Source organism: Sceloporus occidentalis, unplaced genomic scaffold (genome assembly GCF_023333645.1).
Source record: "Sceloporus occidentalis isolate IW3139 unplaced genomic scaffold, rSceOcc1.0.p SCAF_8, whole genome shotgun sequence".
Taxonomy (NCBI): domain Eukaryota; kingdom Metazoa; phylum Chordata; class Lepidosauria; order Squamata; family Phrynosomatidae; genus Sceloporus; species Sceloporus occidentalis.
In genome coordinates, this window is record NW_028316988.1 from 1,170,439 (window position 1) to 1,716,436 (window position 545,998).

The window sequence follows — 545,998 nt, forward strand, 5'->3', positions numbered from 1 at the left end:
CCCTGCTATTGTGGCGTCCCGATTTTCCACACACCCCGAAGTCTTGCTCTGGCAAGAGGAGACAAAGTGGTGGTTGTGACCCAACTTTCTGGCTTGTTAAAGACCCCGCTGAGCCTTGGGGAGGAAGTGAATGGCTTCCCATGATATGGCAGGGAAACACCAGTCCGGGCTGGTTTCCGCAAAACTCTTTGGGTAAGCCGATCTGGGCAAACATGCGCCTACATGAACCTGAGACTAAATCCAGACTAGAACACAACCGTTCAATCAGTTGAATTTGCCTAGAGATACATACCATATATATACATATATATACATGAACCTGGGACTAAATCCAGACTGGAACTGAACCGTTCAAACAACTGAATTTGCCTAGAGATACATACCATATACATATTAGATTTTGTTGTGGTCCTTCACGTCGCTCCCAATTTATGGAGACCCAAAGGCAAACCTATTCTTGGCAAGAATTGTCCAGAAGAGGTTTGCCATGGCCTTCCCTTGGGCTCAAGGTCTCCCAGTGCATTTCCATGGCCAAGTGGGGATTCGAACCCTGGTCTCCAGAGTCGTAGTCGGACTCTCAAACCACAGCACCACATTGGCTGCCATCAGATACCAAACACATTTTGGGCCTGAATAAGTATCCTTCAGTAGTCTGGTATTCTTTCCCCAGTGGTGCATGGAAAACAAAATGGCGCCCCTTCCCATCCGACGTACGACAAGCCAACTGGGACTTTCAGTGTCTGGAGTTTGTAGAGCATCCTCAACCCTATCCATTGGGGAAGTGGGGTGCAAGGTGCAGAGATACAAGGTGGGATTCATGGTACCCATAGCTCTTCTTCACCACGGCTGGCTGCCCTTCAGACACTGATGCCTGAGGCCACTGCCTCACTTTGTCTGATGGTAGGGCCAGCCATGACAATTTCTCCTATACATATGAGACCAGGGTTTGAATTAGCTCAGCGTTGGAAACCCATTGGGTGACCTTGTGCAAGTCACACTCTCTCAGCCTCAGAGGAAGTCCAAGGCAAACCCCCTCTGAACAAATCTGGCCAAGAAGACCCCATGATAGGTTCACCCTAGGGTCTCCATAAGTCAGAAACTACTTGAAGGCACACAAACACAACACACACATCCCTACTTGGAGTCTGCAACCGTCTCTTCTTCACTTGACAGTAGGTGGCAGCACAGACCTTTGTATTTCAACAAGGCCTGGGTTGTTGGTTGGACTGAACTCAACACAGCTGGCCTTCTCCTTAGAGCTTAGGAAAGTTATCTTCTCTTTGACTAATATTCTGTAAAATACCTCAATTCACACAGTCGCTGAGAGTTCCACTCTTTAAATATATATATATATATCTAAATTTCCCAAGCACTGCTTCATCTTGACTGCATGGCATATTATTAAAGATGGGGAAATGGCTTTCGGTTCAACTGTTTTAAGATCTCAGGTTCTCTTTAAGGTGAAAATGAAGAAAATGGTTGGTGAGGGGAGAATCATAGACTCCTATATTATTATTAATAATAATAATGTTGTTGTTGTTGTTGTTGCAGCTCTCCCTGTTGCAAAGCAGCCTGAAGACTCCTCTGAAAATAATGAGTCCGAAGACCCAACTGGACTCCTAAGGCCTCAGCCAAGAAGCCAACCAAGGAGAGACGCAAGAGGCTCAGCCAAGCGAATGAAGCTCTGATTGGGACCAGCTGGACTCCAGCCATCGAAGGACTGAGTCCTGGAAACAAGTCCTCTGGTTCCTGGCCCTGAGACCTGCTTCCAGGGTCCTTCCCTTTGGACTTAAGACTCCCTTGACCCTTGGACCATGTTGGCCTTGATTGCCGGTGCCTCCCTTGACCGCTTGACCAACGCCTTCCCCATAAGAGACTCCCACAGGTAAGGCTGCTTTACAGCTTTTGGTAACTTATTGCCTCCACCTGCGATATTACTTTGATGGTTCCCTCACTTCGGTGAAGCAAGGACCAAAACACACGGCAGAAATAGTCCAGTTTGACAGCGCTTTAACTGCCCTGGCTCAGTGCTAGAGGATCAGCTATAGTTTATTGTGGCACCAGAGCTCTCCGACAGAGAAAGCTCAATGTCTCACAAAACTACAGTTCCCAGGATTCCCTGGCCCTGAGCCAGGGCAGTTAAAGCGGTCTCAAACTGGATTATTTCCGCCTTGTGTTTTGGACCCCAAGTCAAAAAGAATGCCATGTAGAAAATGGCGCAAGCTTATTCGTGGCTGCTCCAAAGACTGCGACGTGAACCAAATTCCAAAAAGGAGATTGCACCTAAACATTAGGAAGCTTCGTAGTAGTAGTAGTAGTAGTAGCAGCACTTTAAGAGCTGTTTAAGAGATGGACGGACTCTCTGTCTTTGGACATCTTTAAACCAAGATTGGATGGCCATGTTGAAACACATTGTTGTTGCTGTTTCAACAGCTGTTTGATGGTGGAGTGGATTGCCTTGGAGTGCAATGGACTCTCTGTCTTTGGAGAGCTTTAAACCAGAAACTGTATGGCCATGTTTCAGGAACACTGTAGTTTTGTATTCCTCAATGGCAGAAGGTTGGCATAGATGACCCTTGGGTTCCCTCCCAACTCTAATATGGTTCTGGCATCCCAAAAAAAAGAGGTACGCAAAGTGGACAAATGAACACAAAGATATGAGTTATAAAGGCAATTTCCCCCCAATATCTTTGCAATGCTAGAAATGTGGGGCTAAAGGGGGGGAAATCCTGGGAGGGGACACAATTCTTATTTTTCAGAGGGCAATGCTTTCATTTCACCACCTTCCCTGGTACCTATAGATTTGTCCATCCCCAGAGGAACAATTTTGGTGAGGACCCCCATTTATGGATCAGTGTCTTTCTGTATTTGTAATTGTTTTCCGCCATTTCCTCCCCCATTTTTTGCTTGTCGCTGAGTTTGGCAAACTAGACACTTCAGCCAAGGCAGCATTTGAAAAACATTTGACATTTCATGGATGGATTTATTAGTCCAGTACTCCGGCTAAGCGATCCATCATTGTTTATCATGGGCAACAAAGGCCTCTATTCAGATGCCCCCCCATAAAACACAAGAGTAGCGGGAGAGGAGAAGAAGCGGAGGTTGTGTTTTCTTGTCACACTGCAGGGTGAGATGCCAGAGCCAACTTTAAAGAAGAAGCTATTCATAAGAAGTCCCATTTTGTAACACATACACACACACACACACAACACAATGACGCTACAAATGATGGGCAACGGAGAGGCTAATTTGTAGGGAAACAGATGGGTCCAAAACCTAATGCCCAAGTCGCCGTCCAGTCTTTCTGGATTGCAACTCCCATTAACTTTGTTGTGGGAGATGAGGTCCAGAAGTGGTTCTCTATCACTGAAATGGTGGCGGACCAGAAACTGTTGTCGTTGTTGTTGTGTGCCTTGAAGTTGATGTCAACTTGTGGGGTTTTCCTGGCAAGGTTTATTAAGAGGAGGTTTCTCATCACCATGTTTTCTTGGCCTGATTTCATCAGAGGAGGCTTGCTATTGCATTTGAGGATGAGAGAGTGTGGTTCGAACTAAGGTTTCCAGGTGGCTTTCCATAGGTTTAGCAGGGATTCGAATACAGGTCATAGTTCCTCACTCAAACCACTATGCCATGCTGGTTCATTGATGCCTTTGAGTTCATTCCAACACATGGCGACCTTCTCCAAGGGTTTTCTCAATACAGTTTCTTCAGCGGAGGTTGGCCTTTGGGGCTGAGAAGATGTGAATAGGTTTTCTTCAGTAGTCTGGTATTCTTTCCCCAGTTTGACATGGACAACAAAATGGCGCCCATTCCCATTCAATGGACAAGAAGCCAACTGGGGTCCAAGGCCACCCCATGACTTTTTATGGCTGACCAGTGGATTGAACCATGGTTCCCCAAAGTCCAGCACTCCAACCATGACTGCATGTTGGCTGTCCTCTTCAAGCCAACTGTGGCTCATGGTGACCCCAAAGTAGGATTTTCTTGGCGAGATTTATTCAGGGTAAGTCTTCCACTGAGGTTGAGAGAGGGCCAAAGAAATTTCTGGGCCATAAGTGGGGATTTGAACCCTGTTCTCCCAGAATCCTAGCCCAACATCCAAACCATGACACTATGCTGGTCCTCAAGATATACACTCATCGCTCCATATTTGCGGATTTGATTATTCACGGATTGGATTAATATGTTCTCTCTAGGGATATCTAGGTCCTTCAGTGCAACTCCATGGTCAGCTTTAACTAAAAGTTGCACTGAAAGACCTAGAGATCCCTAGAGAGAAGACTCTACTAGGCCTTTGTAGCTCCTCCAGCGCAGTTCGATGGTCAATTTTAACTAAAGGTTGCGCTGAAGGACCTAGAGATTCCTAGAGAGGACACTCTGCTAGGTCTTTGTAGGTCCTCCGGTGCAACTCTATGGTCAGTGTCTGTGGGACGTTGGCCACAGAGTTGCCCTGGAGGACCTAGAGATTCCTAGAGAGGACACTCTACTAGGCCTTTGTAGCTCCTCCGGTGCAACTCTATGGTCAGTGTCTGTCAGACGTTGACCACAGAGTTGCCATGGAGGACCTAGAGATTCCTAGAGAAGTGTCCGCTCAGATAAAAACACAGTGTTTTTGTTCCTTGCACTCTTTCCCATATTCACGGGGGTCTTGTCCCCCTAACCCTAGTGAAGATGGAGGGACAAGTGTATATTCAGGGAGGCTTTGCCATTGCCTTCTTCCAAGGCTGAGAAAGTGTGGCTTGACCATTGTCACCCAGTGGGTTTCCATGCCTGAGAAGAGGGGATTCGAAGCCTGGTCTTCAGGTGTCTTGGTCCAGTATTCAAACACGCTGGTTCTCAAGATGTCTTCAGGAAAGGTCTGTCATGGTCTTCTTTCAAAGCTGAGCGGATGTGACTTGCCTGAGATGGGTTTCCATGGCTAACCAGGGATTCGAACCCTGGCCTCCAATCTTGTTGAAGAGGCAGGATAGAAATAATAATAATGATGATAATGATAATGATTATTATTATTATTATTATTATTATTACTATTATTACTCAAACAACCACACCAGAGGAAAGGGGAGGCAGAGGTCTAAACCTTAACAAGCCAACCCAACAAAGGAAATCTTTGCATTCCTACAAGTTTTTGGGACGAAAAACCCTGCTGAGTTTGGAATTTGATTCCGCCTCCCCCAACCCAGATTTTTTTCAACCTTTAGAAGTTAATTCTTCCACCAACTTTGTGCGTATGTCTGTGTGTGTGTGTGTGTGTGTGTGTGTGTGTGCTTTTCCAAAGAGCAATTTCAACTTCCCTCGCTGCACTTGGTGATAAAGTTCTTTGAACCACTAACTCTCTGGAGCTTGCCAGCCGCTTTGACAGATAGCCGGCTGCACCTTCCTGAGAAGTGCAGAGGTGCTTTTGGGAAAGGAAAAGGGGGGCTTTAAGGACCATGGATAAAAAACCTGGCCCAAGGATTATGATAAGTTGGAAGCGGCCGTTTTGATACTCTGAGCGTGTTTTCTCTGAATTTCTGTCTTTTGACAGGTCTCCGAAAGCCAAAGAGACCTCATTTGTGGGTGTCGAGTCCCAAAAGACGGAAGCCAGGCTTAGCAAAACCACCTTCGAAAAGCAGATTGAGTTTAGCCAACTTGGGTTCCATCCGCACCGCAGAAATAATCCAATTTGGCACCACTTTAACTGCCATGGCTCAAGGCTATGGGATTCTGGGAATCGTAGTTTGTGGAACCAGAGATCTCTCTGACAGAGGAGGCTAAATGTCTCACCAAACTACCATTTCTCCATAATACTGAGCCATGGCAGTTGAAGTGGTGCCAAACTGAGTTATTTCTTCAGTGTGGATGCAGCCTGAGTTGGCTAAATCTCCCTTTCAAGGGCGGCTTTGCTAGGCCTGGATTCCGTCTTACGGGACTCAGCGGTGGTGCCAAACTGGAGTATTTTTGCAGCCTAAGAATACTGACCTTATTTCCTTGAGACAAAAACAGGACCTTGGGATGGTGTCACATCGACAACAAGCAAAATTAAAAGGATACCTTTCCATTATAATACCATACGCGCAGCCTAAATTTATAAAGTGCATAGCAGAGAATACTCTACTAGGCCTTTGTAGCCCCTCCAGTGCAACTCTATGGTCAGTGTCTGTCGGACGTTGACCACTGAGTTGCCCTGGAGGACCTAGATATTCCTAGAGAGGTGTCCTCTCAGGTCAAAACATGGTGTTTTTGTTATTTGAAGTTTTTCCATATTTGTGGGGGTCTTGTGCCCCTAACCCTAGAGAATATAGAGGGACAAGTGTGTATACGTTGCATAATTGTCCTTATACTTAGCTGTCTGCAGAAGTGCTAAGGAACCCTGTTAGTGAATTGCAAAGCCGTGTAACCGGAGTGTCCAAGGCACATCCCACTATGCACCAATCCCGTTGTGCATCAGTCCTGTTGTGCATGAACCCAAAGGTGGGTTTCTTAAGAGCAGATGAAGAGAGGGATGGTCTGGATGTGTAGACAGTTTGCAGTTGAACCAGGCCTTTGGTTCTGCCTTATGGATTGAGTGGCACAAGGGCAAGGAGAAACCACTGCATGTGGCCCTGGTAGACATGCCCTTAGGAAGCAACATCGCCCATTCTGGACCTTCTTCTGAGCAAAACTATTTCCCTGCCATGGAGCTGTGGCCTCCTCCTCTTCCTCCCTGAAGTTCCATGTTATTCATTTTTATGTTCTGGGGAGGTTCACAAAGCGTTAAGCTCCCCGGCAGAAGAGAGTGTTGGAAATCCACGCATTTTCCGAAAAGTTACTTTCGGACCCCTGAACATCGGTAATGCCGCCTCCGTGCCGGCAAACATAATGCAGACTGGGAAAACCATTTCTTTCTCTCCTTCTGGCCGTGCTTCTCTCTGGAATCAGCCACCCCACCCACCCATTTTTAATAAGAGAAGGCTTAGATAGGTTCCCCTTAATACAGTTATAATGTGATTTGGTCTGGTCAGCGGCAGAGAGAGCGAAATTGCGTTGTCGCAGGGAGATGTTTCTGCGGGGCTGAACCTTTTGCGCATTTCTCCCCGGCGAGGGTGACCAAAGAAGTTAGCGTTGGACACTTTGGGGCGACAATTATTCTTCGACGATTTTTCCCTTGTCAGCTTCCCTGACACACGGTCCATAAATCATTAAATAATACGGTGGCCAGCATCGCATCCGTTTGGGCCGGTTGGACAAAAATTGCATTCGATTCCAGCATGCGGTGAAAATTGTACAGTAGTGTTGTGTTGTAGTGAAGAACATTGCGCCATGGCGAGGTCTCCGGAGAGCTGGGTTCCAGTTCTTGGCAACGATGTTCACTGGGTGGCTTGGGGCCAGTGCCGTAACCTCCACTATTTTCATGGACGAAAACTGGGACACGTGTGGCCAAGCAACACTGGAGTGTAGCTAAGATGGCAAAAGTTGTCAATGCGAGAAGACGCACAAGCCGAGAGAGGATGCAGCACAGTTTTATGCAGGTTTTTCGGACTCTGTGGCCATGTTCTAGAAGAATTTATTCCTGACGTTTCGCCCGCATCTGTGGCTTTGGCACCTTCGGAGAATGCAGCGGTTTGCTTTTGCCTGAACCAACTGGTCTCCCAGTGGGTTTCCATGCCTGAGCGTAGATTCGAACCCTGGAGTCCCAAAACAAGGGGATGAAAAACAGTGTATATTCTTTACATCTGTAGTCTATACAATACCTAAGAAGGCTATAAATGAAAACAGCACGACGCACGCATAGCCGTCAGCACTGCTAATTTGCCTGACGTCTAAGTCTCTAGTCCTTAATAAGGAAGAAACCTGCCAAGGTCCAACCAAAACGTGTCTCCTTCCTATTTATATGTTCTCAAGAATAAAAGCAAAGGTTGTTTTTTTGAGTCCCAGGTATGTGAAATATTGTAATGAGAGACAGAACAAGAGAGAACAGGATGGAGACAGAAGTAAAAAACCTTTACCTTTTTCCTCCTCCTTTTTTTTTGATCTTCCCTAACCACCTGGATACCGAATTAAATTTAATTTCAATTTGATGAGGAAGAAATTAATGTTCCCCCCCATATTCTTTAAAAAGAGAGAGAATTGAGTCCAGGTAGGAGACTGGAAGACTCTGGAGAGAGGGAATAAAGCCTTGATATTCAAATTGGGGAAAAGGGGGGAGGAAGAAAAAAGTTATTATATAACCATAAAGGCAGCCTATTTTGCAAGTGCAGGACTATAAAAGGCACAAATGTGGACCGAACGGCCCCTCCGGGAAGTTGGGATTGTGTTTTTAATTCACCTAGACAAATAGGCAACCGAGTCGCCCTTCGGAAGCCGCGCCGTTTCAATGGAGGCCCAGATGAACCGAGCTGGAGGCGAAAACCGTTTCCATGCTCCTTCTATTTCCCCATAAAGCCACAGAAGAAGAGGAGAGCGTGCATCTCACTCTTTCCTTCCCCTTAATCTTTGCTTTTCTGGAGATGGAAATCTCCAAAGAATAGATTTCCGAACACCTTCTGTGCCTTTGTTGTTCTCCGCATGCCTCCAAGTCCACTTCTGATCTATGGCAATCTTAAGGAGAACCTATTGCATGGTCTTCTTGGCCAGATTGATTCTGGGAAGGTGCACCATTGCCTTGCCTTGAGGCTGATGGTGTTGAGGAGCGTTTCCAACCCAAAACTGATCAATATGCTCTCCCTTCCATTTTGGGGGGGAATGGGGGGAATTTGGGGGGGAAGACCAAGCCCTTGCCATGACCTCTCCGCAAACCAAGAAGGTCAGAGAGAACATCAGATCTCCTCTCCTCCAGGTAGAGAGCAACTTATGCATTTGTAGATGGGACGGGGAGATTTTTCTTTTCCCCTATTACAGATTGCGAACAAAATAAACAGGAGAGGGAAATTTATGGAAATGAAGCTGTAGGGGGACTAACCCCAATTAGCCTTGACGTCGGCCCGACTGCGGAAGAGAGAATGCCGTTCTTCTAAGCAAATCGCTGCTAATCTGCTTTAGAAGGGAAACCGACGGAGAGCCCCGACCAACGGAGACACAAATGTATCTCCACGGCATTGTTGACGATCCCCAAAGCCACTTAGAAGTTCAAAGCCCCAAAGAGATCCAAGGCCCCGGTCTTTTATGTCTCCTTCCTTTAATATTATTTGTATTATTATTATTTGTCTAATAGAAGGAGGAGGAGAAGAAAAATGGGCGAGGAGATGTTATGCTCTGATAAGGTAATTGTTGGAGGGGACAAGCTTACATCCTATTACGGCCCACCCTCGGGACTCGACACGGCCGCCGCAGCTTCCTATGGGATTGTACATGTTGCGCCAAACATAGAATCATAGAGTTGGAAGAGACCCCAAGGACCATCCAGTCCAACCCCAATCTGCCATGCAGGAATTCTCAATCAAAGCATCTCCATTGACAGATGGCCATCCAGCCTCTGTTTAAAGACCTCCAAAGAAGGAGACCCCACCACTCTCCAAAGCAGCATCTCCCACTTTCAATAGCTCCTAATCTCTTTTCCTGTAGCTTGCATCCACTGTTCTGGGTCCTATTCTCTGGAGCAGCAGAAAACAAGCTTGCTCCATCTTCAACATGGCATCCTTTCCAATATTAAAACAGGGCTATCTTATCACCTCCCAACTCCCAGAAGCCCAACCCCAGCTTGACCAAGAGTCAGGAATTCTAGGAGCTGAAATACAGAATATCTGGAGAATTCATATTTGGGAACCTCTGTTTTCGTTCATGGCGGTGTAAGCAGCATGCCACGAAGGTAACCATGTCCTATTCTTAGTCCCGATTTGGGCAAAGTAATGGCATCACTAGGGTTGGCGTCACCAGGCGCGAGAACTCATAGTATCGCCACTGCCCCATTGACCTCCTCCTATACCAAATCCTATAGAAGTCTTGTTTTTTGTACCTATGAATATGGCTTTGTAGGGTATAACCAGTTGTTTCAACAGCTCTATTCCAGGGGCATCACTAGGAGGGTGCAAGGAGTATGGACTGCACAGGGTGACACCCTAAAGCAGTGATTCCCAAATTTCGGTCCTTTGGGTGTTTTGGACTTCAGCTCCCAGAATTCCTGATGGTTGGGCTAAGTGGCTGGGGCTTCTGGGTACTGAGGTCCAAAACATCTAGGGGAGCATCATTTGGGGATCACCGCCCTAACAGGAGGTGACACCACTGCTCCCCAAATGTCTGTCTCTTAGTAGAAATTGGCTGCTGCGTTTGCTCACATCTTTTTAAAACCCAGGAGCTCAGTGGAAGAGAAGGGATGAGCCTCAATGGGTGGCGAAAGGATTATTTACAGCCGGACCTCCATAACTGCCGGCTTGCTATCCGCGGATCTTAGCAGCTGTGGACAGCAAGTCCCATCATCCCCAATGGCCACATCGCACAGCCATTAAGGAGAAAAGAACTTGAGGTCCCATGTTTTTGGGTATCTGAGGAGAGGTCCAGGACGGATCCCCTGCAGATATAGAGCTCTGACTGTATTTATCTTTTTAAACAACATTTTCTTGATAAGCATCACATCTTAACAAATGTTCACTTTACGTACATAAAAATACATTTCGGCTGTGGTTATGACATTGTAACTGGATGTCACAACGATTGCCATAATGTCACAACGATTGCCATTACGTTCAGTGCTATACGGGAATTACGATATAGGAGTAACGTTAGTACCAAAAAAAGAAACCATGACTAAGGATTTTGTAGGGTGCGGCAGTAAAGGCACAGGAGCCCTCTCCAGTTTTCAAGATGGCAGCCCTAACAGGTGTGCATTCTGGGATGGCGCATAATGATTGACGGGCACCTTCACTGCATGCTTAATTATCTGCAGGATTGCAAAAACAGCCACTGTGCATTACTCCCCATTGCAGAAGGAGGCAGATTGCTACATGCGCCGTAGGTTGCACAATGTTGTTATTCAACAGAAGGGTGTTGTAGCATGCCCATGCAAGCATAGAGTTACATGATGCAAGCGTGGTGTAGGATCTCAGCCGAAGGTCTAGATCCTGTTCTTGGTCTCAACTAGAGTAAAACCCTTTGGATCAATGGAAGTTTGCTCTAGGTTGGCCTACCATTTGACCATCAGCTCTGTAGGTCTACTCTGTTTCAGACTAAAGAAGTTTGTGGGGCCACATATCCTATTTTCTATGGCCTTCCAAGGCCCCAGGACATTCCCCCAAAAGTAATCATGGTGGTTTCATTATTTCAGTGTTGGATGATGACTCTGGAGACCAGGGTTCGATTCCCCACTCGACCATGAAACCCACTGGGCGACCTTTGGCAAGTCACACTCTCTCAGCCACAGAGAGATCCAAAGGCAATCCTCCTTTGAAGAAATCTTGCCAGGAAAAACCTTGAGCCAGTGTGGCATAGGAGTTTGAATAAGGGCTCCCCAAGACCAGGGTTCAAATCCCTACTTGGCCGTGGAAATGCAGCGGTTGAGCTTGAGCAAGTCACACTCTTTCTCTGGTTCTGGCTGAGGCAAAGGTTGGCATAAGTCCTGATGTTTTGGACTTCAGCTCCCAGAATCCCTAACCGTTGGCCAAGCTGTCTGGGGCTTCTGGGAGCTGAAGTCCAAAACACCTGGAAGACCAAGGCTTGGAAACCACTGCAAGTTTTGAAGGAAATATTATTTACTATTTGATGCATATCCTGCCACTTACAAATAAATTGCTTTGTGATCCAAACTGATGGATCGGTTCGGCAGCAGAGCGTGGTTCACACTACATTTGCCCCGATTGCCCCATTGCATTTTCTTGCTGCAAAACAAAACAACCCACTTGTGGTTCACATTGACAAATGAACCGATTTGAAACGGATCCGCTCCAGCCGGCCAAAGGGCAAATTTAAATTGATTCCGACCTGCGTCTGGTTCGCTCTTGCGCGGGATCGGTTTCTCCAAAAAAGACGCAGGGGGAACACCAGCGTCAGAAAGATGTGGGTTAAATGGGTCTGGCACATGGCCTCCCTTTCTAAGTTGCTGTTCAAGTGTGAACCCAGGTCATTTAAACCACTTCAACCCGATTTGCGAACCAGTTTAAACCGTAGTGGGAATGAGGCCTAATATAAGTCTCCCTTTCCTTGCTGAGGAATAAAAAAAGATGCTTAGGAGAGCAAAGGGGGAGAAGGTCCCTCTGTTCGCAGCCCAAAGTCCTACGGCTCTCCAACTTCCAAAAAGGAGCAAAAATGCTCTCCAAAGGGGGGACCCTCCTCCTCTCCTCCTCCTCCTCCTCTTCTCCTCTCCCTCTTTCCAAAAGAGAAAAGCAGCAAGAGAGGGCCATGGAATAAAATAATAAAAGGGGGAAGGAGGAGGAAGGGGGACAAGGGGAGGAGGCCCATCCCAAGCCCCCCTTGGCTCTCCAATCCTGGGCTCAAGAAGGCCAAGCCTGCCTCCAGACGCCTCACACTCCGCAGCGCACTCCTCCAAGGCGCAGCTCTCCTCTCCTCTGCTCCACAGACTCCTTTAACCCCCCCCCCAAAAGGGGGTGCATTTTGGGGAGGGGGACATCAGGAGGAGACTTTGGCCAAGAGGGAGAGGAGGCTGAGGAGGGGCTCTTGGCCTCCATCCCCTCCCTCTCTCCCTCCCTAGCTTTCTCTTTCTCACTCTTTCTTTCTTTCCTTCTCACTCTTTCTTTCTCCAACTCTCTGCCCTTTGGGAGGAAAACTCGGGACTGGGCTTTTTGGTCTCCTTGCCTGCCTGCCTTGCACCCCAGACTCCTTCCACCCCTCCTTCCCTTCCTTCCTTCTTCCCTTCATTATTTTCATCTCTCCTTCCTGCCTTCCTAATTTCCTTCCGTCCTTCCTTCTCCATTTTGATCTCTCTTTCCTTCCATCCTTCCTTCCGTCTTCCTTTCATTATTTTCATCTCTCTTTCCTTCCATTCTTCTTCCTTTCCTTCCTTTTGTCCTCCCTCCCTCCCTTCTTTTTTCCATCTCTCCTTCCATCCTTCCATCTTCCTTTCCATATTTTCATCTCTCCTTCCTTCCTTCCACCCTTCCTTCTTTTTTACCTTCTTTATTTTCGTGTCTCCTTCCTTCCTTCCTTCCTTCCTTCCTTCCTTCTTTATTTTAGTTTCTCCTTCCTCCTTCTTTCCTTTTTTGTTATCATCTCTCTCTCCTTCTTTCCTTCCTTTCATCTCTTCTTTCCTTCTTTTTGTCTCTCCTTCTGTCCTTCCTTCCTTCCTTCTTTCCTTCTTTATTTTTCTTTCTCCTTCCTACCTTCTTTCATTTTTTTATTTTCATCTCTCCTTCCTTCCTTCCTTCCTTCCTTCCTTCCTTCTTTATTTTTGTTTCTCTTTCCTCCCTTCTTTCCTCCTTTCCTTTTCTTTCTTTCTTTCCGTCTCTCCTTCCTTCCGTACTTCCCTCTTTCTTTCTTTCTTTCTTTCTTTCTTTCTTTCTTTGCTTCTCTTCTCTCTCTCTTTCTTTCTTTCTTTCTTTCTTTCTTTCCCTCCTTCCTTGCCATCAGTGGTGTGTACTGGAGCATGGCCGCTCTCCCTGGGACTGTACCAAGGATGATGCGCCCAGCCCCAGGACAGAATTACCCACGAACCGGATTCCCTTTGGAAGGTAAGCCTTTGGGGGGAAAACCCCAAAAATAGGGGAGTTAATTCATTAATTCATTAAAATAAAATTAAACTAAAAAAAACGAAGGCTGCTACTTCTCCATTTTTGCTCTTCTCTCCAGTATTCCTTTTTCTCTTCCTTCTCTTCTGAGTTGCTCTGAACTTTCCTTCCAGAGCATTCCTTCCATTTTGACTAAATCTTCCCCTCCAATATATATATATATATATATATATATATATATATATATTCTCCATATTTTTATTTCTTATTTATTTGCTTTATTTGCAGAAGGGAAGCAGACAAGGAGAGTTTAACTGAGAATAAATGCAATTTCCTTTTCCGTCCCTGGAAGAGGAAGACAAAAAGTTCACTCCTCACCAGACTCTTTAGGATTTCGCTCTGCAAAAGAGTCCTCCCGACTTTAGTTCTCTCTTTCCTCTTCTTCAGACGAAATATCGACCCAAATCCCCCAGTCCCCCAAATTTCTCCCTTTGGGACATTTTCCTTTGGACCCTTTCCTTTGCTCCCCCCAGTTCCTTTTAGAACCAAAGGAGAATGAGTTTTGATTTATTACCTTTCCAATTTCTCTCCCTCTCATTTTTATCCATATGCATAGACATCTCCTCAAGAGGAAGATTGACATATTTATATGTATAAATAAGAGAGAGGAAACATTAAAAGGAATTAAAACAAGACTCGCTAGTAAGACAGCAATGGAGAGGAGAGGAAAGTTAACTATAGGAGAAGCAATTAATTCAAATTAATTCCTTAAGGAATGGACCAGAGTTGCCCAAAATCTGCTAGAAAAATCAGTTTTCATTTCTTTTTTTGAAGGATAATGATAATGATAATGATAATAATAATAATAATAATAATAATAATAATAATAATAATAATATAGTAGAGGTAGTAGTCCCACTTTGAGAGAAAGGCAGGATAAATAAATAATTAAATAAATAATTATTTATTTAAAAATAAATATAGTGATGATGATGATAACGATAATATAGCAATAGTGATAATGATGGAACAGTAGTACTAAAAATAATGTGATGATGAAAATAGAGTAATAGTAACGATAATGCAAGGATAGTAATGACGATAATAAAAAGGTGGTGGTGATGATGATGATAGTGATAATAGTAATAAAAACAATGTGGCGACAACGACAGCGATAGCAATGGTAATAATAAAAAGGTAACGATCACGGTATAGTAAGAGTGATAATAATGTAATAATAGTAATAAAAATAATGTGGTGATGGTGATAATAATAATGTAGTGGTAATGATAATGCAATGATAATAATAATAATATTAGCAACAACAATAACAACAACACGGTGATGATGATGATAACAATTAAATAGCAATAGTAATAATAATGCAGTGGTAATAATAAGATGATGTGGATGGTATAGCAATAGTAATAATAGGGAGAGGAAGAAGTTATAGAAATAGTAAGAAAAAGAAGAAGGTGGTGATGATGACGACAATATAGCAATAGTAATAATAATAATAAGATGGTGATAATGTTGATATAGCAGCAGTAGTAATAATAATAATAAGAACAAGGTGGTGGTGGTGGTGATATAATAATAATAATAATAACAATAATAATAATAATAATGTGATGGTGATAATGATATAGCAGTAGTCATAATAAGAAGAACAAGGTCATGATAGTAATATAGTAATAGTAATAAGAAGACAACGAAGGTGATGGTGATGATGGTGATGATGATATAGGAATAGTAATAATAATAATAATAAGATGAAGAAGAAGGCAGTGATGATGATGATGTTATAACTATAGTAATAATAATAAGAAGAAGGTGGTGGTGGTGATGATGATGATGATGATGATATAGCAATAGTAATAATAAGATGAAGAAGAAGTTGGTGATGATGATGATGTTATAGCAATAGTAATAATAATAATAAGGAGATGAAGAAGGCGGTGATGATGATGATGATGATGATATAGCGCTAGGAAGAAGAGGAGGCGGAGGAGGTGATGCTAATGATGCTCATCTACTTCTTCTTCTTCATCATCATCGTGCTCATCTTCATCTTCCAAGGCTTTCGTGCTCAAGTGGGGGAAAGCGGTCCCCTTTGGGGCTGGAGTGGCTCTCGAGGGCCGAGGAAGCCGGATCAAGGGATTCCCCAAATGTTTGCCTTCCGTGAGGAGCCATAATGAGGCCAAGGAGGAGGAAGGCTCTCTCTGGACCCCCTTCTCCCCTTCCCTTCCTCCGCGACTTCAGAGCAGCCCCATTGGGAGCCATTGGCCATCATCATCATCATCATGGGTATCATTATTATTGTCATCACCACCCTCATCATTACCATTATCTTTATTTTTACCATCAACATTATCACCATTATTACCATTATTGTTATCGTTATTATTTATTACCATTGTTGATGTTATTTTACCATCATCCTCATTATCATCATTATTTTTATCATCATCATCATCACTATCATCATCATCATTATCATCATGTTGCCACTATTAGCATTATTGTTAAAATTATTATTATTGTCATCATCATTATCATTATTATCCCTGTCATCATCCTCATTATACCATTATTGTTATCATTATCATTTTATCATCATTATTATTTTTGCCATCATTATCATTATCACCATTATTGTTATCGTTATTATTTTTATCATAAGTATCATCATTATTAGCATTATTATTATCATTATACCATTATTATTTTTATCATCATTATCATCACTATTATTATTTTATTGTCATCATCATTATTACCATTATTATTATTACTATGATTATTATCATGACTTCTCCATCCTTTAGAGAACTGGATCAGGCCCCTTTAGATGCGCAAAAGTGGAAATGAAGAAAGGGAGAAAACCCCCAAATGCCTTCAGAAACGAGGGAGAAAGGGGGGATTTGGGGGTTGGTTTTGCTCTCCAAACGAAAAGGAGAAGAACAAAAGGAAGCCAGTCCCAAATTTTCATTGGCTTTCCTGGAAAAAGGGAAGCAATTCCTCTCTAGATTCAAAAATCCAGATCATTAAATGGCTTTCTCAAAATCCCTTTTTGGAACATCTTCCCAAAAGGCTTTCCATCCCCTTTTGCTTTTTAAAAACGCTTTGCATTTCAAACCCCAAAAAACTTCTCCTCCGACTCAGTGGAAGTTTTAGTCTCAAGTTTTGCAAAGCAAGGGACTATTTCAAATCAGGAGACTGGAATAAAAGGGGGGGGGGTCCTATTTGGAGGGGGGTCTTGGAAAGCTTTTGGGGGGGATAGGAAGAAGAATATATATGCTTCTTCCTATTCCCCCCCCAAAAGCTTTCCAAGACCCCCCTCCAAATAGGACCCCCCCCCTTTTATCCAAATCTCCCCATTTGAAATAGTCCCTTGCTTTGCAAGTCAGATGCAAACAGCTGGGAGCAGCTGGACTATCCCCAGGAGATGCATTATAGGGAATGTATATACATGGAAAATATCTATCTGTCCAAGGGAGGCCTACTCCCGAGTAAATGCATTTCGGGAGGTAAGGATCCATCGGCATCCAAAAGTCGCAGGGAAAGGATTCTTACGCCGCACCCCTCTTTCACTGGGAGAAAACCCCAATATAATCTCTATGATATGTACTTTTCGGGGGAGATCTTCTCCCCTAATTTCTCACCAAGGCACAAGCCTCTTTGATAGGATTTCCCCATAGAAGTCCATTGAGTTTCCTCATTGAGCTCCAGCCATGATTTCTTCGTTGAGTTTGCTCTTTGAATTCCATCAGTGATTTCCTCATATGGAACTCTATGGAGATTTATTAGAATTCATCATTGAGATCCATGACAATTCCTCACTGACCTCCATTGAGTTTCCTCACTGAGCTCCACCAATTATTCCCTCATGGACCTCCATTGGGTTTCCTTATTGAACTCCATTGCACTTCCTCCTGGAACCCCATTAGATTTCCCCATTCAGCTCCATCCAGGATGCATGCCCTCGTTGAACTCCATTGGGTTCAACTAGGCTCCCTCTTCCCCCAGAGGAACATTATTATTATTAGTGGGGTCTCCCCTGGCGAACCCCAAAAAATAAGGGGTGGGCAAAAGTGCAGAAGGGTTTCAAAAAGGTGGCTGCAGTTGTGGAATAAGCCTAGAAGTGTGCAGCAGTGCAGACACAAAAGTGGGCTCAGATCTGAATCTTGGGCACAAGGTTACAATTGTGTACAATTGTGGAATAGATCGAAAAGTGTGCAGAAATGCAGCCAGAATGTGTCCAAATGGGGATCAAAATCTAGCCCTTGCAGAGCGAGTTCGAAAATGGCAGGATAAATGTAAGTGTACAAAGGCAGTGTGCACAAATGGGGATTGAATCTAAGTCTAGACGTGTGCACAAAAGCATCACGAGTGTCTAAAAGTGGGCATCAGACCTTCCCATGGGCAAAAACATGGTTGTGGGGTAAGTCTCCAAGGGCGCCCAAATGCAGCCAGAGTGGAGTCCAGTCTCGCCCTGGGCAGCCTGGCAGAACCATTGCCAAAAACGACGGTAAAGTTGTGGGATGGGTCTCACAAGTGTGCACAGGTGTGGCAAGGGTGTGTAAAAGTGGGGATCAAACCTAGCTGCGGAATAATAACCCCCTAAAACTGTGGGACAGATCCCAAAAGGTGCCCAAAGGGTGCCACAAAGTCTCCAAAGTGGGGAGCAGAATGTTTCCAAAAAGAAATTGCGCACAGTTGTGGGATGAGTTTCAAAGTGTGCCTCGGTGTGTTCAAGGGGGGATTGCACTGAACCAGGGGCAGAGTAGTGCCCCAAAGAAGTGTGCAGTTGTGTCACGAAGCCCCCAGGACCCTTGCCCCGGTGGAAGGGGCTCCAAAGGGCGTGCGTAAAAGTAGCCAAAGAGCGAGTGGAGGGTTGCAATGGTCTTTGTGGTTGTGCTCCTCCTTCCCTGCAGTGTCGACCCCTCTGGGCCAGGGCCGGGTCAACCAGCTGGGGGGGGTCTTCATCAACGGGCGCCCCCTGCCCAACCACATCCGCCACAAGATCGTGGAGATGGCCCACCATGGCATCCGGCCCTGCGTCATCTCCCGCCAGCTCCGCGTCTCCCACGGCTGCGTCTCCAAGATCCTCTGCCGCTACCAGGAGACCGGCTCCATCCGACCGGGGGCCATCGGGGGCAGCAAGCCCAGGGTGAGTCCGGAGAGGGGCACCCACCGGGCACAGGCTCCCAGGAGACCCAGTACACGAGCCCTGCCTGGCTGCCTGCAAGGGGGTCTCCTCCTCCAGATCTGGGTTCACATCCAAAGCTCCTTCCCAAATCGAGGAGACCTCTTTGGTGCCACCCAGAATGGGCAATGGGTCCCAAGCTTCCCAAGTTCCACTAGTTCTTTATTATTATTATTATTATTATTATTATTATTATTATTATTTGGTGCCTCTTCCCAAATCGAGGAGACCTTTTTGGTGCCACTCCAAATGGGCAATGTATTGCAAGATTTCCAAGTTCCACTGGGTTCTTGTTCTTCTTCTTATTTGGTTGGCCCAAGCAAGGGACCCCTGTTTTGTGGATTTGGGGTGATGCTGGACTAGCTTTTCTTACTCTTATTCTTCTTATTATTATTATTATTTAGTTGGCCCAAGCAAGGGATCCCTATTTGTAGATTTGGGGTGACGCTGCACTAGTTTATTATTCTTCTTGTTGTTGTTATTTGATGCCTCTTCCCAAGTCAAGAGAACTTTTTGGTGCCACTCCAAATGTCCTTTGTGTCACAAGCTTTCCAAGTTCCACTACATTATTATTATTATTATTATTATTATTTGGTTGACCCAAGCAAGGGATCCCTGTTTTGTGGATTTTGGGGTGATGTTGTCCCATGATATCTAGCCAACACAGCTTCTTTGTTGTTGTTGTGTGCCTTCAAGTCATTCCTGGCTTCATTTGGAGACCCTTCAAAATCTGCTCCTTGAAATGGAGTTCATTGAAGAGCCTAAAAAACATGTGCCTTTAAAAGGGTTCCTTTTAAACTTTGTACTTTTAAATAGGGTTCCTTTGGAGACCCTTTCAACTAAACGGGGCTCCTTTGGAGACCCTTTGAATTTTACACTTTAAATGGGTTCTTTTGGAGACCTTTAAATTGGGTTTTTTTGGAGACCCTTAAAAATTGGCACCTTTCAGTGGGCTTCCTTTGGAGACCCTTTGCGCCTTTCTATGAGGTTCCTTTGGAGGGCCTTTAAAACTGGCACCTTTAGAGACCTTTTAAAATGGGCACCTTCCAATGAGGTTTATTTTGGATTTTTTGGAGACCCTTCCCCAGCCCTAGAATAAAAAAGGGTGTGTGTGTGTGTGTGTGTGTGTGTGTGTTTGTAGATCTTTCTAGCAAGTTCTTATGGAGCAGTTCCTGTCTCCAAATTTCCTGCAAAATACAAATGCAAATTTAAAAGTGGATTTTTGTTTCCTCTTCCTCCTCTCTCATGCCTTGACCCCAAAAGCAGGTTGCCACTCCGGACGTGGAGAAGAAAATTGAGGAGTACAAGCGGGAAAACCCTGGGATGTTTAGCTGGGAGATCCGGGACCGTCTTCTGAAGGACGGCCATTGTGACCGCAGCACCGTCCCTTCAGGTGAGAAGGAAACTTGGCCAGAGGCATTGAAACTCTCAAGGGATTTATGGAAGGGAGGCTTGTTATCTACATAGCCTTTGGGTTCCCCAGAGAAGTGTTCTGTGAAACTCCAAAGCCTGCATATTCTCCAAAAGCCTACATCTTTTCCCAAAGTCTGCACCCAACAACAATAGCAATTGATAGATTGGTATTGTGCTCAAGTGTATGTTTGCCTTCGGTGTCCCTGTCTGAATAAAATGTCCTCCCCTTGTCCTCCAGATGATGCACAGCCCAAATACTGGTTTTGGTGCATCAGGTTTAACCTCCCCCCTTTATAATGAATGCATATATATTACACACACATCCCTCCACATTCGCTGGGGTTAGGCTCACAGGTTCCCCATGAATGTGGACAAACCACAAATAACACCACCACTATGTTTCTACCTTAGAGGACACCTCTCTAGGAATCTCTAGGTCCTCCAGTGCAACTCTGTGGTCAACAACTGCCAGACACTGACCATAGAATTGCACCGAAGAAGCTAGAAAGGCCTAGTGGAGAGTCCTCTCTAGGAATCTCTAGTGATTGCGACTTTTAGTTAAAGTTGATCATAGAGTTGCGCTGGAGGACCTCGATATTCCTAGAGAGAACATATTAATAAGATCAGTGAACAATCAAAGCCGCAAAAGTCAAAGCCGCAAATGTGGAGGGACAAGTGTATTGCTCTGGGTCTTCTCAGGACTTTCTAAGCCTTTCATTGCAATGTATGTGGGAAGGTTGTTTACAATGCTTCCCAGTGTGCCATCTTCCACATCTGCGCATCATTCTTTCTCAGGCCAGAACAAGGTGACCAGCCATGCGATGGAAACTGGGCACCTTATATTGACCTCAAAGGGAATGATTTGCTGCCATGCCAGGTGGCACAGTGGGGCATACATGCCAACAGCTGCTTGGCATTGCAATGGGATTGCCAGGTAATGGAAGAGATGTCGAGGAAGCTCCGTTTCTTATTGCTCCCAGAGTATTCTGAACCATGTAGACAAAGCCTGAAGCCAAGGTTATTTTCCCTTTTCCCTTTAAAGCTGAAATAATAGGCGTAGGATCTGTCCTAACCGAGTTGAATAAATGGGAGCCTATGCTCCAGATTGAAGCAGGCCTTGTTGCCTAAGCATGTTTACTTGGATGTCATCACCATAAAAGACGACAGGACTTAGCATGCAATTACATGAAGCAACAGATCGAGTTGCACAACCGGGAAACCGAAGAGGTGGCTTTCTAGCAAACATGAGTTGTTTGGAAAGCAAAGGCTCATTCAATAGGAAGCGGTCCTGTTCTGATCCACAAAGTATGGAGGAGATAGGATGGAGATTCTGAGTTTTAGCGGACCTTTGCTGCCCCGAACTCCTTCCTTGCTTTCTCTGGAAGGTCCTTTGGGGTGTGTTGGTTTATGGTGCGGCGCGAATTTTGGGATTAGGATTAAACATCAAGATAGAGCGGGTGTGTGGTTTTGATTTGGGCGGAGTGAGAGAGACACTCCCCGGTTAGACTTTCCGATTATCCTACCTGGAATTTGGCCGCATTACTACACCGAGGGAATTGCACCAACGTAGTAGGAGGTGGTAATAGGAGGAAGGAAGGCAACGGGCCCAGAAACAGTGAGAAAGAAGTAAGGACTGAGAGGAACAAGCTGCTAAGAGCTGGCCGATTTGATCTGCCTTCTCAGTTTGCAAATCCATACGAATTTTGTTCCCATACAAATAGAGTAACCGTATTTCTCCCCGACGAGAGAAAGTCCTCAAAAACTGTGACCTATCCAAAGAGTTTTTGCAATTTTGGATTGATTCTGGGAAACAAAACAAAAAAACAATGTGCAAATTTTGCACAGAAAACTGCATTTTTTTCCACGCAGAAAGCAAGTTTCTGGTACAGATGATGCGAATTTTTTTCATGCCCCGATAAAACATTACGATTCCTGGGGAGAAAACGTTTTTCTGTGCGAAAAATGCACAATAAACAAAATGTGGTTTTTGCACAGAATCGATCAGAAACAACAGCCAAAGCGGTGTTGGGTTGTCCTAAGTAAGAAAAGACTTGAAAGCACACAACAACAAAGTCACAAACAGCAAAGATGTGCCTGTGTCTAGAATTTTCTTCATCAAGGTTTCTGATGCTGATGAATTCTCTGCAATGATAGAAATTTAGGGAGGATGCAGAATTATCATTTGGAGAGGCAATGCCCTCATCACAAAAATGTATGTTCCATAATAAATTGGTTACTCTTCAAGACACTCTATCAGTTTTGCTACTCTTAGTGCAATGAGTTTAATTATCATTTCGGCGGACCAAAAAGGCATACCTAAACAGGTTGTCGTTCTTGTTTTGTGCACATGTACCATTTTTATTACTCAGAGAGGGAAAAACTGCAGGTGACAAAAAGTTGCATAAGAAGAGGCATCCTCTGGAAGGCCTCTTCCCTGGAAGGTCTCTTCTGGAAAGATGCCTCCTATGACACAGATGTACATGAGGCAGAAAATACGTTTTTATATATATCACCTTTAATATAATTACTCAGAAAGTATGCAGATGGAAAAAAACTGGTAGGAAAAGAGGCATTCCCTGTTACACATTCTCCCAACCTGAGACTGGTTGGGCAAATGTGTATCTGCGACATTTGACTCCCCCCCCCCCCCAAAGTGGTCCGGTTCCTTCAGTTATGTTTGGGTAAGACTCTTGCGACCCTCCAGATGTTGGCGGACTACAACTCCCAGCAGCCTTAGCTAGCAAAACCCAAAGCCAGGAATGCTTGGAGTTGCAGTTCGGTGACGTCTTCAGGACTATACCATTCCTCTCTCTTGTGAATAGGAGGAAAGTAGTAGAGTTTGGTTAACTCTTGTAGTGGAGTTTGATCAATGATGGCATCCAAGCAAAGACACCAAAGGTTGCTTCTTGGTTGCAAGAGGGGACATGTCGTTCACCCTCTTTTTCTCCTATTACTTTTGGCCTATCTGTTGCTTTTTCACCTATCCTCCTTCCAAACCAGCTTATATTTTCCTCTTCTGTCTTTGACTGTCCGAGGTTTAGTGAGTTCGATTAGCCGGGTGCTCCGAATCAAGTTCGGGAAGAAAGAGGAAGACGAGGATTGCGAGAAGAAAGAGGACGACAACGAAAAGAAGGCCAAGCACAGCATCGACGGCATCCTTGGCGACAAAGGTACTGTGCTAATATATATATATAAATGTGCATGTTGTGCATTTGTGTGTGAAAGAGAGACTTTCCTTTCAATTCCTTCCCTGAAGCATTTGCTTCCTTTCCCTGAGTTTTCTCCCATTGTACGTCGACGGTTGATGGTATAAATAAGTGGGACGGGCGGTACAATATTCGGATTGGCGGAGTGCCCAGTTCGAAATGCCAGCCGGGCAACTGGACTCCGTTCTGTGCCCTTCCTATTTTTGTCGGTCTCGTTTTAGGGGCTTTCCCAAAGATTCTCCGCATGGTTTTCCCTGGCCTCTTCCCGACGGCTCGGCTCTCGTCGCCCTCGAGGGGTTGGCTTCATTGTCACATATTTTGCAATTTCCTCCTTCCTTCGAGACTCTCTTTTGCGCCGGTGCGCTTGTGTGTGTGGCATTGTTTTTAAGTACAGAAGGATTGGCGTTTGGTGGGATGCGTTTGCAGTCAGGACGCGAGAGAGAGTTTGGTCAAAGCCGTGCGGCGTTCGTTGATAATGCGGCGGATGGGTCGGTTCATCCGTGCCGTTGCCATTTTGTACTTCTTCTAGGATATTGATCACAGTGTATTCTTACTACTACTACTGTTACTATTTATTATTAGGGCTTTATGCGGAGACTCGTTCCTTTGTCGCATGTTGATTTATTCCCTTTGGAGGCCTATTATCAGGAAGGAAAATTGCGCGGCCGAATGGATTTTTAAAATAGATAACGCATGGAAAATAATTAAATAAGAAGGGGATTTGTGCCCGACGGAGATTACAGGATTTGTTTCGATGCCAAACAGGGAAGATTGGGGCACACAGAAGAAAAGAGATGCTAGATTTTAGTTTCATGCTTAGTTTCGGGAGAATATATTTGGGGCACAGTTCCCATCAGGCCTAGCCTTCACAACGAAAGGGGGAAGAGGATGGGAGTTGCAGTCCAAAAGGGCCCATTTTACCATCCTGGGAAAGATGTAGCAAGAAACTCTACTATCAGAGAAAGAGATCTTTATGTTCCTTGTTTTAATTTACGAAGGTAGCTTGGGACGGTAGAATTAAAACAAAATACAGCTGGCCCTCAAACTCACGGTTCCAAAACTCACGCATTGGCGTTAATGGCGGTCGCCCCACCGCGTCTCAAGTCCGCGGACTTGGAGGGCCGACTACTATAGGTCCGATTCTATGGAGCAAAGAAACTATGTGCTACTTTTTGTCGTCGATTTTCAGCATGTTCTGTAAGGAAATAACACCGTTAACAAAACGGGTTCAAACTTCATGGAAACTTTGGCAGCTGGACGTCTCTTTGCTTCAAGGGACTAACCAGCTTCTGCTCACACTTTCCAAATCTCTTTCACTATAAGTCCCATCATCCCCAGATGCAGCCCAAAGGGAGGGTTGGCTGTCTGCACCAAAGCGTGTCCGAAAGCATCTGACCCTCGAAATGATCTCAAAAGAGTCATTAGAGAATAATGTACGGACTTCCAAATACGATGCCCTCCCGGGGTTTTGGGGGGTTGGAGGGGGTCGATGTCCAAGTTTGTATAAATTATGCAAATGAATTTTTTTTACTTTGCATAATTTATTCCAGATTTCTTAGCCGTGGGAGGGACACCGTACGCCGTTTCCTCGCCGTCCCCGTCGCGTCTCCTTCTACCAAATAAGGTTTCGCGATTCTGCTGTTTTAGCTGGCGCTTGCTACTTAGCTCCGAGCCCATAAGAGCGGGAAACTTCGTTTTTAATAAAGGGAAATTTGGCATTGACGGCCGTGCTTCGCTTTTCTCGCGGCGGCGCACAATCCTGTATTTCGTATTTGTTGCATTAGGTAGAAAAACCTCAAAATCGTGTTCTTTTCTCTCTCTCTGCGCATTGTTTACGATCCTTAATATGGCCTGTCATGTTGGTTTATTTTTATTTGCGTGGGGAAATAAACAAACAAACAAACAAATAAATGCAATGGAAATATGTGATTTGAGATGGTACCAGGCTTCTAACTTATGAATTTTATGTGGCTTTCTAGGTCAGGGTTGTTATTGCTAGTTCTCTTCCTCTGAATTAGAGCCTCCAGCACCTGGTCCAATCCCATCCAAGGCCTATCCAGGGCTGACCCTGCTTAGCTTCCAAGATCAGATGGGATCTGGTGCCTTTTTTTAGGGTGTTTATCCCCTCTTAATGTTCCGACATCCAAAATAATGTGGTTTTAAGCCCTGTTTTGTCCGTACGCAGTGATTCTAGTTAAGGAATAGAAGAATCTGGACAGTTTCCCCAAGAATGTCTGGCTCTCTCCAAAACCCAATGTCTTCCTTTCTGTTTAGGGTTGTCCTCAAAGGGCATTTGCTTAAGGCCCTGTAAGGCAAGGAGAATGGACCCAGGGGCTCTCTCCCTTTCTTATGGGAAAGGGTTGAAATAATAACATTGCGGGAGACCAACCTTCCTCCCCAGAAAGGGGGGGTCTCTTGCCATTCCCCCCCAAAAGCGGGATTGATCTTTGGAGACAAATCTTCCATTGTGGGGAGGGCAAGAATAGGGGCAGGCAGGGCCTTAATAAAATTAGGAGCCCAGTTGGGGGGCCAAGAGGGGAGGGAGGCAAGCGGGGCAGGGATGGAGGTGATAATGCGTTAACCTATATAGATGAAGGGATGAAAGGATGGAGGGAGAGCAGACAGACAGACAAGATGGATGGAAGGAAGGAAGGAAGGAAGGAAGGAAGGAAGGAAGGAAGGAAGAAAGGAAGGAAGGAGATATAATAGATGAGATGAATGGATGGATGGAGGGGTGGATGGATGGACAGACTGGATGGATGGAGACATAATAGATGAGATGGATGGAGGGATGGGCAAACCAATGAATAGGATAGATAGAGACAGAATGGGAATGGATGGGTGCTTGGGTGGGATAGAAGGATGAGATAGACAGGTAGGCAAATGAGATAGATTGGATGGATCGATGTGACCTGTCCATCTATCTCATCTATCTATCCTATACATTGGTCTTCCTATCTATCTATCTATCTATCTATCTATCTATCTATCTATCTATTTATCTACCTATCTATCTAGTCATCTCATCTGTTACATAACAGATGGGATGAATAGATAGATGGACAGATAGTTGGAGAGGATGAATGGATCGATGGATTGATGGGATAGATAGATAGACATAATAGATGAGATGGATGGATGGATGGATAGATAGATAGATAGATAGATAGATAGATAGATAGTAATAGAACAATGAATAGGATAGAAAGACAGATGAGATGGAGAGATAGACATAAAAAGTGGATAGACGGATGTGTGGATGGGATAGATGGACAGATATAATAGAAAAGTTGGGCTAGATAGAATGGGAGACCAATGAATAGAACAGATAGATTAGATAGATGGACAGACAGGCAGACAGACAGACAGATATAATAGATGAGATGGGATAGATAGATAGATAGATAGATAGATAGATAGATAGATAGATAGATAGATAGATGGGAGACTAATGGATTGGACAGGTAGATAGATAAAGAGGATGGATGGATGGATGGATGGGTGGATGGGAAGATGACCATGAGTGGATGATGGCGGTGGTGATGCTGAACTGAATCTGGGGGCTGGGCCTGATGTTCCTCCTGTTGGAGGACCTCCCTGGAGGACAACCCGGCCTGCTTTTTCCCTGGAAGGGGGGGATTGAGAGAGAGGGAAGGAAGGAAGGGGGAAGGGTCTTCCTCAATGAATCTGTTAAAGAGCTGGCCGCCTGTTCCCTAAACGAGGGTCCCTGGAAACCTCCTTTGACAGCTGACGGATGGGAGGCTTCGGCTTGAATTAGCCTCCAGGGTCCTGGAGATCTGGGCCTTGTTGCATTGGAAGCCAAGGGAGAAGAAGCCCCTTCCTTTGCAAAGCCCTCCTAAAAAGGTTCCTATATGTATGCATCTCTCTCTTTGGGAGGAAAGGAGGAGAGAGTGTGGTGCTCCTCCAAGGTGCCTTGCAACCCAAGTCCTTGCTTGAGTTGGATGGATTTCATTATCACCTCCGATTTTTAATCTCATCCCAACAAATAAGAAAGGAAGGGGAAATGGCAGCCTTTGGGTCCCTTTTATCTCAAAGGCTTTGCCAGGTTTCCCTTTTATGTTCCAGACTTTGCAATATTCCTTTTGGAGACGAAATTTGTGGGTGTTGGTTTTATACCTTTCTTTCCTACTTTCTTTCTTTCTTTCTTTCTTTCTTTCATTTTGATGCCGCTTTCCTCCCAAAAAGGGGCCCAAGGCGACACACAAAAACACATTTTACATATATAAATATATATGTGTGTGTGTGTGTGTGTGTGTATATATATATATATATATATATATATAATACATACTGGGTTATGGATAAGAGAGACTCAGCCTTATTGCTGACTATTTACATCAATTAGATATACATTTTCGATTTTGGATAGGAGAAACTCAACCTTATTACTGACTATATCTATCTATCTATCTATCTATCTATCTATCTGCTATATGATTTTAAATAAGAGAATCAACCATATTGCTGACTATATATATATACTTTGGATTTTGGATAAGAAAAATTCACCTTTATTGCTGACTTCATATATATGCATACATTTTGAATTTTGGATAAGACAAACTCAACATTGCTGACTATATATATATATATATATATATAATACACACACACACACACACATATATATATATACACACATACATACAAATTTTGGATTTTGGATAAGAGAGTCTCATCTTTGCTCTTCTGGTATCCAAACTTTTTAAACTCCCCTTAATATATATATATATATATATATAATGACTTAGATTGATCTTTTGCAATCTGGAAATATTTTATTTTCTTTGGAAATTTGCTTTTTTTTGGTGGATTGAAAAAAATTAAAGATGTTTTTATCATCATCATCATCATCATCATTATTATTATTATTATTTAATTGTTACGAATCGAAGGTTTCGTTTTCTGAGGAAATAAAGCCTTTCTTCTGCAAAAACAAAACAAAACCCGGAAACAAAAAGCTTTCCGAAATAATAATAATATTAATAAAGGCGTGTCCAAATTGATAACAAAGACGCGTGTCAAAGGGCTTACTCCCGAGTAGACACGTGTCGGATCTTTTCTGAACACGCGTTTACTTTTAAGAGTATTTAAAAAGGGGGGGATAAATAGCCAGAGAAACCCACGAAAACCGATAAAAATAAATGGACATTATTTGCAAGAAAGGCCCTGATTCCCCGAAGAATCCTCTCCTCCTCCCCTCAAAATCAATCCATCAATTAATCAATAAAACCATCCAACCTAAATTAGGATTTTTACTTTTTGGAGGGGCATTGACACCTTATTCCTCTTGCCCCCAAAATACACGTGTCAGCCCTTATTCTGACAAAAGGGATGCATGGGTCAGCTTTGCTCTTGGTTTGTTTGTTTTTGAAGTTCCTAAAAGCTCAGTTTAAATAGGATGATGATGATGATGATGATGATGATGATGATGATGATGATGATGATGATGATGATGATGATGATGATGGAAGAATTGGGGCTCCATGGGGCCGTTTGGCAAGTTCTGGAGCTTAGCAGGAGTGTGGATGATGGGACTGTGAGTGTTGCTCCTTGCAAAAGGGAATGGAGTGAATGCATCATTGGGGTCACTAGAAGCATTGTCTTGTTATTTAATAGCCTTGTTATTGATTAGCATTTATTGGCGTTAAGAGGAGGAGGAGGAGGAGGAGGAAGAAAGCCACTCAGGAGATTGGGTTTGCTTCCCCTTTTGTGCTTTAAAAAGAACGACAACGACAACAGGGTTTTGAGGTTGTTTAGGGGACCTTTTGCTATCGGTTCATATATATATATATATATAGAGAGAGAGAGAGAGAGCGAGAGAGAGAGAGAGAAAGAGAGAGAGAGAGAGAGAGACTATACATACACTGTCTACTATATATACTATATGTTTGTGTGTGTGTACATATAATACAGGTGTGTTTGTATAGGTGTGTTTGTTTGTGTGTTTGTACACCCACACACACCCACACACACACACATATATATATCACATACACGTTCCGGAGAGGTTTTGACCCGACACGGGTTTGATTTCTGGTCCCGTTCCCACGTTTCCCTTCCCAGGATTGTTAACGAATTGCTTGATTAATTGCTGAAGCCCCAAAGAAGGAGCTCTCCTCCTCCTCCTCCTCCTCCTCCTTCTTCCCTTTCTCTCTCTTTCTCTTTTCTACAAATTGCTCTGAAAAGAAAGGAAAGGAAGAAGGAAGGAAGGAAGGAATGAAGATAGTAAGGAGTAAGAAACAAGGAAGGAAGGAGGGAAGGAAAGAAAGAAAGAAGGAATATATATATATATATAATATCATATAGATGTAGCTATAGATAGCGTTTTAAAATGGATTTGTCCCCCTCTGGGAAGAAAAAGTGTCTCCTCTTTCTCTGGATCCGAATAAATGGCTGCTATTATTATTATTATTATTATTATTATTATTATTATTATTATTATTATTATTATACCAAAGGAGAATTTAAAACCCTTAAAACAACCCCTGGGTTTAAGATCCCGATACGCGTTAAGCAGATATAGATATAGATATAGATCTTCTTGGAGGCAGAAGCCGTTGGATCGGGTCCTTTTTGGGGGGAAGGATTTGGCTCGGCGTCGCCCTGTTTACTCGGGAGTAAAAAGAAACCCCAGGCTCTCCCAGCTTGACACGCGTGTAGAGCATCCCGACGTTGAGGATGCAGTTCGTTTGCTTCCCCGTGTCTCCAGACGGGTCTCCTCGAGGGGAAAAAGACCTCCTGGATCCGAACCGGGTCCAGAGTTCAATTCCAAGCAAAACCCCAAAGGAGAGAGATATTGAATATATTGAATTATCATCATTTTATTTTATTCTTCGTTGGGCGCAAAACTGACATAAAACCCGCCCAAAGAAAACAATATATATATATATATATATATATATAATCTCCAAGGCTTTATTTATTATTATTATTATTATTATTATTATTATTATTATTATTTGTGGGTGTCTTCTTGTTATAATTATTATTCCCGGGTCTTTTGCAAAAACCTTCCGGCAATTGATAGCTCTTTATTTTTCCGCTGAGAATAAAAAATAGTGCTTTGCTTTATTATTATTATTATTATTATTATTATTATTATTATTATTATTATTATTTAGCATCTCTTGCACGCACAATATTCGCGCAAAAACCTTTCGAAGAACAAGGTTTCCCTTCCCGAAAGTCTCGCGGATTAATAATATCTTGCCCTCCTTCCCTGGAATAAAATAGTATCAGTTTCTCTTTCTTTCTTTCCTTCCTTCCTTCCCTCCCTCCTTCCTTCCTTTTTTTTACTCCCTATTATCTTCTTTCTTTCTTTCTTTCCTTCTTTCCATTCTTCTTTTCTTCTTCCTTCCTTCTTTCCTTTTCCTTCCTTTTCCTCCCTATTTCTTTCTTTCTTTCCTTCTTTCCATCCTTCCTTTTATCTTACTCCATACTATCTTCCCTCCTTCCTCCTCCTCCTCCTCCTCCTCCTCCTCCTTCTTCTTCTTCTTATTTATTTGTGTGCAAAACGCTTGAAAAAAGGGGCACAAAACCTTCCGGAGCAATAGTTACAAACCTGGATCGATACCTTCTACATTCCCAGGGGATAAATACCCATTTCTTTATTACTATTACTATTTCTATTATTATTATTATTATTATCATTACTATTACTTTGGAGGTGGATGCATTCTCCTTTTCAAATGATTCCCAGGAGTCACCAGCTTCTCCTTCCACAAAATGTTTGGAGCCCCTAAAGTTACTTTTCTGACCCGGATCCTGTCCCTTTTACTCGCGAGGAAGCCCCACGGAATCAAAGCCTCTTCTCTTTCAATGATGCTCAGTGATCTCATCTGTGGGTCTACTTTGAAGCCAACCCGATGGAGGACCCTTTCTACTACGAGGTGCAATAACGGCCATGACTTCTTTCCATTGACCTCCTTCCCTCCAAAGAAACAAAACTGGGGTGGTTTCTTCACCCTCTGGGTCTCTTCCAAGCCCCACAGATTTCTAGACCTCCCCCCAAAAAAGAGTAACTTAAAAGTGCAATAGCCTTGATATCTGAGGTGAGTATATCATTGGAGGGGGATATGGGTCCCTCTGTCCTTCCTGCTCACCGCAAAGAAAGATCTGGGGAGGGGTTCTCTACCTCTACTCCTAAAGTAAACCCCATGGATCCTTCCCACCCACCATCCACCCTTTGGGGAGCGTTGTTGTTGTTGTTGTTGTTGTTGTGTGCCTACAAGTCATTTGCAACCTATCCTTGGGGTTTCCTTGCCAAGATTTGTCCAGAGAAGGTCTACCATGGCTTCCCTCCTGAGGCTGAGAGAGTGTGACTCATCCAATTGGGTTTCCATAGAGCTGGGGATCCAACCCAGTGAAATGTGCAATAGCTTTCTTATCCCAATTGCTAGAAAATAGACAATTGGGCAGGGGGTCTGTCTCCTTTTTCTTCCCCTCCCATTCCAAAAGACAAAGATGTGGGGCCAGACCCCTCCTTGCTCAATAGTAAGCCCCCCAAGACCCCCTTATTTCAGGGGAACGAAATGTGCAATAGCTCCTTGGCGCCGGATGGAAAGGAAACTGGGAGGGAAGGAATGGTGCCACTGGGTTTTGGGGTGGCGGTCTCTCCTCGGGGGGGGGGGGCTTTTGGGAAAGAAAAGGCCCCACTGGGGCGCCAAAGAGGTCTCTCTGCCCCCCTCCATTCCTCCTTTCTTTCCTTCCCCCCTTCCTTCCCTCCCTCCTTTCTCTCTTCTCTCCTCATCCGCTTGGCATTTAATAACGTTAAGACTTATTAGCGGCGGTAATGAAAACTGCAGCGCCTGAATAGCGGACGGTGTTGGAGACGGGTGTAATAGCTCCGAGGCATGTTAAGAAAATGTATTTATCCCCAATCAAGGACTCACTCTTTGGGTTCCCCGCACAAACGTGAAAGTTGAAGGGGTTTAAGACAGATTAAATTGAGTCTTTATTTCCCTCGCACTTTCATCTTTAAACGGCTCACACTCGCCTGGCCCTCGGCGGAGAGGCGGAAGGGGGGCTTCACAGCCCTCTTTCCCTCCCTCCCTCCCTCCCTCCCCTCATCCCTCCATCCCTCCCTCCTTCCCTCTTTCCCCACCCCTGGAACAAGAAGGAGAAGAAGGAGAACACCTTCAAACCAGGGCCCCGTTCCCACTAACAAATAAACCGACTTGCGATCCGAATCGATGGATCGATTCAACAGCGGAGCATGGTTCACACGTTTGCCCCGGTCGCATTTTTCCCCTGTAAAAATAACCCACTTGTGGTTCACATTCACAAATTGATCGATTCAAAATGGACCCCCAAAGGGTAAATTGAAATTGATTCCGATCCACATCTGATTCACACACTTGTGCGGAATCGATTTATCCAAAAAGATGCAGGTTAAATGCGTCTGGCGTGTGTCCCTCCCTCTCCAAATTGGTTCAAGTGCGAACCATTAAACCTGTTTAAACCTATTTGTGATCCAGTTTAAAAGGTAGTGGGAATGATGCCCAGGGCTGTTTATTTGCGCATTGGTGTTGATGGAGATGATGATGATGATGATGATACTGATACCTATTGGACCTTCTAGATGTACATAGATAGAGATGGCAGTGAAGTGATGATGGTGATGGTGGTGCGATGATGATGAGGAGGATGCCTATTTCAGACTGAGAATCAAAGAATCATAGACTTGGAACAGACCCCAAAGGCCATCCAGTCCACCCCTATTCTGCCATGCAGGAACTCTCAATCAAAGCATCCCCAACAGATGACCATCCAGCCTCTGTTTAAAGAGCTCTAAGGAAGGAGACTCCATTAGCGATTATACTGAAGATAATGATAATGGTGATGGTGATGTGATGATGATGCTTATTGGACCTTACGGACGTACATAGATAGTGATGATACTGATGTCGTGATGGTGGTGCGATGATGATGTGCCTATTGGACCATCCAGACTCAGTCAATGATGACGATAGTGATGGTAATGATGGCGGTGGTGGTGATGATGATGATGCTTATTGAACCTTCCAGACACAGATGATGGCAATGGTGATGGTGAAGATGATGATGATGATGATGATGATGATGCCTATTGGGCCTACCGGACTCACACATAGATGGTGATGATGGTTGTGATAATGGTGGTGAAGAGTGGAAGGAAGGAAGGAAGGAAGGAAGGAAGGAAGGAAGGAATTAGGGGAGTCCTAAGGAAATGGAAAAGAAGATGGAAGGGAAAGGGAGGAGAGGAGGAGAAAGAAAAATCCAGGTTTTTTTTTTGCATCTGCCCCACTTTATCCCAACTGAAACCGATCCAATAAGGATCGGAATTGGTTTCAAGTGGGAACAAGGGTCATATACCCCAATCTGCGATGTGGTGCAAGTTGCAGTGGGAATGAGCCCAAAGAGGAGGAAAGAAGAAGAGAGTGGGCAAAGGAGGTAGAGAGAGGAAGGGAGATGGAAAGAGAGAAAGAGGGAGGCTGGAAGGAGGGAGGGAGGGAGGTAGAGTCCCCGCCTGAGACAAATGAGGTACAACAATAAGCAGAGATAACAATTACAAAGGCAAACAGTGGCTTTCGGGGAGGAAAGGGCTGGCTACAACCTGGTGTACATAAACAAAGTCGGGGAATGTTTGCAAGATAAAACTCCTGCCCAAATCCGCTGTGACGGCGAGGCGAGGAAGCCCAGAGCCAGCGAGCAAGAAGGAGAGAGATAAGAGGCTGCAGGGAGGCAGAGGAAGAAAGAAAGGAAGAGAGAGAGAGAGGGAAGGAGGAAAAGGAGGAGAAATGCAGAGGCAGCATCTCCTGCAAAGCTCCTCTCTCTGCCTTTCCCTTGCAAAGCTCTTCAGGGCCATCTGGCAAAGCCTTGGCCTTGTAGCAAAGTACAACAACACCCCAAATCCACAGAACAGGGATGCCTTTATGCAGACAACCACAAATGCACAAAATGTGTGTTGCACACTTTGGAAGCATATGTTTTTTAGCAGCTTTGGCCGGTGAAGAAGAAGCCGGTGGAGCTTGGAAAGCTTGCATCATTGGTTTCGCCCATTTGGGTTGGTGCAATAAAGGTATCCTTGTTTGGTGGATTTTGGATGTTGTTACGCTTAAAGATAGGGATGGAGGGAAGGAGGAGAGAGAAAAGAGGCTGAAATGATGGACAGAATAAAAAGAGGATGGGATAGGGAAGATGGTACCTTGGGGAGGGCTAATATGCACAATGTATACACAAATATTGTCTATAAAATGACCTTCAGGCTGTGCATAGAAGGCGTATGCAAAGAATACATGGATGTCATGTTTAGATTTGGGTCCCATCTCCAAAATCTCTCATTATGTAGATGCAAATATTCCAAAATCTGCGGGGGGAAATAGTCCCGAAACATTTCTGGTTGAAAGCATTATGGAGAAGGGAGGCTCAGCCTGCGCATAATGTTAGATAACTGTGATAGAGAATACAGAGATCATCAACAATGTCATCATCATCGTCACCATCATCTCCTTCTTCTTCTCCTTCTTCTTGTTGCTTCTGGGCAGAACTATGTGGAAGAGGAATATTTTTCTCTCTGGAAAGCCATTTCCTCTCTCACACAGAGAGATATCCCTTGGATCTATGGAAATCCATGCTGTCCAAAAAACCAATTCCGATTTCCATACAGAATTGCATCCAGGTGGTTGGGCTAAACTTTGCAGTTGTCTTCATTCAAGAGGGAAGAATCTTGGATGCTCTTCCATCCCGTCTTGGGATATATTTAGTGTCTGTTCTTCCGGCAAACCTTGTTGCTAGGGCTTTCACGAGAAGAAGGAAAAACCCTTAGCTTTCCAACTAATGGTGACTCTAAGGAGAATGTATCGTAATGTTTTCTTGGCAAGATTTGTTCGGAGGGTCATTCTTGCCTTCCTCTGAGGCTGAGAGAGTGCGACTTGTCCAAGGTCTCCCATTGGGTTTATAGGGCTGAGCCAGGATTCGAAGCCTGGTCTTCTGAGCCATAGTCCAAAGCTCAAACCATGATACTACACTGGCTCTCCCCTATTTGTATAGGAGGCCACAATTTTTACTCCCCTAAGCCAGAAACTTCCAACCTGGAAGGCAAATTGGGGACACCAGACTGGAGAAAACTGACCCAAGAGCAGCCACCTCTGGACCCCAGGTCTCTTTCTCATGGCCTTCTGAGTCCTCTGTGTCCCTGAATATCAATGAAAAACAAGTGAAGGGCCTAAGGCATTGAAAACAAAGGAGTAATGCATCTTGTACTGTAGTTGTGTTGCAGAAATGCAACTGAACCTGTTAATGAATTGCAAAGGTGCACCTCTGGACACCAGCAAGGCTGTTCTGATGCTTCCAATGTGCATCAGGTGCTCCTGATGTGTATCAGGCACTTCTGAGGCACACTGGACACTTGGGATGTGCATGAGGCACTTCTGTTCAGGCGCTTCTGATGCCCATTGGGCACTTCTGATGTGTACTGGGCACTTCTGATCAGACGCGTCTGTTGTGCATTGGCCACTTGTGATGCACATCAAGCACTTCTGATCAGGGATTTCCGTTGCTCATTGGACAAGTGTGATGCACATCTGATGCACACCAGACACTTCGGATCAGGCTTCTTCTGTTGTGCATCACACATTTCTGATCAGGCAATTCTGAGGCACATCAGGCACTTGTGATACACACTGGGCACTGCCCTGGTACTCTAGCTCTTCCTAGCCATTGTCTGGATGTGCATTGGGAATTCTCCAATGCACACTGGTACCAATTACACATTGGGGCCATGGCATGTGAACCACTCTGCTGGCCACGTTGCACAATGGATACTTGTACCTTGTAAACGTCACAGCAATTCCTAGGTGAAGATGGACATTGCAAAACTGATGGTTGTGGTGGTGGTGGTGGTGATGATGATGATGATGATGATGATGATGATGACAAAACCATCCATGGCTTGCAAATATTCCAAAAATGCAAAGCCTGATTCTGTTGTTTTATGTAAGGGACACCATTTCACTAGGCCTTTGTATACAACTGGACTTGAGCATCCCTGGATTTTGGTACCCGCAGGGAGGTCCCAATGGATACCAAGGGCCCACTGTCTATTGTACAGAAGAAGAAAAAGAGGATACAGGGGGAGTTGGTTCTCCTTTTTTCTTTCCATAGCGGGGGCCGTTATAAAGGAATTATATTTACCCACTTTTCCGCTGCCATAAGCTCCGCTCTAAAAGGAACAGGGGGAGACACTGGAGAAGATGAGAGGGACGCACACTTCAAACGAATCCATCATCTCTGGTGTTGGTGGAAGTGGAGATTTAGAGACAGTGGACGCGAGGAGTGGCGGCGGGGGGAGAGGAGAGTTATTTAGATATTAAGAAACCATATTTTCCTGGAGGCGTCAGGAGTTGCCGGCATCCGCACTTTTTTCCCTTCCTCGCAGCTATTTGGCTGGGTGAAAATACCGGAGACCCAAATGTTGAGGAGAGATAACGCTGGCAAAACCTCGCCGTGGACCTGTAACTGCTTCAGAGCATTAAACCCAGATTAACCTCCCCTTTTCTTCCCACCCCCTCTTCTTCCCATCCCCATTCTCCTTCAGCTCCCTCTTCTTCTTCTTCCCCCACCTTCCCTCAGCTTCTCCAAAAAAGAGAGAAAGAAAGAAAGAAAGAAAAAGGGGGGAAAATATTCCACTGGAATTTACATGGAAGGATTTCCAAGGCTAGACCATTCTTAGCCTTGAAGCTTAAAGATACTTACTCGAGGGTTAGGGGTAAAAAATCGAGGGAAAGAAAAGAGAGAGAGAATAATCACATTTTAAAAAGCGTTGTTTTTTTTTTGTTTCGCACAAAATTCCGAAATGTTGAAACCTCCTCGTAATATTCATGATCGATCCACATCTCCGCCATCATCTTTCGTATTACTGTTAGAAGGATGGATGTTGTCAGAAAGTATTGCTCAGGTGTAGAAAGGGCTCTCTATGTATTATTTGTAGATAGTGGGCCACATTCCCACTTACAAATAAATCGCTTTGGGATCCGACTCGACAGATCGGTTCGGCAGCGGAGCGTGGTTTGTGCTACATTTTCCCCGGTTGCATTTTCCCGCTGCAAAGTGAAATAAAATAACCCACTTGCGGTTCACATTGACAAATGAATCGATTCGATTTAAACTGTTTCCTGTGAGAGTCTCTCGGTTCTTGAAGTCGATTCCGATCCACATCCAGTTCACATACTTGCGCAGAATCGATTTATCCAAAAAGATGCAGAAAGAATCAGCGTCAAAAAGATGCGGGTTAAATGGGTCTAGCATATGGCCCCCCTCTTCGAATCGCTTCAGCGATTTGGTTCAAGTGTGAACCAGGGTCATTAATTAAACTGATTCACCAACTGGTTTAAAACATAGTGGGAATGAGGCCTCGGTTTGTTTGTATAGGATCATAGAGTTGGAAGGGACCCCAAGGGCCATCTAATCCAACCTCCTCACCATGGAGGAAGAAAGGAGTAAATCCTTCTTGAAAGATGTCCATCCAACCTCTAAAGATCTCCAAAGATGGAGACTCTACCACTGTCCAAGAGAGACTGCTCCATTCTCAAATAGCGCTGACCATCAAGATGTTATCTCTGACATTTTATTGAAATGTATGCGCTTGTGATTTCATAACCTCATAAAGTTAGAAGGGACACCAATGTTCATCTGGTCTAACCTTCTGCCATTCAAGGAAACACAACTACAGCTCTAAGGACCTCCTGAGATGGAGAGTCCTCCACCATCAAAAGCAGCATCTTCCACTCCGAAACAGCTCTTACAAACCAGAAATTCTTCCTAAAGTTGAGGTGGGATTTCCTTCTTTCTAATTTCCTCCATTGGTTCCTGTCCTAGTCTCTGGAGCAGCAGAAAACAAGCTCGCTCTATCTCCTCCATGACATCCTTTGGATAAAGAAGTTGGCAGCATGAGCTTTCCTAGACTTCAATCTACTTCCTCAGATGCTTTTCATGGAGTAGAAACCAGGGACGGACACACACACACACACATGCGCGCCATTGGTTTTTGAATTTGAATCGAGATTCTCACATACACATAAAGCGATATCAAACTGCATTAATTCTGCAGCCAAAAGAACGCAGAGTGGATGCTTCACTTTTTGGACATGGCAGCTGCTCTTTGGCAAGTGTCTGCCTTCTGGAGGCACAGGATAAAGTGAAGGCAGAGGCTGGAAAAGTTACTTTTTTGGACCAAATTCCCAGGTAGCAGGGCCAAGTTGGGGGGGGGGGATTGGGTCCCCAAAAGGAACTTTTAAAATCTGCGAGTCCAAAGTGCGGAAGAAAAAACCAAAAACCGCTGCAAAGCTGTTGATGGAAAGGGAAGGGGCGCCATTTTGTTGCTTTTGCCTCAGGCCGCGCAATGTCTTGCGCCAACTCTTTTGCAAAGGGTTCCCATTATCATCTCAGATGCATAGAGGCATCTTTTGCTTTCTGGTGAAGGCGAGATACTCTGCGCATTGTGAGATCTTCGCTCTCTTTCCTGTGAAGTGTTCTGGCATCGCTTGAACACACACACGTTTCCGTTTTTTGCTCGCTTTTTGTAGATTGCCCATCCTCGCTGCAGGCTGTGTTCTTGGTGTTTTTTTGCTTTGCCATCTGAAAAAGTAAAGAGGAAATGATCAACATACGCTAGCGTCTCGCCTGCCGCTCAAAATGCACCGCAGTCTCATTTTCCATTTCATTTTCAAGGCCAGCAGAAGGTGGTACATTTTTGGACCTGAGTTCAGATCTGTGCAACGCATTATTTTGAGAGAAAACCCCCTTGGTTGGCTTTAGTTCTCCCCTGTCTTATCCAAATAGCTGAACCGTTTCAGGAGCTTCCTTTACAACTGAGGCCAAGGATACATCCACATTGTAGAAATATAGTGTGATGCCACTGTAAGTGCTCTTGCTCCATCCTATGGAATCCTGGGATTTGTAGTTTTGCACGGCCTTTAGCCTCCTCTGCCAAAGAGCGGTTGGTGCGTCAACAAATGACAAATCCAAGGATTCTGTAGGATGGAGCCAAGGTAGTCAAAGCGGTGTCAAACTGCATTATTTCTACAGTCTAAATGCACCCCAAGCCCTAGGTTTACATATTTTAACCTATGTGTTTTTAAAATAGTGTCACGTCTTTAGTTAGATATTGTGTCTTGCTCCGCAAACTACAACTTTGCAGAGTTGTAGTTCATGCTGTTTTCCCTCCTGTTCTCCAAGTTGCAAGCCTGGTTGAGCAAGTCCCCTTAAGAGTCTATAACTCCATAATTCCTGGCTAGGGTGGATTTGGGGAGTTATAGTCCATACTGTTTTCCCTCCTGTTCTCCAAGTTGCAAGTCTGCAAGACCTGGAAAGTTGGGCATGTTGGGGCCTACAGCTCCCTAATTCCTAGCTAAGGTGGATTTGGGGAGTTGTAGTCCATGCTGTTTCTCCTCCAGGTTGCAAACCTGCAAGACCTGGGTGGTTGAGCCACCCTTTTGGGGGTCTAGGTTGTATTTGGGGAGTTGTCGTCCAACAGATGCGCTGTGGATGCAATGCTAGGGAGTGCAACTATATGTGTTGCGATGCCTGGATGGAGAGTCATCTTGAAGTTCTTTCGTCTTTTGCCCTTAGGCCGGGTGCCTTGAAAGAGAAGGGGCGAAAGGACTCATTCCTCAATTCTCCACCCTTCCACCCCCCAACTCTTGTTTCTAAAATTGGAAAGAAGCACTCCGATTGACCCTTCGGAGGAAAAGATGGGGGACACTCACAAGCCTTTGGAGAGCGGCTTTGCTCTTGTGACTTTTTGCAGTCCTCACTGCCGCCTTTGTTCCAAAGAAGACCCTAAAGTTCGCAGATCAAAGTGACCTGGCCTGGCCTTCTTTTGCAAAAATAGGGGGAGGAGGAAAGGGAAAGGGGGGCAGATGACTTGGAAACCAAAGTTTCAATGCTCTGGGATTGTGGCGAGGCTTTGATTATTTCGGTGTCCTTTTTTAAAGGGCAGCGCTCCCAAGCCGGGGGCAGTTGAAGGTGCCCTGGTTGGTTTTGCAATAGCGAATGTCTTTTTGGAAACAGGTTTCTTATCTGGGGTGTTGGTTTTTATGGGGTTGGGAAGGGTTTTGAAACCAGGTTGGCCCTCAAAAGATTATTTTAGAGGACAGAAGATGCTATCCAGCATCATGATAGAGGAACCCATGGCATTGTAATGGTCGTTTTTTTGCTTTGGTAAAAGAGTGCAGAGCCATGTGCGGAATGGGCTTTGGGTTGGTTGTCGATCTTTTAAAGAAGAGTAAAACTATATAACATGATTTGCCACCTTTTCTAGCTCTAATGGAGGCTTCACTGGATGAATGGATGGATGGATGGATGGATGTACAAGTTGAGTGTTGGACAATGGAGATTGGGTTGATAGATGCATAGGGTTAGATAGATGGTAGATGTGAGCCAATGTGGCGTAATGGTTTGAACGTTGGACTACAACTCTGGAGACCAGGGTTCGATTTCCAGCTCAGCCATGACATTTTGGGTAACCTTTGGCAAGCTACCTGTTCTTTGGTAAGGCAATGTTCTCAGGTGAGCTACATGTTTTCAGGTATGGCAATGTTCTCAGTCAGTGGTTCTCAACCTTCCTAATGCTGTGACCTTTCAATACAGTTCCTCATGTTGTTGTGACCCCCCCCCCCAAACATAAAATTATGGCTGGGGACGGATAGAGGAGTGGTTTTCCATTGAACAAAGGCCATTGGTCGTAGGCCACCGCTGCGAAAGAGTCGCGACCCACAGGTTGAGTACCGCTGTTCTCAGGTAAGCTGTATGTTCTCAGGTAACATCCATTGGCAGTCTCCCATCTAAGGACTAACCAAAGCTGCCCCTGCTTAGCTTCCAAGATCAAGAAGGATCTGGTGCCTGTGGGGTATTGCCCCCACATGTCGACATTATTCTCAATCATTGACAGTTCTATTATATAGCATTTCACCATCTCTTTTGGGATTGGAGTTAATGTTGACGCCATGAAGTTTGGAGGGCTTTCTTAGGCAAGGAAGACTCAGGTGGTTTGGCCGGTTCCTTCCCCTGAAATGTGGCCCACAAGGGATTCCTTGGCGGTCTCCCATCCAAGTCCTAACCAGGCCAAACCACAACGCTCAATGTCTCTATTAGGGCCTTGTTGTCATTTTTAGGTTGGGGAAATAGGGCTTTTTTGTGGCTTCCCCAAGGCTCTGGAAACCCCCTTCCCAGAGCAGTTACTACTTCCTTTTCTCAGAAGAGTAGACGTTTCTGTTCTGGTTGACAGATCGCATAAAACCTATCTCACTTAAACAGTTATTATTTCACAAACTTAGATTCTTTCCACAGATCAACATAAAATCATCATATATTTCATAGCATACATTTCCATACATGTACAATCTACTTCTTGACTTTTGTAGCCTTCTTTAAAATCTTCTCTTCCTTCCCAATCTTCTCTTCTTCTTCGTCTCTCTTCCTTTTCCCCCTCTTCCTTCTTCTCCTTTCATCTTCCCTCTCTCAACTTCATACCTTCCTCACTCCTTCCTCCCTTCTTTAAACCTATCATTCTCTCTTTCCTCTTCCTTATCCTTTCTCCTTCTATACCTTTTTTTGCTCTCGATTCCATTCCCTCCATCTTTCCCCCCTCTTTTTCTTCCCCAGCCCCCCAAATGTCCCTTTAATCTCTTTTCGAACACTGTCTTCTCTTCTCTACGAAGTTGAATAAAAACGCACAGTGGGGAGCCCCCCGAATTTCCATCTTTCAAACTCTCAAAGCAGACAGGAAAACCTTTCAAAGAAAAGGGGTTTCTGTTATTTTGGAGAGTATGTGGGGGTTTTGGGGGGGTTGCTTTTTAAAGACACCCCCCCCCACGTTCCAACTAATTCTTTCTCCTTTTTCCAAAGAAAAAGAAGGTTCATGGAAGAGTTTTGTCCTCCGTCTTTTCTCTTAAACGTTCACCTGTTCGAGAAATTTTAAAAGGAGTTCTAGAAAACGAACCCTCAAATTTTGGAAAGGTTGCAAAGATATTAGAACAGATCGATGGCCGGCCTCTTTATCAATACAACTAAGTTAAAGAGCACTTTCAAATAAACGTTTTGCAAATTGCAACCAAGTTTAAAGAGAAAGCAAGAGTTCGAAATCCTGAACCCGTTTGCTAAATATGAACAAGGCAATCCTATGCATGGCTGCTTGGAAGTAAGCCATATTGAATGCTATGGAGTGCACCACCAGATAAATTAATAATAATAATAATAATAATAATAATAATAATAATATTTATTGCTACCCCGCCTCTCCTATAAGATCAAGGCGGCTTACAATAAGAAAAACCATACAATACAATAAAATAAATCCCATTATCCCCTGCTCTTAAAACGAATTGGCACATAGCATTATATTACAATGGCAATGCATCTTGGACAGTGATTTCCAAACTCTGGTCCGCCAGGTGTTTTGGACTTCAGCTCCCAGAAGCCTCAGCTGCCTTGGCTAATAGTCTGGGATTCTGGGAGCTGAAGTCCAGAAAGTCTGCTCAGTTAGTTGGGTTGTAATTCTCCACCCGTTTTCTTCCCAAGAAAGCAATGTGCAATTTTATGCATTTTTTCCTCGCTGCGAAAAAGTTTTTGAAAAGTTTCGTTCGCAGTTCGCGGCCACTTCTGCGCAAAATTCGCACAAGGTTGTTTTGTACAGACAACAGCCTCTTCTATGGAGAAAACAGCTTTTCCTGCACTGAACTTCTGCTTCTTTCTTTCTTTGTTTGCTTCTGGGCAGAAAATACTATTAGTCTCAACTTGAGCAAACCTGTTGAAACAGCGGGATTTCCCTTTGTGTTGCTTCGTTATTTAACAATCATTTCAGTGGGTCAGTTCAGGTTGGGATGAATGTAGAGAATTCAGGGCCTCTGTCTTTCTCTTCCTTACACTTTTAAGGTCACCCAATGACTAGTGTGCAAATATTTTGGACCTCTTTGGAAAACTTTGCTGAAAGGGTCCGAAAATGTAAGGGATTTTGCAAAGCGTCCTCCATCGAGGGCAATGGCGTGTGCGTTTTCTTTTTTCGTCCTGTTCGCTTTCGTCCATCTCAATCGCCGTTTGTGTTCATTTTGAAGTTGGCCTCTTTGGCACGGTTGCAACACTCTCCAACGCCCGGCCTTCCAAAGACCTTCCACTTTAGAAATACAAACACCTTTTAAAAACTCAAGTAACCGCACCACAAGAATGGAGGGGGGGGTTTACTTTTCAATGGGGAGGGGGAATAGTTGTCGAACTTTGCTATGGCGTGTTCAGCCGCCGTTGCTTAATCCACCTTTCATTTTCACCGACCAATGTCAAGAATCTGTATCTATCTCCGACCCCTCGGGAGCCCTGATTAGTCCACAAAAGGACCCCATTATCCGCCGGAGAGGACAGGGGAAGGGGGAGACGGGGACGGACGGGGGCTGTGGGGGTTTGTGGGGTGAGGGCATCTTTAAACTATTGACTTAGTGGATGAAGTCAAAAGCAAACACGCTGGGATCTAAACAGAAAAGAGAAAGGGAAGGAGGGAGGGATGGAGGCATGGAGAGGGGAGGAGAAGAGAGGCAAAGGAGGAGGAGGTTGGAGGGAAGCCATGTGGAGCAGAAACTAGACTCCGGGAGGAAGAATTGCTCCGTTCACTTTCTGACTTCACTTTCTCTCGACTTCTCTCTTTTCTCCGATTCCTTTTTTGGAGTCATTCACTTTCCAGTTCCACTTTCTCTCGACTTCTCTCTTTTCTCTGGTTCCTTCTTTGTAGACGTTCACTTTCCAGTTCCACTTTCTCTCGACTTCTTTCTTTTCTCCGGTTCCTTCTTTGGAGTCATTCACTTTCCGGTTCCACTTTCTCTCGACTTCTTTCTTTTCTCCGATTCCTTTTTTGGAGTCATTCACTTTCCGGTTCCACTTTCTCTCGACTTCTCTCTTTTCTCTGGTTCCTTCTTTGTAGACGTTCACTTTCCAGTTCCACTTTCTCTCGACTTCTTTCTTTTCTCCGGTTCCTTCTTTGGAGTCATTCACTTTCCGGTTCCACTTTCTCTCGACTTCTTTCTTTTCTCCGGTTCCTTCTTTGGAGTCATTCACTTTCCGGTTCCACTTTCTCTCGACTTCTTTCTTTTCTCCGGTTCCTTTTTTGGAGTCATTCACTTTCCAGTTCCACTTTCTCTCGACTTCTTTCTTTTCTCCGGTTCCTTCTTTGGAGTCATTCACTTTCCGGTTCCACTTTCTCTCGACTTCTTTCTTTTCTCCGGTTCCTTTTTTGGAGTCATTCACCTTCCGGTTCCACTTTCTCTCGACTTCTTTCTTTTCTCCGGTTCCTTTTTTGGAGTCATTCACCTTCCGGTTCCACTTTCTCTTGACTTCTCTCTTTTCTCTGGTTCCTTCTTTGGAGTCATTCACTTTCCGGTTCCACTTTCTCTGGGTTTCTCTCTTTTCTCTGGTTCCTTCTTTGTAGACGTTCACTTTCCAGTTCCACTTTCTCTCGACTTCTCTCTTTTCTCTGGTTCCTTCTTTGTAGACGTTCACTTTCCAGTTCCACTTTCTCTCGACTTCTTTCTTTTCTCCGGTTCCTTCTTTGGAGTCATTCACTTTCCGGTTCCACTTTCTCTCGACTTCTTTCTTTTCTCCGGTTCCTTCTTTGGAGTCATTCACTTTCCGGTTCCACTTTCTCTCGACTTCTTTCTTTTCTCCAGTTCCTTTTTTGGAGTCATTCACTTTCCAGTTCCACTTTCTCTCGACTTCTTTCTTTTCTCCGGTTCCTTCTTTGGAGTCATTCACTTTCCGGTTCCACTTTCTCTCGACTTCTTTCTTTTCTCCGGTTCCTTTTTTGGAGTCATTCACCTTCCGGTTCCACTTTCTCTCGACTTCTTTCTTTTCTCCGGTTCCTTTTTTGGAGTCATTCACCTTCCGGTTCCACTTTCTCTTGACTTCTCTCTTTTCTCTGGTTCCTTCTTTGGAGTCATTCACTTTCCGGTTCCACTTTCTCTGGGTTTCTCTCTTTTCTCTGGTTCCTTCTTTGTAGACGTTCACTTTCCAGTTCCACTTTCTCTCGACTTCTCTCTTTTCTCTGGTTCCTTCTTTGTAGACGTTCACTTTCCAGTTCCACTTTCTCTCGACTTCTTTCTTTTCTCCGGTTCCTTCTTTGGAGTCATTCACTTTCCGGTTGCACTTTCTCTGGGTTTCTCTCTTTTCTCTGGGTCCTTCCTTGGAGACCTTGGTGACGTTAAGCACATAGGTTTCCTTATGGAGATAGATGGACATTTTTATCTGAGCATTCAGTTCACAGTAGTCTGTAGAACTGTAGAACTGTAGTCTGTAGAATCAGTATGTAGAGAGATCTTGTAGTACCTTTGAGACTAACTAAAGAGAGAAGCTGGCAGCATGAGCTTCCGTAGACTTAAGTCTACTTCCTCAGATGCATTTGGGGAATGACTCCTGATACTTTCCTTGAACTGTGCTTTGTGTGCCTGATGGGTAGAGAGAAATGCCCCCAAATTGCTTTGGCTGTGTCCGCTGGTGGAGCGCACATGTCTTGACAGCCTTCCCAGACTGGACATGGGAATGCTGGTGATAAAGCCCTATATGGCTGTGTGAAGGACTATGTCTTCTGACACAACCCTGGTGTTGTTGTTGTGTGCCTTCAAGTCATTTCTGACTTATGGTGACCCTAAGGCAATCCTATCATGGGGTTTCTTGGCAAGATTTGTCCAGAGGAGGTTTGCCATGGCCTTCCCTTAAGGCTGAGAGACTGTGACTTGCCCAACATCACCAAATGGGTTTCATGTCCAAGCCGGGAATCAAACCCTGATCTCCAGAGCCATGGTCCAACACTCAAACCACTACGCCATGCTGGCTCTTTCTTTAAGATCTGCAAGGAAGGACCTTCTCTATATCTCACCCCATTCCCAGTCACAGTCGGTGGGAGTATGTCAGGCAGGGCCTTCTTGGTGGCATCTTCCACACTTTGAATCTCCATCCCTAGAGGAACTAGGATGGTTCCTTCTTCATTCTCCTCCCTTTTCTTTTCCAACTAGCCTTTGGAAACTGATGTCTAACTCAAAAGGGGCATTCTGGGGTGCTGTCCTGTTTTGTGATTCCCAGACTTTGGTCCTCCAGGTATTTTGGGCTTCAACTGGCAGAAGCCCTAGCCTGCTTGGCTAGCAGTCAGGAATTCTGGGAGTTGGAGTCCAAAGCATCTAGAAGACCAAAATTTAGGAGCCACTGTGTAAGATTTTAAGACCCCCGTGAATATGGGAAAACCGCAAATAACAAAAAACACCATAGTTTTTTTGTGTTTTGGGGGGCTTTGTGGCCATGTTCTCAAAGAGTTCATTCCTGACGTTTCGCCAACATCTGTGGCTGGCATCTTCAGAGAAATACTGAAGGCTTTAATACTGTTGTTTGTTGTTGTTGTGTGTCTTCAACCTATCATGGGGCTTTCTTGGCAAGATTTGCGTAGAGGGGTTTGCCATTGCCTTCTGATGAAGCTGAGAGAGTGTGACTTGGGTTTTATGGCCAAGCAAGGAATCGAACCCTAGTCTTTGGAGTTGTAGTCCAACACTCAAACTGCTGTTGATGATAATGAACTAAATGAGGATTTGGTGCAAGATCCGGCAAGAACCTACAGTGCATTTTCCAGGACCCCAAATAGCTATTTAAAAGACAAGACTTTGGCTTGGGCGAATCCCAAGAGCGACACCCCAACAATCTGGGGGCAGGCATCTGGGTTTGTGAACCCCAAAAGGTCCAGTGTTTCTCTCCTTAGAAGGATGAGCCAAAAGGGAGGATGGGATGGCCAACTTTTTCTTTGCAAAAATACAAAACTCCAGGCCTGCTACAAGAAAAGAAAGGTACCATTGTTCAGCCTCACCGGGGCCTGGTTGCTAATTTGATCGGGCTTCGTTTCCTGGCGAGTTTGACGAGTTTAAATTGAATTAAGGGCTGCTTTGGGAAATGGGGTATGAAAAGGGCAGGATGCCCCCTCGCTGGTCTAAAGGGCGTTTGGATCATCTGATCTTTGTCTGTTTGCTTTTAATTTCATTTTTCAATCCGAGGCGGGGGTCCCGGAGGGGTGCTCACGGCACAGGTGAAAACCAAACACCGCTTAGCAAACCGTTGGGGTATATTTGCCCAATTCAATATCTACCAATTCATTGGTACTGGTTTTGTAGCACAATTCGACGCCTACAAGAAATGGGCACTGATTCCAAGTGCTTTAAATGGGTTTTTTATTATTAATTTCTATTATGTTTTCGAGATTAAAATACATATATAGACATATATGCAGATGACATATGTATAACTTGCACGATTTTAAATTCCTCGGTAGCCGTCTTGAGTCCATATATTGGGGGAAAAGGCGAGATATAAATAAAATAAAATACTAACAAGCTCCTCGACGTCGTCCCCAAATGTACCCTCCCTTGTATGACCCACCTGGAAAACCCATTAAAATCCCATTTGGTTCCATGGCACTGACTTGTAAATAGCGCATAGGACTTTGCATTAAAGATGTCAAAAAATCTATAGACCTTTTTCCCTCTCCTCCCTCTCTCTCTCTCTCTCTCTCTATATATATATATATATATATATATATTGGAAGATGACCATGACAAAACCCCTCTGGAGAAACTTGCCAAGAAAACCCCATGATAGGTTGGCCATACGCCAGGAACGACTTGAAGGCACACAACAACAACAAGAAGAACAAGAGGGAAAGTTTATCGTCTCTTCTTTGGCCAGCATCCGAAATGGAAGCTGGTGGGTGGATGGGTGCGTTTCCTTCTCCTATCTCAAATTTCTCCTTTCTTTTCTTCTTGCTTTCCGGCCGAGGCACCTGGACCAGCCGAAACAACCCATCCCACCCCTTTGAGATGCCTTCTGAAGTTTCCCCATTGCTTTAATTGCCTTGAAGGCCTCTTCTCCCGGGGAGAAGTTTGGACCAAAGGAAAAGGGCGGATTGGCCAGAGAAGGGATTTCTGGTTCTCCATCCTAGACATCACCTGTTGAACGGAGGAAGGGGAGGGAAATGGGGTTTTCCTAAGGCCATAATTAGATGTAAACAAGAGGTGAGAGGGGCCGCCGTGGTCCCAGCAGCCCTTTGTGGAGGGATTAACTCTTAAATAAACTAATAAAAGGGTTGTGGGCCAGATACAAAGCAAGAAAGGCTATCAAAGCCGGCCGAGGCATCAGCGCTCCCAACATCCCGTTCAGAGGGAAGGCAGGGGAAAGGTAGAGGAATTTTGGGTGGGTGCAGACTCGAAATGAGAGCCAGCGTGGTGCTGTGGGTTGCGCGTTGGATTATGACTCCAGAGACCAGGGTTCAAATCCCCACTTGGTCATGGAAACCCACTGAGTAACCTTAGGCAAGTCCCACTCTCTCAGACTCAAAGGATGGCCATGGGAAAACCCCTGTGAAGGAATGTGCCAAGAAAACCCCCATGACAGGTTTGCCTTAGGGTCACCATAAGTCAGAAATGACTTGAAGGCACAAGACAACACCGACTACAAATATAGATACATAAATAAGGTTAAATAGATGCTAGATGAGAAAATGAGAAAGGTGGGAGATAGATGATAGACAGACAGACAGACAGACAGAAAGGTAGGTTTGGCTGGACAGATAGACAGATAGGATTGGATGAATAGATAGATAGATAGATAGATAGATAGATAGATAGATAGATAGTTTAGGTAGGTAGATACATTAAATAAATAATGTTTGATAGATGATAGATGAGAAAAAGGGAGGGTGAAGATAAAAGATGGATGGATGGATGGATGGATGGATGGATGGATCTACCTACCTACCCTATCTTATCTATCTAGCTGTAGGTTTGGATGGATCAAACCTATCCATCCATCTAAACTTACCTACAGATAGATATATAGACACACAGACAAACAGTCAGACAGATAGATAGATAAGTTTTGTTGGGTAAATACATAAGAGATGGATGGATGGATGGATGGATGGATGGATGGATGGATAAGTGAGAGGAGGAAGATAGATCGAGCGATAGATAGGATGGAAGTAGATTGAGTGAGTGTTGGAAAAGTTACTTTCTTGACTACAACTCCTCCAATTTCTAACCGCCATGACCATCAGGCATGTATCACTAGACATGCAATTCAGAAGTTGGGGAAGAGAGAATAAAAAATCAACATATGCCCTGGGTATAGTATCTATCAGATTCAGAAATGTCACCCAGCGTCACGCCAAGATGCGTGCTCACCCTTTGGGTCCTTTTCTTTCCTTCCCCCCGAATCCTTCCTCCCTTTTAAATTTGTTCCGATTTCCCGTTCAGGTATTTAATTCCCATTTTCACACCCCGCCCGGCGACGTCTCTTTTCTTTCCTGCTACCATTCCATTCCTGGCTTTTGGCCTTAATCCCAACAGATCAGAGAGTTTAACCTTTTCTCGAAAATCTGCGCCGGCGTCCGGGGAGCCGGTGGGGCAGAGGAGCGAAAGGCCTGAAAATGTGATTTTTCGGGGGGTCCCCCCTTTCCCCCTCCGGCTGAAGCCTTGTGGGGCTGGGCTGGACTTGGCAGGCTATGAACTAAATTCAATTGCAAACAGGGAGGCTGCAATTGAGTTATTTTCCTCCCCCCTTAAACTATCCCACCTCCCCTTGCTTCCAATGTTCTTCTTTATTATTATCATTATAGTATACATTTATTTTTTGACTCTCTCTTCCCCTGCTTCTGAATTGCAGAGAAGTTGAAAGATTACCCCCTTCCAGCTCACAGCTGCTGTTTTGTAGCCGGAACAATGCGAAGACCTTAGGAAGCCGAGGGAGATTGGGGGGGGGGAGAGAAAAACACACAATCGCACACTTTTCTCGGCCGTACACACACTTGCTAACCAAAAGTTCATAAAAGTCAGCCTTGGGGGACTTGGAAGGGACTTCCGCCGGTTCGTTGAGTTGGGACAAACAGAGGCGATGGTTTTGCAGGGGGGAAAGAGGTGCGTAGATTTTTAGGGGGGATGCCAAAAGCACTTAATGAAATTTTCACACCAAGTCTTAGGCATGTCGAAATTCCCCCACGGAAGCGGTTGGGCATTTTTGACCATTACGAAATGGCCGCTTCAGTCCTTGGTTAGAAGAAGTGAAGTTCTGCATGCAATGCCCTTGAATGCAGAGGTGCATTGTGCATTGGTGCACATGGGCGTGCGTTGTGCGTTGGGTTCAATCGTTGTATGCAAAGGGATCTTGTAGCACCTTTGAGACTAACTGAGCATAAGATGCCATGGCAGAAGCTTTGGTAGACATGGGCCTCACCCACTAACTTTTAAACTGGATCATGATTTGGTTTGAATCGGTTTAAACGACCATGGTTCCAACTTAAGTCCAAATCGCTGAAGTTATTCTGAAAGAAGAAGTGAAGTTGTGCATGCAATGCCCTTGAGTGCAGAGATGCATTGTGCATTGGTGTACATGGACATGCATTGTGCATTGGGTTGCAATGTGCATTGGAAAGCTCTAGACCCATTTAACCCGCCTCTCTTTGACGCTGATTTCCCCCCGCTTCCATTCCACCAAATTGAATCTGCGCAAATGGGAACCAGAACCAAATCGGATTCAGTTTCGCCATTCGGTTTCAAATGAATCGCTTCGGCGCAAATCGGAATCGGTTTATTATGACATAAGTGCATAATGATGGACATTTTAAAAAAACAACAACACAGGAACCGATTCTATCTAAACCGATTAGTTTCCCAATGCGAACCACACATGGGTTATCTGGCTCAGGAACCAGTTTAAATAGAACCGATTCGTAGACTTGTTCCACTTCCTCTGATCCACGGAGCGAACTGGTGCCCAGTAAGGACCTTTATAACTGGACTGTATGACTAGCCATAGAAATGCAATAAAGGATGGTGGTGAGGTGGCAAGTTCAGCTTTAAGGGATGGTCACTGAAGGACAAAGGCAGGAGGAAAGAAGTCGCCAAAGGTTGGAGTGGGCGCATGGCCATAGGCAAAACACCCTTACAGGTCCATAGGAATGGTGGAACAAGTTTTGGAACAATGTCACAATTTTCTAATGCAGCAGTGTTGCACAACCGTTTCACTACTCTGTGCTCCATTCCAAACTATCGGGTGGATAAACTGTTTTGTTCCTGATGAGACAGAGATCTCCTCTTAGAACGGTGGCTCTCAACCTTTGGGCCTCCAGATGTTTTGGACTCCAGTTCCCAGAAGCCCCAGTCAGTAGTATGCTCATTGGCTCAGGAATTCTGGGAGATGAAGTCTCCAGAATCTAGAGGACCAAAGGTTGAGAATCTAGTATTTCGGTCGTCTTAAGTCGCCTAAATTTTCTCGAATTCTCATAGACTTAAGTCATCGAAATTTTCTCATAGGTTTGTGGACTTAAAGCTATGAAAGCTCATGCTGCCAACTTCTTTCTTTCAGTCAGTCTCAAGGGTGCTACAAGATCTCTTTGCATATTGGTTTTAACACAACTATTTTGCAAATGCTGATCAATCCTCACGGAGAATGAGCAGAAAACCAACTCCTTGCTTGGCGGATGGTAGGAAAGAGGTGGTAGAAAGGACTTTTTTAGCCCCAGGTCCATCTGTCCAGCTTGGACCAGACCGTTTAGGAATGACCGGCAAGCGAGCAGTTGATAGAAAAAGCGACAAACCGCCGCAGCGGCCAGAAGACAAACGCTCCATTAAGTCTCCTTTCGCCAAAGCTGTCAGTGTGTTTTAGAAGGGAGGCCCTAATGGATTTGACTCGGAAATCTTGACCGGTTCAGTTTTTTCCTCTTTAAAACAAACTCATTAAACTTGTCAACACTCATTAGGGTTTTTAAGCGCTGAGATCGAGCCACTTGGGGAATGGCTTTGCCTGCGCTGGGCTGGGCTGGAGAGAGGGAAAGCTGGTGGGACCAAAAAAGGGAAGGAAAGCCATCTTTACCCAAGACAAAATAGATGGAGGTTTTGGTGGAACAGCAAATAAAAGAGTCGAGGTGTGTGTGTGTGTGTGTGTGTGTGTGTGTGTGTGTGTGTGTGTCAGAATGGATTAGAATGTCGAAAAGAGAAAGAAGGCATTATCAAAGTGAATTACAAATGACTTTTTTAAAGTGGACCAAGGGCTATCCTGTGTATCTCCACAATCTCAGGACCGGATCATGTCCTGTAAGGATGTTTTTATAAACATCTGCATGGGATAAATAATCCAGTTTGACCACAGTTCCCAGCATTCCATAGCACTGGGATTGAGCCATTGCAGTTAAAGTGGTGTCCAACTAGATTATTGCTGCAGAAATCAGTCTTTAAGGTCATCTCCCCAAATCTTTACATTTGATTCTGGGTTTGTGTACATGATTCACTCCGTGATTTCCAGGACTTTCGGTGTCCTGTTTAAACGATGCTAGGCCCCAACCCCAAATTGGGTCCAGACTGCCTTCACAATGCCCCCAAATAATATTGGACTTTTAGGGGGAAGAGGTGGACAAATCCTTGTTACTTAATTTTTAAAAAAGCATAAAGTCAGTGGTTTTTTAAAATTAAATAATTAGGGTTGTCCACCTTTTCTCATATAGGTTTGCATCCTGTTGCTTAATTCCAACTAGAGTTGTGAAGTCGAAGGCTTTCATGGGCAGCATCCATAGTGGGTTTTTTGAACTATGTGACCGTGTTCTAGAAGAGTTTATTCCTTGATATAGCCCAAAACACCCCCAAAAAACCAACTAGAGTTGTCCCTTTCAGTCGATGGATGAACGGCGAGGCGACACGCGGATAAACCTAACGGCTTGAATGGACTTAGACGGGAGTAACAACAAATTCGAGCCGTTGCAAAAAGAAATTGAAATTGTCGAGAAATCTAGCTTCGTGGTCGAATTTTGCAAAATGCATGGGGTCTGTTCTGCTGCGGAGTAGACTTTCTCTCTCTCTCGTTTCCTTGCTCTCTTTTTGCAAAGGGGCACCTTTTTTGCAGCTTTTCATGACTCTTCTAAGGGAGAGAGAATGCGTCCCTCCCCTCCATTCTTTTTAGAGATAGGGGTGGAAAAGACAGAGGGGAAAGTGGCAGAGGCGGGGAAGGGGGTCGGCGGCGTTGGTTCAAGGGAAGCCCACCCTTCCCGGGGACCTTCTGTTCCTCCTTTTCTTCCCCGCTCCGGACAATGAGAGCATCGGGCTATTCAGCGGGATTGATTAACTCTCCGAAAAAGTTTATTAAGAGGACCCAAAACAAAGGCGGCAAAAGGCGGCTGGAGCCCGGCCTGTCGGTTTTATAGACTAGGCCCTTCATTGTCTGCCTTCAAGGGGGATGCCTGAGTAGTTTTCAATGGAGAGGCTCTCTTTGGAGTGTGTGACAAGGAGGAGGCCCAGACAAGAGTGTGTTAAAAGCGCAAGGAAATAAAAAAAAAAGTGGCGGTCCGTTTTCTAAAAACACCCGCCCCTCCGCCTCCCCCTTTTGCTCCAAGCCCTTGTCCTCCTCTTTTTGCATTAATGTACATCTGCAGAAGGGGACGCGGGAGGGGAGGCGAGAGGAAAGATGGAAGCCCATGCGTTTTCTCTCTGCCTTCTCCATCTACCCACCCACCGTCGCAACCACCGTGGCGCGACCCCCAAGGCAAAACTTCCCCCGCCATATGTTACCCATCAGACCCCCAAAATCTTCCCCCTGAGAGACAGCGTTGTTTGGAGAAGAAGAAAGAAGGGAAATGGAATAAATTTCCACTTGGCCGCCATGCCCCCGGAATATCGACGGTCGCGTTCACAAATATCAAGAGGCGTTGCGGAACATCTCTTAGCAGATGCCCAAAAACGTTTTCAGGGTACAAAGCTTTTCCAACTGAGTGCCATCCAGATGTTCTGGAATGCACCAGTTCCCATCACATCACACTTCAGAAGGGGGATGGTGGGTGTTGTAATCTGGAGCTGGTTTCGGGTCACTTTCCTCCACTTGTCCAAGGTGATGGAAGAGCCAAGCCTACTCTTGCAATCTGGAGGTTCTCCTTATCTCCTGGTCTCTTTGCCAGCGTCCCTTCTGAAGCATCGGACCTTCAAGAAACGGGAAGAATGGCATGAGACATCTGTAGGGAACACATTGCGCACAATAACATCCCCTTGTTTTCAAATATTTGAATGAAAATTCATCCAAAAAAAGGAGACTGGTGCTATATTGAACATTTATGGGTTGTGATATTTGACTTCAAAAACCAGACATTTCATTGAAGTGGGCATTAACCTTGCAAACAACTGAAGGTTGAAACCTTTGTTTCAATCATCTCAACTCTCGTTTCTCTGCCAGTTTCTTCCTTCAGATTGAAGGTTGATTCAGAAGATCCCACCCTATTAGGGATCCCATAAGGAACAAATGCAGCATAGCCAACTAGGGTTGGCGATCTGATGCCATAGTTAAAGCCAGTCATAGGAATGAGTGAATTTTACAAATGCTCCAAATATGTGTGTGTCAGGGTCAAGGATGTTTAGGGGACAGTTGTTAGCATCCATTGGCAAAGAATTGAAAGTCCTTTCACTTGGTTCCAGTTGGGAATCTGGGAATGTAGGGCAGTGGTCTCCAGACTTTAGTCCTCCAGATGTTTTGAACCTCAGCTCCCAGAATTCCTGACTGTTGGCCAAGCTGGCTGGGGCTTATGGGAACTGTGGTTCAAAACATCTGGAGGACCAAACTTTGGATACAATAACAGACTGGGCATTGGCACGATTGAGTAGATTTGGGGAACACCAAACTCTCTAGACCTAAACTGCCTTGTAGGCTGCATCCGCACAGCAAAAATAACCCGGTTGGATGCCATTTTAACTGCCATGGCTCAGTGCCATGGGATCCTGGGACTTGTCATTTGTTGTGGCACCACAGCTCTCTGACAGAGAAGTGTCTCACAGAAGTACAATGCCATTGAGCCATGGCAGAGCGGCCTCAACCTGGGTTATTTCTGCAGTGCAGATGCAGCCATAGAGACATTTGGATGCTAAACTGGGAAACTTGTCTCATTTACCAAGCCCTGAGCCTTTTTGGTAACGTCCAGCTGTGAACAAGTCCTCCATGTTCCCCAGGTGTCCAAGGAGAAGAGAAGGTTTGGGAAGGCCTTCAGGTCCCATGATGGATGACCCTCTTTGCCTGATAATTGGAAGACCATGTGTCTCTCTTTTTGTCCCTCCTAATGAGAGACTCCTTTCAACAGTTGGGCCGAAGACGGCCATAAAAACCAAGTTTTGGAGGGAGGGAGGTGGCAAAGGAAGAAGAGACGACCCTCGCATCCCTTTCTTCCTCCGCGGCTGAACAGTAGCTATTTCATGGCTGGCTCAAGCCGACTGTTCCTCAAGGGAGATCTTTGACATCTGACCCTCGTAACCTGTACTTAGCACTTTTAAAAGGGACACGTACCCCGGAGAGGTGACCTTCACGAGGCCTAAATTGCCAGGGCAAAGCCAGGCTATATATATTTTTTAAAGCGGGTGTCCGGGGAGGGAGGGGGAGGAAAGAGATTGAATGGAAAACCAGAAGCATTCCCAGCTAGGGGCACAGCGGTTCAAATTAACTTGCCCAGTGGTATCCAGAATAGCATTTAACACGCTTCCCGAGTGCTTTGCAAAGGGTCAAAGGGAGCCGGAGCTTATCATGGCGCCAAAGAGCCGGGTGGAAGAAGTAATCCTGCGGCCGAGTGGGCGGAGGAGTCGGGGGGGACCTTGCCAAAAAGTGGGGGGACAAGTCACCTGGCTGGCCTTCGGAAGGTCTTGAACCTCTCCAATGGTCCTTCTCTTTGGAAGCATAACAGGCCCTTGGTGTCCATTGGGGGGAGGTACCAAAATCTGTGGATGCTCAAGTCCTATTAAACACTACGGAATAGTAAAATTGGCTTCCCTTATATCAAATGGCAAAATCAAGCTTTGCATATATATACACACATACACACACACACACAGTTGGCCCTCTGCATTTGCACCTTTGACTTTGGCAGATTTGGTTGTTTGCAGATTTGATTCATATGTTCTTTCTAGGAATCTTTTGGTCCTCCAGCACAACTCTGCCGGATGTTGGCCATAGAGTTGTGCTGGAGAACCTAGACGTTCCTAGAGAAAACACATCTCTAGGCATTTGTAGGTTGTCCAACATGAGTTTATGATCGACTTCTCCCTAATGCTGACCATTAAGTTGCACTGGAGGACTGGAGATTCCTAGAGAGGTGTTCTCTTAGGTCAAAATAATAGTCTTTTTAAATTGTGGGGTTTTCCCCCCACATTCACAAGGGTCCTTCACCCCTAACTCCAGAGAATGTGGATGGACTGCTATGTGTATGTATGTTTGTTGAATATTTTCAAGCCCCGAATACTTGAATCCATGGATAAAGAATCCCTGGATAGAGCGGGCCGACTATATATTCAAGCTGACTTGAGTCCGATGTGAAGTCAAAGGCATATGGCTCAAAAAAGAAAGAAAGAAAAGGTGCTTTTCCTTGTTGACCCTAGGCAAGTCGCATGCTCTCAGCCTGGCAAACCCTCTCTGAAGAAGCGAGCCAAGAAAACCCTACAATAGGGTCTCCGTTGGGTCTACCTAAGTGAAAAACAACTCGAAAGCACACAACAACAATCTTAGTGGTGGCCATGGGTTCAACCCACCTCTCTTCCCACTTGAAGGCCCAGCAACCAAAGAGGTTGGAGCGGTGAAATGAGACGTTCCCGGTTCAAAACGTTGGAGGTTGGCATGTCCTTGCACCCCAGCCTCCATGCAACCTTCCATCATGTGCAATGCCTGGAACGGTTTTGCGCTCTGAACATGGTCTGGAGCTCATTCCCCAGTTTGTCTTTTGAACCATCCAAGACCGGAGGCATCTCTCCACCCCGACCTCATTTTGGGATCAACTCTGAATGACTCCCTCAACTAATTAAACCCCAAAGTCACAAGAAATATAAAAGCTTTTGCGGTCACACCTTCTTTTCCCCCCAAAGGAGTCCTTTGTACCCAAAACTCATTGAAAGGCCAGGGAGGGAAGAAGAAAGGGGACGAGTTAAGTGGTATTTATACACTTGTTTCCTGGGGCTATTTATATCTTGGTCTGTCTGTTCTTTCCCCCTCTTTTCTTCTTCTTCTTCTTCCCTTTTTTCTTCACTCTGCAAGTATTAAAACTCAGCTGGGGGTGTTTGGAAGAAAAGGAGGGGACCTCCGCGCTCAGCGTTCGCTCCCAAAAATCAAAGCAAAATGTTTCCATCCTGGGGAAGAGAAGCAAAGTACGCTGCTTGGGTTGGGTTCTCTTTGCTTTTGCTTTTGCGACTTTGAGCAAAAAGTTTGCCGTTGCGTACGTTCTTCCGGGAGCTTTTCAGGTTAAATATAAACCCGTTGTGGCTTTGATGGTGTTCTTGCCGTTTTGCTGTGAAGTTTTATTGCGTGCAAAAAAAAATCAAAGTCGACTCAGGAAAAAAGTTTGGGACGTTGGCCCCAGTAGGATTTTGTGGATCTCTTTGAATCGCAGAATTGTAAAAGCAGAAGGGATCCCAAGGAATATCTAATCCAACCCCCTGCCTTCCCGAAATATGCCCATCCAACTTTATACAATCCTGGACTTGGAAGGGACCCCAAGGGTCATCCATTCCAACCCTCTTTTGCCATGCAGAAAGACAAAATCAACCCAATAGATGCGCCAGATGCGCCGATCCCCAGAAGGCCTGGCTGAGGCTAAATTGGTTTGTCCGGACTGTGGTTAATGGGGAGTAGAATGGAGGTTTGAGGGATGGCGTGTGCATGGTTTGTGGGGGTGTAAGGATGTCCCCTTTCTGGGTGAAGCCACCTGGTTCTTTTCTTTTCCCCCATCAGGCTCCACTTAAGTCGGTGTACCTTCAAATGAATGGAAAGGGGGAAACCCGGGGAGGCGTTTGAAATGCTTTAGATATGGAAATGTTGGCCAGTTGTTTATAATTTGGCTTCCCTGCTCCGTAACCCGAACCTGATGGAGGCAACAAAGGTTCGGGGCTCCTGAAAAGTTTCCTACCTCCAAAGTTACTGGAGGGAAGCCAGGTCCCTTGGAAGAAAAGGCTTTTCTTTAAAATGGGGGGAGAGGACAGAAGAGGGGCTTGTTTGTTGTTCTGCTTAACAGGCCTGTTCCTTTCTATCCCTGGGTCTCCCTTTTTACTGTTTGGAAATGGGGTCTTTGTTGATTCCTGGACAACAATGGAGCCTTTATATATACACATGCGCATCATAAAGAAAGATCTATATAGATACAGATGGATTTTTCATTTCTGTTTGTATATACGAAGAGAAGTTCCATTGTTGTCCAGGAATAAACAGAGGCATGGATAGATCATGGATGGATGGATAGAATATGGATAGATTATGGATAGATGGATAAATGGATAGATCATGGATGGATGGATAGAATATGGATAGATTATGGATGGATGGATGGATGGATGGATGGATGGATGGATCATGGATGGATGGATGGATGGATGGATAGAATATAGATAGATTATGGATAGATGGATAAATGGATAGATCATGGATGGATGGATGCATGGATGGATGGATGGATGGATGGATGGATGGATAAATTATGGATAGTTTATGGATAGATGGATAAATGGATAGATCATGGATAGATCATTGTTGTCCAGGAATAAACATGATGGATGCATGGATGGATGGATGGATGGATGGATGGATGGATGGATGGATAGCTGGATAGCTGGATAACTGGATAGATAGCTGGATCGATGGATAGACCGACAATTGGGTAGATTATGGATAGATAGATAGATAGATAGGTAGATAGATAGGTACTAGTGTGGTTCATGAATAGAACATAGAATCATAGAGTTGGAAGGGACCCAAAGCCATCTAGTCCAAACATCTAGTGCTATGAGGGAAGGCACAATACAAGCAACCCCTGATGCCCTTCTAACTTCTGTTTAAAGACCTCCAAACAAGGAGAGTCTACCGCCCTCCAAGGCAGTCCATATTACACTTTCAAAGAGCTCTCACAGTCAAGACATTCTTCGTAATATTTAGGCAGAACCTCTTTTCTTATCACTTGAATCCAGTGGTTCATGCCATAGTCTCTGGAGCAGCAGAAAACAAGGATCCAGCCTCCATTAGACATGCCTTCAAATATTTAAAAAGGGCCACCTTCTGCATGGCATTCCAGATATTTAAAGATGGCCATCGTGTCACCTCTTGGTCTTATCTTATCCAAGCAAAAGCTATCCAGCTCCTTTAGCCATTCCTTATAGAGCTTGGAGGGTTCTAGACCTTCCACCATTTTGGTTGCCCTCCTTTGGACACGCTCCAGCTTCTTGAATTGTGGTGGCCAGAACTGGACATGGACATGGGATTCCTGGACACAGGATTCTGCATACACTTTGCTGACTCTTAGCCGAGCACCACCATGGCATAGTGGTTTGAGCGTTGGACTACAACGCTGGAGCTCAAGATTCGATTTCATGCTCAGATGGATGACCTGGAGAAGTCACACTCTCTCAGACCTAGAAAACCCCATAATAGGGTCATGACCTTAGGGTCACCATAAGTCAGACCCAACTTGAAGGCACACAACCACAAAGCCTAGATGGACCAGGGATCTGTCTTCATACAAGGCAGCGACTCATGCGACCTGTTGGTCTGACCCAACCGTGCCACTCTGGGCACCAAGGCAGGACCTTCCTCCAAAGCCAAAGTCCTACCATTCTTTCTTTCTCTCTTTCTCCTTCCCTCCTTCCTCTCTGCCCCCTCCTCCCATTTGGCAAACTCCGACCGGCGGCGTTTGCTCGCCGCGCGGTCTCGGCGTGACTTAATATGTAGCACTAATTAAGAAATAAGTCGCTTGGCCGGTTCCGCGGCAATCATTTAGCCAAGTTTACTAACCACGGTTGGCTGCCTCGAGAAGCGTCATTAGACCACGCTACTTACGGGCATAAAATTTCTCGTTTTCTGCTTTTCATCGGCCTCACCCTGGAATCGCGGTTTTGCTTTATTTATAAATTTGCACTCAAACAATGCCCATAAACCCATTCCCAGAGTGTTGCAAATCAGAAATTTGTCGATGTGGAGAGGGTTTTCTTTCTCCCACCCCGTTCCCTCCCCTCCTTGCCTGCCACCTTCCAGGGACGGATTGCCTTGCTTTTTGCTTGGGAATGGCGGGGTCCATCGCCAGCTGGGAGGGCAGGCTGTGCCCATAGACGGATTGGGCCAGAAAGGGATGGAGCTGGCAGCAGAGCTGGCCTGGCAGAGTGGCTGTGCTCAGGAAAGGGGTCTCTTTTGTACCCAGGGACTCAAATCAGCTCCTGGTGAGAAGCATAGTTCGCCATGGCTGCAGGATGAACGAATGGTGAGATACATCGTTCATTGATGGATGAATGGATGGATAAATTGGTGGATGGATGGATGGATATCTATCATTAGGAGGAACTTCCTGACAGGTGGAGTCTCCTTCCTTGAAGGTCTTTAAACAGAGGCAGGATGGCCATCTGTCAGGGATGCTTTGATTTCCTGCATGGCAAAAGACAAGGGTTGGACTGGATGGCCCTTGGGGTCTCTTCCAACTCTATGATTCTATCTATCTATCTATCTATCTATCTATCTATCTATCTATCTATCTATCATCCCACTATTCATCCATCCATCCATCCTGTGCCCATGGCGAAGTATGCCCTGCAGAAGAGGAGGAATGCTCTGCTCTCATTACACACAATTCCAAGTGGAAGAGGATGTGTGAAGCATCATTGGTTGGTTAACTGGTTGGTTGGATGGATGAATTTATGCCTTCTGAATCTGAATTGAACACACAAGGCACCAAGCTGGCTCTTAGAAAGAGGTTTTCCTTGCCAGCATTTATCCAAAGGAGGGTTGCCGTGGCCTTCCTCTGAGAAAGCGTGACTTGCCCAAGGCGACCCAAGGGTTTCCATGTTGCTCATCCTTGCTTCTTCTTCACTCAAGACAAAAAAGGGTTAGGTATCCTCATGGTAAACAGGAAATGAGGAGGGGGAATGAGGAGGGGTTGTTAGTGGGCAATAAAAATACCATCGACATGCATTACTGGAAGGTCTCAGCATGCGAAGTTGCTATATCCCAACATTCCATGACTGAGTGGGGATTTGAACCCTAGTCTATAGAGTCATCATTCAACATTCAACCCACGACACCACGCTGGCTCTCATTTTGAGCCCATACCCACCCAAAATTCCTCTACCTTTCCCCTGCCTTTCCTCTGAGTGGGAAGCGTTGAGGCCTCGGCCGGCTTTGATAGCCTTGCTTGCTTTGTATCTGGGCCACAACCCTTTTATTAGTTTGTTTAGGGATTAATCCCTCCACAAAGGGCTGCTGGGACCACGGCAGCCCCTCTCACCTCTAGTTTACATCTAATAATGGCCTTAGGAAAACCCCATTTCCCTTCCCTTTCTCTCTCTCCCTTCAAAATCTAGGATGGAGAACTAGAAATCCCTTCTCTGGTCCACTTGCCCAATTCTGGTGTTGAATGTGCCGGACATCACACCAGAACCGGGATTTGGGCCTTGCATCATCCAAACGGGACGCTGCCAGAACAGGGCAGAAATGGACCTTTCGGCAAGTGAAGACAAGGCTTAAAGCATTTACTCATGTATAGGACACAGGAGGCGATGCTTTGATACTTTACAAAAGCCATCATGGCATTGTGGTTTGAGGACTGGACTATGACTCTGGAGACCAGGGTTCAATTCCCAGCTCAACCATGAAACCCATTTGGTGAACTTGGGCAAGTCGCATGCTCTCAGCATCAAGGAAGGAAATGGCAAGCCTCCACTTAACAAATCTTGCCAAGAGAACCAGTGGTAGGTTCTCCTTAGGGTCACCATAAGCCAGAATTGGCTTGAAGGCACACAACAACAACAAAAAATAGGACACCAAGAGATGCCATGAGGTTCTGTGTGAATGCTAGTTGAGTTTGGTTTTGCTGGTGTAACACCAGTGAATTCTTGGTTGGCGAACTTTAAGGAAAGAACTAGAACTCAACTTACTACTTGAGTTGAGAAAGAGAGGGAGAGCTGGAGCCAGAGAGAAGTTGCAGATGCCAGGGCTAAGGATCAGGCCCTTGCCACCTTGAAAAAGGTTGTGGGATTTTCAGTTGTGTATTTAGGAGGGAACACAAGGGACAAATTCTTTGTCGTGGGATTCACGCATTGCATTTGCATCTCTTTTGCATTTTTTAGTTAGGGCTTTAAGGTTGCACCAAATGATGCCGAAATACAGAGCATCTCAGGAAGACCTGCACTGGATTCGACTGCAAGACAAATTGGACTCAGACTCTCTTGAGTCCTTGATTCTTAATAAATCTGGGTTTCAACTCTTGTTGCTTAAACTATATTAGTGCAAAATTAGTTACCCCATTTCCATTTCCCCCCCTGGAACATTCTGGTAAATGGGAAAGAAGGCTCACTTGGGTTTGTTTTGGAAGAACTTACCCAAATCTTCAACTTTTCAAGTTGGAAGGAACTTGAGTCGTTGGTCTTTTTTGAAACGCATAGACAGGAGAAAGCAACCCTTGCCGATTTTCCCAGGCCTTGCGACAGGGAGAGGAAAATGCGGAAGATGATAATTAGAGGACGTTTACATCCATTAACATTGTTCGGCTGCAGCCGCGGATGACAGCCGTGTCTATTCAAAAGTGAAATGTTCAAAAGGGTGGGCCTTCAAAGAGGGCCTTGGATCTTGCGTCCGTCCATCTCCTTAAATCTGCCTTGACTCCCCGTCATGCTTCACAAGCTTCTAGTCCTTTCTGGGCTTGCAACTTCACATGTAGCCCAACTGGGCAATGGTTTTCCTTCTTGCTGTCCCACTGGGATGACTGGTGGCGAGAGGAAGGGACTGTAGGACGGTCAAGATGGATTCACTAATGCTACCAAACCATGATCCAGGAGCTGTGTTCTCCTAAGAAGCCAATCCCATACCTTCCACTAACGATAATAGTTCAGACAACTTACTGGTGGCGCACACATCCATATATCTCTTCACCCATTTCATGTTGAACTTTATCAGATCGTACAGTTGAATGAGCGCCCAACTTAACCAGATCCTATACTTTGACAGCATCCTCTGCCTAATTTTGCTAACACTTGACTAACTATTGCCTTCAAACCATCTCAAAGGGAAGGATATATCCCACAACCAAGAAGACCATCCATCCCAAGGTGACTGCGGTGAAGAACATCTCCCCAGTCTTTGGGGAGACTATGACATCCTTTTGAGTTTCACAGACGTGTTTTGCCTTGACGCAAACATAGCTTTGAGAGCCCAACTCATTTGCACTTTGCTTTGACCATTGTCCTCATGTCCTGCTCCTGAGTTTCCATCCTTGGTCTTCCATTGAACCAGCACATCTAGATCTAGGTCTATCTAGAGACCTAGATAGACCTGATCCAACACACCTCTTCTTATGTCCTCAAGTTCTTGTTCTTCTTGCCCCATCCTTAGTCTTCCATTGAACTTTGGAAAGAGGTGCAGAAGGAGGTTGATTTCTTTCTCTGTCTTAAGACAAGGACCTAGTTACCTGTTGGCTAGTTCCAATTAGAGCAGACTCATCCAACCAATGTTAAATAGGACGTCAGTGTTAAATAGGGAGTCAAGCAGTTCAGTCTACGCTAGTCATGACTAAGATGAGGAAGCAGATTGATCAATACCATAGATTCGCAAGAGTCAATCCCATGGATTTGGTGGGTCTACTCTGATCATGGAACCAACAAATTGTACTGGTTTAACTATTAGATTAGGATTCTAATTTGAATCTCCACCTAGTTATGGATTGCCACTGGGTGACTTTGGGCCAGCCATACTTTCTCAGCCTCAGAGGAAGACGATGGAAAACTTCCTCTGAAGAAATCTAGCCAGGAAAAGCCTATGATCAGGTCACCAGTTGCGAGACAGAACAACAAAGAGAATTGACATAATGTTTTGGTTTCAGTATTGGACTAGGACTCCAAGAGGTCTGGGTTCAAATCTCCTCTCAGCCGTTGGGTGACCCTGGGATGTCACACTCTCATCCTCTGAAGAAGGCCATGGCAAACCCTGTCAGAAGAAATATTGCAAATACAACTCTCTGATTGGGGCATCTTAGAGTTGCCATAAGTCGGAAATGACTTGAAGGCACACAACAGCAACAACAACAAACTCTAGTCATGTCTAAGACTGAGATCCAGGCCAACCAACCCCAGGGCCTCATGAGAGTCAACCCCACTGATTCATTGGGTCTACTCTAGCAGTGGCTAAGATTTGGATGACCAACAATGACCGTTTCGTCTGTTCCTCCACATTTCAGTTGAGGATCCTTCCTCCTCCTCCTCCTCCTCTTCCTCTTCCAATTCTATGTCCCTTCCTCCCCCAACGTTCCCATCCCAAGTGTCCTTTTCCAAGCCGTCCAAGACACTCTTAGTATTCAAGCCGTACCTTCTCGGAGAGCCCAGGAACTGGTGCGCCCGGGTTTATTGATATCGCTTTGGCTTGTCAGCTCCACATTCAGGCAGCAAAGGCCCCCTAAGGTGCCTGTCCGGGCCGTTCTAAAGAGATCAGCACCAAGAGGAGGAGGAACAACAAAAAATGCCTCCATTTTGCCCCCCTACTGTTTTTTGTCCGAGGTGAGACAATGCAAAACGGGGCCAGCCCTGGTCCGAGGGATGACAGGGCTGATAAAGAGCCCGAGGATGCAGGGATATCTTTCTTTTCACTCCTCACCGCAATTCTTCTTTCTGTCACTTCCATTCTCTTCTCCCTCTCCTTTCTTTTCTTCCTGGGGAAGGAGAGACAGGCCAAGGGGTTCTCTCGCAGGCAACTGTCTCACCATTTCAATTCTTTCTTTCTTTCTTTCTTTCTTTCTTTCTTTCTTTCACCCTAGTTTCTTAAGACTTAAATGGCACCCCGGCACTTGTGGTTGCCCAACGTTGAACGGAGGGCGGCCTTTTTGCCAGTGGCTTCTTTCTTGCCTTCTTCCAGGTGCCTGGCATTCATGCACTTCTCCAACGGTGCTGTTATTGCGGGCCTTCAGGTCATTTCCAACTTATGGCAAGTTTTCTTGGCAAGTTTCTTCAGAGAGGGTTTGCCATGGCCATCCTCTGAGGCTGAGAGAGCATGACTTGCTCAAGTTCCCCCAATGGTTTTTTGGTGGGTTTTTCAGGCTCTGTGGCCATGTTCGAGAAAAGTTTATTCCTGAATGTTTCTCCAGCATCTTCTGTAAAGATGCCAACCACAGATGTTCTCCAAAGTCATAGTCCAACATTCAAACCACTGTGCCACACTGGCATGCTGGAAGAGGTATAATCGTTTCAGCCAGGATGAGTTGAGAGGAAAGGAGATGAGGAATAGTGGTGGAAAATGGAGGTCCAAACCACAGCAGATGTGAGGCTGCTTAACATCTGAGATAGGAACCCAAACCCAAATCACCAGAACCTGGAGGTTCTCTAAAGTCCACCTCTTGCTTCGTAGTTGTTGTTGGGCACCTTCAAGTTGTTCCTGAATTATGGTGACCCTAAACTCGAACTTATCCTGGGGTTTTCTTGGCAAGATTTGTTCAAGGGAGGGGTCTTCCTTTGCCATCCTCTGAGGCTGAGAAAGTGTGGCATGCCCAAGTGAGTTTCATGGCGAAGTGGGGAATCGAACCCTGAGTTGGAGTCCAGTGCTCAAACCACTACTCCATGCTGGTTCTTGTAATGCGTCACATGTAATGCGACTGATTTCAGTGGTTCTACTCTAGTTGGAATTGATGGTCCAACTCTCCCATCTCTTGACAGTGATCCCAAAACTTTGGTCCTCCAGGTGTTTTGGACCTCAGCTCCCAGAATTCTTGACAGTGGGCCAAGCTGACTGGGGCTTCTGGGAATGGGAGTCCAAAACATCTGGAAGACCAACATTAGGACACCACTGTGCTAGGTTTATAATCCAAGGGATTATAATTCTTCTGCCTCTTGCTAGGACCTGGGGCTGGAAAGAGGAAAAGTCCACCATGGATCATTCAGTGATCAGAAAATCTGTCTTCTTTAGCTGCCCGTGAATGCTTGCTCTTTAGGCCTCAAGAAAATATACGTTTGGTAATATGGGCCTAAGTCTTACAATGGTTCCTGACTAGAAGAGAGCCAAAGTATGGAGCCCTGGTGGCACAGTGGTTCAATGCCTGTACTGCAGCCATTCGCTCAAAACCACAAGGTTGCGAGTTCAAGACCAGCCAAAGGGCCCAAGCTCGACTCAGGCTTGCATCCTTCCAAGGAGGGAGCTAAAATGAGTACCCAGACTGTTGGGGGCAAATTAGCTTACTTGCTAATTAGTTTACTTGCTGTTCACCGCTATGATCTTTGGAATAGCGGTATATAAATAAAATAAAAAACAAATTAAAGTAGTATAGTGAGTGTTGGACTCTAGAGGCCAGAGTTCGAATCCCCACTCAGCCATGGAAACCCACTGAGTGAGGTTGGGGAAGTCATACACTCTCAGCATCGGAGGAAGACAGTGGCCTATAAAGTTCAGATGTGGCCCATCTAATAATAATAATAATAATAATAATAATAATAATAACAACAACAACATTTATTTATACCCCGCTCTTCAGCCAAGGCTATCAGAGCAGCTTTTATGAATGTTCTCTTTCCAATATGCCTTAGGGTTGGGTTAGATGACCCTTGGAGTCCCTTCCAACTCTGTAGTTCTCCAATTCATGCCACTTTCTCTACTGCTTCTTATGCTGCTTTCCCAACTGGAGGGCCTCTGGTTGCTTTAGACCATAAAGCCCACCTTCCTGGGGAATATGGGAGTTGTAGTACAACATTTATTGGAGACGACAGGTTCATTGGAAAGCCAGGATGGGCCTGCCTCAAAATGCATCCCTGTTATAGCTGCAGAAAAAAGCAAGAGATTCCTCTTCTTCCATCTGCTCAAGGCGTCCCAATGGTAATGCGTTGCTGGATGCGGCAGTCCCCAGCTGAGCATCAAATGACTTTTTATCCCCCCTTCATTTTCCCAGGCTGGCTGCTCGGTCTGTTTGGTATTCTTGGACCACTCCGCTGACGCTCCTTCGCTCTCATTCTGCCGGGGCCCGAATTACTAGATTAAAACGCATATCAACGATTACGCAATTGGTTTTTTCGGCGTACGGCTTTCACGCCGCCGAACCTTAAACTATGTTAAACTGTAATCAAAACTCGATGAGGATTGGGAATTGGGAAGGGGGGGTCGAAAGGTGGAGAGGTTAGAGAAAGCCTCTGAATTGAATCCCAGATATCAGTGATCAGGGTTTCGTTGATATTGCTGATATGATCAGATTTATGGGTGCAAGGAGGGCAGGAAAGGCCATCTTGCTTCTGCATTCAGCGTACATTTCACCCCAGTATTTGTCTGTTAAGCATCTTTTTTAGGTGAGATGAGGGACTTTGATTTGGAAAAAATATCATTTCCTTCCTACTATAGCAATCTCTATTATTATTATTATTATTATTATTATTATTATTATTTTCCAAAATTGGGACTCAAAGCGACTCACTGGTTTAAGAGCACAATGCAATTAAAAACATACCAAAGTGACCATTAAAATAGAATTAAGCCATTGCAAACTATTGGGACTCAAAGTGGAGTTCCGACAATCAGAAACTTGGTAACATAACCGTACAAGGAGAAGTTGTGTATCACAGTTAATGTGTAATTCTGCATATGGGGATTTACATGGCACAACCGTAATGTAACGCCTGGGCTTTGTAAAAGCATATTTGCTCAAAATGTGCATTCCCCCCCCCCCCCCCAAAGAAAAGGATGCATGCAGAGATGTTTCTTAAGCTGAGAAGTGCTATGGATAAATGCCAAATCTAATGGAGATGCTATGTCAGGGCATATTAAGATACACAGGCAGCGGATTGCAAAGGTGGCATATAAATGAAATAAATAAATACGTTCGTTGTTGTGTGCCTTCAAGTCATATCCAACTTATGGTGACCCTAAGGCCAACCTATTCTGGGCATTTCTTGGCAACGCTTCTTCAGAGGCAGTGTACCCTTGCCTTCCTTTGTGACTGAGAGCATTTGACTTGCCCCAGGTCACCCAGTAAGGATTCGAACCCTGGTCTCCAGAGTCCTAGTCCAATGCTCAACCCACCTTTTGTCTCCTTTCTGGGTATAATGGTTGTATGTTGCATGCTTTACACAAGGGTTACGTAGTGCTGATGTAGCGTATCTCCCCATGTAAATATCTATTCTACAGAAAGAAGGTGCCGGAGTGCAGCTTCGGTCTCTCCTTTGCATCGGATTTACTGATGCGTTGTAGTTGCATGTTTTACACATGGGTTGTGTAGTGCTGCCATAGCTTATCTCCCATGCAAAAAGCGTTCAATCCTTCCAAGCCCAAGGTAGATAAGGACATCAAGGCTTGTATCTTCAGGGCTGGCAGATTGTTCAGCCTACAGTATTTCCAGGTGGTCTCCCATCCAAGTACTAACCAGGCCTGACCCTGTTTAGCTTCCAAACTCAGATGGGTTTGAACATGCTCAGGGTGGTGTGGCTATTGTCGTGTGCCTTCAAGTCATTTCTGTTTAAGCTATCCTAAGGTTTCCTTGGCAAGGTTTGTTCAGAAGGAGGCTGAGAGAGTGGGCCTCACCCAAAGTCCCCCATTGGGTTTCCATGACCGTGGAGATTCGAATCTGGGCCCCATTCCCACTACCTTTTAATCCGGATTGCAATTCGGTTTGAACCGGTTCAAACAACTCTGGTTCCCACTTAATCCGAATCACCAAAGCGATTCCAAGAGGGGAGGCCATGCTCCAGACCCATTTAACCTGCGTCTTTTTGACGCTGATTTTCCCCCCGCTTCTTTTTCGATAAACCGATTCGGCACAAGCATGTGAACCACAAGCAGATCAGAATCGATTCAAATTTCCCCTTCGGCCAGCTGTAACTGAATCATTTTGAATCGATCCATTTGTGAACAGGAATCAGAAGTGGGGTATCTTGGTGACAGAAAAAGACAGAAAATGCTACCGGGGTAAATGTAGTGGGAACCATGCTCTCCAACATCAAATTGATCCATCAATTTGGATTGCACACCAATTTATCTGTAAGTGGGAACGAGGCCCTGGTCTCCAAAGTTGCAGTCGAACCACCAACGCCTGGTTGGCAATGGATCTATCCATTATTTGGTTTTGCAAGCCATGCGTCCAGCTGCTTTTCAGGGTAGAAAGGCTGTGTTGGTGAGCTGTCAGCCAGACCCTTGAGAAAGAGGGGGCAAAGGGTTTGAAACGGCCCAGATGGGACCCTCGGAGCGAGCGGCAGAGAAAGGCAAAGCCTGAGAAAGGAAGGGAGACGCGGAGAAGTGGATGTGCCTCCTCCGCGCTCCCCCGCCCCTGGAAAGCGCCAGGCAATCCGATCCTGGCTTTAATGAATGCAGCCGCATGCCTGCGCTGGATGGCGAATCTTTCCAGACGGCACCGAGGTGCTTGAGAAGAAGACAGGAGGACCTCGGAGGACCTGGAGGGTTTGAGCAGAGCCTGGAGGGTCTCACCGTGGCCAATTCCTACCTAATCCTGTTGATTAATTTAACTTTCGGGCCTAAGAGTTGCGCCGAAGCGATTGAAGGGGAGGCGGGGTAGGGATTTGCGGAAGCACGGAGCCAGGAGAGATGGAAAGAAAAGAAAAGGAAAGAAAAAAGAAAAGAAAAGGAGGGGAGGGGGATCTCGTACTTTTCCTATTTCTCCATTTTATACTGTGAAAGAGAACGGAAATGTTGAGTGCATCAGAGGCAATGGAGAGATAGAAGCTACAATGCGGCATCTTCTCACTGTAGAGTAAATATTTACATGGGGAGATGCGCTACGCCAGTACTATACAACCCTTGTGTAAAGCATGCAACATGCAACCACAGTGCATCAGTGAATCATTTGCAAAGGAGAGACTGTAGCTGCAATCCACCATTTTCTCAGTGTAGAGTAAATATTTGCATGGGAGATAAGATACGCCAGAACTATGTAACCCTTGTGTAAAACATGCAACATGCAACCACAATGCATCAGTGAATCAGGGGCAAAGGAGAGGCCTAAGTGGCAATCTCTCACCTTCTTAGTGTAGAGTAAATATTTGCATGGGGAGATACGCTACACCAGCACGGCGTAACCCTTGTGTAAAACATGCAACCACAATGCATCAGTGAATCAGATGCAAAAGAGAAGCCTAAGTGGCAATCTCTCACTTTGTCAGAGTAGAGTAAATATTTGCATGGGGAGATACGCTACACCAGCACTATGTAAGCCTTGTGTAAAACATGCAGCGTGCATTTGGTTGTATGTTGCTGTATGGCAACATATATATATATATATATATATATATATATATATATAGTCAAGCCATGGTTAGTTCAATCCATGGATAAAGAATCCGTGGATACGGAGGGCTGGCCGTCCTTAACTAAGTTACGGATGTAGCATATTGATATATTGTTGATATTGCACAGATTAGCCCAAGCCGTATCAGCCTGCAACGAGTTGTAAGGCTTGGTTTAGAGGAAAAACATTCGGACACCAACCTACAAGGATTGCAAAATAAAAATGTTGGGAACAAGAGATGGAGGAGAAAATCAAAAAGTACAATGCTGTCCCTCCTACTCAGAAGTCTTAGCTGCCAGGTGCAAGTTTCGGAGTGGCATTCATTTGAGACGAAAAAAGGTGCGGAAAAGGGCAATTTGGACGATCAAAGGCCCCAAGTCAACCCAGCGATGAGAAAATGTTTGGGATGTGCGCAGCTGTTCGGTTTAGGGGGGGAAACAAATGGGGGGGAAATACAGCAGAGATGTGCAAAACAAGGCATGGCATTGGAAAAAGCAAGGTTTTCCTTCCGCTTCCCAACTGCTCCATCTGCACTGCAGAATTAGTACAGTTTGATGCCGCTTTAAGTGCCATGGCTCCATGCTATGAGATCCTGAGATTTGCAATTTGGCGAGATGCTTAGCCTTCTTTGGCAGACCTCCTTGGTGCCAGAGCAAACTACAAATCCCTGGAGCTATGACAGTTAAAGCAGTATCAAACCACATTATTTCTGGCCGCTTGACATGAGAGTCTTGGCTGTTTGGGATTCATTCTGCGCAAAGTTTGTGGAACATCCCTTTCTGCAGAAAGCGGCATTTTCTGCAATGCAGACGCAGCCTAAGAAATATAGAGTTGTAGTTGTTGTTTTTTCTCCAGGTGTTTCCCTTTCTCTCTCCATCTCTTCATTTCTCTTTTTCTCTCTCTTGTTTTTTCCAGGCAACAGGCTGGACGAAGGTTCGGATGTTGAATCCGAACCGGACCTTCCCTTGAAACGCAAGCAGCGCCGCAGCCGGACCACTTTTACCGCCGAACAGTTGGAAGAACTGGAGAAGGCCTTTGAGAGGACCCACTACCCAGATATCTACACCAGAGAAGAACTCGCCCAGAGGACCAAACTGACCGAGGCCAGAGTCCAGGTATGGCTTTGGAAATGAAATCCTCTCTCATTTTTTATGAACCCTTATGTCTTGCTTTCCTTCCAATGAGTTCACAGTGGAGTAATGGGTCTCTTTTCCTTTGCACTTGATCTTCACAACAACAACAACAGCCCTAGGATGAGAGAGAATGGCAGATAAAGCGGTGCCGAAATGGATTATTTCTGCAATGTGGATGCAGCCAGGTCATCCTTAAGGTTGCATCTGCGTTGTAGAAATGATGCAGTTTGAGACTAACTGCCATTGCTTTGTCCTACGGAATCCTGGAAATTGTAGTTTGCAAACAGTTTGTAGTTTGCAACCGGAGAATCGGATTGGCAAGACTCCTTCATATGTGGTCTTCTTTTGGGGGAGGAGACCAGGCGCAGATGGACATTATCCATTTTAGCAATGGCTGGAAATTGTCCCTCGCCAGTTCCCAACCTCCCTGCGAGAGGAAAAATACAAAATTTCCAGCGGCCGTGTGAAAAGTTTGGACCGTCAACACAATGAGGCGAAAGAGGGGCACTTTTCTCCAAAGCTGTCATCTCCCAGATACACACACACATGCACAAACACAACTCATTTGTTGCCCGTGGCCATCCCTCTCCAAGGCGCTTGGCCCAGAGAGAGAGCCTTGCCAAAATTCGCTTTGCAGCTGTTCTCCGCCTCGCATTCCTGACGGCTTTTCTCATCCCGGCCTCCTGGCACCGTTGGTTTCTTCCCACCAATTTTAAAGCCATGCCTCCTCCTCCAAATCTCCATAAAAATGTCCTGAGCATCGTAAGATCTTCCCACTGGCTCTCCAGGCATCCATGCGCAAGCTTTCCAAGATCTTGAAAGAGGATGTTTGGAAGGAAACTAGGATTTGGACTGCGGTGAAGGTGTGGGTTTTGTTGTTAGCTGCCTTTGAGATGACTTGGACTCATGGATGATGAGACATCTCCAAGTGCTTCTATCCTCACACTTTGCTCAGATCTTGCAAATTCAGGCCCATGATCTCCTAAATGGTGTCCATCCATCTAGCATACAGTCTTCCTCTCTTTCTACATACCTTCACCTTTCCTAGCATTATCATATTTTCTAGTGAGTCTTGCCTTGTGGCCAAAGTACAGCAGCCTCATTTGGGTTTCCACAGCCAAACAGGGATTCAAATCCTGGTCTCCAGAGTCATCATCCAACCTCAAACCACAGAGCCATGTTGGTTTATGAAGGACCACCTTTGCAGCTAGCTAAAACCCAGAACAGCTTCAGATTCCAAAGTTCACCTTGTTGTTGTATGCGTTCAAATTGTTTCTGATTTATGGCGAACCTATCATGCAAGTTTCTTCAGGTGCCATCGCCATCTTCTGAAACTGAGAGAGTGTCACTTGCCCAGGATCACCCACTGGGTTTCATGGCCGAGCGGGGATTCAAACCCTGTTCTCCAGAGTCATAATCCAACACTCAAACCACTACTACACCATGCACCTGCACTGTAGAAATAATGCTGTTTGGCACCACTTTAACGGCCATAGCTCCGTCCTGTGGAATCCTGGGATTAGTAGTTTGTAGAGACGCCGACAGTGTTTGGAAGAGAAGGCTACAAATCCCAGGATTTGTAGGCCAAGTCTACAAATTTGCAGATCAAATCCCAGGATTTGTAGGATGGAGCTACAGCACTTAAGGTTGTCCCACTGGTCTAGCTGGGGACTTCTGAGAATATGTTGTTGTTGTTGTTGTTGATGATGATGATGATGATCTCTACCTACCTCTCCTTATGGATCAAGGCAGGGAGCAACAGATTAAAATACAACACACAACAGTTTAAAACACATAACACCAGTTAAAGTCACTTTTCATCCATTTGCTGGAGAGAGGAAGGAGAGATGAAGATCCGGTGAAGAGAAATTGGTCCAATACTGAGACTTTTCGCCAAAAAAGGACAGCCCAGGATGCCAACCGACCACCCCAGGCATCGTTCCATAAATTTCACACCCTGCGAAGGAAACCTCTAAGCCCACCAAGGACGACAAATTTGCTGGGAACATGGGCATGAAGATACAGTTGTGCCAATCTTGTTAAGCCTCTTCCAGCTGTGTCCAGTGAGCATTAATTCAAGGGTTGCTTTCCTTGCAGTTTGCACCAGTGATCTTTCCATCATCTGTGATGAAGACATTGGAATAGCTGGAAGATTTTCCATATCTTGGCTCAAGTCATAAATCAATATAGAGACCGCAGTCAAAAAATCAGAAGACGAGGACTTGGAAGGGCAGCTATGAAGGAACTGGATAAGATCATGAAGTGTAAAGATGCTTCATTGAACACTAAGTATTAGGATGGTCCATGCCATCGTATTTCCAGTTTTCTGCCTATGGTTGTGAAAGCTGGACAGGGAAGAAAGTGAGTAGGACAAGAACCAAATCAATTGAGATGTGGAGCTGGAGGAGAGTTCTGCAGATACAACGGACTGCTATAAAGACAAATAAATGGGTCCAAGAACAAAGCTTGAACACACCCTAGAAGCCAATATGGTTAAATGAAGGCTGTTGTACTTTAGCCATATCATGAGAAGACAGGACATGTGACAATGTGACATATGACAGTGGTAGGACACCTTCTCCATCCAATATGACAATGGTAGGACACTTTCTCCATCCAATATGACAATGGTAGGACACTTTCTCCATCCAATATGACAATGGTAGGACACCTTCTCCATCTAATATGACAATGGTAGGACATCTTCTCCAGCCGGTATGACAATGGTAGGACATTTTCTCCATCCAGTATGGCAATTCTAGGATATCTTCTCCAGACAATATGATAACGGTAGGACACCTTCTCCATCCAGTATGACAATGGTAGGATATCTTCCCTATCCAGTATGATACTGGTAGAACATCTTCTCCATCCAGTATGATAATGGTAGGACACCTTCTCCATCCAGTATGACAATGGTAGGATATCTTCTCCAGACAATACGATAATGGTAGGACACCTTCTCCATTCAGTGTGATAATGGTAGGACATGTTCCCTATCCAGTATGACAATGCTAGGACATCTCCTCTATCCAGTATGACAGTGGTAGGACACCTTCTCCAGCCAGTATGACAATCTTTTCAGTAGTGGGGGACTTACAGCCCAACACAAGGCAGGTCAAAGAAGGCTTGTGTAGATGCAGAAATGACTCCCCAATCTCTGGAAGATGGGTCTCCATCACCCCTGTTTCCACTTAGCCACCTTGCCTTCCCTGCCATCCATCTTCCACCAGTACCGAGCCCTTATTAAGGCAAGGGGAGATCCCTGGGGGTCTTCAGTTTGCCTTCACCTGACCTCCCCTCCTTTTCTCCTTGTCTGACAAATTGTGGGAGATGACCCAGGGCTGGGCTAATTTGCTCCAGCTTCCTTCCAGGAGGGAGGCCTCGGTGCAGCTGTTGGAGACCTCTGGCTAAACCGATCGCTCTTCCCAAGGAAAATAAGATCTATGGGACTTAGCAGAAGTGGTGACTAACAAGCCCCATTTGCTGCAAGGGGTGCAGCTCTGGCTGGGATCAAGGTGGGATTTCACCTCCTACGTTTCTCGCTATTGACGAACTATTCCAAATGCGTGCTGAATCAGTGAAGAACTATTGCAGGGGAGATGCATTTAAGAGAAAGTGCTTTTTGCAAAAATAAATGCAACAATGGCCTCAATGCAACACTCCCATTTAGTGTAGTGTAAATAGTCACACGTTGACATGCACCATAGCAATACTACACAAGCCCCATGCCGACATTGCACATTGTGGGAGCCATTGTGCAGTGCACACTACACAGTGCACAACTGCAATACATAATTTATGATGCGCAACCGCAATATTGGGATTGCAACTCACACACAAACCCCCACAATAGAGAGCCCTGCAAATGCATGAAAATACACACACATACCTTCACCACACTCAAGAACCACATACTACTCCTAAATACCTCCATTTTTCCACTCCAGTCCTTCTCAAAATGGCGACCGCAAGTGACAGGAAGTCACTCCCTGGTGCCATTTTGAGAGGGACTGTAGCCTAGCAGTAAATGGAGGTATTTGGGCTTGCTGTGGGATGTGTGTCCCACAAAAAGGATCTGGGAAAAGGGGGACCATCCCTGTCTCCATCTCAATGGCCCACCCTTGCTTTAAAATATCTTCTCAGTCCCCGCATTTTGTTGTCATCTTTTTAATTGAACCACTTGGGCCACGTTTTCTGGAAGCAGGTGAGACATCCGAACCCACATTCGGCCACTTGTTTTTCGTTTGGACATAGGAGAGGGCAATGTTTTTTCAAGGACTCGGCTAATGATTTATGCCTGCTCATCCGAAGAGGACTTTCCCATCTGTTCCTTCCTTGGCAGATGGCAGAAGCTGGAGTCTGAAAAGTGGGAGGCATTGCAGGGAGGGGAAAAGATTTAGACGCTGGATAAAGTCAGGATGTTCAGCATAGGCAGTAGAAGAACCGGGGTGCGTCCACACTACAAAGTTACAACACTTTGACCCCACTTTCACTGCCACTGCTCCATCCTATGCGACCCTGAGGTTTGTACTTTGAGGAGGAGGTACTTGATTTGCAATCCAGATTGATGGATTGATTCACACTACATTTGCCCCGATCGTATTTTTCCCCTTTAAAATAACCCACTTGTGGTTCACATTCATGAACAAATCAGTTCAAAATGGACCCACTCCACCTGGTCAACGGGCAGATTTAAATCGATTCCGATCTGCATCTGGTTCACACTTGCGCAGAATTGATTTATCCAGAAAAACGTGAGGAATAATCAGCGTCAAAAAGACGTGGGTTAAATGGGTCTAGTGTGTGCCCCCTCTCCGAATCATTTCAGCAATTCAGTTCAAGTAGGAACCAGGATCCTTTGAACCAATTTGTGATCCAGTTTAAAAGGTAGTGGGAATCAGGCCCCCATTAACCTAGAAAGTGGGATATCCTTCTAGTCGTCAAAGAAACCAGTGACTTCCAGTCCATCTCCTGCTTTCTGGTCTTGCTGGTGCAGGTCCGAAGGGACTGGTTGTCACTGGGGGATTAATTTGTGTGTGTGTGTGTTTGTCTGTATAATGTGTAACTAGATCTCTCCCGGCAGGAGAAATCTTTTAGTGGCTGATAAAACCTTAACTGCGCCGGAGCGAAAACAGGTTCCCTTTGAAGTGGGTCTTGCATTACCCTCTTGACGCTCAATCCGGTATATTTTAACCGCCAATAAAATGATTTATAAGCATAAGAGAGATGCCTTTCAGAGCCGGAGCAAGAGGGAAATGTGGCTGGAACGGATTTGGCGGGGACAGATTGTGTAGCTTCCCTTGGGTTTGTTTTTCTTCTTCTTCTCCGAGACGCGCACAAAATGAGAAAATAAAGAGGTTGAATGCTTGCATTTGGCTGTCATCAAAATATTCCCCCACTTTTTATTTCATGAGACAGGAGAGGACATTTTGTGAAGGGGGCACCACCGAAATAGAGCCGCGACACAAAAGCGTGTGAGCTTTGGGAGTAATTTTGGGTTTTCGTTCTCAAAGGAGAAAATAAATGCTCAGAAGGAGGGTCTCCCAAACAACTATCATCCTTAAGAAATGCTGCGACAGGTGGCTTTTGGGCCAGTGGGGCAGTAAATCCACTCCAGGTTTTACTCAAGATCCTGGACCTATTTGAGGCTGGCATAGAGTTCGGCATCTTGGAGGATCCATCTAAAACACATCACTTGCGGTGGCTTCCATGTCTATAGAGGGTGGGTTCAACCTCCTTTGGGTTTTGATCCAGAATTGAGTTTTGCAAAGAGCTGAACCCATCCCCTGAAAATAGGATCAGCGCCTTGAATAACTCCTTTGAAATTTGAGCTAAAATCCGGAGCAAGGCAAGGCTGGGAAAGAATCCTTCCTAAAGTTGAAGTTGATGATAGTAGACTAGATGGATTTCCAAGGATCTGATCCAGCTTCCAACGTCTTGATGGTCAACCTTCTCACCATTTCTCAATAGATCCTAATCATAAATAAATAACTATTCTTTTTTAACCTGAGAGACCAACTCTCTAGGCATCTCTAGGTCTTCCAGTACAACTCTGTGGTCAACATCTCCTGGAAGTTGCTCATAGAATTGATCTTGGAGGACCTACAAATGCCTAGAGAAGTGTTCTCTCTAGGGAATCTCTATGTCCTCCAGTGTCTGTCTGCTGGCGGACATTGACCATAGAGTCACACCAGAGAACCTAGAGATTCCCAGAGAGAACATGTTAATCAACTCTTTGAGTAAGCAAATCCACAAACGTTGTAGCAGAAGGTCAAGACCCAAGAGCTGGTTGGATAATGAGGGTGAAAAATTCATCCGGAGTCCAAAAAAGTAGATAGTATGATGCCTGGCTACTTGTTACTCCTTTGTCTTCTGGTTCTGACTCATTGCGTCGATCCAGATGATTTCTCACAGTGGAATTCCCAACTTGATGGGTTTCTCTCCAACCCCAGTCCTTGGGGAGAGGTCAATTTCTCTCTCTTTCTCTGACACACACACAAACACACACATCACTGTGAAATTTAATCCTCTCTCTTAGGCCTGGAAAGCTCAGCAGCTGTGTTCTCAACCGTCTCAAAAGCTTAGCCACTAATTTCTCAGCTAGCGTTCCATCAGTGCATCCCGTCCCTTCGAACCGGGATTGCAACCCTCAGAATTTCTCTTCTTTCTTTCTTTCTTTCTTTCTTTCTTTCTTTCTTTTTCCTTCTTTCTTTCCTTCCTTCCTTCCTTCCTTCCTTCCTTCCTTCCTTTCTGGGATAAAAGAAAAACAACATTCCAGAAGTCAACTTGATTTGGTTGGACAAAGACACGCCAAGGTTTCCGTGGCCAAGCAAGGGTTTGAACCCTGGTCTCCTAAATAACCCTAAAAGGCAGCAGATCCCATCCGATCTTGGAAGCCAAGCAGGGTCAGCCCTGGTTAGTCCTTGGATATGAGACAAATATGGCTGTCGGCTCTATTTCAGAGGGAGGAAGCACCTCTGAAGATCCCTTGCCCAAGAAAACCCAGTGAAATGTGACCCTGGATTGAGAGGAGTGATTTCCATGTGAATCTGTGTATTGTTCTGTTGTTGATGGAGGGTCTCTTTGGCAGCGGACTCACAACTTCTCTCCTCTCTCCCGCTTCTAGGTCTGGTTCAGCAACCGAAGGGCAAGATGGCGCAAACAGGCCGGTGCCAACCAACTGGCAGCGTTCAACCATCTCCTGCCCGGGGGTTTCCCACCCACTGGGATGCCAACTTTGCCCCCGTATCAGCTTCCAGATTCGACCTACCCAACGACCACTCTTTCCCAAGGTGAATGCAAAATATACTTGATTCGCAGTATAATGTTTCCCGTTTCTTTCTCTCTCTCTCTCTCTCTCTCTCTTTGATAGCTTCTTGCATTTTTGCCACTGTTTTGCTCACATATGGGTATGGCCTGAGGCACATGGGTTCTAGAGTCCTTGTAAGCATCATGGCCAAGGGTCGATATCTGTAATCTTGTAAGCCACCCCAGTTGTGATACAGAGAGGGGTGGGATAAAAATAAAATGTTATTATTATCAATTTATTATTATTCAGCAGTGTAAGAAGGGTCAACTTGTGTTCAGTAAGCCCTGCTGGGTCATTTCATTTTAGCCTTGGCAGCTCAAGGCTGAAACTCCCATCAGGCCCCGCCATCATAGCCGATGGTGAAGGATGATGAGAGTTGTAGTCCAATATCTATAATGCCTCTCGTTTCCCAGAGGTAAAATAAGGCACTATAAGCAGCCAATTTCTGCATGTGCTTCTGAGGAGAGCAGGGCTTGGGACTCGGAGGAAGTTGGGTTGTCCATGAGAAGCGACACGAGAGCCATCTTTGAACGTCTGAAGGGATGCAATGCAGGTGACGAAGCTGCTCCAAAGAGTAAAACATGAACCAATGGGTTCAAATCACAAGATGAGACAACCCTCCTAAACATTAGGAAGAACTTCTTAGTGGGAAGAACCTTGGAAGATGATGGAGGTCCTTAAAGAGAGGCTGAGCGTCCATCTCTCAGGAGTACTTTAGCCATGGATTCGCCCATGGCAAAAAGTTGGATTAGATGGCCTTTGGTCACTTCTAAGGTTCTATGATTCTAGAACTGCCTTCTCATAATTCACAGGACAGACCCACAGTTGCGTTGCGTTGGTCCATAAGCCAGCTCTGACCTTTGGTGATCAAACGGTGACCAATCTGGTTTTCTTGACCAGATGTCTTCAGGGGATTGTCCTCCTCCCTCTAAGGCTGGAAGAAAACAGTGGACCCTTGGTATCCACTAGAGCTTGGTTCCAGGACCCCGTAGATACCCAAATCCATGGATCCCATGCAATACCATGGCATAATAAAATAGCGACCCTTATATAAAATGGAAAATGTAAGTATTTTCAAGGTATGGATGGTTGAATCCACGGATAATGAATCCGTGGATATGGAGGGCCAACTGTATGGTTTGCCCAAGGGTCACCTAGTGGGGTTCCATGACACTCAAACCACAACTCTACATTGGGTCCCTGGAATGGAGCAACCGCTGGATGGACATTGTTTTAGCTGGTCGTTCTTTGTTCCCACAGATGGAGGAAGCACTGTGCACAGGCCCCAGCCATTGCCACCCTCCACCATGCACCAGGGAGGGCTTGCAGCTGCCGCGGCTGATTCAACCTCGGCTTACGGGGCCCGGCACAGCTTCTCCAGCTACTCTGAGAGCTTCATGAATCCGGCGGCTCCAGCAAACCACATGAACCCTGTCAGCAATGGCCTCTCTCCACAGGTAGGTTGCTCACCCTTGTTTTAAAGACCCATCTGCTCTGGTTTAGGCAACCCAGTGGGAAATGGAAAGACCCTCTAAAAGTTAAATTTCCAAGGGAGTCTGTGGTTGGCAGCCATGGGAAACCTGGATGTCTGAAAGTGATCCAACACTCTGAAATAGAGATGTAGATTCAGGAGAACGAGATGGCAAGATGGATGGATGGATGGATGGATGGATGGATGGATGGATGGATGGATGGATGGATGAGTGGATGGGTGGGTGGGTGGATGGGTGAGTGGATGGGTGAGTGGATGGATGGATAGACGGCTGGATAGATAGATAGACGGACGGACGGACGGATGGATGGATCAAGGGACCAATGGATTGGTGGATTGCTTTTGAGTGACTTTTTGCATTTGGGGGAGCAATTGTGTTGCAAATTGTGTCAATAGAAGGAATAATAATGCACATATTGAGTAGACTACAATAGTTGCTGCTTTGTTCCATGGACCTCTAAGAAAAATACAGATGTATGGAATGGGCTGTTTCCATCTTTTGACTCCATGATGTCCCTCCTGTGCTTGCCATATGTTTGTATGTCTTTTTGACTATGATTCCTGGTTATGGCTATTCTGTGTTGTAACCATGGTCTTGGTAATGACCATGTCAGGGGTGAATCCATGCATTTAAAGGGGTTTTCTATGGTACTGAACCCTATGTTCCCAAAATGGCACCGTGGCAATCTCCTTGGAAGTTCAGACAAAAAATGCAGAGCGGATTTACCACCCAAGCGATGCATGTGGCAGCTATAATCGCAAATGATTCCAAGATGCCAGTGCATTTCATATCTCTGTATTCTTGTTCCTCTGTATCACTGAACTACTCTGCCTTTGCATTAAGGGCCACATTATTGGGGTTCAATGTGATGGTCCTTCCAACTCTATGATTCTACGATTGAAGGTGACAATCTTCTTGTAACATAGACATGTGGAAATGCTCATGCTCAGATTTTCCATGCCGTCCTTTGACAGATCCCAAAAGATCTTGTCATCTCTGACCTAAAGGTGATCATTATATGGGTGCATGTTAGTACATATTGTCATGGGATTGCATCCAACTCTTTAGGATCTTAGACCATTGCTGTTATGTGCCGTCCAATTAGCTTCGACTTATTACAACTCTGGGAAGGAGAGATCTCCAAGAAATCAGGTCTTGCAAGTCTTGCAAGCTCAGGGCAGCCAAGACTTCCTTGATGGAGACAATCCACCTTTTTCCGACTGTCTTCAACTCTTATACAGTAGCTATCATCTTTTCCATTGAGTCGTATCTTCTCTCAGTATTTCCAAAGTACAACAACATTAATTCAAGAAAGAGATAGATAAGATTACTTTGCAAAAGGGATGTAAATTCAAGAAACAGATAGATAAAGTTACTTTGCAAAAAGGGTACAAATTAAAGAGATACCTACAACTACTTTGCAGAAGGCCATATATCATGACGGTAAAGGTCCCAGGTTCAAATCCCCACCACTTCCATGTAAAGTTGCAAGAAGGTCCCCCTGTTTGTAAAGCCCTTGTAAAGCTGCCGCTGCCACTCGCTGGCCTAGACGGTCCCTTGGCACGACTTGTAGTCTCCAAACTACAGATCCCAGGATGGCGCTAGGGCCGCCAAAGCGGTGCCGAACTGCATTATTATAATCCTGCTGCCTGTGTTCCTTTCTATGGGAGAGGGAAGAAGGCGTGCGGCCCGCCAGACATCCGAAGGTCAGGCCGTTTCCCCCCGCGTAAGAACTTGTTCCTACACGGCGATAAGCCGGCGCAATGAATCCTGATCCTCGCCCGCCCGGCCCTTTTGCACATTTGATAGAGCGGGCAGAGTCTCCCTTTCAGGGGGAGAAAAGGGGAAATCCGTAATACTTCTCCCTGTGCAACCGTAATGCCAGGATGTTCCCAATCTGCTTTGAGGGATGGAAAGATTAAGAATAATAATATAACAAAAAAAATTGCAATAAAATATGTGTGAACGCGGGGGTAATTGTGGACAAATGCAGCATTCAAATTCATTTTTCCAGCTCTTTTACACACCATTTCAATCTTATTTTCTGCTTATTAATGAGATCTTGTTGGCTCGGGTGGGCAGAACTGCCCAGTTTTCTTGGGTAATTGCACATAATTTTCCTTTCCACTAGTGATTTGCATCTGATCTTTTTTTCTCTCCCCCTAATTCTTTGCTATTTAACCCTCCCTCCCCAAATCTCTCTCCCTCCTTTTTCCTACACACACACTACACACACACCAGCCTTCATTTTAAATGCTTATTATACTCACAGACACTTGGACAAAAGCGAGCCGGCGAGCGAGCGAGGAATGAGACAGAAGCCGAACATGTCAGGAAAATGAGCCGGCCGCAGTGGCACTCTCTGCGATAGCTGCGTGACAGCCATGGACCAAGATGTGATCTGCATACTGGTTATCACACCTCCCTCCAGACTACATCTCCTATCCTCCCTGGCCTTGGATACTATATCTGGATGCTTTAACACATAGCTTGCAAAAATGGCTTGCGTTTGTAGACTGGAGCAATGTGGCGGGTGCACATAGCACCGGGTAACACCTCAGAAGGGTTGCGCATGCAATGGAGAGGTACACCTGATGAAACTGCTGGGCAAGGGAGACTTAATTTAGTTATTTAAGGGGCGGCGAAACAGTGTCGCAAGGCCTAAAAAGAACCCACCGGGTACCATTGGCGCCTTTGCGGGCAACAATGATGTCCATGCAGCACCACAGGCCACTGATGTCAAAGCATCTATATGTCTATATGTATGTATGCATTGACCACTGGCCTATGGGAAAGCGTGGGTTTTCCCATAGACATGATTCAGCTGATTTGGAGCCAGTCTATTTCTGCACTGCAAAAATACTTTACTATATATACTCATGTATACATCTGGAAATGTAGGTTTAAAAACTGACCCAAATAACCCAAGTCGATTTATCCACAGGTCAATGTAAGTACTGTATTTAACGCATGGTGAAAGGCAAGAGTTTAATCTGCCCTGGAAGCACTGACCCCCTTCTACTCTCTCATCCATCCAGCCTTTAGTATATGCACTAACAGTTATAGTTTTCCTTTACTTCATCCTTTACATCCTTTACTATATGTCCATAAGTTTTACCTTCAACTTATCCATGGGTCCATAATTTTGGACCCAAAACCTGCCCTCGACTTATATACGAGCTTGACTTATCGTCGAGTAGCTCTGGTAACTTTGCACCACTTTAACTGCCACGGCTCAATGCTGTGGGATCCTGGGATGTGTAGTTTGGTGAGATATTTCCCCTTCGCTATCAGAGAGCATTGCTGCTCCAAGATGCTACAAATCCCATGATCCCATAGAAGGCACCACGGCAGTTAAAACAGCATCAAGCCGCATTAATGCAGCAGTGCAAATGCAGCAGTGCAAATGTTGCGTTTGCAAGGTGCGATTGTAATTGAGAGAAGCGTTTCTGGAAAAGGTTTTAGAAGAGCGATGCAGGGTCTTGCCTCTCAAAACCTCACTTGTTCCTGAAGTCGCACTTTTGAAATGACTTTCTGGAAGGCGAATTAGGAATCTGCGTTTTCCTTGCTCAAGTTAAATTTCAGAAAACCCAGCCGTCTTAAAAAGATCCTTTTGGTGAGATCAGCCCCTCGGTATCAAATGCAAGTTCTCCGTCAACTTTTAACCTACGCAATCCCACCAAGCTGGTGTTTCTTTCCTATAAACGTTCCTTTCCTCCTCCTTTTTCCCTCCCTTCTTTGAACCCGTTCCCCTCCTTCCCAAGCCATCTGCTCCTGTCAATGAAACGGAGAGGCCAGGACCAGCTTGACTTTTCTTCCCTCTCCTCCGCTTCGTGTGAAAAGCGATGGAGAAAATAATATTATCTTCCCAAGTTAGGCCTCCCGGGAGGATTTTTAGCGCTGGGGGGAAAGGAGAAGGGATTCCCAACTGATCCGCATAGAACATGTTTTGCAAACATTTTGCAAATCCAACTCCTCCATGTCCTCCTTAAGCTGCGGCGCCCAGACTTGGACCCTCTTGGTTTGAGCATTTTGGACTATGACTCTTGGATTCGAATCCCCGCTCGTCCATGTAAACCCAAAGGGTTGCCTTGGGCAAGTTACACTCTCTCAGCCTCAGAGGATGACCATGGCAAACCTGCCTTGGAAGAAACTTGCCAAGAAAACCCCATGATACGGTTGGCATAACTGGGAAACAACTTAAAGGAACGCAACAACAACCCTAAGATCTGAAGAGTCTCTTTCCCCAATGGATCCTAATTTCCCATAGCTATCTCTCTAAGCCTTGGCAATGCAACCAGAAGAGCTCACAAGAGTAGGACCTGTGATTTAGGTTTTGAAGACTGTAGGAAACCAGGCCTGAAGAGAAGGCAAAGAAAGTCCAAAATCCCCTGGCAATAACCATGGTTTTATTCTTCTTTTATACCACTTTGCATATCATTTCACAGACGTGTTTTTACCCTGATGCAAAAGCGTGGAGGTTTTGCAAAACAAACTGGCACACAAGTGCATTGCAAAACAACCGATGAATACATTAATAAAATCCAATGGGTCCTTGGTTTTACTCCGGTTCCAGGACAGTGAATACCAAAATCCATGGATGCTCAAGTCTCATTAAACACAATGGTATACTCCAAAGGTGCAGTATAAAACTGCAAGATCAAGGTTTGCATATTTTCAAGCCAAGGATGGTTGAATCCACGAATAAAGAATCCATGGATATAGAGGGCCAAATATATTTCTTTTGAGTCTTTGGATCCATGGATAAAGTGTCTGTGGATGCGGAGGGTCAACTGCATGGCTTTTGCATACATGTTTGGATCCATGGATAAAGAACCCTTGGATATGGAAGGCCAAATGTGTTTCTTTTGCATCTTTTCAAGCCGTGGATGGTTGAGTCCGTGGATGAAGGGTCCATGGATACGGAGGACAGAGTGTATTATTCTTAGCCCTGCAAAGTCCTCAAATCCTTGTTGGAGACTCAAAGAGTGCCTCTCCTCCTCTTGGCCCCTCTCTCGTTCTTTCTTTTCCCTGCCAGGGTGTTTCGGAGCAACCACGATGCCCGCCTGAGTTGGCCAAGGGAGATGGTGGAGAATTGCAGCGTAGGGAGGAGAGGGGGGAAAACCAATTTTTCTCCTTTATGTGATTAATAAGGGAGCTTGAGAGACATCTTGGGGCAGCCCAGATAGAGGGAGAGAAAATGAAAGATTAGCAATTAATGCCAGGGAGAGGAAAGCGAGGAGCGATGCCAGGCGACCTCTGGAATTCAGAGGGTTTTGCAAAGATGCTGCGGCACTAACCCCCCCCCCCAAAAAAAAAAAAAAATCTGAAAATTGGGAGGAGAGGAGAAGGCAACATGTTGGTGGAGAAAGGGGCCAGGAATGGGATTGATTGCAAAGGGCCTGGGATGGAGACATACGCTTGGGTCCATACTGCAGAGTTAAAGCAGTTCGATACCGCTTTAATGGCCATGGATCCATGCTAGGGAACCCTGGGATGTGCAGTTTGTTGGGGAAGTGAAGAGGGTACTAGGTCTCCTGGAGTTCTACTCCAGCACCTGAACCACTTAAACATGGAGTGAAACCACTGGAACATGGGGCCATGTCAGCTCCCCTCTTCCAGTCAATGATGATTTATGGTGACCCTATATTAGGTTTATTCAGAGAAGGATTGCTGTTGCCATCACCGGAGACTGATGAGAAAGCATGGCTTGCCCAAGTTCTTCCAGACCGTTTTTTGGGTTGAGGAGGAAATTGAACCCAGGTCTCCTGGGCTCTGACATTGGTTTCTATGGCAAACCTCTCCTAAGGCTTTCTCTGGCTGTAGAATTAATGGAATTTGATATTACTTTAACTGCCACAGCTCCATGGTGTGGAATCCTGGGATTGGTGGTTCGTTGGGGGGATCAGAGTTCTCTGGTGCAGAAGACTAAAGACTGAGTAAAGCTATATATAGTTTAACCCATAGCATAGAGCCGTGGCAGTTAAAGCGGTGTCAAATTGCATTAATTCTGCAGTGTAGATGCAGCTTGCACTGCAGTCATAAATGCCTTTATAAATGCATTTACATGTTCATATAAATCAACATGATGATGGGGTGAGGAGGATGGTGAGGATGACATTGAGGATGATGACGATGAGACCAGGGTTAGATTCCCGGCTCGGCCATGGAAACCTATTGGGTGACACTGGGCAAGTCAGCCTCAGGGAAGGCCATGGCAAACCTCCTTTGAACAAACCTGGCCAAGAAAACCCCAGGATAGGTTTGCCTTAGGGTCACCATAAGTCGGAAACTTATGGAAGTGTGCAACAACAGAAAATAAAGCAATGCAATTGTGGGCTGCACTAACAAGAGCCTAGTATCCAGACCAGGGAAGACATAGTGCCAACTTTTGCAACAACCCTTGCCAGGAAAACCCCATGATAAGGTTGCCTTAGGGTTGCCATAAGTCAGAAATGACTTGAAGGCACATGACAACCACGACAACAGAGTATTATTATTATTAGCCAATGCCTCATGGTCTTTGCGAGAGTGCCATGGCGAACCTAAAACTAGCAAAAGCTAACCACGAAGGACGGTGACAATAGGGGTCTCTTGGGGTCTTGCAATGGAAGGAGAAATGAACAACAACGCCCTCGTCTCCCCATTACGCAACCCCCGCGCAAGGACAATGCGCTTCTTGGCATGAGGCACAAGATCAGCCCTCTTGCCGGGGTCCACAGGCCGCAAATGAGTAAATTGATCAAAGGTGGGGACAGCCGGAGCCGCGATGATAAGCCGGGGTCTTTAAGCTTATCAGGGTTTGGGGAAATGAAGGGGGATCTCCTTGCAGTCAATGAGGACCTGAAAGGGGATCATGAAGGACTCAGGGGAGATAGGAGAGAAGGGAGGCGGAGGAGGGATGCCTGGAGAAACGGCGAAGTGGATGATCTAATCTCGCCTAAGCAGCAAAACGGGGGGCCAGAAGACACCCACGGCTCCTGGGAATCGGACAAAGGGAAATAATCCAAACGCCCCCCACCAACCCCTCTCCGATTTCAAGGGATGCGGAGTCTCCAGACCAATTAGCAGCTGGGCTGGACTGCAAAAGTGCAAAAAGGCCCCGGGGTCCGGCCTGCAGGGACACAGAGACAACCGCAGTCCGACAACAAGGACTACTTGTCGCACCCATGATGTGATCCTGGTCCCGACATTATCTCACAATTTGCAGGCTAGGAATAATAGTCGGCCCTCTGTATCCACGGATCCGTCATCCACAGATTCAACCATCCACAGATTGAAAATATGCATTAGAAATAGATTTGGTCCTCCATATCCACAGATTCTTTATCCATGGATTCAACCATCTTTGGCTTGAAAATATGCAAAAGAAATACAGTACAGAAATACAGAATTAAGGTCAGAGAAATGTAGAGCTGGATGAGGCCTCCAGGGCCATCCTGTGCAACTCCTTTCCATGTGGGAACATGCAACTCAAGCACTCCTGAAGGTTGCCCATCCAATGTCTGCTTGAAGACCTCCATTTGGAGGTCTATCACCCTCCAAAGCAGTCCATCCCACTATTGAACAGCTCTTACAGTCCTTAATGTTTAGGTGGAATCTCTTTTCTTGTCATTGGAATCCATGGGTTTGTGTTCAGGTCTCTGGAGCTGCGGAAAACAAGCTGGCTCTATCTTCTCCATGTCGTGCCTTGAGATACTTAAAGATGGCCATCATGTCACCTCTCCATCTTCTCTTCTCCTTGCTGAACCTACTCTACTCATCCCTTCTCATTCCTCATAAGGCTTAGTTCCCAAGTCCTTAATTATGGCAAGATCCTACACTTAAGACACATCAATGTATCTGGCGTGTTCTCATTGTCTTATGCATGCATACATTCGCTTCTGCAAACAGGTGGGGCATTTGGGTCAATGAGTGAAGGCCACATTCAGTTGGAGGTTAGAAAAGCAGTTACACGTTTCCATTGCATTGCATACTGTGCACATTGCCAAGTTCTTTGACCCTTTGAAATGAGAGCATGGTTGTGTATGGCTTCACATTCATGAACATGGGTTGTGCAATGCCGTAATTCTGTAACAAGATGGCACAGCACAACTGAGGCATAATTCATGCTCCATCTCCTTGATGCAGACTCTTGGCTGGAGTGTATCTTTCTGCTCATAGAATTGCATTCCAGTTGTGCAGCCTTGAATTGCGACACCATATTGTGTGTCAATGTACAGGTGCAGTGCACATCTGTGTGCACCTGTGCATGGATGTGCCATTACCTGCAGAATGAGCATTCAGGCACAAAGCACATCCATGCATATTGCACATCCATGCACAACAGCACCACAAGTGGAACTCCACTCCAGTCTATGGTTTCCAGAATCTTCAGGGGTGGGAATGAAAGACCATTAAACCATTGGGTGCGTGCATGGGATCTAGGAGGAAACCACTCTCTTGGCTGTATGTATATCAGAGAGGGCAAGCAAATGCCTGGAGCAGAGTTATGAATGCGAAACCAACCATAGTTATGGAATCAGATCAACTGCACCTCAGTCGCCATGCAATAGGAAGCAGCTGCTGCCATCAACTGGGCTCTGTTCCTCTCATGGTTGTGAAGGTCAAAACTGACTCTGAACAAACCTTGCCAAGAAAGGACTTGGGGTGACCATAAGGCAAATCTATCATAAGGTCTTGGTGCCACAACCAGTGACAACTCCTAGAATTCCATAGTCGTGAGTCGTGGCGGTTAAAGCGACGTCAAACTGGATTATTTCTGCGGCACGGATGCAGCTGCAGTAAAATAAATGGATGAAGGGCAGTGGAGTCTCCTTTATTGGGGGAGGTCAGGAGTGCTTTCATTGAGGCTTCACAGGGTTGGACTAAGTGGCCTTTGGGATCCCAGATGGCAGACTCCGCGCGCCTTCCTCCCATCCTTCCTCTCCTCCACCACGCTTTTTTCCCCTTCCCTTTCTCCTCTCTCGCTCTCTCTCCTTCCCTTCCTCTCCCCTCCATTTGATGTCGCGGAGAGCTGTCTGCCTGCCACTCGGGCGCATCTCTACCGAGAAAGGGATCAGAAGTTTCAACGCGAGCGTTCGGCGCCTCTCCTTTGATCCATGTCCTGAGGCCCTCTTGACGGCATCGGCGGTCGGGTGGATGGGGAGGGAGAAGGAAGGGAGGAAGAAAAACCCACGGAGACAAAACGAGTCAGTCAAAGTGATTCCTGACAACTGTCTCCATGTGATAAGAAAACGCAGTGTGTCTTGGGTGGGTATTTTTCCCCCTCTTCCCCCCTTCCCTAAACCCCCACCAATCCTTTTCTTCCTTTTATATAAAAAAATATATTAAAATACCTCTCTTCCATTGCTATAAGAAGCAGAGACATTTAAACCGCCGCTTTCCAACCCCTGCTGCCAAAAAATAAAAATTAAAAGATGACGACGGCGACGACAGCAGCAACAGCAGCCCTGCCTCGAGTCTCTTCCTCCTCTCACCTGCCTCCCTCCTTCCCTCCTTTTCTTTTCCTTTCTTTCAAAAAAATATATATCCCACCGATGCCACCGCTTTCCTCCCTCGGCCGCTTTCTCCCCACTAATGCGCTGTGTCGGATGCCACCCGTTAGCCCAGCGCCGGTTTAATTATCTTTCTAAAAAGAGGTGGAAAAGGGGGAGTAATAATAAAAAATAATAATAATAAAAGACCTGCTGAATTTGCAGGTGGCCAAGATGGTCTTTATGTTATTATCCTTGGCCCTATCCACAGGGAAATGCCTGCGCTGAAAAGGGAAGTTTGAGCGAGGGAAGAGGGAACAAGAAAGAACAAATGAGTGCAAAAAGAAAATCGTGCAGTGGCCAATTCGTTTATAGACCCGTTAATTATTACAAGTCCTTTATGATTTGGACAGGCGGGACGTTTGCCTGCCAGACGCAATCTCCGATTCGCGGCGTGCGGCCTTTTTGCCGAGCGTGGCCACGGCGAATGGGAGCATGCACTTCTCCTTTTTCCCCACCATCTTTTCTAGGACTATCAAGAACCTCAAGTGTTGAACTCAAAAAATATGGTCAGCCCCGAGTGCAAATCTGTCCGTCGCCCTTTGCAAAATTAGTGTTGTGCCATCCAGAAGCATGGTAGGGGGCAGCATAGTGGGTTATGAGCGTTGGACTAGGACTCCGGAGACCAAGGTTCGAATCATGGCACAGCCATGGAAACCCATTGGGTGACTATGGGTGAGTCACACTTTCTCAGCCTCAGAGGGTAGCCACGGCAAACCCTCTTGGAAGAAATGTACCCAGAAAACCACCTTAGGGTCACTTAGGAGTGGAACACACTCCTTTGGAGAATGGTGGAGTCTTCTTTAAAGGTCTTTTAACAGAGGCTGGATGGCCATCTGTCAATGGGGATGCTTTGATTGAGAGTTCCTGCATGGTACATTGGGGTTGGACTGGATGGCCCTTGCGCTCTCTTCCAACTCTATGATTCCAAGTTGGAAATGACTTGAAGGCACACAACATCAACAGTTGGGAGGTTCGGAAAGGAGGTACACGCAACTGGAAATGCTTTTCACAGTTACAGAGTAGGTAACCTAGATTTACGCATCCGTAACTGCTTTGTATTCAGAGTCCCTACATTTATGCAATCATGGCTCTATTACCACAATCACAGAAATCGCACAATCCTCCCTTTTTGGGCAGCAGCCACCGCAAGCGATGGAGATCTGTTCTCCCGTCTGTCAGGGTGCAGAGTACTGACATTTCCACCATCTCTGGTGCAGGGAGGAATTGCAACAAGGATCTTGCATCTGGTTGCCCCACAAAAGATCACTGGAGGGAAAGGAATGGAAACATTGGTTTCTGGTTGACAAGAGAACAGACCTCTGTGGCTCACAGCAGCTGCTGCCTGGTTAAGCTAGGAAATACTACTCAGTTTGGGCATGGAAATGCTACTTTAGGGTGCATCTGTCCAGTTGCAATAATGCCATCTGACACCACTTTAAGTGCCATAGCTCCATCCTATGGGATCCTGTCACTTCTAGTTTTGCAAAGCCTTTAGCCTTTTCTGCCAAAGCATGCCAGGGCCTCAGCAAACTACAAATCCCAGGATTCCTTAGGATGGATTCATGACTGGTGTTAGACTGCAACATATGACTGCATATGACTGCAACATAGACTGTGCATATGACAATAGTGCAATGTGGGTGCAAACAAAAGCATAGCCATTGGGTGAAGCTGTATACAAAAATGCACAGGAACAGATATATTGAATCAATGGGATTTGCACAGGTGTTAAAAACTCACCTTTCAACCATTGATGGACTGGGTCTACTCTAGTTAAGACAGCCATGGTGTGTGCGCCTTTTCGTGTGCATTTTATTTTCCTGTTTACTTGCTTTGGTGGGGGAACCGAAAACATTTGCCTGCTCAGATTCAGCTGAGACCTATTGATCTTTTATCCTATCTTGGGGACATTTGCTTATTTGAAGATATATCCAGCCCACCGCCTCCAACTCTGAGGCTGAGGCTAGATAAAAGCCATTCCCTAATATCCGGAGGAAATTGGATTCCAAGCACTTGAACATGGAACGAAAAGCAGGCGGAAAGCACAAAAAACGGGGAGAGTCAATGGAAGAGAGAATCTCAGGCCATGCCAAAACCACAAAACGTGGCCATAAAACGTCACATAAAAATGTGACTGTGGTTGAGTTTGGTTAAGGAGGCTAAGGACCCTCCGTTGACCAAGGTTACCCTTTGGGTTTCCATGGCCAAATGAGGATTCGAACCCTGGTCTCTTCATATCCTAGTCCAACACTCTACAAAATACTGGCTCTCACTTGCAAGTGACACACAATTGCATTGAATTGTGCCCTAGTGCAACATTTGTATTTTCAAGTGTGGGGCACAACTGTAGCCATATCTTTGGAAATATTGCACCATTTGTCCCAGAGGACAGTGTGTTGTGTATCGGTGCATCTTACACAGTTATGCTACAGTTCCAGAGGTGCTAGGTACCTCAATAATAATGTTTTGCTAACACAGGTGCTAGGCACTACAATATTAATGCTGTGACTCCAGAGGTGCTAGGTACCACAGTAATAATGCTATGGCTCCAGAGATGCTAGATGCCACAACAATAATGCTGAGGTTGCAGAGTACCCCACTACACAACAAGACAGGATGGTAAACACCCCAATATACATATTGTGGTATCTAGCACCTCTGCAACCTCAGCATTATTGCTGTGGCATCTAGCATCTCTGGAGGCATAGCATTATTATTGTGGTACCTAGCATCTCTGGGGTCACCGCATTATTACTGTAGTGCCTAGCACCTGTGTTACCAAAGCATTATTATTGTGGTACCTAGCACCTCTGGAGTCACAGCATTATTATTGTAGTGCCTAGCACCCGTGTTACCAAAGCCTTATTATTGTGGTACTTAGCACCTCTGGAACTGTAGCATTCTTGTTGTAGTACCTAGCACCTCTGTAACCATGGCATTGCTATTGTGGCACCTAGCAACTCTAGGATCATAGCATTATTACTGTGGTACTTAGCAGCTCTGGAATCATAGTATTCATCAATCTGCTTGGAACTGATCCCAAGGAACCTATCACTGTTGTTGTTGTTGTTATGTTAGTTTCTCCAAGAAGATAACAGTGATAATAGTTCTCAACAACAGGATCAATTCTAAACAACAGCACCAGATAGATGCTCTAGGTTTATCCAGAGAAGAATTGCTCCTAGTAAAACACTTGATTATGTTGTTGTTGCTAATATTGGCAGTGGTGGTGTTATCTCAGTTACATCAGTTGGTGATAAGAGCTCTGGGATCGATTCCAAACACACCATTGCAACATCTGACTATGTTGTTGTTGTTGTTGTTGTCATCAGATACTTTCACAGAGAGAGAAAGAAACACCCTTCCCTAGGAATAGACATTATTTATTTTATATCAGATTTTCTGAAGTGGAATTCCATTATCTTTTGGGACAGATATCTGGTGGAAGGGGAATGAAATGCCAAAAAGAAGGTGGAAATTGAGACACTAAGGTAGAATGGAGAGGAGAGCGGAGAATGTACATAGACACATTCACATACACATACATATATATATATATATATATATATATATATATATATCCCTTTCTCACCGCACGCGCTCAGCCCTCCCTTTCCCGAACCGCACTGCACTTCACTGATAAACGGGAAATATCGGGGAACGGGATTTCCACATTATCTGAGCGCGGCAGAAAATCAAAATTTCAGTCTAAATCCAAAGAGACGAGGCTCTAAGCCTCCTCCAGCTGATACGGCCGGCAAGAGGAGCTCAGGAGGCGAATGAGTGTTTCTGCATTTTTAGAAAAGGGGGGAGGATGGGAAGGAGAGGAGGCTGGGATACAACCGGGCAGAGAATTAAAGGGGGCAGGGAAAGGTATTTCTTCGTGGGGGGAGAAGGGGGACAGGGGCTTTTCATTCCTTTGTTTGGGTCAAGGAGCTTTTGGGGGGGGTGGGATGACGTACCTTGGATGGTGGCGTGTTTATGTTTGGCCTATATTGGGGAGACCGTCTTGCTATGGCTTTTCCAAGGATGGGCATGTGGCATTTCTTTTTGTTTAACCATGCACTTGGCAAGGGTCGGCGGAGGTTTAATGAGCGATTTCCATGTGCAGCTGAGCACAGTTGCTGAGGTCATAGAGTCGGAAGAGACCCATCCAATCCAACCCTCTTTTGCCATGCAGGAATACATAGAACGGTAGAGTTAGAAGAGACCCCAAAAGCAATCTAGACCATCCTACTGCCATGCAGGAAGACGCAATCCAAGCACTCCTAACACATGGCCATCCAGCCTCTGCTTAAAAGCCTCCAAAGAAGGAGACTCCAATAATATTCCAAGGCAATGTCTTCCATGGTCAAACACCATCAGGATGTTCTTCCTCACCTTTGAGGTCCACACTCAAAAGTCACAGGAGTGGGGGCAACCCCAAAAGCTAGTGAGTGCCCAGCTTCTTCAGGGTGCCCACTTTCATTGCCTCCAATTGACTGTCACTATTTTCATGTTCTTTGCCTGGAGGTGGGCTTAGGGGGTGTTGTATAGTAGTAAGGGCATTGGGATCCAGATTCAAGTCCCTTCATCCGCCCTGCGGACCATGAAGCTCAACAGTTGACTTTGGGCAATGCCAAGTTCCACTTCCTCTCTCATCTTGACCTGCCTTGCCCTTCCCTTCTTCCCATCCTCTTGCCCTTTGGTTTACCTTCCCTGGCTGGTGCGCGCATCACCCACGATCCCAAGGTACAAGATCCCTGTTGTCAAAGAGCCGGAGAGGAAACACCGCCAGTCTGGGAAACGGGGTTGAGAGGGCAGGAGGTGGAAGGTCGCCAACCAGCAAGTGTTTCCATTTAGTTCCAGATGCCAACCTGACAGGTGTGCGCCTCTTGATTGATACGGCAACGTTGCTTCCAAGAGAGACCAGTGGAATAGTATGAGAAGATTCAGCGCTACAGATATAGGATGCAGTTCTATATTACGTTGCTTAACTTTATGCTCAACTTGATGCAACCAAACAAAGGAAGGATGCTATCTGGGTACCAGCAAGAGTTCTGGGTTCTAGCAATGTACATTGGCACTCCCTGGTTAGTGTCCCAATACACATCGAGGTCTGCCGATGCACGTCGGCATTCCTTAACCATTGTCCAGATGGCATCGGAAGTACTCAGTGTGCACTGGCACCGATTGGGCATCAATCCTGATATGCAGGAGTGATGTCAGTCCCAATAGACATTGATGCCCATTTCACATTGGCCCCAATGCACATTAGTCATGATGTGCAATGGTCATTTGCTGGCTCCCCTACATAGTAAAGTCATGGAGGCCCCTTGCTGGATACAGATGTTCAGTTCTGAAATCCATAAGCACAGACTTACGTCCCCTATTAAATCCTAAGCAGAGGCATTCCCATTTTGGCCAATTTTGTTGGATGGTGCCTCTGAGTCTTAGTGTGAACTTTAATGGTGCTATCTGTGCTTCTTCAACCCTATCCCTCAAATACCTGGCCATGCCAAGAAGTGAGCCTGGGCCTTGAACCAAGCCATCTGGAGTCTGGGATGGTCAGTTCTGGATGGGAGCAGCAGCTCTCAGAACATGATTCTTGCGTACCTTGAGCTTGAGATGAACTTGGGGCTTTCTGTGTAGGAACGTAAGAAGAGGACCTTCAGCTCATCCAGACAGTTGAGGTCCATCAAGCTCAGTAATGCTAGGTCAGTGTCCCATGATCAACGTCCATCTAGAAAAGTGATGGCTACATCCCATGTTTTGTCCCTGAGCTATGGGCCCTTGAGAGCCACTGTGGTTTTGGACTTTGGCTCCAGAAGAACAGGGTTCAAATCCTTGCTCAGCCCTGGAAGCCCACTTGGGCAACCATGGGCATGTCACTCATTCTCAAAGGAAGACAATATTAGCAAGCCTCCTCCGAAGAAATCTGGAGAACCACCTTGGCGTTGGAGTCTGAGTCTTGGAGTAGGACTCTGGGAGGCCAGAATTCGAATCTTGGATGGAAGACCACCAATGCATACCAGATGCTGTAGGCTTTATTTCATAGGAAGGAGCTGGCCAAACTTCCTCTGGGGTGGTTGCTTAAGAAAACCCTATGAAATTCATAAGTTGCCATAAGTCGAGAGGTGACTTGAAAGCACAGTTTGGGGAGGTACTAGTGCTCTCTGGGTGTGAAACCCAAATCCATGGAACTAGAAATCCCAGGACTTGAAGGCACATACCCACACACACATCCAAGGTGCAGAATTTGCATGGTTGCAAGTGTTTAAGGTCATGGATTTGCCGCCCGACTGGCCTAGGAGACCCAGGGACTCCATTGGGATCCCATGAAACATCCATCCATCCATCCATCGCTTTATCTACAGCCAGCCTTTCTCTCCAAAAACGAGACCCGAAATAACTTGAATTTTATTTACAACGATACCCATCATCTTATGTTTTATCCTGCCGATGGGGACAGATTGCGTTGGGTGGCTGGGGGAACATTTAATACATTCTGCATCTATTTCGAAAGGCGCGAATAAGGAGGAAAATAACATTAAGCTCTCCTTTTTTTCTGAAAGCTTCCCCGGCTGTATCCGTTGTTAATTCCAAATATTGTCAATTTTGCTGATAGCATCTTCCTCCGCCGCCGCTCTCCGGCTTCTGAGTTTGCCTGTGCCGAGAAAGAAGGAATTTATACACAAGGAGAAAAAAGTTGCGCGTTGTTATCGTGCACAATCTCTCCCGAGGAAACCGAGTTTATTGGGTGTATTTTAAAAAGGTCTCTTGTTTGCACACGAAGCCGTCTCCTTTCTCTATCTCTCGCCGTCTCTCCCTGCCAGCGCCTGTTTCAAATGTGAAGGAGCCACGGGCGAATTTTTGCTAATTTTGTGTGTGTGAGTGAGTTTTAGTATGCGCGCCTCTTATGCGTACGCTTTTTATCGTCCCGGTGATGCGCCGGCAGCTTTATCCGCCGATAAGTGGATTAGTTGTTGAGCTAAACAAAAAAGGTGTTTGACAACTAGGAAAGCTCCAAAGAACATATTTTTTGTTTTCCCGAAGAATGGAGCTGTGTTTTGTGTTTGTGTTTGTGGGGGTGATTTTGCTCGCTTTCTTTGCTCCTCGCGCTTCACAGAGAGGGAACGGTTTGCCGCAAATAACCGGGAGTCAAAAGGAAAGGAGCGGCGATACATTCCCAGCCTGGTTCCTTGCTGTTCTTCCAAGATGTTCAGTTATTCTTCAATATATATAGATATACATATAGTATCGTGTCAGCTTGAGTTGGGTTGTGACTTTTAGCGTAGTGGATCCTGGGCTTTTGGGGTTCAAATTCCAGGACTTTTCGATGAACGGGGACTATAATGTCATTTGCCACCCCCTTCGGACTCTGCTTTCCTCTCGTCTACACTGTAGAAATAATGCAGTTTGACACCACTTGAACCACCATCGTTCCGTTCTATGGAATCCTGGGATTTGTAGTTTGGGGAGAGGCATCAGAACCCTTTGGCAGAGAAGGCTCAAGACCTTGCAAAACTACAAAGCCCAGGATTTGACAGCAGTTAAACTGGAGTCAAGCAGCATTATTCCTGCAATGTAGAAGCACCCTGCAATTCTGATTCAACTGTTGTGGCAACCTCCTTTGGGATTTGCACAATTTAAGCCCGTGCACCATCTGCACTTGTTCTTGGAGAAGCCGGATCTGTCCATAGTATAACACATGCCTTAGTTGCATCTCATTTGGAGTACTAAGAGCCATTGTGGTTTGAGCGTTGGGCTACGACTCTCCCAGAATCACCAGCCAACTTGGCTAACGGTCAGGAATTCTGGGAGATGGAATCCAAAACATCTGGAGGGCCAAAGTTTGGGAACCAGTGCGCTATAGTTGTGTAGCATGGAAAGGGCAAAAGTCAAGACCTGGTTGCAGTTGCACCTGGGAACCAGGAGGGGCTCTAGACTAAAAAGTCTAGGCCAGTGGTACTCAACCTTTGGGCCTCCAGATGTTTTGGACTGCAATTCCCAGAAGTCCCAGTCAGTATGCTCATTGTTCAGGAATTCTGGGAGTTGAAGTCTCAAAAATCTAGAGGACCCAAGGGTTGAGAACCACTGGTCTAGACTAAAAGACAGACAGAATGAAAAAGAGAAAGAGAGATGGTTTAAAGGTGGGAAATGGTGTTGTTTTTTCATGGGGAAAACAACACAAACCGAAGGAAGAGTTGTTTCCCGTTTTGTTTGGGGACGGATTAGTCTCCCACTTGGGAAACACAGAACGTAGTCTCCCAGGGGTAGTCCTATATTCCCTGGCCTTGGTGGAGAGTAGCCCATGCTTCTTAGGAATCTCTAGGTCCTCCAGTGCAACTCTATGGCCAACATCTGGCAGAAGTTGGTTATGGAATTACCCTGGAGGACCTACAAATGCCTAGAGAAGTATTTTCTCTAGGAATCTCTAAGTCTTGCAGTGCAACTCTGTGGCCAACATCCAGCGGACGTTGACCATAGAACTGCACTGGAGGACCTACAAATGTCCAGAAAGGTCCTTTCTCTAGGAATCTCTAGGTCTTCTAGGGCAACTCTGTGGTCAATGTCCGACAGCCACTGACCATAGAACTGCTCTGGAGGAGCTACAAAGGCCTAGTAGAGTATTCTCTCTAGGAATCGCTAGGTCCTTCAGTGCAACCTTTAATCAAAGTTGACCATAGAGTTGCACTGGAAGAGCTACAAAGGCCTAGTAAAGTATTCTCTCAAGGCATCTCTAGGTCCTTCAGTGCGACGTTTGATTAAAGTTGACCACAGCGTTGCACTGAAGGAACTAGACATTCCTAGAGAGAACATATTAACCAAATCCATGAATAATCAAATCCGTAAATATCAAAGCTACAAATATGGAGGGATGAGTGTATATATATATATATATATATATATATACTCCAAAAAGCAAGCCCTGATTAGCTTACACTTTGTAAACCGCTAGGGAGTGCTTAAGTGCACTGATAAATGGTATAGAAATGTACTTGCTATTGCTATTGCTATTGGTATTTGATATAAGGGACACTATTTTACTAGACCATTGTATCAAATGGGACTTCTGCAGATTTTTGGTATCCACGGGAGGAGATCCTGGAACCAAACCCCGGCGGATACGGTGGTCTCCCCATAGTTGATTTCTCTAAAGGGCCTTCAAACAAAGTGTTGCTCCGGTGGCCTTTGGAGCGGAGACTGCGAGCAGAGGAAGGTGGGAGGAGGGGATGAGAGAGAGAGAGAGAGAGAGAGAGAGACCCCGTAAATAAATAAATATAAATGAAATAAAACAACCCACCATGTAAAAGGTCCCCAGCTGGCCGTTTCAAGGCATCTGCAGGCAGCCCGAAGGCTCCAGCTGAGAGCTATTTCACTATTTATCTACATGTAATTATTGCTATGAGGTGCAGACATTAACACTGTCAAGAGCAATTTAGCCTGACATTTTTCACTTGCTCTATACTCTGGTGGTTTTCCCTCCCCGCTCCTCGTTCCCTCTCTTTCTCTATCTCTCTCTCTCTCTTGCACACAGACACACTAAGTGTGGTGCACGATTCTCCGCAAGGCCCAGATCCGTCCTTTTCTCGCCCTTCTTCCCAATTCATTAAACTTCGTGATTTAATTCCTTCTGAGTGGGAAAGGAGGGGAAGGCAAAAAAAGAAGCCTTTCCCCCCATTTCCCAAAATCCCTCTGCCCTCTTTTCCCTTTTTGCCATCCCTTTTGTCCCCCCGCCATGATGCAACAGCAACTGAAGCATTTCCACTCGACACAAACTGAATTTATCGGTCGCTGCACTTTCAATTGGAATGCAATCTTGGGCATTAACCTTTGCTCGCCGGGCCGCCTTGGAAACACGGCCCGCCGTTTACGAGACGCAGGTTTTAAAAAACAAAGTCGCATCTTGGCGTCTAGAAGCCGGGCTGAAAACGCACACATGCTTCAACCTTGCGTTTAAACCTTGTGCCTCATCTCACCTTCCGCGACAGCCTCCCTCTCTGTCTCCCGCAAACCACCGCCGATCAGTGACACTTCGGATTAGAAAACCCGGCCTGTGCTTGACTCTTGATTTAATGAGACAGTTATTGTATGTTCCCTTAATAAATATCAATTGCCCAGTTTGGGGTGCCTTGGTGGCCATGTGGCAGCAAAACAGAGCATGACAGGCGCATCCGTGCGCCGCCAATATGGTGCGTGTAATCCATCGTTACGTGGACGATATGTCTACTGCAGACAGAGTCCGCATGGGATTCCTGCTTTGTTGTTGTTGCCCGCCTCAATCCATGGGAAGAGGCAAGTAAGGAATTATTATTATCATCATTACTACTACTGCCACTACTACTATATTTGCTGCGGTTAGAGGCATCTTGTGAAAGTTTTAAAAAACCCTTTTTTAACCTGAAAGTACACCTCTCTAGGAATCTCAGCACAACTCTGTGTCTTACATTCAGTGGAGGATGGCCATAGAATTGGCTGGAGGACCTACAAATGCCTAGAAAGGTCTTATCTCTAGGTCCTCCAGCTCAACTCTGTGGTCAACATCTGGCAGAGACTGACCATAGAATTGCCCTGGAGGACCAACAAATGCCTAGAGAAGTGTTTTCTCTAGGGATCTCTGGGTCTTCCAGTGTGACTCTGTGGCCAACTTCTGAATATTAGAATTAAACTTAGAAAAATTAGAACTGGAATTGGAAAATTAGAATTTCCTGTAGCATGTCCAGCATTGTCCTCAGCACTTTATTCCCCACAATAACAGAAGAGAACTTTGTGGTTCGGTGCAGGTTGGAACCTGGCTTTCCCAAGCCAACATCCCAAGGGGCCACTCTTTGACTCCGCTGGACTACAGTCCCCATCATCCCTTGGCCAGTTTTGGGAACATTGGCCTAGATCAGGGCTGAGGGAGCTCTCCATGTGTTGCTGGATTGTGAGCCCCATCTGGCTGTGAGGAATAATGGCAGTTGTAGTCTCTCAACATCTGGAGAGCCAAAGTCTGTGCAACGGAGCAAAGTTGTGCAAGGTCAAGACTGCAGCTTTCGAGGAACCAAACAAATTTTCATGGCTGAGCATAGAATCATAGGATTCTAGAGTTGGAAGAGGCCCCAAAGGCAATCTAGACCAACCTACTGCCATTGAGGAAGACACAATCCAAGCAACCCCAACAGATGGCCATCCAGCCTCTGTTTAAAATCCTCCAAAGGAGGAGACTCCACAACTTTCCAAGGCATCGTCTTCCACTGTGGAACATCTCTTACCATCAGGAGGTTCCTCCTAATGTCGAGGTGGGATCTTTTTTCTTGTAGCTTGCATCTATTGCCATGTGTCCTATTCTCTGGAGCTGCAGAAAACAAGCTTCCTTCATCTATCATGTTACTCCTTAACCCTTTCTTCTCCAGCCTAAACATATGCAGCTCACTAATCTACTTCTCGTTGGGCTTGCTGGTTTTCAGACCTTCTGCTGTCTTGGTTACCTGCCTCTGGACACAGGTCCAGCTTGTCCGCACCCTTTTAAATTGTGGTGACCAAAACTAGACACTTGCCCCCTTTATAACAAAAAGGTCACCTACGATACCAATGGGCACAACTATAGCAACTAGGCCGCACTTCTGCCCTGTACAATGGTCCTGCTTACCCAAGTGTGTGCCCCCAATGGACTCTTCTCCTGCGACAAGAGTAGCCATTATGCCATGTTAGCCCACACCATGAAGTGCATGAGTATACAATGAGTATACACTTCTCCTTCCCTATTTGCTAGGGTTACGGGCACAAGACCCCCGTGAACCACAAATAACAAAAACACCATGTTGTTACCGGAGAGGACACCTCTCTAGGAATCTTTAGGTCCTCCAGTGCAACTCTGTGGTCAACGTCCGACAGACACTGACCATAGAGCTGCACCGGAGGAGTTACAAAGGCCTAGTAGAGTATCCTCTCTAGGAATCTCTAGGTCCTTCAGTGCAACTTTTAGTTAATGTTGACCATAGAGTTGTGCTGGAGGACCTAGATTTTCCTACAGAGGACATATTAATCAAACCCGTGAATAATCAAATCCGCAAATATCAAACCCACAAATATGGAGGGATGAGTGTACTTATTTTTGTACGCTCCAGCGTGGCTCCAAACTTTCCCCGGACGAAACTGTCACCGCCTGGCGAGGAGGCCTTAACGCATTGTGAGTCCTGGCAGCTTGTTTTCCACGGGCGTTAATCAGCCGTCCCTGTCCCTTCCTTGTCACTGCCCAGTCGCTGCCACCACCAATCTATATCCTAATCGCCGTCAGTTAACAAGGAACACTTGATCCCATCACCCACGAGCCATAGCTATCCAAAGGAAACAAGAGGCAGGGGTGGGTTGGAAACCTGCCTCTCACCCGCTTTCTCACCCAGTGCACCCAATTAAGCGCTTGACACCCGAACCCGTTGATAAATTGTTCCTGTCATCTGCTTTCTGTCTTTTCATTAGAGGGGAAGATGGAGGACCAGAGGGAGGTGGGTGCGGGTTTCGGGCGGAGGTAGCGTTCGGGAAGATGTGATCTCCCCTGCTTAGCGGGGCCGGCGCCGTTAATTACAAAACGGCCATTTGCAGCATGAAGGCAGCCTTAATTAAATTTATGCAATCATTATCTTTAAATAGTCATATCTTTGGGATCGCCAGCCCGTCCCTCGCCTCCCGTCGCCTCTGCTAAGTAGCCCTAATCCTCCCTTTCGCCCCAGACTTTTTATCGCCCCATCGGACGCGGCTCTTCTTTGGGGGATGTCAAGTTTCGGAGGTGCAGAAGGGGACTTTGGCTCTGGGATGCGGGAACGTTTGGTGCCGCAGGACAGAGATACTGAAATATAATGTCCTAAAACGGGACTATGGATCCTGTCTAGAGTAGACCCGGGGTGCATCTACACTGGAGAAATAATGCACTTTAGGTGCTGTCGCTCCATCCTATGGAAGCCTGAGATCTGTAGTTGTTACAAGGTTTTGAAACTTCTCTGCCCAAGAGTGTTGTTACCTGTGTTGTTGTTGTTGTTGTGTGCCTTCAGGTCATTTCCAATTTATGGTGACCCAGCGATGAAATTACCATGGGGTTAGGAAGATTTGTTCAGAGCGGGTTTGCCATTGCCATCCTCTGAGATTGAGAAAGTGCAACTTTTCCAAGACTACCCAGTGGGTTTCATGACTGAGCCAGGATTCAAACATTGGTCTCCAGAGTCATAATCCAATGCTAAAACCACTATGCCACACTGGCTCCCCAAACAACAAATCCCATAGGTTAGAGCCATGGGAGATAAAGTGGTGTCAAACAGCATTATTTCTATACTGTAGATGTGCCCCCAAAGAGACGGTGAGGTACAGTGTTGGACTAGGGCTCTGGAGACCTGGGTTCAAATCCCCACTCTGACTTCTCACATGGCAAAATCGGGTTGGACTGGATGACCTCTGGGGTTTCTTCCAACTGTAGGATTTGGTGATTCGAGGAACAAGGTTCTTTTCCCCTCTTTTGGGGGTTTGCAGGACTTGGCTCAGCTATAGATATGGCTCAGAGATTTTAGGTCTTTGGGGACTTTCTGGCCCACTCCAAATGTGGCCCACCTCGACTGGCCCACAGTCTTCTTCTACAAACACCACCTATTTTCTTTCTAGCATTGTCAATGGAAACCTTGGACTTCCATCATATCACTCTGAACCTATCCAACCTTGTCTGATTTCAGAAGCTAAGCAGGGCCAGGCCTGGTTAGTACCTGGATGGGAGATTTCCAGGGAAGACCATGGATCTCCAGAGAAATTATCCAACCTGGAGTCACTGCTAGGTTGGTTAGATTAAGGATCTGGTTGAAGAAGAGGAAGGCTTCCCATGTTCCTATGAAGATCCTTGAAATCTCTAGCTGAGACCAATCCTTTAAGCTAGTGGTTCCCAAACCTTTGTCCTTCGGGTGTTTGGGACTTCAGATCCCAGAATTCTTGGCTGTTGGTCAAGCTAGCTGGGGCTTCTGGGGGTTGAAGTCCAAAACCCTTGGAAGACCAAAATTTGGGAGACACTACTTTAGGGCATTTGTGATAAGAATTTATCCCCCCCCCCAAAAAAAAATTCAAGATTTTGGCATGTTTGGGGTGAAAAAGAACTAGCAATAGTTCTGTCTGTTGCATTTGGCTAATGCAGATGGGGATGTTTCTGTCCATTATTTAAAATAAGCTTGTCCAATTTTTCCCATGTTTGGAAAGAAAAGGAGTTAAGTTTTTGGAGGGAGGGAGGAAGAATTTTGGATGCAAAAGAAAGATTCCAGATGACTCCATTCTTGAAACAGCCACTACAAGTAAACTGGGCATCTTGAAAGGCTCTGAGTTGCAGATTGGGAGATCCTCCAGGGATCTTCTAAAACCTTCTCAAGGATCCCTTCTTCCTTCCAAGTTATAATAATGCAACAGCAGCTGTCCGTGGTCCTGATTTAAGCACTGGGTTTATTCCTCCGATGAACGTCTCCTTGCAACTTCACTGGGTTTTTGGCCAAATATAATCTAGCGCAGGCAGTCATTGGCGTCTCAATAACTCAGATATAAGATACCAATTTCTGTTTTGGAGGCTCGGTGGGTGCAACTCGACTAAGATCTCCCAGTTGGCTAAAAAAGACAAATAAATGGTCTTGGAGCAAATTGAGCCTAAACCTTCCCTAGAAACCAAAATGGGAGGTTGTCGTACTTTGGGCATATCATGAGAAACCAGTTAAGTTGCAAGGACTCCATCCATCTGTTGTTGTTGTCCCTCCAAGACATTTCCAACTTACGGCGGCCCTAAAGTGAACCTATCCTGGGGTTTTCTTGGCAAGATTTGTTCAGCGGAGGCTTGCCATGGCCTTCCCCCGAGGCTGAGAGAGTATGACATGCCCAAGGTCACCCAATGGTTTCAGGGCCGAGACAGGATTCAAACCCTGAACTCCAGGGTTGTCCAACGCTTGAACCATATGCTTTTTCTTCCTAAGCGGCATGTCAAAAACCAGAACCGTCCATGCGTTCCGCAAAGCAGCGTAAAGGATCTTTGCAAGCCCATTGCAGCTGGGAAGGACAGAGAGAGAACATGCGCGCATATATATATTCAATAATGCACCCCACAATAAAGCTGGCGGTGTGGAATCGCATCCAAAATTTTCCTCTTTTCCTTCACCAAATGAAGTTCTTATGGGTTCGATGTGGAACCGCTCAGGTTGGCAGGGCATTTTGGTGAACTTTATCGGTCTCGTTTCATCTCCCCAAGACACCTCTCTTCCAACGTTGGTTTGGACGGTGGCTTTATTTTATTTTATTTGACTTTATTTTCCCCTCCGTCTCCCGACGGAGAGGGCCCTGGAGGCATTGGCTCGACTTAATGGTGTATCTTACACCATCCTTAAGCCGGACTTTTAACTGAAGGCTAGGCCCGCTTGATCAGAGGTGGGCCGAGGGAGGAGGGAAAGTGACAGAAAGACAGAGACGGAGAGTTTTCTAGCAGATATGCAAGACTATCAGGGAGCCAGGCAGCTTCGCCTGAGGCTGGGATATGCCACTCGGCAGACGCTCTTTGTAGTGCAGGCCTCTTTCACATTTAGAGATACTCTTTTTCCCGGTGCCATCCCAGGAAAAAGGCGAAGAAAAGAAGCCGAGCGGGGAAAGGAGGGAGGAATACGCAGAGAGGCTCAAAGGATCTCTGCGAAATCTTGTTTGGAAGCAATGAACCAGCACCCTGACTCCATTACTGGTGTCCGCAGGGGGTTGCGATGGGGAGGGAGGAGAGGGGCAATCGGCTTAGCCAAGAAATGGAGGGAAGGGGGGCCATGGAAGAGAAGAGAATGGGGTGCGTTTTAGTCGGGCTTTGTTGATTTGTGCTGGAACGGGGCTGGAGAAGGAGAGAAGGAGAGAACAAGGAGGGCCGCATTGCCTAAAATACTTTGAGACGCCAGTGTTTGGGGTGGAATCGTTACATTTTGGAGTTGGAAGGAACCCCAAGGGTCTTGTAGTGCAACCTCCTGCCATGCAAGTCTTTGCCTGTCTCTGGGAAGACACTATTGAAGATGTTACTCTAGTATCTCTAGGAAGGGAGGTCCAAAGCCTGGAAACAGCCACCAAGAAGGCCCCATCTCCCATGTTCCCATAAGATGCACCTGTGAGATGGTGAGACAGAGGGAAGGGCCTCCTCAGAAGATCTTGAGATATGGGGAGGTTCATATTAGGAAGAATATGGCCTTTGGAAGGACACTATTGAAGATGTACCTCTACCACAGTGGTTCTCAACTTTGGGGGTCGAACGACCCTTTCTCAGGGGTCGCCTAAGAAAATTGGAAAATACTTGTTTCCAAGATGGTCTTAGGAACTGAGACCATCGGTTGGGGGGGGTCACCACAACATGAGGAACTGTATTAAAGGGTCAGAGCATTAGGAAGGTTGAGAACTACTGCTCTAGCATCTCTAGGAAGGGAGTTCCAGAGCTTAGGAGCATCCACTGAGAAGACCCCATCTCCTATATTCCCACCAGATATACCTATGAGATGGTGGGACGGAGAGAAAGGCCTCCTTAGAAGATCTCGAGATATGGGCAGCTTCATATGGGGAAGAATATGGTTTTGGCCTGTCTCTAGAAGGACGCTATGGAAGACGCCATTCTAGCATCTCTAGGAAAGGAGTTCCAGAGGCTGGGTGAAGCCACCAAGAAGACTGTGTCTCCCATGTTCCCACCAGTTGCACCTGTGAAGGTGGTGGGATGGAGAGAAGGGACTCCATAGAAGGTCTGGATACAGGCAAAAATAGGAAGGAGGAGAACTACCTAGACTTTCTGGGAAGGGAGTTCTTAAACCTGGGAGTAGCCACCCAAAAGGCCGTGTCTCCCACATTCCCACCAGAAGTACTGATGAAGATGGTGGGACAGAGAGAAGATAGATCCTCAGAAGATCTCAAAGCATAGGCATCCTCACATGAGACAGTATGGTCCTTCAAATAACCATGCTGCCTGGGGGATTCTGGTAGTTGTAGTGCTCAAACTTGTTGCAAATTGAGCTGTTCCTTTCCTTTCATTGGTTTTTCTATCATCCCCACATTGAGGAAATGGAGGAGGAAGAAGAAGAGGCTTGAAAGGAAGGCTCTACCTTTAATTACATTTTGTAAAAGTTGCCCTGACCCATCCATATTGTCAGAGTGGGAATAATAATTTTATTATTTTTAAAAAAGCCCTGTTCTATGATTATGTAGAAGGTATTAAGACGACGGAAGGAAGGGGGAGAAGGGAGTTTACTTTGTAGCTGAGCGAGGGATAAATTGGGGTTTAAGGATCTCAGCGCCGAGATTGGAAATATTAAGTGAGGTACGGAGGAATCGTCCCTTGAATACTCTCCAGGGATTAGGGAATGTAGTGCCGGGCGGAAGAGAAGAATCCTCTTTAATGACACCGAGATCCGTTCCTCATCAAGAGATTCCACTGAGAGGCGGAGAGGCAGAGTTTGCAGGAATAAGAAATGCCTTGGCGCCCAGGACTTTCGTCTCCACCTCCCAGCGCCGCCTTTTCCAATCTTAATTCCAGCCGAGCTTTGCAAATATTGAAAATGCGTGGTCGAGAGCATGCAAATGGAGAGTTTGGGCCCGCCGTTAAGAAGACGGATCTTCCTCTTGGCTTCGAGGGTGGGACACGGCTTCTCTTGCAGGCTTTCTGGGCCGTATCCCAGGAGGATGGCATCGCAGAGGCGGAAGGGACCCCAAGGGCCATCTAATCCAACCCTTTGCAGGATAGGAAGGTGAAATTAAGACACTCCTAAGAGAGGTCCATCCAACCTCTTGTTTCAAGGCCTCCAAAGATGGAGAGTCCACCACAATCTGAGGCAGTCCATTCCACTGTAAAACAGCTCTTAACAAGTTCTTCCCCATGTTTAGGTGGACTACTCATGTTACTTAAGAGAGCCTCTGTACTACACTCAGCTCTCCATATTTGCGGCTTTGATATTTGCGGATTTAATTATTCATGGATTTGATTAATATGTTCTCTCTAGGAATATCTCGGTCCTCCAGTGCAACTCCATGGTCTACTTTAACTAAAGGTTGCACTGAAAGACCTAGAGGTTCCTAGAGAGAACACTCCATTAGGCCTTTGTAGCTCCTCCAGTGGAGCTCTATGGTCAGTGTCTGTCGGACGCTGACCACAGAGTTGCCCTGGAGGATTAGGGTCTGATAACTGGGTGACATGATAGCCATGTATCCATATTTGAAGCGATGTCATACTGAGGATGGAGCAAGCTTGTTTTCTGCAGTTCCAGAGAATAGCAACGGATGCAACCTAAAGGAGAAGAGATTCCACCTCAACAATAGGGAGAACTTCCCAACAGTAAGAGTTGTTGGGAAGTTGAATAGATTGAATAGAGGATGGTGGACTGGGTCTTTAAAAAGAGGTTGGATGGACATTTTTCAGGGGTTGTGTATCTCTGCATGGCAGACGTTGGACCGGATGCGCCTTGGACCTCCTTCCATCTCTAAAGGTCTACCATTCTGTGCTTCTATGAACAGAACCCAGGCCATTGTCTGCTCCCGATCTGGCTCTTTCCCCCCAACTTTCACCTGCTTAGGAGCCGCAACGGGCCGCCTGTGCCCCAACCACCCACCCAACCTCCAGACCTAAAAATAAAGCCATTGATGGCTGAGATTGGTTCTCCTAATTGGGCTCGGCGTTCCAAAGCCGTCTCCGTTTATCGTAAAGGGTGCACATTTCCCGGCTTGAGTTTCCGCGGACATCGGCCCCGAGGGCAGGCTCAGAAACGGAGAGAATTAATTACATTTTTTTCCAAAGAGAGAGAGAGAGAGAGGAGGAGGAAAAAACTCCCCTTCTTTTAAAGTATGAGAAAGAGAAGGATGAAGTCCCAGAGGGGGAGAATGTGATGGAGTGGAGGGTCCATAGGGAAAAACAGAGGAGGGGAAAATAGAATCTTCTTCTCATTTAAGGCAATTGTAGCAAAAGTCAAGCCTGTGGATAATTTTATTTGCACAGAGAGAGACAGAGTAACAGGGACTGGCTGCATCTGCACTGCAGAATTAATGCAGTTTGACACTGCTTCAACTCTCATGGTTCCATCCTCTGGAATTCCTGGGATTTGTAGCTTAGTGAAGTATTTTGCCTTCTCTGTTAGAACACTCTCTTGCCATCGCAAATGAAAAGTCCCAGAATTCAGTGCCCAGAAAAGTGCACTGGATGGTCATTCCCACAAGGGGGAAGTGATAGTCTAGTAGTGCAAAAAGTGCAATGGCTGCTAGCGTGCAAAAAGTGTGATGGCTAGAGCTGTGGAATTGCACCGGCGGGAGGTCTGTGCCAAGGGAAAGTGCTGGTCTAGTGCACAAAAATGACATTTCTGGTGGTGTGCACAAAGGCTGGCTAGTGCAAAAAGTGCAATGGCTCATGGCGTGCAAAAGTGCACTGGCTGGTGGGGGCATGAGCAAAGTGCTAGTCTAGTGCAAAACCTGAAGTGGGTAGTGGCACGCAAAAAGTACACCGCGAAAAGTGCAAGTGCTAGTCCAATGCAAAACTCATGAGGGCCGGTGGTGTACACAAAGTGTGTGTTTGTACTGTGCTGCCCTTGCATCCAGTTGGCCATGTGCTGCCTCTAGACCCAGGAACCCAATGCACCATGGTATGCGCAGGCAAATGTGGGTGCAAATGTGACCCATGAGACCAGACACATTGGAAATCATGCATAGTTGAGCAAAGGCCTCTGCAATGGCTCCAGTGCCTCTTTGAGCCGCAAATCCCACTCCGCCATGCGATCGGTGGCCTAAAGGGGGAATTTAGTGAGAGCCATTGATAAGAAGCAGCGAAAGGAGGAGGAAGGAAGGAAGGCTGTCAATCGCTGTGATGGACAGGATGCCAGATTTCCTGCCCGATTAAAAATATATATACATATACCTATCGGATGCGGGCAAGCTATTGATTTTGTGTTAGTCACGGAGAAGTAATAAATTATATCCGCGCAAGGTCAAGCGCCCGCCAGGCACGACGGGAAATAATCCGTTCCTTGAGAGTTCGGGACTTTGCAAGTTTTGGGCCGTTTCTTGCATGCGCTTAGAACTTGAGAAACTGGAATAAGAGGGAAATAAGAGGGTTTGGGGTTGGAGGGTCAGCCTTCATGCACAAGCCACCATGGGGCTACCAGAAAGTGGCATGGCATTGCCATGGGAGGCCATGGAAATATGGTCAGCCATCTGTGTCCATTTATTTATTTATTTATTTATTTATTTATTTATTGTCCATGTATTTAACCATCCGCAGCTTGAAAATGTTAAAAATACATATCAGTTCCAAAAAGCAAGTCTTGATTTTGTCATTTGATATAAAGGACACCATTTTGCTTGGCCATTGTATTTAATGGGAATTGAGCATCCACGGATTTTGGGATCCACAGGGAGTCCTGGAAGCAAACCCCAGTGGATACCAAGGGTCCATAAATGATGATGATGATGATGATGATGATGATGATGATGATGATGATGATGATGATGATGATGCCCCCATTGTATTTAATGGGACTTGAGCATCCATGGATTTTGGTTCTCATGGGAATTCTGGAACCAAACCTTTTCATTCTCCTTCTCTTTATCCTCTTCTTCTTCATCATCTCCTCCTCTTCTCCTTCTTCTTCCTATTTCTCCTCTTCTTCTTCCTCTTCCTCCTCTTCCTTTTCTTTTTCTTCACCATCTTTGTCATCATCATCATCATCATTATCATCATCATCCCCACCACTTAGAATTATAGAATCATAGAGTTGGAACAGACCGCAAGGGCCATCCAGTGCAACCCCATTCTGCCATGCAGGAACTCTCAATCAAAGCATCTCCGACAGATGGTCATCTAGATGGCCATCCAGCCTTTCTAAGCATTTTCTCCCTCCAGCCAGACTAACCGGACATCTCCTTTTCCAATCCCAACAGGTGATGAGCATCCTCAGCAACCCCAGCGGGGTCCCTCCGCAGCCCCAGGCCGACTTCTCCATCTCGCCCCTCCATGGCAGCCTGGACACGGCCAACTCCATCTCGGCCAGCTGCAGCCAGAGGAGCGACTCCATCAAGTCCGTCGACAGCCTCCCGACTTCCCAGTCCTACTGCCCCCCAACCTACACCACCACTGGTTACAGCGTGGACCCCGTGGCAGGATACCAGTATGGACAGTACGGGCAAAGTAAGTCAGGGGTCCAGTTGAGGGGTAGGGGTGGCTGGTGTTTCCCGGGTCAAGGGAGATACCAATATGGACAGTATGGGCAAAGTAAGTTGAGGGTCTTGTGGAGGGGTAGGGGTGGATGGTGTTTGCCAAGTCAAGGGGGATGCCACTATGGACAATAGGGGCAAAGTAAGTCAGGGGTCCGGTTGAGGGGATTTGATTATTCACGGATTTGATTAAGATGTTCTCTCTAGGAATCTCTAGGTCCTCCAATGCAACTCCATGGTCAACTTTAACTAAAAGTTGCACTGAAAGACCTAGAGATTCCTAGAGAGAATACTCTGCTAGGCCTTTGTAGCTCCTCCAGTGCAACTCTATGGTCAGTGTCTGTCGGACGTTGACCACAGAGTTTCCCTGGAAGACCTAGAGATTCCTAGAGAGGTGTCCTCTCAGGTAAGAACATGGTGGTTTTTGTTATCTGCAGTTTTTCCCTATTCATGGGGGTATTCTGCAGTGACTTGTCTTTGCTTTATGGCATCCTAACATTAGGATATAAATTATCGACAAACCTACATCTGATAATTTTTGTAATTGTAGATTTCTTCCATTTTGATTGACCAAAAAAAATCAGTGAATGTTAACGGAGATTATCGTTAAGCCCATTATTGTTCCTTATCTTGCCTTCATCGTGTAGCGAATTCCATATCAGTGGGTTTGTGAATCCACTCTGGGTTTTAGTCCAAACTTTTAAAAGATTCATCCCTGCGCTGACATGGGAACCAGTGAACTCACTCAAAATATGCCCTAAAGAGCGAATCAATTACAAAGAATCAATTACAAGTAATGCATTGCAAAGAGGAGATCGATAGCAAGTAATGCATTGTTTGTAAGGAGCTGCTTCCAAGCTCCGAATTTTGTCATTTGAGGGACTAGAGTGCCTTTGGACATGCGCAGAGAGCCATTCCCTTTCACAATCCCTTACTAGAGGAGCGAGTCCTTCACAGCCCGCCTCTATCTATTATAGCTGAGGGGCCGCACATTCCTGGGAATAAAGGTCTTTCTTTAAATAATAATAATAATAACCGCTGCTTTTAATCCGAGGAGGAACTTCGCTTTCGCTCCAAATTGCACAGGAAATGGGGTGCGCCGAAAGGGGGAGAAGGGCGAGCCACTAGACCCCAAGGCAAGACTAGCAAGGTCCTTTGGTCATTCCTCCTGAACCGAAAGGGTCGCCGCTCCTCCAAGTTTACTGGGGTCACTGGGACCCATTTCCACGGATCAATGGGGGTCAACGCCTCTCCCAGTTTAAGGGGTCACCAGAACTCATTTCTACCGAGGCTGGGCCTGATCAGGTCCCCTCCAAGTCTAGCGGGGTCAGTGAAATCCATTTCCAAAAACTGCCAAGAGAGTCAGCCATCTGAAACCCAAGCCAAATCTCAGCCAGACATTTTATCTTCAGGCTGGGAATAAATCTATGGCCTCAGTCCAGGTTGAAGGGTTAAAGATTGGAAGAGGCCTGATTCCCACTACCTTTTAAACCAGTTTGCAAATCTGTTTGAAACGGTTCAAATGACCCTGGTTCCCGCTTGAACTGATTCGCTGAAGCGGTTCGGAGAAGGGGGGCTATGCACCCATTTAACCCACATCTTTTTAATGTCTTTTTGGATAAATCGATTCCGCACAAGTGTGAACCAGATGCAGATTGGAATCAATTTAAATTTGCCCTTTGGCCGGCTGGAGCGGGTCTATTTTGAACCAATTCATTCGTGAATGTGTACCACAAGGGGGAAATGCATTGGGGCAAATGTAGTGGGAACCGTGCTCCGCGCTCGAACCGATCCATCATTTCGGATCGCAAACCACTTTTTTTGTAAGTGGGAATGAGCCATTATAGAACTTGGAAGGGCATCTATGAAGGAACTAGACAAGGTCCTCTACTATAAAGATATATTGCCGAATGCCACACAGGAACAACAAACCAAAGCCATGGTTGTCCATGCCATAGCATTTCCATTTTCTATGTATGATTATAGACAGTGCAAAAGGGTTGGTCATAAGAGAATCAACTCATCTGAAATGTGGTGCTGGAGGACACTTCTACGAATACAATGGATGGCTAAAATGACAAATAAATGAGTCCAAAAGCAAAACAAGGCTGAATTTTCCCTAAAAACCAAAATGCCTAAACTGAGAAGGCATTTATACTTGGGGTATATCATGAGAAGGCATGACTCCATCCATTCATCATTGTTGCATGCATTCAAGTTGTTTCTGACTTACAGAACCCTCAAAGGCAACCCTATCATGGTATTTTCTTGGCAAGATTTGTTCAGAGGAGCTTTGCCATTGCCTTCCCCTGAGGCTGAGAGCATGTGACTTGCTCAACATCGCCCAGTAGGCTTCATGGCCAAGAGGAGAATGCTGTCCATCAAATGACCTGAGCCATATAGGGCTTTGACGGTCAAAACCGCACTCCCCAGAAAAGACAATAAAACTTGGGAAGGTAGAAGGCAATAGGAAAAGGGGAAGAGCATGCTGCATGTGGAACCAACATGGCGCAGTGGTCCAAACATTGGACTCTGACTCTGGAGATCCAGGTTCAAATCTCACCCACCTTGGGCGAGTTGCATACCCTCAGCCCCCTGAAAAAACATGATAAGGTTCACCCTAGAGTTGACATAATTTGGAAATGACTTGAAGGCACACAACAATGTCAAGGAAGTCATGGATCTCCCAGCTTTGCAAGCCTTGAGCAAGGCTCCTAAGACTTGCAGGTTCCTTCTCCAGAAGGTTCCCAGATACGCCAAGTCCTCTTGATGGCCATTAACAACAACAAGGGTTATTCCCTCCCTGGTAGTCTCCTTTCTCCATAAATTACTCCTGGGGTGACCTCCCCTTCCATGGCTTTTAACTCCTCTTTTGCCTTTGAAAGGGTTTCTCCTCTCCGGCCAAATGAAAACCGTGTGTAGCGAAGAGGGCACAAAGGGCCAGAGTTGCTCTGGCCTCTTCCTCCTCCTCCTCCTCCTCCTCCTCCTCCTCTCTTGTTCTCCTTCCTCTTTTCCCCCCATCCTTTCATTCGGTCTCCTTTTTTTCGGGGAGGAGGGGAGGAAAGACAGCCGCACCAAGAGCCAAGTTTGATCTGCTGACTCTTTGACCTTCCTCTCGCTTTCTCTCGGGCACACGTGCGATTGATAAAAATCTTAAACAAATTCCGATACCATGTATTTCCAATAAGGACAGCCCCGGGCTAGGCGTTAGTCACACCCTCCTGTGATGTGAAAGAGTGTGCGTATTTGTGTGTGTGTCTGTGTGTGTGTTTTGGGGAGGGAAAGAGGGAGAAAGAAATGCACAAAGAAAGGAAACCCAAGGGCACCGAGAGCCAAGCGGAGGGAGGCAAACAGATTGTACCACATTGCGCCTGTTGCCTCCATTTTGCCCCTAAGATTCCCAGCCCTAAATACCCTTCTCCTCCTCTCCTTCCATCACTTCCACTCCAAAATAGAGACTCCAGTCCAAAATGACTGACTTTTTAGAGCCAAGCAAAGTTAAGGAGTAGGCGAGCCAAGAGCGATGGATCCGATGGAGACGCAACATCCAGTCTCCTCTACAAAATCCTATACGGTGCAGAGAGGCTGAAAAATTGTATTTCCTCCCTCCATTAGAAGCTAATTGGAATAAAGAGGTGTCTTCTGTGGCCTAAATACCCTGAATAATAATAATAATAGTAGTAGTAATAGATTTTAGTTATATCCCGCCTCTCCCAAAGGATCAAGGCAGGTTACGGCAAAGAAAATACATAAATGAAATACACGACTACATACACAAATAAAACAAAATAATCCCCTGATATCCCTTCCTTAAAAATCAACTCTAAATCTAACAACATTAACATCCAATTAAAATGGGTGACATTGGGCAAGTCCCACTCTCTCAGCCTCGGAAGAAGGTAGTGGGAGGGAAAAAACCCTATAACCAAATCTTGCCAAGAAAACCCCTCGATCGGTTTGCCTTAGGGTCGCCATAGGTTGGAAATGACTCGAAGGCGCACAACATCAACAACAAGAACAACAACCTGTCGTTGTACAGTTGAAACAAATGCTGAAGTTTTCCTTGGGGAAATTGTATCCCGTGGGCCACATGTGGTCCGCGGGGTTTTCTAGGGCCTGTATTTTAGAAATGATAATAATTAGTTGCCCTGAAATGCCCTCTAGTAGTAGTAGTAGTAGTAGTAGAGTCATAGTAGTAGTGGGGTAATTTCGCCATGTTCTTAGACTCACATTCCAGGACTTTCTTGTTGTTGTTGTGTGCCTTCAAGTCATTTCCAACTTACAGCGACTCTGTCATGGGGTTTTCTTGGCAAGTTTCTTCAGGAGAGGTTTGCCATTGACTTCCCCTGAGGCTGAGAGTATGTGACTTGCCCAAGTTCACCCAATGGGTTTCATCCCAGGCCTATGAAGGCCTTGTTTTCTATCATGAAGTGAACCATGTGTTGACTTCCAAGTAACATCCTGCTCTGAAAAAGGCTTCTTCTGAGCCAAAATGAGGGCAAAAACATTGGAGCTTATCACACGGGGCTCCGGGAACACAAATGGCACAGGACGAAAGAGAGCGTGATGAGAATGGAATGGGGGAAGGACGCATTTTACTGCACGCCAGAATGATGAAGACGCCGGAAGTCCCCGTTCTGTTCCAAATCCGTGCCAGAGAAGCCAATTTTCAGTTCCTAAAAATCGGCCTCTGGGGATGCATTTGGAACGGAAAGGGGACATCCAGCGGTGTTCTGGTGTGCGGTAAAATGCGTCCTTTCCCCATTTCATTCTCATCACACCCTCTTTCATCCCATGCCATTTGCATTCCTGGAGCCCCATGCGATAAGCTCCGCAGACATTTGAGGGCACTTGGGACGCTTTTTGGTCTCCAGAGAGGGACTGAATAAAGCCCCCTGCCCCCTAACATTTGCCCATCCCTGGCCCATCTGAATCCCTTGCGGGAGGAAGCCCCAAACCGAGGCATCCAATGAAATATAGAATAGCCGCGCAAAACTTCCCCTTCGAGACACACACTGTTTTGGGAAGGAGGCGGCATTTGCAAAAAAGAAAGCGGAGAACGGTGCCAACTCGGAGCAGTCCCGGCTGTTCCCAAAGGCCGAGGCCACGTTTAATGATGCCGGCGATGGAACGCCGAAGCGTGAAAAGATTCCTAATGGATGTGACAAGTCTAATAAGAGTTTTTGCCTGGAAGGGACCCCCCTTTGGGGGCACTGCTTCTGACAGGACGCTGACGGCTGAAATTTGTTTACTCCTTGGCACCGATGGTTCCTTTCCTGCCAGCTTCTTATTAATCTAATTTGAGACATTAGAACTGGGGGAGTCAGAAGAGGAGGGGTAGGAAGCAAACCAAAAAAAGAAAGTGACTGAAGCTTTGCTAATAAGGAATGTCACCAGCCAACCACTGGGCAGCCAGGCAAAAAGGAGGAAAAGATACGCAGATATATATATCTATATTGGTATCTAGACGAACCACTGTTGTGCCCGATGTGGGTACTGCCTCCCGCCGATGCGGATCGCAACGATTCTGCGCAATTTTGCCAACCCAGAGGACAACCTGCTCCGTATGCAGTAGTCCCAAGTTAGGTAACTTTGTCCAGAGCGGACCAAGGGATGGCTACGAAATTTTGTTCCAACTGTTGGGTTGCTCACGCATTGACCACTGTTGTTGTCCTTCTCCTTCTCTTGCTCCCATCAGCTGCCGTCGACTATTTGACCAAGAACGTCAGCCTGTCCACACAGCGCCGGATGAAGCTGGGGGAACACTCGGCCGTGCTGGGTCTGCTACCGGTTGAAACGGGCCAAGCGTATTGACGAAACCACCCCTACGAATTCTCCTCCACCGACAATGAGACGCAGGAGAAATACATTATATATATATATATATATCCCCACCGCCGCCAGCGGCGACAAAGGACCCTCCAATATCCACACACTTCTCCTTCTGAACTCCTTACACCAAACCCACTCAATCCTGCCTTTCCTTGAACGGCGGAGAGGACAAAACGGTGGGGGAACACACAAGAACTGTCCGTCTATCCGAATCCTTAAACTGTGCATACCTGTTTATATTGCAGTTGACTCCTTTGAAGACTCAGAGACAATGAACTAGGTCTAATGAGATTTATGGCGTTTGGGCTCTCCGAGTATCCGTTGTATACTCAACCGGCCAATGTTTATGGACCTTCCATCGATGTAGCCGTTTGGCTTAGTCATTGTGGGATCTGTCTTCTTCGTAATTATAAATAGATATAGATGTAGGTAATATTATGTTCGTCCGCCCACCTAAGCCCTCCCCTATGCCCCCGTTTTGTTATTGTAGAAGGGTCAGCGTTCCCTACGAAGTAGGTGCCCTGGTCGGTTGAGATTGGGACCAAGGATACATGGACCAAAAATACAGACAAAGCAATTATTGTGAGGCTGGAAGATAAATGTATTGATCCGTACCAGGACCAGGGACCAGGTCAAAGTCTATGGAGGCAGGACAGGGGGGAAGGGGTAAAGATTTGATGTACAGTTGTGTTCTTTCCCAAACAAGACACCCCTTGCAAGTGCAGAAAACAAAGAGTTTGAGAAAGTTGGAGACTAGATGAAACCGAACGCCATTTACCTTACCTTGTGAAGACCGCCATTCCAAGACGTTCTGAGTTTGGGGGGGAAAGTGAATATAGGTTGGAATATTTCAGAACAGAAACACAATCGCGGATGGGCAACAACCCACAATTTGGACAGAAAGTGGACCAAAACAGAAAGTGTATATCTTTGCAAGTGGCTATATTTTTCACAGCTGAGTGACCCAGGTTCCTCAGAGGAAGGTTAGATTCTCGAAACGTTCCACAACCTACAAGTTGTTGCAGAATGTTGTTTTGTAGACCTATATCAAGCATTGATCCCCTTGGAAAAATCTGTCCATACTTGGGAGAGCAACCCCTCTTTTGAATCCATCCTCTGGGTATTTTTGGTTTTGAAGCCTGGATTGTTGTAAAAGTGTGTCTGCCTTGCATTGTTTAGAAGGCACTCACCTTCCATCAGAAGGAAGATATCAATTTGTAGAGAAAAGGACAAAAACGACAATCCCAAGGGCAGGCGGGATCAATGAGAAAGGCCAACCATCGACGTCGGCCGACATTCCAGATGTTGACGGATCTTCCTTCTAGACCGGGGATATAAATCTTTCCAGATTTCATTCTCATGGGCAAGAAGGAATGATTTAACGATTTTACACTTTTGAGGATTATTCACAGTTTGGGCTTGATTCTGTAAAAAAAATACACATGCGGGGATTCAAGCCCAATTCAAATATTTATAAACAGTCTTTCCATTCCTACCTCGTTCCAAAAAAGTAATCGGTAGCATTCCACTACATGAGTACTATTACTTTCTCATACAAAGGGAGCATGGCCCAATGGGGAGATAACCTGATTTTGCACAAAGGGGGATCCAAGATTCAAACACTAGCATTTCCCCTCCGAAAGGGTCTAAGATACCATCACAGCCATTGACAAGACAATGCGCCAACTCCGGATAAGGATTTTGGTTCTGGAACCAAACCCCAGTAGATAATAACAAAGGCCAACCAGGCTATGTATCCTTAAGGGATGATCAAGGTGGAGATGGAAAGCGGGTTATTTTTTGACCCTATTGAGAAGAATCCAAACTAACATCACTTCCTCCATGGGAGGTTTCTCTTCCATGGGGAAGATTCAACCACATGGTTCCAGGATCTTCGGGATCTCCAGAGGGATTTAGGTCCTGCTCAGAAGGATCCCTGCCAACTCTATGCCAACTCTATGGGGATTATCACACGAGGCACTTTCCGTGCCGGAATCGTTACCCAAACACTTCAGAAACGCAGAGGTGGGATAGCCAGTCGCGCTTCTGAAGCGTCATTGAGGCGTCCCGCTCTTCTCCCGTCGATGAATAGTTCGCGGAGCAGCCATTTTTGTAATGACGAACGTTCCCGATATTACAGAAACGGCTGCTCCGCGAACTATTCGTCAACAGGAGAAGAGTGGGACGCGCTTCAGTGACGCTTCAGAAGCACGTCTGGATATCCCACCTCCGCACTTCTGAAGCATTTTGGCAACGATTCCAGCACGGAAAGTGCCTTGTGTGATAATCCTCTAGGATTCTAGTAGTACTGTTTCCCATTCCATTTTTGTGAGCACTGAAGCATGTTTCGTTATGTTTTTCTTCTCAACGTTGTCTTCGGATGGCATCTCCAGCCCTAAATGTCCCCATCCTCACTTGACCGTAATGCCACTGTTTTTCTCCTATCAGGTGTGGCCATGTGTTTTCAATGGGATTTTTAACTAGCGGGATCATGTCGAAGTCGTGATACTTTGGGTGATGCCCCAGAGATTGCCCCAGATTCAGAATCAGTGAGTATAAAGGAAGGTGACGCTACTAGTAAGAGCAAAGGAGGAGGAGGCGAAACATCATGCTAAGAACTGTTGTGATAAATAGTTTTGGTTTAAGTGCCATTCTTAAGAAAAGATCCCGTTGTAACCATGCACTTTGTTGAATCATTCCAGGGGAAGAATTACATGCACTCTCACCATTGTCTAAGTCCTGCACATTCCTCAAGTGTGCAACCAAAGAACGGGTTGTGATAAATAGTTTGTTTAAGTGCCATCCTTGAGAAAAGATCCCGTTGTAACCGTGTACATTCCACCTTGGTGAATCATTACCTGAGCTCTCAAGTGGCGTTGATCTAAGCCCTGCGCATGCCTTGAGTGCGCAACCGAAGAACGGATGTGATAAATAGTTTGTTTAAGTGCTGTTCTTAAGAAAAGACCCAGCTGCAACTACATACACGCCACTTCGGTGAATCGTTTTTTTTTTTTGGGGGGGGGGGGAAATTAGCTGATTTTTCAGGTGGCAGCGTCCAAGTTCTACGCATGCCTTGCACAACTAAACCAAGTACATACATTGCACAACTAAGCCAAGTTCTAAAAATGCATTGCACAATTTCTCCGAACCCCTCCAGATGTTTCAAAGGAAATATCAAAGGTGGCAAAGGATTTTGTATAAAGGAAGATTTTGGTGTGCATGATCTGCGCACACGATGCGCACCTCTGCCAATGAAACAAGGGCTGGATTGGATTTTTGTTGTTCCTTTTCTTCTTCTTTCCAAAAAAAGGGGGGAAGTTAGAAATAAATAAATGTACACCCTCCTTTTTCATTATCTCCCCGGATAATTCCAGCCATGACTTTGTATAGTCTTTATCTCCCCTCGTGCATCGCAGGCGCAAAAAAAACGCGCACCCTACTTCTCAGAGGTTTTTGTGTATTTAATGTTTCTAACTCGTCCTTTCCCTTAACAACTCCATAAACCCAAACCTGGGAGAGGGAGGGGAGAATAAAAGAAAGATGCTATCTGTAGGACATACCTTTATTCCTAGTAACTGTAGATAACGTTGCTTCTGTGTTCGACTCATTGCTAATTTTGGCTTCATTACATACATTGCGTTGTCTGTATGCGTCGGTGTGAGTGGCAGGGTGAGGGTATAGCGAATGGGAGGCGGCGGCAGCGGTGGTGCAAAGGCACGCCGGTGCGGGGATGCGTGGTTGCGTGCGTGTAGATATATATATAAATATACATAAATATATATATATATATATAATCACCCCATAATTTATTCAGCTATATGGAGTAGTAGAGTAGAGAAACAAAACCCTGGTATTTGCTTTAAGTACCTGCTGCCTGTAAGTGTCTCTCTCTGTAACTCAGGCATAACCGTTATACATTAAAAAGAGAAATTAAATGCTATTTTGTGAGTCTTTTCCCCCCTTTTTTGGACTTCACCAAGACATAAGTAGTAGTTTCAAGCCTAAAAGAAAGGGGCAACCTTTTAGTAGAATGGAAAGAGTTGGGAGGGACCCCCAAAGGCTATCCAATCCAGCTTCCATCCAGGACAGGGATCCACACAACTAAACAACACATGCACACACTTTTCTCCTCTACACAGTTATTTCTCCATATATTGTGTTGGGTACATCAAAGCTGAAGATGAGGAGCATCTCAAGGGAGGAAAGGTGGCTACCTTAGAACTAAAGGTTGCACTGGAGGACCTAGAGATTCCTAGAGAGGACACTCCACTAGACCTTTGTAGCTCCTCTGGTGCAACTCTGTGGTCAACTTTAATCAAAGGTCACACTGAAGGACCTAGAGATACCTTGAGAGAATACTCTACTAGGCCTTTGTAGCTCCTCCAGTGCAACTCTATGGTCAGCGTTAACTAAAAGTGGCACTGAAAGACCTAGAGATTCCTAGAGAGAACACTCTACTAGGCCTTTGTAGCTCCTCCGGTGCAACTCTATGGTCAGTGTCTGTCGGACGTTGACCATAGAGTTGTCCTGGAGGACCTAGAGATTCCTAGAGAGGTGTCCTCTCTGGTAGAAAAAATCATGGTCTTTTTGTTGTTTGCGCTTTTTCCATGTTCGCGGGGGTCTTGTGTGTCCCTAACCCTAGCGAATACGGAAGGTCAAGTGTATTAGGATAATATGATATAATGTATAGCGTATTTGTATAGTATAGTATAGCATAGTCTTTAGTTATTTTAATAACTTGTTTCTATGTCACTTATAAAACAGTAAAATAGAAAAATCGCCTGGTGCCCATTGGAAACAACGAACAGATGGATTTGGCTCCGTCTGAGAAGGACCTCCATAGTTATGGCAGGACTTACACCTCCTAGAATAATAATAGTAATGACATATAAGACGTCTTTGTTCTAGTCAACAGTTTTAGCCACTTTCGTAAAAACCGCCGCAGCGTCCGTCCTGGAGACGCTTGAGCATTAAAAGCAATCCGTGATCAATTAGTTCTCGGGATCAACAGAGAGGTCTCCATCAAGGGAGGCTGTGGGTCTGCATTAAATAAGCGGGATTTCCCGTTCCTGTGTACAATTATAAACGCCGGACCCTCGAAGGAAGACCCTCGGAGGAGAAGAACGAAAGACGCGTCGGGGATTTGGAGGAGAGTTGTGCAAATATTAGGGATGGCTAAAGAGACGTCTCCGAAATTGGACTGAGAGCAAATGGAGGCTGGGTTTTACTAAGTCCGATCTGCATTGCGGAAATAACGCAGCTTGACGCCACTTTAATAATAATAATAATAATAATAATGGGTCCTGGAAAAGGAGGACGGAGGTTACGCGGCTTAACTGGCATGGCTCTGTGCTATGGAATCCTGGGATTTGTAGTTTTGTGAGCGATCCGGCCTTCCCCCAACAAACCCCAAATCCCAAAATACCTTAAATGCAGAGATAGGACAATTGTTACAACTATAATAAAAGGACCGGAGAAACTACGAGCACTATAGAAATACCGAAGTTAACAATAATATCAGAATATTAAGCGGACGCGTTATTAACTTGCAAGAAACAATTGTGCACCGTTTAAATGTTATCAATGGAAGTAGAAATAGTAAAACATATGATAGACATAGCAATGGTTGAGAGATATGGGTTTATTGTCTTTTCTTCTAGTATTTAAGGCAAACCTAAATAAACAAGTAGATGGCGATGGTTTTGCAACTTGCAATATAATAATGATCCGTTGATATTTACTATACCGTAACTGTGAGCCAAAGTGCATCGTTTCTGCAGTGCGGATTAGACTTTAGGATGCTGTACTTTGGGATTTATGGGATGACAGGCTGCAATAGGAAAGACTTTAATGTTTGGGAAAGGAGGATTCATAGGGAAAAAGAGGAAGGCTGCATTACAGGTGGATTGGTTTAGTCCAAGAACCACAGCTGCAAGGCCTGAGTTTGCAAGGCTGGAGATCCTGAAGGTATCTCATCCATATGTATGTTTGTGTGTCTTCAAAGCACCTTATGATTGACTTATGGTGACCCTATGGATTGTATAGGGCTTTCTTAGGCAAGGCATTGGCCTATTCCTCTGCAATATCACCCAAATTTCCTGCCTAAGGATATGGGGGCAACCAAAATGGTGAAGGGCCTGGAAGCCATGAAGGCCTATGGAGGATTTTTAAACAGAGGTTGGGTGGCCATCTGCCCATTGGGGCTGCTTGGGTTCTGTGTATTCCTGCATGTCAGAAGCAGGTTGGACTCTATGGCCCTTAGGAGTCCCTTGCAGCTCTGGGATTCTGTGATGCTATGCTCAGTTCTCTTTGCGGCGCATGCGAATCCACACGAAAATGCAAGTCCCCAACAATTGGTTATCCGAAAAGTATTGGAAGGCCCCAGGTATCACGAAAGCGGTCCTTTGGCTGCATGCGGCCCATGGAAGGGGTGGCCCTTTGACGTCTTTGCCAACTATGTTTCTGTGTATTCCTGCATGTCAGAAGCCATGTTTCTGTGTATTCCTGCATGTCAGAAGCCATGTTTCTGTGCATTCCTGCATGTCAGAAGCCATGTTTCTGTGCATTCCTGCATGTCAGAAGCCATGTTTCTGTGTATTCCTGCATGTCAGAAGCCATGTTTCTGTGCATTCCTGCATGTCAGAAGCTAGGTTTCTGCGTATTCCTGCATGTCAGAAGTGGGTCGGATGGGGTGGCGCTTGGTGTCTCTTCCGACCATGTTCCAACTATGCTGAGATTCATGTCAGGTTCTCTGACTCTCTTCGAAACTGAATGCTCCAGCATGAAATAACCCATAGAAGAGGCAGGGAAAGGGGAGGAAGGATTGGCATGGAAGAAGGTGGAAGAAAGAGGAAAATAAAGGGGGGAAGAGAATGTAAACGAAAGCCACCCTCTCTGCATTTTGTCCCCCCCCCCCAAAAAAAAGCCTTTGTATGTCTGTAACTGGATTTGCAAGAAGCCATTCCCAGACGCAGAGAAGGAACATCCAGACCATTTTAGCAGATAATAGAGTCTCACGCGAGGATACAATTTAAATTAAAAAATGCAATTTTCACCTTGAAATGAACAAATGATTACATTTTCTATACAAATTAAGGCATTCACTTCTTCTTTCAGCCGCGGCATCAGCCCATGAAATATGACATAATTGCCATGAAATACAGTTTGAAATATTGGGGGCCTTTCTCTCTTTCTCCCTTCGCTTCGTCTGCGGATCTGCGTGCCTCCGACGCGTTTTAAATACGTGTTTTTTAAGAAATGGAAGAAAACGCAGACACAAAAAAGAAAGAAAGAAAGAAAGAAAGAAAGAAAGAAAGAGTGGGTTTATTTTCTTTCTTTTTTCCTCCTTTAAAAATAAATATATAAATGGGAATAAAAAACACAGAGGCTCCATTGGATTCTATGCATTATGTCTATGGCTCTTGCATTTATCCCACCTTTTGGGAAAGAAAGAAAGAAAATAATAATCATAATAATAAAATTTAATAATAGCAATATTTAATAATATTATTATAATAAAATAATTTTATAATAATAACAATAAAATTTCAATAATAATAATAAGAATAGTTAATTATTATTATTATTATAAAAATAATTTTAAATAATAATTTAAATAATATTTTAATAGTAATAATAATACTAATTTAATAATAATATTTAATAATTATTATTACTATAATAAAAATCCTTTTAAAATAATAATAATAAATAATATTTTAATAGTAATAATAAAATTTTAATAATAATAATATTTAATTATTATTATTATAAAATAATTTTAAATAATAATAAATAATATTTTAATAATAATAACAATAATATTTTAATAATAATAATAATAATAATAATAATAATAATTTAATATTATTTTAATTATTATTATAATTATAAATAATATTTTAAAATAATAATAATAATATATTTGTAAATAATAATAATAATTTATTTCTAGCCTGCCTCTCCCGTCGGATCGAGGCGGCTTTCAACAACAATAAAATCCATACAATATAAATAAATAAAACATGTGTTTTGTACTAAAAAATTAATAAATAAATTAAAAAATAGATATATAAATAAATCCTGCAATTCCTGCTATAGAAAAGGAAATGACCCCTAGATTTATGCTCTTGTTTGCTTATTTCTTCCTTTTCCGCCACTCTCGACTTGCGAGATAAAATTGAATATATATATATATATATATATATATATATATATATATAAGCAATAAAACTAAAGAGAGAGCAAGCAATGGCTGAGTCTGATGGAAGGGAGCTGCCAGCGATTCTGCAATGCCTCCCGGTTTATCTAATCTAAATTACTCCGCTTATCTGCAAAAATCACATCTGTTGGTTATCTCTCCGCTTTGCAGATCTGCCTCTTTATTCCTCCCTCTCTCCCTCCCTCCCTCCTTTTGCCTTCAAATGATGATGGGTTTCTTTTTTTATTATTATTCCTCAATCTTTTATTTTTAATTATTTTTCCATTATGGCCCTCCTTTTTTTCAGAGAAAGCTGGAGTTACGAAGCTAATCGGAGAGATTGCGGCGCAAGGATCAGAAAGGAGGAGAAACTTTTCTTGTGTGTATATATATATATATATATATATATATATATATATATATGAGAAAAGTTTCTTGTATTTGCTGGTGGTTGTGCAATACTGTCTCCGATTAGCCTTGTAACTCCAGCTTCCTATGATATTGATAGACAGACAGATGTATTGGAAAACGTATAGGGGGAAAAAGATTAAGCCTGCACATGGAAGACATTAGTAGATGCAAGATGCAGTGCAAATGCATGGAAGAGATGCCTATATACAGCTCTCCATAAGTGAAAGAAGATAGGGTTCAGATGGAAGGCCTGTGATGGAGATGCAGGGAGGCAAACAGGGGTTTAAGATTGTTTTTGGAAGCCTATATGGCCTCTTACATCGCTTTATATTAACCTAGCGACATAGCAGAAAGTGTTAAGAAACAACTTTTACTGAGTTGGGAAGATATATGACGGGACGCTGGCAAGGATGCCCAATGGGCATTGGTACCCAACGCACGGTGGGACCAAAGTGAAGCCTATCAATCTCCTTTATCAATCTCCTAGATTAGTGGTTCCCAAATGCTGGCCTTCCATAGTTTGGGAGCTGAAGTCCAAAAACATCTGGAGTACCAAACTTTGGAAACCCCCCAATATTGGCCCACATATATTGGCCCCTGTATTCCCCCCTATATTGACCCTCTATCCCCTGTATTGACCCTTATATTGACCCCCTATATTGACCCCTTATGTTGGCCCTCTTTTTGACCCCTATACATACCATTATATTGACTCCCTATAGTGACCCCCTATATTGCCCTCCTAAATTGGTCATCCTATATTAGCCCCCTACATTGGACCTCCTAAATTAACCCCTTATATTGACGCTCCTATATTGTCCCCCTGTATTCCACCCTATATTGACCCTCTATCCCCTATATTGACCCTTATATTGACCTTTATATTGATCCCTTATGTTGGCCCTCTATATTGACCCCTTATACATACCACTATATTGACTCCCTATATTGCCCCCCCCAATTGCCCATCCTGTATTAGCCCCTACATTGGACCTCCTAAATTAGCCCCCTATATCGTCCTCCTGTATCTCCCCCTATATTGACCCCCTATATGACATCTCTTTGGTTGTTGGGTTGGTGATCCGGGGTCCAGAGGGATTTGTAACAGTGAAAACACATTTTGCATATCAGATATTTTACATTACGATTCATAACGGTAGCAAAGTTACAGATATGAGGTAGCCATAATTTTATGGTCGGGGGTCTCCACAAGATGAGGAACTATATTAAAGGGTCGCGGCATTAGGAAGGTTGGGGACCACTGTGCTCCTATGGAGAAGGCTGGTGTTCCATGGCTGGAGGATTCGGAGGAGTCTTCCGTTGAGAGACAGGCCTCCTCTTCCGCCTCCTTCTCCTGGTGCGGCGCTGTTGCGAAAGTGGGTACGCATGGCGCACGGGCGCATTCCTCGACGGCCGGCCCCATCTGGCTTTGCCAAGGGGTTTGCGGAGGGGATGCCGAATTAAGCTCCCGCCGCGGAAACCAGATGCAAAGCAAACGCAGCTTCTTTATGTATTCATGAGTTGCTCGGAAGAGAAATAAGAGCATTCATTACCACGCAAAACTGTTACTAATGACATCTTACCTGGCGCCCAGCGCCACTGGAAATCTAATGCAACACACGCAGCGAGGGAAAGGGAAGGGATATGCATCCGCTTATTTGGGGGGGGGTGTCCCGGCGCTGAATGGAAAATTTCCCTTCCATGGCCCAACCTCATTCCACATTCACTCAGGGCAACGTTTACCATTCTTCTGCCGCTGTGTCCTACCAGGCCCTTCGCGCGGCTGTCGCGACCTTCGTATTAGCTGGAAATTGGAAATTTCGATGGCGGGGCCGAGGGGGGGCGCGGGGATAGGAGGACGGATGGACGGACGGATGGCTTCTCCCCCTCCATCCCTATCTATGCCTAGATGGATGAGAGGAAGGAAGAAAGAAAAGAAAAGAAAAGTAAAGAAAAGAAAGAAAGAAAGAAAGAAAGAAAGAAAGAAAGAAAGAAAGAAAAGATAGCAAGACAAGGAAGGAAAGAAGGAAGGAATAAAGGAAGGAAGGCAAACAGGGAAGGAAGGAAGGAAGGAAGGAAGGAAGGAAGGAAGGAAGGAAGGAAGGAAGGAAGGTTGAGCTTGCAAGAGATAGGAAGAGAAAGATAGGAAGGAAGGAAGGAAGGAAGGAAGGAAGGAAGGAAGGAAGGAAGGAAGGAAAAGATGGGAAGGCGGGAAAGAAGGAAGGCAAGTTAGTAAGAAATAGGAGAAGGAAGAAAGGAAGGAGGGTTGAGCTTGCAAAAGATAGGAAGAAAAAGATAGGGAGGGAGGTTGAAGGGCTGCAGCCCCACATACACAATGCACCGTCTCCCACAAAAAGAACCAAATGCATGTTTTGCCCCAAACACTCTTTGGAGTGTATGGAAGGTGGGCATGTTCAGCATGTTTTTTATTTTGTGTGTGTGTTTGTGTGTGTTCCTGGGGCATTTTAGACTTTTTTCCTTTAAACAACTGAAAGTGAATAGAGAGCACATCCTTTTGCAAAAGAGGGCCTACTCTGGATTGTAATTGGGATCAGCCAGAGGACGAGGAGCAAAGCAAGGCAGAGCGGAGCAGCGCCTGGCCTCCTGCGCACTAATCAGAGCGCCAAAGAAGCGGCACGCTGGGCAAACATGGCATCAAATGCGTGTGTGTCTGTGCCTCTCTCTCTGGCCGTGATTAAATTAGAAGGTTCTTTGGCTAATGCCAAAATGGCCCCCGCAGTAAATAAGTAAGAAGAAGTCAGGTGAAGTGGGTATAGAGAGAAAGGATGGGGAGCCAGAGGTGGGTGATAGTCTGAGTATCAAAGGAGAGGAAGCAAAGAGATGGAAAAGGAGACCAAAGAAAGCAGGACGGGTTTGTGCGACAGAGTTTCCTCTAATGGAATAGGGTTCGAATGTTAAAGTTCGGACCAAATCCCGTAGCAAACTCACTCTCCCACTGGCATGGAAGCCCCTAGCCTTCACCAGCCAAGATCTTAGGGGCACAGGACCCCCGTGAAACTGGAAAAGAGAGAATACCTCTCTAAATAGGTCCTTCAGTGTAACTCGGTGCCCCACATCTACCAGTAGCTGACCATAAGTCATGCTGGAGGACCTACAAATGCCTAGAGAAGTGTTGTCTGTAGCAATGGCTAGGTCCTCCAGTCTGTGACTCTGCGGTCATAGTGCCACTCTGTTTTGCTTTGGTCAAGCTTCACCTGGACTATTGTGTCCAGTTCTGGACACCAAAAGGATGTTGAGAAGCTGGAGCATGTCCAGAGGCAGGACACCAAAATGGCGAAGGGTCTGGGAACCATAAAACCCTATGAGAAGAGACTTTCCAGACCCTTCGCTATTTTGGTGGCCGTCCAGTCCAATGGTATGATAACAATTGATGCGATATCAATTCAAATACTTAAAGAGGGATGTTTAGCCTGGAGAAGAGATGGTTAAGAGTTGATATGGTAGCCCTCTTCAAGTATTTGAATTGATATTGTATCAATTGTTATCCTGAATGGCCCTTGTGGCCTCTTCCAAGTCTAGTTGAGGATGGAGCAAGCTTGTTTTCTGATGCTCCAGAGAATAGGACACAGTGGAGCCATGGATTCAAAGCACAGGAAAAGAGGTTCCACCTAAACGTTAGGAAGAACTTCCTGATGGTTCGACAGTGGAAAACATTCCTTTGGGGAGCGATGGAGTCTCCGTCTTTGGAGGCCTTTTAAACAGAGGCTGGATGGCCATCTGTCACTAGGAATGCTTTGACTGTGAGTTCCTGCATGGCAGAAAGGAGTTGGACTGGATGTCCCTTGGGGCGTCCCTTCCAAATCTGGGGTTGCATTATTCTATATAGTGGCAGTGAGTTCCCTCTACATCTTGTAGCAGCTGCCTTTCGTTTCACTCTTGCTCCCGTCTTGATCCGACGGACGATCCCAAGGCGCAGAGAAGTTGCCAAAACAAAAATGAATACAGTGACCTTTCAGGGCTAAACAATCGCACACAGGCGCACGGACGCACACATCGCCTCAGCCACCTGCTCACCCGAAACATAATACAAAATTTCAATTTTCGCTTCCCGTGTGGCCTCTAGAGACCTGCGTCCGGCCGGAGGGGCATTGCGCCCGCGACTGGTTTTGGGTGTAAATTCAATTAGATGGAAGGTGCGAAGAGAGACGTTGAGCCTTTTCCCTTCCTTGGATCACCTTTTTCCAAGAGGTGGGCATGTGTCTGTGTGCGTCTATGTGCAAGAAAGGCGGGAGGGATCTCAAATTTCCACGGACGTGTTTCACACCTACTTAGCCGACAAGGAAACCTTGGAGGAAGGCAGGGAGAGAATAAATGGGGCCGACAAACACATGTGCCTTGGTCTTTTTCTCTGCAAGTGCTATGTTTGTACATTGGAAAACTTAGTTCCCCCAGAATTGAGGCGGTTTGGCACCTTTGACCGCCCCAGCTCCATGCTTTGGGATCCTTGAAATGTGTAGTTTTGCTCCGTCTTCAGGTATTTGAAGGTTGGACTCTAAGATCTTGTAGCTCAGAGATGCATCCAAGTCTTTTACTCCAAGGCTTAAGATAATTTCAAGTCAAGTCTCAAGCCAAGTCTCAGGCCTTTGCAAACCCAGCCTCAAGTCTGGGAGACCACTTCAACAGGGAAAAGAAAAGGAGGCGTAGGAACGAGGAATTTCGGGAACTAGAAAATCAAGAAGGTGTGCACTGAGTTCCACTTTGGAAATGTGCTGTTTAAATGGTGCATGCGCCCTAAGAGGCCAGAAGCCACGCCAAAGCCATGCCTAAGGATTGGCACACGGCTTTGGCACAGCTTTTGGCCTCTTAAGACACATGTGTCATTTAAACAGCGTACCTCCAAAGTGACCCAAAGCAGCTTTATTTTGGTCTGTCTGTTCGGGCCGTAAGACACGATACAGACTGGTGCAAAGCACCGGCCTGGGGCCGATTTTAGGGCTACCTACTGCACCATAATGGCTTGCCCACATCCATGTAGGGGCCGCCATGATGACGTACAACATCAAAATGGCACGGCGCTGCACAGATGTGTGCAAGGGTGCCAATGGCACCAGGCGCACACCTAACAAGAACCTGCTGCGCCGTTTGGTTATGGCGACCTCCGTGTGGGGCAGAAAGGGGCAGTGTCTCAGCGCTCCTTTCTCCCCGTCTGTATCAGCCCTATGTTAGGTAAAAATACTTATCGGAGGGGAACGGCACATGCGTTGGGCAACAGGCTTGAGGCAGAAGATCCTCCAGGTTTTATCTGGTATTACAAGTCTTTGCCTTGACTCGCATCCGAGTCAATTGACTCCAGTCTACTTCATTGCTGTGACTCTAAAGGGACCCACCTTTGCTTCGCTTCCAAAACCAAGGTCTGGATTTATTCTGGGCAGCGTGTGCATTGATGTCCCTTCAAGTCAGCTGTCATCTTATGGCGACCGCTTGAACTTCATGGTCTTTTCTGGTATGAATCCATAATAATAATAATAATAATTTTATTTATATCCCGCCCCTTTGAGGTCAATCGGGTATGAATCCATGGTTTCATGGACAGTGCTTTCAAAAATGGATCACCTGCCGATGAATCCAGGCCACGTTTGGGAGGTGGGCCACATGCGTAAAATTCCTATCACACATTTCGGAGACGCATGGCCACTTGGGTAGACCGTGCAAACCCAAGGGGAATCATGCGCCACGGAGGCGGACCAGGGAAAACGCAGGGAGTGATGAGCATCTCCCAAGCTTTGTCCAAGATGTCTCCTTGGCCGGCTTCCAAGAGTGGTCTGGAAGGAAGGGTTTCCTTAATCCGACTTTCGGGCGTCCGTCCGTGCCAAGGCCCATGCCTCCTTCCCTTTGCAACCCATGCCAGCTGGAAACAGTTGGAGGAGGTCCAGAAAATGGCCATAGCTGGCCATAGACAGATGCGGCCGTTCCCAGAAGAGAGAGAAATAAGATCCACTCCTTGCCAGGAAAACAAGGGAATCAGAAACGGAGAAGGGGAGGTTTTCCTTGGGACCTTTTTGGGGGGTTGTTGTTGGGGGTCTCCAACTCTCAGGACTAGAAAACTCCATGCCATTCTTCCCGCTTTTTGCTTATCCTTCCCAATTATGTTCTCTTCCTATTAAATCCAACATTGGTCTTCCTTGCACAAACCCACGTTGATCTTCTAAGGCTGAGAGAGTGAGACTTGTACAAGATCCAGCGGGGATTCGAACCCAGGTCCAAGATTCAGACCACGGTGAGGGTGCCATTAAAAAGAAGATACTTTAATACTGTTTATTTAATACCGGATTAAATAAGGACAGGGCCAGAGAGGAGCCTTCCTTGGCGGTCGAAGGCGATGCAGATCAAAGCGGGATGTGAGAAATTGCATCAAGCGAAGGGTGAAATTTGGGGAAATCCAGTGTTATTCTCCTGCGTTTCTTGGTCCGCTTTCTTCCAATTCAGGGAGGTAGGAAAACAACAGCTTTAATGTGGATTTAAGGGAGGGTTTTTTATTCCCCTAAAAGCATTCCTCCCTCTTTGTTGTTGTTGCTGTATGCCTTCAAGTCATTTCTGGCTTATGGTGACCCTAAGGCAACCCCATAAAGGGGTTTTCTTGGCCAGGTTTGTTCAGAGGTCTTTTGCATTGACTTCCCCTGAAGCTGAGAGAGTGTGCCTTGGCCAATGGGTTTCCGAGTCAGGACTTGAATCCTGGTCCCCAGAGTCATAATCCGATGCTCAAACCACTACAAGACACTGGCTTTCCTATTGTCTTTAATGCAGTAGCGCTACCAAATGCCTTCTTCCTCTGAGGCTGAGAGAGTGTGACTTGCCCAATGGGTTTCTATGGCCAAGCAAGAATCTGAAACCTGGTCTTTGGGAATCTTAGCCTAACACTGCAATGGTTTGCTAGGACTCCCAGAGACCAGGGTTCGAATCCCTCTTTAGCCTTGGAAACCCATTGGGTGACCTCACTTGGATGCTATTGTAGCTCTATTTGTTTTTTATTTGTGACCTGCTATGTTTTATTATTTAACGTTAATATATATTAACATGTATTGCTTTAAATTATTTTTAGAATAACGCATGCCATAGGCAGGCTTTTTTGATTTTATTTTGTTCTATTTTTAACTGATGGTTTGTAAAGCGCTGTGTAAATTTAAAGCTTAATAATAAATAGTAATAACAACAACAACAACCTCGGCCAAGTCGCACTCTCTCAGCCTTAGAGGAATGGCAGTACTTGCCCATAGAAAAAACATACTTGCCCATAGGGAACAATGGAGGAATATTTGTCCATAGGGAATCATTGGGGACTTATTTGCCCATAGGGAAACATAGGGGAATGCTTGCCCATAGGGGAACATAGGAGACTATTTGCACATAGGGAAACATAGGGGAATTACTGCCCAATGATTCTCTATGGGAAAGTATGGTTTCTCTATGCGCATGTATTCCCCTATGCTTCCCTATGGGCCAGTATTCCCTTATGATTCTCTATGGGCAAGTACTGTCATTTGTTTTAGTACATCCTAGAGGAAGGCCAGTGAAGAAACCTTGCCATGAAAACCTTTGGAGACGATGGTGCCATAAACCAGAGTCAGATGGAAGACACTTTGCAAAAACTATCTTTCGGCAATGAAAATTGCAAATATGTATTTTCTTTGCAAATGAGCCCCTGGAGAGGGTTTCCTTGCTGCAAGGGAAAGCATACAGGGTTAAAACATTTGGGGAAAGTGTGTATATATGTGTGTGCGCATGTGTGTGCAAAAGACACACACGCACACAGAGCAGCGCTCGGATTTCAAAAATCTCAGGGGAAGAAAAAAAGCCTTGAGCCCTGAAATATTTTCCCAGGCTTTTTGCAAAAGCAAAGCCTGCCTTCCTTCCCACAGCTGGCTCCCCATCATCATCATCACCATCATCATCATCATCATCATCTCCAGCCGGAGCAAAAAAGCCCAGAGGTTCTTGCCCTGAAGTCTTGCCAAACTTTCGGTGTTTTTACAAGGGAAGCCAGGGAGAGGTTAGCGAAGGATTCGCACCCGGCCCACAGAAAGACAAAACTTTTCGCCCTCCCTTTTCCTTGCAGCTGCTGTTGCTTCTGGATGCCTTGGTCAATGCAAGGAAAGGAGAGAACAGTAGCCCATATATATATATATATATATATATATATATATATATATATTACCCATCCCTGCAGGTTTTTCTTCCGGAACTGGGACACTGCGGCACAAAAAAGGAGGGATCGGGGTTTAAAAACTAACTACTAACTACTTGGATGTAGCTTCCAAGTGTCCTGGTTTGGGCATGGAGAGTCCAGATTCGTCCTCTGGCGTCTTATTTTGTCCACTGCGTCGAAAAGGTCCTCCTTCGTTCATCCTCAGCCGGCTTCAATTGCTGCAAAAGTCGTTGGCGAAACCACCGCCGCAAATGTACTTTGCAAAATGGCTGGCAAAAGAGTTGGCAAGACTGGTTTGCAAAAATAGTGCGGCATCTTCTGGACCGTCTATTTTTCCTTTTGGCCATCTTGACCGCAGTCTGGCCATGCGCATCACGGTTTCCGCCTGCATAATATTGGAGGTAACGCTTGGAAAAACCATGCAATGTAAGTGCTTTGAATGTTGGAGCAGGACTCTGGGGTTTGGATCCGGACCCAGTTCTGGAAATGGATGCTTTGGTTCAAGTCGCACTCTCTCAACCTCAGAAGCAACCCTCTTCCAAACAGACCTGGCCACGAAAACCCCATCAGGTTCACTTTAGGGTCACGCCAAAAGTCACACAACAACAACAACTGAGTGTTCAAAAGCAGGGAGATTAAGGGTGTGAAAACCTCGTGTAATTTCTCCTCCTCCTTTGAATCGCAGCTGCATTTTGCTTCTCATTCCGTATCGGGTTGCGAGGCTCAGCGACGACGATGCGCTCCTTCTTTCCCACATTAAGACATGTCTTTGTTATTGTTGCACTTGCTTTCAAACACATTTTGATTCCTGGGTGGATTTTTCTATCTGGACAATAGAGAATCCATGCAAAAAAGGCACCTTTGGTGTTTTGCAAAGTGAACGCATTGCATTCAGAAAAGAATATACTCCTTGCACTTTCTTCTTATGGAATGGTATGCGCACCGTTTCAATAAGTCTTGCAAACCATGAATTGCCTCAATTATTATTATTATTAGTAGTAGTAGTAGTAGTAGTAGTAGTATTTAATATTAAAACAAATGCATTCATCAGGTATTTTACAGAGGTGATAATATCCAGTATAATCCCTATATTGTAGTCTATAACCAATTCGATGTCATTCGAGAGATCTCTCCTGCAAGCCGACAAATATCGCTTTGTCTTATTTTGCGCGTTTCGACTTAACCGTTATCATACAATAATTAAAATAAGAAGTCAGTTTCTTAAATCGAACATCACAAGATGTTTTTGGAACAAGCAATTAACAAAGTAGAAGTAGTTACTTGCTAAAATGAGATGTTTGCAAACTTTATTCCATGTTGCGCCTCCGCATTTAGGATTTCCCCTTCAATCCTAAGACAGACTTAAGATGGGGAGGAAGCTGCATCTTTGCAAAGCTGCAAATTCAATATATGCAAGTTTTCAGGGTGAGCATCAGGTTTGCTGTTGCAAAAAAGAGAGCAAAAGGTGCCCAAGTTGTTGCACCAAAGAGAGGTGAGAAAAGGAGCAGAGAAGCGCAAGTGTTTGGGCAACTATCCAACCTCAGTGTGCCATATAGTGTATATTGTGTATTAACTGTGCGCAAGTGCACCAAAAACACCAGTTGTGTGCCTGAATGCACAGTTCATGCACAAAGGACACTTGTGAGCAATTCTGCTTCTGCGTTGAATTTGGACATTCTGCTTGGATAAAACGTGCCTCTATAGAGGAATTGAACACATGCGTAAGACACCGATAGGTTTGCAGTTTGGGCCAGAGGTTGTAGTTAAAGGATGTACAGTGAAAATGAATGTTAGGGAGCAAAACAAAGGTTCAGAGAGAAAATGTTTAGGACATACAAACCCCAAACTTCCATAGCACTTAACCATGGCACTTAAAGTGGTGCCAAAGCACATTAATTTCTGCAGAGTCGATGCAACCGTAGTCCAAAACGTTTAGGGTTTTTTAATTCTTTGGACTCTGGGGCCAATCTTTCCACCTCTGGCCTTTGGGCCCTAAGTCCAAGGAATAAAAAACCTCGACCGTTTTGGACTATGGTTGCATGAATGGTTGCCCAAACCAGACCGTTGCTCACCTCCCAAGTTGCATGCGTCGGCCGAGAAGCCAGTGTGCCAAGCCACAAGGGCAGCTGGTCCCTGGGATGTCTTGAACCCGGGCCAGGAATGCAAAGCGGAGGAGGTGGCAGAAACCCAGCTGACTTCCTCCTCTTTTCCCGGACCGGTCCAGCTGCGGGTTTCATGCGAGGGGCAGATCCCCTCTGTTTGAAGCGTGCGCCCACGGCATGCGCACCTGATTCGTCATGCCCAGGTTGCAATTCAACCGAGAGGCACCCAAAATGGCAGGAGGGTGGGAACCAGAGAGGAGGAGATGGAGAAGGACCCAGGGAAAGTTCAGAGAAAGGAGGAGAGACGAAGGGGATGGAGAGAAGGAATGGAAAGAAGATGGATCCAAATTCTTGGGGTGCATCTCCACCAGAGATTCCCAAACTCTGGTCCTCCAGATGTTTTGGACTTCATCTTCCAGAAGCATCCGTGATCTTGGTCAGTGGTCTGGGATTCTGGTAATCCAAAATAACTTCAATGCAAACCAAAAAGCAAAGGGCTCTAGTGTCCAGCTGTATAACTATAAGTCAACATCTATTTTGGGGCCAAAATTATGAATGTTTAAAAGATTCATGGACCTTAGGGGGAGCAGAAACAGTTATTCCTGCTGGAATCATCTAAGTCCTTTGTCATTGTTTCCCTTGGCTTCATCCTTTGCATCCTTCATTAAATCCCCTTAACTTTTACCCTCGACTTATCCATGGGGTCATATCCAAATCCGTCATTTTGGTCCCAAAACCTGCCGTCGACTTATACACTTGGCTGACTTATAGTCAAGTAGATACGGCACATTTGTATCAGAAAAATGGGAAGGACATGATGCCAAGCTGACATACGTGATGAAGAATGCGCCCAAGCCGTTCCTCCTCCCCGAAAAAACCCTTCCTTCTGTAATCCAACCGCAGCGAAGAGACAGCTGTTCATCTTCCGATCATCGAGTGACTTCACAAATCCGCTACGAAGGCAAGGCACAAGATGTCCACCTGCAAATAATAAATTGGGAGAAAGCAAAGGAGACGTTACTCAAATCACGGAGATGGAAGGACCTCTCCAAGGGGCATCTATTCCAACCCCATTCTGCCATGCGGGAATCATATGCGCCTAAGTTTTACCCTCGACTTATCCATGGGTCATATCAAAATGCATAATGTACTATCCAGGTTGTCTGCAGACAGAAGGGCCCTCTGCGCATGCTCAGAACAAAGTTATATAACTTTGCTCTGAGCATGCGCAGAGGGCCCTTCCATCTGCAGACAAACCGGATTCCACCCTTTTTTCTTTAGCGCATAAGCATAAGGGAAGGAAAATGTGCATTTCTTATTTAAGCCTTTTTCATATCTGAGTAAATGTTCGCAAGGGAGACTCTTCTGAGCGGAGGGACCAAAGGCGGCGAGGGAAGGAACCAGACAATTAAAACAGGTCCATTCCAGCCCCGATAGCATCTTAATTGGTTTTGTTCCTTCATTATTGTCTTTTCAAGGAGGATATGTAAACCCAAACGGAAAAGGCGATAAACATGCCAATGCAAGGCTTTATATTTTCTTTTATCCCCCTTTCCTTTTTCAAAGACAGATCCGGCGCAGAACGGAAAGAGGGAAAAACCCACCTGGGATTAAAGTGAAGGAGAGAATAAAACGCGTCTGGAAGGCATTGCAACCCAAGAACAACTATATTTCTATCCTCAGCTCTCGCTAAGGATGCAATTGACTGCAATTGACCCAGGTTGCAAAATGGAGGTGAAAGATTTCTAGCAACGTCTGCTTTACTACTAGGAGCAGGTCTTTTGTAAAAGGAGCGGCTCTTAATCGCCCTTTCGAGACTAAGCTTTCCTGCATTTTGTGAAATCAAGACAAGAAACGGTTATATTACAGATAGAATAATTCCATTAAAAGGGTAGGTACTACATCTGATATTCACTGGAGTAGAATCATACTGCAGGACCTAAAAATGGAAGGAAGGAAGGAAGGAAGGAAGGAAGGAAGGAAGGAAGGAAGGAAGGAAGGAAGGACAGATAGAGAGAGGGTTACCTAGCACCAGATAGAAGGAAGGAGAGAGTTACCTACCAAGAGATAAAAGGAAGGAAAGAAGGAAGGAAGGAAGGAAGGAAGGAAGGAAGGAAGGAAGGAAAGCTAGAAAGGGATGGATGGATGGATGGATGGATGGATGGATGGATGGATGGATGGATGACATGGAGAAAGGAGAAGAAAAAGAAAAGAGAGAGAGAAAGGGAAAAAAGCCTGAAAGAAGAAGAGAAGGGGAGGGATGACCAAAAGTGGAGCGCACTGATGTTTGGAAAACAATTTCCTGGATGTGCGCTGCACACACACTTGCTGTGTGGATTCTTATCTCTGGATCATGAAAGGAGCTGAGATGAAACTCCAGATACATTTTAAATACTCGAATAAACAGCGCAGGGAGGAGAGAGAAATTTGGAATTAAGACTCTGCAAAGTCTGGAGTTGAGGCAAGAGCTGCCTTCAAGCCCTTGCCTCCACAGGGAAGGCCATGCTCACCAGCGCATGGGAAGAGTTTCTGGACTACAGTTGCAGACGCAAAGCTACCTGTTGCAAAGCTTGGAGTGGCATTTCCAGAATCCCCCAAAGCACCTTGGGGATTATGGAAACTGTCACCCCAAACGCTCCAAGGAAACGTTCCCAGGCTTTGCAGCATTTTTGGCTGGGCACCATGTTTGACCGTGCCAATTCATAGCCACCCACTATTGAGCCAATCTTTCTAACATGGAGGTCGAGGGCGCCTGGTTGGTGGGCAGAGAGTGTGGGGAGGTGGCCATGCTTTCGGAGGGGGGCAAAGGGAGGGCAACATACCTACTACCCCCACATTTCTCAGGGTCCCCGAGGGACAACTTGTCTCCGACACTCGCACTCCGGAGCCAGGAAAGTTTGAGGAAGGGGAACAGGTGAACGGAGTTGGCGCCACTGCCAGCGGATTCCATCTTCCCGAGCGCATTGCCCTTATGGCTCTCCGGGGAGACGTTCCCCGCCTTGAGAGATAAATTATTGTGCAATTGTCTCCAGTCCTCGAGGTCAGTTCACATGGCTGAGAACGAAAAACATGAGGAAAAAAGAATGAGAGAGTGTGAAAGAAAGAAAGAAAGAAAGAAAGAAAGAAAGAAAGAAAGAGCGAGGGAAAGGCAGAGGAGGAATTAAAAAGAGAATTTAGAAACATAAAAACATTGGTGCACGGCAAGTGAGGTTTAAGTGGAAAGCGGCACATCAGCCAAGACACTCTGTGCGCCACTGAGGCACCCAAAATCCACCAAAATGTGGAGCCTTTCTGGTTTTTTAAGGTGCATCTAGTGAATTTGACACCAGCGCATATTTATTTTTAATACTCTTGGCACCTCTTGGCACTTAACAAAACTCTACTTGTGCAACAATGGACCGAGCGACTCTGTTGCGCGACGTGAGAGCCAGTGTTGCACGACGGTTTGAGTGAAGTCGAAGGCTTCGCCATAGCTTTTGTGGGTTTTCCAGGCAACGCGGCCATGTTCTTGAAGAGTTTAGCGCTGACGTTTCACTGGCATCCGTGGCTTTGGCGTCTTCAGAAAATGCACTGGCAAAACGTTGAGAATTAATTCATCTAGAACATGGCCACATAGCCCAAAAACCCCACAAAATACAGTGGTTTGAGCATTCAACTATGGCTCTGTAGACCTGGGTTTGAATCCCAGCTCAACCATGAAACCCACTAAGTAACCTTGGATAACACCACTCTCTGTCAACCTCATAGGAAGGCAATGGCCAACTCACTCGGAACCAATCTTGCCAAGAAATGACTACAACAACAACAACAGGTCTATTGCACAACGGCCAAAAAATTACAACCTCTTGGGACGTTGCATCTATGGGGAGGATGGCTAAGGGAAGGCAAGGACTTCGCCCCAAAATAAGGATTCGCCCTTCCCAGGAAATTTTCTTCCAGTCCCCAAATTTCTAACGTTGGAGAGACTTCCAAAATTGTCCATACCTTGGACTTCTCTTTGTTGTGGGTCCTTTGTTTTGGGTGCCCAAACCATGCATCTAAATACTTATCTGCGCTTCCAAGTTCCTGCAGTGCAAGAAATTTGGGGACGGAAAGAAAAACGCATTTTGGAAAGGCAGAATCCTTACAGGGGAAGGAAGGTGATATCCTTATTTTGCTTCATTTCAAGCCATGTTTAAGAGCACAAGATTTTGCAATTTGCAATGAAGCTTCTCAATGATCAGGACCCCAATCCAGGCCTTGCCTTGCCTTGCTTTGCTTTCCTAAACCTGAATTGGATGCAAAAGGAAGCAAAGCTCGATATTCAAGGATGAGGGAAAGACCACCATCTACCGGCGGACTGTGTTACTGACACACAAAATCCCACCAAAGAGTGATACCATTATGGGGCCAATCCAAACGCACAATGTTTTGAGCTTCCAAAGCTCTGTCGGCTTCTTCTTTGGAAGGCGTTTCCTAGCTATCATTTATGAGGCCGACTAAAATGCGCCATATCCATGTTGCAAAGCTGTCAAAGCTCCACAGCAGTCCCAATTGTTTAGAACAATGTTTTTACCTTTGTTGAAGGAACAAACCTCAAATAGCAAAGTCCCGGAGCATTGCATCTCTTTTTAGGATTCCTCCGTTGCGCTATAACGCGGCATCTTCACATCCATAAACATATCCATGTATTGGCCGTATAGCAAAGTCCAATGGCATCCAAAATAGGATGCATTTTAAACTGTATGTTGTGTATCTAAGGTTGTGAGCCGCCTCGATCCTACGGGAAAGGCAGCATATAAATAAAACATCATCATCATCTTCATCATTATATAAAATCCACCAAGTTAAGCCTCCAGCAACTGGGGAAGTCTACTTATAGTTGAGCTCATCACCTCTTCCACCCAAAAAGACTAAAGTTGGGAAAGAGAATTTGGAGCATGTCGGAAAGCCGTCAGAAGGAGAATGCAGATGTCCACCTTTAGATATATTTGAATGAATGCCATGCGCATGTGCGCGCAAAGCATCCCGCTTTTGCAAAAGCCCCATGTGTTTCATGTTACCACCTTGCAGCGAGGTGAGACGACGGGGAAAAGGTCCGAACAAGTGTGTTGAGAGCCATGAAAACTCCCCAAACTCTTTGGGCCCGGTCCAAGCGGGCGTCACACATCGCCGGGCGTCTTGTAATAATAGCGACTTATCTAACAAGGAGAGACGTCCGACGGCTGGGTTTGCCAATTAGCCACACAGTGGGCCGCTAAGCAAAAGCAGATGGCCCCGAACCTTATCGCGGGGTCTGCGCAAAGGAAAGAGGCCTTTCGCAAAACCGCACGCCTTTGCCGAATTAAAAAGGGGTAACGCACACCGATCTGACACACAACGAAAAAAAGGAGGGTGGAAGCTTACATTTTCCCAAGTAGCATCAACGGTGCAAAGACTCAGCGCACTTTGAGTCTGCAAAGTTACGTAATGTGCAAAGACTTGAATGGATCTCTTTGGGGTTTTAATATGGGCTTTTGGTTATGTTTTCAATCTGCATTTTGTACTGTTTTAGCTGGGCTATTTTAATTGTGGTTTTTTAAAGTGATAAAGGTATCACTTTGTTGGTTTGTGGGTATGTACTATAAATCCCCATGGACAAGACTGTATTGCTATCTCTATGCAAACCCGTGGGTTTGTGCGCAAATTGTGCGCAAATAGATTTTGCGTTTCAGACTCGCTTTGCAGCGAAGGAAGCAAAGGAGGGAAAGCGGGAGGAGGAGAAAGTCAGAAATGACTTGAAGACACACAACAACAACAAACAGTGGCTCTAAGCAAAGCTTAGACCATTGCAAAGGAGGTGCCTGTTGCCAAATCTCCCCGCAAGGAGCAGAAATGAGACCACAAGATCCCTCCCAGCTTTTACGAGTTAAACGTTTTAATTATCACTATTTAATTTCTTGACCCTCCGAATATTGTTATTATAGGAATCTGCAGATTGCGCCTTGCGAGGGGCTGGCATAAGTCACAATTATTATAAATACAAATCAAAAGGTAATAATTATCACCCGGATGTTGTTACGGTATATTGGTGAAATTTTGCCAGTGTCCCTAAGTGCGTAACATTGAGAAAAACCAGCTCACTGTGTCCTTTGCTTTTGTGACAGGTTGTGCCAAAGTGTGCAATGCGCGATCTGTGGGTCTCTGGATCTACCTCTGGGTCTCCCTCTCTCTCTGGGTCTCCCTCTCTCTCTGGATCTATCTTTGGGTGCCCCTCTCTCTCTGGATCTATCTCTGGGTCTCCCTCTCTCTCTGGATCTATCTCTGGGTCTCCCTCTCTCTCTCTCTCTGGATCTATCTTTGGGTGTCCCTCTCTCTCTGGATCTATCTCTGGGTCTCCCTCTCTCTCTCTGGATCTATCTTTGGGTGTCCCTCTCTCTCTGGATCTATCTCTGGGTCTCCCTCTCTCTCTCTGGATCTATCTTTGGGTGTCCCTCTCTCTCTGGATCTATCTGTGGGTCTCCCTCTCTCTCTCTGGATCTATCTTTGGGTGTCCCTCTCTCTCTGGATCTATCTGTGGGTCTCCCTCTCTCTCTCTGGATCTATCTCTGGGTCTCCCTCTCTCTCTCTCTCTGGATCTATCTTTGGGTGTCCCTCTCTCTCTGGATCTATCTCTGGGTCTCCCTCTCTCTCTGGATCTATCTCTGGGTCTCCCTCTCTCTCTGGATCTATCTCTGGGTCTCCCTCTCTCTCTCTCTCTCTCTCTCTCTCTCTGGATCTATATTTGGGTGTCCCTCTCTCTCTGGATCTATCTCTGGGTCTCCCTCTCTCTCTCTGGATCTATCTTTGGGTGTCCCTCTCTCTCTGGATCTATCTGTGGGTCTCCCTCTCTCTCTCTGGATCTATCTCTGGGTCTCCCTCTCTCTCTCTGGATCTATCTTTGGGTGTCCCTCTCTCTCTGGATCTATCTGTGGGTCTCCCTCTCTCTCTCTGCATCTATCTGTGGGTCTCCCTCTCTCTCTCTGGGTCTATCTCTGGGTCTCCCTCTCTCTCTCTGGATCTATCTGTGGGTCTCCCTATCTCTCTGGATCTATCTCTGGGTCTATCTCTGGGTCTCCCTCTCTTTCTCTGGGTCTGTCTCTGGGTCTCCCTCTCTCTCTCTCTGGATCTATCTGTGGGTCTCCCTCTCTCTCTCTGGATCTATCTCTGGGTCTCCCTCTCTCTCTGGATCTATCTCTGGGTCTATCTCTGGGTCTCCCTCTCTCTCTCTGGGTCTGTCTCTGGGTCTCCCTCTCTCTCTGGATCTATCTCTGGGTCTATCTCTGGGTCTCCCTCTCTCTCTCTGGATCCATCTTTGGGTCTCCCTCTCTCTCTCTGGATCTATCTCTGGGTCTCCCTCTCTCTCTCTGAATCTATCTCTGGGTCTCCCTCTCTCTCTGGATCTATCTCTGGGTCTCCCTATCTCTCTGGATCTATCTCTGGGTCTATCTCTGGGTCTCCCTCTCTCTCTCTGGATCTATCTCTGGGTCTCCCTCTCTCTCTCTGGATCTATCTTTGGGTGTCCCTCTCTCTCTGGATCTATCTCTGGGTCTCCCTCTCTCTCTGGATCTATCTCTGGGTCTCCCTCTCTCCCTCTCTGGATCTATCTTTGGGTGTCCCTCTCTCTCTGGATCTATCTTTGGGTCTCCCTCTCTCTCTGGATCTATCTTTGGGTCTCCCTCTCTCTCTGGATCTATCTCTGGGTCTATCTCTGGGTCTCCCTCTCTCTCTGGATCTATCTCTGGGTCTCCCTATCTCTCTGGATCTATCTCTGGGTCTCCCTCTCTCCCTCTCTGGATCTATCTTTGGGTCTCCCTCTCTCTCTGGATCTATCTCTGGGTCTCCCTCTTTCCCTCTCTGGATCTATCTTTGGGTGTCCCTCTCTCTCTGGATCTATCTTTGGGTCTCCCTCTCTCTCTGGATCTATCTTTGGGTCTCCCTCTCTCTCTGGATCTATCTCTGGGTCTATCTCTGGGTCTCCCTCTCTCTCTGGATCTATCTCTGGGTCTCCCTATCTCTCTGGATCTATCTCTGGGTCTCCCTATCTCTCTGGATCTATCTCTGGGTCTATCTCTGGGTCTCCCTCTCTCTCTGGAACTATCTTTGGGTGCCCCTCTCTCTCTGGGTCTATCTCTGGGTCTCCCTCTCTCTCTCTGGATCTATCTCTGGGTCTCCCTCTCTGGATCTATCTTTGGGTCTCCCTCTCTCCCTCTCTGGATCTATCTCTGGGTCTCCCTCTCTTTTTCTCTGGATCTATCTCTGGGTCTCCCTCTCTCTCTCTGGATCTATCTCTGGGTCTCCCTCTCTGGATCTATCTCTGGGTCTCCCTCTCTCTCTGGATCTATCTCTGGGTCTCCCTCTGGATCTATCTCTGGGTCTCCCTATCTCTCTGGATCTATCTCTGGGTCTCCCTCTCTCCCTCTCTGGATCTATCTTTGGGTCTCCCTCTCTCTCTGGATCTATCTCTGGGTCTCCCTCTCTCCCTCTCTGGATCTATCTTTGGGTGTCCCTCTCTCTCTGGATCTATCTTTGGGTCTCCCTCTCTCTCTGGATCTATCTCTGGGTCTCCCTCTCTCTCTGGATCTATCTCTGGGTCTCCCTATCTCTCTGGATCTATCTCTGGGTCTCCCTATCTCTCTGGATCTATCTCTGGGTCTATCTCTGGGTCTCCCTCTCTCTCTGGATCTATCTTTGGGTGCCCCTCTCTCTCTGGGTCTATCTCTGGGTCTCCCTCTCTCTCTCTGGATCTATCTCTGGGTCTCCCTCTCTGGATCTATCTTTGGGTCTCCCTCTCTCCCTCTCTGGATCTATCTCTGGGACTCCCTCTCTTTTTCTCTGGATCTATCTCTGGGTCTCCCTCTCTCTCTCTGGATCTATCTCTGGGTCTCCCTCTCTCCCTCTCTGGATCTATCTCTGGGTCTCCCTCTCTGGATCTATCTCTGGGTCTCCCTCTCTCTCTCTGGATCTATCTCTGGGTCTCCCTCTCTCCCTCTCTGGATCTATCTCTGGGTCTCCCTCTCTCTCTCTGGATCTATCTCTGGGTCTCCCTCTCTCTCTCTGGATCTACCTCTGGGTCTCCCTCTCTCTCTGGATCTATCTTTGGGTCTCCCTCTCTCTCTGGATCTTTCTCTGGGTCTATCTCTGGGTCTCCCTCTCTCTCTGGATCTATCTCTGGGTCTCCCTCTCTCTCTGGATCTATCTCTGGGTCTCCCTATCTCTCTGGATCTATCTCTGGGTCTATCTCTGGGTCTCCCTCTCTCTCTCTGGATCTATCTTTGGGTGTCCCTCTCTCTCTGGATCTATCTCTGGGTCTCCCTCTCTCTCTCTGGATCTATCTCTGGGTCTCCTTCTCTCCCTCTCTGGATCTATCTTTGGGTGTCCCTCTCTCTCTGGATCTACCTCTGGGTCTCCCTCTCTCTCTGGATCTATCTTTGGGTCTCCCTCTCTCGCTGGATCTATCTCTGGGTCTATCTCTGGGTCTCCCTCTCTCTCTCTGGATCTATCTTTGGGTGTCCCTCTCTCTCTGGATCTATCTCTGGGTCTCCCTCTCTCTCTCTGGATCTATCTCTGGGTCTCCCTCTCTCCCTCTCTGGATCTATCTTTGGGTCTCCCTCTCTCCCTCTCTGGATCTATCTTTGGGTCTCCCTCTCTCCCTCTCTGGATCTATCTTTGGGTCTCCCTCTCTCCCTCTCTGGCTCGATCTCTGGGTCTCCCTTTCTCCCATTGTAAATCTGGATGGAGACTACACAGAGATAACTTAACAACTACAAATCGAAACAAACTTTCTACCCAATTTTTAAAAAGAGACATTTTGGAGATGCCAACCCAACGCCAAAGCGGACGCCAGAGGGCACACTTGTGCCAACGATGAGCAAGTTGCAAGGCTTTTCTGCTTAAAGGGATTTTCTGAGACCTTGTGCAAAAACATTTGGCGTCGTTCGCAAGAGAGACCCACATGAGAAAAACTTCGTTTGGCCCTTTTATTAATATTTTTAATAGCCGTCTAAAAGAATTAAATCCATCCGGTCGAGAACAGCATCCGCACCCGTCCACTCACCCGACGCCCCCTTCGTTGGGGGCATTAAAATAGATAGGAATCTCTCATGCATTTGCCACACACTTCTGCAACACAACAACAACAAAAAGTACCCTGTTTCACACATTGCTTCTTATCCTTTCCCAATTCCAGAGCCAGACGATCTGTTGGATCTGATCAAGTTAAGAGTGTCTGAATTTGTTATATTCAAAATATATCTATACGTATATCTATATATATTGGGTTCTTCCTTTTCCCAGCATAGAAGCAGAAGAAAAGGAAGGAAGGATTTGGGATGGAAAAAGGAGGACGGATGATGATCTGAGCGGATCCCAAATTGTAGTCCTCCAGGTTTTTTGGAGCTAACCACCCAGAAGTCCCGCATTCTGGGAGCTCAAGTCCATAACAAAGTTTAGGAACTAATAGAGTTGTAGTATATATTTCAAAATGTGAGCCCCAGTGTCCAGACAGGAGGAGGCAGGGTCCAAAATTGCGCACGTTTGCACTTCTCTTCCGATCGTGGGACTGTCGGTTTTTGTTTCTCTCCAAAGGGCCGTTCTCGTTCAGAGGACTCTCCCCAAATGAGAAATCCCAAAAAGGTCACTTCTAGACTACTCCAGGGATGCCAGTTCCTAATGCATCTGAGCCTCATATCGGTGACGGTTGCAACAGATCCACAGCTCTGGGCCCTTGGCCATTTTGGTTGTGGCTCCGAGGCAGAAGGCACAAGTGGGGTCCCTTCATTGCATGTAGGGGTACCTCCAATCCCCCAAAGGTGCGTGGGTCTCTTTGACAGCTTGGGGGGACGTCCAGCGGAGAACATAGTAAGGGCTGCCAGGTTTGTCATTCGTCCCTGTTTTCAACAAAAGAAACACAGACGCAGCTTTGTAGAACCTCAGCTCACCCTCAGGGTTGCAAAGGCCCTTTCGGAAAAACATGGCATCCCCACCGCCATTCCCAACCCACCCAAACCCCATATAAGTCCTTTACGCCACGTACCGGAAGCACGAGATCCCCCAAACGGCTGCTGCGCCACGACGGACCCAGTCGACTTGTCGTTGATGTAGAAATTGCCAGCCGCGTTCCTCAGGAGTTTCGATGCTTCGGCAACAACGGATCTGAAAGGAACGCAAAGAAGAGGGTAGAGAGGTTGCAGAGGGTCCTCCGCGTTCACTGGGGTCACAGGACCCCTGTGAAAGTGGGCCAGCCCCAAATAAAAATATCACAACTTTAAAAAACCTATCTGGCATCTCTAGGTCCTCCGGCGCAACTCTGTGGTCAGCATCCATTGGAAGATGACCACAGAATTGTTCTGGAGGACTTATAAATGCCTAGAGAAGTGTTAGGGTTTTCTGGAAGACCTAGATATTCTTAGAGAGACCATATGGCCGTATAAACTCAGGTACAAGTTGACCTCATGCATAAGTCAAGGGAAGGTTTTAGGGCCAAAATCATGGGTAAAACATCAGATCTTAAAAGGAAGGAAGTGCAAAACAAAGCAAAGCCCCATCTCCCAAGGTAGGTTCAACTCTGAAAATAAGCATTGCAAACCTAAGTCCTATTTCCCAAGATGGGTTCAACTTTGACACTCAGCATTGCAAACCTGAGTCCCATTTCCCATTATAGGTTAAACGCTGACACTAAGCATTGCAAACCTAAGCCCCAGATCCCACGATAGATTAGAGTATGAGAATTTAACCTATCTTGGGAAAAGGACCTAGGTTTGCAAGGCTGAGTGTGAGTTTAACCTAAGTCCCATTTCCCAAGATGGGTTAAACTCTGACACTAAGCATTGAAAACCCGAGTCCCACTTCCTATTATAGGTTAAACTCACACTCAGCCTTGCAAACCTAAGTCCCACAATAGGTTCAACTCTCACACTCAACATTGCAAACATAAACCCCAATTCTCAAGATAGGTTAAACTCTGACACTAAGCATTGCAGACTTAACTCCCATTTCCTACTATAGGTTTGACTCTGATACTCAGCATTGCAAACCTAAGTGGGATTTTAGTGTCAATTTTGGGGCATATTTTTTTTAGACTTATACCAAGGATATACAGTTAGTCCAATCTGTGAATAACGGCAGGATGAGACCCAAAAGAGAAAGGATGGGAAGCCAAAGCCAGACTTACTTCTCCTGGGCAAAGACAGCCCCCGTGAGGCCATAGGGAGAAGTGCTGTCTATGAGTTGGAGGATCTCTCGGTATTGCTTCTCTGGATAGACGTAGACGGACAAGACCGGGCCAAAGATTTCCTGGGATCGGAGGGGGAAAGAACAATTAAAAAGGGACGACAGGTCCATCTTTGGAATGGGCATCACCGAGTCGCACACTCTCAGCTCCAGAAAATGCTGGGACAAAGTCGCCCGAAGTTGGAAACGACTTCAAGGCGCACAAAAACGTCATTTAAGGATCTCAGTAAGAAATGATATAACTCACCTCTTGCATGATGGGGTCTTTGGGGTCTTTGGTCTCGATGATACACGGCTGGACAAAGTACCCAACTTTGTCATCGCATCCGCCGCCGGCCAGGATGCTGAGATTGGGCGACGTCTCCGCGTGCCGAAGCCACTTCTTGATTCGTTCGAAGGACTGGAAAAGACGGAAGGAGAAATGGATGAACGCGACAGATATATAAATATAGGGATATACACATATACCACACATAAACATCCATGTAAATTTAATGCACAATAACATCAATGCCAACTTAACGTTGCCAGCGTCGAGTAGACCCTAGCTTGTACTTATCAATAATCTCTTTTATCTCCTCTGGGGTTATTTAGCCATCTTCATTCATCTCTTTGTGCATTTACATTCCCTCCATTATGACATACCAGACACCTTCTCATTCCATTTCCTTCTCCATATCCATAGGTATTTGATACTCAATATGCCTATCTATCATTTCCTTCAGTCCCCTCTCTATATCTAATATCTATATCTGTGTGTGCGTGTGAATATATATATATGAGTGTGTGTGTAAGCCCCAGCTTAGTGTCATGGTTTGAGTGTTGGACTAGACCAAGGTTTGAATCCCCGTTCAGCCATGGAAACCCATTGGGTGACCCCAGATAAGGCACATTCTCTCAGCCTCAGAGAACCCTATGATAGGGTTGCCATAAGTCAGAAAGGACTTGAAGGCACCCAAAAACAAAAACTTAGGGGACCACAAGGGAAACCTGAGCCAGTAGCATGATGCAGTGGCCAAAAAACCCAATGCAATTCTAGCTTGCAATGATTTGAGTGTGGGATTATGACTTTGGAGACTGGAGTTCTTGGGTGAGTGACACACTCTCAGCCCCAGAAAACTGCATGATAGGTTTGCCTTAGGGTCGCTTTAAGTTGGAAACAACTTGAAGGCACACAACGACAAAAAGGTACGCTGGGAATGGCAAAAGGAGGAGCAGTGGATGCTGGGATTGGAGACTTTATTTTTTGCCCCAAAGAGAGAGAGATCCCTCCGCGGCCAATTCTCGGTCCGCCACGCGGCGCAGGGGGGAAAAGAGGCAAACTCGGAGGGTGTGACGGGGGATTATCTGAATGCAACAGGAGAAGCAGGCAAGACTTCAAAGGCCGGGGAGAGGGAAGCGCGGAGACCAAGTCGGCGGAGATGGGGCCGGGGATATCGGAAGCGGCGGGGTTATCGTTATTGACAGATGCCTGCTCTTAAGCTGTGGAAATACGTTTTTAAAGAAAGCGTTCTCCGGCTGAGCCGTAATCTCAGCAGGGTTTCGCTCGGCATGAAAAAAGAGAGAGGAGAAGCTGGGGTTTGGGTGCGGGAGGCGAAGGAAGGAAGGAAGGAAGGAAGGAAAAGGAGCTCAACTCCTGAGAGGTGGAGATAGCAAAGCCAGAAGTAAAGACAAGAGAAGGGTTGGCGATAGAGGGATCGAAGTGGGACGGGACGGAAGAAGGGAACGCGTGCGAAAGAAGAGCGGAGTCTGTTACCTTCTGGTCGATGACGGCCGAAAAGAAGGTCCCAAAATCCTCAGTTGGCTGGAAAGAGAGGGAAAAGGAGAAGAAAAACTTCAGCAAACTTAAGTAACTCAGTTACTTAAAATGGACTCCTTGTGAAGGTCCAACCTTGCTGTTGTTAGGAACCAAGTGAAAACATGGCCGCTTACTAAAAAGCATCCATTCGTTCATTCATTTTAATCAATCTCGTTGCATGTCTTTTCTTTCATAGTCCCAGTCGCAGATAAAATCACCATGTTCTTAGCCTTTTTAACATTACTTTTAATTATTCTCTATCAGCTACTTATATTAAAGATACTTAACTACAGGCCAATCTGCGCCGCAGAATTAATGCGCTTTGACACTGCTTTCACTGCTATGGCTCCATACTATGGAATTTGTAGTTTGGCGAGCCTTCTCTGCCAGAGAGCTGCGGTGCCGCAACAAACTATAAATCCCAGGAGGGGCCGTGCATGTGGAGGGGGCGCGCATGTGTGTTTTGCATCGGGGAAACATAAATGAATTTTGTATTCAAATCATCGTTCCATCTCTGAGATATCTCATTCTGTGTATGCAACTGTTCCAAAATCTGGAAAAATCCATGATGCAAAACACTTCTGGCCCTGTCCATTTTGGATAAGGGAGACCCAAACATGGGATAAGAGAGACCCACTTCTGGTCCTGTCCATTTTGGATAAGGGAGACCCAAACATTGGATAAGGGAGACCCACTTCTGGTCCTGTCCATTTTGGATAAGGGAGACCCAAAAATGGGATAAGGGAGACCCACTTCTGGTCCTGTCCATTTTGGATAAGGGAGACCCAAACATGGGATAAGAGAGACCCACTTCTGGTCCTGTCCATTTTGGATAAGGGAGACCCAAACATGGGATAAGAGAGACCCACTTCTGGTCCTGTCCATTTTGGATAAGGGAGACCCAAACATTGGATAAGGGAGACCCACTTCTGGTCCTGTCCATTTTGGAGAAGGGAGACCCACTTCTGGTCCTGTCCATTTTGGATAAGGGAGACCCAAACATTGGATAAGGGAGACCCACTTCTGGTCCTGTCCATTTTGGAGAAGGGAGACCCAAACATTGGATAAGGGAGACCCACTTCTGGTCCTGTGCATTTTGGAGAAGGGAGACCCAACCATTACTTCCATTACTAAATAATACAGGAACAATACTCTCCGTTTGGAAGAGGTTTTGTACAATTTGGTATCTCAGCAAGAGCACCAACGAAGCAAAGGCTGGGTGTTGCACATAGGTGCACCATGCACCAGAGGGATCGGGGTGGTATGCAGGAGGTATGTGTGTGTTGGGGGGGGAAGGAACCATGGGATAAAGAGACGCCTTCAATGGGAATTAGCAGCCAGAGAGTGGAGCCCATAATCCCATCAGCCGCCTGCTGAGCTGCAAAGCCCCTTCAGCGGGAGCGCATCTCCCGACTCACGTCGCCCACTTTGATCTTCTGGTGCTCCTCCAGGAGTTCGGCTTTGATGCGGGGCCACAAGGAGTCGGGGGCATAAAGGCGGGAGCAGGCCGAGCACTTCTGCCCGCCATACTCGAAGGCCGAGCGCAGGGTGCCGCTGACCACGCTGGAGACATCGGCCGAGGCGTGGACGAAGTGGAAGTTCTTCCCGCCACACTCTGCGAGAAAAGGCAACGCTTAGGAGGAGGCGGCGGGGAGCGTCTCCCCAAAAACAACAACACAAACAAGGCACAAAATGGATCTGACAGCCTTCCTCCCACTCCCACGTTCCCTGGCTTTGGAGTTTTTCCGATGCTTAGAAATGTTCTTGATAAGCTGGAAACTTTAGTTTGTAAAAGGACAACTTCCTCGCTGCTGCCACTTGCTGTCTCCACAAAATGGCTGCATATATCCTATGTGACCCCTTAGTCCTTCAGAACCTTTGATTTAATATCCTATGGGACCCCTTAGTCCTCCAGAGCTGTTGGAATACAACTCCCATCATCCCTGACCAATGTCTACACCAGCATTACCTTTTGGGATTTCAAGTCCAAAACAAGTTTCGAATCCCTTGCAACGCTTAATATCCTATGTGACCCTTTAGTCTTCCAGAGCCTTTGGCTTAATATCCTATGTGACCCCTTAGTCCTCCAGAACCTACAACTCTCATCATCCCTGACCACTGTCTACACCAGCATGACCTTTTGGGATTTCAAGCCCAAAACATTTAGAACCCTTCCAGGTGCTTTTGCACTACAAGGCCCAGGATTCCTTGCCACCAGCAATGCCATTTGGGACTGCTGGGTCCTGCAGTCCAACAACCTCTGGAGGGTTTCTCTGGATTTAAAACCCCGAGGAACGCTGGGTTCGGACAATAAAAGATGCCATTGAAACGCACCTCTTCTCTCAAAGAGAGAGGAGAACTCAGCCCTCCTCGAGGCGCTTACCTCCAGCCAGCCGCGGAAAGGTCCGGTACCGATCCAGGTTTTCGGAGACCTGCTTCCAAAGCCGCTTGAAGGTCCTGCAAAAAAGAGCAAAATAGGACCGTCAGCAAGTTGCACATAGTTTGCATACTACACATCCCCCAGCTAATCCTCTGCTTTGTTGAAATGACTTTGACCACTTCCCAATACTGCTTTCCTCCATTTTCTCCTTCCTAACTGCCTGGTAAATTCGCCAGCTTGGGGCCAGAGCTTGGATGCACCCTCTCCACCGTTTATTTTTTGGAACTGCAAATCCCAGTATCCTCTAACCAGCATGCACCCAAAAAAATTCAGAGGCGGAGGCTATCTTTGCAGTGACAACAACAGAGCCAAGATCCAAGCAGAGCATGGAAAAATACTCATTTAACTCCCAGAGACTCCCTTCCTTTCCTTCCCTCCATCCTTTTATTGTTGTTGCACGCCTTCAAGTTGTTTCTAACTTGGGGTTTTCTTGGCACGTTTCTTCGGAGGAGGCTTGCCAATGCCATCCTCTGAAGCTGAGAGAGTGTGACTTGCCCAAAGTCTATCACTGGGTTTCCATGGCTAATCTGGGATTCTAATCCTAGTCTTTCAAAGTCAATCATACAAACTACTGCACCACAATGGATCCCAGGATTAAGTCAGAGGAGGTCTCCTTTGAGACGGAGAGCATGCATCAAGGTCACACCGTTTTTGCCATATGTTCGCCTTAGGTTTGCCATAAGTCACGCAACACACCTTGGGCTACAGATAATTGTTATGTTCATTGTAGGAAGAAGAGAACATAAATTACGAAGGAAAAACATTTGGTGACTTCCAACCTTTTCCAGATTCTTGAAATTTTGCAGAAGGTAGAAACTTTCCCCAAACCCCAAAGCTCGACAAAACGTGCCAAATCCCACCGCGACGCCATCCTGCCGCTTGACGCCTGCGTCAGCAACTGCGTTCTTCCTCCGCAAATAATATCTCTCTTATGCGGGGGCATAAATGCTAAGCATTTTTACATTTCCTCGGCTCCGCTCCCTCTTTCGCCGCCTTAGCGGCCCGGGCTCCAATCTCCGCTTTCTGAAAAGACTATTTAAAAAAGCGCCGAGGCCTCCGCAAAACCTCCGCGCGGCGCCACGCTCGAATGCACTGCGCGCCTTAAAAGGTGGGAGCTCATAAATTAGCGGCGGGTCGCGCAGGACTCCTGGTGTGAGGCCATTAGCATTTTTATTGTTTTGAAAAGCAAAGACTTTGGTCACACTTGGAAATCAAAAAGAAGAGGCACACGGGAGGAGAAGGAAAAGAGAGAAATCGAGAGCGCAAAGCGAACCGCTTCTCTTTCTATTTCTCTCTTTTTGCCCATGGTCGCCCAGTGGGTTTCTATGGCCGGACTGGGATTCAAACCCAGGTCTCCAGAGCCCTACTTCTTGGGTTCGGCAGGAAAGTGGGTCACCTACGAATGGGAAGTTCGCCACAAGAGAACCCCGTCTCTGAGAAATGGACAACTTTCTATTGGAAACACAGCTTCTGCTTTTGTCCAAGGGTTGCAAAATGGCGGCCCAAGGGACAACAAAATGGCGGCGCCACCGAAGGACTTAGATATTCTTAGAGAGACGATATGGCCGTATATACTCAGGTACAAGTTGACCTCATGTATAAGTCAAGGGAAGGTTTTAGGATATTGATATAACCTATGGATAAGTCGAGGGTAAAACATCAAATCTTGAAATGAAGGAAGTGCAAATCAAATCAAAGCCCCATTTCCTAGTATAGGTAAAACTTCGACATTGAGTTTTGCAAACCCCATTAAGCATTGCAATCCTAAATCCCATTTCCCAAGATAGGTTCAACTCTGACACTATTGCAAACTCCACTAAGCACTGCAAACCCAAACCCCATTTCCCACTATAGGTTAAACTCTGACACCAGGCATTGCAAACCCCATTAAGCATTGCAAATCTAAGTCCCTTTTCCCAAGATAGGTTCAACTCTGACACTAAGCATTGCAAACCTAAGCCCCGGTGGATCCTGGGGCAGCAAAATGACAGGTCCAGAGACAGCAAAACAGAGAATCCAGGGCCAGCAAAACAGTGGCCTGAATTGGGAATGACTGAGCTAAAGGGCTGAGATGCTTTCCTCCACTACAAAACCACCAGCTCCACCTATTTATTACCAACAAAACTTATATGGCACGTGCCCATTTCCCTGAAACGGCGGCCAATTCCAGCTCGCAATGCAAGGTCCTACACTCAATGGGATGCAAGATCGAGCTCCTGCCTGCCTGCGCCACAGTTTCCCCCTCGGACAGACACTCACGGCACACTTCCGGTGAAGTTGATCCCGCCGAGGTGCTCCGAGGCAGTCACCGTGTCGCCGAAAACAGGGCCATCGGCCGGGACGAACTGGATGATGTTGGGAGGGAGCCCGGCTTCCCGGAGGATCTTGTAGACGGCGTAACTGGCCAAGATGGCAGTGTCACTGGGTTTCCATAAAACGACATTTCCCTGGGGAAGAAAAGGAATGGAGGTGGAAGTGGTTACGAAACCTAATCAGCTTTCTAGACTGTCCAGCTTTCATAACCATGCACAGAAATTCAAAATATTAGGGCACAGAAAATCCTAACTTTGGTATTCAATTATGTATCCTTTATATTTACGGATCTTGTCTTGTTCTTTCATAGCACCGTTTTCTTCTATTGTTGGGTTATGGGACAATTGCAGACGTAACCAAATCAGGTTATATTCTGACCTTTTATGAAAACTTCTTAACTGTGGCATCGAAGGGTTTCATGGATGGCATCCATAGATTTTTGTGGGTTTTGTCGGGCGATGTGGCCGTGTTTATTCCTACGTTTCTCCGGCATCTGTGGCTTTGGCATCTTCAGAGAAAGATGCCAGGCATAGAGCTCTTCTAGAACATTTTAAAACTATTTCCAAACTAATTTCACATATGCCCACGCATGGATGGGTGTCTGCATGTGCAAAACTGGAAGACAAACTTTTCTTACGGGTCTTAGTTCTAAGTTGGCTAAGACTGCAGCAATGCGTCGATCGCACAAGAATGGGGAAAGGAGCCATTCCTCTTCCCCAAAATTCCCCCGAGAAAACCAAACGCCAGGCGCCATCCCGCGCTTTCCCTGCGCAGACGCTCACCATCAAAGCCGGAGCTCCCGCCAGGTTGCCTCCGATGGCGGTGAAGTTGAAGGGAGAGACGGCGGCGACGAAACCCTGGAGCAGCGGAGAGAAAGGGATCGATTAGAGTGTGCGATTTCAGCGCGGAAGGGAGGCGCGGAACGCCTCTCCGCAGAAAGAAGGCGAGCGCAACGTCCCAGTTTGCATATATTTATTTTGCACAGAGGCTTTGAAAGCAAGAGCTGGAGAAGTTGCCTGTTTGGGATGACAGCTCCCAGAATCCCCCCAGACAGCAAGGGACTTTGGGCTTCGCTGTTGCAACAACTGAAGTCATTTCTGACTTATGGAGACCCTAAAGGTTAGCTGTCAGTTCCCTCTGAGGCTGAGAGAGTGTGACTTGTCCCAATAAGTTTCCATGCCGGACCAGGGATACAAACCCTGATATTCCAGAGTTGTTGTTATTACAGTGGGCCCTTCCTATACGCAGGGCATCTGTTGCAGACCCCCTTCATATGGGGGGGAAAACCACCTATGCTGGAGTCCTATGGACTCTTAGGACGGCGCATTCTTGTGCGCGGTGGTGTGCACGCACCTGCAGCGCCCATGCCATTTTGTCCGCCAGGTCTTGGCATCCGCGTGAGCTCACGTCCGTGGATGGCGTGGGCAGACTGTATTATTACTTTCCTATATCCCGCCTTTCTCCCAATATAGGGACTCAAGGCAGAGAAAAGCAGATTCCACAACCAGCCCACCATCAACTCCGCCTCTGGTTTCTCCGACTCTTGAACCCAATCCTTTTCTTTTACCTCGAGGCCCCGATAGACCATCCGGTTGGTGCTGGGGGGGACGCTGAGCGGCTGTTCGTCCTCCAGTTCCATGGCGTACTTGGCGTTAAAGCGGAAGAAGTCGATCAGTTCGGCCGCCGCGTCAATCTCCGCTTGGATGACGGTTTTCGCCTGGAGAGAAAAGCCAGAGATCAAGAGGTCAAGATCCAATGGCTGGAGGAGACCACTTTGCACAAAGGCAATCCCAATGAAAGATCACTATGGTTATTCAAGAGGAGCGATCTGGAGGAGACCACTTTGCACAAAGGCGTTTCCAATGAAGGATCAATGAAATGACTATATGAATAGCCATAGTGATCCTTCGAACATTTGGGGAGCTGGATATGTTGTTCAACTTGGAGAAGACTGAGAAGTGGCACGATGGCCATCTTTAAACATCTGAAGATAGGTCATGAAGGACATGGAGTGAGCTTGTTTTCTGCTGTTCCAGAGACTGGAACACAAAGTAATGGGTCCAAATTCCAAGGAAAGAGATTCCACCTGAATATTGGGCCGAATTTATTGAGTATAAGAACTGATCAATAGTCGGATAGACTTCCTGGGAGGGTGATGGGGTTTCCATTTTTGGAGGTCTTTCAACAGAGGTTGGAGGGAGCGCTTGGGTTGTGTCCAGCTGGCATGGCAGGGGACTGACCAGATGACCCTCGGGATCCCTTCCCATGTTATGAAATAGTTTCCCAACCAACAAAGAAATCCCTTTCCAGCCATGGCTCGCCATAGTTCCTGGACATCAGTGGACACTGACCTGTCCCACCATGGTCTTGGCCAGGACTTCGGCCCTCCTGGGTCCGCTCAACATGTCGGCCGCCTTGAAAAAGATCTGAGCGCGGTCCTGGACCGGACGCAGGTCCCACTCCCGCCGCGCCGCCAGAGAGGCATCGATGGCCTTGTTTAGCAAATCCTGGATTCGGAAGAAGAAGAAGGGATATATTGGCGCAACATATATCCAGGGAAGGTCTACTCAAAAGCCTGTCATGATATTCATCTACTAGTGCAAGAGAAGCATGGCATGACGTAGTGGTTACAGCATTGACTTTGGGGTGCCCAAATCCTATTTACAATGGTCCTTTTCCCTACGCAGGGGATCCATTCATGTAAGGCAAAAATTGGGTATGCTTAAGCCCTCTTGAAATCAATGGGGGAATGCTCCCATGCGCGCTCTGGTGAGTGCAGCACAGGGGCATGCGCCATTGTTCCTGCTGCGGTGTGGATTTGATTAATATGTCCTCTCTAGGAATCACTGAGCAACTTTGCCAGAAGTTGACCATTGAGTCTCAATGGAGGACTGAGAGATTCCTAGAGAGAACCCTTCTCTATGGATCTGTGGCTCTGCAGAGCGATTCCAGACAGCGTTGAGCATAGAGTTGCAACGGAGGACCTAGAGATTGCCACAGAATATATCCTTCTAAGCATTTGCAGGTCCTCTGGCGCAACTCTATGGTGAGTCCCTTTCAGGAACTTTAATTATATTCCAGGGGTGTGTAAATATAATATATGGCTCTCCAGAGCTTTTGGGTTTCAACTCCCAGAAGCCCCAGGGGATGATGGGAGTTGTAGTCCAACAATACTTAAAGATAGCTCATTCTCTATGTGTGATTTACGTACCTTGTCGGCGTAGCAGTACTTGGCCACTTTGTGCGCATGGTTGAAAGGCTGCGGAGAAAAGGATGAAGGAAAGGCTAAACGTCTCAAACCACAAATAGTAATAATAATAATAATAATAATAATAATAATGAATTGTGATTTAAAAATAGAGAAAGACGACATTTACTGGCAGAAACTCACCGAAACTTGATATTTCACGTCGGACGTCCAAACTTCTTCATCGCCAACGACGCAAGGAATGGCCTCGGTCTTCCCCTTCAAGTCCGCAAGCGCCTACGGAAAGAAAGAAGCCACAACGTTTTAATGGCATGGCAGCTAATTAGTTAGTTAGTTAGTAACTGTAAGTATTAGTATCCCCCCGAGAGCCAGCATGGCATAGTGGTTGGAGTGTTAGTTAGGAAAAGAGGACCAAGGAGGCTAACATACATCTATTATAGGAAAAGCAAAGGAGGTGCGTGAGACACAGGGCCATCAATACACAACTCCTTGACATCCTTACCTTCTGGAGTGCCGTTCGCTCGGGGCTTCCGGACATAAACGCCAAAACAGGTTCGTTGGCGACTTCGACCGTCGTCCGGTGCCGCCATCGTAGCCTGGATTTAGGACGGGAAGAACAGAGGAAAGAGCGTTACACGGATTTCCTCAAATCCAGCTGCAATTGCTTGGGCTTCATAGTTTTTAATACAGTAGTATTCCTGCTCTTTGGCCATTTTAGTTGTGCGCATGTGCGCACATGTGTGTACATATATACATATATATGTATGTGTATATGTTTCTATATATGTGTGTGTGTGTGTGTATATATATATATGTATGCATGTATATGTGTGTGTGTGTGTGTGTGTGTGTGTGTGTGTATGTATAGATAGACAGATAGAGAGATATAGAAGCTCCTGCTCCCTTCAAGTATGCAAAAGTTGAGAGTTTGGTGTTTTTCCAACTTGGCAGATTTTGCAAGATAAGAGAGAACCAATCTTTACTCTCTATCTATATCTATATCTATATCTATATCTATATCTATATATATAGCCTGAAGGTCATTTTTTACACAACATTTTTAACAATTCTGTGCATGCAACAAAGTTAACCATAGAAAGCAAAGGCGACCTTCTCTCTCTCTCTCTCTCTCTCTCTCATAGCAATCCGTCTGGACCTGAATCTTCCCAGAAAGACCCTGCTTTGTTTTTGTAAACTTCTCTCCATTTTTAATTTTTAAAGTCCAAAGCTCAAATGCGCGATCAGCGAAAGCCATGCATGAGGAACCGCCAGACCCATGCGCCTCGGTCCAAAGTTCAAAATCCGTTGCACAGATGCGTCTTGACCAGGTATGACCTGTCCCACGACCCAAAATATATACAGCCAGCCCTCCACATTTGCAGCTTTGGACTTTTGCGGACTTGATCCACAAGTCCTCTCTAGGAATCCCTAGGTCCTCCGGTGCAATTTGGCCCGGTGGTGACCATAGAGTTGTGCTTGTGGTCAATGTCCGACAGACATTGACCATAGAGTTGTGCTGGAGGAGCTACAAAGGCCTAGCAGAGTGTCCTCTCTAGGAATCTCTAGGTCTTTTGGTGCCACTTTTACTTAAAGTTGACCACAGAGTTGTATTGGAGGACCTAGAGATTCCTAGAGAGAACATATTAATCAAATCCATGAAGCCTCAAATATGGAGGGATGAGTGTATATATATTTAAAGACTTAAAGACAGGTGATGTTGCTGAAGTCTTGAAACGCACAAAGGTGGAAAGCTTAGCCACCCGGCTGCGTTTGCCTTTTATTGCGCTCTTATCTCACTTGATAAAGTCTGGACTCCCATTTAGTCCTGATAAGAACTCTCTGGAAAAGTGTGGGACGGATAAAGAGAGGGGCGGTTTCGGAAAAAGGAGCGTCGAAGGAGGCAATTTGGAGATAACCCCAAGCGATAGCCTCCTTGCGAGAGATAGGGGCCGTCGCTACTTGCAAAACTTTCATGTGCGGCCAGCGTTTCCCGGTCTCCGCGCTTCGTATTTATTCAAATTCCTTCAGCTTTTATTATGGTTTTATTATTTTATTATATTATGGGATATAAATACTCCAAATAAAGGAAATAAATAGGTTTGTGCACCAATTTTTTCCCCATTTTGCAAGACGCCTCTTTAAGGCGTGAACACCTCAGTCTTTGCGCAAGTGCGCATCCAAGGAGTTGCGCAAGTCGCCCAAAGGTTGTTTCAAAAATGACATTTCCACCTGCCGGAAAATTCCGACACGCCGAAAAACGTTCCGACAAAAGTGGAGCGTTCAGTGTTTTTCCAACTTGGCAGATTATTGCAAAATAGAATCAAAATAGTCTTAATTTAGGATAAACATAATATACGTCTTATAAACAGCCTGAAAAGTCATTTTATGCCCCGTATTTGAAAGCATTTGGTGCATAGAACAAAGCCATTGTATAGTTTGTAGCATAGCCATTTGGGAGCATTTTAAACCTTGCAATTCTGGATCAGAGAGATCCAATCTTTCCATATATATATATATATATCCTAAAGGTCATTTTATACATATCTGAAATACTTTTTGTGCATGAAACAAAGTTTGTGTCCATCAGATCTTCATAAAAGCAAAAGGTGACACTCTCTCAGCCACCAAAAAAGACCATTTTGGTGCATTTTAAACCTTGCAGTTCTGGATCAGAGCGAACCAATCCATATATATATATATATATATATATATAGCCTAAAGGTCATTTTATAAAAGACCTTTCATATTTCAAACATGTAATACTTTTTTGTGCATGAGACCAACTTTTGTGTCCATTGGATCTTCATATAAGAAAAAGGTGACACTCTCTCAGCCACTAAAGTGGGCCATTTTGGAGCATTTGGGGGAGCTATAGGTTCCTAATAGGCACAAAAAGGGAGGGACCCCATTATGCAACCCATTTTTTGCAATGCAAAAGCCACTGGAGGGTGCAAATTTGCAATGATAGTAATAATAATAGCCTCCCCCTTTTTGCAAATGGTGCAGCCCATGCTCAGCCCCATGCTCTGCATTGAGCATTTCCTGCCCTTTGCACAAACTTCCTTCCAGATTATGATGTTCCTTTCCTTTATCAGACCCCCCTTTCCAAGAAATACTAATACAAATGAAGCATGAAATGCACATTTACCCAACTCTGGGGAGGCTCCTCTGCAAGAAAGGCAGCAGCATCATGTTCCTTTCCTTGGAAGGAAGTTTGTGCAAAGGGGAGGAAATGCTCAATGCAGAGCATGGGGCTGAGCATGGGTTGCACCATTTGCAAAAAGGGGGAGGCTGGTATTATTATTATTAATGCAAATTTGCACACACACCCCATGGCTTTTGCATTTAATAATATTGATTTTTATTAACCTGGATTAATTCCCCCCACGTTCAGAGATCAGCCTCAGCCATAAAAACGTCCCTATTGCTGATATTGGGGTTCCTCCCCTCCAAAAGAGGCTCAAATGGTTTGCTCCAGGCTTCATGCGTTCATAAAAGGGGGCGGGAGCCGCCTCGGCCAATCAGAATGCTCCTCGCCCCCGCGGCTGTCCAATCAGGAGCCTCTCCAGCTCCAGGTGAAAGCCTTCCTCAAAGGATTTAAAGGGACACTGTCCCTCCAAAAGTAAAGATTGCAGGGATGCCTTTATGGAGCCAAGCGAAAGGCACAAAAATATATATCATGCAAGGCTTTGGGGATTTGGGTTGCTATTGTGCTTTGCAGTTCTCCCCCCCCCAAAAAAAGGTGCACGTTAAATACAAGACTGTGAGGGGAGGAAAAACATAGACCCACTTGGAGGTGCATCTGTACTGTAGAAATGATGCAGTTTGGGACCACTTTGACCATCCTGGCTCCATCCCACAGGCATCCTGGGATTTGTAGTTTGGTGGCACACATTAAATTCTGCATTGCAATTAAGTGTGCAGAAGTAGGACAATGGGATTCATAGTTTGGAGACATGCATCAACTCTGTGGTGCAATTCATGTGCAGTTCAGCCCCACAGAACCCCAGGATTTGTAGTTTTGTGACACACATTAACTCAGAAGTGCAATTCATGTGCAGATGTACTTTGTAGGAATTTGTGGCTTTGTGACATGCATTAACTCCGCCGTGCAACCAGTGTGCAGCTTGACTCCATAGAACCTGACTAGGATTTGTAGTTTTGTGACGTACGTTTATTTTGTGTGCAAGTGTAGAATCCTGGGATCTGTAGTTTGGAGACATAGCCTTGTGGAAGATGGAGGCCGGTGGGATGTCTAGTCCTCCAGCTGCTGTTTTCCTTGACTCCACGGAATTCAAGCAGAAAGGTCTTCTCCAATTCTGAAACTCAGGAACCCAAGGGGCTTCTTTATCCTCTGGATATTGTCAGACTCCAACTCCCATCAGCCCCAGGAGCCCAAAGATACCTGGAAGGTGACTTGTTCCATTTCTGATTTAAACCCAAGTGGTTTGAACCCTCGGTCGGCCATGGAAACCCATTGGAGTGACTCTCCCCTAAGACTTATGAGCAACGGTTACCAACCTTTGGTCCTCCAGATGTTTTGGGTTTCAACTCCCAGAATCCCCAACTGACGTCCGAAACATCAGAAGGACCAAAGTTTGGGGACCGTTGCCTTAAAAGCAAGACGATGGCAAACCTCTTTTTGGAAAACCTGGGCAAGAAAACCCTCTACAAGATGGTGGCCAAAAGTCGACTTGAAGGCATGCAACCTTTCCAGAGGATCTCAGGCCGCCATTTTGTACCGACCCATTTGCAAACTCAACCATTGTAGTAGTAGTAGTAGTAGTAGTAATAAATTCCAGGGGATCCCACCGTATTTTGAAGCACATCTTCCTTTGCAAGGAAACCCAATGGTGCCAAGAGAAAAGAGAGACTGAGGCAGAGACTTTTCCGTCACCAGGAAGTCTGGCATTTATTGTTCAGGGCTCTTTCCCTTCCTTGCCTCTAAAACCCGTTTTCCCCACCAACAAGCTTCAGGGGCATCCCTGGTTTCACAGAGAAGCCTGTTTGGTTTGTGTCCGAAGGAAAGAAGGGAAGGGAGAGCGGAGGCCCCAAGGAGAACCGTTCCTCGGCCAAAGGGCCTTGGAGCGCTGGAACCAGAACCTCAAGAGGAGGACCTTGCGCAGGGCAGGAGGGCAAGGCAGGGAGCCGGTCCCCTTCTCCAAAAAGGGAATTTGGGGTGCAACAGCTCTTGGGGTGGCCTTCGAGGCAAATGGATATTTGGGGGAACAAGGAGGGGCTCACAGCTCCTGCTGTGGACCCAAAATGGATGGAAGGAAGGAAGGAGTGGGGAGTAAGAGAAAAGGAAGGAAGGAAGGAAAGAAGGAAGGAAGGAAGGAAATAAATGCTCTTCTGGTGCGAGCTCCAGAAACGGTTCACCCTTGGGACCTTCTCTCCTGACAACAGGGCAAATAACATTAAATCTGGTTAAATCCCCCACCCCCGGAAAGGATGCTAATATACAGAATATAAAGCACAATATGTACAACAATACAGTCGACTCTTCCATCCCCGCTCTTGTTAGGTAGACCATTATTATTACGTTTTGCGAGTGGGAAAGAAATACTGACATGACTTTTGTTGTGGATCTTGGGTCACTCCTTTCCTGACCCCTCTCCCACCCGCCTCCTAAACCGAACCACAAACGGAACCACATGCCCCAGATTTTGCACATTGCTCCTAAGGACTTGCGTGGACCATGGATGCTCCCCCAAACATTCTGTTGCATTAACAACCAAGTAGCCCTTTTGACGCAGAGCCATTCCCTACCCATGCAACTCCAGCAACGCAATCTTTCAGAGCCACCCTCACCTCCAAATAAGGTACCATATTGAAAGACATCTACAAACAAGTCTGGCAAAGCGTGGCTAAATAAAAAACATGGCTAGCCCACAGAAGCTTTTCACAGCCCCCAACAACTCCTCTGTCCCCCTTCGGTTCCTAAAAAGTCTCCCCAAGGGAAAGAAGGATGAGTAAGGCTCAGGCATGAGCATCCTCTTTGAAACACAAGAGCATTTACACCTTGCCTCGTCTTCTCCAAAACAGACCAGATTTGCAAAGGAGACGATTACAACGTTCAAAGCCAGGCGCAAATGCGGACAAGCAGAGCCTCAAAGTGGTCCTTCCTTGGCAATCTGTGCCAAGATCGGCCTTCTGCCTTCTCCGACATAAAAATGTCAGTCAGCAAGGGATGGAGCTCAGGTCTTGGCAGGCTGCACTTTTCCAAGTTCACCTTTGCAAGCCATCCGAAAAAAGCAGCCTTTAAAAATGTGTTGGGAAGGCAAGCTTGTCTTTTTGGACCTCTCCAAATTTTGCAACGGGATAACTATGGGTTAAGAGAAAAGGAGCAGTTTGGATGCCTTGGAGTGACTCCTCTTCCAAACAGACCCAACAACTGAGTTATTTGATATACCCTGATATTTGGGAATCTAGACATCATAGTCTAGTTGGCTTATCCCAGCTTATTGGGGTTTTCTGTCCTGTTTCTGTAGGAACGAGGTGTCCTTCCATCTTCTTTTGAGGTCCATGGGCATGTTGTTACCCAAGGCGAAGAACAAAACGGAGCCCACTTTCCATTCCAGGTATCAAAAGCCAACCAGACCAATATCTAAGTTGGAGCAGGGGCCAGGAAGGCAACCTTAGCTGCTGATCTTCCCATCTACAGTACTACCTGAGATGCAACTAAAGGGTATCTTTACTACTCGAGTTTGGACTTTCTTGTCCAAGCCCAGCACAGGCTCAAAAGCACAAAGCCGGGCAAAACCGTATTAAAACTGCCGATGGAGAAATAAAGATAAATGAAAATACAGGGCATGGCACTTGATGCTCTTTGGAAGGCACTGGAGCAAAATAAGGATAAAGCAAAGCAGTGGAAGAATAAGGCTCCCTTCGCAGGCCTCCCTCATTCAGATTCTCATTTGCCAAACGCTCCCAGGCAAAACAGTCTTTGTTAGAAACAAAATAAAAAGGCCTTTGCTTCCATTTATAACCGTCCTTCCACTCCGAAAACATGCAAGAGATGGCTGGAAGCGCAGGAGTACTTTGATTTAATTCCCCTCTCCTCCTGTTCTGCCAAAACTGCATTTGATCTCTCTCATATATATATATATATATATATATATATATATATGAGAGAGCTCAATCCCCAGCTGAATACTAGATCCCTATCTCTGTTTTTTAGGTCCCAAATGGAAGCTATGCAGGGGAACATGCGCCTTTGCTTCTTGAATAATGTATCTGGAGCAACAGGGAAAAGGAAAAGGAAGAGGCTTGCCACGCATTTGCGCTCTGGCGAGAAGCGAAATATTTGGGGGGGGGGCAAATTCCTGGCGTTTGCTTCCCCCTAAAACCGTGCCAAACAATTGTCTAGATGTCTCCATTTAACATTACTCTTAAAACATTGCCTTGACTTTCAGGAGCACACACTTAAGGCAAGGCAATTGGGTTAATTTGGTTTCCAATTTGTCTTGGAAACCCATTTTTAGGGCAACCAGACGGTCACTGTTTTGGAGCGACAATGAAATGGGGCGACAGGCCTAAGGTTGTGGTTCTTTGGACGGTTTGCTGGACTTAGTTGTTTTAAAACATGCATCCGCAAAACAGGCCGGTCCGTTTACAGCGGCCCATTTTCATACAAAACCCCATTTTGCGAAGGAAGAATCTGACCAAGGGTCATCTCCTTCGCTGACCAGCCAAGAAACACTGTTTGCTTAGAGAGGAATAAAATAAAACCCTTAAAAACCCACAAGGAAACAAGACCTGTTCCCCTCCAATTGTTTAAGTATTGTTGCTTTTTTTAAAAAGTGTCAATATGACACTGCCTCGCAAACACAAAATAAAGTATTTACAGCTTTACAGGAGTCCAAAAACAAGGAAAAGAGGTTGTTGAATTATGCCCAGCATTTCCGAACAAGCTTTTTAAAGCTGGGCCTTGTTTCAGATGGACTAAAACGCCAAACAAAAACCCCGACGGACCAACCGCCGTCCATTTAAAAGTCAGCAGCAGCGACGGAAAGAAAGACTGTACAAAGGCTACGTGGACCTCATTCGCTAACTAACCCTACATTCCCTTATACAAAAGAAAACCTCATATTGAAAAAGTTAAATACAGATTTGGATACATTAGAAAAAGACATCACCATCTTGACCATCATTACTCTATGCTCTACCTTTACTCTTATGCTTCTACCCATATGTAAAATGGTTCTCCTACGTAGTAAGTGCCACCGAGTTATAACTATACGGTGAACCGTTTTGCTAAGAGGCCCCTTGTATCGGTTGGCCGTGCCCCCGACCCACAACCGCAACCGTACAAGAACCAACCCACCGCCACCGGTACCTAAACCCACCCTTTCTACCCTAACATGCTAGCCATTAAAAGCAAACACACCGAACCATGCTCCTGCGTCTAAAAGGCAAAGAAATTTGGCAGCCGCGCAACGGGATGGCCGCAAAAACTGCGCAGTTTCTTTGCTGCCCAAAACACTAAGACATGTCAGAATACGCTTTTCAATGCTAAATGACTAAATAACGGAATAAAGCTTCTAACCGGAGATAAGCAGCAACAAATGGGAGTTTTGAGCAGCAAAATCGGGACAAACGCAAAGGGTCCACTTTGACATTGCATTGCTTTGCAAGTGAGGTGTGTGTGTGGGTGGGTGGGTGGGTTGTGAGGCTCCGCTTTAAACCCCAAAGTCATCTGGATGGCAAGTCCAGAAACCCCAAACATGCTCCATCTAAGTAAGGTTGACATGAGATGCTTGGCAGGCCTTTCACAACAAGGTCCATTTGCAGAGCCTTCCATTCCAGTTCATTTCAAACCATTAACAAACCATCTGAAGGGGAGACAAGTTGTGTCCCATACACACACACACCTCACCTAACCTCCCCAAAAGCATCTTTACAACCTATCTAGCCAGCGTGGCCGGCAACTTTACCTGGACACAGCCACAGTTTTTCAGGGGACCAGAAAGCACCCCTGTGCCACTAGTGGCAATAAATGCTCAGGGTTCAAGCCATGAGCGCATGGGTGGGCTAACATGGCTGAAAAGGTGATGCTTCCCCACCCCACTAGAGATAACACAACACAACTGCGCCTCAGTTTCAATACTCCGGGGTTTAAAATAACAACAACAATCCTCAATGTAGACTTTAGCTCCAACTGAAAAGCAGACCCAGTACCAGAGCAACATTTGAAAATCTCTAGGGCTTTGCTCCTTACCAAGAAGGGTCCACAAGCCCAAGAAATCTCTCTGTGTGTCTTGAGACGGAGGTCTCCCCATCAGTGCACCCTGAGAGTGTCGCCCGCTCACCCCCAAGTGCCATTTTAAGCCGCCACAGTGTCCCTCCTGCCCCAAAGCTTAAGGAAGCAGTGCAAAAGTACAACTCTCCCTTAGTGGTTTACAGATATGAATCAGAGGAAGGGGGAAAAAACCCAAACGCTCAATTGGATGGCTAAAAAAGGAAGGAAACCAAGAACCGAAGGATCTATGGGAACCTAATATTGCAGCAGAAGGGCCTTCCCCTTGAAAAAATGAGGTGTGCAAAGCGAACGCTCAGCTCTCTTTCGAGACACGTAAACCCAAATGTTCCGGAGAAATAAGGCGAGCGCTTTGCTTTGTTTCCGTGCGTGGGTTTGTTTGTTTGCATAGTAATTTTCAAAAGGGCTCTTGTAACCCCTACCTATATTTATCTTATCACCCCACCGATATGTCTCTGTCCTCTTGCCCTGCCACCAAGCTTTGTGGAATTATGGACACCGGTAGAAAAGGTTTCACACCCACCTCCCCAGGGATGCTTGCGAGGCACCTGGGTTTGAAAGATCCCCGTACAAATGCGCCGTTGAGGGATTAACATGGGGGATGATGGGCTTTACAAATGTCACTCAGGCAGACATCTTGGCCTCCTTGTCTCCTAACCGGGCGACATTGGCTACTCAAGCCTTGCTCTGTCCAGTCAGCAGTCCTTTCGGTTCTTTTTGCAGCAACTGGTTCTTCTGCGACCAGAAATCTGATTATTATTCTTATTATAATAGAAAAAGCAGTATATATATATATATATTCTTCTGGTGGAGCTCAAAGTGGCTCAGCTTGGGGCAAAGGCACAATTAAAACACCATTTGTTTCCCACACATTTGTCCACAGTAGATTATTAAAACAGCACCAGTCCTTGGACGGGGCAAAGAAACAAGGCGCCACAGCCGAGTCCCCGGAAACTCTCAGCAAGGGCTTCGGAGTCTTTGCTCTCCATCGTTCGCGCTCTCTCTTGTTTTTCAGTCCTTCTTTCCTTCCCTTTTTCCCTCTCCCTTTTTTTTTGATTTTCATTTTTTGCCTGAACGTTCTGCCTCTTTTTGTCATCAGCTGACCATGGGCTCCACGTCTGCTTCTCGGTCGAACTCATCTTGAATCTCGTCCGTGTTTCCTGAGTCACTGCTGGCTAATGAACTGGGAGACGGAGAATTTCTGCGGATGCAAGAAAAAGAAGGGACGGTTAGGGCCTGGTGGGCAAAAGGCAATTTTCTAGTGCAGGTAAAAAACAGCAGTGAGCAGAGCCAATGTGGCAGGCTGGCTTGAGCGCTGGACTAGGACTCTTTAAAACTGCCATGGCTTCATCCTATGGAATCCTTGGATTTGTAGATTAAGGGGAAGCATTTAGAATCCTGAGCCAGAGAGTTCTAGTGTCTTGCCACACCACAAATGCCAGTGTTCCAAGGATGCTGCCGTGGCAGTTAAAGTGGCATCGTAGGGGTATAATCACAAAATGTAACAGAGTCCCAGGGTTCAAATCCCCGCTCAGCCATGGACGCACACTTGGGCAAGTCACCCTCTCTCAGCCTCAGAGCAAGATCGTGGCAAACCTCCTCCTAAATCAATCTGGACAAGAAAACCCGACTGGAGAAAGCAAAGTGTAGTAGGCTGAATGTCAGACTAGGACTCTGGGAAACTAGTGTTCGAATCCCTGCTTGGCTTTCTTTCCCCAGCTGCTTGTCGGTTCCAAGGTATCTGGTACCTTTGTCTTAGTTCATATCACCCTCCCAAGATCTCCCTCTGCTTCGCTGGAAGCCATGTTTCCAGAGGAGCAGAGCGTCACCCCCAGATTACCTTTCTGCCGAGCCTTTGATGAGCCGCCGACAGGTCTCCATCTGCACATCCAGGCCCCGCTTCATGCTGCACATTTCCATGTATTCGTGGAGGTGGCGGTTCATGTCGCTCTTGGCTGTGGCCAGCTCCAGCTGCGCAAAACCAGGAGAGGGAGCCATTAATGTGAGCGTTGGCCCTCAATGTTTAAGAGGTGTTAAGCGATGAAACATTTAAAGGCCCAGCACATTCATTAGGAACCTTCTGTCCACTCCCATGACCCTTTGTCACTGGCCATGCAGAGTGGGGCCTCTGGCACTCGAGTCCAAGATATCTGGAGGACCATGCATCACCCCAAAATCGAGCTTCAGTGCCCTTGGTTAAAACACAGTCAAGACACACAGTTGTTTTAAAGAGGAGCCCAGTCTTTTTCTTTTCTTTGCTTACCTCAATCTGCCCTATCGTTTCTTGGTATTCTTTGTCTCTTGTTTTGAAGAAAGATTCTGTTTCGTGGATCAAGTTGCCCAGGTTTTCCTCTTGCTAAAAAACAGAAAGAAAACACACCCATTAGGAAGGAATGAGGGACTGTATCTGTGAAAAGGCAGGTGACCATCTAGCTCTGAGACACGCAACGGGGCAGACATGACCCACTGCCACAAATATTCAGCACACCATGTTCACGTTTAAGACCACCCTTCCAAGACCCATTAGACTGTATTCTTCAAGGGGGGAAATCCAGCTGTTATTGGACTAATGGAAGCCTCAAGTCTAGATGAGGAGCCAGAGGACTAGAGAGAATGAACTAGGCAAGCGCCTCCCGGAGTCAATTAGCCTTTATTCCCGATCTCCATCTACAAGGCAAATCTACCCTTTCCTTGTGTAATTTTCAGTTAGAAGGGATTTAAGCCTCTTAAAACCGTTGGAGTGGCAGCCTGGTAGGCCTGAAGTCTGTAATACTCCAATGATAGCTGTACTTCTCTCTCTCTTACACTCATATACATACACACACACACAGGGCACATATGTATGCAAATAATCTGCTGCTAATTCCAGCCTGCCACGAAACTACTTTATCACTGGAGCCTGGCAGCTCACAGAAGACGGAAAGACCCCGCATTTTGCAGCCTTAGCACTTTGTCGTAATCTCTCGCCATTTCAGTCCCAAGAGGCAAAAATGAATATGGAGGCCCCCAGCAGTCATTACCAGGCAAAGCTCAGATCAGGGTAGCACCACAGTGGCTTTGCCATTGAAGAAATGGGCCAGCCATTTCTATGTATCGACACATACACCCCTGTGTCAAGGTATTGTGCAGGCCAGGAAGGAAAGCAATTAAAGGTGGACCTCACAAGAGCTACTCCAAGATTCAGCATTCAAAGCTATAGCTGTGTTACTCTGTACAATCTATAGCTATAGTTGTGTTAGTCTGTACAATCAGTATCTAGAGGTATCTTGCAGCATTTCTGAGACTAACTGAAAGGAACAAGTTGTAGACTTAAGTCTAGGAAAGCTCATGCTGCAACCTTCTTTCTCTCAATTAGCTTCAAAGGGTCTGCAAGATCTCTCCAAGATTCAGAGTTCGCTTGGTTTTGTATGTTTCATGTGCATTTTTAAAAATAGGAGCACCACACCGTTAGCCTTTTGGAAAGGAGCAGCAAAAACACAGATTTTAAAGAAAGCCTTTGGCTTGCAATCATTTGATTTCTCTTTGGCTGTTTAACATGTTTTCCTCTGCGGCAGCTGTCAACATTTGAAAAGCCAGATTGCTTTAAAGGATCCATACTGCCTTGAGGGCCTTTGACCGTTAATAGGGATATACATATTTTAACTGAATAAATAGCTGACGTCTGCTTGGTAAGATTAGACAAGTTACACAGCAAAGAACAATGCATGCACTGCCATTGGGGCAAGAAACATGTAGTTATTGTGTTACAGGGAGGACAAGATGGAGCCAGTATCGGAATCGCAAAGCTTAAAATCTGTGTTTGCTATTTACTGTTTACTGACAGAGCAATATCAAAAATGGAAGAGTCTGCCAAGCCAAGGAGCAAGCTAACCGCCCCATCTCTGCAAATGTTCCAAAAGGAGTGGATGTGCCAAAATGTGAACTTTGCTAAAACCTTTTGAGAATCTGACTTGATGCTGCGGATTAGAATTAAATCTGTTTTAACAACCTCAAAGACTCAAGAACTTGTTTCCGGGTGGAAAAAAGGTGAAGTCCCTTTGGCCAGAGCATCCACAGAACAGCCACTAAGTCATGCTTTGAAAGGATCCGGAACTCACTTCTCCCTGGAGCTCAATGCTCGGGTTGCAGTTGGTAAAGTCTTCCCAGAGAAGCAAAGTGTCTTCGTTCTCCTCCCACGTCAGACTGTCACAGTCGTCATCAAAATCAAAGGTCTCGCGCCTGTTGGAAGAAAGATGTTTGCACTGAAAGGCCTTGCTCTGAGAGCTTTTGGGGGACTCTTGTCAGCATCCCCACCACCAGAGAGTACAGTGGTCCCTCCACATTTGCTGGGGTTAGGGGTGAAGGACCCCTGTGAATGTGGAAAAAACGCAAATATAAACTCTCTGGGGATCTCCAGGTTCTCCAGTGCACCTCTGTGGCCAACATCTGCCAGAAGTTGACCACAGAATCATAGAATCATAGAGTTGGAAGAGACCACAAGGGCCATCCAGTCCAACCCCATTCTGCCATGCAGGAAATCCAAATCACAGCATCCCCGACAGAGGACCTACAGATGCCAAGAGAAGTGTTTTCTCCAGGAACCTCTAAGTTGCCCAGCACAACTCTATGGTCAATGTCTGGCAGAGTTACGCTGGAGGACCTAGAGATTCCTAGAGTGAACAGATTAATCAAAGCTGCCAATGGCAAAAGCCGCAAATGTGGAGAGCTGGCAGTATTTGTATCCAGAGATTCTGAGAGAGCTTTTTCTTAAGGGGAAGCACTCCGTTTTGGCACAAAATCTTGACATCAACTGAAATCAACAGTTAAATGTTTCCCCTCCAGGTGGCACTAAATGTTAAGCCAATGGTGTCGGGGTTTCCACTAAAGCTTTCCTGTCTGAAAATCCAAAGCAATCCTGTTTTAAAGATAGGCAGAGCTTCCTAACCACTTGTGCTCACTGCTTTGTGCACATGTGTCCCAGGTTGTCCTCTATCCATTTCAGGCCTTGATGCCCATGCAAGGGAAACAACGCAACTCTCTTCCTCCGTTGTGGATATGTGCCTTCAAGTCATTTCAGACGTAGAGAAGGCTGAAGACCTTGCAAAACTATAAATCAAAGGATTCCACCTGTGGTGTCAAACTGCATTATTTCTACAGTGCCGACACATCCCCTGTTAGCAAGTAACTACTACTCTGTGTGTGTGTTGCATGCCTTGAAGTTGCTTCCGACTTATGACGACCCTAAAGCAAACCTATCATGGGATTTCCTTGGCAAGATTTGTTCAGAGCAGGTTTGCTATTGCTTTCCTGAGGCTGAGAGTGTGTCAACTACTACTGCAGTGCAAAAGGTAGAAAAACTAACACCCTTCACTCGACTAATTTATGTAAAACCAACAAACCCTCTAGGAAACTTGGAGGTCTGTCCCAGTCCAGAATGGAAAGCGTTAAGCCTTGGATTCCCATTCGAAAAGCAGACAGGACAGAGGCTTGAGAGGAGCAAATAGCGAAAGCTCTAGCATGTTTTGAATCCACCCGAGCGCAAGGGCTGCTTGAGCCCCAGAGTCTCACAATGGAAGGCATTCTTACCTCCTGAGCTCATTTCCTTCCCAGCAGACAGCAGGAAGTCGAGGTCAATGCTTATCTCACAATGAAAAGGACCAGAACTTGGCAGGAGCCACGAAGAGGCGGCGTGGGAGTTCGTGCCAGCTTCCCAAATCAGCCGGGCAAGCGGTTGAGACGTTCTGGGATTCTGTTAAACCTTTATTAAGGATCCCTGTCTCACCATCACCCCTCACACTGGCTGGGATTCAGTTGGTGACAAAGCATGTGTAAGTGTCCCTTATGCATGCAATGTACTTTGCCAGGCGCTGTGGAGTTGACAGTCACTTCTTCCCTCCCAGTGAGCTTACCTTAAAGCCACCCCACAAGGCCCTTCTGTACTTCATGGCAAACAAGGAGGAGCACAGAAGCATCTTGCCTCATAGCCAGAAGCAATCTCATGACATCAGTGCTGATGATGGGATCATCAGTCATCCGGCTGCTGAGGAGGCAGCCAAACACTTCTCTCCTCCTGCCTGCTTGCTGTGAACACAGAATGGCCATGCAAGGCAGCTCAAGGGATTTAAGTCAGAGGAAGGGTATATGACTCAGTGTTGCATAAATTCATAGGCTGAGGGGATGTTGGATAGAAGCCACAGTCACTCACTGACACAGGGATGCCATTGTGGAGTCTTCGTTTTGGCCTGACCCGGCATCCTATGAAGCACAGATCTAGCAGGAGCCAAGCTTTCTCTGGCTCCAAGTGAGTTTCAGAAGTGTGGAGGTGCCCTGAGCTTCCCACCCCATCCTAGCAGAAACAAGAATTACCCAAAGCAAGCAGATCTACAGGGGAGTTATTTTGATTTGCAAAGGTTTACAGCCACAGAATCCCGCTCGCCTCAGTGAAGCACATGAGCCAGTTTGGCATGGGATGCATGCGCTTCTCCTTCTGCCCCAGGGGGCATGGGACACGACATTTCCTCCCTGGGACCAGAGCCAAAGAAAACCAAGACCCCTCTCCCTCTTTCCCCAAGTCTCTGAGAACACTCACAGCTGATTGAACATCCTCTTCATCTCATCCGTGATGTTCAGTGAACTGACTTCGTCATCGGAGAAGCGGGCGTTGTCAGCGTCCTGCTCCGAGAGATCATCATCCGACAAGAGTTTTCGCTCTTTCTTCTTGGCCGCCACCTTAAATCAGAAAGAAGGGCAGTGACTAGGGAGGTCAGGCAGAGCCACTGAGCTGAGAAGGAGCAGAGGTAAGAAAGGACAAGGATTAAGAGAACATTGGAGGATCCCGCCTGCAATGATATGAGTGCACCAGTGACAACTCACCCCCAGGTTCAGGAAGCCACAGGTGGATAAAGGTGGTGGAAGACAGGGAGACAGGAAAGCAAACTGAGATGGCACACAGCAAAAGCAAGCGGCTAGCGCTTTGAGACAGGGATACGCCTTGGTGGCAGAGCCATTGGGACTACAGCCAGCCATGCGAAGGCTAGCAGGGTGAGGCATAAGCAGCTGGAGGTGCTCAGGGTGGCAAGCTGGAAAGTGGCACTTTTCCTGGCCCTCCGCTAACTGTCACAGAGAGGACTAGGCTGTGCAGTTACAGCTTGCCCAAAGGAGCCCAGTTTCACCCCAAAGCAGCATTAGTTGGTTGAAAGAGGGCGATATGCAGACAAAAATGGGGGAGAAGTTACTAGGGGACTCAAGAAAGGAGACTCAGTACCCAATTCCATAAGGGAAAAGAAAAAAAAGAAAAGAAAACAGATTGACTTTTACAACTATTGAATACATTTCGCTAACTGTAAGCAGATATCAGTAAAAGTACACCTGAGTAAATCAGTGTAAGCTCTTGGACTCTTGTTGGCTTTGACTTTATTAGCTTAAAAGTTGTATGACAGCTTGCACCTCCCTCTGGACTGAATGAATTCACAGCAGTCAGGGGCAATAACCACAAAGGGGGGGTGACAAGGCTCCTTACGGAGAGACAGCTGGCCTCCTGGTCACTGCCTACCAGTCTCCTTAAGACCATCTAGCTGCTCAGTGTTATCTCATCTCCCCCAGGATCTGGAAAGATCTGGAGGACTGAAGCCAAGTGGACCTGGCAAGACTTTTTCCATATTTGTGTCACAAGAGGACAGGCCGGCTCTTGTGACTTCTTTGAAGGCTTCCTCTAAGAGACTGAGCTCTTTGTGCTCCTCTGAGCGCATGTGATCTCGGGTGAGACGGCAACTGCGCAGATGCAGGAACTCACCGTGGGCAGGATCACATGCTCCCGCTTCAGCTACTTTGAAGTGGGATATCACCCAGAGATGCCACTCAACACCAGACCCAGATTTCACGAGTGGTAATTCTGCCCTGGCAACTCCAGATCCAAAACACCACCGTGCTGCCTCTCCTTCTCTCTCCCTCCCTAACACAGCCACGTTTCTTCACAGGACAGGACGGGGCCGAATCACCTGGAATATCTTGGAAACGTCTTCGGAGTTGCGCTGCTGTGCTACATCGCACAGCTTGGCTGTGATATCGATTCGCCGGCAGATGTCCATGTCCACTTTCATGGCTTTCTCTTGGATCTTTGTGTCCAGGTCTGTCATAGGCTGCAGGAAGGACAGCAGTGGATTATCTTCCATTAATACAGTTTGAGAGTAGAGAAGGAGGAGAAGAGATACCTTACAGTATCTCCATCAACGCAGATCACGCCAGATGCTGCCTTGTTCTCCAAGGATGGGAAAGCATCCAAGGAGAGGAGATGCAGCATTTGGGATGGGGGGGGTCAAATCCCTAGTTTTTAACAAGTTCAGGTGATCAGGAAAGAACTACCGACCCAAACTTTCACACTGATAATCCCATTATTCTAGGGACCTATATGTAAAACGCCTCCTGCTCAAGTCCCCCAGAAAAAGTCCGTGTGGGAGGCAGTTTCAGCCTTAAGCAGAAAGGCAGTACTTAATGTCAAAAACTCCTTCTAGGAGCATTATACTCAACATTAATTCTTTTTTACAAGATCATATACCTGAATTCTAACTACCTTTCAGAAAAGCAGGAGAAGGGTTCTGACACATTATATGCCTTCAGTCAGACACTAATGTGGTTTTTAAAATGGCAGCTTAAACTCTAGGAGATGAGATTTCAGTTGGAGGCGATTGAAATCCTTGCAATTGTCCAAATAATCGTGTGCAGATTTTTACTCCCTAGAAAGACCTAGTTCAACAAAAATAAACAGAGGTACAGAAGCAGACGTACATTGCCAAAATATTCTGTGTTTGTACCAAGGTTTTTTCCCCCCAGTACTGCTTGCCTTTCAAAATCCCCAAAGTTTACCTACAGTATGAAAAAATGCCCCAAATCAAACATTGCTTCTTGTGTCTGCAATCCTGGTAGAGACAATGCAATGCTTTCTATATGATATAGATGCAATATTCTGAAATGCCAGGGCTGGAGCTAAGCGACCCAGCAAACTGGATGTCAACTGGAGCTTCTCAAAGATGAAGGGAATCTTTGAATTTTGTTTCTGACTGGCAGTACCTTGCCAATGGTGCCCTTCAGGTAAAGGGCTAAGCCTTTACCTAAAGGAGGCAAGGAATGCCCACTGCATTCTTTCAGAGGCTGCAGCTGAGGGGACCTGGTTGGTGTGGAAAGCATTTGGAGGTCGAGGTTATGTAAAGCAGCAAGTTAATGCATCTGCACAGACCAGCCGGGAAAGCAAGGAGAGGGAAGGGTTGGTCCGATGCATTAGATCATACCAGGCAGCCATCAGGCGCTGGGCAAGCAGCACTCGCTGACATCGTAACTTTTTAATTAATGAAGCTGTGAAGATGTCTTTAAAAGAAATATATATATATATATATATCAAATAAAACACAAAGGCAGCTGGGCCAGGCAACACTCAGCTTGCCAGGTACTTACGTCACTCATCAGACCCTTGAAGACAACCAGCTCCGCTTTTAGCCTCTCGATCTTCTCGTTTAACTCTTCCTGCAGAGCCTCCGCTTCTTGCGCTTCCTAAGGATACATGGCACAGAAATGGTGGAAGCGAAGGGAAAGGATGGTATACTTTGGGAGGGGGGGGAAGGTTTCAAGATTCAGTCCAAAAGGTGGAAAGCAGATTTAATCGTATGTAAAGTGGGAGCTCCTTGGAATCACTTTTCAGTTGCCTCCTGGCCCTAAAACAGCCTGGTGAGGAGCCCTTTGGGGACAAATGTTGTATTCTGGGTGTTGCTCACCCCCGCTGTTAAGCCAAGTACTTACAGACTGTCTGGCAGCAAGAGTCACTTTTGTAAGTAAAGTCTCAAAAACGAGCATATGGGTGAGCTTTGGGCGTCAGAAGCTAATGCCAGCTCAAAATCTGACCTTTCAGAACAGTCAGAAGTCAAAACACTAGCGGCCAAGGAAATCAAACAGGAGCCAGCGACATTCAAAATGAAGACGCTCAAAGCTGCGGGGTCACCAACATCCTCCTAGGGAACATATGCATACGAGTACTATTTAAAACGTACCTCCTGCAGTGTCTCCACCATCGATTCTAAATTCATCCGCTTGCCCAGCTCCTCCTCCCATCTAGGAAAAAAGGAATTACAAGAATTGCCATTAGTTAAAAGACAGAGATTAGTAAAAGAAATGTATGTGTCTTCAGGAGTAAGCAATACTTAACAAATAGCTCCGCTTTACTGGTTCCCAAAAGAGCTTTCCACAATGCTACCCATGATTTTTCCCAAGGCCAGGTTTTTACAAAGCCTACCAATGTTTCTGTTATCTCTCCATCCCACATGAAGACCAAAATGCTCCCAGAAGCCTAATTATAAGAAGATACGAAACGGAAGTTACGAATGCTTCCCAGTTCAGTTGGCCAACCTAAGAAGGTAACCAGGCAGAAAGACATTTTAAAAATGCAATAGCAACCCATGGCAATTCAGACAAAATTATGAAAGGAGCAGAGCTGTTCCAGCACCAGAGAAACACATGTGCTGCTGGAGACAAAACCCTCTGCCAAGCTTTCACATTGCCAAAGAAATCTGGCGATATGCGTATGTTTCTCATCCAACCACATCCCACTGAACGGCTTCCAAAAGTGGCTTCTGTGAGGAGTGAACATTAACAAGTCGCAAATGGGCCGCACTGAGAACCCAGCCGCATGCCAAGCGGATCATCTCCTATGGGAACAACAAAGGCAGCAGCTGTTGGGCTGTCGCTTTTGGCCCTAATCCTCGGCAACCTGCACCTGAGTGAGAGAGGAACGCGTGCGCGCCACTGGCGCACTGTGACGCAAGATGGCTGTTGTGGACACTTTTATGTCCACAAGACAAGACTCTGCATGAGGTGAACCCCACCCTTCGCCCAGAAAGGAACTGCAGACTTGAGCAGAAAGAGGTCCAGGGGGAATTATTTTGGGCCTCGCTTTTTACCACCCGCCATTTATAGGGCTTGGAATCTGCTTGTGGCATCCAACGTTTTTAGACTTCAACTCTAGTGACCCGACTTGCATGGAGGTCACTGACCACATGTGTATTTATATGCAAGCAAAAGTGACCCTGTCCCCAAGTTCTGTCCCATCTATTGATCTGTAGAAAAACGGACAGAAGTGCAAATCTGTCACCCTCCAAAATACAGCCTACACACCTGGTATTCCTTGGCAGTCTTCCATCCAAGTACTAACCAGGGCTGGCCTTGCTTAGCTCCCAAGAACAGATTGGATCTAGTGCATTTATGGGATTTAGAAGCATAAATAGGCTCTGGAGCAGACAAAGTACCTCCACATTGGGCCAGACTGCTTGTCTACCTAACCTACTATCATACTACTATCACACACGTCATATATATATTCATACTCTCATACATGCCCAGCCTTTCATCCAGCGTGCTCAAAATGAAACAAACAGCTCTCCTAATCTTAAAGTAACCCTACTGGGTAGATCCAGTGTGCCTCCCCAAAGTCACTCAGTAGCTTTCGTGGCCCATGCCAATTTGGGTCTAGATCCCCCGATTCCTGGTTGAACCCCCTAAGAAATACACCACACACCAGCAGTGCCAACGTCCTGCAGCATGAGACCGAATTAGGCTGGAATGAGAAAGCCAAATGCAATGAAGTGCCTTTCTCAGTACTTGAGTCATTGTGACGGAGTGCCAAAAAAACTATATGACAAAACCACTGCCTTAGCATAGCCTGTGGGCCGCTTGCTAACCTCACTCACATTTTACAGCGAGTGATCAGACCCAGTAAATTGACTTTATGGGGTGGGAAGAGGATCCAGCTTGGCCAAACTGTATTGTGTAGGGGACGATGCAGGCTCTGAAGTGACAAAGTCAAGTCATATGTGCCCCGTGTGGAGATGTGGCTATTTAAAGAGCAATGCAAAGCCCCAGTGCTTTCAGCTGCAAGTCTGGCCCAGCCAGGGAAGCAATTTTTATCAGACGATGACTGTGTTTGAATGCCAGCCAGCCACTGCATTCCGCTAATGGAAAGTCAGGGTTCCCCGGTGTAAGTCATTTATATGGCTTTGATTGTCTCTCCCATGACACTGATTAATTCCATGCAAGTCTGGCCTCGACACATTCAGAAACCAAAGCATCTTATCCCACTGGTATAAACCGGCGCCCACAGTTGGGAGTAATCTGACACACAAACCCAAACCAAGATTCACATGCTAGAATAGGGAAGACTGGAGAACAACACACGCAGAGGAACATATCCACAGACAAAGGCCGTTTTACCATGGGCAAATGGTCACAGCTACGGATCAAACTGAAGCATCCCAAGCTAAACATAGGTACACGTTCCAGAAATGCTCACAGCTATGCTCTGGCCCAGTGCTTATCGGGTTTTCTGATATGGGGAGATGGCATTTCTCTCCCCCCCCCCAATGTGCCAGGGACTGGCATCAGGTTTATGCCCACTGGGTTCAAATGCTTCTTTCTTTCCTGTAAATTTATGAGAGAGCCCATGGCTCAAGGACTGGCACTGCTTCAGGGACCCCCTCTTTTGAATAGTCCTGCTCTTTCCTATGAATGCCAAAATCTGTGCAATGGAATAATAAAATCCAGATCTTCTGGAGAGGTCCTTCTCTCTGTCCCACCAACTTCTCAGGCTTGTTTGATGGGATCTTCATGTCTTTGGGACTCCTTCCCCAAAGAAGCCAGGATGGCTCCGTCTTTGCTCTCCTTCCACCAGCAACTTAAAACGTCCTTATGCTATCAGGCTTTTAGAAACTGATGTCCATTTTTATAATGTGTGTTAATGCTTTTAACTCCATAGATAGGAGGAGGAAGAGGAACCCAAAAAAAGAGAGAGATGGGACTGTGTCTCTGTGAGGATGGCTCTGTAAAGTCTAGTTCGCCTGCTTCCTTTGCCAAGAGAGCTGCCAAGGATGCAGGTTTCAGCTGTCCTAAAGCGACGTGTGACTTTGAAGGGAGAGGTTCACGGAAGAAGCGCTGCCGTGAAGGAGATGAAGAGGTGCTGAGCCAGCAATTTGCCATCACTCGCATTTCCTTCCCTTGCTGCCACAGGAGTGGAGGAAAATGCCTGAGCATCCCTGTAGCAACAAGGGCATGGGAGGCTGCCATTTTGCTGGTAGGCCTCTGGTGGGAAGAGCGCCAGAGGGCTGGGGGGGGCAGTGCAAAACGGCACCCTCCCGACGCAGTGGACAGCTGCTCCTCTCCCCAGTCGGAGATTTTTCTTGGCTCAACCCTCCGTTCCCACAATGTCCAGCTGCAGCCAAAGCAGAAGAGTCAGCGCCAGAGCAAGAAACGCTGCCAAGCAGGATTTACAGACAGGGGAATATGCCATTAGCAGCCCGAATCGCAGGCTACTGGGATTATTTTTAAATACAGTCTCGATTCCAAAATATGTAAACGCAGAGTGTGAGCTAAGCTCCTTCCTCTCGGTGAAAAGTGTTTTGGCTACTGTCAAGGTTCACATGCTCACTGTTATAGTTACTGGAAACGGACAGATTGAGCCGAAGCGAGGAATCCCAGCCTTCTGTTTCCATCCGCAATCCTGCATTCCAAGTATCTTCCGTCACAGCAGCCTCAGACCGCCTCCAATGCCTCCAATGGCATTATGCTTCTCCCAACACTGCTTGGGAGGAGAAAGGAAGATGGAGGGGCAGACACTTCCCAGAGACAACAGAAGGATAGTTACTGTATTACACATGAAGGTAACAAAGCAAGAGGCAGCAGGACTAACAAAAGCCGTGTTGACTCTAGAGGTGAGTCAGAGGTTTGAACCGCGTCCTTCAGCCTTAGAAAAATATGAAGTCACAACCGAGAGAAAGCAGAGCCCTGACGGCAGAAGTTTTGGAAAGGTGCACATTATGTCAGTGTTTACCTAGATCGGGATTATCCCTAAGCCATTGCTTCCTTTTGAACTAGCCTGAAACTCTCCCTGTTTGAATCCACCAAGACAGCAGAGGATTCCCATGTGGGGTGGGGACATGCTGCGGATGACCATCCCCATGTTTAAGCATGTTTATTTGCTTCAGTAGGAGTCTAGGGAGAGTAGAATACGACTTGGATGGGCGGACGATGCTATCTGGGGCCAGGCGTTCCAAAATTTCATCATATTATCGGCTGTAGCGCTCCACTTCTGAGACCAGATTCTACACTATCAAAGGGGGGGAAATGATTTCCCAGAGGTTAGGACAATTTTGGGTTTGTGCATATCAAATGGTCAAGGCAAGCTGAACCACTCTTGAATTCATCTTGGACTTGATGCACCATTGCAGAACTTTATACAGTCCTGATCTCAAGGGCACCGCAAATGCCCTTGAAAAAGCATGCCACCTACTAAATGAAATGAATGACCCATTTTGCAAGAATGACACGTAAAAGAATGCAATGACTGATGTCTTTCTTCATCCAAACATAGTGTTAACACCTCCTTTTGCCGATCCCTTCAATGAGATGCACCTGAGGTATTCGCTCACTAGCTCCACCAGCGAAGACAAAAAGAACAAAGCGCATCAGGTGCCACATCCACAGATCTCCACCCGGGTGGTTCCCTCCCCGCCTCGCCGTCACAGCCAGAGACACGTTTCTCCACTTGCTGCCCTATGGCAACCCTACCTGTTCTATCATTTCAGATCTCTTGACGCCAATGCTTTTCCCAAGCTGTACCTGACCCGCAGGGTGGGGCCCACTGTTTGCAAATGTTGGCCGGAGATTTGACATTTCACATGCTCCGACAAAACCAGCGTATGCTCTTGGATATTACTCACAGCAGCCTCATGCGCCGGTCTGCAGGAACATGTCCGTTAATCCACCTCCCAAAGTCTACTGAGAAACCTTCTTCAAGGCTTGCCGTCCATCGTGTCAACTGTTGTGGCATCTGCCAACGAACGTCAGCTGAAATCTGACGCCCATGGGATCACATCTTTTGAGTGTACGGATCTCATTTGATAAAAGGATACTACTGTTTTGAAACAAAGAGACAACATAGCGTAGTAGTTTCAGTGTTGGGACTAGGATATGGAGGAACTAGGGTTCAAATCCCTGCTCAGCCCAAAACCCGCTGGTTGGCCTTGGGCAAGTCACACTTTCTCAGTACTGTATCAGAGAAAGGCAATCGCACAATCGAGGGCATTTCACAAAAGCTTACACCAAATAAAATGTATTAGGCTTCAGCGCTCCATCCAACTCTTTGTTGTCGCTTTTGCGACAACAGGCCACCACAGCAGCCCCGCTGAAAATGTAAAGCATCAAGATTTCTAGTCTTTAGAAAACAAGCTTGCAGAATTCAGATTAAGAAGAGGTAGCATTCGGAGAAAGTGCCTCTTGAGGACATCACACACCGCAAAGCAAGGAGCCTTTGTGGTTCACCAAGGATGGAAACAGTGATGAGTAACAGCCACAACTTGGGGAAGGTACTTTTTGCAACACCTTGCAGAAACCCTCAGCCACTGTTATGATATTATATTATTCCAATATTTTGCTAGAGACTGCAACCTTTGAGACGGGTTAATATAGGTATTAATTATATGAATGTGGCTTTTAAGATAATTACCACGAAGATGAAAACACTTGCTTATTCGGGAGGCAGGGCAGTTTCGCTCTCATGTGTCTTGGGCTCTCGCTGAAGCAATGAATTAAATGCTTAGAGAAGAAGCGCCACACAAAATGCTTTTGATTCCATTAAGATCTGGCTCAAGAGCAACACTACTCTCAAGCAAAGCCCTTGCAGCTGAGAAACAACAATGCTCTCATTTCCCCCAACCAACAGGTATGCGCCCTTACTCCAGGGTAGACCCATAGGTCCACTGCTAGCTCAGCATCACCATGGCAGGGAAAGTGGTGTCAACCTGGATTATTTCAGCAGTGCGGACGCAGCCTGAGTCTTAACTAATAACTAAGATTCATTTCCCAACTATGATAGGGTTATTAGAACTAGACTTAGGTCCTGGTGGCTTCGCAAAGTCCCTTCATTCTAAAGTATATGACATCTGTTCAGTCCAATTCTGCCCAAACATGGAAATACAATTTCCCCTAAAGGTGGGGAGGTTAGAAAGCGATCCCACGGACCTGGAATGTACACATCAAAACAATGCTAATGCCTTGGAGCTGAGCTAGTACCTTGTAACATTATACACGGTAATTAAATTTACCTGGAGGAAAAACAACAACAACCTGCTGCTGTTGGAGCCACAATAAACACAAAAGAGCAAAGCTGTGTGCGTTTCCAGGCTTTGCAAGAGCAAAACTCCCTTGTGCTTGAAGTTTGCAGAAGAGCTGACAGGAATGTGCCGGGTTGTGGTTTTGGCCGCATTCTTTCGAGTTCTGCTTTTAATGCGCACAGGGGCACACCCCACAAGCAGCTTCTGTGCAGGGCGTGCAATTCTCTCTTGCCCGTTGTGGCCCTGTTTGTATGCATGCAATGCTCTATCTAACACAAAAAAAAACACAGGAACAGCCCTGAAATAAAGAGATGCTAAGTAGTAATGCATGTGGGCTTGCACTGGTGCTGCCTCTGCCATTTGGTGTGTCCCTTTCTCTGCTGCGCATCTCTATGACTTAAGTGACACATTGCATATGCCATTCTGGAGACGTGGGCGAAGGAGAACATTACTCACTCAGTGCCCAGTTGACTTCAGGCATGAAGTCTGAACCCTTCCTGTAACAGATACAAAAGATGTTCTCCATAGACTTTTGCAACCAAAACTGCATTTTGGGAGAATACCTCCAACACAGGCCAGCCCTTCAAAGGGCTACTTCATCGCAAGAACTCGCTGAAACATGCCTTTGAAAAACAGGACGCATGTTACTCAGAAACCGAGATGAACCAACAGAAGCCAAGTCCCTTGAGGAGCAAAGCTTTCGATGGTGAGTGAGCGCACAAAGTTGCCAAGAGTGAGCAAATGCGTCTGAATCACCTTCCTTGCGTCAGCTGAAGGGCAACGCTGCCGCCTCAGAACTGGGATGGAAGCCACCGAAGAAGCCTTTGTTATTCCTGACCTCTGCATTCACTAGAATGGAACAGAGGGAAAAGCAAAAGCAACAGACAAGACAAGCTCTACAGCAGCTGTTTCTTCTCAGGGAATTAGTCTAAAACCACATCCGTTAGAAGAACTCGGTTACTGTAGTAGCTATTGCCAGTCGGTCATGATTTGGGGGAAGGAAGGAAGCTGTTTTAACAAAGTAGTTCTCTCCAGAGGGATGATCAGGACAAAGAAAGCTTTGTTGAAAGCTATACATCGCTTTGCTTACGCTTGTACTCAACTATAAGGAGACCTCATGTATTTGGTGCCAAAGTTATGGATGTTGATATGACCCAAGAGTAAGTCGAGGGTAAAACTTGGGAGCATGAGACAACGGATCTAAAGGATGAAGCAAAGGAAAATGATGCCGAGGAGTAACAAAGTTCCTAAAAGTGACAGGGAATCCTTCCCAGCCGCTTAAAGCAACTGGTTCACTGTGAATGCACACGTTTCCAGAGGAAAATATGAGATTGATCCGTCTGTGTGAAGCTGCGTTCCTCCATGGAAAACAGCAACCTTGTCACTGTGGATGCCCATGGCAGGAACTGTGTGCCAAGCCTTCTGTAAGAACCTCCTTTTACAGACTCAGGCCTGTTACAGACGGCCAAAATAAAGCTGCTTTGGGTCTCTTTGGAGGTATGCTGTTTAAATGATGCATGCACCCTAAGAATCCGGAAGCTGCACCAAAGCTGCACTCCAGTGCTTAGGAATGGAGTGTGGCTTTGGTGCGACCTCCGGACTCTTAGGACTTATGCATCATTTCAATAGCATGCCTCCAAAGAGACCCAAAGCAGCTTTATTTTGGCAGTCTGTAACAAGCCTCAGTCTACCCTACATGGCTATGTCAAGACGAATGCTAACCGCATCAGACCACACCTGGTTCCAAAGTCAGAGTCAGTTCTCCCCGCCATCTATATGCATTTACTAAAAGAGAGAAAGAGAATATCCCTTAACAAACCGAACGTTAACTGCTTTCATATGATCTAAGTCCTACTGGAAAAACAATTAGCAGCCAAGCTTATGAAACCTCTGTGGCGAAAACAAGAAAAGGGAAGAAAGCCCTTCTTTGCCTTCTGCAGTGCTGCAGTTATTATAACTGGAGGTAAGAAACACAATTCTTTGGGCTGACTTTTGAAAAGAGGTAATTATTTTGGCAATCTGTAGAGCCGAGGATTAGCTTGCTGAAAAGAGCTCCAGGGCGCAAGATAATTAAATACAGCGCTCACGTTTCCTTAAAGAGCACTGCCTTGCCAAAGCAATATCTATATCGCCGCGTTGTAAACTACCTGTCAGACTAGCTGCATTACATGAATGCTCAAATGTCGACTGCATGTTAAGCAACATTGCAATATGTTAAAGGAAGCGAGATAAGCGATGGAAGGGCTCCATAGGCGACTTTGGCCATTGGAAGATCCAGGGAGCTAGGAAACCAAAGTCAGTTGCACTTGGAAACGTTTTGGATCCGTTTGGGAAACTCAGCTTGAATACCTGTTGAAATAAAAAGACAGACAAGCCTAACTGCAACCCCTTGAAACAGGCCTGAAGAAACAGAGGCCTGTTATAGACTACCAAAATAAAGCTGCTTTGGGTCTCTGGAGGTATGCTCTTTAAATGACGCATGGGTCCTAAGAGCCCGGAGGCTGCACCAAAGCCACACTCCATTCCTAAGCACTGGAGTGCAGCTTTGGCGCAGCTTCCGGATTCTTAGGGTGCATGCATCATTTAAACAGCATGCCTCCAATGAGACCCGAAGCAGCTTTATTTTGGCAGCCTGTAACAGGCCAGAGAAATGCTTTTAGGAGCACCCATGAGAAAGAGGTTACCCATGGACTAAGGATGTCTATCCAGATCCATCCTGGCACCTAATCTGATACCAATATAGTGCGCCCGTGCCATACGCGGGCGCACCATACGCGGCCTTGAGCATACGCACTCAAGCTGCGGCACACGTGCAGGGCGGAAGGGGCGGCGCGTCCCATTCAATTGAATGGGCGCGCACGCCCGTTGCGCCCCGCGCGCACCCACGCCGCCGCGCACGAGTCCCATTGTTTACAATGGGGCTCGAGCATAGGCGGAATTCGCCTTACGCAGAGGGATCCAGAACGGATCCCCCGCGTAAGGCGAGGACACACTGTATACAAGACAGATTAAAAACATCACCACCGTTTCCCCATTTAAAGCCATTTCTTATATGTCAAGCACAACTAAGGTAATCTTACATGGGAATGTCAGCCGAGTTCTGACTGAGCAATGAGACAATGGGATCACGGTTTAACCGAAGAGCCATATATAGTGCATTTTTCCTCCAGGAAGACGTCCACGTGGAGCAATTCACTTGGAAGCCCTACAAATAGCAACGGACTATTTTCTTTGGAGCGCTGAGACCGTTTACTTTGACGCAGCCAAGGAGCCAAAACAACAGAGGGGCGGCTTTCATGACAGAAGACAGGATGCAGAGAAGTAAAAAGCACACTTAAACACCCCTATATTCACATCCGTCAAGTACGAGAGCCATTGACTAATACCCTTGCAAGGGCACAGAGAAACCAAAGCATTAGAGGCCGGATGCTATTTTGAATGCAAAGAAGCAGCTGGGGAGGAATGCACTGGCAGACCCTGTGACCCCATTCCCTTGTCTTTAGGGCGACACCAGAGTTGCAAAAGTGCTAGCCGGGGTCATGAGTTTGCATCCTCTTCCAATCGCAAGCGAAGGCCATGGAAATATCAGGGAAAGCTAAAGCGTGGGAGAAAGGGAATCAATCTACCCAGGCCTCCCAAAGCAGCTGCCAGGAGACAGAAGAGCAAGGAGAAACTCATTTGTTATAAACCCCCTGCTCTTCTGGGAAATAAAGCTAACCCAACTGAGTCTGGAGCCAGAAACAAAAGGAGTTAACTACAGAAAGGAGTGAACAGTCAAGATTTACACAGAGCTGGTTTCTGCTCAGCGCTTAACCTGACTCTATGCATCTGAAGAAGTAGGTCCATGTCTATGAAAGCCCATGCTTCCAACTCCTTCCTTTCGGTTTGTTTCCAAGGTGCTACAGATCCCTTTGGAAAGAGGAATCTAGCTTTCCTAACCCACTTGACTGTTGGAAAACATCTCTTCCCCAAGTTTAGCAGTTAAAGAATCATACAGTACTATGTTGTATATCCTAACAATGTCTTGCAATACTCATAACTTCTCCTATTGCCTTGCTGCACCGTGTGAGTTGTCGTGCCACTTTCCCAAAACAAAACACTGAGAAACACTGAAGTTGAAGATTCACTAGAGGGGTGGTCTAGGGGTTGGCGTTCCCGGCTTTGGCTCGAGGAGAGCATGCCAAGCCTGGCAGGGTTACAGTGGCCAGTGAATGAACGTTTGCCACATGAGTGCAGCTTACCCTGCGGTAGAGACGCTCACCCTTTAAATGCATCATCTGTGATTGAGTTTCACACAATATCGTAGCGTGAGGGCAGGTCCGTGCGCTTAACAGAGCGCATCATGAAGGGAGACAGAGCGCCATTCTCTCTGGGACTCTTGCTGGGGAAGGAGATTTTGGGACAGGAGTGAGGTAATGGGCTGTAGATGCAATGGCTCTGCACTTGTGGGGTGGAAGCATCATTTACCTCCCCAGAGGTTAGAGAGAGAAGCATGCACACATATTTTAAAGTGGAGAAAAATAGTCATAATAGTAAAAGGAAATCCTGGGAAGGGGAGCAAAGTCTCTCAATTAGTGGCTTCTGTGACCAGGATCCAAAGCAGAGATGCTCACACTTCAGAGGTAATCCAGGGCATTACCTCTCCCTTGCAACAGCCATGCTTTCAGAGACATGCTTAATATGAATGCAGCAACACTGTGCTGCATGAGACATTTTCTCTGAACGCATGCGTCTCTGCTTCAGATCTTAACCACTTACCACTGTGACACTTCTTTTGAATTCAGCCTACAGTGCAATCCTGTCTACTCTGGAAACAGCACTACCAAGTTCAGTGAGACTTTGTGTGGATTTCCCTTCTCTCTCTAACCAAAAGGCGACCATCTTTCACACATTTGCCTTTTGAAACGCTTACTTCTGGGGTGAACCAAGAGCCCTGGGGAGAAGTAAAAGTTACACAGAGTGAATAAGACAAGAACCTGGCAGTGTCCCCATAAAGCCTGAAGCACAGCTGGAGGGAAAAGCAGCTGCTCTGCCCTATTCTTACTTTAGCTGTAGACAAAGCAGCACTTGGGCTTCACTATCCAGCTATTTCAGCCCACGATTGCAAGCAATGAAGAGCCAGAAATATCCGGGGCCTCGGTTTCTATTTTCACCAAAGTCTTCCCAGGCTCCTGTCTTTAGATACTTGTTGAGTAGGCGTTTAAACACCAAGTTTGCTTTGCTGGAGCTCTACCTTAACAGCAAAACAAAAACAGAGTTCCCTTGAAGGTTAGGGACCAAAACACTGAAGTGACAAAGAATGTGTGGATCCCAGGCATGCTAACATTACATCAAGGCTTGCTAAATGAACCACATCTCTTCAATAGCAACTCCTGATTTGAATGACTGTGACCTTAATATGGAGGCTAGTATCTCTCTTTTTGGCCCAAAGGGACAACCTCTGCTTTAAAAAATGCCTTCATGGGTTGCAGTTCTTAATGCCTAGTCTTCCCATGTCTCTTGAGAAAGACTTGGCTGACACCTGAGGGCTTTATCTGCAATGCACTCCGACATCAAAAGCAAGGGTATCTTTGCGACTGCTGATAACAGCCCTCCAGGTAGATAAGGACCGGAATGGGAGATAAAGAGGAATATGGGCGAGGGAGCCTCTGAAACAGCCAGCCGAGTCTCAAGCCAAAGATCTTTTACTGCCAGTTTGTTCAGTCTTTTACTGAGTCTGTATCACTCTTGGAGTCTTTTAAACTCAGGTGCAGCCAGGCCAGCTAGTCTCTTACCTGTGGCAGAAATGCAGCAAGGCAACAGGAGAAAAGGAAGAGCATACCACAAAGAATTCAAAGATATAGCCATGTTAGTCTGTAGAATCAGTATGTAGAGAGATCTTGTAGCACTTCTGAGACTAAGGCGTGTTACAGACAGCCAAAATAAAGCTGCTTCGAGTCACAGTGGAGGTATGGTGTTTCAATGATGCATGCGTCCTAAGAGTCCAGAAGTCGCACCAAAGCTACACTGAAGTCCTTAGGGCTGGGGCGTGGCTTTGGTGTGGCTTCTGGACTCTTAGGACGCATGCATCATTGAAACACCGTATCTCCAAAGTGACTCGAAGCAGCTTTATTCTGGCTGTCTGTAACAGGCCTAAGTGAAAGAATAGGTCCCTCCCTGGCTCTCCACTCCACCAAATGCATCTGAAGAAGCGGACTGGAGTCTAGCAAAGCTCATGCTGCCAACTTCTTTCTTTCAGTGAGTCTCAAAGGTGCTCCAAGATCTCTGGTGCATAAGACAAAGAAGTTATTTTGCTTGTCCAGCTAGCGACTCATAAAAATCCATGTTCAAAGGCAATGGTAAAAGCGGTTTGGGAAGTTTCTGTTGCGGGCATTTTAAATTTAATTTAAAAAGTAATACAAAAAGTTAACTTAGGGACCGCCTCCTCCGGTACAATCCTCCCCGCGCTCTCCGCTCCTCTGGGAGGAACTTACTGCAGCCTCTAAAACCTAGGCTTGCGTCGACCTCCCAGAGGGCGTTCTCTGCTGTCGCCCCCAAACTCTGGAACGACCTGCCGGATGAGATCCGTCAGTTGACATCATTAGACAGCTTTAAAAAAGCGGTCAAGACGGATCTCTTCCGGCAGGCCTTTCCAGATTAACCATCCCGGCCCAGGTTCCCTCATTCCTCCCGTGGCCCCATCTTAGTGATGGTTGAGGATCAACAGAGGGATATCAGGGTTTTTAGTTTGAATTGCTCTTTTTATGCTTGAGATTGTGTTTTTAATATGTTATACTATTTAATACTGTCTTAAGGGGGGGAGGAAAAAGGGTTTTTAATTGTCATATTTTATATTTTACTGTTGTTAACCGCCCGGATTGGTTTGCCAGAGGGCGGTATACAAATTATTATTATTATTATTATTATTATTATTATTATTAACTTTGAGAAGCCACAGTCCATTGCATCCAAACACATCTGCCTCAAAACATCGCATTCCACATTGAGCTTTTCATTCGGTTGTGTTCCTTTCCCATCGACCCGAAATGCTAAGCATCAGGGCTGGGAAGCGGCTCAAGGAGAACCAGGGCCAGGAAAGAGTCATAACTTTGGGAGAGTTTCTTCCCATCCCCAAAATGGTTTGCTTTCGGCCGGCCGACATTTGCCTCTTGTTAAGAGTGATATTTTAACTTAAAAGTTGATTTAGACATTCCTGCCCAGATTGCTCCTAAGCGCCTTTTTATTAAGTTCTTTATTTTGGAAAACAGGGCGCTTGTTGGCTTTGTCACGCTCCCCTTTCGGCGGCGATAACCTTTCCCCCTCCGCAGCTGCAGCAAATTTGGAGTAAGCCCTCTCCTCAACTGGACTTTATTAATCTGCCAAATCAAAGCGCAACCTGAGGAAAAGCAATTATTTCCAGCTCAACCGTTATTAACAAGTTAGTTTCTCTCCGCCGGCGCAAGGAAGGCCCCAAAACACGCAACGTCTGGGACAATTAAAGGCCGTTTTGGAACCATAATAGACAAATCCATCCAAGCGCTGGAACTAAAGTCCCAGACGGACCCATCCAGAGGCCTTCCAAGAAGGTTTGAGAAGAGAGAAAGACTCTCAGAAAGGAGACTACAGGACACTCAAGAAAGGGATTTTCACTAACTAAGCAGACTTTAAGCGGCCACACAGGGTTATAATGCAAACCTTACTGCGGGATTTACCAATGTGTAAAAGCATTGGTTCCCAACCTTGGGTCCTCCAGATAGTTTGGACTTCGACTCCCATAATTCATGACTGTTGGCTGAGGCTTCTGGGATCTGAAGTCCAAAACAAACGGAGGACCAAAGGTTGAGGACCACTGGCATAAAGCATCATCACACGAAGATGCAAAATCCCAGCCGTCCTAAACATACATGGACCCTAAGAGTTGTTTTCAGTCTGCTTACTTACCGGACCAAATGCCACAAAGTCTGGCCAAATGTTGACTCCTATTCAGGACCAGGAAGAGTTTAGATGAAGATTAACACTGAAAAGAAAAACTAGAGTCTGTATCAATTCTGATTTTGAACCACTGGACTTCTGAAGCAGAAGCCTAAAGGAAGAGGAGTCGGTCCAAGAAAAGAGACTTGCCCTCTATGTATTGATTCCTATTCAGCAGTTTAGATCAGGGGTTCCCAAACTTTGGCCCTCCAGATGTTTTGGACTTCAGCTCCCAGAACCCCTGACCACACTGAGCTGGGGCTTCTGGGATTTGAAGTCCCAAACCCCTGGAGGACTCAAGTTTGGGCCTGACTGGTTTAAATGGAGAGTAATGTTCCAAAGAAAGACTAGTTGTGAGGTTGCATGGAAGCTGAGAATTAAGATGAGTCGGTCCAGGAATAATGTCACTCCACAAAAAAAACAACCAAGGTATAATAAATGTTAGTCTGAAAGATGCCACAAGGCTCTTTGTTGTATGACTTGCAGGGGATCAAAGTTCCCATATTACATGCTGTAGGACTAAAGGAACGCCCAAAACAACAGGTAATACAAGATCTTGAGAAGCCAAAGTTTCCAAAACTGTTTTCAAAATTCATTCAAAACCAGATTCCAGAAAAGCCCTTAAACTGACATTTGGTTGAATTTGATTTGTTTGAAGCGTCCAAGGTCTCGCTTGCCAGCTCTCGGCCTGCCAGGGTCCCCATGGAGATGTCTAACAGAGGAAACCATTCCTTAAAAAACAAGCAAGATGTTGGGGGAAAGACCTTTAAAAACAGATATGCTTAAGAGAGTCCGAAAAGCCAAGCCCAGCCCTGAGGCCGATGTGGTTGGGAAGAACGCTGGCCTGAAAAGTATGGGTTTAGAGAGATATAATGGGCAATTGTAATGGTCTGTCCCCACAATCAGATCCTCCTCCCAGCAAGGAAGCAAAGGCACGCTTCGCCAGGGACTCCGTCAAGAAAGGCTGGGCTTCCAAAGTTTCCTCTCTTTGCCAAGGCCCCTGTTTTGTTCAGCCGACTGCAAAGAACAGAGTTATTTTATTATTAGGAGGCTAATAAAGCCACTAAGCCTTGGCAACAAAACGTATGTGAACGGGCCGCTTAGAAAGGGAGCCAGAGGTAGCAGCATTGTGCCCCGTAGTTCAGGCCATAGCAGGAGACAAGGATTTAAGGATTCTCAGTTTATGGCCTTTTAAAGTTTATGGCTAAAAAGAATTACAGTTTATGGGGGTTAAAAAGGAACCAAACCAATGCTGCACCTCCTTGTAGCTCTTATCCCATCTTCAGGACCACGAAGTGTCGAAACACACACTGAAGCATCTGGATCTAATGTGCCCAAACCATAATGAATCCTTTCCATTTACAGCGCTAAGAGTAAACAGAGGAGTTTGAAGGGTCCAACCAAACAATGCAGAAGCCGCTTCAAAGACTGGATACTGTGAAGAAGTGCGTTCTTCTCTTTTAAAAACAGCAAAGATGGAGACGATTCAAAAGTACTTTCTGAGAAGCCGCCCTTGGAACGGTAAAGGACAGAAAGGATTTTTACACAATGTAAAAATAATGATTTCAACTATCAAAGCAAAGTCAAGGATGACGGCAAAAACACGATGGTTCCAAGATTTGGAAAAGGTCAAAAACTTCACATTTCAGGTTCTTTTACTTATTCGGTGTGCCTTGCCACCTGCTCCCAGTATCCCCACACTGGGACCACAACCAAGAAAGAGTTCCCAGTTCATTTCTTGGAACTGGCGTGGCCTTTGGCATTGTGCCTGCAGCAATGTCAGGAGAGGAAAGTCCACACAAGTCAGTGGTGGAGCAGTCTTGGCTTCATGTCTAAAGGCATCGATGTAAAGGAGGCATGGGCAACATGTGGGCTCCCGGATGTTGTCAAACTGAAAGACCCATCATCCTTCCATCATATGGCCAAGGCTGGCTGGAACTGTGTGGTTCAACCACATCAGGAAAGACAGCAATTGCATACATTGGTCTGGCTAAATATGAAGACCAGCTAGGCAACATGACAAGCCCTAAGAGACTCAGTTCTTGCCATCTCTCCCTTATGAACGAAATCCCGCCGTGGGTTGCTGTGTATTATTTGGCAACTACATGTGTTATTGTCACAGTCAAGTTCTCTCCTTCTTTTTTATCAGAACCAGAAAATTAATTCCTTTGCTGGAAGGGCAAACAAAGTCCAGACGGCGTTTGTCACTCTCGCTCCACAAGGAATATCAAAGCCAATGCGGACGCTGAATTTTAATGCACACAACTGTTGTTCAGATTAGCATGCGTTTCGTAAGGAAGGGACTGCTTCAAGCGCAGAAGCGGAAATCAAACTATGTGACAAATACGGACAGAGACAAGGCATGTGGAAGTGGCAGCTGGGCATGAAGCATTTCCACACTCCCATGAAACGCATCCAAACACTCCATTCTCAAGACAAAACAACTTCATCTATTGCATTAACTAGACGTTCCAGTCTGACACAAAGACAGGCGCCATGGCAAAGTGGCAAGGCTATCATTTAAAACGCATCCAGTATTATAGCTCCAACACCCCTCTCCTCCTAAGGCAAAAGAAGCCGCTTTAACAAAGGCTACTTTGAAAGGAGTCGGCTATAAATGCTGCAGCAGGCTTCCTAAGATCACACCAGGCATAGATCAGCAAACAAAAGACTTCATCCAACCAAGCTCAAACCTGCTTTGATGCAGGGAATGAAGCTGCTCAGGTGTTGCTGGGTTTTGTGTGTGTTTGTCTTTTTAAAGGCAAGCACTACATTCAAACATCTTTGGTTTTGGATGCCATTCTTCCCCTGCAGTGCTTTCAGGCCAGATACTGCACCACTGAGCTTACTCCCGGGAGCCAGAAAGCACAAGCCCTAGCCGGCTTTGGACAACAAACTCTAAAGACAGGGCAAAAGGAAGAAGACGACAATGTCCCTAAAATGTCCTTGGCCAGAGCTGCCTTTGCAATCCGATGGCAAATAGCACCCCTTGCTCCTAGACTGCAGGGATGTCTAGGTCTCTGTCTCTGTCTCGGCAGACTGGGAGGCAGGACAGATGTATCCTGGATGCCTGTCTCTAACCCCTATTTCAATTCCACCTTCAAATCTTCATTTCACGATGGATTGGCTTAGGGCCCTTTTCTCTCCCCTATGCTTTGGCTGGAGGCCTTCCAGCTTTTGGCAATACCAGTGACATTGTGGCTACCCAGATGCTCAAGGCCTCGCATCCTGAGGATACCCTCACCCCACTTCCACCACCTTATCCATCCCAAAGCACCCATTCCTTCTCAATCCCCAGCCCTCCTTCTCCTGCAGTGACAGCTAGGAAAGTTATAGATCAGCCCAGAGAGACTCCTTCTTTCTTTCGCATGCAGACATCTCCACGTTGTACTGGAACATATACAGTTCACACCATGGGATTGAAGCCTTGACAATGAGCCCCTGCTGCGCATGTCACTGTCCCATATGCTCCCCATGAAGCCAAACAACTCTGCTCCTTGACCCTCAGACCTCCTTCACAACAGCAGCACCCCTCCAGCCATTATGGACTCTCCTCTCACCATTCTCCCAAGATGAGCTCCAAACACAAAGGAAGGACAAGGAGGACTGCTAAGCCCAGCATCATGAGACGGGTCTGTTCCGGCCGGCCTTTCCAAACTAGCCTCCCCTCCACAAGAACCAGGCAGGTAGTGGCTTTTGACTCTGTTGCCTACAGTCCCCAGGGAATCTTTGCCTAACCCTCAGCCCCAGGGAGTCTAAGGCCTCTTGCACCATTGACTATGTATAGACTGCCCTGTCTTACTCCAAAGGCCCATGTCACCCTCCTCCCACTCCACACTTTTCCATCTCTTGCTTCAGGTTTTCACGCTGCCTTTGGGCTTCTGAACATTTGATCCTTGGAGAAGGAGGGGTAGCCAGACCATCACCTTACGGAGTCAGGAGGAGAGACTGAAGGGGTTTGCCACTATCTTTGCTATCTTCTCCTTATCCCATAACCCATTCCTCCATTTCCCAACAACCATCTATTCATTCATTTCCATTCCTTCCTTTTCTTCTCCATCCTGGCCCAACACTGCCTTACATTTTCACTTAAGGATTTCACACGATCTCTCTATCCCAGCCTCCTCTCCTTCATTCACCCCATCACCCCTTCCCATCCGGCTTCCTCCCTCCCTCCCTCCCTCCTTCCTCCCTGGCCTACATCCGCTTCCTCTCTGCAGCCTGATCCCCTCCTGTTCCCACCAAGGCCAGCCCCCTCCCCTTTCTCCAGCCTTTCCTTCCTTCCAAACCCCTGCCCTTTCCCAGCCCTGTTGGCACTCTTCCTCCAAGCATCCTAACCCACTTTCCACATTGCGCTCATTCCCATCTTCTTCACAAGGAACTAAATCATCTTGATTTCCCAAAGTCCAGAAGGAAGGCAGCAAGGGCCTGTCCCTTGCTTCTCCCGCTCTCACCCTCCTCACTGCTAAGGTTGAACTGGAGCTAAGGTTGAACTGGACAAGGAGAAAGACCCCCAAAATACTGGGAAAGCTGGATCTCTTGGTTCCCTTTGCCTCAAATGACCAGGGACCACTCTTTTGCCCATTAAGAGTGGCAGTACGATGATGGCACAGTGGCCAGAGTTTGGGGAAGTGGAACTAGGGAAAGCCTAGTGATTTCCCCTCCAAAGATACCAAGGGTACCACCCCATCCATTTATCCATCCATCCCAAATATTTCCAAGCCCAGCTGCCAGCCTCCTCAGGGGCCCCAAGGGAAAGACAGACGACTGGCATGGCCACCACAACAGCTTACTGCCTATCACCCCAAAACTTTCCACGTCCCCCTAAAACCAGCCCTGCCCCTGGAGCCCCAAGTCGTTCCAAGCCAAGCTCTGAAAGGGAAAGGCGGCCTAATAGAGTGAGGACCCCTCCATCCACACACCCAAAGCCCAGCTGCCCAGCCCATGCCTTCCAGAGACACCTTTGGCCAGCCTCCTAAGATGCCCTGGGAGGGAAAGGGGGGCTAGGATGACGACGACGACAACAACAACAACCTCCTCCACAAAAGAGTCCAGTCCACTCTGGCCCATCCACCCTCCCCCAAAAGAGAGTCCAATCTAGTCCAGCCCCCCCCCTCCAGTCTTGGCCTCCCTTTCCCTTGTCCATGGTCCCCATCCTCTGGTCTCTGGGTCCCATCTGTGGCCTGTGGGCTCCCTTCCCCCTCCCTGGGCTCATCTACCTTCTCCCCCAACTCCTCTGGTCCATGGGCTTCCCCTTCCTCCTTCCCCCCACCCCCTTTCCTGGTCCATGAGCACCCCCTCAGTCCCACTAGGCTCTTCTCCCCCAAGCATGGACTCATCCTCCTTCTCCCCCAGTCCCTGACCTGGCCCTCCCCTCACCCCATCCATAGACCCATCCTCCCCTCCCCTCCATCCTCCTGGTCCATGAACCCCCCCCCCCCCAGTTCTTGAGGCCCATGCCCCCTCCCTCCTGGGTTGACCCACCCCATCTCTCGCCCTCCTCCATGCCCCCCTTACTCCAGCCCAGGACCTCCACAGACCCCTATCACCCTCCCCACTCCAGGACACCCCCTCAGTCCTCTCGGGGTCCTCCATCCCTGACAGTCCATGACAGACGCTTCCAGGTCCTCCCCATCCCCTCGCCTTCACCCCTGCCCCCAGTATGGCTTCAGCCTCCCCTCTTCTAAGGCACCCCCCAATTCCTTGTTGCCCAGGGCCTCGCCCACCCCCACATCTCCCACAATCCCTATGGGCTGCTCCTCCTCCTCCTCCTCCTCTCCATCCTCTCCCACAATCCCTATGGACTCTCCCATTCCTACTGCCCCCCCCCCCCCAAAGGCCTCATTTCCCTCCCTTTGGTTCAGCAGCAGCAGCAGCAGCTTCCCTGCCCTTGTCGCCTTATGGACTCCCCCTTTCCATTGCTCCCTGAGTTTGCCACGATCCCCCTCCCCCTCAGTCCCCAGCATGGACTCCCCCATCCCTCCCTCCCTCCCTCCCTCCCTCTGCATAAGGGCAGCCATGCTCCCCGTTGGGACTGCAACTCCCAGCATCCCCATACTGTGTTGTGGGAGTGCCTCCGGACCGACCTCCTCTTGTACTCGTCCCTCTCGCGCTTGACTTTGGCCAGGACGTTGTAGAGGGCGCGGATCTCGGGCGTGATGGTGTCGATCTGGACGCCGACGCCGTCGGGGTGCAGCCAGGAGACCCCCGGGCCCTGCAGCGTCTCCAGGCCTCCGCCTCCGGTGCGCCGCACCTGGGTGTAGCTCCAGATGGTGCCCGGGAGCCGGTTGTAGTGGGAGGCCGGCGGGTGCGAGTGCGAGTGCGGGAGCGACGGCGGCGGCTGAGGCTGAGGCGGAGGCTGCGGCGGAGGCTGCGGCGGAGGCAGGGCGGGCGGGGAGGGGTCGGTCTGGACGGCCTGGTTCCGCGGGAAGCGCTTGTAGCAGCGCAGGCGGCGCTCGTTCATCTGCTGCGAGGCCTGCAGCTGCTTCTCCAGGAGCCGGTTGCGGCGCTCCAGTTCGTGGACCTTGGCCAAGAAGCAGCGGAAGCGCACGTTCAGCCCCTTCAGCAGATGCAGGTTGGAGCCCAGCTCCGTCCGCAGCGCAGACGTCGGGGCAGCCCCGCCGCCGACGCCGACGCCGTCCTCCGCCTCCAGGCTCCCCGGCCGCGACGCCATCATCTCCCCGAAGAGCACCGAGTGCAGCATCATGGCCGAGAGACAGAGAGAGAGATCTAGCCAGCGACTTTCCCTGAGGTAAAACGGCGTTTCAGTTGGAAGCTCAGCCGTTGAAACGCGGCGGTTGGGGCCCAGCGGTCGCCGGCGAGCCTCCCTCAGCGCCCGCCTCCCCAACGGCCATCTTCCAACGAAGAGAGAGAGAGAGAGAGAGAGGGAATATGCCTCTGCAGTCTTCGCCGGCGGACACTCAGCCCTCCTCACTCTGACACTCGGCCCCTGATTGGCCGCCGCTACGTTCGAATGGGAGGGGTTCAGAGGAAACCACGCCCACTCCTTTGCAACGCCGGGCCTCGCTGGAGGACTTAGCCACGCCCACTCCGCCTCGCAAAGGATGGAAGCGTAGTCCTGTCTCCTTAGCCGCGCCCATAACTCCGCCCTCTCGGTGCTAACGGCGTTTCTAGCCGCGCCCACTCCTGGCCTTGTTAGTGCCTTTGCTCCCTAGCCACGGCTACAGCTCCGCCCCTCCCTGCTGCTATTGTTTCTGGCCACGCCCACCCCCTTGCAACGCTTGGCCTTGTAAGAGTGGCTTTCCTCCCTAGCCACGCCCATAGCCCCGCCCCTTTTAGTGCTAATGTTTCTGGCCACGCCCACCCTGCAACGCTTGGCCTTGTAAGAGTGGCTTTCCTCCCTAGCCACGCCCATAGCTCCGCCCCCTCTTGGATGGTAATGACGCTTCTGGTCCCGCCTCCGCTGCGGGCCTGAGTCGCCAGCCACGCCCCCTTTCCCCCTTTGCGTCGCTCACGTGCGACGTAAAGACCACGTCCCTCCCCTCTGGCCACGCCCACCCACGTGTTCTAGGTTACTCTAGCACTCGTCATTCCCAACAAAACTGGCTGCCAGCATCGTAGTCCTTCTATATACAGACAAACACCGCTCCATCCCTTTCTTGACCCCAAAGCAGCCTAAAGTAGGGACAGTAGCAAGGGGGGAGTGCCACTCCCATCATCCCCAATCAGAGTGGGGCTGCTGGGAGTGGCAGTCCGACCACAGCTGCCCAACCAGGGGTATCCCAACAGAGAGGGAACCACAGGAACCTCCACACATTTGCTGGACTACAACTCCCAGCTGCCTTGTGCAGCCAAGCCAGCAGCGGGGATGCTGGGAGTTGTAGTCCGAACAGGATCTAGAGATCCCTGGACGGTTTTAGCCCCCCACAGGGGCCTTATTGGGCCGACCAACCTTGGTTGTCTCGACTGGTAAGAACAGAACATCAACTTTCAGAAGCCCACCCAACTCCTGCTCCCATCATCCCCATCACTGCTGCAGTCCAACCACACCTGGCCCCCCTTTGAGCCGTTCTGTCGCATTGGGAAACACAGCGTGAGTCGCTTACAAGGCATGCAAGATGGGGCCTTTTGCTTTTCAGGCGTCCGCTCTCCTCCTCCGCAGACCTGAGGCTTAGGAGCTCCTGCGAAGGAAGGAGGCAGGGCTGGTCCTGTCGCTTCCCCAAAACAATTAAACAGGGCGGGTTTGGAGAATGGGGATGATGACAGAGACAAGCCCTGAATGGCGCAAAGCCATACCAACGCCGCCATGGCTCCTGCGACACCGCGGCCTTCCGCGTTTTCTCTGGCGTCGGGATCCGGCGGTTGTTGGGGAACCCAAAGTGGTACCCTTCTAAATACCCTTTGCACCCTTGGCTTGTTCTATGAACCTCCGTCTTAATGTTCACTACCTTGGAGCCAAGATAGGGAGATATAAATTGAATTGCGTGATATAAATGCATTGCAGGATCTAAATTAATAGCACAAATTGATCAAGTAGATATTTCGTGGTCATTGGAGACCCAGAGAAGAGGATGCCAGCTGCATCTCTGCATGACTCATGTCTCTTCCCTTCTAGTCGTAAACCCAAAGGGTGAAAGGTCTGGAAACCATGAAGCCCTATGAGGCGAGACCTAGGGAGCTGGGATGTTTAGCCTGGAGAAGAGAAGCTTCAGAGGGGATATGAGAGCCCTGTTTCAATACTTGAAGTGATGCCATATTGAGGAGGGAGCAAGCTTGTTTTCTGCTGCTCCAGAGACTAGGACCCAATGGAGCAATGGATTCAAGCTGCAGGAAAAGAGAGTCCACCTCAACATTAGGAAGAACGTCCAGACAGAAAGAGAAGGTTAAGAGGCGATACGATAGCCCTGTTTTAAGTATCTGAAGGGATGTCATATTGAGGAGGGAGCAAGCTTGTTTTCTGCTGCTCCAGAGACTAGGACCCAATGGAGCAATGGATTCAAGCTGCAGGAAAAGAGAGTCCACCTCAACATTAGGAAGAACGTCCAGACAGAAAGAGAAGGTTAAGAGGCGATACGATAGCCCTGTTTTAAGTATCTGAAGGGATGTCATATTGAGGAGGGAGCAAGCTTGTTTTCTGCTGCTCCAGAGAACAGGACCCAATGGAGCAATGGATGCAAGCTCCAGGAAGAGAGATGCCACCTAAACCTTAGGAAGAACTGTCTGCGCTTGAATATAAATAAGCCCCAGGAATCCCTTTTGCAAAAGCAAAGCTCCTTTGGAGAAAAGAGAAAGCTTTGTCTCATCGCTTCCATCGAACCGCAGGAGTTTCGGAGGGTGTTCTCTCTCTCTCCAAAGACCTTTGTTTTCAATGGGATTACTCTTTATGGGCTACTCCCCATCATTACTCAGAAGCTTCCCAGAGGGATTCCATTAAACCTTTCAGGCTCAGTACAGAAAGGACCGTGCCTTTTGTTGTTGCCTTTGTCTCCTTCTTGTTCTCGGGGTTAAAAGCAACTCTGTAATTTGGACATTAGGAAACACAAAAAGCCAGATTTGAAGTCAGGTTCCCCCCCCCCCCCCGGGGGGGAAAAACCCTGAAGTCTGGTGGTTAAAAAGCAGAGCGGGCCAAACTGGAATATCAAACCATGCATCCTGCAAACCATGCAATCCATGGAAGCCATGGGTTGTTGTTGAACTCGGGCTCCTTGAAAACAATATATAGTTTGACCTCGGAGAAGTTTGTCCATACTTTTACGGAGCAAAGGGCGACTGTATATCCAAAATGTTATATCTGACTGATATCTGTATATAAAAACGTGTGTAAAGGGGTACCTCTGGATGGCGAGAGGTTCTCCTTTACCTCTGGATGGTCGGACCTCTTATGGCTCCAAACCAACATAATGTGCGAAGCCTCTTGACCTGACTTGCTCCAGTCTGTTCTTCCCTTGTAGGAAAAGAAAGGGAAAATAATGAGTTTGCAAAACAGGGAAGGCATACGTTGCTGCCCATAGAGGAGCGGTCCATGGGCTCCGATGGGCAAGACCCAGCTTGTCAGAGGTGACTTCACCAGCCATGACTCAAGCCCCGAAGGGTGGCATCCGAACGTCAAGTCCTCCTGGTCTCCGCAGGTCCCTGTTTTCCAGCCGAGGGAGAAGAGGGATGACTCACTCAGGTGAGACCCGTACAAGGCGAAGGACTAGCTCCGTCGGCATTTCCTGGAAGCGTCGCCCACATTTCAGGCGCAAAGACAATGCGACGGCTGGGACCCCGCCTGGATCTTTCACCAAGGTGGAGGTAACTCAGGACGAGGTGACATCACCCCGGCTTTGACTCACAAACTTAATCCGGCGCAAACAAACCCTGGAAAAGACTTGGCCAAGATAAGATAACAGGGCTGGAACATGGGGCCCTCCCAGATGATGTTATACCGCACCTCCCATCAAACCTTATGGCCGGCGGTCAATGCGTTTGGGATGGCAGAAGATGGAGTCCAACGCCGTCAGGATGCATTAGGAGTTCCTGCATCCCATGTTAGACTGTGCCACCCATCAACCCTTATGACCATGGTCAATGCGTTTGGGGTGGCAAAAGATGGAGCCCAACACCATTAGGATGTGTTGGGAGTTCCTGCATCCCACGTTAAGACTGCGCATCCCACCAACCCTTATGACCACGGTCAATGCGTTATGGATGGCAGAAGATAGAGTCCAATGCCGTCAGGATGCATTAGGAGTTCCTGCATCCCATGTTAGACTGTGCCACCCATCAACCCTTATGACCATGGTCAATGCGTTTGGGGTGGCAAAAGATGGAGCCCAACACCATTAGGATGTGTTGGGAGTTCCTGCATCCCACGTTAAGACTGCGCATCCCACCAACCCTTATGACCACGGTCAATGCGTTATGGATGGCAGAAGATAGAGTCCAATGCCGTCAGGATGCATTAGGAGTTCCTGCATCCCATGTTAGACTGTGCCACCCATCAACCCTTGCGTTTGGGATGGCAGAAGATGGAGCCCAACGGCATCAGGATGCATTAGGAGTTCCTGCATCCCACGTTAGACTGCGACTCCCACCAACCCTTATGACCATGGTCAATGGTTAGAGTACTGCACTAAGGCCACTGCACAATGTTGTGGAACTGCACCATGGATGCCGCAATGCAGTGGCACCGCATTACTGGCTTCACAATGCAGTGACCACCATAATGGAGTGGCAATGTAACCTGCGGTCTGTTTTGGTAGTACGGATCTTAGCATTCTCCAACCTTGGTTGTGCTGATGGATGTTATAGTCCAGGAACATTAAGGTGGCCAAACTTTGCCCATCTCGGCACAGGCAGCAAATCTGGGCTCTCCTGAGCCAGCAGCATGTGTCCCATTATTGCCTTTATTGTGGCATTTTTACAACTGGGAATAGGGAGAGGCACTTGTTAGACAACTCCGCTGTCCTTATGCACTGAACATTTTGACTTGTGGGGAGCGCAGGGTGCCATTTTCCGCTGGGCCTCAGGCAGCCAAGTGCCTTGTGACAGTCCTGCCCATAAGACTATGAGGAACATTTCCTTTACCCTACAGCAAACAGCTGTCTTTTGTTTAGTGTTTTGTCACTCGCTGCCACCACAACGCCCACAACATCCTTGTTCCCTGCGAGCTTAATAGCATCCTCGCAGTAGCCTGGCGCAACCGTATCTTGTTGTGAACTATCCTTGTTGCAATGCAAGCTATTTTGCAGGACAGAATGGTCTCAAGCGAGCAATTAAGGGCCATTAGCTTTGCAAAATACTCGCTCCTGGCAGAGATGCAAACTGCAAGAGCTGGTTCCCTGATATGCATCAAGACAGTTGCGTGCGATTGTGGACTCTCCTTGCCATGATATGATCTGTCATGAGGAGCTCTCGCTTCTCTTTGAAACACGGCTTGAGCAACACTGACCAACGCCTGTCAGAATCACAATACTGTCTTTGAAATCACTGGGCAACTTCCATCCTTTGACAGCCAAATGTTTCATCCTTATGTTGCTGCCATTAAATGTGTTCAAGTTGACGCTCGGTTATGGCGACCCTCTTCCTGGGATTTTCTTGGCCAGACTGACTTAAAGGAGGTTGGCAGTTCCTTTCCTCTGGGGCTGAGAGAGTGGGACTTGCTATAGGTCACTAGGTGGGCTTCCATGGCTGAGCAGAGAGATTCGAACCCTGGGCTCCTGGTGTCTTCATCCAACACAAAAACCCCTGCGCCATGCTGGCTCTCACACTATGTTGACAACCTTTGCCATTTGTCAATAAGTTAAACCCTTGTTTAGATGCTGGTTTAAATCAGAAAGGCGACAGCCTCTTGGTTATGTGCACCAAGACTTTTACTGTTGCAAAGAAGTATATGAAGGCTCTGGTCTCCATCAGTGTCTCCCAAAATGGCTCAGGTCAAACCAGTGTTTTCTTCCACCAGATGTGAACTACAGCTCACTTTGTGAGTTAGCAAAAGGTCTGTCCGGTTGTAGCTTCCCTGCAAGCATAAGTGTATTTCCAAACGGGGCCGTGGTTTGGGCTGCTGACTGCTTAACCAAAGCAAAAGCACGGCTGCCCATTAAACAAGCCCGTGCAATCATCCGGCGCATATGTGCCACTGGCGTTATTAGACAAGTGTACTGTCTCTTAAGCCTCTCTTAAGCCTCTTTGAAGGGTGTGTTGCAACCTCCAGTTTGCACTTGCCTCGGCAACGAAAAAGCCTAACGAACTGAGATCTTAATTACTGCTTTGCCAGGATCAAAAAGATGCCTTTGGGAGCCACCCAGAGATGCCCAGATGCAAACTCAGTCATTCAAAAGGGGAAAACAATAAGAATGCCACAACAGGATCTGGGATGGATTACCTAACAGATCCTAGGTCCATCTTGAAGATGAACATGATGCCCAAAAAGTTCCTATAAGGACACAAGCCCTCCAGCATGTTTTTTAAGTGCTAAGAGCTGGAACGGGTGACATGTTGCTTCCAAAATGCTAGCAAAGCTGCGGAGCCGGGTTTGGGAGAGCAAAGGGCTTCGATGCTTCCACTTGCCTGCAAAAGGAAAAAGTCACCAAGGCAATAGACCACATCTTGGCATCTGCACAGGCCAGGTTGTCCGACTGCCTCCATCTTCGGTTGGAGCAAACTGGCTGCTCTGGTTTCGGAAATCATCTGACGGCTATTTGCGCTGGGGCCAACAAGCACAACGAACGATAACCAGAGCAGAAAGTCCAAAGCAGAATATTACGGCCTCACAACCATGCGACGAGACAAATAGTTTGCAAACAGAAGCCTGCAATCTGAATTGAGGATCAATGCGGACGTTCCTATTTCCCCCTGCACCTTCTCAACTTAGTCCTTAGGATTTCAGAGGCAAGAGTGGCATCCCTGGGCACAGTTGCCATTTTGGGCCTTGGCATCCCATTGCCATTGGGCTCTGCTTCCAAATTTTCCACTGTTTTAACTCATGTTCCTCTTTCCCCGCCGGTGTCGATTTGGCATATCCTCACCAGCTAGGCATCTTGGCCCTAGACCAGGTTGGTTGTGGTTGGAGAGTCCATAAAGAACTTTTAAGAACATAAACCTGAGGAGATTATAGTCCCTGGCATGAAACGGAGGACCTGCAGCAACAGAGCCTCCCAAAGCAATAAACGCCACCTGACATCTTGCAAAGGTTTTACAAGAGCGGGCGATGAGACATTTCTAACAGGATTAGCCATCCTCAGAAGGCTGGCAACGTTTGGGCACCAAGGTGCGTTGCGCCTGTACAGCAGGTCCACGTTTTGGGGCCGAAGCACCAGTGACAAGGAAACTATTTCCCACTCCTTTATGTGCCAACGCAATCTTTGGGATCACTTGGGTTGAGCAATTCACAACTCGGGTTGGTTTATTTCAGCCTTGACAAAAATCAAGGTGGTGGCTGTGTTGCGATACCAAAACGGGTCGCCTCCCGAGAGCTTTTGCTTCTTGGTTGGGAAAGATTGAGATCCTAGTCCTCTTTGCTCCGGAAGGAAGCTTGCAATCCCAAAGACAAGGTTTTAGCTGTTGGTGGCCATATCTACCTGACTTGCAAAGAACCAAATTATTTTGTGTTGTTGTTAATTGCCATCAAGTTGACTTCGTCTTAAGGTGACCCCATGAACGAAAGACCCCCAAGTCATTCTTATCATCCGCAGCCCTTCTCAGGTCTTGCAAACTCAGGGCCGCGGCTCCCTTGAATTTGATACCAAAAACCCTCTTGAAATGTGGCTTTCTCTCTTTCTACCTTACCAAGCTTTCTTGCCTTTTGTAACAAGGCTGAAGCAATTAAAGCAGGCCAAGGCTGGGGAGAACCTGGATTCCCAGCATTGGCTGTGTGGACCTCAAAGGGGTTTTGCTCTCGGTCAAACCGGCATTTAATAAACCTGGTGCAGAACTTGACTGCATCGAAGAGGAATCTGCAGTGTCAACATCACCGGGCCTTGAGCGGCAACCTTTCTGTCCCATTCCCTTCCACTCCTGGCCGCAGGTGCTTGCAAAACAAGGCAGTTCACACACTTCAGAGGACCTACGCACACCACACACCACCTGTTTGGCTCCAAGTCCCAGGCTCTTTTCTGCAAGGCATGCAGGTGGAAGCCTCTCTTACGTCTCGGGAAGGGAATTAATTGGCAAACGCGGGCATCTTTCTTTCCCACAAGTGGACCAGTCATGGCGTTTTCTTCTTGGTGCATCTAAGGGCATCATTACGTTGAGGGTGCCATTCTGCTTGGGCAGAGCTTTCACCAGCTCTCGATGGACTCTTGTGTTGTGTGCCTCTGACTTAGAGTGACCTAAGGCAATACGTCTTAGAAGATTTGTTCAGGGTTCGCCATGGCTTTCCCTTGAGACCGAGAGAGACTTGCCCAAGACTACCCAGCAGTTTTCCATGGCTGAGCTAGGATTTGAACACTGATCCCATGGAGCCCTAGGCCGACACTCAAACAACACGACACCATGCCATTGTAGCTGTAGTCCTGAGACACCCAGGTATCCAAAGGGCACCTAGAGGATGAGTCTTGAACCCCATGAGATATTTAACCATGGCCTCTCTCCCTCCTTCCTCCCTGGTTTAAGGCCTGGAAAGTAGAAAAGCCAAATGGGGTTCCCCTTCGCCACAAACAACAGCCAAGCCAAGACCTAGCAAGAGGGCAGACAAGATCTCCTAGCAAAGCCTGGCTCCAAATGACGAACCTTTTTCATTCAGAGCCAGAGATGCCCAGACTCTGCTGGGAACAGAATACAGCCTGGCATTCAACTTGTTGATAAATGATGCCATTAAAGTCACCCCTGAATCCGACCTCGCGATGCCCAACATTGAGGTCTCCTCCCTTTCCTATTCACCCAGTGGCAGCCGTCTCTGCCGGGAAAGAATTTGCGACTCTATTTGTTAGCATTGGGAAAAGCTGACCGTTCATCACATAAGCGGCCGAAAAAGAAAGAGACTTGTTTTGGAGCTAGGAAGAAAGTTGGTTGCTGCTTTCTCACTCGACTCCTATTTGTTACTTTTCCTCTTACATTGAATTTCAAACCATTGCTTCTCTCTTCCTTCTTTCTGCCTTGAAACCCTGCTTAACAGCAGCTTGCTTTGCCTTTTCCAGCCAGATGAAAACACCCAAAAGAACATCGCCGCAAAGGGCTGAGTTGGCATTTTCCTCCTCCTCTCTCCGCACCTGCTTTTCCTTTTCTGTGGTGACTTTTCCTTTGCAAGCCTGAGGACAGGGATAGACCTGATGCTAATCTCCGCTGGTGACTCTGAGAGGCTTTTCCTGTTTAAAAGGCTTTGGACAAACTCGTTCCCTTCCCGTATTTCAAAGTGCCCCCTAATTCTAAAACACGGCTGTATGAAACCATTTGGACAGTCAAAGTTAAGGGTTGTGCAGATGTGCCTTGTGTTTGCTTTGTGAGTACACTATAACCATCTTACACACAGACCGAGACCTTTGCAAAGACAAACAGGCGAAGCAGCCCTACACAAACCCAGAGCAACAGAACCAACATGACTGAGGCAAAACCAAAATACAGAACATGCAAGAAATAGACAACCTTTGAAGGCTAGCACTGCTGCAAGAAGCACCCCAACTCTGCTATGGAGTTGTGCCTGTGTTGTGCCCTTTGCACAACAGCAGATGTGGGAGCAGGAAAGCCACGTGAAAGCGCACACAGCAGGGAAGGTGCCCTGGGATTCTGCTGCCGGTTGTGCCAAACCACATCAAGGATCCCTGTCAAAGCGCGGAGAGATCCCTGAGGCCGTCACGCTTTCAGCCCGGCCCCGTGTTCCTGGAAGGGTTTGAATGTTCCCAGGCACTCCGGAGAAACGCTGGCAAGAGCTATAAGAGGGCAAAAGGGACCTCCATGCAGCAGTTATGGCAAAAAACCCACAAAGGTAAAGCCGCAGGATGGGCATATCAGAACATAGATGCACACAGCTGACAGACATTTGGCTTCTCCTGGTGAAGTTAGTCTTGGAGAACTGAACCAGTGTAGGCCTGTGTCTTTAGGCAGAGCCACTCAAGGTATTACTAAAAACAAGGGGTTTGTGTGTTTTAAAGATCGAAACCTCTATAGTTCTATGCAGCACTTCTCACTTCCTCTCCATTCTGGAAACCTCTCCCAGAATCCCCTCATCTCTCCAAACCCTTCCTTTCCCACCAACTCAGGGCAGGTAATTCAGATATTCTGAACTATAACTACCACAATCCTCAACCAGCATGACCAATAACTACATTCTGTGTCACAATCCCAAACATCTGGGGAAGGATCCATCTCTGAATTGGCCGTTTCCGCTGGCACCATAAAGCGCCTTGCAGCCGGAGGCCTCCCTCTTTGCTTGCGTCGCTCAATAAAACGCTAAGTGTCCTGGCATCATAAAGACCATTACGCCGAGCGCAAATGAGTGACGTTTGTTGAGCTTCAAAGGAGCCTCCTTCTGCCAAGATGGAATCAGTTCATCTTGACGGTCTACCCACTCGCCAGATTGAAATCCCAAACTTCCCAACTGCAAGTCACCTTTCAAAAGCCAGGCCTCCCTCGCTGTGCAATTTCCCCAGGGATCCTTGCAAGGCGCTCATTAACTTTATCAGGTTAATGGAGCTTCCCAAGGCAGAAGCAGGGCAAGGAAGGGCACCTCCACCTTTCCTTATCGGCCCACGCCCAAAAGTCACCATCGGGTAAAGCGGGCGGATCATGAGATCCCTCTCCAGGGCTGCTTGCCATCTTCCTAAAAGAGACCCATGGCCCTATTTTGACAAGAGATCGCCAACTTCCCAACTCTCAGTTCCCGATTCGGCGAGGCCGGCAAAGCCCTCAACCATTTCTGAGTAGACTTGCCAAGTTTAAACCGATTCCCTTTTCTCGCTGGGCCAACTTTTGTTGTGAACGTTGACTGGGCAGAAGGAGACAAACAAGCCATTGTGTCACCGGGGAAAGTAGGCCAAGTTAAAAAACAAAACAAGCCACCACCGCACCCATGATAAAGGCCGCAGACACATTTTGCAAAGCCTCTTTTTTGTAAGAGATGTGCCACCGCTCCCAGGGAAAAGCGCTTACCTGGGTAAAACGTCCCATGTGTGCCGCATCGCATTTAGGGAGTTGCCACACTCAGGATGCCGGTCACTGGCATGGACAACACTGTGTACCAAGGAGGCAACACACACAGCTGGTGCGTCTCAATGTGACCAGTGGCACACGGAACATTTATACTGGCCAACAGTCCTTTGCAGGGAACCTACAACATACTGGTTTGAGCCCAAATATCAAATAAGTACTCCATGGAGTACCAAGGGAACTGATGGACAGGGGGAATGGTAGGCAGAGAGGAAAAGGGTACGAAGAAAATTCCCCTTGGAGTGTTTTAGATTTGTAGACTGGGAGGAAGGCTGGATATAAACATAAACATAAACATAATAATAATATCATACAGTTTGACCATTCATTTGTTCCAGACTCCGCCTGTCCATGGGAACAAAACACGACTTGGAAATCCTAAATGAGAAACGCAACCTGCACCCTTGTGCCAAGGCAGCACTACGTATCCCAGGGCGAAAGCGTCCATTCCGAATTTTTCCAAACACAGGGAATACCAGACCAACCACTGGCACTCCAACCAGCCAAATTCATTTCGACCAGGTTCTTTATCTTTAATTTATTTATTGACTGGCCAAATGGCCAGACGGAAAGAGAGGGAGAGGAGCAGTGAAACAGACCGGGGACGGAAAGGGGAAAGGAAACTGGCTTGGATACCTCAAGTCCTGGCAGGCATTCCTTCAGTGGCTCAGAGGACGGGGGGCTGAGAAGCAAGGAGGGATCTTGGGGGGGACAGGGACGCAAGCCCAAACTCATTTCACGCCAAGAATTGGGGGGGAAGTGGAGGGGAAGAGGGAGCTGGAAGCTGAAAATGAAGTAACGGCAACAATCCTTCGTGGTCGGGGTTCAGAATACAGAGGAGGATGAGAGGAGGCAAGTTCATGGGGGCCTCTTTGCGTCGCCACTCCAGGCAGGAGGCTCAGGGGATGGAGTTGAGCAGGTCCTTGAGGAAGCCGTCGGGGTCGCTGATTTCGGATAACAGTCCTGGATCAAAAAAGACAGACCTGGGAGCTCAGTCTTGCCCAGCAGCCGGTCCAGAAAACCCCGTCCTTTGCCCACAAGCTCAGGACGGCAAAAGGGTGGAAAGGGGAAGAACAGAAAGCCCCTACTTTCATCCCAAAGGGGAGGGGTGGGCCCTGCATTTTATTCCCTTTGAAATGTGCTTTTAAAATAAATAAATAAATAAATATATTAACATGTGTTAAAAAGAGAATACTTGTTTAATTGTTGGAATGTTTATTTACAGTCGGCCCTCCGTATCCACAGATTCTTTATCCATGGATTCAAGCATCCACGGCTTTAAATATATATATAAATTTCAAAAAGCAAACCTTATAACATTTGTTATAAGGGACACCGTTTCACTAAGCCATTATATTTAGTGGGACTCGAGAATGCATGGATTTTGGTATCCATGGGGAAGTCCTGGAACCAAACCGCAGCGGATACCGAGGGCCCACTGTACTTAGTGCCTTGAATCTTGTGTTGGGAGAAAGGCAGGATATACATTAAATGAAAGTAGAATAAATACATCAACTCAAAGGAAAGGAAATGCAGGTCAGTTCCTCTAATGTTGTTGTAGCACAACTCTCAAAGCCCTTAACTCTGGTAAGGAGTACTGGGAGTTACAGTAGTCCTTGGTGGGCCAGAGATGTAGATGGGGATATTGGGGATTCACATGGGGAACAAGGACTGACCCCTCATCTCTACCTCCTTTTGTGGAAAGATTCAGAAAGCAAACCAACAAAAATGCCTCTAGGTGACTCAAGGAACGGAGCCAAGCTTCATGTTACAAACAGAGAACAAGAGAGGAAGATGATCAGATGGGCAAAACATTGTGTTTGTGGTTTTCTGCCCATGTCCCAGCATACATACAAAAAGCCCCCCAAAACAGTAGGGGTTTGGGAGGAAGTGCTCCTCACTCACCAGCCACGTCCAGAAATTCGGAGAAGTTCTCAACGGGCATGAATTCCTCCTGGAAGGTCTTGAGGGCCTTGTCCGCCGCCTCGTGGATGGGCATGTCGTTGTGGCGGATGTATTCTGCCAGAGAGTAGGACCAGCCCCCCTCCGTGTTACTCGTAGGCACCTTCTGCAATGAGGAGAAGATGGCATGAGGAGGAGGAGGAGACAGGGGACCAAGAAGGGCCAGGCAGACACCCCAAGGGAGCTTTGGGAGGGAAATCGGACCAAAAAAGCCTATGGCACCGGGGTCTGTTGGTCGGTGGCAGTTTAGAGATAAGGGAACCGGGATAAGAGCTGGAGGAACTTCCTCAGATGGTGAATGTTTCAGTTTAAAGCTCTTACTATCAGTTGCTAAGCCTCCAAAGAGGCATTTTAATCTTTCTGATGTGGGGCGAAACCCCATATGGAAACTGGGAAACTACCTAGGGATAGTGCCATAGTATGAAGGGGTTGCAGCCCTTTGGGGAACCCTGGAAGATTTGACTGCAGGGCCTGAGGTTTCTTCACACACTACTTTAGATATCCACAAAGCCACATGTGCCTGACTACATCTCCCATCATCCCCAGAGCTATAAGAATTGAAACCCATGTGCCTGGAAAGTGGGGGTGACAAGGGAGGGCATCCAAGACCCAGTCTGCAGCATTGTAGGCCTCTCTTAATGGGATCCCACATTACTATCCCACTGATAGTATCAGGTATACACAGAGGCTGCTAGGAATCTGAGGGGACCCTTTATGGCACAAAGCCCCCTTACTTTGAACATGTTGTAGATGAGATCAACGAGGGCCCAGAAGAGGAGGCTGGAGCGATAGGCCGAGTAATCCTTCACCACTTTATCCGTTAGCCTGGGAGGAGAGAGGGAAATGAAATTAAGGCCGGCAGTTAATTGCTTCCTTTCGCCGCCTCAAACCTGGCTGATGAATAGCTGAGATGTCCAGACTGCCAGGAGCCCATCCATAATACATGTGGGAAAACGCATGGGCGCCCAGGGCAGGAGCCAGAGGCAGCAAACGCACCGAGGCGGCTGGGAAGACACTGCCACCCAGTTATCAGATCAGGGCTCTGGGCAAGGGAGAGACAGGCCCGGTTGCAGTAACACCGGAAGTCTCTCGTTCAAACAAAAGAAAACCAGCAATCATCCAGGCTATGGGTTCAAGTCACCGGCCAGCAGCGCATCCCCTCATCTCCCAGTATATAGCAAAGATGGCACTGCCCAACAACACAGCCCATAGCAAAGATGGCACAGCCCAAGTGTAGGGATCCCATACCAATTGCTTTGGCTTTCCCCCTCATGCAAAGACCTGGTCCCGCTCTCTACAGGGTAGGCATTGGAGGGAGAGGTCCTGGGGGGGGGTTGCTCACCTGCTTGCGCCGGCCGGAGAGACCACCCGTGCATGGGAGATCACTAGCAGCCGCTTCAGGATGTCAATGCGGATGGCCTTCCACCTCTCTGGCGGCAAGATGTGGAGGGCCAAGACGGTGTAGTAATGGGGCCCATCCACCTCGAAGGCACTCTCCACCCACTTCTCCTTCGGCTGCTCCAGGAAGCTCTGCAGGTTCTTCTCTTCTCGGGAGGTCGCTCGCGTTCTGCAAAAAGCCAGGAGGGAGAAAGGCCTTACAGAGGACACCTGAAAACCCTGAAGCCGGGGAGGGAAGGACCCTAGAACGCGGCCGTACAAACCGTACAAGACGCAGTTTTTTAAGATTCGGTGTTTATACATCTATTCCACCAAAATTACAAGCCTAAAAGCTATGCAGACTTTTGTGCATACGATCAGATCCCTGCAATTCCTGGTCTTGGCTTCCTTTCCTCATTGCTTCTCATGAAAGTGAGTGCTTTATATTATGGAGCACTTAAAAGAGCAAAATAATTCCCCTTTGTTTTGCTAATGCTGATGATTTCTTCCCTTTTTGCCATTTTCCCCTCTGCCTCCCGCATGAAGTGGGGAATGTGTAATATCTATAAACACAGCATTCTAGGTGATGTTTCCTTGCTCTTCCTTGGACTGAGCAACTCACTACCAGCATTCCAGCAGGTACCCTTTGCTAATGGGGACGATGGGCTAGAGAGAGAAAGAGAGAGAAAAAGCGGGGAGGGAGGATACTGACGTGTTAAGGACGTAAAGCACTGTGTGAATGATGTAGGGGATGAGGTGGATGTTGCTCTCCCGCCCTCCGCCGCCCGTGTCCACGCTGAACGACTGCTCCATGGCGAAGCGGAGGAAGAGTAGCTTGGTGTCATGGATGTTGAGCTGGTAGGTGGGCTCCCGCTGCCCTGTGCACTCCTGAAGGTACGTGTTGTGCCTGTGAGGAAAGCACCGAGAGATCAACTGGCAGGACTTGGGGTCGAGTAAGTCAAATGCCACCAGACCCGAGATAGCACATTCTTTTCTTCTCCTCTTTCAGTGGTAGAAATGAGGTTACCCAAGGCTTCCTTTGGGTAAAGGCCCTCCGATCCCATTTTCATATGGCAAGGTGGGCTTTACTAGGCTTTACAAAATGTAAGAAATGTTCCCACAGACTCACCTCGCTAAGCAGGTGGCAAAGGCCGATTCCGGGACGTGAGGTCCCCATACCGGCAAGAGGCCGTTGCATTTGGTGTTGGCATTCTGCAAGGCCGCGCTCTCCCACTCCTCACGACCGCGGGCCAACCTCCAGGGGCAAAGAACAAGAACACAAAACTATAAAACATACCATCTTGGGAAAGTCTTTGCGTTTCTGTGGTTAGCTCATTTGCTAAGCTAGACTAGAAACAGTGCTTGGGGAAAGAATTGTAAAATGCACAACTCACAGAATTCTGGCCAGGATTTGGGGGGCTGCATTCCCAAAAGAGGACCCTGTGATCTGACTGTGGTCTATTTAAGGTAGATTTCCCTCCAGCTAAACCAGCGCCCAATCGACCATGCATACACCAACCTGTGCATGCAGCCACAGACCCCCTTCTGGCCTTACCTGACAGCTGCCAGGTGACAGTCGTAGTGGACAATGTTGAAATGCGAGACGGTGCTGTAGCCTTGCTGCTTCCGAGGCTTGTTCTCAAACTCCTCCAGGGCCACCCGCTTGGTGAAGGTGTAAATGCCCAGGACTTTCGTTGGCTGGAGCAAGAAACAGAAGCTAAAGTACAGGGGGACCCACGAGAGACAGCTGCTTCTTGGGATGTAAAAAGGTACGGAAATAGGGTGGGTGAGGCTGTGGCCCTCCAGATGCTGCGGGACTCCAATTCCCATCAGCCCTTGCCAGTGTGGCCAGTGGTGGGGGATGTTGGGAATGGTAGGGCATCAAATCTGGAGGATCACCAGTCCCCCTCTATGCTTGGCTATGCTGGAAAAGTTCATTTGTTGGACTGCAAATCCAAGAACCCCACAGGGAATTCTGAGAGTTGCGCTCCAAAATTAATTTTCTCACATGCTGCCTTGGGCATCCCTCAGCTCTCTGGCAGCCTAGAAAGACAGCGCAGAGATGGCACCTGCGCCGCCTGGAGGGTTTCTGTCAGCGCAATTCCAGACTCTGATTTCCAGCAAGGGCCGAGGCGCACCTGGAACTTGTAGCCTTCCCTGCAGATGCAGCACGTCAGGCCTGGCTCTTCTATCAGCTCTTCCATCTGCTTCAAGAGCGCTGTCTTTGTCACCACTTGCCCCTTCTCATTTGTCTGAAAGACCAGGCAGAACATGAACCATGAGAAGGAGAAGAGCAGCTATTGACAAACCAATGGCGTTCCCTCCATGCGTAGAGTTAAAACTCCTTCCTTACTAATCCCCTCCCACTCCAACTTGCTCAAATCTTAAGCATTGCCTTCAACAAGTTCTCCCTTAGATAAAACATTCTCAACAAAGAGGGTAACCCCCCCTACCGTCATGCCCAGGGTGCCCAAGGCCTTCTGCCGCATGGCCATGGCCATGCGCTTCTTCTCTGCCCGCGTTTCCCTCCGGGCCGCATCAATCTTCTTGTTCACTTCTGGATGTTCCCGCAAGGCCTCCAGCAGGTTCTCGGCTAGCGTCCCGATCCCTTCGTCGCTGGAGACTTGCTCCAGCTTGTGCAGGTTTGTGATCGAATCGGTCCCGATCAGCACCTATCGGAGTTTCAAAGCACATGGCCCAATGGGTGGAGGTTTTTGCCAGGGAGCAAGTTCGATTCCCACCCCCAAAACTAGTGTCAATACTAAAATAATGTCGCGTGTAACATAGAAGCCATTTCCCCAACTGAGGGGTTCTCCTGCTGCTATTAGGGGAGGTTTTTTTGAGAGATGTGTTCTCCCTTCCCTTTTCTGGCTAAATGTTTCAAGCATGGCTGCCATTCCGCTGCAGAACAATGGCTTATTTCCTATCCCTCGGTCTATGTAAAGTATAGGACAATCAATAAATGCCCAATAAATATTAATTAAAGTGTCTGATGTAAGGTCTAAAAGGGAGTAATCATTTACAAAATCATGACTCAGAATATGCTCAGCGGGTGTTACAGCAACCTGTCTATGTTGTCTAGTGACCCCTTCGAAAATCAACCATTGCAACACGTGTTTGTTTCCATCCACCCCCAGCCATAAAGTCCATGGGGGACAGACTGGGTTTCTCTGCCAGCGTTGCTCAATGGGAGCAGTGGGGTGTTTCCACCCAACCTATGGAAAAGAGGGAGGGAGCTGCCCCATCTCCTCACCTGGGTGGCAGGGTGCTGCGTGGCGAGGCCTCGGAGCAGCCGGAGGATGAACGGGAGGGGTGGCCGAGATAAGAACTTCTTCCACACGTCGGCGTCCAAACTGCAAGAAAAGGGTGGGGTGGAGAGAGGAAAAAGAAGACAAGAGCTCAGCATGGATGCATCTCAATGATGGGGTTCACACTACCCACTTCCAGCCACTGAGCTCCAATGCTCATCAAGCAGCAGCCATTTTGAATCTAAGGGCAATTTGGGCACCAATCTTCTTTTTCCCGGTGGGTGTCTCACATGGTCAGAGCAAGGATCAATATCGGCTACAGAAGAGCCAAGACAAGGGAGCATCCCCCTACATTTTAAGGACTAGCCAACCCTATCTGGGACTAGAAGGTCTCAGGTCACCCTGTTAGTTCCCAAAATCTGGTTGGCTGCAGGTCTCCAAGTCTTTTGGCCGAAGTTATCTTCTCCCACGGACAGTGGCATCCTATGAGTCAAGACCCATCGCCCACAGACACCACGCCTCTTACTTCTTGGCGCTGGGGATGTGCTTCTTCATGTAGTCCAGGGCATTCTGGGTGATGCCCCTCTGGAGGATGAGGTCCTTCAAGAGGTGGCCATTGCTGTTGTTCTTGATGCCAGCAGCGATTTTGCAGAAACAGTCCAGGAAGACCTTGTCGTCTCCGCTGTGTTCCTCATCGTACCTGAGAGAGAAGGGTGGGGTGTAAGGCAATCGAGGTCTGATTCACCCCTTTAATCCCACTCATTATTATTATTTCATTTACTTATAATCCCTTTCTCCCAATATAAGGACTTTATCTCAATATAGGGACTCATGGTGCCCCCAAATGCCAGCAACCTGCAGCTTGTAGAGGATACTTTTCATAACCTAAAAGGATGCAGATTGTATCCCACTTCATCTGATGCGCTTCATCATCAAAACAAAACCATTCGTCTTTTAAGTGCCACATGACTCACTACTATTACAAAACTGTATTTTCACCCTCGTTGTGTTTAGAGTGCATTTTCAGCTATTTTAAACATTTTAATTGGATTGTTTAATATTTTTAAACGTTCACTTTGTGTGCTTTTCTAACGGTGCCATTTTAACTCCCACGTTGAAAGAAAGGTGGGATATGAATTAAATAAATAAATAAGAGTAATGAATATGAAATTCAAACTAAAATGCTCTGTTGCTCCTTGCTGTCTGGTGTAGATGGTTGCAATTAATCCAGGTCAATGTGCATTAAAAGTGTACTATTATCAATGAATAACAACAGGCCAATGGGCAGAATAAGGATTCAGCCTGCTGAGCAAAGACAGAGTGGACCACCATGTCTCTCGCTTCCAGATATAAGAAAGGGCCAAGAAAGGTTTTCAGTGGCTGCAAGAGGCTAGTGGGTCATCGCTGCCTATCCCCAAGACAAGCAGAGCATGACTAAACTATGCACCCTTTCTCCCTTTGCATGGTGTATAAAAGCACAGCAAAGAGGCAGCCCTGGCTGTAACCCCGTAGACCTACAAGCGGCCGTGAGCTTCCCAGAGGAAAGCAGGGAGCAGGGTTTGGGGGATGTTCCTATTCAGAAGCCTTACTTATCGAAGCAGCAGTAGGGCCTGAAGCGGTCCACCAGGATCTGCATCTTCTCCGTCTCCCCAAAGGACAGGTAAGGGATGATGCGCAGGAGGCCCTGGAGGACGCTGGGGTTGGAGCGGACGAAGGTGCTGTTGATCTGGTCCAGGAGCATCACCAGCTGGTCTTTGTCGCCCGTCAGGAGGAGGTTGCCCTGCAGAGAGAGGAGGCACAACATCCCCTTGAGGTTGAACAGTGCCCTCTGCCCTCCATCCTCAAGATTAATCTCGACTCAACTCTAAACCAGCTCTCCCTTGAGTCTTGTGAAGACAAATGAGGCTGAAATCAGATTTTTTGTGGCTGTGGCCTTAAGACCTTACGACTCCCAGGGGCTAACTGTACTCCGGTACAGATGGGGCTGGTGGGCAAGTGACTCAACTCCTTCCCGGAAAGTTGCTCATTTGCAAGTCTACCCCTTCTTCATTTTGACAACTGTCGGGGAGCGAATGTGTATGTATATGCGCTTTCACGGTGCCAGTTCACTTATTGTAATGCCCTGAATTTCAGAGGGTTTTCTTGAGCAAGGGTGATTTTGCCTCTTCCTTCTGAAATAGACCTTCCAGCACCTAGTATTCCCTGGTGGTCTCCCATCCAAGTACTAGGCCAACCCTGCTTTACTTCCAAGATCAGACAAAATCTGGTGCCCTGAAAGTATTTAGGCCCTGGAGGAGTAAGTTTGGCTCCTTCTAATTGCAAACTTTTCCTTTGGTGTGCGTTAGCAGAAGTTTACAATAACATCTCAGCCAAGAAATGAATGGGGAGAGAAGCCAACCCCTCTGTCAGAGCAGCAACGCATACAGAGGCGCAACAGGATACCTCTGTGGCCATGTCTCTTAGGCTCCCAACCTCCTTTCGGGAATGCATTGACTTCCTAGGGGTGCGACACTAGCTGCTTTCTAGCAGTGCGCTCTTGGAGGGACGAAACAGCACTCCAAATGCCTTCCCAGGGGTCCAATAGTTCTAGCCATCCATCTCATGAATGGATGCCCCAGTTCCTGTGACTGCCATTAAAACCCTCTCAGGATCAGACCTGTCTTAACCCCGGACCCAGAAGAACCAGGGAGGCTCTCGCAGCTCTTAATGACCCTCCTAATAATGAGAGCTTTTGGGGGAGGAGGAGGGGGATAATGGACGGAAAGCTAATGGGGCAACCGTGTCTTACAAGGTTATGAATTACCCCTCTGGGGGTATTTGGGAAAGGAAGCTAGATGCCCCAGGTTGAGCGTGAGGTCCTACTGCACTGTCCCTCCATCCCGGACCAAGGTTTTGGTCAAAGCTCGCCAAACCCCAGCCTGCCCATGGCAATGCCAGTTCCACACATCATCTGTGCTTCTGCCCACAAAGCCTTGATAAATGGCTATTTAGATGGTGTTACCAAAGCCCATGAGGCTTTCAAGAACTCCATAAGCCAACTCTTTCCAAAGCCACTGATCTTCTCTATAAACAATCTCCTGATTCTGAGGATCTAACCCAAAACAACGTTTCTGAACATTTGGCCTATAAGATTTTGATCCCAGCTCCTAAAATCCCTGACCATAATCTGGCTGGGGCTACTGGGAGCTGAAGTCCCAAACATCTCTGGCAGGACAAAGGTTAAGAGCTGCTGACCTAAAATGGCTGAGACTGTTGGGAATACGACAGCCACCTCTGTCCCAAAACGCGAACACCCACCTTGTCTTCGCTCAGGGGCTCTGCGTTGGACTCATCCAAGATGATCTCCATGATGCTGAGGACCTGTTCAGCCACAGCTGCCCCGCCACTGTCTTTGCTCTCCTGCTCAGCCACCAAAGCCTGGAGAAAAGAAAGGTGGTAGAGATGACCATCAACCTGGATTGTATCTCCAGGAACCAACTGAATCAGCCCAGAATCTTCCTCTTTCCCTATTCTTTTTGGGACGGAAGAGGCCCCCTTACCAGGTTGAGCGTGCCCAGCATGACGTTGAGGGTGTTCATCTCCAGCTTGACCAACTGCTGACGGTTGACTTTCACTTTGACGCAGTAACTGAAGAGTTTCAAGAGCACCTGGAAGGAAGAGGAGGAAGAACCATCAAGCCCACCCTCAAATATTTTCATAGATTTCAGGGGCTGGCGTCAACCTAAACTCAAGACCCCTGTCTTCCTTTTTCATTGTACAAATTCTTACATGTGGGAATTCCATGTTTAGACTTGGGTCGCATCTCCAAGATATTATGTGTGTGGTCAACGTCCGACAGACACTGACCATAGAACTGCGCTGGAGGAGCTGCAAATGCCTAGTAGAGTAGTCTCTCTAGGAATCTCTAGGTCTTTCAGTGCAACTTTGAGTTAAAGTTGACCATAGAGTTGCACTGGAGGACCTAGATGTTCCTATAGAGAACATATTAATCAAATCCATAAAGCTGCAAATATAGAGGGATGGAGTGTATTCCAAAATCCAAAGAACGCCAAAACCTAAAATGTTTCCGGTCCCAAGCATTTTGGATAAGGGAAAATCAACCTGTATTGCAATTGGTTTTAAATGAATGCTTTAACATGCTTAACTCTTTTAAAACTTTTATCTAATACTTTAACTGTAGATTTTTAAAAATCCCCTCAAATTATGAGGTGTCTTGAGTTCCATACTGGGAGACAAGCGGGGACCCAAATGCCCCAAGGATGGAAGCTCACCGTCAGGAGGTGCCGTCCTTGCTTGAAGTCCTTGATGCCAGAGAGACGGTTTAGCATGCAGCCCAGCCCTCCGCATTGGGCCATGACACCCGCCATCTTGTAGACCTCCTCCTCGTCCTCCTCTTCGTCTGTGGAGAAGAAAGAAGCTGACAGGAGAGAGAGGCAGCGGCCTCAACAAAGCTCCGAGAAACAGTGCCAGCCAGTGGGGTGTGTTTGTGTGTCTATAGGGAGCGACAATGTTAACTTCCTTCCCCTCTTATTCTCAGAGAGGAGGGTTTGAGCATCCTCATCGCCCGTTCTGTCCTGTGACTTCTCCAATCTGAGATCCCGAAATTGAGATCTCTGGGAGTCGTAATTCAAAAAAAGGGGAACTTTCCGAAACCTGGCTGGGTAGATTCTGGGAGTCTTGGTCCAGACATGGCAACTTTCCCCAGGTTGGCTTGGGGGATTTGGGGAGTCTTGGTACAGAAATGGGGACCTTCCCAAGCTTGGCTGGGGAGATCTTGGGAACTGAGAAAAAGGGAACTTTCCCAAGCCTGGCCATGGGGATTTTGGGAGATGTAGTCCAAAAAAAAGGGGGTGTGTGTGTTTTGGACTGAGGGGAAAACCTGGTCCAAAGGACCTTCCTCCTCCTCCTCCTTCCTTCCTCCGAGGAAAAACCAAGCGTCGTACCTGTCGTGGAGTCCAGCGACTCGATGAATTCCTCCGTCGCGTCTCCCAGCAGCCCTCGCATGCGGTAGATTATCCTCATCGGCTCTCCCTGCGGAGGAGGAAAGAGAAAACGGGTCTGTAAATGTGGCTGGCAACCCATGGCTTACAGTTTGAGTATCCTGGTCTCTTCAAGGCCCCCATTTAATCCCAGGCAGCCAGAAAGACCCTGCAAGGCAAAACAACAGGTTCACCTTTGCACTCTCTCAAAGTCCTGTATCCCAGAAAGATGGCTTGCTGCATTCCCAGTACCTCTGACTCCAGGGAAAACCAGAGGTTTTGGCCTACAATTCCCATCATGTCTGCAAAGTGAGGCTGATGGGAATCACAGCTCCCATCCGGAGAGCATCTGATTGAACTGAAAAGCCCATAGTTCTGTGGTTAAGAGTGTAGGTTTTGCAGGCTGAAAGCATTTGGTCCAGGACCCAACAAAAAGGATTGACAGGGCTTGGAAGAGGCTTGGATGGAGAGGAGCTACTGGTCAGAGTAGACAACAATGAGGAAGCAAAACTTGCACTCGGGGTCAGGCAGCTTCACCAGGACATATTTCCTCAACTGTTCCACCTTTTCCAATGGCATCTCTGCCAAAAGGAGCCTTTAACTAGCTATATTTTATCTCTAAATAGCTCCAGACATTGTTGGGACTGAGTTCCCATGCTCCAAAGGCCAAGGAATGCTGAGTGTTGCAATTCAACCACATATTGAAGATCATACTTTCTCCCCATCTTTGTATTAGAAGCCGAACAACAACAAACTGGGACGTCATTCTCCGCTGGGAGCAAGCAATTTATTAGTCATTTTCTTCCCGTTGCAAGAAAAGTCTGTCAAAAGCCATTTGGTTTTCAGAGTCTATTTGCAGTTCAGGACTGTAGCTGGTTCTTTGGCACAGAAGGCCACATTTCCTGCTTCAGAAACACTACTTCAATGCAGAAATGCTACCTCCGATGCAGAACATGCACAAATTTTGCTCAGAATTAAGTCCTGTGACAGTTCCTATCGGTCCATAATTCCTCTTCTCAACACTTGCAAAATATGTGTGTGTGTTTTTAACCATCTTCTGAGTATTTCCAAGTGCTTCCTCCATCCTTAATGGACAGGTGGGTAGGTGAGCACTTTACGTTGAGCGAGCAAGATCTCTCCTTTAGTACAGAGTAGGAAAAATGCGTGAGATTGGCATTTTAAAAAGAGAGGAAGAGCAAGAGAGATAAATCTCCCACTGACAAGAAGAAGGGAAGCGGACGGGGAGACGGGGGAAATGAGCCAGAGAGTGACAGTTTAATAAGCTTTTAACTAAAACAGGGTATTAGGAAAGTGGCTAAGCGGAATAGGGACTTGTTACAACTTTCTCGGTGGGGAGGGGGCTTGTTCGGCGCCAGGAACGCCAACCGTTTTGCCTCTCCTTCCCTCCCTTTCTCTCTCTCTGAACTTTCTATTTTAATGCCATTTTAAGTCTGAATACAGAGCAAAGAAGAATGGAGGGTTGGGGGGCTGGTGGAAATCCCAGCTTTGGGAGAAGGAGACCTCATTTGGGGGGGAAGAGAAGGGGGCCTGTCAAGATGTCTGCTGCCGCTAAGCCCTAATGTGGAATAAGCGGCGCTTAATGTCAAGAGAAGATTCGGAGAAGCGCCGGGGGAAACCCTTGGGGGCCAGGATCTGCTCAAAGGCCGCGCCAGAGCCCCGCAATTAGCGCCGCGGGGGGCTCTGGTACAAAATGGCAGGCGAACAAAGCAGGGAAAGTGGGGGGGACGCGAGACAAGAGAAACAAATGCCAGCCCCGAGGTTGGCTTCTCGTGAGCAGATGAAAGCTGGTCTGTTGACAGTCAATGCTGACAGAGGACCACGGCCTTTCGGGAAGAAGCCGCAGAGAATCCTGGGAAGCCGTGCGGAGGCGCAACAGGCAGCCATGCACAACCTGCAATCTGGCAATAGGGTATCCCCTTCCGGAAAGGGACCCCACAACCCCATCTGAGCTCCCAAGGGTTGGTGGGGATGGTGAGGAACCTCAAGACCCAACAAGGCAAAGAGAATGAGAGAGAGGGCCATTCTGCATTCCTGTGGTCTTCTCTTTTAATTGTTTAGATGTCTTGTGCCTTGGATCAAACATTGCTTAGAACGGAGGCTGCAGTCCAAGAGATAGAAAGAAAGCTAGGAATGGGGAGGACAGCCATGAAAGAGCCAGAGAAGGTCCTGAAGAGTGAAAATATACAACTAGAGTCAGAATCGTACAAGCCATTTGTATTCCCCATCGCAATGTACGGACGTGAGAGCTGGACCGTGAAGAAAGGGGAAAAGAGGAAAGCCAACCTATTTGAGGTGCAACACTGGAGAAGAGTGCTGAGGATGCTGTGGACAGCCAAAAAGACCAACCAATGGGTCCTGGAACAGATCAAGGCTGGACTCTCCACGGAAGCCAAGTCAATGAAGTTGAGAAGGCAATGGGCTATTTATTTAAAAGGCCAATAACGCTAAGAAAGGTTGAGGGCAGAAGAAAGAGAGGAAGACCAAGCACCAGGAGGCTAAATTCGATCGGGGAAGAATTAAGCAGAACAGCAGAAGACAAGGAGCCTTGGAGATGTCTCATCCAGAGGGTCACTAGGAGTCGAGGGTTGCTTTTTTAATGACATCAATAACCACGCAAACCTGTCCCTCTCCCGCGTCCTGGCTGGACTCGCGGGAAAAATACAACGCGGACGCGGCTCCTGACGTTGCTGCCACCCTCCGCTACCATGTTTTCCGCTATGAAAATCCAGGAACGCCGGTCCCTATTCAAGAACTGTCAGCGCCTTCGAAACGCAGGCCATTCGGAGCCCCGCGTCTGAATGCATTAATCTCCCAACTGCTCCTCGACAAACATGAGATTCTTTTGAACTCAGATGACAAGGCAGGGGTGCTTTAAGATATTCATTCCTAGAGGCTTTCTAGAGGATAATACCCAAAGTTTGGCACTGATAGTCAAAGCAAAGACATCAAATGTTTAATTCCCCCCTCCTGCTTCTAAAATGCCCCTTTTGCAGGAAGGGAAGATATAGACATAATTTCCCTTCCTTCCTTCCTTTCTTTTTTAAGTTTCCCTGCCTTTATAAATGCCCTGGATATTTTGCATTTCTGACAGAAATTGCCCTCTTCCCCTTTCTGAATCTTCTCACCTTACAAGTTTTGTAGGAACAACACTCGCTGCATCTTAATTCCGGACTAAAAACTCTTAGCAGTTTCATAATCTCAAAAAAGGGTTTGATTCGCTTCCTAATTTCAATCTGGAATAAAATCCAATGCATTGTGGCGCTTGCCAAAGCATGAATCGGCCGCTAGGCGATTCCGTTCGGCTGGAAGCAAGTCATTTGGGGCATGCAATGCACACTTCTTTTTGGTGGCCCATCTCCATCAGATAAACAAACAGTATCCTACAACATGCACAACATTACACAACTCCCTGCTGAGAGACTCTGCCTCCTTTTAGTGTGTTATTTAGTATTTAGTGTGTAAACTGGTCTGCATATGAAAGCCACCTAACCAAGAGTTCCTCAGCTAGGGTTCCTTAGAAGCATAGGGTTCTTGAAAGGTTGGGATTGAAATAAGGTACAGCATTCTTTTGAGCTGTGGATATGCAATAATATTTATGCAGGGGTTTCTTGAGATCTGAAGATTACTGCAGATAAATTATTATTATTATTATTATTATTATTATTATTATTATTATTATTATTATTATTATTTCTGCATGTGTTAAGGGGGGGTATAAATTAAAAAGTACATAAACTATCTGAACCCTCTCCCTTCTTCTCCTGAACAAGGCCTTTGAGACTGCAACAAAACAATTCGATAACACTTTTGGGATTTCTGCAGTGCATGAAATGTAGATGGGATCAAGCAACCTGCAACTATGCGTAACGTGCTACGAGAAGCAAGAACATGAAATTAGCTTTGAAGGTGCCAAAGTGGTGGCTGTCCAAAATAAAGGGGGTGACGTTGTGGGAGAAGGACGGGGGAAAGGGAAACCTCTCTCCCATTCAGGAGGCCAGCTCAAGGATCCCTGCGCAACGGTGTCCATGGGCAACAGGCAAAGCCCGAGAGCTGACGTTTGGTTGCGTATCCCAAGGCGCTGGCATTTGGAGGTGACAGAGTGGAAAGCATTTACAACGGCAAGACAGGCGCCAGGAGAGGCCCCGGGGGAGGAAGGGGAGACCGAGCGCATGGGCTGGACGTCATACCTCATTGGTCGGACACCAGACCTTCTTGTAGACTTCAGCCACCGGGAGGTCTAGGCTGATTATCTTGTTGTTCACCAAGAGCTGAAAAGAAAACAAGAACACAAAGCCGGGGAGTGAGTGTCATGCGGGCAATGCGTACGAGTGGCCTTTCCCTTTTCTTTGAACGGCTCACAGCTTACGCTCTTTCCCAGTCCCCCATTTCAGAGAGAGACCCAAAAAGCTACAAATGACTCATTCCATGTTGCTTGGGTAATCTTCCGAGAACAGACTTGTCCTGCAGAAGTCCACAAGCCTCCACATTCCCAGTGACAAACTTCACTGGAGCGAATGCTGGAGACAAACAAGCACCGAGGGCGCAAGACATGGCCCTTCACATTTCGGAAACCGGAGGGCACAGGGAGGTGGCGAGGTCTCTGAAACCCTGAAGAGTTCCAGCCTTCCAGGGAAGCCAGTCTTAGATTCAGATGATGAAACAGTCTAAGGCCATTTTCTGTCTTTTTAGGATAGAAAGCTTAGACATGTTGGCCGAGATCCTATCCTGCAAGACATGGCTACGTGTCTTGATACTACCTTCTCCCTCCTCCCAACCTACCCTTTAAGCCATGCAGCCCCTTCCCAAAGCAATGGAGAGCAAGGGGTCAGCAATTAATAATAATAATAATAATAATAATAATAATAATAATAATAATATCCTGCCTCTCTGTGGAACACATCCAGCCCTCCCACAGTGGCCAGATTCGGTGTGAGAGGGAAGTGTTGATAGGATCCAACAAGGCTTGTGAAAGTGAACTAGGGCACCTGCCACTTCCTAAGTCAGTCTGACTCCACCTTCACTACTGAATGGGATGCCAGCCTTTACCTTTTGGAGATGGCGGATAACCACTCCCAGAATCCCCCTCCATATGGAGGAGACACTACTAGTCTAGATGGGCTTCAAGGTCCAAACTGAGCAGATAGAATTTCTTGACACCAAGAGTGCAGCGAATTCAAGGATGCATTTTCTGCCCATAGGACCTTCCAGGAGCCAAAAGAAAATGTCCCAAACCCCAAAGTAGCCAGTTTGAAAATAAATGAGTATTTCTGACATTTAAAAAGTGTGGGATTATCTATATCATATCCAAGAGGCGAGCTGACACTTTTGGAAGCTTCCAAAAGAATCAACTCGGTCTTTTACTTTGGGGCACACGAAAGGAAGGCAGTCTGGGGAGTCCAGAGGGACCAAACAACAACAGCCTCAAAGGGTGGAGGGCAGATGTGGCCCCTCTTTTACACCTTTCTCTCTCCATCCTGAGTAGACATTAGCGTCAAGGGTCACAGACCCAAATCCCTGTTAGTGTCAGCAGTCTGTCATACAGACCCCTGGGGAACTATGCTCACCTCCATGCCGCTGTCGTCCTCCAGCAGCGCCACCAAGTCGCAGTCCTGGCAGATCTTGTTCTTGATATCTCGCATCAGGGGCCCGATCCCTGGCTCGTTGCTGCTGTAAGGGTTGCCCGGCATGCGGCCCTGGAGGAAGTCTTCCTGCTGGGGGTCTTTCTCCAATGTGACAAAGAACTCCGTCACTTCGTTCTCCTCCTGAAAGTCCAACCAGGGAAACAGTTACCCAAGGATGGCTAGTGGGAGCGCAAGATGCCCCAGTTGCACAAGGTTTCCACTGGCTCCTGGAGGCCTTTGAAGACCAGGGGGAAAGGGCCTTTCAAAATATGTTGAACCATTTATTTGTCATTTTATTTTCCACAATTAGGCTTTTAATTGCTTTTCATTCTACTGTCAGGTTAATTACATTTTAAACTTTTGTACGACGTGATTTTTTTAGCCTTATTGTGAGCTGCCTTGAGTCCCAGACTGGGAAAAATGTGGATTATAAACATAACAGTAACAACATCTACAGTTAGAATAACTGAATCTGGGCTTTCTCTATCCCAGCTGAGTCGGGCATCCCTGGGATTTTGAGCTCTTAGGCCAGTGCCTATTCTGCCTCTATGGTTAGCCCTGCATGCCCTAAATGTTTCCCGGCCCCAAGGGAATGGATCGGCTCCCCTACCGGATAGATAATGCTGCACAGCCGCTCAAAAATGAAGACGGGTGTCCGGTAGTCGTCAAGGCTGTATCGCTTGGCTGTTTCGATGCACACAGCCATAAAGGCCTTTGTCTCTGATTCCGTACCTGGTGAGGAAGAGAGAGCGAGAGAGAGATTGTTGGTCTCCCAGGCACTTGTTGGCAAGCAGCTTTTCCCAACATAGGAAATTAAAACTGACACCCGTCCACTCCACCATCCTCAGCCCTTTATGAGGACTCCCATCTCCCCATGCTGCACCAGAAAAGCCTGGACAGAGGCTGTCCCCAATCCTCGGGTCAGCCAAAACTGGTCCAGCTCGCGTCCAGCCTTACAATCCCCTCTTCCCTACCTGTCGTCATGTCTTCCAGCATCTCAAGCAGCATGTCTTGGGTCTCATCGATCAGCTTAGTCCGTTGGACCACCAGCTTCCGGAGGCAGAGGTAGCCGTTCAGCACAGTCCCCACCAGGCGGCTTTTGAAGTGCCGCTTGATGGATTCAACCTCCACAAAGGAGGAGAGCAGGCCTGGAGGAGCAAAGAGAGAAGGTTGGCCTCCAAACTGCGAAAGGACTCAGGTGGGATGAGGCCACGGTCCCATACACACACAGAGGGCACAAAAGCCAAGGATAAAGGTGGGCGGCTTTGACGTACCTGTGATGCTCTTCAAGGCGTACCCCTGTTGCAGGTCAGTGCTGAGGGTGGCCTCCTCCAGGGCCAGGAGACGGGCAATCTCCTAAGAAACAGAAGCAAGAGCTGTGAAGGTGAGAGATAAGAAGACAAGGCTGGGGAGAGCATGGGCAGAGAGGGACAGTGCAGTAGAGTCAGGGGTTTAAAAAGCAGTTTCTTCTTGCTTTAGGCAAACAAAGTGTTCCATTATTATTATTATTAACCTTTATTTATAAAGTGCTGTAAATTTCCAGCTCTGCTCTCACCCCTCCCTTCTTCAGTGTCAAGTGGACCTTCAGATGTTGATGGACTACACCTCTCATCATCCCTGGTCCTTTACTGTTTTGATGGGCTGAGGGATTTCCACTAACATCTCAATTTTCCAACATCAGTCTTACTGGGTTGTTTTGCAAGCTGTCACAGAATGGTGTGTGTGTATGAAATGCTTTGAATGTATTAAATTGCGCTCTCTACCTTCGTGATGAGGTTCCCGACGTAAGGCAGGACCCCCCTGGCTGCCAGGTAGACCTTCCAGCGGGCCGACTTGATGAGCTTCTGGTAGAGAGCCAAGTACTCTGCCGCACATTCGCCCGCCACGCTCAGCTCATCCAGGTAACTAGCAGAAAGGAAGAGAAGGCCATCTGTTCAGATGTTCCAAATGTAGGCTCTTATTTTGCAAACAACAGGAGCGCTGACAAAGCACATGGCAATCATGCAGGACTGGAGAAATGGGGCGTCTTAAATTCAGGGGGATTGGAAGCAGGGGAGAAAGAGTTTTCATCCGGAAGACCTCTGCAAGGTCTCAAAAGGCAGCATGTGAAGCAGGAGCTGGTACCTGGTCAGGAGATCAAGGACTTGCTGCTTTCGGCTGGGGAGGGTGGCTAGGGCTTCCACAATGGTGCAGGCCGCCTGGCGGGCCGCCTGAGTCGCAGGAGTGAACAAGACCTGGGGGAACAGCACAGAAAATCAATGGGAAGGATGCTCCAGGGAGGAGAGACGGAGTCATTTGGGACAATCTGAAATCAGATTGTAGGAGGTGAGAAATCCCCAGTTAAAACCTCCCCTCCAAAAGAAGCAAAACAGGAGATTAATCACTTCTTGGCTGAAGCCCCTTCTCTAAACTAGTTCCCAAGAGGGCTAATGCCCTTGAAAAGTTACCACTAAGGAAGAAGAGGGTGCTGGGGAAGTCTAGTGACTAAGAGAAGGAACATCAACCCAGAAAGCTAGTGCTTCAGGGTCCCCTGATGCCCTATCCTTGGGTGAGCCATCCCTTCTCAGTCTTTGGCCAGTTCTGCCATTCCCATCTTGCTCCTCGGGAGGAAGGAAGAAGCCCCTGCCCTGCAGAAATGACAGCTGTAAGGGTGGGCGTACGTATGCAAGTGTGGGGTGCATGTGTTTTACCTGCCGCAGCCAATTGTTGTGGCCCAGCTTGAGGTCCAGTGGGCAAGTCCGCTTCCCACGCCGGCTCATGAACTGCTTCCACTTCCAGGTGTATTTCTCCATCAAGTAAAGATGGCGAAGCTCTGCCTTGCTGGGCGATTTCCCATTGGCCTCAATACCTCAAGAAATAAAAGAGAGAGAGAAAACTCAGTTTGGATCAAAAAAGAGAACAGAGAGAGGTACAGAAAGAACAAGTGCATATTTAAGAGAGACTTGATTTTTCTGCTGGCCCTGAAGTACTTTCTCAGGCCTTACCTCTGGCAGGGAGACATTTCTTCCAAGCCTCATACGAAGCCTTGGGGTCCCTCTTGAGCCACAGCTGGGCCTGAGCATGGATCTCATTGCTGTACGGCTTGACGGTGGTCAGAGTGTCAACTGGGACATCCTGCAACTCAAAAGAAAAGCTTGTGACAGGCTCAGGAAGCTGCAGTAAGTCCCCCTACCAATATCTCAATTTGCTCAGAGGCCGGAGGGTACCTTGTTCTTTTTGCTGGTTGGTGCCGGAGGCTTGATGAGCTTCTGCAGAATGCGCAGGCACATGAGCGTAATGTTCTCCACCACCACTGGTGTCTTGATGTTCACAGCCATCAGGAAAAGACTGAGCGCTGGAGAAGGAGCCAGGGAGAAAGAGGGTCAGGAGGAGGAGGAGCAGCAGGAACAACCTGACCCCTAGGCAACCTGAAGCGCCCAACTCAGGTGGTCAAGCTTGGGGGAACTGGGCTGTGCACACTGGAGTGTATCACTGCCTGGTGCCCTGCACCCCAAAGCCCAGCAACCCTCTATGTGGCTCTTTAGGGTGGATATTGGGGGGAGCAATGCTGGGGCAGAGGAGTTGTGCCATGGGACGGAGTGGGGTGCCCTGCTTACCACAGCGCAGGCGCAGCTCCCAGCAACTGTCTTCCTTAGAGATGGAGTCAGTCAGCAGCAGCATCTCATATTGAAGGCTGCTGGCCTGGAAAGGACGAAGAAGGGCATGAGGGAGATGGGCCAGGCTGGAAGACTTTTGGTCCCTGAACCTCAATTTGAAACTCTACAAATATATGCATGAACATGTAAATGTCTGTATCTAAGGATTCATCAAATGTACATGTGAACATGTACTGTAAACTGAGGATAAAATCATCTTTGGCAAAGGAGCTTTAATATAATAGGTGGCCAGAAAGCGACAGCGGACAGATTGCAAGTGAATGCAAAACACCAGATGGTGCAAAGCCCCTCCTTACCAGGTCTGGATTGGCCCAGTGTCCCTTCAGAGCGGCAGACACCTTGCTGATGATAAGGTCATTCATCTGCTGGGTGGCTTCCGGGTTGTCTCTGGTTTCCACACAGAGCATTAAAACAAAAACAAAAACAAACAACACCACAGTGTTAAAAGCTTCCTGCCGGGCCCAACATTGCGCCTCTCCTCATTCCAGAGTCTGCGTCATGAAAAATTTAAACTGCTCTGCCTTAGCCAGCATTTCAAGAGAGCAGAAGCTGCTTCTCTCCTTCCCTTGCTCAACTCAAACATCCTGAAAGCTTTGTTGTCTGCTTAGGCCACAGCATGAACCAGAGCCAGATGTCTGGCTGCTAGATTTCAGCTATCACTTGTTGGATAGATTTGTGTTCAGTGCAAAGTGAAGTAGGTTAAGAACTTACCACTCCCTGCCACCTCTTCTGGAAATCCCCCGCACCCATTCTCAATGCAGTCCCACCCTGAAAAAGGAAGGCTAGAGAGGCCCTTTTCCCAACCTGGTGAGAAGGCACATGAGCTGCCGGACTTCCTCGCGCATGGTGGCAGCCCCTCGGCGCAGGTTGTAGTCAAACAGCTCTCGGATGAGGCCCTGGGAGACCAGGATGTGGCGGATGGCTGGGTTGGTGGCCAGGGCGCGGAGAAGAGTGATGCAGTGCTCGGTGACGGCCGAGGCACAGCCGTAGCACTTGGTGGACGAGGTGTGGCCACAGCCCAGGACAGAGAGGGCGCGGTACTGGCTGGCGGTGAAGGTGGGCTGGACGGCCGAGCGCGAAGACTTGCTGGCCGCTTCTCTCTGCTGGAGGTCGTATTCTAGCAACTCCTTCCGAGAGGCAAAGACTTTCTGTGGGCAGTCAAAGAAAGGTCTGAGGACTGGGAAACCTACTTTGTCCCAGCCACCTGCTTCTTGAATTGCAAACTGTTCCCAGTAAAGTTAGCAAGGGACTGAGTTTAGTGAAGAATATGGTTCCTAATACAAGAGCCTCCCCTAGCGGCTCCACTCAGCAAGAGCAGCTACATCCCAGAAACACTGTAAGATACATTAAAAAACAGACTCATAGAGCTGAAAGAGACCACAAGGGCCAGAGCAAACCCCTGCCATGCAGGAACTCACCCCTGATGGACACTGTTCATATGGAAATGCATCTCCCAGAAGGGATGGGGCTGGGACAGGAGACCAAAGCACCTCTGAACGGATGTGCTAGAGAAGTTGGGTCTATGCATGTATCCCCAAGTCACTTCTGAGGTCTCTGACAGCTTTTAAACAAGATGCAGCATGGCTATGTTTCAGAAGTGCTTTTGCTGTGTGTTCCTGCATGGCAAAGGGTTGGAGAAGAGGGCCCTTGCAGTCTCTTCTGCCAGCATCTTCATGATAGGAAAAAATAGGAAAAAGTAGCAAAAGGAAAAATCATATGTGACCTGTGGGGAGGGAGGCATTTTGGGGGAACTTGGCTAACCCTAAGTGAATCTCTCTATGATCTACCTCATAGGCTTGTCGTTGTGAAGAGGAAGGGAAGAGTATGCCAAATTGAGCTCACTGGAGAAAAAGCAGGAGGATGGAAATGTAACAAATAATAAAGTAGAGTTGGCCCTGATTTTGCTTTGACCTACTGGCTTCTGCCACCAGAGTTATGCCAAAGCAAAGAAGTCAAAATTGGTCAAAAGGTGCATTGTATCTTGTGGGTTTGGATGCTGCGTTTCTGATGGCGGTTGCTATTTTTTCTGGGCTGAATGTCAACCACACGCTGGCACCAATCTCCTGGAGGTCATTACCTGGATAATCTTGGAGAGCTCATCGAACGAATTCTTGCAGTCGCCACAATACTCCTGCGCCAGCTGCAGGATGTATCGATTCACGCTGGCCGAGGCTGAGCTGATTCCTCCGCTGGTCCCAGAGTCGTCCTGAAAACACCAAGGAAGGCAAGGCAACTGAAGCACAGAGTCAGAGGAAGAAGGATGCAAGGGACAGCGGGAAAAATCACCAAATCTTTCAGGAACAAAACTGAAGCTAAACCCAGTATGTGGTGTGCAACCATCATGGCTAGAATGGGTGTGAGTTCAAAGAAAGGGACAGAGAAATCCTATGAAGATGGAGAGGAGATCTGGAGAGGGATGAGCAAAGATGGATCTAGAAGGAGGGCATCTCCAGTGGAGACGAGCAAAGCCTGTTTAATGCCTTTCAGGTTTTCTATCAAGAGAAGGGCTGTCCCAGCAGATGTTTTGGGTTTTTACTTGAATCATCCCCAGTGAACATGTTTAATGATAAAAGAATACAAAAGCTGCAGGTCAAACCATTTAAAAGACCCAATGTTCCCCATTCTGGCCCTCAAGGAAAGAGAAGGAGGCCACTCATTTTAACTGGATACTGATAGAGTAAACAAGTTTCTAGTCCCTCTGACTGCAGAGTCTTAAGACAAATGTCAGAGGGACCCTCAGATCCTCCCTCCACTGATAAGCAGCTCTGAGGATTGTAGTTTCCATGCTGCTCTCCTTCCCCTCCGTTCCCAAGCTGGCTCCAAACTGTTTGCCTCCTTGAGGACAGATCCACCTGCAGAGACCTGAACGTACACATGCACAACTCCGCAGCAGAGGGGATATTGTTAAGCATTCCCAGCTTCAGCACAGAACCAGAAACACTTGGGATTTCCCAGAGAAAGACATGGCAGCTACATTGATTCAGGCCTGCAGAGCAGACACACTGGCCTGGATCGGATGTCACAATTCATACACTAGAGCCATGATCCATAGGGCTGGGAATGTGCTACAGATTCATGTGCCCCCTGTTTGTTACGTACTCCTTTCCCCAGACATCCTCCCATGTCCTTTCCTACTCTCTGTCTCCTCCTAGGCATAGACTGCCAATGCTAAAGCACACAGCCCCTGAATGCAAAGCAACCAGGCACCTAAATTCCCCCAGAGCCTCATACAAGGGCTGCTGGTGGCGATCGACCTACCTGTGGCTTTTCGGGCGCTGCCTCATTCACTTTGCAGAGAAGGTTTTCCAGCTGAGGCCTGTGACCCATGAGCTGGTGGTAAACCCGGTCAGCCTTGTCCAGGAGAGTGTTGATGTTGGTTACCGCCTGAAAAGCAAAACCACACCAAGGTCATAACACTGCAGACTGTATTACCATAGACAAAACCAAATTGAATCCAAGTTTCAGGAGAAGCCCTTGAGGAGCAAGCCAGCCCAGAGGCCCACCCTTTTGCCCCCAGTCACACCGTCTGACCTTCTTCCTGTCCTCTTCATTCTCGATGGGGTCCACCGCGCAGCAAGGCTTGGCGTAGAGCATGAAGTCAAAGCGCGCATATTTGCAGAAGCCACAGGCATTGCAAAGGAAAGGGTCCTTCTCATCATAATTGATAGACCTGGGCATCAAGATCAGAAAAAAGCGAATGGTGTATATGTGCGCATGTGTTACGGCTGGAGACCCTACAAGCAGGAGCATGTCCAGAAGAGGGTGAACAAAATGGAACTGTGGGGTTATTCAAACTCTACCATTCCATCTGCACTTCCTAACATTCCAGGCTGATACTCTTTTAGGGGAGGAGATGGGGTTGAGGCCTCACCTGCACTTGTGGCACTGGTAAACGTTCTCTCCGCAGTTCCCGCACACGCCGGGGTTGGCCGGGACGGAAGCGCTGCACCGTGGGCACTGCAAGGTCTCTGTAGAGGCCTGGTAGTTCTCATAGAAGTCGGCAAACTCAATCATCAGGTTGGAAGCCACGATAGGCAGCGGCAGGTCGATCTTCACCTCCGTCTGCCCCGGGGTGAGCTGGACTTTCTTGGCTTTGTGCCACCGGGCTGGTCTAAGAAAAGGACGGTGAAAGGCAGAGTATAGAAAATGGAAGACGAGAGAGGCGGGTGGTGGGGAAACAGGGAGAAAAATAAATGTAAAGCTGGGCAAAAAAGTTAGTTCACATCCCTTCCTCGTGCCATGCCATGCCATGCCAACACTAAGCGTTGTTTTCCTCTCCTGAAATCTCCTTTAAACAGGATGAATGGAGATGGGGCTCTCCAGATTCAAGCCTTCTGCTTCTGTGTCAACATGATAGGAGAGCCAAGAATACATTTTAAGCTGTTATCCTTTCCACAGCAAGGCTGTTTAAGGATTAAAATGCTGTCGATGCCTCTTGGGAAGAAATGTATACACACAAATGTTATCGGCAACATTATATATATATATATATATATATATATATATATATATATATATTCCCTCTTGGGATTCTAACATTCTTTAATTCTTTCTTGCAAGAGTGTTTGGCTAAAAAGAAGCAAGAGAGAGAGGGGGAAACAAGAACGCCTTCCATGATGTTCACTGATCCTTGTATTCAAGGAGCAAAAGACTTGAATCTTTGCTTCGTGGCATGTAAAACACTCAATGCTGCCCCATGTGAAGACATTATCGGGTTGGCCCTATTGAGAGGAAGATTGAGGCGGTGGCTTCATCTAAGCTAGGGATGCCAGGAAACTTGGGATGTTCTTCTTGCAAGATGTGTGTGCCAACTCCCTCCCTAGAAAGGATCCACTATTCTACCAACATACAAAATGGCCTTACATTGAATTGGTCCAGTGTTGTCTACACTGATGGTTTGGTTCCTGCAGGGTTCCAGATAAAAGGCAGGATCCGGTTAGTGGCCTGAGGTCTCTTCCAACTCTATGATCCTAAGGCAGCTATTTTGTGTCCAGAAGAGCCCAGGTTCAACATCTATCCCCTAAACTTCAGTCACAACATAAGACATAAACCAAAGCCTTACTTGTTCTTCAGCTCCACGATGGCCTGCACGGTCCTGTTGTTGTAATAGAGGTTGATGGTCCGGACCATCTTGGTGCGCTTCAGATCCCCGATCTTGACGGTCACTTTGCTGATGGTGTGGCTGCCAATGAGCTTGACCACTTGCTGGGTGGTGGTATACCTGGTGTCCACTTTGATGGAGGAGAGCTTGATGTACTGCGGAGAGAAAAGAAATGTGTGTGTTGTGGCGGGGGGATCAGCACACTGAACACACCATGCTGGGCAAGAGGCATACCCTGAAACGGTTGTTAAGCTGTGGCTGAGTACTGAGTTACAAGTGCTCTTCCTTGAACGGAGATACAAGGGGTTAGTGTTTGGTGTATGTGTGTGTGTGTGTGTGAATCGACCCCTGAGCCCCACATAGTTGCCCACCTAATTTAGATGTTGGGAGAAGATCTTCTACAGGAAGGCATTTATTCCTTCATCTCTTATTTTTAGCATCAGTTTCATTACTGGCTTTGAAAACATTTTAATTTTGGAACGGTCAATCTTATTGTTTTGTTGACTCTTGGTTCCACTTGTCTTTTTGTCGTCTTACCAACAGTTCATTTTAAAAAATGATTGTGAACCGAAGATGTTTACCAGCGTGTAAAAAATGAATAAGCGAGGACTTACACAGAACGGCACTTCGGGGTTGTTGCAGACAAGACACGGGTCGCTTTCCAAATAGTAGCCGTCGAACTCCACCAGGCCAGAGAGAGTGCTGGAAGGGGGAGGCAAAATCAGAACCCAGAACCAGGGGCCTATCTTGTCCTGCACCAAGTTTCTAAGGAGCCAGGTGGACTCTACTCATCATGGCTGGCTATCCCTGAATATACTGTGTGAATATGTTGCATATAACAGATATATCTGCAAATCAGTTAAAGAGGTGAAGGAACCACAGCTGACCGAGAGGTACTCAGCCTTTTAAAAAACCATTTTGAGCAGCAGCCCTGGCTTTCACCACAAATCCAAGGCTGGTTTGTGGTTGAAGCGTCCTTTCCTTTCTGGATACACTTTGCTCCCAAGACAAGAAGGTTGGCGGCCATGAGCCGGTGCCTTCTTCTCCCAGAGGAACCACAAGAAGACAAGAGACACTCACTTATAAATATTGGAGTTGGGATGGTTGGTGAGGATGTGGTTCTGCATCCGAAGGATCTCAACAGCTTTCTGGGAGTATTCCTTCAGCTGAAATGAAGGTTTGAAAGAAGGTCACAAAAAGAGAAACCCAGAAACAGGAGAAATTGCTCCCTTGCCATTCCTGTCTTCAGCAGAAATTTTACCCTCCAACAGAAGAGTGCAATGAAAGAAAAGGCTGCTACAAACCCAAAAGGCTCCTTACCTTCTTCTCCGTCTGTTGTGTTTTCAGAGAGAAGTAACCCAGGAGGTCCACAAACTGAGCTGCCTTCCGCCCGTAAGCCGGGAGCTCCGGCCAGATCGACCACATGAGGTCCAGCAGCAGCTCTTGCTGGGATTTGTTTGAGTTCCTACAGGGAAGATGGCAAAGAGAAGTGGATTTGAGCCCTGCGTCCAGCTTGCTAAGGACCCTGCCCATGTTCTGGACATCCCGGCTCTGGACCTCTGCCACGACTCTACGACAAACCTATCAAAGGGTTTTCTCAGTAACATTTGTTCAGAGAAGGTTTTGTCATTGAGGCTAAGAAAGAGTGGCTTCCCCAAGGTCTCCCACTGGGTCTCCATGGCTGAGTAAGGATTTGAAACCTGGTCTACAGAGTTATAGTCGGATGCTCAAACCACAATGGCTCTGAAAATTTTATCAAAGGAGCTTGGCCATCATGGCCCTCCTCCGAGGCTGAGAGAAGGTGACTTGCCCAAGGTCACCCAATGGGTTTCCATGGTCAAGTGGGGATTCAAACCCTGTTCTCCTGAGTTTTAGCTCCTACTACCACATGCTGGCTCTCATCAAGAAGTTTGCACCTGACTAACAGGGCAGCAGATCTGACTTAGCCTGCTGCCTAAAAGATGCCATCAGGCTGCTCCCAAAGGCAGAACTGGAGGCTTCCCTGCTCACCTATAGATGTGGAGGGCCAGGCAGTGGGCCTGCCACCGGACCGACGAGGAGTTAGACTCCAGCAGGAAGCAGCGCAGGAACTGGATCAGGGTCTCCTTGTCGGCGAATTTGTTCAGCTGGCTCACCAGCGCTGTGCACAACTGGTCTTCCTGGCTGCCCGAGGAACCCTCTCCTGGAAGAGAGCAGGAATCAGACGGAGCCCAAGAGACTCCAAAGAAACACACAATGTTGCTGTGGGCAAATAGCTCTCTCAGAAATGAAGAAAGGGCATTCCAACCCCCCACAACTCAGGTGCAGCCCTGCTAACTTTGGGGGGCTCATAGAAAGCAGCCAAGGGCTTCATGAAATTAAAGAACTGCTGACAGTATATCTCTCTCCATTGCTAAATGTGTGAACAAGGGCTACGAACAGTTGTCTTCATGGAACCTGGACATCCATGTTCACAAAACAGGATACCAGAGGTTATCATGTTTTATGAACATGGATGTCCAAGTTCCACAAATACCAGAGATACTCTGGTATTACTCTGGGTACCAGAGACAGAAACAAACTATCACCACTGTGCTCACAATTCAAGCTTCCCTAGCCAACTAATGGTCCTAGACAGAGATCTGGCATGAATTAAAAAGAGTTGTTTTACTGGCCTGTCCTAGCAAGGTAATTCTAAATGTTTCTACTTGGGAACGCTGGAAAGAATAACCAGTTAGGCCAGGCCACAAAGCTTTGTTTTGGGGAAAGACCCACAGATCTGCAAAAGACAGGCAATTCACCCTCTCGGTCTTTTTCCTTCTCTTCCTTCTTGCTCTTCTTGGTGGAAGATTTGCTCTGTCCAGCTGGTTGTCCACTCCCAGAGCCAGCAGGCGCCGAGGCGGATGTGCCAGATGACCCAGAAGAAGCGGCTGCTGAGAGGACTTTGCTGCCGCAAAGGGCGCAAGAGAGAAGCTGTAGGAGGACAGGCGAGACTCCCTCGTCCACCAAGAAGCTGACTTGCAGGAGGAAGTAGAGGACAGCTGGGGAGAAGGGGAAAGAAGCAAGACAAATCATGATGATTTGAGGAAAGGTTAGGGAGCTTTGGTTCAAGGACCTGGGCTCCAGGAGCATAATTTCAGCCCCCTCCCCACTGTGTTCAATGCATTTTGCCCTCCGTCACAACCTCCCAGGACAGCAACTCACAATCGTCTTTGATGCAGAACTTCTGCCAGTTCACTGTCCGCTGCGTGGCAATTTCCGCACAAGCCTTCAAGTGCTCCATCTGAAAGGTACAGAGAGGTGAATAGGTAGGAAGGAGGCGGCTGCTAACCAGCCACACACCCCAGTCCTGGCAAGACGTATTCTGAACTTCTTACCAAATTGATGAGGGTGTCATACTGCAGGGCGGATCCGGAGCTGGCCGTGACCACGCTGGCCCTCAGGAAAATCCCTTGTTCTTCCAGGAGCTTCTTAATCCCTCGGACGTGAGAATCCAGCGTGTGCAGGTCCCGCAGCTGGCGGTACTTCTCCTTCGAGCCGCAGATGAACAGCAGCAGTTTGCGGACTTGGCGGCGGACGAAGGGGGTCTGCTGAATCATCAGGTACTGGGGAGGAAAAGATACATCAGTTGGGAGGTGACTCCATCCTTGTTGACATCCTAAAAGTTGGAGGCTCTTCTAGAGGGCAGAGCCAAGGCTGCTTTCTCTGCACACATCGGTCCCCTTTGGCTGACAAACTTATGCCCACTCACCTCTGACAAGAAGTAGAACCAGGAATGGTCAAAGACAGGCGGCGGGATGCGGGAGTTGGTGTCGGCGATTTTCTTGATCTGGTAGGGCAAACGGAGCACCATCTCCGTCAGGAGCTGAGTGTAAGCTTCGAAGACGTCAGCGGCATGGCCCTGAAGGGAACGCAGGCATAGAATCAGAATACTATCAAGTGGGAAGGGGTCCTGCAGAGGATCTGAAGTTGAACCTCTTGCTCAATGCAGGATCTCCAGCTCCAGCATCCCCAGCAGGGAGCTGCCCAGCTTCTTTGGGAAGACATCCAGACAAAGAGACCCCATCACTTCTCTAGGGAATTGGTTCCACTGCTGAACTGCTCTCACCTTCTCATGTTTGAAATCTACCCTCCTGTAACACATAACTATTAGTCCTGGCCATACCCTCTGGGACAGCGGAGAGCCAACCTTCTTTCTCTGGAAGCCTTTGAGATATTTAAGGAATGAAGTGTATTATACACTTCAGCCCCTGAGAATGTTAAAATATTGGAAAGCTGGAGTTTAGATGCATGGCACCTATGGTGGCAGCAATTCATCCAGGGTGGCAGAGAGATAAAATAGATCAAGTCTCACCCAGGAACCCTAAGGCATCTAGAAGGTCCCCACATTTCATTTGGGGAACTGAAAAATGCAAGTGTAAAACATGAAATGCAAGGCCAGCAAAGATCCCAATCCCAGAGGGATTCCACAGTTTGCCTCTGCCATCCCTTTCTCCTCTCATTCTCAGTTTGTTCTCCTTTTGCGCTTTATGCCTGTTGCCTGCCTCTGTTAACATGGGTTCTAAACTGCGAGCAATGGATAATAAATGGATTTCATCTTTCTCTGGTATTAAAAAAAAGGAACGAAATCCACATTACCACGTCTTTCTGAGGCTAGAGAGCAAAGAACCAAAACAAAAAGAGACCCAAGCCCTGGACTGACAGGAGTAATGTGGAAACACAGCAGGACCCTTCGAGAGGAAATGAAATGAAATGAAACGAAAGACGAGCCTAAACCCGCAACCGTCGCTACAGGCCTTCAGAATTTGAGCAGCTCCCATTCTTCCACCCAACAGCACCCTCGTGTTTAATTCGGCTTATTCCATTGTACTGCGCAGGGGCAGCGAATAGAACGAAAGCTTCACCACCAGGCGCCAGGAATAAAGGAGGCGCCACAGTGGCTGAAGCAGCCGAGGAATTACGCCAGCAAATCCGTCCTCGCAAGGATGACAGAAGCCGCGAGGGGTCCTCCCTGTCAGGATGCTGAACTGCCAGAGGGGCAGCCTTAAAAACAGACCCTCCCTTCCCTTGAGACAGAAAGGGAGCCTGAGGGTAGAGGATGGGGGATTGTGGGTAACCTGGACCCTTCCCTAGGATGCTCAGAGATGCCAACCAAGCTGCATCTGTCTCTGGACCTGGTTTTCACGGAAAGATTTGTTCAAAGGCGGCTTACCCTTGCCTTCCTCTGAGGCTGAGAGAGTGTGTCTTGCACAAGGCCACCCAATGGATTTCCGTTGCTGAGCAGGGTATCAAACCCTGGCCTCCAGAGTCGTGGTCATAGTCCAACACTCAAACCACCAAACCATGCTGGCTCCACACTGAACGTATCCAGTACTAAAGTAGATTTTGCCAATGTTTGAACTACTAGTCTTGCCTGCTTGCGCCTCTGCTAGAACAGGCTGAAACAGCCTATCATCCACAAATCAGACTGAAACATGAGATGCGGATTTGAGCCAGCAAATGTTTAAACCAGGTTCTGTGCTTAGAGCAGGGCTAGGGATTATGACAGCCTCCCAGACGTCACAATCCTAACCAATGTCGCCAACGAAGACAAATGCTGGGAGCTGGATTCCACAAACAGGCATGGCCCTAGTTTCCCCCAATGTCCTTTTCATTCTCCAGACTGGTTTCAGCCACGTAGTCCTGAACTGGGACTCACCTTGACATACTGGCGCAAGAAGAAGGGGCTCATGTCCGGAGGGGAAGAGGTGGTGTGCGGTTTCAGCAGCTGGCTGCTGGTGACGGGCTCCTCGTCATTCTGCTGGCTCTTCCAATACTCCAGCAGGGATTTCAGCACATGCAGGCAGTAGTCCACTGCGCCAGAGCTGAGCAGAGCGGCCGCCGTGGCACTGGAGATCAGGGAGGAGGACTAAGCGGAGGACAGGAAGAGAGGGAGAGACAGGCACAAAATGGTTACCCAGGAGGCTTCATTTAGAAGAAAAAAGATCCCACCTAAATATTAGGAAGAACCTTTTAACTGTAAGAGCTGTATAGTAGGAGAGTGATGGACTCTCCTTCTTTGGAGGTCTTGAAACAGAGGTTGGTTGGGCATAATTCAGGGATGCTTTAGTTGTGTGCTCCCATACAGCAAGGCATTGGACTGGATGGCCCTTGCAATCCCATCCGAATATAAGAGACTATGAGTGCAGAGGATGCAGTTATGGCCATCAAAGTGGTATCACAGCACAGCAACTGTGCGGTTTGAAAAGGGCCCCAATTGTGGAAGGTTGGCCTTCTCTTGACAAGCAGCAGCCCTTCCAAGATTTCCCAAATCTGCCTGATGATACCACAGATGGGACCCAAAGAGTTGTATGTGTGTAAGAACAAGTGCTGCTGATGCACACTGAGCCATACTGCCCTTTCAATATGGTACACTGGAGACAAACCAACGCTTGTGGCACTGGGCATCTTTGCAGTTTCTTTTGGGAGTTTAAGCAGCCACCAGAGCTGGTCAATGTTACTTTTTTTGGACCACAACTCCCAGAATTCTCCAGGAGGATTCTGAAAGCTACCACCACCAAGCAAAGTTTCCCAAGCCCTGGTTAGAAGAAACAAGAGGTGAAATTGGCGGATCCAAAACTGAAGCCCAGCTCACAGATGGTTTAGAGCAGTGGTCCTCAACCTCTGGTCCTCCAGATGCTTTTGACTTCATCTCCCAGATTCCCTCACCATTGGCCATGATGGCAAAGGCTTCTGGGTGCTGAAGTCCAAAGCAGCTGGAGGACCAAAGGTTGAGAACCTCTGGTTTAGAGGAGACCTTGCTTGAGAACCCACCATGCCATGACTTTTTGGATGGTGTTTGGACTGAAGGTGAGGCACACGCAAACTCAAGAAGGTCAACTTGCTTAACAGAAGCCGCTGACAAGCCAATTTCACAAATTTTGGAGGCAGTGTCGGTGTGTGTGGTTATTTACTGATCCTCCACTTATTTTTACTTCTTAAAAGGCAGCACTGACTAAAGCAGTGTTTACCAAGATCTTCTTTTGAAGAGGCACTTAGCAAAGGGTTCAGGGGGGCGGAGAGGAGGAAGACAAAACCGGCAATCGGTTCTTAAGTCTAATCTCCTCCCGACACACATGCCAGTGGGCAACAGAGACGAGGATTAGGAGGAGGAGGAAGGAGCTTCTGCACCCCATTCCTCTTCCTTTTTCTAATGTTGAAATTCCTATTCATCCATCCCTCTGGAATTTGGCCAAGAAGGTAAAGGCCCGTCACAGGACGCCGGAACAAAGGGACCAAATTGCTCCTACCTCACTCCTCTCCGGCGAACCTTTGGCACTTGGGGTCTCTTTTTAAAACTCACCTCCTTTTGTCAGGCAGATGAACCAAGCCCAACAAAAAGAAGCTGACGAAGACGCAAAGTGTAAATAAAACCATTAGAGCAACCCTGGTAAATCCAAACAAACCCCCACAGCTCATAAGCTCATTAAAATTCGACGCACTTCAGCCTCCGTTTTTAACCTCTGCGCTTTTGTTATTAATCTTCTTCCCTTCTGCACAAACGCTTCCCGGCTCCTTCTTTTTTTTTAAAGGCCTTATTACTGCACCTTTTAGCGACAAAACGGGCGACGCAATCCTCTTAAGGACTTTGAAATGTTGGGGATGCGGGAGCAGCGTCTCTCCCTCCCTGAAAATCCCTGCTCCTGCCACCCCACCGCTAACCATTTCGTTGCCCACTGGGTTTGAAGGACAAAAGAGGTTGCGGAGGCCACCCTTCCGAATGGTCCGACTGTTGTCACTTGCGCAAGGGACACAAGCTTGACTGTGTAAGATGTCATGCCAGTGAACATGAGCACCAAAGGTCTTGTACCTCACAAATGGATGATTTGGATCCTGATTTGGTCCGGGACATGAAGACACTCAGCAGCCGCATGATCACCAAATGGACTTCGTTCAGGGCAGAGCGTTCATTCTTCTTGGACACGTCCTGAAACATCAGGAGTCGAAGAGCAGAGAAGGGGAAAAGAAAAATAGAGGGTCGGCATTTCTCATCAACATAATAATAATAATAATAATAATAATAATAGTTTATTTATATTTTCCCGCCTCTCCCAGATGGATCGAGACAGGATTACAGTTCACTAAAATATCCATAAAACACATCAATAAAATAGAGTAACAGTTAATATTAAAACTAGCTAGTTGCACAGGAACAGACCATACACTTCCTCCATGGGGCTTGAATCCTAGGTTTGCCAATCTAAATGGCTGTTACTACTACAATTGTTCCTTCAAGTCGACTCCAACTTGTAGAGACCCTATCACAGGCTCTTCTTGGGAAGGTTTACTCACAGGAGGGCTGCCATTGCCTTCCTCTGAGGTTGAGAGAACATGTCTTGCTCAGTGGGTTTCTAGGGCTGAGCAGGGATTTGAACTCTGGCCTCCCAGTAGTCCGAGTCCTATGTTCCAACCACTACACCATACTGACTCTCGTGATTTATTCAGAGGAGATTTGTGAGGCAGAAGGGAAAGATGCAGATGGTGGCTGCTGGGCTACAACCTAAATTCCATCATTGCACTCTGTTCTGGTCCCCCAATTCCAGCAAGCCAACTCTTGGCGGGTGACACAGTGGCATACGGAACACCTTCCCTGCGCAAATACCTTCTTATCCATGCACAGTTCTGCAATGAGCTGGGCAAGAAGGTTATCAAGGGCACCCTTGTCCTTTTCGTCATCGCCATCTAGGTCTGTCGTAAGCATCAAAATCACCTGAGTAAAGAGAAGCGTGGAGGGCAGAAAGTCAAGCAACAGGAAAAGAAGGCCCATGCTTCTGTCATCTGCAAGGGCTGAGATCTCTCCATTAACAGGAGTTGAAATTAACAAGAGGTTCATGCTTGAGAAAAAACTGAATATGGTCTACAGGACACATTAAATGAAAAGGGAAGGTTACAACCATGGACTACAACCAGAAAGGAAAGGAACTGACCTGCAAGAACTAACTGGAGAACATAGAGACTAAGGGAGAGAAGGAGGCACTGAAAACAACAGGGGAATATAGCAGAGATCCAGAAGTGGTGAATCATCCAAAGATGTGGCCTACCTGCATGTAAGGAATGGCACGGACCCCTCCAACGTTCCTCAGCTGAGGGAGAGTCTGAAGCAGCCGCTCCAGCAGCATCAAACGGACCATGTGCAGCCTGAAAATTCAGAGGAGAATGTTATAAGGCACCCATGGAAAAGGGGCTTAGCAACGCAGCCTCTCAAAGTCCACTGACTTAAGAGGAGGCTTAAATATCTCATAAAAGTACACATCTTGGAATTCCCTAGCACTGAGCCCTGGTGTCAAACTGTACTAATTCTGCAGTCTAGGTGCAACATGAGTCTGATTTTAGAAGCTAAGCAATGTCAAACTGTAGAGTATTTGAATGGGATATTTAATCCCAGAATGCCCAACCAGGGCTAGCAAAGATTACTGCCTGGAACCCTGGGAGAGGTGAGCCAAGGGTCTGAAGGGCAGCTTGCTATATTCCTGTGAACGTTTTCTGCTGGAAAGGAGGCCCTACCTGTTGCTCGCATGGACGTCTCCTTCTGCTTCCGCTTCGCCCTCGCCTTCGGACCCTTCGCCCTCTTGTTGTCCAGTTGTGGTGCTGATGGCACCCGTGCTGGAACTGACGCTCCCTGGCCCAGCCGGATGGCCCTCAGCCGTCGTGTCGCCGTAGGCGCTGCTGCGTCCGGATACTGGAAAATGGAGGGAGAGGGCGAGATGAACACTTTTGGAGTGTCCCTTCGTGGGTAGCTCACAGACAGCTGTGCAGAAATGGAACTCATTTGCGCAAATATTGTGACACAACTCCTACTTGCCCATAACTGTACATACATACAATCCCAACACAGAAAAGGATCCACCTGCTCTTCTCCACTGCCACGTAAGTGAAACGCTATGGCTCCATCCTATGGAATCCTGGGATTTGTAGCTTTGTGAGGCAGAAGCACTCTTTGGCAGAGAAGGCTGAAGACCTTTTACTACTACAAATCCCAGGATTCCATAGTGCTATAGCAACTAAGAGTGTTGTCAAACTTCATTATTACTACAGTGTGGATGCACCTAGGAAACAATGGCCTCTATTAATATCAGGCAGACTCACGGAACCCAAGGGATTTCTTTAAAGTCTGTAACTCAGTTTCATAGAGAAACTAGAATGGTTCTTTGCATCTGGACTCTTCTTGTGTGGTTCTGGGAGACACTCGCTCGGCCAGTGAGACAAACCAGGATGCTGTATTGAATGGCTCAACCCTTATAGAGGCTTTCTTATTCCGCCTGTTGGGTGGCGGTGGTTTCAAATGAAACAAAATGTGGGCATTACCACTATGCTCGCCAGCAACCGAATCCACTGCGCTGCCGCCACTCTCAGAGCCCACGCTGCCGCCGTGGTCGGCTGGAGAGGTCCGAAGCGTGGAGCCGTCCGTCGCTGCCGTGCTGCCTTCGTCATCGGATGCTGGAGCTAAGAGAGTAAGGAGAGCTGTTACAAGTAAAAACACAGTCTTTCAACAACTTGAACATGAAAGCATGAGAGAAGAATGTTAAAAGCATAATCAATATATAAGTTTATGAAAATTACAGGGAGCAAGCATCACATCCTGGAAGAGGCATTCTCTTCCTGTGTGAAAGGGTTGAAGGAATGCCTCCCTGGAAAAGAGAACATTCTCTGCATGCTGTGATTCTACGCAGAAGCTCTTATGTCCAAACTCTGGCATTTTGAGTTAAAAGGGTCAGGCAACTGCGGAGAGGGGACAGTCCACTATCCATCAGAGGAAACATCTCTGAATGGTGTGACTTACAGTCCCCAGGAATGAGCGAGGTTGAGATTTTACACTGTGAACAGTTACCTGATGCTGTGGTGTCCGACAGAGTCCCGGCATCGAGGGACGAAGAGCTGGGGGCTTGACCGGACAGTCCTAGGCTCTGCAGGCCAAGTGCGCTACTGCTGCTCCCTAAACAAGAAAGTAGGTTGTGAATTCCTCTGTCAAGGTGACACAGCTCCATCCTCCAAAGGCCTTGGGATTCTTTGGGATATCGAGTCCCAAGAACTGCTGATCCCTCACCTTGCTGATCTTGCTGTAAGCTGAGGGCGATGGCCAGCTCCACCATGGTTTCATCATCTGCATCCGGGGGGATATCCAGCATCGGGGGAAAGCCCTCGGCCCCCGCCAGGAGAGCTTCCAGAGGAGAGGGGTTCCCGTTGTTCACGTTCTCGGCTGTTTCCAGCACCATCGATTCCGACTAGGAAGCAGAAAACGGGGCTGATACAAGAGGCACGCTACCCAGCACAGGACAATATGCTATTTCCAAATATCCAATGTTCTTGTGCAAACAAAAGTCCCAAGGAAGCACAGGGAACTCACCACCATCTCAAAATCCCCGTGGTCCACCTCGCTTTGTTCCTGGCTTTCCTGCCGGATGTCTTCTCCGTTTGGTATCCCAGAGCTTTGCATTTTGTCGTCGGCATCGTCATCGTCATAATCATCTTTATCTCCTGGAACGTAAGAAAGATTGCTTACATGGACATACACACAACATTTCCACAAGGATGTTTGAAATAGGGGAATAAGGGGATAGTGTAAATTTTAAGTATGCATGTATTGTGTGCTTTACGGTGTATTTTTGTGTTGTAACCCGCCTCAATCCTTTTGGGCGAGGAGGGATATGAATGAAAATTGTTGTTTTTGTTGTTATGCAACTGATAGGAGCTATTAACCAGAATTTTGTTTCCATTTGGTTTCTTTTTTCAAAAGAAAAAGAACCCAGAATAAAAACAAATCACAAAATGCTAACGCTGGAGAAAGCAAAAGGTTTCCCTTGGCATGAGCCCTCCAGGATAGAGGTAAACTCACACGCAGTATATGAATGTTAACCAGAAAGCAGAGCTTGAAAACAAAAGGCAGTTTTCTTTACCCATCGGGGTGTTACTCCGAGGAGAAGAAGGCAGCGTCACGTGTCTCCGTTTGTTCCTGGGCCTCAACACCCGAATTAAAGCTTGTTTGCAGGAGAAGCTGACCGCAGGATCCTGGAACAAGAACGATCACAAGTAGGTCATGTCAAGGGCTGGAGTCATGTCAAGAGTTCCTCCTCTAATGAACCAAAAGAATGACTCTCTGGGTGCCATTGGATGGCAACTCCCATCAACCCCAGCCACCATAGTCAATGGCATGAGGGATGATGACAATGGCTGTCTAACAGCAATTGGAGGACCACATCCATTCTGCATTCCCTGTTTCCTAGTCATTCACCTATTGCCAACCAGGTTATAGTTTTATAAACACACAGTTGCAGACAGAGTGCAAAAGAGGTCTTGAGAATACGTTTGGAGATGACTGCCTCATCCAAATTCCCTTGCATGAAAGCAGCAATATGGAGACAGTTAAGCCAACGTACCGGGCAAAGCAGCATCTGCATGTAAATTTTGGAGGCTGTGTTGATGCAATCCAGTTCGCAGGTGCAATATCCGTGGATGATGTCCACTAGAGCGTTGACAGTGGCTTCAACGTGGGTCAGGCCTAAGAGCATGAGAAGGAGGTAAGAAAGAGTATTTAGTGATAATAAATAGACTTTTGGAGGAAAAAATCTCTAATTCCTTTCTTCTGGAAAAAGAGGGAATAGTTAGCCATAGGCAGCCACAAAATGTTCTCACTGACTTGCCAGAGATGAGCGCACCTCATAGTGCTCTGGCAAGGAGGAGACCTCATGTCACATGGATCCCCCTTCAAGGAGGCTTGGTTCTTAAATGGTTTTGCAGCAGGCAAGAAACAGAAGGAGGAAATTTGTCCTAACAGCATAGGATACTCCTGCTGGACCTTAGCTTCCCCTTAATCGGCACAAATAAAGAAATAACAGCTCTCAGTTTGATACCTGGCAAGCAAGCGGGTGCCAGGAAAGCATTCTTGGGTTTTGATGCATGGAGTTTCCAGAAATGGTTGACCAACTGAGTGATAAAACTGCACCCTTCTCCTTCCATGCACTTCGAGGCCTCCTGTCCTTCTTCGCTGCCTTCTGAAAGATTGGGGTGGGGGGAAAGAAAGGAATCATAAGCAATGGACCCCAAAGGCTGGGGAAGAGGCAAGGCTACCGCCAGTTCTCCTAAGAAGTTGGCTCTCTCAGGCCTGGCCTCTCCCACAGGCATTCAGAAGAAGTTAGCATGGAAATCAAAATGGCAAAGGGACAGTGGAGCTTTGCTCACCTCCTTCCAACTGTGGCAGTTTGGACTCTGTGAAATGGACCAAATTATTCGGCCTCATGATGGCGATGGAGCGGGCTGTGATGACCAGCCTCTGAAACACCTCCGGGTCAAGATCCTTCCCTTCTTTGCTTGAGGTTGTCAGGTACTGGATGGCTTTGCTCAGCAAGGCCTGATCCTACGGAGGCACAAAGAGGAAACCTCAGGTGTATCTCCCTGCCTGAGCAACACCTGTATGTCCTCCCTGCATCATTACCAGAGGCAGGATTCTCCTTCGGTGGTGGAGGTTATCCTGAAATGCGCCACATGTCTGCCTCACTCCAGAGAATAGGAGCAGGGCAGGCCATTGGGGAATCCTAGGCTTTGACTGGAGGGCACCTCTGAAGACATACATTCTGGGAAGCTTCTATACTTTAGAACTAGTCCCAGTGTGTATTTGTCAGGTGCAATGAGAGTATCTGCTGCTTTACCTTGTGGTTATGGTAAGCTGAGCGGCTGGTGTGGAGGCTTGCCAAAAGGCTCTTGGTCTGTTGCTGGACGCTCGAGGGGGCTGGTGTCGACAGAAGCATGGTTGCCAACTCCTGAGCAGCTGCCTTGCTCTTCTCCTGTGGACCAGGGACACGGACAGGATGGCTGGCACCTTTGGGCATTGGCCACTCTCATCTCCCCCCCTCCAAATAATCGCACAGAAGCAAGGAATAACACCAAGCTTTTCAAAAAAGATGGCTCACAAAGATGACATTTAACCCTTCAGAACCTAAATTTAGAATCTTTTTCAGCTGCCAGCAAGCTAGAAACTGAAACTGTCCCAGAGATGGGAAGAAGTTGGTGCAAAGCTCCTTTGTACTCTCCTACAGGAGGGAAAGTCAACCTTTCAGACACTGTTGGGCTATAACTCTCAGCATTCCTTACCACTGGTGAGGCTACCTAGGGCTGATGGGAGCTGCAGTCCAACAATGTCTATAGGGCTGCATGTTCCCCACTGTGGTTCTACTGGTTCAGGAGGTGAGATTTCAACCCCAAGTCAACACACCCAGGAAGGGGAGAAACCGACATGTGTTGGGCCATGTTCCCTGCATTGCTTTCTCCCCGACAGGCATTTAGCTGCCCCTCAAGATATCACCCTTGTCCCTAGCTGCAAGCAAGGAAATGCGGGGACATGTAAAAGAGCAGTCCAGCCGTCTTGTTTAGGATAGGCTCAATAGCCAACCCAGACTTCTCTTACATCCCTAAGCAATGGCTTTAAAGGGGGATTGAGCGCATTCATGGGCCTATTGACAGCCACTGAAGTGGAAACTCCAGATTCAGAGGCAGTCTAGTCTCCCTTTGAGTCCCAGTTTCCTGGGGGACATGGTCAAGAAGGCACCCATGACCTCTTTGGGCCTTTGGTCTCATCCAGCTCATCTGCTTTTCTTGCATCTGCTCCATCTTGGGGGATCAACAGCTATAAAGCCAGGTCCAAAGTTGCCTGCTACTTCATCGTGCTCATAGCCAAGGGGCAACAAGGCAGGGGAGAAAGCACTACTCCAAAACTCGCTGTAGGTTGAGACCAGATGCTAGGGCAGACTAGTCCCATCTGACCCAGAATTGTCAACTCTCTGCCTGTACCTTCCAAACACAAAACAAACTCTTACACAGCCCCCCGAGATGAGACCATCTCTACAGCAAGAACAGTGCCCCTTGCTGGCCACAAAAAGACAAGCGAACACCATCCTTCGGCGTGACTCCAAAAGCTTTTCACTGGGATTTTTGCTTCCAGAGAGACCTGGGCTGCAGAGCGGCATCAAAAGCCAAGCCGTTAAATCCAAGCAAGTGCCTCCGAGAATTGAGGCCGCCGCGGCAGGGCTTCAAAGGCAGATGATCCCTCTTTCCCTCCTCCCTCCCTTCACCAAAACCTCGGGCAACCTCCTGAGATGTCCCCAAAACCTCAAGGAAAGTTACTTGCCTTCTCGTTGACTGGTCCGACGGCAAAGCAGCTTTCCAGCGCTTCTAAAGAACTCACGACTAGCCTGGAGGAAGAAAAAAGACGGGAGGGAGGAAAAGAAAGAGAAAAGGAGGAGGAGAAAGCCGGTTTCAGTAAAGGCAGGCTCCTTAAGACGTTGCTTCATGGCACGCTAGAGCTCAAGATGGCTCAGAGAGAGAGGGAGCGAGCGCGCTAAGGGATGCCAAGTTGCCTGCCACTGCCACCGCCGCCCAAAAGAAAGGAATCAAAGCAAGATAAAAACATTTATTTCTTTTTTACAAAACCACCGCCACGGGCGCCGCGCATATCTCCTCCATTGTGCTGCAGACCAGAGTGCTAAACCTGGCTCGCGCTCAGAGAGAAACTTAGAGGCCGTCTTCGCAAATCCACAGCTGAAAGGCAGAAGCGAAGAGGCGGGAGGGAGGGCTCTGCTCTCTTTCCCCCCCTCTATGTTTCCTTCCTCCCTCCGAAAAGGGGATAAACACGTTGCCTTACACCGCCCGCAGCAGGGATAATTTGGATTTTGTGCTGAGAGCCCTGATCCATCGCGTCCCCCTTCTCCTTTCCCCCCTCCCGGAGAGACACGTGCGGCGGCGGAGATCAAGGGGTGGCGTGACACGTATTTTGGAAGATGAGGAGGAAAGGATGATGGGGAGGAAGCCAAAGGGGTTGCGAGGAGGGGGTAAAGCATGTACTATGGCTTAAAGAGGTCACTTTTGGGCCCTCTCCCCTAAACTTTGTGGCAATGGAGCATGATAACAACTTTCTAGCATGCCCAGATGCCAACTGATCTGAGAAAAGCAAGGGGAAAAAACACAGCCAAAAAATAAATCAAGGTTCTATAATCTCATAAGATTCCTCTTTTTAAATCTAAAGCAAGAGCAGCCTGGAGATAGTTATTTTCATGGGGAGGGGGGATACATTTGCCTCTTCTCATCCCCTGTAACCTCAAAGACTCCGGCAGCCATTGCTCACACATTACCAAGCATTAAATAAAGTTTCATTTAATATCCATCGTCAGTCTGTCTGTCTTTCCTGACAGCTTGCTGGAATCACCAGCTTGGAGAACATTCAGAGCTTGGAGAAACTGCTACGACTCTTTGGTCGTAATCCAAAAGAAGGAACTTCTCCAAGTTCTATATAGGGTCCCATCTGTCTGACCTTCCTGTCCCAAGCTTGGAAATCTAACCTAGCAGCAATTTAACACTTACATTTTTTAGTACCCATGTGAACAGCCGGACACATGCCATGTACATATGCACAACAAGACTACCATTTGGGTACTGAACAAGACACTAGTCCAAAAGGGATGTGGCTTGCCTTGCCAAGGCTCTTCTGTGACTCAAGCCCAACACTGAAATGATCCTCCATTTCCCCCCTCTTTAACCTCACCTTTTCTCCCTCCGTCTTCTCCTTTGCATCTATTTTCTAACTGGAGCAGGGAAACATCCTTCAGTTGAGTGGCTTGAGACCCTTGGGAGACCCTAAGCCAAAATCCCACTTTAAAATACTCAGATTTAAGAGGGCCTTCCAACTCAAAACTGCAAGAAAGCCCCACCAAAATGCTCCCAAAAGTGACTGAGAGGGTGTTGCAGTATTACTTCTGCTTGTCAAAATGGCAGCCGCTTCTAAAGCCAAGCGCACCCATCCCTGGATGAGATTATCTGAAGGCACCAAGAACTGTCTCCTGGCTAAATGGCTAAATAGATCCCAGTAGCTTCTCCATCTCTGGTCACAAGTAAAAGGTCTTCCCAAAGTTTAGTGGAATCTCTCTTTTTGCAATGTGAATCCCGGAGCAGCAGAAAACAAACTTGCTCAGTCTTCCACATGACTTCCCTTCGGATATGTAAAGATGGCTGTCATGTCACCTCTTACCTGTCATCCAACATCACCATATTTGGAAAGCACTAAAATCAGACTTGGGAGATCCATGTTCAAGCCATGAAACTTGCTGGACAGGCCTGAGGCAGTGTCCTTCCCTCGCCTCAGCCTGACCTTCCTCACAAGATAGTTGTTATTGTGGTTAAGGAGAAGAATTATGCATCCCACCTTGAGCTCACTGGCGGAGAGGCAAGGAGCAAAGTCGCCAATAACAAACCAGCACCAGGTTTGAAACAAGCAAGCTTCTTGTGCAGTCCTTGTGCCATGCACAAGATTCCTGGGTTCAGTCCTTGGCAAGTCTGGTGAAAAGGGTATCAGCTCACAAGGCTGGAAAGACCTTGGCAAACAGCTGGCAGGCAGCTCTGGGCAAGACGAGCCCATGTTCGGATTCAATGTGTTCACACAAAGGAGTGAAAGCCAGCAAGCAGAGAGAAGGCAACTGTGTGAGGCTGTGGCAGATGCAAGGTTCAAACCCCAGAGTTTGGGGTGGATTGGCTTGCTCTCTACCTCTTGGCTTCTTCGGCTACTTAAAATTTAGCCATAGACAAGGATCAGCCAATCCCCCCAAACAGCACTGAAGACGGAAGGAAAAGCTGAGCAGGAGAACAGACAAGCAGCTGGGATACTGCCCTGGCTTCTCTTGTGTTTGTTGTTTGCCAACCAAGGTGCCATGCGTCGGATTCCCAATGTAAAAAGCAGCACACCAAAAACACTCCTTCCATATCTATGTAGAAAAACACACACACTCACAAGTTTCCAAAACACAGCCAAACAGAAAACCAAAGCATTGTGCTGTTTCACTCTTTGGTACATACACACGCGCGCACAAAAGAGAGCATCCGTGCAGAGAGAAGAGAGCATATACTAACCGGTCCAAGGTGGTTAAGGACTCAGTTTCAGAACTTTGGGGAGGGAAGGGAGAGCAAAGAAAATATAGATATATGTATAAATAAATGTTTAAAAGATACGAAGCTCACAGAGGAAAAAGAAAGTCAATCGACACGTCCCAATGAAATGGAGAGGAAAGGACAGACTAAACGACGTGGTTGGGGAAACGGAGAAAGAGAAAGGCATCTAGATTCAAGGGACATCACTTCTACCAGAATGGCACCAGCATCTTTACTTAATCCTAGTCAAACCACAACAACCATGCACAGGCAAAGTGAAACATCTTTGCCCTACCCACACACCATCACTACCCAAAATTCACTGCCACAGGCTTCATTGCCCCCACAGTGTGTCCCCTTGCGTTGCCATGACCCAGCCAAACCACAGCTTCTTAGAGAGAGAGGTATCTACAGCCAAACAAATGCAAACAACAGTTACTTCCAGTAGAATGGCACCAGTTTCGTTACTTGCAAAAGGATATGAGAAGAGCTTCAGACTGGAAAGAAAACCCTCTCCACAGCTATCTCAAGGGATCTTGGGCACAAACATTAGAACGCATCTGCACAACCGCTCAAAGGCAAAGCGAACCCAACCCAACAAGTGGGTTTTGTACACTGTCCCAACACAAAACCCACTACCTCATATTTTACTACCATGAGTCTAAGTATCCCCAAGTTAAATTATGATTCCAGTGTTGAAAACAAGTTGGCAACATAATGCTACTCAAAGTGGTGGCCCACGAACTGGCCCTTCCACATGCCACTGGCTGCAGTTTCTTCAAGTTATAGCCAATGGGCACAAATATGGTACCAATCCATGGCACTCTGAGTGAGAGGGAAGTCAGCTCACTACATCAGATGACTTACAAAGTACTACCATGATACACTCCTAACACCAGGGCCAGTGTTTCCCTTGCAGTTTTTATTCCAGTCCTCTCCCTCCAAAACTACCCTCAAGAGAGAAGATTCAGCCTCCCAGGGGTGATGGAAGCAATGGAGAACAAGCATGGGTTCTATTCTCTCTCCATCACTACGGTAGAGAGCGAAAAGAAAGAGGGAATTGTTATGGAGGACCAGAGGGGACAACTAAAACTCTAGGGACAGCCTTCCCTAAGCTGGGATGGAGTGGGGACTGCCATATAGCGGACTACACTTCCCATCTGCCCCAACCAGCATGAAAATTCTGCGAGGTGCATTTCAAAATATCTGGAGTATGGGGTAGGCAGTTCCGCAAACCAAACAACACTCTCCACCCTGTTATTTCTGCTATTCAAGACAAAAGCAAGAATATGCATCTACGGATATAAGCTGACAAGGGTCCACTGCACCCTGAAAGGCACATGCGCAAAGGAAGAAGAAGCAGCAAATTAAGAGAGGTTTCTAGAAAAGGCCTCCACATAACAGATTTTATGGCGGCAGCCTTAGACACGGTTCTGAAAAGATAGTGGGACCAACCAGGGAGACAACAGTTAAAAGGAAGAGAAGCAGCAGCAACCCAAGAGAAGACCTACCTCTCAAGAACGGTGCCACTAGCGACTGTCGGGGCGGCCGATTCGGTGTCTCCAGTCCCGTTCCCCTGGTTTAGGTTGGGCGGGCAGACGTTGCTCACCGAGGCGGATGGGAAATCCTCCGGGGGCTCATCCGGCCATCCAAACTGCTCCTTCGTCTTGCCGTAGATCTTGACAGCATCCAGCATTGTGACTCCTGCGGGATCCACAGAGGCGCCCACTGCCAAGAAAAGGGAAGTTGCGAGTTGAAGGCTGGACCTGGCTCTCTCGCCGCATTGTTTTTGCCCCTTTGAGCAGGCAAGGCCTGGAGAAGCTTACCAAAGATGGTCAGCTTCTTGTCAGCCTGCAGCGCTTCCTCTCGGGTGAAGGGGAAATCGAACCAGCGCGGGCGGCTCAGGTTGAGCTGCATGGTGCGGCCAAAGATCTCCAGGTAGGAAGGGGCCCGTTCGATGGCTTGAGTGCCAATCTGGACCCGCATGCCAGTCATCACCATGGTGCTGTTGTTGTTGGTCACGTCGATGGTGAAGCCACCAGGCTGCCATGAAGGAAAAGGGAGACCAAGAGAGAAAAAGGGGATAAGAGAATGGCGATCCATAAACAAGAACAGCAGAAGCCATCTTAAAGACCTAACAACACCACTCTGTAGAGTTGAACCTCAGGCCCTATGTGCACAGTTTACCCTGAAGGAGGGTCTCCCACAACTACTCACCTTGGTGTTGGCCACATACATGCCGGTGGAGTTGAGCCGATGCTTGATCTGCTGGGCGTTGTAGACCTGCAGGAGGTCATTGCCACCAAACTCCACATCGGTCAGCTGCTGGTTGTGCTCAAAGAAGTCAATGGGAAAGTTCACTTGGGTCGAGGTGCGAGTGGCTGGCGAAGGGAAAGAGAAAGAGAAAAAGCAGATATGGGTGAGAATTTGGTTTGTTTTTTCCCCTTAAATAAGGACTTTCCTAATTCATGACTTCCTTAACAAATCTGATTTTAAAATTTGAGATTAGCACAAAATGAAGGTAGGATAACAAGGAACTAACAAATGTACCAATCCAGACAAGAGGCTTAGCTTCTTAGCCCCTTAAATCTGGAATTTACGGCCAGCATCCTGTATGGATCAGAGTAACATAGTGGTTCGAACCTCTGCATTAAGTATAAAAAGACACACAGCCAAAAGGCGGATTTACACTTCATGCACCACTACCAGCGGATGCCAGCCTCAGTATGCCCCCATTAATGCGGAAGTAGGAGCATTCTACCAAAGAGGATCCTCTTCTTCAAACCCATGGGACAGATAGATCACTCCAGAGCAGAAAGCAAGCACCAGATATACTGCAATATCCCTGCTTGGTAGTGCTCAACCTTTGTGCCTCCCACAACTATAATTCTGCCACTCAACAATCTTACATCCTCCCATTCTTTTGTCTTTCTTCACTTATTCCAGGGATGCGCTATGTGACAAAAAACCTCCTCTTGCTACCCCACTCCAAAGACCTTCCTTGTAACTCACCATTTCCATAGGATTTCCCTAAAAATGCCCAAAGTTCAGCATGTGCGGTAGCACTTCATCCCTGATCTTTCCCTTCCCATCTGCAACCCCTACATTTACAAAAGTTGACAGCCAACTGTATCATCATCATCATCATCATCATCATCATCATCATCATCATCATGTGTTTATTTATATAATGCCCTCCACGTTCATGCATATGTAATCTTAGATGTGTAAAGTGTGATTCTAAATATGTATTTTTATGTAGGATTGTTAGCCGCTCTTAGCTCTTCATGAGGAAGGGAAGGATAAAAATTGAATAGATGAATAAACAGTAACCGTAATAAGAGATAATAGCAGTCATGGTAAGAGTCATGATAGCAACAGGGGTAATAACAGCCATAACTGTTTGAGCTGTGAATAAATAAAGCATAATAATAATAATAATAATAATAATATAGTAAATAGTAACAGCTTTATATAAGTGAATGAAGGCCATGCAATGCAGGGAGAGTGCCCAGCATCTTCTCCACCCCCAGGACCCCATTCCCATCATCCCCACCGCCACCACCATCAAGTAGTCCCTAGCCAATCTGACCTTGCGTCGACTTACTGATGGCCGCCGCTTTGCGCTTGCGGACGGGCTTCATGATGCTGATGACGCTGCTGGGCTGGAGGGAGGGTTGGAGCCAGTAGGAGGTGTTCTCCACATTGGCCATGTAGATCCGCAGGCTGCCGTCCTCACACAGCAAGATCATGGTGGTGCGCTGCTGCTCGTTGCAGGCCGTGTGGCGGATGGCCACCATGTCCTGGATCTGGAAGGCCAAACAATACAAGGGGCCATGTGTCTTTTATGTCCTTTTTTAAAGACTGCTTACATTTTATTGGTATACAGTTCTGTGCCAAGGGGCATCAACCTTCTGGGCCTATTGTTACAGTAGGTTGCAATGGCAGGTTTTTTAGAGACCATTGATCCTTTTTCCTATCCACCCACAGACAGCTGCTAATTGAGACAAAAACTGGCAAAACGTACCTTCGCTTTAGCCGGCAGGGTTTTAATTTCTTGGATCAGGAAAGTGTCCGGCTTCACCATCACCACCAAAGGAATGCCCGTCGTTTGTTGCACGCAGCAGACCAAGCCAGGGTGGTTCATGACCTCTGACCATTGGCAAAGCGCCGGCGAAGTTTTGCTGCCCCCATTGGAGCTATGAGAAAGAGATGAGGACGGTGTTAAGCAGTCCCTTCCTTTTGCGCACCCCCAGAGCACCACATGGCTCCTCCTAACACCTATTCCACATAAAACCAGAGCTACAAAAGGTATTTTTCAGAAGTCATCAGTTACAATTAAAGCTGTACAGTCTCAACCAATGTTTCATTTTGTTCCCAATCATGGATACCTAGGGTTCCAGGGAACTCAAGTTGACCATGATGAGGAACTTGGGTTTGGGGGTGCAACCCAAAATATCTGAGGGACCATGGAAGTCCCACTCTGGGGGACAGTGGCTGAGAAGAAAACAAAAATCCAGGGAGGATGCCTCACCTCTTGATGTTGATGGGGAAGAGGCGCATGACTTCCAATGTGGCTCGGCTGATGGTGGCTGCAAAGGACTTGCCTTGGCAGTAGCTGAAGAAGAGCATCTGCAAGACGTGGGAATAATAGACGGACACACCACCCCCGGCCACCTGGCCATTGCTGTCCTATAAGAAAAGACAGAAACAGAGGATGCTCACACACATATAGGATTTAAAGGCCATCTGAGACCGCTTGGGACCAGAAATTAGGAGAAGGATGATGGTGGCGGGGTGATTTTAAGTGATTCAGAAGCTGTGAAATTTCTAAAAGAGAATGTCAAGGGGAAGGGGGTGTAGCAATATAGAGATGCTCCAGGTTGGATTGGGCCCAGGGCTGAGATCTTCCACACTTGTTTTAAGCCACACTATCTGCAGGAGAATACTGGAGGGGAAAGAACGGTACCTTAAGGTCTTCGTGAGCAATTTCTAAGACGTTTGTGACGTAGAAAGGACCATGCTGGGCGCTGCTGGCTTCCTCCATGAGCTGCGTGTAAATGTAGCCGGCGGAAGACATGATGACCACAATGTTCTTGCCCTCTTCGTTGAACAGAAAGGTGATGTCCCTGATCTTGGAGCTCGGCAGCAGGAAGTAGAAAGTGGGGCTCAAGGCATCCACTGAGAGGTCATAGATCTTTCAGGAAACAAGGCAGAAGAAGCCAGCAATTTTTAAAGGCCCCCTTCCACATTCCTTAGAGCTTGAAAATGTTAAGTTTTCTTTGGAGGCTACAAAGCCCAGGATCCCCCAGCCACCATCCATCAGCCCTCAAACCTCTCCGCACCTTCACAAAGTCTGCAGTGACAATTGCCAGCTCCGTCTGTGACCCCGGGAGCCACACAGCTTTGATGATGAAGTTGCCTGTGGCAAGTTGGGGATGGAGAACCAGGTGATCTGAGACAGATCCAGAACTGCTGAAGGTCAGAACGTGACAGTCCTGCACAGAGACAGAAAATCAGAGGAGCCAACTGGCATCCAGAAACACAGCAACACTCGGACTCAGCTTAAGGAACAACTGAGAACCCCAACGCAGCCACTACAATTCCCACAGCCTTGCGGCAAAGCTTTCTGGCATCCTCACCTTCAGCCCACACACGGCCAAGTAGTCTTCTTTGCAAGGGTTGCCTGTAAGGCTCAGCACAGTGAAAGGAACCGGGGCAGAGGCGAGGCGGGTGAGAGTCAGCTTCCGTTTGCTTGAGTCGGCTTGCTTGAGCAAAGCAGAGAGCTGCAAGACTGTGATCTGTGTTTAAGTAATAACAACAAAAATAAAAAGCGGTCGCCATGATGCTTCCACCACACAGAGAACAAGATGTGCTGCACCACTCCAAAGGATCTTTGGTTCAAGTTCTTCAGCTCATCTAAGGCGATCCCACTCCAATCTATCTCTCTCTTAACCCAGGCTCACCTTGCCCTTCTCATGGCTGACGGCTAGATGTTGGCGGCGGCCGTGAGGCGAGGAGAGCACGCACATGGCCACTCGCCGCAGGACGTGGGCACTGATCAGCTGCCGGATGGTTTGGCCCTGGTCCCCACTGTAGTTCATGCGGACGTTCTCAAAGGCGCCTTCTTGGGAGCCCAAAGTTGGTACCTGGGGGGGACAGGTTAATGGGGATAGAGAAGTAAGGCACAGAAAGGCCAAAACAGTGAGTGAGCCATATTTGAAGTAGCCAGGGTCTCTACCGGTCATTATTTCTGGGCAACAACCAAAAATATTAATATTAATGAAAAACAAAGGGGAGGATAACATTCCTTCCCTCACCATCAACTGATCCGTCATCTCCACCGTCTTGTCCAAGGTGTGCAACTCATTGAGCGCCTGCTGGGCCCGGGTGCTGCTGCCCATGGCTGAGGCCTGCTGGAAGTTGATCTGAATGGCTTCCATGAGGAAGTTCAACATATCCAAGACCAGGGGAGCAAAGGAGAAGTTGGCCTGCAGCAAGAGGGAAAAGGTGGCAGCAGCTTTAGGAGGCCTGCTCAAGAACTACTAACAGAGCCAGGCTTTTGAACCAACGCAGGCATCATACCTGGGACTGCAGCTGCTCCCGACAGCCTTCGATGTTTCTACACAAGCTGCTCTTCTTGGGCTTCTCCTCATCAGGCCCTCGCCCATCGCTGATAGAGACCTTGGACTTGTCTGTTGGGGAGGTGCTGGAGTGTCGGATGACGTTCTCGGACACCCGAGGTTCGCTCTGGAAGGCCGACTCCTTCATGGTGGAGCCCAGACCACTGCTGGGCGTTCTCTTCACCAAGGCCTACGGGAAGGAAGGACAATATCAATGGGGCTGAGGGGTTAAGATTCAAACCCAAGAGAGGATGTAGGAGCTTAGACACTATCCCTGAGCCAGAGAATTAAATGCTCAGGATGAGAAGGGAGACCAGATACCCAAGTTTCATAACAGGCTGGCAACTGCTAATAATCCAGGTTGAATTCAAGATGCTTCTGATGACACTGAAAACCTTAAACAGCCTGGGATCTCAATAATCAATAGTCACTCACACAACCCACCCCAAACCTGTGTGAGAGCATCATACCAGGCAACTGCCATCCTCTTTTGCTCCGCAGTCGCAAAAGAACGAGCCGTATTTGGCGTACGAGATCTCATGGTCTTTGTGGCACACTTTCGCACAGACGGTGCAAACGCCCACACCGTCCACCATCTTACAGGTGTGGCAGTGATACCTGTAACATTCAGAAGGAAGCACTCAGGTTGAATTTGCGTGAGTGCACATGACTAGCTCCCAACCCAAGAAGAGGACAAGTGAAGCAACCAAACGCCCCAGGAAAAAGGGAGGCCAAAAGGCACATCCCACTGACTTTCAGGGCTGGAAATTACTCACCAGTGTTGGTTCATGAATTCCTTCTGGGTGATAGTGAAGGTGCAGAGTTTGTTGCAGAGGGAGTCTTCATCCTACACACACAAAAGGCAAAGCTGTGATATCTTTCAACAAAACACTATGGTGTGCTACTCGTACGCTGTAGTGAGCGAGTCAAATGGCCAAATCCTCCTCCATTTTACCAAACAAATCCCTGTGCTATGACCGTCTACCTAAAGGTTCTTATTCCACCTACTGAATCTTCCGCTTGTGAATCCTCTTCCTCCACAGCCAGCTCTTCCACCCAGTCAGAGTCCACTTCGATGGCCCGCTCCTCTCCGTCAACCGAGAGGTGGTTGGTGCCCTGGCCGCTGGTCTGGCTCAGCGCATTGGTGACGTCAGCCAGGTAGGAGACAATGTGGCATGTGCATTCCAGGATAGTCACATGCTGTGAGAGGCAAAATGCAACAGTGAGTCTTTTAAGCCAAAGTCTGCCTTTCCATTTTGCAACAGGGCTCCTGGATGGCTTTTCTGGATGGGTGTCACCTCTTAAAGAGATCTTAGTGGATGGGTCACAAAATCTTAAATCAACTGAGGACACACAAACGGATAAGGAAAACAGAAATCATGTCCCTTATTGCTTATAAATGAGGCGTCCACATTAACAGGCACATTAACAGATTACAATCAATATTTAACAACAACAACAACAACAACAACAATAATAATATAAGAATAAAGAAGGAATGCTGGTTCCAAAACTGTACTGGAAGAGGCATTCTGTACTATTGGAGAAAGAAAGCATGAGCTAGGAAACAGAAATCGGTTTTTTTGCTATTTACAAATCGCACATAAATCACTGTTTTCGGAACCAAAACTAAACGTCAGCTTCCCTCACTAATCTCCTATGCTTCTCTCTGCTCTGTCCACAGAATATTAAAAACACCGCATGCATGTGTTAACCGAAACACATCCTTCCAGTTCTTACCTTCCCATGCATGACATTGGCATTCATTTTCTCAATAACGTTCTTCTGAGACAGGTACTTCTTGCTAGAAGGGGATGAGAAAGGCTCTTTTATAGAGAAGCATGGAAACATGACAACACCATTCTTAACCCATTTTTGTTCCCGTGGCTTCTCTCCAGGGAAAGAAAGGCAGAGACGCACATGCTTAGCCCACATTCCTTACCATCTCCCCAACCAATCCACGGCGGCACTGTGAAGCTGGAGGTGCCCTGCTCCTTGCCCAGCGCTGGCCAGGGTGGCCATGACGACCATGAGCTCTGGGAAGCCAGTTCCGTCGCCGTTCGCTAACATTTCCGTGGCCATCGGGATCAGAGTGCTCAGAAGGACGGTACAAGCGCCTTCACCAACTTGACTGTGGAGGGAGACATGGGCAGGGGTTAGAGAGATGGCAACAGACTGACCCCAAAGGACACCATTCCCTGACTGGTGCATCTGACCCTCCAATCTCTGTAACACACTCTATTTGGCCAGGAGAGGACTGAGCAGGGGAGGTCCACCGGCTGGAAGTGTCCACCAAGGAAGTCCTCAGCTGTGGCACTTTCCAGGCAACCTATTAATGCCCACAGATAGGGCAGTCTGCTTACCTGTTTTCCTGCACGATGTACGTGGTCAGCAGCTGCAGCAGCTGTCGGTTCTCCTGGACCACTTCCAACTGGTCAGATTCCTTCGGGGGCGAAGTGGTCATCCGGGTCAGCCAGGCCTGAAGGCGCACAGGCTCCACGCATGCCAGCTGCGCCAGGGAGCCACACAGGCGTAAGAGGCTGGGGTTAGGGCTCTTCTCCGCTGAAGGAGTGAAGAAAGAAGAAGGAAAAAGAGGAGACAGATGGGACTGAGCAGCTAACTGCAAGGCAGGCAAACAACTAAGCAAACATATATCAGGATTTGCTTTTACTTTGGAGAAGATGTCATCTCCAGTTAACTACAAGGAGAACTGGGGCTATTTAGAAGGGCAGAACATCAATTCATTAAGCAATGGAGAAGGGACTGGGCAACCTTGTGGCCCTCCAGATGTGTCAGGACTGGGGCAACTCCCATCATCCCTCACCGCTGGCTGGGCTACTGGGAGTTGCAGTCCACCAACATCTAGAGGGTCACAGAGTCTCAACCTCTCACATAAAGGGTCTTTTTCAAATGGCAAGAAATAGTATCCAAGAAACTGAAGGCTGAATTGTCTCTGTGGCACACAGAAATATTTGCTTGGCTCTTTGGATCTGGGCCTCAAGGAAAGAAGTGGCAGGGAAGGAAATGTAATGGGAGAGATACTGATGAGAAATAGAAAAGCTGAGCATTTCTGAGCTGGAGAAAGAAGTTGTCAGCCTCTGACACTTGCAGCTAAAGAACCCAACAGCTGAAGGAAGGGAAAGTTTTCAAATCAAACTGGGCCCACACTGAAATAACTACGTTCAAGAATCACATATGCCCTGCTGGCAGAGAAAATACAAACACTGGGCATAAAACAACATTATCAGCATCACCGATCAAAACCAGAGACGCATGCTTGCAATGTTTAAAACCTGGACCACTCACTCAGCTGGAAGAGCTTGGTGAAAAACTTCAGAACTCGGTTGCAGAACTTCGCAGAGAGGTTTTCGTTGGCTGTGGCCATCATGATTTGGACCAGTTCCCCACTAGTTGGAAAGAATGGTAAATAGGGAACATCAGAGCCAGTCCTACCATCAGGCAAAGCAAGACAAAGTGATGGTGGGGAGCAGGACACGCATCTGGCCAACATCCCCCTACATTCGCCCGCTGTCCCCTGGTGTCATGCAGGACCTACCCATTGTCACACTAAAGGAAAGTTGGACTTTCCAACCCAGCTGGCTTCTATATGTGGAGAGAGAATGCCCTTGCCTCGGGCAGCAAAATGCCCTGGACTGACCTCATCTGGTCTCATCCCAAAAGGCAAGGGTTTTTAAAATGGGGAGCTTATTTTTCTCCATCACTTACTCTACCCTGACAGCAAAGGACAGTCTCCAGTTCTTAGTATTTCTATATCACCTCCCAGCCTACAAGGACCCCCAAGGCGATGAACAGATATTTTTAAAGTTATTTAAGGGGTTTATATCCCATCTCTCTCCCAAAATGAGAGTCTTAAAAGCAACTGCAAGTCTAAAAACAATCCCAAAATACAATTTTAAAACAGCTAAAACGGAGCAGTTTCAACCGCTGAAGGACATGAGGAAGAATACAATTTTAGATGCTCACCAGAAGCTCAAAAGGATTATATTTTATTATTGATATATTAGAATTATTATGACATTATATGTAAGGTGGCAGGGAACAGCAGGACTTATTTATATCATATGTATTTTACTGCATTTGTACTGTTATCTTATTTGTGTATGGAATTTCTTTATTGTATTGTATTGTGATTGTAAGCTGCCTCGATCCTACAAGAAGAGGTGGGATATCAATAACATTTATTATTATTATTATTATTATTATTATTATTATTATTATTAAGCCAGGTTGTTCAACCACCAGTTCATCAATTTACCATCTCCCCAGCCCTATTTGTACTAGATTTTGCAAAGCAAGGGTATTTCTAGAATGATGAGAGGAGAGCTCTAAACATTATCAGAGGGAGAGGCTCACCTCTCGGAGAAAAACTCTTCCATGGACTTCCGGGCTTGAGGGCTTTCCAGCTGTTTCTCCAAATGCTGCAGGCATTCCTCCAAGATAGATTCGTCAAGACCACTGAGATAAATGTGGTAAAAAAATTCCCGATGATGGAAACTTTCCAAAGGACAGGTTACCTCTTCCTAGCCACGACTGTGATAAGACCAGTGGCGCCTACCTGTTTGGGTCAGAGTGATTGGCCAGGATGTTGTAACAGCCCATGATCAGTTTCTCATAGACACGGGACAGAAACTCGTCCGATTCTGCCGGGCCCAGGATCCTCTCCAGGGAGTTGCTGCTGTTCTCCGCCACGCTTTCCGTGCTGCTCTCCAAGAGCAGAGGCAGCAGCGTGCGGATCACCTGCGGCGGGTTGAGTTCATCCGACCAGCTGGAGAGAAAAGAGCGAGGTAGCTAGAGCTCAGGGGCCTTGCTTGGCAGAACTGGAAGCCACCCTGAGTCCCCACGAGGATAAAAAAGCAACCGCAGGCAGATGCCTGAATGTAAGGAAGAAGAAAAAGGATTCAATGCAATTTGTGTACTAAAACTTACACAATGAGGTCCCCGGTGAGACGGACCAAGGAGAGGAGGGTGCGCTTCAGGGAGGCAGCCAGAGGAAGGCTCTGGCTGCAGAGAGTGCCAAGGTGGGCAGCCTGCACCGCGCCAATGTAGCTCTCCGCCGGGATTGTGTCGTTCGCAAAAGCATTGCGCTGCAGGAAAGTCAGCAAAGGAGGATGGTTTGGAGGGGCAGAGGAAAGGAGAGGAAAATGCCCTACTCGCTTTAAAGCACCAATTCCCAAACTCTGGCCTTCCAGGTCTTTTGGACTTCAGAGCCTACAATCCCGGACCATTGGCCAAAACACCTGAGGATTATGGTAGCTGAAGTCTAAAAAACACCTGAAGGAGCAGAGTTTGGGATTTAAAGCATTTCTGTACTACTACACATGATTTATATATTTTAATATTTTGTACTGTTTTTAAATTGTATTCTTTTATAATTGTTTGCTGCCTTGAATTGCTATATTGGGAGACGGCGTAATAATAATATTTATGCCAGCATAGTCGACAACACAAATTAAAAATAAGATAGAAACAAAGTATAGCACGACTACAACCTGCGGTTGTGTATAACACTATAACCCCAGTATGAATAAACCAGCCTTCCCCAACTGGCAACCTCCAGATGTGGCTGGACTATAAACCTCATAATCTCTAGCCAGAAGTCAATTATTTGGGGGGGGGGGGGTGATGGGAGTTGCAATCCAACCACTTTTGAGAGGCCACGAAGTCTGGGTGAAAGCCAGTTTGCATGGATTCAACTTCTTAGCATCCCATAGAAAGAGGAAAGCCTGCCCCCTTATGGAGGAAAGAGAGGCAAACCAAAGCAGCGGCTCAGCCAGACTTTGTATCCCAAAAGAGAGTGCAGAGAGGAAAGAGCATGAGAGAAAGCTCCCAAATCCCTCTTGCAACCATCTGGTCCCACTCTTGGGTAAAAGGTGGCATATAAATTAAAGGATTGGTTGCACTCCCTTTCTGGTGGGTACTTTGCTACTGTGGCCAAACGGCCATAATTCAAAAAACCCAAACTCACCCAGGAGCCGATGTTTGGGAATTCGTTGGTATGGATGTTATTCCACAACTCACACAAAGCCTGCACAGCTGAAGGCAAGTTCTGGACAAGAGCTGGCCCTGGCAAGAGGAAAGGGAGAAGATACCCATCTATACCTCTCTGCAGAAAATCAGAGAGGCTTGAAATTCAACTAACCCACACTTCTCTCTAGCCCTGATGTGGATGCATGGAATTGCCATACTCACTGCCAAACCATTCATCCATCTAGATCTGTTTCCTCTGGCTGGCAGTCACTTGTCGGAGTTTTTAGGGTCAAGACCCTTCTCAACCCTTCACTTGGCACTCCTTCCAAGCAGAGATGCCAAAGACTACCTCCAGGACAACAGCAGCGAAGCAAACCCAGGGGAGAGGGAGAAAGGCTTACCCAGAGTGTTGGCCTTGCATCGGCCGGAACCAATGGCCAGGACTGCGGCGTAGCCGTGTAACTTCTCTTCCGTCGGCTTGTTCTCCGCGGAGCCTTCCTCCAAGAGGCTCTGCAGCAAGTAAGACCTGCATCGGAAACGAAGAGACGGACTCATTCGGGGCCACCGCCTAAGAGCTCCCCATCCAAAACATCAGTGCAGACACCAATTGAGGCGACAGCCTTGGGCTCCTCACCTGGTGAAGGTGGCGTAGGTGTCGATCAACTGCAAGGTGGCCGGCAGTAGATTCTTGGTGATCTCGGACGATTTATGCGGGTCAGTCTCCGCGGCGAGCTTGGAGAAGTGTTCGTCCAGGGAGACTTGGACTTTGGAAATGGCGGCATCCAAGGTGTAGATGGACTGCAAGCTGGGGACCTCATGGAGCTGCAGGATGGTGGTGCAGTCAACGCCGCAGAAAGAGGAGATCTTTGAAGGGAATGCCAGGGGTTACTTCTTGATCACCTGAGACTCTCTCAAACTCCCCCCTAGAAGCTCAGGGAGACATGGACTGCATCTGCACTGCTGAGATAATGCAGTTTGACACCATTTTCATTTTCCACCACCCTCTAAATCTATTCCACTGTCAAACAGCTCTTATAATAAAAGGCTTTTGTTAATGTTTAGATGGAATTTCTTTTCAGTTTTGTTCATCCTTAAAAACAGCTCTGTGTGATAGGCTGGTTTGAGAGAGAAAGCCATTGGCCCCAAAGGAGCCAAATGATCCTCAGCCACCGAGACAGGATTTGCCCCCTGGATACATCCAGACCTTAGTTTACAATCTGATTCACAATCTTGACTCTCGCTCTGGAATCCTATCATTAAAGAGCATAGGAAACAGCTTAAATCAGCGGTTCCCAAACTTTGGACTTCAGCTCACTGAATTTCAGAGTTGGCCAAGCTGGCTGGAATACCTGCGACCTGAGGTCCAAATACCTTGCAGGGCCAAAGTTTGGGAAACACTGGCTTAAATTCAATGTCCATGTACGCACCTGCCTAGCAAAGTACTCCTCTGCAATCTCCACGTCGTATTTCACGGAGCTGCATTTGGCAGAGGTCAGCTCGACAAGTGACGCGGCGTGCTCCGACTTCATGCCCTGCTTGGTGAGGTGATCCTAAGGCAGGGACAAGAGAGGCCCAATATACTACGTGTGAGAGAACTATAATGTCTGTAATGCTAAAAGTGCAATTTCAAAAGACAGGTAGGAAATCATTCATGTAGGTCAGGGCATTCCTGCCAAGCCTTGGCGTCTGAGTTCCCAGCCAAGCGCAGTGCTTTGTCATACCTTAATCCAAGTGACATAAGAGGGGATGCGCAGACGGGAAGACCATCGCAAAGTGTGCAGGATGTCACACTCGCTCATCTCGGGGCTGTTCATGGCCAGCTGGTTCATGTACTTCTTGGAGGGTGGCAAAATGCCCAGGATCCTCCAGAGGATCAAGAAATAGTACTGAAGAGCACAGGCCTCCTGAGCACAGAGGAAGCAAAGGCAGAGAAACATGGCTTTATTGACTTCACTGGGCAAAAGGAGTTGGGTCGCATAGCCTTGTATATACAAACCTAACAACATAAGCCATTAGAATGCCTTGCCTGGGAACTGAGTACATCAGGGCTTTGGCATCTTTACACATCTGCTCCCAGGACTCAGGTCTGGAATAAGCCCCAAACACCAACAACTCAGCATCACACATCTGTGCCTGAACACTGCAATCCCTAACTCCCAAAGTGAAGCCCATTTTATATGAGTAAACTAGCCATAGGATATAAGTTGCAGGGAGGTGCCCTTACCAACGCAGTAACGTTTTTGTTCTCCTTCCTGCGGAGAGTGTCAAACTGGGAGCCGGCAGCCAGCAGGGAAGTGAGGGCCGAGTACAGGTCATCGTATTTGGCAGATTTGGAGAACAAGACCTCACACACCTGGAAGAGAGGGAGAAAAGGCTTTAGTTGCTTGTCCACCGTTTGCTCCACCCAGTGCTCCAGGCACATCCCTTAACTCTCCATTGAGATAACTTTGTTCCATATCTCTACAGCTCTTTTCCCCAGCCATGACTAAGCTGTGGGAGAGAAAGATTTAAAACTGGATTTTAAAAGGTTGCTAAGGCTGCGTCACTAAGAGCTCAAGCTCTGCACTTGCTGAACAAACAGGATCCCAAAGCTCTTTGGTAAGGTCCTTTTTAAAATGCCATTCATACCATTTAAACAGACTGCAGCTATCTAAATGGTCAGCAGAGGAATACTACTTGTCCTCATCCAGAAAGCTTCTTCCAATGTACGAAAGCCCACCTCTGACATCAGTGGTGCCAAACCTTTCCTCATCAGATGTTACTGAACATCAGCTCCCAAAAGAGCAAGGGATCCTGGTGTCTGGCTAGTGCTCAGGGACTCTAGGAGTTGTAGTCCAACAATGTTAGGGGTTCAAACTTTGGGGGCCTTTTTTTAACACTATCAGGAAAAGAAGGGAGCCTTACGTACCGTGTTATCCAGGCGGTTCAGGTCATCTTCTGATGCTTCAGGTGACAGAATGCAGTAGAACCTGGGCTGGTGGGCTGCATCTGGAAAGAAAGGGAGGCATTCGGAAGACGGGAGACCAAATTTAAATGCTTCCAAAAAACAGAACATATCAATGATCCTTACAACCACCTCATAAATTGGATAAGTATTATTCCCAGTATGGGAAGGTTAGGGTGAAGGGTGAATCCTCCAGCTAAATCTCTTGGCTCAGGCTACTCAGTGGCTCATCTCTGAGGATTCATTACCTAAGAAAACCTTATGAAATTCATAGGGTTGCCATAAGTGAACAAGTGACTTGATGGCACATATATATGTGTGTGTTTGTTCTTAATGCCAGTGACTCTAATGGACCCTCTAGTACCTGAGGAGCAGTGTTTGGTCCAGTTTTCTTCCACTTCCTTGAAACCGTGGTAGAGCGGGGATGCAGTTCGCCGGCCACCATCTTGGGATCCACTTGACCAAACAATCGGTGGAGTTAAGAGGTTGTACTGCACCTAAGGGCCAGGAACATATGTAAAGAAGGTGGAAGGAAGTTGCAAAGACAAGGTGACTGGATAGCAATAGCAAGTACATTTCTATACCGCTTATCAGGGCACTTAAGCACTCCCTAAGCGGTTTACAAAGTGTAAACTAATTGCCCCCAACAATCTGGGTATTCATTTTAGCAAGCCTGAGTCGAGCTGGAGCCCCCTGACTGGGATTCAACTCGCAACCTTATGGTTTGTGAGTGAACAGCTGCACTACAGGCATTTAACCACTGTGCCACCAGGACACTTGCTATCCTCAGAGGGAGACATTTGGAGAGCCACAGGTCCTCCACCCCTGCTGTATACCCAATTCAGTAATGGAAAATACAGACAACAAACGCACACCATACCTGTTCAAACAAATACACAGGGGCCTTCGAATACTGGTGAAGCAAGTAGTCGAAGACCAAGAGAAGCCGGGCGAGGAGGAGAGGGACGCAGCGGAGCTGGGAGTCCAGGTTAGCTGTGAGCTCCAGGATGGTCTGGATGCAGAGAGTCAGAATAGAGCGCCGGCCTTTGTCTGAAAAGCTGTGGAAGATCAGCAGAAGCAACTGCAGGTGCTCCACGTTCAAGTCCTCGGCGTCACCAGGCAGAGTCCCCTGAAGGGCACTTTGCTTCAGGGTCCCCACGAACCTGACAGTGAAGTGAGACGAAGATTTAGGCAAGGCCAGGTATCCAAGACAGTTCATTTGATTGGACTAATTGACTGACTGATTGATTGGACAAGTGCATCATCAATACACTGCTCTTCCGCCCAAGAGCCCAAAGTGGTGCATGGCTTCCATAAAAGCACACGCTTAAACAGACAACTCTGAAATCACAACTGTAAACAGTAAAAAGCAAGAAAAATACAAACAAGCAGTAAAACACAAAATAAAAACCTTACTTAGATTCTGAAAATGCTAGAACTGATTATCTCTCTAACTTATCTATCTAAGTGGGACCACCTAGCCTTCATTTATGACCAGGCCCAGATCTTCAGGGCAGTCCAGGGGCCAAAAGGCTTTTCTGCGGATGCATGTGTGAGACAAAAAGCACAGAGGAGAAAACCAGTCCATTCATTTTTACCGACGCCACATCACTTTAGGGGTCTGTCATGCAAACAAGGGCCCTGTCCCTTTTCTCACCTTTCCCAAACTTTAAGGCATTCAGGCACGTCAGGGTCCCCCTGGGTGCTGGCTTTATGCTGCCAGATGAGGAGAAGCCGAGAGAGAACGGAGAGGCTCTGGGGATGGATGTAGAGAGGCCAGGGTCCTTCTGAGAAAGGAGCCACTCCCAGCTGCTGCAGGAGAGTGTTCTGGAAAGAGAAAAGAGAGGCACAAGTTAAACAGAATAATGATTACAAGTAAAGTGCCTTGACATAATTTGGTGGCAGCGGTGGGATGAAAAGGCCAAAGGTGCTGTCACTGAAGAAACTTAGGTAAACAACAACAAAGGCATGGAAACAACCAGACACTCACCTGTAAGGTAGGAGACTGGAGGTCAGACGTCACTAAAGAGTGGTTGAAGTGATACAAGGCAGCTGCAAATTCCTCCTCCTCTGCCGTACCTGTGACACAACCGAAAGAGGATTAGGCCCACATCTAAGCACCCAGCAGAACAGACCCAATACAGTAAGCTTCATAGACATTTGGGTCTCTTTCTAGCACTCTATCTATAACCCTTCAGAACTGAGAGGTGAGCTTTTGCTTCCTGACCTTTGAGTCCATCCTTGTCCACTTCTTTGATGATGCTGGCCAGTGTGGCCATGTGCTGCTCCGACAAGGAGACACTCAAATAGTTGCGGATGAAGTTATTCCTCGAGTCCAACATGGAGGAAGTCACAAAGTTCAGGATATTGGAAGCCAGGCTTAAGAACTAAAAAGCCAATAGAGAAGAGTATAACTGTAATAGTAATATTAAAAAGAAAATCAAATCAATAAAGAGGAAGACCATAATCTCTGTTTACTTGGAGGGCTGCATAAGCCTGAATCCACACATATCTCTCTCAACGTGCAAAATAGGTATACTTTTTTGCTGCTCCCTCCACTAACATTAAGAGCCACCTTCTGGAACCCTAAAGACAAGCAACTGCTGTTAGAGGTCTGTAATGAAACCCAGGACTAGCACAGGACAGGAGCCCTAAGGTTCTACATTGTTTGTGGTGCAACACACCAACGCTGCTATCACCACCACAACACTGGAGATTAACTGAGGTTCGTTTTGATCAAACCAACCAACCAAAGAGAAGAAAACCACATTTCACCCACCAATTCAGGGTCTTTGCGACTGGCCAGGATGTTTCCGTTTTCCCCTGCCGCCTGCTTGTTGGGGCTTTTGACTCTGGGTGAGCTTTCCAGGGGAGGAGGCGGTGGAGGCGGCGGAGGGGCCACCTTCTCTTTGCTGGGAGAGATAGTCTCCTCAAACCACTGGCCCAGGATGGGCTCGCTGTCGTCATCTGGAAAAGGGAGGAAACCAAAGGCTTAAAGGACGGTGCTCAGACGCATGAGGTCTGTGCCAAGGTTTCAGAGATGACGGGTCACCCACCCTGGCTGCTGTCTTCGGTGCTGCTGAAATCATCTTCATAGTAAGTGTTTGAATCTGTGGAGGCACTCACGTCACTGCTCACTGAACCCTTCCGCTGACGCTGCAGGACGCAAGCCTAAAAGGAACAAAATGAAGTTTCTAGGTTGTAAGGCTGTGAAAATAGGTTTGAAAACTTATATGACAACTGCCCAACGGAGTTCTCCAATGTCTGAGAAGACTTCTGGGGGCCAAAGCAAGGCCGAGATTTTGCAGCCTTTCACAAGAAGCGTGAGCAAACAAAACCAGTGCTGAGATTTGTACACTTTGCACAATCTGCAAGTGTTAACTGGATTATGGAACTTGGTTTCTCAAAGAGAAGCAACTCACAAAGACTATTCCTTAAGTGCAGGGGCTCACTGCCCTGCTCCATTATGGGAAGTCACAAGGCACTGAGCTACTGACTCACACTGCAGTGGATGAAGGATATCCTCACCCTGTTCAAACCCTCCACTCCAGAGTTGCCCAATCCCTGAACAAGCACTGCATCATCTCTGAACGATGTTTCACTTAGTCACTACAACTAACCACCTCTCCTAAGGCTAATCCTCCTCAGGAGAACCATCAATTCCACTTTGTAAAGATGTGTACACCAGCCGCCATCAGTGAACATGGAAACCCTGCTACTACCACTCACCTTGCGGTAAGAAGTGGACAACAATGTGAGCAGCAGGTTTGTGAGAGGCACGGACTCAATCAGGCGCTGGATCCGCTGGATGGAGGTGCTCTGGGCCATGATGTTCAGCACAGCCGGGGGGCCATCAGTCTCCCATCCCTGCAAGGTGAAAGCAGTTGGTTTTGGGTTTTGTGAAGCTGTTGTTTTTGAAACAGAAACAACTAGACATTAGAGGACCCAGCCACATTCCCCCACACCCACCTTGTGAAGTGCTTCTACTTGAAGGTCTTGAAAGAGTGAGGTGAGAAGTTTTATGGCATGGTTTGCCAGTACAACCGATAATACCCCAAAGCCCTGATGCCTAGAAAAAAACACAGAGAGGGGTTTAAAGTGTAAAATGCTCTATTGACATAGACACTATTGACTTGGACAGAAAGCTGAATCACTTCTCAACAGAAAGCAAACAAAAGCCATGTCTTTATTTTATGCTGTCTCTTGCTGCCCAAGAACAAATTACAATTATGTTGAGAGTTAAAATGCAGCCTCACTGGGAGAGTCAGGCCTTGCCTAGCTATGTGACATTTCTTCCTGCTTGTTTCTGTTAACAGACATCTGCTGATCTCCTGTCCAAGAACTTACCCCTTGCCAGGCCCCAGCTTAGGAGATCCCACTCCCTCTTTTGACCGAGCGATGATATCTCGGACCCGGAGTGCAGCCAAGGGATCTTTCTCCTTCCCTTTATCTGCCAGGGCTGTGGGGCTCAGGTTCAGGATGAGGAACAAACTGTTCAGCAGACACCAGGCCCCCAGCAGCTGGAAGTTCTGGTAGTGCTAAGAGGGAAAACACAAAACACAGCGCTGATTCCAGCTGCCCAGATGGCAGACTTAAATGCAAGGATGGATTTCTCATAGGGCTAGTCACTCTTACCTCCCCACCCGCACGGCGGGAGTTGCTGATGGCCTGGCCGATCATATCATAGATTTCAAGCTGTCAATGGAAACAGAAAGGAAGAACTTTGCAGAAGGAAAAGCACCTCTGCCCCACCATTTACATACATAAAGTGTGGTGCCATGGCTAGAGCAAAGCTAGGAAACATGTGTCTACCCAGATACGGATGAACAATGACTCTCATCAACCCTCAACATTGGTCAGGGCAACTGGGGCAGACAGGAACCGGAGTGTAACATTATCCAGAGGGCTCTCAGTTCTGGATTACGAAGGTCGGATTCAGTCTTGGAAACTCGGGATTCAAATCCTTCCACTGAGCTATGAAACTCAGTGTGTGACACTACCAATGGTGCTCTCTTTCTTGGCCTGGTCTATCTCATGGGATTGTGGAGGAGCAACGTTTACAATGTTTTGAACTCAATGGAGAAAAGGCATAGTAAAAATAAACATAAACACACACACAGAGAGAAAGAGAGAGCAAGCTCTGAGCTGCAAATTTGGCCAGAGAAGATGCCCCATCCAGCCAACTTACACATTTCTGGACAATGGTGGCTGCATCATTCTCATAGTCTTCTTCTTTTGAACTCGTGGACCCAGTGCGGACTTGCTGGGTGGTGCCCACATGCAGGATGGCCATGCAAGTTGCCACACTCACCCCTGAGAGAAGGAAGGACACCGTCATCAGAGCAAGAAAAAGCTCTACCTGAGAAAACTCTACACCCTGACAGCTACCTATCATGTCTGCGCATGGCTTTGTGTGGCACGCTTGCCCAAATGAGTCCTCACCTGCATAGAGGCAGCTGAGGGCCAGAACTGTGACATCCTGTAGCCTTGTGGGGGTGAGAGGCTCCAAGACAGGCAAGGAGAGGGTATCCAGGGCCATGGTCACATCAATGACGAGGGAATGGAACCTGCAGTCGAAAAGGCAACTTAAGCAAGAGATTCACCATGCACAGGAGATCATGTCGTTCCTGACACTGAAAACTCTAAAGGGATCAGATCATAGCTTGGGAAAGTTACTCATTTGGACCAGAGGCATCAGCTAGGGATGTTATGGCAATAAGAACTGGGTAGAATTAGGGAAAGGAAGACGATTTCTCTCTCACCCGTTACGGACAGCAGTGGCATCGGCGACCGTGGCCGGCATGATGAAAAAGGAATTGGCAGACACGGCATCCTGGAAGCGGTTGATGTAGCGCAGGAAATAGGGGAGATTCAGACAGACCCGCAGCAGCTTCTCAGAGCCACCTATGAAAGGAAAGTTGTGGAAAATGTGAGGAAGGAAGGAAGGAAGGAAGGAAGGAAGGAAGGAAGGAAAGACCTAGGTGAATCAATCACAAATGGCTTGGGCTATCTTAAAGTTAGTAATCCATGGTATCTCTTTACACTTCAGAATCTTGTCTAGTTCCTTCATAGCTGCCCTTCCACATCCTCATCTTCTTCTGATTCCTTGACTGTAGTCTATTTCAATGTCTTCGTTGTCCGCTTTAAAGTTAAGTAAAACATCTGTGGCCATTGCTTTTTCCCCCTTCACCTTCACCTGCAAACTTGCCTTTGCAGTTCCTTCCTTGACCTTCTTCAATACTTTGTTTTCCGAATCTTTTCTATCTTATGCTAGTAGTACGGTGTGGTAGCCTGAGTACATGTTATGCATCAAGACAATAAAAATTGGTGCATGTCTGTTTCTTTAAGAGCCCCCCAGCAACTGGTATTCAGCCGCATACAGCATATCCCCATAGATATATTAAAGAAACAGGACCAAATTCAGGTGCAATGATCCCGGCTCAAACTATTTTTCTTTCCTTTGTTAAAAACATCACTCTCTTTCACAACAAGAGTCATAAGATGGAGGGAAAAAACTCCTTCCTACCAAGTTCCTGCAAGCTGGCTACATTCTGAGCAATGAATATGCTCTTGGTCTTGGCTGCAGAGGCCTGGTCTGTGGACGTCTGATCGTCGCTTTCGCCTTCCCCCTAAAAAACAGAAATGGGAATTATTTACTATGAGCCACTGTGGAGCCCAGGTCCTTTGTCAATCTAAATGCTGGCTTTACTCACCTGGGTCTGTGGCACCATGGAGGACGCTGCCACTCGAGGGTTGAAGACGGACGTCAGCTGGTTGAGGAAGTTCATCTGCACTTCCTTCTGTCGCAGTTCGGGGCTGACGGGAGAAGCCAGTTCTTTCTGGTCCTCCACTGGAAAAGAAAAAGGGGTAGCACAGAGTCAACCCCAGAAATGGGGCAAGGAAAGGGCATCCCGTTTGTGTTCCTGGGGTGGAAGACTGGTACGCACCATCAGAGAGAGTCTTCACTGTTTGGGGCAGCTTGGCCGACTTCATCATCGCCGTGAAGGTAATGATTTCGGTTCTGTCCAGACGGCTGCAGCCGGTGCAGAGGCCCTTGATCAGCAGGATCAGGTGCTTCTATACATAGCAAGGAAAATATCAACATTCCTTAACTGGGATATCACTATTTATCATAGGCTGCACCCACAGTGCAGAAATAATCCGGGTTGACACCGCTTTAAGTGCCGTGGCTCATTGCTGTGGAATTCTGGGAACTGTAGTCTGTTGTGGCACCAGAGCAGAGCCATCCAGTCCAACCTCCTGACGTACAGGAATGCAAAACCAAAGCACCTCTAAGAGATACCCATCCACAACGTTCTGCCAAACTGTCAAACGCTTCTTACAACAAAGCAGTTCTTCCTAATATTTAGGTGTTTGCGTGTCTTGCTGCCCACAAGACATGCAAAGCTCTACGCTGATGTTTGTCCCTGCGACATGCGCACAATGGGAAGGATGCTGCCGCCGCTGCTCACCTGCGAAACGGCGCACGCTTCGTCTGGGTTCTCCAGGCGCAGGAGGGAGAATTCAATCAGGACTTTGCAGGCGGCTGCCACAGATTGCAGCTGGTTCCTAGGCACTGGGAAAGCCAAGGAGATCAAGTATCACAAGGAGGCTCAGAAAAAAGGAAGCCAAGTATTTTTAAAGGATGCCGTCAGCCCTTCTCTATCTTCATTGCGTTGCACAGGCTGCCTTTGCCTAGACTTTTGCTTTGAAATTGCTCTGTCACTGGTGCCTTGTGATGGGATTTTAAACCACGGATGGCCATAGTAGTAGTAGTAATAATAATAATAATAATAAGTACAGCCCATAGCCAGAATGTGGTCCCTGTACCTCACTTTTGTGGCCTCTGAAACCCCCAGACATTACTATTTTGTTTTTAAAGGCATGCTTCTTGGACAATCTTTATTTACTCCAAACCTATGCACAAAGCCTCCCAAATAACTCACCCCTACAAGCACCCTAGAACCCTAATCTGCACCCCAATACCTCAATTTCCCTCTGCAGCCCCTCTCAAAACACCTGTTGCCCTTTTGAGAGGGACCACAAAGACAAACGGAGGCATTCCAGCTAGTTTAGGGGAGAAGAATTGGCATCTACCCTCCTTCCCCCCATAGTTTCCCACCTTCGCTTTAAATAAATTCGCCCCTTTTCCATCCCAACGTTTTGTGCCATGCGTTGGTCAAATTCACTTCTGGTTGTGCACTTTGGTTTCTCTTTTCCTCTCTGACACAGTGAGCCCTCAGTATCCAGCGGAGTTTGGTTCTGGGGCACCCCCTTGGAAGCCAAAATCTGTGGCACTCAGGACCCAATAAATACAACGGCATACTAAAACGGGATCCCTTATATCAAATGGATGAAGCAAGGTTTGCTATTGGGTTTTGGGATGGTTGAATCCATGGACCCAGAGGGTCAACTGTATCTGCCTTACTGTGGTCTTCCCTGAACCTAGCATCCTCCAGATGCCCAGGACTACAGCTCCTATTCGAATCATAGAATCCTAGAGTTATTCTGCCATGCAGGAAATCACAATCAAAGCATCCCTGACAGATGGCCATCCAGCCTCTGCTTAAAGACCTCTAAAGTAGTAAATTGCAGTCCAATGCCCCTGGAAAATGCCCAGTTGAGAAAAGGTATTGCATGGCAACCGCTTTGACAAAAGGACCGCTTTGACTAAAGATCACACCACCCATGCCAAGCCCAACACTCACCCAGTCCACACACGGTTGTGATGTAGTGCGTCGCAAGCGCCACAAAAGACGAGTAGAAAGGTTCATATTGCTTGTCGTGGTGTAGAATTTCAGATTCACTAAATGAAAGAACGGGGCAAGAGAGAGAGAAATTAGCAGTCCTTTGCAACTGAATGGCATTTTGATCACAAAAAGCAGAGACAGGGCTGGGTTTCCTAGATGACTTCTAGAGAGTCTAAAATCAATCAGCAAACTCTCAGCTTTGCAAAAGAAACACAACGCTATTCTCGATTTATATAGCTGAAATGGAAGGAAGTATGAGTCAAAGAGTCAATGTAAGTACAGTATTTTAACTCACATATATATGGGCCCAAAATAAAGCTGCTTTGGGTCACTTTGGAGGTACGCTGTTTAAATGATGCATGATGGCAGTCTGAAAGCCACACCAAAGCTATGCTCCAGTCCTAAGGACTGAAGCGCAACTTTGGTGCAGCTTCTGGCCTCTTAAGAGGTGTGTCTCATTTAAACAGCATATCTCCAAAGTGACCCGAAGCAGCTTTATTTTGGCCTGTCTGTTTGGACCCATATATAATGGCAAGAGTATAATCTGCCCTGGAAGCACTGACCCCCTTCTACTCTCTCATCCATCCAGTCTTTGGTATGTGCACTAATAGCTATGTCTGCTGGAATATGGTAAGTTACACCACGTTTTTACCTGAGAGGACACCTCTCTTGGAATCTCTAGGTCCTCCAGTGGAACTGTATGGTCAACATCTGACAGACACTGACCATAGAGTTGCACTGGAGGAGCGACAAAGGCCTAGCAGAGTGTCCTCTCTAGGAATCTCTAGGTCCTTCAGTGCAACCTTTAGTTAAAGTTGACCACAGAGTTGCACCGGAGGACCTAGATATCCCTAGAGAGAACATATTAATCCAATCCACAAATACGAAGGAATGAGTATACAGATCTATTCAAAAAGCACCATCCCTGAAACCCAAAGGAGCAACGCCTCCGAGGGACATCTTTCCCAGTAGTTGCTGGAGCCTGTTTTTCTAGAGGGTCTGTGTTGTTTTAATCCCCCTCCAGAGTTCGCCAGAGCTTTGGACGTGTGAGCATTCATTATTGCCTACAGTGAAACACAGACACAGAGTCACAGCTATACAACCGGCGAGCGTTTCTGCAACTCTGCAAAAGAGAGGATGCGAAGCAGACAGTGGCACAATAGCGGCAGATAAAAACCATGGCATCTGGAAAGGAATATATATATGTGTGTGTGTGTGTGTATATGTATATGTTAGGATGAGGGAGACTCAACCTGGACCATGGCAAGCCTGATGGACCTCAAATAAGAGGCGTTCCTTATAATAAGAGACAAGAAGCTTTTCGACCCTCGGATAAAGGGCATCCCTTGTAATAAGGGACGCTTTCCGTCCCAAATAAAGGCCAAGCTTTCCAGACCTCAAATAAAAGCCGTCCCTTGAAATAAGGGATACCTGCCAGCCCTATAAAGGAGAAGCTTTTCAACCGTGAGATGAAAGGCATCCTTTATAACAAGAGCCACTTGCCAGTCCTATAAGGACACACTTTCCAGCCCTCATCTCTCATAACAAGGGCCCCTTTCCAACCCTATAAAAGACAGGCTTTCTGAGCCTAAAGGACAAGACATCCCTCTTAAGAAGGGACAAGCTTTCTGGCCCTCAAATAAGAGGCATCCCTAATAACAAGGGACACTTGGGGACCCAGCAAGGGACAACTCTTAGGCTAAGTGACGCCCCGCCAGCCCTATAAAGGAGCAGCTTTCCAGCCTTCGATTTAGGGACATCCCTTAGAATAAGAGACACCTTCCAGACCTAGAAGTGTCAACCTTTCCAACCCTCAGTGAAGGGCCATCCTGGAACACTTCCAGCCCTTTGGAGGGACGGGCTTTTGGGCTCCCAATGAAGGGCCATTCTTTAGATTGCAGTGATGGCCTTCCAGCTGCTTTGGACTTCAGTTCCCAGAAGCCTCAGCCACGTCCGCCGATAGAGTGGGATTCTGGGAGCTGTAGTCCAAAAATCCCCTTAAAGGGCACAGTTTGGGGACCAGTGTCTTTGCATCAGGGGCATTTTCTAGTTCAGGGACACCTTCCAGCCCTTTCCAACCCTCAGAGAAGGGCCATCCTGGAACACTTCCAGCCCTTTGGAGGGACGGGCTTTGGGGCTCCCAATCAAGGGATTACAGGGCTTCCCTTTAAGAGGCTTTGTTGGACTCCAGCTCCCAGAATCCTCAGCCTTGTTGGCCAATGGAGTGGGACCCTGGGAGCTGTAGTCCAAGAGGTCTCCTTTAAAGGCTTTCAGGACAAGGAAGGGACCCTTCCCCAAATCTGCGGCGCGAGGGGCGTGGCCAGCCGTGGACGAGGCCCCTCCCCTCTGGGCCAAGCCCCGCCCACCCTGCCTACCTCTCGATGACGGAGGCCAGCAGCTGAGGCAGCTCCCGCATCTCGAAGGCCGAGTACGAGGCGGAGAGCAGCGGTCGCACAGCCACCTCCCACAAAGGATCCCGCTCCGGTGAAGCCGAGGCGGCTGGGGGGGAGGAAGAACCGCCGCCGCCGCCGCTACCTCCTCCTCCTCCTCCTCCGGAGGCCGCCATTTTGGCCCCGTTCGCCGCCTCTGCCTCTCTCTCTCTCCCTTCCCTCAGGCGCCCAGCAGCGTCTGGAGCCTCCGAGTCCGAGAAACGGGGCGCTTCCGGGTTGAAGGCGGAAGTGACGTCGCAGCCCTAACTCTTCCCCTCCTCAGGCACAATGTTTCTTTCTGCCATAGAGATAGGGTTTCAAGGCCTTTTAAAGACACTTCGGGAGCTTAAGGACGCTAACGCCTAACTTCCGGTCCCGACCGGAAGCGGTATTCTCCCTCATGCTTCCCCCTTTGAGGCAGTCGAATGAATACCGGAAGTGAAATGTTTGGTCACGCCGACGCTTCCCTAAGTAGGCCGCTGGACGGCGCATGCGCCACGAAGTGAGTCAGCGAGTTTCTCCTTCGCGGGCATCTGCGCATGCGCAGGATGCTCCACATAGAATTCCCATTAGACTTCGTAGATGGCTTTCCCTGTCTTTTCCCACATTTTCTCTTCACACTATATATATATATATATATATATGTATACACACACACACACTCCAATATGTTTCTCATATATATATATATATATATATAATTCATCATTGATTTTCAATAAGGTTCTCAAAGACCATCAGTACAAAGGTGTGTGTGTGTGTATATATATATATATATACATATATATATATACTCTCACACTCCTATATATCTATATATATATAATATAGATATAGATATGGAGCCCATGTAGACTACCCAGGATTCTCATTGTCTTGTTGTTTTGTCTATCATTTTATTATTGAATATTTTATTATTCTATGATTATTCTATCATTGGTTTTTAATAAGATTCTCACATCTTCAGTACAAAGGAGTATATATATCTATATATATATATATATATATATACACACACACACACACACCTATCTATATAATTATATAATTTATCATTGGTTTTCAATAAGATTCTCACATAAAGGAGTGTATACACACACACATTTATATACATTTATTGGTTTTCAATAAGATCCTCATGTCTTCAGTACTAAGGAGTGTGTGTGTGTGTATATATATGTATATATATATATATATATATATATATACACACATACACATATAGATACAGACATATTTATTCCTTTGTACTGAAGACGCGTGAGAACCTTATTGAAAACCAAGGCTAACGGATGGCAAGGCGTTCACAATTCAGATCCTTCATCCGACCCCAGAGAAATTAAACCAACACAAGAGCCAAATGCGGAGGGCCAAAGACCACATTCATTTCATTGAGGATCCCCAAACACTTCTCCCTCAACGCAGACTCCTGTTATTCCCTTTCGCCAAGATGGCACCCAGAGACCTTGACAGTCGCATTTTAATGAAGGCGGGTCAATATCATCTAAAAGCAATAATCCACGAACGACTTCTTTTGCAGAAACATCCAAAACGGCGGCAGGGATTTTAGATCGAAAAACCTCTCAGTGCAGACTAAATAAATATAAAGCGGCAGAAGAGTTGCTTGTTCTCTTTAGCCGAAGGGAAAGAAGTGTAACTGCAAAGCCCATGGTACACTCCACACCATTTAAAATGGACTCGCTTCGGTCGGTCGCACCATCTCTTCATATCAAATGTTTGTCTTCTGGCGCATACTACGCAAAACGTGTTTTCACACATTTCCATATCTTTTTCCAGCTCTTTGCTTGAACCCAGAACTTCGGGGAAATGGGAAGATGAGCAACAAAAGAGAAATATTGATCTATAGACATCCCTTCCGACTAAAAGCTGATCAGAGAAACCCAGGCTGAAGGTTCAGAGGCTGCGTCTCCTTGGAAGTTGTGAAGGTGCGCCGACGATGAACGTTTTACATGATGAACAAAAAGAACAAGGCAAACTCTCATGTCGCAGCTTGCCTTCGCAGTTTCTAATTTCCCTGCTTTCCCAGGAGACAAGGCAAACAAAACAATTCCTGCAACCACAGCACCCTTCGCTTCCGAGGGGAAAAGGACGTTTCCAAACTGCCGGACCAGCCTGGGTTTCAACAGGGTTTCGGCGTTTCGTCTCTTGCGGTCTGTTCCGACTAGCGCCAGGCGCGGTTGAGGAGCTTGACCTGCGCCAGCCTCTTGGTGATCATGGTGGCGAAGACGAGGCCGAAGAGCACGCTGCTGATCAGGACGTAGTCGTAGTCGTCCTTCAGGACATCGAACTGCTTGGAGGGGTAGACGCGGGTTTGGTAGATGTCCAGTCCGTACGCGACAACCTGAGATGCGAGACGGCGGGGGTCAGTAACGATAATAACACCCTGTAGGCTGGATGAGGGCCAGGTCTGATGGTTTCCCTCATCGCCATTCACAGGGCAATGGGTTTAAAAAACGCTCACCAGACAAGTGGATTCAAGACCCGACGGCGCAGTGTAGATGCCTCTCATCCGGGAGATGGTTTGGTTGTAGTTGATGAACCTCTCGGCGTGAATCTGGACATCCGGAGAATATGGGATCAGGTTTTCCTCCCTGAAAGAGGCAGGCAAAAGGGAAGAATTTAAGGCAGTTGGTTCAGTACCATTCCCCCAAAAGCCATTGCCATGGTTGGACTTGACCAGCCACAAAAAAGCCATTCCTTTTCCTCTGGCTACCCATCCCTGTGCTAGACAGACTGGACCTGGGCTCTTTGTATGCTCCTATATATATATATATATATATATATATATATAATGACAGTCTGATTCTGCGTCAGGAAGCTCTGTATGTCCTTCTGCTTTGGGACCAGAAACCCTAAGGTTTCCGGTCATCCAAGTTTTCTCACCTCGTTTGCTCCGTCGGGATTTCCGGCCGTCGAGGGTCCAGCAAAGCCTTGGGAAGGGACAGGATTGCACCGGATGGGAGCCCAACTGCGTACGGAAGAAGAAAGAGTGCGGCGCAACAGTTAACGTTTTGGAAAAGAGTTCAAGATACCTAGGTTTTTAATCCCTCACTGAGCCAAATGATCAAAGCAAAAAGAGTCAGTGGGTGTAGTATTTGAAATACGGACCTCCTAGTGTTGTTGGGATTGCAACTGCCATGCTCCACCATCCTTGGTGACAGTGGATAGGATTTCTGGGCATAAAACAACCCCAGAAGAGCTAAAACATGGCAAAATGGTCCCCATTTTGGCACTAATGGCACATGAGGGCCAATGGTGTGTGTATGCATGTTTGGTGGAGGTGCAGCCCTGCAAGTCGCTAATGTGGCCTCCTAGCCTTCCAGAATCACCTTGCCTTAAAAACGCATCTCTCTATGGTGGAAAACTACTCTTCTCTTTCCTGACTTAACTGAGCAAGTGCCGGCTGGTGATGCCCCTTTCGGTGATGGTGACCTCCATGGCGCTGATGGCCGACGGGAAGATGTAAGACTGTTGGAGGACCTGCGGCAACAGCGGCCGGTCGAGGGAGCTGAAGGCCGTGGCGTTGTACTGCTCCGTGCCTTCATACAGCTCCAGCACCGTGAACTCGTTGCGGCGGGCCTTGGCGTTCCAGTACTGATACTGCAGAGGATAAAAAGAGGGTCACTGCTTAGAGAGAGAGAGAATAGAAGCTAAGAAAAAGTCTTGCTGGGTTTTAAGAATCGCATGTGTCACAAATGCAGAGCCCTATCTGGGACACAGCTGAACAAGTCCAAAGAGACAGGGCCTTCTCAGGGACGGCTCCCCAAAGGAGACGGAGTTGGCCTGCTTTCTCATGTTACACTTTTGGTTTTTTAAAATTCAAGTAGGCCTTTGGAAGGTCTTTTCACATCTTGGTCGCTGGCTATACTTAATTCCTTTTAAATCAAGATTAAACCCATCCGCTTGGTGGCAAGAAGCCAAGCCCTCCAGGCCTTACCACGACCCAGTTCTCCGAATGGACGATATGCACGGGTCCCTTGGCCTTCTTCTGAACGGAGGAGTGGATGATCCGTCCCGTGACGCTGTCGATCAAGTAGATCCCGATGAACGTGCGCTCCTGGTGCGTGTCTGTGCTCTCCGTCACCACCGCCAGCAGGTTTGGGTTCAAAGACTGCAACGAGTGATAGGTAACGAGTTATAAGCGGGTCCTGTTTCCCAACAGATTTCCCCTTCCAGCTCACTCCAAAATTCTGCACCATCAAGGACCAAAGGTTCCAAGACAGATACCAGAACCAGCAAGGTATCATTTATGACATCTTGCAGAGGTCTGAATTCAACATTTGCACGGGGCTATTCAAAACTAAAATGGAGACTCACTTAAGCATAGGCCACACATGTGGCCCACATATGCCAAAAGTCAGCTGCTAAGGCATTTGCTTGGCTTCCTCTCTTAAAACGCCTGCTCCCTCACCTTGTATAATACGCTGCGGTCCCCCATCACGCGGCCCTGGGAATGGACATGCTCATTCGCCCTCTTCCCTTTCACCGTCACAATGCGCTGCAAGTCGGTGGGGATGCTGATCTCCCAGCTCTCCTCCGTCGTCAGGTCCTGCGATGCAGCCAAGAAACCCAGGCCAACAACAAGTCAAGCCGACGCTTAGCAAAAACCATCTTCCGACACACAACGCACTAACAGGGTCATGGATTGTTCCTGAATTAGCAGTTATTCTCTGCACCGGAGGAGCAACGTACAGGTTTTGTCGGACTACGGCTCCCATCAGTCCTTGGTAAGGGATTCTGGAAGGGTATAGCCCAACAACACTGCATGCAAATGTGAATCTGCTGTGAATGAAGCCCCAAATGGCAAAGGCTTGGGCTGCCATAGCTTCCAGTTCCAGGGTCAGTAATAACATCACATCCACGTTGCCCAGCCTGATGCTATGACTTCCAGAATAGCAAAGTGCCCATGAGACATGCAGAGGATGACCCCAACTCAAGTCCAGAAAAGATAGACAATACCTTCCTCAGCCTCCTTCCCATCAGTTTTCCCTGTTCGGAGTCAGCTAAATAAAAAGAGATGGAGGGAGCCATTTCTTCCAGTTGACGGAGGACGTTTCTCGTCGCCGGGAACACGGTCACCTGAAGGAAAACCAAAGGCATGGCAGTTCAAGATGGCAGATTTGCCCCCAAGAGGTTTCCCACAAACCAAAACCAGAGAGCCTTGGGGTGGCACCTTGTACTCATCGTCAATCAGAAGCAGCACTTTGGCGTAGTCTTGGTCCATGATGGGCAGCAGGAGGGACTGGAGGATGGGCCGATTCAGGACCGGAGGGGCCACCTGGCTCCACCTCCCAAAGATGGGGTTGAAGACATAGAGAGAGCTCATGCCAGTCTCCTGGGGAACAAAACAATGACAATGATTAAGGAATTGGCAGGCGCAGGCAGGAAAACGACACCTTGCTAGCTGCCCAGCGAACAATCCACTAACCCTTTCTGGACCACCAGTCCCAGCATCCTCCCATTCTGGTGTGACTTGCCAAAGGCACCCAATGGGTTTACACAGCTGAGCGAGAATCAAACCCTGGTTTCCCAGGACTGTAATCGAATGCTCAAACCACACCACACTGGATCTGATACTGCAATGCCCCTATATGCAACCATGTAACAGCCTTCTCTGACTTGGTAGACTCCCGACGGGTTGAACTGCAAACCCCAATCGTCCCTAACCAAACCAATGGCTCGAAAACATCAAGTGGCTGCAAACACAGGCCCCGACCTTGTCCTTGACCAGTAAGGTGCACTGGGGCGGGTGGGGAAAGTGGGCGGTCGTCCTCTGGACCATCAGCTTGAAAGAGGAGCCCGGCTTGACGTCTTGGAGGTACTGCTTCCAAAGGATCGTCCCAGAGCTGCTTTCAATACCAAAGAGCTGGGGAAAGAGAGAGAGATGCAAAGCTGTCACGCAGGACAGATTTAGCAGCACAGAAGCTAGTAATGGGCCATGCCTCCTGGGGGGAACTTAGATAGGCCCCCATTTCTTGATTTGTTCAGTAGAGGTTTCTGAACCATCCTCCTTACCTTTCCAGAAGCTGTGACCACCACAATCATCTTCTGCAAGTTAAACTCGTCCCGGGCCAAGTTGTCGATGTTGACTTCGTTTTTGATCTGGCTCCGGGGCTTGCGCGCATCGTAGAACATCTTCCAGAGGTGGGCGGTCCAGGCTTGGAGGAGGATGAGCTGGGAGGAGAGGCGCTTGAGGAACATCCCCAGCAAACCATCTGGGGAAAGAAGACCAAAAGGAAGCTGTAGTACCGTAAGGCCATGCATTACATGGGTTCGCATAACGGGTTCATTTACGTGCATCGTGGAAAAATGTGTTCTCTGTTGGCATTTTCTAGGTCCTCTAACACAATTCTATGGAGTGCTTCTGCCAGAGGTTGACCACAGCAATTGTGTTGGAGGACTTGCAGTGGTTCTTGGCCTCTGGGCCTCCAGATGTTTAGGACTTCAATTCCCAGAAGTCCCAGTCAGTATCCTCATTGTTCAGGAATTCTGGGAGTTGAAGTCTCATAAAATCTAGAGGACCCAAAGTTGAGAACCACTGGCCTGGAGAGAACACTTCATCGATGTCAGACTTGATTTCTAAATGCTCAACTCAGAGTTTAGGTTACTGCAGTGCTAGAAATACAGGGACTGAAAGAAAATGTCATGACGGGGGACAGTTTTTATTTGGGGTTTAGTGCCCTCCCACTCCCCATGGCTATATATATAGAGAGGCAAAGCTCCCAAACCCAATGCAGCTAGATGTTTCTCTCTTCCTCTCACAGACAAGCAAATGAGCCTCTGAACCACCAAAGACTGCCAACAGTAGCAAGGAAAGAGAAAGAGGACAATAACAACAACACAACGATCGTTCAGAATTACCTTGAATTGCTGGTTCCAAGGCAGCGTTTTAAGAACAAGAACAAAGCAATCCAGATTTACTCTTTTGGGTATCAAAAGTGGGGGAAATCAAAAGTGTTATCAACCCGTTCTTTCACCCCTGACTCCACATTGTCACACGACTTTGTGTCACAAGGAATCCCAGGCGCTTCCCTGACATCTCAAACACCGAGCTTTGTAAACTTGGAACGCATTTCATCTGAGGATCATGTCTCTCGAGGCTGCAGCCATTACCTGCTTTCTTCCCGAATTCGCCTTCCAGCTCAGCCTGGGCTCCAGTTAGTGGCAAGTCCACCATTTGCAAACTGACCACTTCGGCCAAAGATTCCTCCCGGCTCCAGAGAACTTTTCCTGCAATGAACAACGGATCGAGAGGAATCAGAAAGGTATCTGCTTGGTGTGTGCATACTTCCCAGCAAAGGCAAGAAGAGCTGCTCTAGTGCAGACCAAGCAGCATTGAACGTTTAAGAATAGTCTCCTTGTTACTGTATACATTTATATGCCTCCCATCTCCCAATAATGAGACCTCAACACTATAGAAACAATGCAGTTTGATGTTTTAACTGCCATGGCCCCTTCCTCCAGAATCCTGGGATCCTTAGTTTTATGAGGCATGGGCTCTTGCTGAGGATCCCGGTTTGCTTCTTTCGGCTGTTGCCAAACCCAGCTGTTAATAGGAATAGCTCCAAGTTGGAAAGGCCATGGGGTTTTCAGCCAAGATGCGCAGCCACAGACTCACCTGGCTGTTGAAGGAACAAGAGCATGTGGTCCCCCGTTTGCACCAGCGCCCGATAGCCCACAGAATTATCTTTCTTCAAGAAGACCTGAATGTAAAGCTGCAAAAGAAGAATGGGAGATGGGCAGATAAGATGGAGAGCATCATCACCAGCTTGTAATGTGAGAAACCTTCCATGCCTCCTCCATGTTCCTACTGCCATTGATCTGGCCACCTAGAAAGGGATTAATGTTTCATGTTTCCGTTTAGTGGAGTGACTTGCCAACGGAAAGCGCATGGCCTTAAAGAAGAAAGGAAGCCTTACCTGCTCTGGCCTGGTGCTGCTCTTCTCCAGGGTGAACCCAATGGATGTGTCCAGCAGCCTCTGTCCGGTTTCAGCCAAGTATAAGTTAACTGCATAGGACTGGTTGAAGCACGTCAAGGACTCCTGCAGCATCATTTGGAGGAGGGAAAGAGTAACCAGAGAGTATTGACAAATCGGTATTTTAGGTTCTCTCTCTCTCTAATGAGGAACCTCTTTCAGTCCAAGGGCCAGACTCCATGTTAATGTAATCCTCAGGAATCACATTCCAGCGATGGAGAGATCCAAATGGAAAAGGGGTAGAAACAAAGGGCTCAGCGTCTTTTATCTTAAGACTTTTATTGTCACCCTAAAGGTGCCCATGTGATGGAAAGAGCATCTGATCAATCCCATACCTGCTTAGAGGGCTGTCCAACAGAGCTGGCCGACTGGGAGGCGTTTGGTCCAGCTTTCTGCAAAAATGCAAGACAGAATGTGAGATTATGCATCTAAAAAGTCAACCTGTTTTATAAATATATGTGCTCTCAGGTACTACAGTTGATGCACCAGAGGTGTGCAAATCCCAGGAGTGTGGGAAGGGCTACATTGTCCCTATGACATCTCAAAGGGCCATAGATGGTTAACCAGCCACAAATTAGCATCCAAAACCCACATTTATTGCTGTTGAAATCATGGCCTGACATCACTTCCAAACTAGGAACTGAGGCTTGTGTACAGTCCTAAAACAGGAGCTCAGAAAAGGGTCCAGACAGAAAGGTGTAAGAAATGAGGATGCAAGCCATGGCTTATCTGCTGTGCAGTTTGCAGATTGAGCCACAAGCCATGGTTGATTGTGACATTAGAAGATATCCAATTTGATAAGGATAAAACCAATGTTACCCTAAGGAAACCAGACACCTTTCAAAGCAACGTCCGGGTGTTAATTTCACCCGGCAGAACATGGACGCACTTACCGCTTCATCCTTACAGGTGAGGACTGCAGCTACAGTCTTCTCGCCGGTGGTTGCAAAAGTCACAAGGCCAGCCTGAGAAGCACAATATGGAGATGTTGAGAGACAGAGAGGGAGGGAAGGGGAGGGAAAACACTGCACCGGAAACTGAGATGCTTTGGACTTCAGATCCCAGAAATCCTGACCATTGCCCAATCCGCCTGGGGCTTCTGGGAGCTGAAGTCCAAAACACCAGGAGGAGAAGAGTTTGGGAATGACTGCTGTGGGCTATGGCACCACAGAAAGAGTCTTTTCTCTCGTTTCCGAAAAGAACGCAAAGCCTCCTTCCGCTATTTTCCAAAGGAGGCAAAACCCCAAAACAACTCCTGAGCAAATCTTGGCAAGAAGAACCAGTGACAGGGCTGTGGCCATGAGTCGGATACAAGCCTTGACGGTGCATGACAACCAACCTGTGGGAAATCCCGGAGGAGGCTCAGCAACCCGTTGTGATACTGCAGTAGGGCAAAGTGACTCGGGGACAACCGCAGGAAGAACTGGGACCGGGAAGCGCTGGCCGGATTGGGTTGCGACACCAAGAGATAGGGCTGGAAGCTGTCGGCAAACCCAAAGGGCTGCAGGAAGAGCAAACAAAGAACAGAATCAACCAAGTCTAGCTCCAAATGTAGAGGTGATCGATTTAGAACTGAATGGGGGAGTTGCCAGGTCTGGATTCAATGCTTGAGTTAGCCTCATTGCAAGGGACCCCAAGGGCCATCAGTTCAATACAATTAAAGCCCCTTCCAAGATCTCTCACCTGCAATAGAATGGGCTTCATCTCTTCCTCGGCGTCCAGAGCCATGGCATGGAGCGTGTGAGCGGCGGCTTCGATGCACACCAGCACAGCCTCTCCGACCACATTGCAAGCCTGGCTCAGGCTGCTCAGCCAAGGGGCAGCCACCCTCACCTGCCAAAAGAGGAAGGCATGGAGAAATCTTTCACCCTTTCCACCAACGCACTGAACCACTCCTCCCTCCAATCGTTCCAGCTGGGAGACAGATTGCATCCAATTTCACAGCGGCTTCAAAGTTTCACCATAATACTGGGATGGGGTGAGGAAGAACCCAGGAGATCAGTTATTTTACTTATCCAAAGACATAGCCATTTTAGTCAGCAGAATCTATTTGTAGAGAGATCTTGTAGCACCTTTGAGACTCGCTGAAAGAAAGAGGTTGGCAGCATGAGCTTTTACAGAGTTAAGACTAATGCGCCTGAGGAAGGAGACTGAAGTCTAGGAAAGCGCATGCTGCCAACTTCTTTCTTTCAGTGCGTCTCAAAAGTGCTACAAGAGCTCTATTTTATTTACTGTGTATTAAAATGTTTATATTCCATCCTATCATGGATTATTCAGGGTGGCATACAATAAAACCAATGTGTTTGTGTGTGCCTTCAGGTCAGAGCGATTGGTGGGATCATGGTCTGAGACTATGAGTCTGAAGACCAGGGATCGAATTCCCATGAAGCTGTGGAAAACCACTAAGTGGCCTTGGATAAGTCACACACTCTCAGCCCCTCTGAACAAAACTCGCTAAGAAAACCCTGCGACAGAGTTACCTTAGAGCTTTCTTAAGCCACAACAACAAGGAACCTATCTGTTTCCTTTCCATGTTATTTCTGCCTCTGATAACAACATTTTCCCATTGGGTTCCTTAACTGGGGAGCACCTTCTAAGATGGTGATTTTTAAAACCCAAAAACCCTGTATTTCATTTTAGAGTCAGTATAGGTCTTATGATAACGTAGGGCTCAGACAGACAGGCCAAAATAAAGCTGCTTTGGGTCACTTTGGAGGAATGCTGTTTAAATGACACTCACATCTTAAGAGGCCAGAAGCTGCGCCAAAGCATGGATTTCAGACTTTCGGACTCTTAGGACGCATGCATCATTTAAACAGCATACCTCCAAATGACCCAAAGCAGCTATATTTTGGCCTGTCTGTTCAGGCCCTTACTTTCACTTCAAAGTCACCTACTCCCAAGTCAGTCCAAACAGATCTCAGATTTAAATGTTTAAAGGGACTAAAAGGCTCTCTTCTTTCGACCCCAGACACAAGTGCAATGCTGAAAAGGAGGTCCCCCTCAAAGCCATAGGCTTTGTTGCACCTGTCTCATGATTTCTCCATCCTCCACGCTGAAGGTGATGACGTTCAGGTGACTCCGAGAAGCGACACCGAGGACATGCACCACTCCGGTCCCATGCGAATACACCATCTGATACTGGACAAGATCACTGTGGAGGGAAACCAAGGATTGATCCATAGAGCTGGCTGTCACCACAAGGGTAGAACCACACTCACAGGCTTTTGGGTTTCGCTATGTTTGCGGCTTTGACTTCTGCAGGTTTGATTAGTTGCGGTTTTGGTTAATATGTGCTCTCTGGGAATCTCTAGGTCCTCTGGCGCAACTCTGCCACAAGTTGACCATAGAGTTGTGCGGGAGAACCTAGAGAAAACAGGTCTTCCAACATGATTCTATGTTCAACCTCTGGCAGATGTTTGTCATAGAGTTGCACTGGAGGAACTTAGGTAAAAAGAATAGTGGTTTTTTAGTTGCATTTTTGCACATTCACGGCGGTCCTTCGCCCCCAACCCCAGCAAATGTGGAGGGACCACTGAAAGATACCTTTCTGGCAAGTGCTCCATCCACTTCTGGTGTCCGTTGGAGAGGTAGTGGAGGGAGAGCGCGCCTTTCTTCAGCACCGCCACATATCTGACGGCGTCCTGCACTCCCACCAAACTGGCCATCTGAAAGCTGGAATATATTGATTTATCGCATTAAGAGACACACTTGGGCCGAATTCAAATTCTGCATTACCATCCTCTGCCCCCCAAAACGACTCACCTGCCAGCGTCCGTTGAGATCTCCCAGTTCAGGCCTCCAATGTTGGTCTCCCAGGAACGCAGGATGCGGCCCCCGTTGGAAACAGTGACGGCGTCTACGGAGGGTCAAGGACAGCCATGACAATGTTAATAGCCGCAAATCCCGCGTTTCGTTTTTCCTAACTGTATTTCTTCCCTTAAACTGTAAGGTCCTCCCCTCAAGAAAGGAAGGCAGGCAAAAACGGAACGAAGGGATAAAAAGCAAGGAACTGTTTTTGGTAAGTGAAGCATGGGAAGACCCAAAACAAACCCCCTCTTTGCTTACCTTGACCGTGGACCAGCATCGCGTCGACTGCCCCCTCCGGCGTCCCTTTGTCCACATGGCGCCACACTTAAAACAAAGCCATATGAAAACCGTTTGATGTTATTTTATCATTGGACTTTGGTTTGGGGGATGGGGCACCCCATGGAGGCCAATGGACCAAGCATCTCTGCCCAGTTGGAGGATGCCACATACTGCAAGGAAACCATATTGGTTGTCCATCATGCAGCGTCTCATTGAAAGGGTCCTACGCAGCTGAGGTCCGAAGGGTCTCCTGCGCTAGAGATACTCACGGATGTCTCCCGTCCTGGAGTTCAAAGCCGCCACGACGTTCTTCTCGGTGGCTGCAATGAGTTTCTTGGACCCCTGGGAGGACTCCAAGGAGGCAAACTTCAGCTTCCCCACAAACTGCTGCCTCCTAAAAGGAACACAGGCAAAAGCCCTTCCATTTCGGAGCCTGTCAGTCGGACGCATCGAGGACCAGGAGGACCACAGCCCCACTTCCGTGGCCATGGGTTTAGTTTCCTTAACCTTGCTTTTGCCATTTGGATGTCAGGGACAATGTTGTGCTATGCCATTGTGTTTAATGGGACTTGAGCATCAATGGATGGGTCCTGGGACTAATAATAATAATAATACTAATACTGTGTTGTATATAATGGGATTTGAGCATTCATGAGATACCAAGGGCCAATAATAATAATAATAATAATAATAATATATGTTAATAATATATATATATATATGTGTGTGTGTGTGTGTGTGTGTGTGTGTGTGTGTGTATATATATATATATATATATATGATGGGCCTTGAGCAAACCCCAGGAGAGACCAAGGGCCCATAATAATAATAATAAGTAACTATTATTATTATTATTATTATTGTATATACTGTAATAATAATAATATGTTGTATATATTTTAATTTTATATATAATATTAAATTTAATTAAATTATTATAAAAACATAGACAGCTATTGAAAGACTAAAATGCACTTCCAAAAGGCAGCCTGGAATCCTGGGATTTGTAGGGTCTTTAGGGGAGGATCTGCACTAGAAGCCACGCAGTCCAGCGCTGCAGGGACGCTGGGATTTGTAGTCTGGCGAGGCTTGCCCAAAGAGGGGCTTGGAGGCTCCTTGGACTACATGTCCCATGGTGCACCTGGGCCCAAGGGGACCCCCCCCCCAGGCCTTTGGGCCCCTCACCAGTCGAACTTGCCCACTTGGTCCTCGTAAACGGCGGCGGAGGGGCGAGGAGAGGAGCAGCAGAGGAGCAGCAGCAGGAAGGGAAGCCATTGAGCCGCCATTGCAGCCAAGAAGAGGCGCTTGGAGGACTCCGCTATCCCGTCGGCCACTGCGCGGAGCCATAGAGTCCAGAGAAACCATAGAGTCTCGGGAACCGCACGTCGGTATTTCCCCGCCCCTTTTTCACGGCAGCCAATGGGAGAGCCGGTTTGTACTTCCTAACCGCCCCATAGAGATATGAATGAAATAGAGAACCCCTTCATCCGGAATAGGGATTTTCCCCCGCCCCTTTTCCACGGCAGCCAATAGGAGAGCCGGCTTGACCGTCTAACCCCGCCTCATAGAGCTATGATTGGTAGAGAGCCCGTATAGAGGTCCTCAGGCGGAAGTGATCACAGCCCGGCCTCCCAAAGGCCGATTAAGGCACTTGGATAGCCTCCTAAATCCTTCCCGTCGGCCCCAAAAACGTGTTTGCGGGTCGAAATGCCGAAATCGAAGCGAGACAAGAAAGGTGAGTGCTCTGCGGCTGTAGCCCTCCTGGCGAGGCTTCTCCTGAGGCTGAGAGAGTGTGACTTTGGCACAAGGAGCCAGGATTTGAACCCAGGTCTCCAGAGCCATAAAAACCAATGCTCCAACCATTGGGTCATACTGCCTCAGATCCCTTCCTGTGTTGCATCTGAACCTGAAAAGGCTCTCTATCTGGGATTCAAATTAATAATGATAATAATAATAATAATATCTCATTTGCTTCTCTTTCTCTTAGTTTCCTTAACAAAAACCAGCAAGAAAGGTCTGCAAGTGAAACAGAACCTGATAGAAGAGGTAAGAGCTCTTAGTACGGGTGCTATCTATCTATCTATCTATCTATGCCTTTGGATTGACTCTCTTAGGTCCGAAACAAGCTGCAGAAACAACCCAGTTTGAGACTGCTTTAATGGCTCAATGCTAGGGAATCCTGGGAGTTGTAGTTTATCATGGCACCAGGGCTCTGATAGAGAAGGCTCAATGCCTCACAAAACTACATTTCCCAGCATTCCCTAGCACTGACCCAGGGGCAGCTAAAGCGGTCTCAAACTGGGTTATTTCTGCAGACCAGACTTGCCCTTAGTGCAGCGGCTCTCAACCTTCGGTCCTCTGGGTTTTGTTGAGACTTCAACTCCCAGAATTCCTGAACAGTGAGCATCCTGGCTGGGGCTTCTGGGAATCGGAGTCCAAAGGTTGAGGACCGCTGCCTGGGTGGGTTTCCACGACTGAGCAGAGATTCGAACCCTGTTCCGACACTCAAAGCACTACAACGCACTCATTCTCATAGCTTACTCATAGGAAGCCTGCCATGGTCTCAACTTTTGACTATGCCCCATTTCATTCCGATGTTCCGAATCCTTTGCCTTTAGTTACGGAAATGCGTGGACACCTACAAGCGCCTCTTCATCTTCTCCGTCGCCAACATGAGGAACAACAAACTCAAGGATGTGCGCAACGCCTGGAAGCACAGCAGGTTGGAAAGAGCCCTTTGATTCTCTTCCTTCCGACTTGATTCTCACAACAACCCTTTCAGGTCATGCTTCTCCATCCAACGTTGCTGCTCCTTCGTCTCCCTCTTTGGCTGCATCCTTTTATCGCCCTAAAAACCTGTTTGCAAAGACTGGGAAACGTAGGTCTTTTCCTCCTTAACGTCCGTCGTTGTTTCTTGTTCCTCCTGCTCCAGGATATTCTTTGGGAAAAACAAAGTGATGACGGTGGCGTTGGGACGCAGTCCGACGGATGAATACAAAGATAACATACACCAGGTGAGGCCTCAGGGTTATCTGTCCTTTCCAATGGTCGTTCTGGTAAGACATTTCAACTTCTCTGTTAGAAAGCATTACTAAGGTCTCCTTCGTTTACAGTACTAGGACTGTTGAGCGGCGAATCCTAAGCCTCTCCCTAAACTACAGATCCCAGGATGCCATAGGCTGGAACTGGGGCACTTAAGATGGCACCAGGCTGCTGTAATGGTGGACCTCTTCTCCTGTGGCTTCCATATCTGTTGAGAAGGAAATTAGAGTATCTAAGATACAACGTCCATCTCTCTTTCTGTCTTTCTTTTCCAGATTAGCAAGCATCTGCGGGGCGAGGTGGGCCTCCTCTTCACAAACCGCACCAAAGAAGAAGTCATTGAGTAAGTGTCTCCGGTTGCCACTTTGGCCACCAAGGCGCAAGTGGCATCTAAATCCTCGGTTCAAGCCTCAAAATGGTTCTGATGTGTCCCAATGGGAAACAAACAGAGCGACAGTGCTGTTCTTTCTATCATCCCCAGTACTTGGTGTTTGAGAGGCAGACGTGGTCAAAATACATCAAGTAGTGGATCTAGCACATTGCCTTGTAAGACGGCAGAGGGAGAGTCCAGTGCTATTCCGCAGCATAAACTTCACATATAATAGTCAGTGCTTGGCGCATAAAAGCGGTGGTGGACTCTCCATCTTTAAACAAAGATTGCATGGGAGTCTTTGGAAAGTGCTTCAGTTGTGTCTTCCTGCATGGCAAGGGGATGGAGTAGATGGCCCTTGTGGTCCCTTCCAACTCGGATACTATGAGTTGGTGATCAGCATATGAGCAGGAGCAGGCCTCTGGGTGTTGGACTGCCCTTCTCATCATCCTTGTCCCTGGCTCTGCTAGACGTTGCAGTGCATCAGGAGGATGGCAAGGAGTCCACCCCTCACTGAGTATTATGTGAGTAACACAGCTTTTTGAAACCCGTCGCTTCCTTTCCTCCGCAGCTGGTTCTCCCGTTTCAAAGAGTCCGACTTTGCCCGAGCCGGAAACAAAGCCATGTTCACCGTCAGCTTGGACAAGGGGGCCCTGGAACACTTTCCCCACTCCATGGAGCCTCAGTTGCGGCAGCTTGGACTCCCGACGGCACTGAAAAAAGGTGGGTGCCCTCCCTGGGGTGGAGGCACAAGTGTCCATGTTTGAAAGATCCGCTTCCTTATCTTATTCCTTCCCACAGGAGTGGTCACGCTGATCGCCGATCACGAAGTGTGCAAAGAAGGGGACGTCCTGACCCCCGAACAGGCTCGCATCCTAGTGAGTAGCCAGTAAAACATTGTAGTTGTGCTTGGGTTTTCCTGGAGGCATCCCTCTGGACCCTTAGCCTTGTAAATCCCAGCATTTGGGGCTGCCTTGTTCTACAGGGATCTGTTCTGTAGGGTCTCTGTCCTCTGTCTAGATGGAATTTTCAAGCAACTTCGGCACTGGAAGGATGGTGAAGATACTGGATCTGTCAGGTTCTGTGTCCCTGAATGGCAGGATGGGATTGGAATGGAGGACCCCTGGGTGTCCCCTTCCAACTCTTAAGGAATGGAAAAATGCACTACTAAGGCTAGGTGAAGAGGCTAGCATCTCTACTACAAGTCACAGAAAAGAGACTATTAAGGTTAGGCAGGTGGCTGGAAAGACTAGCACAGTGATGGTGAACCTTTTACAGACTGAGTGCCCAAATTGCAACCAAGACCCCGCTTATTTATTGCAAAGTGCCACATCCCTCTGGCTTTCTAGTAAGAAACTCTGGCAAACTCTGTGCTAGGGCAACAGCATGTGTGCCCACAGAGAGGGATCGGAGTGCCACCTCTGGCACGCGTGCCATAGGTTCGCCATCACTGGACTAGCATCTCCAATGGAGTCTGCTGCAGCATCCCTTTGGAGGGAAAGGAAAAGGCATAGCCATGAATGGATGAGAAAGCATGGAGGTGATGTTTCTTCTCAGTGAGAGAGGAATGGAGCCTCCAGGGGCAGTCACAGTCTGACTCCGAATACGAGGACAGTGTCTCTTGGCTTAAACACACCCCATTTGAAGGGTTTTGGAGAGTGGTGGAGTCTCCTTCTTTGGAGGTTTTTAAACAAGAAGCTGGATGGCCATGTGCCCCAGGGGGGGCTTGGATGGTGCCTTCCTGCATGGCAGAACGGGGGTTGGATTGGAGGACGCTGGGTGTTACAGTCCCTTTCTCCTTGGTTTCAGAAACTCTTTGGCTACATGATGGCGGACTTCAAGGTGACGATCCGGAGCGTGTGGCACGCCGAGACGGGAGAATTTGAGCTGCTAGTGGAAGATGATGAAAAAGACGTGGAAGGGATGGAGGAGGACAAAGACGACTTGGATGAGGAGGAAGAGGGTGATTAACTTAAGGAGAGAAACAGAGGACTGTCAGATCCCAAAACGGGTGACCTGCGAAAGAGGCCGATCTCCCCTTCTGTGTGAATGCAGGACTGAGCTACTCACCGAAGGACTTTGTTTATCAGAGGATGAGAGGATAGATTTTTATAAATATATACAGATGTATCGGAAATGCTTATAAACTCTCTTGGTGTCTCACTGGTTAAGAACCACTTTGCAGGTATCCAAACTGGGAGGGCATATAGGGACAGTAGTACGCGGCGCAAACCTTGCGTACAAGAGTCCCTGGCCTTTTCAGCTTGAAAGATTTGATTCCGGGACCCTGATAGACTCAGTTCCCCGACCAACTTGGGTTCGAGAGATTGTCAAAAAGAAACATGTGACAGCACTATTTTCCAAAATAAAGCCATCTTGTTTGAGAAATTGTTTTATTCTGGGTCCTTATTCTACAAACAGAAGGATTTTGTGTTGAACGATTGAGTCATTTAAATAGCAACAAAAAATATCACTTTCTATCATCTATAATCCAATTTAATCTCTCCCTATTTGTTAGTAAATTAGGAATGTGAGACAAGAGTAAATAGTTCTGAAAGGAGAAAAGACCAAACTTGCAAATGGAAGGGGAAACCATTGCAAAAACTGTGCAGGACAAAAGGTGCTCTCTTGATTTAAGGCAAGGACAGAGCACATGCGTTGCTTTGGCTGCTGTTAAGACTCCACCTTCCATCGTCCCTCAGTGCCACCTGTGCTAGTTGGGGCTGATAGGAGGTGCAGTCCAACAATACAAAACAGTGCATGTTGTCCATCCCCATTTTAAGGCAAAGGTGGTGAGGACTCAGAAAAGGAAGAGGTTGGGGGAGAGGGAACCTTTCAGCAGCAAGAGGAGTGGATGTTGGGAAGTGATGCTCTCCAGAAGGGACCTCCAGCTCATGGGATGCGCAGTTTGCACTCTGGTTCCCGCTCGCCTTCAGCGGAAATAGTTTGGACAATCGTGGGCCGTGAGGTGCCATGCTTTCTGGAAGGCTTCGACAACCCCTGGGAGGAGAGGGCCCTCTTCGCAATATTGGAGGTTCTGTTGCAGCTGCTCCATGTTGGAAATCCCAATGATCACAGCATCCCCACGGTCTCCCTGGTGCAAAAGGGAACAGACGCAGATAGAGCCCATCATCCCCAACAGAGCCGGCTGGAAAGATCCAGGGTGCTGTTTGTACAGTTCTCAAAACCCTTTCTTGATGCCAGACATTCCTGGTCCAGAACTTGCAACAGCCTTGTGCAGCCAAGCCGATGACAAGGAATGCTAGGCGCTACAGTCCAACAGGATCTGGAGAGTGTGTGTCTGACATTTACATTACCTTGACCCTATCGCATGGGGTTAAAACCCCGGTTTCCCTTTCCCAAACTCAGCCCTAATTTGGCAGGACTGAATTAGGATTGAATTTGGGAAAGGTAAGCCGGGGTTTTAACCCCATGCAATAGGGTCCCTTGTTGTAACCCAGACAGTAAAATTAAAAGCCAAACTGGCACCGTGAAAGGCTATTTGCACACTCCCAACCGACCCGCCTCGCAGGGTTGGTTACCTGCAGCTTTGAGTGATGATACATCCAGCGCAGGGCGGCCGAGGTCAGGCTGGGAGGATTCGAACCGTATGCCTCGCGGAGAGCGCCTTCCACCAGGGCGACGCCTTCGAAATGGTGCTTCTTCCAATACCTGGAGTGTCGAAAGAAGGAACCTTGGACAATCCTTGTACTCAAAGATAAGACTGCCTCTGCACCTGGAGGCTCCATTTCATTTCACTCCTGCATTCGAGACACAAGCTTCTTCCGCCATCCACCTGGGCTTCACTTTCTCACTCCTGCATCTGAGATGCTAGCCTCTTTGGCTCTCTGCCCAACATGACTATTCCACTCTCTCATCCCTGCCTTCAAAGCTCTTCCACAATCAGCATTTCAGCTTCCTTTCTTGCCCACCTCCAAGGCACTAGCCCCTCTTTTCGACCCACATTCGCAATCCCACATTCTCCCATTCAGGACGCTAGCCTCTTCTGCCCCCTGCGGACCCACCTGTCCCGGTAGGTTTTGGCCCAGTCGTTGCCGAAAAACCTGCCGCTCGGCTGCTGGCTCGAGTCTTTATCTTCGTACTTGTACTTCCCCGTCAAAAGTCCTCCTGCAGGGATGGAGTTAACGCGTTACAACTAGGAACTCGCATCTTGCAACTTGGCGTAAATAAGAATAATTTTAAATTACACACAAAGGTAGCCATATTGGTCCATGTTTTTTAATCCACAATTACGCAATCCTTTTATTAGGAGCCACAATTAAAATACCACCCAAAAAATGTGCCAACCTTTGAGTTTTGCAGAACTGGAGGAAAGGGAAGGCAAATGTTATGCCAGGTTTGGCAGACATGATGCCTAGAGTAGGAACCATTGCAAAATGGAGATTATAGGCTAAATGAATTACAGGGGGCTGTAACTGCCATGGATCAATGCTAGGGAATTTTAGGGTTTGTAGTCTGTTGTGGCACTGGAGCTCTCTGGCAAGGAAGGCTCCATGTCTCACAAAGCTACAATTCCCCAAATTCCACAGCATTGAGCCGCAAGAGTTAAAGTGGTATCAAACTGGATTATTTCTGCAGTGCACATACAGCCAGTATCTGCTAGTGTTTGGCTCCACGACCAAGTCCAAAGGTCTCTCCCGTTCCCCAAAATCTCCCCCAACCCAAGGCCGCCATACCTGCCAGGGGATTGTAGGCATAGAACCGGATCCCAAAATGCCTGAGGCAGGGCAGGAGTTCGGTCTCAATCTGGCGCGTTGTTGCATTGTACATGCCCTTCAAAAGACAAAAAGAAGTGGGAGGAAAAAGTCTGGAAAGGAATCTGCTAAATGGAGAAGCTGCTTGGGCCACATTGCCAACTGACCAGTGCGCCCTGGACTGCTCTTCTGGCCACTTCCATATCTGTTTCACATCCTGCATAATATTTGGCAGACCCCAGGACCCACCTTGGTTACCCACTGAGACTCTCACCTGGTAGACTGTGGGCAGCACCCAGCGGTTGGCTTTGCAGAGAGAGTAGATTTTGGCCACTTCCCAAGAGGCATAGTTGGAGAGACCCAGCTCTTTAAATTTTCCCTGGAGAAGAAGGGAAGGAGAGATTAAAATAAGAAAGGGCAGGAAAGGAGGGAGGGAGAGAGAGAGAGAGAGAGAGAGAAGGAAAGAAAGAAAAAGGAAGGAAGGAAAAAAGGAAGAGAAGGAAGGGAGAGAAAAAAGAAGACAAGAAGGAAGGAAGGAAGGAAGGAAGGAAGGAAGGAAGGAAGGAAGGAAAAGAAGGGGGAGAGAGAGAAAGGAAAGAAGGAAGGGGGAAAGGGAGGACAAAAAGGAAGGAGAGAGAGGAAAAAGGAAGGAAGGGAAAGGGCAAGGGAGGACAGACTGATGGATGGATGAACAAAGAAAGAGGGAGGGAAGGAAGGAAGATGGATGGATGGAAGGAAAGATGAAAATTAGGGAAGAAAGAAAAGAAGGAAGGAAGGAAGGAAGGAAGGAAGGAAGGAAGGAAGGAAGGAAGGAAGGAAGGCATAAAAATGCATTTAGTTGCTGAGACCAACATGGATCGGTCACTTCACTGGCTCTCTTCCATAGCCACATAACAGCAGCCCTTTCCTTGATATAGACACTATGGACCAAAGTGCGCTTGTGTATGTTGTGTGCCTTTGTTTCTGACTTATGGTGACCCTAAGGCGACGGCGTTTTCTTGGCAAGCTCACCCAGTGGGTTTCCATGGATGAGAGGGAATCGAACCGCCATCTCTGGAGTCGCTGTCTGACACTCAGACCACTGCGCCACACTGTCAAGTGCATTTATGAAGATGTAACTTGCAGACGTGCAGATGTTAAAGAGGTAAATCAAACAAAAAGACCGCTTCCTCCGGGCTCCTTTTGCTCGCCAAGGGCATCCTCGCCATGACCCGCATTTCCGTACCTTTTTGTGGAGCTGGTCACAGGCCGCCAGGGTTTCTTCCACGGGGGTTTCATGGTCCGGAGCATGGAGGTAGAAAAGGTCCACGCTCTCCATCTGCAACCTTTTCAGGGAGGCCTCCATTTGGGAGCAAACGCTCTCGGCCTTCAGGGTTTTCCCGTCCCATGGATTTGCCTTCGTGGCCACTTTGACTGCGGGAAGGAGGAGTCAAAATTACATTAATTAAATTAAAGTTGAATTGTGCATTTGCAAAATCCTACTATTATTATCTGCACATGCTCTAAAGCACAAAACACTGCAATGCTGTGGGGCACAGAACTCTGCACATACTATGGAAAAACAGGCCTCTGTGCATGCTCTGGAGCACAGCACTCTGTCCATGCTCTACAAAACAGCCCTCTGCAAATGCACCGGAGCTCAGGCCTCTGCCATGCTCTCAGGCACATAGCTCTCCAGCTGCTCTGCAGTGGAGAACTCCGCACATGCTTCAAAGCACAGTATTATGCCCATGCTATAAAGCACAGGGTTCTGCAATGGTGGGCCCCAAATGGTGCTTTTTAAGGGGATTTTGGGCTTCAGCTGCCAGAATCCCATTCTATTGGCTGAGGCTTCTGGGACCTGAAGTACAAAATATCTTAAAGGGCACAGTTTGGGGACCACTGCTCTAGCACTATGCCCATGCTGCAAAGCAGCGCACTCTGCCCATGCTCTAAAGGCACAGGGCCTTGCAATGCTCTGCAAAAGAGCACTCTGCACATGCTCTAAAGCACAGGGCCCTGCAATGCTCTGCAAAAGAGCACTCTGCACATGCTCTAAAGCAGAGGGCCCTGCAATGCTCTGCAAAACAGCCCTTTACACATGCTCTAAAGCACAGGGCCCTGCAGTGCTCTGCAAGGCAGCACTCTGCCCATGCTCTAAAAATGCTCTGCAAAAACAGTACTCTGCATATGCTCTAAAGCACAGGACTATGCAATGCTCTGCAAAAACAGCACTCTGCACATGCTCTAAAGCACAGATTAATGCAATGCTCAGCAAAAACAGCCATCTGCACATGCTCTAAAAACGCTCTGCAAGACAGCCCTCTGCCCATGCTTTAAGGCACAGAGTAATGCAATGCTCTGCAAAAACAGCCCTCTGCACATGCTCTGAGGCGGAGATCAATGCAATGCTCCAAAGCATGTCCTGGAGCTAGGACTCACCGGCCTTGTCCTCCCCGGACAGGAGGGCTCCCAGGATCCTCTCGGACTCCCCTCCGGCGTACATGTAGGCAGTGTCCAGCTCCTTGTATCCTCGGTCCAAGAAGGCCTTGAGCAGGGCCCCACTGGCCTCTTGGGGGGCCCTCCTCCCAAACTCCATGGTCCCCAGCACCGTCCCCACCTTCTTGCCTTGCCCTGCCATCCTGGACCTGGGTGCAAATGCTGCAGGTGGGACTCGAACTCTAGGCCTGGAGCAAAGAGCCCAGCTGCAAGTGCAAAGGTTCCAACTGGGCTTCAGATTAAGCAGATGCATCCCCTCCTTCTGCGCATGCTCAGCCCCCTGCTGTCAAAGTCCATGCAGCCAAGGGACCGTCTCTAAATTCTGGGCTCAACAAACAGCTGGGAAACAAAAACCACAACAACCCTGGCTCCTTTGCAAACCCAAGATGTGTTGGGACTCCAGCTCCCATCATCCCCAGCCAGCATCTGTTATAGACTGCAGCAATGATGCAGTCCTGAGCCACTTTAAAGGGACTTCAGTGCTTCCCTATGTCATCCTGGGATCTGTAGATTTATTGCAAGGTCTCCTGCCACCAAACTACAAATCCCAGGCTTCTTCTCTAGCAAGGAGCCAGGGCAGTTCAAGTGGTGCCAAACTGCATTGATTTCTGCATTGTAGATGCACCCCAGAAAGAAAGAGCTGCTTTGGGGGAGATGCTGCAAGTCCAAGTAGTCCAAATAGTCCCCCAAAATGTAACTTCTTGTAGTGCAAAACATCTGGAAAGCCCACCTTTCTTTACAAGGAGAGGATGCCAGCAAGAAATAAAATCCTGCATAAAATAGTTTTTTAATAATAATAATAATAATAATAATATAAGAATTTAATGTTTATATGTTTGTATGTTTATTTAATTTAATCAATAAAATTTATTTTGAAAAATACATAAAATAACATTGGGAATTAGGGTTGATTAAAGTTGACCATAGAGTTGCACTGGAGGACCTAAATATGCCCAGAGAGAACCTATGAATCAAATCCATGAATAATGACAACTGCAAATATCAAAGCCGCAAATATGGAGGGATGATGCGTGTATTAACATTTGTGGTCCTTGCACACTTTCCAATTGTATCCGATCCATGGCAACTCTAAGGCAAACGTACCTAAGGCCTTTCGAGGCTGAGAGAGCGTGACTCACCCAAAGTCACCTTGTGGGTCTCCGCAGCCGGGCAGCGATTCGAACCCTGGTCTCCCAGTGTCCTGGTCCTGCATTCAAGCCACTTGGGCTTCCATTATTATTGTTATTATTATTACTATGCAAAAATGTTTGTGAGTTGTAAATAAATATATACCGCATCTTCAAATCTTGATAGGGAGAGGTTGCCGATCGTGGCAGTATGTGATAGGATTGTGGTTCGATTTGTGGGCCGCTTTGCGTCCCAATTTTTTGGGGGGAAGTGGGGTGATAACAATAACGATAACAACAACAACAACAACTGGTTTTCATGGTGTGCAATTGAACTATATTTTCATAATTCGTCATTCAACAATGAAACTGAGGGAGAGGGACCGATTTTATATCAATCGCCAATCTGATTTCAAAGACATGTGTTGAATTTGTTGTTATATATTTGTATAAAGATTAAATAAAAAAACAAATATTAGACATTATTAGGCATTATTGTAGGATACTATATGAAAAATATATGAATATAAAGAATATATATATATATATATATATATATGGGGGATACTATATGAAAGAATATGGTTTCATCTGCAACAGACAGATTGCAAAGAGAAAACCTACCACCTTGCAAGGGAAGAGCCTGGTTGCATCCGCACTGCAGAAATAACCCAGTTTTGACACCACTTTAACTGGCCTGGCTCAATGCGATGGTATCCTGGGATTTGTTGCTCCGGGAGACATCCGGCCTTCTCTACTGGAGAGCATTAGTGCCACAAGGAACTATGCTTCCCTGAATCCCACAACATGGAGCCGCGACGCTTAAAAGTGGTGTGAAATTGGTTTGTATGTGCAGTGTGGATATAGAAGGGGGGTCACAAAATTTTCAGGGGGAAAAAGTACGTTCCCGATTTAAGGCAGAAACAGGAGAGCCGTGACAGCTGGGCTAGCCAGGGCTGATGGGAGTTGCAGTGCCATGATAGAAAGGGTCCTTGATTAAGGCAAAGGGTGGTGAGGCACTATAAGAGCATGAAGATGTTGTTTCCAGTCAATGGGATGCGCAATTCACACTCAGCGGAAATAGTTTGCGCAGTCGTGGGCAGCGAGATGCCAGGCTTTCTGGAAGGCTTCGACCACCCCTGGGAGGAGAGGGCCCTCTTCGCAGCATTTGAGGTTCTCTTGCAGCTGCTCCAGTTTGGAAGCCCCAATGATCACAGCATCCCCACGGTCTCCCTGGTGCAAAAGGGAACAGAGATAGTGCCCATCATCCCCAACAGAGCTGGCTGGAAGGATCCACCTGGCAGCACCAGGGTGCATTTTGTACACAGTTCTCAAAACCCTTTCTTGACGCCAGGGGAACCTAATCCTCCACCAGTAGGGGTGGAATGCCACTCCCATCATCCCCAGCAACTGACTGGGGCTGCTTGGAGTTACTTACGGCTGGCCAGAGGTCTCATAGGATTACCTGCAGCTTTGAGTGGTGATACATCCAGCGCAAGGCGGCGGAGGTCAGGCTGGGAGGATTCGAACCGTAGGCTTCGCGGAGAGCGGCTTCCACCAATGCCAGCCCTTCAAAGTGGTGCTTCTTCCAGTACCTGGCATGTTTAAGCAAAGAGACACCATCCTCATATCTGGAGATAGACTGTCACTGACATTGGAGGCTCCATCCCCCTCTATTAACCGAAATTCCAAAACTCAAAATACTCCAAAATTGTCCGCACAAGTGGCTGAGAGAGTGGCACCTTTGCTTTCCAGACCGTTCAATGGACCCAAACTTTAAGTATTTAAAATAGTGTGTATAAAATTACCTCCGGTGGCCAAAGAAACATCAATGAATTTAATGGTTAGACTTGGGTGCCATTGCCCTTGAGGCTCGGCAGGGTACGACATTAGCAAAAAATATTGATCACGTTCAAGATACTAGCCTCTTCCTCCACCTGGAGACTCACCTGTCCATGTATACTTGGGCCCACTGATCGCCAAAAAAACGGCTATCTGGTTGCTGGTTCGAATCTTTGTCTTCGTACTTGTACCTCCCGGTCAGAAATCCCCCTGCGGAGATGCAACGTTGTCGTTGTCATCATGCCCCTTCAAGACATTTCTGACTCATGGCAATCTACAGATCCCTTGGATGCCACAGGACTATGCTAAGCCAGTGGTGTCAAAGCAGCTTTGTTTCCGCAGTGCGGATTCACCTTTGGGTCCCTGAACCCAAGCCTCTCCCCTGAGCCCCAAAACTGTACCAGCCAAAGGGTTGAAGGCGTAGAATCGCATCCCAAAGTGCCGCAGGCAGGGAAGGAGCTCCGTCTCGACTTGGCGCGTGGTCGCGTTGTACATGCCCTTAATGATGATGATGATGATGATGATGATGATGATGATGATGATGATGATATTAATAATGAGACAAGAGGATAAATGTTAGACGTAAGTCTTTTGAGCAGAGAAGTTGCTCACTCCAGGTAGCCAAATGACCAGGAAGAAAAGGCTGCCTGGACCATTCGATTCCCCCTTTTCAGTAGCAACAGTTCCAAACTCAATGGGTGAAGCTCGCTACAAAGGAAGGCATGCTCTTTTTGCAACGGAATTGATAAAGCAAAGCCCAAATAAAAAGGCAGTGAACGGAACAAAGAGAAAAGGGGGACCCAGCCAAATGTCCCATGGAAGGGAGTTCCACCGATTGGGAGCAGCCACCAAGAAGGCCCTGCTCTCTCCCAGGTCCTCACCAACCCACCTGCGATGGTGGCAAGGCTGGGAGAAAGTCTCCTTCAGAGGATTTTAAAACTTGGGCAAACGCATGTGGGGACATATAATTCCACTTCCTCCCCACACACAGTTTGAACATTTTCAAATTTTGTTGGGTGATGCTTCTGACCCTTTAGCTGAAGTTTTCATGGCGGTTTTTATGGCAATTCATGTGCTCAGGCAGCCCAACTGTTCCCCAGACCCACCTTGTTTGCCCTCATCTCTCACCTGGTAAACCGTGGGCAGCACCCAGTCGTTGGCTTTGCAAAGGGTGCGGATTTCTGCTACCTCCCAAGAAGAGTAGTTGGAGAGGCCCAGTTCCTTAAACTTCCCCTGGAGAAGGAATGAAGGAGAGATAAAAAGAAGGAAGGAAGGAAGGAAGGAAGGAAGGAGAGAACGGAAGAAAGAAGGAAGGAAGGAAGGAAGGAAGGAAGGAAGGAGGGAAGGAGAGAACGGAAGGAAGGAAGGAAGGAAGGAAGGAAGGAAGGAAGGAGACAAGTAAAAAAGAAGTCTCATTATTCTTACTCCTATGTTCCTGCAAAGGTCCATCAGTGGGAGCATTGTTTCCAAAATGGCTGTCCAGATGCCTGAAAAGGGACTCCGAGGCCCCTTCCCCAGCATCCTCTGAGTCTCAAGAGCAGGGCCTTTTCGGTGGTAGGGCCAACCTTCTTTGACCCTCTCTACCCAAGGATGCTTTTGCTTTGGATTTCCCTGCTCTGAGCCACTTGCAAGAAACAAATCTCTCTGTGTTTTTAGTCCTTTGAAAGGAGGCAAAGAAGGTGGATGGGCTCCGTCAAGGAAGCCACGGAGGCTGCCCTGACTTTGCAAGACCTGAGCTGGGCAGTGGATGACTTGGAAGGTCTATCATCCATAGCATCCAAGCCCAAAGTCCATATGGACTCAAATAAGGAACCTCAGCCACCGCCCGGCTTCCATACCTCTTTGTGCAGCTGGTTGCAAGCCGCCAAGGACTCTTCTATGGGGGTCCCATGGTCAGGAAGGTGGAGGTAGAAAATATCCACGCTCTTCATCTGCAGCCTTTTGAGAGAGGCCTCCAGTTGCGTGCGGACGGTCTCGGCTTTCAGGTTGTTGGTCTCCAACGGATTCGCCTTCGTGGCCACCGTGACTGGAGGGAAGCAGGTCGAAACGGAAGGTTTAAAATCCCAAACAACACATTTTAAAAAGCCAAACCAGAAACCAACATTAAACAGGCCTCATGTGTCTTTTCAGAAACCCGAGAGCTGTGTCCGCATGGCAGAAATAACCCAGTTTGACACCGCTTTAACTGCAATGGCTCCATGCTAGGGAACCATCCTGGGATTTGCAATGTTTTTAAAGAATGTAATATATCCTGGGAGCGCTTTGTGTCTATTGTGAATGCAAAGTACTGTATTATCGCATCACTTCTATTTGCAATTGCAATTATTTTGATGCACTCTCTCAGCCACCCATGAAAACAAGTTTTGGAGCCCTTCGGATTTTGGAACCGCGGATTGGAGAGGTTTCACCTGTAAGCGGATTAACCTGTTCCCTCCTTTTTGGAGGCAAAAGATTAGAAAGTTATACAAATAAAGCAATCAGAGGGAAAGGTGTCTAGAACAAAGGCTGGCTCTGTGAAGCCTTCGTTGTTCATTAACCAGATTTATCAGCGCTTCCAAGGGCAGACAAAGAACAACTTATAGTCGGAGGTTGCCATGTTGGCCATACAGTAAAAGACAATAGCGTCCAATATCCGCAAGACAGGGATACCTTTATGGGGCCAACCCAAATGCACCAAACACCTCTTGCAAGCTTTCAAAGCCCCGCTGGCTTCTTCATTGGGAGGCGTTTCATAGTATCCAAAAGGTGCATTTCATTGGGCCGCCCTGAATGCGCAAAATCCATGTTGCAAGCTTTCAGAGCTGCACTAACTACTTCTTCATCAGGTTTGGTTTTTTAAGAGACCAAGTGTGCCCTCTGAGATGTCTTCGCGTGCCAGAGGAGGCACGCGTGCCACAGGGTTGCCACCATGGCTCTGGAGCATAGAGCTCTGCAAGGCACATGCTCTAAAGAACCGATTAATGCAATGCTCTGCAAGGCAGCATTCTGCACATGCTCTAAAGCTCAGAATGGTGCAAAAGAGCACCCTGCACATGCTCTGGCGCATAGAATGCAATGCTCTGCAAGGCAGCACTCTGCCCATGCTTTGGGTGACAGTTGCCCTGTGGGTGCAGACTCACTGCTCCTTGCCGTCTTGGGGTCCTTGGCCAGGAGGTCGCCCAGGATCCGCTCCGACTCGCCCTTGGCGTAAATATGCGCGGTGTCCAGCTCGCGATGTCCACGAGCCAGGAAAGCTTTGAGCATGGCCTCGCTGGTCTCCTCGCTGGCCCTCCGTCCGAAATCCATGGCCCCCAGCACCGTCCGCACCCGGGCCCCCTGTCCGCACTGCGCTGCCATCCCACTTCTGTCACTGAACAACTCGCCTTGGCTGCAAGCGGGGCTCGAACTCACCAACTCCTGGCAAAGCACCTGCTCCTCCAGTACACTAAATAACCTCACCCTCACGCTCTGCGCATGCGTCAATGCCTCTGCCTTCTCCGCCTCTCATTGCCCAGCCAAGGGACCGTCTCAAAATGCTTGATTCTGAGAGCAGCCCAAGAGGCCTGAGGGATAATAAGGAAGGAGGATGCATTTCTACAGGTTTCCTCCAGATGCTTTTGGACTTCAGCTCCCAGGATTCCTGACTGCTGTGGGATTCTGGGAGTTGAAGTCCAAAGCACCTGGAGGACCAAAGATTGCAAATCACTTTTTAAAAATGAACTTAGACATATAAAAAATATACATACATTAGGCTATATATACATACAAAACAGTGAGCAAAGAGTAACAAATCACTGATCTAGACGGTAGAAATAATGCAGTTTGAGACCAGTTTAACTGCCATGGGTGCATCTACACTGCAGAAACAATGCATTTGTGTGTATATAATTTTTATTGAATTTTAATTTAACATAAAATAAACAAACAAAAAACATTTTTTCACCAGACATTTCGCATTATCTCTTCTGTTATCTATTCTATTCTATTCCAAATAAATTCCTTACAATCTTATATTCTTATATTTTCTTTCTCTATCTAAATTATTAATTAATATCCAATTTATTGAGGAAATCATGCGTTTTGAGACCATTTTAATTGCCACGGGCGCATCTACACTGCAGAAAGAAGGAAGGAAAGGAAAGGAAAGGGAAAGAAAGGGGAGGAAGGAAGAAAGAAAAAGGAAAGAAAGGGAGGGAGGGAGGTAAAGGAAAGGAGGAAGGAAAAGGAAAGGAAGAGAAAGCAGGAAAAAAGGAAGGAAGGAAATGAAAGGAAAAGACAGGGGAGGGAGGGAGGGAGGGAGGGAGGGAAGAGAAAAGGAAGGAAGGAAGAGAAAAGAAAGGAAAGGAAAAAGCAGGGTTGAAAGAGAGAAGGAAGGAAGGAAGGAAGGAAGGTTTGCAACAGTAACCCCGACTGGACTCCAACTCCCACAATCCCCCGGCAGCCCTGCCTTTTCCTCGGGGCGAGTCCTCTTTTCGCCCCTCCCTCAATCAGCTGACCGGCAGAAAATCCCTATTTGCTTAAGGCTTGGAAAGCGAGCCGGTTCGAAACCCCTCTGGCTCCGGATTAAGGTGGCAACTGCAGAGGAGGAGGAGGAGGAGGAGTGGATCCGGATTGGAAGATTGCATTGAAGGTGAAAAAATTAGGGTAGCTGTTGCAACTGAATGGGGGGGGGGGGGGGAATTGGGGATGTTTTTGTGGGGGGTTGAAAAGATCCTTTGTTTTCTTTCCAGCCACAAAAACCCTGGGAATGCTTGATTGTCTCCATCTGGACCCAAACCCATTGAATCCCTCCAGTTTCCCTGCCTTGCTGACTCCTCACTTGGGGTTTTTAAAGAGAAAGTGGCCCTTTTCTTGAGACTACAAGACCCATCATCCATTTCCCAGGAAGGGAATTGCGAGGGCTTCCTAGATCCTTTTTCCCCCTTTCATTTGGAAAGCAAAGAGTCCTGCAATTTAATTTCATCCTAAATGTAATTCAAGGGAGAAATGCAGGGGGAAAACCTGGCCCTAAATTGAATTCATACTCTCTGTTGGTTTAATAGGCCTACTCTGAGGAAGCAACCTTGGTTGGACTACAACACCCCTAATCCCCTGCCGGCCTCTCCTTGTCCTCCGAAAGGGGTCCTTAAGTGGAGTGGTTTTGGCATCGGACTCCGACTCTGGAGACCTGGGTTTGACTCCTGGCTCAGCCATTGGAAACTCATTGGGTAAGTCACACTCTCTCAGCCTCAGAGGACAACCATGGCAAACCTCCTCTGAAACAACCTTGCCAAGAAAACCCCATGATAGGTTCTCCTTAGGGTCACCATAAGCCAGAAATGACCGAAAGGCACATGACAACAACAACAAACACAACGACGGAGATGGAACTGAAGCCTGTTTGGGATTTGGTTTGTATTTGTAAGCCCTTTTGGCTTTTAAAATGGAGGCACCGTGAAAAAACACACTGCAAAGAAGGCATTAAAGTGGCACAGGGAGAGACGGCATGTGCTGCCCAGACTCTTTGTTCCTTGCAATTGCTTTTAAATTGTACCTCGGGGCCATTTTCTGGGCTGAAACGCAAGGTTACAGAAACAAGGAAAAGGTGGAGGCGTTTGTGGGCGCTTGTGTTAACCTGACCCAGAAAGCGCATTTTCATGTTGTGGGTTGCCTTGGGCAAGGCACACTCTCTCAGCCACAGAAGGAAACGAAGGCAGACCCCCTCTGAACAAATCTGGCTAAGAAAAACCCAGTATAGGGTCACCATAAGTCAGTCGGGTTGTTGTTGCTGCTGCTGTTGTTGTTACAGGTCCTTGGTATGGTTCCAGGAACACCCCCCCCCCCCCCATGGATATCCAAATCCGTGGTTGCATTCAATACAATGACATTATAAATTGGTGGCCATATATATATGTGTGAATATATGTGAATATTTTCAAGCCAAGGATGCTTGAATCCGTGGATTTAAAAAACCCACTGACACAGGGGGCCGACTGTGTGTGTTTTTGTGTTTTTGTCCTTTGTGTGCACTCAGGTGAACCAACCCTGGAGTGTGTTGTTGTTCTTGTCATCCGTTCCAAATGACTAATGCATGTGTTATGTTTTCCACCAAGTTCTTGGCCAACTGGAGACAACCAAAGCATCTTTAGACAACCAAAACGCCCCGGAAGGGACTTTGTGTTGCAATGACACATCCTCAGAAATCGCAGAGCGAGGGATTTGCAAAGGACAAAGTTCCCTCCGGGCTCCGATGGGTTTCCACATCCCTAAAAAGCTGAGCTTAAGCCCATCAAGAGTGCTGATAAGTTTGGATAACAACCCTGTCTGATGACTTGGTCACAAGGAAAGCAACTTCAATGGGACCTTCAATGTATGTGTATATGACGTATGGTGTTGTTGTTACAGTTGTGTGCCTTCAAGTCATTTCCGACTTAGGGCGAACCTAAGGGGGACCTGTCATGGGGTTTTCTTGGCAAGATTTGTTCAGAGGTTTGCCACTGCCTTCCCCTGAGGCTGAGAGAGTGTGACTTGCTGAAAGCAACCCAGTGGGTTTCACAGCTTAGCCGGGAATCGAATCTCCATCTCCAGAGTCATAGTCCAACACTCAGAGCAGGTTGGATATATAGGAAACGGAAATGAATTTCGTGTTTAGACTTGGGTCCCATCTCCAAAATATCTCTTGGTGTCAATGCAAATATTCCAAGATGTGAAAAATCCTGTAATACAAATCAGAAGCTGCCAAGTATTTTGGAGAAGGGAGACTCAACCTGTCTCTCTTTTCCTTTTCCCCTCTCAGTAGCTTTTGCAAATCAGCCATGGTCAAATCCTTCCTCGGACGTTCCTGGTGACCTCCAACCGGATCGGTCATCTTCAAACCTTGCAAAATGAACTCTCTGAGCAACGCCTCCCTGGGTTGTCCCAATGGATCCCGGTGGATCATGGAGATCTTCAACGAATGCGCCCAAGACGGCTGGGACGTCGCCAGCGTGGTGCTGGGTCTCGTTTCCATCCTCTGCTTTGCTGCGGCTTCATTTCCGTAAGTCGGAGGCTTTGTTTTTCCCTATTTGGAGCCGTATTTCCTTGGGAGATGGGTCTAAGCACACAGAGATGGGGCCAAATGAGCCGCCTTGGGTTCCTTTCGGGAAGAAAGACGGCACAGAAAGGAAATGAAATAATTTCTTGCCCAAGTTTGGCACACTTTCTTGTCAGTGCAATTCTCCAGGTGTCTTTTTGGGTATAAGGAACCCTTCTGGCTTCCTGGATCCTCTCAGTATTTTCAATGGAGGCAGTTTATTGGAAATCATAGAAAAACTGAAACCAAAACCATCAAGGCTCTGGAAGGCAAGCCTTACAAGAGACTTCCTCTTTTAGCAACTCAGTCCTATATATATAATTCCTGCAAGTTGCAAGATGAAATATATATATTTCACATTTGCAACTTGTGGGAAGGGCTGAACTACTTCCGGATGCAACCAGATGGGCCTGAAGTGCTGGGGAACATAGGTCCCTTCTAGATATTGTTGCACTCCAGTTCCCATCATCCTTACCCCAGCATGGCTAGTGACAAGGTTTGATAGTTTACCAACATCTGGACAACTACTGGTTACCCTAAGATTGCATTCAACTCTCCTTTAAGCAAAGTTTTTAGGGAAAGGCTTTGCTAACCCCGCTTCGCTCTGACTTCTCCCACAGCCAATTCTACCTGGCTTGCAAAACGGGGATCATGGACCAGGCGTTGTCGCTCTATTTCCTCTTGGGTTGGCTGGGAGGAGACTCCTTAAACCTCATTGGATCATTCTTAGCTGACCAGTTGCCTTTGCAGGTAAGAACCAACCTCCTTGACAGGATGGACTACAACCCAGAATGGGGTTTTGGTAGGACACAATAATTCTGCATCCCTGTCGCAGAATTCGTATAGGATTCTGTATTCTCGACACAGAACTGGCATTCTGTATTCTTGCCGTGGGATTGGCATCTAACAACTGCATTCTTCGTGCAGAATGTGGATAATGGGACTCTGTATTCTTGTTGCAGAATCCCTATTAGCAGGACTTTGTGCCGTTGCAGAATTTTATAGCCCTGCCAGTGACTGTCTCCCCTTTGTTCTGTCTTGCAAAGGTATACACAGCTATCTATTATGTCCTGGCAGATTTGCTCATGATATCCTTGTACGTTTACTACAAGATAAAGAATCAGGACAGGAGGGGTAAGCTGCAATGCAAGAACTGCATGCAATCTGGATTTTCAAGTTACATCCTTATTACTATTAATCACTTGTATTATTTAATGTCCCAAACCATTTCTCTGTCATCTCTTTTCCTTCGTCAGCCTCTGCTTCTATCAATGCCATTTTTGCATTCATCCTCTTCGGCACGGTGTCAGCTGCTCCCTTCCTGGGCCAACCGGCCTTCAATGTGGATGATGGGACTCCAACAGCGTTCAGAGGGAGGACGCTTCTCTCTTCTGCCGAAGATTCGCTCGGATGGGAGGCAAGTTCCGTTTTGGGAAAATGCATGAGCTGGTTTTGAAAAGGGTTTAAGCCTCATGGTGATGTTGTTGTGTGCATTCAAGTCAACTCCGACTTACGGCAACCCGATTGTAGGGCTGTTCTTGGCAGGATTTTTTGCCTTGGCCTTCCTCTGAGGCTGAGAGAGTATGACTTGCCTGGGCTTTTTCAAAGCCAATCAGGGATCTCAACCTGAATGTGGTCAAGAAAACCCTAAGATTGAATCATTGGCCACCTCAAGAGTTTGCAAATTCCTTGCATTTTATAACCCAGAATCGAAAGGAAAGAGTGACTCTGAAATGTCTTGGGAAGGCCAAGGATAGTCTTAATGTCATGAAATGCCCTTTATTTATTTGCATGGGAGGAAGAATTGAAAACCAGATGGGAAGAGGATAGGCACAGACACACCACAACACTGCAACGTTTTTGTGACAGTCCTCCTAAAATTGCTTTTTAGGGGAAACGTCACCAATCCTTGTTCATTATTTTGCTTTTATTCCTGTGATTGCAAGAAGGGTCAGGGAGCTGAGAAAAGCTTTTAGCCAGCAATATTACTACTACTACTACTAATGCTACTACTCTTGCCTGCCTCTCCCCATAGATCAAGGTGTGGAACAACAAGTTAACCATCAAGAATTAACAATAAACTTTGCATTAAATCTATGTTGCAGGATTACAGCTAGGGATTGCTTACCTTGTGGCGACGTTTCCCCGTGATCCTTTTCTGCCCCGTGTCCCAATTCTACATACTGTACATTCTTTGCTCTCTCTTTCTTAACCTCCTTGTGTCTTCTATTGCAGCCTTTCACCAAAAAAGAAATAGTGGGGTTTGTTATCGGTTCGGTTTCATCTGTGCTTTACTTGGCATCCCGAATCCCACAAATCTATACAAACGTAAGTGGGGGTTTTTTTTTGGTGGGTATGCAAAGCAGGGCCTGCATTGGTGGTGGCTTCTATCCCAGGCCTGCTTTGCATGCTACAAATCCCACATTGGAAAAGTGTCTCTGACTTCGTTTTGCTGTCATTTTAAAGCTCTGAAACGGAGCGTTGCTTCTCCACAGCTCCATCCGAATGAAGAAAAACGCAGGTTGCATCGTAAGATTTACAGTGAGCGTGTGTGAGACAGGCCTAGGGTGCATCTACACGGTAGAAACAATCCAGTTTGACCTCACTTTCACTGCCCTGGCTCCATCCTACAGAATCGTCGGATGCATAGTGTTTGTGAGGCAGCAGCCTTCTTTGGCAAAGACGACGCAAGACCTTGTAAAACTCAGTCCCAAGATTCCATAGGATAGTGCTACATCCCTTTTAAAGCAGGGTCAAACTGGGTTATTTCTACAGTGTGGATGCACCCACACACAGACAGGACTAGGACATTTGGTTAAGGAGCAGCAGTGCAATGTAAGTTGTTCTAACTTACTGTCTTCTGGCCGTGCTTTTTCTCGTTCTCCAGAAACCCTCTTTTAGGATCAGAAAGCCTAGAATTGCAAATAGCATTTGGAAAGTCTTGTGCATGTTTCTGGTCCTCAATAAGCATGTCTTTCCTTTCCTTTCTTCCCTCCTTCCCTTCCTTTTTTACTTCTCTTTCATTCCCTTCCTTTTTTCCTTCCCACCTTTCATTTCTTTCCCTTCTTCCCTCCTTTCCTTTCCTTTTCTTTCCTTCTTTCATTCCACCCAAACTTTCAGTTCAAGAGGAAATCCACCACTGGGATCTCTTATTCCCTCTTTGCTCTGGTGATGCTCGGAAACAGTCTGTACGGCCTCAGCGTCTTAATGAAGAACCCGAACCCGGGGCAGTCGGAGGGCAGCTACGTCATCCATCATCTGCCTTGGCTGGTGGGCAGCTTGGGGGTCCTCTCCCTCGACATAGTCGTATCCTTTGCTTGGAGGAACAGTACTATTATTTCTTTGTTAAGCAAACAGTGCAGAGGTAGAACATGGCACACCTCTTGTTTCCAGCTCCCCTTTCAGTTACGCAAATGGTTCTTAACGCCACTATTCAGATATCTTTCCAATTCCTCGCTTATCGGAAGAAGACTTTGGTGCCGCTTGAAGAGAGAGAAGCACTCCTCAGTTCCCAAGATGACCCTCTAGAAAGCGGCCGGACTTGACCATTGACTATTGGAGACACTGACCATTGCAGGATGCTTGGATCACTTTGCTGGAGGAATTCTCCCAGCTGGGATTTCTACCTCCTGATTTTGGACAGTGAAATAGACAATGGAGACACGTTCGACATGGTTTCTTTCCACGGAACAGATTAATATTTGCAAATCATCTCTCCCTGCCGCCAAATGGATGGGCATTGTCCCCAGAAAGGTGGGGTTGGGAGACGCAGTTTGCCAAACCGAACGTGCAAAATGGACAAACGCTGTTACTTCCTTGCACCCCCTTCAAAATGTGGAAAAATGTGAATTAATTCCAAATACTGGTCCTGGAAAATGGGAATTCACCACACGTTGTGACCAGGCACAGCACCACCTTAACCTCCATTCACAGATCAGGTTAAGGGATAGGCATAAACATGTTTATGTTTGCATCGGGCATTCTCCTTTTTTAAATGGGAATTTTAGCAACACATATGGATCAGAAGGGAAGGAAAAATTAAAGGCATTAAATATCTTTACACTCTGTAATCTCTCTGCGTTTTAAAAAAATTAAGCATCTCAGAGCCTTGTTCATGTTAATGTATTTCAAATTACTTCTGGTTTTGCAGATACTAAAGCTGGATTCTTCTTGTTCAGGCTCAACTAGTTGCTGTTGCGTTTCTTTGAGTTGTTCTCAACTTAATGGTTACCCTGTCACTAGGGTTTCATAGCAAAACTTCTTCAGAGGAAGTTTGCCATTGCTTTCCTCCGAGGGTGAGAGAGCGTAACTTGTGCAAAGTCACCCAATGTGTTTCCGTGGCTGAGCAGCATTTGAACCCTGATCTCCCAAAGACCTAGAGTCCCATACTCCCTACACCAAACTGGCTCTTGTGTTGTTACATGCCTTCAAGTCAACGCTTTACAGCAACCCTACCTTAAGATTTTCTTAGCCAGTGTTATGCAGAGGCTTGCCACCATTGCCTTTCTCTAAGGCTGAGAGAGTGTGACTTGCTCAAGGCCCTCCCAGTGAGTTTCCAGGGGTGAGTGGGGATTTGAACCCTGATCTCCTAGCTTTGTAGTCATACACTGAAACCACTACAACATAGATTTCTTCCCTTACTTCTACAGTTATGGGCATGCCAAGACAGCCAATGTCCCCATCTTTCTTTGTCCATTCATCTTTCTAGTTGTGATCATCAGGGATTCAAGGAAGGAAGCGTCCTTCCCATCCTTCTCTGGAAATCCAGAGGCTTCCTCTGTGAAAAGCAGGGGCCATCTCTCTAGACCTAACCCTAAAAAACTACACATTTCCAGTCCTTATAGTTTGGCATTAAAAGGCTGAACACAGTAGTATCTGGCTATGGACAGATTCTCATACTCAGACCTCTGCTGGGGGACTAACAAGAGAATCTGCATTGCTTTTTTAATACTGTAAAGGTTTAACACCACTTTAATGGTCAATATTGCAGATTTTTTATTATTATTATTATTATTATTATTATTATTGCTCCTTTGAACCCTAAAATAGACTCTGGAAGTCTATATTTTGAGACAACCCTGTAGTCACATGGCAGGGAAAAGGGGAAGGATTCAGAGCTGGATTTAGGTCCATCTAAGCAATTCTAACTTAGTAAACCAGCTCCTTTTAACAAAATCTTACACCTTTCCCAGCCCCTTTCCTCTTTCTTTGCCTAGCTAGAAGTTTTTTTAGTAGCATCAGCATTGGAAAATGAAGGAGAGAGATTTTTGCTGCTAGGTTGCAAAAGCCTACCTGCACTATGAGCAATGCAATAAACTGAGCTGGGAAAGCGGCCGTTCTAGCGTAGCCGATCCTTTCATGGCCATGTGTCCTTACATACAACAGGCAAGTTAAAGAGCGGCTGCCTCCAGAATCCCTGAGTATCTGTGAACAGAGAGAAGGGCAAAATTGATAAAGCCTGCCTGACCAGCCATTCACAGCATATTGTTATAAAATACAGATGTATGGGTTTGGGCATGAAATCATAAGGAAAGCGGAGGCTGGAATGAGAAAGACATCATCCCTGGATGCATCCAAGTGAGATTTAGGACTCTTTCCGTGATTCTGCAAATACAAAAACAGATTTCCAGTAAATAATAATAATAAAGCCTTTCTGTTTTTTGTGATTTATTAATTTTTTTTCCTTTTTAAGTATGGAGGCTCAAGTATAAGATGTAGATTCAAATTTTAAGCATTACAAATTAAAAAAAGAGAGAGAGAAAAAACAACAGCCAACCAACCAACCGAGAGGGGAAAAATATGAAACTAAAACAACAACCAGTCTTTTCTTTTTTCCTTTTGCATTCCGTAGAAATCAAAAAAGCGGGAGGGAAAGCGCTTCGCTTCGTTCTGGTTCAGAAGCAGAACAATCCGGCCAAATTTCGGAGAGGCGGCCGCCATTCGCACCTGTTCCCCATCCTGCCGCCTCCCTCCCATAAAAACATACATCGAACAATCATTCCAGGGTTGTTGTGGGCTTCTTCTTCCGCAAACCACCGTATTTAATAAAGGGGGATATTATTTTTTTTGTCCTGTTTTACATTTTTTACACCAATGTAACAAAAGATGGAAAGAATGCAGAGGGAAAGGAGGTGTAGAGGGAAGGGAGAGATTAAACAGAATGACCGGCAGGTGTTTTTATGCGTATCAATGTAAAGGGAAATGTAAGGGGAAAGAGGGTCGCGATTGACCCCATGGATCTTTCTACAGAAATGCTGCAAGGCTTCCATTATAAGATGGAGCAGAATTAAGCCGCGAGAGACTGCAAAAAAGTTTATACAGCTTTATTTGTCGGAGGTGAGCGGTCGTGAGTGGAAGAATATCGTATGTGGGGCATGACGGAGATAAAGAAAACATTTGGTGGCAGGCAGGGCGAAGGGTGGCAGAAAGAGAGAGAGGAAATGTTTTCTAAGGGGGCAAAAAAAAAGGAAATCTAATGAACGCATGGCATGTCGCGTTAGCGTCGTCAACGGAGAATCGGTTTTTAACTTTGCTGCTTTCTCTTCAAAGCCTCCACCAGGTCGTTCTTAAGCGCTTCTTGCTTTGATTTGTCCGCAAAAGTCTGCACAGACCTGGATGGGAAAGAGGAAGAAGAGGGAAAAGGTGTCTATATATATATATATATATAATAATAAGTATATACAGTGGGTCCTTGTTATCTGCTAAGGACCACCCTTGGATAACAAAATCCGTGGATGCTCAAGTCCCATTAAATATAATGGCAGAGCGAGATGGTGTCCCTTGAATAAAGTGGAGAATCAAAGTTTGCTATTTGGAATGTATACCTTTTTTTTTTTAATGTTTTCAACCAGTGGATGCTTGGATCCACGGATAAAAAAATCCATGGATAAGGAGGGCTGACTGTATATGACAGGGGTAGGCAACCTGCGGCCCGCAGGCCGGATGCGGCCCGGCGAGGCCTTGGGACCGGCCCCAGCCTGGTCCTGCCGCCGATTGCCGCTGGGCCACGTCTCGCGCGAGGGGCATAGTGGGGCAATTGTCTATAGAAGCCTCAGAAACATGCATTTATCTTAACATTTTTTAAAAAATGAGCAAATTTTTTCGTGTGTCCTCCATTTTTTATTTAAAAAGTGCCCTCCATTTGAAAATTTTGTCCTACATTTGTCCCGGTTTATTTATTTATTTTTTTAAAAAAAAATTTAATTATTTATTTTTTGGCTTCGGCCCCCCAGTTGTCTGAGGGACAGCAACCCGGCCCCCGGCTCAAAAGGGTTGCCTACCCCTGGTATATGAGGTTGCCACTAAGATTACATACAGTGATTGGAGTACAACCCCATCAACCCCAGTCTGCATGGCCAAAGGGGATGATGGAACTCCCTGTCATCTTTATTTGAAAGGTGGTAGGTCTTTCTGGAGGACAGGGAGGGTCAGCTATGTTCTCTTGGGAGGAAATGACAGGATTGCGTTTGAATTTTGTAACGCAGAACAGGGCAACTGTGGCCCTCTGGAGATTGGTGGACTGTAAATCCCATCAGCCCCAGCTAGTACAGGGATGCTGGGAGTTCCACTCCGACTGCAGCTGGAGAGCCACAGCTGTCCACTTCTTGTGGCCCAAGGAAACCTCACATACAAAATAGACGCTGTCCAATGTTCTCTCTTGGCCGAAGGTTGTTAGCTAAGTTTGCTGTTTTGGATCAGTATGGATGAGGACCCACAAGAGTAGGCAACTGCGTGGAAATAAGGGCCACGTTTCCCCCAGTCCCTCTCAAAATGGCCGCAGGAAGTGTCTATACATACATTTCAGGGACCTCTGCAATATGGAAGTCTCTTCTGAGACTGGCTGGATGCAGAAATGTTAAATTTCTGCGACTTTGAACACGATGCACAGAAGGACACAGGAGTTGTGTGTGTGAGGGGGTCCCCTCTAGATGTTGGCAGACTGCAACTTCCATCAGGCTGAGTGTAGCTGAGGCTGATGTGGTTAAACCACCCTTCCTAGAGCATCACACCTTCACCCCACTATAAAACAGGCTCACTCCAAATGTGAAAGAAGCAGAAAAATGGCTGTTCTTTTCACAACTTCCCCAATTTTCCCCAAACTTTGTTCGTTCTATACTCCAGTTTGATTTGTTTCATAGACACACATTTTCTAGCAGTGTCATTCTTACCATTACTGTCAGCTGAGGAAAAGGTGCAATTGCACTGCAACACACAAACACACAGACCCTGCAGGTATTGTCCACCTGAGCAAACCTCCCTCCGTGGCCCAAGAAAACGCCCTCGGAGCAGACGTTGTGGAAGTCAGTGTGGGGTTAGTCACATCCATGCAGCCCTGAGTGGGAATTTTGCAGCCGTCCAGACAAGAAGGGACCAAAGAAGGTGACATAGACAGAGCTGGACCCATCAAGGTCCATGTAACTCTGGTTCTGTCAACTCTGACTAGCAGCTGACTTTCTCCCAGGCAAGATTTGCTCCAAGTCCAACCTGGAGACCTTTGGTCTTCCCCTCCTGGAAGTATTTTATCCAAATATTCACCAGCTTAACTTCTGAGATCAGTGCGGTCACAGTAATGTTGTTGCTGGACTGTAACTACCAGCAGCCCTAGCCTACCAATGGCAAGAGGGATGCTGGAAGTTGTAGTTCCACATCGGGAGGGCTGCATGACCCCCACCCCTGGATTAGGACTCAGATTGATTCCCCCATTTTTAGAAGAGGCAAAACCAGACCTGGACACAAACGCCAAAGGCAACTGGGCTCATCTGGGACAATATTTATCTAGGTCTTGGAGGCTCAGAAACTGCCTATTTTACCTCTTAATTCAGGGCTCAGGAAAGTTAGTATAACAGTTATGATTGTTTTCGGACTGGCTGTGCTGGATGAGGGGATTCTGGGAGTTCGAGTCAAACACCTCCTGTCCCTTTCCTGGGTTCTGGTCTCTGAACAGACGCAGGGAAAAGGAATCAAGACAGCCACCCATCACTTCAGACTTGGTCCCCTGAGTTGGCACAGAAAACCAACTCAAATCTAACTTCTCTGCTCTCTTGTCAATGTACTTTCATGCCCAGCCCCAAATCCACTCACTTCAGCAGGACTGTCTGTAAGCCAAGCAGTGCAAAAAAGCTGGAGAATTCAGCTTCCATTTAAGGAAAGGGTTAGGTTTCGAGACCTTAAGAGAAAGCAGGGGCTGTTCTGGAGAAAGGTGCAATGAAATCTGAAAGCTGAATTCTCAAATAGTTCTGCAAAGGTCCAGTGACAATTGTGGTGGGGATGGAATTTAAAGGTTGGATGCCAAATTCAGGCTACAAGAGTATGCCAGATTTCACGTAACTAATTTAAGCAGAATCTGATGTGACGATTACATGGCATACAGACAACCCTGACTGCAGGGTATCCTTTCTTGGCCAAAGAGTGTACAGACCAAGAGTCAAACCACACGCAAACACACCCTCCTGAATATTTCAAGTGCAAAGAACTCTCCATTGGCACAAACAGCAAAAAGGAAGGCTGAGAAAAGAAAAGGTGGGGAACTGTTTAGTAAAACTGGTTCAGTAGCCCTGCAAGAGTTAGGGGTTAGTTTTGTATGTGAAGTCAGAGTCTGACATGCTTCAATCACGCAGGTTCCTCTCGGCCAACGTTAAGTGTCATTTTAGTGCCCGGTGGCTCACATCGCAGGCCAGTTTTAGGGGCAGAGGGGGTACCTGGGCCGGCTTAGTTATCCGGCTGAATGTACATCTGGCGCTGGGTCAGCACTTGGGAGAGCTCTCTCTGCAACTGCTTATACTTTTGGTTGTCAGGAATAGCATCAATAGATCTAGAGAAGAGCAGGTGCGGAAATAGACAAGGGAAGGAGGCAAAGGAAGAGGGGAAAGAACAGGTCAGAAAAGGCTGGCAGGAGGAGACACCAAAGCCAACTCTTGGGGAGTTTGCAGGAGAGAACATGGCAGCTGGAGTCATTGGAAGGGGAGAAAGAGGAAAACAAGACAACTCAAGAAGTTATCACCAAATTCAGATTCAGAAATGAGTTTACAACACAGCGGAAGGAAGGAAGGCTCCTACCAATGGGATAGCAAGCTTCTGAGTCACACAGGGTGCTGCTTTTGAGAGGTAATGTTCTGTGCTGCCTGAAAGGGTACCAACCAAACAGAAAAAAGTCCTGCCTTCGGAGTGTCACGGTCCTCACGGATATGAAGAAAGGTGTTGATGGAGAGATAAGGGAGGCAAACAGAACTGGACAGACCGGCCACATCTGAAATGCCCAGCTACAACTTATTAATAGGGCAAGGACTGGGGCTCTACAGGGGTGCCCAAGTGTTTAGCACTTCCAACAAAACGAAGATGGGCATAGATGGCTGATTTTTAAAAAAGCAAATGAAGAAGACCTGACTCGGACAAGAAGCTCAACAGAGACCATTCCTTGTGTCTGTGATGGGGGACCAAAGGGTGGCAGTGGGAGAAGGAGATGAGAATCCCAGTGCTGCGGCGAAGCCATTACCTCAGCCCATTGACGATGTCCTTTGTTTTTCCAAAATAAATCTCATTCAGCGTACTTCTGATTTTATTCTCCATATCCTAGAATGGGGAAAAGAGAAGAAGAGACACACAGTCAGTTCCAAAGAATGGATGGCAAGATTTGTCTCCCTCTAAGGCAGTGGCTCCCAACCTTCCTAATGCCACGACCCTTTAATACAGTTCCTCATGTTGTGGTGACCCAAACCCATGAAATTATTTTCATTGCTACTTCATAACTGTAATTAAATAGATGTCTTCCAGTGGTCCTAGGCAACCCCCATGAAAGGGGTCATTCGACTCCCAAAGGGGTCCTGATCCACAGGTTGGGAACCACTGCTCTAAGGCTAAGAGAATGTGACTTGGCTGGTCACTAGAGTTGTAGCCCAATGCTCAGACCACTACACTATGCTGGTGCTTTGTGTCAACGTACTTAATCCCTTACAAACATCACACAAATTTAGGAGAAAGTGGACTAGGATGTAGAGGCATGCCTCACATTATAGGAAAGTTATAATATAGTCCAGAAGATGGCAGCATTTACCCATAGAAAGAACATCTAAAACGAAGAGCAGAGATGTACCCCAAAGGTTCAGGAAAGCTGGTGGCCAGATGCTAATTCCCTATTAACTGGTTTTGGCCTTCGACTACTGATGGGAGGAAAGGAAGGGCAAAATTTCCCATGCATATATATGAGGATGCAGTTCACCTGCCAGGGCCTCACAAGGCGACTGGGTTGGTTAGCAACAGCATAGAAGGAAAACCCTCAGACATGCAAACCTACCTCTACCAAACGGCCGATGTTGGCTATGTGTGGAGAGGAGTCGCTCACAGTCTCGTCTTTTTCCATCTGGAGAGAGGAAGAGAAGCAGATCTGGTTAAGAAGAGAATACTTACGACAGAGGCAAAAGAGTTAAAATACTTCGCTTTCTGAATCCACAAAGAGATGCAGCATGTGGGAGAGACAGGGAAGGTAGGATAAGACACAGGCATGGAGAAACCTAGCCTCTGACTGAGTAAAGATTATATTGGCCCACCTATTCCAACACTCTCTATATCGCTGGGATGGGCTGCATTTGGCCCCCAAAGTTGTTTTTGTCAACTCACTGCCTGTATGTAGACTCCCCAAAGGTTCTTTTTGTGGCCGCCAATGCCTCCATTGCACTTCTTTTGGCCCCAAACATTTCCTCTTCTGGAAGGCTCCAGGAGAGGCCATCCATTTTTCAAAGATGGATAATGGACTCTTTCTTTGGAGGTCTTTATACACAAGATGGATGAGCCTTCCTGTACAGTCAAGGGTTGGTCTAGATTGCCCTTGTGGTTTCTTTCCAAGTCTTAAGAACCTATGGTTCTACATTATGGACTTTTGTTGAGGGTGACACAGCAGCTGCCTTTAAATATCTGAAAGGATGTCATGTAGAAGAGGGAGCCTGCTTGTTTTCTGCTGCTCCAGAGACAAGAACAGCAACCAGTGAATTCAAATTACAAGAAAAGAGATTCCACCTCGACATCTGGAAGAACTTCTTTCCTGTAAGAGATGTTCAAGAGCAGAATGAACAGCTTCGGAGGGTGGTGGGCTCTCATCCTTGGGAGACCTTTCCTCCTCTCTCTTTTCGGTTTCTTTCCTCCTCTGTTCAAAAGTTGGATGGGCAACTTTCAGGAGTGCTTTAGCTGGGCATGGGGGGGTGGAATAGATCACCTTTGGGATCCCTTTCATCTCTATAAGTCTGATAACAGCCCCCTGGGCAGCTCTTCCTCTCTTTAGAAAGTCAGCAAGGCTGCAGTTAGCTCCTTTTAAAAAAGAGGTGGTGGTTTGCAGATCCACCCTGGAAATGCTGTCTTTAGTTGCTCCAACCCCAGAGGGCATGGTCTGTAAGAGCTCTGGAAGTCAGGAGTGGCTGAGGAGGAGACAATCTCAGGCCTGGCTCTCCATCATCCCCTCCTACACACAGACACACCGCCCTCCCCAGCACCTGCCAAAGCCAGCCGAGTGTTGCCTGCCGAGCCTGACGGGGCGTGTAATTCAGTCGGATCCTTGAAGGCAAGATGTGACCTGCGCGGTGGCAAGGTGCCAGCTCCAATTAGCCAGCCCCAGGTCGTTTTTAACATACAAAGGGGAGATGATGGGAGAGGAAGATTAAGGGTCCCCCCCTTCCCTTTCACTCACCTTCGGGCTGAAAGAGAACGTTGGAACATGAGTTTGTGGGGCGCCGAAGGGAACTACGAGTTGAGAGGAATGAGTTACCCCTATGCCCTTTGGCACCCGAATTTCCCCCCTGGCGAACGGCCCCTTCTCCTGCCCCCCCTCCACCCTCAGCACCTGGGCAGCTGGCTGGAAAGTGGAATCCCGTTCCAGGCAAAGCACAGATATTTTGACACGGCTGCCAAAAAAGAGAGGAGGAAAGAAATCCTATGCCCCAAGCAAGCAGCCCAGATGTTCCATGTGGCTGGGTTTTGTTAAAAGATAAATAAACGCAGATTCTTCGTCGTGGACTTGTGCCCCAATCCTCCCCGGGCCGAAAGAAGAAGGTGCTTCAAACACACAAAATGCCTCCCCTTTTTAAAGCATACACAAAGTCCCATAGCAATGAAGATTGAGGATAACGTTGATTACATTGTGAGTCTACCTTGGCCTTAAAACTAAGTTAATTCATTCCTCTCTTGCTCCTCTGAGAAGCACCTGAGTAGCATCTTTCACTACCCTGCTCCTTAAAACTTCCTCATTCAAAGTTGGTCAATCTGTGGGCCATCCAAGTGTTGCTGGACTGCAATTCCCATCATCCTCCAGTGCTGGAGGCCAGCAACATCTGGAAGACTGCATGATACTAACCAACCAACCAGCCAATGTTCCCTTGAAGAATCTGCATTGTGCCAAAGTCTAGTCCATTCTCAGTGACAGTACCGCAAGATAGACTTGGAATCCCAGAGATCTAATCTGTGACCTTCTGCATATCTTCCATTTCAGCATACCCAGATTGGCAGATGTGCAAGGTTCATGACACTCAGCTGGTGCATGAGCGCATGAAAGAAAGGTAACCATCCAGCCTAGTCCCTCAAAATCATAATTTGACAAAGCCAGCACTGTGGAACTTAAGACTCAAAGCAAAAGCAGGATAAGAATTCATTCTCTCTCTCACACACACACACACAAACACACATTCACAGTGCGACTTGGGTTTTATCTTCCACCATCCCAGAGCTGTGCGCTTCCCTGGAAAGGGGAGGTTGTGACTCACCATCTTGTGATCGGCTCCAATCTTGCCCCCTGCAGTTCTGTGGCATTCCCCTACCCCACCTTGCTTCTTTCATTGCCTCATTATGGGGCTGGAAGAATGGAAAGGCCAGAAATGTCCACATGGAAGAGCAAAAGGAATTCTCTAGGCCTAGCCATCCATCCCATGGGAGGAGGATGCTAACCATTATTCTCTCTCCCTCAAAGAACAGGAGAATTATCCTATAGACAGACTGAAACTTCTTTCTGCTTCGCCAGGATCAAAAAATGGGTACTCAAGCCCAGAAAGCCTTTGGCAACTAAAGCTTTAAGTCCCTTAAAAGAAATAGTAGGATGAACTGCAACTCCCAGCATTCCTCATGCCATCTAGTTCACCACGATTAAGTGAAAATGGCACATGTTTCCACTTAGTATTTACAAGACTGGCACCCCTGTAGAATTCAGGTTCTTGGGGAAACTTCAGGATCTTCAGGAATGGAGGATTCATGCAAATTTCCTTCTTTCCAACGCATGGGTTTTCGTCCATCTCTCTGTTGGAAGGCAGGCCTTTATGCCCTCCCAGATCCCAATCTTAGCTTTTAAAGGGTGACTTAAGCTGGAAACTTGATTCCTGGGCTTATATCCGTATCACACACACCTCGCAGGATCTGCAGTGGGAAGTCAGAACTCCCTTTGTATGAAAAAGGCCAGACACAGAAAGAGAGAGAGAGAGAGAGAGTGAGTGAGAAAAGGAAAAAGCCAAACCAAGCAAGAGCTGGAAAAGCAAGCCAAGGTGCGCCAAGGACAGCTGGTCCCAACAGGCCCATGTTTTCCTTGGCACGGACGGCCTGCGGACGGATGGAGTCAACTCCCCTCTGGCCTCCATTTCACAGCTATGATTTGGTGTGTTAAGGAAGGCACCAGATTCAAATATTTGCACAGGTCACTGCAAACCCAGGCAACGTTACCGAGAAGTGAACTTCATCTTTTAAAACACAGAGATGGACATATAATAACTTTCTGAAACAGTTTCAGAATTGAGATGGGGAGCCAGCGTGTCCTTTGCCTCAAGTGGCAAAGTATCTTGAAAGCAGCTCTAGTATAGATGTAAGAACAGTTCTTTTTGTTGTAAGCTGCATTGGGTCTCATGACAGAAGAAAGGTGGGGCATAAAATTAAGCAAGAATGTTCTTTTAAAAACTGGGAGGGGAAGACGGTCACTCTCAGAAAACCCCAGCTGCAGTTCTAAAAAGGAACTTTTCCAAGCTCTGGTGCTGTTTCTGTGAATGACCAATCAGGCACCTTTGACAAATGCTGCAGAAAGGGGCTTGGGAAGGTTAACTGCCTCTTTCACTAGAGCATCTGGCACTCAAGGGTAAGCCAATGTCTGGACAAAGCAGTCCCCATACAGTGAATGACAGACCCATTCTCCTCTTTGTCTGGTCTCCTCGCAACCAGCAGCCAACCATCCATACTGAGGACATTCCACTGAGTTTGTCATGCTTCCCGCTCCATCTTTTGTCTGCCTTGCATCCCCTGCCCAAGTCAATTTCATGGTATGACAGAAAGTATGATGGGAAAGCACACCCTCCTATGTCACACAGATGAAAGCCAGGATCCTCCTCAGAGACAGAAGAGCAAAATGAAAGGTCAGAGCTCAAGAAATTTCCTTTTCGGACTCCCAATTCCAGGAACCTCCCAACCAGCATGCAGGTATAGCCTCCAAGACTTCACAAATGAAATGAAATGTGCAGTCAAGCAATGTCAAAATGTGGTCAAGATAGCAAAAGTTATTAAAAAGAAAGCTAGGAGATGCTGCAGCAGCTTGATTTTGCCTGAGCCAACTGGGAAGAAAAGAACCCCACCTCCTCTTTTCTTCTCTAGCTTGCTCAGTTAAGTGAGTGCAAACTACTTTTGCATTTTGAACTTAGTTTTGTATCACACATTGGGTTTGGAAATGTACACCGAACAACACAGGGCGACGTACCTGTCTGGTGAGGCTGCCTCCGAGGTTCATTGTGCCGGAGCCGGTTTTGTTCGTCTGCAACCACAGCATCACCGTCGAGGTCAGCTTGTAATGGGCAGTGCGGCCGCTGGATTTCTCCTAAAGGAAGAAAGTGGAGAGGCGTCAGGGAGAAACCAATGTTTTTGAAAAGGCAGAGTTGTCCAAGGCCATTCCTGCATCCCAACCAACTCTCAGGGTGGCACCTGCCCTCTTTCAGGGCACAGGAGGCTAACAAACCAGCCCCACTATGCATTCGCCGACCCACTTCCATCAAACTTTTGGAGGACAAGAGGAAGGTTTCCCAGAATGCAACTGGGTCTCCAAGCCACTCGACTCTCAAACCCATATATTTGACTTTTTGGCAGTCCAAGTGCTTCAGGGGAATGTTCCCAAATTAATAAAAAGAGGTCTGGTTGGGAGGCGGGGGTGAGTCCAGGTTGGAGAAGAAAGAGTTAAGTTGCCAGGCCTAACACAATATTGCGCTGTTCGCCGGAGCACCTGTGCTCATTAGCTGCCTGGAATTTAACTAAGGTGGTGATGGGGATTATTTTTGGGTCACATTCTTTTTTGTTTAGGAACTGATGGCTGCCTGCAGAGAGAGAAAGATCGAGCTGTACCTGCACTTCCACCACGTGGATGGAGTCCCAGCACCCCTTAATCTTCTTTGATCCGTCGCCAGCTTTCTTAATTAGAATCACGCCGGCAAATCCGTGATCCAGGTCCCAGAGGTAGACGGAGGAAACGCCCCCTTCGAAATACCTGCAACCAAAAGAGAAAGGGAGACGGTTAGGAACAAGAGGAGCATCCCTTTGAGTACGTGGTTGGCTTTGAGACAATAATGCTCAAAGAAGCAGAGCCAAAGGATGGGTAAATTTAGACAGATGCTGGAAGTCCTAGAGTTGTTGTTGCCGTTGTGTGGTTTCAAATTGCTTCCCACTTATGGGAACTTATTCCTAAGGGGGAACCTTTTACAGGGTGTTCTTGGCAAGATTTCTTTAGAAGGAATGTGCCATCCACTGCCTTCCTCCCAAGTGTGGTCACTCAACAGGTTCCCATGGCTGTGCAGGTATTCAAACCCTGACCTCCAGGGCTGAGAGGAGGGTCGATCCAAAACTACCAGCATCAAAACCCTCCCCGATGGTTCTTTTACATTTTCAAGTATTTAAAGTATTCAATGTTCTTTTAGAGGGTTTTTTTGGCTTGGTGGGAGAATGATGGTTGCAACTCGCCTGTAGAACCATCAAAGGCTTTTAAACAGAGCTGAAATCCTCAGCCAAACATCTGAAAAAGCCGTCACGCCTCAGTTTAGGCAAGAGACAATTCCCTGCAAGGAACATGCCAGTAGGATCCCGCCTCTCACTTGTGCAACCCCATTGACTCCAATTAATGGCAACAAGCTGTTAAAAAGCACACTGGAAACCCGGCTGAAACTTAAAACCTTGCTTTATAGCTTCTCATTGCAGCTAAAGAAGTGTGGCTGGAAAGCCATTCCACCACCAAAAAGGGGGGGAAAACCCCAACTTTTACAGCATTGCCTAATTGAGACTAAAGGGAACAGCCATAAGGGGTGGGAGGCTGGCTGGTTCTGCAACCTCTTATCCCCTTTTGTGCAAAGAAGGGGTTATTCTGATTTATCGCCGATCCCAACCGAGCCAAGTTTGCAAGGAACTAAGTCCCAGGGCTCTTCTCCTTCCTTCAAAAAGTAAAATAAAATTCTCCACCTAGCATCAGGCTTCTGCGTTAAAGCGAGCGAGTTCAAACTGCAAGTGTGGTTTCTCTTTTGTCGACGAAAAATATGGCATTGTTTTTGAGGGGTGGGTTGCAAACCCCGCTACGCCAGAGCTGCTCAGGAATCCCCACACCTGCTGTTCCGCTGACCTGGCTGACACCTTTGCTACAAACAGTCTTGCTTGTGCAATCCACCAATGTCACACTGTCAGCAGAAAAAGCATTTACACACTCAACTCCAGGCTGCTCTCTTCTGATGCTTTGGGGAGCCTGCATCATTCTAGTTGATAAATGCTGATATTCAGAGTGGGGAGAAAAGAGCCTTTGGCATGGACAGGGAAGGATCACAAGTCAGTGGCAGAGCGCACATTTGGCAGCCAAAAGGTTGCAAGTTCAAGTTGCAGCATCTCCTGGGTGGTTTTCTTTTTTAAATGAAGGCTTTGGGCTGAACTGCTTTTATCTAAGACGCATATGTGCTTTGCTGCTATTGAATGGCGACCCTAAGGCAAACTTATCATGGAGTTTTCTTGCCAAGATTGGTTCCTGGGAGGTTTGCCACTGCTTTCCCTTGCCTAAAGTCACCCAATGGGTTTCATGGCCCGGCCAGGAATCGAACCCTGGTCTCTGGAGCCGTATTTGAACACTCAAACCAATACACCACATCTAGAATATGCACCAGGGTTGCACTAGTTTAAATAGGTTTAGCCCGTTTTAAATGGTCTGCTTCTAAGCTGTTTATTCTAAGTCGTTCTGAGATCTTTGGATATAGAGAGGGATAGAAACATCTGCATAAACTAGAAAGTGACTCTGTATCTTTGGATATAGAGAGGGATAGAAACATCTGCATAAACTAGAAAGTGACTTCCAGATCAAAAGAAAAGGTCTCTCTGGGGCCTGTAATGGCACCCCAAAAATGTGGAGAAAGTGCCTCCAGAAGATGTTGGGGGGCATATTTGATTTTTTTGCAGGAGGTAACCCTTCAAAGTCTCATGGGGGCTACTGCTAGCCTCTGATAGTTGCCCACCCTTGCGCTACACCTTTTTGCTTTAAAGGAGTGAAGTGTGCCTCCAATTCTAGTTCAGAAAACTGCAAAAGCAGCAAATGCGAGACTAAACAGGCACTGAGGGAAATCTTGATCCGAGGATTCTTCTCTTCCCGCTCCCAATTACACATTTTACCATTAATTAGAAGGAGGCGGCAAGGTCGCGACAAGGACTTATAAAACTGTTTCCTTATCTTCCATACTTTGATCCTAACAGCATGAAATGGGGGGGGGGGGGGGGGGGCGAAGAACAACAACGACAACAAAAAGGAGCTCTGGTGTTTTTTTTTATGTGCTTCGAATTTATGAGATTTTGCATAAAGGCTTTTGCGGATACGTTTTAAGAACGTGCTAAAACGCCGTCCGAGACCACATAAAGCCATCCGAGGGGTCTTTCCCGCCAGAACAAGCAAGCGCACACATGGAAACACTCGGGACGGCCTTTGTACCTTTAATGAGTGAAATCTAGGATTAATATTGTTTTAAATACTAACATGCTATTTCAAGGCTGCGTGGAGCTGGCCGTAGCCACAGCCTTGAGGACTCAGGGGGAAATGGCTGGCTGGGAGAAGACAGAAAACACAGCCAGGTTGCCCTTCCGCGGTTCTAATCCAAGTGCTAGGGTTTGCTTTCTGGGTTTCTTCCTTCTTTTGGAGGGATTTCTGCAAATTTTAGATAGATCTGCAGTTCCTTCTTGCTGCTTTGAACTCCAAGCACAGCCAGTGAGCCAAATGCAAGTATGGAGAAGGCTGCAAGGTGGGATAAACTGAAAAGCCCAGTCTTGTTCCCAACAATGGGCAGCCAGAAGCCTCTGGAGAGCCCTAAAGAAGATGTGAAGGCCAGGTTGTTGTTGTGTGCCTTCATTTCTGACTTATGGCGACCCTAAGGTGACGTTATCATGGGGTTTTCTTGATAAGATTTGCTCAGAGGAGGTTTGCCATTGCCGTCCCCTGAGGCTGAGAGTGTGTGACTTGCCCAAGTGGGTTTCCATGGCCAAGCAGTGAATCAAACCCTGGTCTCCAGAGTCATAGTCCAATGCTCAAACCACTACCCTACAATGGCTCAAGAGTCACATCTCTGAACCCATTTGTTAGTTCTTAGCTGCTGATATTCAGAGGCTGAAGACAGACTTTGAACAGAGCAACGTGATTATCTCCATGCTGTGGAATGAAAAACATTCACGTTTCCATAAAAGCCCAAAACATCTGTTTTAGTGGCTTTGGAGAAACAGCAAAGAGATACTTCCAAGTTGCAATATAACTGCCACACTCAGTAATTCGGTCTGTAGCTCAACATCCCACAGCCAGCCATGTTCATGGTCCAGCTAGCTCTGAGTCCTAAGACTAGACTCCATGCGCCTGAGGAAGTCCATTATAATCCAGGACTGCTCGCACTAAAATAAATCTGCTGTAATAAATAAGTCTTAAAGGTGCCACCTCCCAAAAGGCAAACAAAAGCCTGAACTCTCAACTAGAAGTCAAAATGATTAAACTGAGGAGAGTATACCTTGGCTATATCATGAAATGTCATGATTCCCTGGAAAAGACAGTGACGGTGCCAAGTAAAGTGGAAGGAAACAGGGAAGCAGGACAACCACATTTCAGATGGATTGATTCAAACAAGGAAGCTCTGAGTTTGCAAGACCTGGAGATGATGACCAGGGCTCTTGGAGCCAAGAAAAAGTTGAAGCTGACTTGACCACACTTGACAACAAAAGGTGCCACAGAAAGCTTTGTTGTAGTTGTAGCTTTAAACTGTAGCCCTAATGGCAACTAGTTTTGGTGAGCCTTAGTAGTGTATCTGCAACCCATCGCATTTAAAAAGTACTCTTCCATGTTACGCCCCGATTGGTAAACCACAAGCCCCATCGACGCAGTTTGATCATGGAAGCGAGGCAGGATGTGAAAGGAACAGGTGAAATATTGAATTCTGTAATATCTGTACAAAGAGTGGGACCTTCAGGAATTTTGCTGCAGGGAGGGTGGAGGAACCATTAGCCTCCCCAGACCAGATGTATCTTCACCACAGCTCCAACAAATCCGTCCCAAAGAGCAGCCGTGGCTTTTATGCAGGTATTTGGCAGATTCTTTCCAGACGCACGCTCACATGCACACAGGTGCGAACCACCCTTGAGCAAACATACCAATCCGATTCGGTATGCATACCCCTTGCTGCCAGGTAGCACATCTGGTTGACGGCTGGGCAGCTTTGACTAGGCAGGGCAACCAACAAGAGAACAAAAGGGGGATTCAGAGGAGAAGAGGAAGGCTTAGCGGCCGCCAGTGAGGATTCACACAGAGGCTCCTGGAGAGGGGATGCTTGAACTCTAAAGCCTTTCACTCCCTGCCCTGTTTCGCCTCGTACTTCCATCTTCCCCTGAAGTTTCCAGACTGAGCGTTTGGGAAGGTTATTGAGGCAAGAGAAGTAGGGTTGCTCAGCTGTCAAGAAGGTTCTGGGAGTCAAAGGTGGGTTTCCATCGGTGAAGAGGAGCTAAAGCAAGGCATAGGATCCTTCTGAGTGCTCCTAGATAGGCTTTTGGGCCATGGCAGTGCGAGGAGACTGGATGGTGCTACTTCTTGGCCAACCCTGCACTCTTTTCTTCTCTCCAAACACTCAGAAGAAGATCCCTCTTGCACTAGAGCTAGATGCCCTGGGGACACTGCAGCATAGGAGTATTTGCTCCGCATCTGGGCATCTGAAGCAGAGAAGGGGATTTCTAGCACAAATCTGGCCCACTGAGGCTTCCTGGCCAGACTGTGGAATATGAGACGCACAGTCAAGTTTATCCCCTTCTTAGGTAGGGATCCCACTCTTACTTCCAACATTGTCTCTTATTTCCAATTAATCGCCAATTTGATGTAGGGGTGAGTTTTGCCCAACCAGCTTCTATTTTTCTCTCCTTCCTCGACTATCTCGCTTGTGTTGAATTTTAGCTTCTCAAAGGTCTATAGGGCACAGGCCTGGTTTCTTGTCATCTGGAAAGCACTGATGGTGCTTTATAATTAAGTGAATAATAAAACATACAACTGGCCATTTGAGGACTTTGGAGCTCACTGTTAATCCCAATCACACTTTCCTTTTCTCTTCGAAGTGGTTTGAGTGTGTTAGGCAATTTTTGCTCAGATGAATCCCAAGTGCTGTAGGCTATATTTTAGAGGAAGGACCTCCTTGCTTAGAAAGCCTTATGAAATCCATGAGGTTGCCAAAAGTCAACACGCAACTTGCAATGCATTTCATGTCACACGTACATTAATGTTACACACACTCTGGGGACAGAGGCTATCTCTATATTAATGTGGCTCAATAAGAACTTTTAACAAAGTGAGATGGCACCAGGAGAGAAGTTTCACCTGCTTACTATAAAACCTTACCTGGGTCACCTCTGAGCCCCCCTGGAGCAAAGACCTGGCCAGAAGAAAGAGAAGAGGGGGAAAAGCAGCCACATATTCTCGGCGCGGAGATATGAGTCTGATGCACCTGGATTCAATCTTTCAGAGACTCCCTGCTGCAAAAAGCTGTGGCAAATTATTGTGGCCAAGGAGGGGGGGGGGGTTGTCACAAGAGTTTATACGCGCATGAGCCAAGGGCAATAAAGCAACTTCAAAAGGCTTTCACCCCCACCCTGCGAAGTCCCAGGTCTGCCTGCATCAGGTTTGCATTCACATCCAGATGGTGGCATGCCTGTGGGAAAAGACCTAACGGAGGCGGAGAGAGCTCAGAGATGCATTGTGAATGGCGAGGCAGAGAGAGATTATGGACAGGCTGCCTGCATCCCTGGAGCACAGCTGATGGTACAGGCCATCAATGGGAAAGTTGAAGTCCCAAAATTTCTTAGCTAGCATGGCTAATATTTTGAGAAAGCAGCAGCCTTTCCTTCAATGCACACAAACTCTTCCCGCACAGGACACATATGTGCTAGATCTCTGAGAGCTCCCATTGTATCTAGTAACGGAGGAGAAAAGTGTACCCTCATTGCCTTGTTTTTGTGTCCCAAGTGGCCAACAAGAGATGGAGCCTTGATTTTCTTCATGCTTGGGACAGAAAGACTTTCAGGTTTGAAATACAAAATCTTAAGTGCAGGAGAAAAGTAGAAGTGGAGAGATGTTTACCACTCCTAGAGATGAGATATTTAGGCTGCCAAAAGAAGACTAGGTTGCGAGGACAGTGGGGCACACCCCCATTTTCTCACCCCATTATTTTGAGGTGTGTGGTGGGGAATGCAGCGTCCCAAGTTCTCCTGGGGGGCTAATGCAGCCCCCCAACCGTCCACAATTATCCCTCCAGGGGAGATCTTCTTCATTTCAGATGGACCCTCCAATATGAGGGATCCTTCAAAGGGTGCCACCAAAAGCAATGAACTATTAAAGGAAAGGAGCTTCGTGTACTTCAGACTGGAGCTAAAAGAAACATGCTTTTGAACTCAGCAGTGCTTGCAAACCCTACATGAACAAAGGTTGACTAAGACAATGGCGGGGGCTATCCCGCATTACTCCACACAAGGAATTAATAAAAGCAAAACAGAACCAGCCCTTGAAAGAAAACCAGGCAAGGAGTGCCGTTTCCTTGATGACGGAAAGCCAGTTTCTGCCATATTGCCCATCTGGCCAATGGCCGTCACGCCTCGTCGTCATGAATTTACTTGAGAAATGCTGATGGTTCGGCGGTCTTCCCGCAAAGGAGCCTTGCCTCAACCCGCTTCTAAGGACCCTTCCTTCAAAACAATCAGGGATGATTACATTCTACAATTGGATCCATCTTTTCCTCAGTCCACCCCCCACCCCACCCCACACAACTAAAGGACGGGGAACGTCAAAGCAGATAAGTGCCTCCAGACCTACAGCTGTACTCCACGCTTGGGTTTCTGGGGCCAAAGATGGGCTCGTTCTCGAAAAGGCAAGAAATCTGCAATCATGCACCTCCTCAATACACTGGAAAAGCATCTGGCTTGACAAAACCCACTCAGAAATAACACAAGTTTGCTCCAACTTGGAAACGGACTGAAGCACCGACGATGCAAGACTGGATTGTTAAGGTTGCTGAGAGTCAACAAACTAGTGTGGGTTTTAAAAGACAAACCGACTGAAGACTTTTTGAGACTGGAAAGTGTTTATGAGCTCCTTGAGCAACCACAAATCCAACCACGCATGAATGTGTGTCATGCCTACTAGTCATTTTAGTCGATTGGGTATTGACTTACAAGTTGGGTCTCTCTTATCTGGAATTCCAAAATTTGACATTGCTTTAATATTATGTATCTGCTTTAGTTTAGTTTAGTTACATATGGAAATGTATTTTGCTTTATTTGTCAATTCTTTTGTTTTGTTTTGTTTTGGGGCTGGTGGACATTTTCAATTTAATATTTAAAAATGATGGCAGTGAGTCCTTGAGAGCCTCACTTGGTCTCTGAGCCACATTCTGCCCATCTTTGAAGTGTGCCAAAACAAGATGCCCCCAGACAGAGGATGGGATGGGGGCAACAGTTTGGGGAGGAAGCCCCCTGCTTTCCAATGGACACCCTCTCCAGGCTCCGGCTGCCAGACTAGAAGATTAAATCTGCTAGAAAGGAAACCACCTTCAATCATGGCTAAAGAGAGGGGAGCACTTGTTATTCTACGACATTCCAAACCTGCGGCAACAGGTTGTTTCCTGTAACCTAAGGCTGGTTTAGATTTGGGCTGAATCTGTCTGTGATGCCCATATCGGGGGGAGCCTAAAATAAGAGAGAAAGAAAGGGAGAAACCAACCCCATCAACTAAGTGCAGCTGGGGAACCACAGCCTTCGGTTAGACCTTAGCTGCAAAATTAAGGCTTGCTGAGAAGCAGGGGGCAGGAAGGAGATAATACTTTGCTCCGAAATCTTGCAGTCTCAGCAACTTTCCTTAAGAGGAATTAAACGGTTTCATTCCTGTCCTGAGGGTAATGCCCACCTCCTCCCCTCAAACAGACAGATGATAAGAGAAGCTGACATACAAGTCTCTGTACTGGTCAAAGGCGTTGTTCGCTTCCACCTCCAGCTTTCGCAGGCGAGCAGAGGGCATGGCGCCATCTTCCAGAGGCGGGTCATATTTGTTGCTCCATGGTGATCTGCAGAAGAGAGAGAGAAATCATCAGTGTGTTAAGTACTGAAACATATTACTCCCCCAGAAGGAGGTATCCCCATTCTTGCTCACTTTTGTCATTGGTTTTGCAGTATTTACAACACATCCTACAACATGACTAGGTTCTCTGCCATATAAAGCTTACACTATAAGGACTGGTCTATATGTGCAGCAGAATGAGATGGACAAGTCAACTGTAGTCCATCCTCTTAAGAGAAAGGGCTCTTTAAAATCATCAGTAGTTTTCAAAGGGCTTCAATAGCGACTAGCAGCTTTTGCTGACTTGTCTGGAAGACTTACATAGAAACGTGAAGAGAAACAGAGCTGAGCCATCCTTCACTTAAGATCCTTGGGAGTAAAACGTTATGCTTTTTCGGTGGTTTAAGAATAACCGCCTGGTTTTAAAGCAAGTAACCACTCAGCAAGTATTCTTTCTCTCTGGTATCTCCCATCTCCTTCCTCTCTTTTAACAAGGTGGGTTTGATTTAATTGTGGTTAACAATTCATAATGTTACCCCTCCACAGACTGAAAAAATGTCTTTATAAGCAGACAGGCACTCAAAACACATTTAATGGCTTAGGCGAAAGGCTGTTTTGAAGAAAGACAGATGGATAAACCCACTTGGGCTGAGAGCGATGGGGTCCTAGCTTGCCTACACAGGAGAACTATTCCGGTTGTAACTAAAGGGTTTCAAACTGGGCCGCTGGCACTAACTTCACCCCATAAGGATTCCATTTAAGAAAGGCGATCAAACAAGGAAGGATAGAAACACTGGAGGGAAATTCAGGGGGCCTTGGAGTTTTAAAATGTATGTACACGTGTGCGTATGTGTGTGCATTTTTAAAGGATCGGCTTTGGCTCTCCAGATGTCTCGGCTATTGACTTCCCCCAGATGTGAGTGTTAATTGGCATTCCCTCGCCAGCTGTAGGGACAGAGGTTGAATGGGGCATTTCTTTCTCCCCGACCGCTGGCTGGGACCAAAGGCAGCTTTTACATCCTCCAAAAGGAACTGCTTTGTTACCATACGGAAAACACTTGCCCTCAGAAATGAGAAGGCATGCTGGAGATTGGCAAGATAAATGTGACAAATGGCTCCCTGACCCTGAAAACATGTGGCCACAAGACCAAGGCCTCAAAACGGTATGATGGGAAAGGGATACTATTTCCGTTTTCATCTGCAGTGTACCAGGACATTTATTATATGATGGGAAAAGGATACTATTTCATATTTTCATCCGCAGTCTACCTTTACATTTATTATTCTTACGTTGTTCGTGTCTCTCCTGCTTTCTTTCATAACAATGGGACCACAGCCAGCTTAGAAATGAGCGAAGACAGTACAGATCGAAAATATACAAAAGCATCCGTAGTGTGTGTGTGTGCATCTTAGTGTAATTTCAAACCATCTATAGCAATGGTGAGAACCTTTGGTCATCCAGATGTTGTGGACTCCCAGAAGTCCCTGCCAGCATAATCAATGGCCAGGAATTATGAGTGAGACAGTCCCAAACTGTGTGGTGTAGTGGCTTGAGTGTTGGACTATGACTCTGGAGAGCAAGGGTTTGATTCCCTCCTTGAGCACTGAGTCACACTTCCTCTGCGCTCCCTGAAAGTGACACATCAATATTATTTGCTAGGAAGAGTGGAGAAATCCATGCTCCACAGTTAAAGACTCCAACCCTGTGGAGAAAAGCAAGACAGTCACCTGTATGAGTCTCCATCTCTATTGTAGTCGCACAGCAAATAATCCTTTCCCACCACCTTATCGCGGGCAATCTTCAAAGGCTGGTCGACTGAGGACAGGAGATCTTCACACAGGCTTGGGACCTGAATTGGGGGGAAAGTGGGAATGAGACAGATAGTCTTCTTAGCAACAAGCCACAATTAAAACAAGCAACGGCTTTTTGCAATGCATAAATGTGCGCTGTGATTGATTTGGCGTTAACTCTGACTTGTTGCGGAAACCACAAATGGCACAGCCGAGGACCACACAAACCTGTCTTTCCTGTCGCCAGTTCCGTTTCCCCCCCCCCCCCCAAAGAGGGCACCTGGGGAAATATAGTTGCAGATCACAACAAGCTGTGGTCATGGTTTAAGTCACAACAAGCCATGATTTAAGCCACATTTTATGAGCAAACAACTATTATGGGTTAAGACCATGATTTGTGGATGCTAAACAAACCACATCACAAGAAGCCAGATTTCAACAAACCACATAATCATAATAATATCAGTAATAAGGCTTGTCATGATCTGCAAACACAAGTATTGTGTCCCACGTGAATAACAGAGTTGTACATTATGGTTCCAGTGTGACAGACCAACTAGTCACATCTCCTCATCTCTCACTGTTAAAGCATACTATGCACATTCATGTGGGCACCCTCCCTCCCCACAGCTCTAAACAAATGCAGGTCACGTTATCACACAACCACTAGTGTGGTCTCATAAAGCTAAATGTGTGTATATGTGTGTGTGCATGAAGAAGCCTGTCCCTTGCCAAACCAAGGGCTGTAAAGCAATTGGTGTTGGAGGGGGGGGGGTAAAAGTGGTAAACATTTATAATGGAGTAGAAATCCAAGAGCTGCTAAGAGAATAAGCTGCCCATGAACGGCAGCTTAATTTTTTCCACTAGCTCATGCTCTGGGTGGGGTTTAATATACTTTCCAGGAAACCTGCCAAACATTACCAGGCTAGTTAAATTTAAGAAAAGAAAATACATTTCCTTGACACGTGTCATTTTCCCTTTATATATATATATATATATATATATATATATATATATATATATGAGGATAGCACAGCAACACTGCAGCACAACTTTAACAATAGACGGGAAAGAGGGGCTGCGCTGTGGGTTGGTCACTTGTGAGTCCACAAGTTGCTACTCCATTGGAGTCACTGAAGTTGGGCCAATTCATTTTTCGGCCCACCATGAAGGTATCTTTTCCCCTTCAAAAATGGTTCGTCAAGTTTATTTTTAAACCCAGGCAAGTTAACCAAGGTGCAGGTGGTGTTGTGGTAGGAGTAAGTAACTTTTCCAAGCTCTGGTATGGAGATACTCATATCCTCCAGACAATTATTGCATTGCACAAGTCACCAGTTGCTTTCCACAGTCCTTCTAAAATCACTGCAACACAAGTAATTTATATTTAATCCTGCTTTTAACTCTGTATTGCCTTGAATTTTATTTATCCAACTTTGCTCCCTTGCTACTGGTCACTGACCAAAATAAATATACATATGTATGTTTCCACAGTGTGTTTCACACATGAAATGGGTCTTTCAAAATCTTTCAAGGGCCTCCTTATAACCTCCCCAAGAAGTGATAATCTGCCCAGAAGGTTCTCCATTTGAAGTCCATCCAACCAGGAGCAGGGCTTTCTTAGTGGTAGCCCCAGAAACCTAGCATTCTCTCAGAGGTTAGTTTTCCTCCTCTCTAGTTTCTCTTTGGAAAAAGAGCTCAGAATTTTTCCTGTCTCATTGGCCATCTGGGCTGTATAACGGTCCGTTTTGCCACTGTGATGAGTTGCGTGCTTGTTGTCATTTCAACCGAATCGACGAACCCATGGAAGGGTTGATTCACGTTGCCCACCCTGAAATCGGAGACAAGACTGGACTTTTTGTCCCTTCAAACAGGGGAATGAATAACAGCACTATCCGGAATTGGGTTGCAGAAGGGGAGGGAAATACCACCCGAAAAGTGGTAACGTTTTGAAGAGGGCAAGGGAGATCGGTTGTAGACAAAGAGGAAGACAAATTGAAAGAACAAGGCTGCCATATCAACAGCGGATGTCAAACAAGGCTCCCCTTGTCCTCCCGAAATGCTAATCTGGCTGGAGTTAGTCAACCAGGTAGGAGGACAACGTTTTAATTAAACAATAAAGGCCTTTGGCTCGCCTCGACCGCCAGGACAAGTGGCCACCTGTGCCCAGGAAAGAAACCAGACACCCTCATGAGCAGCTGGCCAAACCCTCGCTTCCTGCTCCGAAATTGGGATGCCGACGGGGGAAAAGTTAAGGTTCCAAGAAGCAGGCCTTTATCAAGATGGGATTCATGTCAGGTTATGGGGAACAAGCCCTTTTGGGATTTGAGCCAACGCAAGAACGCACTCGAGCATCAACCTCCTGAGGTTCTACTGAAGAAAAGTGGATGCGGTTGGTGGGGGAAGACCTGGCATTGGGGTCTTTACCCCATTCAAACTTTGGTGTGTGTTCTGGATGAAGTATGATGGCAACTAGGGGAAAAAGTCCCAGCAGAAAGCAACATCTGATGTTTGTGAGCACTGTGAAAGGCACCTACTCCTTCTAAAAATTGACAGAGTGATGGTGAAGGATTCTCAGAGACTCCTATCTAGTTCATGAGCTTCCAGCAAGCCGGCTGAAAAAGAACTTCCGTTTCAAGCCAAGCAACCGTACGCAGCTTCAATTAGCAAAAGTGCATGCATCCAGTTGTAACTGACACCTTCCCAGCGGTGAGTTGGCCAGAAGTCAAAAAATCCAAAGCGGTCTCAGAGCAGATTTTCCCTTACGCTCTCAGGCCACCATTTTTTCCTCCAGTGTGTCCGTGGGGTTACCATGGGTGGATGGGCATGCAAAGAACTCGGCCCCATAGCTTCCCACAGTTGCCCAACCCTGCCCTATAGGAAGCAGCCTTCTTCCAAAACAAGACTTCCAGAACAAATCAAGACAGAAGACAAGCCCTAAACAAACCCTAAACGGACAAGGATTGCTATTTAATTGCATTGCAAACGTCTCCAAAGCTCTGGTTCTCATTTGAATTCTTATGGGACAGACGTCACCACTACGGAAGTGAAAAATGAGAGACGGTTAATGTTGGGGGGGGGAGCCTGAAAATACACTTGACAGCTCAAGCCAACGAGAGAAGCCAACGCTCCTACAACAACAAACTACACTGGCACTACACCCACGCATCCACCCCAGCCAGCACCAGCTAGATTTCTGCCACTTTCGGACGGCATCTAATAAAACTTAATTCTAATTCTACTGAGTCATCCGGCAGGCTTTTAAACATTTCCTCTCGTGGCAGAAAAACAGGTCCAACGGCCTAACGTCCATTACAGAAATGAGAAGCCAGAATCTCGGAATTGTGCCCACGTCCATGGATGTATAGTTGGCGCTTGAATTTCAGTGGTGGCACGGTAACAGATGTGTTTGTGCATTGCTGAATCCCTCCTCAGGGACAGGCCATAATTCAGCAGTTGATCACCTGGTGTGCATACTTCCCACTCCATCAAAAGGAATGAGTTTTCAGTGATACTGCCCAAGATCTTGGAGAGCTGCTGTCCCAAAGCAACTTCTAGGCTCCCTCAAGATGGAAGATCCCAGCTTTCTCCTCTGCAGCCATCCTTCTTTGGCCTGGGGGTCTCTAGATGTCAAACTAGAGTGTAGGATATAAATGCTTTACCAGCCTTGCTTCTCAGGGGACATCTGGACGTGAGAAAGAAGAGGCACAGATTCCATATTCCTCTGGACAGAGTGGTCTACAGCTCCCATCAGCCCCACCCAGCAATGGTAAGAGATTGTGGGAGTTGTGGTACAAAACCTTCAGGAGAAGAAACTTGGTGGTGAGGAAAGTAATTCTTCTGAAATAGTAACTGTCAACTTGATGCTTATTCATGTATTTGTCACAGCAGGCGTCCCCAGAGCTGGTTCTCCAGATCTTCCACCCTTCTCCAAAATGTTCATTACACACCGTGGTTTGGAAATTCCAGTATATAGGAGGGAAAGCCCATAAAACAAAGCCATCTTCCATGTTCCAATTACTGCAAGTGACAGATCGCAGACATGAGCGAAGTTCTGTTAACACCGTCCCATGGGCTTTGAGCCGGCCAGCGTGCCATTCCCAAGACATCTCCCTCAATTAGTTCAAATCCTCAAGTGCCACGGCCAACCAATTAGAGACGTCTAAAGAATGCGGCCCTAAAGCCTTACCCTTGCATGGGTTTGGCTTGGCAATGCAAAATTATCCACTCTGGGTCAAAGCAGCCTTGAGACAAGATTTCCACTTAGCAGAAACCATTGGGTGACAGGCATAACAGCCTTGATTTCCCCATGCCTGCTGGTTTCAACAGATTTTTAAAGTATCTGAATCCACCATAGCTCACAGAAAAGAGTGTTGGGATAAAGTTTTGGATTCTCAAACGTCCTTTTTCAAGATTAAATCTGTCTTTGGTATACAGTCAGCGAGCGACGCTCGAATGAAGCCCAATTTTAGCCGAGACCCTTCTTGGCCGCCTGGGCATGTTTAAAAAAAGAGGTCTTAAAACGAGTTCCGAATGCCTTGATGGTAATCTTCTCTAAGCTGAAGACATTTCCATTTACAGCCACGCTTGCTGAGTGGAAAACTGGCTTGCACCGAGGGGGCACTGTGCTAATGGTGCCAAGTCCCCTCGTTTCAGCCAATAACTCTCAATTTGGAGCCGCTGCAGCTGCTTTCGGCACGAAGGACCGCAAAACCGCACCGTGCCTGACGCCTTTCGGAAAGAACGCCAAGTTCACAAAGGCCACCCTTTTGAACCCCTGCAGCTGTCGGTGAGCAAGGTGTGTTTGAGCAAGCCAGAAAGGATGAGAGGCTATCCAAGCTTTGGCAGGCATCCTGGCAATGCCCTGTGCCTTGGTTCTCTCCCCAGCCCACCTCGAGAGTCGCTAGTCCTAAGGAAACCCACACTTACTAAGCCTTTCCCCCTGCATCTGAGTCTTTCCCAACCTGGTTGTCATTCAAACAACCTGCAGTTGTTAAGCCAGAATGCATGTAAATAGGAGAGATGTGTTTGTTCACCTGAAGCTAAGGATGAAAGTTTGGTTTGGATATGGAGGGCAATTCCCCAAAAGCACAGATGGCAGCTTTGGACACAGAATGGGCTTTTCAATCTTCAAATGCCTGACTCTGGAGCCCCTGCAATGTTCTAGTCCTCGTGGTGGCAAAGAAAAGCTTGAAAACGTCCATGGACGGTGGCTGCTGCAAATGTCGGAGCCAGAAAGATTTCCACAGGTCAGGAGGCAGAGTTTCAAGATTCTTCAGAAGATCTGCCTCTTCCTCTTTGGGGGAAAAGGGACCATAGATGAACGGTAAAGCACCAGATTTGTTTGCCAAAGGTCCCCAGATTCAATCCTTGGCATCTCCCATTGAAAAGCAACAACCACCAGGAAAGCAAGTAGGTAGAAAGGCCTTTCCCTGCCAGACAGACTGGAAAAAGGCTAAACAGTCTAATCCCAGGGGAGGCAAATGGCTCACCCAGAAGCCTTTTGTTACTACCACCACCCAATATATTCTTCCCATTCTCATAATTTATCAGGTTGCAGAGCTCAACACTGAGGACAGACTAAGTCAAACTGTGGGACTCACTGTCCCAAGATACAGTGATGTCTACCAACATGGCAGCCTTAAGAGGGGACTCAATGAATTCATGGACGATGGGCCCATCAGTTGAAGTTGACTACACATCACCTCCAGTATGAGATAGATTTTGTGTCGCTGTATATCTGCTGCTGAGAAACAGGAGAGGGATGTGGCTGCTTCATTTATAGTCTTGTTATAGTCCCGCAGCCCAACGCAAAACATTCAAGAGAACATCACAAAAGGATAAAGGGCACCTAGAGAGCCAAAACAACCTCGGAGGCGGACAACGGCACTGTTTCAGAGGTGTGGCTTTAAGGGAAGCCTTGCCCTTTTTAAAAAGGAAAAGAAAAGCACAACAGGCACGCCACCAAGAAAACATTTTCTTGGGATGAAGCTGTGGAGCTATGACTCAGACACATATCCGTTTCCTAACTGTTGAATAATCTGGAGTCTAAGCAGGGCTGGGGAAAGTCATGTTAAATACATGGACTGGGTTCCTGGGGGTCTGTCAACCTTACACCCCTCACTTCTGATCTTATCAAACCTCTCCTTTTACATTGCTTCCTAACACAAAAGAGGGGGAGAGACCAATTTAAGCATGTGACAGCATGACAAGTACTTAGGTCTCTTTCACGTTACACAATCAACAGCAGTTTGAAGCCACTTTAAAACTCCACAGCTCCATTCTTGAAGCCTGGGGTGTGTACTTTTATAAGGGACTAGCAGTTTCCAGGAAAGAATTCTGAATACCTCAAGAAACTGCAAATCCCAATGGATGGCCCCATAGCCGTTAAAGTGGGATCAGAGTACAATAAGCATGTGGTATGAAAAAGAGACTCTGGACTAACTTTGGCACCTGACCTTGTTTAGTCCTTGGACAAAGAGATGCTGAGAAATGGAAAATGTTCACATATTATACATAGGAACCTACTCTATTAAACAACAAATCCCCTGCTGGTCCTGCAATCTAATCTATGTGATGAAATGCAGACACGCAGGATGTCAGCTGCAGGACATGGGCAAAACCACCACAGACTTGCATCCATGCTTCAGGAGCCATAAATCTACAATCCTGACCAGGAAGACAGTGCAATCCAAGGCCAGGCATTTCAGCTCAGAACATTGCAGACTCTCTAATTTGTCCTCCTTTGATACTGAGGTGCCTTCTTCTTTAGCCGTTTTGGACAAAAAGGGGGGGGGGGGGGGACTGGATCTATAGACTTAAGACCCTAACACTACATGACCACAGTATAGAGGATAATACCATTATCCACTGAAGAATCCTGTAAACAGTATTCTACACTCCCATCCTGGATGCTGTGCAGTTTCATCTTCAGTAATTGAACTTGTGGAAACTTGTGCCTTATTTTATGTCTATAATCCTATTTATTAATTGCTTAAAGAGAGAGAGAAAAAGAGAGACAGACAGTCAGACAGACAGACTTAACTGCATCCTTCTGGAATCCAGGTTGAGCTTGGGACAAGTGCTGTAAGTGTGCATTTTCAACACCAATACATTATATTATATTATACTTGCATATATTTATTGGACACACAGCCATGCTAAATCATCCGTACATCTAGAAGAATCTGCTATCAGCCAGGCCAGGGCTTGAGTTTCACCATCTCCCTGCTCCCAGAAAGTGTACTAATTTACTCAATTATCCTAAAAACCCACCGCCTCCTGCTCCCAGTTTGCCCTCCGCCCGTCTCTCCCACCGCAATTTTCTCAAACTCTCCCGTGGGCTGACAAGACTCCAAGCTGTCCATTTCCCAATAATTAGTAATTAGACCCCGAGCCTGGCGCTCCGTGCCAAGGCAGATTACCGGCACCCGCAGCCGGGCTCCTTTCAGGCCGGGCTTCAGGGAGGCCCGTGACTGACAAGGGCTCTAATGAACGGTAATTACAGGCTCGGCCGCCTGAGAAAGCAGCAACAGATGTGGCAGGAGAGGGCCAGCCACGCAGCTCCTCCGCTAATGAACAAGGAAGCATCTTGGGGGGAGGCTGATGGAGGCAGTGACCCTGAAAAGGCCCTCCACCTGCTTCCCTAGATCATCGGGCCTTTGCGTTTCATGGTCAAGTTGGGTGCTTTTTCTCTTCTGTCAGCAGAATTCCACAAGGCAGAGAGTGTCTCCCCGCTCGACAAACTGCAGCCATGGGGACCTCGGGGTATCTGGTGTTAAGCTGCTTAAAGGAGGCATCCACCTTTGGGTTCAACAAGTTCAGCTGCAGGAATTTGGGGGTGGCAGGGTTGTGGGAGGAATGTGGATTTGAAGGAAGACACCCCCAAGGGGCCTTCCTTCACCTAGAAGAGGTGGAACAGAAAGGAGTTTCAGCTTTTCAGAGGACCTTCCCTCTACAAAGAGAGAGCGGGATGAAGTCTTAAAGCAGGGGTTCTTGAACTGGAAATGCAAATTGATAAGAAGGAACGAAAGCAAAAACCAATCCAAGCATCCACTTCCTTCTCTTCTGCACATTGATGTCCCACTGCAACATCACTAGAGGTTTGGGAACTGCCTTTCCCAGCCTAACAAGACCTTGCAGCTGGGCGGCAACTTGACCGAGTCTGTTTCTTTACCCCTAACCTTATGCATAAACACAGACAATCTATATGCTTTCAAACTACTGGTTGTTGGCTGGCCAGCAATCAGAACCCACAACCACAGTTTGGATTTGAAAGCTGACTAGCATTATGTCTGAATTGACAAGCTGCCTCTATAGCCAATGTTTTGCCTCCAGATCCCACTGATCCTAAGGGCAATTCATACACTGTGTTGGTGGTAGAGTAAGATAAGACTAGCAGCTCTACATCATGGTTTGGCATCACTAGGAACTGAAATGGTTAATGCCAAATCTGGCTTGCTGTGATATCTGGCCCAAGCAAGAGCCACAAGAAGAATCCTGTTGTAGCTTAAGGGACTCCACACTTACCAAATCGATCAGGTCACTGAGGTTTTTCTCAATCTGCTGAGGAGGCAGACGCCTCATCAAATCCAAGGCACAATCCAGCTGCTGGTCACTCTGCGGGAGAAACAGGAAAAGAGGTTACTCACACGCAACACAGAAGAGTGTATGAACACATGAAGTCGAACAAGTCAGAGTGGTCCATATAGCCCAAGACTATCCCAAAAACGTGGTTATTGGATTTTTGACTCCCAGAAGCCCCAGCCAAGCACAGCCAATGATAACAGATTCTGGGATCTGCAGCCCAACACCACCATGGGACCTGCTCTAATGGGCAAGGTTGCTGTCAAGTCTTGGGCTGCCTTTTTCAGCCTTGCTCACCCAAGGCCCTTTCATCTAGGTGTTGTAAAACGCCATAGTATTTTCAGTTTGTATGTACGGCCAGCTGAGAGGAAGAGCACCAACGCAACTGAAATGCCGGAAGAGAGTTCTGTGAATACAAGTCATTGCTAACAAGACAAATGAACAGATCCCAAACCAAAACAGGCTAGGAAAAAAAATCTCCCTAGAAGCCAAGATGACTAAAGATGAGACAGGCTGGCTATAACAGACATCTAAGAACTTAAATGTTTTTAATTCTATGGATAGTTTTAATTGTATTTTTAACTTATGATAATAACATTGATAATAACAGGTTGGAAAAGACAACTAGCTACCCATCCCCAAATGGTTTTTGCTCCAACCAATATGGAAGGCATTTGTGACTAAAGGCTAAAGACTAAATAACACCGGAGGGAAAGCAACGTCTGTTAGCTTTGGACAAGGAGAAGCAGTGCACACCGCAGGGAGCAAGACTGGAATTTGGTGTGTGTTTTTCTCCCTCAATCTCATTCTCTCTCTCTCTCTCTCTCTCAGAGAGCAAAGAACACGGAGCCCTTGGAGAAGATATTTTCCCCCAAGCTTGTTTCAGCAAGGAGCGGCACACAATTCGAGGCCGTGCAAGGCACCAAAAACTCCCCGCGCTCTGGCCTGTCATTAGCAAACAGTGTCAGCGCTTCCTCCTTTGCAGGCGCTCAAAATGCCAACCATGCAGGGAGCCTGGGAACCGACTCTTCGGTATGAATTCTTCAGCGGTCACAGCAAACGCACACCCTTGTGGCACAGAGCTTGCGGCTCCCAAAACAGACGGAGAAGATGCCAACGCAGCAGAGCCGGAGCCGGACAGGGGCGCTCCTTAAGCCGAGGGGGGAAACGCATCTGGATAACCTTACGGAACCACTCACAACAGACACGCAAAGGAGTGACTAGTCCACAAACACTTGTCTCTAGATCCTCCAGTGCAACTCTGTTGTCAATGGCCACCACAGAATCATGTTGAAGCACCTACAAATGCCTAGGGAAACTTTTTTCTCTAGGAATCTCTACATCTTCCATCGCAACTCTGTGGTCAACCTCCAGCAGAGTTGCACTGGAGGGCCTAGAGAAGGACAATCTGTGCTTATCCTTCATATCAGAATTGTGGACTGAATTCAAACCATGGTTTGAAGTTCTGGCCTGTAATGCAAGCTGTGTTTCGATGATACAGACACAATAACAAGCTACAGCTGGGGTTGAATGTAAGCCAACATGGAGCCACACACAAACACGTCTCCGATCACTTTGGACTTTCAAAGTGAGCAAAACTGGGGAACCTGTAGCCCTCTGAATCTTACCAGATCCCTTCAACATCACAGCCCATCTAGCAAGGGAGATGTAGTTCATTGTTCCTTAGCATCTGGAGGGGCACCAGCTTCCCATGCCTGGCTTGAAGGATTGCCTTAACTGGGCTTGTGAGTGGTTCAGAATTTTGCTTTGTAACTTGGGGGAAACTGAACCCCTCTGGTCTGTGCACACAAAGGCTGCTAGCCCAAGTTGCTCCCAGTAAAGAAGTCTGTTTCTTTCCTTTGCTTTTCTTTAGCACAGACACAGAAATCCATTCCACTCTTGCCTCTTCATCTCTCAGTCCCGCACCTCACCTTTCAAAGAAACCCTTTGTTTGGTTTGGCCGGTGAAGACGCAACTTTAGCTGCTAACCTCAGAAAGGAGATCCTTTTGACCACATATTGTCATTGCCTCCCACTGCTTCTTACACGTCTAGGGAAAAAAAAGAGAATGCACAGTTGCAAGGTCAGGGTCTTCAACTCCAAGATCGTGGGAACGCAAAAGGCTTGGCACGGCAGGGCCAGCTGGAATTGTTTAATGGGAGCAGAGAGGGAAAGAAAGAGATACTCAACCTCACCGGCTGCTTCCTTTTGCTCAATGACTCAGGTTTTGGACAAAAAGGACTAGAAATGTTACATACGCACTGAAAGATTTAAACTTTGTCACTCTAGGGATGCATTTGCACATGAGTAAACCTCAAAAGCACTCAGAATCAGAATGTAGTTTCTTATATTCCTTATATTCAGTTCAGACCAGTGACTGACCTCAGGAAAGGGATTTGTTTCCAAGACCCAAGATCTTTTTAATGGGAAAGGCACCAGATCTTATGTGATCTTGAAAGCCAAGCAGGGTCAAGCCTGGTTATTACTTGATTGAGGAACCACCAAGGAATAGGTGGCAGTGTAGGCTACTTTTCAAAGGAAGGCAATGGCAAACAACGTCTAGTCTGTGCCTGAGAAAGCCCTATGAAATGCATGGGGTTGCCCTAAGTTAACAGGCTACTTGAAGGCATGCACATCCAAAGTTCACAGACCCTCAGCATCACTGTTTAGACACAGGACAATGCAATGTCAATAGAAGTACAGTGTGCCCGTGCTATAGGCAGGCGCCCCATACGCGTCTTCCTACTTACATCATCTAAAGGACATTAAATTGGACATATGCCTGTCTGACCTAACAGCAAGTCACTGGTCAAATGCGGCTCCTTTTATCCCAGAGGGAGGAGGAGAGGAAGAGAACATAACCGTTGGCCCAAGGAAAAGGCAGTCTCCGGAGCCTGTATGCCAATCCCAGGGTGGGCTGCTGACGGAGCCAAGATCTTCAAGGCTTCGGGACTCAAAGGCGTATGGCAATCCTCCATCAAACTTGCAATCTCCGCTGCAGGAGCAAACTCCCGTGAAGGAGCAAGGAGCACAGAGGGGGGCTCTGGTTAAAAAAATTCCCATTTGGGCCGCTCTGGGACTGAGATCTGAGAGCCTGCAAGTTAACAGCGAGCCTCAGCCAAGGCAAAGCTCCTTTAATGAGTCTCCTGCAAAGATCTCCACGGGAATCTTCATGTCAGCATCTGTTTTGCTTTGTCTTACAGCTGCTTCCTTGACCCTTTTGTTCTCTTATTCTAGCCATTCCCTTTCAGGCATCTTATACCGCTGTATTTATGGTATTTATACCCCGCTCTTCAACCCTAAAGGCTCTCACTGTAATACGTATGATCATCTGTGTTAAATGTCCCCACTCCCAAGTACTTTGGGAAGTGGTGGAAAGGCCTCTAGGACAGTGGTTCTTGGGTCCTTCAGATCTTTTGGACTTCAACTCCCAGATGCCCCAGCCAACCTGCTCAACTGTTAGGAACTCTGGGGGCTGAAGTCCAAAGCGTCTGGGTGGCCCTGGGCAAGTCACTCTCTCAGGGTAAGAGGAAGGCCACAAGAAACATATAAGCAAACCTCCCCATTCTGAGTGGCAGATTCGCTGACCAAAACAGAAAACGTATCTGGGGTAGCCCTCTCGCCTAAACACAGGCAGAAGCGCTGCTTCCAGACGCAGGCTTCCCCTAAGAGATGTGGGACTCCATTTTGTGCCAAAGAGAGAGAGAGAGAGAAAGAGAACACATCATTCTTTGTGAACAAACAGATCCCAAAAGTATGTTTATCTTCAGGATAACAGCAGAGATGTTGCTTATTTGTACAACTTTGTCATTAACCATAACTGTGTAATTTGGCCGCTTTTATCCAGTGCCATGGAGGCCCAGGGACCATAAACTTGACCCAAATAAAGAGATTACCCAATAAGCCTGGCGTCAGGAGACGGGTCCAAAATGCCACCAATTAGCTTAAAAGGGGAGCAGGGACTACAACTACACATCCCAACTGCAGACACAAATGCACTGCTTCCCACTGTGCTTCAGCTTTTCAGAGAGGTTTGGCAAACTGGGGCCATTTCTGGATTCCAATATTGGCTCTTTTGTGGGGTGCAGTGCTTCCAGTGTTGGACTAGGACTCTGGGAGAAATCCCCGCTCAGCCATGGAAAGCTACTGGGTGACCTTGGATAGGTCACACTCTCTCAGCCTTAGAGGAGGTTTGTCATGGCCTCCTTCTGAGAGAGAATGACTTGTGCGAAATCACACAGTGAGTTTTCATGGCTAAGGGGAATTCAGACCCTGGTCTCTTAAAATCCTAGTCCAACACTCAAACCACGATTCTACATTGGCTCTAGAAAGGCATGAATTAGCCTAAACTAGGAATCTGCCAAGTTTGTTTTCCCTTTAAACACACCAAGTGCTCCCATTTTAGAGCATGATGCTTTGAGCTAGCAGCATTCCCCCAAACACCATAAGTTTCAGAGTAAAACATTAGCATTTTATTGGGAGGGAGGGAAAAGGTGACAAGATGTCCTTGGAATATACAGAGGCTGGTGTTTAAAGGTGGAGGCGGAGGAGGGAGATTCAAGAGAGAAAGAGCCAAAAGGGAGGTTGGAAGATAAAAAGGAAAGAAGAAGAGCTGACTGGTCCCCTTAGCACTATCTGCCTCAAAGAATGAAAAGTGCTCCAACTACAAAAAGGAAGTGAACAGTGTGCCCAGAATGAGCAATGCAAAACTGCATGCAATTTGCAGTCTATAGCAATGGCATATATTCTACCTTCCCAGTAGATGCATGGACTGGATGTTGCCCACATCTGGTTTTGAACAACAGGAATTTTTCAGTGTTGAACAGTACAACCAATTTAAAATATGAACTGCTGCCCCTCGACGCAGTACGAGGAAAAGCAATTTACACTTTCCATGTCCAGAAAAGGGGTGGCCTTGTAAGAGGTATGCAATCCCATGCCCACCCTTCTCTGGCACAGCAAAGCATGCTCCGGCCATCAAAACCTCAACTTCCAGAATGTATATATTTAGAAGAAACATAAACATTTCCTGTTAACTTATTTTCCAGCAGAAGGAGATCGTGCTTGGCCAAGGAAGGCAAATAGAAAGTGTTGTTGTTATGTGCCTTCAAGTTGACTCTGACTCACGGTGACCTTCTCCAAGGGTTTTCTTGGCCAGATTCCTCCAAGGGAGATTTGCCATTGACTTCCTCTTGGGTTGAAGGAGCGTGACTTGCCAAAGGTCTTCCGGTGGGTTGCCAGAGCTGAGCGGCAATCTAAACCACTGCCTCCAACACTCAAACCATTACACCATCCTGGCTCTCTAAGAGAAACATTTCCTTGCGTTTGAAGCAGATTCAGGGTTTCTCCATATCCACTGCAGTCACCCCAGTTCCGGTCCCCTTCACATCCTCCAGGTGCAAGTTGGAGGGGCCACAATTCGACAGTTCCACTCCTACCTGGTGAGCAGAGAGCTGGAAGAGGGTGGATTAGCAGCTACCACAGGGGATCAACAGCTTCCAAACTTAGGTGTCTTGCTATGTGCTTTGGATGTTGGACTATGACTCTGGAGACCAGGATTCAAATTCCAACTCAGCCATGTAAACCCACTGAATGAATTTGGGCAAGTCACACTCTCTGTCTCAGAAGATGGCAATGGCAAACCCCCTTTGCAGTAACTTGCAAAAAGAAAGAGCCCTGATAGGTTTGCTGCAAGACAGGAATAACCTGAAGGCACACAACACAACATTGCCTTCAGTCCCATATTCCTATTGGGATTTAGTTACCCATTCCCCCTCAACTTTTGGGCCAGCCCTAACATTGGATAGGGTGGGTCAGCAGCAAACCATCCATTAAGAAGCCAAGCCCTCCCTCCAGTCCCTCTCCCCTGATCCAGGCCTCGGAGGTAGAGAAGAACTGCTGGACCTCATCCCCTTCCCCACCACTACTCCCTTCTCCTTTTGTGTCGTGTCTTCCTAGATTGTAAGCCCGAGGGCAGGGAACCATCCGATTAAAAAGATTGTATGTACAGTGCTGTGTAAATGAATAAAGGTTAATAATAATAATAATAATAATAATAATAATAATAATAATAATAGCCCCCTAGGCTCTCCTACTGAACTTCCCAAGCAACCTCTTTCTCTTGAATCCCCTTAAAGTACCCGCCGCCCCCAGGAAGCCTTTGGGACAATGCTCCATCACCAGTTTGGCAGTACATTAAGGAGACATTTTGGAGCAACAATGCTGACCCTTAGGGGCGTCAGCCATACTTTGTCCAGCCTTGGTCTACAAGTTCAGGTGAGGTCTAGAAGTTGTCCATCCCTGTACTATCAGCATGAAAACAACAGAAAGGAAGAAAAAAGACTGAGAGAGGATAAGAAGAAAGAGAAGCATTAGAAGGCTAGCGGTAAACAATGCTTGCTTCTGGGAAGCTACCCAGAGGTTTATTGCAAAATCCATTTTGCTGCCCCGCCCAACCCAAGCAAACAGAGGGTTCGCAGTATATTAAACTTTACACACTGGACCCAACCCAGGACCAAAAGATTCCTCTGCATTAAAAACAACAACACCTCCACCATATTTTGTATAAGAAGAGTGGGGAGACTCTGTGGCCCAAGGGCCTGAGCAGTTCTTGAGGGCCACGCTCCAGTGCCAAAGGCAAGAAGGACTGGATAACAGCATGTTTTAGTTTTAATGCATCTGAGGATGTAGGCTTAAGTCTACAAAAGCTTACGCCGCCAGCTTCTTTCGCTCAGTCTCAAAGGTGTTGCAAGATCCCTTTGTATATTATATGGGGAAGAATCCACAATGCCCTAGACAACTGTACTACACTTTTCCCAGTACATCAGGACAGGAAGCTAACTTTGTGGACGACTGCCAGCCACAAACAGGTTCAATATCTGTGCTGCACTCCGGCTTGGCATTAAGGGATGAGCTTCCCCTTTAGCCAAATTTCATTACAACGTCAATGCTCCTTGGCTCCAGCCCCCAAACCATAGAGCTCCATTACGGCTTGGTTTTCTCAACTTCCATTAGGAGCCCGAGTTAGATTTCTGACGCCCGCAGCTCAAAGGCTGCAGCAAAAGCGGAGCACAAAGCGGCAGGCCCTCCAAACAACTATGCCTGGTACGCACCCGCGCAAAAAATAAACCGGGAAAGGCAGGTAGCTTGGGATCAGTTTCAGACTCAGTGCGCATGGTCAGCCTTTTAAAAGGAAGGAGGAGAAGGAGGGGGACAATGGGAGAACAGCAAATACTCTAAAGAAGTGTCATGGAGGTTTTATTTACAGTGCCTTTCAAAACTTCTCACAGGACAGTTTCTTAAGCACAAGTGATGGACGGCACAGCGAGAACACAACCATTTATCACACAAAGAGAACTGGTCAGGATCACCAGTGGCCTAGCCTTTCTCTTCTAACTACCCTCTGAAGGGTAGTTAGAAAGGCCAAGTCACGCTTTTAGGGTCTCAACTGAACACTGAGGCTCAACACATTTCCATTCTGCAGTACATGGCTAGACAACCCTCAGTCTGTCCCCGATCCCAGACATCTCACCTCCAGTTTTCTCTTGTCCCAAAGGCAGACCATCTGGCTTCCTTTCCTGGCATTTCAGTGGAACCCTGTGCACCCGTCGACTAGGAAACCAAGTGCAAAATTGCTTAATTTCAGGACAGATCAACCCCGGAAAGGGATCGTACGCCATACGGTACCAAAAATGATGAAGAGTGAGATCCTGGGATACACCACACAACTGCCTCTTCAAAGTGGCAAAAGTGAACATAGGTGCTAATGTAGCGCAGTGGTCAGAGTCCTGGCCTGGGGGATCCACCTAGCCTTTGGCTAGTCCAGTGATGTGAACCTATGGCACGCGGGACAGAGGTAGCACTCAGAGCCCTGTTTGTGAGCACATGTACCATCCCCCCAGCACAGAGTTTACCAGAGTTTGTTACTAGAAAGCCAGGACACGGCACTTTGCAGTAAATAAGTGGGTTTTGGGTTGCAGTTTGGGCACTCGGCCTCTAAAAGGTTCACCATCACTGGGCTGGTCACCTTCCCAGCCTCACCTACACTGCAGGGTTGTTACAATAGCAGAAGGTCGCTCCTCTTTCCCGATACATTAATCCATAATTGTCTGGACTGTTATACCGCAGTCAATGAAACAGTGCAACTGAATGTTCAACCAGCTGTACTGAAACTCTGAAATGGAACTGATAAAAAAAGTCAAACCAGGCCAAATGGGCAACGGTCAGGGATAACGGGGTGACCGATATTTAGAAGTCCTAAGGGTTTTCTTTCCCCAGTTGAGAGCACAGACTTCCAATGGCTGGCAACAATTGGTCGGGAAAGAAAACTCCAACAGGTTCTAGGGCAAATTTTCAGGTCAGTGAGACTCAATAGTGGTAAGGTCTCCAGGCAATCTGGGGTCAATCAGCAAGGGTTTCTGGTTGCTACTTAGCAAAGCAACTAAAAGACCATCTCCTTACCCCACAAAAATTAAGTCTGCTGCAACAAAGAAAGCTTTGGTGGAATTGTGTGGAAAACACTGTGGGTTCACTTCCAGCACTGAAAGCCAACTCCTAGGAAACCAAGCATCCACTCAGAAGCTCTCTGTTCCTTAATTGTAACATGCACAAAGGATAGAAAACCTGTTTCTGGTTAAACATGCATCAGATTGTTCTGAAAGTGAACATCACCCATCACCCGACAGTGTCTTTACCTAGCTCTGGACCATGGTGTTCTAGCTAAAAAACACACCAAAAAGAAAGGAGAGCTTAGAAATCTGTATGCCTTTGCACTAAGCAAAGTATGCAAAAGAGCTTTTTTTAAAAGCACAGCAGTTGTAAATCAGTATTTCCACCCTTGCAGAGCAGTGCTTTGTGGAAGGCTACCTGCTGAATTTATGACAGAGGCAAGACGAGAGCCAGCTGTTTGCTGATTCATAGCTTAGCATAGCTAAGAGGGACAGCATCCCAGAATCTTTGACAAATGACAGAGGTTTTGCCATCTGGGCTGGCGGGGTAACTTTGCCAACAACCCAGTGGTACAAAAAGTGTTCCCTGAAGGTGGTGGTTTTGGAAGCTGGCAGTCTATTCTTAGTCCTGAAACCTGCTCCTCCGTTTAGAGATGCGATTGCAGCGTCAACAATTTAGGGGCTGGGCAGCAGGCTCCAGCACTGCCTAGACCCAGGGCTTGAAAGTCGCCTTTAATACTGCAGTCCTGGGCTTAATTGGCACTCTCCAGTCCTTCTTGCAATCCAGTACAAGACTCCAAAGTGGAAGTGGCCGAGACCACCCTACAAGTACTGAGGAGGCCACACAGCAGCAGCAGCAGCAGCAAACTCTTTCATTCCTGACCCAACCTTATGAAGCGCCACCCACTCTCTGCAGAATTCTGGCTTCCTTCACCAAAACGTAGTCCCACTTACCAATTTGGGAGAGACATGCAAGCCTCAATTCAGAACTTCAGGGTTTATTTACCAATCATTCCTGCAGCCAGAGGCTAGCTGTGCTTGCCTTTTACAGAGAAGACTTGCAGTTGGTTTTAGGTTTTCCTTGTACAGTTCAATGCCTTATTCCCCATGTGTGGTGAAAGGAGAAACAGAAGGTAGATCAGGATCTACTGCCAGATCTTTGGGTTAGATGCAGCAGATCTGCAAAGGTGAATTATTTCCAATTGTTTAACAGCAGCCAATGGTTTGAAGGAGAGCCAGCATGGTCTGGTGGTGTGAGTGTTGGGCTAGGACTCTGGGAGACCAGGATCTGAGTCCTCCTTGGCCAGGGAAACCCACCTTGGGCAAACCACACTTGCTCAGTCTCAGAGGAAGTCCACAGAGGCAAACCTCCTGGGAAGAAATCTGGCTCCATGGTATGGTCATCCTACATCAGAAACAATTTCAGGGCACACAACAACGATCAGAAGGCATTTCTACCCTTCAAACTGCTCTGCCCTAGATTAAGATGTTCTAATTAAGAAAACTCTGGGGATGGAGAGGTAATGAAAAAGCCAGGACAGATTTCTGTGGAAGAGCTGCAAGCCCGCTTTTGGCACTGTGCAATTATTGGCCTTTCAGCCTAACACACCTCAAAGCAACCTTCAATACATTGTCATACTCACAAATTAGTGCTAGTTAGAACCTATGAAGCCCTATATGGCTCGGGTCTGGCTATTTGAAGGACCGCATCTTTCCATATGAGACTGTGGAGGCTCAGGCCTGTTACAGACTGCCAAAATAAAGCTGCTTGGGGTCTCTTTGGAGGTATGCTGTTTAAATGATGCATGGGTCCTATGAGTCCGGAGGTCGCACCAAAGCCACACTCCATTCCTAAGCACTGGAGTGCAGCTTTGGTGCAGCTTCCGGATTCTTAGGATGCATGCTTCATTTAAATAGCATACCTCCAAAGAGACCCAAAGCAGCTTTATTTTGACAGTCTGTAACAGGCCACAGTCTAAGCTCTTTCAGGGAAGCCTTTCAGTCCCATCGCCTTCCCAGGAATGGTGGCAATAGGGGACAGAGGGCTTCGTTCCTTGGTGACTGTTCCCAGACTTTGTAGCTTCCTCCCTAGGAAAGACAGGACGGCTCCCTCCTTGTTCTCCTTTCGCAGGCAATACAATACAAACTGTGCTCTTTGGACAGGTTTTTAGGAACTGACGACAGTGGGCTTTTAATGATGTGCTGTTCTGTTGATCTGTATATTCTCTCTTTCAATTAATCTTACAGACTGTTCAGCTGCTTGTCCTAGTCTCCGGAGCCCCAGCCAACAAGCAGACGCCATCTTCTACATGACCTCCCCTAAGATATTTACAGATGGCTATCGTGTCCTCTCTCTTCTCATCTCTTCTCCAAGCTAAGAACATCAGGCTCCTCAGCCATTCCTCATCCCTTTCCAGACATCTACCTTATTCCTGACCTGGCCTACTGCCCTCCTCTGCCCCCAACAAGCCATCTCTCTCTTCCACTCCACATTCAACATACACTGGGGGAAGAGAATGGGGATTACACTCTTCTTTACAGTTTGGAAATATGGATTAAGACAGCTAACTCTGTTTCTGGCAGTTGCTGTTATAATTGTGCTGACTCCTTTGATATTTAGCACCTTATTAACCTGCCACACTCCTAAACACTTGACTGCCTGACATCAAATTCCAGGAAGAATTCAAAGTGCTGGTTATGACCTTTCAAGCCCTAAACAGCCTGGGCCCAGACTATCCGAAATACGTTATCTTCCTATATGAACCTGTCTGAGCTTTAAGATCCGTAGGGGAGGGCCTTCTTTTGGTCCCCCCACCATCACAGGCACTTTTGAGGGGGACAGAGGAGAGACCTTTCTCCAGGGTTGCTCCCATGTTGTGGAAGTCACCTCCATTTCCATAAGAGGTACAATTAGCTACTTCCTTATCCTCTTCCTTCTGGAAAGCAAAGACCTTTTATTTTGGGAGACACTTGCTTTTTACTGTGTTGCAACAGATGTCACGTCTCTTGGTTTTGTGCTTCTATTTTATCATGTTTTCAACATGTTTTGGAAACCTGTGCATCCCAAACATAAGTATGCTTTCATTCTCATTTAACTTTTGTATTATTTTTGCTTTAAATCAGTGATTCCCAAACTTCAACCCTCCAGTTGTTTTGACTTCAATTCCCAGAAGCCCCAGCCAGCTTGGCCAACCATTGGGAATTCTGGCAGCAAAGGTCCAAAACATCCGGAGGACCAAGGTTTGGGAACCACTGCTTTGAACGGTTGCGAATCAGCTTGAATCCTGTACCAAGAGAAGGGTGGGATAGATATTAAATAAATAAATTACACATTAAAAGGTGGGGTGAAAGGGTTTGAAGAAAGTAAATTCAGTGGACAGAGGAGGCTAGGGTTCTAGTCAAGACACCTGTAGCATGCGCATGTGCACAAACACATGCACATAGGGATGTGCCTTCGCAAATTCTGGTTTCAAACACGCATGCTGCATCAGCTTTGAAGAAGAGGAGCAAGGAGGAAGGGGGAAAAAGACTCCTTGGCCCCAGCCTTCTGCTTCCTCCAAAAGGAGCCATTTCTATGGGCATGTACAGTATCAGGCGCTCTAAAAATAGCCCAGTGCTACACTATACTGTATGCTTAGGTTTTACAGCTGGGCGACGGATACCATATTACCGCGACTAGAAAGGCACGGCAAAACCTTGTCATGCGTTGAGACACAGCATGGAAAGGAACAGGGGCTGGGGCCAGAACATTAGTGATAGAGAGATAAGGCAACATGATATTTGTAAGAGTATTTGTCACCAGCTAGTCTTTTTCACATGGAAGGGAAATTAAGACAGGGAGGCCTTTAATAAGAGCAAGCGGTGGTTTCAGAGGCACTGGGTAGCCTTTATTCTTCAGGATGATATGCAAGTGCAGAAGGCCTACTCCAGGCAAGGTTTTTGCATTTACATTAGTGCAGAATGTAAGATATTAAGAAGACATCTGGCGCAAACCTACTAAGCTTTAAACTGGGGCATGGGAGAGGCCACGCTATGGAGATGTCGCCAGCTCCTAAGCCAGAGCAAGCCCCAATTTCGAAGCTATGTAGGTTCATAAAATGGAACTGGGCTCTCCAGTTTCATTATAAAACACTTTACGGTTGCCACCTTTCTCTCCAGACGGCTGTCCGCTTGCAGCACCCTGCAAGTCAGAGTAAACAGGGAACATCCCTGAAACTAAATAAATGCATGCATTTCTCCTGTGCGCTTAAAATGCTGATATTATGAAACTAGAGACGGATATTTCTGGCCGCTGCTGGAGCAAACACACCGGCTACCAGCCCTGAGCGGAGCCTGAGGATCAGCAACTGAACCTCCAGCGAGTACAAATCCTGGGTCTCTATTATCAGGTCAAACTTGAAGGCACATACAAAGATAAAAGCCACACATCTGCACATATGTCCAAACATCAGGGTGGGCAACACATCCACCAAGCTTTAGCTCGGTTCTATGAGAGGACCTTGACAAGTTGGGGAACCTCTAATGAGTCAATTTGGCCCCAGACATTGAGTGATATCAAGAATCATTGAGGCTTCTGTATTAAATCTGCCGGTGATGAGATGGTGCCACACCTAAAACATCCACCAGCATCCATCCCTTCAGTGTCATCACATGCAGTCGGTGTGTGACAGCGAAGCTTCTTTTTGCCTTTCAACCAGTCACAGCGACACATTTCAGCCCTCAACCATGAGCAGATCCCATCTCTCCCGCTCCCCCTCAGTATTGACAACCACACTATTTAAATCCAAGCCATTACAACTCCAGTGAACACTGTCCACGGAGCAGACCTGGGAAAGATCTCACCGGGTTGGTTCTTGGACGACCGCAACCAGTCAACTAAATGGATCAGCTTTGTGGCTCAGCCTCCAGCTACCTCCTGATCAATGCAACAGGAAGCGGCTTAAGCAAAAGTCTTCTCATTTCCTACTACAGTAGCTCAGGACACCTCCCTGGCGCAAGGAGCCATTGGTTCTGGGCGAGTAGTGAGAGATGTCTGCCACTTGGGTTGTGTCCTGTGAGTCATAGGTATGTGTGAGCTGTTATAATGCTCTCCCAATTTGCAAGGTGGGACTATACACTTCCCTGTTTTCAGCACCACTTGCCACTCTGACATTCACTGTGTCCCAATACAGGGTCTTCTCACCACGTTATTTTGCTGGCGTAGTAGATCTCAAACCAGAATGCAACCATCACAGCAGACGTGTCCTACCTTTATCCCACAATGAGGTGCCCCCATGTCTGTGTCTCCTACCACCCCCCCTCAAACACAACAGAGCAGATACAAGATGCCAAAAGGCCTTTCCCCTCCCCACCAAAGCAATATATTTTCATTCCCTAGACAGAAGGAAGATCAGATTCCCTCCTTGTAGGAAGCTGGAAGTGTCTCGGCCATGAACCCATCTCCCAATGGGCTTCCACCACTTACCTGGGTAGCACCTTGCAACGAAAGCCCATCTCAATTGCAAACAACTAGGTAGCGCTAATACAGCAAGCTTTCTTTGGAAACTCCAGATATTTCCTACATGAGCATTTTTTGAGAGCCATGCCCATCAGAAAGACTTCACACACAAATAGCCCCCAGCCCCCAGCTCTTCTTTACTGCATCCACAAACACACACAATGTTCACAGCTCTTAGCCACTCTACTGCAAAATCCCCCAAAAGACTTTTCTTCCCATCGTTTTTCTTCTCTCTTTACCTAATCCCTGCTCTGTTGCGTCTGGGGAAGAAGGAAGAAAGGAGACATGAAACCTGGCCTCATCGAAGCCACTACAAACCCCACTAGCCCTCACCCTGCGAATGCTCCCTTTTGCCTGCTCATTCCCTGCCACTTAAGGCTTCCACCAGAAAGAGAAATCCCAGCCCTGAGGTGCATAGAAGCCAACCCATGCACACACACATAGGAAGCCTCAGACTTTCCTCTTGCTCCCAAGTCCGTATTATTGCTCCCCAAAAGCCCTATTAATGCTCCCATTCTACTTTCAGTGCACATTGGATGAAGACAGTGGAGACGGTGCCGTGTGTTGTTCTTAACCATTACATTCTTCAGTCATTCGCATGTCACCCTTTCCCTTCTCATCGGCACCACCATCGCTAGCCAGATGTGACGCACCGCTGCCTCATAAGAGCCAGTTATGACTCTGCCCTCTTGGCAGTAGCAGCACATCTTCTCACTCCCGTCCTTTGGGACAACTCTCCCTCTGTGAGCTGCCTTGAATCCCGCTTTTGGAGAAAGGCAGGATACAAATCCAATAAATACATGTTTCCCATGCATCCTGTGCGGTGAAGAAGAGGGGCCTTCGACTGGGGATTTGGGAGGAGGGCTGCCAAAGGTGGAAAGCAGTATCTCATGGCAGATGCCACTAGTGGGCAAAGGTTATGTGATGAGCAAAAGAGGCCGTGCCTCCTAACAGAGCATCTTAGTGTGGAAATAAAGCAGCTTGACACCTCTTTAACCGGGAATCCTGGGATTTGGAGTTTGATGGGGCACTGTTGCTCTCTGACAGGCCATTCTTTATTACTGAACTTGTTATGGGGGGTATCAGTGAACCTCTTTAGTAGGCCACAGAGGCCCCGTACAGACAGGCCAAAACAGAGCTGCTTTGGGTCACTTTGGAGGTATGCTGTTTAAATGATACATGCCTCCTAAGAGTCCAGAAGCCGCACCAAAGCCATGGCCCAGTCCTAAGCACTGGAGTGCAGCTCTGGGGCAACTTCCAGACTCTTAGGACACATGCCTCATTGAAACAGCATCCCTCCAAAGTCACCTGAAGCAGCTTTATTTTGTCCTGCCTGTATGGGGCCTTATTTTACTATCCATCTCATTGTGACCTCAAGTATCCCTTATGCATTTGACCTTATGTATTCCTTATGTATCTGATGTTACGTATTATGCATTTGGCCTTATGCGTCTCTTATTTATTGTCCTTGCGTACTCCTGATTATCCCCTACGATTGTGGTACTTATTCGTTACTGAACTCGTTATGGGACGCATCAATGAACTTCCTTATGACTGAGCTCATTACTGACCTCAAGTATTCCTTACGCATTTGGCTTTCTGTATCCCTTGTTATTGTACTTATTTATTGCTGACCTCGTTATGAGACGTATCAACAAAGGCATGACGGAACCGATCTGCTACTGAGCTTATCGCTGACCTGATGCACTCCTTATTACTACTGCGCTTACTTATTATTGGTCTCATTATGGGACGGATCAATGCACTTCTTCATTACAGAGCACTGAACTCGTTACTGAAGTTACTTATTATGGAGCTGACCACCTTGTTATTATTATTCTTGCACTTGTTTATTGCTGAACTCATTATGGGATGTATCAATAAACATCATTGTTGTTGAAGGCATTTTAATGGAACTGATTACTCAACTTAGTTATTATGGAGCTGGCCGTATTTACTGCATGAAAGGAACCAGGCCCCAAACTGAGGGATCCCTCTCCCGCCCTTCCTTCCCTTCCCTGACAGGAAATAAGGTCCGGTGCCCCGCTTCTCCTCAGGGACCGGGTCTCCTTCGTCGCCGCCGCCGCCCTCGTACTGACCATTGTGGCTCCGCGGGACCGGGCTCTCAGCAGCGGCGACGGCGCTCCGTCCCTGGGGCCTCTCCGAGTCTCTGAGCCAGGCCGCGGCCTTCCTCCTCCTCCTCCGCCGCCACCTCCTCCTCAGGCCACTTCCGCCGTTGCCTAGGAGTTCCACATCCGGGGTCACGCCACGCCCCTTCGACCTCGCCTTCCTCCGCGCCTCAGCCAATCAGAGGACAGAGCGCGGGGTGCGTCACAATTAAATTCCCTCCCTTTAACCAATCAGCGGTCGCGGCTCCCCAAGCGTAGCCACGCCCCCCTTTGCTTCGCAGTCCTCCTCCTCTAAAGCGGCTGGCGGGTTATACGGCCGGGCTAAACCACGCCCCCCTTTCCCCGCTTCAGCCAATCAGAGGGCGGCTCGCGGGCTATCGCCAAGTATGGAGAGCTGGGAGGCACACGCATGCGCACTGGAAGGGAAGAGGGAGAGACCATTTGAAGGCCTGTTTGGGGGGAAGGACTGAGGTGGGGGAGACCATTGAGAGCGGAGGGAAAGGAAGTCATGATTGGGAGAAACCATTGGGTGGGAAAGGAGGGGAAGTTTGGGAGGAACCAACGGGGGACTATGTAGGGGGGGTCTAAAAAAGAAACATATATATATATATATAGTATATACCAGATCTCCCTATTTTTACACAAATTATACTATATTATATATTTCATTATATAATGTATTTTACTATTATATTATAAATTGTTTTATACAATATTGTAAAATATTATAATAAAATTATATTATATTATAAAAACATTATATTATAAAATGTTGTTTATTTTATTATTATACTATAAATTCTATTATAAAATATTATAAAATGTTATAAAAATATATTATAAAATGTTATATTATAAAAATATTATATTATAAAAATTATATAAATTATGGTATAAATTCTATTATAAAATATTATAATACAATTGTTTTATATTATAAAATATTATATTATAAAATATTATATATGCTGTTGTTATATTATAAATTATGTAATAAAATGTTATAATAAAATTATTTTATATTGTAAAATCTTATATTATAAAAGATTATATATTTTATTGTTACATTATAAATTAGACAATAAAACATTATAATAAAACTATTTTATATTGTAAAATATTAAATTATATTATAAAATATTATATATTTAATTGTTATATTAAAATTTTATAATAAAACATCATAACAAAAAAAATTATATTGTAAAATTTTATGTTATATAATATTATATACTTTATTGTTATATTATAAACTATATAATAAAACATTATAATAAAAATATTTTATAATATAAAAATATTGTATTATATTATAAACATATTTGTATTTTTACAAAAGCCCCAATCTTTTCCTAGGCTTCATTTTTCCCTTTGGGGCCTAGGCCGCAAGGTCAAGCCTTTGGTTGCCCTTGGCAACGCCGAGGAAGGCGCCTGAAGCCTTCCAAGTCTCGCGAGAGCTTCCTCACCGAAGCCGAGCGGGCGGCGGCTCTCGCGAGACTTGGCCTCCAAGTGGGGCGGGCGGAAGGCTTGAGTGGCAGCTGGAGGCGGAGGCGACCAAGATGGCGTCGGAGGGCGACTTAGGAAGGAAATGGGACCGTTGTTTGGCGGACTCCGCCGTGAAGCTGGGTAAGGGAGCGGCCTGGAAGGGGAGCGAGGGGCCAGGGAGCCCGGGAAAGGCCCTGTGAGGAAGGAAAGCGAGGGCTGGGGGGCGGCGATGAGCCTGCAGGCCCTCTTTGGAGGACTTTTGGAGGACCCAGGCCTGCAAAATGGAGGGCCCTGGCCCCTTTTATAGCAGCCGAAGCCCAAAAGTGGACCTCAAAGGACATTTCTCCCCAGAGAACGCCCTTTGAGGGTGTAAGGTAAGGTAGAACAAGACACAAAAGCACTCTGACACTATAAAACCCTGGGAGTTGTAGTTTTTTGTGGGCAGAGCAACTACAACTCCCAGGATTCCCTAGGGAGCCCCATGATGTCTTCATTGAAAGTGCCTTGTCCTCAGCGCTACAGAATCCTGCTCCCCACTTCCAGCGGGGTCCTAACCTTTGCCTTCTGCCTTCCGCTTTGCCAGGTATTACCATCTCTTCCAGCAGGCTTGGTTCTTAACAGTCGAGATGGCTCTCCGTAGGAAGGCTTGCTGGTCAGACGTCAGTCCCAGCCGTACGGAGTCCTAGCGTCGGAAGAGACCCCAAGGACCACCCAGCCCAACCCTGTTCTGCCATGCAGGAACTCCTAATCGAAGCTCCCCCAAGAGATGGCCATTCAGTCTCTGTTTAAAGACCTCCAGAGGAGGAGGCTCTGAGACAACTCTGTCGAATAGCCCTTACTCTCAGGAAGAGCTTCCTAACGTTGAGCTGGAATCTCTTTTGCATCCATTGCTCCATTGGGTCCTATTATCTGGAGCAGCAGAAAACAAGCTTACTCCCTCCTCAATATGACCTCCATTCAAATCTTTAAACAGGGCTCTCATATCACCTCTTTAGCTTCTCTTACTCTCAGGGCGTTCCTCCAAATGTTGAGCTGGAATCTCTTTTCCTGCAGCTTGCATCCATTGCTCCATTGGGTCCTAGTCTCTGGAGCAGCAGAAAACAAGCTTGCTCCCTCCTCAATATGACTATCTGATTCCATGATCCTTTCAAGTATTTAAACAGGGCTCTCATATCACCTCTTAACCATCTCTTCTCCAGGCTAAACATCCCCAGCAATTCCCTAAGGCTCTCCTCACAAGGCATGCTTTCCAGGGCCATCACCATTTTGGTTGCCCTCCTTTGGACACACTCCACCTTTTTGAACAGGACACAGCATTATTCCAGGTGGGTCCTGACCAAAGCCGAATACAGTGGCACTCAGTTAACTCAGGGAGAGGAGAGGACAGAACCTTGCCCTTTCCAGTAGGCAAAAGTACAGCTTCTCCTTAGTTTGCTGTTCTTACTCATTCGCAACTTTTACCATCCTCTGGTGCTACTTGGCCACACGTCTCTGTGAAATGTTGGTGAGCCAAGTTGCCGTGAATTGCCAGACGCTTGGGCACAAACTTGCTTTGAAGGGAAGAGTTGCACAAGACATGCCCTGCATCGGCTGCGATTGGGCGGCTTCTGTCTGCGGCCTTTCTCACACGCTTTTAAGTATCGCATTATAAAACCTGTTTACGTACGACGGGCGGTTAAAGAAAGAGGTAAAAAAACCAATAAGACAGACAGAGAGAGAATACCATGACTCAGTTTGAATTGCAAATGAGTTAATATCTGATTTATGCTTGCCGGTGCAATTTTTGTCTCTGTCTTCAGCGCAGGTAATAATTTGATCTTAATGGAACGGGTGTGGTAAAGGGACAGGGAAATGGGACAGGCGTGGGAACATCGATTCCTAAATGGGATTAATGGTGTGGCAACTTGTCTGGTTGGTAAGAGCAGAAGAGGCGGCTTGCTGGATCAGGGCCAAGGAGATGCTCATGCGGCCAAATATCTATTATTGATTAGGTTTCTACTTTTCTTTTCTCCCCTTATTTTCTGTGGGTTTTTTGAGCAGCACGGCCGTGTTCTGGAAGACTTTATTCCCGATGTTTCGCCTGCATCTGTCGGCTGGCATTTTCAGGAATAAATCCCTCCAAAACGCAGCCCGAAAAACACTCATTGAATCATACAATGAGAGAGTTGGAAGAGACCCCAAGGGCCATCCAGTCCAACCCTATTCTGCCATGCAGGAACTCTCAGTCAAAGCATCCCCTACAGATGGCCATCCAGCCTCTGCTTAAAGACCTCCAAGGAAACCTTAAAGACGGCAGAAAACTATGAATGCTGGTCGTGAAAGTCTTTGACTTCACAGATATCCATTTGTTGGTTTTCATTGTGCGCTTTCAAGCCATTTCCAACTTATGGCGACACTAAGAGGAACCTGCTTTGAGCTTTTCTTGGCAAGGTTTGTTCAGAGGAGGTTTGTCATTATGAAGAGGTTTATGTAGTGTTTATATTACAATACGTAGAACGATAATTACATATAAAATTCATGTTTAAAATTCATAATGAAAAACTGCCAGGATATGACATCCCTAAGGTCACCCAGTGGGGTTTCATCAGTGATTGAGAATTTGAGCCCTGGTCTCCGGAGTCATAGTCCGATGCTCAAACCATTGCACCACACTGCCTCTCTTGATACACTTACCCTCCACGATTTTTCCTCGTCGTTCTTAAAGTAGCCTGTAAGCATTGTTACGAGACCCAGCTTTTCAGATGCTTTTGGGGACTGTAGTTCCCATGAGCCTTCGCCTGTGGCAGTGCTGACTGGGGTGGTTGGGAGCCCAACAACCTCTCAGGCATCCACCCCTAACCTTGAGGTTACAGGGTTTGGGAGGGCTGCGTCTGAGGCTCGCGGCATCCTCCTGGCAAATGGGCACAGAGGATCCCTTGTGGGCAAGGGTGCCCCCGCCTCTGCCGTGCCAATGCATGTTTTTGTTTTGAGGATCAGCTCCCTGTTGCACAATGATAGCGTGTGAGTTTTTCCCAGCCGGAGCCTTGCCAGCGGTTCCCAGCAGACGTTTCTCACAGCTTTCTCCGAATTGGGCCAGAGTCATGTTGGGACACAGGCTCTTGGCCCAGAGTCTCAAGGAGAAGGAGCAATGCTCGCTTAACATGGATCACAGACTAATACCCATGCGCACACACACACACAGAGCATACAGTGGTACCTCGGGATACGAATTACCCAGGTTACGAAATTTTCAGGATACGAAAAAAACCCATAGGAAATTATTGTTCCGGGTTAAGAAAGTTTTTTCGGGTTACGAAAAAACTTTTGGTGCTTTTCTGCGCGATTTCACACCAAATCGCGGCTTTTCCCCATTAGCGCCTATGGGGATTCGGCTTGCGAAAGCCTTTCGGGTTACGAAATTGACAGCGGAACGAATTAATTTCGTAACCCGAGGCACCACTGTACTGTATTTTTATGCCTCCCTGAGCATTACGACTTTAATGGGAAATTTGGTACCAGAGACAGGAATAGCATGGAAAGAATAGAGAGAGGTTCCTATGCCACAGTATAAAAGTATACAGTGAGACAAAGCAGCACTTATACAGTTAGCCCTCTGAGTATGTGGCTTTCAATTTCGGGATTTGATCGTTTGAAAATTCGATTAATATTTTCTCCTTAAGAATCTCTGGGTCCTCCAACATGACTAGAGATTTCTAGAGAGAACACTTCCCTAGGCATTTGTAGGTTCTCCAGTGCAATTCTATGGTCAACTTCCAGTGGATGTTGACCATAGAGTTGCTCTGGAGGACCTAGAAATACTAGAGAGGTGTTTCTTGATTTAAAAAAGGTGGGTTTTTCATTTGCGGTTTTCCCATTTTCACTGGGGTCCTGTGTCCCCAGTGAAAATATATATATATATATATATATATATATATATAGTACCACATTTAGTTCTCACAGCCACAGAAGATAAGCCAGCAACCCCATAAGAAAACCCAAAGGCTATTATTCTGGTTTAAAAGGTTCAGAAAGTAAGGGCTGTCTTATCCTGGCATCTGACTGATGGCAGCAGCGATGGCGCCAGGCGTGCTTCCCAAGGGAGGGAGTCACAATGTTGGGGTGCAACCGCAGAGGAGGCCCTTTCCCCAGCGGCACCCCTCCTTGACTTTGGGGAACCCGGACAAACACTTTCGTTGCTGGTCTTACTCGATGGACCAGTTTCTTTGCGCCTGCAGAGTCCTGCCTGTCCCTGACGTCAAGCGAGCATCCCTCTTGTGCAATTTGTGTTGACTGTCTTTCCTAGCTAGTCTTTAATATACTTTTCCCTCCTTCTTTGCCAGGAGCTGCTTTGTGTTTGGAAGATTGCTGCAGGAGATGTGCATGGTTTTAATTTTACGCGCCAGCCTTGAGGATTAAGTTGCATTGGGGAATTTATGGCGTGTTGACGTCTGGTTGTACAGAGTAGCCAGGATTTCATTAGGTCGGAAGATAAATACTAAGAGAGCCGGAGTGGTGTGTTGTAGTTTGGGTGCTGGACTAGGACTTCAGGAGACCAGGTTTTGAATCCCTCCTCAGCCATAGAAATCCCTTGGAAGACTTAGGCAATTCTTTCAGCCAAATAGAAGGCTGAATAACCTCCCCAGATCAATCTGCTCAAGAAAACCCTATGACAGGCTCACCATACGTTGGAGTCAACTTGAAGGAACCTAACAACAAGAACAGGGCAGTCGAGAGCCAGTGAGGTGTATTAGGACTCCATCAGACCAGGGTTCAAATCCTCACTCAGCCATGGCATCTCAAACTGAGCAGGTTGCCCTCTCTCAGCCTCAGAGGAAAGCGAGGGCAAAGCTCTTCTGAAGACATTTGGCCAAGATTTACCATTGGAGATGGGATGCAAATTTGGTGCCTTCCTTTGATGAAGCATGATATTAAAAGCCTGTCAGTAATGCCTGTTGGCTTTCTATAGCTAGCTGCCGAAAGGTGGGCTCTTTTAAGCTCTCTCTGCTTTCCCCAGAGGAGGAACAAGTTAGAACAACTGTTTTCCCATTGTTCCCAGGAAGCAACAACGAAGACTCCCAGGTCCCTCTTTGAAACTGTCTTCAGGATAGACTGAGGGGCGATTAAGCCAAGGAAATAATTTAAGCGCCTTAATCCGCTTGTCAGCATGGAGAAAACATTGGCTTTCCCTGGCATTCTGTTTCAGAGGGTTCCCCGACAGGATCCATGTTCGCTTGGAAGGGATATTGCCATCCGGAGATGCGCCTGTACATGCAAGCTCATAAATCCTGCAACAACAAAAACCCACACTAATGCTCCTTTCCCTGTAATGCTTCATTTGTTTTGACATCTGAAAGTGAAATGCTTAATAATGATTGAATTGCTTTTTTCTTCAAAGGTGCAGCACCTAAAGGTTTTTCCAGAGGTAACCGTGAAAAGACGTCATGAGAAAGTCAGTGTTTTGGGCCTTTGCACAGGACAAAGATACCATAGATCTCAGTGGAAGTTGCTTTGCTGGTGTTAATAGACTTTTATTGTCGGTCTTTTACTGCCGTTTGTCCATCCAAGTTGAGTGTCCCAGAGCCCTGTCAGGAAGGAAAACCTCATCTTCCGAAAAATTGGGAGGATTTGGGAAGGGAGAGAGGCCAGCCGGAGAGGCCTGGTGCAGCGTGATCCTTCCCTTTAATTCCTTCTTGGTTTGTTTTCCTTGTAAGCGAGACCTTTCATGTTTTATTGTTATGGCCTGGAGGTGCCGGTCTTTAGTAGAAACAGCTGCAGCGGCCTGCATCCCTTGGTCAGGTGGCGATGATGTTGAAGGAGGAGGGAATGTATATGTTTTTGTGTTTTTGAGAAACTGTGATATGCCCTCTTCAAAGGAAATTGAGCATGGAGGGAGCATGGGAAGTTAAGTCCATCCCAACTTCCATATTCAATGTACATCTTTACACTTCATGATCTTCTCTAGGGAAGTTAGGTCCATCCCAACTTCCATATTGAATGTACATCTTTACACTTCATGATCTTCTCTTGTTCTTTCACAGCTGCCCTTCCGAGTCCAAGTCATCTTCTGATTTCTTGACTGCAATCTCCGTTTTTATTAATGTAGGGGAAACCTTTCACTTCTTCAGTATCTCCGTCATCTGCTTTAAACTTAAGTAAATCATCTGTGGTCATTATTTTTGTGAACGGTCACCTATAAACCCACCTTTGTTCTTCCTTCATTCCAGGTCTTTGCTGTTCTCTACTAATAGTATAGTGTCATCTGCATATTTTCAGTTGTTGATGCGCCTCCTATTTTCATGGCTCCTTCCTCCGGCTCCAATCCTGTTTTATAATAATAATAATAATAATAATAATAACTTTATTACGGCCATTTGGCCAGCACAGCCAATCCTGTTTTTACATATGGTCAGCGCACAAGGTAAACAGATAGGGCGCCTCCTGCTTACATACTATACTCCCTGTGGCACATCCGTCAGCTCTTCCATTATCCAGAAAGGCTTACCTGTTGAGCTTGAGCCTTGGCCAGCCCTCCCATTAGGCAGGGTGAGGCGGTTGCCTCAGGTGGCGAGGGTTGGAGGGGAGGAATGTAGGTTAAACAACAACAACAACAACAACAGTAGTAACATGAACAACAGCAATTATATCCATTTATACCCCACCCTTTCCTTGACAATCGGGCTCAAGGCAGCTTACAAAATGGCAACCTTTGACTGGGAGGACGGGAAGCCTGAATGGTTGGATGCCACTCTTAAGCCTTTTGTGGGCAAGAGCTGGAGACGGATTCCCAGAAAAGGTGGGGAAATGTGGTAGCGGAAGCACCTCTTTTCCAAGGAAGGTGCTGCCACGAGTGAATGATGCGCGATCTCTCCGTTTCCCTTGTAAATCGTTCCATTTCTCGTTGATTAGCTAACTTGTTTGGGTTGGCAGAGGGGAGGCACAGTCTTGGGCAGGAAGCGCGTGACCGGCCTTGCTGAAGCTGGACAGTTTGAGCAAACACCCATCTCTCTCTCTCTCTCTTTCTCTTCTTCTCCCCCCACTCCCTCTCCGTGTTGAAATAATTATTTTTCCTTAAAGGGCTTGGAAGAAAGGGCAGCGTGCCGAGGGGGGGAGAGATTTGTTTGAGCCCGGGTCAAGGGGCCAAACATTTTGAACCTTTGATGGATCCTTGCAGATGGTAATTTGTTTTTAAATAGAATAAACACCCTCGCCCTTTACCCCCGGCCTTCGGAAAAAATAATCCAGAGCGCCAGCTGTTCCTCAAGGAAATTGTGGTAAGGAGAGGGGAGGGATGACATTGGTCACTGCTCATCATCAGACCCTTTATATCTGAACAGGAAACCTTTTGTAAGATAACTCTATATATATATATATATATATATATATATATATATTTAATACTGTGATGTAATGACATGATGGTGGAGGATGTGCCGGTTTCAATTAATCCATCAATGTCGATCAACTTTCCCCCCCGAATTTAGGAATTGAGGGTTGTTTGTGAAATAAGAAAGGATACAGTCTGGCCGCCATATCCACAGATTCCTTATCCACGGATTCAACCATCCGCAGCTTGCAGATATTTAGTAATATATATATACATTCCAAAAAGCAAATCTTGATTTTTGCCATATCGCAGACACCATTTACTCCCCTATTGTATTTCACAGGACTTGAGCATGTGCACAATGCACACAATGCATTGTGCACATCCAGGATTTCCTCTGCCCCATCCCGAATTCGCCCCTTTTCACTTGCTGCCCCTCACTCCTGGAACCTTCTTCCCCCACAAGCAAGAGCCATCACTTCTTTAACCAGCTTCAAAACGGAGTTGAAGACCATCCTGTTCAGGGCAGCGTTCCCAGGCATTGCATAATTGTCACCTGCTATTTGATGTTCTCTTGTTGCCTGTTTTATTGAATCATTTCCTGTTTTGCTATGTATTTTATATGTATTATCCTACTAGAGAGGCCCCTTTCCCTCCATCTTTCCCTTCTCCTTTTGTGTCGTGTCTTTTTAGATTGTAAGCCTGAGGGCAGGGAACCATCCAATCAAAAAGATTGTATGTACAGCGCTGTGTAAATTTACAGCGCTTTATAAATAAAGGTTAATAATAATAATAATGCACCTAGAAAGGTAGTTGCAGAGCATAGGGGCAGCCGCAGAAAAGGTCCTGTCTCCTGCATTCCCATCCAAACGTTTCTGCGATGGCGGTGGGATTGCGAGATGAAAATTTTAGCGTTTCCAGCAGACTTGCATAGGAACTCAAGGTCCTTCAGATAGTCTGGACCCAAACATATAGGGCTTTATGTGCCTAGAAGCGGACCGGCAGCCAGTGGAGCTGTTGTCATGTTGTGAGACTTGCGTTCCTGCAAACCAGCCCCCATTTACAGTGTGGTTGCAGCATTTCTATCCACTTGAAATGTCCAAACACTTTTGACAGCAGCTTCAAACAGAGCACATTTCACTAATCCAAACAGGATGGAACTAAGGCATTTGTCACTGTGACCAGGTCAGCCATCCCAAGGAGGAGTTTGCATGTTGTAGATGAAAACCGACACGTGTGGGGCCAAGCAACATCAGAGCATGCTCAGGATGGCAAACGTTATTCATGAGGGAGAACCCACAAGCTGGGGGAAGCTGCAGCAGTTTGCTTTTGCCTGAGCTTCCTGGGAAGGACAACAATTCCACTTTTCCCCTCTTCCCCCTGAGTTTCTTGTGAACTGTCCTTGTGAACTGTTATTTCTACAATCTCCCCAAGGTGATGGGACATGTCCCAGAGCGCAGGCCAAGCGCTGGTCTTTCCCTCTAAAGAGAAGATGGACCTTTGAAGCCTTCCGTTCCTCCTAACCCCCCTTTTTAAGGCACCATGCGTTTCATGCTTGGAGAGGGACATCCACTGCCGCAGCTGTTTCTACTAAAGATCAGCACCTCCAGGCCAGCCTTTAACTTCATAACAATAAAACATGAAAGGTCTCACTTACAAAGCAAACAAACGGACAGGGGATAAAAGCCGAAAGAAGGGGCTTGCGTGCTCCCTCTCTCTCGTTCTCTCTCTCTTTACCCCATGCCAGGCCTCTTTGGTTCCCACCTTCCCTTTTGCATTGGCTCCAGCCACTTGGCTTGGAAGAAACTGGTCCAGAGTTAAATGCTGGGCTAGCTGAATCCGTGCAATGGCTCAGTGCAAAGCTGTCTTGGAAGATCCTTTACCTTAGTGGTTGAATCACGAAGCTGGATAGTTGGGAGGCATCCCAAGCATCATCTAGCCTAAGCTTATACTGATGCAGAAAGTCCTCAGCTAAAGCATTCCCATCCAATTTCCTGTGGGACCATAAATTCTTAAAGGAGCCCAAGGGTCGTCTAGTTCAATCCATCCAACTTGTCTTTGAGGGCCTCCAAAGATGGAGAGTCCATCGCCTTCCAATGCAGCCCATTCCGCTCTCATACAGCCAAGAACTTCTTCCTGATGTTTAGATGGAATCTCTTTTCTTGGGAATTGAATCCATTGCTCCCTGTTTCTAGAGTAGCAGAAGAGAAACTTGCTCCATCTTCTCCATGACATCCCTTCAGTTACTTAAAGATAGCAATCACGGCACCTTTCCGCTTTCTCTCCTACAAACGTCCAGCCAAGAAGACTTCATCCTCTTGCAAGGGGCTCTATTCCACTTCCAGACAGCTCTTACTGTAAGGAAATTCTTTCCAATGCTTAATAGAAATCTCTTTTCTAGGAAGGGAAAAACCCATGCGTCAGCACAGGACATTAGGAGTCATTTTAAGGTTCCGGTAAGGCTTTGACAGCATTCCTGGTGGATGTATAATGCCCTTCAGGATTTAATTTCCCATGTTAGAGGCGGAAGGGTTACCTGTGACTCAGTTGCGGCAGCAACTAGACTTCGTTGTTGGTTTATATGCTGCGTGGGCAGAAAGTCTCAGGTTTGATCTCTGGCTAAAAGGATGCCGGGGAAGCCTGGGAAATGCAATGAGAGACCAGAGGCTGGGAAAGGGCAGAGCCAAGCAAAGTTAGTTTTTGGGACAACATCACCCATACTCCCCCAGTCACCTGTTGGCAGGAGATCCAGGGGATGGTCATCCCAAACAAGCCACTTTTCCAAAGCTCTGGGGAAGGACTCTTGAGTCAATATGGGAGTTGTAGTAGCCCCTTCCAATCTGAAGTCCACTAGGCTGCCTTCCTTTCCTATAACAAATTATTTTTCCCCTCTTGAAAAGTGGCAAATTAGCTCTCTCTTTCTATGCTGCGGAGTCCGCATTTTGGACTCAAACTCTTCTATTTTCCTGCTGTCCGATTCCAACTGGGATTCATTCATCAATGGCAAACGTATATTAATTAGGAGCAACAAATGTACTGTAGTAAAATGGTAGCACAAGGCATTTCATTACCACGACAGGAACAAACGTCCACTTGAATTGGTTGGGCATAATAATATGTTTATTTGATTCAAATTTCCGAACAAGGAAACTTGTTTAAATTCCCATAAAAATGCAACACACTCAACATTTAATATTAAAAGCTTTTATTTAGACGTCAGAGTCGGAACATTTCATCCGACTCCCCCTCCGCCCCAAATTGCTTCCATCTCTGTCTCCACAGCCCTGGCCTTGTTTTTTAACTCTTTCCTCTTGCTTTTGCAGGTGCTGGTTTTGGCCTGGGCATTGTCTTCTCAGTCATCTTCTTCAAAAGTAAGTGGCGCTTAGCGTTCTGGCTCATTTACTCTCTGCAGTTGATAAAGAGATTGTCCTTTGCCGTGTTGTTGGCCTTTTCCTTTTCCTTTGGGTGGTTCACTCACTCTTTCCAAACAAGGCTCCTGCCCAAACCAGACGGTGACATTTGTATTCTCTTTGTTTTGGAGAATGAAAAGTTGCACAGACGCGACCTGCGGAAGGCCATCCCACAGTCTGCGACTTGATAAACATTTTTAATGTCTATTTACACAGCGCTGTCTCTCTGTTTAAAGTAACTGCAACCATCTTGGGCGTCCAAACCGAACACAGCGACCCATTTTTAAACCTGGGTTTTCTTCACCATGCATTTTGCGGGATATGGCCTATGCGTGCCGTAGGTGGGATGCGTAAATAAGGAGGAAGGAGCCCTCGGAGAGGCAAAAAAACCCATAGATGCGACAGGATTTGCTTGCATATTGGTGGTCAGATTTCCTGACATGTCTCATGCCCCAGCGTTCTTTCTCAGAGACTTTTGTAATCTCTTCCTTCCTCCAAGAAGCTTGTAATTCTCCATCATTCTTTTTGGGACTACATTTTGTCCAGAGATTTCAGGTGTTCAGAATCCTTTATGTGCACATTATGTAGCCCTAGAGGAACCCTTAAAATAATTTCCAGGTCTCAGGGAGCCCCTGTATAAAAATGAATATATATACAGCTCAACAAAAAAAACCTTTTCTAGCCACACTCCTTACAAAAAATGTAAATTATTGTTGCATTGCAGCGGAATTGAGGCTAAGAGAAAGTGAGAGGATCCTAGAAACTGACCAGGTGAGTTTGAAGCGAGGGAAATTTAAATCTCTGATGTCTTGATTTCTAGCCAGTCTTTAGTCACCTCCTGTAACTGGTGCCCTTCTGAAGCCAGAGGTGAGGAAAGTGCATCCCATGGGTTACATGTGGCTCCTCAACCCACTGCTGTGGTCTTCCAACATTGTCTTTTCCATTTCAGGGAAGACCTGGCCCATTGCTTTTGGATCAGGGATGGGCTTAGGGATGGCTTATTCCAATTGCCAGCATGATTTCCAGTCCCCTTACCTCCTCCATGGAAGATTTGTCAAGGTGAGTCTCCCTTTGAGGAAACCTCCATTGGGGGTCACTTGCTTTTAGTCAGGCAGGAGGTGATGCTGGTTCCAAAGCACAGAGACGTGGCGATGGGAATCAGTCCTCCAGATGTTTTCGTTCAGCAACAAATGACAAACCTATGAGACTGCTATATATAAAAAAAACAGTAGCGGTTCTTTAGGTATCTTGAAGACTGAATAAATGTATCGTAGCATCAGATTTTGTAGGCAAGATTCATGAACTGTTTTCCGTAACTGTAGCCAGGCGCATTTCTGCTCGAGGAGGGACACTTGTAAATTGGGGGTACCCAGACATCATGAAATTCAAGAGGGTTGAGGCAGTCACAAGGAAGGTTTAAGTGAACACAAAGCTTCCTCCATCTCCCAACCCCTCCTTTCAGATATAACATAGATGAGCCTTTCCCACTTGGCACCCTTTTCATTAGTGTTAATGCGGTTTAACACTGCTTTAGCTGCCATGGGTCAGGGAGAGGGAAAAGAGATGCCCATCTCCTGTTGGTGCTTCTCCATTGCTAACCAGTGAAGGGCAAACAAGGATATTTTATGGAGGAGGAAAGTAGAATGTGGAGCCATCCAGCAGCCTTGCCCTCTCCCCTCTTCTGAAGGACCAGGTCCAGACGGCTTGGCCATCCCCATCAAAACCATTTGCCAGAACTGCGTCAGGGTCCCCAGAGTGTTGCAAAAGGCCATTGAAAAGTTTATAGTTGTTGTTCTCTCCTCCCCCCCAAAAAACACATCCTCATATTGAGGATGCAAACTCCCTTGGAAGTGAGTAAGCCCTTCAGCATGATGCTCCCGTAAATGTTTGTGTGGTTGCGTCCGCTCAAAGCTGTGAATAATCTTTGATGCATGAAAACCCACATTATTGTTCCTCTTGGATGTGGAGGGAGAGCACACATATGGGGGGGAAACAACTATCTTTGGAATTTCCCTGGGAAAATCTGAGCTCTCTGCCCATTTTAGTCAAATTTGGGATAGAACCTCACTTCATGGCAACAAGAGAAGCTGCTTCCTGCTCATTCAGACCCAGACCTTGGGAAAAGATTACTTTTTTTAGACTACAACTCCCAGCATCCCCAGGCATTGTAGTCCAAAAAAGTAATGTTCCTAAATTCGGGTCAGACCACTGGCTTCTCTTATCTGGAGAAAGGCAACTGCCAGGGTGTTGCCCCCCATTAGACCCTGGAGGGCTGTACCCCTTGGAATTGGTTCTCAAATACTATTTTGGGGAGGCCAAGCATGGCCATGTGTTGGCCAATGTTTTCCCACTCTGCTCTGCTCTGACCACACTGCTATGCCACATATATCCTGGTTTAAGTAAGGCCAAGAATTGTGATCAAGAGGGCAAAAGGTATTAACAAGGAAGAACACACAGGCTAGAGGAGGGTGCAGCAATTTGCTTTTGCCTGAACCTACTCATATGGCAAGATTTCACTCTCTTTCTATAACTGAGTGTAAACTGCTTTTTCCCTGTGAACTCAGTTTGCAGCAACTGAAGGAAGCTGAGGACAAAGGAGGGAGGAAGAGGAGAAACTGGGACGTTTTTAAAGCAGATGGAATAATGGGATGACAGCGGATTAACCCCAGTGGCAGCCCTCCTGGCTTTAGGTTGTGAAGTGTTTAACAGTAAATCCTCTTTCTCTCACAGGAGCAATGACAGGGGGCTGAAGGACCCCTCCCTCCGTGGCAGAGGAACGCAGGTACCTGAAGTTTCGCCCTCCAGGAAGACCGAAGGGCCCTTGGCCTCGTGACTGCCGTCTTTGGAAGCACCGGGCTCTTTATCTCTAGGTCAATGCCTGGAATCCAATCCTGTTTTGTATATCGCCTTCTCCCAGAGACAGCCGGGAAGGTGCTGCTCTGGGAACTCAAATAAAAGTGACAAGACACACGCACACACCCCGCCTCCACCCTCTTGCTTTAGTGTGCCTCCTCTTTGTGTATAGAAAGGGGAGGGATGTGCAGGGGCCGCTTTTCCATTTGAATTGGCAGCTGCGGCCACCTGGTGAAACTCCACTTTGAAGGCTAGTCTCCCTCCATCCCTCTCCTTCCAGCCTCTGCTGAAGTTTACCATTTGTAATCCCCCCGCCGAAAAAACTTCCCACTCCATAGATCTTCCTTCCTTTATACTCGCCGGCCTGGGCTTTTTGAGTCTGTTCAGAGATGTCCGTTTGCCAGAGCAACTGCTGAGCTCATGCAAATGGTAGGAGATCTTACAGTTATTATGATTCTTTACATCCCCTAGTTCTCAGATTGAAAAGGACTTCACCTGAGAGCTTAGAGAAAGCAAGGAAGGAGGCAGACTCTACCTGTCATGATATGAGAGCAGAGAAAATAATAACACAGGACCTGACTCACAAGTAAATATCAAACCTACAGTTTAAAATTATCTATCTATCTATCTATCTATCTATCTATCTATCTATCTTAAATAGAAGATTGGAATAAGGTAGTTTGAGCACTGGACTCTGAGAGACCAGGGTTCGAATCCCCACTCAGCCATGGAAACCCTGTGAGGAAGGCAAACCTGAACAGATACTGCCAAGAAAACCCTGTGATGGGGCTGCCATAAGTCATGACTTGGAAACACACACAACAATATAATAAGCTTCAGTGGGCCACTGTAAATTCCTGCATGTCCACCTTTGCAATTCACAAGCCAAATGTCATTACGTTTCTGCAACGTACCTATGGATTTGTTAAGTACGACCGAGAGCCAATGTGATGCTGTGGTTTCAGCACTGGACTAAAAGACTCTTGAGACCAGGGTTCAAGTCCTGGCTTGGCCATGGAAACCCATTGGGTGACTTTGGGCAGCCACACTCTCTCAGCCACTGGATAGCAGTGGCAAGCCTCCTCTGAAGAAACACGTCAAGAAAACCCTGTGATAGAGTCGCCATAAGTTGGAAACAACCTGAAGGTGTACCACACACAAAACAAACTGGTCCAGAGCATCTCTGGGAGGAGGAAAGAAGCCAGTATCTCCTCTTGCGTGTGCATCTTCCTCTCCGCATGAGCGTGGCTGCGATGTTGGAACAAAAGCCAATACGTATTTGGAAGAAAAGCGGAGGGCTGGCGGTGGAGGAGGAACGCTCTTTTAAGTACCCGGAGGAATGTTAAGTTTAGTTAAATGCTCATCTGGAAACCATCACCGTTCTTCTCCCCCTCCTTGCTTTGAAAAACTATCTGAAAGTACTCCTTCCCACCTTTAATTCTTTCTTTCTTTAACAACCCCCCCTCCTGAAGTGCATGGATTTTGTATCAGAAAAAGCGCATAGCGGCTTGATAGAGATCACCACGTTTTTAAAACAACAGACACGCACATAGCTGCGATATCTCTCTTGGCCTGACTTGAAACGTTTCGGAAACATGTCGAAAGCAGTAAGGAAAGCAAGGAGAGATTCGTATAGAATAGGACTATTCCATGTCTTTCGGTTATCGCTGGTGTCTCTGCTTTCCGTCAAAGTTCAGAAAAAGTTACCTTTTTGGATCGCCGCCTGCCCAGATCCCTGGAGCAGGAGGCTTTGAAACCATCCAAAGGAAACAAATTGGAAAGAAAGAGCTCACTTTTTCTTTCTTTTATGAGAATATTATTCAGTGTGTTTCTGCAGGAGGTTTATCATTGTCAGGCGCTGCTGTCTCTGCTTTCTATCAAAAGCTCCAAAAGGTTACCTCTCTCCTGGGACTCCCAGGATCCTTCAAAAGACATGCTTTTCAAGCAGTCCAAATGAAACCATTTAAAAGGAAGGACGGGTATTTTTTGCAGGGACGTTCTGTGTGTTTCAGTTGCATCAATGTCAAGGGAGGATGTCTCCGCTTTCTAGCAAAGCTTGGAAACGTAGCTCAGAGATGGTGGGAGTTGCAGTCCCAAAGTCTTCAGAGCTCCGTCTCACTACAACACCCATGTGTCTACTAGCCTTGAGACTCCCCGTCTTTGGAAAAGACGTTGGTTGTGTGTACTATTGTGCACTATGGGTTGGATTCACAACTCTCCCATGTCTCCTTGGAGTTTGGGTTGTGTCTATTAGAGCCCATTTAAAATAATAGAAGAGTTGGAAGGGATACCCAAGGGTCACCTAGTCTGACCGCCTTTGACGGATGAAGACCCCACTGAAGCACTCCTGAAAGATGCGCACAGTTCAAAGGCCTCCAAAACTGGAGAGTCCATCACCCTTTGAGGCAATCTCTTCGACTGAACAACCGTTCTTAAAGTCAAGAAGTTCCTCCTAATGTTTGGGAACCCATTGGTTTGCATCCAAATCTCTGGAGCCACAGAAAAGAAGCTTCCTCCATCTTCTACACAGCATCCCTTTAGATATTAGTTAAACATACCCACCTTCCAAAGTGGCTGGTTGAGAGCATTTCTAAAGAGCGGGGTATAAATACCTATTAGTAGTAGTAGTAGTATTGCAAATGTGGTCCAGCACAATCCAGCAACCACTAACCATTTCGTTTCATTTCATCTTTATTACGCTCATAGACCATCCCTGTAAAGAAAGCATGCAAGGTGAGAAAAGAGCCAGCATGGCTTAATGGTTTTGCACGTCGGACTATGACTCCGGAGACCTGGGTTCGGATCCCGGCTCAGCCACGGAAACCCATTGGGGGTGTCCCACACTTTCAGCCTCAGGGGAAGGCAATGGCGAACATCCTCTGCCCACGAAAGGTTCACCTTAGGGTTGCCATAAGTTGGAAATGACTTGAAGGCATGCAACATCAACATTAGGGTAGGACCTAAGGTGAACCTTTCATGGGGTTTTCTGGGCAGGATTTGGGGGTCTCTTAGGGGTCCTGGGGACTGTGTGCAAACAGAAGGAAGAGATGGACAGAAGAGGTTCCATGACTAGATGAAGCCAACGAGGAATGGAAAATAGAGCCATTCTATAGTCGGTGCGCATAGATGAGGATTTCCCCCCCTCTCATTTGCTCCAGATTTTCTTCCTGGTCTCAATAAGAGTTCTGGGCTGAATTTCCAAATGGCAAGCATTTTTAGAAAAAGAATAATAATTTAAAAAATAGACTTTTATTTCCCTTGCCCCAGCAACAGCCACAATGCCAACGTTGGCACCGGAGAGGATGGAATGGCGCAAGCATGCGCCACATACCGATGTGCTGAGCGAAACCGAGGCCTACAAAGGCCACCCACCGAGTGTGAACTTTGCAACTGAATCAGATCAAAATGGGGGGGGGGGGGGACTGGTTTAGAGCCATCCAGCTGCAACGGATTGGAGGGTCCCTTCCCTTTCCAAGACCAAAATCTATGGATGCCCCGTTAAGCACAATGGCATAATAAAATGGTGTCCCTCGTATAACATGGCAAAAGCAAAGTTTGCTTTTTGGAATATATGGCGGAAGTACTGGCTGGAGGATTCTGGGAATTGTACCTCCCCCCCCCCAAAAAAAAAATAATAAGGCACTTTGCAAACTCCAGCCCCTTTGAGGTGGGAAAACAACCCGTTTAATAAATGGCACAGGAAAGGAAAGCAGTGTGGAAAAAAATGGTTCTCTGTTGGGTTTGAGGAAGCAGCTGGCTCGGCTCGGGCGGCAGGGGGTCCCATTCCTCGCACCCCAGGCCACCGGGACCCTGCTGCCCAAATGCATTCCAAGTCTTGCGCTAAGCCCAGATGTTTCCACATGGCTGCTCTGATGGAGAAACCCTTTGCAACTCACACCAACAGCATCACGTTGGCCTCAGTCATTCCCACTTTGTATTGTGGACAGGTCAGCTCTAGTGCGAGGCCGAGTGAGGCAGCCGCTTCAGGTGGCAGTGGTCATCTCTCAGCCTTGGCCTCCTCTCTCCTGGAGGACACACCTGGACGTCTCCACTAAACTAGCCTTCTGCCACCCAGCATGCTATTTAAAAGTGACTTTTTTGGATCACAATACCCAGAATCCCCTTTTCAGCGTGTCAACCCTGGCCTGAGTTCGAATCGTGTCCCTACCTACCAAAATCCCCTGCAGGTGTTCACTCCAAAGTGTTAAGCCCCCCTCTGTTCCCTGATCAAGTCCCAACAAAGGTCCCCTCCCTTCTCTCCAATCCGTCTCCAAAGTTATTCCTTTAGAGCCAAACAATGTGTGCCAACCAGGCCCTTGCGTCTCTCACGCCTGCATGGTGCCCGTCGTGCCTCGACACGCCTGGAGCCTTGGCAGCCGACTGGGTACCTGATTCGAAAGGCGAGAGAGCCTGGGGCAAACTTTCCAAACACATGGAGAGGAGGAGGAGGAGGAGAACAACCCCATCTGGATCCTGTCCATCGCACAGTGATAGAGATCTCTTTACCGGTTACAAAGCTGCCCTGCCTTTCTGCCATACGTTGAATCCCATTTTGGGCGGAAAGGCGGACTATAAATCCCATAAATGGATTAATAAATCCAGCTCAAGGCAGCACACATGGCTGCTGCTCCTCACGATGACACCATAAGTCAGAAACGACTTGAAGGCATGCAACATACACAAGCGCACTTAGGTCCATAGCCTCTGTATGAAGGAAAGGACTTCCTTCATACAGATGCCACAATAGCGATAGCCTTAGGGTCACCATAAGTCAGAAACGAAGGCACACAACATACACAAGCGCACTTAGGTCCATAGCATCTATAAGACGGTCATGATAGGGATAGTCTTAGGGTCGCTGTAAGTCAGAAACGGCTTGAAGGCGCACAACATACGCAAGCACACTTAGGCCTTCCTTCATACAGATGGAATGATAGAGATAGCCTTCTGACCATAAGTCAGAAACGAAGGCACACAACATAAACAAACGCACTTAGGTCCATAGCATCTATATAAAGGTCATAATAGGGATAGTCTTAGGATCGCCATAAGTCGGAAACGGCTTGAAGGCGCACAACATACGCAAGCGCACTTAGGTCCATAGCGTCTATATGAAGGAAAGGCCTTCCTTCATACAGGTGCCATGATAGGGATAGCCTTAGGGTTCCCATAAGTCGGGAAGAACTTGAAGGCACGCAACAATGGCAATGTGTTCCCTCAGCCGTGAGATAGACTCCTTCTGTCCAAGGAGGCTCTATCCACACCCAAAGACCGCTCTCCTATCCTTTGTCTGGAAGAACAAGTCTTTTGGAGACATCCGCCTTCCCTTTGTCTCCGTTTTGCTTGGAGGGTCAAACGCCTTGGCTTTCGCGGGAGGCGCTGGCCCTGATCCAGGGGAAGCTGGGAGAGTCGGAAACCCATCTGACTTTTGCTGGGGGGGGGGACCCCAAAAGGGGACCCAAAATAGGTTGAGGGCACTTTAATGCTCTCCTCTCCTTCCCCTTCTCCCCCTTGTCCCAACTCGCTCATTCTTGTCTCTTACAATATAAGCGTCTCCTCCGCTCAAGAGGCCAGAAAGAAAGAAAGAAAGAAAGAAAGAGTTTGCAAACTCTTTTGCAGAGAGAGGAGGCAGAGAGGGAGGCTGGCTGCCTGGGAGGAAGAGAGAGAGAGAAAGAAAGAAAGAAAGAGAAAAAGGAGGAGGAGAAAGAGGAGGACTTGATTTGCAAAGGAGCAAAGCTGCATCTCTCTCTTTGAGCGGAGCCAGAAGAGAGCGATGAAGCTTCCCATGCGGACTTTCTCCTGACATTGTGCAAAGTTTCGGGGAGACGCATTAGGGACGCACTAGATTTCCTTGGAGGATCCTGGATACGCCGAGAATCTTATCAACCTGATTTTATTATTATTAATTCCCTTCTGTTTTTTAAAAACAAATCTTACCCTTTGTTTTAATTTTTTCATCCACCACTTTTTCCCCTCTTTTTTCCTCTCGCTTTAAAATTGATCGTCCTCTTTTTTCTCTCTCTTGATTTTGAAGCTGATACGCGTTTCTTTTCTTTCCTTTTTCCCTGCATCTTTCCATGTATCTCCTTGCAGTAATATTTTCCTTTCCCCCCTGAATTTTGCAGTTGAAATTTTGCAAAGGAGCAAAGTTCAAACCGGACGTTCGGACGCTTTCGATTTTGGGTGCTTTTGGCTGGAAGCAAATAGCGAATATTTCTCCTTTTTCTAACTGATTCGCAGAATTTTCCTCTTGAGATTTGAGATATAAGGATTTCTATCTCTTCTTCAGCTCCTGGTCGGTTTTCATTGAATTTTGGGATGCTCTGAAAGGATAAAAGCTGGAAGAAGGAACCATTTTTGGAAATGAAATTGCTTTTGTCCTGAACTCTTTGCTGTCACTTTGCAGAAGTTATTTTAAACCTTGAATATTCTGTTTGTCGGCTTTTTTCCCCTCCAAGAAAAATACTATTAAACCAAACATTTCTTTGTTAAATGGGATAACTCTCCAGTTTATTTAACGGTAAGTAACCATTTCTAATATGATTTGATTTGGGTGTTATCTCTGACTTTGGTCGCATCCGCACTGTAGAAATAACCCAGTTCGACTCTGCTTTTAACTGCCTTTGCTTCATCTGACCAAATCCTGGGATTTGTAGTTTGGTTTGGCACCGGCAGAGAAGACTCAGGATCTTGTGAAACTACAAATCCCAGGGTTTTCATGGAGTGACCGCACTTAAAGCGGCATCAAACCGCATTATTTGCACAGCGTGGATTGCACCTGAAGAGCTTCCTATTGCATCCGAAACCTTGCAGAGTTTTGTGTGAGCAAAAGTCGGTTTGCAAAGGGTTTGACCTGAAATGTCGGGTACAAAAACCTGCAATAAATAAAATCACGTTTTATTGGACTGTACCTTGGACTTTGAGAGCAACCGCTCTCCGCTTGCAAGTAACAGTCTATCTGAAAAGTGATTGTCCTTTTGAAATATTCACATTTTGGTCCAAATGACCTAGAACCAGTTGCAACTGAAAGATATGGCAATAGTAAGACAAAATGGTCCTTTTTGCTAACCCACTTGGGATCTTTCCAAACGTTAAGCTAACCTGGATTGTACGGCTGGCAGATGCCAATGGGTTTTCCTTTGATACCAATATTATCCCGCTACTATCCCAATACCAATAATCATTGGAAACCAATAGTAGCAGTAAAGGCATCCCTGTTTGGTTTTGAACACCTTTACCTGACGAAGAAGCGGTGAAAGGTTTGCGTCGTACATTAGACATAGGAATACCAATAGGATACTGATACCAATAATGATTGGAAACCAGTCATACTGATACCAATACAAAATATCAATGAAGATATCCCTATTTGATTTTTAACACCTTTGACCAATGAAGAAAGTTTGCATTGTGCATTACAAATACCAATACTAATATGATACCTGTACCAATAATGATTGGAAACCAATAATACTGATACCAGTAATAATAATAATAATAATAATAATACCAATACCAAACAAAATATCAATAGAGGTATCCCTATTTGATTTTGAACCCCTTTGCCTGACAAAGAAGCCAGCGGAAAGTTTGTGTGCCATGGATTATAGATAACAATACCAATATGACACCAATACCAATAATGATTGGAAACCAATAATACCAATACCAATACAAAATATCAATGAAGATGTCCCTATATATATATATATATATATATATATATATATATATATTAGGAGGTAGGAAAAACCTTTATTAAGGGGAATAATAATAATAATCCCCCTCCTTCTATGGAAATATTGATCATTATGGCTTCTTGTATGGCACTTTATCATGGCATTGTTTTAAGGTGGGAAAGGGGATAATGGGATATATTTTACGATGCATTTTATATTGTATTTTATACATTATTACATATGTATAAAATGCATATCATTATTATTGTTGACTTGGTGGCCTATCCTAGCTGCAAAGGTACCAACCAAAATGTTGCCACCCTTTTTCCGCTCCAGGGCTGCTGTGCTGTTCATTGGTTTCCTAACCCTCTTTTGCAACCAAAGAATTAATTCTATTTTGGACTAATATTTTCCGCCTCCTTTTGTGTGCCTCTCTCTCTCTTTCGCTCCTTCCATTTTCCCTTTCTTTTCTTCCTTTTCTTCCCCCAGAAGAACTGAGCGGCAAAGAGAGATCTGAAATTAATTAATTTTTGGGAGGGGGATAAAGAACAAAATAGCAACCCTGGAACAAAGACAAGACAAATGGTAATTCCCCCTCCCCTTTTGCACAATTTTTTCCATTTTGCTAATAAATAAATAAATAAATAAATAAATAAATAATAAAAAGGCCCCGATCGCATTTAAAAAATCTTTTCCAGCTGTTAAAGGCCATTTATGTTTGCTCTCAGCTGCATTTCTATCTCCTCTGTAATGTGACTCTATCTATCTATCTATCTATCTATCTATCTATCTATCTATCATCTCTCTATCGCTCTGTCTCTCTATCATCTCTCTATCATCTCTCTCTGTCTCTCATCTCTATCTTTCTATCATCTATCTACTCTTGGCACACATCTGTCTATCATCTATATATCATCTATCTATTTTCTATCATTGATCTGCCTCTATTCTATCTGTCTATCTATCAATCATCTCTCTGTCTCTCTATCTCTTCATCATCTCTCTCTGTCTCTCAGACAGATGATAGATAGATAGATAGATAGATAGATAGATAGATAGATAGATAGATAGATGTGTGCCAAGAGTAGATTAGAGAGATACAGAATCAGACAGAGATGGATGATAGAGAGACAGAGAGATAGATTGATGATAGAAAATAGATCTGTCTCTAATCTATTTTCTATCATCAATCTATCTGTCTGTCTATCATCTCTCTCTGTCTGTCTCCCTCTCTATCTATCTATCTACTCTTGACACACACACATCCATCCATCCATCTATCTATCTATACTCTGTCTCTAATATATTTTCTAACATGTCTATCTCTAATCTAGCTATCTGTCTGTCTGTCTGTCTATCATCTTGCTGTGTCTCTATCTCTTTATCATCTCTCTCTGTCTCTGTCTGTCTCTCTGTTTGTCTGTCTGTCTACTCTTGGCATACACACATCCATCCATCCATCCATCCATCCATCCATCCATCCAATGCCCTCATGCTCCCTAGAGAGTCTTTGGAAACAATAATAATTGATCTTTCTGGCAAGTGGGGTGGCGCATACGACCCTCCAATGTTTCTTGGGGGGCTGAGGTAGTCCCCTGGCCTTCCCTGGTTGCCCAGCCCTTAATCTATTCTAGGGATTCCAAAGGGGTCTTATTTGGGGGAATAGGCAGGAGCTTCTTGGTGGTGGCTTCCAAAGGCAGCTAGTCCTGACCTCTTTTCTCTTTCTTTGTTTTCAGTGACAAGTGGTGCAACTGTCATATACAAAACAAAATGGCAATAGCAACAGACACACAGATATCAACATATCAGTATATCAATATGAATATATCAATCCGGACCGCATTGTCTTTGGTCAGTTGGCAGCCTTAGTAACCTGGTTGAATGGACCATTTTCTCTGGCACAAAGTCATTCTATATACAGCCTCTGTATATTTGGGACCGTGATTCCCATCATCCCCATCTAGGAAGGCCATGCAATTTGTGGATGATGGGATAGGTAGTCCAATGCAATCCATGCAGAAACTCCCTTGAATCAGACTTATCATCCCTTCATCTTGCCATAGAGCGACACCTGCTGTTCACACTTGGAATTGCTGCTCTTTTCAATTCCCTTCTGAGCGCAAAGGGATCTTGTAGTTGAAAGTCGGCGCATGGGGACATCGTGCATTATTTCATCTGAGTCTTGGATTTTGCTCTCTGAATAATAATAATAATAATAATAATAATAATTCATTTCTATTCCGCCTTTTCCTCGCGGGATCAAAGCATATTACAACAAGAGCATTAGATGCAAAAATAATACTAATCGTACAGTAAACGTAAGCCAAAGTACCAAACATAAAGCAAGGGAAATGTATATAAATATACATATAGAAAAATGCGAGGAACAATATTCACGGTGTCGATGCAATAAATTAAAATATACTCGAACATAATTAATCTAACAAACAAATATCAATGTTCCCCGAGTAGCAAAAATACAGTTCAATATTGGACTGATTGCTTTGTCTCCCGTTACGAGGTTTTGAGTCTTTTCCTTCTTCTCCTTGGATCCCCAGTTTTAGGATTTTGACGCAAGAAACCACGATGTGGAGGATCCTGCTAAGCGCCATCGTCTTCCCGGCTCTGATCCTGGCGGCGCCTCCGCCCATTAACAAGCTGGCCCTTTTCCCAGACAAGAGCGCCTGGTGCGAGGCCAAGAACATCACCCAGATTGTGGGCCACAACGGCTGCGAATCCAAGTCCATCCAGAACAGGTAGCGAGTGCGGATCTCTGGCAGCATGGGTTATATGTTTGCGTCGCATAGCCATGCTCAGTAAACCTGGTGGATGGGATTGCAGGGGGAGTATGGACATAAACAGCCATGCTGGTTGGGGCATTCTGGGTGTTGCAGTCCAAGGAAAGCAATATTTGCACCAGCAACAATTTTACCTTCCTTTCCACTTCGGCCTCCTATGGAACCTTATTTTATTTACCTTCCTAATCAATACCTTGCCTTCTTTCTTCCTCCATAGGGCTTGCTTGGGTCAATGTTTCAGCTACAGCGTCCCCAATACGTTCCCGCAATCCACGGAGTCCCTGGTGCACTGCGATTCCTGCATGCCAGCCCAGTCCCTCTGGGAAATTGTAAGTGATTCCCGTTTTCTCAGCCTGAAGGCCACGGGTTCAAATTCAGCAAAGTCCAGTGGGGCCACCGTCCAGAGAGCGTCCCCAAATCATGTGCTTTGATTTTAATTTGGCTCCAAGTTGGTGCCCGACATGCGGCAACCCTACAAATGAGAAATTGATTTTCTCATTTGTAATTAAGGTGTCGCAAATGAGCAAAATTGATTAAGCAATTGATTAAGGGTCTGTTTGCAAAATTCTGGGGCTGGATGCGTTCTTGAAAGTGTTTGCAAACAAGGAAGGCAGATGCGGTTGTTGGTTGGCATCAATGTGGCTTTGGTTTATGGCAACCCTATAAATGATAAATAGGTTTTCCTAGCGTATTACAGTGGGGCCTTGTTATCCGCTGGACCCCCGCAGGTAACAAAATCCGTAGGTGCTCAAGTCTCATTCAGTCCAATGGCATAACAAAATGGGGTCTCTTGCATAAAATGGCTTAAATGCATGGATACAAAATCCATGGATAAGGAGGGCCGACTGTATTATTCTTATTCTTATTCTTATTATTACTATTATTAAGGCAAATGGACAGCATGGCAAGGAACAAAATTGATTAAGGGTTATTTGCAGACTTCAGGGACTGCAGACATTTGCATTTCTCAAAGCACTTGTCAACAAGAAAGGCAGTTGTGGTTGCTATTTGCCGGCAAGTTGGTTTTGAGTTAGGGCAACCCTATAGGGCAACCCTATTAAACGTTAGGTTCAACATAGGTTGGAAATGACTTGTTTGGTGTTTTGGTGCCTGTTGTTGCCTCTGCTGTGTGTGTCTGTGTTGTGTGTTCACTTCTTCTCGCCCTTCCTCGGTGTCCTCCAGGTGACGCTGGACTGTCCCAGCAACGAGGACATCCCTCGGGTGGACAAACTGGTGGAGAAGATCCTCCATTGCAGTTGCCAGGCTTGCGGGAAGGAACAGAGCCAAGAGGGGGCGCTCTTCAACGTCTACCTGAATGCTGACGACAACCTCCCAGTCGAGGGTCCCAGTCCGCACCAGTATGGCCACCACCACCCATCCGAGGAGGCCTCCAACCACCACCACCGCCAACATGAAGAGGAACCCACAGACTGACCGCGCTGATCCCTCCCAGGACATGATGGACACCATTTTGTGTCCTCCTTCCCTTTGGCTTCCATTTTCTCTTTCAAGCACCCGCCATGCTTTGCTCTTAGCTGGAGATGGAGGTCCCACCCAAAGCTGGGGGATTCTGGGACAACATGATTTGCCTCCCTTCCAATATTTTGTAGAGGAACGCTAGGTCCTGCGTGGCCACCCAACATCTGAGCATGGTCAAGATGTCCAAAATTATCCGGACAAAGCTAGAAGAGGATGCAGCAGTTTGCTTTTGCCCGCGTCGACTGGGAAGGGGAAGGCTTTCTTGACTTGTCTTCTCCTCCTCCTCCGTTAATTGAGCGCATGACTACTTTCCTGGGATACTTTGAACTCAGTTTGAGACAATGGCAGTAACAATGGAGGAGGAGAGAGAAAGCTGGACATTTTGTAAGCAGCTGGGACAGTGGGATTTGAGTTCTTGCAAAATCAGGATGGTCGGAGGGTTCTTGGCTTTGCAAAATTGTACAGTCTGATAATATATCGGAAGAGGTGGACCGTGGGAGAAAGTGACCCACCATGGGAGGGTTTTTCTAGAACCAGTAATTTGGATATATATTTTTTTGGAAGGGTGGCGTATGTCATTTTTAAGGCCCAACATGCACTTAGAAGTTAAGCGCCAATGGATTCTCAATTGCCAGCATGTTGTTGGGTAGTTACTTTCGTTGGACCGCTTTGGTTCCAAAATCTCTATGGTTGTCAAAGCAAGCAGAAAAGAAAGAGATGCTTCACTTCGCAGAGAGACAGATTGTTGGACTGGGAAGCTGATGGCAATTCCCCTTCAAAATAATAATAATAATAATAATAATAATAATAATAATAATGGTTTTCCAGCTTGTGGGAGGACTTCACTCCTCATTTCTGAAATGTCAGACTCTCGACTTGTCTTTTGACCCAGAGAAATTCAATGTTGCGGAGCTGAACTGGTTTAAGACTTGTTCTTGGGGATTGTAATTCTGGAGGGGATGCTGGGGAGGGTCTAAGTAAGAAATGGATGTTCAACCAATTTAGACTTGCCTACTAAAGTTTTGTATCTATAACTCTCTACATTCCCCACTCTTTCTCAATAACGCCGACGTTTGGTCCAAATGCTCTCTTCCTCTTCTCTTGTGTTTTATGAGTAGGGTTACTTGCGACATCTGCAGCTTAAGTCCCAGAATTTCCTGTTTTGGGGGATCACCTCGAGAAGACAAGGGGGTACGTTCCCCAATTTGGATGGATTTGGGTCCAAGCGAGAGAGGAAAGGAGGGCTGGGTACACATTTCCAGCCCAGCTTGGCATGCTACGTTTTCCAAGGATTCGTTCATTTGTTGCTGCAACTTGCAAAGACTCTCCAGGTTGTCTATGCAGTCGGCCCTCAACTTTTGCAAAGGCTAGGGGTGCACAAAAGTGGCCAAACTATAAGGGTTAGGAGTGCACAAAAGTGGCCAAACTATAAGGGTTAGGGGTGCACAAAAGTGGCCAAACTATAAGGGTTAGGGGTGCACAAAAGTGGCCAAACTATAAGGGTTAGGGGTGCACAAAAGTGGCCAAACTATAAGGGTTAGGGGTGCACAAAAGTGGCCAAACTATAAGGGTTAGGGGTGCACAAAAGTGGCCAAACTATAAGGGTTAGGGGTGCACAAAAGTGGCCAAACTATAAGGGTTAGGGGTGCACAAAAGTGGCCAAACTATAAGGGTTAGGGGTGCACAAAAGTGGCCAAACTATAAGGGTTAGGGGTGCACAAAAGTGGCCAAACTATAAGGGTTAGGGGTGCACAAAAGTGGCCAAACTATAAGGGTTAGGGGTGCACAAAAGTGGCCAAACTACAAATACAGGCCTGCTAAGCTTTTTAACGGAGAGAACACTTCTCTAGGCATTTGCAAGTCCTCCAATGTGATTCTATGGCCGCCTTCCACTGGAAGGACCTACAAATACCTAGAGATAATATATTTTTGGTTGTATATAGGACAGCAGCAGAGGTGGCGGCAAATACAGTAACGTTTTCCATTTATATGAATGGCATTTAATGCACAACGACCATTGTCCCTAAGTCTTTGGACGATCCCGAACAGGACACAGTATTCCAGGTAAAGCCTAACCAAAGCAGAATAAAGTGGGGTTATGACTTCCCTCAATCTAGACACTACACTCCTATTGATGCGGCCTAGAATTGCATTGGCTTTTGGAGCTGCAGCATCACGCTGTTGACTCGCGTTCAGCTTGTGGCCAACACTAAGACTCCCAGATCCCTTTGGCATGTACTGTTCTCAAGCCAGGTGTCCCCGAACCTATATCTGTGGTGGATCAAGGAAGGGAACAACATATTAACAAATACACAGGGTCGGTGGAGGAGTGTCACGGTTTCCTCTGCTGTGCCAGGAGGTGGCACTGCGATGCCAGCAAAGCCAAATGCTGGAGTAAAGTGTCTTTTTTAATTGTTACTATTATGTTCAAGATGTAATTTTGGAATTGCATTGAAGCCCCTGCGCACCTTCAGGTCAAGCGGAAAGTCTTTGCTCAAGGGACCCCTTGAGAATTTGCAAAGCATCTGCTGCTGAGCGGCCAACCTCCACTCCAACCCCATTGCCCTTTGCAAGAATTCCCACTCCGCCTCTTCCTTTATATTTTATTAATGGCGTTTAAATACTGGCCTTGTTCCTCCCGCTCCCAATGCAATGCCATACCCTCCAACATTTCGCATCCGAAAAGCAGGACCGCAAGGCGACCCTGCAAAATTCGAATGTGGTCAAGATGGGAAAAGTTATTAAAGAGGATGAAGCTATTTTTGTTGAGTGTCTTCGGGTCGTTTCCGATTTATGGCAACCCCAAGGGATCTCCTGGCAAGGTTTGTTCAGAGGGCTGTTTACCTTTGCCATCCTCTGAGGCTGAGAGAGTATGAATATCCTAGGGCGATACCCAATGGGTTTTCATGGCTGAGCTGGGATTCGAACCCTGGTCTCTAGAGTCACAATTGCCCAGCAGTCGCACCACAACGTCATGCGTTGGTTCAATTATAGGAACACGTAATATGATTTATGCCAACCAATATTTCAATATATTCAACTCAAATCTGAAGTTGCCGCAATGCTAGAAATTTCATTTGTGGGGGAAGAATTCTTGTTTGGAGGGTAACAGGCTGAAACGCAAGGCAAACATGCAGCCTGGTGTTACTAGGAGCCAGTGCATTTTCCAAAGACAGGGCCTCCTCTGTAATGGCACCCATGACTTTGAAATGCCATCCAAAGAGAAATAAGGTTGGCCCTAAGGGGATCCTGGCATTAGACCCACTGAATCAATGGGACTGAGCTATGGGTCAACTCTCATTTCGATAACAGCACGAAGGGACGTGCTTTAGTCAGGCCAAACCAGGCAGATTGAGGTCCGTACCTTTCCTAGCGGCACAGGTAACCAGTTCACCTTCGCTCTCAGGTGTTCCAATACATAGCAAAATACTCTTATTGCCCGGCTTTGATGCCCTTCTGATACGATACTGGATTGCCCTCAGGAGAGAAAATTAAAAATGCCAAGGAATTAATAGGTTTTGGGCGCCCGCCGGTAGCTCCATTGTCCACCGGAAGAACGGCTCCCCTCCTTCTCCCAGTATGTCGCTCACAACAACACCAGCTGCACTGTTTGTGGTTTCCAAAGATCTGTGCAGAAGAAGGGGGAGAAAAATATCTCCATCCTTCAAACCAACGCAGCGAGCTTTGCCGCTTTCTCGAGGGATGCAAGAGAGGAGAGGAGGAACGAACGGAGAGATGAAAAGAGAGAGCAGCACCAGAACAGAACGAGGGGCTGCGTTTGTCACACTGGTTTCCTTCCCAATCTCGTGCCAGTCCCAAGAGGAGAAGGAGGCCTGTCGAGCGATGGAGGATTTGGAAAGGTGGGTGCCATCCAAACCCTTCACTGGCTTGCCTTGAGATGGTACCCACCAGCCATTGGCATTGGATGTGATTGATGGGGTTCGCCCGGCTTGTGGTGGCGATGAGAAGAACACCGTGCCACGTTGGCTATGAGTGGGAGAAGAGGAGAGGAGGAAAAAGGAGGAGAGGACAGAGAATAATTGGGCGCCCAACATCGCACTGACGGCAATGGTCACCTAGCTCCTCCGCCAGGCATCTCTCGGGGTGAGTCCTCCGATTCCTTTCCTCCTCCTCTGGGTCGCCAACTCCTCAATGGAAGGAGAATTTGGGAGCGCCAATGCCAGCCTGATCGGGGAGAGGGGTCCGGCGCCCCTGCATGGCAGCGCTTGGACGGCCGCCTTCCTCTGCTTCATCATCCTCCTGACCATGGTGGGCAACTTCTCCCTCATCCTCCTCATCTTCACCCAGCGCTCCCTCCGCAACACCTCCAACTACTTCTTGGTCTCGCTCTTCATGTCCGACTTACTGGTGGGCTCGGTGGTGATGCCCCCGGCCATGTTGAACCAGCTCTACGGCCGCTGGGTGCTGGACGGGGCCTTCTGTTCCATCTGGTTCTCCTTCGACGTCATGGCCACCAGCGCCTCCATCCTCAACCTGTGCGTCATCAGCCTGGACCGCTACCTCCTCATCATCTCACCCCTCAAATACAAGCTCCGGATGACCTCCTGCCGGGCCGTCCTCCTCATCCTGGCCACCTGGACCTTGGCCGCCTTGGTCTCCTTCTTGCCCATCAAGATGGGATGGCACAAGATGGAGTTTGACCTCCGGCTGCCCAGCAACGCCACCCTCCTGCAGGAAGAGGAGCAGTGCCGGATCTTGGTCAGCCTCCCGTACGCCATCATTGCCTCTGGCTTGACCTTCTTCCTCCCGTCGGTGGCCATCTTGTTCACCTATTGTCGCATCCTCCTGGCGGCACGGAAGCAGGCCGTCCAGGTGGCCTCGCTGACCAACAACGTGGTCATGGCAGCTGACGAATCGACACAACAGGTAAGAGTAACCATACGGGACGGGGAAGGACGACCCAATGCGACGAGTAACAATGACAAGACGTAACAGGTAATAATAAGCAAACGGAACAGGTACGATAACTAAATGTAAGAGATATAATAACCAGGTAATAATTATTAGATGCAACAGGTAATAATATACCAGATGCAAAAGGTAATAACGACAAGACGTAACGGGTATAATAACCAAATACAACAGATAATACTAATGAGATGCAACAGGTAATAATGATTAGACGCAGCAAGTAATAATATAACCAGATACAAGAGTTAATAATGACTAGATGCCACAGCTAACAATAAACCAGACTCAACAGATAAGAACTGCAAGGCGTGACAGGTAATAATAACCGGACGCAACAGGTAATAATATGCAACAGGTAATAATAAACCAGTCGCAATGGGTAATAGTGGCTAGATGCAACAGGCAATAATAACCAGCTGCAGTAATAATAGTAATAATAATAAACCAACAAATACGCAATATGTAATAATGACTAGATGTAACAGGTAATAATAACCTAGATGTGTCAAGCAGTTGCAAACCCACTGAAGTGCAGCATGGTCTTTGTTGTAGTTGTTTGCTGTCAAGTCGACGTCAAGGAACGGCGACTCTAGACAAGTATTCCCTGGTTAGTCACAGCTCAGGTCTTGCAAATTCAGGGCAGCTGTGGCTTTTCTTGGATGGAACCAATCCTAGTACGGTCTCTCTCTTTGACAACTGCCTTCCGTTGTACTGAGCATTAACTTCTTCCATTGAGTCTCATAATCTCACAATGCGCCCAAAGTACGACAGCCTCCGTTTCGTCCCCTTGGCTTCTAGGGCATGTTCAGACCTGATGCGCTCTTGGACCCATGAATTTTGTCTTTTTAATGATTAGTATGATCCATACAACTCTTCTCCAGCAAATTCTTATCACCTCTGCAACCATTTCTTTTAATGCGAACAATAGTTAAACATGTGGAAAGGAAATGGATCCCCTTGTAAGAAGTTCAAATATGTTCTAAAAGGGGATATACTAAGGAAAGGGTGAGGAAACTGGGATCCCGCTAGTGTCATCGGACTACAACTCCCACGGGATTTACCTTGGGGATGCTGGTAGCTGTAGTTCGGCAACGTCTGGAAAAGGGACCCTTCCAACTTTGGGCTTAAAAGAGTCACACTGATGCAGGAAGCCATGTGAAAGCGCAACTCATGGCACTCAGTTGTCTGCGCAAGAGCTCCGCGGTGCATCCTGTAAAAGTTGTGGATGATGGGAGTTGTCATCCGACACATCTCTGGCAATAAAATTAAAAAGCCACTGCTTTTTCCTTGGGTTGGACTAGTTGGCCTTCGGGGTTCCTTCCAAAACTCCAAATACATTTTGTGAGTCTATGAATTGTGGTCCGTTGCCCTTGCGATCCTTGCGGGGGAAACTGGGATTTCCTTGCAGTTCGTGTCTGTAGGGAAATAGCATCAAAAAGCCCCAAACTCTGTCTCTCTGTGTTTTCCTTTTGACTAATTCAGTCCTAGTTTTGCTCAGGCAACAAATTCACATCTGAGGAGGGCTAATGCTTCTTTATAATAATAATTAATAATTTGTTTTATTTATATACCGCTATTCCAAAGATCATAGCGGTGAACAGCAAGTAAACTAATTAGCAAGTAAGCTAATTTGCCCCCAACAGTCTGGGTACTCATTTTAGCGACCTCCTCGGAAGGATGCAAGCCTGAGTCGAGCTTGGGCCCTTTTGCTGGTCTTGAACTCGCAACCTTGTGGTTTTGAGTGAATGGCTGCAGTACAGGCATTGAACCACTGCGCCACCAGGGCTCCATATTATTATTATTATTATCCATATTATTGCTGCTGTCAGCGTCTGTTATGCGTTTGCCGATTCTATGAGATCTATTTTCCTGCAGGGTTTGTTTTATTACAACGTGTAAAAGCACCTGAAACAGGCAGAAGGCTGACATCTCTTATATCTTTGCATTGCATATTGTTGTCGCTTGACGGAGAGATGACTCAAAGCAAAAGGGAACACAGCAGAGAGAAGGAACCAACTTCCCATCATCCTTGGCCAGGAATGATGGGAGCTATAGTCCAACAACAAGCAGAGACCAACAATCAGGAGCAGATTGATGCTATTAACTGAGGATGGAATACCAGCAGATCCTAATTCACCTGCATCTCGTTCCAATCTTCCCTTGAAATTTCCTGGCTCCAGAATAGTTGCTTTGAGATCATGGATATTATAGCGCCAATTATAGCACTATGGTTGCACTTTAATTATAGAGTCTGTGTCCTATGGAATCCTGGGATTTGTAGTTTTAAAGGGAGAGGAAACTTGGAATCCTTCCTTCCTTCCTTCCTTCCTTCCTTCCTTCCTTCCTTCCTATCCCTTGCAAGTGTCCATCAAACAGCTCTTACTATCAGGAAGTTCTTTTCTTGTAGCTTGCATCCATTGCTCCATTGTGTCCTATTCTCTGCAGCATCAGAAAACAAGCTTACTCCATCCTCAATATGACATCCCTTCAAAGACTTACACTAGGGCTATCATGTCACCTCTTAACCATCTCTCAGTGTCAGGAAGTTCCTCCTAATGTTGAGGTGGACTCTCTTTTCCTGCAGCTTGAATCCATTGCTCTGTGTCCTGTTCTCTGGAGCAGCAGAAAACAAGCTTGCTCCCTCCTCAGTATGGCATCCCTTCAAAGACTATGGGGTTTTATTGCATTGACTTTTAACTTGGCTGCACCGTAATGGGATGCAGGCAGGAATTGTCGCATGCAATTTGCATTTAATTTCTGAAGAGAGGTCATGTTGAGGATGGAGCAAACTTGTTTTCTGCTGCTCCAAAGGCTAAAGTGAGTAGCAATGGGTTCCGACGGCAAGAAAAGCGATTCCATTGAAACTTTACTGTCCAACAGTGGAATGGCTTGGTGGACTTCTCCTTCTTTGGAGGTCTTGGATGGGCATCTTTTAGGAGTGCTTGAGTTGTGTCTTGTGTCTTTGAGTTGTGTACTTAGCCCTTGGGGTCCCTTCCAACACAATTCTGTTCGCCGCCAAGTCAGAGCGAGACCTTTCCGAATTCACTCCAACACTGGCAACTCTCAGGCTTTTGAATCAGGGAATGGGAGAGATCCCCTTGTCAAAAAGCCCAAAAGGGAAAGGAACCAGTCAGAGGGGACGGAGAGTCATGGATGCCTGCGTCTTTCCCCCGCGCATGGAGCAGCATCTGTTGCCAGCCCACTTGCACATGGCGCCCGAGGGAGAGGAGGAACAAGGCTGGGAAGCGGACTAGTCATCCCTTCCCTTCCACCCTCCCAACTCTTTCTTTCTCAGGAGGAGAAGTTCCTCCAAATCCTTCAACAAAAGGCCTGACAGATTCTCCTCCTCCACACTCTTTGCATTTTTCATTTCACTCCTCTTTTCATTCCAGGGACTGCAGTGAAATTCAGCAAAAAGAGAAAAAAGGAGGGTGAGAAAGGGAAGGAAGGAAGGAAGGAAGGAAGGTAGGTCAAAGGAAGGAAGGAAGGAACAAAAGTCAAAGGAAGGAAGAAAAGAAGGAAGGTCAAAGGAAAGAACGAATGTAGGAATGTAGGAATGAAAGTCAAAGGAAGGAAAGAAGGAAGGAAGGAAGGAAGGAAGGAAGGAAGGAAGGAAGGTCAAAGGAAAGAACGAAGGAATGAAAGTCAAAGGAAGGAAGGCAGGAAGGAAGGTCAAAGGAAGGAACAAAAGTCAAAGGAAGGAAGGAAGGTCAAAGGAAAGAACTAATGAAGGAATGAAAGAACGAAAGTCAAAGGAAGGAAGGAAGGTCAAAGGAAAGAACGAATGAAGGAATGAAGGAACGAAAGTCAAAGGAAGGAAGGAAGGAAGGGCAAAAGAAAGAATGAAGGAACGAACGAAGGAACGAAAGTCAAAGGAAGGAAGGCAGGAAGGAAGGAAGGACGAAAGAAAAGTTTTTGGAGAAAGCAGGATGATGATGATGATGATGATGATGATGATGATGATGATGATGATGATGGATGATGATGATGATGGAGGAAATAGTTTTTTTGGAAGGAGGTGAAATAAGTAAACTCTCTTGCAAAAGACCAGCCTAAAGGCTCATACTCTGAATGTTGCTCCACATATTTGTGTGTGTGTTGTTCACACAAAATCCAATTAGCCCCGTTGTGGAGTTCAATAAACTCCTGAACTAGCGGGGAGTCAGACATGCAAGGAGGGTTTTTGTTTGAGGGAGAGAAAAGAAAATTGCCAGCGCACAATCTCTCTCTGTGTGCGTCCTTCCCAGAAGGGAGGAAGGCCTGTGTGTTAAACCACAACCAACTCCCCGCCGCCTCGGTTTCTAATGTCACCCTCTGATCAGTGACTAATGTCCCAAGGCGAGAGGAATGACATTTGCCAAGATCATTTAGTCACCGTCAAAAGGGAATGGCAATTTCCCCAGAGCTTTGGTGCATTTATGCACATGGGAGTGTATGCGTTTTGCTGCAAAATACACCCATGGGAGCAAAGCTCTTCACTCTCCATGAATCATAGCTTGAAAGACTCTTAGCAAAGTATGGTCCAATCCACACTGCAAAAATGATCCAGTTTGAGACCTTCCTTCCTTCCTTCCTTCCTTTCCCTTATAGCTTGTCTTTCCTTCCTAACTTCCTCTAGTCCTTCCTCCCTCCCTCCCCTTATAGCTTGCCCTTCCTTCCTAACTTCCTCCCTTCCTCCCTTCCTCCCTCCCTCCCTCCCTTCCTTCCTCTTATAGCTTGCCCTTCCTTCCTTCCTTCCTTCCTTCCTTCCTTCCTTCCTTCCTTCCTTCCTCTGTCTCCTGTCATCAAACACATGCAACTCAACCATTCAAAGTTTCACTGCAGATTCTTGGCACACACACACACACACACACACACACACATATTTTCCACCAAGGAAAGAAAGAAAAGCCAGATTTTGGTCTTTCAATTAATCGGTAGGGGGAAGCGACGCAGGAATGGTTTTAATTGTTGTAATTTTGGACGGCGATGAATGCAAGCCTGGCAAAAAGAGCACTTTTCATGCTATAATTTAGTTTCCGTTTCCACCTTGCAACCCGTAGTCCGACATACTGGGAAAACAACATCAATTATCCCTTTCTTTCCCCATTGAGTTGCCTCCATTCACAGCCATCTTTAACTGCATTGTTACACAATTATCCTACATTTCCGATGAACAAAAGCCTTTAAAAAGTCACAGACTGTTAGCAAATAACAAAACCAAATGGAAATATATATATATTGGAAAAGATGCCTAAAAACAAGCAAGGACTCCTCAATGGTAAGAGTTGTTTGGCGGTGGAACAGATTACTTTCCACCTCCATGAACGGACCTTTTGGGCAAATTATAATATAATATAATATAATATAATATAATATAATATAATATAATATAATATAATTAATATATATTACATTCTCCAGACATTGAGCAGGTGCTTCTTGATGGAATCAAAAGGGTGATAAATTAAATTTGGGAGGGAAACGAAGACACACCTGATCCATGCTTGGATGAGTGCATTTCACCATTCCCGAAAGCGACAACCCAGAATATAAAACCAGAAGGTTGCCAATGGCAGTAGCAGAAGTTACGTGGGTGTTTTTCATGGTAATCTCCTTTTACGAATAATAATAATAACTTTTATTACTATTATTATTAGGGATTGCAAAACCAACGATGCACATCTGTGCCACATGCCCCTCATAATAAGAAAACACTAGTTTGCAAAAAGATGTTGGAAAACAAGCCGGCCGAGTATATTGCGTTCACTGAAATTCTTTTGCAACAGCAAAACCTGTATCAAATCAAAGTTGATTTAATTAAGACCGGATGCTGAGATAATGATCCAATTTACAGCTCCGTGGCTCCAAAATAAAATAAAATAAGGTTTTAAAAATTCAATTAATCCGTTGCGCTTTCCACTTTGGCGATCCACAATGAGATTCGGGGGAATGAAGCTTCTTAATTTGATTTTTAAAATGATTTTATTTTATGTTGTTTCGGCTTCTCTTGCCAAATCTGTGCAATCTCATGTGCCAAAGTTGTTGTCGTTGTGTCTTTGCGTGGCCTCCGTTGTCACCTGCAGGTCCACAGAGCTCAGAGCCAGTCGATGGCCGCCAGCGACAACAACCGGAAGTTTGCCAACAAGCACAGCAAGCGGGCGCTGAAGGCCAGCCTGACGCTGGGGGTCCTCCTGGGCATGTTCTTCGTGGCCTGGCTCCCCTTCTTCGTCTGCAACATGGTCCAGGTGAGAAGGCATTGGTGGGAAGGGAAGACAATGGGGAACCAATGATGGATGGACTGGGAAGGGTGAGACTTGGGCTACCATTCTTCTCCTTCCTGTTCCAACCCATCCTTTTCTTGTTCTTGTCCGTCCTTCCCTCCTTTTTTTCATCTTCCTCCTTTTTTTGCTCCTCTCCTTCCTCCTCCTTCTCTCTGTTCCTCTCTTTTCTGTTCTTCTTCTTCCTCCTGTTTGTCCTCTTCTTGTTCCCGTTCTTCCCATTCCTCCTCCTCCTCTTCTTGTTCTTCTTCGTATCCCTGTTTTTCCTCTTCTGTACTTCCTATTCTTGTTCTTCCTTTTCCTCCTTTTTTTGTTCTTCCTCTTCCTATTTTTCTTCCTTGCAATTGCTCTTCTTGGTCTTCCTTTTTCCTCCTCTTCCTATACTTCCTACTCCTAGTCTTCCTCTTCCTGTACTTCCCATTGCTGTTCTTGCTCTTCCTCCTCTTCTTGTTCCAGTGCTCCTTCTTCTTCTTTCTCCTCTTCCTCTATCTGTTCCTCTGCTTCCTACAGACCAGTTACGGACCTGTAACTCGAGATTATAAACCTGTAATTGCAATATTCAATACCAGGCAATAGTAGTAGTAATAATAATAATAATAATAATAATAATAATAATAATAATAGTAATAGTAATAATTCTTTCCCATCTGCAGGCCATCTGCAAGTGCATCTCCGATGACTTCTTTGACATCCTGACCTGGCTGGGCTACTGCAACAGCACTATGAATCCCATCATCTACCCGCTTTTCATGCGGGATTTCAAGAGGGCCATGGCCAAATACCTGCCCTGTTGTCGCCGCGCCTGGGAGCCCCGTCCGAGCCCCATTTCCCTCTCCATGAGGAACTCCAACAGCGGCCCTCGACCTGGCGCCTCCCTCAAAAACGTCCTGACCCTCCAAGGGGAGACGGATTCGGCCGACTCCATCACCCAGGTCAATGAACACAGTGGTCAACGGCTGGGATCACTCCCGATGACTGGGGCCGACTCGGTGAACCTTTTTGACCTGGAGCAGATGGACCAAGAGCTCCCTGTCAACCAGTTGAACATGCCAATGGACTGACGCTATCAGTCTGAGTGACCCACTCAATGCTCCGCCAGACTTTCGCACTCAGGACCCGGCTCAAGGAGAGCTTTCTAACAGCAGGATCACCAACCAACATAAAGCCCTTCTTCCTTTTCTGGTGAGACGTGGACTTCTTCTTTCTACTCAGGCCAACATTGATGCGCTATGCACACAAGTGCTCATTGTTCGAGGTTCCACAAAGAGCACTTGCCACAGCGGGTCTGTGGCAAGGCCACTGTGCCAAAGGTGTGCATCCTCTAAGGGTCACAAATTGGCCCAACAGTGACCATTTGGAGCAACCAGAAATTGAACATTTTAAAGACCGATGGATTGATGGTTCAAACCTGAATGGAGCAAAAATAGCCACAACTGGCGGGTCCCATGTCAGCGGGAGAATGAATCCGCTCCTGGCTTTCCTTTGGAGTTCTGCAAGGTTTTGAACTCAGTTTGGGAATAGGATTCAAGACCATGGACGGCTCCAAAGGAAAGCTTGGAGTGGATTTAGCTTGTGTGTGTGTATATGTGTGTGTAACTAACTTCCAACCTTCCTGCACACACACACAACCGACAACACACTGGGGCCACATTTAAACTGCAGACGGCAAACGTGTTCATTATTTTTTATTTCCCAGAAGACATCAAGGAACATTGTTAGATTGCACATTCTCATAATGCCCTACATATTCACAGTTCCTCCTGACTCATGGAACGAGTGTTTTTTTGCAAGAGCAAAGGGCGAATTTCTATCCCAAATGCATAGAAATTGGGATCGCTTTCAACAACACCTTTGCGTCTCCAAAGTCTGGCCCCTCTCCCTTTCCTCGCCATGCCATCTCTCCATATTTTTGTCCTATGAGATGGAATAGAAGCGATTAAACGATTTAGGATTCGCTTTCTTGCACACTTTGGCCAGAGCTAATGTTTAGTCTGCATCCGCCAAGTACAGAAAATCTAGCATCTGAATAGTTGCAGAGATAGCAAGATGCAATGGGGAATAATCCATAGTTAATTCCTGAAGAATATTTGTGTGTGTGTGAAATAATCCAAACTATTATGTTATTCAGGGACACTTATTTTAAGTATGCATATTTGCACTTTTCTTTTTTCGTACAAGAGGAGGCTCAAGGGAGCATGAAAAAAAGAATCGGAGGGATCCGACAGACACATCGCAGCCAAGCCAAAAGCATTGGTTTCCTTCCTGGCCTATTTTCTATTGCTATTAAAAGAATCCCAGGGGTTGAATTAAGCAAAATCAATGCACTCCCCAGCAGTTTTTGCACCATCGGAGGCTATGTTCAGTTGCTTTTTTGCTTGTGCAATTTAAAGTCCTTTTGGATTCCCACCCGCAGCGCGGAGACAAAGCAACTTTGGGGAGCTCTGGCTTCCAAAATCCTCCCAAACAGACGCCCAAATATATGAATTGTTCCCAGATCGGATTGCCCCATGGGTCCTGATGCTAAACCGCTTCCAAAAAACAGAAGCGAGAGACTCCAAAATTGGTAATTCCAGATTTTTCAGGCTGCAATGATTTAGCCTCAATCCTAGTCCTTTCTCTGCAGTTTCTTTTCAACTTGTACATTTGTAAATAAAGAGAGTTTTTGGTTACTTCTACACATATGCCTCGTTCTATCTCCGGTGCTCTCCCTAAACATTATGGAATTGCAGAATGGTCTTTGGTTTAAATTGCTTTTTAGGAGTGTTTGCATCCTTAGGCCAGCCTCCTCCAACCTTCGCGGGGGCGATGGGAGTTATAGTCCAACGTTAGGAGTGGACTCTGGTTGGGAAAAGCTGTGCAAATTCAATATTTAGGTTAAATATCTAGACCTTCCAGTGTAGGGTACCGTCAAATGCAACAAAACAGGTCTATAAAGAGGCATGAGTTATCATGGTTGAGGATGGTGCCATATTCCCAAATGCCAAGAGATAAGGTTAGATGATGCCCATCATGCCCCTTTTCCAGAGGTTTTTAGGGTTGGGTGGCACAAGGCTTAAGGACACAGAACTCCAAGGAGGATAATGTTGTACCTTTTTCAACCTTCCCCACCTCAAAGGTGTCCTTAGTCCCCCTGCAAGGAATATGTGGAAGACTCAGTGCAAAGACTACAACAACCATCGTGCCGAGTCCCCTCCGGTGCTATCTAAGAGCTGGTGATGGGGCGTTTGTGGAAGAGATACCTTTCATTTCAGAAAGTTCAAGGGAATGTGAAACATTGATGGAAGGGGGTCCCTTTAGGTCTGTAGGGCTGTGGTCCCTCTTGGCACGAAGGGTATCGCTCTCTTTGGCATCTTCTGGGCACAATCCATCCTTAGAAACTGGTTCCCAGGACCAGCGGTCATCACCCTCATCACTCCCATTGATGCCAACTTTGGCACAGTCACCATCTGTCTTTTCCACACCCAGAACGCTTTGCTCCTCCTGCGTCTCATCACGCAACGTCGCTGCGTCTTGTCTTGCGGGGAAGTTGGCGAGGTTCCCCCTCTCTTCCAGGCGGCACTCCTTGGTCTTGATGCCCACGGCCTTCAGGATGGTGTCCATCTGCTTCATGTAGTCCAGGTGGCCGCTCACCTGTGAGGAACCACAACATTTAGTGAGAAAGGTGCGTATGTGTATGTGTGTAGCAGGGAAGGCAGTGGTACATTTAGAGAGGTAAGCAAGAAGTTGTTGTCGCTGTCCCACTTTATTGTGTGTGTGTCTTTGTGTTTAGTGGGGAAAGCAGTGGCACATTTAAAAATCTAAGCAAGGGGTTGTCGTTGCCATCCTATGTTTCTTCCAAAATTGTGTGTCGGAAACAACTTGAAGGCACCCGAGACACATACACAGCTCAAACCGGAGAGAAAGCGAACACTGAAATTGGAATTGGAGTATGACTCTGGTATCCATGAGGGATACGCTTTGACATTTGGAGCCACTTAGAACTTGGCACCAACCCCGGATGTCTTTATTCTGATTTCAATTTGCGTCTCCGCTTTTTGGATCCGTGACTTTTACCAGGCAATCTGTGGCCATGATCAGCCCATCTGGCCCAAAGCAGTCTTTTATTTTTCCTTTCCTCGATTCGGAAGAGATTAGAGCTTTAATTAAAAAGACCGCCGGAGGATTAATGGCTCTGAATCCTCAAATGTCGGAAAGCTAAATGGGTTTTATTTTTAGGCTCGGGGGAAAAGATGTACCCCTTTTTTGTGAACCTGGGAAAATGGGGACATCGCCAGATCTCTCATGAGAGCTCTCATGACAAACAAGGCTGATGAGGCATCCGCACTGCTGAGATAATCCAGTTTAGCACTGCTTTGACTGCTATGGGTCAGTGCTATCCGATTCTTTGAATCGTTTCTGACTTATGGCATCCCTAAAAGGCGAACCTATAATAGGGTTTTCTTGCTCAGAGGAGGTTCGCCATTTGCTGTCCCCGAAGCTGAGATTGTGTGACTTGTGCAAGGTCACCCATTGGGTTGCATGGCCAAGTCGGGAATCAAACCCAGAACCCTGACTCTAATTTTATACCTCTTCAAAACTAATTTCATTTTTAATCACGGTGGGTGCATCCACACTGTAGAAACAATGCAGTTTGTCGCCCCTTTAACTGCCACAGCTCCATCCTATAGAATCCTGGGATTTGTAGTTTGGTGAAGGACCAGCACCCTTCAAGGCTTTTATTGATCTTAATGATTTTAATTGTATTTCTTAGTTTTTATTGTATTATAAATATGCGAATTTGTTTAGGAGGGAGGGGATGATGGGCATTGTTTTATTCTGTTGTATGTTTCGCTGTTGTGAGCCGCCTCGATCCTCTTGGAGAGGCGGGATAAAAGTAAACATTTATTATTTATTATCATTTAATTAAAACTATAAAATCCCAGGATCCTTTAGGGACGGAGCTGCGGCACTTAAAAGTGGTGCCAAATGGCATCGTTTTGACAATGTAGACGCCCCCAATATCTTGTTCCAATGTAGATGTGTAGATAGCACTCAACAACTCTCCGACCACTACTTCCAAGATTGCGGCAAGCAATTTCCAGCCTTATTTACCCATATTTGACTCTTCCATGTGCAAGTTTGAAAAAATTTATGTTCCTTACCACGGAGGAGAGATCCACGTTGACCATCCTCCGGTTGTCCAGATCGACCGGCTGGAGTCCGGCCACGTTGAGCTGGACGGAGGACGTCCGGTAGACAAAGCTCAGCAGCCAGTCTCCCCTGGATGAAAAAGGAGAAAATAGAGGATTGCTAAGAAAGGGGAGCACTGTCCTGGGACTTAGAAGAGCCAGGTTCAAGTCCTGAAAGCACAAACCAAGGATGACCCGATTCATCCTCTGCCTTCCTAAATGTTAAAACGTCCCGGTTTCTCTCTCTTTCTCCCACCTTTCCCCTTTTGTCTTCCTATTCCATTGCTGCAAGTTCAAATTGCAAAAGGAGGAAACTCAGTAGAGGAGAGGAGAGGAGAGGAGAGGAGAGGAGAGGAGAGGAGAGGAGGAAACATCTTGGTTCTTCCCAGTTGGCTCAGGCAAAAGCAAACTGCTGCGCCCTCTCCTAGTTTGTGTGCGTTCACCCTCATTAATAACAATAAGTCATTAATAACCAATTAGTAATAACGGATTAATAGCCAATAACTCATTGGCCACCTCAACCACGTTCTGATGTTGCTCAGCCGCACGTGTCCCGATTTTCAAAAATGAACAGATCAATAAACATATTTTTCCAAGCGCATGGAGGAAAGGAAAAGCACCCCAACATTCAGGTTCACAGACCTGCAGAAGCCGTTGATAATCCTTCCAGAGACGACTTTGGCCAAAGGTTTCCAATGCTTGGCTTCCCCTTCGACCGGCGCTCCCAGCAAAACCACATCTTCGATGATCCCTCTGCAATCTAAGAAGGGGAAAAATTCCATATATGGCTATATATGTTCCAACTCATAGATAGTCATATATATATATATATATATATATATATATATATAGGGATATATAGTCAGCCCTTCATATCTACGGATTTTTTTTATCCACAGATTCAAGCACCCCTGGTTTGAAAATACACATATATATATATATATATATATATATATATTCCCATAAGCAAACCTCGATTTTGCCATTCTATATAAGGGGCGCCATTTTACTGTGCCATTGCACTTAACGAGACCTGGGTGCCCACGGATTTTGGTTGGACGGTTGTCTCTTTAGTTGTGTTAGTTGTGTTTTCCTGCATGGCAGAGGGTTGGAATAGATTTGTGGTGCCCAAATTGGAGCCTTAGTGTCCTGCAATCACAAGGTTGTGAGTTCGATTCCAAGGCTCTAAGGTTGACTCAGCCTTTCATTTTTCGGCGGTCAGTAACATGAGTCCATAGCTTGTCGGGGGCAATTGGCTCATAGATTGTGAACTGCTTAGAAAGCAGTGCGTTCACTGGTAATATAGAAATGTAAATGCTCTCGCTAATGCATTCTCGGATTCTCTTCCACCAGAGGAAGTGAGAACCAGCGCATAGCAGGAGTGTCACACCGCCATTCGCAGGCTGCAAGGGCGAGGGTTTGTTTTTTGGCTCTTGTCGTATCGATGGGTACAAATTGTCCTGACGGAGCTGCCTGTGACGGGGACGATGGGACGCGGGGGGCGAGAACACGCGGAGAACAGCCGCGGTGCTAATGACTCAGTCGTATAATTTTTCCTCTCTTCAGCAATGACGACAAATCGATTCTTTCTTTAAACCAATTCCTGAGAAAGGGAACTATTAATACCGGAGATCGCAGCTTGCAAAGAAGCCGACAGATGGATGGCGGAGGGATGGGAACGGGCGCGGAGGAAAAACAACAGAGACACACAGCTGAGAAGGGCGTTTTGAAGAAAGGAGGATGGAGCTGGAGAACTTTTAGTAACAGCGACTCCTTGCCATCGAAAGAGCTGCGTGGGAAGTTTGGAAATACTGCTAGCCAGACTGACCCCGATGATGCTCCGAGGAGGAGGAGCGCGAAGAGGAAGATGGCGATGCCAGACGCCGCTTCGTCCAATAGACGTGGGAGGGAACGCGCTAGCCATCGGAGCCCCAGATTATCCACAAAGTATGAAGAAACCGAGGGCGCTTGGTTTTGGAAGACACCCACACAAGCTTTATTCAATCAGCTCAAGTTCCTAGGCCTTACGGAGGCGAAGGACGCAAGAGGGCAAACACGAGATTGTCCGTGCCGACGCGTTTCCGATTTCTATGCAGTTAGACAGTGAAGGACGCTGGTAGGAGAATTATCTCACTTGAGATGAAGTAAAGGATGCGCAAAGTGAGAGTCAGCATGATGTTGTGGTTTGTGTATTAGACTAGGACTCTGGAGATCAGGGTTCGAAACCCCGCTCAGCCATGGAAACTCACTGTGCTGGACTACGAATCTGGAGACCAGGGTTCACCCGTCATGATTAAAAATGCTATTAATTTGAAGAGGTATAAAACCAGAGCCAGGGTTCTGGAGGCCAGGGTTCGATTCCCTGCTTGACCACGAAACCCATCGGATGACCTTAGGCAAGTTACACTCTCAGCTTCAGGAGAAGTGGATGGCAAACCCTCTCCGAAGAAATCTTGCCAAGAAAACCCTGAGACAGGCTCAACATCTTAGGGTCACCCTAAGTCAGAGAAGACTTGAAGGTGAACAACAACAAAAGGATGTGCAAGTGCAATGCAAAGCATAAGCGGCACAACTGCATGGCACAATGCACAACCGCAACATACAATGCATGATGCAGAACATGTCTGTGCAACTCCCCTTCTGCCGCTATCAGCAGAATATATCGGTTGAGCAATGGTGACTTTTTGGCCGGCGTGCGCAGCATGATTTGCACATGTATGTGTCTCTAAGAGAATTTTGGCAACGTTTGCCCTTTCTGACCCTCTCCTGCCTACCTTCCTCCTTGGCCATCTCCTGGAGGCAGAAATAGATGACCCTGGCCCCAAGACTGAAGCCGATCAAAGTCACTGGACGCCTGCCCTAGGAGGAGAGAAAACAGACCGGAGTGACTTAGAAACAGCGTCCGGAACATCCCTTTCTTTCTTTCTTTCTTTCTTTCTTTCTTTCTTTCTTTCTTTCTTTCTTTCAAAACTGCTAACAACCATGGAGCTGTCAAGCTGGAAGTATCACCCTCTCCCCATTCACCCCTTCCCATACCACCCCATACAGAAACCATAGTAATGTTTGTTGTCTTCATGTTAGTCATAATTCCTGTATATCACTGAATAGTAGTAGCGCTAGTAGCGCTAATGGTAGTAACGGTGAACAAAACAACTAGCAATATTAAAACAATACCTTTGAATTATCCGCTTTAGGTTGCCACCCGGTGTGGACCACATTCCCTGCAACCCGCCAATGATGCCCTGGGCTTTAGTAAGCCATCTATTTTCTGTATCCAAGATAGGTGCCCAGCCATTGATCCAGAGACCCGCTCTTCCAACATCTAGAGAAATTCATACAAATAACCCGGGCTCCCCTCCTTCCATTGCCTCCTACCTGGTGCCGTCCGAGGAGTATCTGAGCCAGCTGTTTCCCGACTTCAGCCGAACGATGGAGGCAGACGCCCCAAGGGTTATCGATGACGCTGGCGGCCGTGAGGAGCGAAGCCGGCCAGGTCAGGGCCGTGACGATACCTGGGAGGAGGCCAAAGATGCAGGGCAGCTGAAAGTCAGAATCGGGGGGAAGCGTCGAGAAGCAGCAAACAAATGGGGAAGCAGCTGGCTAAGTGATGTCGGTGAACTACATCTCCCATTATCTCATCTCATCCAGTTATCTGTACATGACTATTAGCCAGTGCTGGAATGTGTCCAATACCCTTCAAAACCTGCTTCGTTATGCAGAAAATTCCATCAATATATACTGGATGTCAGCCTTCTGGACCCACAGCCCTCCAGGTGTGTTGGGTTGCATCTTCCATCATCCTGGCACAAAAGGTGCCGAATTGGCAAAGGCCAACCTATACCTTTATGCCTTTTTCTTCAAGCTCATAAGAACTAGGAACTTGACGTCTAGTTTTTAAAATCCCCTGGTGGGTTGGGTATGAAATACGATCAATATACAGCGGCCCTCCGTTTTTGCGGGAATCCGTTCCGGACCCCCCTGTGATAATGGAGACTCACATATATTGAAGCCCCATAGGCTTCAATGGAGCATGTGCCCACGACAGCGTGTGCCGCAGTGGCGCGCCCCATTGAAAATGACGGAGGCCGCCCCTCTGTGAATATTCAAGACCGCGGACATCAAGTCCGCAAGAAAGGAGGGGTGACTATACATCCTTCCTTCCATCTTCTAAACTGAAACATACAACAGTAAGCACACTCAAGAAGAAAGATGCTCACCTGCCAAGACCGTATATTTCAAAGCTTCCTGAGCCACCATGTTCACCAGTCCGTTCAACAACGAGTCGAGGGCATTGCCCAGCTCCATCAGATACTTGGATTCCCAGGCTAGACAATATTGCTCTTTGGACTGGAGCAAGCTGTTCCAAGGGGCTGTGAAACTCCCTAAAAGAAGGAAAGTTGGGAAAAGCAAAGGTCTAACCAGAGATTATGCATCAGTGGTCCCTAGTTCACTTCATACACAGTTCACAGTGCTGTTGCTACAAGATCCCCAGGTTAACTAGTTATTGCAGAAGTTCTTTTAAGTGGGGTGTACCACATTCATTAATTGTCATTAAATATGTTTTAATTCCTTTATAAATTGTAGATGAATGGTTGGCATCCCTTTTGATGGTGGATGTTACCTAACTTTATGTACATTTAGCTACATAGCAGTGGGGATAAGAGACCCACCCTGGCAGCGAATTGCAAAGACACCTAATGGGACACTGGCCAGAGGATCCCAATGCACAACCATGTGGACCAGCACCTTCCCAGTGCCACCATCATCCACCCAACAGACAAACACACTGAGAGTGTCAAGACCATCGCCCTTTGGCTTGGGGGAATTTTTGCCAGCACTTCCTGGAACAAGACTTGTGATTCTGGCTATAAACTGGTGCGAAAAGTAAAGAGAAGAGTTTGTAAGGAAGCCAAGCAAACATGCAGATGGTTTTATAGGCTTTAATTGGAGCACGAGGAGCAAGTAAGTTGTGGTTATGTGACGTCAGGCCTTTGGCGGTCCATCCATCCTTCCAGCCCAGGATGACCAACTCCGGCTGGAAGGAGCACCTCTCCAGGGTTTCAGATGGGAACCTTTTGCCCTAGAGCAGTGATGGCGAACCTGTGGCATGCGTGCCAGAGGTGGCACTCAGAGCCCTCTCTGTGGGCACATGTGCCGTCACCTCAGCACAGAGTTTGCCAGAGTTTGTTAATAGAAAGCCAAAGGGACATGGCACTTTGCAATAAATAAGTGGGTTTTGGGTTGCACTTTGGGCACTTGGCCTCTAAAAGGTTCACCATCACTGCCCTAGAGATTTCTGGTAGTCCTTACTGACGATTCCTCCATCCTCATTTTAAAGAAACATTAATGGCTATTCTAATGTTTCAGGGGCAATGATGAACCTAGAACTACCAAGATTTGGCTTTCCTTACCATATTTGCCCGTCGAAAGCCAGCCGGTGATGGCGATGGTGATGTGGAGCTGCTTCCCTTCCGTCAAAGGCAGGAACTCAAACTCTTCAATGGCTCCCACTCGCTTCTTCATCTTGTACCCTAAACATCACACGCAAACAACGACAACTCGTTACGTTTCAGGATTAAAATTTGTAGGATGCCTGCTTCTTTTGGAAAAAGAAAAATGATATTTGCAAACAGCAGATGCAAAATGTCTGTTGTTGCAATAGCAAAGAAGCACAGGTTCTGAACAAGTTAAAGAGACCCCAATTTTTAAATCCATTTTGCTGCCCGGACCCCCGGCGCAATCCTTCATCCCGTCATCCGCCATGCGACGTGCAAGGCTTGTGCAACGTGCAAAACTCGTGATACAGGAATACAAACATTCCAACGCGAGGCGCTTCAACTATATGCCTAAGAGACTAGCAAAAGGTCTTGTGTCCACAATCTATATACAGATAGATAGATAGGGACTGTGGATTTGACACAACCGTTTGGAGCGGTATCTTTCTTTGCACAGTGATTATAGACCCAGGGATCGCTCTGTTGGTTTTAAGTGTATTTCTTCAGGATGTAAGGCTGGCAATAGCTAAAGGAATGAGGACCCACTGACCCTGGCAATTTAAAAATTAGCATTTCTGATCAAGAGGAAGAAGAATTGCAAGCATTGTGCACTTTTTCTGAGATAAAGGAAGTCAGGCACAGTCTTACCGGTCAGTCCGGCTCCTGCGGCCCCAAAGAGCGATGCCATGACAGCGATCCCGGCCGTCGAACCCAAGGCGGCGGCCCCTGCGCTGCCAATAACCGTGGCGGCCCCAGCGGCTACTAGAGGAGCGGCGAGTCCTCCGGTCAGACCTATAAAACAAGCAGAAAGTTGTTTTGTGGCATCGTCTCGTTCCACAGTGTGAGCCAACTGCATGATGCTGCGGTCAAAAGCACCAATGCAATTCTGGAATTGTATAGTGTCCTGATGGAGAGCGACAATAGTGCCGCTCTATTTTGCATCGATCAGACCTCATCTGGACTCTTGTGTCCAGTTCTGGGCACCAGAGTTCAAGAAGGACGTCGACAAGACGGAAGATGTCCAGAGAAAGGTGGTCAAAATACTCAAAGGCCTGGAAACCAAACCTATGAGGAAAAACTCAGGGAGTTGGGGATGTTTAGCTTGGAGAAAAGAAGACCGAGAGGAGGCTACCTTTAAACATCTGAAAGGATGCCATGTAAAAGATGGAGCATGCTAGTTTTCTGCTGCTCCAGAGACCAGAACACAAACCAATGGGTTCCAATCACAACAAAAGAGATTTTGCCTAAAGTTTAGGAAGATTTGTTTTTACCTTTTCAACAGTGGAATGGACTGCATCAGAAGGTAAGGGACTCTCCATCTTTTGGAGGTCTTCATGGAAACTGACCACAGAATCACATTGGAAGACCCCCAGATGCCCACAGAGAACACCTCTCCAGAGGCTCTCCAGCATGACTCTATAGTCAATTCTCACCAGAAAGGCAGAGTTCACTATCATGTGTGATTTTCACTCTCCTTGGGAAGTCTGACAACGTATGCCTTGTGGATATAAGGGTTGGGCTGTGGATACATGCGTCACACTGAACATAATAGCGAACTCTGTCTTTGTGGTGAAAGTTGACTATAGAGTCACGCTGGAGGATCTCCAGATGCCTACAAAAGGCATCTGGAGGAGCTCCAGATATCTACAGAGAACACTTCTCAAAACATTTGGACGTCATCTGAGATTTTTTACTATTCACATGAAGTCTATATATCCCACGGATATATAGTCCCAGTCTCCCAGGGGTTGCATGGCTTTGGGAAACCAGTGGCAATGGATGGCTTGGTTGTCCACAGAGTGACCCGTCTAACAGTTTGCACTATCCAAGGTGGCAAACCTTGGAGACAGGGCTCAGTCCATTTAAAGGGCGGACGGATACTATTTGGGAGCAGATCCGTCATCACCATCGGCACCGACGGAGAGGCCAGACTCACCGATCACCGTCCCACCGCCGACCGTCGCCAAGCCTATTAAAAGGTACCTCTTCAACCTTTTCCTCTTCTCTTTTTTCTTCCTTGACGCCTCTGCCGTTCTGAGAAGGAAAGATGTAATGTGCGGTGAAGGAGAGAGAATGCAATGCATGAAAACATCATCATCATCATCATCATCATCATCATCATCATCATCATCATCATCATCATCATCATTTATTTGTGTAGTGGGCAACTAAAGCAGAAGTATGTGTGTCTTTCCCTTGGCAATAAAAATATAACCATTAAACACGCTGCCCCTTTGTTTTCAGTTGAAGGATATTCATCAAATGGGCCAAAAATCAGAAACAAAAGTTACCTATTTTAAAAAGGGAGATTAAAATATTGAGAGCCAGCTGTACTCACCCGGAATATATCCATCCTTTTGGGTTGGCAGCTTGTACAGTAAGAAACAGCAAATGTTTAAAACATGTCCATATGCACTTTGTAAGCAATGCTTCTTAGGAGTTTATCACACTAGCGACTAGGAAAATGGGATTTAAACAAGAGTTAAATGAGAGAAAACCAGGAGATGCCCGAAGTTTATCGCACAGCGTTGCATTATTTCACATCATGTGATAAACTTTGGGCATTTCCGGGTTTCCTCTAATTTAACTCCAGTTTAAATCCCGTTTTCCCGCTGGTGTGATAAACTCTATATATGTGAAGGGTCCCTGGGCCTTACTCTGATTCCTCCTCCTTTTCTTCATCCAGGCATTCAAGGAGACTTTCCTCGGAGGACTCCAGCGCCACCAAAGGGACCCTCAGGAGCCAGGTAACGTGCGAAAGGAGGACCCGGGCACGCGCATCGTAGTAACCTGGGACACCGAGAATGGCGTTAGGAATTCATTAGCGACATTACTATGCCGCGGAAAGACTCCCGGAGGACAAAAGTCCCTGCCTTACAATCAGGCTTACAATCAAAATGACACTAAAGGAAAACTGGATGAGGAGGGATGAGGAAAGCAAGTGCGCACATTCTTCCTTTCCAGACGTCGCTGGACTGCAACTCCCATCAGTCCCAGCCAGCATAAGAAATGCTGCAAGTTGCAGTCCAATAAGATAGGGATCCTTGTTTTGGAGGGTTTATAATACCGATTAAATTCCTTGGAAGGGGCTATTAAAAGGAGGAATAGAGGAAGAAGACTTACCATCCTTGAGGGAAAAGGAGACGAGGTCCTAGAAGAATCCAAAAAACAAACAATGTAAGAGGGAAATGTTAATCCTCTGGAGGATGCTGGGAGATGGAGTCCAAAATAGGACTTTCCCAAGCTTTATAAGACTCGTCTTGGGCTGGTTTCAGTTGCGTCGACCAACTGGTCAATGGATCCCAGGTCAGTGGGGTGGTCAATCCGTTCCAGGTTTTCCTCCAGGATTTAAAGGTACTGAATTCTTGTTCCTAAAATGTTCGGAGGCATTTAGGGGGTTCGTAAAACCAATTTACCTGCGTGATGACGCTGGGGTTTTCCTTCACGAGGGGCTCCTTCAAAAGGATCTGGGCAAAGGTCTCCGTACCTTCGGACCCCAAACCGCCCGCAAACGCCAACATGGCTGGCAAAACGGCGTCCGAGAGGTCCAGCCATCGCACCAGGCTTTGGACCACTCCTGTCCTATAAGAGCTTTGGGAAAGGGAGACGAGGAGACATGTTACCAATTGCAGAATTAGCGCAGCTTGACAGTGCTTTGACAGCCGTGGCGCAATGCTGCGCAATTCAGGGATTTGTCATTTTGTGCGCTACTTCTGTTGGAGAGCTTTGGTGCCGCAACAAACTATAAATCCCAGGGCAACCATGACAGTTAAAACAGTGCCAAAGTGTACTGATTTTGCAACCCACGTTTCTGCTCTCCTGGTAATGGTCGGAGCTCACTAAAAGATTTTCTGGGGTACAAAAATAATAGTAATAGGAAATCCCTATTAGTGCTTTCCAATAGGATTTGGAAAGGCGGCTAGGAAAGGACTCCATGACGTGTGACGGAGCGATAACCAGCGGAAGTGAGGCTCACCTTTCCTCTTGCGCAGGAAACAAGGCGGCCAAGGAGACGGATGCGAGAGCCGCGTAGGCGAACTTCCCCTGATCGCCCAGCCGCCGTCCGACAAGTTCGGAGGGTTCCTCTCTTTCTGTCCGTCTTGTGGCTTTTCTCCAGGGCCACTGGTGACCGGCGGCCATTTGCACAAGAGACTGCAACAGAAAGACAGTTATAAACATAAATAAGGATATAATACTAATACTAATATTAGTATTGTAATACTAATTGTAATTAGTAATATGTGGATTATTCCCTTCTATGGACACTAACAACCTCCGGGGAAATACTGGATGTTTATTTTCAAACTATACAACTGGCCATAATCTGGATGACAAAGGCTGGCATTTCCAGGGAGAGTTGGGCTTGATTGCTTTCGATGCCACCCTTCTTGGCACCGGGACAGTCGCCCGCCTTCACGCCACGCATTGCCGGCTGCATATCCATGGAGACCGCGCATCGTTCCACAAACAGACCCAGCGCATGGGAGAAACAAAATAATAAACTTGGACAATGGATGACGTAATATATTTTCCCCACCATGTGGTGCCAATGTCCGTGTTGTGGCACCAGCCATAGGGTTGAGTCTTGTGCGCATGCGATGGCTGAAACCTTTGACCTGTCGCTCAAAGCCAATGGCCAGGCTAGATTTAGGCCAATTCCAATGTATTTCTGAATTAAAAAGGAAAGCTATTACAAACAAGTATAAAGGCTGGAATTCAGTTTGCGTCTCTGTGAGCGCCAATGTGGCGTCATGCTTTGAGCGTTGGATTATGACTCTGGAGACCCGAGTTCGAGTCACACTACATTGCAAACCGCTTAAAGGTACATAGCAGCAATGTCTGGGAAAACCAGGTAAGAAAAATAAAGGAAGGTTGATAGCCAGGTGGTCAAAGACTTGCTTTCTATGCTGGAAATTCCAGTGTAGACGGTGCATCCTCATACCTCTTTCGGTCGCTCTGCTGCTTCCTGGAGAGGTGACTTTGTCTTTCCCAGCAAACTCTGCAAGCCTTGGTTTGTTTGCTATTTCCCCCCCTCTTTACAACCTCCTGAGATTCGCGATCGCTTGGCTCTTGACATTAGTTCACGGTCTTCGAAACTGAGCAAAGGCAAACACAGCTGCCGGCCCTAAAAGAGAATGATCATAAAAGCAACACACTCTTCGTTTTGTGCACGCGTACAATGCTCCTTTGCGGTGTCGCATTCGAACAGAGGGCCTGTTGCATAAAGGACGAAGAACTTGCAAGACTTGGAGGCACACAATGACAACAACTGCACAAAATTGTCCACACCAAAAGAACTCCTAAGATGCAATACGTTTATGTTGCAATGCCTTTGAAATTGCAGTACATTTAAATTGCACTGCATTTAAACTGAAATACATTAACACTGCAATGAATTTCAATTTCAACATGCTTACACTGAAATACATTTAAATCGCAATACATTTACGCTACAGAGCATTTAAACTGAAACGCGTTTATGTTGCAATGCTTTCACAAGGCAATACGTTCCATAGCATTTAAATTGAAACGCATTTACTCTGCAATGCTTTTACATTGCGATACCTTTACATTCTAATTCAGTAGAATTGCGGCGCAAACGCATTTCAACTGAAGCGCTTTGGAATGCAAAGCATTTGCAACGCATTTAAAGCGTTGAAACTCCAGCACATTTAAATGGCCATATATTTAAATGGCAATGCATTGACATTCTAAAGCATTTAAGCTGAAACATGTTTGCATTCGAAAGGATTTAAATTGAAACACATCTACATTCTAAAGCATTTCAATTGAAATACATCTACATTTTAAAGCATTTGAATTGCAATAAGCTTACATTGTAAAGCACTTCAACTGAAATACAATGCATGCTTACACTGCGATGCATTCACATTGCAACACATTTACATTGCAATGTGTTCAGATCGCAATGCATTTAGATTGCAATGCATTTACACTTTAAAAGGCATTTACATTTACATACGAATAACCCCCACCTGGCCTTTCTCAAAGTGGAAAAGGACCCCCTCCAGCCTCGGATTCCTCCCTGCCTTCCCTTCTCTTTGGGCAGCTTTGGCTTTCACTCGAACCTGGGGCTCCGAAAAGCCGGCGGAGGCCTGTTTTGCAGCAGAGGAGCTATTCTCGAAAGCGAGTTACGGCCCAAAGCTAGTGTAGGCTCTGCAAGAGAATGCAGAGTTGCGCAAAGTTCGTATCGAGTTGAAAAGCAAGGAAGTTAGGAAGTGCTGACGTCTGGAAATAGCTTCCTTTGGGGCGGGACACCAGTCATGTGCATTTGCTTACGGAAATGCACTTTTCTCCACCGTCCTTTTTTCCTTCCTTATAGTCATTTCTTCCTTCTCTTTTCTTATTTGCATCTACTTTCTTGTTCTTTTTTCTCCTCTTTTTCCCTTTCAGTTGGTGCATCTGTATAAGCACATAAGAAGCGCATGCAAGCACACGCCGCGACCCTGATCTGGCCTTTCTGGGGCGCAAAAAGGAGCCACAAAAAAACCAAGGTCCTTTTTGCACCCTGGAAAGGGCGCAATAGCCACGGTGGCACAGCTATACAGAGCTCCTTCGGCGCTGCGTCGTATGGACACAGCGCCAGAGGAGCGCCATGATGCCACGCGGAATGGCGCATGCCATCATGGCGCCCTGTGGGGGCCATGGCTCAATGCTAGCCGATCCTGGGAATTGTAGTTTATTGTGGCACTATTGTGATGTTTGGTGATTTTTTTGTGTGATGTCATGCTTAATGTCTCACTGCAGTTCCCCAAATCCCCTGACACTGAACCAGGGCAGTTAAAGCAGTCTCAAACTGGATCATTTCTGCAGTGTGTCTCGGACCTAAAGTGCCAAAGTTGCTTTAAAGGTTCCTGTCCAAGGTGCTAAATGCCGCAGTGATTGAAAAGAGGTGCTTTAGTCACACTCTCTCGGCCTCAGAGGAAGGCCATAGCAAGCCTCCTCCGAACAAAACGTGCCAAGATATAAAAACACCCTTTATAAGGTGACCATAAGTGAGAAAGGACTTGAAGGCACACAACGCACGATTGCTGGAAGATTGCACTTTTAAAGCTATTCAAAACCCCACAATGGATTCACTGCTCCCCCTGGTCTGATCTGCACTGCAGAAATAATGCAGTTTGACACTGCTTTAACTGCCATGGCTCTGCGCAATGCAGTCCTGGGATTTGTAGTCTGTTGCGTCCTCCGAGCCGAATTTCTCACAAACACAAAAACTACCCATCCTATCATTCCATTGCATGGAGCCTTGGCAGAGTCAAACTGTATTATTTCTACAGTGCAGATAGGTAGAAAATGCTCCCCGGGGCATTTTTGCAGCTTTCCTACCTCTGCATAAAATGGAAAAGTGTATCCTGCACATGAAATACAGATAAAGAAAGAGAGGAGTTGAAAGGCAAAGAGAGACAAGTCCCTATTATCTTCATCCGATGACAACTGACAATCTTCTTTGCTTTTGAAGGAGCTCATCTCTCTCCACCGGATCCTATTTTTAGTCCTCTTTTATACTTTTCCCTTTGTTGGGTGAACTTTGGTTCCTTCGTTCCGTGTAAAGAGTGGGAGGGAGAACCGTGCCTTTTTTATTCCGTCCCTCCGCAAGAAGCGCTTCTCTCCTCTTTGAAATGGCCTCCATCTCATCTTCTTAGGGAGCATCTATAGTTCATAACATCAAAGATGATTCTTTTTATCTAGATGCGCGCAAGAAAAGGAAGAGGAAAGTCTGGATTTTCCTCCGTTCAAACCATTCCAAGACTATCCAGTGAACATGTCATACCAAGCCTCCAAGTTATTATTGCTATTATTATTATTATTATTATTATGGCGTCCTTAGTGCAATGCAACTGTGGTGGGGCCTTTAGTGCACTGCCACTGCATTGTGGGACTTGCAGTGCACTGCCACTGCATTGTGGTATCCGCATTGCAATGCCACTGTGTTGTGATGTTCATAGTGCAGTGCCACTGAGTCATGGTGTGTTGTCCTTAGTGCAGTGATACTGATGTGGGGTCTTTAATGCAATGCCATTGCATTGTGGGAATTGCAGTGCAAGGCCACTGTGCGGTGCCACCATGTTATGGGTTCCCTAGTGCGGTACTACTACACTGAAGTGTCCTTAGTGTAGTGCCACGGTGTTGTGGTATCTGAGAGTAGGTGTCCGCAGTGCACTGGCATTGCTTGTGATATCCTTAGTGCAATGCCAGTGAGTTGTGGAGTGATATCCTTAGTGCAGTGATACCAACGTGGGGTCCTTAGTGCAGGTCCATTGCATTGTGGGATTTGCAGTGCAAGGCCACTGTGTTGTGGCATCCACAGTATAGTGTCCTTAGTGCAGTGCCACTGCACTATGCTGTCCATAGTGAAGTGCCACTCTGTTGTGGTATCTGTACTGCAGTGCAGAGCCAGTGTGTTGTGCAACGGCACTGCACTAAGGTCAGCACAATGCAGTGACACTGCACTACAAATGCCACAACACCGCAGCACTGTGCTATCTATGGACACCGTGACGCAGTGGCACTGCGCTCAGAACCCCTGGAAAGTGTGAGAACTACAAATAAATTAAGCTGCATCTACACTGCAGCAATTAAAGTGATGTCAAGTTGCATTATTTTTACAGTGCAGATGCACCCTTTCGAAGGCGATTTTGTGGCGCAAGGAAGCAAAGAAAACAAAGAGAGGCAAAACATGTAAGAGAAAAAAACATTCTTTTTATACAATCAAAACTTGTGAAAATATATACAAAAAACCCTGTTTTGACAACACTGAGCACTGAATTCAAGTTCTCCTTATTGCAGGAGTGTCCCTTGTTGCAAACTGCCTGGCACTAATGTTCATTCCTCGAAACCTTGGTAGAAGAGAACGTACAAAGAAGAACAACTCTGTACTTCGAGTTGAAAGATTACCGGTCCAGGAATGGAGATCAATATCCATAAAGATTGTAAGGTAAGGGATGGAGGTTTTCTTTGGCTCTTCTTTTACTTGTAAAGCACCATGCGCAGTGGCAACACTATATCAATAAATTATACTAACAACAACAACTCAGCAGTTCTAATAGGTTTTTAGCCCCATCAGCGGCAATCCTTTTGCAAAGCTAATAGCCCTCCATTGCCCAGCTGAGGCTGATCCAGCTCCAAAGGCCTTGCCTTCCAAGAGGAATTGCTCAGAAGGTGATGTTATTGCAGAATAAATCCATTTTTCATCAAGAGACTATTCCTATTATATTGCAATCAAACCAAGGGATCCACTGTTATTTATTGCCTGCAAAATCACCAAGGACTGGCTTGCAATGGCACAGTAACCAACACTAGTCCAGGGATCTACTGTCATATACCCTGATGGTCAAAACATCCCAGGAACCCCTGCAGGCCCTGGTTCTGCAACCACACTCCTCTTGCAACCCTCCAAAGCCTTTTAGAGGGTCATTGGGAAGTCTTTGCTTTTCAGCACAACAATGCAAATAATCTCAGTCACACTTTCCAGGTTTGTTTGCTGGAAAAGCATCTCTGGGAGTTTGGTTACTCATGCATGCCAGCACTTGGATAAAGATGGAGTTGGCGAAATGCATTCAAAACACATTCAAGGTGTACAGAGTTTTATCTCTATCCGCATCAGTTATTCACACTGCCAACAACGCAGATCTTATAGAAAAACTGCAATATCGATGATCCCAGGTGAAGTGGATTTTGGACACCCTCCCAAATTAATCAGGTGCATCCGATATGCATGTGAACAACGGAGATTCAACCCAGATTAAACCGGGATCATTCCCAATGTCTGAATTGGCTCTGAGAGAGCTTTTGAGGCTCTATCTCAAGCAACGGAGGGGGCGACCGGGTTCTCCTTTTTCCTCCAAGAGGGCAGCGCCAGGCTTGGGCAGCGCCAACTGGGGTTGCAGCAAAGCAGCACTGAGATGACAAGCCCCAAAAGGACGACAAAAGACAGGGCCCACTTCAGCAGCCCTGTGCAGAGGAAGGGGAGGATGAAGATGATCAGAACGGCCACCAGGAACAAAAGTAAGACCAGTCTCTTGGCCGCGCCACGGTTGGTCCCTCCGGCGGCGGGTTCTGAGATTGTCGTGTGGCGAGTGTGGATCTCGCTGGGAAGTTCTGGAGGGTGGCATGCCTCGGCGTCCAAGTCCGGGGTCTCCAGCCGTCCCACGACGTCCTCCTTATTCTGGAGGCTGCAAACAAGGCCGCCGAAGACGACGGTGGCTTTCCGGCAAAGCGGGCATCCAATGACCCACGTCCGGTCCTCGTTGCGCAGGAGAAGCTTGAGGCAGACGGCGCAGAAGGCGTGCTGGCAAGCCAGGACTTTGGGCATCCGGCAAGGGCTGTACCGGTTGAAGCAAATGAGGCAGTCCATTTCGGCGAGGGACAGACGCGGCGGCTGGTGGCACGATTCGGCAGAAGTTTTGGAAAGGTCCGTGGAACCCGCCATGACTGCTGGCGAAGGGACCGAAAGTGCCACGTCCGACGCTCCAAGTTGGGTTCCATTTGGATCCTCCGTGGCACAGGGACTGCAAGGTCTTTCCTCTTCTCCAGGGCATGTTTCGCACCCAGGATCACTGTCAGCAGAGGAAGCTGACCCTTGGGCAGTTTCTAACTTTTCCATTTCTGTCCCATCTTCTTTTGCCGGTCCGATCTCCGCAGCCGGAGAGAAGCTTTCCTTCTCAATGTGAAAATCGTCTGCCAGACCCGCCATAGTTGGGATGCGCTGGCAGTGGAACAAGGCCCTGCAAATGGCGTCCACGGCTCTGACGGCTCCGTTTATAAAGGCGCTTTGTCCCGTCGAGGCACAAGAGTGGCTTTGTTTGCTCCGGCAGGATCCCGCCCGCCGGGCCAAAGGAGTGACGTTTCTTTTCCTTCTGTCCCCTTTAAAATAAAGAATAAAAGATGGCAGGGGGGAACCAGAGTTAATCAGTAATCCCAACGGCCGCAAGGATTTTACGATGCTCAGATAACAGCCCTCCGGGGCGATTTGGGCCCTGAGAGAGCAAATATATCTTTAGAATTGGCAAACATAAGGAGGCTGGTTTTTGAAGACAGCGGGTGAGGAAGGGATGGGTTTTGATCATGCAAACTGCAAACCGTCAAAGATCCACACAGATAAAGGATCCATCTCATTGCCTTGCAGGGCAAAAATCCCACATGGATGACAGAAGTGGAGAAACACTGAGTTCGAAGGGACCCCGAGGGTCATCTAATCCAACCCCGCATGCTGTAGTATTATGCCCTCAAGTCATGTTTAATTTATGGCGACCCTAAGGCCTCATGACTTTTTCTTGGCCAGATGTAATCCGAGGAGGCTTGCCATTGCCATCCTCTGAGGCTGAGAGAGTGGTACATGCCCCAAGTCAGGGTTTCCATGGCTGAAAGAGGATTCGAATCCTGGTCTCCTGGGGTCTGAGTCCAACATTTGCACAACTATAAAAAGGCGTCTCTCAGGATTTCTTCATAGGAGGTTTGGCCATGGTCTTCCTCTGAGTGTGACTTAAATTAGGGAAGTTGGAGGGTGTGCTTTATGCACTAAATTGGGAAATTTGGAAGGTATGTTTTGTGCATTAAATTGGGAAAGGCAGGAGGAGGAGAGAGAAACCGGGACATTTTAAAACCAGCTGGGAAAATGGGAATGCAGAGCAAAATTGGGTGCACTTTATGCATTAAGCAATGGACAGATGTGCTTAAAAGTACAGGTGATGCTCAGCTATAACATCCTTCCTAGATGGCCAAAGTCTCCTCCGCAGAGTAGTGGAATTCCCATTCTTCCTCCACCGGCGTTGTGATGTCACTTCCTGGACACAATTCCATTTCCTGTTCTGGATAGCGTATTGTCACTTCCTTCTCCTCTACATCTTTTTGCATCCCAGGGCTTCCGTCTTCATCTCTCGTGGTGCAATTCTTCCCGGAAGGCAATTCCGAAACGGACCCGACGATCACCGTGTCTGCTCTCATGATGTATATTTTTTCTAAGGGAGGAAGCAAGAAACGGAATAGGATTAGGATCGTTTTTCCTTTACCGTCCCGGAGCCAACCAAAATGAGACTCAATAAGAACCCAAATAGTCTTACTGATACTATATAGGATGAGCTATGGCGGTTAAAGTGGTATCATAATGCTATAATTGTGTAGCGTGAATACAGGACTCCAGTCTTTTCAGGCTTAGGAACATACCAGTCTCTTTACCCCAGTAGTGCAAGGGATGCTTGCGTCTTGCGGCAAGCCACAAACTCACCAATGCAATTTGTGCATTGCGGTGGAGACTCTACCGACATCCCTCCATCCGCCTGGACCAGGTCGGTTCCTCCAGGATCGAGTTCGAGGGGTTCTTCCATTTCCAAGAGCGAACTGCCATTGCATTCTTCCGTGGGAAGCTGGATATTCACTGTATCTCCTTCTCTCTGATGGTTCTCTGCAGAGCTCAGCATATTCATCTGCTTCTTGGGGAAGAAAGCAAACCTGGGGTCAGACCTTGGACCAGTTACATCATCATCATCATCATCATCATCATCATCATCATCATCACCACCATCATCAGTCAGCCCTCCATAATGTTATCCATGGGGGATCCTGGAATCAACGCATGCTTTCCACTGGCCGCCCTTTCCTGATTTAAAGAAGTCTGTTTACCTCCTTCCGCAAAATGGCATACTTACCACACATATCTTTGCCCTCTTAGATACTGTAAGGGAAAACAAGAGAGAAAAGGGGAGAGATTAGAACACAGAACCCCTAGGGCTGGTAAAACCGATATTCCTAAGAAGCTTTCTTGGGTCTAAATGATGCATTGCAAATTAAATGCAAAATGTCCACTTCTGTAAGGAGCAATAACCTTCCTATGCAGAAACCCTAAAATCAATAGATCTGGGCAAGAAAAGTCCTAGGGACCTTATCATACTAGAGGAATCCTAGTGTGAAAAAGGGTTGACTCAAGGCGCACTTCTCAGTTCCAGGCTGCAATTGCAAAGCCAAAAGGGAAGGTTGCCATCTTGTGGCTCCTTGAAACAGGAGCACAAGAAGAGCCCTGTGCCAGCATCCTTCTTGCGCTCAATGGGAAACTCAAAGCCAGGACAACACGAGCATAACATTATATATTTATTTGTTCCAGTTCTATGATTTTACCGCAGGTTGGCTCACATTTCACTTTGTGGGGGACAGTCCACTTGTGGCAAGCTCTCCTTCGCCAGAGCATCACTGCACAGGCGCAAAGCATCAGTCCCAAAAGGAAGAGGACGCCCAGAAGGGTAAAATCGCGCTCACCTTGAAAAGGGAAAGATTGCAAAAATGAATTATGGAAAGAGGAGGGAGAGTTTAATATAAGGACAATCTCAACACACTCTTTATTAATAATTGGTGACTTTTTAAAGCCTCCAGTTTTGGAAGCAGTGAACCTATCATCCACTTTTTTGGGTTTGGACAAGAGATTGCAAAGTCACTTTTAAAAGGAATGGGTTACTCTTAGAAGTTTATCACACTGGGGCTAATTTCGGCATTAAAGAGAGATTCAAGTGCATTTAAAGCTTCTCGTAAATAGAGCGGAAATGGCGAGTCGTTGGCAAATGGTTATCACACGCAATTGCACACATAAAGCAATATCGGAAATGCATTGTCAATCCAGAAAGTAAAACGATGTGCGTTAATGCGTCTTTGTGACCACTTTAACAGCATCCCGGGATGCCACGGAATGGAGCCATGACAGTCCAAGTTGAACCATAGTGGTATAATTCTGTCGTGTGGATGGGTCCCTGGTTCCACATTAAATCCTTGTCCAGGACTCATACAGTCCCCGAAAAGGAGATGTGGTCTACCCACCTCTTCTCCAAGTCTTCTCTATGGTTATGTCGAAAAGGCTGGCGTTCGGTGCATCTGTGGGTTTCCTAACGGTTGTGGCGCCATCGCCAAACAAGTGTCCAGAGTCCAGCATGTCCACAGCTTCCTTGATTACATTGCCAAGGGATTCAAGAGGTGAAGTGCCCAAGGAAATGCCCGCCATGTTCACAGACGGCTGGTTGGCGCACTGTTCATCGTGGGTGGCGTTTCCTTTGCTGACAGTCATCTTGTTTAGTCTTGTACAGCTGGAGAAGACAGAAAAAGACAACCAAAGGAAAGATGTCAAGGTAGACCTCTCTCTGCTAAAGGCTCAATGGAAGCGACTGCAATGCTAGAAATCTGAACAGTGATGGCAAAGTTAAATTTTAGGGAAGGCCAGCATTTCTATTGGGGAGCATGTGTTCCTCTTTTAGCTCTGTTGGTGTGTGCCTTCAAGTCATTTCCGACTTATGGCAACCCTATCATGGTGTTTTCTTAGCAAGTTTGTTCAGAGGGGGACTGCCAAAGGTTACCTAGTGGGTTTCTATGGCTAAGCAGGGAATTCAAACCCTGGTCTCTAGTCATTGTCCAATGCGCAAACCATGCTGGCTCCCTTCTCTTTTCTCTCTCATGCTGCAAATATGGGATTTTAGACACTCTTTTTGCAATCTAGGGCTGCTTCCGCACTCCAGACACAATGCAGTTTGACACTGCTTTAACTGTCGTGGCTCCACGCTATGGGATCCTGGGATTTGTAGTTTGTTATTTTGATCCCTTGGAGGACTCAACATGTCCCATTTGGAGCAAATAGTGGTCTGAGCTTTACCATCTACAAACAAAACCAGCTTCTTAAGTACACACTGGATAGGTCAAATGCAAGAAAGTATTGCTTACTTGGTGTGGGTTTTGCAGGGTTGGATGCTCGAATCCTCGTTGGAGAATGTCCCTGGAGGGCATTCCTCGCACTCGGTGTCATTCTCCGCAGTCCCTAGAAAAAGTACCAAAGACACACACACACACACACACACACACATATATATCTCAAACCTGCAATATGTGTTGTTGCATGCCTTCAAGTCCCTTCCGACTTGTGGCAACCCTAAGGTGAACCTATCGTGAAGCTCTCTTGCCATGTTTCTTCCAAGGAGTTTTGCCATGGCAAAATTGGAGATGGCACCCCAGGTCCTGAGACTGAGAAACTCCAGGTCCAGAGATCAGAAGTGTTTGATTTGGACTTACCTTTAGTCCTGACCCCAAAGCCCGGTTTGCAGGAGCGATGGGGCGTGCACCGGGCGCATGAGTTTGCCACCGGCGTTTGGCAAAACCGTCCAGATTCGCACTCGCAAACCCGGCCGGTGTCCTGGGTGCAAGCAGATCTTTCCAGCAAGTGCCGCTCTGCAGGGAGGGAAAGCAAATCCTCAAATCGTGGAAGACAGAGGGAAATCTGAAAAGGTTTATCCAGAGACCGGTTTTATCCTGGTTTATCCCGGGTCTACTTGCATCGGTTGTTCACACAGCAGAGAATGCAAATCTTTTGGGATCAGTTCCATTTTGAATCCGTGTTGTTCACATGCATTTTGATTAAATTTGGGGTTGGGGCTGCCAAAAATCCCACTTAACCCAGGATTATCAATGTTGGGTTTTTCTCCATCGTTTTGTATTTTTAGCGCATAATCTCACTGGCGCACTGTGGGTTTGTTGATCTCACGACAGAACCGCGTCTATGTCCATCTACAACTGGAGGTGTGTATATGTGTATATGTGTTTAGCAATGGCTGGCTGGGGATGATGGGGGTTGCGATCCATCCGACGTTGAGCTTTCCAGATTGGGAAAAAGACTACAACAGGCAGCTTAATAATAGGACACTGGGTTTAAAACATGGAAGGCGTTATGGGGACAGGGGAGCATGGAGGGGATTCGCATTCACAACGGCACATACCGGTTGTGCATTTCACGCACGCCTCGCACCGTGGCCTCACAAGTTGCTGGTTCAGGTAATATTCCGGCTCACAAGGTATCTTTGCGCAGTCTCTGTCCAAATCCAAGGGACATGCGGTCTTCGGACGGTAACCTTTTAAAAAAGAAGGTGGTTGCAGCTTTGGAAATTAACTCTAGGGGCATCCACATTACTGAATTATAGCAGTCGGATACCACTTTGCCTTCCCCTCTACTCTATCCTACAGGATCCTGGGATTTGGAGTTTGGTCAGGTGTCCGGTTGGTTGGTCAAAGCACCTGGGTGCCTCAGTGAACTACAAACCCCAGGATGCTCTAGGACAGAACCATGGCAGGTAAAGTGGTGCCAGGAATGCTGTCTCGGGATGATAGATAGTTCATGTTAGACAGATAGTAAGATGGATGCATGGATGGATGGATGATAGGTGGATCATTGATAGCGGATTGATAGATCATAAGAGAGAGGAGAGAGTGGGGAGATGGATGGATGGATAGATCGATGGATAGATAGATAGATACGAGAGAGGGGAGGGCATGATCTGGTTGGTCTGCTGTTAACCTAGAAATCACAAAACCAGAAATTGCCTCAAGATCATAAACGGTGGGTGTTTTTACTTGTCAAAAAAGCACCCCGAACCTCCCCACCCACGGAGGGTTTTTTCTTTCTCTTGAGAGATGGAGGGGGTTTCTGAGGCTCTGGATGCCAGTCTCCAAAACCAACCGCTTTGGTGAGTCCCTGGTTGGACTCTAGCTGCCTTTCCCCCCTTCCCACCCCGGACCCCATTTTTGGGAGACCCCCATCTCTCTGTCTTTTCAGGCCACACAGCAGCGCACCTTAGGAGTGTGCCTAGAGCTGTTTCTCTGTGGCGGCTCTGAAGAAACCACAACTAAAAAGCCCTGCCGCGTGGTGACATGTCGCCTCTTACCATTTCCTAACATCTGGGGTGTTTCCTGGCGCAAGAGGACCTAAACTGATGCCAAAAGGCTCAGAGGGCATTTGGAGGCAAGGAAAATGGGTTGGTTTTTTATTGCAAGGCGTAATAACAGATGTAGTAAGACAGGGAATATTACTGACCTGGAGGGCACTGGAGGCAACATCTCCGGAGGGCTTCCTTGTGGACGAGATTTGCACATCCCTGTAATGTCAGAGAAGCACCAAAGTCATGGGTTGAAAAAACAGCAACGAAACCAAAATCCTGCAAAATGCGTACAAAAAGCAGTGGCTATGAAACCCAAAAGGGAAGCATGAAATACATTTGTTGTTGTTGGTTGTCTTCAGGTCATTTCCAACTTAGGGAGACTCTAAGGTTATCCATACATCCTATCTATCTATCTATCTATCTATCTATCTATCTATCTATCTATCTATCATGGTGTTTTCCAAATGGACACCATACAAATGAACAGCAGGGATTCCCTCGTATGGTAAAATCAAATCATCATCCTCATCTAACCTTCTTCCGATATGGAAACGGTACAAGACCAAGGATCCAATTCACAGAAAGCCCGGATTATCACTGGATCCCCTTCCAATATGGAGATTTGGGAACGGCAGACATCCCATTAACTGTAAATTGAGATTATTATTATTATTATGATTATTGGGCCTGTTTTCTGATATCGAGATTATGCCAGGGGACTTCAGGCGTCCCATTAACTGGAAGCACCAAAGAACATGTAGGCGGATGTTTCCCATTTTGATGTGGTTCAACTGCCGACTGCAACCCAAGAATCGGTTATTAATGGCCTTAATGACTACCTCTCCATTTAAATTTAGCTTGTCTCAGCTTCGTAATATTAATCAAAGGGTGAGTCTGTGGCTTCACCCACCGTTCTTGAAACGAAATACAGTGGATCCTTGTTATACGCTGGGGTTTGGTTCCAAGATCCCCCGTGTATAACAAAATCCGTGTATGCTCAAGTCCCATTAAGTATAATGACACAGCAAAATGGTGTCCCTAATAAAAAATGGAACATCAAGGTAAATTTATACTTTTTTGGAACATCTTCAAACCGTGTATGCTTCAATCCGTGTATAACAAATCCGTGTATAAGAAGGGCCGACTGTAAGACTAAAGGCGAAGCAGAGAGCGACCGCAAGAGAGGAGCATCTGAGTTGTAGCCACGGGTTTTGCATGCAGAGGTCCCTTGGGTCCAAAGAGCCCTCTTTTAACCTTGGGAGAATTGCCTATATTGTTTAATTTACCCTACTCTTCAACCAGGATTATGGGATCCCAGCCCTAAAAGTGGTGCCAAACCGCATTATTTCTGCAGTGTAAACGCACCCGCCGACAGGCCAATAGACCTGAGCATGCAAGCCCACCACTTTGCAAACGCACCGCTTTGCAAACACATTCATTGATAGAGCGAAGTGACCTCAAATCTCATGTTTGAAATGTCAGCCAGCCTGCCTTTCCCTTCTTGTCTCTCGACCGAGCGTCTTTTTCGACTCAGGTCTCACGCTCCCCAGTCATCCAGAAAAACCAAACTCAGCGTCTTCAGATCGAAAGAGAAATCCAGACAGAAGGCTAACAGTAAGCCCTAACCTCTTCTCTTAAGGCTGCAGCCCCACAGACAAAGCTGGAACCGCCGGTCCTGAGTTCGGATCAGAGAAAGGTCTCGGAAAGGAAGACCCTGGAAACCATGGATGTGCCATGGTCCAATACGCCACAGCAGCAATGCACATTGGGGCATTCCCAATGGACACCGGCTAGGAAGTGCCCTATGCATAGCAAGGGTGCCCAGTGTATATCACAAGTACCTGATGTGCATCAGTATGCATCACAAGTGCCCAATGTGCATGACAAGTATCCAATACACAGTAGAAGTCCCTGATGTGCATCAGAAGTCCCTGATGCCATCAGAAGTGCCCAATGCACACCAGATGTGCCTGGTGCATTGGCACAAGTGCCTGATGTGCATCAGAAGTGCCCAATGCACACCAGACATGCCTGGTGCATTGGCACAAGTGCCTGATGTGTATCAGAAGTGCCCAATGCATACCAGAAGTGGTCAGTGTACCTCACAAGTGCCCAATATGTACCAGAGGTGCCTGATGCACACCTGAGCGCCCAATGCACAGAGGAATTTCCCAATGCACACAGCAAGTGTCCAATACACACAGTGCCCAATATGTACCAGAGGTGCCTGATGCACACCAGAAGTGTCCTATGAGTACTACTGGTGTTACACCTTCCAGATAAGATCTTAGTCATCACAACAATGATGTGTAGTACCAGGGCACCTAGTACTACTTGTAGTACCATGGCTCTTACCAGTGCTACATCTTCCGGTATTGCTGTAGCAGTACATAATAGTGCTAGTACTAGTACTACTGGTACCATTTCTTCTAATACTGGTAGTATTAGTAGCGGCGGCAGCCATACTACTAGTAGCAGTAGTAGTGTTCCCAATAGTAGTAATAGTAGTTGTTTGGGTGAGAACAGAACCGCGACTGAACATTTTTAGGTGGCACGAAAGTATAAATTTCCCTTCACTTTTGCAGCATGGCTGCAGGAAAGGGTGCGCACACCTACGTCCGACCCTCGTGTCAATTTGCACCATCGCCATGCGCCATGCGACGTCTGTGCGAATCCCCTCTCCTTGCCCGGCAACCCTTTGCTTTGCAGAACAATGGCAGCCCTGCGCTTTCCGTTCTCGCTCCGTCCTGTAAGTTGTGACTAATTCACAAATCTCCTTTTGAGGTCACCCGAAAAACCCACAACGCTGAATCAGAAAACGAGAAACGCCATTCAAACCAAACGTGAAATTTTGCTCGGGATGAATGTAAGCCTCTGCGTTTGTGCAAACCAAGATGACCGAGAAGAGAAGCCTTCCTTGCCCGACAAGGGTGGGATTTCCCCTGAATTCGCACCTGCCTCCAGAAAGCACCACATCTGAGAAATGGCGCATTGATGCTCTTTTGAGACAGCAGTTAAGAATCAGAGAGTCGCACGGTTGGACTTGGTGACCTTTGGGATCTCTTCCAATGTTAAGATCCTACAGATTTCTGAAATATAGAAACTGGTCATCTGGAATGGCGAGACAACAGCAATGGAGTTTATCACACTGTTATCGATTATCAGTTATTGATTATTTTAAAACCGGGATTTTAAATCAGCAGGAAGACCAAGGAGAGTCGCTTGGATGTGTGTGTGTGTGTGTGTGTGTGTGTGTATGGGATACATTAATTGCCTTTTTTGGTGCATTCTTGCTTTTGGGGTGAGATTTTTGTTCCCCGGTTGAAAGAACTGGATAAAAAGACGTTTGAGGAACGTAAATAAAATTCATCTGGAAAGTACCTATCGGAAAAAACACGGTTATTTTTGTCCCTCCAAATAATAATAATATCCACTGGGATTTGGTTCCGAAACCACCGTGCATCACAAAATCCATGGATGCTCAAGTCCCATTACATGCATTCAAGTATCATCATCAACATTACCATCTATGGGCCCTTGGTATCCACTGGGATTTGTTTCCGAAACCACCATAGATCCCAAAATCCATGGATGCTCAAGTCCCATTATATGCATTCAAGTATCATCATCAACATCATCATCTATGGGCCCTTGGTATCCTCTGGGATTCGGTTCCAGGACCCCCACGGACCCCCAAATCCATTGATGCTCAAGTCCCATTGCATACAAGGGCCTAGCAAAATGGTGAAAGGTTTTGGCTCACCTGTTTCTGGGAGGAAGGCTTGGCATGGACCACCAGATGGAGACATCCCAACCAGAGGAGGGCAGAGCAAGGGGCAGAGACCCTGCAGAGCCCCATAACTCATGCCAGGCTTCCCCTAGATCTGGGGCAAAGCAAAGGGAGGCACCAACCCCAGAGGAAGGCAAGCTGTGAAAGAGAAAGATAGAGAGGAAGGAGATGGCTTGAGTGCTCCTCCCCACTTTGCAAAGATATATGTATATATATTAGAATAATGCCCAGATTCATCTCAGAACCAAGACTTGTGGTCACCGTTTGCCTGGCCTCTGATTGGCTGCCTATTTCTGAGGGGCGTGGCCTCATTCTCTGCCGGGCGAAGCCAAGGGCTCTTTCTTTCCTCGTCCTCAGTCCAGCTGTAAGGCTTTCCAGCAGCATTGGCATCAATGGAGGACGAAGAGAGGGACACAGGGAAAGAGGCTCCTTTTGCAAAGCCCACTGGCCACTGTTTCTTCTTTCTCCTGGAACCCCGAGGCAGATAATAATAATAATAATAATAATAATAATAATAATAATAATAATAGACCATTCCGCTTTTAAATGAATATGAGGATGCTCCACGTGCAAAGAGGGAATTCCCCTCGGGAATAGGCAGCAATACAAAACCGCATTAAAACCATTTTTTGGCTCCTCTGCCTGATGATGATGATGATGACGATGATGAATGTAAATTTGGCCCCAAAGATGCCAGCAGTCTCCCAAACTCAGGAGCCAGGAATCTGAGCCCCTTGGAGCCTGAGAATGGCTGCAACGCTCATTTCCGCCACCAGAGGGCGCCCGGGACAAGGAAGGATACTAAGAACCATCATAAGCGTCCTTTCTGCTACCGCCAGAGGGCGCTCCCTCCAGGACTTCATTCGAGGGAATGAATGGGACTGGCGCCCTTAGCGACTGCAGTTCCCATCATCCCCCAATTCTATAGAGAGGCCCCCTATGTAACCCCACAAGACAGAAGGGGCTTGGACTGGGGGCTTTTTCTGTAGCACTGGGGGCCCCCAATGCTATAGAAGGCCCCCCTATGTATCCCCACAAGACAGAAGGGACTTGGACTGGGGGGGCTTTGGGGGGTCCTCTGTAGCACTGGGGCCCCCCAATGCTATAGAGGGACCCCCTACGTAACCCCACAAGACAGAAGGGGCTTGGACTGGGGGGGCTTTGGGGGACCTCTAAAGGACTGGGACCCCCCAATGCTATAGAGGGGCCCCCTATGTAACCCCACAAGACAGAAGGGGCTTGGACTGGGGGGGCTTTGGGGGACCTCTAAAAGACTGGGACCCCCCAATGCTATAGAGGGACCCCCTACGTAACCCCACAAGACAGAAGGGGCTTGGACTGGGGGGGCTTTGGGGGACCTCTAAAGGACTGGGACCCCCCAATGCTATAGAGGGGCCCCCTATGTAACCCCACAAGACAGAAGGGGCTTGGACTGGGGGGGCTTTGGGGGACCTCTAAAAGACTGGGACCCCCCAATGCTATAGAGGGACCCCCTACGTAACCCCACAAGACAGAAGGGGCTTGGACTGGGGGGGCTTTGGGGGACCTCTAAAGGACTGGGACCCCCCAATGCTATAGAGGGGCCCCCTATGTAACCCCACAAGACAGAAGGGGCTTGGACTGGGGGGGCTTTGGGGGACCTCTAAAAGACTGGGACCCCCCAATGCTATAGAGGGACCCCCTACGTAACCCCACAAGACAGAAGGGGCTTGGACTGGGGGGGCTTTGGGGGACCTCTAAAGGACTGGGACCCCCCAATGCTATAGAGGACCCCCCTATGTATCCCCACAAGACAGAAGGGGCTTGGACTGGGGGGGCTTTGGGGGGTCCTCTATAGCACTGGGGCCCCCCAATGCTATAGAGGGGCCCCCTATGTATCCCCAGAAGACAGAAGGGGCTTGGACCCGGGGTTGCTTTGGGGGGCCCTTTGCCTCAATGTATCTGAAGGGTTTTCCAAAGGAATCAGGTCTCCTTCTCCCTGGATCTCTCTCTCTCTCTCTTTAGGTCGATCTCTTGCTCGACCTCAGCGCCTCTCTCTCTCCTTAGGTCTATCCAAAGGACTTTGGAGGAAGCTCAAAGAGGCTGCAGCGCTCTAGAGTCGTCACTAGATGGCAGCCTTGTATTAGGAATGTTCTCTATGAGCCAGAACTTGATCAAACCGAAGTCTATGGAGACTCAGCTGTTGGTGATGATGATGATGATGATGAGGGTTGCATCTAAATGCACCTGAGCCTCCCTTCTCCAAACCAAAACCTTCAGGCCAGCAATGCTTGGCATTTCCAAAGGTTAAGGACCCCCCCCTCTCTCTTATCAATTAAAAGATGTATGCTTAATTATTAGTATTATTGTGATTGCTATTATTATTATTATTATTATTATTATTATTATTCAGAAAACATTCAAGGGTAGCTGTGGATCCCAAAAGCCACAATGCTCAAGTCCCATTCAATGCAAGGGAGGAGTGAAAGGGTTGGTGAGACTGCAGTCCCCAGCATCCCTGGCAGGCTATTGTTGGCTTAGGCTGATGGGAGTTGCAGTCCCACCAATTACAAGTGGCCCTTCATGGATCCCAAAACCTAAGTGCAATGGAGGAGTCAAAGGGAACCCTCTGGCCCTCTAAGACTGCAGTCCCCAGACTGATGGGAGTTGCAGTCCAACGAATTAGAACAGCCCCTTCATGGATCTCAAAACCTATCGATGCTCTAGTCCCATTAAGTGCAGAAGGTGCCATTATATATATATATATATATATATATATATATATGTGTGTGTGTGTGTGTAAAATGGTAAGTCTTCCTCATTTGTTTTATTATTTCCTTCCTTCTGACTTGTCATCCAAAACAATAAAGTAAAAATAAATAAAATATAAAATATAATAAATATGTAATAATAATAAATATTTTATTTTTAATTGTATTTTTAATTCCTGTAACCTGCTCAGATTCCCTCTGATTGGGCAGGATATAAACAAATAATTTATTATTATTATTATTATCACATATATAAATAATAATAAATAAAATAATAATAAATAAAGATGCCAGAATTGTCCGTGCAGTAATTCCCTTTCTTAGCTCCCATTGCTTCCTATAGGCTTTTGGACCGCTCCCACAGTTCCTTGTGGGCATGCTTCTCCTTGCTTCTGCCAGGAAGTAACAATCAGATGTGGCCTTATGTGTTGTTATACTGCAATTCCCATCAGCCCCAGCCAGCAAAGGCAATGGTAAATAATGGGAACTATTGCTGTTGTTGGGTGCCTTCAAGTCATTTCTGAGTGACGGTGACCCCATCACAGGGTTTTCTTACCACGTTTCTTCAGACCATAAAATCACAACAGAGGAGCTACAAATGCCTAGAGAAGTGTTTAGTGTAGGAAATCCTAGGTCCTCGAGCGCAACTCTATGGTCAGCCTCCGGCAGACGTTGGCCATAGAGTTGCGCTGGAGGACCTGGAGGTTCCTAGAGAGGCGTTCTCTTTAGTGCAAAAGAATAGCGTCCTTCACCCTTAAAGCCAGCAAATGTGGAGTGACCACTGTCCAGAGACATAATGATAGACGCGGCTGAGGCCTACGCATTCCCAAATTCCAATGGAAAGAAGATACAACAAGATCGAGGGTAGGTTTATTAGTTTATTTATTAAACCCTTGTACTGTCCTCAACTCTCCTTGGACTACAACCCATCATCCCCAGACAGCATTGGGATTGTAGTCCAACGCACCCAAGTCTGGTGGCTTGACCGAAGGCAAGGTGAATGCCTTTTGGGTGGGAATATGATGTCTTCGCTCTGCCTTTCTTTCCCCCCCTTTTCCCTGCTCCAAAAGGTTGGCGCCAAGAGCGCGACGTTTCCGGGAAAACCCCCGCCAACCGCCGCGAGCGAAAAGAAAGGAAACCGCAAAAGAAAAAAAACTTTGGGGGGGATGATATTCCCCTCCAAAAAAGTGGGAGACAAGGTCCCCAAATATCCTTTCTAAGGGGCATTTCCATCATGTTTTTTGGGGGACCAATTTTTGGAAGAAGCGACTTCTATTCTGTTGTTGTTAGAAAAAGGCTTCTCCTGACCCGAAAATGTGCCCAAAACATGGTAAAAGTAGCCCCGATGAGGACATTTTATCTATTTATTTATTAAACTAATCCCAAATTTGGTTATTTTTTTGCAGAAACAGCTAAAGGGAGTTCATCCAAATTATTACATGCGGCGAATTTGGCCTCTTAGACCTCCATGGTTGCCCCACATCTCCTCTAAAAACAAGGATAAGGTTTAATTTCAGAGCATTATATAAAGTGATCCAAGACGTAATAATAATACTAAAGAGATGTGGGGAGGAGGAGTAACAAAAGGTGTTGAAGAAACCCCCGTTTTACTTTAAGGAATCGGCCGCGCTTCGGAGCTTTGGATTCTGGCCGCTGGGATTCGGTGCGCTTGTTTCGCCTCTGTAAGTATCTCACCAAAATGCATTGAGATAGGCAAGACTTTAAGAATACCGGGGGGAAAAAATGCAGGGTTTGCAGGGTTTGCATCCCGAAACATCGCAAAAATTGCAACGGTTTGAATACAAACCGTTGGAAATGTTTGGATGCGTCGGGGCACATTTGTCATCAACGCCAAAATATGCATTTCTAAACTAAAAGAAAGGAGTAATACATACTCCTTTCTTTCTCTCTCTGTAACAAAAAGATATGTCATTTAAAGCTAAGGAAAGAAGTTACAATCCTCCGAAGGCGAGAAAGGCATTCAAACTAAAGGAGGAAAGTAAAAATGAGAAGAAGAAATGGTTTCCAATCTCTTGCAGGTACAAAGCCAACACCGACAACTCCTTTGTTCCTTCGGTCGCATTTGGAGAGTCCAAAGCAAACTTTCTTCCTATAACTGGAAGAAAACCGCTAAATGGAAGGGATATTTGGGGGGGAAATGGGGGGATACATAGTTATAAATACATAATTTTGCATTGGGGGGATAATAGGGTTAAAAAAGGAGGAAGGCTGAAACCCGAAGAGGCGGTCGGTTAAGACATTCCCGGTCCGAGAATGGCAAAGTTCAAGCAATGGCATGGCAAGGTCTGGACTGGGCGTCGTGAGCCGTTTTGGTAGCCCCCCCAAAAGTCTTTTTAGTTTTGCTTGTTAAAATACATAATTGGAAGGAATGTTTTAGCGGATAGGCTGCGGACGCGGGTGCCGCCGCGTCCGGACTACTTGCCGGAGGGAACCCCGAGGTTGAGGTCGCTCCAAAAACCACGGAGGTCTGAGGCAAGCGGTCGAAGCGGCCCGGCGGTGTTTTTCACACAGCGCTCAGCGCCTGCGAGAGATGGACAAACGCACAAAAAGAGAAGGAAAATAATCTATTAAGAACAAGTCGGAAGAACAAAGATCCCCTCCGACTCCTGTCTATACATCACGGCACATAAGAAACCATGACATGTGGGTCTGGAGTGATCTATTGTCACAGGTACACATCCAACGATAAATGCACCCCTCCGCATTTGCGTCTTGGACGTTTGCGGATTTGATTATTTTGCGGTCTCGGTTAATACGTTCCCTTTAGGAACGGCTAGGTCTTCCAGCGCAGTTTCTGCCAGAGGTTGGCCATAGAGTCGTGATGGAGAACCTGCACGTTCCTAGAGAAAACACTTCTCTAGGCATTTGTAAGTCCTCCAGCGTGATTCTATGGTCAACGTCGATCGATCAATATTTATTAATATTAAACAATTTTAAGGATTAAAGCAGTCATAAATTAAAACGGAGAGGAACTCAACGCGAAAGGGTCAAACTGGCTCCAAAGGCAATACCTAAAAGACATCCCTCCGGTTCCCCGCTCTTACCTTTCGTGCAAATTCTGGCAGGACGAAGGCGGCCCGGTGGACGTCCGAGTTGTAATACTTGAGGTTCATTTCTTCTACTTGCTCCTGGGTCAGGCGTTTGACAGGTTGCCGGAAGTTAGTGTTCTGCCGGAGGGAGACGTGTTTAAAAAAGCGACATTAGGATCGCCCATGCCATCGTAAACCTTCCTCTTCCAACAGAAAAGACACTAATGCTTGGTAAAGTTGAGGGCAATAGGAAAAATGGAAGACCATGTTCAGCCAAGAAAGCCACAACCATAATAATCCTTAGTTTGTAAAGTTTAAATTCCTAGATAGTATACCTTCAACCACCCGTTGTAGGCTTTACCCCACTATACTCACCCAAGCGAGCCCAAATACCTATTTTCCGCTATAGGCTTTCCCAAAATGGCATCAGGAAGGAACACACCAATGTTGGGGACGATGGGGAAGGGAGTCATGGATGCCATGGATGCCCAAGAGTAGCAGAGACGTCTCTTTCCTCACCGGGTTTTTGCTGCAGAGCATGAAGCCGATCTGTCCGCTTGGATATGTCGGGATGGTGCAATAGGCGTACTCCACCACGGGGAAGAGGGATTTGCAGAACTGCCACATCTCCTTGATCAGGTCGAGGTGCAACCACTGGCATTCCCCTGGGAAATTCGAGAGAGGCGTTAGCAAAGCCCTCGGTCGGAGGAGAGGGAAGGTGGTTGCTTTTCGCGCCATCCCTGGGTCCAAAGCTCCATCTCTGAGGCTCCTGACATACTTGGAAGTAGGCTCAGAAGTGAAGGATTATCAAGTCGGATCTCAGGAGGTTATGCAACCGAATGCACTGCTCAGGGCAGGATCTGCAATTACGGCACCATAAACCTTCTGGGTCCCCACTGATTTTCTGTATAGCGTCCTGGAGCTACCTACCCCCCTCCAAAAAATTTAGACTAAATCGGTTGTGACCAAACAGAAGCGGAGGCACAGAGCACATTTACAAAGGAAAACGTTGGGTAGAAAATGGTAGCTGCGGAAAAAGAGCTCTCCTTTAAAGCCTGTTCAGAGAGGAGGCGAGCACTAGACCGGGGATGATGGGATCATCCTCTCACTAAAGGGGATAAGCAGCCTTTTCCTCCTTGGTCAAGAGCTGGTCTGGAAAGCATATCCCTTACGCAAATGGTAGTTGTCCCTTTGGGACTATGACTCTGGAGACCAGGGTTTAATTCCCAGTTTGGTCACAAAACCCACTGGGTGACATTGGGCAAGTCACACTCTTTCAGCCTTAGGTAAAGGCAATGGTAAACCTCCTCTGAACAAACCTTGCCAAGAAAACCCCGTGGTATGTTCTCCTTAGGGACACCGTAAGTCAGAATACGTCTTGAAGAATAATGACGCGAAGGCACACTGCAACAACTAGCAAAATTGCAAAGGAGACACTGTGCAGCAATGGGCTGCGCTGAAGAGCGCACTATTAAAAGCTCTTGCGGTTCTTTTCCAGCACAAAAGCAACACGTCCGACTCTATTCAATTGCCCAACGAGATATGGACATGGTTTGAATGCGCTAAGTTGTGTTGTTCCACTCCTCACCTTGACAACAGAGGATGCCATCTTCCCGCAGAGCAGTCTTCATCAGTTGGTAGTAGGATTCCTTAAAGAGGCTTTCTGCAGGACCTGGAGAGGAAGACAGAGATGGATATAAATGAAAGAGCAAGCCCAGAATCACAGAGTTGGAAAGGACCACATGGACCATTAAGTTCAACTTTCCATTACAGCACATGGCACATTTAGCTCACAGGGAGCATGCATGGGCAAGCATGGCAATATGTGCAAGACCAGTGATCAAAATGGCTTTGCTGGAAAGGCTGGGGAGGTCTCTGGACACTCACCCATGGGGTCCGAGGAGTCTGTGATGATCACGTCGAAAGCCTCTTGGTTCTGCTTCATGAATTCAAAGCCGTCCCCGACGTGTAAAGTGAGTTTGGGGCTGGAGTATCCCACAGCCATCCCCGGGAGGTACTTCTTCGACGCTTGGATCACATCCTAAAACAAGGGACCCCCATTATTTATTGACTGTGATGCTAACCATATTGGGTTGCTCAGAGGAGAAGAAAGGAAGATGGCACAATGGTCAATGGTCACCAAGCAGAACCAAGCTGAGACTGACCAGTGCCCAGGGTTTCAAACAGCAGCCTTTGCCAGCCTTGCCTGGGAATGCCAAGGCTTGGATCTCCACCTTCAGTTAATGAATTAGATTATATTGGCACAAGGGATGTGGCGCCCCATAGATGTATGGCTCTTCTGTTAAAAGTAAAATGAGATTTCCCTCCTCTGAAGCAAACTTGCCAAGAAAACCTCATGATAGGTTTGCCTTAGGGTTGCCATACATCAGAAACGTAAAGGCATGCAACACACACACAAAGGCACTAAAGCTGGGAATCCCAAATACCTCTCCCCAAACTGCAAATCCCAGTGAAACCTAAGGGACGTTGGTGTAGCGGAATCATAAAGTCACAATTATACAATTGGCAGTCGCAGTCCAATGCTCAAACCACGGCACCGCGCCGGCTCTCCTCGCCATAGAGCCATGCCAACTTGGCTTGCAAAGCCGCTCAAGGTTGGGTGGAGAAGGAAATAAAGAACATTTTGCACCCCGAGGGCAGGAAGCTTGTCTGCCTCATTCCTTCCTTCTCATGATTTCGTGGATTCTTGCCGCTGGAGGAAGGAGAAAACGCTTCGCCAGGGACTGGATGTTCCCTTCCCAAAAGTGGCGCCGGTGGAGAAACCAGGGCCCCAGGGCAGGGCAAGGTGGAGGATGCGTATATACTGTATATGATCTGACACAGAGATAGACCGGTTGGAGAAGATTCCACCTTTTCTCTGTCTCAACCAGGCCTTATTTTAAAGTCATCCCGATATCTGCCGCTGTCGCGTGCCGCCAAGTCGTCCGACTTGCCCAGGATGACAGGGACCAGCGGAAGCTTACCTCGTCGATTTCGCACTGTATTACGGACTCGACCGAGGGGTGCTTCACGACTTCCCGTAAGACGCCGCCATCGCCGCCTCCGATGATGAGCACCTGGATGGGGAAGAGAAAGCGCCATCGCTTTATTTGACGCCTGCCAAGCATTTAGGGTCCCAGATCTTTGGTTGGAAAGACCCCTGGAAAAATCAGGGTGCCCTTGAAAATCCAAGGAGGGGCGACCTTCGCTATTTCAATGGGGCGCGCGCATGGGCACACACCCCATTCAAGCCTATGAAGCCTGAATGTGCGCACGCCTCTGTTTTCGCGTGCCTTGCCCAGCGTCGCTCAGCAGGTTTCATGGCCGAGCCAGGATTCGAACCCTGGTCTCAAGAGTCATAATAGTCCAACCCTCAAACCACGACGGTGGCATTTTTGGGACACCGCGGCTTCGACTCACCTTTCGCGGATGAGGGTGGCTGCACAAAGGCAGGTTGGCGATCATCTCCTGGTACGAAAACTCGTCCCGTTCCGTACACTGGATAACGCCATCGAGCACCAAGACGTTCCCATAGGTTTTGCTGCATAGGAAAGCAGGATGAAAGAGAAGATGTAAGGGAAGAACAAGAGGCGGGGAAGACGCATCCGTCCAGATGTTCCTGTACTACAACTCCCAGCAGCCCCAGCATGGCAGAATGAGTGGGTTGGACCCTTTCGACTCTATGACTCTATGTCTTCCTACCTATATTTTCAAGGTTGCGTTGGAGGTTTTTATGGAAGATGTACTAAAACAAATGGCAGTCCTTGTCCATAGGGAAACCATACTATGCCATATATATGACACCTAAAGTGGCGTCATACTGCATTAATCCTCCAGTGCAGCTGCACCCCTAAAGACCCTGTCGAACTACAAATCCCAGGGTTCCATAGGAAGGAGCCATGGCATCGATGGCAGCATCAAACCACATTATTTCTCCAAATCAGAGGCGCCACTAAAAACCTTATAGGACTATAAACCCCAGGGGTCCCACAGTTCAAACCACATTATTGCTACTGTGCAGTTGCACCCGTCGAACTACAAATCCCAGGGTCCCAGAGGATAGGGAGCCGTGTTAAGTTAAAGCATCATTCTTTCAGTGCAGAGGCGCATCTGCAGACCCTGTAATACTACAAATCCCGGGGTTTGACAGGACGGAGCCATGGCAGGCAAAACGTTATCCCTCCACTACTGAGGCTTGCAGAACTACAAATCCCAGGCCCCCAAAGGATGGGGAGCCTATGGCAGCTAAAGCACTTCTCTTCCACTGCAGAGGCACCTATGAAGCCCTTGCAGAACTACAGATCCCAGTGTCCCTCAGGATGGAGCTCCAGTACTTTAACGGGGGGGGGGTCAAACCACACTATATTCCTACTATTCAGATGCAGCCCTGTAGAACTGCAGATCCCAGGGTTTCACAGGATGGGAAGCCATGGCATTTTAAAGCATTGCTCCTCCAATGCAGAAGCACTCCTGCAGACCTTGCAGAACTACAGATCCCAGGGTCCCAGAGGATGGGGAGCCAGGGCATTTAAAGCATTACTTCTCCAGTGCAGAGGCACACCTGTAGACCCTGTAGAACTACAGATCCCAGAGGATAGGAACCATGGCAGCTAAAGCATTATTATTCCAATGCAGAGGCACCCCTGCAGACCTTACAGAACTACAGATCCCAGAGGATGGGGAGCCATGTCATTTAAAGCATTGCTCCTCCAGATCCCTGACCTCCTGAAGACGAGGATCTCCTGGAAAGGGGATCTGCGGTGGTGCAGGACCTCCTCCACTTGCAGGGAAAGGGCCTGTCCGGGCCAGAGGCTGCAGGTCTCCCGGAACCATCCCTCCTGGACCAGGGCTGTGTTGCTGCTGCTGCTGCTGGCCTTGGCCTCCCTTCCTTCTCCTTCTCCTTCCAAGCCAGGCTCCATGAGAGCAGACGCACTGGGCTCCCTTTCCTTTGCACAGCCCTCCTTTGCAATGGCAAGGATGCCACCTGCCACCTGGGCACGCCTCAACCGAACCCGGGCCCCCGCCGGCTTCAACTGTGGGCGGGGTCAAAGGAGGGCCAATGAGGAGCCAGGTTTAGTTGGCGACGCCGGCGCTCTTTGGACGACCGGGACGAAAGGGCGCCTCGGCTTAGCAGGTTAGGCTGCGCGCCGCCTCTGCCTCTCTCTGCTTGGTCTCGTTGTCCACGTGGGAGGCTGGGCGGAGCGGAGGCGCTGATTGGCTGCCAGGGAAGAGGGCGGGGCTTTTACACGTGGCTGGTGGGTCCCCGCCAGAACCGGAAAAGTGCCTCGCCTTGCACGGGAGTAACCCCATTGCTCTTAATGGGGTTACTCTAACCCCTTTTACATTCATTGAAACTTTACACGGGAGTACCTCTATTGTTTTCAATGGGGTTACTCTACCTCCGTTTACTTCACTGAAGATTTTAACAGGAGTAGCTCCATGGCTTTCAATAGAGGCGACGCTACCCCATTTTACTTTCAATGCTGCTTTACACGAGAGTAACTCCATTGCTTCCAATGGGGTTACCCCGCCCTTTACTTTCATTGAAGCTTTACACTGGAGTAAACCCATTGCTTCCAATAAAAAGACACCATTTTGGATATAGCATCAAAACTCTCAGTGCAAAGTTACTTTTTTGCAGGACCTCTCAGCAGGGCTAGGAGTTACTCCAAAACTGAAAAAAGTAACTTTTCCAAGCTCTACATTACTTTTACTACAAGAAGGGCATGGCTTTGCCTTTGAGCCCAGCGGCCAAAGGAAGACGAATACTCATAATTAGGTAATTATAACTAAATATAATTATATAAATAATTATATTTAATTTTAATATAGATTAAATACACAAAAACGATTCAGCGCAAGTCATGCTCTCTCGGCGTAAGTGACGCCATTTTGTATTTAATGGGACTTGAGCATCTGCGGATTTTGGGATGCGCTGAACCAAGACCCCAGCAAACCCCGAAGCCCCGCTATACTTGGGACCAGAAGCATTTTGGAAGCATTTGGTTCTGTTGCATGTCCATAGATTATGTGAACCTATGATTGTATGGAGACGCATTTTAAGAAGATGGGATTTTTGGGCGCTGAGGCCATGTTCTAGAAGAGTTTACTCCTGACATTTCGCTGGCGTCTGTGGCTGCCTTCTAGAACATGGCAACATCGCCTGAAAAAACCCACAAAAACCCTATGGACACCGGCCGTGAAAGCCTTCGACGTCACATTCCTATCATCCTGAGCCAGCAGGCCTAGTTGCGCATGATGGGAACGATGGGATCTGTCACCCAAACAAACCAGGGAGGGCACATGTAAAGCCAACCTGAAGTCTAGTACCGTCACAGACTTGGGATCCCTCCCTTATGCGCGAGCGCAAATGGAGGGGGATAAAATGGTGCATGCCACTTTACTGCCGTGGTTCAATGCTGTGGAACTGTGAGATATTCAGCCTTATTCTGCCTGACGCCGCAACAAACTACAAATCCCAGGATGGATGGATTTGGAGCCAATGACCCAAGAGGGAGCCATGACAGTTAAAGCATTAATTCTGCAATGTGTCAGCAGCCAAGGCTTTGGAGGTTTCCGCACTTTGCAAAGATGTATTGATTTAAACCAAACCCCGCATTTTGCCAAAAAGACTTTATTTCCAACCAGGAAAATAGGTTTTCTGTGTGGGGTTACGTTCGAACGACAAGCTGTGAGCAACTTAATACATAATGCTCAATTATGTCACCAGGGATGTTGCCGCTAGTTTCGGCCTGCAAATCTCAGGATTTGGGATGATCCTAACCTGGGAACCCTAGGCCCTAAAGGCTAAAACCGGCCCTCCTGGGATTTCCAAGGTGGCCATGTCTTCCTCAGCTGTTCTATGGCGTTCCCTTTCAAATCCTAAAAGATGGAAATGCTCAATGAGTGTCAGCAAGCTCTCCATGCTAAAACATGCTCTCCAGTGTCTAAGTTTGGCAAGGACAGTTACGATGAATCCTTTGCATTCCCACTTTTCCAGCTGCTTTTAAAAGGTCCCGGCTTCTCTCTCCTCCTCCCACCTTCGTCTACTCCTCAAAAGGCAAAAAGCAGGTTAAGGGAAAGTAACGGAAGCTGTGCCTTTTTGGGAAGGTGCTGGTTGTGGGAAGAAAACGGTAACATCTCCAATTTTAGGGGAGAGGGAAGAAAAGCAATTTAATCCATTAAAAAAAAAATCCAAAACTCCCCAAACAAACAGGTCTCCGTACAAAAAAGTGGCAGCACTGAACGGCGTTTCCCTCACTCAAAGGATGCCAACTGTTCGGATCCTTGATTTTGTGGTTCCTCCGTTCCTTGAGCAGGATTATCTTTTCGGCCAGTTGTGCCGGAAACCCCTGCGGAAAGAATGACAGAAAGGCTACTACTAATGGTCTTAATGAAGCCTAGCCGCTTCATATATTTGGTGTCTAGACCAGGGGTGGACAAAGTGTCCATGATAGGGACCAGAAACATTTCAAGCCTCATTTGGGTCCCACCATTAGCTGACCTGTTGGACTTCCCGGTGGTATAAGACATGCTTCTTGTTCCGTCCGGCTGATGGACTTTGCTGGCTCCCTTCTGTTTCGTTTCGGCATTTGAGAAAGAGAGAAAGAAACGAAATGCAGGTGAGTATAGCAAACTGGCATCAAGCTGTATGGAGCAAACTCCAAAAAAAAGCCCCACAAAAATGTCCCCAAAACCCCTCAATGAGACTTACCTTGTCGGCGTGGACCTGCTTGGCAGGATCGAACTGCGAGGATGGCTTGTTTTTGCCTTTCCCTAGGAGGAAAGCGGGACTGAGTCCATCATCACAACCATCATCATCATTTGACAGCAAAACAAGCAGCCCTAAAAAGCCAAGAGCTTTTTGGGATTACAACTCCCGTTATCCTTTTTGGGACTACAATGCCCGGCTGAGCCACTCTGAGATATGTAGGGAAGCATTTGAGGCTTTAGTTGGAAAAACAGGGCAGGAAATTTCTGGTGCCAAGGGAGAAAGGCATGGCAACCCGCACTTCACAGATGTTGCCCACCCTCGATTCTATGGAACAGGGCTGTTTCAGGGCTCCTTCTCCATCAGATCCTCATATTCACCTCTTTGTGGCCATATTATGTTATATCACCTTAGCTAACAGTGAGAGCCACTGAGGTGTAATGGTTTGCGCATCCAACTACAGCTCAGAGAGCACTTTGAATCCCTGCTCAACCATGGCAACCCACTAGATGACCTTCTGAACAAACCCTATGAACAAACCTTGCCACGAAAACCCCTGTGATAGGTTTGCTTTAGGGTTGCCACAAATCAGAACAAACCTGAAGGCGAACAATATCATGACCATCCACAAACCTAATACAGCAAGCGCTGTTATCTAAGAGATGGGGATGGGGAAGGCCACCTGTTTCAGTATGGCACGCTTAGTAGTAGTTACGTAGTCATTCAGGGCCAGGGGCTTTTACCTGCAAACACTTGGAGGTTGGCGTTGCTGTAGTCGAAGGGCGTGAAGGGCTTTGGGTCCTCTTGCTCTTCCTCTTTCTCTGGCTGCTGGGAGACTTTGGCCTTTTTCTTCTCTTGCTTGGGCGTCTCTGTCCCAGGATCGCTTCCTTCTCTCTCCCTCTTTTGCCCGACTTGTTCCAGCTAGGAATACAGACACCCCAAAAGAAAAGATTGAACAGAGCTGTGGCGAGACATTGGTGTGAGCTGCTTCCTCTGGGGTTGGAAAAAGGCACCCAGATTGAATCAAATGGCTGGGCACCTCATTCTGACCAGTGAACAATTCACCCTAGCGCCAGGCAGTATGCATTGGCCTGGCATCATAATGGAGGGCTCCTGGTCTTCTGGGAAGATCCAGAGCAAAAGGTGAGTTATTTAAAATTGCTATAAAGGAGATATATGGCTGGAGGTCATCTGGATAGTTCTCACCAGAACCAGGGAGTGGGCTCTGTGCCATCAGGACTACTTGCCCTGGGAATGGGGGAATGATGTTTTATCTGGCCTGTGCAGGAGGTAAAAAACACTCACCGCGACCATTTCTCGTACGGAGACTGCATCCGCAGCTTCTTCTTTGATTTCATTCTCAGCAACCGCACGAGATGCCGTAGCCGCTGGGGCTGAATAAAGAGGGAAAGAAGGTATGTTAAATATACTGGAATATGAGCCCAGTCCATTACAGGTGAATAGACATTCGAACCGAGGCCGTCCAAGTGAACTGTCATAAGGCACAGGTTCTCAGTGTTGGCAAAAGGAAAGATTTCCCCTTCCTTTTTTGTAAGGGTGTCCTTGCAGGATTGGAATACAGGTTCATTTAACCTATCATGCTGGATTTAATCCAGACTAAGTCATTCTTAGAAGATCTTAAATATACTAGATCCTGTTTGATCTTGGAAGTGAAGCTGGGTCTGGAGTGGTTAGTATTTGGATGCAGGAGTGCCAAAGAATACAAGGCAAGCCTCCTCTGAATATTCTTCACTTAAAATAATCCTATGAAGTTACCTGTCTGCTGAAGCTTCTTCTTTGTGGATGCCTTCTTCTTCGCCGCCTCCTGAAGCTGTGCCTGGCTTAGAAGCTTCCACCGGTTACTGATCTGGAAACAGACAAGATGCAACTGTGCCACTGTCCAAGCATATCCCCACGGTGCCAGTCTAAGTGGAGGCAGCCATATATGCGGCAGGCCAAAGTGCCCAGCTTCAATCCTTGGTGACTCCAGTTAAAAGCAGCGCTAGGAATAACCTGGAGCAGAAATCTGCAGACAACCCTAAACAAAAGGCTGCATTATCAAGCTTAGAACAGGCACTTACTTCATAGATTTTCGACGACGGGTCCGATTTGGCCGACTGGGAGATGTGAGCGGCGTTCTGTTCTTGTGGCAAATACTGAAAGCAGAGGAAGAAAACAAAACACCAATTTGAAAGGACAGATGGGTGCCTTGTACCTGTCGGCAGCATGTATTTTGCTGCATGGTCAACACAGCTACCCCTGAATATGTTGACTGAGATTCAGTCCTGATAGAGTTTAATCTACTGCAGTTAAGGAATATTGATTAGATGGAACCATTTTATTAGGTTTTTCCTTACTAATACAGTGGTTATTTTGTAAGCCTTCTTGCGGGTGTTTTTTGTGGATTGTTTCCCTTCTCTGCTGGGAAATACAACATATAGAAAAGTGGGCTTTACCATTCGGAATGGGTTTTCGAAAGACTCCATGATACGCCGGGCTTTCCGCTGCGCGGCTGTTAAGGTTTCATCCTCCACATCGCTCCTATCAGGTTCCTTTGGGGATGGAAGAAAAATTCACATGCAACTGGGACCAGTTACAAGTCAATTGGCATTAAGGCACTATCTATCTGTTTGGATAGCCTCTGTACAAAGGCATCCCTTAAAAACTCCCTGACCCTCCAGTCTGGCCACTGAGTAAAATCAAGAAATATAGGCCTGTTACAGATTGCCAAAATAAAGCTGCTTTGGGTCTCTTTGGAGGTATGCTGTTTAAATGATGCATGCATCCTAAGAATCCGGACGCTGCACCAAAGCTGCACTCCAGTGCTTAGGAATGGAGTGTGGCTTTGGTGCGACCTCCGGACTCTTAGGACCAATGCATCATTTAAATAGCATACCTCCAAAGAGACCTGAAGCAGCTTTATTTTGGCAGTCTGTAACGGGCCATAGACAACTTTAAAAATCAAGGGAGGAAAGAACTGTTTGCTGACTCAGTTGGCTGTTAGAGAGTACTAATACACTCCAGGTTCTCCAATGTATGTAAAACTTACATTAAAAATACTGATGGTGGCTTTCCAAAGGAGGCAAGTCGATTGGGGCAATTCATCTGCCTCCTCTGTCTCCTCCTCTGTTTCCGAAAAGAGTCTGGCATGCTCCAGGGTTGGTCCAGGCGCTGCATGAAGAGACCAGAGCGGGGAAATAAAATGGGAAGTGAATGGGAATTAAGCTACCCCTTTTTATTAGAGCCTCTTCCAATGCTAGGATTCTGATTCTCTTTCTTTCCCGGAAACATGCCCTTGACCATCAACCAATGGCTCAGGGATGGGCACTGGTCCATAGACTATCACTTTGAGCAACACTGTTCTAACCCAACTTCCTCTTCTTCTGCCCTCCTGACAATTTAGATCGCAATCTTCATCATCCATGAGCACGAGCCATTCTGGCTGAGAGTAATGGGAGTTGGAGTCCAAACAAAATCAGGAGGCTTCCATGGTGTGGGGAAGGATGCTCTAACCACAATAAGGCTCTGAAATACTAGCAGGGCTGGAGCATTTGGGGAGTGGCACGGCACACCTGTGGCTCAGTTGGTGTGGCCATCGTTGTTTGCACTGAACAACCAGCCTCCTTATATAGGGCAGGCAGCAAACACTTTACAGCTGCTGAAAACAACGTTGACTGCCCACTCCATGAGAGACACCCATGCCAGCTCAGATACTTGGCCCTGTTCCTGAATCCAGGTTGCTCTTCGGCACGCATCTCTGTTGGTTTTGGCTCCCTGGCTGCTATACAATATCCTGGTTGTTGACCTTCAGACTGGTAATCTACCGTAAGAGTTCTCCTTTCTGCAGGTGAACCATGATACCCTCCCAGTTTCCTACCCTCTCCCAGGATTACCTAGATCCAAGTGGGTCATCTTCTCATCCTGAGGAATGTGGGAGCTGTCGTGGGGTCCAAACAGCCGATTCTCTGGCTTCTGACAAAATCCAAGGAAACATGGGCACAGAGGGCCTCAGTTTAAAAATTCACGCAGGCAATAATAGTTCACAAAGCCTCCTTGGTTCCCACCCATCTGCCCCACAGTGAAAAGATTTAAGCCATGAGAGAATCAGGACAGAGAAAAGGAAGTGCTTTGTGTCAAGGTGAACTGTGGGCTTTGGGACCTTTGGTGTGCTAGATCAGGACTTTATGACAAGTTTAGGGCAATGTGTATGTCCTGGGGACTGAATGGATCACTAAAACATAAACAGCGACAAAAACTATGGGCCCATTATTGGTTGAGAAAGCATGCTCAAAGAGTTGTCATCCATGCTTCAGATTGGAAGGAGGTCTCAAGTGGAGCTGCTCCTCGTTCTGTCTGGCTTCAACAGCTTACTTTTTGTATCATGTTTTATATGATGGATGTCTCACATTTTTGTGGTCCGTGACAACACAACAAACACAACGACATTCTTAATCTTCTTTCATTGCTATCTTATTCAGAGGGAATATGAGAATCAAAAGAAAAGGGGCAGGCAAAGTGACCAAGGGAATACGTACCTCCGCACGTTGCAGAGGTCCTTTCCTTTTTGTGCCGACGGCAACTTCAGACTAGAAATAAAGAAACAAAACGTTCAGAGGACGCGGCATTCTTCTAAAATCTCTCATTCCTCTTTCTATCATCTGCACATGCTCTCTTGCACACAACACACACACTTGGTTCAAACCCTCTCTTCCAAGTCATCAGTTGAGGTTTTGCAATATGAACCATTAAGGAATATCCACAAACATTCTTACTACTTAGGGGAAAACAGCATGCAATAGGATGTGCATAATTTTATCTAGACGGCACAAATAGGGTGACGCTGGCAGAAATGAAGAGGTATTTTTAGGGAAAGGAGTTGGCAGAAACAATGCTGTTCACGGTGTGTCCTGTGCTTTAAAGGGACTTTCGTACCTTCAACAGAGGCATCTCCCGGGCCTGATGGATGAGGAGATGCATTTCGTTGATCTGTTGCCGGACGAGAGGCGGGACTGGGTTGCAGCAGGCAATGATTCCTTGTGGCTCCCTGGATTGGGAAAGAGCAGGAGAACCTTGTTCCCTGAACATTTTGAAGACGATAGAACATAACCGTTTGGCGGAGTCAAGGAAGATGGCTGTTGCCACGTCAAAAAGCCACTTACTTGGGAAGTTCCTCAGCTATCTTTTGCAGCATGTGGTTTGGGAGCACATACCTGTACAACAAGTAAAACAAAGGCAGTAAATAGCATACATTGCTATCTAAGTTGAGGGTGGAGAACTTCAGGCTCTGGCTCTAAAGTGGCCCGCACCCCAAGACACTAAGATGGAGCCATAACAGTCAAAGAAGGTTCAAATTGTATTAATTCTGCAGTGAGGCAGCAGCCTGAGCCTTTTCTGCCATGCATGATGAGCCTTTTCTGCCATGCATGAAGACACTGTGCCCCTTTCCTTGTGCGTCAACCAGCGCACCAGCCAGTCTCTGCCGCACGCTCTTTGCCCTCACCCTGGGCTCTCATCCTCTTGGCGCGCCATCTTGTCCCTCCAGGCAAAGAGCAGCTTGAAGGCCATCAGCTGTTGGGTGTTGAGGTGCTTCTTCTGCTTCCGGTAGAGCTCCATGTAGGAGTTTTCGGTGAAGATGGGCTTGATGTATTTCTAAGTGAGAGGAAAAGGCAAATGAATGGGTGGAGGGAACTCAGAAACAGGGGGATAGTAGCACAACTGTGGCTAATCTGGAGGCCAGTTCTCAGTCCTAGGACCCTGCGGAGTTGCAGAAACTGCCAAAACAATGATGATGAATAGCAGCTTCGTTCCATGGCCCTGGTTTGTATTTCCAGGGCCCTTCCTTTTAATTTAAGGTTTACCTTCAGGCAGATGTCTTTGCTCCGCTGCCACACAACCTGGAGCTGAGCTGGTTGTTCGTTGCCTCTCTCCCACAGCTCCTCTCTTACTCGGTCATAGATGTAGAGCAAGTAGTGGGTGTCATCACGGGCGTAGTTGATCATTTCCTCTGGGAGCGGGCTGGGGAGAAAGAGAGATACCCCTAAGGAGAGCTTGGAAAATGGACTTCAATCCCATGATTTTCAGAGTGGACCAAAAAAAGTCCACTTTTTAATTCTAGCCATGAGTTTTTCTCTTCTTGTGCCCATTACCGTATGCGCCAGTCAGCCAGCTGGTATTGCTTGTTGGCAGCCACATCACAATACAGCTTGAGCAGATGCTCCAGGGAATGCCGGCCAAGGCTGAGCAGCCGAGCCGCTTGGTGGGTGTCAAAGACATTCACCAAGTAGAGGCCGAAGTCTCTCTGGAGCCATTCCACGTCCGAATCGGCACCATGCAGGACCTGCCGTAATGAGGGAAAACAAGACCCGAATATGTACAAGCCCCCCTGGGAAAAATCAGCCTTTCATTCCCCATCCCTGCCTACTGCTTCAACCTGATCTGACTCTAGTTGAGATGAGCAACTTTGGGCTCCTCTGGCATTTTGGGCTTTTTGTTCTCTTCCCACTCAGACTTTTAGATGGTCACTTTCCCTTTATCCCAAATACATCCATGTGCAAGGCCATGGCAAACACGCTCTGGACAATATTGCCAAGAAAACCTCATTATAGGCATATGGACGCAAGCCCTTGGGCCTGCATAGGTTCCAACTGACATTCAGGGGACATAAAAGAGCCATGGAGAGACATAGGTTGCTCACCCCTGACTTTGGCTGAAATACATTGGGTTTTTTTACCACTAAACAACCATCTTTTGAGCAACTTGGGACATGCGCCTCTTGCTTCTTCTGCAAACGTGGATACTGGGCCATCCTGGACCATGTAACTTGTCTCCAACTGATACCTAATAGCCCAGCCAAATATTTAGTGATGCCTCTTAAAGGATAGAGAGAACAGCACAACACTGTCCGGTTGCCAGTTCAAATCCACCCATTGTCCCCTAAAAAATTCACAATGGGCCATTCCTTCACCTTGACAATTGCAGGGTCAGTAAAGGTCTCATTCAAGATATACAGTTCGCTGCGCAGCTCCAAGGCGTCAATGATAAAGTCTTCCGTTCGGGTGGAAATCTGCATGAGGCACGTTAGACCCAGAAAACTCCGGTAGGAATGGTGCTGTGGGGAAGGATACAGAGGGAGTGGAGGAAAGAGAGAGGAAAACAACCCATTAAAACGAACACATTCAGTGTGCAATGCACAGGTAAAATGAAAACAGTTCCAGGAGTAATGCTTACCTCCAAATCCAACGCAAACTCCTTACAGGTCCTAAGTTTCTCATTCAACTCCACCAACTTGTCCAAGGTGGAGACGAAGTGGCGGGGCGTTTCTGCAAGAGGTCTGAACATCTAGCAGAGGAAATCAAGATAGAAGATGTACATTATTTTCCAATGCAGCTCTAGTCGCAGAGCCAAGAGACAGCTGAGTTTGAGATGCTGGGAAAACCTTGGATTTCGCTCAGAGAACTAACCTGGACTTGTGGTTTTTCTAAAAACTCCTCCGGTGGTGAAAAATGCTCCAGTTCATACTGGTACGGGTGAGCAAACCTGCATGAAAGAAGAGGGAAATTCAACACGCGGACATTGGTAGAGCATAGTACCAGAAATTAATAGACTCATCCCTCCATATTTGCGGCTTTAATTATTCACGGATTTGATTAATACGTTCTCTCTAGGAATATCTAGGTCCTCCAGTGCAAGTCTATGGTCAGCTTTAACTAAAAGTGGCACTGAATGACCTAGATAGTCCTAGAGAGAATACTCTCCTAGGCCTTTGTAGCTCCTCCAGCGCAGTTCGATGGTCAGTGTCTGTCGGACGTTGGCCACAGAGTTGCCCTGGAGGACCTAGAGATTCCTAGAGAGAACACTCTACTAGGCCTTTGTAGCTCCTCCAGCGCAGTTCTATGGTCAGTGTCTGTTGGACGTTGACCCAGAGAGTTGTCCTGGAGGACCTAGAGATTCCTAGAGAGGTGTAAAAACATGGTGTTTTCATTATTTGCAGTTTTCCCATATTCACGGGGGTCCTGTGCCCCTAACCCTAGCAAATATGGAGAGGGACAAGCATACCTTGTTAGATTAACTGTTTCTCTTAAGAAATGTGGACACGGAAAATGTACCTGTAAGTTTGCATTGGTTTCTTGTACTGTTTGCTATATATTTGATACATGTTTAAAAAGTAATTTTAATAGTGTTGTTTCCTTACATTTCCTGCTCCGTCTGCTGAGTCCTCTGTTGGTGAAGGAAGTCGGCCAAGGCAGCTGGCACATCCAGGTCCTCCGGTCGCTCCTTTCGTTCTCGCCTGCTTTTTGAGAGCACTGGACACCCAGAAGCAAAAATGTTAAACCCACTCATGAAATAACACCCACCATTTCCAGACTTCTTCCTCTGATTTCTGTAAGGAGCATGCAATAGCAAATGTTCTAGACTATTTAATTTTGCACATGATTATCCAGAGGTGGCCAGCAAACTCTGCTTGCATCTGCACTGCAGTAATAATCCAGTTTGACACCGCTTTAACTGTCATGGCGGAATGCTGTGGAATCCTGGAAATTGTAGCTTGTTGTGGCACCAGGGTTCTCCGACAGAGAAGGCTAAGTGTCTCACAAAACTACATTTCCTAGATTTCCAATGCACTGAGCCATGGCAGTTAAAGTGGTGTCAAACTGGATTATTTCTACAGTGCGGATGGAGACCTTGTTGCTGTTCCTAAAAGCATTTGTTCTCTCTCTGATACTCCACCAAAGTCAAGGCATGTTCCTTCCTTTCTGACCCTCTCCTTCTCACCTTCTGGCAGTGGCTTGAGAGCATTAGGTTTGACAAAGAGCTTGGGGACAAAGGGGGTGTTGGAGTTGTCCACCTTCTCACGAAATTTGAGCTGCGGACGGACGATGTTCCGCGCATGGAGCAAGCGGAAGGTTTCTGGTCTCGTCCGCCTGCTGGCTTCACTGGTCTGTTGGAAGAAGAGGCAAAAGTCAAGGATCAACGTGGTTGAATCCTGCAGGCTTTTAGGCCTATGGGATGATCCACCATTCATTATCCGATGTTCAGAAAATCTTATTACTTTAGCTATGCATACTCACACATTTTACAAAGATCAAAATGTAACAGAGGGGCCTAGAGGGAAATTGCCTCTGAAATATTGGAAGTAAATAAATAAATACATGGAAGATGACCTTCACCTTGGAGTTCCAGCTGGAAATGATGGTCTTGGGAGGCTGCAAGCCTGAGGGGAGGATAGGCTGCTGGTTCTTGTTCACACCGGCTGCTTCATCCAGTAGCATGCCCTGAAATAGAAGAGTAGGATGCCCTTTAGAAGGAAACAATCTGAAACCTCTAGTTAAAGATTTGGGGTAACAGACCAAGGCTCCATGCGCACTGCAGAATTAATGCAGTCTGCTTTAACTGTCATGGCTCCGTCCTGGGATTTGTAGTTTGTTGTGGCCCCGGCACTCTCTGACAGAGAGCCTCATAAAACCACAAACCCAAATCCCATAGCACTGAGCCATAGTAGGTAAAGTCGTGTGAAACTGCATTAACTCTCTGGTGTGGATGCAGGTATAGATAGGGTAGACCCTTCTCCAGAGTCATAGTCCAACGCTCAAAACACTCCACCACATTGGTTCTTGTGCATTTGTGTGTGTGTGTTGTAGAACTGGGTGGACCCAGCAGATGAATCCTCTGCATCATTCAGTCCCTCTGGAATCGCTAGAGCCAAAAGTCAAGAGGAGCACCGCTCTGTCCAGGAGCAGGCTAACACTTACCACTCTTTCCAGGATGGCATCATTGGCGTCGACCAGCAGATCAAATTTGTCCTCTAGCTCCGTCACCTTGCTGCGGTCTTGGAGGTGGCTGCGGCAGCCATGGTACCGCATCACTTTGCTCATGCTGATGGGGAGGAAAAGTAGCAAAGATGGCAGGAGTGTTGGTTCTGTAGCATGACTTTATGGTCAACTTCCACAGGAGGCATACCATTGGAGGCCCTAGAAAATACCTATAGAGAACTCCCCCCCCCCCCCCGGATGTGGGTACATGAAACTGTGGGTACCAATCCCATAGATACAGGGAATGTAATGGAGAAGAGGCAAGCCAACCACTCTACAGCTACAACCCAAGGACTCACCATTGGAGCAGCCTGTCTCCTTGCGTTTCACAGTAGACCTGGAAGCTGGGAAAGCTGCGGTAGAAGTCGTACTCGTCTCCAGGCTGCGGGAGGCCATTGGAAGCCTTGGTGGCGGACACCACAGTGCCCAGGGCATTCTGGGTACCAAGGGCAAGGAGGGAAGGCAAAGGTCAGTTGTTGTGGTCCAAGCCACTGATGCTTATCCAGGAAGGCCAGATTTATAAGTACTTGGGGGATTTATTGTTTGTATTTGTATTTTATTTGTTTATTATTTATTATTATATTTTATTTTTATTATTAATAAATAAATAATATTTATTTATTTATTTATTATAGTATTTATACCCCGCCCTTCAGCCCTAAAGGCTATCAGAGCAGTTAAAATTATTGCTTTTTGTAGAGAGGCGGGATATAAATAATAATAATAATTATTATTATTATTATGCCTCCCAACTGTCTCGACTAACCCTCCGCCTTCCCCCATTTTGAATGGCTTTTTAACATTTTTCCAGTTTCTCCTTCGTCCTCTCACTTTTCCATATATTTTTGGAATATATATATTCCATATTCTCTATATTATTATAGTTAATAATAATAATGGTAATAATGATTAACAATAATGTCAATAAATATTGTTAATAAATATTATTATTATTATTAAATAATATTAACAAATAATAAAAATAAAGGTAATAACTATATATATTATTATTATATTAATAAATGAATAATATCAATGAATATTGTTAATAAATAATAATATTAAATAATATTAACAAATAATAAAAATAAAGGCAATAATAATTAGCTATATTATTATAATATTAATAAATGAATAATATTAATGAATATTGTTAATAAATAATATTAAAAATAATAAAATAAAGGTAATAATTAACTATATTATTATAATATTAATAAATAAATAATATTAATAAATATTGTTAATAAATAATATTATTAAATAATATTAACAAATAACAAAAATAAAGGTAATAATAATTAACTATATTATTATAATATTAATAAACAATATTAATAAATATTGTTAATAAATAATATTACTACTAATAATATTATTAATAAATTAATAATAATAATAATAATAATAATATAATTTATTTACATTCCGCCTTTTCCTGGAGGAATCAAGGCGGGTTGCGACAGAAATTATAATAAAACAATTAACAATTATTACAACATAGGAATAAAAACACAAACAATAATCACATTATACAGTACTGTCTCCTTACAAATCCCTCAGTTAAAATAGCTACATCATTAAAACAATTCAAACAGGCAAAAATGACAGAAGAGATTATATAAAACAGTAACTTTTATATAATAAGCGCCTTATTATTGTAGAACAGGGGTAGGCAACCTGCGGCCCGTGGGCCGGATGCGGCCCAGCGAGGCCTTGGGACCGGCCCCAGCCTGGTCCTACCGCCGATTGCCGCCGGGGCCTTTGGGGGGCAATTGTCTATAGAAGCTTCAGAAACATGCATTTATATTAACATTTTTTAAAAAATCAGCAATTTTTTTCACGTGTCCTCCATTTTTTATAAAAAAAGTGTCTTCCATTTGAAAATTTTGTCCTACATTTGTCCTGCTTTATTTATATATTTAATTTTTTTAAAAATTATGTAATTATTTATTTTTTGGCTTCAGCCCCCCAGTTGTCTGAGGGACAGCAACCCGGCCCCCAGCTCAAAAAGATTGCCTACCCCTGTTGTAGAAGCTACACCCTGAGTCTTATTCCACTGAAAAAACTACAACTCCCGGCATGCTCTGCGCCCTCTCTGCAACTCGGCACCCGTAGCGCGATGGTTCTAACTGCTCAAAGGTACCTTGACGAAGGCATCGGCGTCTCGAAACCCGGGCAAAATGTCGTCCTCCATAGCGGACGCCTCGGCGGAGCCTCCCCCGCCCTCCGCGGCCGCCATTTGCCTTTCCTTCGGAAGATCTCTCCGCTTCCCTCGCTTAGCTGGCAGCCGCCATCTTGGGGGAAAGCGCTTCACGCAGTCCGAGCGGGAAATCTCGTTCTCTCGCGCGAGATCTCACCTAGCGCACCACATGCATTATAGATGAACATACTTCGGCTTCACTGAGGGCGGAAGCCTTTACGGAGGGTTAAATCCCCTCCCTCTTTCCTTCCCAGCCTTCACTTCATTGGTCCTCGTCTGGTGCCAATCATCCTTTTCCTTCCCTTTGATTGGACAATCCCTTTTTCCCTTCCCAGCAGGTCCTGGAGATGTGTGACAGGAGAAAAAAAAGAGAGGTGAGGGTGGGAACAAATGCCTGTCATTCCTCCCAGTTCGTGCTCGCTATTGGTTAACGACATGTCAGTTTAGGTTTTCGCGGGAGCTGATTGGTTCGTTTGGCCGGCTTGGGGGCGGTCCTAATAAAGGAGGGGGGAAAAGGTGGAGAATAGCAAGGAAGGTGAAGGCGGTTGGTTGGCAGCAGAAGCCGCAGCATCAGGGCCTCGAAGGCGAGAAGGAGCCCCAGAATGTGAGGGAGAAGTAAGTGAGCCAGGCTTTGGGCCTTGTCTTAATGAGTCTCCTTAATAGAACAACAACAACAGAAATAGCAACATCCTCCACAGGAACAACAACAGCAGCAGCAACAACAAGAATAGCCATTATGTTGTTAATAACAACAATAATAATAACAACAGCAGCAGTAATAGCAATGACAATGACAATAATAGCAGAAACAGCAGCAATAATAGCAATAATAGTAGCAGAAACAGGAGCAATATTAATAATAATAATAATAATAGCAGAAATGGCAGCCATAATAATAATAATAATAGCCGAAAGAGCAGCAGTGATAGCAATAATAGCAATAATAGGAGAAACAGCAACAATAATAACAAGAACAGTAGCAACAACAGCAGTAATAATAACAGTAATCGCAATAATAATAACAGTTGTTAGAGCAGAAGCAGCAATGATAGCAATGACAATGGCTGACAGTAACAATAGCACTAACGGAAGCAGCGCTAATAATAATAATAATAGCAGCAATAGCCACGATAATTACAATAATAATAACTAATAGCATTAGCGACAACAGCAGTGACAGCCATGATGACAGCCTATCACTGGGCAATAACAATAATAATATCAGCTACAACAACAATAATAACGATCATAGCCATAAACAATGAAGAGCCACCTCTTTTCTCTCTTCCTTTGGCAGTTCAGTGTCATTCCCTTCCATCCCAAGGAACCCGAAGCCCCCGATGCACCGCACGCTGTGACCCGCCGCCGCCGCCGCCGCCGCCATGTCGGGGACCGTCATCATCCTCCAGCAGTTCGCTGGCGGCCTCAAGAGCCGCAATGAAGAAACCCGGGCCAAAGCTGCCAAGGACTTGCAGCATTACGTCACCATGGAGCTGCGTGAGGTGAGTGGCGCACGAGGGCGGGGGGAAGCAGGGGTGCCCTTTCCGCATTTGGCTTGCAAGTGTGAGCACGGGAAGCTTGGGACCTTATCAGACGTGGGCGAAACATCATACGAACGTGGCGGAAGTGGTGTGGAAGCGCCAGGGATGTGGTCGTCTGTGGCACTTCTAAATTGTAATTGAAGCTTCCCGCTCTGTTCCTGTCATGGGATCGTTCGCGGGGAAGCCATGTTCCACGACAGGAACATAATGGGAAGCCTCAATTACACTTTAGAAGCGCCACGGACAACCACATCCCTGGCACTTGCGCAATGCTTCTGCCATGTTCATATGACGTTTTGCCCGCGTCTGATAAGGTCCATAGAATAGCAATAGCACTGTTGAATAGCCATGACTGTCTGGAAGTGCAAACTACCTGAATGGCTGACGGTTCTCCATCCCTCATGTAAAAGACTTAGGATATTCAATGCACATGAAGTTGCTTTTGGGTTTGAACTCTCCTCCTCCTCCTCTTTCGTTTGACACAGATGAGCCAAGAGGAATCCACCCGTTTTTACGATCAGCTGAACCACCACATCTTTGAGTTGGTCTCCAGTTCGGACGCAAACGAGAGGAAAGGGGGCATCTTGGCTATAGGTGAGTCCTGCGTGTCCAAAACGGTGCTGTTCAAAGTGGCGGCACATAGTTCGATGTACACCAGCCCATGGTGAATTGACCATGTGGCAGCAATGTGTTACCAGTCTCTGGATCAGCGAGGAATATTGGTCTGCCACATCAGGTAGCTTGAGAAGCACTGATTTAAAGCCAGGGTGGAAATTGTTTGGCTCTGAGCAACAGAGGCTGAATTTGCACTGTGGAAATAATGCAGCCTCATACCCTTTTAACTTCCAGGACTCAATCCTATGCAATTCTGCAATTTGTAGTTTTGTAAGAGAACGAACCATCTCTGTCTTAGAGCTCTGGTGCCAAGCTACAAATCCCAGGATTCCATACCATGGAAGCATGGTAGTTAAAGCAATGCCAAATGCATTATTTCTGCAGGGCAGAGATTCTGTTAAATCTACTTAACAAGTGGGACTTTACATGTGTCACTAATCCAGTGCCAGCCAGTGATGTTCTCTTGCAGGATGCTCCATTTCTTCTTTCTGTTTTGTCCAGCAAACATTTAACGTTCTGTGTTTACTGGGAATGCTCAGTCTTCATTGGGTTGCTATTGCTATTCCCACCTGTTTAGGGTCCCCCCCCCCAACATTATAAGATGGGAAGGGTTGGACTTTTGCAGACCCTTGTGTTCCCCCAAATATGACAATGCCACCTCCCTTTTTGGGGTATGTTTGCTTCAACCAAGCATATCCCATTAGTGGGAAAACATGGACCTTCCAGATATTTTGGACTTCAGTTCCCAGAATGTCCATTGGTAAGAAACTGTGGCAACTAAAGTCCAGAACGTCTGAAGGGCCAAACCTTGGTATGCAAGATCATTTACCTAAACGGTTTAGACTTGCCAAACAACAAGCAGAAACCCAACTGCTTTTCTCGTGGTCCCTAGGACAAAAGCTAATAGCAACCTGTTGTAAATTAATGGGTCGTGGAAGAGTTAATGGTCTTCCAGTGGAAAATGTTTGCACATATCACTGTTTACCATTGAAAAGAAACTCTCCCGGTGCTTCTTCTTTCTCAGCAAGCCTGATCGGTGTGGAAGGAGGCAATGCCACCCGCATCGGCCGCTTTGCCAACTACTTGAGGAATCTCCTTCCCTCCAATGACCCTGTGGTCATGGAGATGGCTTCCAAAGCCATTGGGCGCCTTGCCATGGCCGGCGACACCTTCACGGCGGAATATGTGGAGTTTGAAGTGAAGCGGGCGCTGGAGTGGCTTGGGGCTGATAGGAATGAAGGCCGGAGGCATGCGGCGGTAAGAGATGGCGATGCGATCTATGTGCAACACTTGCGAGGGCTTTTGGAGTGGTAGTTCGAGGAGAGATCAACAACTGGGATCAGAATCCCAGGATTTGCCAGGGACAAAAGCTACATCCTTTGCACTGTTTCAGGTGTGATGATTGAACAAGGTGTGATAACAAAAAGCCTTCTCCTTATCTACTCACTCCTTCGCCTAAGTAGGCAGCATAGGTCTTGGGAAAGTAATAATTATTGGGGTTGTAGCAGGTTTTTTTAGTGAGGATTTAAGCCTCCCCTCCCTAAGGAAAAGCCCATCTTTAAAGCTATTTGCTTGGCTAGCGGTGAGGAGTCCCTATTTGTCTTGCAGAGCCATCCACTTTTAACGTCGGTCTAGAGTTCTTCCCCTCTCCATCTAAATGCTGGCTTGAAGGGAAGAATTTTCCATAGAGGTGCAACAGAGGAGAAGGGTTAAATTCCTGCTCCGGTGGCTACCCAGATAATTGCTGGCGCAACCTGAAATGCTGTTTGTGTTTCGCACAATCCCTTTTGTTCAATGCAAAAGGACATTTCATGTCTCGTTTAGCCTAAAGTCTTTGAGTCTCAAAGGTACTATAAGATCTCTTTGTACTGATTCTACAGACTAACACTGCTATATCTTTGAATTTTGCTGGTATAAATAAATGTTCACTCTGGAATTAGAGAATCGTCCTTTTCGATGTGAACTTTAGATATAAGGCACCAAATCATTTCCTGCCCTATTTAGTTGTTTCATTCTGTGCCAGTGCTGTGCCAGCTTGATTGATACATGCCTGATGTTTTTCACTGAAGTGGTTTGAGTGTTGGATTATGACTCTGGAGACCAGGGTTCGGATCCCTAGTCAGCCGTGGAAACCTTCTGGGTAACCCTGGGCAAGTCACACTCTCTGAGACTCAGTGGAAGGCAAAATATTGCCAAGAAACCGCTGCCATAGACCCACGTTAGGGTTGCTATATGTCAGAAAGGACTTGAAGGCACACAACAGCAACAGCTGTCAGCTTCATGCGCTTTGCCTCTTTTCCTGCCTTCTAGGTCTTGGTTCTGCGAGAGCTGGCCATCAGCGTCCCCACATTCTTCTTCCAGCAAGTGCAGCCATTTTTTGACAACATCTTCGTTGCTGTCTGGGATCCAAAGCAAGCCATCCGCGAGGGAGCTGTTTCCGCTTTGCGCGCCTGCCTCATTTTGACCACGCAGCGGGAGTCCAAAGAGATGCAGAAGCCTCAGTGGTACCGAGTAAGGAGAGAGTCCTTCCTTCCTTCCTTCCTTCCTTCCTTCCTTCCTTCCTTCCTTCCGTCTCCTTTCCATGCCTTGAGGTTTATGAATGTCATGGAAATAAAGACTGCCAGGTCTCCTTCGGCTGCTATAAGTCCGAAATGACTTGAAGGCGCACAACAAAAAAATAAAGATTACCGATTTACCGTTCTTTTTTTGGGCAGAATCGATATCTCAAAAGTTGTTCTTGTTTACAGCTTTCCCCGCTAAGTGTTAGTAATCTCATTTCAGCAAACCTACGAGGAAGCCGAGAAGGGCTTTGATGAAACCATGGCCAAGGAGAAGGGCATGAACCGCGACGACCGGATCCATGGTGCCTTACTGATCCTCAATGAGCTGGTGCGCATCAGCAGCATGGAAGGAGAGGTGAGTCGGAGGAGGAGAGGTTGAGGGACTGGCATCCAGACTGCAGAAGAACCCACCACCAGTTAGTTGCAGAACCCACCACCATTTCCATCAACAATGTCAGAGAAAGATGTACTGTTTTCTCCACTACCCCCAACAATTGCTGAAAGAAATGTCACCAAATATTCCATTGACTGTTAGACTTAATGCAACACAAGAATGTTGTTTGCTAGTTGCTGAAAGCAGAGGTGGAGGTGACTTCTGTATTAGCTCTTCACTGTTATTAAATGGGGTGCAGGGTTAGATAATAAATCTTTCATCTCATTTGCTTCTCCCATCTTAAGCTGACTCCCTGTCCTGATACGGTTACTCATCATGCTTTTCCTTCCCTTCGCCCAGCGTCTTAGAGAAGAGATGGAGGAGATCACACAGCAGCAGATGGTGCATGACAAATACTGCAAAGACCTGCTGGGCTTTGGGACCAAGCCTCGGCACATCACCCCCTTCTCCAGCTTTCAGTCTGTCCAGCCCCAGCAGTCCAATGCCTTGGTAGGACTGCTGGGATTCAGCCCCCATCCGGGGATGATGGGTTTCGGTGCGTCACCCATCCCAGCCAAGTCGACACTGGTAGAGAGTCGGTGTTGCAGGGAACTGATGGAAGAGAAGTTTGATCAGGTGAACTTAGGCTCTCTGTCCCCATTCTTATTTAACCCCGGACTAAAACATATACGCACACTTTGGAAACATAATTGAAGTTGTAAGACAAGCCCTCCCTTCAGCCACCATCTTGGGGGGAGAGAGGCAGGCTGGCCCAACTGCCTGCCTGAAGAAGACAAAGCCCTCCCTTCAGCCACCATCTTGGGGGGAGTGAGGCAGGCTGGCCCAACTGCCTGCCTGAAGAAGACAAAGCTCTCCCTTCAGCCACCATCTTGGGGGGAGTGAGGCAGGCTGGCCCAACTGCCTGCCTGAAGAAGACAAAGCTCTCCCTTCAGCCACCATCTTGGGGGGAGTGAGGCAGGCTGGCCCAACTGCCTGCCTGAAGAAGACAAAGCTCTCCCTTCAGCCACCATCTTGGGGGGAGAGAGGCAGGCTGGCCCAACTGCCTGCCTGAAGAAGACAAAGCCCTCCCTTCAGCCACCATCTTGGGGGGAGTGAGGCAGGCTGGCCCAACTGCCTGCCTGAAGAAGACAAAGCTCTCCCTTCAGCCACCATCTTGGGGGGAGTGAGGCAGGCTGGCCCAACTGCCTGCCTGAAGAAGACAAAGCTCTCCCTTCAGCCACCATCTTGGGGGGAGTGAGGCAGGCTGGCCCAACTGCCTGCCTGAAGAAGACAAAGCTCTCCCTTCAGCCACCATCTTGGGGGGAGAGAGGCAGGCTGGCCCAACTGCCTGCCTGAAGAAGACAAGCCCTCCCTTCAGCCACCATCTTGGGGGGAGAGAGGCAGGCTGGCTTCAACTGCCTGCCTGAAGAAGACAAGCCCCCCCTTGTATTGTTTTTAAATTGTATGGATGGGTTTTTGTATTGTTGCACTATGTATTGGTTTTGATGGTGTTTTTGTAAACCGCTGTGATCTACAAGGAATAGCGGTCTAGAAATAAAATTTCATTCATTCATTCATTAATGCAATGTATTTGTGAATATATAAACAACCTGTATGCATAGTTCATATTCATATCCTATATTTTCCTTCCCCTTCCCTCCACTTCCTTTGTCCTTTCTTTGCATTTATATATTTAAAAATCCATTTAAATGGCTAAACATTAAAAATAAATTTGCTGTGACTGCTAGCTTTATTAAGCATACAGTAATACTGTTTTTGTTTCTCAGGTGTGTTACTGGGTCCTGAAGTGCCGAAGCAGCAAGAACTCTCTGATTCAAATGACTGTTCTCAGTCTGTTGCCGCGGCTGGCTGCTTTTCGCCCTTCAGCTTTCACCGGTGAGCGGTCCTTAAGTGTAACATTGCTGAGATTGGGTAGGGAGAGAGTGTAACTTACAGGCAAGTGCAGATGGATCTGTTTCTCCTATAGGACTCATAGGATTATAAAATACAATGTGCTTGTTCTGCAGATTAGACCGTATTGGGTTTGGGCAGTCCTAGATGGCTACTTCCCTGCAGAGTGAGGATGTACTTGTTCTCAAGATTGGTGTATACTCGGTTCAGCATGTTATGGCCCTCCGAACATGGTTAGATTGTCATCCCAATCTTCTACTATGGGTTAGAAGACTATTCTACTATATGGGGTTAATGGGGGTTGTAATCCAACAGAATGGCTACAAGTTGCTTATCCTCTGAAGGGAGCTAAATATATATTCCTGCCAATTGTTGGATCACTTTTACAGTCCATAGAATTAGCAGGTTGAGGTTCTGTGCTAGTTCCACCTGAAGGTTGCTTGATAATAGGTCCTAAACCAGAATCATGAAGACTCTTCTTCCTTACGCTAGTGGTCAAGGAGTAGCTTTGAGCATGTGCAAGGTGCTTTCACTTTATCACTGACTAACCAGACTTAAATTGACCACTTAGGCCTGTTACAGACTGCCAAAATAAAGCTGCTTTGGGTCTCTTTGGAGGTATGCTATTTAAATGAAGCATGCATCCTAAGAATCCGGGAGCTGCACCAAAGCTGCACTCCAGTGCTTAGGAATGGAGTGTGGCTTTGGCGCGACCTCCAGACTCTTAGGACCAATGCATCATTTAAATAGCATACCTCCAAAGAGACCCGAAGCAGCTTTATTTTGGCAGTCTGTAACAGGCCTTAAATTTGAAAGCTGGTCTTGTGGAGAAGACAGTTTAAAGGCAGGTTTGGTCAACGGTTTCTACAAAACAAAATAAACAACCTACCAAATTAAAACCCAAAGATAACACTGTGCTTCTTCTCCACCTTTCTTTATGACCAGCTGACCACTACCTTCCAGACACCATGAACCACGTCCTGAGCTGCGTGAAGAAGGAGAAAGAGCGGACGGCTGCTTTCCAGGCCCTTGGCTTGCTCTCGGTCGCCGTCCGGTCAGAATTCCAGGTTTACCTCCCCAAGGTTCTAGAAATCATCAAGGCGGCCCTCCCGCAAAAGGACTTCACCCACAAGTAAGTGAACGCTTGGACACGTTGGAAGCCAGCAAGATGGAAAAATTCTATGCTATCTTCCCCTTTCTAAGAATGATCCTTATGAGGCAGATGGAGGATTTTTATAAAAGCTCTGCTAAAACGTATGGGAGCTGCCATATATGAGACTTGAGAGATTTTATTACTGTATATACTCATGTATAAGCCTAGAAATTTAGGTCAAAAAACTGACCCAAAAAACCTGAGTCGACTTATCCATGGGTCAATGTAAGTACTGTATCTTAACTCTTATTTAAAAGAAGGAACCATAATCTCCTGGTGGGAAGCAAGAGTACAGCACGCCTGTGTCATACGTGGATGCGCCTTATGCGGATTGAGCATACGCAGGGAGGAAGGGGCAGCGCGTCCCATTCAATTGAATGGGCAGCGCGCCCGTTGTGCCCTGCGCGCCGCCGCGCCGCCATGCACGAGCCCCATTGTTTACAATGGGGCTTGAGCATAGGCGGAATTCGCCTTATGTGGAGGGATCTGGAACGGATCCCCGCGTAAGGCGAGGGCCCACTGTATAATATGTGAAGCATCAACTCCCTCTACTCTCTCATCCATCCAGTGTTAAGAGTAAGCACAAAGAGTTATGTCTGTTGGAATTTGTAAGTTCTTTGACATTGATTTGCTTTGCTTCATCATTGAGGTAAGCGGTCCCCAAACTCTGCCCAATAATAATAATAATAATAGGATTTATTTATATCCCTTCCAGTCACTGGGAATGATTTTGGACATCAGCTCCCAGAAGCCTCAGCCATGTTGGCCAATAGTCTGAGATTCTGGGAGCTGAGGTCCAAAATCCCGTAAAGAGCACAGTTTGGGGACCCCTGCTTTAGATCCTTTGCTATGTGCTCCTAAATTTTATCCTTGACTTATCCATGGGTCATATCAAAATCCATCATTTTGGCCCCCAAACCTGTCCTCGACTTGTACATGAGGTCGACTTATAGTTGAGTATATATAATATATCAAGCAATATAGAAATATGAGAGATAATAAAGGAAGTGTCCAGCCATGTCCTTTAAGGACCTTTCTCCTAGGAATAAGGCTGGGGGCAAGTGATAGTATGACTATGGTTCAGTCTGTGATGACTCTTTCCGTGCCACTGACCTGTCGTTCTGATACACTTCAGCAGGAGACAGAAGTCGGTGCAAGTGGATGCCACAGTCTTTACCTGCATCAGCATGCTGGCGCGCGCAATGGGGCCTTCTATCCAGCAAGACATCAAGGAGCTCCTGGAACCCATGCTGGCGGTGGGACTGAGGTAGGGCGCTCTTCAGCCTTCACCCACCACTATGTGGCGCTTTGGGTCCAGAATTTCCCTTCACTGGTCATAAAACAAGTGTGTGGGGTTCTTTTAGGGACAGCTGACCAATATGGAGATTGCAGTTAGCTTCACATTTTATGCATCTGTGTTTCCTACCACAAACACAACAGGCAGTTGAGCAGACTTCAGGCATGCGCGAGAGAGCATGCAGATAGCCATCCCGGTTTCTCCTCTCTCTTTTTTTGTTACCTTTCCAATTGGTGGATGAACTGGGATATCAGTTGCTATTATTAATGCATTGGAAATCAGTTGCTCATCTAGTACATTTAGGGGGTTGGACTGGATGGCCCTTGTGGTCTCTTCCAATTCTATGATTCTATGATATCATCCAGATAGACATTAGATCCTGATATACCTTCTTTCCATCCTGCTGTACAGTGTTCAGAGGTGTGTCTAATAACTAGTGGGCAACCTTTCCTTTGTGTGTGTGTTGGCTGTGAGGTTGCAGACACACACGAGCGGAGACCCAACAGTGTTTGCTGCCTATCATAGCCTCCAAAAGGGCATAGGATGTGGCCACATAAGTGTTATCTTTGTGTTGACAACTATTGCTGACTGCAGCTTTTCTGTCACTAAGAAGGGTAGCTGTTTTGTGTTTCTGCATCTGAAGATGTTCAAAGATGTGGCTGGGTGTATGTTGCCACTGTTATGAGTCCTTTGCCTTCTTCTCTGTGTGCGGCTGGATCATGGATATATCATCACTTGCACTGTTTGCATTAGAAGACTTTTTGTATTTTTATTTTTTTGTGGGTTTTTCAGGCTATAAACTGGATGAGTTTATTCCTGACGTGTTGCCAGCGTCTGTGGCTGGCATCTTCAGAGAATGCTGGCATGGCAGAGGGTATTTTTGTATTTCCTTTGTGTGTCGCCCCATCTTCTGGGCTGAGCATGCGTTAGACACTGTAGCTGGACCTGATAAAACAGGAGTCTAGCATTGTTCGGTTGGTTATAGTTGTTTTCTGTGCCTTCTACATACAATGGATGTGGTTGGCGGTGGTGAAGAGAGAGTTAATGCTGAAGAAAGTGTTGCTTTTTGTGAAATTTCGGATATCTGTGTGTCTGCTGAAAGGAGAGTTTTGGTTCGGTATTTCAAGAATTTCTGAAATTCCACATGAATTCCAGAGAAGGCCTCCTTGCCTACTTCTGGCATCTCAAATATCTCCTGTGAGGCAAATGCCCAAGCAAGCAAATACTTTTCATTGACAACCAAGGGCAAGTTTGGAAGCTGAATTCTTTGTCTCTGACCTCTTCCGACCTCCTTGACAGGAGCTTTCTTTCTTTCTTTCTTTCTTTCTTTCTTTCTTTCTTTCTTTCTTTCTTTCTTTCCCGCCTTTCTCAGTTCAAGTTGTATTGCATTGTTTGCTGCAGACACATTGTAAGACTGGTGTAACCCTTTTTCTTGACCTCAGCCCTGCCCTGACGGCCGTACTGTACGACTTGAGTCGCCAGATCCCCCAGCTGAAGAAGGAAATCCAGGATGGGCTGCTGAAGATGCTCTCCATGGTTCTCATGCACAGGCCCCTGCGCCACCCAGGCATGCCCAAAGGCTTGGCCCACCAGCTCTCTTCTCCCAGCCTCACTAACATCCCCGAGGCCAACGATGTGGGCAGCATCACGCTTGCGCTTCGCACACTGGGAAGCTTTGAGTTTGAAGGTAAACAGATCATGAGAGAGGCAACAGAGGGGCTGTAACTTGGAGTCGGGAATCATTTAGGGCTGTGGGCCAGAGGCTCAATGGTCTGGGTTCCCCAGCACCACCTTCAATGGATTGGACAATGTCAAAGGGCGCATCACTGTTCCCTGAAGTCTTTGGCCCAAAGGACTGTATGGAGAGGATACATACACTAACTTTTCTATTTTCAGGACATTCTCTGACTCAGTTTGTCAGGCACTGCGCTGATCACTTCCTCAACAGCGAACACAAGGAGGTCCGGATGGAGGCAGCTCGCACTTGCTCACGTTTGCTCACTCCCTCCATTCACTTGATCAGCGGACATGCCCACGTTGTCAGCCAGACTGCGGTGCAGGTGGTGGCAGATGTCCTCAGCAAGTTGTTGGTGGTTGGAATCACAGACCCAGGTGAGTTCAGAGGTGGAGGCTTTTGCCAGAGACCATTTGGTGCTGCTGGATCCATGTTGTCCCAAATAAACCCCTGCTGCCCAAATGTGCTCTTTCAGATCCTGACATCCGATACTGCGTACTGGCTTCCTTGGACGAGCGGTTTGACGCACACCTGGCCCAGGCGGAGAACTTGCAGGCGCTCTTTGTAGCTCTGAACGACCAGGTGTTTGAAATCCGAGAGCTGGCCATCTGCACTGTGGGCCGGTTGAGCAGCATGAATCCTGCTTTTGTCATGCCCTTCCTGCGCAAGATGCTAATTCAGGTAATGGATGGGGAGGATCCTAGTGAAGTGCTGAAGCTATCCAGCTCTAATGGGAATGAAGGCTTGGTGGAGTGTGGCAGTCTTACACAGTGCAGTTCCACCAGCAAGAGCTGTATTGTCTCCCAGGGAGATTTATATTCCCACAGTGATCAAATCCTACTGTTTGGGCGTAGTGAGAATACATGGTACCTGGGCACACACATACCACCTCAAATGAGCATGCGTGTGTGCATTTACTGCTAGCACAGGGCAACATGAGATCTATAGTGGCTTAAGCCTGAATCCTACTCATTAGTCCTACCTAGATTAGACCTACAGTAACACTAGTTGAATCGACACTCAGATTCATATGAATCTCAACAAGAGTACAATAAGATTCAGGCCTCCAGGTTCTAGCTGTATCTCCATCAGCTTTGCAGTCCAGTATTTGGACTAAACCAGAGGAGAGGAGAACAGTTGAGATGGTCTCCTGTTTTTGAACTTAGGGTTTTTGTCTTGGACTTGCTCTGCCCAGGTGCCAACAAGGGAGGCAAGCTGAGGAAGAAGTGGATGATAAAACATGAGCATCTGAATTGCTACAGAGGGGCAAAGCATTACTGGGCAATGTTGGGGTTCAATAATGTTGAGGTTCACTCTCGTAACTAGTCAGTGTAATGTCCAGACCAGCAATGGAGCCAACCTGGCTTGAAGCAATTCCCTGCCACACCAGTTATACTGGCTTCTGCTACTGGAAGCCAAAGTTCAGTCTTCACAATCCCATAGCAAGGACACTTCTGAGGAGAAGAGGAAGACAGGTCACGCCGCATGCCATTTTACAGAGATAAGGAAGGAGTGGAGAAAGATAAGGAGACTCTTGCTATTGTAAAACGAGTGGTCATTTGTCGTTGCTGTTTTTGTTCTCTTGTTTAAGAAGTCTTCACTCCTTTTCCTTGTCTCTGCAAACTCCCCTGTCAGCTTCCATCTTTGGCCAGCATCCTCATGGAGTTTGATCTTGCTTTTCAGATCCTGACGGAGCTGGAGCACAGTGGGGTCGGCAGGATCAAAGAGCAAAGTGCCAGGATGCTGGGGCACTTGGTCTCCAATGCCCCACGCCTTATTCGGCCCTACATGGAACCCATCCTCAAGGTAGGACTTTTATGGGCCCTTGAAAGTCATAGTTCTCAATTCGTTTCATTTAAAGACCGAGTCCAGTGTCTCATGACCCAGGAAGGGCACAAAAGCGCAAACAAGGTCCAAATGTATATTAAGAGCCTCCTGATCTCTTAGGCTATTGAAAATTCCCTCTTTTTGTCTTTCATTCCACAGGCGTTGATAGTGAAATTGAAGGATCCTGACCCTGATCCTAACCCAGGAGTGATCAATAATGTTTTAGCTACCATTGGTGAGCTGGCCCAGGTAAGAGAGGCTATTTCTGGAAGCGTTTTGGTGGCATTTGAGTGATAGAACAGCAGCTGTATCTTTATATCTTGTCCTTAACCTTTCTCTTCCTTCTGTTCCTCCTTTTTCTTTTTTGACAGGTGAGTGGGCTGGAGATGAGGAAATGGGTGGATGAGCTTTTCATCATCATCATGGATATGCTCCAGGACTCCTCCTTACTTGCTAAGAGACAGGTGAGTGGGATCTGCTGACATGAAAACCTTTTTACTTTATAATCTTTGGCCTTGTAAAAACGCCCATGCAAGCTGTTCCCTTCATGGCCCCTTTGAACTTAAAGATAGCTTAGTAAAATTCTACTCTGGATCCCATTTTCTCTCTTACTCCTTCTTTGAATGTCCGGTTTGTCATTGGCTAGGAACAGGACTTCCTTTGTGGTGGACCTGGATCTCTATAGCTTCTTCCCCCAAGAGGTCCACTTGCTTAAGACCGAAAGGCCCAGAGCCTGGAAAAGTTAGTTTTTTGGACCATAGCTCTGCAGAATGCAGATGTTGTTCTGATTTCATGATCATCAAATGGCCTTTTCGTTCACCAAATTACAGTTTGGCCCTTAAAGCCCCATCATTGGCACAATAACCAGAGGCATGCCAACCCAGAAATCCAATAGCATTTTGGTATAACATCTTGTCAGCAGAGTGACTATTCTGGAATAGTCTGGCGAATAACCGTTCTTCCTTTTTATGACGTATCTATTCCAGGTAGCGCTCTGGACCCTTGGCCAGCTAGTGGCCAGCACTGGCTATGTAGTGGAGCCCTATAGGAAATACCCAACTCTTTTGGAGGTGTTGCTAAACTTTCTGAAGACGGAGCAGAACCAGGGCACCCGGAGAGAGGTAGGTTCCTATGGTTTAATTTCTCATCCTGAAGCTAGAACACAAACCTTACAGCCCTCGGCAAAACCCAGCCTTGGATTCTGGCTTAAGTCATTGACCTAAAAATGGCTATTGTGTAACAAAATATCAAGTGAATGGGAAATGGATGAAATAGAATACATTCACAAATTCTTATCTATAAAGATAGATTTGGACTTGGACGATAGCCTCTTAGTGCACTAGATGTATTAAGAGGCTGGTTTTCAAACGGTTTGGATTATTGTCCAATACCTATTTCTTTTAAAAAATGTGACTTTCCCCCCCTTGAAAACAGAACTCATTGTTTCAAAAGCTCAGAGACACTTAACTACAACACAAGGCTGCTAGACTGTTTGCAGATGCGGATCAGCCCTTTGAAAGTTTATGAGCAGCAGCTTTACTACAGGTTTCCTTGTAGTGTAACGTTTCACTCTGATCCCTCCATGATATAGCTAGGTGTCTATAGCTAAGGCTCAAATATTATACTCTGAACATCGGTGGAAGTGGATTACAACCCATGAAACCCTGTAGTAAAATTAATCTCGTCATCTTAAAGGTGCCACAAGACTTCCTTCCTTTACAATAGGAAATGAATAGGGTTGTTTGATTTTACGTTTAGGCCAGTTCCATGTTGAATGCGCTCATGTCAAAGGGAAGAGAAGTTGATCCCTTACTGTGGAAAGTGTTTGGGGGAGTGTAAACCGGGCCTTTGAAAAAAGTCTTATTGTGCTTTTTAAAGAGTCACGCGTACAAGTTTTACTGTTTAGCAGGGGTACAGTTACAAGGCGGAGAAGGGAACAGTTGGGAGAGAAGGATAGGAAACTGGAGAAAGTGGTGACCAGGTGTGTGAAAACCCACAAAGTGTCCCACATCTGGCAATGTCTCCTTGTCTGGCATCAGCTTTGATCAGATGCCGTTGGCAAATTCCTAATGAAACTCTTGCAACCACAGAGATCTTTTAAAACCGTTTCAGCAAGATCTGAGATGCTTTGGAAGGTCCAGGCCTCCATCCAGACTGAACACCAGAATATTGCCCCCGGGGGTCCTTGTTTTGCGAACATTGCTACCCCTTTACTCTCCCTCCCTTTCTCTTTTTGCTTTAGTAATGCATTCCTCGAATCACGCTGCTTCGATTTACATTTCCCCCCCTCTTCCCCACAGGCGATCCGTGTCCTTGGTCTTCTGGGGGCGCTAGATCCGTACAAGCATAAGGTGAACATTGGCATGATAGACCAGTCACGGGATGCTTCAGCGGTCAGTCTTTCTGAGTCTAAATCAAGCCAAGACTCTTGTAAGTACTGTAGATACTCATGTATAAGTCTAGACATTTAGGTTTTAAAAATTGACCCAAAAACCCTGGGTCAACTTATCCATGGGTCAATGTACGTAGTGTATCTTAACTCTTATTTAAAAGAAGGAACCATCTCTTGGTAAAAAGCAAGAGTATAATCTGTCCTGGAAGCACTGGCTCCCTCTACTCTCTCATCCATCCAGCCTTAAGAGTTATGTCTGATTTTGCTATTTTATATAAGGGACACCATTTTATATAAGGGGCATCATTTTACTTTGCCTTCATATATAACAGGACTTGAGCATCCACAGATTTTGGCATCTATGTGCATGTCCTGGAACCAAACCGCAGTGGATACCAAGGGTCTGCTGTATATACGGGGACAAAATTGCGTGGCGGAAAACACGCATTTGCTCCTTTAAAAACATGGATATCCCATCCTCCGCGTTTAAAGAAAGGTGGGCAACTTGCTGTCCAGGAAATAGGCTCAGGCTCAGTCAGGCAATGAAGGGGTCTATTCATCCCTGAAGGAGGTGGCTCCCTTTTTATTGGCGAAGGCGCCCACTAAATTGTTGGTGCATGGCAGCTCGGTTTTCCTCATTTCCTGGCTCTCTCGGCCTGTTTGTGTAGCTGTTTCCTGAATTAGGAAGTTTGGAGGTGCTAAACTCCTTCGTGGCGGTGTGACCATGCAGCTGTCTGCCAGATGTTGGTCTCCTTTTTGTTTCTGATTTCTCTTTGGATTAAGTGAGCCTTCCTCACAAATGAGGGCACAGTAAGCCTCCTGATCAAATCCTGAACCCCAAGAATTAAACTTTGCACGTGGCTGCAATGTCGTTCCCACCACTTTTCCTTTTGGATCCTGAGATGGGATAGAAGTACAGAATTTGAGGGCCAGCAGAAGAAGAGGCGCATCGCGCCAACATAAGCAGAGGAGACGCACAAGTCTCTCCATCCAGCTGCGTCTATGTAATTTATTATCTTGTGGGCTTTCCTGCAGACTAAAAAAGCTGCTCCTTAACTGTGACTTTTGATGAATGTTTATTGGGGTAACAGTTACAAAGAGGGCCTTTGTCAGTTCTGGGTGGGATTTTGAAAGTTCCAGCAAAAGAGGATTATGTTTCATGCTGTGATTCTCTTATTTTATTGTCCCAGATACTGCTTTGAGTAATGTAGTTGAGAGCTCAGTTCTATGAAACTCAGCAAATGGATAAACAAGGGCTAGGCAAAGTGTTTTTGTGCTCCTCCAGGCCTTCCAGGGAGATTGAGTTTTGCCAGTTGCGTATATCACTGAACATATGTGACATTGGGACTCAAGGCAGCATGGCTTTGCAGATGTTGCTGGACTGTGGCTCCTATCAAGCCCAGCCAACATTGCGAGTGAAAAGGGCTCATGTGAGTTGCGGTCTAGCAACATCCCCAGGGCCACATTTGGCCATTCACTGATCTATATTGCGCCCTGAATTGGCAGATTTCAATTATGAATTGTCACTAAAAGAGGGAATAGAAAGGAGCGCAACTCTAGGATTCCTTTCCAGCACAGGAGCAGTGGCACTTTCTGCCAGGTTGAAGGATTCTCCTTGCTCCGCTGGAGTGTTCCTATTTGTGAGCGGTTAGAATAGAGCAAGTTGGATAATTGTGACAGAGAAGCCCAGGCTGGATCCATCTTTCTGTTTCTTGGAGTCCATACAGACAGGCCAAAATAAAGCTGCTTCGGGTGACTTTGGGGGTATGCTATTTAAATGATGCATGTGTCCTAAGAGGGCAGAAGCCATGCCAAAGCCACGCTACAGTCCTAAGGACTGGAGTGCAGCTTTGGTGCAGCTTCTGGCCTCTTAAGATGCATGTGTCATCTGAACAGCATACCTCCAAAGTGACCCGAAGCAGCTTTATTTTGGCCTGTCTGTTCAGGTCCTTGGATAGGATTCTGACTTTACTCTGCCGGTTTAAGCGGAAATGATTCTTTGCAAGAAAGCTTTGTGGATTTGATGTTAAAAGGCTGCTGTCGGCTGGCTATTGATCTTTTATTAACGCTCTTGTCACGGTGTCGTCTTGGCTTTCAACATCACGCCCATGTGGTTTCGGAAGCACATCTATTCCAGCTTGTTTTTGACAGGCACTTTTGTGAATCACTTTCTCCTTTCCAGCCGATTATAGCACCAGCGAGATGCTGGTCAACATGGGCAACCTCCCGCTGGACGAGTTCTACCCCGCTGTCTCCATGGTAGCCCTGATGAGGATCTTCCGGGACCAGTCCCTGTCCCACCACCACACCATGGTGGTCCAGGCCATCACCTTTATCTTTAAATCCCTGGGGCTCAAATGCGTCCAGTTCCTGCCTCAGGTCATGCCGACCTTCCTCAACGTCATTCGGGTTTGTGACGGTGCCATCCGCGAGGTGAGTGCATGCCCCTGGGTGACTCTTCTTCCCCTCATTCCCTAAAACCAGTATCTGGTTTTAAAACCACACGAAGAGAACAACCGAGGAAGGTGCTATTGGGGTTGTTGAGTTGACCCTGCTCCTAGGTGTGCTGGGAAACTTAAGTTACCAGCTTTATTACTTCTCTATTACTTTGATGTTGTTGTTGTTGTTTTAAATCAGCAAATTGTCTGCTATGCACCATTCCCTGCTTCTTAGGCCTGTTACAGACTGCCAAAATAAAGCTGCTTCGGGTCTCTTTGGAGGTATGCTATTTAAATGATGCATGGGTCCTAAGAGTCCGGAGGTCGCGCCAAAGCCACACTCCATTCCTAAGCACTGGAGTGCAGCTTTGGTGCAGCTTCCGGATTCTTAGGATGCATGCATCATTTAAACAGCATGCCTCCAAAGAGACCCGAAGCAGCTTTATTTTGGCAGTCTGTAACAGGCCTTAGTTGGAAGGCCTGCTGCCTATTGGCTTCCTTCTTGATGGCGGAGGGAGCCCACCTCCCTGCCATGAAAAATGAAGCCTCTATAGTTCTTGCATGGCCTTTGTCACCACATTTGTCTTGTAATCCTCAAGTGTATGGTGCTGCTGCTTATCATCATCATCATCATCATCATTTATTTTGCTGTTGTCTTTTTTGGAAAGGGAAGTGTGCAATGCCACAACCAGCTAAACTCTCCCATGCCATTATACTGCGCTGTGATCCCGCCAAGGGAAGAGATTTTAAAATATATATATTATGTTACAGTTATTCTTCCAGTGCCAGAGCTTAATTTTTGTTTTAAAAAGATATTCAATGATAGATAGCAATACATACAGGGAAGAAGATTCAATGCTCTCCCTTTCTGAAGATCCAAGGCTGGCATACCTTAGAGACCCTGCCAAATGCAACACTACGGACCTCATTTTGTTCCCAGCTTGTCCATTTCTCAGATACGGGGTACAACTGTATATCCCATCTATGCACAGTTTGGGGCAAGTGCAAATCCTGTCCACATCCTTTCCTTCTGGGTCTCATGAACAGCAAGGGGAGCATTCCTGCACACCTAAGATTCTCTGCATTGTATAGAATGGACAAGCTGGGAATAAAGGATTCCTTGGAGTTCTTATTGTCCATGCGCTGTTTTGTGAGTTGCTGTTACATTGCTTATGTAGAACTGCAGTTGCCTCTGGCTCTCCTCTCACAAAACAACTCCATGGGTTTTAAAGATTCTGGTGTTCAGGCTGCCTAGACCTGACATGATCTGTCTTCCCTAGAAGCTATGCACGATTCGCCTGATCTGTTTAAAAAATTTCAGGTAAAAGAAGATGGCGACAGTGTACTGGGGAGAAGAGCTGAGGTGGGTACATGTGGCGCTTAAACACTCAGGCAAGGCACTTGGTGTGATGTCTACCAAAAGATCTCAATGTACCTCCAATCAAAGCTCTGAGTGATCCATAGTATCCAAAGATAGCTTTGGCATTAAAATACAAGAATGACAAATTAAATAGCTAACAACGTCCCCCCTTCCATAACAACTGACATTGCTGCCTGAGGCCCACCTGACTGTCTAATGAAAGGACCAACTCTGCCTAACATCCTTCTATTAAACGGACAAGGCTAGTCCCTTCTTTTCTTCCTTTGCATGGTTTGGGTGATCTCTCTCTAAGAGAAAACTGTGTTATCACTGTACTGTTAATGGGGCTTTCATCCCAGCGCTCACCCTATAGAGCTTTGCTATCTTTTCTTTGCAAGCGACGCAGATTCTTTTGCTTTGTTAGACCTCTCTCTTAGAGAGACACATGCATCCCATCTGGGGAATAGGATGGGAATATATTCTTAAATACATTTCTTAAATTGGCTGGTGAGGGGATAGTGGCTCTCTAGATGAGTTGGCAAAGTTCTATGGCAATCTGCGGTTCTGGCGTCAACCCTTGCATGTCCGGATGCTTTTGTTGTCCATGCTTACTTGAGTTCTTCTAGCACCTGTGAGTGTGTGTGTTTAGGGGGCATATGGGTTTTGCGCACTCATAATCTCGAAACATGCGTTGGAGTGCCAGCAAATTGGGGGGAAATGGCCATGAGCCGCTGGAGGGAAATGCCGCCCTTGCTTTACCGCATGTGTCAATTGAGCAATGTATGTTCTTGGAAAGAGATTGTGAACACTGATTCCATCCCAAACCTTGCCTGTGTTTCCATAACTGTTGCCTTCTTCCTCTTTCAGTTCTTGTTCCAGCAACTGGGGATGTTGGTGTCTTTCGTAAGAAGCCATATTCGACCCTACATGGATGAGATTGTCACCCTCATGAGAGTGAGTATAACTACCTTCAGCTCTGTGCTTTCTCTGAAATGTTGGACTATGACGCTTGGTGATCTTTGGCAAGTCCCTTTCTCTCGGCCTCAGAGGAATGCAAAGGCAAAACCCCTGTCAACAAGAAAAAAACAGGATAGGTTTGCCTTAGGGTCCGCTGTAAGTTAGAAATGATTTTCAGGCACACAATAACAAATACAAAGAACCTCCAGGTCATCTTTTACCCAGGAGCTGATCAGGCCTATAGTAAAATAGCTTTACAGTCAGATGATGCTCAACCCTGTGCACAATTACTCAGAATTGCTACTGAATTCAATGGGGGTTTCTCCTAGCAAGATTGCAACCCTAGAAATTTATATTTGGGCAAGAGGCAGCGGGGAGGGCTTGGCGATGATGCGTAGTTGGCAAGTAGTAGGTAAAGTAGGTGGCCATTTGGGACGCTTCAATGTTGCTACGGACCCAACTATACTTGATCTTCTGCACTGAGATGGTTTTCTGTCATTGAACTGGGAGATCCAGGTTCAAGCCCCCAATTAGCCATGAAATTTTTACTGGATGAGCTTGGGTTGGCCAGCGTCTCTTCAACTGACCTACCTTGCAGAGTTGTGAGGAAGAAGATAACTGTGTAGGTAGGCAGATCCCTCAGTTGTACACATCTTTCCTCATTCTCTCTCTGTCCTTCCTTCCAGGACTTCTGGGTTGTCAACAGTTCAATACAGAGCACCATCATCCTCCTCATTGAGCAAATTGTGGTGGCCTTAGGGGGGGAGTTCAAGCTCTACCTTCCCCAGCTCATCCCCCACATGCTGCGGGTCTTCATGCACGACAACAGCAGCGGCCGAGCCGTCTCCACCAAGGTGAGTGTGATATCTTGTAGGCAGAATGGACTTGGTCCTGGGTATACATGTTGCACAGTGGTGTGATTTGTGCTGTCTTTTTGCTTTAGTAATGCATTTAAAAGGACAGCTTGGCCTTTTAAACTGTTTTGATGTTTGTTGATGCTTACACGGTGGAGGAAGAACAAGTGAATTTTGTGGATGATATTATTGGCTCCTGTAATACTGCACTCAGAGTAGATGCGGGGAGTATATGTTCTTTCCCTTCCCCTTCACCCTCTCTTCACATTTGCTTGACCAAAACAGTTCAAGATCAAAGTGTGTGTGGCTTTGAAGCATTCATGTTGAGCTTTCTCACCCTCCTAGTTGTTGAATGCCATCCAGCTGTTCGGAGCAAACCTGGATGACTACCTGCATTTATTGCTACCTCCCATTGTCAAGCTCTTTGATGCGCCAGATGCCCCTTTGCAGGCTCGCAGGTAAGCATTGGTCTCTTCTCTATGCTCCTCTCTGGTCTCCATTTTGCCTACATCATGTGCATGCTTACCGCAAGTCTCCCTCTCATTTTCCACTAGTAAACACAATATTTTCTCCTACTTTAAATCCAGAGCTGCCTTAGAAACTGTGGATCGCTTGACGGAGTCCCTGGATTTCACCGACTATGCCTCCCGGATCATTCATCCTCTTGTGCGGACTCTAGACCAGAGCCCAGAGCTCCGGCCGACTGCCATGGACACGCTCTCATCCCTGGTCTTCCAGCTGGGGAAGAAGGTACAAAAGGAAAGGGAAAACATGGGTTGGGAAGGAGTAGGTGTCCCCATACATTTCCCAGGGCTTTCTTTGGCAAGGAATAGTCAAAGGTGGTTTTCGCAGTTCTTTCCTTTGAAAATATATACCTGCCCAAATGGTTTCTTGGTTGATTCAATGGTTGTATGTACTTCCAATAGAGCAGGAGTGGGCAATGGTAGGAGGCTGGGGCCGTATTAGCTCTCATATCCCCTAGAGTTAAGAACCATTGGCCTAGGGGATATGATAGCATTTTCATCAAGTTATTATCATTATCATTATTATTATTTATATCCCACTTCTCCCAAAAGGATCAAGGCGGGTTACAACACAAAAATATGCCATAAAATACAAAATACATATGTACTTAATACTGGCATGATCCCGTTATTCCCCTATTTAAAACTAAAAAAGCCAATTATAATTTTTATCTTCTCAACCTAAAATGTCAGTGTGATGGAAATGCCTCCCACATCCCCAGAGAGCACATTAGGGCATACACATACACACACATATACATACAGTTGTCTCTCTTTTCTTGCGGACTTGAGATCCACATTCTTGATTATACATGGAAGGGCAACCTTTGTTATTCTCAATGGGGCGCACTGCGTGTGTTTGCAAAGATGCGCCCCATTCAAGTTTATGGGGCATGAATAAGTGCAAGTCTCTGTTTTCACTGGGGGTCCAGAACAGATCCCCCATGTAAACGGAGGGCTGACTCACACACACACACACACACACACACATATATATTGACCCTCAGGGACCACAAAAATGTCCCGAGTTGTGAATGTGACCCGTGACTTCAGTTTGTCCTCTCCTACTCTGGAGGCTGTGGGGGTCATTTTTGCCATGTTTACAGGTCCCTTGGGATAGTTTTAGCCCTAGGAGAGGCCATTTTTGGGCCAGTTAGTTTCAGTCATTGTCTCTGTGATCCTGACCTCCTTCCTTCCATCCACAGTATCAGATTTTCATCCCAATGGTGAACAAAGTCTTGGTGCGTCACCGGATAAACCACCAGCGCTACGATGTCCTTATCTGCCGGATTGTGAAGGTGAGCAGACTGAAGAAATCCAATGTGAAAGGCAGAGGAAGTTCACAAAACCAAAACTAGTAGTGCATTTTTGTTTATTTTGGTTGTGTGTATGTGTGCGACAAAAGGCCTTTGGGAGTAAAATTGTTTTTGAAGTCTGGCACTTAAAAGATATTAAAATATATCCGCCCAGATGTTTAGTGAATTGTATTCTGTTAATGCAGAGGAGGGTTACATATGGCCCTCCAAAATGAACTTGGGTTGCAATGCCCATCAGCCATAGTTGGATGGATAATGGAGATGCAGTCCAACCGCATATTTTCCATACTAAGCATTGTATTAGTGGGGTGCCAGACTAACAAAAGCACAATTAACTAATCGTGATTTAAATAAACGGGCAAATTCAGGAAAGACAAGGCAATTGTCCAGGGATCTTGTCCTGGGAGTGTGGGTATGTGAAGCTGGTGGGTGCACAAATACACCTTTGAGTTAAGAGCAAATCCTACTCTGAACTAGGGCTACACTCTGGCGGATGAAGAAGAGGATCCCTTAATCTACCAGCACCGCATGCAGAGGAGCAACCAGGGGGAGGCCCTCGCCAGTGGCCCTGTGGAAACCGGTCCCATGAAGAAGCTGCACGTCAGCACCATCAACTTGCAGAAGGTAAGCAACCGGCTGTGTTGTCTCAAAGCTCCCTGAACAAATGAAGGATTTGGGAACTCCTTTCAGAAGGAGATAGCTTTTATTTTTGCATGAAGAGAAACCAAGTACCCAAGTACCAGTCCAAACCTCTGACCACTAAGTCACACTATGTCTCTCAATGCTAAGCCATGCCTCTTCCTTTTCAACAGGCAGAATTAGGAAAGATCTCCTATCCTCTTTCTTGGCCTCTTTTCCTTCCCACCTTTCATGGTGGGAAGAGAAGGATGCTGCAGAAGAGGAAGATTGCCTTTATGGCAGAGGTTCCCAGCCTGTGGGTCGCGAGCCCTTTGGGGTTCGAATGACCCTTTCCCAGTGGTCGCCTAAGACCATCGGAAAACACATATTTCTGATGATTTTAGGAACCAAGACACGGCAATTTTATGGTTGGGGTCACCACAACATGAGGAACTGTATTAAAGGGTTGCGGCATAGATTTCCTGCATGGCAGAGGGTTGGACTGGATGGTCCATGTGGTCTCTTCCAACTTTATGATTCCATGATTCTAACCACTGCTTTATGGAGTCCTGAACTGGGCCGTTGAACTTAGGCTGGGGGCCATTGGTTATGCACCCTTGTTTTGAATGAAGACGCCAAGGATAGAACCTGGGACCTTCTACCTGCTAAGCAGGTGCTCTGCCAATGAGCTAGTTCTGCTTTTTCCTTTTCCTTTTCAAAGCCCTTCAGTATAGTTTAAGCTACTTGCCAACAAAGGGAGGTCTTCCATTGCTTGTGTTTGCATTTATCGTGATGATCTTTGCAACAATTGGACATCTTAACAGTTGAAGAGGAGATGCTGGGGTCCCACTCCAATACTGTCCCCATTCTGTAGCTGATTATTTTAACCAAGTATGAACATCTCCTTTGTGCTTCAGGCTTGGGGCGCGGCCCGAAGAGTTTCCAAAGACGACTGGCTGGAGTGGTTGAGGCGGCTGAGCTTGGAGCTACTGAAAGACTCCTCCTCACCCTCTTTGCGCTCATGCTGGGCCTTGGCCCAGGCCTACAACCCGATGGCCAGGTAATGGCATCTTTTGCCTCTCCTCATTCTTCTTCCTGGAGCCAAGTGCTGTAAAAAAGGTGGAAATAGAAGGGCAAAGGCATTTGCAAGCAAAATTTAATTACCGGCTGGGACAAATAAAAGCATTCCGGAATCGGATGCCTTGGCCAGCTTCCCCCTGGATGGCAGCTCCCCGAGGTGTGTTTCTTAGAGCCGAGACAGGGAAAAAATGTTTGCAAAAAGCCTTTTAATGCGCCTGATGCTATTTCCAGCCTGTGATAGCAAATGAAAAACGGTGCTGGAAAGGTATATAAAACGAGTCTTGTGCCTCCGCTAAAGGCTCCTCTGGGTGGAATTAAACCAACCGCAGTCATTTGTTTGCTGCCGCCCGAATGAGCAGGGCTGGGCTGTCTTGAAGTTTTTTGCAAGGCATCATGCACCTGCTGGGAGGATTTTCTGGGGTGTAAACAAGGCCTCCTTGCAAGCCCAGGGGTACACTGCAAATACCATCATCATACTGTTGAGGATTATTGACTTTCTCAGACTTACGTACCATGAGAAAGCTGTCAAGTATGGTGCTAGAAATAACCGAAATCCCCTGTGAGACTTCATGCTTTAATTCAGCCTATTGCTTACTACCTCTCTTTGCAAATAAACTGCCTTTTTGTAGAAGAGGTATAATTCACAACCACACACTAAGTCCCAAAGAAAGAAAGAACGAAAGAGAGAGAGAGAAAGAAGTGAGCTGCAACTTGAAAACTGCCCAGTTGGATTTCTGTTGGATATGTTTTTTACTGCTTTTCATAAATGGTAGCTATTTAGAAACGAAAAAGCATCTACTCTATGTTGCTGCTAAGAGAAGGTATCCTATCCCCTCTTAACCTTCTCTTCTCCAGGCTAAACATCCCCAGCTCCCTAAGCTGTTCCTCATAGGACATGGTTTCCAGACCCTTCACCATTTTAGTCACCCTCCTTTGGACATGCTCCAGTTTCTCAATGTCCTTGATGGCATCATTCTTTCCTTCCCAGCGCATGGATATGGCAGAATTATTCACTCTCGGGAGTCTTCCCACTGTATCCCTTTATGAGTGGAGAGAATGCAGAGCTGGAAGAGTGGCTTACAGGAATCTGTATTAGTGGCTTTATTCATATTTGCAAATGTCAGAAGAGTATCCTGGGACTGTCAGGTCCATAGGTTGCACTCAGTCTATCTTGATTTTGGAAGTTAAGCAGGCTTAAGTATTGGTTAGTATTTAGGTGGGAGACCGCCAGGGAACACAAGCAATCTCCTGGTGAGTCTAAGAATGAACACTGCTTGAAATCTTGGAGAGCTGCTGCTGCCAGTCAGAGTTGACAATACTAGACTAACTGTATCTGCTGATCAAACTAAAATAGGTGTATTTCTGGGCATTCTGTTCTAAATCAGCAAGGTTTCCCCCTCTTTTATATTACCAAGAGTCATTTTTAGGTCTAAAAGGGGCTGTTAGAACTCCAGATTTATAGCGTCTCGGATAAAAGTTTGCATTTGTTTATGCAGGTCATCCAAGCATATGGCTCCGAGAATTCAATGTGTAATTGAATCTAGTTTGAGAGCAGTTATTTTGTAGCCATTGCCAGTTGTGGACCTTGAGGTGAAAAACAACAACAAGGTAGATTCTAGAGTTCCAGAGCCTGGCTTTTTATTGTGGTAACCTCCATACACAGACGGTTGCCCCTTTCTCTCGGTTCATTTCCCTGCCTAAGAGGGCTGGAAAGTTAAAAAAGAAAAACACAACTGAAGCCGCTGTTTTGAACAGAAGGAAAACGAGAGCGGTTACACAATTAAGGACGCAACTGTTACATAATTAAGTCTGCAATTGCATGTGTGTGGCAGGGCTTCCAAAATCCCTCTCTAACCTCTAAGCCACCTTGTGGTTCTCTGAAATTAAGGACGGGCCTTTGAGCTCCAGCATTCCTTCGATTTAGCCTTCAAATCCAGATGAAGCTGACTTAGCCCTCTGATACAAGTGACAAACTTGCTCCATGTTTCCAGGAGAAATCTATGTTGTCTGTGCTTCATCCAGAGTTTTTGGATGGAGCCAGCAGAGTTTCATGCTAAAAAGAACCAGTTGCCAATAAGCAGAGACAGGATCAAACTCCATTCAAGGCATGGACTCAATAAGGACATAAGTGACCTGCTTGAAAAACTTACCTTTTGACAACAAATCCCCCAAGTCTTCATTGGCCATTGTAGTCATATAGTCATATGGGCATTGTAGTCATATCCCCCCAAAATCCCTGGCCTGGTTTAGTTTATCATCTCTTTGCAGAAGTGGTTGAGTACATTCCTCTAGGACCATGCTTCCCAGCCTTTGGTATTTAGGGTTGTCTCCCTAAAAGTGTGTGATATTCTTAATTTAGTCCCCGCATACCCTCCATATCCATTTCGCCTTGCGCTGCTGATTCTATATCTGTTAGAACTACAATCTAATTATCTCTTGTGGGTTTGGACCCCATCGAGCAATAATTGAGAACGATCTTTCTTAGCCCTTTGGAACCGACAAGGGTCCAAGAAACACATTGGCTCTTGGGTTGGATCTCTGAGACAAATCTCAGTTGTGGATAAACTGCTGAAGCAGCAAGTGTTGTTGTGTCTCAGTTTAGAAACTGGCTCCAAGATTTTCCCAAATCTCTTCTGCTTCTCCTATGACTGAATAGGGGAAAAGCAATTTCATTGACCTGTTGGTACTGAACAGCTGACATACGTATTCACTACTGTGCCATTCTTCTTCCATCTTCCTTTCTAGAGATCTCTTCAATGCAGCCTTTGTTTCATGCTGGTCTGAACTCAATGAGGACCAGCAAGATGAGCTGATTCGAAGTATTGAGTTGGCCCTGACATCGCAGGACATTGCGGAGGTCACCCAGACCCTTTTGAATCTGGCAGAGTTTATGGAACACAGCGACAAGGTAAAAACCATTGGAGGAGGAACTCTTTTGAGGTGGAATAGAAATGGAAGGAAAAGGGAGGAACTACTTATACCAGCAATGAAAGCATGCTTGCAAAAGTAACTAGCCCAATTATGCTCCCCTTGCTCCCCTCATATCCTCTGCCCATTATCTAAAGCCTTGGAAATAGTGGTCAGGGTATGTTCTGTTCCTCATTTAGCTTTTTATATCTCTCCTTACTTTTGTCCTGCTTCCTCTCCTGCAGGGACCGTTGCCGTTGGGTGATGATAATGGCATCGTCTTGCTGGGTGAGCGAGCCGCCAAATGCCGGGCGTACGCCAAGGCACTGCACTACAAAGAGTTGGAATTCCAGAAGGGCCCAACCCCTGCCATCCTGGAATCTCTCATCAGGTAGGGCCATTTGATTCTTAGCTGCACATGGCGGTTGGAGAGAATCCTTTGACCAAAATGTATGTTTACTTCTTGTGACCCTGTCTGCCTGGCCGCTGGTTTAGCAATGAAGTATTGGGGAAGGCAGGTGCCTTTTTGTCTGTATGAGACACTACTGCCTATGATGGGGAACTCAGCAACATGTATAGGCCCTCATCAAACTGTTGAATGTGGCTCTCAGCACTGGGCCATTCTGATGTGGCAAAGTACCAACTGAGCAAATGATCCTTGGTTTGTTTGTGATGTCCAAACTGAGTACTCTGGCTTGTGTGTTCCCTGACAATTGAAATTGTTGTTGGTTTAGGAAGAGATGTGGCTCATTGTTGCAGCCAAATGTGCCCACTGTCTCTCTCAACTTGCTTCTGAAATGCATAAGAGTTCAAAAAGTTCATGTGCATGCCTGTCTCTTGATAAGTGTCGTTATCATGAGTGGCCATTGCGGTAGAAGTTGGTGGACTGCAAGACAGTTGACACTGGGAAAAGGTGGCCAAAAATGGCTTTACCCTTTTTGGATTGTGTCCGGTGAGCTAAATGTATTGGCAGGGTATGTAACCTGATATCCTATCATTCCTATAAGCCTCAAGCAGCACCTGGGGGCCTTTTGCCATGCACAGGTATAGTACTGTGGTTCCACTGTAACTGCCATGGCCGCATCCTATGGTTTGGTGAGATACTAGAGCTCTCCGGGTGAGTACCCTAAGTACCCCTCTCTCATCACTGCAAATCACAGGAATCCATGGGATGTTGCTATGGCAGTTAAAGTGGAGTCAGCACTGTAACTGTGAAGTTCCCAAGGGCCTCAGATTGCCTATCACTGTCTTAAGGGATAAAGGGAGTGTCAAGAATCCTTTTTAGGCCTTTAGTCTATTCCCTAATCTTCTGAGGAGAAGGCTTTGTGTCTCTTTCAGCATCCCTTTTCTTACTTAGGCAAAACACACAGCACAGACCTTGGCACTAAGATCGCCTTTTAGCATGTCGCCCTCCTCCCCGGCCAAAGTATTACGTGACTTCCAAGAGATTTTATATAAGGGACATTTGAAGACATTTGCTAATGCCTTTTTCTAACGCAGAGATAAATCTCGCAAGTAGCTGGGTAGTTTACGAAGGGCTTGGACTCCTGCATCACGATGGTTTGGGGAATTAGCAGCAATCGCTGTGTCAATTGGTCTGGCAAGAGCGGCCAAAGTACTTCAGCACGATATAAGCTCATAAAAACTCCACAAATTGACCCTCCCTGTGTCTTAAAATACCATCATCTGGTATTTAGATGCCTGGGGCCAAGTACAATAGAAATGGTACATCTCTCTGCCAGGAATTCTGCAGACTTTTCCTTTCCTCCCGGCTCCAGGCCTTGTGCTGTTTGTGAGCAGCGTCTCTAACCAGAGCTTGGAAAAGTTACCTTTTTTGAAGATAGCTCCCACAAGCTCCTAGTTATGAAGCCACTGGTTTAGGGATTCTGGAAGTTGTAGTCCAAAAAGGTAATTTTACCAAGCCCCATTTTCTCCCCCAGTGCCGTTCCGTTTGCAAACCCTTGGTATGCCATGCGGATGGCATTGCACTGTTGTTGGTGTGGCACTTGCTGTCTTTAACACTGAATGGTTGCCCTTGGTTCTAACTTGAGGTCTTTAGGGCTCTTCATAAATGTTGACTTGCTGAAAGTAACATACAGCATTTATTTTTTGGTGCAGCAGTTATGCTAAGCATGTCTATCAGAGATGGGTGGCAGAGAGATAAGGGTAGTGGGCAAGGTTTAAAAGGTTTCCCGACGTGGGAAACCTACTAGAAACAGCATGGCCTCTTGCGTCACAGAGCACGCCATCTTAGCACCCTGGAAAAGTAATCCCATAGTGGGGCTACAGTCTTAGTTGGAACTAAATAGTTTGATGAGACTCATTCCCTGGTAAAAATGTTCATGGTTGCACTCTTCAGTTAATTTTATGTGACCTAACTGCATGTATTGACCATGGCTTTCTTTGCATGCTGGTCCTTCTCTTGGTGTTCCTCCTTCTATCCCATATCTATTCCATCTGCTTTTTATTTACTGTATATGCTGGGCTATTCTTGAGCATCTGTACCATTAAACAGATGAGCATCTGTACCATTCACTCATCTATCCTAGTGCCTCTTCTTGCCGAAACCTTGCTTGTTTCTGTTTTGAAATCTACATTTCAATCTGAAATTTTTGACAAAGAACTGAAACCCAGGTTTAAAAACAAAAGAGTTTATTTTAGAATTGGGAAAGGGGGGTGATTCCGTTACACAGACAAGGCACAATTTGTACAAAGCGCTTTTTTAAATGTACAGCATGCGCAAACCCACCTGGAGACATCTCCCGCACAACAGCCTTCCGTAATGGATAAGGCACTCCTTGTTAAATGTTCCACGTTTTGGCTAGTCAGCGTATACAAGACACTTCCCAGAAAACTGGCATCTTCCGGGGTCAAGGCAGCAACTTTAAATTAAGCTAATTTCCTCTTGTAATAATAAAAAAGTGAATGAAAATAAAAAATAGATATATTAACTATGAACCCACTCCGGCAACACAGTTAAGCAGGCAACTGGGCTCTGAGAGCAGCCCTTAGTGACTTCTTCCGAACACTGCTTCTCCAAAATGCATTATGGTACATAGCAGTCTTTGTCGCGTGTTATTTTTGATGTGTTTAACTCCGTGCTTCTAACTCAGGCGTTATTGCTCCCTTCGTCTTGAAACAACTCCCTAACTCTGCTTCTTTTACCTCCATTGTGTGCTTGACTTAACTGAAAGTGGTAGAGATTGCATGGCACATATAACAGGAAGCTGACAAACTGCTTCACTTCGGCTCCCGTCTAAAGATGCCTATCCGTCTGGTAAATACACTAGAGCCACTCCGTGATCACAGTGCGCACACTATTCTTATGAGGCAAAGGAGTCTCTGTCTTGGTACGTTTTTTGAGCATCCTCCTGGAAAGAATGTTGTCACAAGAAAGGGTACAGATGTTTTGGTTTGCAAAATGTTTGAGGCCTGTGTCGATGGTAATGTGTGCGGTGCGATACCCTGCATCCGTCCATTCTGTTCACATCTGTGGTTGTGTTTTGCTGTTAAGTAAGTGTGTATGTGCGTGTGTTTGCCCATCCCCCTTTCCTCCAATAGTCCCCTCGTGAGGAGGTCCCACTGCCTCCTTACTCAACCTTGTTGGTGTCCCCTTGGGCCTTGAAGTCCGAGGGTCGGATCTTCATCTCCACCTTCTTCAGGGAGTAGGTTTTGCCATACCAGGCGTACCAGGTGATGCCGTCTGTGCTCTTGTTGTGTTCACCGTTGCGGTAGTAAACACCGTTCAGGTTGGAGTCTGTACAGCAGTTGTACCAGTAGCCACCTTTCAAGACACAAGCGGATGCAGCGGATCAGGAGTGATGCATTTATTTGTATCACAACCCTCAAGAGGTAGTTAAATTACAATTCAAATAATTTGTCATCATTGGCCCTGTTTTCTAAGGGGTTAGAATCCTACACATGGAAGGCCAGAGGCTCCCTACGTCTGGTGTAGATTATAGTGATCCAGATAGATTCCTAGATCCCTGTGCATTGCATGCAAACAAATCCAGGTTCAAGCCAATGAGGACCATTGGTGAACTAGGTCCTCCAGAGGTTGTTGCATCTCCAGCTTCCATTAACTCTGAGTAAACTTGCCAGGACTGATGGGAGTTATAGTCCAACAAATTGAGATATTGACGCATACATGCCTGAACTGTATGGTCAAATAAGTGATGGGAATGACCTCTCTTCCAGCACCTTGTACTGATCTAGGTTTGCCTCAACGCATTGCGTCTTGTTGCTGCTGTTTCATGTCTTTGTTAACTACTTCAAGGCGCGCGCACCATTGCCTGCTGTTTCCCATTCTTTTATGTTTCCGGTTGCTCATTCCTTGCCAGCTGTCCCATGATTCGTAACAGCTGAGCTTACATTTTAGAGTACGTCCGCACACTCAGTATTGATTATAGATCAAGTTTCAAGACAATGTGAAGGAGGAACCTTCCTATCCCTGTTTCCCCCCTGATGCTCATAAACCACAAAATGGAAGGCTTAAACTATATGGAAACAGGGGTTCTGTTAGGAAGCAACACATTTAGAAAAGGGGTCAGAGCAAACTACAGTGGTCCTTCCATATTCGCTGGGATTAGGGATGAAGGATCCCTGTTAACGTGGGATAAAAAGGCACTATTTTTACCAAAGAGAACACCTCTAGGAATTTCCAGGTCCTCCCATAAACATCTGCCAGAGGTTGATCATAGAATCACGCTGGAGGACTTACAAATGCCTAGAGAGCTGTTTTCTCTAGGAACGTCTAGGTTCTCCAGCACAACTCTATGGTCAACCTCTGGCAGAGTTGCGCTGGAGGACCTAGGGATTCCTAGAGAGAACATATTAATCAGATATGCAAAAGTCAAAGCTGCAAATGTAAGCTTGAATAGACCACCTTATAGACCATGCCAGCTGATGAATTCTGGGAGCTGTAGTCTAAAAGCTTTTCCCAGCTGGTTGTCCCTTTTCATCACAAGAGGCCCAACTGGACTTTCTCAGAAGAGGAGGAACAGAGCATGGGGCATTTTAATGTCGTATTTGGAACATGGAGCCTAGCTCAGCTAAAACCTGACCCAAGAGGAAGAGACCCCAAGCATACCGCACCTTTGCGCAATTGCGCACAGTGATCCACACACTTGTCGTTGTCCTTGTCCTTAGTGCTGAAGGCTGTGTTGTTGTGGTATCTCAAGGAATCGTGGGGGAGGTTGCCGCTGTAGTTGGCCAGGAGCAGACGGTAGCTGTTCAACTCGTTGCTCATCGCAAAGTAGCTATACTGAGCATATCGGGTGTTGCCATTCCAGTCCTGCAAGTGGATATGGAAGCAAATGAAGAGAAGACAACGTCTATTAATGATTTATCTCAGAAAACAAAGGTTTTCTAAGAATATATCTATTTGTTCTTAAACCTTCGTAAAGATTTCCATGGTCTTTGGGACCGTGATTGATCCCTGCACTCGCTTAGCATCTTTTGGCATTTCCGTTCATGCGTCAGACAGAAGGGCATTTTGTTGACTGGACTAGCTCCCCTGAAGCAAATGTTCACTTTGTGCGTTGGACTGGTACTTATTTATCTTCCTGTATACAAGGCTTAGAGCGCATAACATTTTCAAAAACAGCGGATGTTTTGAGAACGAGATGCTATCGTTCATAATGAAATAAGAATGAACTGCCTTCGGGAGAAACCTTGGTCTGCCTTCAGTTTGGCAAGCCTCCCAAAGGGAGAATGTTCTGAAGCTATGGAAAAGCCTCTGCTGATGTTTGGTGTGTTGCTGGTGGTGGTTAGTATAAAGGCGCACAACTAGTGGGAGCAACTGAATGAGCAACTCCCAGCGTTGCGGACCATGTAAACCAGTCTTTAGATCGGCCCTTAAACACTGGACTGTCCCACGTAGCTTTTGGAAATGGCCTCCAGACAGATCTTCCTTCCAAGGTGGAAACCTTCCATAACTACCCAGCACACCCTTAGTACCAAAAGCCAGCCTGGTATTTGGAGCCACTCACCTCCAGCTCCACCCGCAGCGCAGTTGGGCGCATGGTGAGCCGATGGATGTGTTCGTTTCCCAGCCAGAAGTCACCCTGGATGCTGCCAAAGCCTTGCTTGTACTGTTTCCAGTCTCGGTTGAAGGAGATCAGGCCAACTTTGCGCCTCTGGATGACGGTCCAGCCTCCGCCGTCAGTCTCCATGTCGCAATATACCTGGCAGAAAAAGAGCATTGAGCCTAGTTTGCTGGATGCGTGGCAGTATTTATTCACTTTCACCAAAACAGGGTCAGTAACAAAGCGATCGGGATGTCTTTTTAAAGAGAAAATGTTACGTACATTGAAACAAATCAAGTTAAAATGGTTTGGCGCTCAAAATGGCAAGTTGTAAACCTATGGTAAAACCATCCTTTTAAACCTATGGTGCTTGCATTTAACATGGCATCTATCAGCTCCCTTTCAGCTTTGAGAAATGGTTATCTGCAGTGTTACAGGAGAAATGGCTCTATTCTCCAGGAGAGTTTGAGCACCAAAGAATGGAAAATCCCTGAATATTTGTGCCATTCAGCTCCATAGACTGAAACCCTGTGAAGTATCAGGAGTCCCTAGGAGCCTAGAGAAGTCAACTTTCAGGGGTCACAATAACTCTGCGCATGAGATGAAGAGACTGCAAACAGATGGTAGCTTTTCTGTACTGCAGCTGACCGGAAGCAGGCACAAACCATCAGGGGAGTGTGTTTTTCATGCGCTCTTACCTGCAGTTCTGGTGTCCCAAGGAATTCATCCGGAAGGAGTCTGTAGACCCCTGTGGTCCTGTAGTTCCTCTGATAAAGCGATGAGCAGTCATACACAGCGTCTGCATGAACAGCGGCAAGTGAGGTGTTAGACTTGAGCATTTGTTGAGGTCAACCTGCCTCTTCCTCCCACCATCGTACACACCCAAATAAGTTGTGTTTCTGACCCAGATCCAACCAACCACTCCGGTGACTAACCCAACTCATCCAGACTATACAGTATATGCAACAAATAGGAGGAAGCGGCTGCACATTTCACCGGGGCTCTTCAAGAATAGATTGCTCTAGCTGACCCCAGTAAGTGAATCAAGGTGCATTCTGCTTCTGCAGGGATAGATTTGGAAGACTTAAGATGTACAAGACTGTAGTTGGGTTTCCATGGACCTTTGCTGCACAAAAAGCATTTCCCAAACCCCATGGACTAGTTTGCCTTGCTGAGCAGGTCTTGTGCTTTGGAAGCTTGCTTTGAAACATGGTTTTGGGGTATTGCTCTTTTCTCCATGCAGAAATATACATTTTTGGTGTTAACCTGGTTATCTATACAGAGGTACCGGGAAACCTGTCTGGTGAAGACATCTGACCAAGCACCTGAGGCCTACAGAAAGCTCCACTGTGGCTTCATGGAAGCTTCTCTCTCTATGCAGCTCCCATGATCCCTTACTATTGGCTGTCCTGCACAGGGCTGATGGGAGTTGTGGTACAACATCTGGGGTGCCACATCCTTTCATCCCTTCTGGAGGTGCCCCCTTGAGCCAGGCCTGCCCACAACCCTTAGGCATCTTGCCCTTGAGCAATAACATCCCTGGGAGCTTGGCGTGGGATAAATATGGACCCACATTCAACAGAATCCAATGGGTTGGGAAAGTCTGATGGCTTGAGCATGGGGGTCTGAATCCCCTTTCTGTCTCATCTCCCTTAAAATAAGAACAACAACATCCTAGCTACTAAAGATTAGAAAATCGTTATGGTTCAGCATGTTGAGTTGTTGAATTTTGGATATTAAGCTCCAGGTGTTGTCTTTCCCATGGACTTGGGCAGCCCCTTATCCCTTAGTCTTAATTTCCTTCATTAGTAAAATTGGAGTAATAATCAGATCTACATTAGGGTAGTCTTCTAGGGGGTGAAAGGAATGGTTCTTGAAGCATAGCAATCTCCCGCAAAGATTGTTATCCCTGGTCTCATGTAGGAATAAGTGTCCTGAGAGTTGGTGTGTTGTAGTCATTCAAACCCATCTTTGAACACACTGGGTACTTTACAAATGACATTTTCATCAGGTCCATTCATTAGTTCTACAATATGATTATATATAATACTGGTCTACTTTTCAGGGTTTGCAGTTACAAAATTATAAGGCTTGGAATCCTTTTTAAAAGCCCTGTATAAAGACTGAGTAGCAGGGTTCGAGGTTTTGAGTGTGTGAAAACCATCTGTGCTTCTTCCTAGTTCTTTCTTATCTCAGCTTTGCCAAGTTGGAGCCAAGTAAGCAACAAGACCCATCACTAAACATCATCCTCAGCCTGCTGTCTTACAGTTGCTTTTGGACAACAACCCCTGTCCACATAGTTGCTAGCCAGGGATAATGGGAACTGTGATGCAGACTACCAAGGAAAAGGCACAGTTTGCTACTGTTCCTCAAATCCAAGCGTCTTGATGCGATGGGACGGCTGGGCCTGGGGCCAGCTTGCCTGCATATAATGTGCAATTGAGCATATGATCCAAGTCCATGCATTCAACATGTTTGGGCTATGCGCTTTCTTTTTTCTGCATCAGCTCTGCTTCACAAAGGTATATTCCCACTCAGGCTGAGCATGTTTGTCTTCTTTTTGGAAGCTGTTTTGCTTCCCTTTCCATGCTAGGAATTCCACATCCAGCTGCTTTGCTGGGAAGGGAGGGGAGAAGCTCTACCTGAAGTGAATCTTTATCCATCCTGACAGCTTTAACAGAGTGTAAGGTGACTCTCCTCCACCTGGTAAGAAGGATTGGATGCCAAACAGGGTCTTGTTTGCATCCGGTAGTTCAAATCCCTACATGGCCTCTTCCCTGCGTAATGCTGTTTTGTTGCAGAGAACCAGAGGATGGCCTTAGTGTGGCTGTGATAGGAAATATATTGCAGTTCAGTATCTTCTTTTAAGCAACGAAGCCAAAGCTGCTCCATTTTGCATCTGAAGAAGTAGACTGAAGTCTCCGGCAGCTCATGCTGCCAGCTCCTTTCTTTCAGTTAGTCTTAGAGATGCTACAAGATCCCTTTGCATGCTGATTTTCCAGACTAACATGGCTATATCTGTGAACACTAATCTTCTTATGTGAAGTCGAAGGCTTCCATGGCCGGCATCCATAGTTTTTTGTGGGTTTGGTGGGGGGTCTATGTGTCCATGTTCTAGAAGAGTTTCTTCCTGATGCTTCGCCAGCATCTGTGGCTGGCAGTCTAAAGCAGTGATGGTGAACCTTTTACAGACCAAGTGCCCAAACTGCAACCCAGACCCCACTTATTTATTGCAAAGTGCCACATCCCTCTGGCTTTCTAGTAAGAAACTCTGGCAAACTCTGTGCTAGGGCAACAGCATGTGTGCCCACAAAGAGGGCCCTGAGTGCCACCTCTGGCACACGTGCCATAGGTTCGCCATCACTGGTCTAAAGTTTAGACTGTAATGATGCAAACCTATGCATTGATTAGGGAAACCTGCCACCTAGCAACTGAAGATGGTACCACCACCCTTCAACATAAATCCATATTAAAGTTAAGCAGGTATGCACTCCTAGACCCTTCCCCTTTGGCATAAATGCTAAATTTCAAGCATCTAGGTCTCATGATCTGATATTACAAATTTATTTATTTCTCTAATGGAGCACGAAGTTTAATTACTTTAAAATTAATTACTTTAAAAACATAAAATGCTGTCGCAGGGGACTGAACGTTCTCACTCAAAAGCAAGTGCAAAGGTTGTCGCGATCTTTTCAAGTGGTTTCCAAAGCGCCTGCTGTACTTTGCTCACTACATGGGTTTCTTAGCTGCGGAGATTTTGAATAGGAGAGGCTTTAATGAAGAAGAAATGCTTTAGGCAAGTGCTACCATTGTACAGTCTCTTTAGGGAGATGTCTTGCTGAGGTCTATTGAATTAACTCCCAGTGCTGCGCATAGCAATTTTAGACTCTGGAGTCAGCGGTCTTACATATGGGATCTGTTCTTAGATAGTAACATACTTCAAAATATAGCAAACCATTCTTAGTGAGTTTGGCATCCTTCCCGTTGGCTAGGGCCCTGGAGTTTGCCCCTCCAAGTCCCAAACTAAATAAAACAAATAAGCTGATGGCAGCTACATACATCTCAATGAAATTCATTCAGGACTGCATCCTAAAACCATCTTTCTTAACACTCACCAAATACAATTTTGTAACAGAGACTAAGGGCGTCTTTTAAAATGTTCATTTACTGTATATACTCATGTATAAGCCTAGAAATTTAAGTCAAAAAATTGACCCAAAAAACCTGAGTCAACTTATCCATGGATCAATGGAGATACTGTACTTTAACTCCATTTCCAAAAATAAAGTGAGCACAAAGTCGTTTCTGCTGGAATTTTGTACGTTCTTTGGCATTGTTTTCCTTTGCTTCATCCTTTACATCCTTCATTTACATGCCCCTAAATTTTATCCTCACCTTATCCACGGTCATATCAAATTCCACAATTTATACACGAGGTTGATTTATAGTCAAGTAAATGCAGCAATTTGGGGAAGTAGCATTTTACAGGAACACTTTTGGACAGAAGACTTGTGAAAAGCATCATAGGCGAAGTGTGTTTTGCGAGAAAGAACCGAGAGCTGGCAATTTAGTTTGCTGCTCGCGCATCTTTTCTTGGCAAGGACAGATAGGTGCGTCTTGGAGGGGAAAGGGTCTAGGTGGGTTTTATGGGAAGCATCATTGAATCTCTGATAGGACATGACAGAGCAAGAGGAGGAGAGCGAGACAGGAGTTCCTTCTTACCTGCCGATGTTTGCGTGACTGTTTGAGCCGCCTGGAGCTGCACAATGCCCAGCTGGTTGTTCATCTCGGAGTATTTCCCTTCCACGTCGTTGAGGCGCATATCCATCCGCTTGATGCTCCCTTCCAGCTCTATGACCTGCATGATGGCGCTGCCCAGTTCGTTGTCCTGCTTCTTGCTGAGCTCCTCTATCAAGGCGGACAGGTTGGCCACCTGCACCTTCAGCTCCTTCAGCTCCTCGCAGCAGCCTTTGACGTTCCCGTTGACCAGCTTCCGCTTGGGCGGTTTCTGCAGCCACGCCGGGGAGACGGCCAGAGAGACGGTCAGCGCGCATAGCCACGCTAGCTGAGCACTAACAGTGGTCTGCATGTTTATTTGCTTCGTGTTGGTTCGGTATCCTCTGCTTGCTTCCAGTGGCTGCTGCTTTGGAAACTCCTAGCTTCTCTCCAAGGCAGACTGTGTTGAGCTGTGCTGGTAACTAAAGTTTCCTGCAAGGAAAGTGCACCCTGAATCAGTTGTGATCCTCTTCTCTTTCTCAGTGAAGTGAGTCTCTGGAGGGTAGACCATTCATGTGGATTTCTGCAGTTCACTGTGCATGCATGCCTATGTGCAGATGTGTGTGCATTGGTTCCCTTCACACATCCCCAGCATCTTAAATATCCATTGCTTCTGGGTACCTCCACCCCTTTTGCAGCCATGCGCAGGCTGCAAAGCCACTCCCATCGCATCTGTGCATATCAGGTGAAACCCAATAAGTTTGTGGGTTGTCTGTTGTTTTTGTGTGTGTGTGTGTGTGTGTGTTTTTAAAAAGAGTTAGATGAGTTGGAGATTTTCTTCTTCATCTGTCATTCTCTCAGGTGGAAGAGCAAAAAAAAAAAAAAAAAAAAAGGGGGGGGGAAATCGTGGGAGTTACCAGTAAATGCATCCTATTGGATTTTAGCCTCCTTGGTGACTAACACAATAGTCAGTAAATAGAAGTAATGCAGGTCTCGTGTTTATGTAACAGGTTGGATCCCATTTCTGATATTTCTTATGAAGAGGAAGGACTGAGTTGTCCGTCTGGTATGTTTTCCTGGCTTTTCTCGGAGCCATAGTTCAAAAACCTTGCTGCTGGGAAGGAAAGGACCCTACACTAAGCTACAAGTCCTTATATACTATTCATTTTTGAAATCTGCAAATGTTGTCAGTTGTTTAAATCTAAGGAAATTTGCAAATGTTGTCAGTTGTTTTAACACACCATTAATGCAGTACAAAATATTGAAAGCCAGTGTTGATACTGTCGGTGATATAGACACTAAGTTGGACTGGACAGGCTTGTGAAAAACAGGGTGATTTTCAAAAGTGGATCTAAAAGTAAACCTGGTGGGATAGAATCCTAGAATCCTAAAGCTGGAAGAGACCCCCCCCCCCCAGGGCCATCCAATCCAGCCCCCTTCCTCCATGCAGGAACACACAATGCAAGCATTCCTTGTGAGAGATGGCTATCCATTCCTTGTGAGAGATGTTCAACACTGCTCTCCAAGACTGTTGAACATCTCTGATCATCAGGAGGTTCTTCCTAAGGTTTAGGCGGAACCTCTTTTCCTGTAGCTTGCATCCATCGCTCTGGGTCCGAGTCTTTGAAGCAGAAGAAAACAAGCGTGCTCCATCTTCAATACAGCATCACTTCCAATATTCAAACTCGGCTAACATGTCCTGTCTTAACCTTCTCTTTTCCATGCTAAACATCTCCAGACCCATAAGTCAGTCTTCATGGACTTCGTGGTTCCCAGACCTTCCTCCATGCTGGTTGCCCTCCTCTAGAAACGTTCTTTTAAAGCAGGTTGTTTTGGTTGAGCTTTGCACTTAAAACCTCTCAAATAATAAAACCAATAAGAATCAATGGTATCAGTTGAAACAGTAATTCCCAAACTTTCGTCCTGCAGCTGTTTTGGACCTCAGCTCCCAGAAGCCCTACTCAGCTTGACCAACGGCTGAAGTCAAAAACATCTGCAGGACCAAAGTTTGGGAACCACTACCCTAGAGTTCTCAAACTCTGCTTTGAGGGGCTTTGGACTTCAGTTCCCAGAAACCCAGACCATTGGCCAAAGTAGCTGAAGCTTCTGGGAGCTGAAGTCCAAAACGCTTGGAGGGCCAGAGTTAAAAGCTGGAGGTGACCGGAGACATTAGTAATGAGAAAAATGCCAAAGCAAGCAAGTAAGCCTTAAATTCATGGTGGAAGCTCCAAACGCTAAGCACCCACTTAATCTCAGTGTTGGTGTGCTTCTTCCATGTGTCCAGAGCCTCCGGTTCCCAAACTTTCCTTCAACAGAGATGCCATTAAACCTCCCCGCAAACCCAATACTGCATAGCCAAAAATATTAATATATATATATATATATATAGTCAGATTGTTTTGCGAGGATGACTTTGTGTCGAATCAACGGTTTTTAAAGAGACGCTGGGGAGTCACTCGCTCTTCCATATCCCCCCAACCCTTGACCCTTTTTTATTCTCTCCATAATCCCGTCTGAGTCTCCTCCCAGCCGCAGTTTCTCTCATTCCCAGGGGCAAATTCTTCTTTGGGCCTCTTGTGATGAGAAACATATTTGTCAAATTGAAAGCCAAGGAGAGGAGGGAGATGTGTGCCGGCTGCTCTTTTTCCTAGTGGTCTCTGTTCTCCTGGTATCTATCTATGTCTCCCATCTCTCACCTCTGTTGGGATTTCAATAGTGTTTGCTGTGACCGGTATTTCGTAGATGTGTTTGCGTGGGTATGGATGCATGTGTGTTGTCTCCCAGTGGGGTACTTTGACAACGTCAAGTAGTGAACTAGATCAGCCTTCCCCAAAAAGGTGCAATTCCCATCTTCAGTGGCCATTGGGCCTTGTATGGAGGTTGTCGTCCAAAAAATGTGGAGTAGACCTGGCTGCAGGGAAAGCAGTACAGTAGTCCCCCCACATTCGCTGGGGTTAGAGAATGAAGGACCCCCGTGAATGTGGAAAATCCACAAATAAAAAGAAAACACTATTCTTTTTACCTAGGGGAACACTTCTGTAGGAATCTCTAAGTCCTCTAGTGCAACTCTATGCCAGAATGTGACCATAGAATCAGGCTGGAGGACTGGCATATGCCTAGAGAAGTGTCTTCTCTAGGAATCTCTAGGGCCTCCTGTGCAACTCTGGTCAACTCTGGAGGTCCTAGCGATTCCTAAAGTGAACATATTAATCCAATCCGCCAAAGTCAAAGCCGCAGATGTGGAGGGCTGACTGTAGTCACTAAAAGTCCTGCCATTTTCAGTGGAGGGCTGGGGGCAAGGTGGCAGTTTTTGCATAGTATCTAGTGTCCTAGTGTTCAGATTTCATACCCGGTTCCTAGACGTCTGGTTCTAAATGTTTCCTTCTCCCAGAGCTCTGTGCCAGTTAAAACCAAGGTACTAGTCCTATTGCCTGGCTGAGTCCTCTGTTGTCGGACACGGACCTTTCTCTGGAGCTAGACCCTTTCCTCCAGGCCCTGTAAAAACCCTACCATTGGAGCTTGTTGCTCTGTTCCTGGTGTATTTCCATCAGACTCCAGCTTGGACTACTTCAACTAATTCTCCATTGGACTCTTACAGCCGCCTGAATATCTGGGCCTGCTTTTGAACCATGCCACTCACTAAGAGCCAGCTTGGTGCAATGGTTTTACTGTTCGACTACGACTCCAGAGACCAGGGTTCGAATCCCCACTCCATCATGGATGATCTTGGGCAAGTCATACACTCTAAGGGAAGGCAGTGGCAACCCACCGCCCCAAACAACCCATGCCAAGAAAATCTGTGTTTTTCACTTTGGATCAGGCATATCGGCACGATAGGTTGGGCTCAGGGTTGCCATAAGTCATAAATGACACAACATACACAACTTGGAGGCACACAGCAACTCATTTCTGGCTCCTCAAGACTCTCAGAAATCTTCCAGTTCTGCACCTCATGGGAGAATCTGACTCAGTCTGGTTATAATAGTTCTCTTAATGTTTTGAGCAATGGAGTTAATGCCAGCATGGCATCGAAGCAGGGTCATGGTCAGGGTTTTACAGACAGGGCACTGGGCTGGAATTGTTTTTTATAATCCCCATGGCTGAGCCCAGGACTTGAACCTATGTTTCCATGGGATGCGCTCCCCAGCCCTTATCCCTTTGAGCCTGTAGTCTGTGGCCTCAGCTTATGCTTCCGTATCATTGAAGGTGTTACGTAAAAGAAATAATCTGGAGAGGAGCTCTGTTTTTCACTTTGGATCAGGCCACATTGGCAGATGCTCTTTCTCTTTCTATGGGACACCGTCGAGACCTTTTTTGAAAAGGGAAAAAAGAACGTACCGCAAAAACCAAACTCTGCTTTATGAGTTTATAAGAGGATTTTCTGAGCCTAATGGAAACCAAAATAAAGTTTACATTGATGATGGGGAGATGATGAAATCGCCAGGCAGCTTTCGAGCGGCTGAAAAAACACTTTGTAAGGAAACAAAGTAGGTTTGAGGGTGGGATCAGGGTTCTGGAACAGAGCTCTGATCCATGTTTAAAAGGTGACCCGACCTTCCAGCTGTATGTGGGGTGCTAGGTTTTCCGTGTTAATGTAGGCTAGCTATTACATAGTTATAACTCTGTGGTTCTACTTTATGAGTGCCATGGTCCCATCCTATGCAGTCTAGGCAAATGTGGTTTAGTGAGACACTGGAGCTCTCTGGCTGACATTTCTGAATGCCATCCAAAGTGTTGCCACGGCTGTTCAAGTGGAAGTATAGCCCTTTAATGGTGTAGTGCGAAAGAACCCAGGATTTAAATGGCGTCTCCAATTTGTGGTACAGTTTAAACACTTGTCTTCCTAAGATCTTCCCCTCCCAGATCTGTCTTTGATCCCAAGAAAGAGAGATCAAGTGTTGGACAAGACAAGACCATGTTTTGCATCTTGGTTGCCAAAGAAAAGGGGATGCAGGGCAAGGCCTCTTTACCTGAGCCTAGTCCCAGACCTCTACAGAAAGCGGTGGTCTTTTAAACATCCTGACTGTAAGTTGAAGCCGTCTTGATGTCAGAAAGCTAAACAAATAAAAGACCATTTCGATCTTGATAGGTAAGAAGCAACATTTTGAACTGCGTCCGCACTAGGCGCTTAAACAGAACTGGAATAACAAGGATGGAGAGGGAGAATATCCTATGGCAGTGATGGCGAACCTATGGCACGAGTGCCAGAGGTTGCACTCAGAGCCCTCTCTGTGGGCACATGTGCCATTGCCCCAGCACAGAGTTTGCCAGAGTTTGTTAGTAGAAAGCCAGAGGGATATGGCACTTTGCAATAAATAAGTGGGTTTGGGGTTACAGTTTGGGCACTCGGCCTCTAAAAGGTTCACCATCACTGTCCTATGGAGATCAATCTGGATGTTGCACATTTGTACCAGTTGATGGCTGGTTTTAAAAGCTTTTCAAACCATGGAGGAATGGGTTTTACTTCCTTAGTACTCCACCAGTGCCGATCATCAGCCCCAGTTCGGATGATATTCCCGGTGCTGTTGATAATAGTTGTTTTTGCCCGTTGCTGTTTTGCAATAGGGGCAATGCATTTAGTATTAGAAGAAGGTCCTTGGATCCTTTTTTCCTTCAAAGATGCAAAAAGTTTGCAAAGAGTACTATTTCTCTAGAACCAGCCAAGCAGCGGGGGAAAAACATCCACCTGTTTTGTACCAGCAAAACTTGTGGATTCCGGCAATAACAACTTGGATTATAAAGCCCTTGGTCTGATAGGATTATTAGCCCCTTGGGGGCGATCGGATTGTTTTTCCCCCTCCTGTGCTTCCCCGTTGTTGTGCCAAGACAACTGGAAAATAGTCCCGCAATTCTTTAAGAATGTTTTAAAGTGTCCAAAGTTGGTGCCGTGAAAATAAGACGATGAATGGGGAGGGCCAGGGATTTACTACTTTCAAAGCGGAGGCTGAAGTTTTTGGAAACGGGGAACGAATGCAACCCTGGAACCTCATAAAGTATGTGCTTTTTAAGGTGCTGTCACAAGTCTGCTTGGAAGCTGGGTTGACTAGGCACTTAGTCACTGGCTTCTAGGAACGGAGAAACTCTTTCCCATTCCCACCTGCGCCGGTGCCATTCGGGTCCCAGAACTCATCCATTTCATCTCTCTTCCTCTTGAAAACACACATTCCGGTCAGCGATGCAAAAAAGCTGATTTCGTAACTCGAGAGGAGGTCATCCATAATAATAGCTGGGCTTCCTTCAAACTGAAAACACGAGCACCAAGCCTTCCGTAGGTGGAACGGATTATTGCTCTGTGAACCCAAAGGCTTTCATGCCCGGCATCCATAGATTTTTGTGGGCTTTTCGGGTTCTGCGGCCATGTTCTAGAAGAGTTTGTTCCTGACGTTTCGCCGCCATCTGTGGCTGGCATCTTCAGATATTATTGCTGTTTATTTATGGGGCACTTTTAATGAGCAAATAGCTTTTAAGTCTCTTTATTAGGTTTGCCTTGAGGATCCAAACTGGTCCCAGGTGATGGCTTGGTCCAGAAGACTGGTGTTAAGGCTTGAAAGTGTTTATATTGGCTCCTTTTATTCCCCTGAAATGTGCACATTTGAAGTTTCTGGTGGACTGGGCACTTAAGTCTGCATTTGAGCATCTATTCCAACCATTCTTCAGCAAGTCTAAATGTTATCAATATGTTTGCCAAGTGACATCTTGAATCAGAAAAGATGCTAAAAGTTCTGGTCTCTTCCCTTCCTCTTTTTTCCCTTCCAAGATGTTTGGAGTAACTTTGGCCGTGCGCAATCTGGCTTTGAAGCGGAAAGTGTTTCGTCTCATTCTCTCTTTGACAAGTTGCAGAAAGAGCAAGGAGAGATGTTAAAGGAGCAACAATAACTATGGAAGGGAGCAGAGAGGACAGGGAGCCATTGGTTCGTAGGTGTTGACAGAGGAGATAAGACTGGGAAGTAATGAAGTGTCTGACATGTGGGAAAGAGATGCTCCTGTCTGCCCTGGGAACGTAATGGCCATTTATCATTTTTACAACGCCGCCGATGAGTACATCTTGCTCAAGGAGCCTGTTCCTGTTCTCGCTCCTTGCAGTGGTTTATCTCCCAAATCCATCTTCTGCCTCGAGCAGCAAAGAAACCAGAGAGCTTGACTTTGTCAGTTAACGTTGGTGTTAACAAGCAAATGGAAGGCAGTTCAGAAGTTGCCTGCAGAAAAGATCAACCCTCTTCTTAGCAGAAAGGAACAACCAGAATTATATTACCGCTGTGCTTCGAATTCTGTATCACGGTCCTTGATTCCCATCTTCATCTGTTGTGTGCCTTCAGGTTCTTTCTGACTTATGGTGACCCTGGGTTTTCTTGGCAAGATTTGTTCAGAGGGGTTCTTTCATTGCCTTTGGGGCTGAGAGAGTGTGACTTGCCAATGGTCACCCAATGGGTTTCCATGGCTGACTTAAACCCTGGTGTCCACAGTTATCATCCAGGGCTCAAAGTGCTAAGCCATGCGGCTCTCGGTGTTCATCTACAGCATCCTAATCTTTTAGGGAAGGTGGACCCAGGACTTCCGGTTCTCTCTTCTGTGCTACTATGGCATGTGTTGCATTGTTGACAGAGGACATGCCCTTGCAAAGAGAGGTTTAGATGTCATTTTCGGTGTGTCTTAAGTTGGGGAACATGACCCAAAGTCTAAAAGAGGCTTCCTTCTCCCATGTGCGCCGGTTTAGGAAAAGCAGCCTTGCTTTCAGTGCTTCTCTTGCAATGGAGAAGAATTACGTAGTAGTAATAAAAGAGACTTTGCAAAAATGCCAGCCAACCCTATAAAGCCGAGTCAAAGCAGAAAATGGGTGCATGCGGCCAGAGCATTGAGGCCTCCCCTTTATAAGTCCTTGAGGCTCCTTCCAGCTCTCCATAAAACCAGCATGAGAGAGAAGTCCTTTCAAAGGCTCGGTCGGCTGGGAAGGTGTGCCAGATTCAAAGGAGACCAGCATGGCTGGTGCTTCTTTTAGACCGTAGACGGGACAATGAGGTGTTTTGTTCGGCCGTGCCAACGCAGTGTTCTCGAGGCATGGCCAAAAGAGAAGTCCGCCGGCACATCATGTGCTGTCTTGTGGCAGGCACCGATAGGAATGGTGGCAAACACTGATCTGTCTCTGTGTGGCGCTTCCTTCCCCTGTGCTACCAAACTGTGTTTTTAAAAGGCAAATGTACCACCTGTGGAAGTGCCCTCACAGAATCCCACACTGAAAATAAAATGAAACGAACATTTAAAAGCTTTTGACTTTCAGCTTGTATCAGGGACGGTTTCTCCACAGGTGTCTGCAGTTGTTATCTGCGAAGCAGAAACAAATCTGCTTTATGTGAAGTCGGAGGCTTTCATGGCCGGCATCCATAGTTTTTTGTGGGTTTTTCGAGCTATGTGGCCATGTTCTAGAAGGGTTTCTTCGCGACGTTTTGCCAGCATCTGTGGCTGGCATCTTCAAAGAATGTGAAGAGTCATAGATGAAATATACGTTCTCTGAAGGTGCCAGCCATAGATGCTGGCGAAACATCAGGAAGAAGCTCTTCTAGGACAGTGATGGCGAACCTATGGCACGCGTGCCAGAGGTGGCACTCAGAGACCTCTCTGTGGGCACATGTGCCATCGTCCCAGCACAGAGTTTGTTACTAGAAAGCCAGAGGGACATGGCACTTTGCAATAAATAAGTGGGTTTTGGGTTGCCGTTTGGGCACTCGGCCTCAAAAAGGTTCACCATCACTGTTCTAGGACATGGCCACAGAGCCTGAAAAACCCACAAAAACTATAAATCTGCTTCAGTAATAAAATTATCTGCCTTGTCCCGCTGTCTCATCAGAGTTGTGTTTCTTAAACAGTGGGAGGAAGGGAAGGGACTGAGGGCCGCAAACATCATACCTTTAAACCCTCTGCAAAGGTTTGTGCGTAAAATAAAACTCAGTAAGAGTTTGTGGCTGGTATTTTGCCGGCCAAGAAGCCCTTGCATACGTGGATGTTGAGGAGGAGGAGGAGGAGGAGGAGGAGGAGGAGGAGGAGGAGGAGGAGGAGGAAAAGGATGAGGGGAGGAAGTCTGAGCTTAACAGAAGGCAGCCTGGCGGAAATGAGAACGAAGACATGAAATAGACATGCGAGGCTGGCTGAAGTCACTCTGTGCTAAATCTCAGTCCAAACCCAAAGTCACGTTGTGCCAGCGGTGGAGGCAGAAGACAAAATGGTCAGGGAATAGGAGGATAGAGGGCTGTGGAAAGGAGCCTAAAGCAAAAAAGGGTTGGGGGAAATGGGCACCGATGTTCCTTTTTCAAACAACACTGGCATCCCATCTCCATTAACCGTTTTGTTCTCAGTTGCATTGCATCAAGTTGCCCAGTCAGACTAGTATAGAGATAGCCCAGGTTGACATTCTCAGAAATAAGATGGGCCATGTAGTCCGACCCCCTTCCATGCAACTATATGCAACTAAAGTACATTCAAAAGATGAGCGTCTAATCCCTGTTGAAAGACCTCCAAATAATTTTGGATTTCATTCCCAGAAACCCAGCTGGATTGCCCGGCGCACAGGGATTTTGGACTTTAACTCCTAAAATATCAACTGAGAGCTACTAATCCAACACTCAAACCACAACACCATGCATCCTAAAGGATCTGTATTGCCCACTTCAGTAGGTCTGGCAACCAGTTTTGCTATTTGAAAAATGTGTGCATGCATGGGTTTTCCCTGCACAGTTGCAACTGACCAGCGTCCCTGAATTTGTCTGATTTTAGGTGGTGGCACTGCAATGATGGTTGATTTTTAGGTGGTGGTGCCAAAGAGGGTCTTCTGACACCCAGCAAACAACTCTTTGTTTTTAAACCTTGAAGGCTTTCCTGCTGCGGCTCATTTTTAATGTTTCTAGCGTTTCGTTGTTGCTTATGGTTGCATTTTTACTGTGTGTTGGCATGCACAAACATTGGGGATATTTCTATTGAAGTATAACAGATAAACCCTTTCAATACAATGTTGTGAGTAATATTATGAGCTGTAAGTAAACTTAGAAGATGCAGTTCTACTATTGCTTGAACTCCCGTTGTCTCCCTGGAGTAACATGTTCTTCCTGCTTATCTCTTCCCAGCATTAACAATAAACTGCAGCAGCCAGAGGCTGCATCCGGGGTGCTAGAATATGCCATGAAACACTTTGGGGAACTGGTGAGTAAGCTTTTCTTTTTCTCCTTGTTCATCTGTTTGGTGGGTTTGATAGTGAGGAAGCGACCAGCGCGGAGCCCCAAAACTGGAGGTTCGGAGAGAGGATTACGTAGAAGCCAAAGCCAGAGAGCGCCTCTGGTCTCACGTGGAAGGGCCCTGAAATGTGGTGTGCGTAGCTTGATCCCGCCTGCAGGGCAGCAAAAAATCCACTGCTTGGCACACATTGCAGGACGAACGAACTGCCAAGAGCTGAGTGGAAAAGAACATTGGCCTGGAGCCCACGCCGGGGCAGGAGGATGGAGGGGAGCAATCCAGGAGGAGTCCAAAGTGGTAGCTGCTTTCATCGTCTTCTAAGATAAAACGAAAAATCCTTAAAGAAGCAGGCAGCTGGGGAAAAGATTTGGGAACCCGAGAGCTGTTGTCACTCAGTGCTTTTTCATTTTTACACTCGTCTTCTGACAATTAGGATGTCAAGAATCGATTAAACCTTTAAAAATCCTTCCCATCTGCTCAGAGTGACAACCAATACGTTGGCCATTTGCTAAGCCTTTCCCCAGCTTTGTTCCTGCTGCGCTTTAGTCTGTGGGCATGACTCAGGCTGCCGCAAGGAGGCTGCGCTTCTCGGTGTCACCAATCCTTCAAATCCATTTGCCCCTGGTATCGGTTGTCATTCAAGGCTGTCACGAAATGTGTTTTAGTTTAAAAGAAAGGGGAAATGGATGCCACCAGCAAGGCTGCTGGTCCATTTAACCTTATGTTGTGGACTCCGGGGATGGGCAGATTGCAGTCCCCAGAGATGTTTTTGTGGTGCCCATTGTTCAAATCTTTTCTGACTTAAGGCGAACCTGTCACTGGGTTTTCTTGGCAATATTTGCTCTGAGGCTGAGAGAGTGTGACTTGCCCAAAGGCACCCACTGGGTTTAGCATCATAGAGTTGGAAGAGACCACAAGACCGGTCCAACTCCCTGCATGCAGGAATACACAATCCATGCACTCCCAACACTTGGCCATCCAGCCTCCGTTTAGAAACCTCCAAAGAAGGAGCCTCCACTAAACTCCGAGGCAGCAGGTCCCACTCTTGAACAGCTCTTACTGTCAGGACATTATTCCTAATGCTGAGACGGAACATTATGATCATCTCTCTTTTCCTTTATATTAAATCCATTGCTCCAGGTCCTGTTCCCTGGAGCTGCAGAGAACAAGCTAGCTCCATCCTCAATATGACATCAAATACCTCTTCAAATATTTAAACATGGCCCTCATTGATGCCGTTTCTCTCACACCAAAACCTCTTCCCTTTCCTCTTCTTCCATCCAGGAAATCCAGGCAACCTGGTATGAGAAGCTTCACGAGTGGGAAGATGCCCTCGTTGCCTATGACAAAAAGATGGACACTAATAAGGATGATCCGGAACTGATGCTGGGACGTATGCGCTGCCTGGAGGCACTAGGGGAATGGTAAGCAAAGGCAAGGGATCCTTCCTGGAGATTCCAGGGATTGAGCCCAGTGTCTTTTCACATACCAAGCATGCGCTCTGCTATGGAGCCTTTCCTTGGGAGGCATGTTTATTGACTTTTTAATTACTAATAAAAGATTTTAAAAATGAAATAACATACAGCATACTGCTTCACAAACCCACATTCGTTTGTAAAGCGATAGCAAAACAAAGTGTGGGCTGTCTGAGTTTTTTAGGTCCATGCCAATGCAGTCTTGTGTGTCAGGCATTGTGAGTCTTTGCGGCAGTGACCTGCAGCATGTAACTTGAGTTTTCTGAGCTTATGGCAACTGTGCTTTCTGGAGGCTAATTCAGGAAGACAGCTCCCGCATAACACAGCGCACAGTTCAACCTGGAGGGTTCAGCAAATTTGAGCAGGTCCGATTTCTGTCGCTTAATGTCTCATGTCACTGCGCTTTTGTTTTGATGGATGCTGACGCAAACCCATGCTGACGCCACATGAGAGGTGGGATGATGCCTGTCGTTTGAAGCCACCCGACAAACCAAGACTGCGCAAAGCTTTCTGGGATGGCACAGGCTGCAACCTGTTTCCGGTTTCTGTTGTTTCTAGGGGACAACTCCACCAGCAGTGCTGTGAGAAATGGACCTTGGTGAACGACGAAACCCAAGCGAAAATGGCAAGGATGGCAGCAGCTGCTGCTTGGGGCTTAGGTAAATCCCAACCAATCCATCCATTCACCTCACATCTTCGGTGCCAGCTTGTCGAAGCCCAGGGGGCATGTCATTTCTGTTCCCATTTTAAAAGAAAATGTGAATAATGAGAAAGAAGGCATGAGTTAGCATTTGGAATACAAATCCCAGGAGAGTTCAGGCAAATGCTACCCTTCCGCATTACCTCTTCTATGCGTCTACCTAGGCCTATGTGGTTCTGGGTGTGGAAGGCCCATGCTCACATAGGAATTCAGCCAACATCTTCATGGGCACAAGATAGAGGTGCTCATTCCATGGTGGCAAGCCTTATCAGCATAACCCAGTCTCTCATCATACATGTGTTTCTTGTACATATATATTGCTTGTGTAAGGAAACAGTGCCAAACCATTCACCTGCACATTTGTCTCTGCAGGCCAGTGGGACAGTATGGAGGAATATACATGCATGATTCCAAGGGACACCCATGACGGCGCTTTCTATCGGGCTGTCCTGGCTCTGCATCAGGATCTCTTCTCTTTGGCCCAACAGGTACATTATATAAACCTTATTACTTAGTCTTCAAGATGCCACATGGCGGTTTCTTGAGTTTTGCTTCAACAGATTTGGACTGCTGGAAGTGTAATCCTGGAAATGCTTTAGTTTCCTTATCTTCTCACCTGAAGGCAATTCGTACTTATCAGGCAAGCATGAATTTGAAAACAGGCTCTTGGTCTAACCTAGCATAGGAGCTTCTGTCTGTCTGCTCCACACCTCGATCGCAGATTCAAATTCTGTGGCTCAAGCAGACAAAGCACACATGTTTTTAAGTTTTAAAAAGCATGTTTAAAAGAGAAAATAGAAACATAATACAGACACCCCCCCCCCCCCCGCATTAAAAGCTACATCTGGTTTGCAAAGAATCATAAAGCATATGCCCGCTTAAACAAAAAGGCCATTGCCTCCTGATGGAAAGACAGCAGGGAGGGTTAAGCTCTGGACCCACTGAACCAGGTTGGACCAGTCTCAGGCAAGAAGTTAATCCAAGGAGAACATAAAAGAGCAATAACTGTACATCCCTGTTTAAGGAGAAAAGGAGAAAACTCTGAGTATCCTCCTTCTCTCTCTTTCCCTTTCAGTGCATTGATAAAGCCCGAGACCTGTTAGATGCTGAGCTGACAGCCATGGCGGGAGAGAGTTACAGTCGTGCCTATGGGGTGAGTACGCTGACTCCAGGCCTTGGGCGCTGATCCTCCGTTTGGGATTTGTTCCAGTGCAACTGTGATTGGGATGGAATGTGATCGACTCTTTCCTTCAGGCCATGGTGTCCTGCCAGATGCTGTCGGAGCTGGAAGAAGTCATCCAGTACAAACTTGTGCCAGAACGACGCGAGATCATCCGCCAGATCTGGTGGGAAAGGCTGCAGGTAAGAACCGCCATGCGCCGAAAGCAGCGGTCACATCGACAGGCACCGTTTCAGCAGCACCAAACTGCCCCACCTACATTTCTTGTTCACTTCTATTTTTTCAGTTTATACTCGAGAGCGGGTTTTATAAAGCCATGAATTGTGTAGTGCAGTGCTTCCCAAACTACACACATCCCTCCAAATTTGCAGCTTTGATATCTGTGGATTTGATTATTCATGGATTTGATTAATATATTCTCTCTAGGAATCTCTAGGTCCTCCAATGCAACTCCATGGTCAACTTGAACTAAATGTTGCACTGAAAGACCTAGAGATTCCTAGAGAGAATACTCTACTGGGCATTTGAAGCTCCTCCAGTGCAGTTCTATGCTCAGTGTCTGTCAAATGTTATTCATGCCAAACGTTGTGATGAGGGTGGCCATCGGCATAGGTAGCTTTAAAAGACAAGATCAGATACAAAATGTTGATTAATCCAGAGTAATCTGGGCAAATATATATTGCTGTCTTGAGTCAAAGAACAAGGTGTCACACCCTTTTCCATTCCATGTGCAAACAGCAATTGGTGGGTTGGCAGTTGAAATTTCAACGCAGGTGCTCTTTCCCCACATCTGAGTTGTGAAGTTGGGGAACGGGTTCCCTCACCATGAAGTCAGAGCATGGCTCAAGGTCCCAGGGGTCTTAGTTTCCTTTCTCTCATCCATCTTCTGTATGGTGGAAGCAGGCTCCCAGCCTAGTAGCCTGTGGCCACCCCACATTTCAGTACGGATCGCGCCCAACGGACGAATTCTTCCACCGTAGCTCGCGCCTTCCTGTTATTCTGCGGCGTGCTTCCGTGCCGCGCAAGAAGCTGTTTGTGCTCCTGGCTGCCAGGGACTTGCTTTCTTTCCCCCTTGTGCCATTTGGGAACCTGTGACAAAGCTTTTTGCCTCCAAAATTGCATTCCTGTCTGGAAAGGCTCAGAGAACATTCCGCCGGAGAGGAAAAGGCCGAGAGCAAACAGGGCGGGTGAAAGTCTGCAGATGCGACTGTTTATGGGCCTGAAAAAATAAAAGGGAGAAGGAGTGGGCAAGGGCAGTACACGGCGTTCTTGAACCTTTTACAGCATCTTACTAATACTTATAAAAGGCTTGCTTGGACTCTTGGGTGGAATGCTTTCTTTGAAGGTCAAGGAGCAGCAGTTTTCCTGCCAGAAAACAGCCAGAACGGCAACTTACCTGGTGATTTGATCAAGGTGTCCTACAAAATCTCTTCCTTTGAAAGAGAGACTTCAGTTCATCCAACCAATGTTTGAGCATTGAATCTGAAAGCAAGACAGTTAGTTGATCTACCTGTACTAGGTGCAAACACTTGTCAGAAGGCAAGGACCCTTTGTTTGGAGTTATTCTGGAAATAGTTACAGGAAGAAGATGGGGAAAGCCCAGACAGGCCTTCTGGATCGTCCCTGGATTTCTAGATGGTTGCAATGGTATACACACTTTTGCTGCAGCTAAATGCATCCAGATTCATATACTGAGTAAACCTAGATTTTCTCCTCGGGAGACACAGGTTTATACTCAAGGTTTATACCCTGCAACAGCAGTTAAGGTCCATCCGAAATTGGTTGCAGCCTTTTTTAAATCTCCTGCATGACTCTTATTAAAAATCAGAGACACTTGAAGTTGCTTCGGTTTGTCCAGATCGTGCCCCGGGGGATTTGTCTTGCATAGAGGGCTTGCATTGCTCAACAGAGATAAGCTAAACAGTTGCCGCCTCAAGGAAATTAGGTACGGAAACAAGGATGGTCTCCTGCTCTATGTGTACATGACTCTAGGTTTTGGCCAGTTTAAAAGGAGGAGCTGGATGATGGACCAGACTGCAGTCTTTTAGTAGTCAAGTAGTCTCTTCCAACATGGATTCTATGGTCCCCATCCCTAGACAAGAGGGACAAGTGGCCTGAACTGACTGATGTCTTTGAACATGGGAATAGGGCAGCATTCAGAGGGATCACACCTACCTAGCTAGTCCAGCCACTGAGTCACCCAATGTATATGGCATCATATAGGTCCTACGTGTTAATGCTTCTCCTTCGTGCCAACAGGAGAGAACAAGCAAGCACCCAGCAGCAGCCAGCTAGTCTTTGCTCCTTCCCCTCCGAAGTGTTGCAAAGAGCAGATGTGATCTTAAATTCCACTCAGGCTCTGCTTCTCCATGCGCCATGGCAGGAGCTGAGCCGCTGTGGTGCTCGGCGCAGGTAGACGGGGGCTAGACAGTGTCTGTTAGCACCTAATAACAGACATTTTTGCATCCTGGGTACATCAGTGTGCCCTCTCTGCGCTCCCCTGTCAAACCCCACCTTCTCCGTCTTCTTGTTTTTTGAACTGTTGCTACTGGAACGGACTGGACCTGGAACCTAGATTAAAGTGTGCACTTTTTTTTGCAGTCCCACCCCTCTTTTTGTTTTGAAAGAGGATTTAGGAGAACATAGAAATGGTTGCCTCATACTCTGAGTCTGTTCCCACTACAAGAGGTTTATTGTCCTTCCTCTCCCCTTCCGAGTTTTTCCATTGACGAATCGTGTTAATGTCGAAGAACCCAGCCAGTTTCTAGTTCTGGATACGATCGAGGGTTGTCATGATCTAATCCGACTCTAACCATGTTCTTGGGGAGGAGGAGTGTGCAAATGGGAGAACACACAAACACACAAACACACACACATATATTCTTTTACAAATGAGAGAACGTTTCCTTTAGGAAAAGCAAGCCTTGCTGGTTCAGCATTTTGCAGGAACATCAACAGTTTCTTTGCAATAGAGCACTTTACATCCTAGCTTAGGTATTCTGCCCTAACTGCAAAACAGTCTTTCTTTCGTCATTCCCCCTTTTCCTTACTATCAGTAGGTCTGAGGATAGTTTAATTATATAACAACTGGGGGCTGCAGTGCTATTACATCTATACATTTTCAGTTTGCAAAGGGAGGAAATAAGTTGCGTTTCTGGAGCAAGAAACTTTACTTTTGGTCAGAGGATGCATATTCTTCCGTTGCAAGCATCCTCTTTGGAGAGGCATCGAAGAATAATGTTCTACCAGTCAGTGAATTTTAAAAGCAGTAAACATGGTGAGGATTTCAGGAGAGGTTTGACAAGCCTTCTATGAAAGAGAAGTCTATCACTGTAAGGCAAAGTGGGGGCGGTTTTGTTTTCATGGGTGGTGGAAAGGGTATTGAAATGTGGCCTTTCGGGATCCCCATCATCTTTCACCATCGACTGTTGTGGTTAGATCTGATGGGAATTTCAGCCTAGCAACATTTGGAGAGGGCCACAAGTTGCTCACCTTTCCTGTATAAAAGTGGTCTAATCTCTTGAAAGCTCTTTGTTAACTAGCTGTTGTAACACTTGACAACCATGGGTTCTTAAACTTTGTGATTGTGTTGTTCATTTGCTTTTTCTTCAAATACCTAAAATAAATAAAATAAAATAAATATTTCAGCTTCGCGTGGGCAGCCACAGTGAAGGAAGCAGCAAGACCAGACTCAACTAAGAGGTCCCTGTCTTTGCTTCCCTTTTCTCCCCAGGGTTGCCAGCGGATCGTCGAGGACTGGCAGCGGATACTTATGGTCCGATCCCTTGTCGTCAACCCTCACGAGGACATGAGGACGTGGCTCAAGTACGCCAGCCTCTGCGGCAAAAGCGGAAGGCTAGTGAGTATCTCTGGTGCCTCTTCTGGGTGCTGCTCTGTGAACCCAAAAGGGCAGTTAAGACCCACATTTGAAATAGACCACTTGCCAGAAATGTCAGTCTTCAAGTGCTGTATGGCTAAAAACCATGGAGCAGAGATGTATGGCGAAAGGGTTAATGTCAACAAGTATGAAAAGCCAGAGGCCGCCAGACCAGAGATGACTTTGATGCCTACAAAACTATGGAGTTGTGTGTCTGTATTTGTGATTTCACTTCCAGATGAAGCAGTTATTAGCTGACTGATTTGTGGCTCCTATTGCCACAGATCTTCACTTTATGTCTTAACAGAGAAGTAAAGCATAAGTGCTAATCCTCAGAAGAGAAAAGGACATTGCTACGCTCTTGTAATCTCATGATCAATAAAGACTGGGACTCCAGATTAACCTGCTCCTCCTTTTTCTTTCTTCCAGGCTTTGGCCCATAAGACCCTGGTGTTGCTCCTGGGAGTTGACCCGTCTCGGCAGCTGGATCACCCCTTGCCAACGGTGCATCCTCAGGTGACCTACGCATACATGAAGCATATGTGGAAAAGCGCCCGCAAGGTAAACGTCGCGAAGAATTTCAGCAATGCTTTCCTCCTCCTTGCTGACCACTTTTGTTTTTGCGGTCCACTCCTGGGCACAGAGGCAGAAACACATGTCTCTCCCTCTCTTGCCCAGCTACCTTCTCCTCCAGTTCGGATGTGGATCATTTTCTATATTCCTTTATGCCATGCGCATGTTGATGTGTGTGTGTGTGTGTGTGTGTGTGTTTGGACTCCTGTCACGTCCACAACAAGCAAACAGATTGGTTATCCGGCAAAGATTTATGCAGACAAAACATCCCTTTGCAGACTTAAACATCCAGCCAACAAACAGCTGGAGAATGCAGAAGGCTGTGTGAGGCCAAGTCGCTTGACTCCATGTGGCTGGCGCTCCGTCTCCCTGGCACTGCCATGCAAAGGGGAATTTACATAATCAGAACCCAATAAATCTCAGACGGGATCTTTTCTTCCTCCGTTTAGACATATGTTTGAAATCTCTCGTCTCCTGAGTGGGTTGCCACATCATTCCTTTTTATTCGGCTTCCTTCTTTAGATCAGGTTTTGCCAGCTGTGTCCCAACGGTGTGTCTTCTGAAAAGCGGAAGGAGCCATCTTTGAGGCTTAATTTTATGGGCTTTTTATTGAATTCAGTAGTTTTATATCCCTGCCTCTCTTGGGAAAAGTGAAAGCTTGGCTTTTGGCGAATAGGAGAGGGTGGCTGCTGGAATGAAGTAAACTGGTTGCGCATGTATATAAATGAATGATAGCTTTGAAAACAAGTTGTAAAATAGTACAAATTTAAATTGATCCCAGTTACCTGGGGGAAGATAACATAGTTTGAACATGAAACGGGCTTTTACTTAACCCTGGAAAATCAGTATGCAAAGGGATACGAAGCATCTTTGAGACTGAGCAAAGTTTTCATAGACTTGACCTACTTTCTCGGATGCGCCAGAACAAATCTACGAACGCTCATGCTGCAACGTCTTGCGCTTATTTGTAAAGGTGTTTCAAGATCCCTTTGCATCCTGATATTCCAGACAAACACAGCTATGTCTCTGAATTCTTAATTTTAAACAAACAGAATCTAGACCATCAGACAGATGGAAGGAGAGCAAAGCAAAGCATCAAAGTAAAGGTTTTGTTTATTGGCTAGTATGTCTGACAAATGGGTTAGGAAAGAAATCCATTTCCATTTGCTTGCTTGTTACCTGGGCATGTCAGGATGGGCCAAATGCATTCCCCTAGGCTATAAGACCCTGACCCCATCTGAGTTCCTCGGACCACTCTTAAAAGCCTCCAGGAGAAGCAACTGACCCTTTAAATAGGTTGTAGAGGCCCTCTATACCACTGAACATCAGAAATGCTTGTTTTTCAACATCAGTCAGTAGACTTTCAGCCCATTGCAGCCCCTGACCCCCATGTTTTTGATAGCTTTGGGAGACTGCGTGGCACCCAGAGTGTCTCAGGATCAAAAAACTGGGGCAGAAAATTGGCCATCCCTGGTTGCATGTTTATCTTGGTGGACCCAAAGTCGATTCTTGGTGATAACTCATTCGCAGCGTAGTAGTGCATTTTAAAGCCTGTCTTCATGCCTACCTGTTGCAGATTGATGCATTTCAGCACATGCAGCACTTTGTCCAGACAATGCAGCAGCAGGCCCAGCATGCAATTGCCACTGAAGACCAGCAGCACCGGCAGGAGCTCCACAAGCTCATGGCGCGGTGAGTAGCCTCAGCTGTTTGTTACTCAGTGATCTCTTTTGGGTTGTGCAACAGCCAGTAAAGTGGAAGCAGTGATGGCTGGTCATGGCCTTGGAGAGCAGATGTGAGCCCCAAATGCTAGAGCCAAACCTGTGCTCACCTTACGGTATTAAATTAACTCCTCCCAGCAAGATAGTTGACTGCAAATTGTCTTGTGCTTTCTTTTCTTCTCAGGTGTTTCCTGAAATTGGGCGAGTGGCAGCTCAACCTGCAAGGCATCAATGAGAGCACCATCCCCAAGGTCTTGCAGTACTACAGTGCCTCCACGGAGCATGACCGCAATTGGTATAAGGTAAACCTGGGGACTCTAACTTTGTGGTAGAGTGCCTGCTTTGCACTCAGAAAGTCTGGGGTTCAATCCTGGACATCTCCATTTAGGGCTGTGAAAGTCAGTAACTAAGTAGACCAAGTAGTCCCTACTTGGCTTAAAGCTCCAGGTAGCAGATCTCAGGATTTGAGGATGGGGGAAAAATCCCAAAGAGATCCCTTAAGGTTGAAACATAACGGCACTGAGTTAGTAGGGAAACGAGCAGAATCTTGCTAAACATTTGCTTTTAACACCATTCAGGCTTGGCACGCTTGGGCAGTGATGAATTTCGAGGCAGTGCTTCACTACAAGCACCAGAACCAGGCCAGGGATGAAAAGAAGAAGCTGCGCCACACCAGCGGCGCTAGCGTCACCAGTGCCAACACAGAAGGCAGCAACAGCGAGAGCGAGGCGGAAAGCGCCGAGAACAGCCCAGTCCCATCGCCTGTGCAAAAGAAAGTTACAGAGGTATGGTTCACATGGTCTCTGCAAGATATGTGGGAGGTGCACTCCTCTGATTCTGGGTATCCTTGTTCTCCTAACTGATAAACAAGATTCTTCATCTTTGCTTGCTTTCTGGATGACTGATAGGCAAAACGTTTTGTCCAAATAGGACTTGTCCAAGACACTCCTGATGTACACGGTTCCGGCCGTGCAGGGTTTCTTCCGTTCGATCTCTTTGTCCCGAGGGAACAACTTGCAAGATACTCTCAGGTACTGGTCAATGGAAGGGTGCAACAGTTTCATTTCTGAAGCATTTAATATCCAAGGGCTTTGCGTTCTGTTTCTGTGGTTTGTGCTCAGGCAAGACAAGTGGCTGGCTTTGGGTGCAAGTGCCATGAAACACTGCACTCCTGGGCTGGACATTTTGGAAGCTGTTTTAACTAGGCTTCTCTTTTTCAGAGTCCTTACTTTGTGGTTTGACTATGGCCACTGGCCAGAAGTAAATGAGGCCTTGGTGGAAGGGGTCAAGGCAATCCAGATAGACACCTGGTTACAGGTAAGGGACTGATCTATAATGAACCTTGGTCTTATTGTCCTGCATGGCAGGGGGTTGGACTGGATGGCCCTTGTGGTCTCTTCCAACTCTATGATTCTATGATTCTATGAATGTAAACATCTCTTGAATGATCCTTGGTTTCAGTGTACATTTTATATTTCCCCTGAAACCAGGTTATCCCTCAGCTCATTGCTAGAATCGATACCCCGCGTCCTTTAGTGGGCCGGCTTATTTACCAGCTTCTCACCGACATCGGCAGGTACCACCCGCAGGTGAGCTCCCCTTTCTCCTCTGCCAGATCTCTTTTTTAGACTCCAGACGAGCTCTGTTTACAAATGGCTGCTCTCCTACCCTAGGCTTTGATCTACCCATTGACCGTGGCGTCAAAGTCAACCACAACGGCCCGCCACAATGCCGCCAACAAGATCTTGAAGAACATGTGTGAACATAGCAACACTCTCGTCCAGCAGGCCATGATGGTGAGTGGGTCTGAGCGGACACAGTTCAGTTTCCCATCCTCCTTGTTCCAATGCTTGTGTTGCAGATTTTAAAATGTGTTATCCCTAAATTTAGAGTGCATAGTGCCATCTGAATAAATACATCCCTCTCCTTTGCAACGTAACGGTGACGGTAGTGATGATGAGCTTTGGCTTTTCAGCACACATTCTTCCCTTTGTCCTTCAGAACAATTCTAATTATGGTTTTGCAGTGTTTAGTCTTTCTGTGATTATTGTATATTTTTATTTAATGCTGGCACCAAACTCAAAAGAGTTCTACCAATTGCGTTACCTTGTTCAATTCTGACTAGTTAATAAGCATTAAACTGATGGTTATATGTTTGGTGCTGTGATTCTGACACTTGAAATACTGGGCCGGGGCGGAGTGCTTTAGCATCATGTGCAAGAAATGTTCTAAAGTATTATTTTGGCTCCCTCTAGTAGTCAGCCTGGAGTATGTAGATCTGTGGTGATATAACAGCCTTAAGTCGTTCCTTTCTTCTGCAATGGAAAGGAATTTCCTCCTGCAGAGAAACATATGTCAAAACTATTACACCAGTTCAAAATCCAAGTGTATGCATTTTTCCTGACTGCAACCGATGGGTCTTTCCTGAAAAGCCCAGGTGGATTTGCAGTCCTGGTGTAGCATTTTTCGGCATGCGCTCCTCCGTGTGGATCACTCCGATCTGCACTTAAATGTTAAGTTCCACCGTATTTCCTTGTAGTCTCTCTGGAGTTGTGAGATCTCCAGACACACTATACAGCATATTTCTTCATTTGAGCTTTCAAGTACTCCTGGTAAAACTTTAGGCCTGTTCTGTTGGTTTCATGGCAATCTTTATTGCAATGCCTCCTGCTGATTTGGTATTTTGGGAGCATAGGAAGTTGCCTTATATTGCATGCACATAAATCACTAACAGGAACGCCAACCCATGAGTCCCTTGTCAAGATACAAAGCAGTGGTTCATATCATCTCTGTTCCAGGTGAGCGAAGAACTGATCCGCGTGGCCATCCTTTGGCACGAGATGTGGCACGAAGGCCTGGAAGAAGCATCCCGCCTCTATTTCGGGGAGAGGAACGTCAAGGGAATGTTTGAAGTTCTGGAGCCACTGCATGCTATGATGGAGCGTGGGCCACAGACTCTCAAGGAAACCTCTTTCAATCAGGTACAAATTAACATTTAAACTAAGAGTGGGCATCCTCCTGGTCTTGGAGACATACAGAATGTCCCAGGACCCATTGTTTTTTCAAGAAACAAATAGCCCTTGTTTGTTTGTTCTGTAGGCATATGGCAGAGATTTAATGGAAGCCCAGGAGTGGTGCAGAAAATACATGAAGTCAGGAAATGTCAAGGACCTCACCCAAGCCTGGGATCTCTACTACCATGTGTTCAGGCGCATCTCTAAGCAGCTGCCTCAGGTGGGGAGAGAAGTACATTTCCCCCCCTAGAAGGGATCTGCTTTTACCAGGCATTCAGTAGCAGCTTTGAAATTAAAGAAGACCATAATCTGTTTCTTTTCCTCTTAGCTGACATCCTTGGAGCTCCAATATGTTTCGCCCAAACTCCTCATGTGCCGCGATTTGGAGCTGGCGGTCCCAGGGACCTATGACCCCAACCAACAGATAATCCGCATCCAATCCATTGCTCCATCGCTACAAGTGATCACATCCAAACAGAGACCGAGGAAATTGACTCTAATGGGTGAGAAAGACCTTCTCAGATGATAAAGCCTATCTGCTATCTGTTATGGCTAAATGGGGCATCAAGGTTCAAAGGCCATGTTTAGGTTTTGTGTCATGCTAAGCTGTCATTAGCCATCACAAATTGTTCCACAGATAACCAACAAACCACAGTTTGCGTTTCCTCATTGTTGGTCAGTTCCACTTTCAAGGCAGGCAGCCAAGGAAACAAGATAGAGACAAGCCACATTTCTGGGTTCAGACATAATGATAAGCCATGGTTTAACCAAGCTGCAATCCTAAAACCAATAGTAAACCATGGCTACTAATGATGGTTTATAATGGAAGAGAGGGAAGGTTCAGACAGAGCCAGAATAATTCAAGACTTGGCTTGTCATGGATTGTGAACCTAGCCACAGTCTGCTTCTGAATTTAACAGCACAAGACTTAAAACCATTTAGCTAAAGGAAGGAGCAGGAATCTGCCCATGCGCCTTACACTAGATTTTAGTTTTCATTTGTCCCTAAGGAGCTTAACAATTGGAAAGTGTGCATCTGTTGTTTCATCGTAGGCTGCTAGAAAGCTGAAAGATGCAGAATATTTGATGATCCATCTAGATTTGCCCAGCTTAAGAAACCTTCTCTTCCTCTACAGGAAGCAATGGACACGAATTTGTGTTCCTCCTGAAGGGCCATGAGGATCTTCGTCAGGACGAAAGAGTGATGCAGCTTTTTGGGCTCGTGAACACCCTGCTTGCCAACGACCCCACGTCCCTCCGTAAAAACCTCAGGTACTGTAATGGACATCTAGTCTTTTGCAGTATAAACATATGGGCTGGAATTCAGTGGTCCAGTTACAGATGCATGACCATATTCACAAACACCAAGTAGCCACCATTGCGGCACTATTGCTGTGATTGCAAAAGCCCTTGCAGCTCTACTTTGCCAGACAGCCACCAGATTGGGCAAAGAAGGAACATTCACTAGCAATTCGGCTGCAAGGAGGAGGATGCTTCCACCACAAGGATACAACAGAAGCAAAGCCTCTGTTGCAAGTCCTTGTAACAGGGATAGTAGTAACATCCTCCTGTGCCCCAACCTCCAGCCAAATAGACCTCCTTTGCTCAATCCTACAGGTACCTGGTTAGGTAGGTTTGAGGGGTAGCCAGGTTAGGAGATCCTACACAGATGTAACTAAGTAGATGTTAAATAGATTTCCTGAGCTGCTGGAGTTGGAGTATTCTGCTGCTGGATAGAACCCGGCCTATTTTGAAACCTGAATGTGTTTCCTTTTCCCTGCTAGTATCCAACGCTACGCGGTGATCCCACTTTCGACAAACTCGGGGCTTATAGGCTGGGTGCCTCATTGCGACACTCTGCATGCGCTGATCCGGGACTATCGGGAGAAGAAGAAGATCCTGCTCAACATTGAGCACCGCATCATGTTGAGGGTAGGCCTGTGCTCACATTGAAAGGCACAGAAGAAGTTAACACTTGCTTAGCCTGTATTACTGGAGTGGGTAACTGTGTGGGGCCAGGGAACAATCTTCCTCCAGGCCCCACACAAGCCACATGGCACACCACACAGCAAGCCCATATAGCAGGGAACTGGGATACTCCAGGGGTGCAAAACCGGGGTCAAGGGGCTGCCAGTGGTCTGCAGGCTACACTATGTCCATCTTTTCTGCTGAGCGTGGCTGGCAAAGCACCCAAAGAAGTTAGGCTGGCCCCATCTCTTTTAAGCTTCGGCAGGCAGCCAAAATTGCCATTCCGCATGGCATTCAGTTTTTGAAACTGTTCAAAAACTGGATTCTAGGATTGTTTTTAGACTGCTTTTAGGAGTTTATAAGGAGCGTTCCAATGTGGTTTTAAAAATGCTTTTATCTCGGTGTCGTTTTAATTGCTTTTTATTTGTTCACTGCCTCAGTGTCCCTTGAGGGCTGGGAGGCAATACAGAAATACCTTAAATACATATTATCGAGGAGAACTATAGCTCAGTGCTAGAGCACCTTCTTCACATGCAGGAAATCTCAATCCTTGGTTTCTCCAGTTAGCACTGGGAAAAGACAACTGCTGCCAGTCAATATAGATAGAACTGAGCTAGAGAGACCCCTGGTCTGACTCCCTACAAAGCACTTTCCTATGCGTCTTTCCTCTTCTGGTGCCTCCTTGAGAAACGTAATACCTGCTAAACATGATTGTTTGTCTCGATTCTTGTTCAGATGGCTCCGGATTATGACCACCTCACTCTGATGCAGAAGGTGGAGGTGTTTGAACATGCCGTCAACAACACAGCCGGGGATGACCTTGCCAAACTTCTCTGGCTGAAGAGCCCCAGCTCAGAGGTACAACCAGATGCTCCCGATCACTCTTTTTCGAACGTCTTTCCTATAAGGCCACTTCATTATTGCATGAGCTGCTGTTAAGTCAAGGAATGTCCACAGACACAATTTAACACGATAGTTCCTCCTTGACATTTCTTTCTTTCATTCTGACGCTGTGAATGTTTCACTTAGTGCTTTGCTTCACTCCCTGATCTGCGTTCCTTTGCAGGTGTGGTTTGACAGGAGAACGAACTACACCCGTTCGCTGGCTGTGATGTCTATGGTGGGTTACATTCTGGGCCTTGGTGACAGGTGAGTAAAAATGAACTCAGGCCTGTTACAGACTGCCAAAATAAAGCTGCTTCGGGTCTCTTTGGAGGTATGCTGTTTAAATGATGCATGCATCCTAAGAATCTGGAAGCTGCACCAAAGCTGCACTCTAGTGCTTAGGAATGGAGTGTGGCTTTGGCGTGACCTCCGGACTCTTAGGACCCATGCATCATTTAAACAGCATACCTCCAAAGAGACCCCAAGCAGCTTTATTTTGGCAGTCTGTAACAGGCCTCTATTTCCTTTAAAAGCATGTAATAATCCAAAAACTTATAGGACCTGGAGGGGGGCATTATGTCATGAAACACACTCTTGTCTTGAGACATTAACTGTAAATGGATCGACATACATTCTTATTTAATACTTCTATCTCACCTTTCAACTTGGAGTGCATCTACACTGCAAAAATATGCACTGCTATGGCACCATCCTACATAATCCTGGTATTTGTAGTCGGATAGATTCTTCTGCTTTAGTATTCCCCTAAATTACAGTTCAGGCTTCTTCTAGCAAAGGATCCCAGGTGTCTCACCAAACTAGTGTTGGGTCCATAAAGGCTAAAATTGGGTATATAATTATTTTGGGTAGCCAGCATGGTGTAGTGGTTTGAACATTGGACTAGGACTCTGGCGATTGGGGTTCGATCATCACTCAGCCATGGAAACGCACTGGGCAACTACTCATTCTCAGCCCCAGAAAACCCCATGATAGGTTCACCTTAGGGTCCCCATAAGTCTGAAACTACTTGAAGGCACACAGCAGCAACAACATAATAACTGGATTTATAACTGGGTATATTGCTTCCTCCTTGCCATCAGTGAGCATTGAGTTTAGGAGAACAGATTGGGGCAGTTTTTGTGCTCGGATCATTACAATGTTCCTTTTTCCATGGAAGGGAATAATCTGCTTGCAGAGTAATGGGGGGTGTTTGGTTGTCCAAATTTTTTGCCCTACAACTCCCATCATCCCCACCCAGCACGCCTAGTACTAAGGGGCTGTGAGAGTTGTAGCTGGGTGACTTAAATCTACCACCTGCCCAAGGTAAGTTATAGGTGCCAAAAAGAGATTGTGCCAAGGGCTTCCCAGAAAATAAAGCAAGTAATACGATGCTGTTCTTTTTACAGGCATCCCTCCAACCTTATGCTTGACCGACTGAGCGGCAAGATTCTCCACATTGACTTTGGAGACTGCTTTGAGGTAATCCATGACTGGATTCTTTTTGGGAAGGAATAAAGTCTTGGTATTGTGGAATTAAAAGCCAGAACTTGGGAGACTTCCATACTTCTCTTATCCTGGTTTTAGGTCGCAATGACCAGAGAGAAGTTCCCAGAGAAGATCCCTTTCAGGCTGACTCGAATGTTGACAAATGCCATGGAGGTAAATGGAGGACCAAAGACTGCTTTCTCTATAAGCAGGAGAAGGCCTGCTTCTTATGGCAAGGATTTGTTTTCACTTCCACTTTTCACAGGTGACTGGCTTGGATGGGAACTACCGAATCACTTGCCACACCGTCATGGAAGTCTTGCGCGAGCACAAAGATAGCGTCATGGCAGTGCTGGAAGCCTTTGTCTATGACCCTTTGCTAAACTGGAGGCTGATGGACAGTAAGTGGACTTGAAGCAGAAGGACACCAAGGCTGGTTTCACCATCAGTTTGCTCCCATCTGCTTGCCTGCTTTGTCTAGCGCCATGATAACCTGTGTATACCCTTTCCTTTAAATCATTTCTTGAAGGACAGCTGTGTGAGTAATGTCACAATGCTATTCTGCTGTTGTACATGGAGGTTTTACTTTTCAGTATCATGGACATCACTTGTCTGTGGTATGGAGAGTCATGTAACTTTCAGCTCTGTTCAGGGGAATGAAGATGCATAAGGAGACGCTTGATATGCTCATAGCTATGTTTTCTCCCTCTCTTTTTCCCTAAGCAAACACAAAAGGCAATAAGCGATCACGGACACGGACAGACTCCTATTCCGCCGGACAGTCGGTGGGTAAGTAATAATAATAATAACTAATAAATTTTATTTCTACCCCGCCCTTCCATGGAAATGATCAGGCGGCTTACAAAATTTATAAAAACATTTCAATACAGGATTAAAAATTCAATATAACAGTTAAAACCATTACTACAAAAAACAGGAACAGGAAACAGTGAAATAGGAAAATACACATATCAGGGGCAGAAGAAAAATGCAAAAAAGTTACATCGATCCAGGGTCAGAAGGGAAAAAAAGGGGCAGGAAGAATAGACAAACAAATTAAGGTGGGAAGGCCAGCCGGAATAGATATGTTTTCAGCTGTTTTTTAAAAGCAGCTAATGAGGCGGCGGAGCGAAGCTCTGCAGGGAGCTTGTTCCAAAGTAAAGGGGCAGCAGTAGTAAAAACCCTCTGTGAGGTCCGAGTAAGGTTAGACCTAGGGACCTCCAACAATTTAGTCCCGGATGTTCTGAGTGTGCGGGGTGGATTATATGGGGAGAGACGGTCCTCCAAGTACCCTGGGCCCAAGCCATTTAGGGCTTTATAGGTCAAAACCAACACCTTGTATTGGGCTCGGAAGCGAATAGGCAGCCAGTGAAGGTCTTTTAAAATAGGTGTTATATGGTCCGACCTGGAGCTACCAGCGACCAATCTGGCTGCCATGTTCTGCACCAATTGCAGCTTCCGAGTTTGGTACAAGGGTTGCCCCATGTAGAGCGCGTTGCAGAAATCCAATCGAGAGGTTACCAAAGCATGTACAACAGATTCTAGGTCCTTTCGGTCCAGGTAGGGACGCAGCTGGCGTATCAGCCGAAGCTGATAACAGGCACTCCTGACCCTCGCATCCACCTGAGAAGTCAGCTGGAGCGACGAATCAAGGAGTACTCCCAAGCTGCGCACCGAGTCCTTCAGGGGGAGCGTGACCCTGTTCAGGGCCGGGTGACAGATCTCACCACCAGAAACCGGGGAACCTATCACCAGTACTTCCGTTTTCCCTGGATTCACACTGAGTTTGTTCTCCCTCATCCAGCCCATTACCGACGCCAAGCAGGCATCTAGAGGGGAGATGCCATCCTTAGTTACTGCATCAGTCGGAGACATAGAGAAAATTATCTGGGTGTCATCAGCGTACTGATAACACCGCGCCCCATGTCTCCGGATGATCTCTCCCAGCGGCTTCATGTAAATGTTGAATAGCATAGGGGACAGAATCGCTCCCTGAGGGACACCAGATGTCAGGGCCCTCCTATCGGAGCGACAGTCTCCCAGCTCCACCATCTGGGACCTGCCCGAGAGGTAGGAACGGAACCACTGCAAAGCAGTGCCCCCAATTCCCAACTCCCTCAGGCGTCCCAGAAGGATACCATGGTCGATGGTATCGAAGGCCGCTGAGATGTCCAAGAGCACTAACAGGGACACGCTCCCCCTGTCCATGCCCAGACGGAGATCATCAACTAAGGCGACCATGGCAGTCTCAACTCCATAGCCCGCCCGGAAGCCAGTTTGAAATGGGTCCAGAAAATCGGTGTCATCCAAGATCGACTGAAGCTGGAAGGCGACTGCTCTCTCGATCACCTTCCCTAAGAAAGGTAGCAGCGAGATGGGTCTATAATTATTATGAAGCAGGGGGTCTAAGGAGGGCTTCTTTAGCAGGGGTTTAACCACTGCTAATTTTAATTTAGATGGAAACTGACCCTCACTTAGAGATGTATTGATTATGTGATGTAACATTAGTCGCACCACATCTCCCCCCTGAGCTGCCAACCATGAGGGACAGGGATCAAGAGAGCAAGTCGTCCTCCTAACACTTTGGAGGATCTTGTCCACTTCATTGGTACTAACAAACTCAAAGTGATCCAGTATAACAGGGACCATGGACGCTTCGAACACCTCTCCTATAGGATCTGCACAAAAACTGGCGTCGAGATCAGCCCTTACCCGAGAGATTTTATCCGCAAAGAAGTTGTTAAAATCGTCGCAGCAGGCTTTAGATGGCTCCAAAATAGGGCTCAGGGTGGGAGGGAGCCGAGTTAGCTCCCTCACAACCCTGAACAGCTCTGCCGGACGCGACTCTGCGGACGCAATACGTGCAGCATAGAAGGAATTCTTTGCTGCACGTATTGCCACTCCATAAGCTCTCAAATGAGAGCGAAGGAGTGTCCTGTCAGACAAGCGCTGATGTCTTCGCCATTTATGCTCTAGTCGTTGCACGACCCGCTTCCTTGCCCTGAGATCTTCCGTATACCAGGGTTGTTTATTGGAAGCAGGCCGGAAAGGACGCTTGGGAGCGATACTGTGTATAGCCCTAGAGCAGGGGTAGGCAACCCTTTTGAGCGGGGGGCCAGGTTGCTGTCCCTCAGACAACTGGGGGGCCGAAGCCAAAAAATAAATAATTAAATAATTTTTAAATAAATAAATAAATAAATAAATAAACCGGGACAAATGTAGGACAAAATTTTCTAATGGAGGGCACTTTTTAAATAAAAAATGGAGGACATGCGAACAAATTTGCTGATTTTTTAAAAAATGATAATATAAATGCATGTTTCTGAGGCTTCTATAGACAATTGCCCCACCATGCCCCAAAGGCCCCGGTGGCAATCGGCGGCAGGACCGGGCTGGGGCCGGTCCCAAGGCCTTGCCGGGCCGCATTCGGCCCACGGGCCGCAGGTTGCCTACCCCTGCCCTAGAGAGATTAGTATCCCAGATGTCGGTTAGGGCATCAACAGAATCGCCGTCAGAGCCAGTCGTATACCCCTCTAGGGCTTCTTGGAACATTATGGGTTCCATCAGCCTTCGAGGGTGGACCATCCTAATAGGTCCGCCACCCCCGGGAGGGTTAATGGTAGGAGCCTTGATTCTAGCCTCAACCAGGAAATGATCCGTCCATGACAAGGGAGAGACATTAGAAATCTCTACCCACGGAGCCTCCATGTCCGTACTGAAGATCACATCAAGAGTATTACCAGCACAATGAGTTGGCCCTGAGACTAATTGAGACAGGCCCATGGCTGCCATGGTAGCCATGAACTCCCGAGCCGCACCTGTTGGAGTATCACTGGCCTCGAAAGGGATGTTGAGGTCCCCCAGGACAAGAAGCCTAGGGGACTCCAACACCAGTTCCGAGACCAGCTGTGTCAGCTCGGCCAGGGAGTCTGTTAGCGCACGGGGTGGCCGGTAGACCAACAGAATCCCTAGACTGTCTCTGGCCTTCAGGGACAGGTAAATACATTCGATGTGATCTGTTTTCCGGACTGGGATCCTGGTTAAGGAAAGAGTGTTTTTATGGACCAAGGCAACACTGCCCCCCCGCCCACCTAACCTGATCTGGTCCTTAACTGAGTACCCGGCTGGAAGGGCCTGGGCCCACACTGCCTCGCTCTCAGGCCCCAGCCAGGTCTCAGTGATGCACGCCAGGTCACAGTTTTTATCCTGTAAAAGGTCATACATAATGTGGGTCTTATTTTTTATAGACCTGGTGTTGCATAGGAGCAGTAACAGTGTTTGTGGTACGACTGGGCTGACCCTCAGGCCTCTTTGGTTAGGAAAGTGGAAGGAAGGAGAGATAGGCATCACACATCGATCTCCCCTTCCGTTTAAACACCTATCCACAGTCCTACCGCCATACCTCCCCTTGCCCCGCACAATCTCAATCGGGGCTCCCATTACATATGCGTCCGCCACCACAGCTGGCCTCCCATATCCCATTCCCACCCCAAAGTCCAATAATAACAATAAAACCCCGCAGCAACAAAGGAAGACAGCAGAAGATGTCATTCCTAAAGACACAAACTAATCCAAAATTACCCCAAATTACAAAAAAAAAACCCCAGCTCAAACCATATAACAATCTGGCGAGCAGATAGATTCCTGTTCCTCCTAGGAAGGAACGCCAGTAATTCGCCAAGAAAAAAAAAAACTAGGCAAATATAGTAGCGCGCCCAGCTGGTCTGTGGCGGCGTCCTCGGGTTGGGGGCCGGCGGGCCGGCTTTTATAGAGAGAGCCGCTCCCACCGGCTCAACTCGTCCCTCCCTTCAGGCGCCGCGGGGCGGCAAAGAGTCCTCCTGGCGCGGGGGCGCGCCCAGCTGGTCTGTGGCAGCGTCCTCGGGTTGGGGGCCGGCAGGCCGGCTTTTATAGAGAGAGCCGCTCCCACCGGCTCAACTCCTCCCTCCCTTCAGGCGCCGCGGGGCGGCAAAGAGTCCTCCTGGCGCGGGGGCGCGCCCAGCTGGTCTGTGGCGGCGTCCTCGGGTTGGGGGCCGGCGGGCCGGCTTTTATAGAGAGAGCCGCTCCCACCGGCTCAACTCCTCCCTCCCTTCAGGCGCCGAAACACTTCTCCTGTTGCTCTGTGAGATGTATTTCTTGTTGGTTCAAGCAAATCCTTTTCCCGTCTCTAAGGGAAAGGAGAAGGTAGATGGCTGCTCTCCCTCTATAGCCAGGGACAGGCTTTTGTCAGTCGCTGGGGCCCATGCGCATGATGGCCAACACAATTGACTCTAACCTGTTGCTCATCTCCATTTCCCCCTGCCTTCGAGCATTCATGAAAGCAAAGACGTCCGAGGTTACTATGTGTTGTCTTTTTATCTGAGCAGTTTTCTCTTTGTTGTAACTAGAAATGTTGGACAGTGTAGAGCTGGGTGAAACCGCTCACAAGAAAACAGGGACCACCGTGCCGGAATCGATCCATTCCTTCAGTAAGTTTGAACACCTTCGTTTTGTGCCGTACGTTTTGGTTCCCTTTGGTGTTCAAGTGCCCCTGTTCTGTTATGGTGGTATCAGTTGTGGAAGTAAGTATTCCCACCCTCCTCAGTTTTGGATTTTCCGTTCTCACTGTTGTCCCTGTTTCCGCTTTGCAGTTGGGGATGGCCTTGTTAAACCAGAGGCTCTGAACAAAAAGGCCATACAGATTATCAACAGAGTCCGTGATAAACTCACTGGTAAGTGGTGCATCAACAAAACCACAGTCCTTTCAGTTACACATGCTTAACCTGAGCGACAGTAGGATATGGCAACTAGTGGGATGAGGCAAAGGTTTCAGCTGTGTGAGAGAGGTAGCATCACACAGGCATCTTGGGACACAATTCATAAGCCTCCCAATGGTAACAGAAAGGCAGGGGTCTTCTTTGCGGTGTCTGTGCAAAGCACATCCACAATAGGAGAGCGCTGGCCTCCTTTATTTTTCTATTATAACATACCCTCCTCTTCCTTTGAAATCTTTGTCCTGTTCAGTGATAACAGCAAATGTGGGACTCCAGAATTAATCGCTCTCTCTCTTTCTCTCTCATTGCAAAGGACGGGACTTCTCCCACGACGAAACACTGGATGTGCCCACGCAAGTAGAACTGCTCATAAAGCAGGCGACCTCCCATGAGAACCTTTGCCAGTGCTACATTGGATGGTGAGTCTGTGCCTTTTGGAGCTTAGCCTTCAAAGTGGCTTGTCGTTCGCTCTGTCTACTATGAGATGCCTAAAGTGAACGTAGGCCTTGAAGACTCATATTTGTTTGCTGAGTGGGGATTTGAACCCTGTTCTATAGAGGTAGAATTCAAAGATATAGCCGTGTTAGTCTGTAGAATCGGAGCATAGAGAGATCTTGTAGCACCTTTGAGACTCACTGAAAGAAAGAAATTGGCAGTGTGGGCTTTCATAGACTTCAATCTACTTCAGTGGGTTCTAAAAGCACTTTTAGGGTTCTCAAAAGCAACTTTAACCTTTCCTTGGCACCACAAACCCTTCTGCCATGCGAGAATCACAAACCTCCCTTTCCCTTCTTCCAGGTGCCCTTTTTGGTGATAGACTCGTGACGAAGCATCTGCAGCCTCTTTCCCGAGGCCTTTGTGCTCCAACATATTCTTCCCGGAAGTGAGCAAAAGGAGGGAGGACAAGGCTGTGCGGTGAGGTGTTGGACCACCTTTTGTCAAATATTTCACACTTGTTAATGAGAAAACTTCACTGTATATTAAAAGAGGTTGTTTCAAGCTGGGCTACAGCTACTGTTGCGCGGGGGGCGGCCAAGCCAAGAGGAGACCAATGGTGTTTCCAGGATGTAGACAAGCAGACTGACCAAGCTCTGGTCAAAAGCATGCGTCGGTGACGTGGTCAAGCTGTAGTGAATTCATTTCCCTGACCCAAGTGGCCTTTGGTTGACGTGCGCGTTTCGAAATGTGGTCGAGACCGCATTGCGACTTAACGCTTGTAGCTAGTGACACAGTCGCAGCACGCTTCTGGCTCAGGTTGCATGGAAGGGGCCGAAGAAACTACGTAAGACACTATGGGAGCAGAGTATCATAGTAGGAATGGGATGCTGAAAAAGATAACACTTGTCTCTCTGGGGAGTTTTTAAGGTGGAAACAGGGAGGAAGCGTTTGCCTTGTGCATCAAGCCAGCCATGGGTTTAGAAGAGGGAAAATGGGTGCCTAAAACATTAAGGTGAATGTCACTTTATGAAGATGCACCAAGCGTATCCATCTTTAGACGCCATCTTGTAGTCTAATATTTTCGTGCCAATAAAGTACAGCCAAATGTTTAACCCCGGACCCTCGCTTTTGTTTGCGTGACTGGAGGCGGTTAAGGAGGGGAACGTCCAAATTGCCTCCCGGCAAAAGGTTCATTTACATTATCATCCTTTAGGACTCCGCTCTCTCTTCCGTAATGGACAAATTCACGAGGGCATGCACTTCATTAATTTTATTCCTCTTGTAATGTTTGTAGTATTGACTGCCTGCCAGCTGATATCTCCCTCCAGTAATAATTTCCGAGGAAGGCTTTAAACGTTTTGAACATAACCTTCAAACCACATTTAAGTTGCAATCATATACACACTTAACCCCATTAAACTCGGCGGAGCTTGTCTTTGGAATAGCATTGCACTGTAAATAGGCTTAATTCCACTCACTTCCCTAACGCAATATTTCGTCAGACCTATCTGTTGTTATCTCCATTTGGGAAGTAATGCGTGCGCAAGTACGGCACTGTAAAGATTTAGGAGACTTGGAAAGCAATCAGCAAAGTAGGTCTCTGCCTTGAGCTACAAGGCAATTTTGTCCCTGTTGTGTTAGCACAGAAAGTGGCGCCTTGGTGACACATCCCTCCATTTCATGGCCAGGAGCCTCAGCTACCCACAACTATCTCCATCCAAGAGACGTCTTTGGCCCACTTAGAAAGTTGGCTGTCTGGAGGACACACTCGATGCCGATACATAGATAAGAAGAAAAGATCTAAAGTACAGACTACTAGTGGAGTATCTATTTAAATCAGGCGTCAGCAACTATGTGGAGTTAAAGAGTTCCCATAGCCAAGCTGCCAAGGAGACCCCAAACCTATAGTCAGTTGTGTCCATCCATGATCAAGAAACCCAACCCGGCTTATGGGACTTAAATACCCCTTTAAGGCCAAGCCCCTGGAGAATAGATTAATGCTGGCCGCATGAAAGGGCGCTAGTGGTGAAGATGTCCTGAGGGCACATCGTTCACCACTCCAACCTGGCTCCTTCTGGAATGCTAGTCTCCACTGCAGTACTTGGACTATATGCTATCATATGTGGGCTATTTAATGTATAACAAATGGAAACGATTGAAAAATGCTCTTTTTTATTTAACGTGACATTTTATAACAAGTTCCTTTGAAAACATTCAAGGCATACAACAAAAACACACAACAATACAACAACCAACGATCTTGAGCATGCGTGGCCACTGCTTTTCCCCTCTCCCTGCACCAAGACCATCGGCTTGCAAACCCCAGCTCTGATAGATCCAGGCAGAAAACGACACAGATACAACCATATGTTATTATTTGGTGGGTGTTTTCCGCCTCTTCAAATCAAGCACCACCTGGAGTCTGTGGAGGTGATGCATGGAAGTAAATGTAACCGCTGGAATCAGTCGTCTCCATCATTGTAGTAATCGTCTTCACATTAATAATACTCTACAATACTTGGCCCGATGGTGACGCTGCTTTTGGTTATTCTTGTGTGGTTCCTGGGTTTGTGAATTTCGGCTCAAAGGTGGCCACAATCCTCACCCGATCGTTGCAGCGAAGCATTTGTTCACCTCAAGCTGGACCTTCTCTCCTCTGTAGGCATTCCTCTGAAGAAAATAACTTGTCGTCAGCGTCATTTTACCCGCACCGGACACTGCCCGAACTTCCCATTGGCCTTTTCTCGCCTCCTCTTCAGGTGTCACGATTTCCCAGAATTCCAAGCCTTCTGTGGGTAAAAAAGAAAGACGGCGACGGGAGAGGCTTTTCGTGGATAGCTCCGCAAGTGGGTTAGTCTATTCTTGTCCCAACAATCTCTCGCTCCCAGTTTGTTGGCCTTATCCGAAATCTCTTCTTCACTTTCATTTCACCCTTCTTTCGCTCCTGGATGTGAGATGACTTAAACTAGAAATTTGGACACATTTTTCCCCCTTTAAAGTGGGGGAGGTCCCACATTTCCCCTATATTAGATTAAAGGGAGTCATGTCCATTATGTTTCGGACTAACCACTTCCAGCATCCCCTCCCAGGACAGCCATGATGGGAACTGTAGTCCCAGAACAATCAAGTTGAGGAAGGCTGGGTATGCTAATGGTTACAGCAGGCCACTGGTATGGGATATTGGCTCCCGGACCCATTAAAAGTTGGGGGTCCGTTGTGAATGATCAATAGGTTGGGTACATTGAGTTGGTGGCTAAATGCCAGTCCTGCAGCCGCAAGGTTTCGAGTTCGATCCCAGGCAGGGCTCCAAGGCTGACTCAGCCTTGCATGGTTGGCAGCATGAGGAGCCAGCTTGTTGGAGGCCATTGGCTTACAGCAGTCATGTCCAAACTCTGGCCCTCCAAGTGTTTTGGACCTCAGCTCCCAGCATCCCAGACCTTTGGCCAAGGTGGCTGAGGCTTCTGGGAGCTGAAGTCCAAAACCCCTGGAGGGCCAGAGTTTGGACATTGCTGGCTTAGAGACTGTAAAGCACTTAGAGAGAGTGCTAGTGGTATAGAAATGCCATTGCTGTTGCTAAATATTGTGGACTGGCTTTCTGACTGGAAGGGACCCAGCTTCGCCGCAAGGGTTCTGGATCAAGTTCTTCTCCAGGTGATACAAAGCATAGTATGCATTTGGTCTCCTTATGAAATAGAAACAGATCCAGCCCTTGAGCCTGAGCTTCCAGAGAGCTCTGGAGCCCACCAGCTCTCGCCATTGGCGACACACCGGCCGGCAGTTCAGGATCGGGCCCATTATGGTGCCTTCTTTTGCAGCGAAGGCATTTGGGAAGAAGGCCAAGCTCTTAAAGCGGATTGCTGGAGCCAGTGTGGACTATTGGCTCTGGGTTCGAATCCTGGCTTGGCCATGGAGACCCACTAAATAAAGGTTTGTGTGTTGCATTTTTATTTGTCTTCTTGATGGCTGCAGTAATTAAGCAATTAAAAAAGGGTTATTTATTTATTTATTATTTACTTATTTCACTAATAAAAACTCTTCCCCTGGAAGCCTTGCAATTAATGAGGATTTCCACTGGAGTCAGTGTGACTCCCAACATTCCTCCCTATTGGATTGAGGCGCAGTCAATCAACCTCTATCGGCCCTCATTGGCTCCCACACCTGCAAAACCAGCCAATCAGCTGCCTCGCTTTCCCTCCTCTCATTTACAACTTTCCGCGTCCACCCCCCGAAACCGATTTGCCCAATCAGATTGGGAGCCAGTCTGATTGACACTTCGGCGGACCTATGGGGGAGGAAGCGCTTTTTTCCCTGAAGCGCTTCCGCCTTTCGTGACGCCGCGAGGCGGTGTGCGCATGCGCGCGACGGCTCTCTGAGGAGCCCCTTGTGGCCATTTTGAAAAGCGTCTCCAAGGTTAAGGCTTACCGTAATGACGAGACTATATGCGCACCAACATTCCCCCCCTCGGCATAAACGTGTTTCCATAGCTAATTAACGACTAATTATTAAATTCAGGGGGTAATTAGGGACCGTGGGTTCTCCCTTGGCCCGCTCTGCCTGCCTTGGCAAAGAGAGAGAGAGAGAGAGGAACTGTGAGGCTTGGGGCCTTGTTTCTGGAGGGACTGCTTTCAGAGGAGCACAAAGCCTGGTCCCAAGAGAGAGAGAGAGAGAGAGAGAGAGAGAGAGAGGAGGCAGCAGCAGCAGCAGCAGCAGAAGAGCCCCAGGATCAGGCCCTTCCTTCGCCTCCATGGTGACTCCTCATTAGTTTAGCCTCCCAGCCTTCATTTACCCCCCTTTTCCTTTCCTTTCTTTATCTCCTGCCTTCCCTTCTTTTCCTTCCTTCTCTTTTCCTTTTCCTTCCTTCTCTCACTCTTTCCTTTCCCTTCATCCCTTCTTTCCTTGGCTTTTCCTTTTCCTTCTTTCATTCCTTCTCTCCATCTTTCCTTTCCCTCCCTCCCTTCTTCTCTTTTCCTTTTTTCCTTCTCCCCATTTTCATTTCCCTCCTCCTTTCCTTCTCTTTCCTTCCTTCTCCCCTTTTTTCTTTCCTTTCCCTCCCTTCTTTCCTTCTCTTTTCCTTTCTTTCCTTCCTTCTCTCCTTCCTTCCTTTCATTCCCTCCCTTCTTTCCTTCTCTTTTCCTTTCTTTCCTTCCTTCTCCCCATTTTTTCTTTCCTTTCCCTCCCTCCCTTCTCTTTTCCTTTCTTTCCTTCCTTTTTCCTTTCCTTTCCCTCCCTCTCTCCATTTCTTCTCTTTTCCTTTTCCTTCTTTCCTTCCTTCTCCCCATTTTCCTTTCCTTTCATTCCCTCCCATCTTTCCTTCTCTTTTCCTTTCTTTCATTCCTTCTCTCCTTCTTTCCCTCCCTCCCCCATTCCTTCTCTTTTCCTTTTCCTTCTTTCCTTCCTTCTCCCCCCTTTTCCTTTCCCCTCCCTCCCTCCCTTCCTTCTCTTTTCCTTTCTTTCCTTCCTTCTTTCCTTTCCTCCCTCCCTCCCTTCCTTCTCTTTTCCTTCCTTCTCTCCTTCTTTCCTTTTCCCTCCTCCCTTCTTTCCTTCTCTTTTCCTTTCTTTCCTTCCTTCTCTCCTTTTACTCCCTCCGTTCCTTCTCTTTTCCTTTTCCTTCTTTCCTTCCTTCTCCCCCTTTTTCCTTTCCTTTCTCTCCTTCCTTCCTTCCCTCCCTTCCTTTTCTTTCTAACAGGTTTGGCTTTTGACACTTCAGTGTTTTGGGGTTTCCTTCTTAAGGCTTCCTTGGGGAACAGGGACAGGGGCGTCCCTCTCCTTTGGGGTTAAAGGAGGGGATATGCCCCAAGGGAAGGGTTCAATGCCACCCATAAATAAGCCACATAAACCGTCCCAAACGCCTGTGTCGAAATCTTTTCTGGCCAGACAGCTCTGAAAGACACGCTGGGAATGTGGCTGGCCCTTTCTTGCACTGAGTCAACTCCCTTCGGTTCCATCTGGTCCTGGCTAGAAAACACAGGGAAAGGTCTTCCCGGTTTGGACCGTGGCAGGGCTTGAACTCGGGACCCGTCGAGCCGTTCCCTTCAACCGGCGAAGGTGCCTTTCCAGGGGCTGAAGCCCAGCCCTTGTGTGGCTCCTTGGGAGCTTTGCATGCAGAAGGTCTCGGGTTCAGTCTCTGGCACCTCCAGGTAAAGGTTGAGGAAGACGCCATCTGAAACCCGGAGGAACTACTACTACTCCCACGGGTTGCAGACCGAGTTGTTGGGATGATCCTCAGGGACACGTCGACTCGGATAACTGAGGTTTGCCTACAGTTAGTTTGCTTGTGCCAAAGCTCAGTCCCAAAAAACATATTCACTTGAGAGGCAGAGTACCGGATCCAGGTCCTCTCTGACACTGGTCTACCCCACAGGATCGTTGTGAAGGTAAAATTAAGGAAGGAAGGAGACCAAGTGGGGGAAATCTGGAGCAAAAGGCAGAGTAGAACAGCTGTGTGTTTAATAATAATAATAATAATAATAATAATATCATCCAACCACTTGCATTGCCTTATCATGAAGTGTTTCTCATTAGGCAGCGCTGACTCTCCAGCTGACCTTTCGGAGGAGGATCCTTGGGTCTTGCCCTGGGAAAAAGGCAACGGGTATAATTAAAAGTCTTTGTCATTGACTTAAGTGGCCGCCTAATTTAATTGAATGAGTCGATTAGCTCAATTAGTTCAGTTGTGTAGGTATTTAATTATTGGGCCAGTCTAGTGCCATGGTTGGAGTGTTGGATTAGGACTTTGGGAGACCAGGGTTTGAATCTCTGCTCAGCCTGGAAACCGTGGACAGGTCTCACACTCTCAGACTGGGAGGAAGACCATGGCAAACTCCCAAGAAGACACTTGGGAGAGGGTCACCATAAGTCTGAGTCAACTTGAGGGCGCATAGCGAAATGAGTTAGCTAAAATTGTTGCCCTCTTCTTCCAGATCTTCTTCTGACGCAAGGCCTTTGAGGAGCGCATCCAGCCATGGAGGCGGAAGGGGAGGTGGAAAAGATCAGCATCGTTGCCGAAAACCATCATGAGGGTGAGGCTGGCGACCAGGCGGCAGGTCTTCTGGGCTCCTCGAAGGCTCTTCCAATCACCTGGCAGCACAAATGCGCCTCCTACGTCCTGGCGCTCCGTCCGTGGAGTTTCAGTGCCTCCCTTACTCCGGTGGCCCTGGGCAGTGCCCTGGCTTACCGCTCCAGAGGGACCTTGGACCCGGGGCTCCTGGTGGGCAGCGCCGTGACCGTCTTGGCCGTCCACGGAGCCGGGAACCTGGTCAACACCTATTACGACTTCTCCAAGGGCATCGACCACAAGAAGAGCGACGACCGGACGCTGGTGGACCGGATTCTGGAGCCCCAAGACGTTGTGAGGTTTGGGGTCTTCTTGTACACTCTGGGCTGCCTCTCCGCCGCCTGCCTCTACTGCCTCTCCACCCTCAAGTTGGAGCACTTGGCCCTGATCTACTTTGGAGGCCTCTCCAGCTCTTTCCTCTACACCGGAGGTAAGGAGCCCGTCCACGGAAATTTCCTTGCTGGGGTGTAGAGTACAGGGAGGCTGGGTTGTAGAGCTGAAGAAATAGCGTGGAAGGTTGTGATGAGAAGTTCAGGCAAGTCTCCATTTACGTCAAGGTGGCATTCCTGGACTTGTGGTGTAAATTGAGACTTTTGGACTTCCAGGTCTTGGGAACTTCAACTCCCAGAGTCCCTTACCATTAGCCATGTTGGGTAGGGGGCTTCTGGGAGCTGATGTTCAGAACCTATGGAGGTTGAAGATTCTCACAAGGAACTTGGGCTGCAGTTTCTGGAGGAATGGAGCCCTTGGATCCTGCAGATGTTAAGTGGGGCAGGGAATCCAGTTTCAGAGGCTGGGATAGATCCTACAGAGAGTAAAGTGCAACGGAGATTCACTCTAGCTTGCAATACAAGAGGTCCTTTTCCCTCTCTTCTCCCCATCTTTATACAGAATTTCCCCACCTTTGCCTCCTCTTGCTTCTCTCCCTCAACAATCCACTCTTTCTGGATTTCGCTTGTTGTCCCATTCAGGTATTGGCTTCAAGTACGTGGCCCTGGGCGACGTGGTCATCCTCATCACTTTCGGTCCCTTGGCGGTGATGTTCGCCTACGCCGTCCAGGTGGGCTACCTCTCCGTCTCACCATTGCTCTACGCCGTTCCCCTGGCCCTGAGCACCGAGGCCATCCTGCACAGCAACAACACCCGGGACATGGAGTCGGACCAGCAGGCTGGCATCGTCACCTTGGCCATCCTCATCGGCCCCACCTTCTCCTACATCCTCTACAACACCCTCCTCTTCCTGCCCTACCTGATCTTCTGCGTCCTGGCCACCCGCTACACCATCAGCATGGCCCTCCCCTTGCTCACCATGCCCATGGCCTTCTCCTTGGAGAGACAGTTCCGGAGCCAAAGCTTCCTCAAGATCCCCCAAAGGACCGCCAAGCTCAACCTCCTTTTGGGACTCTTCTATGTCTTTGGCATCCTCTTGGCCCCACCAGGAGCACTCCCAAAGCTTTAGGACATGTGGGTCTTTGGGGCCATTTGTGTGGCCCTTGGGGTCAAACAAAAAGGGCAGAGCATTTTAGGAGGTTTGCATTGGGACATCTTTGCCACATTCTTAAACAGAAAGTGATGTTAAGTCATTACCTGTTGCTAAAGAGAGGTCTTTTAGGGGCCTAAAAAGACCCACACATCCCCCCTAAACATGGCAAAAATGTCCCCATGCTCCCTAGAGGCTTTTTGGGGCAATTTTGGATTATTTTCAGGGGTATTTGGGGGTTTTTGTGGTTGTCCAATGTGGCAAGCAATACCTCTGGGTCCAGGAGGCTCAAGCAGAAGGTTTATCAGAAAGGAGGACAGGATTTAAAACCTGGGTTTTCCCATCCATCTTGTCCTGAAACCCAACAGGAGTTTGTGGGTTTTTGCCTTCTCTTGGACAAAAATTAACTTGCCAACAGTCTGGATGGTCTCTGGAGTCATGTATGAAATTTGTGTTGACATGTTTTAAACATGGAGGAGACTTGTAGCCTTCCAGCTGTTGTTGGATTGCAACTCCCATCCACCCTTTAAGGCAGATGGGAGTTGCCTTAGATCAGGATCCAGAGGGACTGAGGTGGTTCATCCTTTTTTCTTGCAACAAGCCAGCAAGAAAAGGATTGAGGAGGAGGTGGTTTCTAAAGGTTTGGGTTATTTTTGCACACTTCTGATGTCGTTTCAAACGTATATATTGTTCACTTAGCATTGCAGGATGGGACTGCCCCATCCCTTGCAAGGCCTTTTTAGAAAATAAAGCTCATTTTCAGAAATGCACTGTTCTTAGACCTGAGTAAAAGAGCCTGAGAGCCACTGGGGATTCTTCTATAGAGAAGCTGGTGTTAAATTTTACTACCTGTCTTAACAGATGGAGGATTTGTCCACCTCTCCTTACATTCTTGTGTGGTGGAGTTCCACTGGACCTTTCATAGGAAGGCAGGCCTTGGTTCATTTCCCAGCTGACCTGACCTCAAAAAGATGGGTGCAGTTCCAGAAACTGCACCTGCATCCACCTCCCTGTTTGTTTGACAGGTAACTCCACCTTTCCGCTTAAGATACCGAAGGCATGATGCCAATGATAGGCAAAAACATGTCTGGCATTGTGGTGCCAGTTCCGTGGGCTGGATGTGCGGCCACCTCTTCACCTGGCGCTTCCTTTATAGAGTTCAACCATTAAAAACCTCGAGCCAGAGAGCTCCATTTCCATATTCTTAGAGGAGTCGCTTTCCCTTTCCCCAGAACCAATGTTAAAAAGCTAGAATCCAAAATATGCACCAAAGCTGGATATCTTCTTTGGAAGGTGATTTACAAATCTGTCCCAACTCTTTTCATAGAAACATTGCAACAGGACAGTTGACAGAGATCTCCAAACAGACTCAAAGTGGCTATCAGACGAAAGTGTATATTCACAAGGTATCAGGCTAGGATTGTTGTTGGAGGGGTCACATCTCTGCTTCTTTTAACACCCCTTTCGGTCTCTTTCTGTTGCGGTTTTCGTTCTCCCTAATGTTCCGATACACAAATATACACATGTGTATCTCTCTAATGTTCCTTCTCTCTCCGAAACACCCCATTTTCCCTTTTCTCTTTCCTCCATGGTTCTTTGTTTTGTGGGAAACATGGTTCTTCAAACATGTCTTGGTGCTTTAAATGGTGGCAGGGAGTTGCACAGTGTACTAAAGCTCTTGGATCCGCAAGAATGAGCCAAGTGAGCTCTATGTTTGCAAACTTTCAGTGTTAAGATCAGGGTAGGGAACCCTTAGCCCTTGGGATGTCTGGACCAACAACACTATCTGTCCCACACAGCAGGGCTGTTGGTAAGAAGTTGTGGAAGATGTCCACAAAAATGTCTGGAAGGCCCAAGCTGTCCATGCCCTTTGGTTGGGAAAGGGCCCCAGTGCCAAGATTTGTGAAGCATAGCCCTGGTTTGCCCTCAAAGGCTGGTGTCTGGTTTTAATCTTGCAAAGTGTCTCTACTTGACTGTGGTTGTTAACAGCCTTGTGATGAAAAAGTGGACTGCCCAAAGAATACCATTGTGTAGCTGCCTCCTATTTTAAATGCATCACAACAAAACCCCTTTAGGGTTGCCCCAAGTCGGAAATGACTCTTAAGGGGCGCAACAATAACAACAACCCAAAGCAGAATGCAACCAATGGGTTTTGCTACTTGTGGGTTCCCTATTTAACAAGTGGTTTTCAACAGGTGTACAATACAACCCCAGTATCCCCAGGGGTTACTTTCCCCCGTAAAGACCTGACATTGTGGATAACGGAGAACCCTATTATTTACAACTTCTGGCGTCCGAAGAAATGGAAAAGGCGGAGTGGCCAAGAGAATGCCAACGCAGCAAATAGAAGAAGAATTCCAGGTATGAATGATTTTTGATGTTGACCGCTATGCAATGCTAGACATTTGAGGACCGAAGGAAAATGTCATGTTGGCGGAGAGGGAGAGAATAAGTATATGGCTGGACAATGCCTCCATTTTGTCCCATAGCTATACCCCTGGAGCATCCTATGATGTTTATGCATGTGCCTTCAAGTTGACTTATGGGGACCCCATGGATTTTGCATGGTTTGCTTAGGCAAGGAATCCTCAGAGGTGGTTTTGCCAGCTCCTTCCTCCGAAATGTAGCCTGCAACTCCTGGTAGTCCTTGGTGGTCTCCCATCTGAGGGATAACCAGGGCTGACCCTGGTTAGCTTCCAAGATGAGGTGGGATCTGGCACATTTAGGGTATTTAGGAAGGCCAACTTCTTTCTTTCAGTTAGCCTCAAAGGTGCTACAAGATCTCTCTACTGCCCTAAATTGGAATCAACTAAACAAAAAAGAAAGCTGTACCCACTGTGTCCTGCAGATGGCAGTGTTTCCCCATTAAATCTGGCCTAAGAGAGCTGTATCCCCGCCACGGCCAGTAGGTGGCACTGTTTCCCCATTAACTCTTGCCTAGTTTGGGCTGGATTTCAGATTTCAGTTCAATACACAGCTGACCTCCCCATTTTGTATGAAGAACCATTATTTATTAAAGGCGGAGAGGGAGGTCCTAGGTTCAGATTCTGGCATTTCCAGTTAGAAGGAACTGGTAAAGACTCACCTGACCCTAAAACCCTGGGGATCTGGAGCTGGTCACTGCAGTTCTGGAGCATCCTTCCTTCCTCTTGCCCATCGCATTCATTAGCGAGCTACTTTTGCCAGGTGTGTGGATTTGCACAGCGGAGATGCTTCTCCCGGGGAATAACATCATTGCACATAACTGAACAGTCCTAGGGGCATTTGTGGCACCAAGAAGACTAGGGATTTTGGAAGGCCAGAGTGCCGCATAGGTCTCTTGCAGGGTCTTTGTTCTCTTTCATGGAAAGTCTAAAAGTAAAAGAGGCTTGGGGGGGGGGGGCTAGGGTCCCCAGAAATCCATCAGCCAGCATGGCTAGCTGGAGGCTGGGAGATGGAGTCCATACAATGCAATGTTCTTAGATTTTTGGTGGGCTTTTCGGGCTCTGTGGCCATGTTCTAGAAGAGTTTATTCCTGACGTTTTGCCATTGAGATGCATTGGGTGACCCCAACCATTTCTTTGGTGGGGTGACACCAACATTAAGGGACACCATTGAGATACATTGGGTGACAATAATAATAATAATAATAATAATTTGTTTTATTTATATACCGCTATTCCAAAGATCATAGCGGTGAACAGCAAGTAAGCTAATTAGCAAGTAAGCTAATTTGCCCCCAACAGTCTGGGTACTCATTTTAGCTCCCTCCTCGGAAGGATGCAAGCCTGAGTCGAGCTTGGGCCCTTTTGCTGGTCTTGAACTCGCAACCTTGTGGTTTTGAGTGAATGGCTGCAGTACAGGCATTGAACCACTGCGCCACCAGGGATGCCACTGAGATGCCACTGAGATGTATTGAGTGACCCCAACCTTTTTTGGGGGGGTGACTCCAACATTAAGGGATGCCATTGAGATGCAGTGGGTGACCCCAATCTTAAGCAACACCATTGAGATGCCATTGAGATGCATTGGGTGACCCCAACCTTAAGCGATGCCATTGAGATTCAACACAAAATGAAGAACTAGGGCCGAAAAAGGACCAGCCAGGGTTGGACTGTGAGCATTCAATGCATATAATCAATGTATATAAGAGACAAGAACAGCAAGGTCTTCCTTGCTCCATAGACCCCAATTCTTCTGCTCTTTGCTTCGTCTTTCCGTGACGCATTCCTGCAGAAGGGTTTTGGGAAGCATCGCTTGCACCTGTCTCCTTGCCTTGCCATTTTTCTCTCCTCTCGGAATTGCCTCCTTTAAAAAGGCTAAATTGCTCTTCTGGCTTTTGGGAGGTCGATTTTTCACATCAAGATGGAGCCAAAAAAATTCACCGGAGTATTTCTTTTTCCTTTCTTTCTTTTTTTCTTTTCCTCTACTGGAAAAAAAAGTAAAATCTATCGCTCGCAGCACTGCTAAAAAATTCATAAGGCTTAATAAAAACTGATGGTTATTGCAAGAGAGGGCCTGGAAAGGCAACAGAGCAGCAGCAGCTGCTGTTTGGAATAAAACCCGTGCGCCAGAGCCGGAAATTAACAAGTTGCCGGTAACAAATTGCTTACGATTGCTTGCATTTTACATTTTGGGGGGCAATAACTCATGAAGAAGTGTAACAATAGCAGAGCATAATGTGACCCTCTTTATGGCTGAGCTGCTGATTCTTTAGTTGCTTAGTTATAAGAAGAGAGTGGTCTTCCTAAGTGGAGGAGGAGGAGGATTACATGGTTCCAACGCTGGCTCCTGTGGTACCTTACACATTTCTGGAAAAGAAGGGCTTTGCCTGGATTGATGTCCTCCAAGACCAGTAGACCCTTCCTCCTTTGTCTCCTTCTTCTCTTCCTTCTCTTCCTCCTTCCTACTCTTCTTTTTCTCCTTTTCCTTCTCTTACTCGCCACCTCCTTCCCTCTTATAATAATAAACGATAAAATATTTATGTATAGCCCGCCTTTCCACAGATCAAGGGGGGTTCCAGAAAATACCATTACAGCATAAAATCACAATAAAAACAGCAAAAATTACATTAAATGGCAAAACACAGATTACCAGAACATTATCCAGCTAGCTATGATATACAAGAAATAATGACAATGAGGGGAGCTTACTCTTTCTCTCTCTCCATCTTTCTGTCTCCCTTCTCCTTTCATCTCCTCCTTCTCTCAGGGACGTAGCTAAGGGGGGGGGGTTCCAGGGGGTCCGGACCCCCCTTCACACTCCTGCCTCCTCCTCCTCATCATCCTACTCCTCCTGGAGCGAGGCCTCCCTCCCTGCGACTTCTTTCCCTTCCTGGAGGAGGAGGATGAAGAAGAAGAAGGGAAGGAAGGAAGGAAGGAAGGAAGGAAGGAAGGAACAACGATAGAAAGGAAGGGAAGGAGGGAGGGAAGGGGGAAAGAAAGAAGGAAGGAAGGAAGGAAAAAGGAAGGAACAATGATAGAAAGGAAGGGAAGGAGGGAGGAAGGAAGGAAGGAAGACAGGAAGGAAGGAAGGGAAAAAAGGAAGGAACAATGATAGAAAGGAAGGGAGGGAGGGAGGGAGGGAGGGAGGGAGGGAGGAAAAAAAGGAAGGAACAACGATAGAAAGGAAGGGAAGGAGGAAGGAAGGAAGGGAAAAAAGGAAAGAACAATGATAGGAAGGGAGGGAGGGAGGGAGGGAGGGAGGGAGGGAGGGAGGGAGGGAGGAAGGAAGGAAGGAAGGAAGGGAAAAAAGGAAGGAACAACGATAGAAAGGAAGGGAAGGAGGGAGGGAGGGAGGAAGGAAGGAAGACAGGAAGGAAGGAAGGAATAAAGGAAGGAACAATGATTGAAAGGAAGGGAAGGAGGAAGGAAGGAAGGAAGGGACTCTTTCCTTCCACTCCATACCCACCGACCCTTCCTGTGCAGCCCACCCTTTTCCTCCCTCCGGGGGAGATAAAGGGGGCCCTCCGCTCCGTCCCTCCCCAGAATGGGTGCCTTTTGTGAGGGAGGGAGGGAGGGAGGGAGGGAGGCTGGTTCCCTCTGCCTTTCTGGTTCCTCCTGGCTGGCTGGGCTCCTGGGGGAAGATGGTGGGCTGCAGGGCCAAGGCCCAGGGAAGCCAAACAGCTGGCCAACAGTTGGCAGGGTTTTGGGGGGTGGGAAAAGAGCAGACACCCCCCCCCCTTTTGCCAGGCAGGGCTGGGGAAAGAGGGCCACTTGGAGGCTGGAAGGGACAGGCTTTCCTAGTAAGAGGGCTCTCACCCACAACAACAACAGTAATAATACTAATTGGTGGTGGTGATGTTTGTATCCCACTTTTCTCCTCCAACTGGGACCCAAAGCAGCCTTGGGCTATTTATTCTTGTCATTATGGCTCTTGATCCTATCAGTCCTGTTCACTGTGTGGTTCTTGCTATTCATTTAGAGATGGAAGGGACCCTCAAAGGCCATGGAACCACAGGGCCCTGCCATTGCCCTCCTCAGAGGCTGAGAGCATAGGACTGGCTGAGGCTTTGTGACCTTGTTGTGTGTTTAACTCATACACCTCAAATCGATATAAGTCTCTTCCTTGTGAATAGGACTAATATTCAAATGATTTTTCATATTGCGCTCCATTTATCATGTTTTGTGCCTTTATATTGTTATTATTTTGCCAAAAACATGCTGTTAATATTGATGGAGTTTTAACCTTATAAGACTCATAATAAAGTGCCTGTCTGTACATCCTGAGGAATGCGAGGAGGAAGCCAGGGAGCAAGGCCTCTCTTCTCTTTCTTTCCCTCCTTCCCTTCATTCCAAGGGCAAACTCCTCCACTGACTCAAAACGTTCCCTGCTTCATTTTCCTTCCCCCCAAAAGACAGCTCTCCTCCTGCCTCTCCTTTCCCTGAATGAACCTGAGGAGGAGGGGCCCTTCCTTGGCAATGGGGCTGGAATGGAGCAGCCCCTTTCCCTCCTCTTTTCCTTTCCTGAGGTAAACACTCGACCCTCTTTCGGTGTCTTAGCCTCTCAAAATGGTGCCACTTAGTCTGGACCCCCCCTTCCCAAAATGCTGGCTAAGTCCCTGCTTCTCTTCCTTCCTCTTCTTCCTGCTCTTCTCTTTTTCCTTTTCCTCCTCTCCTCCATCTTCTTGTCCTCCTTACTCTTCCTCACTCTCTCTCTCTCTCTCTACCTTTCTGTCTCCCTTCTTTCTTCATCTCCTCCTCTTCTTTCCTCTTCTTCCTGTTCTTCTTCTTTTCTCCTTTTCCTCCTCTCCTCCATCTTCTTGTCCTCCTTACTCTTCCTCTCTCTCTCTCTCCCTCCCTTTCTGTCTCCCTTCTTCCTTCATCTCCTCCGTCTCTTCTTCCCTCTTCTTCCTGTTCTTCTCTTTTTCTCCCTTTCCTCCTCTCCTTCCCTTTCCCTCTTCTCCATCTTCTTGTCCTCCTTACTTTCTCTCTCTCTCCATATCTTCACCTTCCTGTCTCCCTTCTTTCATCTCCTTCTTCTTCTTCTTCTTCTTCTTCTTCTTCTTCTTCTTCTTCCTGTTCTTTTTTTCTCCTTTGCCTCCTCTCCTTCTCCTCCATCTTATTGTCTCCCATACTCTTCTCTCTCCATCTCCACCTTCCCCTCTCCCTTCTTCCTTCACCTTCTCTTCCTCTTCTTTCTGTGCTTCTCTTTTACTCCTTTTACTCCTCTCCTTCTCCTTCCCTCTTCTCCATCTTTTCACCTTCTGTCTCTTTTCTTCCTTCATCTCCTCCTTCTCTTCCTTCCTTCCTTCCTTCCTTCCTCCTCTTCTTCTTCCTCTTCCCTTTTCTCATTCTCTTCTTTTTTCTTCCCTCTTCTCCATCTTCTTGTCTCCCATACTCTTATTCCTTCTCTCTAT

General features: G+C 46.8%; 21 protein-coding genes across 39 annotated transcripts; 8 read left to right on the plus strand and 13 right to left on the minus strand.

The window, feature by feature from the left end:
* Positions 1-13,489: 13,489 nt before the first annotated feature.
* On the plus strand, positions 13,490-119,186 carry LOC149307610 (paired box protein Pax-7). Of its 2 annotated transcripts, none has more exons than XM_089536902.1 (9): positions 13,490-13,574; positions 18,509-18,744; positions 20,044-20,173; positions 23,229-23,363; positions 71,608-71,807; positions 78,955-79,120; positions 80,398-80,594; positions 111,065-111,311; positions 117,036-119,186. In XM_089536902.1, exons 1-9 carry the CDS (start codon positions 13,490-13,492, stop codon positions 117,149-117,151), a joined length of 1,512 nt encoding a protein of 503 aa, XP_089393028.1. In that variant the 3' UTR covers positions 117,152-119,186. The 2 variants fall into 2 exon arrangements, with proteins under 2 accessions (XP_089393028.1, XP_089393029.1); XM_089536903.1 differs by having other exon boundaries at positions 23,235-23,363.
* Positions 119,187-146,009: 26,823 nt separating this feature from the next.
* Positions 146,010-161,244, minus strand: LOC149307611 (delta-1-pyrroline-5-carboxylate dehydrogenase, mitochondrial-like). The gene is made up of 15 exons (XM_089534090.1): positions 161,182-161,244; positions 158,536-158,629; positions 158,217-158,309; positions 158,037-158,084; positions 157,177-157,332; positions 156,393-156,542; positions 155,608-155,682; positions 154,772-154,959; positions 152,456-152,529; positions 151,491-151,687; positions 150,031-150,078; positions 148,522-148,674; positions 148,216-148,337; positions 147,079-147,197; positions 146,010-146,932 (listed from the first exon to the last, which is right to left on the minus strand). Exons 1-15 carry the CDS (start codon positions 161,223-161,225, stop codon positions 146,820-146,822), a joined length of 1,674 nt encoding a protein of 557 aa, XP_089390216.1. The 5' UTR covers positions 161,226-161,244; the 3' UTR covers positions 146,010-146,819.
* Positions 161,245-162,917: 1,673 nt separating this feature from the next.
* Positions 162,918-198,223, minus strand: LOC149307612 (intermediate filament family orphan 2). 2 transcript variants are annotated; one of them, XM_089534091.1, is made up of 9 exons: positions 197,450-198,223; positions 177,309-177,369; positions 176,719-176,814; positions 175,269-175,409; positions 173,861-174,000; positions 171,390-171,510; positions 169,556-169,648; positions 169,133-169,263; positions 162,918-168,493 (listed from the first exon to the last, which is right to left on the minus strand). In XM_089534091.1, exons 1-9 carry the CDS (start codon positions 198,067-198,069, stop codon positions 168,388-168,390), a joined length of 1,509 nt encoding a protein of 502 aa, XP_089390217.1. In that variant the 5' UTR covers positions 198,070-198,223; the 3' UTR covers positions 162,918-168,387. The 2 variants fall into 2 exon arrangements, with proteins under 2 accessions (XP_089390217.1, XP_089390218.1); XM_089534092.1 differs by lacking the exon at positions 175,269-175,409.
* Positions 198,224-209,275: 11,052 nt separating this feature from the next.
* Positions 209,276-279,859, minus strand: LOC149307613 (E3 ubiquitin-protein ligase UBR4). 8 transcript variants are annotated; one of them, XM_089534100.1, is made up of 107 exons: positions 279,514-279,859; positions 277,097-277,194; positions 275,861-275,964; positions 275,336-275,465; positions 275,102-275,238; positions 274,915-275,017; positions 274,151-274,292; positions 273,831-273,955; positions 273,577-273,701; positions 273,024-273,083; positions 272,736-272,926; positions 272,358-272,457; positions 272,118-272,255; positions 271,445-271,559; positions 271,168-271,355; positions 270,616-270,775; positions 270,379-270,467; positions 270,046-270,215; positions 269,269-269,551; positions 268,753-268,885; positions 268,353-268,432; positions 267,669-267,797; positions 267,166-267,348; positions 266,872-266,994; positions 266,079-266,308; positions 265,846-265,970; positions 265,443-265,540; positions 264,404-264,561; positions 264,033-264,242; positions 263,831-263,932; positions 262,763-262,863; positions 261,820-262,018; positions 261,399-261,587; positions 261,197-261,260; positions 260,465-260,656; positions 260,233-260,303; positions 259,927-260,074; positions 259,419-259,646; positions 259,154-259,324; positions 258,800-258,982; positions 258,476-258,634; positions 258,179-258,331; positions 257,803-258,030; positions 257,368-257,525; positions 256,861-257,032; positions 256,441-256,642; positions 255,051-255,214; positions 254,660-254,876; positions 254,345-254,561; positions 252,816-252,848; positions 250,048-250,111; positions 248,573-248,707; positions 248,106-248,280; positions 247,778-247,918; positions 247,304-247,425; positions 246,824-246,935; positions 246,274-246,404; positions 245,974-246,151; positions 245,758-245,862; positions 245,235-245,372; positions 244,434-244,608; positions 243,971-244,067; positions 243,532-243,639; positions 242,740-242,856; positions 240,589-240,798; positions 238,642-238,791; positions 238,268-238,495; positions 238,095-238,173; positions 237,692-237,931; positions 236,922-237,093; positions 236,232-236,376; positions 235,992-236,077; positions 235,526-235,613; positions 234,873-235,066; positions 233,682-233,921; positions 233,342-233,480; positions 233,069-233,194; positions 231,888-232,016; positions 230,615-230,958; positions 230,107-230,197; positions 229,751-229,835; positions 229,361-229,488; positions 229,139-229,268; positions 228,845-229,002; positions 228,279-228,388; positions 227,918-228,059; positions 227,429-227,510; positions 227,129-227,302; positions 226,765-226,886; positions 226,098-226,295; positions 224,721-224,801; positions 220,477-220,564; positions 219,805-219,932; positions 219,073-219,180; positions 218,831-218,950; positions 217,123-217,313; positions 216,060-216,233; positions 215,539-215,638; positions 214,739-214,957; positions 214,424-214,537; positions 213,841-213,983; positions 213,415-213,540; positions 212,998-213,192; positions 212,251-212,475; positions 211,643-211,733; positions 210,852-211,014; positions 209,276-209,909 (listed from the first exon to the last, which is right to left on the minus strand). In XM_089534100.1, the coding sequence occupies exons 1-107, from the start codon at positions 279,702-279,704 to the stop codon at positions 209,845-209,847; spliced, it is 15,588 nt and encodes a 5,195-aa protein (XP_089390226.1). In that variant the 5' UTR covers positions 279,705-279,859; the 3' UTR covers positions 209,276-209,844. The 8 variants fall into 8 exon arrangements, with proteins under 8 accessions (XP_089390226.1, XP_089390227.1, XP_089390225.1 ...); XM_089534101.1 differs by having other exon boundaries at positions 219,805-219,950; positions 245,235-245,366; positions 256,426-256,642; XM_089534099.1 differs by lacking the exon at positions 252,816-252,848.
* Positions 279,860-280,930: 1,071 nt separating this feature from the next.
* EMC1 (ER membrane protein complex subunit 1) lies at positions 280,931-292,944 on the minus strand. The gene is made up of 23 exons (XM_089534102.1): positions 292,839-292,944; positions 291,923-292,047; positions 291,633-291,698; positions 291,330-291,423; positions 291,111-291,239; positions 290,592-290,718; positions 289,248-289,397; positions 288,904-289,065; positions 288,458-288,529; positions 287,900-287,956; positions 287,508-287,630; positions 287,207-287,303; positions 286,702-286,818; positions 285,604-285,803; positions 285,305-285,454; positions 284,762-284,923; positions 284,548-284,667; positions 284,000-284,137; positions 283,526-283,699; positions 282,978-283,188; positions 282,472-282,556; positions 282,050-282,179; positions 280,931-281,929 (listed from the first exon to the last, which is right to left on the minus strand). The coding sequence occupies exons 1-23, from the start codon at positions 292,937-292,939 to the stop codon at positions 281,750-281,752; spliced, it is 2,970 nt and encodes a 989-aa protein (XP_089390228.1). The 5' UTR covers positions 292,940-292,944; the 3' UTR covers positions 280,931-281,749.
* Positions 292,945-293,274: 330 nt separating this feature from the next.
* LOC149307615 (mRNA turnover protein 4 homolog) lies at positions 293,275-297,453 on the plus strand. Its single transcript, XM_089534104.1, has 8 exons — positions 293,275-293,388; positions 293,641-293,699; positions 294,272-294,375; positions 294,586-294,667; positions 294,971-295,038; positions 295,637-295,788; positions 295,867-295,943; positions 296,875-297,453. The coding sequence occupies exons 1-8, from the start codon at positions 293,361-293,363 to the stop codon at positions 297,034-297,036; spliced, it is 732 nt and encodes a 243-aa protein (XP_089390230.1). The 5' UTR covers positions 293,275-293,360; the 3' UTR covers positions 297,037-297,453.
* Positions 297,442-302,631, minus strand: LOC149307616 (aflatoxin B1 aldehyde reductase member 4-like). The gene is made up of 7 exons (XM_089534103.1): positions 302,202-302,631; positions 301,006-301,193; positions 300,055-300,159; positions 299,763-299,859; positions 299,091-299,193; positions 298,608-298,737; positions 297,442-298,159 (listed from the first exon to the last, which is right to left on the minus strand). The coding sequence occupies exons 1-7, from the start codon at positions 302,509-302,511 to the stop codon at positions 297,998-298,000; spliced, it is 1,095 nt and encodes a 364-aa protein (XP_089390229.1). The 5' UTR covers positions 302,512-302,631; the 3' UTR covers positions 297,442-297,997.
* A 1,068-nt stretch (positions 302,632-303,699) lies between these two features.
* Positions 303,700-308,632, minus strand: LOC149307617 (aflatoxin B1 aldehyde reductase member 4-like). Its single transcript, XM_089534106.1, has 7 exons — positions 308,347-308,632; positions 307,066-307,253; positions 306,356-306,460; positions 305,629-305,725; positions 305,335-305,437; positions 304,851-304,980; positions 303,700-304,618 (listed from the first exon to the last, which is right to left on the minus strand). Exons 1-7 carry the CDS (start codon positions 308,561-308,563, stop codon positions 304,457-304,459), a joined length of 1,002 nt encoding a protein of 333 aa, XP_089390232.1. The 5' UTR covers positions 308,564-308,632; the 3' UTR covers positions 303,700-304,456.
* Positions 308,633-309,705: 1,073 nt separating this feature from the next.
* LOC149307618 (lysosomal amino acid transporter 1 homolog) lies at positions 309,706-316,360 on the plus strand. Of its 3 annotated transcripts, XM_089534107.1 has the most exons (9): positions 309,706-309,836; positions 310,249-310,413; positions 311,982-312,221; positions 312,878-313,007; positions 313,304-313,391; positions 313,514-313,674; positions 314,493-314,585; positions 315,378-315,563; positions 315,695-316,360. In XM_089534107.1, the coding sequence occupies exons 3-9, from the start codon at positions 312,070-312,072 to the stop codon at positions 315,800-315,802; spliced, it is 918 nt and encodes a 305-aa protein (XP_089390233.1). In that variant the 5' UTR covers positions 309,706-309,836; positions 310,249-310,413; positions 311,982-312,069; the 3' UTR covers positions 315,803-316,360. The 3 variants fall into 3 exon arrangements, with proteins under 3 accessions (XP_089390233.1, XP_089390234.1, XP_089390235.1); XM_089534108.1 differs by lacking the exon at positions 310,249-310,413; XM_089534109.1 differs by lacking the exons at positions 309,706-309,836; positions 310,249-310,413 and adding an exon at positions 311,365-311,555.
* A 1,547-nt stretch (positions 316,361-317,907) lies between these two features.
* On the minus strand, positions 317,908-363,404 carry LOC149307619 (F-actin-capping protein subunit beta isoforms 1 and 2). Of its 2 annotated transcripts, XM_089534110.1 has the most exons (10): positions 363,242-363,404; positions 347,143-347,232; positions 338,554-338,675; positions 336,719-336,832; positions 328,596-328,737; positions 327,961-328,077; positions 323,548-323,613; positions 322,750-322,826; positions 321,956-322,068; positions 318,782-318,868 (listed from the first exon to the last, which is right to left on the minus strand). In XM_089534110.1, the coding sequence occupies exons 1-9, from the start codon at positions 363,242-363,244 to the stop codon at positions 321,966-321,968; spliced, it is 834 nt and encodes a 277-aa protein (XP_089390236.1). In that variant the 5' UTR covers positions 363,245-363,404; the 3' UTR covers positions 318,782-318,868; positions 321,956-321,965. The 2 variants fall into 2 exon arrangements, with proteins under 2 accessions (XP_089390237.1, XP_089390236.1); XM_089534111.1 differs by lacking the exon at positions 321,956-322,068 and having other exon boundaries at positions 317,908-318,868; positions 363,242-363,399.
* A 1,388-nt stretch (positions 363,405-364,792) lies between these two features.
* LOC149307620 (MICOS complex subunit MIC10-like) lies at positions 364,793-378,443 on the plus strand. The gene is made up of 4 exons (XM_089534112.1): positions 364,793-364,897; positions 375,383-375,430; positions 376,419-376,528; positions 378,200-378,443. Exons 1-4 carry the CDS (start codon positions 364,831-364,833, stop codon positions 378,206-378,208), a joined length of 234 nt encoding a protein of 77 aa, XP_089390238.1. The 5' UTR covers positions 364,793-364,830; the 3' UTR covers positions 378,209-378,443.
* Positions 378,444-383,848: 5,405 nt separating this feature from the next.
* On the plus strand, positions 383,849-391,189 carry LOC149307621 (neuroblastoma suppressor of tumorigenicity 1-like). 3 transcript variants are annotated; one of them, XM_089534116.1, is made up of 6 exons: positions 383,849-384,842; positions 386,491-386,586; positions 387,738-387,852; positions 388,560-388,757; positions 389,017-389,128; positions 389,982-391,189. In XM_089534116.1, exons 4-6 carry the CDS (start codon positions 388,588-388,590, stop codon positions 390,231-390,233), a joined length of 534 nt encoding a protein of 177 aa, XP_089390242.1. In that variant the 5' UTR covers positions 383,849-384,842; positions 386,491-386,586; positions 387,738-387,852; positions 388,560-388,587; the 3' UTR covers positions 390,234-391,189. The 3 variants fall into 3 exon arrangements, with proteins under 3 accessions (XP_089390242.1, XP_089390241.1, XP_089390240.1); XM_089534115.1 differs by lacking the exon at positions 386,491-386,586; XM_089534114.1 differs by lacking the exons at positions 386,491-386,586; positions 387,738-387,852 and having other exon boundaries at positions 383,850-384,842.
* A 2,743-nt stretch (positions 391,190-393,932) lies between these two features.
* Positions 393,933-403,147, plus strand: LOC149307622 (5-hydroxytryptamine receptor 6-like). Its single transcript, XM_089534120.1, has 3 exons — positions 393,933-395,165; positions 401,276-401,437; positions 402,124-403,147. The coding sequence occupies exons 1-3, from the start codon at positions 394,431-394,433 to the stop codon at positions 402,529-402,531; spliced, it is 1,305 nt and encodes a 434-aa protein (XP_089390246.1). The 5' UTR covers positions 393,933-394,430; the 3' UTR covers positions 402,532-403,147.
* Positions 403,148-404,146: 999 nt separating this feature from the next.
* Positions 404,147-418,246, minus strand: LOC149307623 (transmembrane and coiled-coil domain-containing protein 4-like). Of its 3 annotated transcripts, XM_089534118.1 has the most exons (15): positions 418,130-418,246; positions 417,076-417,258; positions 416,110-416,285; positions 415,550-415,724; positions 415,257-415,284; positions 414,791-414,923; positions 414,070-414,167; positions 412,782-412,925; positions 412,050-412,169; positions 410,856-411,020; positions 410,014-410,150; positions 409,413-409,497; positions 407,281-407,398; positions 406,612-406,729; positions 404,147-405,100 (listed from the first exon to the last, which is right to left on the minus strand). In XM_089534118.1, the coding sequence occupies exons 3-15, from the start codon at positions 416,271-416,273 to the stop codon at positions 404,669-404,671; spliced, it is 1,917 nt and encodes a 638-aa protein (XP_089390244.1). In that variant the 5' UTR covers positions 416,274-416,285; positions 417,076-417,258; positions 418,130-418,246; the 3' UTR covers positions 404,147-404,668. The 3 variants fall into 3 exon arrangements, with proteins under 3 accessions (XP_089390244.1, XP_089390245.1, XP_089390243.1); XM_089534119.1 differs by lacking the exon at positions 417,076-417,258; XM_089534117.1 differs by lacking the exons at positions 417,076-417,258; positions 418,130-418,246 and having other exon boundaries at positions 416,110-416,360.
* A 3,241-nt stretch (positions 418,247-421,487) lies between these two features.
* Positions 421,488-422,850, minus strand: LOC149307624 (E3 ubiquitin-protein ligase RNF186-like). Its single transcript, XM_089536788.1, has one exon. It carries the CDS (start codon positions 422,848-422,850, stop codon positions 421,960-421,962), a length of 891 nt encoding a protein of 296 aa, XP_089392914.1. The 3' UTR covers positions 421,488-421,959.
* Positions 422,851-423,800: 950 nt separating this feature from the next.
* Positions 423,801-432,689, minus strand: LOC149307625 (tumor necrosis factor receptor superfamily member 8-like). Its single transcript, XM_089536789.1, has 10 exons — positions 432,594-432,689; positions 428,986-429,046; positions 427,895-428,026; positions 427,194-427,349; positions 426,849-426,942; positions 425,958-426,220; positions 425,283-425,405; positions 424,802-424,827; positions 424,381-424,585; positions 423,801-424,114 (listed from the first exon to the last, which is right to left on the minus strand). The coding sequence occupies exons 1-10, from the start codon at positions 432,687-432,689 to the stop codon at positions 423,867-423,869; spliced, it is 1,404 nt and encodes a 467-aa protein (XP_089392915.1). The 3' UTR covers positions 423,801-423,866.
* Positions 432,690-436,256: 3,567 nt separating this feature from the next.
* On the minus strand, positions 436,257-443,426 carry LOC149307626 (spermidine synthase). Its single transcript, XM_089534121.1, has 8 exons — positions 443,143-443,426; positions 441,841-441,961; positions 441,405-441,497; positions 440,308-440,461; positions 440,009-440,092; positions 438,940-439,085; positions 438,436-438,558; positions 436,257-437,912 (listed from the first exon to the last, which is right to left on the minus strand). Exons 1-8 carry the CDS (start codon positions 443,337-443,339, stop codon positions 437,895-437,897), a joined length of 936 nt encoding a protein of 311 aa, XP_089390247.1. The 5' UTR covers positions 443,340-443,426; the 3' UTR covers positions 436,257-437,894.
* Positions 443,427-445,049: 1,623 nt separating this feature from the next.
* LOC149307627 (exosome complex component 10-like) lies at positions 445,050-458,277 on the minus strand. The gene is made up of 25 exons (XM_089534123.1): positions 458,087-458,277; positions 456,240-456,376; positions 455,881-456,004; positions 455,299-455,403; positions 454,904-455,069; positions 454,323-454,434; positions 453,592-453,667; positions 453,359-453,469; positions 453,096-453,239; positions 452,278-452,468; positions 451,990-452,146; positions 451,632-451,780; positions 451,291-451,341; positions 451,064-451,175; positions 450,667-450,717; positions 450,025-450,103; positions 449,181-449,302; positions 448,588-448,683; positions 448,213-448,287; positions 447,908-447,998; positions 447,437-447,525; positions 446,875-447,052; positions 446,135-446,196; positions 445,925-445,995; positions 445,050-445,772 (listed from the first exon to the last, which is right to left on the minus strand). Exons 1-25 carry the CDS (start codon positions 458,180-458,182, stop codon positions 445,742-445,744), a joined length of 2,676 nt encoding a protein of 891 aa, XP_089390249.1. The 5' UTR covers positions 458,183-458,277; the 3' UTR covers positions 445,050-445,741.
* A 381-nt stretch (positions 458,278-458,658) lies between these two features.
* Positions 458,659-530,739, plus strand: MTOR (mechanistic target of rapamycin kinase). 2 transcript variants are annotated; one of them, XM_089534124.1, is made up of 59 exons: positions 458,659-458,758; positions 459,441-459,645; positions 460,170-460,278; positions 461,324-461,556; positions 462,610-462,810; positions 463,081-463,215; positions 463,594-463,869; positions 465,021-465,129; positions 466,090-466,276; positions 467,433-467,564; positions 469,037-469,281; positions 469,491-469,706; positions 469,805-470,010; positions 471,013-471,135; positions 471,316-471,405; positions 471,528-471,620; positions 472,143-472,277; positions 473,457-473,586; positions 475,731-475,981; positions 477,308-477,349; positions 478,214-478,300; positions 478,990-479,157; positions 479,503-479,615; positions 479,745-479,907; positions 480,887-480,979; positions 481,475-481,621; positions 482,533-482,675; positions 485,441-485,603; positions 485,848-485,993; positions 506,457-506,532; positions 507,847-507,986; positions 508,596-508,696; positions 509,110-509,225; positions 509,813-509,890; positions 509,992-510,099; positions 513,651-513,776; positions 514,224-514,355; positions 515,944-516,059; positions 516,273-516,390; positions 516,667-516,873; positions 517,019-517,119; positions 517,309-517,405; positions 517,579-517,677; positions 517,762-517,884; positions 518,887-519,069; positions 519,188-519,322; positions 519,431-519,605; positions 520,238-520,373; positions 520,886-521,033; positions 521,805-521,927; positions 522,136-522,218; positions 523,361-523,433; positions 523,539-523,613; positions 523,705-523,840; positions 524,163-524,228; positions 528,824-528,904; positions 529,067-529,147; positions 529,503-529,608; positions 529,988-530,739. In XM_089534124.1, exons 2-59 carry the CDS (start codon positions 459,526-459,528, stop codon positions 530,001-530,003), a joined length of 7,611 nt encoding a protein of 2,536 aa, XP_089390250.1. In that variant the 5' UTR covers positions 458,659-458,758; positions 459,441-459,525; the 3' UTR covers positions 530,004-530,739. The 2 variants fall into 2 exon arrangements, with proteins under 2 accessions (XP_089390250.1, XP_089390251.1); XM_089534125.1 differs by lacking the exon at positions 477,308-477,349.
* On the minus strand, positions 488,273-497,156 carry LOC149307629 (angiopoietin-related protein 7-like). Its single transcript, XM_089536904.1, has 5 exons — positions 496,351-497,156; positions 492,327-492,427; positions 491,593-491,787; positions 490,697-490,895; positions 488,273-489,386 (listed from the first exon to the last, which is right to left on the minus strand). The coding sequence occupies exons 1-5, from the start codon at positions 496,715-496,717 to the stop codon at positions 489,193-489,195; spliced, it is 1,056 nt and encodes a 351-aa protein (XP_089393030.1). The 5' UTR covers positions 496,718-497,156; the 3' UTR covers positions 488,273-489,192.
* Positions 530,740-531,817: 1,078 nt separating the features above from the next.
* UBIAD1 (UbiA prenyltransferase domain containing 1) lies at positions 531,818-538,918 on the plus strand. Of its 2 annotated transcripts, none has more exons than XM_089534127.1 (3): positions 531,818-532,477; positions 536,548-537,111; positions 537,653-538,918. In XM_089534127.1, the coding sequence occupies exons 2-3, from the start codon at positions 536,589-536,591 to the stop codon at positions 538,138-538,140; spliced, it is 1,011 nt and encodes a 336-aa protein (XP_089390253.1). In that variant the 5' UTR covers positions 531,818-532,477; positions 536,548-536,588; the 3' UTR covers positions 538,141-538,918. The 2 variants fall into 2 exon arrangements, with proteins under 2 accessions (XP_089390253.1, XP_089390252.1); XM_089534126.1 differs by lacking the exon at positions 531,818-532,477 and adding an exon at positions 534,066-534,374.
* Positions 538,919-545,998: the final 7,080 nt, after the last annotated feature.

Bases quoted from the DNA above. Each gene is read 5' to 3' on its own strand.
- LOC149307625 (XM_089536789.1), bottom strand. From the start codon at position 432,689: ATGGGGCTCTGCAGGGTCTCTGCCCCTTGCTCTGCCCTCCTCTGGTTG. The intron at 425,406-425,957 runs GTGGGTAGACCA...TCCCTTTTCAAG, and splicing joins AGAGAAGACTTGGAGAAGAG to GTGAGCGCGATTTTACCCTT. The intron at 424,586-424,801 runs GTAAGTATGCCA...TTCTTCCCCAAG, and splicing joins AGAGGGCAAAGATATGTGTG to AAGCAGATGAATATGCTGAG.
- LOC149307627 (XM_089534123.1), bottom strand. From the start codon at position 458,182: ATGGCGGCCGCGGAGGGCGGGGGAGGCTCCGCCGAGGCGTCCGCTATG. The intron at 453,240-453,358 runs GTAAGCATTACT...CCTTCCCCACAG, and splicing joins AGTTTGCGTTGGATTTGGAG to CACCATTCCTACCGGAGTTT. The intron at 447,053-447,436 runs GTGAGTGTTTTT...CTGTATTCCTAG, and splicing joins CCGTACGAGAAATGGTCGCG to CTGGAACAAGTCGGGCAAAA.
- MTOR (XM_089534124.1), top strand. From the start codon at position 459,526: ATGTCGGGGACCGTCATCATCCTCCAGCAGTTCGCTGGCGGCCTCAAG. The intron at 480,980-481,474 runs GTGAGCAGACTG...ACTCTGAACTAG, and splicing joins TTATCTGCCGGATTGTGAAG to GGCTACACTCTGGCGGATGA. The intron at 485,994-506,456 runs GTAGGGCCATTT...ATCTCTTCCCAG, and splicing joins ATCCTGGAATCTCTCATCAG to CATTAACAATAAACTGCAGC.
- LOC149307611 (XM_089534090.1), bottom strand. From the start codon at position 161,225: ATGATGCTGCTGCCTTTCTTGCAGAGGAGCCTCCCCAGAGTTGG. The intron at 152,530-154,771 runs GTGAGTGTCTGT...TCTTTTTTGCAG, and splicing joins AACTTCACCGGAAGTGTGCC to GACCTTCAAGCGGCTTTGGA. The intron at 148,675-150,030 runs GTAACAGACTCC...CGTCTTTTCCAG, and splicing joins CGGCCGTCATCGACCAGAAG to TCCTTCGAACGAATCAAGAA.
- LOC149307626 (XM_089534121.1), bottom strand. From the start codon at position 443,339: ATGGAGCCTGGCTTGGAAGGAGAAGGAGAAGGAAGGGAGGCCAAGGCC. The intron at 440,462-441,404 runs GTAAGCTTCCGC...CCCTTGTTTTAG, and splicing joins TACAGTGCGAAATCGACGAG to GATGTGATCCAAGCGTCGAA. The intron at 439,086-440,008 runs GTGAGGAGTGGA...CGAATTTCCCAG, and splicing joins TGGCATCCTCTGTTGTCAAG to GGGAATGCCAGTGGTTGCAC.
- LOC149307623 (XM_089534117.1), bottom strand. From the start codon at position 416,312: ATGTTTATAACTGTCTTTCTGTTGCAGTCTCTTGTGCAAATGGCCGCC. The intron at 415,725-416,109 runs GTGAGCCTCACT...CCTTTCCCAAAG, and splicing joins TTTCCTGCGCAAGAGGAAAG to CTCTTATAGGACAGGAGTGG. The intron at 407,399-409,412 runs GTAGGCAGGAGA...TCCCCTTCTTAG, and splicing joins GGAGATGGCCAAGGAGGAAG to ATTGCAGAGGGATCATCGAA.
- LOC149307618 (XM_089534107.1), top strand. From the start codon at position 312,070: ATGAACTCTCTGAGCAACGCCTCCCTGGGTTGTCCCAATGGATCCCGG. The intron at 313,675-314,492 runs GCAAGTTCCGTT...CTTCTATTGCAG, and splicing joins AAGATTCGCTCGGATGGGAG to CCTTTCACCAAAAAAGAAAT. The intron at 315,564-315,694 runs GTATCCTTTGCT...GCCACTATTCAG, and splicing joins TCCTCTCCCTCGACATAGTC to ATATCTTTCCAATTCCTCGC.
- UBIAD1 (XM_089534127.1), top strand. From the start codon at position 536,589: ATGGAGGCGGAAGGGGAGGTGGAAAAGATCAGCATCGTTGCCGAAAAC. The intron at 537,112-537,652 runs GTAAGGAGCCCG...TGTCCCATTCAG, and splicing joins CTCTTTCCTCTACACCGGAG to GTATTGGCTTCAAGTACGTG.
- LOC149307615 (XM_089534104.1), top strand. From the start codon at position 293,361: ATGCCGAAATCGAAGCGAGACAAGAAAG. The intron at 293,389-293,640 runs GTGAGTGCTCTG...TCTTTCTCTTAG, and splicing joins ATCGAAGCGAGACAAGAAAG to TTTCCTTAACAAAAACCAGC. The intron at 295,039-295,636 runs GTAAGTGTCTCC...TTTCCTCCGCAG, and splicing joins ACCAAAGAAGAAGTCATTGA to CTGGTTCTCCCGTTTCAAAG.
- LOC149307622 (XM_089534120.1), top strand. From the start codon at position 394,431: ATGGAAGGAGAATTTGGGAGCGCCAATGCCAGCCTGATCGGGGAGAGG. The intron at 395,166-401,275 runs GTAAGAGTAACC...TGTCACCTGCAG, and splicing joins CTGACGAATCGACACAACAG to GTCCACAGAGCTCAGAGCCA. The intron at 401,438-402,123 runs GTGAGAAGGCAT...TCCCATCTGCAG, and splicing joins TCGTCTGCAACATGGTCCAG to GCCATCTGCAAGTGCATCTC.
- LOC149307612 (XM_089534091.1), bottom strand. From the start codon at position 198,069: ATGATGCTGCACTCGGTGCTCTTCGGGGAGATGATGGCGTCGCGGCCG. The intron at 175,410-176,718 runs GTAAGTACCTGG...TCCTTCCTGCAG, and splicing joins TCAAGGGTCTGATGAGTGAC to CCTATGACAGACCTGGACAC. The intron at 169,649-171,389 runs GTGAGTTCCGGA...TCTGTTTTTTAG, and splicing joins GCATTGAGCTCCAGGGAGAA to CAAGAGGAAAACCTGGGCAA.
- LOC149307610 (XM_089536902.1), top strand. From the start codon at position 13,490: ATGGCCGCTCTCCCTGGGACTGTACCAAGGATGATGCGCCCAGCCCCA. The intron at 18,745-20,043 runs GTGAGTCCGGAG...TGACCCCAAAAG, and splicing joins TCGGGGGCAGCAAGCCCAGG to CAGGTTGCCACTCCGGACGT. The intron at 23,364-71,607 runs GTACTGTGCTAA...TGTTTTTTCCAG, and splicing joins CGGCATCCTTGGCGACAAAG to GCAACAGGCTGGACGAAGGT.
- LOC149307616 (XM_089534103.1), bottom strand. From the start codon at position 302,511: ATGCATCTGCTTAATCTGAAGCCCAGTTGGAACCTTTGCACTTGCAGC. The intron at 301,194-302,201 runs GTGAGTCCTAGC...TCCTTCCCGCAG, and splicing joins GTCCGGGGAGGACAAGGCCG to TCAAAGTGGCCACGAAGGCA. The intron at 300,160-301,005 runs GTACGGAAATGC...CTTCTTCTCCAG, and splicing joins GTGACCAGCTCCACAAAAAG to GGAAAATTTAAAGAGCTGGG.
- EMC1 (XM_089534102.1), bottom strand. From the start codon at position 292,939: ATGGCGGCTCAATGGCTTCCCTTCCTGCTGCTGCTCCTCTGCTGCTCC. The intron at 284,924-285,304 runs GTCGGGGCCTGT...TTTGTTCCCCAG, and splicing joins CCTTACTGGTCAAGGACAAG to GAGACTGGCATGAGCTCTCT. The intron at 282,557-282,977 runs GTTAAGTCAGGA...TTCCGTACGCAG, and splicing joins CACCAGCCGGCACTTGCTCA to TTGGGCTCCCATCCGGTGCA.
- LOC149307620 (XM_089534112.1), top strand. From the start codon at position 364,831: ATGGCGTCGGAGGGCGACTTAGGAAGGAAATGGGACCGTTGTTTGGCG. The intron at 364,898-375,382 runs GTAAGGGAGCGG...TTGCTTTTGCAG, and splicing joins GGACTCCGCCGTGAAGCTGG to GTGCTGGTTTTGGCCTGGGC. The intron at 375,431-376,418 runs GTAAGTGGCGCT...TTTCCATTTCAG, and splicing joins CTCAGTCATCTTCTTCAAAA to GGAAGACCTGGCCCATTGCT.
- LOC149307617 (XM_089534106.1), bottom strand. From the start codon at position 308,563: ATGGCAGCGCAGTGCGGACAGGGGGCCCGGGTGCGGACGGTGCTGGGG. The intron at 306,461-307,065 runs GTATGGAAGCCG...TTCCTTCTCCAG, and splicing joins GCAACCAGCTGCACAAAGAG to GGGAAGTTTAAGGAACTGGG. The intron at 304,619-304,850 runs GTAATCCTATGA...CTTTTGCACCAG, and splicing joins ATCACCACTCAAAGCTGCAG to GGAGACCGTGGGGATGCTGT.
- LOC149307619 (XM_089534110.1), bottom strand. The intron at 338,676-347,142 runs GTAAGTGTGGAG...CCCCCAATTCAG, and splicing joins TCAGTGACCTGATCGATTTG to GTCCCAAGCCTGTGTGAAGA. The intron at 328,738-336,718 runs GTATGTCAGCTT...TTTTGGTTGCAG, and splicing joins TTTGACCAGTACAGAGACTT to GTATTTCGAAGGGGGCGTTT.
- LOC149307621 (XM_089534116.1), top strand. From the start codon at position 388,588: ATGTGGAGGATCCTGCTAAGCGCCATCGTCTTCCCGGCTCTGATCCTG. The intron at 388,758-389,016 runs GTAGCGAGTGCG...CTTCCTCCATAG, and splicing joins TCCAAGTCCATCCAGAACAG to GGCTTGCTTGGGTCAATGTT. The intron at 389,129-389,981 runs GTAAGTGATTCC...GGTGTCCTCCAG, and splicing joins CCCAGTCCCTCTGGGAAATT to GTGACGCTGGACTGTCCCAG.
- LOC149307613 (XM_089534101.1), bottom strand. From the start codon at position 279,704: ATGGCGGCCTCCGGAGGAGGAGGAGGAGGAGGTAGCGGCGGCGGCGGC. The intron at 273,702-273,830 runs GTGAGGACTCAT...TCCTTCTCTCAG, and splicing joins CCTCAGCTGCCTCTATGCAG to GGGTGAGTGTGGCAACTTGC. The intron at 268,886-269,268 runs GTATGGTGTGCG...CCTGGCCCTTAG, and splicing joins CTGTGTATTTGTTTGAACAG to GTGCAGTACAACCTCTTAAC.
- LOC149307629 (XM_089536904.1), bottom strand. From the start codon at position 496,717: ATGCAGACCACTGTTAGTGCTCAGCTAGCGTGGCTATGCGCGCTGACC. The intron at 492,428-496,350 runs GTAAGAAGGAAC...CTGTTCATGCAG, and splicing joins AGTCACGCAAACATCGGCAG to ACGCTGTGTATGACTGCTCA. The intron at 490,896-491,592 runs GTGAGTGGCTCC...ATCCACTTGCAG, and splicing joins CGCTGCGGGTGGAGCTGGAG to GACTGGAATGGCAACACCCG.
- LOC149307624 (XM_089536788.1), bottom strand. From the start codon at position 422,850: ATGGCGGGTCTGGCAGACGATTTTCACATTGAGAAGGAAAGCTTCTCT.